Genomic DNA, 576716 nt, shown 5'->3' with positions numbered 1-576716 from the left:
GTATGAGCCATGATGCATGACCCTCCGGTGATGTGTGTGCATGGGGTCAGTATGAGCCATGATGCATGTGAGTTTGAAGGCAACATTTTGGTTAACAGAGGCCCTTGTACATGGATGCTGATGTTGATTGCATGTGCCGTGCCTGTTTCTGCATGTGTGTTGTGTGCATTCACCCATGTGTTGTGGAGGGACAGGATGGAAGTGACGTTTGACAGTGCCACTCATGTATTATTGCTTCCAGTCTAGGGGACTATTGTACAGTACCCTGATGCTTGTGTTCTATGTCTACGCAGCGTCCAGTGAAGAAGAGGGCGGAGACGGCGCTGTGGAGCTAAGCGGCGGGATGCCTCCACCGGGCGGCGATGCAAGGCCCAGCCACCCTCCCATGGCATTGCCATCATCCGGGAGAGAGGGGACTGGTGCCGCGTCTGCCACTACGGCTGTAGCGGAAGGGCCGGGTGAGCCCCCACAGGGACTTGCAATGGTGGAAGACGGTGCTAAGACATCCAGGTTGGTGGTCTCCACAAAGGAGGAGGAGCCCGCTACTGAGCCGCCCATGGGGCCTGGTGGGGGTAGTACCACTGGTGCAAGTGGTGCAGTCCAGGGCCAGGGTCAGAAGGCAGCACAGGTCACCGCGGAGGGGCCTGTGCATGTCGCTGTCCCTGACCCCGTGACTGCACCACCATGCACCAGCAGGGATGCCCCGTCCCAGGCCCGTCCGCAGGTAGGGGGAGGCCCACGTCATCTGCCTCTCCACTACCTGCAGACGAGCAGTCCCATGACCGTATGGGCTCCGTCCTGATTGGTGTCGCGTTGCGCACGCGTGTCATTCGTGATGATGTGCGTGCTCCCTGAACGGGAGCACGCAGGCCATCACGAAGAGCAGCGTTGCGTTGTGGCACTGTTGGGAGGGGCCCTGGTCGGTGGGTTCCTACATGTGTCGCGCACTCTGGTGGACCTCTCCTCCTCTGTGGAGACTACGCGTCAGTCGTTCTCCCTGCTGTCTTCCAGCCCATATTCCACCAGGGCCCCCTGTGGACCTGGCCCGACCAACACAGCCAGCTTGGTGAAGATCCCAGCCCTGCCACAGTCGGGAGTCGGCGGTCCAGCAGGGGTGGACACCACAACAACTGGAGACCAGCAGATGGAGGATGTGCAGGCATCATCGGACAGGGCACATGGACAGCAGCAGCAGCACCAGGCTCTAGGTGGGAGCAATGATGGCTCGGGCCATCAACATCATAGGGGCAGGCATCGGCCAGAGGGCAGGAGGACCCTGGAATGCATAGGGGCAGGCATCGGGCAGAGGGCAGGAGGACCCTGGAATGGGTGTGTCTTCCGTGTGGCTGCAGTTGAGCCAGCGTATAGATGCAGAGCGGCGGCGGGGGGAAGAGGCACAGCTCACAATGGTCAGGGCGGGGAACTCCATGCGGAGGGCACTGAGGCAGGCCGAGTGCCTTGAGGCTATTCGCAGGGAGTTGGAGTCCAACATGGCATCGTCCCTGCGATCCCTCTGGGCCATGGAAGACCGCCTCCAGGACATTGACCAGGAGTTCGATGATGTCCTGGCCCGGGACATCGGAAAGTGAGCCGTCGGAATAGCCTGCCGCCATTGTAAATAGTTTTTAGTGTTAGGTTTCATTTTCGTTTTCATTTCTTTTGGGGTGATTGGACTATGCCCCACACTTTTGTATATAGTTATTTCTTAGGTAGTTTCTTAGATGGTTTCAGTTCTTTTGTTGGGCTCATGGACCCTTTCAAAATTGCTTGTACATAGTTGGACTTTGGATTCATGTGTACATTTTCTTTGGATTTCACCATGGGGCAATGGAATTTGATTTTTACGTTTCCTTTGGATTTGTTTTGGTGGACAGAGAATTTAGACCATTTTTCTTTAGGATTTATTTGGATTGCATCTACATTTCATTTTTCAAATTTTTGGACATGCATTTCATTTCATGTTTATATAATTGTTTTTACTTTCATTTCATTACATTAATTTTGTTAATAATATATTTTGATTCCATGTGTGGGATTCGCTCATTGGGTTCATGCATGTCAAAATGTGGTTTTACACTATCTATGGCAAACAGTGTGTTGACATGTGTTGATGTACATGCTTGACTTTTGATTTGTGTCCTAACATAGGCATGTCGGTGTGTGGTGGATTGTTGAAATCATTGCATGTCAAGACTGGGGTGGCGTGCTGTGGTATTTTGGTGCACATGAGGCCCATGATTGTGCAGCTTCCTTTCATGTTGCAGGGGGACATGAGTTGGGGCCTGCTGGCAGGTGCCCCTCACTGCTGGGTGGATGGGGGTGCAGGGGTACATAAGTCGGGCCTGCTGGCAGGTGCCCCTCACTGCTGAGTGGATGGGGGTGCTGGGGGACATGAGTCGGGGCCTGCTGGCAGGTGCCCCTCAATACTGGGTGGATGGGGGGTCTGGGGGACATGAGCCCTCAATGCTGGGTGGATGGGGGTGCTGCGGGACATGAGTCAGTGCTCAGTTGTGCATGGTGACATGTGGGCTGGCTGGGGGGCTTCACCAGGGTGGATGGGCTGCCTGTGGGGCATGGCCAGGGGTGCAGTGTGTACCCCTGTGTTGGAGTCTGCCTGCAGGCCCTGGGGAGGGGGGAGAGGGCACACCTGGGAGGACACACACTGCCAATTCGTTGGGTCACTCCTGAAATATACGTACCCCGCTCACACAAGGCCAATCTCGTGTAAAACTTCCCACGCACCCCAGAAATACATGTACCCCGCTCGCACAGGGCCAATCTCGTGTAAATCTTCCCACGCACCCCAGAAATACACATACCCCGCTCGCACAGGGCTCGCTCACTGCTGGGTGGATGGGGGTGCAGGGGTACATAAGTCGGGCCTGCTGGCAGGTGCCCCTCACTGCTGGGTGGATGGGGGTGCTGGGGTACATGAGTCGGGCCTGCTGGCAGGTGCCCCTCACTGCTGGGTGGATGGGGGTGCTGGGGGATATGAGTCGGGGCCTGCTGGCAGGTGCCCCTCACTGCTGAGTGGATGGGGGTGCTGGGGGACATGAGTCGGGGCCTGCTGGCAGGTGCCCCTCAATACTGGGTGGATGGGGGTTCTGGGGGACATGAGCCCTCAATGCTGGGTGGATGGGGGTGTTGCGGGACATGAGTCAGTGCTCAGTTGTGCATGGTGACATGTGGGCTGGCTGGGGGGCTTCACCAGGGTGGATGGGCTGCCTGTGGGGCATGGCCAGGGGTGCATTGTGTACACGTACCCCGCTCGCACAGGGCCAATCGCGTGTAAAACTTCCCACGCACCCCCGAAATACACGTACCCCACTCGCACAAGGCCAATCGCATGTAAAACTTCCCGCGCACCCCAGAAATACACGTACCCGGCTCGCACAGGGCCAATCGAGTGTAAAAATTCCTGCGCACCCCCGAAATATACGTTCACCGCTCGCACAGGGACAATTGCATGTAAAACTCCCGCGCACCCCCGAAATACACGTACCCCGCTCGCAGAGGGACAATCGGGTGTAACACTTCCCATGCAGCAGGGTACGTGTATTCGGAGGGGTGCGCAGGGATTTTTACGGATGTTTTCGTGGTTGGGGGGCTGTATGCTGGTCCAGTGGGCTGTGTGCCATGTACGGGATTTGTGCGCTGTTCATCGCGCACAGGGAGGGGTTGGGGGCATAACTGGCACTGATGCAGGGTCGCTGCGCTACTCTGCGCCACCGCTGATTATGGATGTTGAAATCCATGAATACGCTGTGCGCGGAAATGGATTTTGGCGCACGCGGCTGGCGCAGACTGCCACACGCGCACACTGTGCGCCAGCCCCGTGCACCACTTGTGCGCTGATTTCTATGAATTACCCCCTTAATGTATAATCACATTTTGTTACTAGTTAATATTGTAAACTTCTACTATCCATCAGTTTTAAACTCCACTTGTCATCTGTAACTTGCAAACACTTGTATCATCATTATTATTTCAAACAATAAAAACTATTAAAAAAAAGAAATAACCCAAATAGAAATCAATCTCTTGAGAGATACCAAAATAGGTCCAATCAGGGTGAGTTTAACTAATACCGTCCTAGGCCGCAAAGAGAAGAACACAGGGAAATGGACAGGTTTCAATGTCTTGAGGCCCAAGTTAAAATGTTGTCTGAGCAAATAGGAAAACTCTGTGCAGTCCAACAACAGCAGCCAAGTGAAGGTGCAGAAGGTCATAGGAGTGATCTTGTGCCTTCTGACAACAAGTGACTATGTAATAGCCACTGCAATGATAAAAGTGCAGAATCCCATGAACCAGTTTTGTGTAATGGTCCTGAATTGATTGCTGATTCAATCATGAAAATACCCACATATGAAAGTGAAGCAAGGGATACACACACACATAAAAAGGGGCTCTGGTTCAATTTAGAGTTGAACCAGACTATCAAAATGTGTGCAGATCAAACACAAAAAGGAGAAACAGAGAGAGAGTTTTAAAAAGGACATCTTATGCGACAATAACACATCTGCTAAAGAGGTAGGATTAGTTGTTAAAATATCCTCTCTTCAGACAGGAAAAGAGGGTGCTCAAAAGGAGAGTGCAGTCCAGTCACCCAAGGAGTATCTTGAGCCACACATAATTCAGGAGAATAAGAAGACAGATACCATGCGAAATGTAATTAGATGTTCTGAGCCAGCCCTGACAAGCTACGTGATTTTTGTGAGACTGTTCAGTCGAAAAACTACAGTGTAAACACTGATAGTCCCAGGTCAGAGGGGCGGACAGTGGCTACACTCCAAATGGAGTCTGAACATGGGAAAATAGACAAGGATTACCAAAATGAAATAGACAAAAAAGAGGGAAAAATATCATTTCACATGTCCATGTGTTTGGCAAAAAGTGAAAAGGGACTGAGTAAGGTGAGTCCTGAAATCAGCACAAATTCATACTTTTTGTGTGTGCTGGAAGAAGGTAAGGACAGGTATTATGCTCCTAACACTGTCGAAGAGAAATGCCATGCATTTGCAATGATTGACACAGGTGCATAGGCCACAATCATGTCCAAAGAGTTGATAAAAAGTATCAATGAAGGGGGATCCCACAAAATCATGTTAAAGTGAGACAAAATGAAGGCCCGGTGCACAATTGTAATGGTGAGGAGATACCTATCGAAGGTGTCACTGAGGTTGACATAAAGAAAGGGAAACACAGGATGAGATAGGAAGTGTTGATCACATCCATCAGTGAAATACTGTTTCTGATGGGGACAGATTGCCGGAAGAGGTTGTCCCCCTCATTGATGGGGTAAATGGCATCTTATGGTCCCTAGCCAAAAAACAATTGAGGTCTAAGAAGTTGACGTCACAGAACAACAGTGTAAAAGAATGCCATACTGTGGCTAAGTCAGATGATGCAGTGGAAGTGTATCTGCAAAATGGCTGTGTACCTAGTGACACTGTCATTCTAATGTGTCAGGGTGAAGGCGAGGTGAAGAAGAGAAGCAGTCTATAGAGATTTATTTGGACCCCAGGAAAAAATGGCCAACAGAAATAGATGAAAACACATTACGCTTTTTCCTAAAAGAAGAAAAATGCAAGCCACCCGTCACTCCAGAGATGAACACAGAGAAACACATTTCAACCCTTTCTGAAATACAAATGGGAGATGGGCAGCCATGGATGCCTATCGGTGTAAATGGTCATTCTGAAAGGATAGAATCCATTTTATCACTGGAGCAGGAAAGAAGTTTCATTAATGAGAAAATAGTCCAGTGAATAATTGACAGGGAGGAGATCCCAAAATTCAGAAGAAAAAAAACAACACATTTTTGGGTTGGATGATCCAGACTCAGGGAATAGAGTCATAGGAAGATGCATGTTTATATTTGAACCATATATTTGAACCAGCCTTAAACAGCAATTGGGGAGTCCCCTTAACTTATAAATTAGTAATTCAATCCAAAGAAAATATTGTTTGTTTTTGTTACGTATTCGGCTGCAATGTCGGATTCTTTGGGTCCTGAGGCAGACCAGGGCCTTGAAACTGATAGAAAAACTCACGGAAGAATCCAATTTTGTTGCGCCAAATGTCACATTTTATTTAACAATAAGTTTTGCACAGTTCTTTTATTTCTTTAACCTCTTTGGTATAATTAACATTCGTTGGTATGAAAAATAATTGCATTTTACTAGTATTTCACTTTAATTTCCTCTTGTCTCCTTCTATAAAGAATGTTTACTCCTTAGATTGAATTTTGTTCATTCAAATTTTCACTCCTGAAATTGAATTTTGTTCATTCAAATTTAATTGAATTGTTTTCATTCAATTTGTTTACTCCTTATGTGAACGGTTGCCACTCCTCAAATCAAATTATATTCATTCAATATGCTGTATTCTGTCCTTTTGTTTTGGAGCGTTTTTATATTTGCATCCTATATGTTGGACTCCTTTGTATGTATCTCCTCTTTACTCTTCTATATGTTAGTCTCTCTTTACTCCCCATTGATTTTTCCTCCTCGACCCGTGTTTCTCCATCTTCAGAAACAATGGATTGACTCTGTATTTTGGTTATTGCATATAATGTTAAGGATTTCAATCAGGCGACACACACACCTTGGTCTCGGCCTAGTATGCAGCGCACGACTGAAATGCTTATCTTTTCATATTGATTCAATATTGAGATGGTACACCACTCATATCACACACCCTTTTCAAATACCCCGGGTCACAATGGACCATGAAACAGGCTGGTTGGTAAAATACAATATTTATTTATTTTAAAATTCAAAAGAAATCAGACACTTTTTAATATGGAGCAGCAATCACCTATGGGGTGATAATTACAATGAGAATGTGAGCAATGCACTGGGTTTAACCTTCTAGTGAAACATATACACAGCACAGCAGAACAATTTCCTTTTTAAATGGGCCATTTGTTTGCTTTAGTTTTGCAAAGACCCATTTTTACATGTGTGGTGAAAAACTAGCATTTCTTTCTTTAAATTTGGTTTGGCAGCTCCATCAGATTCCCACACTGTCTTTGCAGCCAAAGTCATTTTCTTGAAAGCACAGATACATTGAAACTGACCTGGCTCAGAGAGTTAGACTCTCTTTGAACTGCTGAGCTTTGGATACTTTTGGAAAGAAATAAATGCATGTTCTCGTCCAAGTAAAAGTGAAGTTCCTTGTTGAATTCTCTCAGAGTTGGTTTGACAGGGCCTGCCATTCAGAAATCATGCCTGGTTTTGCTGGGGTACAATGAACTATCCTGGGCATGGTAGGGCCTTTTTAATCACAGTAGTTTAAGACAGAACAGATGGAATTAGCGTCAAACCAGCATTTCTAAAGGGTGGAAAAGTTTCATTTTGAAAGGGAATTTTGGGTTTTCAGAAAATCATTGCTGGCTTTTCACTTTATTCCATTTATATGTTTCAGAACACACTGGCACGCTCCTTCAGTGTGTCCCATTGGTCCATCCTGCTTGAAGTGTGCTTGGCAGGACGGTGCAGCCATATTTTTGTTTCTCCAAAAGCGCAGTTTTGAGGTCCATGTGCGCACAGGAGCCAGCGCAACCATTTGCTCTTTTCTGCAGACAGGCTGCTTGGTGATGTGGTGAAACACTGTTGAGTGGGTCAATATATCCCACAATAACTTTACTTGTGAGTCTCCCTTTGCCACGTAATAAGAAACAGATTATATTTGATCCAGCCTTTAACAGCAATTTGCGAGTCCCCTTTACTTATAAATTAGTAATTTAATCCAAAGAAAATATTGTTTGTTTTTGTTATGTATTCGGCTACAATGTCAGATTCTTTGGGTCCTGAGAGTTACCAAGGCATTGAAACTGATAGAAAAACTCACGGTAGAATCTGAGTTTGTTGCGCCATATGTCACATTTTATTTAACAATAAGTTTTGCACGTTTTTTTATTTCTTTAACCTCTTTGATATAATCAACATTCGTTGGCATGAAAAATAATGACATTGTACTAGTATTTCACTTTAATTTCCGCTTGTCTCCTTTTATAAAGAATGTGTACTCTTTAGATTGAATTTTGTTCATTTAAATTTTCAATCCTTAAATTGAATTTTGTTCATTCAATTTGAATTGAATTTTGTTCATTCTTATATTAACTCCTTATGTGAATGGTTGCCACTCCTCAAATCAAATTATATTCATTCAATATGCCGTATTATATCCTTTTATTTTGGAGCATCTTTATATTTGACTCCTATATGTTGGAATCCTTTGTATGTAACTCCTCTTTGCTCCTCTATAGGTTAGTCTCCTCTTTAATCCCCACTGCTTTTTTCACTCCTCGACGCGCGTTTCCCCGTCTTCAGAAATGACGAATTGACTCTGTATTTTGGTTATTGTATATAACTTTACTTGGGAGTCTGGCTTTGCCACTTAATAAGAAACAGATTATGGGGGTAATTCATAGAAATCAGCGCACAAGTGGCGCATGCGGCTGGCGCACAGTGTGCGCGTGCGGCAGTCTGCGGCAGCCAATTGCGCCAAAACCCATTTCGGCGCACAGCGTATTCATGGATTTTAACATCCCTAAGCAGCTGTGGTGCAGAGTGGCGCAGCGAGCCTGCAGCAGTGCCAGTTACGCCTCCAACCCCACCCCGTGTGCCATGAACAGCGCACAAATCCAGTACATGGTGCCCAGGCCAGTGGACCAGCATACAGCCCCCCAACCACGAAAACGCGTGTAAAACTCCCCACGAACTCCTCGGAATACACGTACCCCGCTCGCACTAGGCCAATCGCGTGTAAAACTCCCCGTGCACCCCTCGGAATACACATACCCCGCTCGCGCTAGGCCAATCGCGTGTAAAACTCCCCGCGCACCCCTCGGAATACACGTACCCCGCTCGCACTAGGCCAATCGCGTGTAAAACTCCCCGTGCACCCCTCGGAATACACGTACCCCGCTCGCGCTAGGCCAATCGCGTGTAAAACTCCCCGCGCACCCCTCGGAATACATGTACCGCGCTCATTCGCAGGAAGTCTCACATGCGATAGGCCTAGTGCGAGCGGGGCACATGTATTTCTGGGGTTCGCAGGGAGTTTCACACGCGGTAGGCCCTTTGCGAGCGGGGTATGTGTATTACTGGGGTTCGCGGGGAGTTTCACATACGGTAGGCCCTGTGCGAGCGGGGTACGTGTATTACTGGGGTTCGCGGGGAGTTACACACGCAATAGGCCTTGGGCGAGCGGGGCACATGCATTACTGGGGTTCGTGGGAAGTTACACATGTGATAGGTCTTGGGTGAGTGGGGCACGTGTATTACTGGGGTTTGCGGGGAGTCTCGCACGCGGTAGGCCCTGTGCGACCGGGGCACCTGTATTTCTGGGGTTCGCGAGGCATTTCACATGTGGTAGGCCCTGTGCGAACGGGACACGTGTATTTCTGGGGTGCCCAAACAAAAGCAGGCCCCCACTCATGTCCCCCACCCACCCAGCAGTGAAGGGCACCTGCCAGCAGGCCCCCACTCATGTCCCCCCACCCACCCAGCAGTGACGGGCACCTGCCAGCAGGCCCCCACTCATGTCCAATGAAGGGCGCCTGCCAGCAGGCCCCCACCCACCCAGTAGTGTAGGGCACCTGCCAGCAGGCCCCCACTCATGTCCCCCCACCCACCCAGCAGTGAGTGGCACCTGCCAGCAGGCCCCCACTCATGTCCCCCCACCCACCCACCCGTGAAGGGCACCTGCCAGCAGGCCCCCACTCATGTCCCCCTCAACACGTCAACATGACCCACAATCATGGCCCTATTGGCTACCCAAATCCCACCACACGCCACCCCTGCCCAAATAACCAACCAAGCATAACATACCCCCCACATTGAAATGGCCATTACATGAAACAACCCAAATGGCATGTATGTACATCAACACATGTCCATCACACACACACAATGGGTGCCAGTGAATGTGAAAACCCACATCGTGATATGCATGAAACCAATAAGAGAATACCACACCATACGGGAAAAAATGTATTGAACAAAAAATGTGATGAAACAAATTTAAACACCAAACAATGGACATAAGGAAAAAAATGCAGAATGTCACATAATGATAAAAAAAGGAAATCAGAATACAAAATATATGAAATCAAAAATGTCTCCAAAGTCTCCCTCCAACAAAGCAAATCCAAACAGAAATGAAAAAGTAAAATCCATTGCTCCATGGAAAAATCAAAAAAGAAAATGCAGACAAATACACACTCCAACTATTTACAAGGATGAAATCCTGTGTCCATGAGCCCAACTGTCCAACTGAAACCAAAAAAATACACTAACTAATGAAGAACTATATACAAAAATGTGGGGTATTGTCCAAGCGCCCCAAAAAAAATGAAAACAAAAATGACACCTAACACTAACTAACTAACTAACTATTTACAATGGCAGCGGGCTAGTCCGACGGCTCACTTTTTGATGTCCCGGGACAGGGCATCATCGAACTCCCGCTCAATGTCCTGGAGGCGGTCCTCTTCCATGGCCCCGAGGGTTCGCAGGGACGATGACATGTTGACCTCCAACTCCCTGCGAATTGCCTCGAGGCACTTGGCCTGCTTCAGTGCCCTCTGCATGGAGTTGTCCACCCTGACCATTGTGAGCCGTGGCGGTTCGGCCCGCTGCCGCTCCGCATCTATGGCGTGGCCCAACCGCTGACACATGGAAGACACTTGTAATCCTGTATCCTCCTGCCCTCTGGCAGATGCCTGCTCCTCCGATGTTGAAGGCCCCGAGCCATCATTGCTCCCACCATGTTGCTGCTGCTGCTGGGCCTGTGCCTGCGCCCTGGCTCTTGCTGCCTGCACGTCCTCCTCCGGCTAGGGTGCAGTTGTCGTGGTGGCCACCCCTGCTGGACGTCTGACTCCCGACTGTGGCAGGGATGTGCCTGGCCGCTGGGTCAGAGGCAGCTCCACAGGGTACCCAGGTGATACATGGGTGGGAAGATGGCATGGAGGACGACTGGCCCGTAGGGGGTTCAGGTGAGGAGGGGGTCGTAAGAAGGTCCAGCACACGGAGGAATCCAGCACTGGTGACCCGTCCCAGTCGGTCAACGCGGTCAAAGAGGCATCTGAGATGACGTGCAGTGTCTTCACGAAAACACCGCAGGTCACCTCGCATGCCCTGTTGACGCAACGCTATCCCAGCCAGGACAGGCTCAACCCAGTCCAGAATAGCCACGTCCACAGGGAGAGTAAGGCCAGTTGTTGTGCGCCCATCCCCTCCCTGAAAACAGGTCTGAACGTAGGCATCCCTGCTGGTGCCGGATGATGCAGTCACAGGATCAGGGACAGGATTACACACAGGCACCTCCACAGCGGCCTGTGCTGCCTCCTGTCCCTGCACTGCAGCACTAGCACTAGTGGAATCCCCACCTCCAGACCCCGTGTGTGTCACTTCCACGGCCTCCTCCTCCACCAAACCCCCCACCAACCTGGATGACTCCATGCCATCTTCCTCCATCGGACCTTGTGGGGTCTCAGCTGCCCCTTCTGCTGCCGAGGAGTCTATCTCTGACCTCCGCCTCTTGGACCTACCCTCGGCAGCTGCGGCCTGGGACGCGGCACCAGACTCCTCACTCCCCGAAGAGATGACAATCTGGGAGGGGAGCCGGGCCTTGCATCTCCGGCTGGTGGTGCGATCCCTGCCGCTTTGCTCCAGAGCACCCACTCCCGCCCTATTCATCAGTTGACGCTGCAGACAGGGAGAGATAGAACACAGGCATCAGGGCACTGTACAATGGACTGATACACACATGACAGTTGTACATGAGTTGCAGTGTCAAACTTGAGACATGGCATCACACTCCCTAACACACATGTTATTTCTACTCACACACATGAGCAATTCCACAGCAATATTGCACCAGGCAGCACCATCCATACACATACAACAGCATCAGCACCCGAAGGTGAGCCTGACGTCACATGAAACACGGGGAGTGCACAACACATGTACACACACCAACACATTTACATGCATGTGTACATGTCCACCAACTGTCACAGTGATGCGATCGCCATCCATGTCACATCTGGTATTCAGCCTTCTAAATGTCAGTGCCACATGCATCCATGTTGCATCACAGTTGCACACTTGTCAAATACACACACATGCACACAGTGCAGATACATGCAGCTGGAACCACCATCCATGTGTGACACCACAACCATGCCAACGTACATACACAGCAACGCAAACTTGTTTGCTCCCACACCTGCATTTGGCCTGCATTCTTACCACCACATACACCATCCATATGTCTCACACATGAGAGGACTCACATGTGTCAGCCTCACGCCCCTGTACATACACATCCATACATGGCCCTACAAAAACGCATGTATAACCTGCACACTACTGGCACACCACAACACGCACAGCGTCCAATCAGTATGCATGTTCACTTACCGCTCAACTCCAGACGGGTCTGCCTCTCAAGGACCTGGACGTGGAGCGCTGGGCGTATGTGTACCAGGACCCTCATTTGGTGGTCTGACAGCTGGCCCCGGCACCCCTTGGCATCCGCTGCCATCAAGAGGCGCTGGGCCTTGTCGAGGGTCCTGGACCTGAAGTCCTCCCAGCGCTTCCGGACATGTTTGATGTCGCGGACTGCCACCCCCTCCTCGTTGATGGCAGTCACGATGTCCATCCAGATCCTGGTCTGTCCTTCATTGTCGGCGCGCAAACTTCCAAAGAGGGCATTGTCAAAAGAGAAATCATATCTTGCCTCCTATTGCAATAAATATATGAATATTGGCCTACGCCAAGCTGCTCGAAAGTCGCTTGCAAAATAATCCGTGTTGCAAGGTCCTGACCTTAAATCAATGCAAGCCGCCATTTTAGGTCAATCCGCCATTTTAGGATTCGCTTTGTAAAAGTCACCCTGTGAGTTAAAATGGTGGACAATGTCATTCCAGAATACAACATGGCCGTCTTGACCTCTGTACATAGCTAATATGTAACTTGCCTGCAGGCCACTTGTTGAGGTCGTGAACTGAGACCTTGTCCTTCGTTGACCTGTTTGTAGAAGGATTACTCGAGCAATGAAACTAATCCACGAGCTTATGTTGAAACAATGTATTCAAATACTGAACGTAGACCATCTGTTTAACTACATTGTATTAATGTTTGAGAAGGCCTGCATGGAAAATCTTAGAATACACAGTTATTGCATAGGCTTGTTGATACATGTATTAAAGGCAAACCAGTTATATGCGGTTGTACGAGACTTGGCACAAACCCTAGATCGGTGATGTATTAAGTGGAATATTAACCCGAAGTGGGGCTGGACATCGTGCCCACCAAGTGTATAAAAAGCGAATGCATTCTATTGTACAACGTCTCTCACTGAACACCCTGAACCATGCTGGAGTTCGTTGTGTTGTACTGAGGGCCGATAGCTATCTGATTTTGCTATGTTTTTGTAACTGGATTCAGTATAAAATAAAGTACTTTGTATGTTCCTTTGTAACCCGTGTTCGGTGCATTTCCTTTATTTTTGTGTTTCTGGGTGCCACAGCGTAGTGCGGGTTCATTTTTTGGTTGGGAGGAGACCAAGCGGTAAGGGAGGCAAAGGTGGGCATGGTGGGCACGGTAGGGGACGTGGCTAGGATTTGCAGGGTGCCCCTAGACCCCCGTGTCTGGAGGACCAATCAGGGACACCCATGCCCCCCCCCCACATGGTTGTGGGAAACGTAGCTGACACCATCCCAGCTCAGCCCTTGTTGGATCAGCCCATTTTGGCACCTGAACCGGCACAGGATGACTCCCAGGCTGACTTCCAGGTCAGCAAGTCTAAGCCATGTGTGGCGGTGCAAGTTGCTGTCACCAGGCCACGTGGATCTGGGGCAGCAATGTCATCTGCTGCCCCAAGTAGGCAGGGTGGGGAGGCTGCAGGGGCAGCTGCAGCTCTATCCACCCCAGCTCTGAGTCTCCCAGCCGGGACAGTGTCGGTCCAGGTCCATCAAACCGATGTTGGCCCTGCCAACATCACCCTGCAGCCAATGCCTGCACCAAGACCTATGGTCATTGTTCATTCGCACACTCCTAGTACCCAGTCCACTGGCGCTTCAGCCCCTACTGACCAGAGTGGCGTAAGCCACTTAGGATCCGCACCACCTTTGAAAAAGAAGAAGGGTGCTCTGGCACTACAGGCCGAGACCCCAGACACGGCTACACACTCCGGCACGTCAAGGAAGCCTAGCTTTAATGACGCCGAACTTGATGCACTTGTGGCCTATGTGCCGGCACATAGCCGCGAAATGGTGGTGACTGCAGGGTGCAAGACCACACCTGGTCAATGTAAGGCACACTGGCAGACCATCGCGGACATCATTAGTGCCCTTGGATTTGCGAGGTGCACAGCTGATGTTTGCTACAAGCGGTGGAATGACCTGAAACGCAGAGCAAAGCACAAGCTGGCCTCAAATCATGCCTCTACTCTGGTGACTGGGGTTGGGTCTCCGCCAGAGGACAACCAACTCACTGAACATGAGTCTCTTGCTGGAACCTTCGTCACAGAGGAACAGATCCAAGGCATGGGAGACCTACCAGATTACGACGCATTGTCCAGTGAGTGCCCATGCATGTGTGTGTAATCCATGTGTATGTTGTTTGGGTGACAGGTTCTGATTGAGTGCCAGGTGAGGCTGTGTACTCCTGAGTGGTATGGGTCACCCATGTGCTTCCTCCAAAACATTCACTGGCCTTGAATTTGGGTATGACAGTATCCCATCTGCCCACAGTAGCCAATTAGCGCAACATTACTGCAGTTGCCCTTGAACTGTTATCTTGCAACAACATTGTTCAGATTTTTTCAGGGTTCATTCAGGCTGATTGTTGCAATTCTCCCATTTTTGCAACACATTTATCAGCCCTAATGCCACATATGTGACATGCTTCTGTCATTGATTACACCCCACATTGGCCCACATTTGTTACCTTGTTATGTGAATGATTAGACCATTCAGGCTGATTGAGTATTGGCCTGTTCACTTTAATTTTTGGGGCCTGTTTGAATGTGGCACATGATAGTTGTTTCCTGTCATGTTGAAGTGACCAACCATTGATGTGTACATCTGCCTGCGATCACTGTATTATTGTACACTGGATGTGTTGCAGTGTGTGGCACATGCGTATTTGTCACACTATGTAGCATTTTTCATCTCATCATGTCCATCTCACATGGATGGGTGACAGTACTCATTCACTAACATATGGCTGTACTTGTCAAATGTACCATGGCTATGCTACATGCCATCTGTGTGCTGGCATGTGTCATGTATGTCTAGTGGACATGCCACTCACAGGCTAATGTGTGATGCCAGTGCTACCCAGCATGCAGCAAATTTGTTGCTTTTCCATCTTGGTGTCCTCCGTGTCTGCTTTTTGCCTCCCCTTCCAACTCATTGACAGTGCATGCATGCCAGGGTTATAGTCATGTGGGACATGTGTAAATCATGTACTGCATCTCTGGCTTGTCAGGCCTATGTGTGTGCTATGGTACTCATGCCTGTTTCCATTTTTTGTCTTTCATGTTTTTGCAGGTGATGACGCACTTGATGCTGTTGAGGTTGAGGAGATGGTGCAGACCCAGGAGGAATCTCAGCCACGACCGAGCACCAGTGGGGGACGTGGTGTGGTGGTGGGTGAAAACCCAATCTTACTGCAGACCATACTGTCCAGGGGTGTCTCTGGGTGCACCTCCCCAGACCTCTATTCAGGTTCTGAATCGGATGAGACTTATGTGCAGTCGCAGGTGAGTATTTCTGGCAGGGATTCTGTTCTGTCCAACTCGCCTGCACCAGGGGTAGAACCCTCTATGGGGATGTCAGTGTTGGTAAGTCTGCCTTTGGCGGTTACGGATGCAGGGTCACACTCCACAACATCTGATCCTGTTCCTGGGCCAGCAGATCAGAAGGGGAATGCAGTCCTGCAGCCTCAGGCAGTGCCAGCACAGCAAGGTGCAGAACGCTTTGCCCCGAACAGGTGTGGTGCCCGCCAACGCGGTGGCCGTACGCCACCAGGCAATACTGTATGGGAAAACTCCATTTACAGTATAGCAGCCCAACAGGGAGCATCGGTTGAAATGATGGCTCAGGCAATGGAGAGGGTGGCCACTTCCATTCTCCCCCCTGAACGGCAGATGGAGCAACAACAGCAGGCAACAGACTACATTTACCAATCACACAGGGAAGACATGTTGGCGTCCAACAGGGACCAACGGGCGGCACTGGAGACTCTGCGCAAAGCCATATCTATAGAGTCACAGGGCCACAGGGAAGCCCTGAGGGTAGAACTCCATAACCTCAGGGAGACTCTGGGTGAACTTGAGGCTTCCCGAAATTTAAGGTCAGAACAGCAGCTGGAGCAGCTCACACGTTCGCTCTCAGCTGAGCTGCAGGCAACTCGGGAGGAGATCCGGGCATCACGGGAGGCCAGGCGTGCAGAAATGCAGGCATCCCGTCAGGTGCTGCATGGGGATCTCCATACTATCATCCTCCAGAACGAGACCTTCTACACCCGCATGCTTGCTGCCATGGAGGACCATTCCAGGCCTTTGCGTGGGCTGCCTCCCTAGCACCACCACCTCCTGATGCAGCAGCAGAGGGTGATGAGAGTGACAGCAGCACTACTCCCACACTAGCGTAGCCGTGCAGGCCATGAGCCCATGGAGGTATATTTTTTTCTCGCAACATCCACGCAGGTGGCTTTTGGTGTGCACCCTGTCCTCGAACCTCCTGGGTGACCCCCCCCTCCCCGGTCCCCACATGGCCATTTTCTTTTTTAATCTTATTTGTTTTAACAGTGTGTGACTCCCGTGGACATCCACTGTGTATTCCGGCTGGGCACATGCAGGCTTGTCCTGTGTTTGGGTTAGATGCTTGGGTTCCTGACACACACATCCCTCCTGCTTCCCGTTTCCATGGGCTTGCAAAGGGTGTGACCAAGTGACAGAGACTTACACAGTGACATTGGTGTCCCGTGAGCTGTGTGGGCAGTCTGTAGTCATAACTGTGTGGACATCCCTAGTGGGGTTTGTTTTTGGATTGAACACTGCATGATGTATTGATATGTGCTTGTGCATCCATGTCTTTCTCCTTATTCGCAGGTACCTTCTTCATGTCTTCACAAGGCCGTCTCCTTTGCAGATGCAGTTCATGTTGTATGCAGTACACTGACACATTTGCCTGACAGCAACACTCTGCAGTTGGAAGGGGTGGATGTGCTGAATTATTCAGGTTGTAAGACTTTACTACTTTGAGTTTGTACTGTCATATTTTGGCAATGTTTCATGCTGTGTTGCTGTATTGTGTTGCTGGTAAGTATTTAGTCATGTGTGCTGTTTGTTATTGATTACTTGGAGCATATTGTCTGTGGCCTCTTTCCATTTGGGACAGTGCACTTTGTGACACTTGTGTCATGTGTTGTGCATTCCTTTGTTTGCTTTCACATTGCATGACATGCCATGGTGTGTTGAGTGGCGGACATGGGAGGGGTTAGGTGACATGGCGCTATTTTCATGTTGTATTTTGCAAGGGGGTAGTCATTCATGCAGCATATATGTGTGTCTTTTTGTGACACAGCATTGGTTGTCTTTCGGTAGGTAGGTTTGCACACAATGTAACACTTCCAGGTGACCAATCTCAGGCCTGTATGGTTGCGACAGTTGACTGTACCTTATGTCATCATCATTGATTGTAAGCTGGTATGTGCCAGGGCTGTGTGCACTCCACAGGGGTGTGATTTTAGGTGAAGTAATTAGGCACCAGCTGCGTACGGGCTGCCTCACCACGTGCCCTTTCCCCTCCCATGCGCAGCGGGTTTGCATGTGGTTGGGGATGTGGGGGCACCACCATGTCCACCAGCAGGCCCCGGCAGGTTGCAACGTTGTGCAGGACACATGCTGCCACTATGGTCCTGCACACTACTGCGGGCGCGTATAGTAGCTGCCCACCAGAGCGGTCAAGGGAGCGAAAGGGTGACTTGAGTACTTCGAATGTGCGCTCCACTATGCCCTTGGTTGCAATATGGGCTGTGTTGTATCTTACCTCGGGTGGTGTGGTGGGGTTCCGAATTGGTGTCATTATGTGGGTGCTCAGAGGGTTAGCACTGTCCCCTGGGGAGGTGATGATGGGTATCATTAGTGGGGTTGTGACATTACTCAGTATCTGACATGCATGCATGTGCAGCGACATGTATACTCACCAAGCAGCCATGTATCGCCATGCCGGCCAGCTTCTAGGTTCCGGTTTAGGGTTGACATTCTGTAGATGAACTGTCATGGGTGGACCCTGGATAGTTGGCATATACTGAGGTGATGATTCCCTTGGCATCACATACTACCTGCATGTTGATGGAATGCCAGTGCTTGCGGTTTCTATAGATCTGCTCAGTTGCCCTGGGAGGACGTAGAGGCACATGGGTGCAATCAATGGCACCTAGCACTTTGGGGAAGTGTGCCACCCCATAAAAATCCTGGACGGCAGCCTGCCTTTCTGCAGGTGTTCTGGGCAGGTATATGTGCCTGCGGACTGATGGGCGTGCAGTCATGTTGGCCAATACCTGGTGCAGGCAGCGTGACTGCGTGGCCTGTGACACCCCCCCACTATAGCAGTTGTCCACTGAAAAGAACCAGTGTCCAAAAAGGGCAGGACATTGAGCACCTTTTCCAAGGGGCTCAGTGCTTGGGAGCACAGGGTGGGTGATGTGAGGTCATCCTCCCACTCACTCACCAGGTCGAGTATTATGTGAGGTGGAAACCTGTACCTCCCATACACCTGGTCATCAGGCATCCCAAAAAGGCTGGTCCTGAGTGTAAAAATTCTGGCCCTGACTATCCTCCTCCTCCTGCGGTGTCCCACGACCACTGCTGCGAGGAACGGTATATTCATCATAGCGTCTAAGCTTGTTTGTTGTTTGCGCGCACTTTTATACTGCGTGGGTCCGCGTACGCCTGCTTCCTGCTGGCGTACGTGTTTCCGGATAAGCGTCTTTTTTGGAGCACATTTGCCCTGTTCGATTCCCTGAATACGTGTTGTAGGCACGCGTGTGGGCGTTCCGCGCATTTGCCTCCTGTACTTCCCCCGTAATGCCCACATTTTCACACGTTGTTCCCCATTCCGCATGTTACGCTCTGTGTTCCGTCTACTTTTGTTGTGTGCGCCGCACTATGTGTGCTTTCGCTGTGCGCGCAGCGCATGCCGTTTGATGACGTGTGCACCCACATGCGCCACACAGAATTTTAGCGCACATGCCAGAATTTACACGTGCACAGACTTCCATGAATCGATGTGCGTGGATATCACACGCTTGCACTGCGATTTTCGCACTTGCGCTGCGATTCGCACGCTGCGTGGAGATTTTCGGCGTCCATTTATTCCATGAATCGGCCTGTATATGTGATCCTGCCTTTCACAGCAATTGGCGAGTCCTCATAATTTATAAATAAGTAATTCAATCCAAAGAAAATATTGTTTGTTTTTGTTATGTATTCGGCTGCCATGTCAGATTCTTTGGGTCCTGAGGCTGACCAGGGTTTTGAAACTGATAGAAAAACTCACTGTAAAATCCGATTTTGTTGTGCCAAATTTCAAATTTTATTTAACAATAGGTTTTGCACGTTTTTAAAATTTCTTTAACCTCTTTGGTATAATCAACATTCGTTGGTATGAAAACTAATTAAATTGTGCTAGTATTTCACTTTAATTTCCTGTTGTCTCCTTTTATAAAGAATTTGTACGCCTTAGACTGAATTTTGTTCATTGAAATTTTCACTCCTTAAGTGATTTTTTTCATTCAATTTGAATTGAATTGTGTTCATTCAATTTCTTAACTCCTTATGTAACTCCTCGCCAGTTTCTCAAAGATTTAAAAAGAGCATTTTCCCATTTTGATGTCTTTTAATTCTAATTCAGCAGACTTTAAGACTGCATACTTTTATGGTCTTCAAAAGACATTGTATCACAGTTAATTTGTGTCATGATGCCTGCTCCCGGGGAGCCGGGTCAAGCCCGGCGTCCCCGAAAGCGGACATCCAGTCCCCAAGGAAGGACCCAGCAACCCCATATAGGGGCCCTTTGGACAGTGTCCTGGCGCCTATGGCGCCAGGCTCATAAAAGACATCAGTCCTGGCGCCATAGGCGCCAGGCTCATTATGGGAATGCTTGGGTGCACTTACCTGATGCAGACCATGTTGCAGGATCCCGGCCTCCTTGAGGCCTGAAAGGAACTACTTTACCTGTGGGACTAATTTACCATCTGGGCGTGGTCGGGGAAGGATACATACCTGATTGGAGGAAGGATACATACCTGGAACTTCTTCCAAGGCTATGTAAACCCCACCCGAACAGCCACACATGCTTCGCGTTGTTCTGCATCTAGCAGCTGGACGCTCACCGTGTCTGCTCCTGCATCCTGACTTCTGCCACGCCTGCCAGCATCCTGGATCACCTGCAAAGGAAGAGAAGAAGAGAACAGAAGAAGGAAAAGTCCTTACCTGCTAAATCCGCATCCCGGAGACATCTCGCCGCCAATCCTGAAAAGGAAGACTTTAATTTAAAAGCTCATCGCGTCGATCGCTGCAGCGCCGCATTCCACTCACCTTTACAGGGCACCTCCATGTTCAGCAGCGATCATCCGGATTCGCAGTCACGCCCCAGCGCCTAGGGAGAAAAAGACCAGAACAAAAGGTGAGAGAGAGAAGGGGAATAAGGAAAGCTAAATCTCCATGTTAAGACTTACCTGTTGATTCATTCCCTCTTCATTTCGGGTCCGCGCCGCATCCTGGCATTTCCGGACCCCGGCCCCTAAGGGGAAAAAGAGACATCAGCGTTAATGAGCGAATGAAAAGACATTACCAAAAAAACGCTCATTAAAGACTTACCTGATTTCTACAAGGATTTCACCTCTCATCTCAGGTCGGTGCCTGTTCCCCGGCATTCCGTACCCCGGCCCCTATGGGGAAAAAGACACTAGCATTAGTACATTAATGCATGGACACAAGGGGAACCTCTTATCAAAAAACTTACCTGGAAGCCAAGCAAGTTTGGTTCTCACCAATCCGAAAATCCAGTGAAGTAACTGGATACCAACGCGCCCCTGCATCAGAAGCAGGATGGAGAGCTCGTCCTTCCAGACCCTAAGGTGAGCCGCTACGAGAAACCACAGAAGGGTTTCAAGGAGGGTGAGAGGGGAAAGTGGGAGGCCGATTGCATTACACCGCAGACAGTTAATCCCCTATTTTCGCCTACAGAAGGATACTTCTGCGAGCCAGACAAGCCAGATTTGAGGGCCCGGTCCAGTCCGTCTTCCGAACCCTGCGCATCACCTTAGAAGAGGTCACAGCAGCGCGAACCAGGCCAGCACCTCCGTGGGAGTCAGGTGAGCGTAACAGAACGCGAAGCCTTCCTACAAATTCCCACCCAGGCGCTATGGAAAGTTCTGAGACTGATCAGTTGGCCCAATTACTGGAGGAATTACGGGCCGAAGTACATGCCGCTCGTCAAGAGACTAATGCCCTCAGGAGGGAATTAATAATATCAAAGGAAAGAACTGATGACCTGGTAAGACAGCTTTTGCAAGGTCAAGCTGGGCAAACTCCTCTACCCGGTTCCGGAGGGAACCCCGCTCCTGTGGTTTGCAGTAACCCTCTGCAGATTAATCTACCTGGAAACATGCGGCTGGCCCCACCGGAACGCTTTGCTGGGGACCCCAAACGATTCGCCGTATTCATGAATCAGTGTTGTTTGCACTTCCTATGCAGACCTGGTGCCTTCCCTAATGATCAGACCAAGGTAGCCTTTGTATTGTCATATCTCAGTGGCTGCGCTGCCGATTGGTCAGTTCCACTGGTTACTCAAGATGACCCGATTCTCTGTGATTTTCAAAGGTTTCAAGCAAGCATGGAAAGGTTATTTGCTCGACACTCTCAGGGGCAGGCTCTGGATGACGAACTTCTATCCCTGCGACAGGGCAATCAAGACCTCCTTTCCTATATTGCAACCTTTAATAGACTAATTGTGGAAACGGGGATGGCCAGAGGATAAAAGAGTCACGTTGTTTTATCGAGGCCTTTGCGGAGAACTTAAAGATGTCTTGGCCCAAGTTGTAAATCCGCCCCAAGAATGCACAGAGTATATAGACTTAGTGGTCCAATTGGATCACAGACTTCAAAACAGAAAAGCAGATTGGTCCAGGTTTGAGACCCGGGTGTTGGTCAAGACCCATGCTAATCCCAAGGGAGTTGATGTCTCTGAGCCTATGCAAATTGGAGGGGTTAAAGGACCCTTAACTCAAAAGGAGCGTGAAAGGAGGCGGCAGTTAAAATTATGTCTTTATTGTGGGAATTCTGGACACTTTCTTCGAGATTGCCTGGCTAAACCGCCCCGAAAGGCGGTAGGAGCCGCTGATAAAAACCATGAAGACTCTGTTTCGGGAAACGACTCCGCCCGACAAGTGTAGGGGTCCGCTTGCCGAGCTTGAAAACTAACTCTCAGACCTCGCATTTCATTGTGCCAATGGTTCACGTAGATCCAGAACAGCCTAAGCGGTTGCATGCAATAAAGGCAGACAACGATAGTGGGGCTATTGGAAACTATGTGGATCGTGAATTGGTCTCTAGGATTAACCTCCCTCTCCGTCCTAAAACCAGCAAAGATGTCATCACCACAGTCGATGGAACTGAAATTGCCTCTGGACCGGTAACACATTCCACTACTGAGGTGACTCTTATTGGTCCCGACGGCCATCGGGAGGGTGTTGTGTTTGATGTAATCAAGGCTCCACAGTTTCAGGTTATTTTTGGAATCCCTTGGTTAGAGACACATAATCCTCGAATTGATTGGCGAGCTAAGAGAATAACCTTCCCGGATTGTACACAAACCTGCTACCCAGAAAACCTGAAGATTAATCTAGCATCTGTAACCTCTGCCTCCATGCAACTACCTCCGGAATACCAAGACTTTCAGGACGTCTTCCAAAAGGAACAGGCCAACACGTTACCTCCTCACAGATCGTACGATTGCCAAATCGATCTGGTGCCCGGTGCACAACCCCCTTGTAGCAGGATTTATGCCCTTACCGAACCTGAGAATCTGCATTTGAGACAATATTTGGATCAATACCTAGCTAATGGTTTTATTCGCCCGTCAAAGTCCCCGGCATCCTCGGCTTTGTTCTTCGTGCCCAAAAAAGAAGGCGACCTTAGAACTTGTATCGATTACCGCGCATTGAACCAGATAACGGTTAAAAAACGTTATCCTCTGCCTCTGATCCCTGAACTCCTTGACCAGGTGAAGGACGCTTGCATATACACCAAGTTAGATCTCCGGGGGGCTTATCATCTGGTACGAGTTAAAGAAGGCGACGAATGGAAAACTGCCTTCCGTACTAAATACGGATTATTCGAGTACCAGGTGATGCCTTTCGGATTGTGTAACGCGCCGGCTGCCTTCCAATACTTCATGAATGATGTCCTTCGGGAACTCATCGATGTTTGTGTTGTCGTATATATCGATGACATTCTGGTGTACTCCTCTTCGGAATCTGATCACAGAAAACACGTCAGGGCAGTACTTGAAAAACTGCGCCAACACAAACTATTTGCTAAATTGCAAAAATGTGTTTTCCATACCACAGAAGTCGAGTTTCTAGGTTTCATCCTGACACCCAAAGGAGTCCGAATGGACTCAAGAAAAGTGGATGCCATCCTCAAATGGCCATCACCTAGCTCTGTAAAAGGGGTTCAAAGCATGCTCGGCTTTGCCAATTTCTATCGCAGGTTTATCCCGGAATTTTCACGCGTGGTACAACCCATTACTGCACTCTTGAGGAAAAATAAACGTTTTGAATGGTCTGAAGAAGCCGAGCAGGCCTTTCAGGATTTAAAAGCTAAGTTTACCTCCGCACCTATTTTGAAACACCCGCGTCCAGATCTCCCTTATGTCGTCGAGACTGACGCATCCAGCCTAGCCATGGGAGCTGTCCTGTCCCAAAGAGATCCCGAAACCAACCAACTGCATCCCGTAGCATTTTGGTCCAGAAAATTCTCGGCACCCGAGGTTAATTATGCAATCACGGACAAAGAACTGTTAGCCATTAAATCCGCTTTTAAAGCCTGGCGGCATTATCTGCTTGGCGCTCGACATACCATCACAGTGATCACTGATCACCAGAATTTACAGTATTTGAAAACCGCCAAGGCTCAGTCATCACGACAGCTCTGATGGGCTTTGTTTTTCGCTGAATTTGATTTCGTGATTACCTATCGACCTGGCTGCAAGAATGGCAAAGCAGACGCCTTATCCCGAATTGGAATGGGAGAATCTGATACAAACTCAGAACCAGTACCAATAATTCCCGAACAGTAGATTCTAGGCATGACTTCGTTACAGACGCTTGAAGACATTCAAGCCAGAGTGAAACAACTCCTGGACCCTACAACCTTACAGGAATGGATACAAAAGGGATCAGACTTTACCATAGATAATGGTTTACCTTATTTACAAGGACGCTTATTCCTGCCACATAAGGAATTACACGAACTAGTTATTTCCGGTTATCATGATACATTAATAGAGGGACACCCCGGTATTGCCAAGACAGGGGAAAAGGTGAAACGACAATTTTGGTGGCCCTCTTGGCGAAAAGATGTTAAATCTTTTGTGATGTCCTGTGGTGTTTGCGCCCAAAATAAAAGTCAAAAGAAAAGACCAGCCGGTCTCCTTCAACCTCTAGACATACAACCAGCACCCTGGCACACCCTATCAATGGATTTTATTACGGACCTGCCTCCTTGTTCAGGGTACAATACTATTCTGGTAATTGTGGATTTGTTTTCCAAAATGGCCCACTTTATTCCTTTGAAAGGTTTACCTTCAGCTTCTGTCCTAGCCAAAGAATTCCTCGAAAATATTGTTCGGCTACATGGATTCCCATCTATACTAATCTCTGACCGGGGAAGCCAATTCATTTCCCACTTCAGGCGCAAATGTTGTCAAATGGCGCAGATCGACGTAAGATTATCGACCAGTCACCACCCTCAGACCAATGGTCAGACCGAGAGGACAAATCAGACTCTTGAACAGTACTTACGGTGTATGTTACAGCAATCTGAAAGCAACTGGAAAGACATTCTTTGGATAGCCGAATACACATATAATAATTCGGTACACTCTGGAACTGGCCACAGTCCTTTTTATACTTTGTTTGGGCATCACCCTCGAACCTCAAACCTTGACTCACCTCAGAACCTCGGAATGCCTGCAGTAGAACATCTGCATTCTACAATTACCCAAGCTTTCAAAGAGGCAACTACGCATTTACAACAAGCCAAGAGAAAATACAAGGAGAATGCTGATCTACATCGGAGTGAAGCACCTCCGTATCAGATTGGGGATCAAGTGTGGTTAGCTACCAGACATTTACCACTCAAAGGGCCTCGAACTTTTAACCCAAAATATCTGGGACCTTATTCTATTACGGCAATAATTAACCCAGTGGCTGTTAAACTTGATTTACCAGCTAATATGCGAATTCACCCTGTTTTTCATGTGTCACTTCTGAAACCAGTGGTACCCGGAACCCGACTACTCAAACCTCCAGAACCTATTCTAATAGATGGGGAGCCCGAATTCGAAGTGAAGAGCATTTTAGACTCAAAAATGTTTAGGTCAAAACTGTTCTACCTAATTGATTGGAAGGGGTACGGACCTCAGGAGAGGTCGTGAGAACCCAGCGACCATGTGCATGCACCTCGATTAGTCAAGAAATTCCACCGACTCTTCCCAGACAAACCAAAACCCCCGGAGGGAACAACCTTGGGAGGGGCCTTGGGGGGGAGTGCTGTCATGATGCCCGCTCCCGGGGAGCCGGTTCAAGCCCGGCGTCCCCGAAAGCGGACATCCAGTCCCCAATGAAGGACCCAGCAACCCCATATAGGGGCCCTTTGGACAATGTCCAGGCTCATAAAAGACATCAGTCCTGGCGCCATAGGCGCCAGGCTCATTATGGGAATGCTTGGGTGTACTTACCTGATGCAGACCATGCTGCAGGATCCCGGCCTCCTTGAGGCCTGAAAGGAACTACTTTACCTGTGGGACTAATTTACCATCCGGGCGTGGTCGGGGAAGGATACATACCTGATTGGAGGAAGGATACATACCTGGAACTTCTTCCAAGGCTATTTAAACCCCACCTGAACAGCCACACGTGCTTCGCGTTGTTCTGCATCTAGCAGCTGGACACTCACCATGTCTGCTCCTGCATCCTGACTTCTGACACGCCTGCCAGCATCCTGGATCACCTGCAAAGGAAGAGAAGAAGAGAACAGAAGAAGGAAAAGTTCTTACCTGCTAAATCCGCATCCCGGAGACATCTCGCCGCCAATCCTGAAAAGGAAGACTTTAATTTAAAAGCTCATCGCGTCGATCGCTGCAGCGCCGCATTCCACTCACCTTTACAGGGCACCTCCATGTTCAGCAGCGATCATCCGGATTCGCAGTCACGCCCCAGCGCCTAGGGAGAAAAAGACCAGAACAAAAGGTGAGAGAGAGAAGGGGAATAAGGAAAGCTAAATCTCCATGTTAAGACTTACCTGTTGATTCATTCCCTCTTCATTTCGGGTCCGCGCCGCATCCTGGCATTTCCGGACCCCGGCCCCTAAGGGGAAAAAGAGACATCAGCGTTAATGAGCGAATGAAAAGACATTACCAAAAAACGCTCATTAAAGACTTACCTGATTTCGACAAGGATTTCACCTCTCATCTCAGGTCGGTGCCTGTTCCCCGGCATTCCGTACCCCGGCCCCTATGGGGAAAAAGACACTAGCATTAGTACATTAATGCATGGACACAAGGGGAACCTCTTATCAAAAAACTTACCTGGAAGCCAAGCAAGTTTGGTTCTCACCAATCCGAAAATCCAGTGAAATAACTGGATACCAACGCGCCCCTGCATCAGAAGCAGGATGGAGAGCTCGTCCTTCCAGACCCTAAGGTGAGACGCTACGAGAAATCACCGAAGGGTTTCAAGGAGGGTGAGAGGGGAAAGTGGGAGGCCGATTGCATTACCCCGCAGACAGTTAATCCCCTATTTTCGCCTACAGAAGGATACTTCTGCGAGCCAGACAAGCCAGATTTGGGGGCCCGGTCCAGTCCGTCTTCCGAACCCTGCGCATCACCTTAGAAGAGGTCACAGCAGCGCAAACCAGGCCAGCGCCTCCGTGGGAGTCAGGTGAGCGTAACAATTCGCGAATTCGACAGAGCTAGAAAGAGACAGATTTAAAAAGGACATCTTATGTGAGAATAAAACATCTGATAAAGAGGTAGGATTAGTTGTTAAAATATCTTCTCTTGATAGTCAGAATACTGATGAAGTCCAGACAGGAAAAGGCTGTGCTCAAAAGGAGGGTGCAGTCCAGTCACATGAGGGGTATTTTGAGCCACAGATATTTCAGGAGACCGAAAAGACAGATACCATGCAAAATGTAAATAGGTGTTCTGAGCCAGAAAATGACAAACTACCACATGATTTTTGTGAGAAGGTTAAGTCAAAAAACTACAGTGTAAACACTGATAGTCCCAGGTCAAAGGGGCGGACAGTGGCTATACTCCAAATGGATTCTAAACATGGAAAATAGACAAAGATTCCCAAAACGAAATGGACAAAAAGGAGGGAAAAATATTGTTTCACATGCCCATGCGTTTGGCAAAAAGTGAAAAGTGACTGAGAAAAGGGAGTCCTGAAATCAGCAGAAATTCACACTTGTTGTGTGTGCTGGAAGAAGTTGAGGACAGGTACTATGCTCATATCACTGTGGAAGAGAAATGCCATGCATTTGCAGTGATTGACACAGTGCACAGGCCACGATCATGTCCAAAGAGTTGGTAAAAAGTATCAACGAAGGGAGATCCCCACAAAATCATATCAAAGTGAGACAAAATGAAGGGCCTGTGCACAATGTTAATGGTGAGGAGATACCTATCGACGGTGTCACTGAGGTTGACGTAAAGATAGGGAAACACAGGATGAGACAGGAAGTGTTGATCACATCCATCAGTGAAATACCGAAGCAGTCTCTAGAGATTTATCTGGACCCTAGGAAAAAATGGCAAACAGAAATAGATGAAAACACATTTTGCTTTTTCTTAAAGGAAGTCAAATGAAAGCCACCTGTCCCTCCAGAGATGAAGACAGGGAAACACATGTCAGCCCTTTCTGAAATACAAATGGGAGATGGGCAGCCATGGATCTCTCTCCATGTAAATAGCCATTCTGAAATGATAGAAGCCATTTTAGCACTGCAGCAGGAAAGAAAGTTTCATTAATGAGAAAAAACTCCAGCAAATAATTGACAGGGCAGAGATCCCAAAATTCAGAAGAAAAAAACCAACACATTTTTGAGTTGGATGATACGGACTCTGGGGAATAGTCATAGGAAGATGCACGTTAAAAATCACCATTGGCCCGAAAACTATCTATCACAACGTGTGGCTAGTGAGTGGGGCACAGAATAACTTGTATTTGGGAAATTACATTATGCACAGAACGTGTATGGTGTTGGACTTCCTTAATCATGTGGTTCAAATAGGGGGGACCTGCACCTGAATTTGAAGACAAGAGACAGGTTTATACTTATGCACAGATGGTGCAATATGCGATTGAATTACAGGTGAAAAAGGATGCTACCATTTCTGTATTCACTAGGCAAGTTACAATAATGCTAAAACACAGAAAGAGACAGCAGATGAGGGATTCTGATGCATTTGTGTGCCTAAATGAATCCATGGGGCAGCAAAGGCTAAACTGTGAATATACGCCACTGGTAGAGATTTGGGGTGGACCCATTAAGATACTGGTGAACAACAAGGGGTGCGAGGATATTCATTTAGAAGAGAATTCATAGTTAGGAATGGCAATACAAAAATCTCATTGTACTGCAGATTTCAATAATGCAGTGATTGGGAATATACCTGAGAGATATGTGAATGTGCATGGTGAGTTGCCAGAGTCTTTGGATTCTCAATTTAAAGGAATATTAAAAATTCAGTCCATGTATCCTTATGAATCAAGTGAGACAGTGTGCTGTCACCAAGATAATTGCATATTATTTGAATAAAGTGAGACAGTGTGCTGTCACCAAGATAATTGCATATTATTTGATTTAAACTAAAATAAGACAGATAAACAGCATGTTGAAATGGAAGTCAAGATTCCAAAATATTTAAATGTGTCAACTCTCCAAAGAGATACAGCCACATGGTTAGAGGAGAGCACAGAGGTTCCACAATTAGAGGATTTTCCTGAATTTTCAAAAATGGTAGAAGAGCAAGTTCAGGCTGCAGATGCATGCACACATGAAGAAGAAAAAGAACATTTGAGAAAAATATTTATGGACTTTAAAGAGGTTTTTGCCAAAGATGTTTATGATTGCGGCCTAAACAATCTGCATGTTGCCATGTTACCGGAGGGATATGGTAGGGAACCAGTATTTGTGCGTCAATATCAGTTGCCACTGGCATGTTTGGAATCATTAGCTGAGAGCATTAAAAATCTAGAGTCTAGGGGGATCATTAGGCCCACTCATAGCACATCAAATACTTCCAATTTGGGGCGTATTGAAACCTATTGGCCAATGGCGTTTGTGTGCAGACTTACGAGAATTAAACAAACGAGAACCTGTTTCCAGGTAGCCACTCCCATTTATTGATCAGGGTCTTCCACAGGTCCACCGGTCAAAGGTGTTTACCACATTAGATCTTACAGCTGAATACTGTTGTGTGCCACTGGCTGAAGACATACAAAATTTGCTTGCATTTTCTTTTGACAAATCCCAATATGCATGGTCCCGAACACCTTTCAGGTATGTCAATAGTGGGAGTGAATTCGGTATATTTTTAAGGAAGGCGCTCCCGGGTGCAGCAGAAAGGGGGACAATAGTTTATGTAGATGACGTTCAAATTAAAAATGAAAATCTGAAAAGCCATTTTGATGAGATCAGACAGGTACTTGTTTAGATACAGAAAGCTGGAGCCAAAGTATCTTTGCAGAAAGCACAATGGGGTAAAAAGAAAGTAAACCTCTTAGGTCATAAGGTGACTGAGAATGGGTTGAATCCACAAAAAAAGAAGGTGGAGGTGATACAGAAATTGAAAGATCCTACTAATTTGAAAGGATTGAAGAGTTTATTAGGGATGACAGGATATAACAGGAAATTTATTGAAAACTATGCAGAAATTACACAACCTTTAACCAGATTATTAAAGCAGGGTGTACCCTAGAAGTGGTAAAAGGAGCAGTATGAAGCAGTGGCTAGGCTGAAAGAATGTCTCATGAAAGCACCATGGTTGTATCCCATAAAGAACCAGGACTTGTTTGTGGAAATAGGATTCAATGATCAGTGTATGTCAGCTGTATTATGTCAGAGGCATGATTTAAATAACAAAACTATTGCTTATGCGAGCAAGGCATTGTCTCAGGTTGAAACTAAGTAAAGTGAATGTGAAAAAGCACTCCTAACCACTTTCTGGGCATTACAGCATTTCCATCCCATCATTCAAGGGAAAAGAGTAATTATTGAAACAAATCACCATCCCTACAGTTTCTGCAAAGTAAAAGAATTAGGTCAGGTAATTTGACACAGTCCAGAATTACTTCCTGGACGTTGGCATTACAGGGGTTCTCTGTGGAAGTAAAATATGGACAAAATAAGAACAGCCCAATTGCCCAAGAGCTGGTGGATTTGCATGATTGCGCAGCTAAATGTACACCCAATGAATCAGAAGTAGAATCCAATTTGAATGAATTTGAACAATCTCCCCACAAAGCTTTTAACAAGGAGGTATGTAGAGATTTACCAACAGTGTATGTAGATCGGTGCACATATCATGTGGAAAATAATACAGACAAAGAACCTGGTAACAGGAATAGGAAATATCTGGTTTAAATGTGACAACATTCCAATAGTGAGCATGAGGATTGGATCCAGGGGGAGTCAAGTAGCAAAGTTAGCTGCCATTTACAAAGCAGTGGTTACTGCATTTGAAAATAAACTCAAAGAAATAGACTGATTCTGATTATGCGCGAAATAGTTTTGTGGAATATGTGCCTGGCTTGAAGGCAAAAGAAATGCTCACATAACAAGAAACCTCTTAAACATGCAAAGATGATCCAAGCCGTAGACAAACGTGTGTCAGAAAATGATTTAATAATACATTGGAGAAAAATCGGAGGCCAACTAAGAATGCCAGGTGAGGACAAGAGGGGAATGACAAAGCAGATCAATTAGCCAAGATTAAAGCTGTAATGGGAGAGTTGTTTCCCATTGAACATCTTCTTGGTGAAGTACAGGTAGATGCAATCACACGCTCCAAATTTCCAAAAGAAGTTGAACAGCCTGTAGTGCAATGGAGTTATGGTACACCAGATGAGGACCTGATCAAAGCGCAAAAAGAAGATTCAATTTCAGCCATATTTCATGATCAGTTGGTAGATGCAGAACAAAATTCTCTGATGGAAAATGATTGTAAAGGGAAAGAAAAATTGAGAGTACTGTTGAAAAACAAAAAGAGAATTAGGTTACAAGATGGAATGATGATTAGAGAATGTGTAACAGGGCAAATGCAATGGGTGGTGCCCTTTTCATTTCGGGGAGTGATGTTACATCATGCACATGATGCTATAACTGTGGGACACTGGGGTTCACAAACAACTTTGGACATTCTAAAAGATTACGCGTATTGGCCACATATGTCCCGAGATTTTTAACTATACACCAGAGGGTGTCTAGTATGTGCACAATTTCAGCCTGCTTTACTTATGCATAGAGCTCCATTAATGAAAAGAGGTGTGACCCTCCCATGGTCTGATTTGCAAATCGACTATGTCGGGCCTGTAAAGAGATGAGCAAGAAGAAATAAATATTTATTAACAGTGGATTGTCTGATGTCCACATGGGTAGAATGCATTCCCGCACCGGATTGCAGTGCGCAAACAGCAGCCACACTACTGGTAAATCATATTTTTTCAAGATTTGGTTTACCGCAAAGGATAGAGTGAGATCGGGGAAGTCATTTCACTAGTGCCTTGATGACCAAAGTTTGGCAAATATTGGGTGTGAAAAGGAAATAGCACATCTCATATCGGCCTTCTTCAGGTGTGGTGGAAAGGAATAATAGGTCTATAGTAGACATATTAAAGCAATGTGTAGCTGAGGCAGGTTCTAGTTGGGACCTTCCACTGCCTTTAGTATTGATAGCCATTAGATCGACCCCTGCTAAATCAACAAACCTCAGGCCTCATGAAATATTGACAGGCGAAAGATGGTGTTGCCACAACACTTATTGTACAGAACCCATGAGCGTACATTGTAAATGCCTCCGCAATTCACGAATATGTTGAAGAGTTGAGAAAGCACTTACAACATGCATTTGCATTTGTGCAGTGGAATTTGGAGAAGGCCGTTGATAATGCGACAACCTTCTCTGATAGGACGACATCTGTAAGGGAATACAAGGTGGGAGATTGTTACGCTCACCTGGCTCCCACAGGGGCGTCGGTCGGACCCGGACTGCTGCGGCCTCCACCCACGTGATGCGTAGTGCAGCGATGATTGACTGGATCTGCCCTCCTAATCTTGTCTGCTTGACCCGTAGAAATATTCTCCTTATATTCTTGAAGGATGAGCCCTCCATCCTGCGAAGCACGCAGGGGCGCGTTGATGACCAGTTACTACACTGGCCTGAAGATATTGGAAGAGTTGTAGACGAATCCTGACTCCAAAAGATCCTTGCGAAGAGCCGTAAGTATATAGTTCGTAAGGGTTCAAAATGTCTGGAATTCACTCCTGCCCAATTCCTCTTTTATCTTGCAACTCTGAACCAATAAGAAGATTGACTGCTGAAAGCGCCCCGGTAAAAGTCTGTGTTACCCAATACTGTCCGGTAAATAATGCCAAGGGTTAAACTTGCTGCTTTCTCCTTTTCTTACAGGTGTGGCATAAGAAGATGTGGCGTGCTGATGAATAATACCTCCGGTGGTAAAATCAGGTAAGCATATGGTGGCTAAAGAGATTGTCTCTGTCTGTTCTCTCTGCTCACCTTGTTGTTTCTTGTCCCCCTTAAGTGCCGGGATTCGGCGATGTAAAGATGGAGACAGCGCCAGATCGAAGAAAGGCTGCGTGGAAAGGTGAGTTTGGCGCTGCGCTGCTGCTGCGATGCGACACTTTTAAAACAAAGTCTTTCCTCTGGTTTGAAGATGCGATGAATCCGGAATCAGGTAAGAAATCAGGTAATACTCTTGTTCTAACCTTTACTTCTTTCCTTCTTTCTAGGTGCTCCAGGTTCGAGGCGGACGTGGCTGAAGGCTGGGTGCTGCTGCTGGCACAGTGAACGATCCGCTGCTGGATGCAGAATAACGCAAAGCATGTGCTGCTCTTCGGGCGTGGTTTAAATAGCCTCCAAAGTTTTCCCAGGTAGGTACACCTCCCCGACCACACCCGAGTAACAAAATAGTCCCTAAGGTATAGTAGTCCCTTCCAGGCCTCACATGGGTTTGGATCGTCTTGCAGCATGGTCTGCATCAGGTAAGTGTGCACCTATGAGCCTGGCGCCTATGGCGCCAGGACCGATGTCCCATATGAGCCTGGTGCCATAGGTGCCAGGACTGAACCCAGACAGCCCCTAACAGGGGTTGCTGGGTTTTCTCAAGGCAACATGATGCCTGCTCCCGGGGCTGATGGACGTGGTCTGGATGCCCGGGGGTATGCATCATGACAGAACTCCCTCTCAAGGCCCCTCCTAAAGTCGTTCCTCCCCTTGGTCCTGGTTTGTCTGGGAAGTCCCGGTGGAATCTCTTCACTAATCGTGGTGCATGAACGTGGTCACTAGGCTCCCATGACCTTTCCTGTGGCCCATAACCTTTCCAATCGATTAAGTAAAAAAGTTTTGATTTAACCACCTTGGAGCCCAGGATGTTTTTCACCTCGAATTCAGGTTCTCCATCTATCAAGATAGGATCTGGTGGTTTGGTTAATCTTGTTCCTGGTTGAACTGGTTTTAAAAGTGAAACATGAAAGACAGGATGAATTCGCATATTGGAGGGTAATTCCAGTTTGACGGCCACCGGGTTGATAATGGCCTTAATGGTGTAAGGTCCCAAATATCTAGGATTAAAAGTCTGAGTTCCTTTCGGAGGTATGTGTTTTGTAGCTAGCCAAACCTGATCTCCAATTTGGTACTGTGGAGTTTAACTTCTATGTAGATCAGCATTTTTCTTGTATTTCTCTTTTGCTTGCTTTAAATGTTCTGTTGCTTTCTTGAAGGCTTGTATAATAGTAGAATGTAAATGACTAACTGCAGGCATTTCTAAGTGCTGAGGCGAATCGAGTTCAGAGGTTCGAGGGTGGTGTCCATATATGGTGTAAAAGGGGCTTTGTCCGGTTCCTGAATGTACAGAGTTATTGTATGCATATTTGGAAATCCATAAAATATCCTTCCAATTACTTTCGGTCTGGTGAAGCATGCAACGTAGGTACTGTTCAAGGGTCTGGTTGGTCCTTTCTGTCTGACCATCGGTCTGGGGATGGTGACTGGTTGATAACCTTATGTCGATTTGCGCCAATTGGCAACATTTCTTCCAAAAATTTGAAATGAATTGACTACCTCAGTCAGAGACCAATACGGAAGGAAACCTGTGTATTCAAACGATGTTTTCGAGGAACTCCTTGGCCAGAATTGAAGCAGAAGGTAATCCCTTCAAAGGAATAAAGTGGGCCAACTTGGAAAAAAGATCCATGATAACTAGAATGGTGTTAAATCCATTACATGGAGGCAGATCAGTAATAAAGTCTAAAGATAAGGTGTGCCATGGTGTAGGTGGAATATCCAAAGGTTGTAAAAGGCCAGCTGGTTTTTTCTTCTGACTTTTGTTTTGGGCGAAAATGCCGCAAGACATCACAAATGACTTTATATCTTTTCGCCAGGTGGGCCACCAGAATTGTCTTTTAATTTTAGCTTCAGTTTTTGTGATAACTGGGTGACATTCCATCAGGGTATCATGATAATTGGAGATGACAAGTTCTTGTAATTCCTTGTGTGGTAGAAATAGTCGTCCTTGATAGTAGGGTAGATCATTGATGACTGAGTAATCCGGGCCTTTCTTTACCCATTCCTGCAGGGCTGCTGGATCGAAGAGTTGTTGGATTTTTAAATGAATTTCTTCTAGTGTCTGTAAAGTAGTTATGCCAAGAATTCTTTGTTCAGAAATTATAGGCACCGGCTCCGGGTTCGCATTTACTTCTTCCGTTCCTATTTGGTATAAGGCATCTGCCTTGCCATTTTTACAGCCTGGTCGATAAGTAATCACAAAACCGAATTCGGCAAAGAACAATGCCCATCGAAGTTGACACGATGGCTGGGCTTTGGCTGTTTTTAGATACTGCAAGTTCCGGTGATCGGTGATTACAGTAATGGTATGCCTGGCACCGAGAAGATAGTGTCGCCAAGCCTTAAAGGCGGATTTGATGGCTAATAACTCTAACCGCATAGTTTAACTCAGATGTCGAGAACTTTCTGGACCAAAATGTCACTGGGTGAAGTTGACCAGTTTCAGGATCCTTCTGGGACAGGACAGCTCCCATGGCTAAACTGGATGCATCAGTTTCCACTATGTATGGAAGCTCTTGGCGAGGATGCTTTAAGACAGGTGCAGACGTGAATTTCGGTTTCAGCTCTTGGAAGGCCTTTTCAGCCTCTTCGGTCCACAAGAAACGTTTGTTCTTTCGCAAAAGTGCTGTGATGGGATGTACAACATGTGAGAAGTCCGGAATGAATCTGCGGTAGAAATTGGCAAATCCGAGCATGCTTTGTACCCCTTTAACTGAACTAGGTGATGGCCACTTGAGAATTGCGTCCACCTTTCGTGAGTCCATTAGGACTCCTTTTGGAGTCAAGATAAATCCAAGGAATTCAACTTCCGTAACATGAAAAACACATTTTTCCAATTTTGCATATAACTTGTGCTGGCGTAGTTTTTCAAGGACTGCACGTACATGCTTAACATGGTCTGATTCTAAGGAGGAGTACACAAGGATATCGTCTATGTATATGACAACACAGACGTCAATGAGTTCACGAAAGACATCGTTCATAAAATACTGGAAGGCTGCTGGTGCATTGCACAACCCGAAGGGCATCACCTGATACTCGAATAATCCATACTTCCAGCGTCGCCTTTCTTTACACGTACCAGATGATATGCCCCTCAGAGATCTAACTTAGTGTAGATACAAGCATCCTTTACTTGGTCTAGTAATTCGGGGATCAGAGGCAATGGGTACTGGTTTTTTACCGTAATCTGATTTAGTGCGCGGTAGTCTATGCACGTTATAAGGTCACCTTCCTTTTTTGGCACGAAGAACAAAGCTGAGGAAACAGGGGACTTGGATGGATGAATGAAACCATTAGCAAGGTATTGGTCTAAATATTGTCATAGGTGCAGGTTTTCGGGTTCCGTGAGGGCGTAGATTCTGCTGCATGGGGGTTGTGCACCGGGGATGAGGTCGATTTGACAATCATATGATCTGTGTGGCGGTAAGGTATTTGCCTGTTCTTTTTGGAAAACGTCCTGGAATTATTGGTATTCCTGAGTTAACTGCACAACTGGAGTAGTGCTCTCAACTTGTTGCTACTCTACGATGGATAACCGTATTTAGACAATTGCTTTTAGCTTGCTGTTACTCTACTGTGGATATCTAGACAATTGCTTTTAGCTTATTATTACTCTACTGTGGATATCTAGACAATTGCTTTTAGCTTGTTGTTACTCTACTGTGGATATCTAGACAATTGCTTTTAGCTTGTTGTTACTCTACTGTGGATATCTAGACAATTGCTTTTAGCTTGTTGTTACACTACTGTGGATATCTAGGTGTTCCAAGTCTGTTCCTGCATCTTTAGCCCTAGTGCTAAATCTGTACCTAGGTGAACCCTGTCTGCACACACATTTTGTATTCCTGCAACTCACCAGCATGCCTCCTCTGCTTAGCAATTGCCTGTAGAACTGCTGATCTACCACCCAACTGCAATACTTCTATGCTAGATGCCACCACAATTGTACGGTACCCAACCTTGCATGCATTTTAGCCACGATCAGGACTTTCAATCCTAAGTGCCATGCTGTAGTATGTATGCATTTTTAGCTATGATTAGGACTCTTAAATTTAGGCGCCCTGCCGCAGCATGTATGCATGGTAGCCACAATTTAGGACTCTTCTAGCTAGATGCCCTGTTGTAGCATGTCTGCACTATAGACGCCAACATGATTACCCAATCTAGCAGCCTCCGCAATAGCATATCTGCATTCCAGTCCCTACCGGGCCTGCCTAATCCAGGCGCCACCCTGCCACCTAGCTACTTTCACAACATGCGCGCTACTAAGACCTGTTCCTCTCTCACACTTGGGTCCATAGCCTGGACTCTTCTAACTATCACCATAACAATGGCCCTCACCAACTCCATACCTTGCAACTTGCAAGACCGAAACTTGCGACTTAGAGCCCGGCTGCCACGACTCTATGACATCAAAAATAAAAGAACCAGCCCATCGGTACCTACACGTACCTCCATTACCACTTATCCTAACATCCTAGACTCAGCGACGATAAATCGCACCGAACTACATGGTGACCCATACCACAAACAAAGGAGTCCCAACCACTCTAACCCCAGATCTGTTATAGATACCACTACAACTCCTACTTTATTAGGAGCCCTTATCATTGCTAGGTCCCTTATAGCACACAAAACTGAAATAGCTGATATACTGGCTATGGACAACTTAGATATCCTTGCTGTCTCTGAAACCTGGCTCCATGATGCAGCCGGCCCTGCCCTCATGACTGCCATACCAGAAAATTACAACATCCTAAGAGTCAACCGACCTAACACTAGAGGAGGCGGTCTGGCCATCATAACCAAAACGCAGCTAGCTGCCAGACTCACCCCACACCCTGTAATCACATCGGGCGAACTTCTATCAGCCAAAATACCGATCTCAAACAATAGCACACTAACGATACTTTTAGTATACAGACCACCAGGCCCACTAGGCAACTTTGAGGAAGACCTATCCAGCCTCCTCACTAACAGCATTAAAGACTCCATCCAGCTCCTTTTACTAGGTGACTTTAACCTGGGCTTCAATGACGCTGAAGACAAACAAGCCCAATCGATCCAATCCATTCTAGTCAACCATAACGTCACCCAAAATGTCCTAGCTCCTACACACACAAAAGGACGCACATTAGACTGGATAGCCAACCACAACTGCAACATCACCATCTCTAGTATTCTTCCTCAAATATGGACGGACCACTATCTTATCTGCTTCACAGCCAGCATTGAGCCACTCAAACCTAACAAGAATAAAATAGCACCCCCCCATGCCAACTAGAAGCAGAAAAGAAATCACAGCTGATAAACTACTCCCACTTCTCCTACCAGCTCTCACAGCTAGCTTCAATGAATCTAACCCTAGCGAGCTAGTTGCGTCTTTCAACAACTCCATGGCCAAAACTCTAGACTTGATTGCCCCTATCAAACTCCATAAAAGTAAACGAGAAACTTATCTTAACTCCTGGTTTACCTCCCATCTCAAAGAGATGCATATCCAAAAACGCAAACTCCAAGCCATCTGGAGGCATACTCCTTCTGCTGAGAACAAAACCATACTTGCCAACTTCGCCAATAAATATAAGAAGGAAATAATTCAAACCAAAAAAGACTCATTCAATGATAGAATCAGTAAAGCTAACTCGAATTCCAAAGAGCTCTTCACCATTCTCCGCAAATTGGAAAACCCAATTGCCCCTACAGACAATGTCCCCAAGGACAAATCCTGGTGCACCAGCATCCAAAATGCCCTAGCAAATAAAATCACAACCCTTCAATCTAAAATTGCCAAGAAAAAAGCCTCTTTGAGCCCTAGCGGAACTCACACCACCCCCCTGAAAGAGATACCCAGCACATCCACCCAGAGCAACTTTAAACCCTTCAGGTTTACTAATATTTCCATATGGGAAACAGAAAAGGTCATCCTATCCCTTAAACCATCAAACTGCCAAGGCGACAGCTGCCCTGCGCAAATCATTAAGGATGCAGCCAGAGATTTAGCACCTTTCATCTCAAAACTCATCAACTCCTCCTTCAACACAAGTACTGTACCTACAAACCTCAAAGAATCCTGGGTACTGCCCCTACTTAAAAAACAAACACTTGACCCAGCAATCCCCACGAACTACAGACCCATCACTACGGTCCCATTTCTCCTTAAAATCATCGACAGAGTAGCCTACCTCCAAATCCCAAACTATCTGGAGTCAAACCAACTATTAGGTTCACAGCAATCGGGCTTCAGACCACTGCACGGTACTGAAACAGCCCTTATCGACCTCAATACACAAATCGACGAGTTGAAGGATAAAGGTAGTACAGCTATGCTCCTCCTCCTTGACCTATCAGCGGCCTTTGACCTGGTGGATCATGCAGTATTATGCAATCACTTAGCGTCTGCCGCCCATTTCTCAAGTGAAGCTATAGCATGGGTACAATCCTTCCTAGCTAACCGTACGATGAGAGTGTTCTCCCCCGTAGCGGCAGCGGACCCAATCCAGATCACTTGTGGTGTCCCATAAGGCTCATGTGTCTCCCCGACAATGTACAATATTCTTACTAAGCCTCTCTTCGACAAACTTGACAGGTTAGGGGTAACCTATACTAATTATGCGGACGATACGCAGATTCTCATACCACTTTCAGGCAACTTTGTCAACTTTGTTTGCTAGTAAACAAAATTTACCTCCTCATTCAGGCGTGGATGGCCTCCCACGGCCTCTGTCTAAATGACGACAAAACTGAGATACTGATCCTGGGTTCCGACTCCAACCTAAAAAAACTCAATAATTTCAACATCGATGGCAACACAATCAAGGTGGCTACTGAGGTAAAAACGTTATGCTTTTACCTCGATTCCACTCTATCTCTTAAAAAACAAGTTAACACCCTGGCATCCTCCACAGCGTATACTTGTAAATTAATCAGGACCTGTCGACCTTACCTCTCCAAAACCAACTGCATCATGCTAGCCAACGCATTAGTAATGTCCAAATTGCACTACTGCAATGCCCTCTATGCAGGAGCAAATAAAACTATTATAAATAAAATGCAAATCCTTCAAAATAACGCTCTCAGAGCAGCCCTCGACATACCCCGCAGAGCACATATCTCTAACATCAGGAAAGACCACCATTGGCTTAAAATCAGCGACAGAGTCCTGCTCAAGACACTATCGCTCACCTACAAAGGGCTCAACAACACAGCCCCCCCCACATCTCGGCCAGACTGACCAGAAAATCATCTAGCCACCACACAAGGGCCACCAACCACTTCTTGCTCGAAAATCCCAGATTCAGACGCTCCAAAGCGGGTGGTGCAAGTTTCCCTGTCAGAGCTGCCCAGGCCTGGAACGCATTGTCCATTGCGTTGAGAGCTAACTTACCCTACTCTAACTTCAGAAGCAAGGTAAAAAACTGGCTCTGGTCCAACGACAAATAATTGTCATGGAACCTAGCAGCCATGACACTTCTGCAACCTAGTCTAAGACGTTTCTGCTCCCACCCCTGTTACCAATGTTCACACTCTCATTTCTGCAACATGTTAGTTTCTCATTCCAACCTCCGGTATTGACATGTATGCATTGTATTGCTATGTCTTGTATACTTTGTATGTAACCCAAGCTTAAGTAACCTTGTATCTGCTGCACCCGGCTACCCCTGGGTTTTGTGTGCATTATCAAATAATAAACAAACAAATAAACTGTGGCCAGGCCTTTGTTCAAGGGTTTTTCTGGGTAGCAGGTGTGTGCACATTCCAGGAAGGTTATTCTCTTCTCTCGCCAATCAATACAAGGATTATGTGTTTCTAACCAAGGTATCCCCAGTATTATTTGGAACTGTGGGGCTTTGATTAAGTCAAACACAATAGTCTCTCAATGCCCGTGCTGACCCATTGGCATGATTAGATGCGAGGTCTGAGTGTCCTTCTTCAAGCTCGGCAAGCAGACCTCTATGCTTGTCGGGCGTGGTTGTTTCCCGATTCAGGCTCTGTTTGATTTCTAACAGCTACTCCGGCTACTTTCTTGGATGGTTTAATAGGGCAATCCCTTAGAAAATGTCCTGAAGCCCCACAATAAAGGCACAATTGCATTTGTCGTCTTCTTTCTCTCTCTTTTTGCGTTAAGGGTCCCTTAACCCCCCCGATCTGCATGGGTTCTGATGTGTCAGTTCCTTTGGAGGTAACATGTGGTTTGCCCAGTACTCGATTCTCGAATTTAGCTCGATCAGCCTTTCGATTCTGGAGTCGGTGGCCTAACTGGACTAATAAGTCTATATATTCTGTGCAATCCTGGGGTGGGTTCACCACTTGGGCCAAAACATCTTTGAGTTCACCCCGAAGCCCACGATGAAATAAAGTAATTCTTTTCTCCTCTGGCCAGCCGGTTTCAACCACTAACCTGTTGAAGGTTGCGATATAGGTTAGCAGATCCTGAGTGTCTTGTTGTAGGGATAAAAGTTCGTTATCCAGGACCTGACCCTGCGAATGTCTGGCAAATAGTTTTTCAATGCTCAATTGAAAACCTTGAAAATCCCGAAGAAGAGGGTCCTCCTGGATGACCAGCGGGATTGACCAATCTGCTCCGCTGCCACTAAGGTACGATAGTGCAAAGGCTACTTTGGCTTGGTCGTTTGGGAAAGCTCCTGGTCTGCATAGAAAGTGCAAGCGGCACTGGTTCATGAACACGGCGAACCTTTTTGGGTCCCCAGCAAAACGTTTGGGTGGAGCTAAAGGAATGCTCCCTGGTATAACCACTTGCACAGGATTGCTCGAGGAGACAGGAGTTGGATTCCCTCCGAGTCCAGGTAGTGGTGTTTGGCTGGCTTGGCTTTGCAGCAGTTGTCTAGCAAGATCATCAGTGCGTTCCTTTGACAAAATAAGTTCTCTCCTGAGGGCATTAGTCTCTTGGCGTGCAGAGTGCACCTCTGCCCTAAATTCCCCTAACAGTTGGGCTAGTTGATCAGTTTCAGAGGTTTCCATAACGCCCAGGTGTTTTTTTTTTAGGTAGGCTTTGCATTCTGTTACGCTCACCTGGCTCCCACAGGGGCGTCGGTCGGACCCGGACTGCTGCGGCCTCCACCCATGTGATGCGTAGTGCAGCAATGACTGACTGGATCTGCCCTCCTAATCTTGTCTGCTTGACCCGTAGAAATATTCTCCTTATATTCTTGAAGGATGATCCCTCCATCCTGCGAAGCATGCAGGGGCGCGTTGATGACCAGTTACTTCACTGGCCTGAAGATATTGGAAGAGTTGTAGACGAATCCTGACTCCAAAAGGTCCTGGAGAAGAGCCGTAAGTATATAGTTCGTAAGAGTTCAAAATGTCAGGAATTCACTCCTGCCCAATTCCTCTTTTATCTTGCAACTTTGACCCAATAAGAAGATTGACTGCTGAAAGCGCTCCGGTAAAAGTCTGTGTTACCCAATACTGTCCGGTAAATAATGCCAAGGGTTAAACTTGCTGCTTTCTCCTTTTCTTACAGGTGCGGCATAAGAAGATGTGGCGTGCTGATGAATAATACCTCCGGCGGTAAAATCAGGTAAGCATATGGCGGCTAAAGAGATTGTCTCCGTCTGTTCTCTCTGCTCACCTTGTTGTTTCTTGTCCCCCTTAGGTGCCGGGATTCGGCGATGTAAAGATGGAGACAGCGCTGGATCGAAGAAAGGCTGCGTGGAACGGTGAGTTTGGCGCAGCGCTGCTGCTGCAATGCGACGCGTTTAAAACAAAGTCTTTCCTCTGGTTTGAAGATGCGATGAATCTGGAATCAGGTAATAAATCAGGTTAATACTCTTGTTCTAACCTTTACTTCTTTCCTTCTTTCTAGGTGCTCCAGGTTTGAGGTGGGCGTGGCAGAAGGCTGGATGCTGCTGCTGGCACAGTGAACGATACGCTGCTGGATGCAGAATAACGCAAAGCATGTGCTGCTCTTCGGTGTGGTTTAAATAGCCTCCAAAGTATTCCCAGGTAGGTACACCTCCCCGACCACACCCGAGTAACAAAATAGTCCCTAAGGTAAAGTAGTCCCTTCCAGGCCTCACATGGGTTTGGATCTTCTTGCAGCATGGTCTGCATCAGGTAAGTGTGCACCTATGAGCCTGGCGCCATAGGCACCAGGACTGAACCCAGACAGCCCCTAACAGGGGGTTGCTGGTTTTTTTCAAGGCAACATGATGCCTGCTCCCAGGGCTGGTGGACGTGTTCTGGATGCCCGGGGGTATGCATCATGACAGCGATTAGGTATATAAGTTCCGTTTTTTGGAAAAATAAGCATGAAAACTAAGTTTCTTGCAGCATGGCAAGGACCATTTAGAATCATAGACAAGGTCTCCCCTGTAGTGTACAGAATAATTAAAAAGGTGGGGGAGATGACAATGGACCAGTTTGTCCATGTAAATCAAATCAAGCCTTTCCACCGAAACATGAGATGAGAAGGTTAGAGCAAATTGAGACTAGTTGAGAAAATGAGGAGTGCTGAGTAAAAAGTGAGCCAACATGGGAATCAAGGTAAACCCACCTGCCTTTCAGTGAAGTTACCGGGAAATGTTGAAGGTTTCTGATACAAAGAGCTATATTCTATATAATGCATGTTGCTGAAAGTGTTTTACATGTGTTTTGATTGTATAATGATAACCTTATTTTCAGGTGTTCCAATGTGGCAAATTAATAATGGCAATCCAATTTTATTTTCAGACATTGCCGCGGAAGAGGGACAGAAAAATGCGTTGTGCTAGGTGCTTAGTTTGTTTTGTTTCTTTTTACTTTAGATGACTAATTCCTTGCCCCGGCAGAGCTGGATCCTTGGAGCGAGGGACCCCTGGAGGATGCCACGGGATCTGAGGCCCCGGGAAAGTTCCATACTAAGAGAAGGGGTTGAAGATAAGGAGCCTGAAATGCCATAAAAATGGCACCTGTGGGGGAGATTCCATGGAGTGCCGTATTGGAGGAGTTCTGCTGGTGACAGTGTTATGTGCATATGTAGTGCAAAGACTAATGGACTGGACATTCCAGAGATGTGATCCAGTATATTCTGGGTACCAGGAACTAAAATGACATAATCTTCACTATTATTATTATTTATTTTTCCTCATTCATTGCACATGGAGCATATGGTTGTGCTGTGCTTCACCAAAATGGAGATCGGACTATTGATAAAACATGATGAGACTTTTTTTTCCTGAAAAGTGTATGCTGGTTATTGATGTATTGAAACATCATTGATGTATTTGTGGTGGCACATGTTGCTTGTTCCATGAAGCTGGAGTAGCTACATAATTGGTGACGCCTGTGGTTTAATGTATATGGTGGGTGTTTCATTTCAAATATGGACACTTCAATCGGGAGTACACACATATATGTTTTTTTTTTAAAGATTGTTTTTTTTCTATTGCAGTGATGTCCCAGGGGATCCCAGCACTAAAACAAGGAAGGAGATGTAGCAGATATACTGTAGATGTAGGGATAATGTATATGGAGGCAGTAAGTGGGCCATGACATTATATTCAGAGGAGGTAGTAAATTGAGTACACACATCAAATAGCTGGCCTACACTAGTTCCTTACATTACAAATGTAAGTGCACATTTTTATAGTAAGCATGTTTTAAAATGATCCACTTCGGGGTGAATAGGTCATCTGTCCAGTTTGCACTGTGTATAGATATTTATGTATATATATATATATTAACCAACTAACCGATTAACACATTTCCTATTAATTGATAATTTACCCTTAACAAAGCAGTGCAAACCAGGTTCAGATTGAATACTGTTTTTACAGTGGAGTAAAACGTGCAGGCAGTGCATTAGCTGTGATTGCATTGCACAAACCGTGAAGGAAAATACGTGATCTGGTGAAAGTGACATTTTACCAGAGGAAATTATTGTTGCAAATCTTTTCATAAAGTTATGCTTCCAGAGAAATCAGCTCGGATGATGTGTATATGTCAGGAAAAAGGCAGGTTTTAGTTAATGACAGGGCTAGCATATACATTAAGGAGACAGAAGGGGTGGGAGGCAGATGTGATTCTGAGAAGAACGGCAGAGCAGCAGGCAGAGAGCAGAATTGTGCAGTGCAAGATTTTCCAGGAAGCTGAGGCCTTGGGCTGTGCCATTCCTGGGTGGTGGAATTTGCGATACTCCTGCATGCAGATAACTGAGTTCAGAGGGGTTTCCCATGATAACAGCTCAGAAGTCTCACACACTGGAAGTGAGCATTTGTAAAAAGTGAGGTGCATGTGCAGATAATTGAGTTTTTCTTGGCAGTCAGGATCAAATGGTCACTTTATGAACAGTGTCTTCATAGCATTTGAAAATGATAAACACTGAAGTGTAAACAGAGAAAAAGAAAACTAGCATGTTGTTGTGCTTTTGTTTTTGTTTCTTCTCTTAGACTGTGTATTCTGCCAATTGTATCGGGACCCAAGGTTTGGGTAAGATAGAAAATGTGGATGTTTTGTCATGAATCTAATGTAGAGGTTCTATATTGTATTAAACTTTATACCGCATAACCTGTTTTCAAACAATAGTGGATATAAAAGAGAAACATTTTAAACTGAATCAGTGGGGTTGTGTTTTCTGTGTCTAAGTGTATTCAATGACAAAGAGGGTATAGAGTTACAGGGAAAAGCCCCAGTGTATCAAAAGAGGTAACCCATTTTACCACGGGTGGTAAAACAGGAGATGAACGTTGGTGCCCTTAACAAGTATGTTTAAAAGCGTGTGATGCATGTGTGACTGGTGAATAATTCACAATGACACATTTTTGATGACAAATATGCCAAAGACAGTAATCCAGTCTCATAGATAAGTGACTGGAGTGACAGCACTGTCGAGTTTCCACATGTACAAAGCCCATTGTTCTGTATTTAAAGTTGACCCTAAGTAGAATACAGGTATTAGAGGGGAGTCTAGTAACATCATATAGGGCATTACCATAACCACGCTATACAACCATTTTACCACTATTTTATCACGATAATAAAATACCACCAAATTAGGTATAACCCATTGACAAAATCCCTAACAGCCTGTTGGGCTGGCAATGTGGTTTGTATATGTGGTGGGGGTTGGGGGTTCACGTTGCCACTTGGCCTTTCACAGCACACATGGGTGTTTCTCATGGATGCATGGGCTATTTCCCCTAAAGTGTATGTGCACAGTCTCCCACCCTCCTTTGCACATGTATGTGGTGGCATTGCCTTGTTCTCATTCCCCTGTTTCACATTCCCCTGTCCATTGGGCCCACCTATGCTGTGCGACACATGCATGGGTTGGGCATTTGGTGTGACGAATCCTTGGATGTTATTCCTTCTCCCCTAAGGGGAGCCGCTTTCCATGAGGTCAGGGACATGAGGCTGATACCCGACAGTCCCCCTGGGAGTGGTACTCAGCGGGTGGATCTCATGGGGCGGGATCCCCCCTATGGGACTAAGGGGGAAATGTGGTATTCCACACCCCAAAACACCTCCCCTAATATACCCCTACCTTGTTATCCCATGTATCTCTGTCATATTCAGAAGGGACCAAGTACTTGGAAGAAGAAGAACCGAATAGATCTCAGGGAGATTAATGAGATAGGTACTGGGACAAGAAGGAGGTGCAGAGCCATGAAGAGCACCTCAGACAAGAACATTGAGCCTTCTAGTGGTTCGAGAATGCTCATTGGAGAAACCACAGTAGAAATCGAAGGAGGACTCCGGAAGACAGAGCTGAGCCCACCCTGGAGGAACCAAGAAATTTAAAGTCGGCAAGAAGGAAGAACGCCAGAATCTTCACTGGACGCTGCCCAGGAGTCGGAAGCGTCCCCTGTCGGTCTGCGGGGGAAGGACTGAACAGAGCGCACCAGAAGCAGGTGAACCAGTGGAAGAAGCATGCTGACCACGTGCCTTGGAGAGGATGCGCATCCTGCACAGCAGGACACTGCAGAGCAGCTGCAGCACCCACAGAGGGACGAGAGCGCAAGAGAAGCCCAAAAGAGAGTTCCCTGCATGGCAAGACATGCTGCGAAGGCACATGTCCCCACAGAGACACAGGAGACCAAGAGAAACCTGCAAGATGATTTTGGAGAGCTGGAAAAGAACTGCCAGTCACAGGTACCTGGGTTACTGAGACGGCTGGTCAGGTCATGGGAGGGTCAAAGAGAACATTTGACCCATGCAACAGGTGTACAGAGTACACCCACCCCTGAACAATATACAAGTAGAAGTAATGAAGACCCGCACCCACAGGAAAAGAAAACATTAAGTTATCTTCTTCAATGCAGTACCTGGCAGGTGAGTGAACCAGGTCTGCTTGAGCAGAAGAGAAACATCCGGGTCTGTGACCCATAGTCACTGAAATGTGCGAACAATAGCGAGACGCCCGGGGAAGAGAGGCATTTCCCCTAGTGTGTTATGCTGACTTCAGAAGCTTAAGAGCAGTACATGGCAGGGAAGTATTCCAGGTTTGCCTACCCGAGCCACTGGAGAGGCTCACAACAAGTAGACTATTTGAGAAAGACCAGGGGAAGGGAAATATTCCCGCTGGCATTTTGAGCTGCATTGGAAAGACTGAGATGGGCTTGGGGAAGGGAATCATCCCTCCTAGTGTTGTGAACTGCCTCAGGAAGCTTGAGGAGGGCTTGTGGAAGGGAGTCAATCCCTCAACCTCTGTGAACATTGACAAAGAGCCTCAAAGAGACCAGGGGAAGGAAGTCATACCCCCTGGTGTTGTGTATTGCGAAACCCAGAGAGATCAGGTAAAGGCAGCCATACCCCTTGACTGTGTGTACCATGAACCAAAACCAAGAAAGGTCCAGGGAAGGGAGACATTCCCTGGGTACTGTGAAAGCAAAAAGGCCTAGAAACCTGGAGAAGGGAGGCATTCTCCAGGGAGCCAATAGTGGAGTTAACTATGGGTAATAAGGAATGATGTTTGAGTTGGAACTTTTAACTTTTTCATTTAAACTGAGAAATTTACAACACCACAAGCTGAGACTTTGTTTTGCATCCTGGAAAGGAACAGAGACCTGGAGAAGGAAGCCGTTCTTGAGGGCGAAGTTCCCACCTGCAACTAGAACATTGTCCAGAGAAAGTGAGTCATTCCTCTGGAACAAGAAGACCCTTTTACCTCTTTCGCATCAGTGCGATCAAGTGGCACAGCGAGTAGAGCGCTCGCTTTGGCATCTGTGCTGAGCCTGCTAACCTTCCTTCCGAGGTACCCCGTGGGTAATAATAAGCAGTCCTCAGATACCTGAGGGTTCATAGCGCTATATAAATGCAAAATTATTATTATTATTATTAGTTACAAGTGTGAGGTATAGAAGTAGGCATTTGTCACACGACAGTGACTCTTCATTCACTTGGACATTCTGACAGCATCATGTCTCACACCAGTGTTTCGACAGGAGGCTTTGGACCCAAGACTTGAGGTCATTCCAGCATTTGGGTTTCCTCACTGTCCTGTGGGACTGTGTCCACTGCTGCGACCTTCTCCCTAATGCTGGCCCAGATGGCAGACATCCTCTGCCCATATGTCCTCCTGTGCATTTACCCATATAGCTCATTTGCATGAGCCACAACCTCATCTGTCAGTATCTACAGCTCAGCCTCACTAAACTACTTTCGCCATCTCATGTCAGGCATTGTACCTTTGGCTTTCTGCTGTGACATCTTTTCAGGCTCCTGAGTTTGGATGGCACCAAGAAATGGCGGATTCAAAGGACAATGGATGTTTAAAGACGCCGCTGCAGGTCTTCCATCACAAATTGAAGTTATTTCCCTCTGGCAGTAATTCTGCTGGCAGTATTAGTGCCGATTTGCCCAGCGGTAACAGTAATTCTGCCATGAGTTGGCAGAATTACCATCCAAAATTGCTTTTCGGTGGTAATTATGCCAGACGGAATTAATGTTACCGCCGATGGTCTTTGTGCGCTCCTGTTACCTTGTAATACAGCGGTAATTGAGCTGGACTCAACCGCGGTAACAGTAATACTGCAGTGTTCACTGGCAAACTTGTAAATAGGCCCAATGTGTTCTTTAGTGACAGAGCAAGACTGATTGAAGTCTTGTAGCATTTCAGTCTACCTTTTACACAGACAATATCGCCTGTTCATTGTCTTATATATTAAGCGATGGGCAAGAATTTCTGGCGTGCCTAAACAATTTGCACTAAACCTTTAAACAGTGATTCTCTAATCTAAAGATATAAGCCTGATCAGGTATTTCTGAGGTTTGCCTCTGATTGGGAAGACTTCCAAGTACTTTGTGAACAATTTCTTACTTTGAAGATGTTCAAAGTTATTTAATGCTTCCCATTTATAGCTGTTATTTGCATTTTGTTCATGTGAATATCCTCCTTCATCTCATTTGATTCTGTCTTCCTACCGTAGCCAATATCATTCAGGAAGCCTGAGCAGTCCTCCTTGAATTGGTTAATATATACTTCAGCAGAGTCACACATTCGTTCATTTAACCAAAAGAAGAGATTATTATCATTTGCCTTCCAGACCTTAATGAAAAGGCCTACCTTTCTAAGCCAAAAGGATGTGTCAAAGGATATCAAATTAAACTCTGTCCCAATCCATTGCATCAGGATTAAATTTGGAAGTCTTAGAGCCAAACCCCATCAATTGACCCCTAACCCAAATAGTCATGTATAGGTTACCTCAACTCCAGCTTCCAACCCCATAGAGTATTAACAGCGTAACTTTGATTTTATATGCTTCAATTAGGAGTCCAAGAGTAAATCCCCCCGCCCCCCGATATCTATGATCAAAGCCTCGGAGAGAGGACTTTGCTTTCATGCATATTTTCCTTTCCTGCCACTTTACAGATTCTTGAGAAGTAATCCAAACACCAAGATATAGAAACTCGGACACTACCTCCACCCCTTAGGACCCATTGAAAACTCACTGGTTTTTTTTTCTATTAGTTTCCCATGACATGTCTTTACAGTAAGATTAAAAACAAGCTTTTTCTGGGTCAGTGTATCTCCCAACGCATGGAGACTTCTCTGTAAGCCTTTCTTGGTGACATCAAAAACCACCACATTATCCAAATACGCTAACCAGTTAATGTATTTATAGCCCAACCCAGGGGGAGACTTGATTGTGTCTTGCATTTCCAGGTCTAAATCAGCCACATACAAATTGAATAGACACATGGCCAAAACCCAGTCCTCTTTCAGCCCACAACTAGTGCTGATCTTTTCAGTAAAGACCCCGTCCATATTCAATCTTATACAAATCGATGTATTAGTATGTAATAGTATCATTAATTATAGTAAGCCCTTGTCAATGCCCAATCGAGTTACTATTTGCCATACGATTGGTCTGCTTGCTCTATCAAAGGCAGCAGCAAAGTCTAAGAATGTGATATGAAGGGGGTGTGTGGGTGTTAACTCCCTTCCCATACTTTTTCTTTAGTGCATTTACTATGATGATGTTAAAATATATCCTCATTCCTGTCCCAAACCCTGCTTGAAAGATTGGAAGAAGAAGAATGTTCTTTGTTAATGAATATAGAAGTTAAGTTCATATAGCAAGATACCTACAAAAACCTTACTAAAGGCATCTAATAAGGCTATCAGGTGATATGATCTAGGGTCCTCTCTTTTTCCTTTTTTCATAAATAGGAACGACTATGGAGGCCTTCCAAGTATTAGACATGGATTGCCTTGTTCTTATTTCCTCAAACATAATATGGAGCACCTGAGCCCAGGCCTCTGTTTTTTAGCACTGAATTCTTTAGGCCATAGGTGATCTAGAGGCTTTCAAGGTGCCAATATTGCGAAGAATGTCTTCAGAATAGACAGTGTCCTCTCATATGTCTAAGGTGTCCTTTGTGGGACACACATTTCCTATCTCTGTGGCATAAAATGCATTGATAATATAGTTTGCCAGTCCCCTGCCTAATCACAGTCACTTGTGGTGGCCCTTTTGTATCCAAAAGGATCTGACCAGAATTCCTCATTACCCTTAAGGACAGTCTCCAAGATTTTAATCCAGCCCCACTAGCATTATTGAATTTTTGATGGTTCCACCAATTTCTACATCTATGCTTTATGTGATTACATTTCCTTTCAGATTACCCATCTGCCTATTTGGCACATGTTACGAAGATCTTTTGTTTTTTAAATATTCTTTATTGCTTTCGTAATAGAAGAATAACAGGAATTTATTTACAAAAGGCTGCCATATAAGAACACAATAAATACATAAAAGCATCAAATCCACCACCATACAACTACAGACAAAAAAGAAGGGAAAACAAGAGAGATAAAAAAACAAGGGGGAGAGAATGAGAGCTAGTCGTATAAGTCATGGCAAGCACCCCAAATGTCCTTGTACTTATCATATTGTCGTCAACAGTGGATTTAACATCACTCCTCCAATGCTTCAAAATATGTTTTTGGCCACCAAAAGGGCTCTATAAACCAAAAAGAGTTTACCAGCAGGCAAATTAATCTCAGCCGGGGTCAGACCCAACACACAGACCATAGGCGTACGAGGGAAAGAAAGACCCAACACAAGATCTATACATGTTGAAGGAACCCCCCAAAACGAATGAACTTTCTGGCATACCCAAAAATATGCAGAGTGGTACCCACTTCCCTTTGGCAGTTCCAACAAACATCATCCTGACTCAACCTTGAGAGACATTGTCCATGGGGACCAGTAAACATAATGAGTGATCCTTTGTGGTGTGTACCGCAACTCCAAGTCAAACTTAAATCTGCTAGGACCAGTGCATATATGATTTCACTCGATATCAGATATTTTACACCCTACATCTGAATCCCAACACTCCCTGCCATGTGGTGAAGCCATCTTGAGTGCACAAGGTGTACGAAGTTTATAGAGCAAGGAGGCAGAGAACGGCATTCTTTTAGCTAAATGTAAAATCGCAGACGAGTTATGCAAACTAGCAGTTGGGGCAAAAATAATACTTTGAAAATGTTCCTCAGAGCCATATAGCGACGGGTCTCAGTCAACCGCAGCTTATATTTAAAACGTAAAAGCTAAAAATCAAACAGATTGGCCATCGTAGACTTGCCCTAATCTCCAAATACCCACCCTTTGCCAAGAAATACAAGAGAGTGCAATTATCAATTCCAAAGACAGGAATCTGCATTAAATAAACACTTCTCACCTCATTACTCTTCTCCCATTCCTTTATGAAGTGTGTTGGGGTGGTCAGGAAGGGTCCCCACAAGCACGAGAGGTTCATATTGCACGTGCCATATTAATGACGGGGTGCAGCGAACTGGGCGCTGTGTTGCAATTTCATATAAATCGATTGTAGTTAATTATGGATGAATATGTTACTTTTGGTGTTACTTTTTGTTAGAAATGGTACATATTAGATTTGCATGTGCTTCGAAAGATCAAATGATCAAACCACCAAATGTAGCATGAACACGATTTCCACACGGGATGCTCTGAAGCATGTAGAAACTGGGAGACAGAGAGGGGTTTAATGCGCATACGAAGGGGGGCCTGTCCTGAAATTCCGCGGTAAAGAAGGAACAATATTTATAAGACCTGCACACAGGGAACACATATAAAAGGAGTTATATGCGTGTAGTGGGGTTTTGTGAATTTATTCAGACTTTGCAGTTAGCAGTTGCACGATGAATTTGAGGTAACTGGGAAATTCTGGGTTGACGGGAGGAATAATGAGTTATCCAGCCATTGAACAGGGCACAGTGGTTTATGACTTAAGAGTTCCTCAAGGAACAGATGTAATTTTGCCAATTTCATCAAAGTCTCTCAGAGGGGGTTGGCCATTTGCTTGTGCCGGCAATACAGATGGGGTAAAATGGTGCCCGAAGCCATGGTGTACAGTGGTCCATTGTTGTCTCAGGGTGGAACTAGAGGACATACATGCTGGGGTGGTAGTTGCATAAATTAGAATTAATTAAGCAGAGCCACTAAACTAGGGTAGATGAGATAGCAATCAGTAGTTCAAAGACTTCTATTTGTTCAGCTTTTCCTCATGTTGCCAAGATATCTGTGTGGACCATATGCAATCACACTTAAGGTTAAAGGGCTTTAGGCCAGTTGTTGCTAGAAATGAATTATGTATGTATGTGAATCTTTTATTATATCATGATGTCACGTCCTACCAGCCCAAGAGAAAGGAATTAACCAAGAAAACTGGATAAGAGGCTGAAGAGTTACCCCCTGACGACAACCAGAAGGGGATGCTACGATTTTTATTGACACTCCAAGTAACATTACACCGAGAACAAAAAGATTTCTGGACTCTGTGGTAGTATAAGAGGTTTCTAAATCCGAGAAAGCTCGGTCATCTGTTGGTGACACCCTTCACTAGGTGCAGGAAGTCCATCAACACTCATTTCTGTGGGAGCTGATGTGGCAGGGATTTCCCATTGTGCTATTGGTGACCTTTCTCAGCAGGCGGATGAGAACCTGTGCCATCATCCTCCTTCGGTTTACTTTTATCTGATGCCTTCTCATCTGGTTTAGATGTTTTCACCTTAGCCTTTATCTGAACGCTAGTACTCGCATACATGTCAGTCGCTTTTGCATGCGACCTAGGGTCTGTGATATTCTTGTCCACTAAATGGTCATGTAACTCCATTTCATAATTTCAACTTATGCCCACTATATGGCAGATCAGCCATTCGCTGATCCAGTCTTGGATGTCCAGTGTAAGCTCAACCGCTCCAAGACCGAATTCCTACTCCTCACCAACACCGAACACAGACATACAGACCTGGCTATCACCCATGAACTCTGAGGGCTTCACACCCAAACTCACCTACTGCGCCAACTCCCTTGGGTTCCACATCGACAAACACCTCTCCTTCAAGACACACATAGCTGATTTGTGAATGTAGTGGAAGCCAGTGAAGGCCGATGAGGGCCGGGGTGATGTGGTTCTATATGCGTAGACCCTTGATGAGGCATGCAGCTCCATGTAGGACACTTCTAAGGGGCATAAGGGAAGATGACGGAAGGCCTTTGAGGCATGCATTGCCCCCATCCAGGTGAGATAGGACCAGTGCTTGAACAGTTGATCTAAAGCTAAATGGAGGGAGGAAGGGCTTGAATTTTCACAGGAGAGAGAGCTGATACCAAGCTGTCTGAATATTCTTAGCTATGTGTGTCTTGAAGGAGAGGTGTTTGTCGATGTGGAACCCAAGGGAGTTGGCGCAGTAGGTGAGTTTGGGTGTGAAGCCCCCAGAGTTCATGGTGATAGCCAGGTCTGTATGTCTGTGTTCGGTGTTGGTGAGGAGTAGGAATTCGGACTTGGAGCGGTTGAGCTTACACTGGACATCCAAGACTGGATCAATGAATGGCAGGTTTTGAGCCTATGGATGTCTGTGTCATCAGCGTATTGGTGGATGTGTATGTTGTGGGCTCCTAGCGGCTCCATGTACAGATTGAAGACCACTGGAGGGAGGATGGCGATCTAGAGTGGTCCATACCCGATGTAGGGTGCCCGGAAGCGCCTGGTGGTCTACCGAAATCGGCACAGAGGTCGAGTAGAACCAGGATGCAGGGGTGGCCATCATCAAGGATGTCGAGGGCATTGTTGACCACCTGTATGGTTGCTGTCGCCATGCTTGTGATGCTGGAAATGCATTGGAGGGACAGGGCCTCCGTGACCTTGTCCTATACTCCCTTATGTGTGTTCTGTGTTATTTTATGCACACAGGTCCAGTGGGACCCCTGGCAGTGCAGCTTGTCCTCTTTTTGGTTGTGGTGAAGCAAGACCTTTGGAGTACCATTATGACACTCATGGGTGGAGATACAACCCTGTACCCATAGTGTATGTTTTTGGGCACCTGTGTGTTGCCCAAAGAGCAGGGTATGGGCTGGTGCCAGCTTCATGCTGATGTGACAGGAGCTCCGAGTATCCTCCATTTTGGGATTCCCAGGCCCTGCCATAGGAATCAGTGGATTCCTGATAGAGGGCAAGATGGCCCCTGGGGCCTCTTGATTTCTATTGCCTGTTACCTTGTTTCCCAAAGTACTGGGAAGCACTGACTCTGTCCCTTCCCCTGACTCACTGTTGGGTTGAAGAACCATATATGTATTTTGGGGAAGTCCAGGCCAGACTGGCTGGAGCCTTCCCAGGGACTGTATGTTGTGGGTACTTCCTTGGGGTGGGACCTGTGCGAATAGAGTGTGTGACCAATATGAAGTGTATGTTATGGGTGTCTGGTATATGTGTAGTGTGCTGAACGACTGGGTGCTTTGCCCAATCCACATTCATTGTTGTGTGTCTGGGTGGAAGTGAATTGCCTGAATGCCTGTGAGCCTGATTGGCTGCCTGCCTGCATGAATGCCCTTGTTTGTGATTGGCTGAATGAGCCTGGCTCAGCCAGAGTGCATGAGGGACAGATGTGTATATCTGGGGACCTCTCCCTTACCAATTTGTTCAGAAACTGAAGTAGAAACTTGAAGATCATCCTTGAAGCCCAGCAGGAAGAAGCAGATTGCTGCTGCATTTCCTTCGATGTAATCTAAAATCTGTTGCGGACTGATCCAAGAGAGGACCTGGCTAGTAGACCTCTCCCCGAGCTACGAGGGACCATTGTGCAAAAACTGCTGTTCTTCATCGCGGCACCCTGGAAGCCAGTTCTATGAGTCTGACGTCCGGAGAAAGGGTCTGCTGAGAAACCAGAAGAGAGCGCCTGGACATCAAAGTCCATTGACGTCGACCAGGGCTCAAAGGATTTCCGTGACCACTGGAAGCCAGTTGTATTGTGTCGCTCAGAAGCGGAGACACCTGCTGCTTAATGCCCAGAGCCAAGAAAGCTCCACTCTTGCCTAAGAACACTCAACAGAGGGTTCCCTTGCCATCAACGTTGACCACTTTGTCCCACTGGAGAAAGTCGAGGTCGCAGAGGAAGGTCTGCTGACAAAGATGTCCCAGGGACACTGACAGAGTGAAGATCTGAGGTCCAGCCCGTGGTAGAGTCCTGATAGCTGAAGCTATCCGAGGTACGTGCTGCAGCTGAAGCACCGACAGGCCAGAGGACCGCTGAACAAGACTCCTGACACCCACTGCCGGGCCTGCATCCATCACTGAGTCTTATTTGTGGCACTGAACACTTTGCATCAAGGTGTACCATACACCTCATCTTTCCATGACTTCCAAGATCGATCGTCGAAGAGCACCGCAAAGGTTGAAGCTGCAGCTTCACGGTAAGTGTTCCATTTTTTTCTATGCCCAGTGGATCCTGCTTCAATGGGAGTACGCCCTCGAGGATCCTGTCGACAAACGTCAAAGAAACTCTTCCACTTCAGGTAATACGAAGCAAGGCTTATTGAACATTTATTGACTGGTCTTGTTAATTCGTTTATTACAGCTTGCCCAGGTGGGGGGATCCTCACATAGAATTGTGTATCTATACCAAAAGAAAGCATTCTGACATTGTTTAAACTTAACCTGCTTTTTTTCCGTATTATCTATGCTGATAGACCTTCCTGAATGATTTGTATGCTCCATTATACCTGCCAGCAGTTGATGCATTTTAAAGGAATCTAAAGTCTAAGTATGGTACCACATAGACCTGTGAAAATATGTCATTATAAAATCAGAATACAAGGTGTGATATTAAATTGAGTATATATCTCTGAACCTTATTTTTATATAAATAACTGTGTTAGCACATAACATAGTGTGTGGACATTCCTTTGTGGGGGCTTGGGGACTCACTGTACTTAAGAACCAGTCTGCATCACCTCCTGAGAGCTTAAGCCTTGGTTGCTCGTCCATAGCTACCATATAGAGAACCTTGGCTGGGGTGCTCTGTGCCTTTACTCTGCCATATAGTGGGCATAAGTACTGATACCCCCTCCAGTCTTTACAGTGCCGAATATGGGTCTGAATCGGATTGGTGGATTTGGAGGAGATTATTGGTGATGTGTTGCTGCAGTTGTGTGGCTACCACTTTCTCGATCTTACCTAGGTATTGAAGATGGGTGATGGGGTGATAGTTACCTAGGTTGTCAGGATCCAGAGTGGGTTTCTTTATAAGAGGATTTGTCCTGTTTTTAGGGTCGATGGGAAGGTGCCTTGAGTTAGGGAGTTTTTTATTATCTCCAAGTAGGGAAGGAGCGCTTCTGCGGGGAGGGTCTTGAGGATGGATGCAGGGAGGATGTCATCTGTATACAATGTGGCTTTGAGGGTGGCCAGGGTGTGGAGATTTTGCTAGGAGGGACGTGTGGTGGGTCTGTGGATGCAGAGCTAGAAACTATGTGCTGACAAATTTTGCTGATTTTTTGGATGAAGGTGTTGATGGTGGTGGATTTTTTGATGGAGTGTGGTATGGCAGGGTTGGATAGCGGGTCGACGCACTGCTTGACCGCTGTGTTTTTGCTGTTGGCTTCTGCTATGATGTTCTGCTAGTAGGAGGCCATGGCTGAGTTGATTAGTTGTTGGCCGGTTTTTCCGAGTTCCTTGAGGAGCACTAGGTCGGATGCAGTCCTGGAACAGTGCCAGGTTTTCTTTTGTTTTCTGATGACTCTTTTGCTGAGGTTGAGTTCTTGTGTGTACCAGAGTTCTGACTGTTTCGGTTTGCAGTTGCGCTGTTCCAGAGGCACGCGTTGGTCGATGGAGGCTGAGAGGGTGGTGTTGAGTGCTTCCAGTAGAGAGTCGCAGTTCGGTTGCGGGTGTTTGGTCCATGTAAGGTTTTGGTTGACAAGGTCTTTTTTGAGGGCTTCCACTGGGAAGTTCTTGAAGGAGCTGAAGGTTTGTCTGCTGGGAGTGCTTGACCCAGGTGGTCTGCATGATATTGAAAGGCACGGCTTGGTGGTCAGACCTGTCAAGCGGGAGACGAGAGCTGTAGTAGAAAGAAGACAGTGCAGTGATGATTAGGTCGATGGTTACCTTTCTTGTGTGTTGGGTCTTGTGTGCTTTGTGAGGCTGAGGGTGTTGAGAAGGCTGAGGAGAGCTTCCTTCATGGGTTTGGTGGCCTTGTTGCCTGGGAGGTTGAAATCTCCTAGGAAAATGTTTGTGCGCATGAGGGACATGGTGGCAACCAGGTTGGTGAAGTCTCAGATGAAGGCAGTGTTGGATTTGGGTGGACGGTAGATGAGATGGAAGGTGACTGTGTCCATCAGGGAGAGTGGGAAGTGGCAGGATAGGAGTTCGAAGGAGCCAATGTTTTTTGTTTGTATAATCTGTTAGCGCTCTGAGACCGAGTTGGTGCTTTACAAATATTCTATAGTACAGAATGTTGTGGACGTAAAGTCTGGCGCAGGGCCACGAGGTCTTGTGTATGACTGAAAGGCCTCTGCCTGTCTTGTTAGGCTGGTCTCTGTGTTATATGCTGTAGCTGTCGGGGACAAGGATGTCTAGCAGATGTTGGCAAGCATCAACTTCTGTGTTGTGGTTGGTGAAGGGGTGTTGATGGGCTTGCGGCAGATGTGGGTGAGGTTGCTGCATTGGGGAGACCATGCCTTAGAGGATGGCCTGTGGGGGCAGAGGGAAAAAACGCATGTCAGCACCTGCTCACCAACTTCAAAGGAAAAGAGGCTGGAGGGCTGCTTAAGTAGGGGAAAAGGGTGGGAAAACAGGACGGCCAACAGTTTGAGGTGATTGGCAGGTGGGCAGGGCTTAGGCCAGGTGTCCTAGATCCACTTGCACCTGCTCACCAACTGCAATGGTGACCAACTATGAATTCAAAATGTTCTGGGTCATCTTCAGAGGCCTTGTTTCCATGAATATTCAGATATTTTTAGAACATGTCTTTATATGTTATGTACTTACGTTATGGAAATGTATTGAGCGCAGCTGTCACCGACAAGGGCATCATGGAGCTGAGAACTGGCAGAGTAGTAGATATGGAGAAACCAGGAAATCCTAGAACAAAAACATTTTTAGCAGCTGATGAAAAGTCTGATCAAACGTGGCCCTAATGGTGCGAGGGAGCTTGTTCCATAGCACACCACCTGCAACAGAAAAAGGCCAGCACCCTCGTTCTCTCAGTTTAAACCGCAGCGCCAAGATAAAGAGTGCATCTCCAGAACGGAGAACACACAAATGTACATAGGACCGATATTTGGCCTGTCGCTATTTGGGAAGAGTGCAATGGAAGGCACAGTGCACTATACACAAGGCTTTGAAATCAATAGGCTTCAAAACAGGAAGCCAGTGAAGAGTGCGAAGAACTGGCTGATATGAGAGTGTAAGGGAGTAGACGTGGCTGTGCGAGCGGCACAGTTTTGAAGGATTTGAAAGAGGTGGAGAAGATAGAGAGGTTGGGCAATATAAAGAGAATTACAGTAGTCCAATGTCCCCAAAAGAAAAAGACAACAGAATGAATTTGAGTTGGAGGAAACGGCAGAATTTTCCTCAATAACTTCAAGTGCCCTGCATGTCAGACGGGGCTTACCTGTGCCTCGGCAGAAAGAGATGAGGAGAACTTAAAATCAAGATTTTTTTACCACATTGACTGGAGTGGGCAGAGAGCCCAAAGAAGGAGGCCAAAAGGCTGGGGTCCAGAGAGCAGCAGCGGAAGGGGGACCCAACACAGCCAATTGTCACTAATGTGACAATTACCCTTAAATAATATCAATAAAAGTCTGAGCCAATGAGTAGCTTGCATGGATTACAAAGGGAACCCAAATCTTTTATAAACAATTTCTTTCTTTTTGTTTTTGTTTATAGCAAAGGATATATCTTCTTTAACCGATGGTCAGCTCTGGATACATGAAGCTAAGGATTAATTCAAATGTTTTTTTCTTCGTTTCCTTTTCTCTTTCTTCTTTTCTGGCTTAAAAGTCAATTTCTGAATCTAGATATGTTCTCTCTCTCAATGGTCTGTACTCTTCTTTTTCTTTTCCTCACTTTGGTCTCTCCATCTTTTCCAGTTTTTCCCTATTATTTCTTTAATCTTTACTTCATATAAGTTCTATATCCTAGGTAAGGAAATAGCGTTGGTTTCAGATGGTTCACCTTTTGTTGACATGTGCTTCTTCAAAACATATATATGTATATTTATGAAGTCTGGATAATAATTTGTTATAGACCTCGGTCTTTTTTTTTTTCTTTGGCACTTCTCTAATATCCTCAAAGACCCCTTCCTCTTACTTCACGTTTAACCAGTTCAAAAATAATCCAAGTCAGGCATTCTGACTAAGTACAGTCTTTGATGTACAGCATATCCAAACTCCCACACTCGCCGTCATCTCAATAACCGTCCTTCAGTTCAACGCAGAAAAAAGGACTTGAGTTGCCATTATACGCTGTTCTGTTGGTCGTATGTAGATTCATTCACTCGACACTGAGACCACTTGACACGCCTGCTGTATCACAACAGCGTAACGTTCACAGTTCGTCATACGATATCTTATCTCTCTTTCATGGATAAGTTATTCAGTCGGACATCGATCGGGAGCCCCTCCTTCAATTGTTTCACTCACGGAGCTCCTGCGTGACGGCGCAGACTTCCTCCCTCTTCAATTAGCGATCACGATCGCTTGTCTCCCTTCCAAACCGGCAGCCTTCTTTTCTTGTAGCACTCACTCCACAGCCCTCATAAGCGACAACGATCGCTCCATAGTAAAACAAACCTCTTGACACGGCGCAACATCTTGTCACGGCGCCAACTCTTCAGCTCTCTCACAAGCGATAACGATCGCTTTCATAATACAACAAAACAAATCTTTTATCAAAGCGCAACGGCGCAATTGGGTAACTGTTTCAACTTGCAATCATTAGACTATTCATGAGGCGTCTCTCCCTCAATACGCCCAGCTGTAACCGTCGTTCTCAGGCTCCTGCCCACCGACCCTTGTCTCTTAGGTAACGCAAAGCACAGCAATCAATTAGAGGAAAGTCCATACATGCAGGACTTCCTGTATTATAACCTAGGCTTTTATTATTATGACTACAACACCATGCATGTAGGAATTTACATTGTCACACCCCCTCTACTAAACCCTTACGCTCGGGAAGGGTTTCAGCTCTGGATAAATAATCAGCTTGTGTTAGCAACTTTCCAGGTTTATGAATAGTTTTAAACGAGAAGGGCTGGAGGGAAAGAAACCACCTGAGTACTCTCTGGTTCGAGTCTTTGTTACGGGCCAACCAGACTAAGGGAGCATGGTCTGTTATTAATGTAAACTCTCTGACAAGTATATAATACCTCAGAGCATCAATGGCCCATTTGACTGCCAAACACTCTTTTTCTATTGTTGGATAGCTTAACTCGTGAGGTAGTAATTTCCTACTTATGAATAGTATCGGTCTTTCATTCTCTCCCTGATTTTGGAATATTACTGCTCCGATGCTTGTACCCGAGGCATCAGTATGAAGGAAAAATGGGGCCCTAAAGTCTGGAAAATGTAAAACAGACCTATTGGTCAGGGCCTCTTTTCAATCGTTGAAGGCTTTTAGTGTTTCAAATGTTTGCCAAGCTTTCTTTGCCAAAGAGGGTTTTTTCAACAAATCTGTTAGCGGGCCGGCCAATGTAGAAAAATGTGGGATAAACCTCCTGTAATATCCTACAAATCCCAAAAAGGCTTGTACTTGTTTTGGAGTTTCCGGGAACTTCAACTGCTTGATGGCTTTTACTTTCTCCTTTTGGGGTTTAATAGTTCCCTGCCCCACATAATGTCCAAAGTATTTAGTGTGAAAGTTTGCAACATGGGTTTTCTTGGGATTTATGTGTAACCCCGCTCCTGTTAGTTTTTCAAGTACATTCCCTAAATGCTCCAGATGTTCCGGCCAGGTGTGACTATAAATTATGATGTCATCTAGATAGGCTCAGACATAATCTTCATGACCTTTTATAAGGTAGTTCATTAATCTTTGAAATGTTGCTGGAGCCCCATGTAGACCAAAGGGTAACACCGTGAACTGATATAGTCCAGTAGGAGTGGCAAACGCCGTCTTTTCCTTATCTGCGGGTAACAATGGGATCTGCCAATAACCCTTGGTTAAGTCAATAGTGGTCAGGAACCTGGCTTTTCCTAGATTATTTAGAAGATCCTCTATTCTTGCCATTGGGTAAGCATCGAATTTAGAAATTTCATTTAATTTCCGGAAGTCCATGCAGAACCTCACACTGCCATCTGGCTTTGGAACTAAGACTACAGGTGAACTCCATTCACTATGGGACGGTTCAATGATCCCTAAATCCAGCATTTCTTGAACCTCTTGATAAATGGCCTTTGTCTTTGTCTCAGGTATTCGGTAAGGTCTGAGTCTTACTATAGTCTCAGGCTTGGTAACTATACGGTGATAAGTTAGCTTAGTTCTTCCTGGTAGAGAAGAGAATATTTCCGCAAAACCTTGTAACAGGTGAGATAATTCAGTTTTTTGGACAGACGTTAACTCGGAGTTGATGTTTAAACTCTCCAGTCCTATTTCATCCTTAAATTGTGGAAAATATTCTTCTGGCGGTACATCAAGAGTTATCATGGCGACAGATTGAACTGGAGGTATCCACTTTTTAAGTAGATTTACATGATACGTTTGACAAGTTACCTTACTTCCAGGTTGTTTTACTTTATATGTTAAAGGACCTAGTACTTCTTGAATTTCATACGGTCCCTTCCAAGCTGCTAACATTTTGTTTTCTGACGTGGGCAGTAACACTAATACTTGTTCTCCTGTTTTGAAAGTACGTAACTGGGTTTTTTGATTGTAATAGCTCTCCTGGTTTATTTGAGCTTGAAGATTATCTCTAGCTATGGCCTGTAGTTTCTCAACTTGTTCCTGTAATTGAGAGGCATACTCCGTCAGGGTTATCTCACAATCCGGTTGCTCCTCCCAATTCTCTTTTAGTATATCTAACAGAGTTCGTACTGGCCTTCCGAACAGTAGCTCAAAAGGGGAAAAGCCTGTTGATGATTGAGGAGTGTTTCTTAGAGTCATCAGTATCCATGGCAAGACTCTATCCCAGTCTTTATTTTCTGGAGAGGTAGTTTTCTTTAACATTTGCTTAATGGTTTGATTGTAGCGTTCCACTAAACCATCAGTCTGTGGGTGGTAGACTGCTGTCTTTAGATGTTCAATTTTCAGCGTTTCACAGACTTGCTTAAGGACATTGGACATGAAACTTGAACCACGATCAGTAACGATCTCCCATGGAATTCCAACTCGACCAATAAAGGGAATTAACACATCACAAATCTGTTGAGTATTTGTGGCTTTTAAGGGAAAAGCCACTGGGTATCTGGTGGCATAGTCTACAATCACAAGGATATATTTATGTCCTCTCCTCGTTGGATCTATTGGTCCCACAATATCGATTCCTACTCTGCTAAAAGGTTCTAGGACAAGTGACATAGGCTGCAGTGGGGCCTTCTTTACATTGGCTCTATTCTTCTTTTGACACTCCTCACATGATTGACAAAATCTAACTACTTGTTTATATACTCCTGGCCAGTAGAACCTGTCTAGAATGTTTTTAGACGTCTTCTCTGATCCCAGGTGTCCTTCCCCAACTTGTAAGTGAGCGACTTCTAGCACTGTCTTGTAGTATTTCTTAGGAATTAACAGCTGCTTCAGTTCTTCTCCGTTCTGAGACTTACTAAACCTTATAATAACCCATTCTGTTTTATGAAATCAGGTCCTTGCCCAGTCGGGTCATCTAAGGCACGTTCTCTGGCATATTGTAGTAACGGATCCAGGTCTTCAGCGGACCTAAAACTATCTCCGTCCTCGTCTAATTTCCGGTCAACAGCTAAAGGGAACACATTCTTGGTTTTCCATTCTTGCTTCAACAATCTTTTTATCTTTTTACTCTTCTGTGCCTTAAGGGACGGGGTAGATATTTCTTCTTCATGAAAAGGGGCCATTTCCAACTAGCTCTTCTCAATTTCATGGACTAATTTAGAAAATTTCGGTATGACCGAACCAATTAGTAAGGGTTTTGGTAAACTGGGTAATACGGCAGCTCTCACCCCCATTGTTTCCCTGGCCAGCTTAATCTGTATTTTCTTTGAAGGATAAGCCTTTATATCCCCATGGACACTTTGAATAGGTATTTCCCCTGAAGAATAATAACCTTCACCTACCGGCTCTGATGTTACAGCTGTCTGTAGGCTTCCTGAATCGACCAACGCAGTGGTGGGTTTTCCATCTACTTCAGCCTCACAAGTATATAGATATTGTGATTGCCTTCCCGGTATTTGTTCAGAAAATTAATTTTCCTTTATGGATTCAAGAACCCCCACATCCATTGGTTCAGTTTTCAGCTTCTTCGGGCAAAATCTAGCGAGGTGTCCCCAATCTCCCCAATCAAAACCTTGTGGTCCTCAAACTGCTGTTGGAGATTGACGATAGTTGACTGGACCCTCGCTGTTAGGTCTGGAACGTATATTTTCTCCTTCGGGTTTTCTCAGCATTGAATGTGGCCATCTTGGTTGATACACAGTTTTATTCAGAAAGGTATGAGGTCTAGAATTTGCCGTATAAAACATCGCCTTGCCTTGTCCAGCCTTCTGATAAGCTGAGGCTACATCTACAGCTTCAGATAGTGATAGTCTATGATGCTGCTTGAGCCATCTTTGTACAGGACCAGGAAGAGCTTCGATAAACTGTTCCAAGATCACTTTTTCTGTTATCTCACCAGGAGAAGACATATTAGGTTGTAGCCACTTCTCTGCCAGTTCTTTTACTCTGTAGAATAATTGTCTCAGAGTCTCTTCTCCAACCAATTTAACTTCCCTGAATTTAATTCGATATGTTTCCTCATCGTGTCCCATTCGTTCCAGCACAACTTTCTTCATGTCCCCATAGCTGGTGTCTCCCGCCTGATAAGCAGATTGCATTTCACCGGTCATCAATGGTGCGATGTAATGACACCATCGCTCGGTGGGCCACTGTGCATTTCGAGCTACTCTCTCAAAATTTACAAAAAAAAGTGCGGGGTCCTCACCGGCCAAGTATTTTTGCAAAACAGAAGTAGGGACTTGGGGGTTATTTCTAACATTAGTAACTTCCAGTAATTGAGCCTGTTGCATTTGTAATGCTTGCTGGAACGCTAATCTGTCTGCCTGGGCTTGTTGGCTCTGAATTTGTAAAGCTTGTTGTAATAGTTGCTGCCCCTCACTATGAGTCTTAATAAAGGTCCTCCATGACGTTCTCGGTATCCCACTCTGACACCAAATGTGACAATTACACTTAAATAATATCAATAAAAGTCTGAGCCAATGAGTAGTTTGTATGGATTACGATGAGAACCCACATCTTTTATTAACAACTTCTTTCTTTTTCTTTTTGTTTATAGTAAAGGATATGTCTTCTTTAACCGATGGTCAGCTCCAGATACATGAAGGTAAGGATTAATTGAAATGTTTTTTTCTTCGTTTCCTTTTCTCTTTCTTCTTTTCTGGCTTAAAAGTCAATTTCTGAATCTAGATCTGTTCTCTCTCTCAATGGTCTCTACTCTTGTTTTTCTTTTCCTCACTTTGGTCTCTCCATCTTTTCCAGTTTTTCCCTATTATTTCTTTAATCTTTACTTCATATAAGTTCTATTTCCTAGGTAAGGAAATAACGTTGGTTTCAGATGGTTCACCTTTTGTTGACATGTGCTTCATCAAAACATATATATGTATATTTATGAAGTCAGGATAATAATTCGTTATAGACCTCTGTCTTTTTTTTTTCCCTTTGGCACTTCTCTAATATCCTCTAAGACCCCTTCCTCTTACTTCACATTTAACCAGTTCAAAAATAATCCAAGTCAAGCGTTCTGACTAAGTACAGTCTTTGATGTACAACATATCCAATCTCACACACTCACCGTCATCTCAATAACCGTCCTTCAGTTCAACGCAGATAAAAGGACTTGCGTTGCCGTTATACGCTGTTCTGTCGGTCGTATGTAGATTCATTCACTCGACACTGAGACCACTTGTCATGCCTGCTGTATCACAACAGCGTAACATTCACAGTTCGTCATACGATATCTTATCCCTCTTTCATGGATAAGTTATTCAGTCGGACATCGATCGGAAGCCCCACCTTCAAATGTTTCACTCACGGAGCTCCTGCGTGACGGCGCCGACTTCCTCCCTCTTCAATTAGCAATCATGATCGCTTGTCTCCCTTCCAAACCGGCAGCCTTCTTTTCTTGTAGCACTCACTCCTCAGCCCTCACAAGCGACAACGATCGCTTTGTAGTAAAACGAACCTCTAGACACGGCGCAACAGCTTGTCACAGCGCCAACTCTTCAGCTCTCTCACAAGCGATAACGATCGCTTTCATAATACAACAAAACAAATCTTTTATCAAAGCGCAATGGCGCAATTGGGTAACTGTTTCAACGTGCAATCATTAGACTCTTCATGCGGCGTCTCTCCCCCAATACGCCCAGCTGTAACCGTTGTTCTCCATCTCCTGCTCACCGACTCTTGTCTCCTAGGTAACACAAAGCACAGCAATCAATTAGAGGAAAGTCCATACATGCAGGACTTCCTGTATTATAACCTAGACTTTTATTATTATGACTACAACACCATGCATGTAGGAATTCACATTGTCACACACTCATCCAGATATTAACAGCATGAAAATAAGTGCGGCAGCACTCTGCTCTGTCAAGATGGGCCAGGTCATGACACATGATGATTTGGGTATCATCATCAGCATTTGATTAACAGCGGAAGTCAAAAGAGTGAATACATTTCACCAAAAGTTGGATATATTTATATTAACCAAAACAGGGGACAGTGCAGAACCCTGGTGAACCCCACAAAGAATAAAAACAGGTAAAGACGGATAGGTGGGAGGGTGTGTTGAAAGAGTTTGGGAACAGTCAGAAAGAAATTAGTGAAACCAGGCAAGGACAGAGCCAGAAATGGCAGCTAAGGTCAAACTGCTGAACAAGATGGAACGATCAATGTTGTCGAAGGCAGCCGACAGATCTAAAAGAAATCGGCGCTCCGACACCATGTTGATCAGCAAGCCACTGCAGGTCATCCTGTGCAGAGACCAGAACAGTCTCAGTACCACGACCCGGCCAAAAGCCAAATTGAAAGGAATCAAACCAATTCGAATTTTCGAGAAAGATGCTCAACAGAGGAGAGACCAGAGATTCAAGAAGTTTCATAAAAAAGGGAGGAAAGAAATAGGGTGGAAATTAGAGGGGAGGGAAGGATCAAGAGAATGTTTTTCCAACAGAGGTATCACCAAAGCATGTTTCAGAACCAAAGGAATAGACCCAAACAGGAAAGAGTGATTTACTGCAGAGACAACTGTAGAAACAATATCGGACATAGCAGATTTTAGCACAATAAGCGAAATGGCATCAGCCGGAGACGCAGATTGAGCTTGTCACTGGCAATGATAATATCGGAGGGTCCAAAAATAGGAAAGACATCGGAGAATGTTCCCGACTTGCCACCACCACCACAGAAGAATAAAAACATAACAAAGTTCCAGCGCTAAAAGTTTCACTGCTGTTCGTCAACATTGGGTGCCAGAAGACCAGATAATTCCTAGTCCAGACAAGTTAGTCAGGGGGATGAACAGCGTTACCTGATACCTACTTGCAATCATGGAGTTTAGCTACAGAGGGGAGGCCTCTCACTACCCGGTCGCTGTAAAAGACGCAATTCCAGTAGACTGTGTTGGGGAATGAGATGCCAGATGAAGAAATCATTGTCCCAGTCTCTAGATCTTGGGCCAAGGAAGCAGCCCTTTAGGCCATGGGTGCAAGAGACTCATCAAGCTGGAGTCGGCGAAATACTGGTTACCCCAGTGCTGCCCGGTCAAGATCACATGTCCACAGAGGCCCCTGCTCCTGCCAGAGGGGGGGGATCTCAGGGTTGCCCACAGGCATAGAACCGGAGATGGAGGACACAGTAGCTTCAGACTTCGAGGGTCTGCCAGAACTGAATGAGTAGGCTGATCTTTGCAGGGCGCAGAGGGACAGCCCCACTCTGGTTGATCTGTGTGAGCAGGCAGGTAAACAGGCTCATGGAATGAATGTTACGGTTGTACTAGGAGAACAGTCTTCTGTATAGTGAGCCCAAGAATTGTGAGGCAATGTCAAACCGGGGTTTCCTGCTGCCACAATGCCACAGGAAACTCCTAACAGTCATGGCCCATGGAACATACATGCCAGCCCTCCCTACTTAGGCGCGAGACTCCCAATTTTTTCATTAGATATAGTGCCCTTTTTTTTTTACTGTCTGCCATCTAAAATAACTATATCCTCAATGCAATCCTATGGGAAAAATGCATTCTCCTGATTTCTGTGGGGAAATCTCCATCTCAGGGGCTCCAGAATTTTGGCATGTCTGCATGGCATTCCATTGGCAGGTCACTGAGGTGTGGCCAAGAAGCTGACAATCTTCTGCTCATTTGTAGTGGCTGCAGATGGGCTAAAAAATAAAGGGGTTTGTAAGGTTGTCATATTTATTTATTTGTTTCTACTGCGCCATAGACCTTGGGCATCAGGGTGCCACACAGACACATGGACATTTCTGAGATGGGACAAACATGTAGCTGGTAAGCAAATAGCCAGCAGTTTATTTAAATAGCAGTGTTTTCAACTGTTTCTGGAAAGTGTCCTGTTTTCTCTCCTGCCTTAATTCTACCAGCAATTCATTCCACTCCTTTGCCACTAGAACAGGAAATGATCTTCCATTTCCCCTTGTTCTTTTTACTCTTGGGATCGAGAGTTGTTGTGTAGTTCTTAAGCATAATGATCTGCCCGTTTTCTGGTGGGCTAGTCTTTGCTTCCCCGCAAATACATTTGTCGGTTAGTGCGAGGACTTTGAAATATACCCTAGCAGTCACAGGGAGCCAATGCAGTTCCTTTCACGTCTTTGTGATGTGATCTCTTCTTCAAATGTTACATACAATTCTCACAGCATCATTTTGCACTACCTGTAGTCTCTGCAGACATTCTTTGCAAGCCTGTACAAACAGAGCATTGCAGTAGTACAAATGAAAGAGAGAGGATTCTACCTATGAATCCTCGCGTCCCCTGCACACTTTCAATTGTTTGGACAAAGATCTAATAATGAAATTCGCCAGAAAATATACACAGAAATGTTTAGAAATAGAGTCTATATTTCAGTGAAGAAAAATATTCTTTTAGTTTACTAATAGGTAAACAGTCCAACATCCTAGTGTACATAAAAGAATAGAAAAAGTGAAGTCCGTTTGATTCGGTATCGCGTTTCGAGGAAACTTTCCTCTTCTTCAAATAGCCAGTACGGACTCTTTAGAAAAAAGACAATAGTGTACAGAGTTATGTACGGATTATTATACAAGATATACACATATCCAAATGCATTAACTTAAACCCCTGGATAGTAAGGGCTATTGATATTTTGGAATTTTAACATTCTAACATTTTTTTTATATCATTAAGTGATTCAAAAACAACAATATGGTGTTCAATTTAGATATAATAGTGGCTTTCAACTTTATCGGCCCAACATTTTCTCTTAGGATCAACTTATAGTATAGGGAATCACCTAAAGTGACTAAAACACAAGTAGGTTGACTGACGCTATTCCAAATGGTCCCAAAGGATTGCGCTGTATTAGGTTAACGAAAAGTTAAAACTGATTAAGGCTTCTCCTATGCGAGGGAGACTCAAGGAGAAAAGGAAGTATAATTACCATATATAGTGCGTGAAAAGGTCACAGTGTCAGAGGATATACAACGATGTGCCTTGATCATAAGGGTGCGGCCGGTGTTTGTCCCAGCAGCCTCTCGAATGGTCAAAAGAATCGTCCAAAAGCGAACTAAAACCTGGAAAAATAATGGTATGTAAATCGATGTAGGTAGAAGAGAACGACCAAAGTTCCTCTTTAATATCTCTCAAGATGTTTCTGGAATGCGAGTATCGGGACCTGCCCGGAAAATGTCTAACAATTTAACGATGTTCCTCAATAAACCCATTCAGGAAGTGTTCCTAAATGTATAGATCGATTTCCACATGCTCATATAGTAAGTTACCGAGTTCCGCGGCAATTACTACTTAATCTATAGAGTACTAGACATAAATGGCAGTCACAGAGTAAGTATATAAAAATATCCACGTCACGAACGGCAAGGCCGATAAGTGCAACATAAGGACAGAAGTATCTACATACCAGTAGTTACATTACAAAATGCACCGAGATGTGCGTGGATTCAGTTACTCCTGGTTTTCTAACTATAGCAGTTCATCAAGCGCGTAGAAGCGCTATTGCACTATGCAAATTCTATGGAAGATACAAGAAACATTGTTAAAAACCTTGTAGTTTGTAGAGGGTCCCTATTGGGCAAATAAGTATTTGTGAAAGCGCGCACCTTAAGCTCGAGTGAGCGCGATGTAGAAGGTCAACGTTTACTGTCGGCGTCTATGTCAGTTGCTATGGAAACCATCCGCGCCATTTTGAAGGCGGTTATATAATGCATAGAAAGTCGCAATAGAAAGCGGACTAATGACATGAAAATACCAGGTCGTCCATGATGGAAGTACTGCAGATGTATCAAGCGTGTATGAATGATAGATACAAAATGCCGCAGCAAAAGTTTAAACACGTTTAAACCATTCCAAGTCGAATATTGCACAAGGCGTGTACCCTTCTGAATACAATTACTAAGGTATAGATGTAACTACCAAAAAACACGAGAACATTCAATGATAGTGATGAGCTCATATGAAAAGGCTCATGTTGGTTCGAGTTTTAAAAGCAAAAATGAGATGGACACGGATGTCCATGAAATAATTTTAAGATAGTCGTTATGAGGTGTCATGAAACTCCCTTATTGAGAGTGTTAATTGGAAAAAATCGCTAAGCGCTGCGTTATGATAGATAGTATGATGTACTGAAGTAAAGGTAGTATAGGGAAAGCCAAATATCTAGAACCAGATAAGGTAGGTAGGTTCACAGTGTGTCAGATTAGATCAACTCAAGCAAGCCTGCACCCCCTCTACCCAAAAAGGACCTGCATACAGGTTGAAGGGAGCTGGTGTTTGATTATGCCACTGGGGCAATGACTCAAACAAGCATACAGACATAATGCAAAATGGATGCCTGCAAGATTTTAAAACATCACATTAGGTTGTTTATTCTGATTTCATTCATTACTTGCAACATTCAGACTCTAAAATTAAGGTATGTTTTCCTGTGTTCAAATGACCCCAAGCAGTAGCATACCGAGTGGGAGGCCAGACCGGGACATTTGTCAGTGGACACCACTCCCGTTCAGCACCTCAAAGTGGGTGCTCAACGGGAAAGGTGTCCCAATGGCAGGACAATGTGTGCCAAGCAATTCCTACTCAGCACGCTTATTGTCCTGGCAGCAAGACACCTTACCCTTTCCGAACGGTAGAGGTGTCCCACTGCCAGGACAATGTCCCAAGGAGCTCCGTAAAGCAGAGGGTCCTCATGTTGCTCTGTGTTAACAGAGCATTACATTGTGAGCCATTAGGCACTGATGGGGGGGAGTGACTGGTAGCAAGGACTTTTGTCCCTTTAGAAATGTGTATGGGAGGGAGTGATCAGAAGTGAAAAGGGTGCATAATGTTGCATGTTTTATGAAACATTGCCTATGGCTTTAAAACCCAAGGAGGATTTGTTAGGCTTGCGTTAATCTGCATGATGCTGTTGTGACTTTGCATGCAGAATGGGGAGAATAAAACTAAAGCCATGCTCTCATTTCTCAGCATATTTCTATGACAATGTATATAATGTACAGTTATTTTACTATGAAAGGCTAGTTTAGGAAGTAATGTGGTTTGCTTCCAAAGCTTTGCCAGAAATAAATATTTAAGCACATGATATGTAAACCTTAATAAATATATCAACTAAACCTGGGAAGATGTGCACAATTGCTTAAATTGCCCACATCCCAGTTTCACCATTTAAACAAAGTGTGTGATCCTGGGCAATTCATTTAATCACATTGTCTTATCTGAAGTGCTGTACATGATTCTCATTAATTTCAAAGCTTATGTTAACATATCATGCTATTATAATTTTTAAAAAACTAATGACTAGAGTTGCTCCATATATAACAATAGTGCAATTTATGTATTTTGCACCACAAACTTATTTGCCACTTGGCTTATTTTTGGCAACTTATTCTAAAGTCATTTCCATGGTGATGCCACGTATTAAAGACTGATGATGCACCTTGCAATGTCCTTTTCTGTAAAGCCACTTCTGTTGGTGCAATCCATATGCAAATTAGGAAGTTTCAATGTATTTTGCCCCAGAGCGCCTGGACAGAGCTCTAATAGATGAGTTTCCTGCAATGATCCTGCAGTTTTATTTATTTTTCTATGTGTAAAAATGCCATCTTCCACTTATGTTACCAAAAAGGTAGATTGGGGCGGGGTGGCCAGTTTGGGGGTGTGAATGAGACTATTACACACACTGCATTTCGTAGCTAACTTCACCCCCCCTCCCAATGTTGCAATGCTGGATACTCTCCTCTGTCCCCAAATGTGATTGTACAAATGTGACCCCTCACTAGGGTCAGCCAGCAGCCCAGCCCTACAACAAACATACACGCAGCTGAGCTCAGCCCAGCATTATGTAATGAGACAGAGCAAGCCTGGCTGGGCACCCCAGCCAGGCTTGCACTGTCAAATTACATGATATTGAATGTGGCAGCCAAAGTGTGCCCCCCTGAACCTACCACCAAAAGATGGGGGGGGGACAAAAAGGCATGCCACATAAGTTGGGGGGACTCATCCCCCACTATTACACCCATGGGTTAAGATACATCCAGTTGTTCTGCATGCAATTCTTAATAAAGCCATATATGTTATTCAGCTTTTCCGTGACTTTTTCATACAATCCACTAAGGTCCATTACCAGTTGGATGTCGTCTGCATAATTAGTAAAGACGAGGCCCCTGTTCCATCTGGTCACATAATGCCTTTAAATAGATGTTAAAAAGCGTGGTGACAAACATGCACCCTATGGTACACCATATTCAATTTAAATTGGTTACGAGGTAGCATCACGCCATCCAATCCTTAAAGTTCTGTCTCTCAGAAATGAATTCAGCGATTCAGTGGTGTTTCTGAACAGTTTCCTGCATCTGACAATTTTTGTAGTAGGCATCTGCGGTCAAGCAAATGCCGCAGATAAATCCAAGAGGATTAGCATCTCAGCTTTACTTTCCTCACATCTGTGTTTGCAGATCCAGGAGTGCGATTTCCGTTGCATGTTTTTTTGCCTGAACCCCGACTGTTTTGCATGCAGAGATTCTGATATTTCAAGATGGTCCTGCATTTTTGTAGCCACTATTTTGTGTACAATTTTAAGTAGGAACGGAGTGTTAGTAATCAGTCTCAAATTAGAGCGCACTGTTGGATTCAGTCCTGGTTTTTTAACAAGAGGCATTACTACCCCATCTTTGATCTCTTCTTTAAGCACTAGACTGTAAAGACACAATGTTCTCTAGGATGATTTTTGATGGCAGGAAATCACCGGGACACGAGGTGGGTTGCATGGTTTTTAGCATCATCTCCATGTCTAAGATAGTTGTTGGCTTAAAATGAAGGCATATATTTCATTGGGCCCAGTGCACACCTGTTATTCTTGGAGAATTTAATTGCTTATGGAAAGGTAATGGAAAGGTAATGGGGTGCCCGGGGAGAAAACCAACCCTGATTGATATTGATATTGTATAGACAATCAACTTTTATAGAATATTGGTACTTTGGATTAAATAATAACATTCATACACAGATTTTTGATGAAACAAATTAAATGCTTTTACTTCATCAAATTGTATCTAGACCATTGATTCATATGGCATCATATTTACTTTCCAACAAATTCAAACTTGTAACTTCTCGTCATGAAGCTAATTGTTCACTTTTTAGCAAACAAAGACAATTTTCTAATCTTTACATCATAGGTAGACAATTTCATCCATAGAATATGATACAATCTCACATATGGCTAAAACGAACAAGTCAACATTGTGTGATGTGTTCAATCCTTGTAGGCTTCAATTTTCTAATCTTTACATCATAGGCAAACAATTTCATCCATAGAATATGATACAATCTCACATATGGCTAGAACCAACAAGTCAACATTCTGTGATGTGTTCAATCCTTGTAGGCTTCTCTACATGTTTCGGGGTGTATAATCCCCCTTCCTCAGGAGTTGTCTACATGTGTAGCCAGTTGGACATGTTTTCATTGTGGCATGCCATTTTTAATAGCAAAGCATTATATTAAAGCATTAATGTTCCTGTACACTGTTGGTGATCTGCATGTATTGGATTTTTAGATTGGTTTTACCCTACAAAACAATTGCAAACGCTCTGGCCTTTTAGCCAATTTTCCTCAGTAAGTGTGCTGTATAATGAATGAAATATATCCTTTTTCTAGAGCAGTGTGCGGCGTACCCCTGCAGCAGCATGTTTGTGCGTATTGCTCAAGTGTGATAATCTAGGCCCGCCCACAGTGTGGCGCAACCCGTGATTTGTTGCCGAGTTGGGCAGGGGGGCCCCCCTCAGCATGACTCACAGTGGGAGGGCACACATTTTGTATTATGCCACTGGGTTTCTCTAGCTGTTTAAAAATATTCAAAGGTTTCCTTGTATTGTTACCAGCCTTCTCCATTTGATTATAGTAAAACCCTTCTTTTGTTTCTAAATTTCAATTTCGTATTATGTCTCTGAGTCTCTTCCATGCCTATTTGTTTTAGCTAGTTTTGTTTTTTGCTGATATTCTTTCAGCTTTTCTTTTAGCTTTTATGAGGGTGGGCAGATCTGCCATAAACCTGTTTTGGTGTTCTGGTTTATCCCGAACAGTTTCAGTTTTAATAGGGGCAACTCTATTCAGAAGTGGCTTTATGTGCTACCTTATATTTCCACCAACTTTGAGGGCATGTCTTGATCAGAAGAGCCCGTCATGATTGTATCTAAACAATCCGCTAAATCCTCTGCCTTAAACCTCTTTAAGTTTCTGCTCTCTACTTTCTTGGGGGGATTATAATTTAAACTAACTTTTCCTCTAGGTCGGATGCTGCACTCTGTAAGGGGGTGGTATGATCAAATACTTGCCAAGCATTTGGTTAGTCTGGCGGGACGACAAGTAACTCCCTTATTTCCACTACTAATAGTTGGGCAGCCTTTCGCGAGAATAGGCATTTACATTGGGGGTTCTTTGACCCATTGGTACATCTTGGCCATGGTATACTATGCCAGCCGGTACCTAGAGGAAGTACCCTTGAGAAGCATCAAAGCTACAGCGTTGGTGAAGGCTTTGAAAGTGATATTTCCTAAAGAGGTTATTTCTGACTGGGGCTCTGTAAAGATGCCGGTGGGGGGTGTTTGTACTTCCGCTCTCTATATGGTAGAGGAGAGGCACAGAGTACCCCAGCCAGGATTCTCTATTATTGGTATTGTGGTCGAGCAATCAAAGCCTAGCTTCTGAGGAGGCGATGCGGGCTGGTTCTTAAGTACAGTGTAGTCCCCAAGCACCCACAAAGGAATGTCCACACACTGTATCGGTTAAAACACAGTCTTTATATAATTAATATTCAAAGGTAAATACACTATCACAATAACTCACTTTGTACTCCGAAAATCAACATTGGTAAATATATACAGTTGTAAAGTGGCACCACTAATGTTATTAGATCTCATTAAAGTGTATATGGTCAGAATGACACACAGATCAAAATAAAGAGGAAACCACCAGTAGAGAGAGCAAGATGGTTGAACAATTGGCAGAATACTGGTCACGCTACCTAGACGCAGTTCTGTGTGGAGATCCCCCACCCGGGCAACCTGTAAAGCAAAGATGTATCACAAGCCCAGTCCATATATTGTTCACACTAGACTTTCCAATAGTTCTGCAACCCCAAAGTACCTTGGTGTTGTAGCATTCCTCGTCGGGGAATCGACGACCCTTCTTGAGTGCCCTTTAAGGCAGGAGTCACGGGTCGTCGAACGTCCGACGGAGAACAGGTCGAGCTACGACGTTGAAGTGGCCGCGTCGTTCCTAGCGGTGCTTGTTGATGGGGAAGCATAAACGTCCTGCAAGGAAGAGGCGTGCGGGGCACCTCGGTGTCGATAGTTCTGGACCGCAAAGAGTTTGAAGAACTGTGGCCCAGCAAGGGCGTCGAGTCGTTGGATCAATGAAGTTCTTAGGCAAACGGGAGCACGGCGGCTCCAGTCAGCGACGGCGGTCGTCGACAGAGGTCGACAATAGTCCAGGCGCTTCGATTTGGAGTGCCGCAGCAGTCCCCATATCGGGTCGGCAGCCTGTCGAAGGTCTGTCTACCAGGGACTTTGGCAAAGATCTGCTAGTGCACGATGGTCCCTCGTAGCTCGGGAAGAGGGTGCCTTACCGGGTCCTTTCAAGGTCAAGCGTCAGTTTCACTCCAGTTACTCTTTGTAGTTTGGACTTCAACTCTGAACACTTCTGAACACACTCCTAGCAGTGAAAGGTCCCCAGATATACTGATGATCTCCCATTCATTCCGCTGGGTCACACTGAAACATCCAATAACTACGAAGGGCATTCATGCAGGCAGGCAACCAATCAGGCACACAGTGCTTTCAGGTCATTCACTTCTCTCCAGACACTCGCAACAAGTTTTTTTTTTTTTTTAATATCTTTATTGTTTTTCAAGAAGAGACAGAAAGAAAATAGAAAGAAAAAAAAAACCACAAATACAACATACAAACACATAACATAACTGGCATGTTGGCATTTCTACAAATTTCTTTTAGTGAGTTCATTTCTTCGGCGCTTGCTGGCAGCCTTGCTATCTTGTCGCCGGCTGTCTATGTGGGCAGGTTCTACCCCCCATTTATGCTGTCCATTTGTTAAGTGCCCGTGCTTGACTGTCTTAACTCCATCATTGTTCTCGCGCCTCCTCCAGGCCTTCATCTCCCCCACCCTCCTCCTCTTGGCCAAATAAGTCCTGAACCAGAGAGTTCCATGCTGCTATTTTCTCTGCTGTTTCCCCTTCCCCTCTTTGCACTGCTCTTATCCACACCGCGGTTTCCGCCAAAGTCCACTTGTGGAGATCCGACCACCATGACTCTACGGTCGGACCTTCCTTTGTTTTCCAGGCCATTGCTATCCTTCTTTTGGCCAATATGCATATCAAGTCTTTCATTTTAGCTAGATGTGTTCCGTGTCTGCCCCCTGTTGGGAAGAGACCCAGCAAGTACCTCTCTGGGTGCTCCATCTGTATCTGGAATCCACTGTCTATTATTCTGGCTCTACTGCCCTCCCAGAAGGCTTGTATGGTTGGGCAGGCCCAGAACATGTGGAGCATGTCTGCTTCGTCAGCCGAGCATCGGGGGCATTTATTCTGATCTCCCTCATACATTTTATTCATCCTCTTGGGTGTGAGGTACGCCCTGTGAGTCACGTACAGCTGTGCCTGTCTGAATCTTGCGTTCCTGGACACTTTCTTTGGATATTTTAATGCTCTGCTCCATTCCTGGTCGCTAAAGGGCCTGTGGAGTTCCGCTTCCCAGCTCCGTCTTATTTGAAGTTCTTTCTTGTTACTGGCTTTTAGCATCTAGTCATATAACCTGGAGGTCGCGTGCGTTCCCTCAGATATATCATACCACGTGTCTAGCTCCCTTATGGTGTCCTCCTGGTCCTCCCATCCCGGCCATCTTTTCTTGATTTTGAGGATCATACTGTTATGGAGGATGAATTGGCCTTCATGTATATCAAATTCCTCTGCCATTTCTTGGAAGTCCGCCCACCTCCCTTCTTTCCGCAGATCCCCAATTTGTGCCACGTCTTTTCCTTCCCACTCAGTTCGGTAGATTGCTAATGTGTTTGTGTCCGTTCCCACCAGTCCCGCGAGAGGGAGCTGCGCCGACTGGGGGTCCTGTACCCCCTGTAGCTTCCACGCTCTGTTCCACAACCCCACTGCGAGACCAAGTAGGCGTGGCAGGGTCTTAAGTAGGGATTTGTCCAGCCATAGTATTTCTCTCAAGTAATATATTTTTAGTGTTGGCTGCAAAATAATTGTGTCGATCGCCTCATCCTTCCCTAGCCACTTGACTGCGAACTGGAGCTGCCCTGCTAGATAATACATCTCAAAGTCTGGCAGTCTAATGCCCCCTTCTTCGTAGTCTCTCTGTAGGGTTTTCAGCGCGATTCTACGTCTGCCCCCAGCCCACAAGAAGCGCCCTGCTATTGAGTTTAACTTGCTGAAGAAGGTCTTGGGGTTCCTATGTGGGATGTTCGTAAGGTAATACAGTAGGCGTGGAAGTACCACCATTTTCAAGAGGGCCGCTCTACCCATCATCTCCAGTGGTAGCGTTCCCCAGAATTTCATAGACCTCTGTGTCCTTTCCAGGGCTGCCTGCATGTTATGTTGGTAGGAGTCTGCGGTGTCATGATGTATCACTATTCCTAAGTATCAGAAGGAGCGTGGTGCCCAGGTTAGGCCCAGGTCTGGAAGCTCTGCAAGGGGAACCCGCTGCAGGCCAGCGAGGGGAAAGATCAGGGATTTTTCTTTATTGATTGCTATGCCGGAGAGTCTGGTGTATGCCCCGATTGCTTCCAGGAGGCAGGGCAGGTTGGCAAGCGGATTTCCCACATAAAGCAGCATGTCGTCTGCATATAACGAGATTTGATGCAGTACTCCATCTATGTCTATGCCTGTGTCTCCATATTCTGCCCTGAGAAAGACCGCCAGCGGTTCCAGGGCCAGAATATACAGCATTGGTGACAGTGGGCACCCCTGCTTGGTTCCCCTGTGTATTCTCCATTCTCCCGAAATATTACGCCCTGTCTTTACCCTCGCTCTGGTGTCCCTGTACAATAACCCAATCCATCTTAGAAACCCTTCACCAATGCCGAAATGAGCGAGGACCCTCAGCAGCCACCCCCAATTCACTGAATCGAATGCCTTAATGGCATCCAGGGACACTATCGCGCATTCCCCCTGTTTCTGGTTTGTCCTATCTATCACATGATGTAATCTACGGAGGTTCCACGACGTGTTCCTCCCTGCGACGTAACCCGTCTGGTCAGAGTGTATTAAGGCGGGGATTGCCTGCTTCAGGCGGTTGGCCAGAACAGTCGTGAGTATCTTGGCATCCTGGTTGATGAGGGAGATCGGCCTGTACGAGGCGCATTTCGTGGGCGGTTTACCTGGTTTAAGGATCGGTACAATTATTGATTCCGACATGCTAGTCGGTAAATGTCCACTTTCATACGCGTCTTGGAATGTCTCTAATAGTTTCGGGGTGATGGTACACTTGTATGTTTTATAAAACTCTCCCGGGAGTCCGTCTGGGCCTGCGGATTTGCCAGTGGGGAGCTCAGCGATTACGCTCTCTATCTCCTCCTCCGTGAGTGGGGCATCAAGCATTTGCGCTTGCTCTTCTGCTAGCTTTGGCAGCCTTATCTCTGCCAGCGCATCTGTGATGTCCTCTGGGTCAATTTCTGGGTTAGGGGCGTACAGTTGCTCGTAAAAGCGGGCGAATGATTGATTGATATGCTGCTGGTCCCTGACCTCTCTCCCCGTTTCGTCTTCTATGACTATTATGGGGTCTCTTTTGGTCTCTTGCTTGGTGAGCCATGCTAGGAGCCTACCCGGCTTATCCCCTTCTGCGTGCAATCGTTGTAGATATCTCGCATAATTCAACTTTCCCAGTTTCTCCCACAGTTCTATACATCTCATCCTCAACTCCATCTGTTCCCTAGGCTCTTCCCCCACCGCCTCCGCTCTGAGCTCCTCTGTTTCTATCTGCCTCTCCAGTTTGTTGAGTTCTTCCAAGGCTGCGCCTTTCAGTCCCCCCATCCTGCCAATAGCCGCCCCCTGTGTGACCACTTTCAATGCGTCCCAGAGTGTAGCGCTGCTTCCCACACTTCCCTCATTATTTTCGAAGTAGTCTTCGATCACCTCCCGAAGGTGTTCCTCAAACTCACCCTCTCCCAACGCCTCTGCCCGGAGCCGCCATGTTGGTATCGGGGCTCTCCGGTGTGTATGTGCCCGTGTTGCTAGCTCCGGGGCATGGTCTGAAAGTGTTCGGGCTTTAATATCAATCGTTGTAAATTCCTGTAGTGTCTCAATGCCCGTGAATATATAGTCTATTAGTGTAAATATTCCATGGGGTGCGCTGTAGTGTGTGTACCCTCTTTTCCCCTCATGTACCTGTCTCCAGACATCCTCCAGCTCCAGACGGTCGAGGGTCCTGTGCAGTTCCCTGGCAGGGGACGCTGGTTTCTTGTGCTTGTCGTCCGACCTGTCCAGGAGCGGGTCCAGGGTGCAGTTGAAATCTCCCGCCCAAACAAACGTGGCTTCTCTGTATTGGGCTAGCTTGGGTGCCAGCTTCCTGAAGAATTTGGTTGCGTCGTGGTTTGGGGCATAGGTATTAACTAGACACACCACCTTGTTCTCCAACATGCCGTGTACCAGCACCAGCCTGCCGTCTGAATCAGTCTCTTGTTTTATAAGCTGAAATGGGACCCCTGGAGCGATCCATATTAGCACTCCTCGCGCATAGTTTGAATATGTTGCACTATATACTTGTCCTCCCCATTTCTGATCAACCTTAGTCTGTTTTTCTGGTGTCAGATGTGTCTCCTGAAGAATGGCTATCTTTACCTTCATCTTGTTCAGCCAGGCATAGACTCGCAGCCTCTTAACATATGCGTTCAGCCCTCTCACATTCCAGGTCGCGATTACCAGCTCATCTGGACCCATGTGTGATTATTCAGTCCGGCTCCATAGTCCCATAGCCTCTTGCTCTTCCACTGCCTCCTGCGCCCGCACCTGGTGTTTCTGAAATTCCCCCTTCATATTTTATCCCCCCGACCTTGCTGCAAATGCCTTTCATATGCCATTTAAACAAGTCCATAACTCGAACTAGAACTGTAACTAAAGAACTAACGCCCAGCCACCCTCCTCCTGCTCGGGCCTCGCCGCTTCTCTTGTCTTGCTCCTTTGAATGGGGCAGACTCGCCGCAGCATGATGCCTTGGAACTGACATCCGAACTAGCTTACACTTCTTCTCGGGGATAGGTTGCTCTCGGCTTGACGCGACTGGGCAGGGTTGATTGCTCCTTCGCATTCCCATTCATCCTGACTCGTGCATTTCTCAGGTGCTTTTTGTCATTGGTTCTTACAGCCCGAGGGGCTCTTCACCGGGGCCGATTTGCCTCGTTGTTGCCATTTCTCCGCTCCAGCTGGGGGATCCCCTGCGCGTCCATCCACTCGTGGGCCTCTACTGTGGACTCAAAGAAGGATGTCTTGCCCTTATGCAGCACCTTCAGCTTAGCCGGAAACAGGAGCATATATCGAATATCCGCTTTCTGAGGCGTTCTTTTGTAGGCCCAAACTGCGCTCTTTGTTTTTGGACAGTGGCTGTATAGTCCGGATATATGGTGACCCTGGAGGAGCCCCTGATGATCTCTCCTTCCCCCCTGGAGAATGCTAGTATCTTTTCTCTGTCCTTAAAGTTCATGATCTTGGCAATCATCGCTCTCGGGGGGGCACCGGGCCGGGGTCTCCTAGTTAGGGCTCTATGCGCCCTTTCCACCACAAAATTTTGGGACAGTGTTCCAGCTCCGACCTCCTGGAGGAGCATGTTTTCGACATATTCTGTGGGGTCGTTTCCTTCCTCCCCCTCCGGAACCCCTATTGTGCGAACGTTGTTCCTCCTTGCCCTGCCTTCCGCATCTTCAGCTCTTCGCTCTAGGATCTTGACTCTCTGCATCACTTCCGACATTTGGGTTTGTGCAACGGTAGCGTCCGTCTGTCAGATTCCTTGCGTCCTGGCGAAGGAGGCCGACATCCGCCATGACCGTATCTAGTTTCTGTTCTAGGGATGCCTTCAGGGCTCCTATAGCGGTGTCCACTTTGTTTTCCAAGGATGTCTTTAGAGAGGCGATCGCCTCGAGGATATGGCCATCCTTCCCATGGTCTGGCTGGTGAGGTGTACTCATCCCCGCCATTGCTGTGTCCGGTGGGTTCTGCTGTTTGTCCCCCGGTGTTTTGGTAAAAGTGTCCATGCTGCTTTGTTTGGATTTCCCCTCTGTTCTCTTGTTAGACATGGCCTCTGTGCGTATTATACTGTTCGTACGTGCTTGCGTGTGGCCTGTCATGAGGGGTATGTGTCCGGCTGCAGTTCGTTTCTGCCTTCCTTGACCCTGGGGGTTTATATGTCTTATTATTCCGGCATGTCTGTGTCTCCCAGGGTGTGTTGGGCGCCTCTCAGGCTCCTCCTCGGCCTCCCCTCCTCCCTCTATCTTCTTTGGGGCCGCACCGCCCGCCGATTTTGTAAAATGTCTCCCGTCTGTGGCAGGGATGCCCTGACCCATGTGCGGGGTCGCGGTGGTACTGGGGGCAGGAGAGGAGCGGGGCGGGCCCCCGTCTCGGCTCACCTTCTCATGTGCGGGCCGGCAGCGCTTCGCCCCGGGAGCCCTTATTCTCGTCCCGGAGGCGAAGCGGGCCCTCGTCTGCTGTGTTGGCCGGCGGCGCTTCGCCTCGGTCGCCTCTCCTCTACTTCAGAGCGACCAGGTCTCTGCCGTGGCTTCTGCGGAGGTCTTCCTGGCCCTAGATTAGCTTTCGCACCTCCTGTTCTGCATCCTGCTGGGGCGCGGCTTCACTTCAAATCTCCACGCTGAGGAGATCACCCCATCTTGTTTCTCGCGAGACGCTTCTTCTTCGGGCCGTTTCCCCTCGATCCCCGGTGCGGTTCTGTTCCAGGATCAGGACGAGTGGTCCACAGGTGTTCCGATGCCTTTCAGTCAAATTTGAGCTGATTTTGGTCAGTTTATACGGATCTTAGTCAGGATCGCAGCAGAGCTCCCCAGTAACGCATCTTACCGCATGGCCGCTTAGCCACGCCCCTCACACTCACAACAAGTTATGTGTATTGGGACAAGTACCAAGCCATTCAACACTTCATACTACATTCATACCGGTTTCTGGCAGGGCTGTCTCAGTCATTGTGTCAACCACCAGATACTAGACACCCACAACATAGAATGCATATTCGTCACACACTCCATTCACCCAGGTCCCACCCACAGGCGTACCCACAACATACAGTTGTTGGGAAGGCTCCAGCCAGTCTGGTCAGCACTTCCCCACAATACCATATATGGAACTTCCACCCAACAGCCAGTCAGGGGGAAGGGACAGAGGCAGGGCTTCCCGGGACTTCGGGAAGATCAAGGTAACAGGCGATGGAAGGCAAGAGGCCATGGGGGCCATTTTGTCTCCATCAGGAATCTACCGATTCCAATGACAGGGCCTGGGCATCCCAAAATGGAGGACACTCAGGGCACCAATCATTTCAGCACGGAGCTGCCACCAGTCCGTACCCTGCTCTGTGGGCCACCCACAGGTGCCCAGAAACATACACTAGGGGCACAGGGTTGCAACCCTACCCATGGGTGCCATAAGGGTATCCCATGGGTCTGTTCACCAAACCAAGAGAGAGAGCTGCACCGCCAGGAGTCCCACATGAACTCCTGCGTGGAAAACACGACAGAACACGATAAAAAGCAGTAAAGGACAAGGATCCGGAGGCCCTGTCCCTCGGATGCATTTCCAGCATCACAGGCTCCAACTCTATATCTGCATATAGGAAGACAATGTGGGAGGAGAGTGATGTAACTTAAACATTCTCCACAGCTCAATGGGCTTGTTGAAAGGTTTAACAAAACCCTTAAGGGCATGATACATTGCTTGGAGGAGCACCTGAGGAGAAAATGGAATATTCTTCTGCCATGCTTTGATAAATAATAGAGTGGGGTTCAGTCCCTTTTAGCTTCTGTTATCCATTCTGTTAGTGGTCCACTAAGTCTGGTGCCTGAAGGATGGGAGGGCAATCCACAAATGTCTTCCCACGTCATAGTGGATTATGTACTTGGGCTCAGATACAAAATGGCCAAGTCCTGAGGACAGAGCACAAAACATGAATTAAAATAGTTTTTAAAAATGGATTAGTCAAAATTGCTCAATATCTTTTTTTTTATAAGCATCCCTTTATACAAGTAGCTAATTTGTACATCCTTTCTTTCAATCAGGGCCAGCACAAGACATGTAACCCCTGTGCAGCAGTACATGGCCTAGGAGCCTTGCCTCAACAATAGAGCTATGAGAGGATGCCTTTGTTAGACATCTTACCAGGCGCTGCTACCCTTGCAAATTCAACACTAGAGGCATTGCAAATACTTAACACTCTCTAAGCTATCAGCAAAGCATTTAAATGGATGCTCTTTATTAGGGATGGTCCATTGGTGTAACCATGGTTTCTGACAAGTGTACGCTTCACAGAATATATAACAGTAAGCAACATGATTGTGTCAAACATTTACTACAAGGAGGTCTTATCATGCAGTACCTCTTGTTGTGTGTCTATCTTGAAGGTACATTAGAGGATATTTGTTTGCCTCATCTCGTACTTGTAGGTTTCCATTCAGAAATGGGCAATAAAAGATACAACCATACTCTAACATATGTCAATAGGGATTTACATATTTCTCAGGTAGGCCTATCATTTTTCCACTGTACAAGACAGATTATTCTTCAAATAAAGACTCTTCAGCTCGATAATTATAAGCTTAAGTCTTGCAATAATAACCCAGACAAATCCATCCTAGTCAACAAAGTATTTGAGGCCCCCCCCTCAAAGGTGCGCTTCTCAATGCAAGATCGCTTGTCGCCCATGCCAACGACATCGCAGACCTAATCACTGAAGGCAAGTTGGATCTCCTCGCAATCAAGGAAACATGGCTCCATAATGCAGCAGTACCCGCACTTATGTTAGCTATCCCTGATGGCTACACCATAGTGAGACAAGACCAAGACAACGCCCGAGGTGGCGGTATTGCCATTATTGCTAAAACTACCCTTGGCCTTAGACTAGCCCCTACCCATCTATCACAATCATGTGAAGATCTCACGACCAAATTCCAGATAAATAATTCACAATCACTCACTATTCATCTGATATACAGAAAGCCTGGTCCTCTTGGTACCTTTGAGGAAGATCTGCATAACATAATCTCGAATAACCTTAAACCTACCTCGGAACTACTCCTATTGGGGGACTTCAACTTATGTTTTAATGACCATATGGACAAAAATGAAACAAATATAGTCAATACGATCAACGCACTAGGCCTTTCCCAAAAGGTTAACAAACCTACCCACCTAAAAGGGAGAACACTGGACTGGATAGTGGACTTTAACTGCTCAGTTACTATCTCCTCCATCCTGCTACTATCATGGACAGACCACTTTCTGGTGTCCTTCCACCTATCTACTATAAGACCCACTAAACTGGTTCAGCCTTTAGCACCACCATGCTCAACTAGAAGTAATAAAAGCATCACTGTAGAGAAGGTTATCCCCGCCATCCTGCCCACCCTCAATGCACTGCCAGATGATCTTGACCCTAGCATACTAGTTCAGGGATTTAACAATATTATGCTCTCTACACTGGACAAACTTGCCCCTGTCAAACTCATGCCCAGCAAACCAATAGCCCATTTAAACAAATGGTTCACACCACAACTTAAAGACCTTTGGATCTTAAAGAATAAAAGTGAAACCAAGTGGAGACTTTGCCCCTCCAGTGAGAACAAAGCTAACTTAACCTCACTTTCCTCACACTATAAGAAGGAAATCTGCCAAGCAAAACGCAACTCCTGCGATGAGCGTATTGCTAACTCTAACTCGAGTATGAAAGAACTCTTCTCCATACTCAAAGCACTAGAGTCCCTGATTGCTATACCTGATGTCTGCACTAAGGACAAATCCTGGTGTAAAGACATTCAACAAGCCCTAGCTAATAATATTAACACGCTCCAGAAGTACTGAACCTACAGCACTCGTCCAATACCCTCTTGCCCAATGTCTCACCACCGGCACACAATACTACCTTCCACTTCTCCAAAATGTCTATCCTTGAGGTAGAAATAATTATCCTGTCACTGAAGCCTTCGAACTGTAAAGGCGATATTTGCCCAGCACAACTAATAAAAGATGCTGCCTGAGAACTATCCCCATTCATCACTAAACTGATAAATGCCTCATTTGCCACAGGTACCATCCCTGCTAACCTCAAAAAATCATGGGTGCTCCCCCTCCTCAAGAAACAGACATTAGACCCTCTTATTCTCACTAATTACCGGCCTATCACTACGGTCCCATTTCTACTCAAAATATTGGATAAAGCTGCCTATATCCAAATTCAAAAACACCTAGAACTGCACAAACCCCTAGGCAACAGAGAATCTGGTTTCCGTCCACTACACGGAACAGAGACAGCCTTAATCGACCTAAAGTCCCAAATAGACGAGCAGAGAGACAAGGGTAGGACTTTACTCCTGCTCCTACTTGATCTCTCCGCCGCATTTGATCTGGTCAATCACAAGGTCCTATGCCGACACCTCGATTCTGCGGGTCACTTCTCCACGGAAGCCATCAAATGGATTGAGTCCTTCCTGAGTGAGCGAATGTCATGATGCCTACCCCCAGGCATCCAGACCAAGTCCAGCAACCCCGGAAGCAGGCATCATGTTACTCAGAGAAAGCCCAGCAACCCTTGTTAGGGGCTATATGGGTACAGTCCTGGCGTCTATGGTGCCAGGCTCATATGGGGGAACAGTCCTGGTGCCATAGGCGCCAGGCTCCTATGTTAAAACGTACCTGATGCAGACCATGCTGCAAGAGATCCAAGCCCATGTGAGGCTTGGAAGGGACTACTTTACCTAGGGACTATTTTGTTACTCGGTAGTGGTTGTGGAGGAATACTTACCTGGGACTACTTTGGAGGCTATTTAAACCACGCCCGAAGGGCAGCACACGCTTCGCATTAATCTGCATCCAGCAGCGTAACGCTCACCGTGCCTGCAGTCAGCATCCAGCCTCGTGCCACGCCCGCCTCGAGTCCAGAGCGCCTAGAAAGAAGGGAAAGAACAAGAAAGGTTAAAACAAGAACATTATTGGGTTTCTTACCTGATTCCGGATTCATCGCACCTTTAAACGAGAAAAAGACTTTATTTTAAGCACGGCCCTTCGCCAGCAGCAGCGCCGCGCCATAATCACCGTTCCTCGCAACATCTCTACGATCCGGCGCTGTCTCCATCATTAAGTTGCCGCATTCCAGCACCTAAGGGGGACAAGAAAACAACAAGGTGAGCCGAGGGGAAACAAATAAGGACAATCTCTTGCCACCATATTTACCTGATTTTACCGACAGAGGTATTATTCACCAGCACGCCAAATCTTCTTACGCCGCACCTGTAATAAAAGAGACAGCAGCGAGTTAAACTTTGGCATCATTTAACGGACAGTGTGGGATAGCACAGACTCTTATCAGAACGCTTTCAGCTGCCACAGAACTATCTTCATTTGGGTCTAAGCTGCAAGATAAACAAAGGAATTGGACAAGAGTGATTATTCAGACATTTTTTAACTCTTTAGAACTATATACTTACGGCCCTTCGCCAGGAGTTTTGGAGCCAAGATTTGTCTAGAACTCTTCCAATATCCTCAAGCCAGTGAAGTAACTGGCCATCAACGCGCCCCTGCGTTCCTCGCAGGATGGAGAGCTCATCATTCAAAACTATAAGGAGACTACTTCTATGGGTCAAGCAGACGAAGCTAGGTGGGCCAGTCCAGTCAGTCATCTCTGCACTACGCATCACGTTGGAGAGACCGCGGCTGTCCAGTTCCGCCCGACACCCCTGTGGGAAACAGGTGAGCGTAACAGCGAACTATGAGAGTCTTCTCCCCTTCGGCAGCTGCTGATCCAACACCCATCCTATGCAGTGTTCCCCAAGGTTCTTGTGTTTCGCCAACCCTTTATAATATCTTCACTAAACCACTGTTTGACGATCTGGACCATCTAGGTATCACCTACACTAATTACACAGATGATACTCAGATTCTCCTCCCGCTTTCTGGGATTACAGTACAGACACGGGATTAGTGAACAAAGTATACCTTATCATCCAAGCACGGATGGCCACTCATGGCCTGCGCTTAAACCGTGATAAGACCGAGTTTATAATTCTAGGGTCACAGGCCAACATCAAAAAACTAGGCCAAGAATTTTCCTCTTTCAACATTGACGGGAACACTATCAAAGTCTCTAAGGAGGTAAAAACCCTTGGATTCTACTTGGAGTCGACATTGTCCTTGGATAATCAGGTCAAATCCCTCACCTCATCTACAGCCTACACCTGCAAGTTACTCAGAGCTGGTAAGCCATTCCTCTCTGACAATAGCTGCCTGATCCTGCCCGAGCCTTAATACTCTCCAGAATTGACTACTGTAATGCCCTATACAGTGGTGCTAATAAATCCACCATCCAAAAGCTCCAAACATTACAGAACAATGCCCTAAGTGCAGCTTTAGGCATAAATAAAAAACTCACATCTCCTCTCTGAGACGCCAGCACAAATGGCTATCCACATCCAATAAAATACAACTAAAAATGCTCTCCTTGACCTACAAAGCTCTCAATAACGCAGCCCCTAGCTACCTTATAGATAAACTCCAGAGAAGAACCACTCTCAGACCTACTAGAACAGGGAATGTTAACTGTCTGACCATACCTAAATATAAGCTCACCATGATTGGTGGTAACAGCTTTACTGTAAAGGCAGCTAAATTCTGGAACTCACTGCCTCAAGATCTGATAGCCAACCAACCTTATCCACACTTCAGAAAAAATGTAATAAAACACATCATCGCTACCAACCCCTAGTCTCCTAGTACCTGCCATTATTAGGGTACTACTGTGTCTACATCTGATGTACATGTGACCATGTGTAATCGTTTCTACCTGCGAGCCTAAGTGATACACTAAGGGCTTCACCTTTGTAATATATATTTGTATAGTGTTCATTGTCTATTTTTGTAATTACATAGGCCATTTTAGTCTTTGCCCATACTCTGTACATTGTTTATTTTCTGTAAGCATGTAAATATTGTATCCTGTGCATTTTTGTAAATCCTGTGCATATTTGTAACTTTGTAAGCTTTGCATCTCCATACTGCTGCACCCTTTTACTTAAGAGTCTGGTGCGCTTAACAAATGAATAAACAAACAAACAACCTATGTCTATCAAATACAGCTGTGACACTATGTGGTTAAGGCTACACATAGGTACAAGAGAGAGCAACCCTAAGTAGTTCAATATCTGTTTGTACTGTCAATAATTTGGAGCTCCTAAGGCTCTCTGAAGTGTTAATGGAAGTAAAGGGTGCGGGGGAGAAAATAATGACTCTGGTATCACAAGTCAATACAATAATGAAAACTATAGAGTACCCACAATCAAATGGGAACGCCCATCCCCTCACACCTGTATATACTGGAACCAATTTCCAATAAAAAAGAATGTGTATTTTTATGATCTTCTGACGAATCTAGTAATAATTTAAGAAACACAATTTATTAGTTTATGAAATTGTCTCACATATTTACGTTATAAATGCTTCAAAATAAATTATTCATGATAACTGTGTTATTTTCCACAATTCAATATCATAGATTTACAAACTAAAAATAAACATTTTCTTAATCACTATAATAAGGAGCTCTACGCGTTCGAGAGTGAGTTTCTCTTCTTCAGGAGCAAAAGTAAAGTTTCAAATTCAAAATCAATTTTACATATTCAAAAGAATGATTAGGATGAACTATTAACCATAACCACAAACGATTGTTTCAAAGAGTTTTTTCTTCAATTTTGTTGTGCAGTAATACAAACTTCATCTCTTGTCATCACAGATTGAATTAATGTTCTATGTTTCAATTGGTGCTGTACACCTGTGCACCTATACATTGTACATAAAGTGTGTATTAGTGATATTGAAAATAATAATTCTAACACTAGAGAGGCAAGATGGATATACGGCTGCTGACGGTTGCCTGTCTATGAGTGAAGTGTTTCTCTCTCCTAGCTTGACTCTGTAGAGTGTTAGAATTATTAGAAGTCTTTACAAACCATTCATTTGACATTGGTACTACACAAAAAAGCTTCACTCAAGGTACTGCTTCATATTTAAATAATGACAGTCACACTGATATATAGCACATCACTTATTTGTCTCTGAGTTCACTTATAGCATATTCTTGTAATGCAACTAACCATGATCCACTTAAGTGCAAGTATCTACTTTGCAATGCCAGGTTCCCATTGAACGTCGGAGACCATGCATGTCTTTTGTCACACAGCCATGAAAATCATAAACTGGCCCTGCTTTCAATGGAAAGCAGATTTGACGTTTGACCTGAGGGTCAGACATCAGCATGCACATTGTCTAGCCTGTGCTCTGCACGTTTGGTCCGGACTGTACACACCTGGCCATTCAGGATTACCCATAATGGTAGATGTTGGTGAGTTGGTTGACTTGAATCACTGCCGCCTCACATACCCGTGCAATGCACACTTACACGTACCTCGGCCGAAATGTGCACTTCACTTTTCACTTGCCCCACATCTTTTCTCTCACATACACACAACCTTTCACATGCATGCACACGCAGGGTCGGCGCCAGGGTTTTTCAAATAAAATGGGCCTCGAGTCTCACAGGCGCCCCCCAGCAACTGCCCCATGTTGCCAGTCAGCAGGCTTGTAACACGATAATATATTCATTTCTCTATTTTTGTTGCATGCCTTAAAATGTGCGCTTTGCAGCGCTCACATTACAAGCTGCGTTTTCTCTTGCCTCGGGATATACAGAAGTGTTATCACCTCACTGCTTCCAACACTGGTCACTCCACATCAGCTCCTAAATAGCTTTTCTGACAAATGAGGGTTTAGAGCTATTCAGTGTTTAAGCTCCATGCTGGCTGGCCGTCTCGTGATAAATCAGCACCTCATCTTTGTCGCTACGGTAATATATGCACTCCACAGGTGCCTCAGCCTGTTTCAGCTCTAAACCAGGGCTCCCCCACCCCCGCGGGGACGACATTTAGGTGTTGCACTTGCAACACCAGTTTCCCTTGCTACTCCTGTGGTCTCCCTTGCTACCCCTAAAAAGAAAAACTTTTATTTTTTTTATTTTTATTTATTAAATTGAGGCTCCTGGGCTGTGGCCAGCAGCATGTGGTGCTTTGTTTCTGGAGTGGCTGGTTTTCTGATAGCTATAGCCGTTAAGATAACTCTGTGGGTTGAGCGCTCACTGCTGCAACTGGTGTGATCTGCAGGTTGGACTGCCGGCAAGGTCAACTCAGCCTTTCATCCTGCTGGGGTTGATAAATGAGTACCAACACAGGTTGGGTTATATTGTATGTATATTTGTTCTATATGAAAAACACATCACTATCGTTAGGCCTTGGGCGTCTGCTTGCATTCACAGTAATTTGGTAATATGGGTCTATACGCACTGATATTAATGATACAAATGGTGATCCATTCTTTTATACATGTATATATCACTTTACAGTGATTTCGTACCTATATTTGTTGTAGCATACTTAGAAAAAATGCTATGTGATGCCACTTCCTGTTTTGTCAAGGGGTGAAGGTCATGGACCATCGATTCCCGTGATGTCACTTTGGGGTGGGGTCAAATGACATCACTTCCTGTGATGTCGTCAAAGGTTGTGCGATGTCACTTCCGCTACCCCTGGCATTTTGGTGAAATGACGTCCTTGAACCGCCCCCCCCCCCTCCCATCCCATCATGTTGAAATGAGCCAACTCACATCTTCAGATGGGCATGTGCACTCGATAGACCTTTGCGTGCCCATATGACAGCCTATCACTTCCAGGACCACTGCAGTCTGAGCGGAATGCAGAGTTTGGAAAAGGTGGACAGGGAAGAAAGGCAAAATAGAATACAATTGATTTCGGCAACAGCAGAGAGGTGTGAAAGGAATAGATAAAAGGGTTACTGAGAAGCGAACTGGAGAGAGGAGCATGAAAAGATGGAGAAAGTTACGAGAGTCAGAGGGGGATAAATGAGAGAAAAGACAACTCGGAGGGTGTAAAAAAGGAAGAAAGGTAGCAAACGAGCAGAAAAGTAATGAAAGAGGAAAATGCAGGGGGCAAAGACAATTGAGAGTGGCTATCTCATTTGATCACATCATGCCAGTAGTCTCCTCGCAATATTGACTTGGGGCAGTACTTACTTAGAAGCAAGGAGCTGATGACAGACTGGCTCCTACACTCATCTGTCTGTCAGCGTTTGAGGTCGACTTGCAGACGGGGACTCTGCTTTTCTCTTTGTGTAGTCCCTGTATGCCGCCCTCGTGCTAGGTCAGTGGAATAATAACAAATGCGTTCATCGTCTCTGAAATCATGATGCAGTTAGTGCAACATGATTTTACAAAATAAAAATCCATTTCCTCATTACTGCATCTTGAATTGCGAATCAATGCTGCCTATTTAATAGCTTTCGGCACCCAGATAACGGAACCTGTCAAGCTCAGCACCCTTCGGGATAAGTGGACTGGGTCTTAGGTCGTCCTGGAGAAAAATCAGTGAGGTGAACTACCTCAGTGATACAAAGGCTGATGCAGGACAGGTCCTTTAATGGCAACCGGTTGGAACCACATTACAACCGTGATCACTTGGTGTTTTTGCTCTCATGACCTATCCCAATTAGTAGTCTAAGTGGTTTAGGGATGGTGCCTTCTTCTGCCCACGTCTGACCCTTCACTAAACTGGGCTTATAAGAAGTTCTCCCACCATGTTACTATCTCTCCGTTCTCTCACTCTGCCTTTCCACCTCCACCCTTTGATCTTACTTCCCTTCTTACTCTTGTTCTTACTTTCGCTTGTACCTCCAACTACCCCTCTAAACCGGTTATCTTCACTTCCCTCCTTCCTACCATTCTACTTCCTTGCTGCTTGCTATTCTTCTGTTTTAATCAGTCTCACTCTACTCTATTAGTCACTCCTAATCTCCCACTCACTGTCACTCTTACTATTCTGTTGCTCCAACTATTTTTACTGCATTCTTAACTCTCGCTATCGCCCTCTGCTACCTACTATCACTCTACTGCTTCTTCTACTCACTAATGCTACCTTCTCCACTTCCCGTATTATCCTTTATCCCCACTACCACTACTACTTACTCCCTTTCACTTTGCTACCTACCGTCTACTCCCAACTACTACCTCTGCCACTACCACCCTGCTGCTCCTACTCTACCTTAATCCTCACACTCTCACACACAAATACTCCTGTTGTCATGACCCTTGCCCTTGGCCTTCACTGGCAAGGCAGCCTTCCAGTTAGGGGCAGGTCAAAGGCCTTAAAACCTCATCCAAGACTCTCTTGGAGTCCGTCCTGGTGCCTTTGGCGCCAGGCTCATAACCATCATGAAGACCAACATTAGAATGGAACTATTTACTTGGGACTATTCAACTTGGGGGGGGGGTCAGCCAATATGGAGGCACACCCATAGCTCAGTTACAAGGAACTGAGCAATGCTGTCTAGTCTTTTGGGTGTGGCAGGCCTGGGACTACTTTACCTGGACTACTTTGGGTGTGGCAGGCCTGGGACTACTTTACCTGGACTACTTTGGGTGTGGCAGGCCTGGGACTATTTTACCTGGACTACTTTACCTGAGACTATTTAAACCACACCCAAACAGCAGAACATGCTTTGCGTTATTCTGCTGTGGGCAGCGTAACGCTCACCGTGTCCAGTTCTTTCATGCCAGCTTACCTGAAACCAAGGACCTGCAGTGAGAGAAAGACCACTACAAAACTTATCTGGAACAGTATCCTGTCTTCAATCCATCACTGATTTCAGTTCCACTCACCTGAAGGTACGAACTCCATCATCCGGCACCGCATGCATCCTGGAATACCATAACCTGGAAAGAAGAGAAAGAAAGACAGCATTAGTAAGCGTTTGCTCACGTTTCCTCCCGAATGAAGAAAGCCACACAATTCTTACCTGGATATTCATCTCCTGGTCAGTATCATTGCTGGGACATTACGGTGCTCAGCGAGGAACATCGCAACCTGCAAGGAGAGATAAGACACAGGTTAGCAATATGAAAGGTGAAACAGCGCGGCGCATCGCGCATTACTCACCAGACAGCATCGCGCACACTGCGCTTTCGCCTACCGGCCCATGCTCATCTTCAAACTGCATGACAACACCAAAATACCTTTCCATACCTAAAAGGAAAGAAGGAAGACATTATTATACAAACTAAGAGGAACATAAGAACTGCATATAAAGACTGTAAAGCAGCAAACCTACGGTATCGCAGCAGGCCTGGATTCCCACAGGGGGGCTTGCACCAGTGAAGTAACTTGGTCGCTGCTTGCCCCCACATTTTTGCGCCCCTGCCACGAGGGGCAGGACAGAGAATACACCTTTAAATATATTAAGGTGAGAAGAAGGCCCAAGGGGGAGGAAGGAGTTGAGTCCAAGGGAGGTGGGAAAACAGACAATCTGGTATTGAATCCAGCTCTCCTATACTGCAGACCCATCTTTAACCAGCGGCATTACCAAGGGACCGGGAGAGGGTTTGAGAGTGCAAATCATCCAACCAGGGCTGGGTGGCGTCCCTGTGGATACCAGGTGAGCGTAACACCTGCAGAGCCCCTCCTTATAATAACCTCTGCGCTGCTTTTGCTCTTGCCTCCTCTTGTCTTTCAGACACCCACCACCACCTTATGTCCTCACCCAACTAACAACCTGAATCCTTCACATGCACCTACTTAAATACCCCACCTCCTCCCAGGATTGGATACTTACCATATACAATAGACTTACCTATCTCCAGGATGTGTGTCAGCGGAAGGCCATGGGAGGGCTTAAGAGGGCTTGTAAGCTTTGCCCCTTCCAACATGGACCCTGATGGGGTCCCAGGACGTTATGTTTTAAGGACTTTCTGTAGGCCTAAGCTTGCCCCAAATCATTGATGGTGTAGTTGTAAAGGCTTTAGTGGAGACCTGTTTATATAAACCAATCCCTGGTGGTGTAGTTGGTGAGGGCTTCCTGGCCTTTAATGAATAAACCTTCCCTGCTGGGCTAGTAGAGGATCCCTGTGGGCGTGGGCTCCAGTAGACAGTCTGCTGGAGCCACACCAGTGTTGTTGATGTGGCACCCCTTGCTGACGCGTCAATCATTGCTGCATCTTGCGACCTGGGTTGCCGCGTTCCCGGAACCCCTTGGCAGGTTTGATGATCCAGCAAAGTCCTCACAAAGCCCCTACCTAAAGTCACCTCCCAGGTGGCCAGGGGAAGGCAGCCGCTACCTGATCCTGACCCTGGGGGAGGTATTAGCCCGGAGGATCACCTGGGAGAAGGGACCCAAGGGAATAGAGGCACTCCGTATTTGTCTTCCTCAGAAGAGAGATTTCAGTGATGCCAGAATTGGTCTGGCTTGTTGTCAGAGTGAGGTTTCCTTTTCCAAAGGTATCCATCTTGTTGGTTGTGGAAATTGTCATAAACATAGGAAACTGGTCATTTATCAAGAGCAAGACTTCCCGTCACAAACATGCCCAAATTTATGATAGTGAAAACACTTGTAATCAACAGGAGAATAATAGATGTGGACATCAGAACATTAATAGCTACATTTCTGATGAAGCTAACTTAAGTCTCACAATGTCCAAAGTACTGGGATGGGGAAGAGGGGCTTGGAGGCACTAGACTGCAAAGATCAGTCTAGTGGGTCTAATGACCCACACCCGAGTTGGCCCTTTGAGTATATAAGACCCACTCAAGTGCAGACCAATATTGGGTAACATCTGGTATGCTCAGTTATCACCCACTGACCATAAATAGTAGTTTTGAATACCAAGCTGATATAAAGAAGTTAAAGTCCAGAATATGAACTTTGTGAAAAGACAAGAAGGTTATAATCTATATTTATAAAAGTGAAAATGTGTTGGTTTCTTTCTGGCATGGTGAAGCATTTGTCCTTATATAATTCCACACAGTTTCATCAATCTGCACCACATTTTGCATAATTACCTGTTAGAACCCTCCGGACATTACTGCCTCCATGACATTTAGACACCCCACCCCTTTTCCTGGATTTCAGCACCTTTGCCTGAATTCGGCGAAACATCATTGTGGTCGCAGAAGGACTGGTCCTCAACCCTAGCATGCACGGTTTCTGGGACATTTGCAGCGCAACAAACTGCACAACACCAGAGTGAGGCAACAGGTGGGGAGAGAGCACAGTAGGTCCCTGTATGCAACAGCATACCAACTGTCACCTCCCTCCCCACCCCAACATCTGCTACGGTGTAGGTCAGCCAGCCACACACGCTCATCCTCCCTGCAGTGTACTTCAGAGTGGAAAGCACATCAAGCGATAAGCAAATCGGAACAGCGACCTACATGATCAATGATTTTCAACAATTGATGAGTGTTGTCATGTCTGTCCATAGAATTCCGTTCGAAAAACAAGTATTTTTTTCTTGTTGTACTTATAAAAGTCAAAATCATTGCCAAAGCCAAAACGCAGCAATAATAAAATACTAAAAGAATTTAATAACCAAAATTGCCAAAGTCAAGAGAGGGCAATACTAAAAGAACGTAACAAGAACCACCATTGCCAAAGCCAAGAGAGGGCAATTCTGAAGCAAGTTAATTATAACCCCTATTGCCAGAGTGAGAAAGAGGCAATATTTGGAAAAGACCTCAACCAGCATTGTCTAAGCCAAAGAAGAGCAAGTGTGATAGAGAGCCATTATCAGGGTTTAGTTGATGTAAAAGTGGAAAAACACAAGTGACGGGAAAGGAGCCCTCCTGAATGAAAGCATTAAGGAGGAGAGGAGCATAACCTGCATTTCATGCGGCAATCACAAGCGTGGAATAAACAGCACTAATGTGTATCATGTCTTCCCAGAATAAGTCGATTTTGATGTTTTTGAAAGTCAAAAGACTTTACCAAACTGTTGAAATAAACTTTAACACAGACGTACTTGTAGTTATGTTAAGAGTTTTTAGTCGTGGGAGGCGAGTATACCAGGGCAGGGACTTTGTAGTGGTAGTCCTGGCAGGTTAGTGGACCAGGAAGAATCATTTAAGTACGGTGTTAAGGCTGTGAAGAAGAAGTGGCAAGACAACTTAAATATTTTGTGAACTGTTGTGGAATCATCCTGACAAAACATTGATACAGATGAATTGTGGAAGTGTTTTTGTTTCCCAAGAAGTGTGTTGAGCTCTTTGCTATAAGTGGGGAGATAACGACTTGTCTTCTAGTTGAACTGTTGGTCAAAGTCCAAGTCTCAAAGACTTTTGGAGCAAGGGGAACTTTAAAAACATTTGCAATGGTTTTTTCGTCGCATTCAAAACAGAACTTTCCTTTTTTGAACTTTTGATTGCAAATCCTGCTTTGAATCCGGGGAAGTGGAACTAACCCAGGTTGCAAGAATATACAGTTATCAGGTTTATGTTGGATATAACTTATGCATGTTATTTTTTTTGAATTGCCATATATTTCCTTTATGAGTTTGCTGTACATAAGCGTGAGAGACAGATTCTTTTTTGTTAGAATGTTTCATTTAGTTTATTTTAATAGGCAGGGAAATCCTCATCAGGGTAGGGATAGTGAGGCATTTAAAGTAAATAAAATGGCATCTTATGAAAAACCTTCACCAAGTTGTCCACCTCACATTTCTGACCCCTCACACAGGGATGTGCACTGCTGCCTTACGCTCTACAGTGTCTTCTCTCTCTGTGGCGGGGTCCTTCCTGGCCCTACCGCCCTCATTCCTCAGGTAAGGTAGGGTAAGAGAAGGTCCACCCTCAATCCAGCACCGGTCAGGATGTTGGGTTGGGGTGGACTCCACCCTCGCTCCCTTGACAGGGCCCAATTGCACATCCCCTGAATGATGTGACAACCAAGAAAATGCCAAAGAAGGTCACAGGATGGTTTGTGCAGGAACCCAGTCCTAAAGATTATGGCCAGTAAATAATTATACATACAGACGCTTGAGAAATCAGAATTGGTGCAGTGTTAGCACAGCTAAACTCTGCAGCAGTCAAATAACACGCGCCTACCTTAGCAGACCCTTGACAAAGAGAGTGCACAAGTGGGTCAACATTTATAAATACCATTTGCAATGGTTTTTCGTTGCATGTAAGTTGAAAGCCTACATTATTTGGTCTCACTTTACGATCCAAACTGACCACAGCCACGTTAGGTGGTTGATGGCAATGCAGTTGGTGTTGGGCCATATCCATACAGAAACTAATATTGACATCCAGCATAAACCTAGGTTGCAGTACTCCAATGCAGATGGCCTCAGTAGGTATTTTCAACTTGCGGATGAGCTAGACCCTTAGAAGGGACAGGCTCAACTTGTGTGGCAGTGGGGCATGAGAGGATTGCCATCTTCTTAGAGTGTTAAGTTGGATTTTCACAATCAGCTCGGACAGATTCTGAGAGGCCACCCTATTGTGATGAGCAAGTCAAACAGTCTAGGCAAACTCTATTTGGGTAGTGCAACGACTTAAGAGGGTGCAAGATTGGTGAAGGGTTCAGTTAAGACCATAGAGCGCTCTTAGTAAGAGAAGTTAATTTAAACAGAATGTATACAAATACAGGTATTGATTTAGGCCTTGGACAGCTCTTAACAATGAAAAACCACAGGTAAGTAATAAGCTAAAACCTTAACTACTTACATATATATTCATCTTGGCGTGCTCGAATAAGAGCACTAACACTTCACTTTTAAATTCAGTTAGAATTACTTTCCAGTATACTGTTAGTGTAGCAAAGCACGTGAATAACAGAACTAAAGCCAGGCAAGTAATCAAGACTTTGAGAACCAATAGGTTGGGAATAAAGAAGTTCGCAAACACCATATAAAAGCTTAGACTTAAGGTTCTAACCTTCAAATGTACTTCCCCTGCTAGAAAAGAAGGGACCTAGTGCCCATAGAGGCACAGGTCCCAATAAAGTTATTTTCCAGAGGGTAAGAGTCTCTTTAAGCAATATCAAGTGTTGGCTTGAGCAAAGAAGCTGTTTCAAGGTTTAATCAACCTCTTTAACATACGTTCTCCCAATCCAGTCACCTTAGGGGAGACCCAGGTGAGGATTCCAGGCCAGAACACCACCGGTCAAGGCTAGGCAAGTGAGAGATGGGCTAGGACTTTACGCCCATACAACCCTATAGAGACAGGGCAGCAAAACAAGTATGTTTACTTACCCCTTGTACTCAGATTCACTCAGGGACCACCGTAGAAGTTCCTGAAATCGCTGGGCCTTGGTTCCACTGGGGGAAGCCCACAGGTCACGGCTGCAGAGGTCACTTCAGGAGTCTGGGTAATGAGTCCGGCTGGTTCATGGTTCAGTGCTCTGATGGACCAGATTCCAGACAACAGGACACCCAGAACACATCAACTTCAGGACCACCACTCCAGTGACAGCTTCCACTCTCAAAATGTAATGCAGGCCGCAAACAGTGATTGAAATTTGAAGAAAATGGTGGCAAAAACAAAGAATCAGGTCCTACAAAGTGCCTCTTCCTGATGGGAGTGCTGCAACTTCAGGGAAATGCTTCTTGTGCCATGAGGCGAGCATCTGATTTACCTGTATTCCATCCACAGATGGATGTATTCCTATTGATTTATCTCAATGTGTTATTTGTAAAGCATCTGGGGAGATTTTTGGATTCTACAGTAGTTCATACTAAGAATGTGTAATTATATCGTATCTCTAATGAGCAATAGAGACGAGAGCTTTTGATTTTGTTCAAGATCTGGTGCTTGCACCATGTCCTTTTACCCACTGAATACCATGTACTAATATACATCAATGTTCTGCTGTGTTTACGAAAAATGTCACTTACACAATGTAGTCAACAAGTGAGACACTGATATTTTTCCAATACACTTTTTCCCTGCATGGGTGGCTTTGCAACCTCCATAACATTAAACTATTATGTGATGACTCTTTGGAGATGTATTGAGGTGCTTTAAAGATTGCTTTTCATATCATTTCTTGGTGAATTGTTTAGCTTTTATTTCTTCACAACATAGTCACCTATTACATACTTTGCTTGTTTCAGTCACTTTGGGGCTTTATTTCCATACATATTAAGTGCTTATTTAAGTTTACTTTTATCATTATAGACATTTTTGATGAACATGGACTACATCTCCCATAGTTCTTGTAGTCACATTTGAGCTATTACCATATTGCCACGGCGCCACATGGTGGCCATCTTTTGCTATCCATGCAATTATATACATTATGATATGATTGGTTATTTATAACGCGCTTAATCAGGGCCGGTCTTACACCTGATTGCACCGCAGGCGGGAAGGATCGTTGGCGCCCCACCCATTAATCAGAATGCACCCCTCCTTCCCCGACTGGCTCACGTCACTCCCAAACTACACCTCTGTTGAGCGACAAAACCCCTCCTCAATATGAATAAATAATTGCTATATAAATGAAACTAGTTTCATTTCATTACATTGCAATTCAAGTACTTTACAGAAGAATTCTAATGTGAAAACACTGCTGTTGCTGCCCAAGTAAATAGTTTTTCTGTCACCTGCTCTTAGGGAAGGCCTTGCCTGAATGCAGTTTCAAACTGTCCGTACTGACACACTGCGGTGTGACCAGCCTGCAGGGGTCTGAGGGCCCACTGACCACTGGCCCTGTGTTGCAACAAGGTGTTCTGTTCGTACCACCTCACATGTATTTCACAAGGGGCAATACTAGACTAACCATATGAATAATTTTCTGATAGTAGGTTATCATTCCAAGATGGACAGTCTGGTACACTCTTATTCTACCCTTTCAAAATACATCTCTGAGAGTGGGAAAGCAATACAAATAAAATATATCATATCAACGGGGACAAATAGCACCAATGAGGGTTCCTGTATGCTTTGCATTAAATCACAGAGCATTTCAGGACTATACCAGTGATCAGAGATCTCTACATTTGATAAACAAGTCTGTGATAAAAGGATTGTATGTGTGAATCTCTAAATGCATAACCGATGCATGGCTTGGAGCTCACATCACCGTTCACAAATACTCACCCTAACATTACATACATGCTCATTTGGACAGCTTAAATTGTTGGCGGCGAGTATTAAATGACTGCAACATCTGCCAATCAAATGGATTATAAGGGCTCCTTTGCTTCTTGTTTCTGAAGAATTTTAGAGAAGGAAGGGCTGGGTCTCACTGTGGGCATGCCCAACCCAATAAAGAAACATCTTTTGGGAATTATATCTACAGACAGGACAGGATACCGCACAAAAGAGACCCATTAAACAATGCACAGAAAGGCTACACAGAAAGGATTGTACCTCTTACAAACTTTAGCCTGACCAGTAATAAGCTGATGAAGCGTTTTAAACAAAAATGGTTTCTAAAAGGGTCCACACAGTTCCTCAACCGCTACTTCCCCACTATTATACAGGCCTCAGGGGTTATTTCAGCAAAAAAAGAGCAGGCCTATGATCAAACAGAGCTGGAATTCGCATCTTGTTAGTGCTGACATGCAGCAAGTGAAAATTATGGTGTGGCGTTGTAGAAAGGGTGTTTGGCCTAGTGGATGTACAATTTGAGGCAACTTCTTTGATTGCTTTGTGTTTAAATGTGGGCACAGTATGGCATGCTCATCAGAGTCACATACACAAAACATTCCAGTCTGCTATAGTATGGACATTGGGCACATCAGACAATAGGTATATGTGCTGTTACATACAGGAGGGCCACATAGACGCCATTAACCAACAGGGTAGTGACTTGGGCACACATATCACTGCAATGATTCGCCACGGTCTATGGCCTGCACAGTGACACAAAAAAAACCTGCTTTCCTAATTAAGGTGCCATGTCACATTGGGTTGCCATCTGGTGTGTGTGCTAGGCAGTGGCTAGCTCTGCCTCTGGCTGGTTTAGAAATTTAAAATACCTTTGATGCTAAGCTGTTGCATTTAGTCCAAAGCAACAAAAAAAAATGTTCTCTATATGCATGTGAGACTGTTTACATATGTTATTTAAACATTTGAGTAATCTGTTTTCACCAACGTAGGATAGTGTGCAGGGGACGTGAGGATTCCTAGGCTGAATCCTCTCTTGCTTCTCGTCTTTTGTAGGGGTCTTGTGCCAAAACCTCAATTCCTCCCCCGCACCTTAAAAAATTCCTAATTAATAGCCATCTATCTAAAGAATTATCCAATACTTCAACTTACAAGGTGTGCACGCTTATCTTTTTTCCTTATTTAGTCCAAAGCATACACTAGAATACGTAAGCAAGACAATGTCAGTTAACCTTCCCAGCTACATATACTGGGGACTGGAGGACAAAGCAATAGTTTTAACATTGAGAACCAGAGGCCAATAATTTACATATTTGCAATACCAAGCAAAATTGACTCTCAAAGTTTTTAACTTTTTTATTGTTGCAAAATGTCTGCCCATCCTACTTCACCTTCCTGTTGTTATGTATTCGTGTGCACTCCCTGCAATATATAATCTATGGATACTCATCAATGACTTGAGTAAACTGTGTAACCCACTGAGTAGCGTTTTACCAATTGCTCCATATGTGGGGTGTTCCATGCGAGTATATAGGCACACAATAAAGTGAATACATACATGGCTCGGGTAGAAATCCAGCAAAGACCCTAAAACGTCCATCTTTCTCCCTCCCTCTTTTGAAATGAATAGCTCAACCAGCACTCACAGGGTGTATCGCATTACCCAGCTTGGTAGGCCTGTATTGAGAGGCCGAGCACAACAGCAAAGCAGCCAGACTGAATTACAGACCCATAACCCCTGAAAGCTGGGAAAACTATTTGCCTTTTTTCCTTTTCCTGTCTCCTTTGAAGCTGGCGACTATGACAATATGCATAGCACCCGTTTTCTTTGGCAATTGAAATCCACCCGTTAAAGGCTTGACATAATAACTCACAGTGGAATTGTGCAGCCCAGTACTTTAACAATGCACCCTACACGGCCGCAACCCATTCCAGACACACTTTTAAGAATGGCCTAATAGTACCACATAACCAGAATAAACCATTCTGGTGTTGGAGGGTTCCATTGTGTAAAAATAAAACACAATGGGTGACTTTTAAGAACCCAGTACAGCGGCCCACCGTGATTTGGCTGCCTGCAAAATGCTATCCAGTAGCTTTAATTCTCTGCAAACTGATATTAATACAACCTTTCTCGGGAATGAACTCTTAGACGCAGGTGCCCTTCTCAAGTAAGTTAGTGTGTCTGGGACAAGAGAAGGATGTTTGGGATGCACTAAATCTACCGAAAGGGGTGGGAGGGGGAGTGAGAGGCAGAGAAGGGAAATACTACTGGAGGAAAAATTCAGAGCGAGAAAACACGCCTGAGGGAACAACAGACTTGCTCGCGACGGCTACAGCCGCCCGATGGAGGAGCAACCCTGACATCTCTCTATAAGGGCCCCTGACAAAGCCTCATCGCTCCGAGCATGAAAACGAAGGTCAGTGGTGGGTGGGAAACCTCGACCCAAAAGACAAAAGGGGTCGCTTTGAACGCGCCGTTCCCCAGAGAATTTCACATTACATGTGCCCCAGTGCTGAAGTGTCCGCAGCTTTGCGTATTTAGCCAAATGGTTGACGTTGAAATACTGTCCACTGAGGTAATGAGCGGGTGATGTTGCGCACACACAGAAACAGCACCAGCTGTGACCCGCATGTAGCACATTTAACGCCTGGCGGGGAGGGAGTCACGAGGTGGCATCCTTGGTGCTAAGGGGATAGTTTACTTTAGCACCCCAGGTCTGTTGCAGTGCGTCATGAGCAGAGGTCATACAAACGATAACGCTGCATTTCGATGACCTGGAGTCACTAGTGTTGGAGAACGAAGGGGGTGCAGGGCATGGGCGTGAGCTGGCACAGACTGTGGAGAGGGGGGATGGCTACTCTTCCACTCTCGAACATAAATGTGGAATTCACTGCACGCGCGCGCACACATTGATTTGTGAGGGACAAGAAAACAGCATCTTTCAGGAATGTTTCTGTGGGCCGCAGAAGGGGGAGGCTGTGGCCGCTTGCCCACAGTCTAATAGAGTACTAGCAAATAAGAGCAGTGGGGAACACACGACATCAAAGGCCCAAACACTTACCTGATGCGCACCCACTCGCTCCTCTTTTCGTAATGGAGGGGCCCCGTCAACACAGCCAGCCAGCCCCAATCAATCTGTCAGTGCGCACGCGCATAGCCTGAGGGCACGCTGCACGTGCACCCATGGGCCAGGCTGGCGCCAGTGCCACCCTGGTCCCGGGGCCGGGGGGTGGGTTGGGGGGGGGGTGATAAAGCAACAAATGTTGCTAATTTATTTGCTAATTGCTGCCCTGCCCTGCCTGAGGGCCTAGACTGCAGCCTGCAGCAGTGAATACACGGACGTAGCATTCGCTTTGTGACAATATAAAAATGAATGTGGCAGGCCTTGCTGGTGAGTGCGACCTGGCCTGGCTTGCAGGAGCACGTGCGGTGCCCCCTAGAGGCTGACTGATGTCAGGTAGCCGCCTGAGCTGCCTGTTGCAAAGACCGGCCCTGCGCTTAATGCCCAGAGGTTTCTAAGCGTGGACCCTGGGATCGAATCTGTGTTGCTCCATGTCATCTTGCTTCAAAGGCGAGCACATTGCCCCTGAGCTTTCCTCCCAAGACAATTGGTAGTTTGTAGATCGTTATGTACATTGGAGCGAACATTTGCAAGTTTAATTCTAGGCCTTAGTATATACCATTGCTGTCTATTAGATTAAGGACAGAGATGTCTAATCAGAGGTAAAAGTGGGTGGGAACCAAAGGGTATGACGTTCCCTAACTTTTCGGGGGAAACTTTTTAAAATAATTATCTCTCAGGTGCTGGAAAAGGATTATTTAGTTCAAAAGGCTGCTTGGGATACAAAACCCAGGTTGATCGTTATCTGCAAAAGAATGGCTTTAGGCTCAGACTTATTTGCAGGCAATGGGAGGGTTGTGCCTGTGGCTGGCCATGTTCTTTATGAGGTGCAAATGGTGGGTGGCGAAGGGGAGGCTGTACGAAGATGCATGCTGAGTTGGACAATGACACACTAATGGTTACAATTTAAAGGAATGGTGCAGTCAGAAATATTATTATCCCTATGGTTCAGCCATGTGTTTTTAACCATCGATCATACAAACATTTCCTAAGCACCTTCCCCAAGTTTTCGTCTCTTGAACACAAGCGAAATCAGGCAACAGGGCACGGCTATCTTGTGATAATCTTATCACTTGTCGCATCGCCCTGGGTGACCTGCGTTTGCGGCACCAAATCATATCCCCCGCCCCTGAGCCTGACATCACTAGACGCGTACCGCCCATTTCACAACACCAAAGCACGTCTCGTGTCAACATTCTCTGCGCTTCAGCTAATGACATGTCGCCATGGAAATGACAGGACGCCTCTTTCCTCAATAAGTATAAACAGACCGTTTCACAACACACAACAGCAGATTTTCTTTTCCATTCCTCTCACTGTATTTCTTTGAGTATTCTGTGTCTCGTTTCTGTGCTCTGGTCAGCTCCCTTCGTTGCTTGTAGACCGTATGAACAGATACCAGTACCACCCCTATAAATTATTTTCGTTTGTTTACCACGCAATGGCAACAATAATGCCCTACCTGTACGAGCCCGAGTATTCCGAGGTGGAATTACTGGAAAGACCAAGCTGCATAAACGATGGGGCTTTGAACGACAGTTGGGTGGACTAGTTAGCATTTGTCCTGGCAAAAATGCCATTGCATACAAGAATTGTCATTGACAACTAAGGTTTAATACACTTATCTTGCTCATTTAAAAACAGTTTGTATCTTTCTCTTTCACAGGTGGTACCGGCTAGTGGCCTATCGTTCGTACACATGGTGGCTTCATGGGAGGCTTGGACACCGCGTTTGACGAGTAATACCCACCTGTGTCGTTGGTGCGATTAGACACATTTTCCGCAGTGACAACGGTCAGTACAGGGAATTTTCCCTCGCTGAGCTGCAAACAAGCCTTTACAATGTGTAGTATTTTTGTGCCATCAAAATAAGAAACCAAATAAAACACAACATATTTTTTATCAATGGTTGTTTCAGTTTTAAGTGAAACAAGTGTGTTTCCATTCAGCAGTGTTCCGGTGCCTTGTCTGCACGCCTCCCGGCCCATCCATCCCACCCCCCACTACCAAAGGTAGTTCGTACCAGTGGATGTGCGCTGCCATGGCATGCTGTCAGGGGCGCGAACGGCCAAGGTGCCAAACACCATGTACACTTCAAAGGCTATCTCACGCACAGGGGTCATTGTTCACATGGCCTCCTCAGACCCTGTGTCTCCAGGCAGGCTCCTCTTGAAGCAGGCTGCTCCCCTGCAATACACATAAGTGTGTCTCCATTCAGCAGTGTTCCGGTTCCTTGTCTGCATGCCTCCCGGCCCATCCATCCAACCCCCACTATCAAAGGCAGTTCGCACCAGTGGATGTGCGCTGCCATGGGGTGCTGTCAGGGGCACGAACGGCCAAGGTGCCAAACAACATGTAGATTTCAAAAGGTATCTTACGCTCAGGGGCCATTGTTCACATGGCCTCTCCAGACCCAGTATCTCCAGGCAGGCTCCCCTGAAGCAGGCCGTGCCCCTACAATCCACATAAGTGTGTCTCTCCCTTCAGCGCTGTTCCAGGCCTTGTCTGCACGCCTCCCGGCCCATCCATCCCACCCCCCACTATCAAAGGTAGTTTGTACCAGTGTATGTACGCTGCCATGGGGTGCTGTCAGGGGCGCGAATGGCGAAGGTGCCAAACACCATGTACACTTCAAAAGCTATCTTACGCCCAGGGGTCATTGTTCACATGGCCTCCTCAGACCCCGTGTCTCCAGGCAGGCTCCCGTTGAAGCAGACCACTCCCCTGCAATACACATAAGTGTGTCTCCATTCAGCAGTGTTCCGGTGACTTGTCTGCACGCCTCCCGGCCCATCCATCCCACCCCCCACTATCAAAGGCAGTTCGCACCTGTGGCCGTGCCCTCCCAAGGGGGGCTGGCAGAGGTGGGAACGGCCAAGGTGCCAAACACCATGGCCACTTCAAAGGTATCTTATGTGCAGGGGCCATTGTACACATGGCCTAGCCAGAACCCTGTGTTTCCATGCAGACTCCCTTGAAGCAGGCCGTGCCCCTACAATCCACATAAGTGTGTCTCTCCCTTCAGCGCTGTTCCAGGCCTTGGCTGCACGCCTCCCGGCCCATCCATCCCACCCCCCCACTATCAAAGGCAGTTTGCACCAGTGGATGTGCGCTGCCATGGGGTGCTGTCAGGGGCGTGAACGGCCAAGGTGCCAAACACCATGTACACTTCAAAAGCTATCTTACGCCCAGGGGTCATTGTTCACATGGCCTCCTCAGACCCCGTGTCTCCAGGCAGGCTCCCCTTGAAGCAGGCCGCTCCCCTGCAATACACATAATACCACAACATATACACGTCATTCTTTCACAAACACACCCCTTTTTGTTATTCTTTATAAACCACTTGATATTTACCATGAGAACATCTTTGAGCACTGCAAGTCAACTCGTGAACGTACTACTCTGTGACCGCTTCGATTGAAGTGTGCTACCTGTGAACATCTCCCTGTCCTCCTTCCACTAACTACTCTGCTTGCTGAATCTAACTGTTTGTTGGTCAAGGTAAGGGCATGTATCCTAATCACATCTCCTTCATTTGTAAATTTATATCTATTTCGAAGTAACATACTCAGTAGTTCTATGTTAATTTGTATCATTGCTATTGACTTGAGTTTCTTTTGTTATGTTATCGATATATCAATTTTTATCAGTGTCAATTGGCATCGTATTGCATCCCTCGTGGACCGTGTCTATAGTATAAGCATGTTTCCTTTTCATGCACGATAGAACATTCAAGGGACGAGTAACATGTTCTGATTTTCAACAAATCAATGAATAGTTTGCGAAATTTATCCTATAACACAGCCGCACACGCTGCACTGGTTTTGCTGTAGTGCCCAAAAGAAAGCGTGCAATGAACAATGTATGGTCCAATTCATTCTTTCTCACATTTTTATGCAAAATAATTTTCTAATAATGTTGACCTTTATTTTGCAGAATTTATAAGAATTCCTGCATGTTCTATTTTCGGTTGCCCTTCGAAGACCCATGACGAATCCGAAGGCATTACAATGCATGTATTCTCTAAGACTGTTGATCGAATAAGAGAATGGGTCAGATATTGCAGATATCCTCCGGAAGAGCTTGAAAGTAGAGTCAAACAAGTCTTGGGGGACAAGAGGGGTCATCGATACCGCATCTGCAGCCTACACTTCAACCCGGATATGTATGACAAATCCTTGTACACAAAGAGGAATCAACTGAGAACAACTCGAAAATTGCTCCCAAGCGCTATTCCAACTTTATTCGTGAAAATGCCGCCACAGGTGAGACACGCTTCCGGATTTAGCTTTACGCCTGTATTTTCGGTGGAAATGTCACTTATAATACTTTTGATCTTTATGTGATTGAATAGCAGTTTAAATAATGACTATTTTGCTAAACATCAAAAAACCCACATAGAAAATTGAGAACCCACATAGAAAATTGATTTATGGGGACAGATAACTATGCTATATTATGCATTTACATAAGCATAATTTTCTCGTATTCAGTCTCCTTACATTCCATTTTTTAATGTTGGAATTTCTAAATCGAATAATACTTTCCCTTTACAACTCCATGACTATCCACCGAATATGAAGCAACAAGATTCAACATCCATGTCTTGCCTGGAGTCATCAACCACTTTGAGCGCGTATCAGGTAATCTTACCTAGCTATTCTGTTCCAGACTGGTTTTATGCACGGAATTCTAGATAATGTGATCATATGTACATATCGTGTAATTATTTTACACAATGTTTCATTCGTACATTACTATTGATATGTACCTTCGTCGTCTTTCCAAATTGTGTGTTCAGTTTCCAATATTTTCATCCTTAGTAATGCAAGTACTGTGTTTCAGGGAGATGCTGAAGCGTCCACTACAATTACAACATCCCTCGAAGTAGATCTGGTGCCAGAGGTATGGGTCTTCACAGTTCAATTGGACGAGATAATCTGATCATATTTATATATCGTGTAATTGTTTTACACAATGTTTCATTCTTGCTTTACTATTGATATGTACCTTTGTTGTCTTTCCAAATTATGTGTCTAGTTTCCAATATTTTCGTCCTTGCTAATGCAAGTACTGTGTTTCAGGGAGATGCTGAAGCGACCACTACAATTACAACATCCCTCGAAGTAGATCCGGTGCCAGAGGTATGGGTCTTCACAGTTCAATTGGACGAGATAATCTGATCATATTTACATATTGTGTAATTGTTTTAAGCAAAGTTTCATTTGTGCTTTACTATTGATATGTACCTTTGTCGTCTTTCCAAATTGTGTGTCCAGTTTCCAATGTTTTCGTCCTTACTAATGCAAGCATTGTGTTTCAGTGAGATGCTGGAGCGTCCCCTACAGTTACATTATCCCTTGTAGTTGTTCCGGAACCAGACCTTGCAGTTTATCCGGAGCCAGAGGTACGCGTACTGACAGTACCATCTAATGAAAGAAAGTCGGTCTAATTATATGTGTGATGCAAATTACTTATTTAAAATGGATACTATTTTTTGTAGGGATGTATACAAGATTCGTATATTGAACAGGAGGCATGTGGATCTGAGTTGGTGGGCCAGCTTGCTGATGGTGAGTAAAGAAGGTTTCACAGAAAAGAAATAAAAATAAGGTTAGTTATAAACACTTTATATTTTTGGCAATTGTTTTGTGATGAGGCCTTCAATATATGCTTTTTTTTAATGTAAATTGTACAACACTGTATGTTGGATTTACACTGAACATCCCTTTTCCCATCTGTCCTGTAGTTGCCCGATGGAGTACAGACTATGCAGACACAGACAGCGATACAAATGACAGATGCTGCTTGCCAAACTGTTTTCATCATGGAGGAACTATTAATTGAGGCGCGGCGTGTTCACACTCGAGATGCCTATGTCCAATGGCTAGAAAATGAATTTAATATGACGGGCGAATCCAGCAAAGTGTTTTTGGACCATTGCTACAATGCGCCTGGTCCGCCAGATGAAGGTGAAAGTGAATTTATAGAAGATAGTTTTACATTACTCGATGAGCACTTAACACAATCGGCACCCGCCAAAAAAATGCACCCCAAAAAAACAGTCCACATTGATGTTTTCTCTTATCCATGGTTAAGTAACAGATGTTGAAATGACAGAGACTGAAGCATCAACATTATTGACCGACGAACCAGACAAAGATATCGACTATAGTATGTCCAGTTTGGCTGATATGTCCACACCGGTTCAGTCCGAAACAACAGTGTTGCCGGATGACACTCTAATAAAAGAGGACAAATACATTGTATTCGACAGCTGCTTGATGGAGATTATAAAAATGCTGAAATGTGTGCATTCAGTGGGAGGGGAAGTATGTGGGAAGCCATTGGTGAGCGTGACTCGTCTAACACAAGGCAGTAACCTCAAAATACATGCCACCTGTGAAAAGTTCCATAAAACATTTTCATGGTCCGCTCAACCGATGCTGGGGAAACTGCCAGCTGGCAATCTACCATGTGCAGCAGTTTTACTTTTCAGTGGCTCTAGTTTCACAACGTTATCCAGTTTCTTTCAGCTTGTGGGACTCCATTTCATTTCTAAAATGCAATACTACAAATACCAACGTGATTATCTATTCCCTGCCATTAGTGAAGTTTGGGAAATTGAACAATTGGCTATTCAAACTACATTCTCCGGTAAACGGTTCAGGCTAGCCGGCGATGGACAGTGTGACAGCCCCGGATTTTCTGCTAAGTACTGCACCTACCATTTTCAGGACATCATGGAAAGTAAGAAAATTGTGAGTTCGGTGGTCGTGCAGGTGTCCCAATGTAAATCCTCAGTGGCCATGGAGAAACTTGGTTTTATAAAATCACTGGAAGATCTACAATCGAGGGGAATGCAAATTGACCTCATAGCCACGGACAGACATGTTTCAATAGCCAAGACAATGATAGAGCAGTATCCAAATATTAAACATCAATTTGATGTATGGCATGTTGCCAAATCAATCAATAAAAAAATCTCGGCGGCAGGGAAAAAAAGGTTTTGCAAGTATTTCACAATGGTCCCAGTCTTTCAGCAACCATCTTTGGTGGAGCTCCAAAACATGTGATGGGTCTGAGGAAATTCTACTGGAAAAATGGCGGTCACTAATGCACCAATGTTCCAACGTTCACCACTGGACAGAAAACGAACATTTACACCAATGTGAACATGGCCCTTTGTCCCCAGAGCAGGCACAGAAGAAGACGTGGTTGATCCCATCTTCACCTCCACACAAAGCCCTTGAGAAGATTGTGTTTGATAAAACTCTATCAAGAGATCTGAAGGGACTCACCGAATTCTATCACACAGGAGATTTGGAGGTGTTCCACAATAAGTGCCCAAAGTACAGGCCAAAGAGATTGCATTTCGGCATCCAAGGGATGAAATCTAGGACTTTACTAGCGATATTAGCGCATAACGAGAATGTAGGCCGGGAACAATCAAGGACTGCAGGAAACATAGGGATGCTTCGCTACACCATGGCCTTTACGAAAAGAAGCAAAAAATGGGTTGTCAAACCAGTAAATGAGAAAATGGAATTCGATTTTGTGAAAGATCTTATTGTTAATGTCGTAGAGATGCATAGTCATGGAATTGCGCACAAATCTGTTCAGAGCACACATACATTGCCACAAAACATTGCCAACGTGCCATGTCCACCCAAAGCAGAGCTCGTTCAACTCGCTCAAATCCCGGTTCAAATGATTACCATCTGTTTTTATTTTTGCCAAATCTATCCCCTTAGTCCTTTTCTTAAAAAAATAGTACAATTATTGCAATTGCTTTCACATTTCACAGTTTAGTCGAGCTACTGTGGGACCTTCATTTTACGTGTAAATGGATAACAGTGTGTAAGAATCTTTGGGTTTTGGCAGTTTTCTTGCCATAAAGTTCCCCAAACAGCTGAATATCTGCTCATCTCACAAAAGGGATTAGACCTAGGCTACAAAACATTCTAGGCACGCAAGAAGTACTGACTGTGAAAACATGCCATGGGGTAGGAGGCCATGAGATAAGCAGAGGTGGGCCTATTAATATGAAACATTTCGACTCAGTTTTTGTGTTAGATCGACTATAATTTAGGAGTAGGGGGCATTCTGTCATTGGCAGTTTCCCCTACACCTCAGCAGCGCCACGAACAACGAGCAGTGACAGCCCCCAATTTTTTCATCCTGCGCCCGTGCTTCAAAAAAACATGTTCTCATGGATGCGTTGACATTGGATGTGGCAAAGTAAGAAAGTATGTTAATTTTCAGTGAAGGCCAACAACTTTGAATTTTTGCTTCGGAGCTGGGAGGCCCACGCGTCCCGCGCACAGTACAAGGTTCTATTGTTTTTTTACCTTGAGAGGCAGGGACCTTTCCGAAAGGGATTGAAATGAAGGGGGGGGGGGGGTGTAATAATGTATGATATGATAAGGTTGCCCATTCCGAAACTGGACCTTTACATATATGTTCAGTTTATGAAAAATCGTTGACACGAACGGAGGAGTCTGTATTACGGTCTGCATTACGCCAAGAGAATGGAAACGCCGAATATAATATAAGTTTCTCTTTAGACGATTTTATACCAGAACTAGTTGAAATACGAATAGCTGACCGGTATTGCTGGGTCACATTGTACTTGTTCGTTCTGTGTGGCATATTGCAATGAAGTGCTAGTACAACCTTTCTGTGCTGGGCTATCTACCGGGCACCTGGGCAGGCCAGCATCGAGACGCATGTAGACCACCACTCGTTTCTCCCTGGTTCTACGCTAATAAATCATTACATTGTTTGTCGACCTCGAATTGTTGCCCCAGTTTACGCATTACGTTTAGAGCTCAACATACTCCATTGCACTATCCTTGGAAGCAAATCGCAGAGTACTTTGATATTCCACGTTGTATTCTCTCGGTTCACATTGTGTCACCTCTGCGCTAATAAAGAAAATGATTAATTGTAATAAAGATCGGCTACTGAGACACATTTCTATTTTTATGTTTTGCAAACAGGTACATCGTGCCATTCTGCGATTGTCATCTATTCCAGACCCCGACCGATGGATTCTTCAACCGCCAGCTGCAGCTACATGTCAATCACTGGATCTACTTAACCGTCATTTGAGACAACAGACAAGCTCCAATATGCCCGTACGTGGAACCGGCGATTAGGAGAAACATAACCTTTACGGTGGTCTAGTGCCAAGTTCATGCACCAGCTCTGCAATTCACCGTGCGACCGAAGTGCTTCATTTAGACAAAACGAACACCCTGTGTACCAAAAAGGAACATTGCGTGACTTACGATAAACATTTGCGGATTTGCAGATCGAGAGCAAAGAAAAAAAGTCCCATTTTGATTGATTATGTCAGACGCCGAACGTTATGGAAACATTTAATGTGAAATAAATGTACTTTACCAACTGTACAGTCTTGCTGTTTCCTTTTAAAGTACAGTTTTATATTCCTAATTGTGACGCGCTGTGCTGTGAGACGATGTGTGTTGTTTTCCGGGTTCCGCGTCTAGTCGCGTAGGTGACCACTGGGCGCGTTTGGCTATGCTGCCCAGTAACGTCACAGAGAGAGGCGGAGAATATAAATTATTTGGTGATGTCAGGCACAGGGGCGGGGGATATGATTTAGTGTCGCAAACGCAGGTCACCCAGGGCGATGCGGCAAGTGATAAGATTATCACAAGATGGCCGCGCCCTGCTGCCTGATTTCGCTTGTGTTCAAGAGACGAAAACTCCGGTAAGGTGCATAGGAAATGTTTGTACGATCGATTGACTTATGGTTAAAAACACATGGACGAACCATAGGGGCAATAATATTTTCTGACCGAACCATTCCTTTAAATCAATTTTCTTTCATTGTGTTTTCTTTGGTCTTACTAGAACTGTTATAAAACACAAAGTTGCAGGGTGTACAGGAGGAAAGGAAGGACCCAGGTATGGGGTTTGAATGGAGGGGTGACAGAGAGAATGGGGGAGTGGGCAGAAAAGGGGGCAAGGTAAAGGGAACATGGTTCCACTATTTTTTCTTTATCACTTCGACCGCCGTCTGGAATAATGGCGATTTAGATACGAAAACAACATTACTGATAAGCGGACAGGTCCCAGTTTGAAGGGACACACGTTTCCCATACCGCATGAATTCATCAACGCACTGACCAGTTTTCAAATCGCACGGACCGGCTTAAGTTTAATTAATGATCGAGGAAGCAGGTATGACAGCTATTCTGTTGTCGGATGCATGTGTACTACATTACTTATTATCAGACTATATACTGATGCGATGGTACTACCTTTACTTGCAGCCGGCTTTTGGACTTTACTATACGTGTGTGTTTTATTGAATACGTAGAACACCAAGGTAATTATGTTTGATTTGTACCAATACTCTGCCCCCCAAGCACTTTATGCACTCTCTACTCTGCCCTGCACTTACCCTTTCTCACCCTTGCTTTATCCCATTCCGCTCCAACATGCACTGCACCCCACCCCACCTCCTCTCCAATTCTTGCGACTGCAGTTGCACAATCTGAATGACACAAGGAACATCATTACAAGTCTGCCAGAAATAAGGGTGCCGGTAGCAACGTACCAGCACCCTTTCCAGACCGGCAGACATCTGTTTTCCGGCGCCTGACATCCCTGCCCACCGGGTCTTGTAATGTCCCGGTGGTACTGCGATAACAGGCACCGGAAACAGTGTTACAGTTTGGCGGCAACCCGCTGGTAGCACCGGCAGATTTGTAATGAGGCCCAACGTCTAGTAGGACCATTATTTTTTATTCCTGTTGTGCCCCCCTTTTTCTTGTGGCGCCTTGAAATAACATTTGTTGTATAGACGCTTTAAAAATACCCAATAAAAAAAAAGAGAGATTCTAGAACGCTTCCTTCTTTATTATTGCTAGCTGTGTGCTTAGCAGCGTTAGCAACATCATCTGGTGAAACATTGTTGCAGTTTCAGGTATTTATCATTATTACACTTTGATCAATTTCCTTTTCCTTACTGGAGTTGCATACATTTCAACAGTGGACACTTACCTATATATGTGGCCTCTGCACAGGATTGCCTTCCTAATTGCGGTATATTGAGACATAATCCATGTATGCTTTCTCCGCACATGGGTGCTTCCTTAACTACAAGACCTAGGCACATACCACCACAGCTCACTGTTACAAGTGAAATCAGTTTAATTTTATTCATGGTTCTCCACAACATGGATATTTGACATTAGAAGTATTATGCATGATATGAGCCGGTAAGATAGCTCAGCGGGTTGAGCGCTCGCTGCTGCGATCTGAGCGTGATCTGCAGGTCTCAGGTTTGAATCCCGGCAAGGCCATCTCTGCCTTTCATCCTTCCGAGGTCGATAAATGAGTACCAATTTGGGTTGGGTGATATTGTATGTAAATATGTGCTCTGCAATGTGCTTTGGATTAAGGCGCTATATAAATAACACATCTTTATCATTATAATTTGCTTTGTAGACACGGTTACATATTATGTTGACATGGATGTATAACATTGTAGGCTTTGAATTGCACCTGTTGAAGGGACCCTGGATTCTGAAACGCACTGTGCTGATGATTTTTTTATTTTATCTATTTGTTTTTATAACGCCGAAAACCCATAGGCATCAGGGTGCACAAAATCACAAAGCTACAAACACTAAAGACAGGACCAGAGAAAAAGAGAAAAAGAAAATCTGTAAGGATCGAGTTCAGCCGCTTTAACTGAAAAGCAAGGTCTTTAGTGATTTATGGAAGAAAGTCAACTTCACCTTCCTGTTTTAATTCCACAGGTAGGGTGTTCCAGGAACGAACCGCCATAATACCAAAGAATCTGCCTAAGCAGTTCGTCCACTTATATCTGGGGCAGTAAACAAGGGCTAGGTTACCTGAACGTAATGCTCTTTTGGGCTCTCATATGACCAGTCGAGTCTTCAAGTAGGTTGGAGCTTTACTGCAGAGGCATCTGTGGACCGGTAGAGCAGCCTTAAATTGTATACAGGACTTAACTGGGAACCAGTGCGCAGCATGTCTGCTAGTGGATCTGTGATCTCTCTGAAAAATCCTTTTTATGAGTATAGCATCATTTTGCAGAACTTGGGAGAACTTCTCAACTGTCTCCGTGATTATCTGGGTATCACCGATCAGGCCCTGGCTTGGCTGACTTCTTTCCTCTCCGATCGACCCTCCCAGGTCCAACTTGGGTCCTTCCCCTCCTCTATCTCTACCTGTGGTGTTCCCCAGGGGTCTAACCTCTCTCCCTGGCTGTTCAGCCAATACTTGGCCCTTATTGCCCACTGCATTGCCGCTCTCTGCCCCAACTTTCAGTGCTATGCAGATGACACTCGACTCATTTTCAGGCTCCCTTCAGCCACCTCTTCCTCTTTTTACTCGGACTGTCTGCTATCCAGGAGTGGTGCGCCGTCAATGATCTCTGCCTTAGTGTCAGTAAGACTGAGATACTCCTCATCGGCACACCCGCTTCCTCCTTTCCTGTCACTCTCTGGCCGGCCTCTTGTGGACCTCTTCCTGCTCCCACCTGTGAGGCCAAAAACCTCGGGGTCACCTTTGACTCCACACTCTCCTTCTCTCCTCACATCTCTGATGTCTCTAAGAAGTCACACTACCAGCTGCACCTCCTCAGAGGTATTCTTCCTTTCCTCTCCTTCCCCCAGAAGCTCACTGTCTCCAGAGCTCCGGTTCTCTCTAGGCTGCATTACTGCAACAGCCTCTTTCTAAGTCTGCTTGCCTCTACTCTCTGACCTCTGCAACTCATCCAAAACAGGACTGCGAGGCTTGTCATTGGCCTCAAGCCCAGGGATCGTATCTCACCAGGACTGAAATCTTTGCACTGGCTCCCAGTAGCTGCGAGGATTAAGTTCAAAACCCTCTGCATTGTCCACAAGGCCTTTTGGGGCCTGGGGCCCCAATACCTTCCCCTCTCTCTTCCTAAATATTTTCCTTCTCGAGCCCTTCGCTCATCCACCTCCAACTCCCTCAGGGTCAGTCGCTTCTCTAAGCAACGAGTTGGTGGTAGATCTCTTTCTTCGGCTGGGGCCTCCCTCTGGAACAGCCTCTCTGAAAATTGAGGAGAACCATCTCCGGTTCCGGAACCACCTCAAGACCTTCCTCTTTGCTTATGCTTTCTCTCCTCCTCCCCCCTGCTGAACCCCTGACTGAAACTGAAACTGCACTGGTCACCTGGCTACCCTCTGTTCTTGGGCGCAGGTCCCCTTCTCGCCAGTTGCACACCTGCACTGCCCCCCTGGCAACCCTTGCACTTTGGGGCTGTTTCTGTATCCCTACAGCCCTGTGCCAGCATTTGACACCTGATGTCTGCACTTACCAATGCAACTGCCACCAGCTGGCCGCACTTCTATTTATTGTTCTTATTTATTTACTGTTTATCCTATGTACGGCACTTCCCCTCCCCTTTCCCCTTGCACTTTTCCGCTTCTCCCCATCCCCTGCACTTGCGCGATCTCAATGTCACCTGGCCTAGTAAGATCGTTGTTCCCCTCCCTTGCCTCATCGCGCCTTGAAACACTTGTGTATAGACGCGTTATAAATGCCACATAATAATGTCATATCATATGGAGGCATCCTTTGCATCAAGAGGGTATTCAAGTAGTCTAATCTTGACAATATGATTGCACACGCAATAGTTGTGCAGTTGCCTCGAAGATTAATGGTTATGTTGTTTAATAATCTGAGATAGTATTGCTGTATTCGTTGTGACTGATATTTGCCTTAGCGCCTGGGTAATGTTTTAACACATCCCAATTATTGATTCTCAGAATATGCAATGGACGAAATGAGATTGCCATTTTCAATATACTGTTCTTTAAACTTGATGAAAACAAATATTTCAATGATTTCTCAGTGTGTACTGATTAAATTCTATCTCAGTTATTGGTTCTAGCAGGGTTTTTTTCCTGTACTCTCCCAAGTTTTTTGTACACAAAAATATATGGATGACTTTCAATTGTTTAGTCATTGATGCTTTCAATATTGCAATTTTGAGTCCTCAATATGTATTTCACCACATAATGTGGATCTTCAGGATCTACTTTTTATTTACACATTAGGACATTACTATTCTATAAATAAAAGCTGAAAAAAGCACCATTATCAAAAGTGCAATAACTAAATTCAGCAAGTTTATGTAGTAATTGGTGTTCTGTATTAATCTAACACTCACACATACCCAGCCTTTGTTGTTATACGGTCATAATTTGCAGATTTGTTCTCTCTGCTTTCTAATCTAATGTTTAGCCAATACCAAATTGGGCTGGTGGTTTGCTAGAGAAACAAAGTAAAAGTAAAACTGTGGAGGTGACCTACAAACATTTGCAGCTAATTCGTGGACACTCTCAGGAATCTGCTGCAATTAATGGTAGTTGCAGATCTATGCATTGAAAAAAGATTTTGTTTGGAAAATGCACCAGACTTCTCTTGGCTGCGCTCGTATGCTCATTGATGCACCCAAATTGCCCTAGTAAGTCTGTTAAGCCCCTGTTCGTTCGTGCCTCAGTACTCGGCTGGTGGCCTCCAGAGGTCGGGCTTGCCACGGTGGGGTGCGTTTGGGCTGAGCATTGTAAAGGAGCCGGACATCGCAGACAGTTTGTTGCTTGCTGTGTGCTGTTTGTTTCCTTTGGAAAAGGAAAATAAAATGACTTCCGGCAGGAAGATGCTTCTCGTCACCACTCAGAAGTGTGGAATGTAGAAATTTCAGTAATCGCAGTATTTAAATAATTGGAACTTGGCTACCCGGCCTCTTGGATATACCCCACTCCCCCGATCGACATTGCCCTGTGTTTTGCGATTGCTTGCACCGGTTGGTGGTCAGTTTTGCAAAGACGGTGACATCCCGTGACTTTCTCCTATATTTTGCTAATTGCTATTGGGCAGTGTCGGGGGTTCGTGGTGACTATCGAACCAAGTGGAGCCTAGGGGGATTGAGAGTGAGTCAACTCAGAGTCTTCCTGAGTCCATCGGGCTACGTTACCCACTGCGCTCTGCTGATGTGTTAAAGGAAAAACACAAAGGAAAAACAAAAGGATTTGTGAGCCAGAACTGTTGGAAGCACAAAAATTCCTTCCAAGCAGGAACGCACTTGAACAGGCACCTTCTTATATTGACACTGAAGCGCTGTGCTGGTAGCCCCTTTGCAGCACGCATTGTGACGCATGCTGCTCTAAAACAACCGGGCACAATGGAAGATCCGACAGCACAGGTGTCCGCTCTTGACGTTTGGAATACCATGCCGATCTATCATTGGACATGCCGGCCAAGAATACCAGACGTACGATTCGTGTATGCCCCAGAGAACTACGAAGTTGGGGGGCATTTGAAGGGATCTGTGGATAACACAAAATTACTTGTTCTCCTACGAATAATGGGACTCTCCCAAAGCATGATGAACTTAGCGAGGAACTTTCGATATCTTTTGCTTGACTGGAAACCATTGCAAGAGTAGTGAATGCACTCACCAATACTAGGTTGGGACCTTTAGGTGCACTTCCTGCTGCGCCCCAGGCAAGCACAATTGCCTCTTCTCCACCATGTACTTTTGGTAGGCGTGCGCTGTGCGCTGTGTACAGGAGTGAACTCTGACGGGCCCAGAGGATCAGAGCTCACCCTCGAGTACTTTAAGATGAGATAGCTGCACCTTGAGGTGGATGGGGTGCGAGATTCTCTTACTCCAACACGAATCAGTAAGGACAACTCAATGGTTTGGCAAAGGGAAGTCGGTTTAATGACAAGTACAAAAAATGGGGAAACTTGGAAATCAACAGTGATGCAATCACCTGTCTCGCTTCAACTCCCGACAATCTTCATTCAACAGCAATAGTTATAGCAAAAATGTGTCATCATTAAAGTCTAATACTCATAAGTTTGTCATGCAATTCTATTGGTTGGAAAAGGTAACTTTACTATAGGTACTAGATCTGTATATGGTAACGGAGTATGGGGATTGGATAACTCTTATCGGGTAGGCGTCTATGCCCTTTCCTTCTACATTACTCATGCAAACGTCACTAAACATACGACGTCTCATTGGTTCTACTATCAATAGGACCTTAGATTATTTGGCCCTCTGTGATTGGTCTGGCTACAACCCTAAGCATAAATCTCCACTTTAATTAGCAGCATGCAGAATGGTCACCCAGATGCAGTATGCCCCAAGATTCACCCTGCCTCCCTTCCATCAATCAGCACTTTAGGGCTATGTCTCAATTAGTTGGGTGAGGATGGCCTCGAAACTGTAGCTTCTTGTCAGGAAAAGTTATGGTATCCTCTGTCTTTGGGTGACATCAGATGTTGGTACCTCTTCGCGCTTGGCTGGTCACGTGTTGGCACACCGTGGAATCTGCTTCTTTTTCCTTCTATTTGTGCATTTAATTCTCCGTTCGGACCGCCACCTGCATGGGCCTCCTTAGCTCGACCTTCGCAGGGCAGGCTGCTCTGTTCTTAAGTTTCGATTCTCCGAAGTTACTGTCTGCCTCCCTCACTTGGTTTGACCTCGACTTCCCAAGCACAAGCTGCCTCTTGCTGTGTTTTGATTCCGCTCTTTCGTCTGGCTTTGTGCTAGCATATGAAACCTGGCCTGTTTGACCCCTAGCAACCTGGGTTTAATTCTGCTATTGTATAAAGTGGACTCGCTCTCATATAATGTGGTTCGTTGAGGCAGATATATAGTTGCGCTTGCCGCCCTATTCTTCTACTAAGCATAGCAAGCAGCACTGTCTTCTTAGCTTCTTGCGTTCCAAGCCTATTTACAGGCGTTAGCTAGTTGCACATTTTCATCCTGCTTTATAGTTACGTTTATTTATTATTTCAACATCGTCTCTTCTTCTAGGTCCATTACGTCATTATTTGTAACATTTCGTCTTTGTTTATCACCTTTTTGGTTTGTTTCTTTCATCTGTGAGTCTGTCCAGGCCCTTTTGTCATCACCATTCGCCTTCAATTAAGGCCCTTTGGGTCTCTTCTGGGACAGTTTGCAAGTAGTCTTCATTTTGTGTCAGCTGCTGGTACGGTTGTCTCACTAGATACCGTACTGCCCATGGTTGTCTAGTTATTGGCACTTCAATGGGCATTGCACTTCTGATGGGCACTGGGCAGAGCCCTAGTGCAGCTCTCTGCTGGTTTATTAGCTCATCATACGTCGCATATCTTGGCATGTACGTTCCTGGTACTTCAAAATGGGTGGCTGGAGTGCAGGCCATATCTGGGACCTCCTCTACATTCCCCCCTCTGGTCTGTTTATCGACCACTTCTGCTTCCTCCTTTGGATTCGTCTTACTTGGTTCTTCTGTATCCTTTTCTTCATCTTCTCGGTTTGTACATGATGGTTTGAAGGAGTGTGTCTTTGGAGTCCATATTTTTATCATTCCTTTCAAACTTCCTGCTGTTTTTACATGTTCGTCTTTGTTCCAGGTCATTAGCTAGCACTACCCGTTTGGGCTGCAATAGATCCATTTCCCTTCATAATTTCTTCGTTTCCTGGGATACATAAACTTTCTTCTTTCTGGCGCATATTCACCGGCCTTCACAAAGTCTCTTATTTCATCATCAGTCAGCTTGTTGGGCTTCCATCCTGGTTTGACATCGATCATGATCTTCATCCCTATGGCTTTTTTTGCAGTTTTCTGGCATTGCGAGATAATTGTTTTGATAACACAAAATCCTAGTAGTATCATCAAGCAGGGCTCCCAGAAGCTTGAATATGTCTGCCGTCCATTGTGGGACCCATGAGAATAGTGATCCAAACCAGCTGTCATCATCAACTTCGTCAGCTTCGTCAATCATCTGGGTCTGCAGATTTGTTAGCATACCTATGGCTTCTGTTAAAGTTCAATTTTCTTTGTCATGAGAAGGTATAAATGTGCAACATGATTCTCCGATTTTTGCACAAACTTCTCCATCCATCGCTGTGATCATGTCAAGTACATATCTGTTTTGGAGAGTCATCAGTCGGATCACTCTCAACTCTTCCTTGATCGCATTGAATCCTTTTATGGTCGTGCTCATGGTCTGTAATAACTCCCATCTGGTTATTTGCAACCATTTAGTGTTTGCTCCAACCTGGAATCTTGGCATGAGGATTGTTGTGAACACTGATGAGGTGAGGCTGAACAACCTGCGTTCATATGGGATTGCATGAAATGCTTCTTCCGATTTGGCAGAAAAGTAATTCTCTCTCTTCATTCGGGATATCAGTTCTACAGATCTCCTTTTCCTCAGGTGAGCATCTGCTTTCGGGAAACTGTCAATATTCAGGTCACTTATCGGGATAACTAGTGCTAGAATGTGGATGTTACCTATAGTGCATATGCCTCCCCAGTTTCTCGGCAGCCTTATGTATGATCCACACACCTAATAAAGATCCATAATTACTGCAGTTCCGTGAGTCATTCCTGGAGCTTCAAAAATGTGTCCGCAGTTCTGATACTCTCCCATCTTCCTTGTGCCATTGTTCCTGAAGCACAATTTTGGGCTTTCCAGTGGCACTATCTGCAAGGGTCCTCCTCTGCCTTTGACCCATGTCAGTAATCTTGTGAGTCTCGGCCATAGAGGTTTGCACAACCTCTGTGAGTTTTCTATTGCTTCCTTGCCGGCTCCAAGGACCATCCATGCTCGGCAGATCACCACTCCTCCTTCCCATCCGTTGGGGAAAGCACTGTTCCCCAAATCTGCATTTGGCCTCTTTTCTTCCAAATTTGAGCCACTTCCGGGGTTCTCCCTTGGACGTTCAGTCTCAGGTTCATTTCCCATCTTATTCCTGCTATTTTAACTTCAGGTTTCTCATACCTGATCACGTGATTCCTAGTATGGGCTCTATTTCTCGTCTTAATGTCCTGAACATAATCATCTTCATCAGGGTAATCTGTCTCGGTTGCTGATATCAATGAGGCATCCCTCCCCATGAACTGGCCTCTGGTGTTGCATATTGCTACGTGTGACAGACAGTGTGCTGTCAGGACATCAATTTCTACAGCCACAAAGATCTTGGATTTCCCCTTGCTGTACAGTAGAAGTGCGCAAACAAATCATTCTCCTTCTGAATTTCATATTCCAACTTCTTTCATGTGCTGGTACCAAATGTTGTTCCCTAGATGTGCTGTGCTGTCCAGGTAGTCGTTCAGTTCATTGTTATCTTCATTCAGGCTTCTCTTGATCCTTAGTGTCTTTCTGTAGTTTGCTATAACTACATCCCTAAATGCCTCTGTGTGGCTTTTTCTTGCTGGAGGACTCTCGGGCATTCTGGTCCACGGTGCAGGTCTCTTTATCTGCATCGATGAGGTAGGTGGAGGTTTTGCAGTTCTCCCCTTCTCTTCTTGCATTCTTTTTCTGCCCTCTATAAGTGCCTTTATCAATCACCAGCCTGTTGCTGGCCCAGTGTATGGCTGCATCGTAGGCCTGGTACTTGTCCCTTGTGTTGGAACTCGGGTGCTTGTCAATACGGTCTCTGTGGTTTTATTTTTCAGTTCCTCATGCAGTTTCCTCGCTCTAGCTATGTACAGGAATAAGAAATCTATTAACATTTGTGTCTTTGCAGTGAGTTTTTCAGCAGCCGCTTCGGTCTTCTTGAGGGCTTCTGATATGACTGCTTTTGTTGGCCTTTCTCTTAACTCTTTTCGGTTTCTCTCATTTTCTGGGACTGGTTTTTCGGTAGGCAGTCTCATCTTCTCTGTTGCTTTCGTTTGCGGTTCTGCTGCTCTTGCCATCTGGCCTGGTTCGTGTGCATTCAGTGTGTGTGTGTGTGTGTGCGTGTAATTGTTAGTACCTTGTCTTCATTTTTTCCGAGCCGACCCGGTCTCCGGTTTTCCTGCTGCTTTGTTACCACAAGTGTGTGCATATCATTATCAATCACGTTCATTTCAATTTCATTTACTTTACCATCAGATTTTCTTGGCACTGGAATAACTATATACGGTCTGGGTGCTTTTGTGGGACTCATGCGTACATCATCAGGTGGGTGCACTGAAATTGGAACGCTCCGTGCACCAATAAAAAATGCAGTTCTGATCATCAAAGACAATGCATAAGTACATAATGGTGCGGTAAGTGAGGCGGAAGCATTTTCTTCCAGTGATGCAAGAGTGCCCCTCTACTTGTGGGAGGACCAGGTTGCTGTTCTGGGCCCCCATTTCGATCATTTACCAAATGTCAATGTTGAGGATCTCCTCAATTCAATATTGTTCGTGAACAGTTTGTATCATAAAGTGTCTGGTGCTTCACAAGTGTCCCCCCTCTTGCGGGTGACGATTGTCTCTTGATACAGCATATAGTTCCCTTGCTAGACTATGGAAAAAATAGATTAGACTAAGACTTCAGTAAGTCACTTTTACTGTGCATGTTCAAAATACGTGAGTTCCCAGTTCACCCCCCGAATCTGCTTCAGTCCTGAGGACATGCTGGATGCTGGTCAGTGCGAAGAAAGGGAAAAAGTGTCAACAAATACAACAATTACGGTTATATTCTGTTCCCTCGATCTGTCCCTCGGTGGAAAGTTTCTCTAGAACCTCCTTCGATACTCTCTCTGAAAGTTAGAAAGCTCCACTTGCAGCATTATTCCACGGAGGAGCATACCCATCTGTGCGACATTAGCTGGATTTCTGATGAAGGTGAGGACGTCTACTTCAATAGGTCTCCCCACCATCTCTGGAAAGTCAGTGACTAGGCGAAAAAGGACATTGTGTGCCAGTCTGCTGTCTTCGGGTGACAGGGACATTTGCCCTGCTTTGCTGGGTTCAGGATTGCAGGTTGTTCTCTTGTTGGGAACAGTGCTTGCACTGTCCGGCTGCGTGGAGTGCGACTAAATAGCTAATTTTGTTCAGCAATTGGCTCAAGTGTTCAGTGTTTGCTGGATCTCGAATGAAGGTCAGAGTGTCAGTTGTTCTCCCGATAATAGCTGGACAGTCTTCGATTATGCGAAAGAAAAGCGTATTGATGAGTTAATCTAGTATCGTCTGTGGTGGAAGCATTTGTGTCCTTTTCGCTGTCTCTGGTAGTACAATGAAGGCTTCTGCGATGACAGTAAGCAGTTGCCAGATTACATTCTTGTTGGCAGGAGCTTGTATAAAGTCTGTGACACTGGTGACCCTCCCTATCAGCGACAGATATGATACCAATACTAAATGGAAGTATTTAAGCACGTCCTTGGTGATGTCTGTACTGGGGGACACCATAAGTGCTGTCGAACAAAGTCTTGATACTGGATGATTCAGGATACTGTATTTTGTTCTCAATGTAAAAGTCCTTGATCAATGTTTGTTGTAGTCTTTTCCTCAACAAGGCTTAAGTGTGACTTGGTTCAAAAGTTTGTGTCAGCAAACATGCTGTGGCTTACATGCACAATTTTCTTCTTCACCGTGCAACTAGGATGCACAGAGTGTCTGTTTGTCTTTGTCCTCTTTTTGCTTAGAGGAAATGCCCAATTTTAAGCCACAATTTGCAAAAGGGTTCTCTGTCTTGCTGTACTGCTCATGCGTCCTTCTTCCTCGTCATGGATCTTGTATGCACGTGCTGTGGTTCTTCCCCCTTGTCTGTAGTTTCTTCGCAGTGGGGTGCAGCAAGATGGCTTTCTCCTATATAGGGCTTATTGTCATTGAGAAAAAGCCATGCTCTCCTGCCCTGCAGTTTCACTGCTGATGGAGTGCAGTCCTCCACGATGAAAGAACCATTGAATCTTGGCTCGTCCCACCTCTTCCTCGTGTGGTTTTTTACCAACACAGCATCTCCAGGAAAGACGAGTGGAACACGTAGACCTTGAACTGGGTCTGTTACAGTGTCTCCTGCTGTGTTTTGTGCTGCGCTGCACCCTTTTAGTTGTTGTTGCAGTGGGTCTGAAATTACAGTAAGGCTGGATGTCATGCAGTTCAGGTACTTTTGCATTTGGGATCCCAGGATCACTTGGGTTGACTGGGCATCACATCTAGCTCTGTCTCAAGGGGTTAGGGGAGTATTCATTCTCCTTCCTGTGACTCGTGCGGCGTAAAATGATGGCCAGAGCCTGGTTGGTTCTGAATAGCATACAATGCCAATGGAAGGCAGTGCAACCATTCCCTCTTTAGAGTGAGCTTCAACTTGGCTATCCTTTCCTTTAACAAGCCGTGAGCCTCTCACAAATCCCATTACCTTCTGGATGATACGCCGATGAGAACTTGTGCTTTATACCAAGCAACAAGCTAATCTGCTCAAAGACTGCATTTACAAAATGAGCCGCACAGGTAGAGTCTGAGTGTGTACATGGACCTGCTTCTATCCATCTAGAGAATGGACACACCATGACGATTAAGTATCATGTCGATATGTAAGTGCTGAAAAGTCCTGTTTGGCCGGGGGATGACTCCTCTCACCACTTTTAATGTGTGCCCATCAGTGAATTGCTGGCAGATTATGCAGTTCACCATAAAGAATGCAACATGCTCAGCTAAATTCGGTATAAACCAGTCTTCTGCGAGCGTGCTGCTAGATTTTCTTTTGACATGTGTATCAGGTAGTGTAGCTGTTCCAATGCTATTTTTAGTAGGGCTACAGGCATTACTGGTTTACCAGTGCTGTCCTGCCGCCACAATCCGTCAGAGGGGTTTAAAGAACACCCTTGACGTTTCCACAGGTTCTTCTCATCCTGTGGTACCTCCCCTTGAAGCTCCATCAGTTGTGTCTGCCCCAGATTGCTATAGGCTTCAGGTTTGGTTCGTGCCACCATCATTCTCTCATGTGCACGCCACTTCCACGACTGTCTCACTTTTGGATGCCATACGCTTGGCTTCCATGTCTGCTGCATGGTTTCCGCGTGACACAAAGTCTGTCCCCTTCATGTGAGTGGTGCATTTCACGACCGCTAAGCCCACTGGGAGTTGTAGTGCCTTAATCAGCCTGTCCAATAAGGCTGCGTGCTGCACTGGCATGTCGTCCTCTCGGAGGTAGCCCCTCCCTTTTCCAGCATGCTAGTCCTGCGTGCACCGTGGACGTCACATGGGCGGAGTCACTGTACACCTTTACTTCCTGGTCTGCGTGATTCTCAATGGCGAGTATCAACGCCAATAATTCTGCAGCCTGTGCTGAATAATGAGATGGTATTAGTGCACTGACGAGTACTCTAAATTCTGCGTTTGCTATGTGTTTCATTATGGCAACGCCTGTATATCTTTGTCCGTCTTCTTGATCGATTCTTGAAGATCCGTCAATAAAAACAATCTCCCCTCCCGCCAGGGCATTTTCTTTCACCCTGTGGATTTCATCATAGAATTCTTCATAGTTTGCACAGTCATGTATCGGCTCTCCTTCAGTGACTGGCTGAGCTATGAACGTGGCTGGGTTCACTGTTTTACATAGAACTATTTTGATTGATGGATTATATATGATCACCTCATATGCAGAAGCTCTCTGAGATGTCAATGTACCCTTTAGTTTCTCTAAAATGGCAAATAATGAGTGCTCGACGTATAACGTTATGGAACACCCCATTACAATGGTTGTCACCTTCTCTATGGCGAACGCTGCAGCAGCTAAGCTTTGTTCACATGGGAAGTGGCCTCTCATTGCTGGGTCCAGGTTCCCACTGTAATATGCCAGTGGCTTGTACCCCAACAAGGTTTTTTGAGCGAGCACTGCCGTCATCACACTGCCATCTGTGTGTGAAAACAGGTAGAATTCCTCTGCATAATAATTAGGAATCCCGAGAACTGGAGCCGTACAAATCGCTCTCTTGATTTCTGCAAACCCTTTTTCCATCGCCTCAGTCCATTCAATCTTTTCCTTTGCCACCTGTGCATTCTTTAGAGCCTGAAGCAAAGGCCTGGTATACGAGCTGTAATCGAAAACCCATGCTCTTACATAGTTGCACAGGCCGAGAAAGCTCTGCATTTGCTTTATCGTGTGTGGCTTAGCCGTGTTCAAGATGGCTTCAGCCCTTTCTGGGGTTACCTTCTTGCCTTCATGTGAGATTAGCTGGCCTATGTATAGGACCTCCTGTTGACAATATTGTAACTTTTCCTTGTCAACCTTATAACCCTTCTCAGCCAGTATAGTCAATAGCTGAACAGAATCGCGCCTGCATTGTTCTTCTGTGGTGCTGCAGATCAAGATGTCGTCCACATACTGCAAGACGACAATTTCTAATGCAATATTGCTTAGGTCCATCTGCAGGACTCTGTTGAAAATGGACGGGGACTCACAGTAACCCTGTGGCAACCTCATGCTTTTCAGACGCATTTGTCTGAACGTAAATGACGTCAGATCTTGTGAGTCACAGAGCAACGGGATTGAGAAAAAGGCGTTTTTCAAGTCAATCACCGTGAAATATTTTGCCTCGATGGGTATATTACATAGGATTGTAGACGGGTTAGGGACTAGAGGGAACTCGGCTTCAACAGTATCGTTTAATGCTTTCAAATCCTGGATCAAACGCCAAGACCCTCCCTTTGATTTCTTGACAGGATATACCGCCGTATTACATGGTGACTCTGATGTCACTAAGATGCCCGGGTCCATCAGGGCGGAAATTGTCTTCGCGATCCCTTCCTCCGTCTCTCTGGACATGGGATATTGTCGGGCTCTCTGTAAAATTGCTCCTGGTTTCAGTTTAATTTTCACTTCTCCCATCCCTTTCAGGAGGCCTACGTCATAGGGTCCCGTAGTCCATACTGAGACAGGCACCTGGGCCATGTCGTCATCAAAATATTCTGGACGTATCAGCGCCAACATCATTCTCTGAGGCACTTCTCTTTTGATCATTATTACCCAAAAGATGAGACTCACTTCCACCCTTATCTCTTCTGAGTCTGGTTGCTCTTCAAACAGATCATCATCGGTGACGTCAGTCACTCGATACCCTTCTTCAATGGCGATAATCGCGCACCATGGTCTGCCTTCATCATCGTAGCCTTCGACCAATACTACTTTCCCTCGTACTACTGCAGCATGTATCATCAAGGGAAATACTTGTCCCTCCTCTTCATGCATAGGTATTCTTGGTCTGAATAAAAACTCATCAGGGGTCCTCTTGACCTTGTCTGCAAGGCCTGGCAATCCCGCCATAAGTACACATATGCCATATGCAAACATTTCTGGCTCCAGTGGTATAGCTCTCATGGCTATGTGTCCTGAATATGCTCTAATCATTTCGCACACGTTTGAATAAATCATTCCTGGAGTGGAGCATACTATGCCCTCCTCTGTGAACAAGATTGTCATTTTCAATTTTGTCATTAAATCTCGACCCAAAATGTTTACTGGGGTCTGACGTGAATACAACAAAGGTACATTCATTTCACACTCTCCTGCGGAGACTGGGAGTGCGTCTTTAAAGGGAACTTGACTGTGAGCTCCTGTAAAACCCTGAGTATCTATGGCCTCGCCGGAGAAGGAAAACTTGCCTTCTCGTATGCACGAGCGTGTTGCACCCATGTCAACTAGGAAGGAATATTCTTTACCCCCTATGATGACATTCACCGTAGGTTCCCTATTAGGGTCTGGTGTCACTGATTGGATAGAGCACATCAGGGTTCCCAGTGAACTGTCCTAGTTCATATACAGGTTCGGCCCACTGTACACTTGAGGATTTTCTCCATTCCCAGGGTTCCCTCCCCTTCCGGAGTTTGTGCACTGAAAGGGTTGGGGTGGTGCCTGTTGGGATTGTCCTTGTGGCAAATTTCCCTTGTTCAGTGGTTGATCCCCTTGTTGCGCACCTTGCTTCACGCCTGGCGCTTGTTGCTGCACCGTGTGATTCTGTGCATTCCTTGGCTCCCATTCCTTGGCTGATCTGCCACGCGCCTTGGCTTCTGCACGTGCGTGCCAAATGCCCTGTCATTCCACACAGCCAACATACTGGCAGTGGTTGGATTTATTTTGCACAAGCTTCGCTTCCTCACCCTTTCGAGGTGCCTCCTTTTTTCAATTTTTTTCTTGCAACAATCTACAGTAATATGCGATAGTTAGCTGCATTTCAGCCCAAGGTTTAGCCTCAACTCCTCAAAATTTCTTGAGCTGTTTCTGCACTGGTTCTGGCACCCCTTGGCACAATATGTGGTAAAACACCGGTATTGATTGCATCCAAGATTCATGCGTTTCGAGTATCCACGCATCTTGGAAATTCTGGATATAAATTAACAGATCTTCTGACTCCTTCATTTTTCGAGTCATTATAGCTCCCATATCAGAAGTATCTGGGTAAAGTATTCGTAGCACTTTCCATACTGCAGCTCTGCAATTGTCGTTCCGTTGTGCGCAGTGTTAATTGTGGTTACACAAGGGTACCCTGCCCATGTCCACACATCGTCTGCTCTCTCACCAAGTATGGCGATCAGGAGACCTTTAATGTCCCCTATTGCGAGCGTGACTCCCCCCGTCATTTTTTCTAACTCATGTATCCACTTTCCGGCTCCCGATGTCAGCATTGGAAGCTTATTTTTCAGGTTTTCTCGATCCATGTGTGGCCATGGAATATATTGTGGTCTTGCTCCCCCCTTTTCTAGTATCGGAAATTGGAATGCGCATCCTTCTTTCTCTTCTCTCATAGCTCTCCTGTCTATCGCAGGTGTAATATTCCCGCATTGCCGTCTGCCTGGCAATGTCCTGAACCTGTCTACATAGGTGGGTGCTGACACCCCCCTCTGTCCATGGGGTGTTCCTTCATGCTGGTCAGACTGTGTGACAGACTCTGATGTCCTTGGTGCGGGCTCGCTAGCATCTGACCATGGCACCCCTTTGTCCCTTGGGAGCTGCTTTTCGCGCTGTCTCCCTTATTCATTTGTCTCGCACTCCGTCTCCTCTCCGGAGTCGGACATTGATTGTTCCCAATTCACGCAACTCCTTGTGTCATCGTCATTTTTACTAATTTCTAATCTGTCCAGGGTCAGTTTCCTTCTCCCACTACTTCGGGTGACATCCTCAGTGTCATATAGCTGAGTGCTTTCCCCCTCCCCTTGGGATATTTGTTCTAGCCCCATTTCATCATATATCTTATTGATCATTTTCCTGATGCTTCTGGTGTCGACGTCATCTTCAATATTTGCCCTAGTCATTTCTGGTACTGAGTCTTATGCAGGAAAGAATTCCTCAATGTCTTCCCAGTCTACCGTTGGATCCGGTTTTTTAACTTCCCTCTCCAGATATTCGAAATTACGTGCCATCTGTCTATGATTACCTTCGATATCATCATCAAATTCTTTGCGTTTCCTCGCCTCTTCTCTGACCTTATCTTCTTCCCTTCTCCTTTCATTTCTACGTTCATCTGCTCTTTGAACTTCCTCATCTGTTCGTCTCCTTATCCTTTTTTCACTTACCCTTTGCTCTTCTTCCAACCTTTGCTGTTTCTGTATGTCTTGGTCATAGGCCACTCTCTGTTTGCGATCGAGCTGCATTTCTTGCTCATCACGATATAGTTCTCGCCTCAGCCTATCTTTCCTTCTTATCCTTTCAACCCTTAACTCCTTCTCTTTCTCCCTTCTCTGTGCCTCATCTAACCTCTCTTTAGGTCTCACATCGCCACTTTCTTTTCCATCGATTTTCAATAGTATTTGTCCTCCCATCCATTCATCTTTTGCGCTTCCTTCTCATCAGTTCTGTCTCCACTTCCTTTCCATTTCTTTCCCTCTTCTTATCGAGAGATGCACTTGTCTGTGTCTGGTCCTTCCTTTCATCATCCCGTCTCTCCTTGTCCCTCGGGACTGCGGAGGTAGGATTCTTGTCCTGATCCTTCCCTCGATTTTTGTCACTACTGTATGTAGGAGACTCATATGCTGGGTTGCTGTACCCTGTAGCCGCTTTAAGCTCCCTTCATGGGTAGAGTCCCTCAGGCTTACTTCACTCGGTTTCTGTTTCAGGTGGGGAAGGTGGCGTGGTAGGCGTCTCACCCCCCTCCGTGCATACATTTAATATCCAGTCTGCAGGTGGCACTTCCTCCTTCGACTGTTCGAACATTTTCCAAAGTACTAGAACAGCAAGGCGTTTTTCTAGCTTCTTGTCTGTATATGTGGCATGCAAGTAAATCGTCATATGCTGTAAGACAGCTTTAGATAAAGACCCGTTTTGTGGCCATGCCATAAACATCTTGTGGCCAGTACCCTTAACCCACTCAGTGCTATATTTCTTAAGCTTGGGTGCATGTTTCGGCAGTTGCTTGCATAAGTGTGCTAATGGAGTAATGTCTTCCATGCTTAAACCTGTTCCATTTTCCTCTTATACGACACTTTTCAATGCTTTCATGCAACTTTAACACTGCCAACAATATGAGCGAGCACCAAACACTGCAAGCTCCAATCCAATTTTTTTCCCGCCAAAACTTTTATACCACCAATTTACTCAAAACATCAATTTGTGTGCGATTCCCTCTCAACTATAGAATCGCGTAAAATCCTAATCAGTTCTAAACAACAAAATTCCTTACATGTGACACACACAGAACACGTACGACAGACACTTGACAGACTAGACAGGCACCAGCTGGACACAAATATCTCTGCCTCTAATTTGTACCCCGACATGGAGCTTAAACGAACCCCGTTCACGACGTCTTTAAACGTGGCGGTAGCCTAGTCGTCCCATAGTATATGGGGCTCTGAGTTCACGTTTCTTATTACCGCTATATTAAAGCGCAGGAATGAGGCATATCCTCTCTCTTTCTCAGGTGTCTGCCCTGGTATCCTCTCTGTTCTCGGGTGTCTACCCCGGTAACCTCTCTCTTCTCGGGTGTCTACCCCGGTAACCTCCATTTATTTAATTATTCTCGAGTCATTATCCGCTTATATATATGTATATATATACAGTCTTTTCTACTTATGATTATTTTGGTTTTTCCACCTCCCTCCGTTATCTTTTCCCTTACTTGTTCTAAAGCCTATAACATTTGCCAAAACATTCAATTTTTGTTTCACTCACCGTTCGCATCATTCCTCTCTGGACCCTCGGGATGACCGCCTTCATTACCGCCTCCTTCAGTCTTTCGCCTGATCCGCTGCTCACAGGAATAGGAAGGGATATGTTTATAAAACGTTTTTAGGTCTCACATCGCCACTTTCTTTTCCATCGATTTTCAATAGTATTTGTCCTCCCATCCATTCATCTTTTGCGCTTCCTTCTCATCAGTTCTGTCTCCACTTCCTTTCCATTTCTTTCCCTCTCCTTATCGAGAGATGCACTTGTCTGTGCCTGGTCCTTCCTTTCATCACCCCGTCTCTCCTTGTCCCTCCGGACTGCGGAGGTAGGATTCTTGTCCTGATCCTTCCCTCGATTTTTGTCACTACTGTATGTAGGAGACTCATATGCTGGGTTGCTGTACCCTGTAGCCGCTTTAAGCTCCCTTCATGGGTAGAGTCCCTCAGGCTTACTTCACTCGGTTTCTGTTTCAGGTGGGGAAGGTGGCGTGGTAGGCGTCTCACCCCCCTCCGTGCATACATTTAATATCCAGTCTGCAGGTGGCATTTCCTCCTTCGACTGTTCGAACATTTTCCAAAGTACTAGAACAGCAAGGCGTTTTTCTAGCTTCTTGTCTGTATATGTGGCATTCAAGTAAATCGTCATATGCTGTAAGACAGCTTTAGATAAAGACCCGTTTTGTGGCCATGCCATAAACATCTTGTGGCCAGTACCCTTAACCCACTCAGTGCTATATTTCTTAAGCTTGGGTGCATGTTTCGGCAGTTGCTTGCATAAGTGTGCTAATGGAGTAATGTCTTCCATGCTTAAACCTGTTCCATTTTCCTCTTATACGACACTTTTCAATGCTTTCATGCAACTTTAACACTGCCAACAATATGAGCGAGCACCAAACACTGCAAGCTCCAATCCATTTTTTTCCTGCCAAAACTTTTATATCACCAATTTACTCAAAACATCAATTTGTGTGCGATTCCCTCTCAACTATAGAATCGCGTAAAATCCTAATCAGTTCTAAACAACAAAATTCCTTACATGTGACACACACAGAACACGTACGACAGACACTTGACAGACTAGACAGGCACCAGCTGGACACAAATATCTCTGCCTCTAATTTGTACCCCGACATGGAGCTTAAACGAACCCCGTTCACGACGTCTTTAAACGTGGCGGTAGCCTAGTCGTCCCATAGTATATGGGGCTCTGAGTTCACGTTTCTTATTACCGCTATATTAAAGCGCAGGAATGAGGCATATCCTCTCTCTTTCTCAGGTATCTGCCCTGGTATCCTCTCTGTTCTCGGGTGTCTACCCCGGTAACCTCTCTCTTCTCGGGTGTCTACCCCGGTAACCTCCATTTATTTAATTATTCTCGAGTCATTATCCGCTTATATATATGTATATATATACAGTCTTTTCTACTTATGATTATTTTGGTTTTTCCACCTCCCTCCGTTATCTTTTCCCTTACTTGTTCTAAAGCCTATAACATTTGCCAAAACATTCAATTTTTGTTTCACTCACCGTTCGCATCGTTCCTCTCTGGACCCTCGGGATGACCGCCTTCATTACCGCCTCCTTCAGTCTTTCGCCTGATCCGCTGCTCGCAGGAATAGGAAGGGATATGTTTTTAAAACGGGTCCCTTCAGGCCCACTGCAGTTTTGGATCAATTTATACTACCATTGTCCACGGGAAGCTTCACAGTCTACTCAGCCAAATGGCGAAGGACTCATGATATTGCCGAAGACCTAGAGTTACTTCGTGTCAACGGTCAATAGTGGTCTTATTTTTATCAATAATCAATAATTGATGGTCAAAACCATCCTTTGCTACCAAGTGTACAGGAGGGCGGAGTGACCTCTGATGGGCCCATAGGATCAGAGCTCACCCTCAAGTACTTTAAGACGAGATAGCTGCACCTTGAGGTGGATGGGGTGCAGGATTCTCTTACTCAAACACCAATCAGTAAGGACAACTCAATGGTTTGGCAAAGGGAAGTCCGTTTAATGACAAGTACAAAAAACAGGGAAACATGGAAATCAACAGTGATGCGATCGCCCGTCTCGCTTCAACTCTCAACAATCTTCATTCAACAGCAGTAGTTATAGCAAAGATTTGTCATCATTGACGTGTAACACTCATAAGTTTGTCATGCAGTTCTATTGGTTGGAAAAGGTAACTTTACTATGGGTACTATATCTGTATATGGTAACTGAGTGAGGGGATTGGATAACTTATCGGGTAGGCGTCTACGCCCGTTCCTTCTACATTACTCATGCAAACGTCACTAAACGTACAATGTCTCATTGGTTCTACTATCTATAGGACCTTAGATTATTTGGCCCTCTGTGATTGGGCTGGCTACAACCCTAAGCATAAATCTCCACTTTAATTAGCAGCATGCAGAATGGTCACCCAGATGTGATATGCCCCAAGATTCACCCTGCCTCCCTTCCATCAATCAGCACTTTAGGGCTATGTGTCAATTAGTTGGCCGAGGATGGACTCGAAACTGTAGCTTCTTGTCAGGAAAAGTTATGCTATCTTCTGCTTTTGGGTGACATCAGACCTTGGTACCACTTTGCGCTCGGCTGGTCACGTGTTTGCACACCGTGAATCTGCTTGTTTTTCCTTTTATTTGTGCATTTAATTCTCCGTTAGGCCCGCCACCTGCATGGGCCTTCTTATCTCGATCTTCGCAGGGTAGGCTGCTCTGTTCTTAAGTTTTGATTCTCCGAAGTTACTGTCTGCCTCCCTCACTTGGTTTGACCTCGACTTTCCAAGCACAAGCTGCTTCTTGCTGACTTTTGATTCCGCTCTTTCGTCGGCTTTGTGCTAGTATATGAATCCTGACCTGTTTGACCCCTAGCAACGTGGGTTTAATTCTGCTATTGTATAAAGTGGACTTGCACTCATAATGTGCTTCGTTGAGGTAGATATATAGTTGGCGCTTGCCGCTCTATTCTTCTACTAAGCATAGCAAGCAGCACTGTCTTTTTAGCTTCTTCCGTTCCAAGCCTATTTACAGGCGTTAGCAAGTTGCATATTTTCGTCCTGCTTCATAGTTACGTTTCTTTATTATTTCAACATTGTCTCTTCTTCTAGGTCTATTACGTCATTATTCGTAACATTTCGTCTTTGTTTATCACCTTTTTGGTTTTCGTTTCATCTGTGAGTCTGTCCGGGCCCTTTTATCATCACCATTCGCCTTCAATTAGGGCCATTTGGGTCTCTTCTGGGACAGTTTGCAAGTAGTCTTCATTTCGTGTCAGCTGCTGGTACGGTTGTCTCAATGAATACCGTACTGCCAATGGTTGTCTGGTTATTGGCACTTCAATGGGCATTGCTCTTCTGATCGGCACTAGGCAGTGCCCTAGTGAAGCTCTCTTCTGGTTTATTTGCTCATCATACATCACATATCTTGGCGTGTACGTTCCTGGTACTTCAAAATGGGTGGCTGGAGTGCAGGCCATATCTGGGACATCCTCTACAGCTGCCCAGCATCCAGCAAAAGGGATCCCTACCCACGGAGGTGGTTTTTGAAAATGGGTCCCAAGCATTGAATGTGGCGAGCTCGACACCTTACACTGTCTTTCCAGCAATTCTGATATTATTCTTGTTGGCTCACTTAACCATGTTTTTGCAATACCTGAAAATCCAAAAGGAAAAGGAGATACCACTAGTCCTTATGGGTGCATCACCTCCAATTGATCTCCATCCAGTAACATTGCTTTGCACAAACGGCTTAACCTCTTCGCTGCTTTTACATTCTTTGGCTGAGTTGGACATAGAGACAAAAGTGGGTCATCAGCAGTGACATTTAACATTTTAGAGAAACTGCTAACAAGGCAATTTTGAAAAAGCTGGACATCCAAGGCAAACAAATAATAAACGTCATGGCGTCGGTGGATACTCATAGTTCAGATACTCAGATGTCATCACTCATGGTTTCCTGTGACTGGCAGGCCAGGGCTACGCATAGGCCCATCACACAGGCTCTGATGTACGAGCCACTGGTCGAAAAAACAAAAGAAATTTTTAAAAGGGAACTCGAGGCTGGTAGGGCTGTAGCTAGTGAACCAGCTGTGCCACTCTACCATCTTTCAAGCTTGCAAAAACAGTGACCCAAAGCAAAAGGTAAACCAGGGGCCCCTTCCATCTACTAATTGTGCTGTCTAGTCGGGGAAGCCTTCAGGAATTTCAAAACTTGGGTTCCAATAGTGATGGCCATCCAGATATATTTGCTCCTTACCTATATCACCAGGAGTTATGACCACCTTCGCTCCGAAGAGGATTTCAACTAAGATCTGAAAGGGTACAACCTAATTTGACTAAGAAAAAAAACATTTGTTTTTCCAAAAGCCATCAGCTTAGGCTGACATCTGGAAAGGGCATGGGGAACTTGAATGTGACCATAACCTGGAATCCCTGCCTGATAACCAATTAGCCTCTGTTGGACCCATCACCAACGCCTCCCGGAAAACTGACTGCGGGTTTGGAATTAGTTCTAATGTACCCATTAACCCACAATCTGTTGCTGCACCCTTGAACACTGCAAGATCTGATTTACAGGCACATAGTCTAAATGCAGAGGTACACTTACACGGCATTACAAATCCAGAACCTCTTCTGTGAGTATAGTGGACTGGCTTTGAATCATGCCCATATATTGGACCTGTTTCATGGCATTACTCTCTTGTGACATATTCAGAGTAGTGACATAAAAACTCTTGACATCTGTGAGCAAGTTCATAACCCTACATCAATAGTATGTTTTTTTGTAAATAGTACTCTATCTTATATTTTGGAACACGCTGGGTTATGAATGCATTGCTGTGGAAACAGAGTATGGCAAGAGATTCTGCCCCACAAAATTGGGTTTGCGCCGATGGTAGTAATCGTTCTGTTGCCCCACGCTTGCCAAGTGACGATAAACGGGGGGAAGAATCCCACTGGGCTTGGTTGGCCGATTTGGTCGCGCAGCATGGGATGTTGGAACTTTAGCCTCGAGTACGAGGTCTTGTCCCCAACTTATTAGCTGCAACACGCATGGTCATCATCATCCAGTGGAAGGTGGTGGTTTGATGGAACAAATTGATTATTCTGTGGTAGCATTGCAGGAGACATGGCTTACCCACAAACTGCTCCTAGATGGATGCCAAGTTATCCATAATTGGGTGATCCAGGCACCCCGTGGGCACCTCAGGGGAGGTTTGCTGTTGGGCCTTACATACCCTAAATTCTTGGTGGAATTAACTTCAAACTCTAACATCTTAGTGGGTGAAATTACTTTCCCACCCAATATTGCAGGAGTTCGGAAGTAAGGAAAGCATAGCGAATGTATATGATCCTCCCTATAGGCTTTCCCATGATTTGGTACTAATGGAAATGGAAGCATTGCTTGCTCATCAAATTGGACACCTTTCATGCATCTTATGTGCAGATTTGAACTCTAACATACCAAGGGAACTGGCCCCCTGGACTGGGATGCCGTTCCTTTGTCTGCCTTAGTGGATGAGGATTTGCTTTCATGCTCCTGTAAGAAGGGCCTTGAGTGGGAAAACACCCTTCTTTCCTTTGGCTTTACGATGATTAACTGTGTCTTCCCGTTGGACACTCCTCCTCAATATACTTGAATTGGACAAAAGTCCTGTAGTATCTTGGATTACGTTTTCGTGGACAACGGCCGTTCTTTGGTTACCAACATGGGTATCATCCTGTGGGATGTTTTAACCCACTCTGCTTTGTGGCATCACTGTGTGCTGGTGGCACCAGAACCATCAAAATGGCTGTGAAAGCCCCATGCGCACCAAAACCTAAGGAAATTGCACTCTACCGAGGATAAAAAGATGGCTGCCAAATCTACCATGTATGTTGTCAGGGGTGGAATGGAGACCGCACTTCTGACACATGTCATTGGGCTGCCCAACACGTAAAAATTGAGCACAGATGAAAAGCAGTGCTTGCTGAAAGAAATCCAAAATCTTGCAGTTAAATCTTTTCTTGTTTGCTAAAAATACAGAATGCTGGTCCCAAACACCCACAAACATCCAATTTTCTTGTTGGGTGTCCCATTTTACTGACGTCAAGAAAGCATTGCGGAATTGCATAAACCTGGAAAGCTGAATTGGTCCCAAAAATATCCACAGCCAGTTTGCCTGCCTGTGAAAGCTGTCAAAAACTTGGGGGCAGTACTAGCGGCCACCTGTGACTATTTCAAAAGCCTGTTTTAAAACTAAATTTGTACCATTAAGATCTAATGTCTAAAATCTAAGTGACCTGTTATCAATAGCAAACTAGGTTGTAACTATTTAAACTTCATGGTTATGGGCCTGGAATCAGTGTTCTAGATGATTGTTTTAAAATTGTAAGTTTATTTTCAACAAAGAAAAATGTCACAAAGTGACTTTTAAAGTAAGCCTGATTCAAGCCAAAACTACAAACAACTTCCTCCACTGGGCAAGACACCTCCCTTCTGCTCTCTAGGCCAGGAACTCACATTCATGTGTTGATTAAGAGCGGAGGGGCACTGGGGCTGCTCTGGGATGAGCACAATGGGCTTCCTCCCAGGCATGGAGATGCTAATCAGGAAGGATTGTAAAGGGCCTCTGCCAGAAATAAGTGGGCGGAGATTGCTGCTGAAGCTGCAAGAAGGAAAAGGAGGCGGGGACAGACAATTGTGTTGATTCACAATGGACAAAAAGCAGATTTCTAATAAGACTGATAATTTACTGTGGACAATTGTAGAAAATATGTAAACCCCGGACTTCTGAACCTAAATTTTTGCTGCACATTTTAAGAGGAGCCAGAACTCTGTGCTATGTTCTGGGACATAAATGTAGAAATGGTGGTTTTATACCGAATGTATTGATGTCAGAAGCATGAAACTTCACACACTTATGCCCATAGACAATGCGCACATGTGTACCAATTTTGGAGAAACTAGGTATTGTGTCCCGGACAAAGAGTGCGAAATTCTGTCAAATCCAGACCCAAGATCCTACAGAGACGGGGCTTGGAAGAATATTTGCTCCACAAAATATGTGATCTAGACATGTTATTGATATAAAGTTTGTAAAATTGTAAATATGTATTATATGAAAAGTAGATTTCATGGTCAAAAGCCAAGAGGAGGATTCCCTGGCTCATAAAACCACATCATCATGATGACACACTGTTTTCTCCTCCAATCAAGGGAGAGGAAAGATTCTAGCCTATGGCCAACCAAGGGGGGCGCACTTAGGATAATCCAGCATACCCACCCCTTCAGCAAATGCATAAATAGAGACAGCTGAGGACTTAGAAAGACACACACACACACACACATACACACACACACACAGACACACATATTCACCCACCAACCGATTGCTGGCAGAGCACTTTGCAAGAGAACTATCCATATTCCAGACTCCAGAAACTTGGCAAGCAGAAAGGCCCATTCTAAAGCTGAACCATTCTCAGCTTGGCCTTAAAATTCCAGAAACCACAATTTACCCCAGATCTCTAAGGGGAACTAAAGAACTGCCTGGCTGTGCTGTACTGCTTTCCTGCTAAGAATTTGTGCCAGAATCCAAAGACACAACCCAGAAGAGCCGTGCTGTGACCAGATAGCTGTGAACCAGAGCCATCGCAGATCCAGTCCAGTCCTACCGTGCGGTGACCAGTGTGCCTTGCTGATTGCAGACCAGAGCGCCTTGCTGTCCAGTCCGGTGTGCCCGCAGAATTCCTGTCCAGAAATCTTGACTGACCTGAATCCCTGACGGTTCTGTCCAAACCTATATAGTGAGTATTCTTAGAATAAGACTGTCACTAGCCTATGTACTGTCCATAGTCATCCCTATCCAAACCCATCCTCTATTATACTCAGAAGTGCATTGTTAGAATATTTTTGAACTGCCCGAACTCTCTATTCTTATGTACTAGTAGTATTAAACCAATCTTTGTGCCGATAAATATTCATCTGAAGAAGGCGAGCGTCTCGGCAGGCAAAAACCATCCAGAGAAGTCCTGGGCTGGTGGCTGGGCTGTTGTGTAGTTTGCATCTTCATAGTCCATCCCTAGTATAAAGAAATCCTGTTTGTCTTTTTAAAAGTGCATCCTTGTTTTACAAATGTGCCTCTATCTAAAAAAGCGACCTCCATGAAAACGTCCATAACTTCAATTTTCATGCTAGAAACGAAATTTCGAGTGTCTGCTTGTAGCTAACATCCTGAGCTTTCCAGAAAACCCAGACAGGCTTCAAAAAGGGCTTGAGTATGACCACTAATTGTCTTGCCTTGTCTACGGTTATTCAGCACACCTGGAATGTTTGCAGAATGTGTGGCTTTCATGGACTACAGCACTGACTTCAATTCTGTTGACAGGGCCAGGCTTTGGCGTAAACTCAAACCGGAATATTCCATCTGGACTCCTCACCATGATTATTGCCCTCCCTGATGAGACCAGAGTAAAGATTTGGCATGATCAATCGGGTAGGACACAACCTGGATCTCTACCCAGCAGGGACTTAAACAGGGGTGTAATTCTTGCACCTCTTCTTCATAACCTGTACATGGCAGATATGTGAGCGACCCTGATTAACCCAATATCAAGTACTCCAAAATTGGGAAATCTTCTTCTTCAGTGGATGGGGTAAGCAAACTATATAGTCCTGCGAGGCCTCAGTCCGGCTAGACTCCAGGTAACCTTAAATCAACTTGGGAAGTTTTCTGATTCTAACTCCCTGACTATTAACATCAATAAGACTAAGGTTAGGATCTTTACTCCTCCTCACTGTAAAGTGCCATCCTTAAATGGAGTTAAGATGGAAATGCCCTGGAGGTAGTCTATGAATATAAATATCTTGGTGTCTTGTTGGATTACAAATTATTGGGCAATAGACATCTTGAATTCCTTGAGTGGAAATGTTCACAGGTTTTGGGTGGCCTGGCCAAGCTGACCCGTAGAGGAGGGGGCAATTCCTTGGGTATTTTGGCCCAATTATATTTATATATCGCGAGGATATTGCCTATTCTAATTTATGGCGCCACAAATTGGGTGTTCAGCAATATCACAGAACTAAACAAGCTGGAGTCCACTCTGCTGAAAAAACAATTCCACCTACCAGTGTATACCCCAGTGGAAATTATTTGCCTTGAAATTGATATGGCCCCATGTGAGGCAATATTAAAGTTATCCTGTCTTAACACCTATTGGAAACTGGTAAATGCCCCTAGTGGTAGTCTAAATCATTACATCTTTGACGCTGGACTAAGGTACGCTATATTCCAAACAGTACCTTGGCTAACATTACCTTGGCTGTCGATCGATGATATGCTGTGGCTTCTGGTAGCACCTCGAGCTCCTGCTTCCATCGTCATAAAACCATTGTGAGAACTACAATCTTTGCACACTATCGTGGACAAGAGATATCGAAGATCAGTACTAAGAGTAATAGTGGTCTATTCCAGGATTATATATTGGCATGTGAACGTTATCCAGCCTATATCCATCAGTTTGTGGGTAATTCCCTGGTTTGGGATTACTTTAAAACAAAAATGAATGCGCTTAAAACCCTTGAAATTCTTTGAGCCTGGTCCAATATTCCACGGCCTCTTCGCTACTGTAGATTGTGGAAATCTCCAACTTGAAACTGCTAAACACTTTGTTGCAGTGGGGGGCCAGTAGCCATACCCTCACCAGCTATGGGAGGCCCCAACACCTCCCATATGGCCCCCAGAAATGCAACAGAGTCCCAAGCAGGCAGCAGCATGTTTCAAACTGCATTTATTTCTAGGCAAAGAAAAAGAAAAAAACAAAAGAAAAGCACAGAGCATCGTGCATCGCGAGTTCAGGCGCCGTCTCCCCCGGGGCTGTCTTGCAAGTCAGCTTTATAATCACACTGCAGGCTGACCTCACAGAATTGGATCAGCTCCCAGAAACCTATCTCCTCCTGCTATTGGCTGCAAAGTGGTAGGTTACCTATGTAGCCTTTATAGAGAGCCTGATAATTGGATATTAACCTCTTGCGTCAGTGGGTTGATTTAGCTGTGCCATCCCCCATTACCTAATTCTAATCTTGTTGCAATGTGACTTTGTTCCCATAACTTTTTAGCTGAACAAGCAGTTCGCACCTGGGCTCTGGCTTGTTACAATTCATGTTTCAATGTTGTGCGAGTCCTTGAGAAAATGTCTTTCTTTCCCGGAAAGAAAAAAAAGCACACTGGGTTGCCGTGATTTATTCGCATTTGTGGATAATTAAAAAATGTCTGTCTGCAGAAAGCAATTTTATCTTGAATTTGCGGCCTTGGCAGGTCAGATGTTTTGCGAGGAATGTTGATGAGGCTCCCGCAGCCAGTGTTCAGTGAGTGAAATGAACTGTCTGTGCATTTAGACAATGTTAATTCATATAGGCATTTGCAAGCCTTTAAACAGGGATTTTTGTGTTTGTAGATTCTGATATTGCAGCATTGATTCTAATGTAGCATGGAAGTTGCACTGTTGGTGAAGTGGGTGTGTTTCAGCATATTTGTCACCCATGGGTGCGCTGGGGCCTGGTTCAAATGATAAGTGCGCTCCTTGTTCTTCCTGCTGTTCTTCTATGTATGCGCTTGGGGTGAGGGGGCATGGGTTTGGTCTCGATTTTCCCTCTTCAGTCCCCCCTCTGGTCGACTTTGTCGACCACACCACCAAGCAACATTCACCTCCTTCCGGTCTGCATATCTTTGTCAATTCCTTGAAGTGTCCATAATTTTATGCATTGTTGTTGATGAACAGTACATATAGGAGTGTTCTCCTTCTGTGTTCCACCACACTCACTTCCCTTCGTACTTCCTCTGATCACAGGGAGTGGCCACCTTTATTACTGCTGGAACCATGTTGCACACCACTATCTTAGTCCGGCTCTTCCTTTCACCATGTCTTTTATTTGAATTCCGATGTCTTCTTCTGTTGTTCTCTTGCAATGTATCTCTATCTTGCACAATGGTGCTGTGCTCGGTACTCGTCCTTCCGTTATCACCTTCAATCAACCAGGCAGTCATGATGTCATCCATTACTATGCAAGCACTAGCTAGTTCTTTGCTTTCTTTTTTCAGATGCATGTTTTGCTGATCATTTTTTGGTATGCTGGTACTGCACCCACTCATTCTTCTTTCTCGCTCGAGAAGTAATTCCCCCCTCTTTTTACTTCTCTGTCTGTTTCTCTTCTTCCGTTGTTTTCCATCTTGGTGAATGTGTCACTTTTCACATCTTCCTTGGTCATCACCAACAAGGGCATGCTGATGCGCACCAATGAACACTCTCCTCCCCAATTCAGTGGTAGTTTCTCTTGATCTTTGGATGCATGTGCTCAATAGTAGTCCATAAGCAGTGATGTTCCTGCTCTCATCTCAAAACTTCTCTCAACCTTCTTGCATCCAGAATGATTGTCCACTTCTTGTCACTGTTGTGCTGGTAACATAACGTTGCTACCTTAACAGTATACGTCCTTCTTCAGTGACAATCTTTGCTCTTTTCTCTCACTCTATTAGGCACTTATCATATTTTTGTCTTACATTTTATTTTTTCTTCTCTCTTTTTGTTTTTCTTTCTTCTTTTATTATTTATTTATTTATTTATTTTTCAATCTCAATGTTGCTGTCTTCCCTTGCAATCTTCTTCGCACCTTGGGATACATGGGCGTCATGCTCTGCTATAGTAATTTCTGCTGTAATCAATTCTCTTCCGGCATATGTTAAAGAACAGTCAGGACAGCTCTCTCCAGTGGTGTCCCTACCAATTTTGTACATGTGTGCATGTTGTTGGTCACTTCTGATATGTGTGTTATGTGTATGTTTTACTCCCCTTGTGTCTGCCTTTAACTCTCCTTACTTTAGCAGCAGCTTTTCCTCACCCACTGACGCCGTAACTCTTCCTGCTTAGGTTAGGGAATGTTAGCAGGGGATACAGCGGTAATGCTCACTATTACATATAATTTTCAAAGTACCACCCCCATAATTTCGTTCATCATTAATAGTCCCATCGTGAAGGTAAAAGTCCTTATTTGCGTGCCCATAACCACTTACGCTGCTGGGTCCTTGCAGCTGATGAGATGATAAAGTTGCCCGCCTGAAAATCGCAAGAAAGGCGTTAATACGTTAGTACTTGTTAGTAACCTTAAGCTCCGCAAACTAAACAATCACTAAGGGCAAAAATCAAACCTTCCCCTGGACATTTCGTGTTTTCGAAATTTCTCAATATGGGTAGGGAAAATCTTGGGCTGTTTATTCAATGGAAGCAAGGAAATATACTTCAGGGAAACATGCTCTAAGGGGTCTGAGGTTCTTGATAGGGTGGGCAATTGAGTGGGGAATGCTTCACAATGTTTTACTCAGTAGAACTCACAATTTCTAATGGAAGATAACATTAAGGAAATTTCCCACACATTTCTAACAGCATACATACGCAACAACCTGCATGTGCGGGGAAAAGAGAAGAAACAAAACAGTGTTACAGCTGTAGGTGCAAAAAATGTAATATGAAACTCAATTAAACTTTGGAAATGCGTGTGTCAGTCCCTATTCTAGTTGCTAGTGTGCGTTGGACCATGGGATGGCCATGTTTCCCTAACTCGGGAGTGTTCGTACTATTTTGCAGTTCATGAAAATCTCTTGCGTTGGCCCTGTTGATCGTTGCTCCCTCGTTGCCACCGCTTTGTAGGGCTTGACACCTTACACTTCTAACAAAGTCTGTCAGGAGGGGAAAATGTCCCACTGTAGTCCATAGCCATTGGGTGTTGGTTGTCCGTTGTCTTCAGGCCTGCCCTGGGTCCTTTATATCTGGCGAGAAATGAAATGGAAGCGCTTGAGACCTGAGAATTTACATATTCTTCAATTTCTTGACCTAACCTCTTTGCACTACTCTCACACTATTCAGTGTCCTAGTGGGAGGAGCCAATGGTACACCTATGCACCATCCTGTCACCACCTGGTGGCGTTCAATGGCGGTCTGACTGTAAATTATTACACAATTCGGAATGTACCCAGAAAATGGGTAGGCACTTAATTTATGTGAAGATACTCATTACACACTTGGATCATATATATGCAATTTGGGTGCTAGTGTACAAATGGGCCTTTGGATCTTTGTATTTACTGTGCTTTTGTTATAAGTTATTTATAGTGCGTGCCTTTGCCCCGTGGGGCATCAGGCACTGACAAGCTAAATAGGGAAACATCAGGGTGGTAAATTTGTCATATAGGGTGGCTGTGTTTCTAAATTAGTGCACCATGTTACTTAGTTAAGATAATCGCAGGGTTTTTAAATCTTTTTTTTTTTTTTTTTTTCTTCTATGGCTCCTCTCACACTTCTCAGGGCGTGCCTCGCAGTGAACTGCAAGCACTTTAAGCTGGTACTAATGAAATCCGCTTCCAATTTACTCCCATTCTCTCTATCCCACCCCATGTCCACTTTTTGAACCCTACCTACTCTGTTAATTACTCATTTAGTCTAGTATTTTATTACTCCACTACTGTAATTACTGTTACATTTAAACAATATATATTTCTAATTACTGTTACATTTAAACAATATATATTTCTCCCCCCAATATCTGCTCTCAAATTTTAATACAACCATTATTCTCCAGTTCGTGCAGCAATGACCTCTTTCCCTATGTGTGTTGGCTAATGCATTTGTGCCAGTGTTATTTTCAAAAGCGCTAGTAGCAGTACCACTTGCACTGTTATTGTGTCGCCAAATTAATTCTGTTGGGAACATGGATCATCCACCCTTTACCCCTATTTCTCTCCTCCGGTGGTGAACTGTCAATGAAATGTAGTCCTCCCCCCTCAAGTGCACCTTCTTCCACCTTGTGTGTCTCATTTAATTGTTCTGTGTTAATCGTGTATTCATGAGCCCAGTCTCCTCACTGAAAGATGTGTGCTCAAAATGTAGCTAAATGTACTCTCTTGTGATGCGCTATCATTATGCACCCCCCTCTGTACCGTGCACCCCCATTATTCTTAAACAATCTTCCTTACTTTCAACATGTGTATGCCTGGTGTTTAACAAGTTATGGATTTCTCTGTTAATAAGGTGGTCATATCCACATTGCTTGTGATGTCACAAATGTCTCTTCCCTAATGCATGGCCTAGTCGCCCCACTGTCACCCAGAAAAGAAAATGTTTTGATACCTATCACCACCCCTATGCAATTGTCCTCTGCATTATTAAGTGTGCGTGAGTGTGTGTGTCGGCGCGCGTCTCGCCCGCTCTGTCGGGGAGGTGGAGCATGAGTGTGTGTGGCAGAGTGAGTCAAATCAAGTTTGTCTTGGGCTGTCCTATTAGCGGTATAATGTCAATCTATGTCCTTTGAAAGATTTGTTCCCCATCAGGAAGACCCCACCCAGTCATGTAACCAGTACCATTGCTATTGTGTCAGTGTTCTGTATGGGTGCTGGCTGCTGTGCAGTGCCCCTGTGTTGTTATTCTAGTCAGTCCTGGGGTAGTGGTGCTGTCATTTGTTGTGTCTGTACATGTAGTGGTGACAGTACCTGCGTTGGTGCTTGTGGGGTCTGCTGAAATGATCCCATCCTGCCCCATGTATCCTCCCCACATGGGCGGTGCATATTGTGGTGATTGTTGACACTGCTATTGTCATTCTTGTGCGTGTGTGTTGAAGCTGTTTTTAACTGCCCCTCCCATCGCATGCTTTAATGATTTATTTTGTGCCTACTTGTCCTCATCTGCCTTTCTCTGCCCCTGTGTCATCAAATATTACACTCCCAGAGGTTCAGAAGGGTGAGTCCCCTCTTCCCTTTGTTCGTGCTGGTTCAGCATGAGCTGACCCCTCGCATCTTCCCTTTCCTTCGTGCACACAGTTCAACTGTAGCCATGTGCTTTTAAAGCTATTCCCATGTAAGTGCTGTGCATGTGTGTCCTTAGCGATTGCTGCACGCTTCTGGAGAAGCCGCCTATGAGCAGCCATGGTCTTTTTAATTTACCTTCAGTACTTTTGAATCTTTGCACACTATGTTTTACTGACTTATTTCGGCATGGAAGCTGTGTGCTACACAACAGGTGAAGGGGAGTCATTTCTGTATTGTGTGATACATTTTACCTCTATTCAATTCGAAAATTTCGATAGTCCGCTGTTCAGGGAGCAAAAGTTAGAAGATAATTGAACATTTTTCAACTTCTGTGAGCCTTCTTGGCTCCGCACCTTAGCCAGTGCACTCCACGTGCAGCCCATCTTCACCAAACCATTGCCTTCTCCGGCACACCCCCACAATCTTGCGCATGTGTCTTCCACACACCGCCTCTGGGTCACCTATTCTCCAAATCCAAAACCACACCACTATCTCCTCACCATCAAAACTTGTCTCCTTATGCATCAATCTGAAGGTGACGTCACCAAACAAAAAACACAATGCAAATGAACAGACAAATGTGCATACACAGAACAATAACCCATTTCTCCCAACCCCACAAAAATCCCAAAATAAAACCCCACAATCCCCACAGCTGTCTTCCTGTCTCAACTGGAACAAGGTAAACCACAATAAACTCTTATAATTGGACTGCACACGCTGCGTCGCCTAGCGTGTGATACGCTCCTCACCAGGGGACCTTAACCAGCCAACTATCTTCCACTCACTGAACTAAACGCTCAATTAGCAGGGAACCTCATCTACTCATTGATCTATAACGTCAATTCATAGGAAATCCAGACCCCGTACATGAAATCACCATCCAGACCAATCAGCGCGGCACCCCTGTTCTATGTGTAGGGAGTCACTACCCCACCCAATACGCTCAAAAACACAAGAAGGGACCACTGCCACCACCCCAGTCCCAACTACAATTCACGTGCCGATCACCACCAATGCGCTGAATTTTGCGACAATGTACAATCACCCACCACCCAATTTACAATCCCTCCCTCAGTTTCTACCCAAACAAAACACTTTAACATTTCTACTTTAAACGGGGGGGCGTGGCTTGACGGCCATGTGAGGAGACGTGCTCTCGGAAGAGCTCCCGGAGATCCTTCATCTATCCTTGGAAAAAGTGCACTTGTGCTGACCTTCCTACGCCAGGAACGCAGGCATTTGCTCATGGAGGCATGTGGACTAATTGCTAATAATACGGGATTCGAGCAACCCAGGGAACGGTAGATCTGAGCGTGCGAAGTCCCCGGAGCTGCGGACTGGCATCGACAAAACGGCGGCTGCGCCGAACAAAGGGCCATAAACTGGGGAAAGCGCTCTGTGTGCGGACGACCGCGGGGCGGGCCGTGTGGGACATCCGCGCACCTCTGGGGTGCGTTGCCGTGTCTCCGGTGGCCTCCGTCGCCCGGTGCGGGCCCGTGAAGGTGAGCGGCCGGCACTAGGGCCCAATCGTGCTGGCGGGCGAGGCGGACCTCGCAACGAAAACAACGAGGTGCCCTGCATTTCTCGGGGGCGGACGGCGTGCGCGGGGCCGGAGCGGGCACTGGAGACGGCGGACTGCAGCGCCGGAGCCGCTAAGTCGCATGTGAGTCCCTCAGCCCGCAGAGGCGGGTGTTCAAAAGCAGCTCAGGGGCGAGAGGTAAGCTCCCGGGCCACGACTTGATCCGAATGCATGATCAGGACTACACAAGTGGAAAGCTTCACAGTGGTTACATGGGCAACTGCAATCCCCTCTGCACTGACATCGCTAGCATCTGAAACCCGGATGAGTGGTGGGAGAGACTGCTACAAAGGGACACTTGAGGCGTGAAGAAGAACACGCTCCATTGGGGGCGGAAAGTAGGCCTCTCTCCCCCTTGGTGGTGGTGAGGTGGGAGTGAACGGGCCCACGGCATACAGTGGCTGCGGGATGTCGAACAAGCCCATCAGACAGAGAGTGAAACAGCCCACGTTGGATGAGTTTACTAAGACACCGACGGGCCCAGAGAGTGCTCGGAGTAAGGAGAAGCCATCCATATGTGGCATGGCCACCGCCAGTCCAAACCAGGATGTGCTAGTCGCGATCGCTGAACTGAAAGCTGACCTGAAAACCGCCTGGGAGGCCAAGCTTGAAATGGTGGTGGCGGACCTGAAAACAGTACTCGACCTCAAAGTGGGAGAGGTTCGGGAGGAGGTGAATCTACTTCGACAGGATGTGAAGACCCTATCGGAGCGCACGGAGAGCCTAGAAAAGGAGGGGAGCGCCAACACGGCGGATTGTGCCTCACATAAGGCCGACCTGCATGTCTTGGCGCAGAAAGTGCGCAACCTGGAGAACAGAGCCGAAGAAGCAGAAGGGCGCGCCCGGAGGAACAATATCCGTATTGTGGGCATTCCGGAAGGATTGGAGGGTCATAACCCCACGGAGTTTATCGAGAATATGCTGCTCCAAGAGATCACCGGGGGTGCGCTGTCGCAGGGTTTTGCGGTGGAGCGAGCGCATAGGGCATTGGCCAGGAGGCCTCCACCGGGCGGTCCGCCCAGGCCTATGATAGCCAAAATCCTTAATTACCGAGACCGTGAGAGGATTTTGGAGCATTTCCGCAAAGGGGGAACCATCAAGAGAGGGGAGGCAACTATAACGGCCTACCCAGACTACACCATGATGGTGCAAAGGAGTCGGATGAACTTTGGGGCGGCCAAAAGAAGACTGAGAGAGGCGGGAAAGAAATATATGCTCCTCTACCCCGCCAAATTGAAGGTGATCCACAACAACAGATCCTTGTTTTTCGAGTCGCCCGAGGAAGCCATGGGGTGGCTGGACATGCAGGGCAGCCCCCAGGAGCCGGAGGTCCAGGCGGATAAAGGTGGAAATGAGAGATAAGTGATTGACGATGGGAGAGGGTGCAGCTGGAGACTATGGGACTTGACTATAGTTATTGCTATGGCCTGGGGAAGTCGGGCCTGGAACTGGGTGGTTAGTACACTGTTTGCACTGGAACTGTTGTCTTATAAGGGAGCCTTTCGGGGCTAATCCATTCACCCCCGTTTAGTGTTGTTTAGTTAAGTGGCCGTTAGGGCGACTTTACCCTACTGGGCTCTGGGTGTAACAGCCGGAACTAGATGTGGGGGGGCCTGAGATCCAGGGATGGAGCTGGGCAACAGTTGGGGGGGGGAGTTGGGGGAGGGGGATGGGAGGGGAGAGTTGGGGGTGTGGGGACAGTTGGGGTGTATATAGTGTTGGGAAGTTTGAGTTTGATCGCGAGCACTAAGGTAGTATTGTGGATGAGATACCCGGACGGCATGGATGAGCGGGGATGGTCGGAGGGGAGAGGGCAGGATACCAGTGAATTATGGGGGAGCTAAAATTGTTGACATGGAACGTCAGAGGCCTAAATAGTTATCTGAAACGGAACAAAGTCATGCTATACTTGAGAAGACAGAAGATAGACATCGCATTATTACAAGAAACGCATCTGACCCGAGATAAACTAGAGCTGGTAAAGAAAAAGTGGAGAGGAACGGTGGTGGGATCCACGTACTCAGCTTATGCTAGGGGTGTGCTGATCTGGGTGGCGCCGCATGTCCCGTTCCAACTGAGGCAGGAAATGTTGGATACTGAGGGGCGCCTGGTTATGGTAAGAGGGGTGGTTGAGAATAAAGAGATGTGTATAGTAAATACGTATGCCCCCAACCAGGGCACGGCAGAGTACTTCCGGACCATGAGTACCAACTTGAGCTGGTGTGTTGGGAGTGCGGTGTTGTGGGGAGGGGATTTTAACTGTGTGTTGGACCCGGGGTTGGACAGATCCGACGACAAGGTGATTAGGCCCGCCCCGGAAGCCCGGGCGTTGCGGGCGCTGCTGCGGGACTTCGAGTTCGAAGATGTATGGAGGGCTAGGCACCCCAACGAGAGACAGTATTCCCACTACTCGGCCCCACAGCAGTTGCACACTAGGCTTGATTATTTTTTTGCCACGTCAGATGTATTGGTAGAGGTGTCTAGTGCGGAATATAAAGCGAGGGTCCTATCAGACCACTCGCCTATGGTGGTGGGATGGCAATATGGCCGCCCCAGGGCGCGGATCCCGACGTGGCGTCTGCGCGCAGAGGCGCTTAAAGACCATGTATTTAGAGAGGACATGCGGGAAGAAATAGTTAGCTATTTCGATACAAACACTGGCAGCGTTGACTCGGCGGGAACTCTGTGGGAGGCTTTTAAGGTGGTGGTACGGGGGGTAGCGATTGCCAAATCGAAAGGCTTGCAGAATGGGGTCCTGGCTGATTTACAGAGAGCAGAAAGTGAGCTGGAACGGGCGTTGAAAAGCGAGCACATAGACAACGAGCTGGTGCTTAAACTACAACAGCAGTGTACGGAATATTGGGGGAGGCTCTGTAACCTAAATTACAAAAAGTATGTTGAGAGACAACACGCGGGAGGAGATAAAACGGGCCGTCTTCTGGCATGGTTGTATAAAAGGGAAACTCCGAGACCCCCGATTAGGACGATAACTAGAGAGGATGGAAAGCAGATAGACACCCAAGAGGGCGTAAATGAGGAATTTGTGAATTACTACAGGGAACTATACGCGGATCCAGGCGGTGGTGACCGGGAGGAAGTGTTAGAGACCCTGCAGGATATAGGGCTGCCCAAGATAAGCACGGCAGAGAGAGAGGAGCTAGATGCCCCGATAACACTGGGAGAGTTGGAGGCGGTCGTCCGGCAGTTACCCACTTGCAAGACCCCGGGAACGGACGGCCTGCCCAGCGAATTTTATAAAACCTTTGGGGCGGAGGTTCTCCCCCCGATGCTTGATATGCTTAATGAGGCGTTTGAGACGGGGAGGCTGCCGGAATCGCTCAGGGAGGCGGTCATCGTACCGCTCCCTAAGCCCAATAAACCTGGGCATAACTGTGGGTCGTACAGGCCACTATCTATGCTGAATCAGGACAGCAAGATACTAACGGCTGTCCTGGCAAACAGACTGCGGAGGGTGATAAGCAATTTGATTCACCCGGACCAAACGGGGTATGTCCCGGATAGAAACATCACCCAAAATCACAGGCGACTCCATCGAGTGATCGAAATGGGATGCAATACTGAAGGGGAAATGGCGATAGTGTCGTTGGACGCTGTAAAAGCCTTCGATTCGGTTAATTGGGGGTGGCTGCTGGCGGCCTTAGGAGAATATGGACTGGGACCGGGATACATCAGATGGGCGGAATTGCTATATAGTGCTCCTCTGGCCAGAGTCCGGACGGGCACAATCATATCCGAGAGATGGCAACTTAGCAGAGGCACGAGGCAGGGGTGTCCCTGGTCCCCGATGTTGTACATCTTAGCCCTGGAACCTCTGGCACTGTACCTGCGTCAGCAGTATGACATTGTGGGTATTGAGGTTGGGGGGGAAAAGCATCTGATATCCCTGTATGCGGACGACTTGTTATTGTACTTGAGTCATCCGGAAGAGAATTTACAGCATATCCTGGACGTGATGGAGAGGTATGCGAGGTTGTCAGGCATAGCGGTAAACCCCCAGAAATCGTGCATCTTCCCGTTGGGTGACTATAGGGGCGTTCCCATAGAAAGGCTGCCGGTGTTACAGGTGCCCTGGTCAGTTGACACATTTCGTTACCTGGGGATAGATGTCTGCCACACGGTTGAGAAAGAACATAAGTGTAACACTGAGATGGCTGTTGAGAAAATACGAGCATGTATGAGTTTTTGGAAAAAGTTGCCCCTAGCGATGATGGGGCGTGGAGCAATGATTAAAATGGTGGTTCTGCCTAGGCTGCTACATTACTTTAGCAACATCCCATATATGATCCCTAAGAGTTTCTTTGCCAAAATAAATGGGGTTTGCAGAGAGTTCTTGTGGCATGGTACTCGAAACAGAATAGCGCTTTGGAAGTTACAGAACTTTCATGAAAAGGGGGGAGTCAGACTCCCAAACTTTGAGGCTTATTATATAGCGAGCCAATTACAGTTTGTGTCCAAGTGGCTTTCCGACGAAGAGACCCCAGAACTTAGACTGTTTGGGCAAGATTGTGCCCCGTTTTATCTAAAGGAAGTTATCTGGTTGCCTGAGGCTGTCACGGGGAAGAATCCGGCGATGGTGAGGCTGGGGTGGAAGATGTGGAGACGTGCATGCAAAATGATGGGAGACCCACTCCCGCGTTCTCCGCAGGTGCCACTAATTGCCCTGGCGGGGGTAGATGGTCAGCTGAGGGGGATTGTCAGGACCCACTGGGAGCCGGTGGGGTTGGTGACATTGGGTGACGTGTGGCAGGAAGGCGCCATAAAGGGGTTTGAAGAACTTAGCGAGGAGGTTGGTTTACATGGAGGTCAATTTGTCACATATCATAGATTGGGGAAGAGAATTCGGGAACTATGGCCTGAGACTACCTTGGCAGATGAACTGAATGTTACTATGGAAGGGATATATGATACAACGGAAGGGGGACATGAAATCTCTAGGCTATATGAGATGGTGATGTCAAAGGTTGGGAAGGAACCGACATATCTACGATCAGAATGGGAGAGCGAGGTTGGGACCCAGATGGGAGACGAGATGTGGGAGCGGGCTCTAGGATATCATGGGAGGGTGTCTCGGAATGCTAGGTTACAGCAAATACAGTTGTATGTCACCCATAGGGCGTATATGACCCCGTTGAGGATATCCAAATTCCGGAATGCAGGCAGACAGGCATGCCCCAAATGTGACGAAGAGAATGCGGACATGACGCATATGTTCTGGGCGTGCCCAGTGATTGAGGGGTTCTGGAGGGAGGTGGCGCGCAAGCTGGAAGAGAGAGGGGTCACGCTTGCTGTAGACACTGCCTGGGCATGTCTGCTGGGTGGGTTCTCCAGACCCCGGAAGCAGAAACATGTTAGTAAATTAAAAGATTTAGCGTATGTGCTGGCCAAACGAAGAATAGCCATGGGTTGGAAGAAATGTCACAAGCCACGGGTTGGGGTGTGGTGGAATGACCTGCAGAAATGGGCGGAGGCTGAGACAGCGGTGTGGCAGGAGGCAAGTTGTATGTCTTGGGAGGAGGAACTGGGCTCTCTGATGGCATGGAAGACATTGATATCCTGCATATTTGGGACAGGGGTGGATTCGGAAGAATCGGATGATAACGATGCCCGCTCATGTGCGCCAGATACAGGAAACGACATGGAAACCGGCTCGCGAGGGGGGAGGGATCAGGGAAGCAGTGCGTACTGATGGTTGAATGTAAAATGTAACAATGCTAATTGCACTGCGGTTTGGTTTGTATTGTTGGTTGTGTTGAAAAATCAATAAAATAAATTAAAAAAAAAAAAAAATAATGCAAAATAAAGTAAAGTCTTCCACCAGGAAAAAAAAAAAAAAAAACATTTCTACTTTAAACATTTCCCCCCCTCAAAACCCATGTTGCTGGTTGACTTACATTTTCCTATGCTGCACTGGCAGTTGCACCGCTGCTGGCCACCCCCTCAATGCGCTTCACCGGACCCCTTCTCCTGCAGGGCTCTCACCTGCCCTCAAGCGGGGTATTTCCAAGTGGCCCCCGAAGCCTTTAGCCGGTTACGCGTTTTCCGGTGGTCTTCAGGTGCAGGCGAGGGTCCCACAGCTTCCTTGAGTCGGCGGCAGGGTGCTCAGTCCACCGCAGGGCTTGCGCAGGCAGAGCTCATTCACCCATGTTACAATGAGCAATGAGCCTCACAGAGGGCACCAACTTGTTGGGGAGAAGCTGGATCCCCCCCAGGGCAGTGGGGGGGCCAGCAGCCATACCCTCACCAGCTATGGGAGGCCCCAACACCTCCCATATGGCCCCCAGAAATGCAACAGAGTCCCAAGCAGGCAGCAGCATGTTTCAAACTGCATTTATTTCTAGGCAAAGAAAAAAGAAAAAAACAAAAGAAAAGCACAGAGCATCGTGCATCGCGAGTTCAGGCGCCGTCTCCCCCGGGGCTGTCTTGCAAGTCAGCTTTATAATCACACTGCAGGCTGACCTCACAGAATTGGATCAGCTCCCAGAAACCTATCTCCTCCTGCTATTGGCTGCAAAGTGGTAGGTTACCTATGTAGCCTTTATAGAGAGCCTGATAATTGGATATTAACCTCTTGCGTCAGTGGGTTGATTTAGCTGTGCCAGCCCCCATTACCTAATTCTAATCTTGTTGCAATGTGACTTTGTTCCCATAACTTTTTAGCTGAACAAGCAGTTCGCACCTGGGCTCTGGCTTGTTACAATTCATGTTTCAATGTTGTGCGAGTCCTTGAGAAAATGTCTTTCTTTCCCAGAAAGAAAATAAAGCACACTGGGTTGCTGTGATTTATTCGCATTTGTGGATAATTAAAAAATGTCTGTCTGCAGAAAGCAATTTTATCTTGAATTTGCAGCCTTGGCAGGTCGGATGTTTTGCGAGGAATGTTGATGAGGCTCCCGCAGCCAGTGTTCAGTGAGTGAAATGAACTGTCTGTGCATTTAGACAATGTTAATTCATATAGGCATTTGCAAGCCTTTAAACAGGGATTTCTGTGTTTGTAGATTCTGATATTGCAGCATTGATTCTAATGTAGCATGGAAGTTGCACTGTTGGTGAAGTGGGTGTGTTTCAGCATATTTGTCACCCATGGGTGCGCTGGGGCCTGGTTCAAATGATAAGTGCGCTCCTTGTTCTTCCTGCTGTTCTTCTATGTATGCACTTGGGGTGAGGGGGCATGGGTTTGGTCTCGATTTTCCCTCTTCAACTTACTAATGAGTTGTGAAGCAGTAGCAGCATTGCAGATGGTTGCCTAGAAGGCAGCTGGAATTGAGCCCAGTGCTTTAAATGAGGGGATGCGGACACGTATGAATGGTAATAATGAATCTTGCATCATCTTCTTCACAATTATGTGGAGGAAGATGGTGCTGATTCTAGATGATCTCATTCATATTGAGTGGGGTTGCAATTACTTGGGGATTAGCCTATGGGGCGATCTGGGACATCGGGGGGAGGGGATTGTCCTTTTGATTTTTACCTTTATTTTACCTTTTTACTTGGATTGTGTTTTTTCTCATGCGTTGAAAAGTTGTCATTTTGTATAACTATGTAACACGTTAAATAAAAGAAAATAAAAAAATAATAAAACCTCAAATGGTACTCATACAACCTCACTTAAACATTGTGGGGATAAATTGGAAAATTAATCCATGAAGAAACTTTCCGAATGGTGGGAAAACAATACTTGAAAAATGTATTTACAATTTGGACAAACACCAATGGGTTTCTGAATATGCATCTTCCTAACATTTGAAGATAATGCCAAGCAAGCACTAAATGAATGGGAACAAATGTTAACATGATCATCACAAGAGATGATTCAAAGGGTGATAGAGCAACATGAACATACACTAAAAGAAATAGAATCTCTAAAGGATGAAAAAAGTCACTAAATCTGCCTGAAATCACCTTTAAGAACTACCAAATACTAGATGAATACCTACAGCATTTTACTTCTGAACAAAAAATTAAAAACCAGAAAAAATCCAAATTATAAAGATTATAAAAACAAAAAGAATGTTACATTCCAAATAACCTTTGACCAAAATAAGAACATAAAATGTGTTAAATCGATGAAAACAGTGACTCCAATAGTCAGATTCATCATGCTCTTCATAATATATAGAATCTTCAGCCAACAGTGACCTAGAATCCAACATACAACAGGGAACCATTAAAACCACATCCGATTGTCCTTTTTTAAAAGAACTAAAAAAGGTACAAACCAGGTATGAAAAAGATGTTTCAAATTAAAAACACAAATTCATGTTTAGAAGAGTAAATTTCTCAACCACATCACGCCGCCCAGAAGAGGAAAAAGGCCGGTGAAAAAATGTAGAAGACGACCAAACCGAGGTCACAAGAAGATAACGCATGAACCAAATGAACAAGTAGATCTAGTAGTAATGGAAGCATGGAACCATCAAGTAAACTCATCTCAGCTCTTAATAAAGGAATGCCGTATTGCCCAAACACCACTTATGACTATGTTGGAATTAAAGTAGATGTGTACAAAATCTGCAGAGGTCTCAAACGGAAAATGTTTTTTGATACACAGGTGAATTCAGAATCCCCCAAATAGCATCATCGAGATTAACACTAGATTTGGCAGAAAAAAAAAGAAAACAAAAAAAAAAAATCACACTGCTAAATTTAGAGGGGGTAGATGAATACACATTTGAAAGATATCAACATCTTCCTACTGTAGAAGGCAATTTGAAGCCAAAATCCAAATGCATTACACAATTACCAGTAGACAATGCAATAGATCTATTTAACCAGGCAGTCACGGAGGACTTAAGAAATCTATATTTGAAAAAAAACAAAAGTTAAATTAAACATAACCTTACATTGGCAGAAAACAAAGCCCTGGATTCATTAAGAACTAATACAGACATCATCACGAAATCTGTAGATAAAGGCGGTAAAATAGTAATTATGCAAAGGGCGGACTACATCAGAGAGGCCAATAAAGACCTGAACAGCACAAAATGTTATCAGAAGTTAACGCCAAACCCTTCAATGCAAACCAAAAATGAATGGCAAAATCTCAACTTAAATTGACATCAGATGAGCCTGTTGAATGATGACGAACATAACTACATGAACACACTACACCCAATAATGGCAACAATATATTTTTGCCCAAAAATTTCTAAAAATATTTGAAATTGCCATTTTGCAGACCAATCAAATAGGATCGGATCAATCACTGAAAGACTCGGAGTTTATTGCCTCACATCTTAATCCTTTGGTACAGAACTTTGCTTCATAAATAAAAGATAGGAAGCATGTTATCCAACCAATGGAATACATCATTCGACAAAAAAGCTATAGTTTGTTACAATGAATGTGACCATTTTATTAAACATGAGACAGGAATTGAGGGAGTAGAATACTTTTTGAAATCCAGATCAATCTCCTACTTGGAACAAAACAAAATGATAATTGAAATACTAAAGTTAACCCTCTATAATATCTTCTGCTTCAACAACCCAAAATACAACAGGAACAAAGCACAGCGATGCGTGCCAAATACGCACCACCTGTGCCAATCTCTTCATAGGCCATTTTCAATGGGAATATGCTTGGACACACAGAATTTACTGAAACAGACTACACTGTATATTGGGGTCAATTTATCGACAATATTCTAATAAATTTGGAATGGACACTCAAATTTACTTTTGGAATGCACACATTATCTAAACCTGAATCAATATAACATCAAATTAACAATGCAAGAAAGTACTTCTAGAATCAATGTTTTGGACTTGGAAATGTATGTGCAAAACAATTAAATATAACAAACCAACGGCGTGCAACAGCACCTTGCATGCCTGCAGCAATCACCCTTCACACAATAACAAATATTCCATATGGAGAATTTGTCACAATAAAAAGAAATTGCAGTAGCGACATTGAATATAAGAAACATCTGAACAACAGTATAAAGAAGTTTAAAGCCACAGGTTATCAAGGATCGCTGCTTAGGAAAGCCAAAACAAGAGCAGCACTGAAAGACCAAGCGCAACTGCTTGTGGACAAATCAAAATCAGCATAAATGTCCAATGTTGAAAGGAAAACCAGGCCGGTGATGACCTACAGCACAGACCCTCAACTGAGAGAAATCTTACACAAACATTGGTACATTCGGGACCTTGACATCACAATATCTAAATATCTTGATAATGGTCCCAAAATCACCTTCAGAAGAGCACCAACAATAAAGAGTCTTGTACGTCCCGGCTTTATGGTTTCGGAAAAGGAGAACATAAGAGGCACTCTACACTATCTGCGGAAAATAGCAGCCATAGTAGGAAACCAGAGATGCTGGAAATGATAGAAAATGTGGACTCCATCTATCTACCGAATGGAAAAAGGCAAAAAATCCCCAACTTCATTAATTGCAACACAAAATATGTTGTATATTGTGTGAAATGTCATTGTGACAAATGGTACGTTGGCAGTACCATAAGAAAATTGAAACTGAGAATCATGGAAAACATGCGAGCGACTAAAAATAGAGACACAAAATATCCACTTGCCAACCACTACAACATAGATCACCCAGATCAAAAAATGTAAGATCTCAGATTCAAGGGTCTCACAGTAGTTGTAACATCCATGCGAGGAGGCTATAGAGAATTAAAATTAAGAGAAATCGAATCAAAATGGATCCCATTAATGGACACTTGCCATACTGGCCTAAACAAAGACAATGAGTACTGCTCTATAAAGAACAATTAAGTGTAATGTGATCATCCATAGTAATACCTAGTCAATCAAATATATGACCTGTGATGTCTCAAACAAACCCGTCACATCATGGCACTAGTTTGTTAGTTTCAAACATGGTCTCTTCATTTTCAGAGAACAGCAGTTATCGTGGTGTGTTCACCTGAGTTCCAATCTCCATGGCCACATCAAGTGGTGTCGAAGCAACAACATTCTGGTATCCGTACAAAGTCATTCAAATATTGACATATTGTCATCATACATTAACTATTGTATCAACAAATGCACCAAAAATTGTGCCATAAATGATAACATGAAAAATATTGAATTTGGAAAAATGAATGCGCAAAACCTTTTTCTTTTAGAATACAACTTTAATAAATGTTGCAGCCGCCAAATAAGGGCAGGCATGCAGTAACATCATTGTGCATTGGTATTGCGTACATAAAAAGCAATGTGTGCCATTTTTTAAATCCCGAAAAAAAACTCAGGAGGACAATCGCATCCATCCGGTCCAGAAGGTAATGTTTCTGAAATTATTTTTCTTTGCTCTTATACCATAGTTATTTTGTAAGCATGACACTGCAGTAGATCTTACAGTAAAGTGAAGGAACATGCTGCAAATCATTTTCCAAACAAAAGCTTTTTTCAATGCATAGTTCTGCAACTACCATTAACTGCAGCAGATTCCTAAGAGTGTCAACGAATTAGCAGCAGATGTTTGGAGGTCACCTTGAGTTTTACTTTTCCTTTGTTTTTTAGCAAACCACCTGCCCAATTTGGTACTGGCTAAACATTAGATTAGAAAGCAGAGAGGACAAATCTGCGGATGACCGCCTAACAACAAAGGCTGCGTAAGTGTGACTAGATTAATACAGAACACCAATTACTGCATAACATTTCCCAATTTAGATTTTCGCTTTTGACAATGTTGCTTTTTTCTTTTGTTTTTATTTATAGAATAGTATTGTCATAATGTGTAAATAAAACGTATATCCTCCTGAAGATCCACAAGTATGTGGTCAAACACGTGTTGAGGACTAAACATTAAAAGGATCAATGACTAAACAATTGGAAGTCACCCATATATTTTTCTGTACATAAATCTTGGGAGTGTACAGAAAAAAATGTAAACTTGCCAAGAACCAACAACTGAAATAGAATTTCATCTGTACATTCTGAGAAACCATTGGAATTTTTTTTCTCATCAAGAATACAGAGACTTGTATTCGAAATTTCAATCGAGGTTCGTCTATTGCATACTTTGATAATCAATAATTGTGATTTGTTAAAACGTTACCCAGGCGCTAAGGCAAATAACAATCACAACAAATATAGACATATTCCCTTAACTCTTGGGCAGACACAAGAGTGGTGATTGGAAGACAATCGACGGCTTTGTAATATTTATAGGGTTGTCACCCTGAGAATAAGTGAATGCCAGCAACATCCATAAATCATTAATCAGAGATAGTATTGGCAATTTGTGGTGGTCTGGTTCTCGCGTGCTTAAGCATGGAGAGGATTTTAGGTAGGTGCCGAAGGTTTTAACTTTCCCTAGTGTGGGGATGTTACTGTCCTTTATGTTAAAGCTAGAGTAACTGGCATCCAATTTAGCCTGGGACTGTGTAGATCCAGGGATCAATAATTATGAATTCCAGCTGCTAAAATGCATCCAATTGGCAGTCAATTATTCAATCATGTTATAGACATGTAAAAGGTTAGCTGCATCAGTATCATTCTCTCCATTGATCTCAAGAATTAACTCAGTATCACAGCATAATTTCTGAAGAACACCCCATTTTCAGCAGGGAGATCCGAGTGGTCTGATATAAACATTGAACAATGTAGGGGATAGACAAGCTCTTTGGAGTATGCCTCAGAGGATGGGAGCAGTGTTACGCTCACCTGGTCTCCACAGGGGTGCCGAACGGAACTGGATGGTCCGATGTTGAATGGCTCCATGTGCCCCCTCTGATTGCCCCTTCCGTCACGAAAGTAGATTTGCCTAAAATGTTAAAACGAAATGTTACCTAACCGTAAGGAGGAGGACCAACTCCCAACTACCGTGGCCTCCTTGTGCACCCCTCTGCTATGTCTCAACTTAGTGTTATGAATGGTGGACTCTCTATCCTGCGACTGTATGCAGGGGTGCGTAGCAGTTCAAGGATCTAGTTACTTCACTGATCCTGAAGAGTTCCAGACAACTATGACTCAATGGGGTAAGTCTTTATACCAATGGTATGGATTGCTTTAGAGTTCAAGTTGCCAAACGTTCACTCCTGTGCCTCTTTGCAGGTTTCCCCTTGGTGCATAAAATGAAGCGGACTCCTACCCAGAAATGTTGAACTGAATTCCAAGGTACCTCATGGGCGGATATCACACAATGATGTCTTGAGGGACTGCAAGGAAATGCAGCATTCAGGTGAGTAGTAGCGCTGCATAAGAGTTAAGTGTCTTTAATGAGGCCGTTCCTCATTGCGCAGCTAACCTTATGCCTTCTTTTGAGTTCGACAGGTGCGGCAGCTCCGGAGCAGCGATCGAGTAATGGTGCTTCGATGGATCACAAGGGTGAGCAGCCTTCTGGTAAGTATTAGCGTTGCGCAATGTGGCAATGTCTTTAATGTGGTCTGCGCGGCTAACCTGGTGTTTTCCTTTTCAGCTCAGCAGAAGAGGAGACTCCAGAGCGGTCGAGATGGAGCATCAGGTAAGAGTCTTGTTCTGTTTTCTCCCCTCTCTCCCTTTCCTTGCAGGCAGCTCATGAAAACCTGGACGGGCATGGCTGAAGACTGACCTGCAGTTAGCAGACACGGTGAGAGTTACGCTGCAGGAGTGCAGAATAACGCGAAGCGTGTTCTGTTCTGAGGGTGTGGTTTATATAGCTTTCAAGAAGTAGTCCCCAGGTAAAGTAGTCCCTCCAACCACACCCTATCAAGTAGTCCCCAGGTAAAGTAGTCCCTCCAGCCTGCCTCAGACTGGTCTGCACGTGGTTCCCCTTCCTTGTAACCTGCTTTGCTTGAGAGGGCAGTATGAACCTGGCACCAATGGCGCCAGGACCGAGTCCAGGAAGCCCTTAGGCAATCCTTTGGGGCCTTGAAGGTCCCCATGGGTGCCGGTACCCTGGGCCGGCTGGTCTGCTCCTGATGTCTGGGGGCAAGCACCGTGACAAACAGGCTCTGAGGTGGACTTACGGTGGGATAGGAATGACTGAACCCAATTGACTGTGTCTTGTGAGCAGTTCCCTATATCGGCAAGTGTGTTAAGAAGGCATTTGTGATCTCGAGCATGTGGGTCTGGAGGTCAAGCAGAGCGTCTCTATATCATGCCCCGACCAGAAACCCGACTGCCTAGTGTGTAGTATGAAAGTGGAATCCAAGTAAGCCTGAAGTTGTAAGGTGGCCCTTATATCTACAATCTTCAGCAAGAAGTTGGAGTTGGTGATGGGCCTTAGATTCTTGACGTCTTTAGGGTCCAGACCCGCTTTCTTCACTAGGGGGATGACAGCGAGTTCCTAGATGATGCCTGAGACAGGATTGTGATGGAAAGACACATTCACGAATCTGGCAAGAAAAGGTGAGATTTTGTTGTTGTTGTTGTCCAGGATAAGCTTAGCAGGCATAACGTCTTCAGGACAGGAGGCTGGGCACATTATAGCCAACGTTTTTTCCACGTCCATTATTGCAATGAATTTAAAATTTAATTTTAAGTGGTTTTGATTAGGTGGCAGTTTATTAGTCGTGTTTAGTAAATTAGGCACAGAAGCATATGGTCCTGAGTTTAATAGCTAGTATTTATTGGTCTTATCACGGGCCATGGTAAGTTTATCAGCAAAGGCTTGCTGAGCATTGGCAGAGTCTTGGTTAGCAGGGAGATGGATGGATCTTGCACCCTAGGTTTTCCCCAGTAGTCTTAGTATTTCAAAGGGCTTTTGGTATTGTTGTTTGCCCGATTGATTTGCTCATTGAAATAGTTTTTTTTGTCTAGAGTATGGCTAGTCTGTAGAGGTGTTCAAGTTTCTTCCAAATTTCTTTATTTATATTGGAAGGATTTTTCAGCCATTTTCGCTCAGCTAATCTCCTTTCTTTAGTGAGCTGAGGTGTGCACCACTTGTTGTGCATGTTGTTTTCTCTGGCTGTTTTCATTTTGAACAGTGCTACCTGGTCCAACATGCATGTCATGGTGGAATTGTATGTAGACATCAGTTGATCTGGAAGGGCAAGGGGGAGGTGATGCCGGCAGTAGAAGTCATGATTTCATTCAGGCACTCCTGTAGGTTGGAGGTTTGTAACTCTTTAAAGTTACGACTAGTGACACTCTCTAGGCCATTTGTTTCCCTGTGATGTCTTGGAGATAAATGTTGAAGTCAATGATAAAATGATCAGACCAAATACATGGACTGGCATTTTTAATGCATAAATTCAGATTTCTGGATACTACCCAGTCTAGGATGTTCAATGTTGTTAAGGCATTGTTCTAGTGAGACTGCATCTATCAGTAGTATTGTTGCACCAGTGGTTTAGGTCTCCCAGAAACAGGGTGGCACAATTGGGTCCTTCCAAGGATCTCTGGAGTTGTATATGTCCTCGTTGAAGTTTGGCATATCTTCAGGAAGTCAATATAACAGGGCAATATTAACGCAATGCAATAAGTTGTATTACATTTCAAGTGAAGAATTGCACAGTAGTTGCAACGACTAAGTGACTTGAAGAAATTTTATTTCTTCTTAGCAAGGATGGCTACTCCTCCCCTGTGGCCCTGCTCCCGGTTTTTACAGGAGATGGTTTATACCTCCGGGGTGGCCAGTTTAATCATAGGGTCGCTAGAGTCCGTGAATCAGGTCTCTGTTAGGCACAGAATTTCAATGTTATGGTCGATGATATAATCTGTTTATCAATCACATGTTTGTCAAGTGATCTGGTGTTGAGCAATGCAACTTTAATATTCTTGGTAGTCAATTAAATTGGGGTGGTTTAACGTCATGTTTATTCTTAAGGTAGAGGGATGGGTTCCTTGTTTCGGTCTCTTCTACTAGATTGGTAGGTGGTGGTCTGGGGTTCCAAGTTTGACTGTCAGTGCTGTCAGGCTGTTTGATATCAATATTGTTGTCTCTACAAGGAACAGTAAACAAAATTATGTTTTTAATGGCGGATTGTTTTCCAACACTTGTATACGAGCGCAATAGAAATAAAATATCAATATACAAGTTCACATTTAGCAAGTTCCTGTCATCGTGACAGTAGTTGTCAACCGAGGATGGAGTCTGTTCTGTGGCCAGGTTCGGCAAGGTGTGTATTCTTCATAGCAAGGGAAGGTATATGGCCCTCATTAGAGATGGGAGTTTCCAGAGCAGCTACATCAACATAAACGTTAGGTATTATTGGTAGATTACACGGTGGGACAAGTACAGGCTAGTCGACTTGGTCTAAAGTACTTGGTTGCATATGAGCTTGAGCAGGGAGTTCAAGTGGGGATGGGGTAACCACAATCCAATGTCATCAAAAGGCATTTGTTGACAATCATACAAGCAACTTTCTGAGCTTCCAACACAAGACCAAGTTCACTTGAGTAGCCAATAATGTAGGGACTAGAAGATTGTGATATCAGAAGGATGGAAGAATACTCTAGAAAGCCAAAAGAGCTTAAAACAGCCCCTATTGTCTATTAACTGTGCGTTCTAAGGGCAGTTCAGCAACAGGCAGGGTAAATCAAAGAATGTAAAGTTAGGTTTAGCGCAGCTGGGAAATAAAGCATGAATACTTAAGAATCAGGTAATAATCCCAGAGTGGGTGGTACCAGGATAAGCAGGCCTGAAACCACTAGAAGAGGTAGTAGAGCGCGAGGGTCACAGAAATGGGAAAAGGGGTACAACAGCACAAAGATACAACAAGCTGCACACTTATGAGATATAGGAAAAGATAATAGAGCGCCTGGACGACGTGTCTGCCAAGGACTGACTAAGAACGGTTTGTTGCTGAATCGCACGACGTTTCCAGATATAGCTGTAGAATGCTGGGAAATGTAGTTTCCAGTAGAACCCAGAGAAACTACAGGGTCGGTGAAAATGTAATACTCCAATTAATGAGAGTGATTTTCTCTCTGCTTAGGTCAACATAGGCTGGGCACAGTTTGTACAAAATGATAACAGTTAAATACAAATTCACAATTCTTAAACCTATTTTTGATTTCCTGAAATAACGCAAAGCGGGCAATAGGTGAAACTGAAAGAAAATCTAAGTACTCAGCCGTTTCAGACCAAGTGAAGGTGTAATAAAAATGATGCTACATCTAAAGACATGTTGCCTACTGAATTGCTCTAAACTGAAACATTTCTTTTTACCCTCATTCTTACATATCGGAAAACTAATGGACACTTTAAACATATTTGTATAACTACAATTTTCTACCTATCTTGGCTGACTTTTCAGTATTAAGGTGTGCAGGGGTAGGGAGTATCCGGGAACTTTGGATACTTTTCTGTACCAGTTGTATTTCCAACCTTGTGTCAGGGTTGAGTTACTTCCCACGCACCCAAGCTTTCTTTACTCTGTGATGTGTCCTAAAATCTTTGTATGCAAGGTGTGCACGAACACTATATTTTTGTACATGGAGATAATTTATTCCCCAGAAACATGTAGACAGTGGAATGTGACCTTCCACATTACACAAGTCTGTCTGAGCATGGAAAGATAAGGGACTACAGAGATTTTACACTTAGCACAATTTTTATTAAATAGAATCAATTTCCTCAGCATGCATTATTGTTGCACAAACACCTCATATAGGACTATCATTCTATACAATGGTATTTCACAGTGATCATATTTTATTTATTTATTTGTACCGTGCCAGGGCTCGCAGGCATCAGGGCACGAACACAAAGCACAGACCTACAGAAGGAAGACAGGACAGCAGGTTACATTTTATTACAATAGGCTGATCATTTATTTGAATAGGAGCGTTTTTAGCTTCTTTCTGAAGATTTGGTAGTTTGACTCTAATCAGAGTACCCATTCCATTTTCAGCTGCTTTTGCGGCAAACAAGTGTCCAAGACCATTTGCTTTTTTGACACATGGAATTCCCACCAGACCTTGAGTTTCTGATCTCAAGGACTGACCTGGTTTATACAGAGATATTTGTTCTTTCAGAGAGTCTGGGACTGAATCGTATATGCAGTGACTTGAACACAATGCACTCTCCTATCCAGTGAAGTGAATTTCTGTCCTCGGAGATATGCTGTCTTCTTGTTTTCATTTTAATGGTTCTTACTGGGTTATTTTGAATAGTCTGGCAATGCAGCCCTTGTTGGCTCCAATCAGTAGGGCATTAGCGTAGTCCAGCCTAGAGAGGATTGTGGCCCTAGCAATAGTGGCAGTTTTTTCACTCAAAACTGGTCTAATACATTTAAGCAGCCTTTGGTAATATTGGCAATTTTTCTTCAAGTAAGACAGTTGTGCCTCAGCTCCCAGGGATGCCTCAATGTAAACACCTAAGGTGTTGACCTTGTCAGAGACCAGGATATTGGAGTCTCTAATAGTGAAGGATGTATAGTCAGCGTGAAGATTGGCTCTAGCCTGCGGTGACCCAAAGATCATAAGTTCAGTCTTGCTACCATTTAAACAGACAGTTTATTGTCATCCAAACCTCAATGATGTTGTAAATATTAGCAATCTTGATGTTATCTACATTGTGGCACCTGCTCAGTTCAATTACTAATTGGGTGTTGGCGAAATTGGTGAAAAACACCCCCAAGTTGGTGAGGAGGGTGCAGAGACACTGCAAGTAGAAGTTGAATAGTAACGGGGACAGACTTGGAATATGACCTAACGGACTCCAAAGTGGTTCAAGCAACTCATTACAGCTTAAATAGTACTTAATTTTACAAAGATAATTCCACATTAAAGTGGCACCCAAAAGCATTCCGTTTTATATTTCGTTTCCCAGTACACACAAAGTGCATTGGGCCTTAATGGAGTAACTCACTTTGTGTTCAATGTAGAGAAGGGAAACACAGGGCAATCAAAACAAGCACCTGTGTTTCTTTTCTCAAAATGTCATTCCCTGGTGTCCCCTTTCCTTTGTCTAGCCAGATTTGACTCTGATCCAGCTATAAGGACAGATTGGGGTTTAATTTACCTTTTGAGAATCATTCCTCCAGCCAACCCTCTCTTCAGATGGCTAATTGGAAATCAATCTGCAAACAAAATGGTCATCCTCTCAATGGACTGGTCTCCAATCTGTCTGGGGTCAGTCGTTCAAGCTCTGTTCTCCCATCTCCAGTTCGTCCAACTCCCCATATTACATAATCATCCTCTTAATAATCCCTTGTTGTGTGTGCATGCAGACATATTTCTGACTCCACTTCTAACTGTGACTGAGGTGTGGTTTTCCCAATTCCATGGAGGGTAAAAGGGTAAAACACTATTGAAGAAAAGCCTATTTTGTTTTAGGACTCTAATTTCTCATTAAACTATGCAAAATTAATAAAACTAATAGATTCTGCAGGTGGCTGAACAGAGATTTGACTGATGTGCTACAATAAAATTGGGCAGTTACGCGTTATTGCATTTTTCACTATTCAAAACATGCCATGGTATATATTACTTTCCATATACTATTCCTTTTATCTACAAACTGTCAAAATGTTGTGTCGATCAGAGCTTCTGCTGTGATTACTTCACCGATTGAGCACTTGATTTAAGATTTTCCTCATGTTAATATTAATCAAGTTTTCTAGTGTGGAGTTGCACACGTTTTCCAGAAGGTAGCAGGGGCGGTGCATCACCTACATACTTCTTTTGAATGCTATTAATGTGGTTCAGGGCAGAATGTCGTTTGCTGTGCATAGTTCCATGACCTTTCCCTTACCCCCTCTTGCTAATTCATTTTTTATGGGCTGACTAGTCTTGACAAATTATGACAAGCCCTTTGAAGCTGCAACCCCAAATCCATTGGTGACATCTGGCACTGGATTTATTGATCCACTCTTTGGATCCAGCTTGAAAGGCCATCCAGGCACTTAATGTGTGGTCTCCATTTTTTGTTATTGTGAATTCCTGGGCTGGCTCAGGCTTTTTATGTGAATATATACAAAGTGTTTCAGTTCCCCTCTTTCAACAGTTTTGAACTTCCCTTTTCAATCACCAGACTCAAGCAGGTTACTTTGAATCTCAATACAAGGATTCTGAATGGAAAATATATGGTATACATTACTCCCCGTATTTGTATTTCTGATGCTTGTATCTGCTTAGATTCACATGCTGTGCATAGGCCGACATCTAGTGGAAGCTGCAGAGTATTACAGTTTGTTTTTCAAAACTCGAAAAGGGACATCGAACAGGGCATGCCAGTAATACTATCCCTAGTGTGACGTCCCTGTACCTCATGCGTGTAGGACCCTCAGATTGTATTTTTTCTGACATGAGGTAGCATGAGAAGTAGCGTGAGTACAGAGTATCCAAGCAGATAGATAAGACTACAAGCATCCATGCGCCTTCTCTCAGAGGGGAGGAAGGGCGGGCACATGTGAATCTAAGCAGATACAAGCATCAGAAATATGATTACGGTGAGTAATGTATCCCTTCTGATGTTTGTGAAAACTGCTTAGATCACATGCTTTGTATAGATTAGCGAGCAGTGTTAGAAGGAGGTGGGATGTGAGATGGGTCATGAGCGAACAAATGTCTTAGAACTGCTTGTCCCACTTGTGTATCTGTCTTGGAATGAGTGTCAATGCAGTAGTGCTGAGTAAAGGTGTGAATAGAGCTCATGTAGCTGCTTTGCAAATACTGTCTAATGGGACATTTGCAACGAAAGCCAGAGTGGCTCCAGTACCTCTTGTAGAGTGGGCCCTTGGCTTAAAAGGCAGTGTTTTGTCTGAAAGGGAATAGCACAGTTGGATACATATGACTAGCCACCTAGCGATGGCATTTTTAGAGACACGATCTTCTCTGCCTGGCGCTATGGAGACTAACAGTTCATCTGATTTCTTAGCGGTCTGGTCTTGTCTATGTAGTAGAGGACCGCCCTCCTCACATCTAGTGTGTGGAGTTTCACCTCAGCAGAGCTTTTGGGTTCCTGGAAGAAAGCCGGTAGCTCAATAGACTGGTTAACATGGAATTTGGAAATGAACTTGGGTGAGAACCTAGGGTGAGTTTGTAAAACCAGTTTGTCCTTATGTATAGTAAAGAAAGGATCCTGCACCGACAGAGCTTGGATTTCACTGACCCTTATAGAAGTAATGGCTTCTAAGAAGGTTGTTTTGTAAGTCAGGTGTTTGAGACTAGACTTGTGCATGGGATCAAAGGGTGGTCCCATGAGCTTAGCAAGCACCACATTAAGGTCCCAACCTGGTGGTGGGTTAGAAATTTGAGGGTGGAGTCTCTGTACCCCTTCCATAAATGCTTTAACAACTGGCCCCTTCCACCATGGCACCTTGTTATGGGAAGTGGTGTAGGCTGACAAGGCTTCCAGGTGTACTTTTAGTGAGTTAAACACTAACCCTGCATCCAGTAAATGGAGCATATAGGTTACAACATTAGAAGGAGTACAATCAACAGGTCTGATTTGTTTATTCTGGCACCAAATTACGAATAGTTTCCATTTGTCATAGTAACAGTGTCTCGTGTTTGGTTTTCTTGACTCTTTCAAGATATCCATACATCTTTGCGGTAAATCAAAATGTCCGAACTCTTTGACTTCCGGAGCCATGCTGCCAAGTTCATCGAGTTGGGCTGAGGATGCACCGTTAACCTCTCGTGCTGGGAGAGTAGGTTGTACCGGCACGGGAATTTGATGGGGTCGCACAACGCCAGTTTGCGCAGATGTGGATACCATGTGGGCGAGACAACCATAGGAGCAACCAGGGTGAGCGTCATCGGTTCCCTGTGGATCTTGTTCACCACTTTCCTCATCAGAGGGGTTGGTGGGAAAGCATAGGCAAATATCCCTGATCAGTTCATCCATAGAGCGTTCCCGATTGGAGCATGGCTGGGGGAACCTGGATGCGAAGTTTGGGCATTGTCTGTTTTCGCTTGTGGCGAATAGGTCTATAGTGGGGAAACCCCACTGAGAGAAGAGGTCTCCTACGACCTCTTTGTGTAGTCGCCAATCGTGTTGCTCTGGGAGGGGGATCTCTGCTCAGAGCATCTGCTAGTGAGTCGAGTTCTCCTGGAACATGTTGGGATGACCGGTAAATCTTCCATTTGAGTGCCCATTTCCAGATTTTCTGGGCAAGCTTGGACAGATTTTGAGAACAAGTGCACCATTGTTTAAGTAAAACATAACAGTCGTGCTGGGATCTGCACTGACTGGTTGGATAGGAGGGGTTTGAATGCTCGAAGCGCTCTGAAGACTGCCAGACGTTCTAGCAGATTGATGTGGTTCTGAGCCACTGTGAGAGACCAGAGATCCTGAGCTGTGTGGTGAAGGTAGTGAGCTCCCCACCCTTATTTATTTTATTTATTCGGATTTATTTAAAGCGCACGTCAGCCCGGGGGCATCGTGGCGCTGTTACATGAAGACATACATAATCTGGTTACAGTGGAAGGAAGATGGTTACAAAGCAATTTTCATTACAGGACACATTTCGTATCAGACCTATGCGAGCTAGTGTAGGTGAAGGGGGGGATGAATTTAGTTGAATAGAGTGGTTTTGAGGGATTTGCGAAAGGAGTACAGCGATGGTTCTGCTCTGAGTGAGTTGGGGAGGGCATTCCAGAGCTTAGGTGCTATGTGTGGGAAGCCAATGCCGCCGGCTTTGTCTCTTCTTACAGTGGGTCCTGGGAGTTGGTTGGCGTGATGGCTTCTTCTGGGACGGAAGGAGGAGTTCTTTGTTATAGTTTCAGATAGGTAGAGGGGTGCTGTGTGATTGATGCACTTGTATGTGAGAGTGAGGATTTTAAAGTTGATTCTTTCCTTGACTGGGAGCCAATGAACGAGTCTTCTGGCCTGTGAAATATGGTCAGTTTTGGGGATGTGTAGTGCAGCACGGAGGGCGTTATTTTGCACTATTTGGAGCCTGTTTAGGTTTTTTGTCGATGTGCCTGCCAGGAGGGCGTTGCAGTAGTCCAGTCTGGCTCCTATAGTAGCTCTGGCTATGGAGAGGCAGTTGGGTGTGGTAAGGTAGGGTTTTATGGCATAAATGAGTTTGGTGGTCAGAGCAGAAGCTGAGGTGATGGCGCAGGTTTGTCTGGTCATAGAGTGTGGCGTCAATGTAGACTCCTAATGTCTTGACAGCAGATGAGACAGGTATGCTAATACTCTCGATAATCATGTGAGAATAATCGGGGCTGAGTTTAGTTAGTGTTTCGCTGGGGGCTAGGATGATGATTTCGGTTTTGTCTCCGTTTAGGCAGAGACCATTGATAGCCATCCAGGTTTGGATAGTGGAGTAGATTTTGAGGAGGGCTTCTGAGTCTAGGTCGTAGTCTCCGGAGAGGGGGATGAGAACTTGCGTGTCATCTGCGTAGTTTGTGTAGGCTATGTTGAGGGAGTCCAAAAAGTCAAAGAGGGGTTTGGTGAATAGGTCATAAAGGGTCGGTGCAGTTTAAGTCCCTTGTGGGACTCCACAATTTATAGTGGTTGGGGGGGCGCTGTCCTGGTCAGAGAACACTTTCATGGCCCTACCTTCAAGGAAGGATGTGATCCAAGTGGTTGCCTTGTGAGAGAAGTGCACAGCATTGAAGAGGTGAGATGTGAGAATGCTGTGGTCGACCAGGTCAAATACAGCAGAGAGGTCGAGCAGTAGAAGGAGAGCAGGTTTGCCTGTGTCCATTATTTTGGTAATTTGATTCTTTAGATCTAGAAGGGCAGTTTCAGTCCCATGGCCTTTGCGGAAACCTGTCTTTTGCCTAGGATGGTGTTGGTTTCCAGGTAGTGTTGGATTTGATTGTGTGCAGCTTTGTTTAGGATTTTGAGGAGAAAGGGGACGGTGGTGATGGGGCGATAGTTATTAGGGGAGGAAGGGTTGAGAGAGGATTTTTTCGGGAGCGGGAGAATCCAAGCTTCTTTTAGGCATTGTGGTATAGTTCCAGATGCGAAAGAAGCATTGATGAAAGCCGTGATGATGGGGGTGAGAGATTCTGAGCACTCTTTGATTAAGGAGGGTGGGCAGATATCCCCTTTGCAGGTGGAAGGTTTGATTTTTTTGAGGAGGTCCTTGACTTCCGTCTCTGAGATTTCTCTGAAAGCAAAAAGAGGTGTTTGTGAGAGAGAGTGGTTAGTGGGAGGTGTGGGCAAGCAGGTGGGGGTGTTGAGAGCTTTGCGTTGGGAGGCTATTTTGTCTTGGAGTGTTTTAACTTTATTGAGGAGGGCAGTCTGGATGCCTGTGCACCATGCTTCATCCTTGATGATTTCGTCTGGGCTGGAGGCAGGTGTGGTGAGTTCTTTGAATATGGAGAATATTTCTCTTGATTTGGAGCTGGCATTAGTGACTCTCTGGTTGTAGGATTCGGATTTAGCGTGGAATATGGCTTTTTTGTAACTCAATGAGATCTCTTTGAAATCTTTAAGCGAGGATTGGTTAGGCGCTGCTTGCCATCTGGATAGAGCTTTGCGTTTCTTGGTGCGAAGGTCAGAAAGTTGCAGTGCATTGATTTTTTCCCTTTTTTTTCTTCTAGAAGGGCAATGAGTTCGATGGTTTGAGTGAATGTGCTGGAGTAGATGTTGGCTAGAGAGGTAGGGTCATGGGTAAATGGAGGCTTGAGCTCAGGGATATCGAGGAGAGGGGCTAGGTTGGAAGCAGTGAGTTTTTTGGAGCTTCTTACTTTTACGGGGGGGGCATGAGTTAAGGTTTTACTGGTGGGCGTGGTAGGAATGGAGACTTGAATGAAGTAATGATCCGTCTATGGGAGGGCCGAGATGGAGGTAATTGCAGATGAGCAGTTGTGATCAGCTAGCTAGTCAATGGATCTGCCTTTGTTATGAGTGGGTGCAGTAATTTTGTGTTCGAACCCCATGTTTGATAGTTCTTTGGCTAAATTTGCGGCTGCTTTGTCCTTCGGGTCAGATAAGCTAAGGTTAATTTCCCCTAGAAGGATGCTTTTGGTGGTGCTTTTGAGGTTGTTGCCTATGTTTTGGAGGTGTTGCTTTTGGTAGTCAAGGGGTGATCCTGGTGGCCTGTAGGTGATAAAGAAGTTTATGGTGCAGTTAGGTGAGAGGGCTAGTTTAGCAGTGAGGAGATCAGCGTTGTTGTCCCATTGTTGATTACACATTCTTATGGCCAGGGTATCTTTGAAGATGAGGGCGACGCCGCCACCACCTTTAGAGTTTTTACGGTCCTGTCTGAGGATGGTATAGTTTTCAGGGAGTGCAAGGTGGATGGATGGACTGGAGCCTTCATGGAGCCAGGTTTCGGATATGGCAAGTAGGTCAAGATTATGGGTGGTGATAAGATCATTGATTTCAATGGCGTGGGCGTGGAGAGAGCGCGCATTGATGAGAGCATATCTTAAATCTGGTCGTAGAGTGTGTGTGTTGGCGTTGGGGGTGCTGGTGGTGGACGGTGCATGTTTGGGTGTGTGAGGCAGGGGCATGATAGATGCAGCGTGATGGGTGCTAGGGTAATGAGCGTGGTCAGAGAGGTGAGGCTGGGCGGCTGATGTATGGGTGCGAGAGCGGAGTCTGTTGTTCCTAAGGAGTGTGGAGGGTGGGGTGCTGCGGCGAGCTAGGAGGCGTTTGGTGCGTGTTCTTAGTCTACAGAGCCTGAGGTGGAGTGGGTGATGTCCGATCGGAATGGTATGGTGGTTGAGTGTGGATTGGGGTGCGGACGATGGTGTGGTGTGTATGAGGTCAGATGGTGGGGTAGGGCATGGGTGAGCATGCTGGTCTGGGTGCGCAGGCGGCATGCTGCAGATGGCCAGAAGGGGGAGGGATATGAAGATGGATGAAGAGGAAGGTAGGTGCTTTGGGGTGTGTGCCAAGGGGCTGCATTTGTAGACAGCAGATGTACAGGCAGGTAGACAATAACACCGTTGGTCAGGGCTGCTAGGGGCAGGCAATAACAGGCAATAACACAATAGATCAGGGCCGCTAGGGGCAGACAGTTGACACAATAGATCAGGGCCGCTAGGGGCAGGCAGTTAACACAATAGATCAGGGCCGATAGGGACAGGCCATGTAGTATGGTAGTCAATTATAGTTTTCGGGCTGTTGAAAGTTAGACTTGAGCTCAAGGGCAGCGCGGGAGAGGTGGCGTGAGAAGCTACACCTGAGATGCAAAAGGGTCAGGGGGGCCATTAGCTTGCTAGCTGGAGGCTGCATGCGGAAAGAGTTTTGTTGTGGTGTGTGTAGAACTCACCTAAATTCCTTTGCGAGAGGAGGAGCATGCGTGGGCAGCATGACGGCCCCAGATGACCTGTCAGCTCAGTCAGCTGTTGGCCTTCTTCCTAGGCCTTACTCCGCCCGCTGGCTACCGCCTGACAGTGATTGGGCGTGAGTAATGTGGATGGCCTCAACCAATGGGGATATTCCTGGATGCCTAGAGCCTTGGGGACAGTGTCATGATGCCTGCTCCCGGGGAGCCGGTTGAAGCCCTGCGTCCCCGAAAGCGAACATCCAGTCCCCAAGGAAGGACCCAGCAACCCCATATAGGGGCCCTTTGGACAGTGTCCTGGCGCCATATGTGCCAGGCTCATTATGAGAGTGCTTGGGTGCACTTACCTGATGCAGACCATGCTGCAGGATCCCGGCCTCCTTGAGGCCTGAAAGGAACTACTTTACCTGTGGGACTAATTTACCATCCGGGCGTGGTCGGGGAAGGATACATACCTGATTGGAGGAAGGATACATACCTGGAACTTCTTCCAAGGCTATTTAAACCCCACCCGAACAGCCACACGTGCTTCGCGTTGTTCTGCTTCTAGCAGCTGGACGCTCACCGTGTCTGCTCCTGCATCCTGACTTCTGCCACGCCTGCCAGCATCCTGGATCACCTGCAAAGGAAGAGAAGAAGAGAACAGAAGAAGGAAAAGTCCTTACCTGCTAAATCCACATCCCGGAGACATCTCGCCGACAATCCTGAAAAGGAAGACTTATTTAAAAGCACATCGCGTCGATCGCTGCAGCGCCGCATTCCACTCACCTTTACAGGGCGCCTCCATGTTCAGCAGCGATCATCCGGATTCGCAGTCACGCCCCAGCACCTAGGGAGAAAAAGACAAGAACAAAAGGTGAGAGAGAGAAGGGAATAAGGAAAGCTAAATCTACATGTTATTAAGACTTACCAGTTGGTTCATTCCCTCTTCATTTCGGGTCAGCGCCGCATCCTGGCATTTCCGGACCCTGGCCCCTAAGGGGAAAAAGAGACATCAGCGCTAATGAGCGAATGAAAAACATTACCAAAACGCTCATTAAAGACTTACCTGATTTCTACAAGGATTTCACCTTTCATCTCGGGTCGGTGCCTTTTCCCCGGCATTCCGTACCCCGGCCCCTATGGGGAAAAAGACACTAGCATTAGCGCATTAATGCATGGACACAAGGGGAATCTCTCATCAAAAAACTTACCTGGAAGTCAAGCAAGTTTGGTTCTCACCAATCCGAAAATCCAGTGAAGTAACTGGATACCAACGCGCCCCTGCATCAGAAGCAGGATGGAGAGCTCGTCCTTCCAGACCCTAAGGTGAGACACTACGGGGAGTCACAGAAGGGTTTCGAGGAGGGTGAGAGGGGAAAGTGGGAGGCCGATTGTATTACCCCGCAGACAGTTAATCCCCTATTTTCGTCTACAGAAGGGTACCTCTGCGAGCCAGACAGCAAGATTTGGGGGGCCCGGGTCAGTCCATCTTCCGAACCCTGCGCATCACCTTAGAAGAGGTCACAGCACCGCAAACCAGGTCAGCGCCTCCGTGGGAGTCAGTTGAGCGTTACAGACAGGGTCAGGCAGATCTGGGCATCACGGCGGCGGCCATCTTGGAATTTCGTTCGGCACTCGAACGCTGAGCGGAACGGCACCGCAATCCATGAGGAATTAAGAGGGGCAAAGCGGCCTTTGCAGGTCCGGAGGCTGGTGGTGGTGGGGGGTAGGCAGTGGGCATAGAGGGGCTGCGTGGCTGCACGTGGAGGGCCTGGCCTTACCTCTACCTCCCAGACCTTTCTGCTTAGGATCCTGCTGGTGGGCACCTGCAACAAGAGGCAGGGCATGGAGCACCTGCTCCGGCAGATGGGATGAGAGAACAGGCGTCTGTTGCGACTATGGCCTGTATTTCTGGATCATAGAAGGGTTTCCCTTTGTAAGATTTTCTCTTTTCCACCAGACTCTGACCCAGTGTTGGCGAAACAACCACTAGATCGTCCCACTGACCACTTGCCTAAGACCACTTTTTCGCCAACCATTCCTGTATGTGTCGGATGCGCAGGCACGCGTGGGGAACCAGGTAAATGCAAGATGCCATCATGCCTAGAAAATGCATAGCTTTGCGCACCCTTATCTGGTGACCGGTCTGATATTGAGGAATTTGCAGCAACACATTTCGAATTCTTTCCTCCGATGTAAAGGCCAACCCCTCTTGGGTATTTAGGACAGCTCCTAGGAACTGTTTTGAGGTGTTTGGCACCAGACTTGACTTTTTCTCATTGATTGAGAAGCCCAATTGGAAGGGGAGGTCAATAGTTCTTTGGATGTTTATTCTGCAAATTAGGGAGGACTCCCCTGTGATGAGCCAGCCTGTGATGAGCCAGTCTTCCAGGTAAGGGTACACTGGGATTGCCTCCCTGCATAGGTGCGCCGCCACCAACGCCTGTACCTTGGTGACTACCCTTGAAGCCGAGGCTATTCCGAAGGGCAGCACCTTGAATTGGTAGTGCTGGTTGTGTATCTTGAAATGCAAGAATCTTCTGTGTGCTGGGAACATTGAAATATGAAAATAGGCATCTTTCATAGCCAATGTTGCCATGTAATCCCCTTTTTTAGTAGAGGGATTACCTCTTGTAGTGTAGTCATGCAGAATTTTTGTGGCTCGACATACTTGTTTGCAGGGCGCAAATCTAATACTGGGCGCATTGTCAGATATTTGTTTGGCACAAGGAAGTAGGTTGAATAAATACCCCTGTTTACCTGGCTGGCTGGGACGACTTCGATGGCGTCCTTTGCTAGCAGAACAGCAATCTCATTGAGGAGTATCCTTTGATGTTCCAGCGAGTGTACTCTGTCGCAGAGGATGGTCGTAGGGGCGTCCCAACAACTCTATGCAGTATCCTCCGGACACTGGACAGCACCCATCTATCTGAAGTTATCCCCTCCCATGCGTGGGTAAAGGTGGAAATGCGCCCCCCCTACTGGAGATGCATGGGAGGGGACCTGAAGCAGAACGTCACTGCTTGTTGGGTGGCGTACCACCTCTGACGGGGCTGCCTCTACCCCTAGTGCGACCCCTGCGCTGCCCTCTGGGGTAGCCCTGTGAGAATTGGGATTGGTTGTTACCCCATGAGGTTCCCTGGTTTTGGTAATAATTTGAACCCCTTTGGGAACCTTGGCCCCAAAAGCAGCGAAAAGAACAAGTTACTTCCTTACCTGGTAATGTTCTTTCGATGGGATGTTCCGACGATGTATTCCACATCTATGACAGGTAATCACCACACCTGTGCTGCTTCGGAAAATTGTCTGCATCCTGCGTCGATACGCTGTCCTCGCGGGCCTCCGTCGAGCCGACGTCACCAGATGTTATAAGTAGGACGCACAACGCTCGTAGCCTCAGTTGTAGTTTTTCCCCAGAACGTGTGGCACCAGTCTTCTGCCAGTATGACCACTGAAAGCCTTGCGGAAACGTAATCTGCAATCGCATAAGAAATTCTGGAGCGGTGCAGGTTGGGAGGGTACGATGTGGAACATCCCATCGAAAGAAAGTTACCAGGTAAGAAAGTAACTTGTTCTTCGAAGGGATTGGTTCCTACGACGTATTCCACATCTAGGACAGACTCCCAAAGCAGTACCAACATATGGAGGTGGGAAAAGAATTTAGAAAGTAGGAATTAAAAATGCCCAATTAAATTGCAGAATAAAGGACCGCATTGCCAAAGGCCAAATCTTGCCCATGGATAGAATCCAGGAAATAATGTTTTACAAAAGTACGGACACAGGCCCATGTGGCTGCTTCACACATGTTATGAATGGGAACACCCCTCTGCAGAGCAGTAGAGGCAGCCACACCCCTGGTAGAATGGGCTCTTAAACCTACCGGAGGTGTCATGATGCCTACCTCCAAGGAGCCAGGTCCGACCCAGCAACCCCAGAGGCAGACATCATTCCCCCCAGGGAAGTGCCAGCGGGCCCAAGCTGGGGCCCTTTGGACACAGTCCTGGCGCCTTAGTCGCCAGGCTCATGTTGGACCCCTGTCCTGGCGCCATAGGCGCCAGGCTCATAAAGCTAGACATGTGTTCAAGTGTTTTAATGTGCACTTACCTGATGAAGACCATGCTGCTACATCCAGGCCCTCTTGAGGCCTGAATGGAACTACTTTACCTGTGGGACTACTTTCCACCAAGGTGTGGTCGGGGAAGGATACATACCTGATCGGTGGAAGGATACATACCTGGAACTTCTTCCAAAGCTATTTAAAACACGCCCGATCAGCAACTCACGCTTTGCGTTGTTCTGCTCCTCGCAGCTGGACGCTCACCCTGTCAGCTCCTGCATCTGGACTTCAGCCACGCCTGTCAGCATCCTGGGTCACCTGCTAAGAGAGAATTGGAGAGAAAGAAGACCTTACCTGCTAAAGCTGCATCACGGAGACATCACACCGACGATCCTGAAAGGGAAGACATCATTTTTAAAAGCATTTCGCTTCGATCGCTGCAGCGCTGCATTTCACTCACCTTTCCTGGGCACCTCCATCTTCAGCAGCGATCATCCGGATCCGCAGCCACTTCCCAGAGCCTAGAGAGAAAAAGACAAGAACACAAGGTGAGAGAAGGAAGGGAATAGGAAAAGCTCAGTTTCGTTCTAAGACTTACCTGTTGGGTCATTCCCATTTCATTTCGGGTCCTGCCGCTTCCTGGCATTCCGGACCCCAGCCCCTATGGGGAAAAAAGACAGACATTGAATGAGCGAATGCAAAGACATTACCCGAACGCTCATCCAGAACTTAGCTGTCATTTACTGGAACTGCACTTTTCACTTCGGGTCGGTGCCAAAATCTCCGGCTTTCCGAACCCCGGCCCCTAAGGGGAAAAAGACATAAGCGTTAGCGCTTGCTGCAATAAGACAATGAACATTATTATTAAGCTTGAACTTTTGAACTTGCTACAGAACTCTTACAGCGCCTTACCTGAATAGTCAAGCTTATTTGAACTCCCATCAAACCTCAATCCAGTGAAGTAACTGGATTTCAACGCGCCCCTGCATCAGAAGCAGGATGGAGAACTCATCCTTCCAGACCCTAAGGTGAGACTTCACGGGGAATCGTGGAAGGGTATCGTGGAGGGTTGGAAGGGAGTGGGAGGCTTGAGCATTATTCCGTCAATAGGTAATACTCCCTTTTCACGCACAGGGGAATATTCCTGCGAGCCAGAGAAGCCAGAGTAGAGGGGCCCTACCTGTCCATCCTCAGAGTCCTGCGCTTCACCATTGAAGAAGCATCAGCACTCGAAGCCAGACCTGCGCCTCCGTGGGAATCAGGTGAGCGTGACAGGAGGGTCCTTACCTGCCAAGCGGTAACATTCAGAAATTGTCAAGATAATCCATCTAGACAAAGTCTGTTTAGTAACTGCTTGTCCCAAACGCCTTCCAGCATATCCTATAAGGAGATGATCGTCCACTCTGACCCGGGACATGCGAGAGATGTAGAAACTTAAAGCTCTCCTAGGATCCAACCTATGGAGCCTCTCCTCTTCCTTACCAGGATGCGGAGGAGGATAAAACGCCGGAAGAATAACTTTCTGGCTTAAATGAAATTCCGACACCACTTTCGGAAGAAAAGAAGGACGAACCCTAAGGACAACCCTGTCCTTATGGAACACCGTGAAGGGTGGCTTAACGGAAAGTGCCTGCAACTCACTCACTCTGCGAGCAGAAGTGACAGCAACTAAGAATACAGTTTTCAAAGTCAACAGTCTCAAAGGACAAGAATCTAAAGGCTCAAACGGAGCTCCCATTAGGAATTTTAGAACTAGGTTCAAATCCCAACCGGGCACCTGGAAAGGTGACGGTGGGAACACATCAGTGAGCCCTTTCAGAAACTGAGAAATCAAAGAAATCTTAAAATAAGAACACTGCTCAGACGAGCGCTTAAATATGGACAGCGCCGCCAGGTAACCTTTAAATGGTACCCACTTGCAGGCCCTTGTGGGTTAACGAAAGCAAAAAAGACAGAACCACAGGAATGGCACATGAAAAATGATCCACATTCTTAACCCTGCACCAGTCGCAGAACTTTCTCCAATGGCAACTGTACAGGGACTTTGTTGCAGGCCTTCTGGCCGAAAGCAACACCTCCATCACGTCTTCAGGGAGGTCCCAATCCTTATACCTCAACTGTTCAGAAGCCAAGCATGAAGGTTGAGGGACTTGACCTCTGGATGGAGAACCTGACCCCCCCCCCCATCCCGTAAGAGCAGATCTTCTTGGTAGGGAAGACTGCGTGGAGGGCAGATGGACATGTCGAGAAGGTCCGAGTACCATGTTCTCCGGGCCCATGCCAGAGCAATGAGGATCATTCGGGAACCAAACCTCCGTAACCTCCTCAGCACTTGCGGAATGACAGGGACAGGAGGAAACGCGTACAACAGTGGGAATGACCACTCCACCACGAACGCGTCCCCCAAGGCTCCTCTTGGAGGAAATTCCCGCAAGCAGAATCTTTCGCACTTCCGGTTGACACTGGTGGCGAAGAGATCCACTTGAGGGTCCCCCAAGGGCAAAGATCTCCAGCAGAATCTCCTGAGCCAGCTCCCACTCATGAGAGACTGTGCTCTGCCTGCTCAGAGCGTCCACCGCCTCGTTTTTTTCGTCTCCGGCCAGATGAACTGCCGAGATCGAAATTTCCTGCTGGATGGCCCAGAACCAGAGCTGCATCGCCTCTCGGCACAGAGGAAGTGACCCTGCCCCCCAGCCCCCTTTTTGTTGAGGTAGTGCATGGCCACTGTGCTGTCTGTCAGAATCGGGACATTCTTCCCTCGCACAGTCGGCAGAAAAGCCTTCAGAGCTAGCCTGATGGCCCTCAGCTCCAACAGATTGATATGGAGTCTGGACTCTGACGGAGACCAACGACCGCTGACTCAACTCGTTGGCATGAGCTCCCCATCCCGTTAGGGATGCGTCCGTCACGATCGTCACCTCCGGCCAGGGTAGCCAAAATGGAGCCCCCTTCATCAGATTGCCTTCGACGGCCCACCACAGAAGATCCTGGGCGACCCAGGGCGGCACCTGAATGGGATCCGATATCCTGCCGGAGGACTGCGACCACTGCATCTTGAGAGACCATGGCAGAGATCTCATCCGCAGCCTGGCCTCTGGCACCAGGAGAATGCAGGATGCCATGAGGCCGAGCAACCTCAAGAACTCGAACGCCGGGAGACTCTGGGCATGTTGAAACTTGTGCACCATCTGCAGAATGTGATGAGCCCTCACCTGGGGAGGGAAACACTGCCCCAGGGATGTGTCGAGCACTGCTCCGATGTACTGGACGCACTGGGTTGGCGTCAAGTGGGACTTCTTTAAGTTGAGGGAGAAGCCCAGCCTGTGAAGGGAGTGGCAGGTGACTGACAGATGATCCAGGACTTGCTCAGGTGAGCGCGCCCTGATCAATCGTCCAGGTAGGGGGTAGACATGAATCCCCCCCTTTCCGGAGATACGCTGCCAGCACCGTCATGAGCTTGGTGAAAACCCTTGGGGCGGAGGTCAATCCAAACGGCAGGACCCGAAACTGAAAGTGCGAGTCGCCAACTGCGAACCTGTGGTACTTCTTGTGCTTGGGATGAATCGGCACATGAAAGTAAGCGTCCTTGAGGTCGAGAGACACCAACCAGTCCTGAAGTTGAAGGGCCTGGAGGACTTGAGAGTGAGTGAGTGAGTGAGTGAGAGAGAGAGAAAGAGAGATAGAGAGAGAGAGAGAGAGAGAGAGAGAAACCATCTTGAACTTGTCCTTCCTGAGGAGCTTGTTCAAACACGCAAGTCAATGAGGGGTCTCAATCCCCCGTCTTTATTCGAAATCAAAAAATAAAGGGAATACCATCCCTTGTTCCTCTACGCTACAGGCACCAGTTCTATGGCACCTTTCTCCAGCAGGGATTTGATTTCCTGCGCAAGGAGAGGATCCGGACTCTTCAAAGAGATTCCCTGGTGGATTGTCATGAGGCCTCTGCCGGAAAGGAAGACAGTAGCCATGGGCTATGATCTCCAGAACCCACACATCTGAAGTAATGGCACGCCATTCTACAAGATTCTGCGCCAGCCTTCCCCCAACCGGTGAACCATGGGACATGGCCTCATGACTGAGCTGAAGCAGCTGCGGCAGTACCTGAGGGCAAAGAGGCAACTGCCCGAGCGGCCTTGGCACCTCGAGCACCTTGTTTTCCACCTCTGGTACTCCTACGTTGGCCGCTTTGACTTGCAGCTCCCATCGATCTACCAAAGGTAGAGTAGTATCGAAAGGAACCTCCCCCCATTGCGGTCCCCTAGGACGAAAAGGCGGAGGTTGGCAAACTGCAGCGCTCAACGACTTTGCTGCCGCTTTGGAGGTCTGCAACCTCTCAAGGCTCTCGTCAGCCTTGCTGCCAAAAAGATGGTCACCAACAAAGGGCATGTTGAGAAGCCGGGCTTGTACATCCGGAGCAAACCCCGACTTCCACAACCACGCAAATCTGTACATCACGGTGCTCGCTGCCATGGACCGGCTGACAGTCTGCCACATCCAGACCTGACTGAACGGATTCACACATGGCATCCTTGCCATCCTGTACAAGGGCAAGAAAGCCATCCCGTTCCTCCCCTTCGGTAATATGGTCAGCCGCCAATGAAACAATTCCAGAGTGTGAGTGAAACGTGCTAAGGCACACACGGAGTTGGCTGCTTTCAAAGCCATACCCCCTGAAGAAAAGACTATCTTCGCCCAACCGTCAAAACATTTGGCGTCCCTATCAGGAGGGATGGTAGGGTACGACGCCTGTTTTGCTGGGGTCGTAGCTGCCTGCACCAGCAAACTCTCCGGAGTAGAGTGCATGGACAAGTAGCTGGGGTCGCCATTGGCTGGGCGGTACGTTTTCGGCAACGACTTACCCACTGCCGGGAGACTCTCCAGAGCAGTCCAAGCCACTGCCACCCTTCGTTGCAAGGCCATATGGAATGGCAGTACCAGGTCAGTTGGTGGACCTTGGTCCAAGATATCTGTCAGGTCATCCTGCAGAAAATCTACTGGTGGCGCAGACCACCCCAAGTACTCCGTCACCCTCGACATCAGCCGCCTGTACGAAGAGTCAGCATGCGCACCAGGCTCAGGCCTGCCAAACAACCTCCGGGGAGGTATCAAGACCACTGGCGTCGTGCAAAGGCTGATGCAGGCCTTCAATCTGGCTATGACCAGACAATATTTCGTCAGGAACCTCATCCGGAACCAAACCTTCCTCAGACCCTTCCTCCACCTCAGAAATATAATCCAGAGGCTAGAACAAATCCCTGGAGGAGGGCACAGAAAAAGGCTCAAAGACAGGTCTCAGCGACTTCTTCAGGACCTTCCTCGGGGTTTCCACCGATGCACGTGGTACCTCCGATAAAGCCTCCTCGAAAGGTGTCGACAGAATTGGAGTCGAGCTGATGGCTTCGACACAGGCCTTGAGTGCGGAGCCCCGAGCGTGTCCTTCGACGGCCTCGGCGCCGATGGCATCGATGACTTCCTCGGAGGCAGAGCCTCGAGAGAGTCCAGACCCTTCCTCTACCTCAGAAATATAATCCAGAGGCTAGAACAAATCCCTGGAGGAGGGCACAGAAAAAGGCTCAAAGACAGGTCTCAGCGACTTCTTCAGGGCCTTCCTCGGGGTTTCCACCGATGCACGTGGTACCTCCGATAAAGCCTCCTCGAAAGGTGTCGACAGAATCAGAGTCGAGCTGATGGCTTCGACACAGGCCTTGAGTGTGTCCTTCGACGTCCTCGGTGCCGATGGCATCGATGACTTCCTCGGAGGCAGAGCCTCGAGAGAGTCCCTTAACGGACATGGCGCCGATGGCATCAACGTCTTCTTCGAAGACCTCACAGGCTCCGACGGTCTCAGGGTCGTCAAGGACCGGGACCTGGAGCGGGCATGACTAGAGCGATCCACCTTGTCCGATCGGGGCCTCGAAGGTGCCCGATGATCGCGCCGAGCACCCGAGCCCAAGACGTGCGAGTGTTGGCCCTAGCATGTTCCCTGCCGGCTTCTTTCGAAGGCGCGGACGGAACGGAGCCCTGCGACTGAAAAATCGCCATCATCTCTGTACGAAATGCATCCCATTCCGCAGGAGAAGAGTGCTTGTTGGGACAAGAAACCCACCGACGGGAAGAGTCCTCGGACGAGGAAGGCGACCGGTGACGGCGCTTCCGCGAGTGCCTCGAAGAGGCAGAGGAATGGCGGGAACCACTCTGGGACCGAGACCCCCTGGACTTACGCCGGCGACGTGGAGAGTCGCCTCTCGAATCGTCGGTCGAAAGCCCCGCGGATTTAGACTTTCGGGGCTTGGAAACCCTACCGACAGAAAGCTTCTTCAGCTCCCGCAAGGCCTTTGATGTGAACGACTGGAAATCGTCACAATCATCCGTGGCGTGGTCCTCAACTAGGCACCAGAGGCAGGCATCATGGGGCCCCGTAAGCGTCATCTTGGAACCGCAGTCCCAACACTTCTTGAAACCCTGCCGAGGGGTAGAAGACGAAGACATGATATCTTCACAAACAAACAAGTTCGAAGAACCGATTGAATATTACTCAGAAGAACCGAGGCGCGCTGAGATCTCCGAAGCGAACACGTTCGCAGAAAAAACAGAACTGAGGCTACGGGCGGCGTGCGTAGTACTTCTAACATCCAATGACGTCAGCTCGACGGAGGCCCTCGAGGACAGCGTATTGACATCAACGACGCAGAACATTTTCCAAAGCAGCACAGCTGTGGTGATTACATGTCTTAGATGTGGAATACGTCGGAGGAACCAATCCCTTCGAATTATTGTTACCCCTTTGTCCAGAGGGTTTATTGGTGAGTTGGCCAAGAGACTTAGGGTCTCGTACTCATCCTTTGCCGTCTTTAAAGCTTCCTTCACTGCCTTGCCGAATAGTACATTCGGCTCAATAGGAATATCTATCAGGCTTGGGTTTCGGGCTTGAACCCCGACTGCCTTACCCAAGCTTGACGCTTTATGACAGTGCCCTCAGCGATTAACCTCCCAGCATTATCTGCTGCATCAAAGTTTGTTTTTAACATTGTATGGGAGGACAGGTCAAAGAGACCCCCCCTCACCTGCAGTCCCCTCCTTGTGATGTCCATGACTCGTCAGGGTACCCCCCTGCCACCAGGGCCCAGGTGGTGGGTGGACCACTGGCCGAGACATTGACCAAACGTATTAGGCTAGGTCATGGAACCCATTTTGAAAACCAGAACGCCATCTTAAGACATGATTCCTCGTGCGCTGCAGCACGACCCCCACCTTCAGAGAGTCCTCGCCTACCCTTGTTGCCTCCGCTCCCTGGCAGATCCACTGAAAGCCTGTTCCCACGAACAGTCGGACATGAGCTAGTGTTAGAGCAAACACTGTATCTTTCACCTTCCGCAGTGCATCATTATCCTCAGCGTGACCCGGGTGGCGGGGCTGGCTTGGAAAATAACTGTAAATTGTCCTCGATGAAACAAAAGTCTCGATCCTATACCAAGAAACTGTTTATACATATATATATATATATATACATATAAATATATATTGCATTACAATGATATTCCTTCTGCACGAACCCCTTGTCAAAAATCTACAAACACTGTAAGAATAGAAGAATGTGGTATTGTGTGACAACATGGTCATGATACTCAAACCCCCTCAGGTATGTGCACACACTCAGTGCCCCTGGCCTCCTACTATGTGCTTCTCTAGGGGTAATGTAAAGAGAGTGATACCAAGTCCTTATGTCATGATTATCCTGATGCTGCTAGAGTGCAAAGGAGCACAAACGCGACAGTATTGTGAGCTCATGTAAATTGTTTAAAGAGATACATAGAATGCCATCAATTGTAAATGGACGAGTTTAACGTGTATTACTGCTGTCAACCATATTGGTCTGTTGCTCCTGCGTGCTCCACTAACCCTAATGCTACCTCACGTATCGTGTTTACCATATAAAGCAAGAGCTGCTATTTTTTGCATATACTTTCCCTTTAGTGATTAATAGAAATGTTGGTATAGTTAACATGTTTTGAAATGACTATGTAACGGTGCAAAGAATATAGACGTATAACCCTTTAGAAAATCAATAAGCATTATACTTTACACAAATCCCTTTGTTTCCAATATAATTTGCAGCATACGAGAAGAGTATCATCGTGGGCATATCCAAGGTCACTTCCCCTCCCCTCCTCTCCCATTGAAGCCTGCCAGAGAAAGCAAAGGCCCGAGCTACACCGCCTCACCTCCTCCAATTCGGCTGGAGCCGCTTCAAGCATTCATGTTCCCCCGCAGCCCACATGGCCACCTGAATTATTTATAGCCCAGCAGCAAAACCCAGCCATAACCAGAGGCGCCCCCTCATAGGTCCCACGACCCACCAGGTCACCCCAGATTAATGATGCTTGTAAAATAAGACACCTAATATTGCACCAACATTGTGTAAAAGCATCTGTCATTACTTCTAACGAGACCTAAAGTTCGGACAGCTTACCCCGGGCCCTGAGACCCGACCCCATGGCCCATGATACCTAGTCAACAGGAAAACAGTAACCATGTATTGATGTATCGTCAAAGTATTCGACCTAATGTGCATTCCTCCTGTGTTGTATTAACCCGTACAATAACCTATTGTAGGATTTACAGGACAACTGACATTGCAGCATTGAATGAATGGGGTGTGCATGGCCGTTAGGGCAGAAAGCCATGCAAGACGTCCATCAATGACACTGACCACACCTGGCCTAACAGCACCTCCCGGATGAGTAAAGCGGACATGCCCACCCCACGTTGGCACCCGGCAATGTCCACCAACCACAAAGCGACGCATCACAGCTGCACGTATAGTTAGTTGACGCCACCCAATCCCCATGTACATGTGCCCCCTATAGTGTGTAGGTGCCTATGACACTTTTTGTAAATATAAACGCCTGTCTTTGCGATTGTCAGACAGAGCGCTCTTGGAGTTTGCAGAGTTCTTTGCATGCCCTATTTGACTTAGATAAACTTCCATTAAGCTCACCCGCATTTGGTCCATTACTGCCTCTCATTGAGGGGAGGGTCGTGCTATTTGGGGATGCTCGCTTTCAGTGGTGACCCCGATTGCGTGATTACATCTCCCAATATATCCCTACCGTCCCCTCTGGCATGAAAATCTCCGGTCGAAAGGGGAGATGCACGGTACGCCTGCTCCAGAAAGCTACCCGCCTACAGCAACTGGTACGCTTAGAAGTGCGCACTCACTAGAGAAAGGGTACGGGATCCAGTTTCAAAAAAATCCCCTTTGAGTATCGCTCGCCGGAGCTGGGGTTGGCCGTTGAGCGTGTGGCAGCACCGCCTGGACGAACCCAGTTCGGAGACTCTCGGTTCAAGACGGCCAGGTGAGTATGAAGTGCGAGTGATCATAAGGGGAGTAGGGGAAGGGAGCAGGATAAAAAAAAAACAACAATGTCGTGTAAAAGGGGACACGTTTGGGACCACTAAAAGCAATCCTATACTTTCTTTACTTTTTCTTTGCATATGGCCATTAGGATCAAAAGGTGAAAAGAGATAAAGAGACGGGAACCTAGCTCTGCAAGGGGGTAGAAGGCGGCGCCGCATAGTGCTATCTTGACTAGTACTGGGAATATATGAACAAGTGGGGAATAAGATAAAGGTGTCTGGTAGAAAAGGGAGACACAGTGAATATATTAGAAACTTTTATTCAAGCAAAAGGGGACCTCATCAAATAAAGAAAGCAGAAGTCAACTAGGGAGGGAGGGAAAAGATTAAAGGTTAACTATCAATAGGGTATTGACTATCATTGTATATGCATTACATGTGTTAAAATGTAGCAATGTTATAATGATTTTAGTGAATGGTAAAATGTGCATGATTATGGTGTGGTCATGGTAAGTGTGACCAAGAGAAATTATAAGGTGGTAAGCCCAATGAATTAAGCGGTTTCTTTTGAATATTTGTGCTAAAAATATTGGTAGTGTGCAAAAGGTGGTTTGCTCTTGTATGTGCCCCCTAAGTTACGTTCAGTATAAGCTACACACACGCAGTCCCTTATTGCCCAGGTGTTGAAAACGCATTATATATATATATACACAAGCCAAGCGCATACAATGGGGACAGAAACACCCCTGGGCCATATTTGTAAAAGTTTACCCGGGTATGCTGAACGCATTAGAAAATACCACGATCAGTGGGTCACAGAGTTAAAGGGAGAAGGTCTGCCCCAAATATGGCCCGAAGGAGGATCGTTTGACAAAAATGTTCTAGATATGGTGGCTACCTGCATTTTTATGAAATATAAGGGGAAGTAGTTCCACAATAGGAGGGAGATATTAGATCTCTGGCGATTGTTTGAAGAGGTGCCTCCTCTCAAAAAGAAGTAGCCAACAACCAATTTGCCATCCACCACTGATAACCCATTACTGATACCCAAAGATGATAAGGAGATGATAGAGGAAGGGAAGCCAGGTGAAGTGACACGGTTGTACCCTATACTTAATAAACCGGTGTCCGCGGAAGGATATAGCGACCTCAAATATGTGCCCCCAACTCCAGCTACAACAACACATGGCCCGACTGCACCCCCGCCGTATGAAAGCCATAGGCAGCGTGGACAGATAAGCACACCCACAGTAGACATAGAGAAGCTAACGAAAGATTTAGATTCCAGGCTCTCATTAGCAAGAGAAGAATTATCAAGAATTAAAAATATTTGTGAGCAAAGTGGGACTAATATGGCCCGGCCAGAGCAAGCACAAAGGGCACAGAGCCATGACAGGACAATTGAAGAGGGGTGGAAGAAGGGGGAAATATTGTTCAGAATACAAGAAGAGCCCACGCGAATAATAGAAATTAATGGGGCAAGTGAATATGCAGATGATGAAATAATGGTCACAGGGGGAAGAGAAGACTTGTGGTGTGATGTGGAGGACGACGAAGAAGAAGAAGGTGGGAGATTGAGTGCGGCAATGGGAGGAGAGAGCGGGAGGATGGATGGTGCATGTTTAGGGAGAACAATGGATGAGGAATGGACAGGACGATTAAGGAATAGATTGGGGAGAATGAAGAAGGGAATGAAGGTGAGTACAAGCAAAGTGACAAAGGGGAAGTTACAACTGCCAATGATACATAGGGGAGGAGGGAGACCAAACTACACACCCTGGGCTCAGATGGATAAGGCCAATTTGTTAAAGCTGTTACCACCACTATCGGGAGGGGCAAATAAGTGGATATATGCATTTGAGAAGCACACAGCTGGGGTCCCCTTGGCGGTAGGGGATGTAAAGAGCCTGCTAGTATCGGCAGTTGGGGACCAGGCAGATAGAGTGTGGGTAAAAACTGGTTTCCCGGGGGTAACACTAGATTGTGACCGTCATGATGGTGCCTCCTTCAACACAGTGTGAGCACGGGTGTGGGACGCGTTAAGAGAAACATTTCCAGACACACCAGACTTACAGTCGGTTATGCAATGTACAATGAATGAGGGGGAAGATGCTATGGATCACATTTTCCGGGTACAGGAGATGTGGAGAGTGGAAACGGGCATGCCCTGGTACCAGTCAACATCATTATTTTATTTCATACAGAGTATAATAGTCCACCACTGCAAAAGAATAAAGGAACGAGAAAAAAATAGCACAAAAAAGATTGGCAGATGAGGCCAAGTTAGTACAAACGAAACTGGTGAAGGTCGCTGCAGCAGTAGCGGCGCTCCCAGATAACAGGGAGGGAGAAGAGGAGGAGGAGGGGCTGGTAGCAATACAGGGGAGGATGGCAGCGAATTGGGCAGGAGCGGGACAACCACAGTGGAACGGACAGTAGTCGTACGGAGGTCCGCAGTGGCAAGATTGGGCCCCTCGAGGTGGACGAGGTGGGTACAGGGGCCACAGAGGAGGTGGGCAGGGGTATGGTGGTAATGGATGAAATGTGGGCAAGGTCCCAGCGGTGCACAAGGGAGCTGCTGGAATTGCGGGAGGTGGGAGCACTTCTCACGAGAATGTAGGAACAGACCAAACAATGGATTTCAGGATATGGAGCAATACGGTAACCCCCACCCAGGGAGCCCATACGGCCTTCCAATGGGAAGACAGCAGAGGCAGCACGAGCAAGGGTATGCAGACCAAAGACCAGCTCAATACAATAGAACACAGGGCCACCCACAGAACGACGAACCTATGCAATACACACCAGGAAACCCTTTCGCAACAGTTGCGAACGGGGCACCTGCCCCAGCCCCCTACAGCGGTGTAGCAGTAGTGTCAGGCAATGTCTTTAGTGAAGGGGGAGCCATGAGGCAGCCAGCATAGGACAGCCCACAGGGAACACTTGCGTGTCCCGTTCTATCTACCACCTACAATGCAGCAGAGGAATCATTAGTAGGGGGCGCAGATAGGAGACAAGCAATTCATATTTATGGTCGAATCCGAAAAATCATGCATACGTGAAGGTCGGTTTCCGCTATCTAACCGTAGGTCAGAGACGCAGGAGTTCTCAGGGGCTGTCGTTGAAGTTCCTTACACAGAAGATTTGGATGTGACAGTGGGGGGTAAAACAGTGAGAACACCCCTACGTTATAATGAACAGTCACCAATAAACCTGCTCGGAAGGGACCTTCTCAGCAAGCTCAATATGACTATATCCTTCACAATACGCGAGATAGTTTGCTCCACCCCAGGAATATGCCCGCTGCGTGTAATGCTGGTGGTACATGCGCGAGCAACAGCACCAGAGATACGTGGCATGCCGGTAGACCCAAATGTGTTCATTGAAGGGTTGAAAACACTAGCCCAAGTAGTACCTGAGCTAAAAAGGTTAGAGTGGAGGGTGCCAGCAGAATTCATCTTCCGCCCAATAGTGCACACAGATATTGCACCTGGTTCAGTGATATCTTTAGATTTGCATGCGGTACAGATATCAGCCAAAAGAATTGCAGTAATTGGTATGGACATAGATGGATGTGAATGGCGCACTCTGTTGTGCATCAATGCTGACATTGCCTTACGTGATCTGTCAGATGAGGATCTCTTTTCCGACTCAGAAAGTGACGGAGAGATAATAATGGAAATAGCAATACCATGTGATATCTTGATACAAATGAGACAAGTGCCTGTACAATTGCTGGCAGTTGTAGGAGCACCACCTTCCTTTTTTGATGACGACATGAAATTAGTGCCAAGCAACTTGTGGACTACAGGCCCCCATGATATAGGGTTGTTGCACGGAGTTACCCCAGTTACAATAAAGCTTAAACCAGGAGCAATCCTGCCCCGAGTGAAACAGCACCCATTGTCCCGTGAAGCTGAGGAAGGAATAAAGGAAACTATTAGTGCCTTATTGGCCCAGGGAATAATGATACCCTCAAATTCCCCATGTAATACTTGCATTTACCCGATCAAGAAAGCAAAGGGAGGGGCATGGAGGATGATCCAGGATCTACGCCCACTAAATGACGTCATACAAAAAGTTTCCTCTAGTCCCGAACCCTGCATCGATACTTTGCAGTATTCCAAAAAACGCATCACATTTCACAGTAGTTGATTTGAAAAATGCATTTTTCTCCATTCCCTTGGCAGCAGAGAGCAGATACTTGACAGCATTTACACTAGGGGGGAAAAGATATGAGCATTGCAGGTTGCCACAGGGTTACTGTGAGAGCCCCAGTGTATTCAATCGTATCCTCCACAAAGACTTGGGAAACTTGACAGCTGCAAGCACCATCATTCAGTACGTAGATGACCTGCTCATTTGTGCACAGAACGAGGAAGAATGCAGGAAGGACTCAGTTACACTCCTAACACTGTTGGCCCAGAAAGGCTACAAAGTGGACAGAGGGAAACTACAATACTGTCAACCAGAAGTATTATACCTTGGACAGCTGATATCAAAGGCTGGCAAAAAAATACCTGACAGAGTTGAAGCGATCACAGCAGTAGGAGAGCCAAAAACAGTAAAAGAAATGCAAACGTTTTTAGGAATGTGCAACTACTGTAGAGCATGGATACTAGATTACACAGAATACACGAGGCCCTTACTACAAGCATCAAAGAGGCCCAGCGGGAGAGCAAAGAAATAAGATGGTCAAAAGAAATGAGTGACTCATTTGCATCACTGAAACAGCTAATTTCAAGAGCTCCAGTACTCGCCAACCCGGACTATGAGCGCAAATTTGACCTGTTTTCCCACTGCAAAGGAACACTTATGACAGCTGTATTAACACAAAAGACATCCATGGGACACAAGCCATTGGCTTACTACAGTGGCACGCTAGACGCAGTAATGCAAGGCCACTTCGCGTGCGAACAGTCTCTCGCTGCCGCCGCGTTCGCCATTGAAAAAGTGCCACTATAGTAATGGGATGCTCCGTTACATTATTTGTGGAACACTCCCTTTTCGCGATACTGGAAAGATCAAAAAGCACACTAACACCACAGCGGGCAACAGCATATGAGATAATATTATCCAGCGCTAACATCCACATAGTAAGGTGCAGAACAGTAAACCCAGCGACATTCATCACAGAACCATGTACATTATTGTTATTGTTAACTTGCATTTATATAGCGCCTTATATACCATTGGTATGCTCTGAAGGCGCTGGTAGGTTGAACGCCCTTGGGACCCGAAGTTCATATCAGTAGAGAGAGAAGAGAGAGTCAAAAGGGTGCGTGTGGGCACCGGGTATGTGTGCAGCTCATGCGGTAACCGTGTAATAGCTGCATTCTAGCGGTAGGTGTGCTGGTTGTGAGGTCAGGAGTATGTGTTTGTTCTGGTAGGAATTATCCAGAACAGATGTGGCTGCGTTAGGCCTGAGGAGAACGCGTGGCTGGGGGTGTGTTACCAGCAGTAATTACTTAGAATGATGTGGAGTGAGCGGCGAGTGTTGGTATGAGAACAGTTATACCGAATGGTGTCATAGTATCACTGTGTTCTAGTTGAGTGGTGATGTAAGGAGAGAGTAAGCGTGGTGGTGGGAAAAGATGGGTTATATATCCTTTCAGAAATTCTCTGCATTCCAAATCATACTATATACGTCCGTTCCTTGCACTCCTATCCACTCCAGGCATCCTAGTCTGTTCCATATATTTTGGTCACGCTCTATACACTCCTCCGCTCTATACACTCCTGCATTCTATATACTCCTCCGCTCTACACACTCATCACACTTCCATATTCATGCGTTGTCCATATTAATGTACTCTACATACTCATCAGGTTCACATACTCGTCATTTCTACACACTTATCCCGTATACGCTCATCTGTTCTGGACATTCATCTGTTTTACACGCTTCTGCGTTCTACTTGCTTCCTCGTATTACACGCTCATCCGCTCTACACATCCAGCCGCTCTACACACTCATCCACTCAACATGTGCATCCAATCCATACACTCATCTGGTCTACATATTCATTCAAATCCCACATTCATTCAAACTATATAGTTATCTGTTCTAAGTAATTCGTCTATGTCATTCACTTTTTCACTCCGCATGCATTCTATTCGTTTCGGGAGTTTAAATCTTATTACTCCTATTAATCTTTTCACTGCTTTGATCTATATTAATTTAATTCCGTTTGGCCTTCTAGATTATTGGGGGATGTCAGTTGCCAGTTTCTTGCATCAGGTGGTTTGATGGATTGGTGTCATTGAGTTGCTGTTGGTCTGTTTGAGCTGGTTTGGTACAGGTTGATTTTAGGGGAAGAGCCAGGTTTTCAGCAGTTTGCGAAAGGCCATTAAATCCTCAGTCTGGCGGATGTGGGGTGGGAGTGAGTTCCACAGCGTGGGGGCTACGGCTGAGAATGATGATCCACCTAACCTAATTGAGTTTGTCTTCGGAATGATTAGGAGGCCGGCTGAGCTTGATCTTAAGGTGCGTGGGGGGTTGTAGGGTTTTAGCTTGGTCTTGAAGATATTGAGGCCCTGTTTTATGCAGTGCTCAATGTGAGATGCACAAGGTTTTAAAAGTCACCCTGCGGGCTACTGGAAGCCAGTGCAGTGTCTCGAGGGCTGGGGTGATGTGGTCTCTTGGGCCAAGCGCAAAAAGCAATTTGGCTGCCACGTTTTGTGCCCTTTGGAGTTTGTTCATTTGGTACGCGTGGACTCCGAGGTATAAGGTGTTTGCGTAGTCCAGTCTTGATATAACGATTGATTGGACCGCATAGAGTCTGTTGGGAAAGGAGAGATATGGAAAGATGCGCCTAAGGGTTTTAAGGTGGTAGTGGCAGGACTTTGAGACGTTGTTGTCTTGGCGCGAGAGTGTTAGGTCAGAGTCAAGGGTGCATCCAAGATTTTTCACTGAGTTGGAGGGGGTCGGAGACTTGCCCATGGCGGATGGCCAGGGTAGTGGTTGAGGGAGAAGCTCCAGGTTTCCACACACCATGATTTCAGTTTTGGAGGGCTTTAACAGGAGGTGGCTTTCGGTCATCCAGAGTTCTATGTCAAGCAGGCAGGAGGCCAGGTCAGGTCTGCAGTTGGGTTTTGAGTCCAGGAGTTTTAAAATTAGTTGAGTGTCGTCGGCGTAGTTGTAGCACAGGATGTTGTGCGAACGAATTAGTGGTGGGAGGGTGATCAAGTAGAGATTGAACAGGAGGGCGGATAGGCACGCTCCTTGTGGGACTCCCGTGTTGACTGGTCGGGCTTGGAGGTATAGTTGGAGAGTATCGTTATTTGGTACCGATCCTTGAGGAATGAAGCTATCCATTTAAGAGCGGTTCCACGGATTCCAAGGGAGTGGAGGCGGTCTAGGAGGATTGAGTGGTTGATTGTGTCGAAGGCAGCGGATAGGTCAAGAAGGATTAGTGCCCCGCATCCTGCGGAGTCTGCAGTCATTTTAAGGTCATCCCAAACTGAGGATAGAGTGGTTTCAGTTCCGTGGCGGGCTCTGAAACCTGATTGAGCGGGGTCTAGGAGATTGTTGGCTTCGACAAACGCATTTAGTTGGGAGTAGGCAGTTCGATCAATGAGTTTGGCAAGGAATCTGGTGTTTGAGATGGGGCGGTAGTTTTTGGGCTCGAGAGGGTCGAGCGAGGGTTTTTTAATTAGAGGTTAGACATAAGCTGTTTTGAATGCGTCAGGAAAGATACCAGAGGAAAGGGAGGTGTTTATGATGGATCTTGCGTGTTCACCTGCGCAGGTGGAAGTGAAGATTTCTTTGAGGGTTGTGGCTGGGCAAGGGTCCAGAGGCGAGCCTGATGGTTTGCGGGCAGATAGAAGTTTGTGAAATTGCTCAGGTGATATTGGACTAAAGGATTCAAACGTTGGTTGCGTAATGGTTGCATCTGGTGGGGTGGCCGGGATGGGGGTTGAATTGCTTTGGGGATGTAAGAGAGCTAGGTTGGTGGCTAGAGTATTTGTTCTTTCGAGAGCCATGGTGAAGAAGTGGAGGGAGAGTGAGTCACATAGTGATTGTGAGGGAGTTGGGACGGTCGTGTTGCAGGCCGGATGGGTGAATTCGGAGATGATTTTGTGGAGTTCTTTGCTTGGGTTTTTGCAGTTTTGGATTCGGGAGTTGTAGTGGGCTTTTTTTGCTTTCCGGATTTCGGCCTTGTACTGATAGAGGTGTCGGGTGAAGGTGGCCCTGTTCACCTGGGTTTTGTCTTTCTGCCATTTGCGTTCTAGGTATTTATATAGTTGTTTAGTGATCTTTAACTCAGGAGTGAACCATCTGGGGAATTGGCCGCGGCGGGTTGATGGTTTGCAAAGGGGAGTGAGCCACGTCAGAGATGCATTGAGCCATGAGTCAAAGGCGTCGGGAGTTAGTTGTTTGTTCAGTAGGCAGGTAGGCGGTGGAGACTGGAGGAGTGCGTCGGCAAGGTCAGGGAGGATTTTTAGTTTTTTCCAACATTTGCGTAGATTCGGAGGTTCAGATTGGAGTACGGGATGGCGGTCGGGTGAGTGAATGGTGAATGAGAGAATGAAGTGGTCGGACCAGAGGATAGGGGTGGTGGGTTTTAAATGAATCAGGGTGTTGGAGCTAAAGATGGCATCAAGAGTGTGTCCTTTGTAGTGAGTCGGGCCGTTTGTGTGGGGTTGGAGGTTAATTGCGTCCAAACCGTCGATCAGAGAGTGTGTCATGGGGTTGGTGGGGATGTCAAGCCATGTCTCCAAGAAGGGTGAGGTTGGGGTGGTTTAGTTGAAGGGTGGAAATAGAGTCGCAGAGGTTGTTTGCGAAATGTCTATCGTAGCCAGGGGGTCTGTACATTATTAGGAAGCTGTGTGAGAGCGATGGGGAGAGGGATAGTCTAAAGAGGAGAGATTCGCAGTGTGGAATGGAAGGTTGGCTGTCGATAATTGAGGCGTTGGAGAGACTTGAAGACTAATGCTATTCCTCCTCCTCAAGAAGGTCGGTTCAGTGGGATGAGGGAGTATTCGGGGGGAAGGCTTCACTGGCGATTGGGGCGAAGTCGTCCGAGAGCCAAGTTTCGGTGATGAATACCAGATCTGGATTGTCCGAGGTGAGGAGGTCAAAGATGCAGTATCTGTTTTTTGCTACGGAATGGGCATTAAATAGGATGCAGTTCACATCGGGAGGTGAGGTTGGTCTCGGAGCAGGAGCAGAAGGTAGAGGTGGCTGAGGGAGAGGAAGTTGGGGAGGGAGAGGGATAGGGCGGGAGACGATCGATGGGAATAGTGGGCGAGCAGTGAAGTTGGCGGGTTTCGGGTGGGAATGGGTGGCTGTGTGAGTTGGGAAGCTCGGGATTGGCTCGGGGGAATTGAAGGTAGGGTGTGCGTGGTTAGGACTTTCGGTTGTAGTTGAAGAGAAGTCGAGGGAGATGGGTTTCAGGCAGGGTGAAGCTACGGGGGAAGGAGGTGATTGGGGTACAGAGGTTGTGGGTCGAGACAGGGCAGGCGAGGAGTGGTGAGAGATTGAGGGCGACCAGGTACGGTTCCTCTTTAGTTTCTTTATTGCGATTGGAGTGTGGGAGCAAGTAGGGGGGGGTCAGAGGGGAGAGGGATGCGGCTTCGGTTCTTGCAAAGGCTCGGCGTGCAGTTTTCAGGGAGGGGAAGTGGTGTGTTCGGGGAGCGGAGGCAGAGGGTGTTTGTAGGCAAGGCGGGGGGGATGCCTGCAGGGCGGAGTGTGCTTGCTATGATAGTGAGGGAAGCGGGCATGGGTAATGTGGGCTCATCGTTGGTGATGTTCGGGGGGGTCTTCTTAGGGTGGTTGGCTCGCCATCGTGCCCCTCTGGCTTGATGTTTGGAGAGGCGAATGGTAGGGAGTGGAAAGGAGTGGTGGACGATTTGGGAGGGGGGAGACGGGAGGGGAGGCAGAATGGGGAGTGGGCGCAGATTATGGTGGTCATTTCTGACGGACTCTGGAGGAGTGGATGCACTCATGCCTAGTACGAGTTGTTAGGTGCAGTCTCAAGTGCAATTTACAGTTTATTGGACTTTATAAGTTCCGCTGCTTCATTGGCTGTGAGTCGTCTTGTACTCAAGGTTCCAAGAAGTCGGGTGATATTATTCACTTTATTCTAGGTTTTAGTGTACAATTGTACTGGCTTGCAGATATTAGGCCGTTTGAGATATTCCTAGATCCTAGGAAATTCTAACAGGGCGGCCTATTTAGTTGTAGCTACAGCACGGTTAGCACAGTTACGTTAGATCCTAGGATATACTAACTGGGCGGCCTATTTAGTTGTAGCTACAGCACAGTTACGCTGTTGGTTAGGCTTTCTTCTAGTAAACTGTAATAAAGATATGCTTATTGTTATTTTAGGCAGAGATTGCGAGGCTTTTGGGCAACCTCTAAGTTCAGTTTCAAAATGCACATTTCTAGAATTACAGAGAGGCTGTTGAGTACACTTCTAAATTCGCAGGGAGGCGATTGGGCATACTTCTAAAATGTACTAAGAGGCTATTGGGTACATTTCTAAATTCAACTTTTCACAGAGAGGCTATTGGGTACACTCCTAAATTCAACTTTCACAGAGAGGCTAATGGGCAGGGAGGCTATTGGGCACACTCCTAAATTCAACTTTCACAAAGAGGCTAATGGGCAGGGAGGCTAATGGGCACACTTCTAAATTCAACTTTCACGGAGAGGCTAATGGGCACACTTCAAAATGCAACTTTCACATAGAGGCTATTGGGCACACTTCAAATGCAGCAATCACAGAGAGGCTATTGGGCACACTTCTAAATTCAGCAATCACAGAGAGGCTATTGGGCACACTTCTAAATTCAACTTTCACAGAGAGGCTATTGGGCACACTTCTAATTCAGATTTGCACAGAGGGGCTATTGGGCACACATCTAAATTAAACTTACACAGAGAGGGTAATGGACACACTTCTAAATTGAACTTTCACAGAGAGGCTAATGGGCACACTTCTAAATTCAGCTTTCACAGAGAGGCTATTGGACACACTCTAAATGCAGCAATCACAGAGAGGCTATTGGACACACTTCTAAATTCACACTTCTAAATTCAGCAATCACAGAGAGGTTTTTGGGCACACTTCTAATGCAATTTTCACAGAGGCTATTGGACACACTTCTAGATGATATTTACACAGAGAGGCTCTTGGGCGCACTTCTAAATGCAACTTTCACAGAGAGGCTATTGGGCACACTTTTAAATTCAGCAATCACAGAGAGGTTATTGGGTACACTTCTAAATGCAACCTTCACAGAGAGGCTATTGTCTTACATTAGAAGACATGCAAGAGCACAATTGGGCAACATATACAGGAGAACAGGGAGATGGCTCAGTGGTGAGTGAAAATGCCCTAATGGAAGGAGAAGTGTACTTTGTAGATGGATCAGCATCAATTGACATGGATACAGGTGAAAAACATGTGGGAATGGCGGTAGTGAGATAAGAAGAAGGTGAGTATGAGGTGCTAGTACAATATCGCCTGCCATCGCACTTTTCAGCCTAAGCAGCAGAACTTATTGCCCTAATTGAAGCATTACGTGCAGCCAAGGGATGCAGAGTGACAATATACACAGATTCAGCATACATGACTACCACCGTACACGGTTGTCTGGCCCGGTGGGGGCGGAGAGGGTTTCGCAGGGCGGATGGGACTCCAGTACAACATGCCGAACTGTAAAAGGAATTAATTGAGGCACTGAAAGAACCTACAATGGTGGCAATCGTCAAGTAGATTAACACAATAGAAAGCTCAGGTTGATTAATTCTGTGGGGAAATTTTAATACAAATCTTTAAATTTCTTATTTTTTAGGTTCGCCCTCGAGTGAGGTACTTAAGGTTTCTTAAAAAACTGCTTCATAGATGAAAGAAATGATTTTATTGGGTTTCTCTATCCACAGGATATTAAAAAGGACAGTACAAATAGACGTCTTTTTATTATGTACTTATGTTCACTTGTCTTAGAGATAGCGTCCAGTTTTTTTCGGTTTTGCTTCGGGATTAAACTTTCCCATTTTCCTCTTCTATTCTGATCTTTATCATTGTTTCTTCAGAATTCAGTTTGGACATTTTTTTTTAAGAGTTCCTATCTGTTTTATGGGAGATCATGAATCAGGGAGTCTGGCGAGTTGTAGACTGATTGGTTATTCGTCTAAGACTCTTCCTGATATTCAAGGCCACAAAAAGCCTACCGGTTTCAGTGGCAAGAACGCCACATTCATCAGGGCTGGGCAGACGTTTTAAGAGGTTGATTTGTCTACGTCTAGAATGCTGGTCGAATGGTACCAGGGGATCCCACCTATAGATGAAGGGGGAAGAAAGAGGGAGGGGACAGAAAAAATAGCACCATTATGATCTCAGGTGTGTATTACAGCGGTGCTATCATGTGCAAAGTTAAAGACTAGGTCTAGCCTAGTTAGAGGGGTCCCCATGGATGTCCATGTGGTTGGGGAGAATAGGTATTGTACTTCCCAAAAGGCATGGAATATTTGGCATGCTCTAGAATCAGGAAAGAAGAGGCATATTTTAAACTCTTATCCAGGAAGGACGAACAATGATTGTTACTAGTAGTTAAAAAATGAGTGCTCAAAGTGTAGAGGTCATATGAAAATGACCCCCAGCAAGGCTCCAAAAGTCTCCTTCCTAAATTATGGGCAAGACTGAAAAAGCATGCCATAAAATGTACTAAAATTATATAGGTCATGGAGCATACGTGCTTGCTCCTCATTGTGTGCCAAATTCCCTGGAGTGAGTTTACCAAAATGGGTAATGCTGAAGCAGGGGGCGATTCACAACCACAACCACTAAGGGACCGGGGAAATTTCCCCGTGAAACTGCTGACACCCGGACACCGTAATCAATAGGTAGGTGAAAATTAAACACAAGCCGTGCTGGGAAACCGCTGCATGCGTGTCTGATCCGTTTTGGATCTATTTCTAATGGAGATCGTAACTCGGATTAGGCTTAGCTGCTCCGTTTCCTTCATTTTGATCGAAAATCCAAAATAGGAGGTTGGCTCTCCGTGAGTAATGCCGGGCCGTGTGTTGTGTGGCTGCGTGCAAGTCCGGTCGCATTTACATGATGTGTCTGCTACTGCGTCCGAAGATGCCTGGGAAACGGCAGCGACATCATAAAGGGACTAATACCTGGGCCGCGCCATCTTGTATGGGTGTTTGTGCACGTCTAGGTAACCAAAACAAAATCTAGGCAGGTCCGCTAGATTATAGCTAGCTATGTTTTTCACAGGTTCTGTTATAACTGAGTATGGAGCCGCAGTGCCTCAGGGACATGTGGTAAATGGAGATTATTCCAGATTATTGCTGTCATTATCAAAAAACACACAAGGAACAGGAAAAAGCCGGAAAACCTCCTAAGTGATGCTGAAATGTGTGCGTTTGGTCCTAAATCTACCTATATCATAAGGCATGTTTGTAGCTATGAATGATGCAAATTGGTTCATCAGAGCTTATTTCATAGCTGACAAAGCAAAACACAAAATTACCAATGGCATAAGCTCACATACGTGCAAATACATAACATTCACAAGAGCATAAATTTCAGACATGCGTAGGAACGGCCAGATGGTCTTTTCTTATAAAGTAGCCAGAGTCTGCCAGCTGGTTGGTTCATTTAGGCCGGACTTATCCGTTTGTAAACGAAAGATCCACAGCTGTTCTCTTTTTGGGATGTTGACTTTTTCAATAATTGTCCATTTTAGGTCCATCACATCATGTTGGTTTTGAACAAAATGGGTGACTATAGGGGCAGTGAGTTTCTTCGTGCGGATACATGACCGATGTTCCGCCGGTCTGGTTTTGATGGACCGGGTAGTCATACCCACATATCGCTTATTACAGGGGCAGGTGATTAGATAGATAACGTTCTTACTATTGAAGTTTGTGAAATTTTTCTGCAGCCATGGATAGTGCCAACCAATATTAATAGATGTAGTTCTGGTAGTTCCTGTGCATGCACTGCAAGACCCACATGGTGCATGTCCTGTGGGTTTTACCCGATTCCATAAGGTGTTCACGATGGGTTCTCTATAGGTGTGGATCAGAGAGTCTCGAAGGTTTTTCCCTTGCTTAATTGCAAATCTGGGTTTTTCAAGAGTTGACTCACCCACATTCAGGAGTGGCCACAATTTCATCACTTCTTTTTTAATTTTATTAGTTAATGGTGAGAAGCTGAAGATCGCAGTAATTTTCTCTTCTTGATCTTTCTTTCTCGTGTGTTGTTCCAGGGTGGTGTCTCGAGGAATATTTTTTGCTCTTTTTCTAGCTCTCTTTATCATGCGTTTTGGGTAACCACGATCCTGTAGTTTGCAATAGAGTTGGCCCGATTGTTGTTCATATGCTTGCAGAGTCGAGCAATTTCTGCGGTACCTCAGGAATTGTCCAAAGGGTAAATTGTTTCTCAAGCAGGATGGATGGTAGCTTGTATATTTTAGAAGAGAATTTCTATCTGTGGTTTTGTTATATACCTTGGTGTTAATTTGGTTGTTTCTTATCTCCAGGTTTAAGTCAAGGAAATGCACTGACGTCTTGATGTATGTTTCAGAAAAAGTGAGGAAAGGGATCTGCTCATTAAGCCAGGTCATGAAAGTGATGAGTTCTTGTTCATTGCCTTTAAAAATCATCAGAACGTCATCGATATATCTCTTCCACAATCGTCAAGTGCCAAGCCCATACGTCTAATACAGATATTGTATCTTTGGGAAACGCAGCAGCGGACGCTGCCGCCAAGGAGGCGTCATATTTTCAAAAGGATACTGCAGGCGAGTACCTATTGCAGCAACAAGTAAGTGAGGAACTACCAGAAGGGTACAATGCCATGTCCATATCACAAATACTGGAGGTGTAGGAAGGGGCGAGTAATGAGGAAAAAGCATTGTGGGAGAAAAGGGGTTGCAGCCAGTCAGCAACAGACTTATTGTGGCGCCAGAATAACACAGGTAAAGTGGTGATGCCCATTAAACTGATGGAGGTAGCGTTCCAGCAATTACACTTTCCAGCACACAATGCCAAACAACACACAGCAGCAGAGATACAGGAATATTGGTTTGTGCCTGGGCTTCAAGAACATATATCGAGATTAGCAATTGAGTGCACAACCTGTCAGATATACAATTCTGGGATGACTTTACGGACACTGAGAGGGACAATTCCAAAACCTACAGGGCCCTTCCGAGAACTGCATATTGATTACGCAGACATGGGGAAGAGGTGCAATGGGGCACGCTACATGATAGTAGTTGTATGTCCATTCTCTAGGTGGGTGGAGGCTGGCCCATGTGCACCCCCCGATGCTAAATGCGCCGCAGAGTTCCTAGTGAGAGAAGTGTTCCCGCGCTGGGGAATTTGCGGCGTGATTCGCTCAGACAACGGCACTCATTTTGTGAATGAGATGTTCAAAGAAGTTACTGCATTGTTGGGGATTAAACATAAGCTGTGCTCGATTTATCACCCTCAAAGTAATGGCGTTGTCGAGAAGATCAACGGCCTGTTAAAAGGGAGATTGTCTAAACTGTGTGTCTCACTCAAAAAAAACTGGGTGTATTGTTTACCCCTTGCATTATTCGAGCTGAGAAATCAGCCAAGTAACGACCACCACTTGTCCCCGCACAAGATTGTGACGGGAAGACGAATGCACACAGCACATTCCCCGCTGCGTAGACACTCAGATGCACACAGAAGCGCCACGATTTTGGGAGATGAGTTTACTGATTATCTGAAAAAACTGGCAGCGCGTGCAATCTCAAGACGACTTTTACCACCATTTACAAGAGAAGGAGGAAACACAGCTGTGTCATTTGTAGAACAGGGTCCCCAAGGACAACTAATGCCAGGGGATTTTATTTATGTTAGAAGTTTTGTGCGCAGGTGGAATGCCCCAAGGTTCCATGGCCCATACGAGGTAGTCTTTTGTACTCCCACAGCAGTAAAAGGTCAAAGGGTTATGGTACTGGATACATTTAACAGATGTACGGAGGGCGTACAATAATGGTCAGGAGGAAGCGAATGAGGAGGCACAGACAACAGCAAACAATAACAAATGAAAATGTTGAATGAAAAGTTACAAGTACAAGGAAGTGTAATAGGTATATTAATATGCTGACGAACAAATTGACCTACAGGTACAAGAAAAAGATAACTGAATAACAATGATAGAAATGAAATTATGAAAAAAGTAATCAAATGTGAATAAGAAAAATGTCTCTCTCTCTCTCTCTCTCTCTGCACCCATCCCCACCCACTCGCTCTCTCTCACACTATAATTCTCTGGTAGACGCAGTACAAGAAGAAAATGTTTACATGTATATACTTAATGCACTTTTATGTTTTAAATAGGAACAACCATGGCAACGAACGGGCAGCTCGCAACGGATAGCTATAGAATGTCCAGATGCAGAGATGATATAGTAAAAAGTTGTAGATATTCGTATGAATGTGGACATTCTGTGTGCATCGTATTATTTTTTGTGATATTGATTGGCATAAGCACTTATTGGTTCATAGCATTCATCTCTGTCGAGATGAATGAGGGGGGTGGGGGGGAACGGAAGCAATATGACAAATGAAAGTAAAACAACTGAAAGGGCAAAAGGTGGTGATTTTTTGGTATGGAACGGATACCAGCTTGTATGGGGTTATAACACGAAACCACCGAAAACAATCAACCACTCCAAGAAAAGCAGTGTTGAGATGAATATTAGCACAACTCCCCTGTCAAACGTCTCCGACTACATTGCCCATAGTCTAAATGACCGCAGCCCGTCTGTCATATCGTGGCTTTACAATACCCCCACTACCCCGCCCACAAAAGTAACCACCCCCACAATAGACAGTAAATTATATCATAAAATAAAAGAAGAGAACAAAAGGATGGCAGAAAAGTTTGAATCTCTGTATGATGAATGGAAAGAGGGGGGTGTGGGAAAAGGGGGGGTCTAGATTACACTTCGCTCACAAAGCTGCGAGATACCTTAGAAACAATAGAAGGAAAAGGGAGGTGGGGAGTAGGAAGTATGACGAGTATTATGGTCTGGGGTTAGATGACGAACAAATTACTTAACTGTAACTGTTGTTCTCCAGCATGGGTCTGGCATGGATTCACATGCTCATGAATATTCCCTGTCGTCAGGCCGGGAATCCTTGGTATAGAAAAAAATCAGTATCAGCTTCGTTTCTGATCTGTCTTTCTTAGTAGTAACCAATCACTGGTCTCTGGGTCATACTGCCCCCAGCCAATGACTGCCCTCTCCCTAAGCCCCGCCTCGGGCAGCCATCCTCAGATTTGGTAGCACGTAAAGTGGCAGTATGACCAAGTGAAGAGCCGCAGAGGGGTAGGCGGGAGGGTTCGCATGTGAATCCATGCCGGACCCATGCTGGAGAACAACAGTTACAGGTAAGTAACTTGTTCCTTCTCCAGCATGGGGTCTGGCATGGATTCACATGCTCATGAATAAGAGAATACATAGCAGTACACACATGCACAACCACGGGAGGTGGCAAAGGCTCAACATTAAGCATTACATCCAAAACTCAACATTAAGCAACTCTTACCTCCTCACCAGGCTCACCTTAGGCGAACAGGTTGCGCAGCACTGCTTGGCCGACCCTGGACTCCTCCCTGGAGTCCTGATCGACGAAGTAGAATCTTGTGAAGGTGTGCGTCCACCTCCACGTCACAGCCCTGCAGATGTCCAACAGGGGCACACCAGACAGGAACGCCATGGTAGCAGCGATCGCTCTGGTCGAATGGGCTCTCGGCTGGCCGGCCAGCGGTCGGTTTGCCAACTGGTGTCAGTGCATGATGCAGCCGGACAGCCATCTGGAAATGGAAGTCTTCGAGAGAGCCTTCCTTTGATTCACAGTCCCAAAGTTCACAAACAGCTGTGATGTCTTCCGAAAACTCTTCGTGCGGTCCACATAGAACTTCAGCGCTCTAGCTACGTCCAGCGAGTGCAGAGTCCTTTCAGCCGGCGACGAAGGAGATGGGAAGAAAACTGGCAACACCAAGGGCTCGTTGAGGTGGAAGTCCGACGGCACCTTGGGCATGAAGGAGGGGTGCGTCCTCAGCACCACCCTCGTGTCGTGAAACGTCAAGTATGGCGGCTTGCAAGATAGGGCCTGGATCTCTCCCACTTGTTGTGCGGAGGTGATGGCCACGAGAAACGCTGTCTTCCACGACAGAAACTTCAGCGGTGCCGAATGGATAGGCTCAAATGTGGCCCCCATGAGCCTGGTCAGCACCACGTTGAGCTCCCACGCCGGGGCAGGGGCCTTCACTGGCGGGAATGATCGGAACAAGCCTTTCATATATTCCTTCACCAGTCGATGAGACCACAAGGACGCCCGTCCCGTAGTTCTGGTGTATCGTGAGATGGCAGCCAGATGTATCTTGATGGAAGCGTGAGATAGTCCAGCCTTGGCCAATGACAGTAGGTACGGCAATACTTGAGGGGCTGTAATCCGCAGAGGGTTAATCTTCTGTGCACGGCACCAGACAGAGAACCTCTTCCGTAGCAATTGAGAGTTGAGGACGCCCTGGCCTTTGCAAGAACCTCTCTGCAGTCGGTCGGGATGTCGTACCCTCCAAACTCTAGTGCTGCAGGAGCCAGGCCTGCAAGTTCAGCGACTTCGGGTTGTGGTGAAGAATGGCGCCTCCTTCTCTGGAGAGAAGATCTGCGCCCATCGGCAGCTTGACTGGTGTGGACGTTGACAAGTCCAGAAGGTCCGGGAACCAGATCTGTCTCGGCCACGCCGGTGCAACGAGGATCATCCTGCACTGGGACCTCTTGAGCTGGTTGATGAGCCGCAACGGCAGCGGAGGGAACGTATAAAGAAATAGGCCGTCCCAGGGGAACGAGAAAGCATCCCCCATGCTCCTCAGCTGGGGGAACCTAATGGCGAACCTCCGGCACTTGGAATTCGTCGCAAAGAGATCGATTTGGGGTTCGCCCCATCGTCGGAAGAGTCGATCCACTTGATCCTGGCGTAGTTCCCACTCGTGGCACGAGCGCAACTCTCTGCTGAGTGAGTCGGCGATCGTGTTTTTCATTCCTGCCAGATGGAGAGGCACCAGAAACATCGTTGGGCGACGGCCCAATGCCACAGATCCTGGGCTTCCTTGGATAGGGCAGGGGATCTGGTTCCGCCCTGCTTCCGGATGTAGAACATCGTGGTGGTGTTGTCGGTGAAGATCCTCACCACCTTGCCCTTGAGGGACGGAAGAAAAGACCTGAGGGCCCAGAACACTGCGCGGAGCTCCAAGATGTTGATGTGGAGTGACTTCTCCTACGGGAGCCAAAGGCCTCTCGCGTGAAGATCTCCGGAGTGTGCTCCCCAACCTTCCAGGGAGGCATCCGTCGTCACCGTCACCTGGTGAGCTGGGGTCTGAAAGTCTGTGCCCGCCGACAGATGAGAGCGGGTACCCCACCACCGGATCGCCTGACGGAACGTCTCGTTGAGGGGGATCCTGTCCTCGAAGCTGCCCGTCGACTGGACCCAGCAGGCGTCGCGGAACTCTTGGAAGGGGCGCATCCGAAGCCTGCAAAGGCGCACCAGATAAAAGCAGGAGGACATCATCCCGAGGAGGGACTTGATAGATCTTACCCTGGCCATGTCCATGGCCAGCAGATGCTGCACCTTGCCCAGAATGGTCCTGGTCCTTTCCTCCAGCCGCGCCACTGTGCCGAGGTTGGCTCCCAGAAACAGGGCGATTTACGACGGAACCAGGTGGGATTTTGGAAAGTTGATGGAGAATAAAAGGCCCGTGAGCAGCTGGACGGTCTTCGCAGTGTGCTCCATGGCGAGCTCCCTTGTCCTTGCCAGTCGTCCAGGTAGGGGTAGACGTGGATCCCCTGTAGGCGCAGCCGCGCCGCCAGCGGTGCAAGGCACTTGGTGAACACCCTGGGTGCAGACTTCAATCTGAACGGGAGGGCCTTGAACTGGTAGTGCAGCCCTTGGACCACGAACCTGAGGAACTTTCGGTGTCTTTTTAGAATGGGGATGTGGAAGTACGCATCCTCCAAGTCCAACGACGACAGGAAATCGCCCTCCTCCAGCTGTCCAGCACGTGCTGGAGGGTGACCATCCGGAACTTCTGTGCCTTGATGTACTTGTTCAGTCATCTCAGGACCAGGATGGGGCGCCATCCTCCTGTCTTCTTTTTTACGAGGAAGTACCTTGAGTAAACTCCCGAGCCCCGAAGCCTCTTTGGGACGAGCTCGATGGCACCCTTCTTGAGCATCGCCCTTACTTCCAACAGTAGTTGAGGGACGTGATTTTCCTTCCTGGCCACGGTTGGAACGCGAGGGCACTTCTTCTAACACTCGAGGGCGTGCCCTTGGGCCAGGGCGTCCAGCACCCAACGGTCAGTGGAGATGGACTCCCACACGCTGACGAACCTCGCCAGCCGGCCTCCCACAGGGTGCTTCGGCAGGGGCCCGACCCCACGGTCGGTTCAATCTTGTTTGGAGGCCGCCTTGCCTCCTTGACCTCCCTGTCGACGACGGGCACCACCTGACTTGCCGCGTCCCCTGTAGGCTTCCTGGGACGAAGATCTTGCCGCTTGGCGGTACGTGGAGGAGCCACTGCCGGATCCTTTGAAGGCACCTTGTCTGCCTCCGGAGATCCGAAAGGACGGCCGTCGTTGGAGCACTCCCAGTGCCCGGGCAGTCTCCGTGTCTGGCTTGATGGCCTGAAGGGACTCATCAACCGACTTTCCAAACAGGTTGTTCCCGTCGAAGGGCATGTCCAAAACCTTGGTTTGTACGTCCTGGCGGAAATCCGTCGCCTTGAGCCATCCTCGTCGTCTCAGGCAAACGCTGTTGCCCAACTGACGGAAACCGGTGTCGGCGATGTCCGTTGCCACTGTGATGGCGTGGTCTGAAGCAATCTCACCTTCCTGTAGAATTTCAAGGGCCTAAGCCCTTTTGGCTTCCGAAAGGAAGTCCAACAGAGGGGCGATTTTGAACCACAACTCCCTGTCGTAGCGGGCTACGATAGCCAGGGCGTTGGCCGCCTTGATAGTCGTCGCTGCGGATAAGATGACCCATCGTCCCATTGTGTCCAGCTTCCTGCCCTCGCCGTCCGGCAGGGAAGTTGATGTTGAGGCCTATGCCCCCCCAGCCTTCTTCTTTGCCGCCGCCGAGATGACCGAATCCGGGGTAGGTTGCGCCCGAAGGCACAAGGGGGCAGTGTCGGGGACCCGTTACTTCTTCTCGTACCGGTCCCTCTTTGCCGGCGCCGTGGCAGGGTTCTTGAGGAGGGCGAGCCCCTCATCCCAGATGTCATCAAGAAGTGGTACGGCGAGGACCGTCTTCCTTTTAGCCTCGCGCCGTTGGTAAAGGAACCCTTCCTTCTTCTCTTCTGGGCAGAGCTGGAAGAGCTTGGATGCCTTGGAAATCATGGCATGAAAGGATCCAATCTCGTTGGGCGGGGACGCCCGAGCAGGGAGCGACGGGGGACACGTCCAGTCGTCGCCTGTGTCGTCATCTGTACCTGTCGTAGCCGTGTCCGTGCCTGTATCATCCCCGTGGGTAGTAGACCGGGGGGGAGGGCAGAGCAGGCCGCAGAGGTGGGAGAGGTGGCGTAGGATGCATCCTCCCCCTATTATGCGGTGGACTTTCCGAAGGTCCCGGCTCCGGTTCTCCTGTCGGGTCTGGCTCAGGTACCTCCGTCGGGGGGAAGGGCAAACGTGTCCTTATCTCCGAGCATAAGGACTGAATCGCTGACAAAATGGCCGCCGAAGTGTCCTGCGGCGCCGGAAACGACGGGCGCAAGGGCTCTTGAGGAACCTCGTCGGCGACACCGTCGCTCTCGTCGTCGCCCTCATCGGGATCCCTCCCGATGGGCTGGGCCTCTTCCACGACTTCAATGAGCTCTTCTTCAGAGGTCGTGTCCGTATCCACGATGGCCACCTGCCCCTCCCCCACCTTTTCCAACGAGGACTTTGCGGGGGTCTTCTCAATGGGCCTGAAAGACGACTCCCTCCGCGGTGGCAGGTAGACTCTGGGTCCTGAGGTCGCCTCCACTGGCGTAGCCTCCACAGGCTGAGCCTGGGCCGCTGCGACATCCTCAATCGAGGTCTTAGCAGGGTGAATTAAGGCCATTGTCACTTTCTGTACGCCTGGGGCCTTCACCTTGGGGGGAGGGTCCGAGCCTCGCTCCCCCTCTGCCGGAATCTTTGAGATCGACCGGGGCCTCTCCACAAGCTTCGCCGGCTTCTCGGACTTCCTCTTAACCGAGCCAGAGCATTGGCTCGTGGTTGATTGCGCCGGGGAGGATGCGCCCTGCCTGGCAGCCAAGGAGCCCGACCGTTCGGCGCTCCCGGTGCCCGCGGACTCGCGGTGCTTGGCCTTTTGTTGGGCCTACGTCGCCGGGGCGCCCTCACAGGACTTAGAAGACTGCTCAGACTTCTTTTTCTTCTTCTTGCCTGACGGGCTCTTCCCTTCCAGGCAGTTGGCGAGACGGAGGTGGCGATCCTTCATGGTCCTCTCCGACATGTTCCCACAAAACGCACAGTCCTTCTCCGTGTGCCTCTTGTCCTCATGGAGACAGTAGAGGCATAACGAATGCTCGTCCTCCTTAAAAACATTCTGAAGCTGGCATCCAGGGCAGGTCCTGAACAGCTTCCCGGGCGTCGAGCTTCCTTTATCCTGGGCCATGTCCGGGGTAGGCCTCGGAACTTCTGGAATCCTCCAAAAGCGTAACTCGACGAAATCTTCACCCTTGAGGGGCGTAGAAAACTCTGAAACGGATCCCCGTTGATCAAATGTAGAAACGGTGGAGCTTGAGGCTATATTTAACCGCAAAATGAGAAAAATCTCCTGAAAAAGCACGAAAACGCAGCAAAAGCTCGAGAGCTAAGCACGAGGACTCCCAACACTTGAACGTGCAGTAAAAATCTGAGGATGGCTGCCAGAGGCGGGGTTTAAGGAGAGGGCAATCATTGGCTGGGGGCAGTATGACCCAGAGACCAGTGATTGGTCACTACTAAGAAAGACGGATCAGAAACAAAACCGATACTGATTTTTTTCTATACCGAGGATTCCCGGGGAATATTCATGAGCATGTGAATCCATGCCAGACCCCCATGCTGGAGAAAATGGAAGACCCCAGACACCCTCACCAGACTAATAAATGGTATGCGGACATGAGTGCAACTGCCAAACAAGCAACAAATGAGAGTTGCTATGTCTGCTCCCTTATCCCCCATGCCTCGGGAACACCCAAAGTTTTGCTACCAAAAGAATTGCCTCTTATAAATGCCCAATGTCTCCTTCATCTTACGCTGTGCAGAATTAAGGACACCTTTCAGGCACATGACATAACTTTTAGCATGCTGCAGAATGAGAAAACATGCTACCCAAAAGTGGAAGGAGTAATATGCCTGAAAGAACCATTTTTTATAATAAAGGGGACATTGTTAACAGACAACAGATGGAAGGATGAAGAAGTAACATGTAAAGCTGAGGCGATGCAAGGAGTGTCACCTGAAAAGCTGCAGTGGATCGAACGAACGTGTACACCCATCTGGAAGGAGCACATCACATGGGTAACTGCCATTGAAAAATCGTTCAAACTGCAGAAAGAAATAACATATGAACTATGCTTCCAGGGGGAAGGAAAGACCGCAATGGGAATAAACAAAAACTGCAACAGGACTCTCACAATCCCAGACATGATGAAGGGGACAGCGGCACTCATGGACACCTACTGGGTGTGTGGCCGCCAAGCATACTTGCATCTCCCACAATCATGGAGCGGCAGTTGCTCACTGGCCACACTACATTCAGCACTAATGGTGATACCAGAGAGCCACATCAGTGGGGGCAGGAAAGGGCAAGATGCCCCCCGCGAAAACAAGGCCCAACCGACAGAAGAGCCGCAAAGATCAAGTTACTTCTTACCTTGTAACGTTCTTTCGATGGGATGTTCCTCTGACATATTCCTCATCTTTGATAATACGTTTCCAGGTTGCTGGCCTCGGAAATTTTTTCTGTGGAGGGCGCTGCGTGTCGACGTCCGCCGAGTCGATGTCCCTCGACGGCCACCGTATCGGCGCCGACATCACCATGCCCATAAATAGCCATGCGCGCCGTCCGTTGCTCAGTTTCGTTTTGTAGCATAAGAAAAGTCATGCCTGAATTGGTTATTGACCTTGACCTTGTAAGCTGCAACCACAAGGGAAGTATTACTGCGGGGATGGATGGGAGGGGCGATAAGGAATACGTCGGAGGAACATCCCATCGAAAGAACGTTACAAGGTAAGAAGTAACTTGTTCTTCGAAGGGATTGTGTCCTCCGACGTATTCCTTATCTTTGATAGACTCCCATAGCAGTGGCATATAATTGGAGGTGGGAGTAAGAATGTCATGTATCCCTTTAGGGATGGACCGAATGTAATACGGCTTTGCCAAATCTGGTCTCTTGACTAGTGGAGGAATCCAGGTTGTTAAATTTTGTGAATTTATGTGCGGACGACCATGTGGCAGCCGCACATATGTCTCTGACCGGTACCCCTCTTTGGAGAGCCGAAGAGGCTGCGATACCCCTGGTTGAATGAGCCCTAAGATTTTGGGGTGGCTCTTTCCCTGCCAGTTTGTAACATTCCAGAATGGCCAAAATAATACACCTGGAAATGGTTTGTTTTGTTATGGGTAATCCCAACTTGTGACCCGAGTATCCTACAAACAGTTGGTTTGCTTGCCTGATCCTAGCCATTCTGCTGATGTAAAAGCTTAGAGCTCGCCTTGAGTCCAGCCTATGTAGCCTTTCTTCCTCTTTCCCCGGATGGGGAGGAGGGTAGAACGAAGGTAAGGTAATTTTCTGAGTAATATGAAATTCAGAAACCACCTTTGGGAGGAAATTAGGCTTCACCTGTAGGACAACTTTGTCCTTGTGGAAAATTGTATGTGGGGGTTTACAGGAGAGGGCTTGTAGCTCGCTCACCCTCCTAGCAGATGTTAGTGCGACCAATAGAACAGTTTTAAGCGTGAGAAATCTCAGCGAACAAGAGTGAAGTGGTTCGAATGGAGTGCCCATTAGGAAGTTTAAGACTAAATTTAATTCCCATAAGGGAACTTGGAATGGTTTTGGAGGATAAACATTAGTTAATCCCTTGAGAAATTGGATCACTAGAGGTAGTTTGAAATATGATGGTTCCTCTGCAGTGCGCTTGAAGATTGAAAGCGATGCGAGATAGCCTTTTACAGTGCCAACTTGAAGGCCTGAGTTTGCCAAGTAGAGTAGAAACGATAACACCGTTGGTGTACCACATGAAAAAGGGTCGATATTCTCTTCTCTACACCAGCTGCAAAATTTGTTCCAACGGCAGCGGTATAAAGACTTTGTTGCCGGCTTTCTGGCCGAAAGCAACACCTCCATGATGTCATCAGGGAGATCCCAATCCTTGTACCTCACCCTTTCAGAAGCCAAGCGTGAAGGTTGAGGGTTCTGATGTCTGGATGGAGAACCTGACCTCCCTTCTGCGAGAGAAGATTCTCTTTGAGTGGAAGACTGATTGGAGGGCAGATGGACATATCTAGAAGGTCCGGGTACCACGTTCTCCTGGCCCAGTCCGGGGCAATTAGGATCATGGTTTTCCGGAATCTTCTCAACCTCCTGATCATTTGAGGAATAACGGGGACTGGTGGAAACGCGTAAAGGAGTGGAAACTCCCAGTCCACTACGAACGCGTCTCCTAGAGCTCCTCTCGGGGGAAATTCCCTTGAACAGAACAGATCGCACTTCCTGTTGGTGCTTATGGCGAACAGATCCACCTGAGGGGTTCCCCAAAGGGCGAAGATCTCTTGAAGGACTTCCTGAGCTAGCTCCCACTCGTGGGAGACTGTGCTCTGCCTGCTCAGAGCGTCCGCTGTCAAGTTCTTCTCTCCGGCTAGGTGGACTGCCGATAGAGATTCCTTCCTGAATTGCCCAAAACCAGAGCTGCATTGCCTCTCTGCACAGTGGCAGTGACCCTACGCCTCTTTTGTTGAGGTAGTGCATGGCCACCGTGTTGTCCGTCATTATTAGGACATTTCTCCCTTGTACTGATGGCAGGAAAGCTTTCAGCGCTAGTCTGATCGCTCTCAGCTCCAATAGGTTGATGTGTAGTCTGGACTCCGATGGAGACCAACGACCGCTGATGGTCAAGTCGTTGGTATGGGCTCCCCACCCCGTGAGTGAGGCGTCTGTGACTACTGTTATCTCCGGCCACGGTTGCCAAAACAGTTCTCCTTTCAAGATGTTCTCTGGATAGGCCCACCATTGAAGGTCGCGGGCTACCTTGTCCGGAATCGGGAGGAGATCTGTCATTCTCCCTGAGAATTGCGACCACTGAGTTCTCAGTGCCCACTGAAGAGATCTCATTCTCAGGCGAGCCTCTGGCACAAGGAAGATGCAGGATGCCATGAGGCCTAGCAACCTCAAAAAGTCAAAGGCTGGCAGACGTTGGGCATTTTGAAACTTGTTGACCATCTGCAGATATCTTGAGCCCTCACCTCTGGTGGCGAGGCTTTTCCCAGGGAAGTGTCCAGGACTGCTCCAATGAACTGGAGTCTCTGTGATGGTATCATCTGTGACTTCTTTAAATTGAGGGAGAAGCCCAGTTTGTGAAGGAAGTGGCAGACATAATCTAGCTGGTCTGGCTTGTTCCGAAGATACAGCCCTGATCAGCCAATCGTCCAGGTAGGGGTAGACTTGATCCCTTCCCTCCTTAGACTCGCAGCCACTACCGACATTAGCTTGGTGAAGACCCTCGGGCGGAGGTCAGCCCAAATGGCAGAACTCTAAATTGATAATGAGAGTCGCCAATTGCGAACCTCAGGTATTTCCTGTGTTTGAGATGGATTGGCACATGGAAATAAGCATCCTGAAGGTCCAGAGATACCAGCCAGTCCTGGAGCTGGAGGGCCTGAAGGATCTGAGAGAGAGTTACCATCTTGAACTTGTCCTTCCTGAGGAACTTGTTCAATTCTCGTAAGTCCAGGATGGGTCTCAGTCCTCCGTCCTTCTTCGGTATGAGAAAGTAGGGGGGAGTACCAGCCCTTGTTCCTGTCCGCTACAGGTACCGGTTCTATGGCACCTTTCTCTAACAGGTTTATAATTTCCTGCAAGAGGAGCGGATCTGGAACTTTTAGAGAGCTGTTCCCCGGTGGATGACTCTGAGGGATGTGTAGAAAGGGTAGGCAGTAACCCTGGGCAACTGTCTCCAATGCCCAAGCATCTGATGTAATAGCCTGCCATTCTGTCAGATGGTGAGTTAACCTGCCCCCTACAGGTGTCTTGTGTGGAAAGACCTCAGAGTGCAGATGCAGAGGGTAAAGAGGCACCTGCTGCTGCCTTAGTACTTTTGACCCGTCCACTTCGGGTGGATTTCCTTTGGCCTCTTTGAGCCGGATGTCCTCTGCCTTTCCCGAATGCGGAATAATAGCGAAAGGACGTTCCTCTCCCAGAGGTTCCTGAGGGGCGAAAAGGAGTTTGGCGGATAGCAGCTCCTAAAGATTTTGCTGCTGCTTTAGATGTCTGCAACTTTTCCAGACTGTCAGCAGTCTTTTTTCCGAATAATGAAGAGCCGTCAAAGGGCATATTCAAAAGTCTGGCCTGTACATCTGGACCAAAGCCAGACTTTCTCAACCACGCATGCCTGCAGATTGTTGTACTTGCCGCCATGGCCCTGCTGATACTGTCAGCGGAATCGATGCCAGTTTGAAGTGACTCGCACATGGCATCTTTGCCATCTTTAATAATGTTAAGGAAGGCTTCCTTTTCCTCTCCTTCGGGTATGCAGTCAGCCGCTGATGAAGCACACTCCCACAGTGTGTGACTGAACCTGGCGAGCGTACAGGTGGCGTTGATGGACTTAAACGCCATACTACAAGCAGAGAAGACTTTCTTTGACATAGAATCGTACCTCTTGTCATCTCTATCCTGTGAGACCGTAGGGTAAGCGGTCCTGCTGCTTGATGAAGTTGCCGCTTGGACCACCAGGCTCTCTGGAGTCGGGTGTTTCGATAAGTATTCAGGGTCAGCTGCAGCTACCCTATACTTGGCTGATAATCTTTTATTGACAGCAGGGATAACTTCAGGAGTTTCCCAGTTAGATACAATCTTTCTTTGTAAGGCTGTATGGAAGGGGACCACAGGATCCTCCTGTGGACCTTTGTCTAATATGTCTGTCAGGTCATCCTGAAACAGGCGAAGGCGCAGACCAACCCATGAATTCAATAATTCTTGCCATCAGGGTTCTATAGGGTGTTTCGGCATGTTCCCCTGGGTCTGGCTTAACAAAATCCACTTCTGGGGAAATGTCCAGCCCACTTGCCTCATGTGATAACTCCTGTAGGTCTTTCAACCTTCTTTCCTCAGAGGTGAAATCCTCTGAAACAGGTAGTGTGGTCCTCTGCAACCCGAAGGTTTCCTAGTCAGAATGTTCCCCTTCTTCATAAATTGAAGATAATCCATGGTACTCTGACCTCTGAAATGGTATTAAACCCATTTCTAAGGCAGAAGGAGCCAAACTCGTCATTATTGGGCGAGAAAACTTCGATGTCGTCGACGCCGATGTGACAGGCTTCGAAGGCGGCGAGAAAACCGGAAGAGGCCTCGAAGAACTCTCGAGAGGATCGGGATCCTCCTCGAGGATATCGACAATGGTGTCGGCTTCATGCCAGAGGCTCTTGGAATCACTGTTGGCTGTGGAGTAGCCGTGGTCTTCTCTTTCATCGGCGATGGCATTGAGTCGATCGACCGATGCGAAGAACTCTTCGACAACGGCGTCGATGGTGCTGATCCATGCGTCGAAGGGATCTGACGACGGCGCCGAAGACGGTGCCTTCTTACCCCATGGCCCGTGGCGCTCTCGGGTGGAATGTTTTGCCGGGTGCTGCGACTCGCAGCGTTTTGATTTTTTGGGTTTTTCACCTGGGGTATCACCTTCAGCTGTCTTCGAGGGGGTCGAGGCCGCTTTCTCGAAGACGCTTAACATTTTCTTCCTGAATTCCTCCCACTCAGCCTGAGAGCTGCGTTTTGTGGGGCAGGAGACCCTTTCTGGGGAAACAGAAGATGACGAGGAAGGGGATCTTCGACGTCTCTTCTTGGGGTGTCTTGATCTCGACGAACGGTGGGAGCTACTTCGAGATCTAGAATGGGAATGTTTTCGACGGCGAGGAGACGAATGCCTCGATGGAAGAAACTCGAGGAGGTTTTGACTGACTTACCTCTCGAGCTTCCCCTTGCGCCCCTTCAAGGCTTTCGCCGTCATGGACATGCAGTCCTCACACTCCGAACAACGGTGCTCGGCTCCCAAGCACCACAAGCCGATCCTGTGTGGATCCGTTATCGAATTTTTTTTACCACAGTCTCGACATTTTTTTTAATCCGGATCGCGGCGTTGTCGGTTCCGATGAAGATGCCATCGAGAACGAGTTGGTATATTCGAGTAGATGTAGATTAGATTATCTGACTGAACTGAGCAACGATGTTCCGAGGCCCCACGAAGCGCGGAAAAACTGAACTGAGCAACGGACCCCGCGCGTGGCTATTTATGGGCATGGTGACGTCGGCGCCGATACAGTGGCCGTCGAGGGACAGACTCGGCGGACGTCGACACGCAGCGCCCTCTACAGAAAAAACTTCTGAGGCCAGCAAGCTGGAAACGTATTATCAAAGATAAGGAATACGTCGGAGGACACAATCCCTTCGAATGTATGTTTTGTTCTCTGGCACCAAGGAAGAAATGCTGTCCCGAAACAGACGATCATCCAATTACATATCCAAAGCATCTTCAGAACTACTGCCGCAGATCCCAGACAGATATCGATTATTTAGCTCTGCAGAGACTTTCTTTGCCTCACTCATTCCAAGTATCCAAGCACGGGCAAATGCTAAGTGGCTCCAAATAACCCGGTGGGAGCTGATCCAGTTGGCAAATGACACTGAAGAAGGTTTCAACGTGATCAAGGTAGAGCTGAGAGCGCTGCGGCTAATGACAATGCAAAATAGGTATGTCCTAGACCTATTAACAGCAATGGACGGAGGCGTTTGCCGAAAAATTGGAAGTGCATGTTGCACTTTTGTACCTTCTGAAGACGCAGATAATGGTACATTGTCCCATGTGATCGCAGCAGTACATAATCTAGGAGAAAGAATGAAAACAGAAGGAGGGGCAGAAGCAAGCACATGGTTCGACAACCTCTTCTCCTGGGTCCCATCATGGCTAGGAATGACTGTCAAACTACTAATGCCAACAGTAGTGTTTTTGCTTCTAATTTTTTGCATGTGCCAGATGGGCCTTCGATGTTGTGCAAACGCAGTACCAAATGGTACATTGATGATGGTGACAATGGGCAATGCTCGAGGTACAGTGCAAGCTATGCAGGAGGCTCAAGTGCAAACAGGTGACGGGGCTGTGCCTAAATACCAGATGGTGCCGATATACCGCAATGGGGATATAATAGACAGATTATGGCACACAACAATTAGAGAGCCCCGGGAACTTGAGTGGTACGAGGAAGTGTGGGTGGATCTGGAGGGAGATGGGGACTGCATTTACCGGACTTGTACACCAGACGATTATGCTAGAAGGGGGGAAAGCCTGAGGGGGGTGTGCAGGGCCTGGATGCCCATAAAGGGCACCCCGGCATGGGACGAAGCGGTGGCTGATGAAAAGGAACATCAGTGGTTGGGGGAAGTTACAGTATTCGTTACTTAAGTAATGAAAGGGGGGAAATGTATGGGAGGACAGGTCAAAAAGACCCCCCTCCCCTGCAGTCCCCTCCTTGTGATGTCCATGACTCGTCAGGGGACCCCCCTCCCACCAGGGCCAAGGTGGTGGGTGGACCACTGGCAGACACATTGACCAAACGTACTGTATCAGGCTAGGTCATGGAACCCATTTTGAAAACCAGAACGCCATTTTAAGACAGGATTCCTTGTGCGCTGGAGCACGGCCCCCACCTTCAGAGAGTCCTCGCCTACCCCAGTTGCCTCCGCTCCCTGGCAGATCCGCTAAAAGCCCATTCCCACGAAAAGACATGAGCTAGTGTTAGAGCAAGCACTATCTTTCACCTTCCGCAGTGCATCATTATCCTCAGCTTGACCCGGGTGGCGGGGCTGGCTTGGAAAATAACTAAATTGTCCTCGATGAAACAAAAGCCTCGATCCTATACCAAGAAACTGTTTATACAGATATATATATATATATACACACACACACATTTCAAAAATGTATCAAACTACAAATTCCAGCCAGAGAAGTGTTTAAGGCTGAGAATATCATAGCACAATAATGCCCAAGCACTCTAGACCGCTTTGGTGAAAACATATATTTTATTTCTTCATTGCAATAATGAGCATCAGTGTTAAAAAATTCTTATTCAATTCTATGCAGACCAGGTAAAAAGCATGATGAGTACCTCACCGGGTGGAGTTCGCCGCGCGTTCCGCTCTATTCCAAGAGGTTCGTCAGGCTATTTGTAATCCATTTAGTTGCACTCCCGCTATTGTTTTTAAAAGGTAACCAAGTGGGCGTTAACGCGTTACGCGAGCGCTCCGTCACTCTCTACATTGGATCATGTGATCGCTACTGCCTTTCTGACCAAACACGTCATAGTCATGTGACTCTGAGTGAGCTGTGATCGAGATCTCTAAAGTTGCACGCAGAATAATATCCGCCATCTTTGAAGGTCTAAGAGTATACATGATCTCCCAATAAATAAGGCTGGTGCCTATATATTTGGAAAGGACCTCTCGCACTCACGCAGTTAATACCCACTTGGTTAGTTACAATCTAGATAATATTTCGCAGGAATATTCCACTAGTGTGATATTTATCGTTATGATCGGCTCGAGAGAACAGAATTACAATTTCCGCTCTCACGCCTATACAGCTCCCCGGTGATTACCATTACATGCAGAAACAAAGGAATGCAGTCTAAGTTACCTTTCCACATACTATCATGCACCTAGTGGCACTGATATGTTAATATCCTGCACTGCCATGTTATACTGAGTTCTTAAATTGCTTCCTAATTGGTTCTTATAGCCATAATCGGAAAGCTAGTGCTCTTGCTCATGTAATAATTGATTCCAACAATAAGTGGAATCCACATATGTATATGTATTTCTGAAAGTTAAATCATGTGTTTATGCATGTTCAACTGTCTATGCATAAAGCCGTGCAAAATTGCATTTAAATAAAGTGCAATAAGTTTGTGCAAATGTGCATTTATATAAAGTGCAATAAGCTTGTGCAAATTAGATATTTAAAGTGCCAGTGCATTATTCATAGTATCATATACAATGTAAAAACATAAGGTGCTGACTGTATGTTAAAAGTACTTATCTCATTCTCTAAAAAACAGGTACACAATATATTGAATTTTTAGGATACAGTTTAGATGTCCATATGTAAAGTCATATTTTCCTAATACTACATCAGAAAGAGAAGTCAAGATCATAGTTATTTTTCAATTAGCTCTGAGCAGTTTTAAAAGAGATAATAGTAGCTTCATCAATTTCATTTCTATTCATACAGGAACACGTATTATTCTGAATCAATATTCAATTCATTAGGTTTTAGTGAATCAAGTTTACAAATTAGAGTGGCTTCAAGTTGGCGTAATTTGAGTTCTCTGTTTCCCATTCTTTGATGCTGGGGAACATGTGCCAAACCCACAAAAGACATTGCTTTCACATCACTACTGTGTTTTTCTTCAAAGTGAATTGGTAGGTTTGGTCCTTGTTTTTTATGGCCCGATAGTGTTGCAAGATGTGCAGTTTTAAGGGACCTATTGTGGATCCAATGTAATGTAGTCCACAACTGCATGTAATAGCATATACTACATACTTGGTAATGCATGTTATCTTGTGTTTATATTTCCATGATATCCCTCTACTACTCACAAACGGTACTTTGGTTACACGATTACACATTTTGCAATGTTCACATTTGTTGAAGACCACCTGATCGCTCCTATTCTGAAGCCAATTAGAGTCATTCTTTTTTGTTTTGACCGTACTTGGTGCTAAAATGAAAATTAAAAATCTTCAACATCTCATCAAGAGCATTATCCCTGGGAGAAGAATCCATTTTACAACTTGGATTATCATACAGCCCCACCAATACACATGATTTCACAGCGACAAGAATTGATTTATTCAAATTTACTAGAAAGCTCAAACTGACAAAGTTTTATGCAACTCAAGTCAAAGAACGTGAACAAACCACACAAGGGGACACATTATATATATATATATTATATATGTTTTCACCAAAGCGGTCTAGAGTGCTTGGGCATTATTGTGCTATGATATGCTCAGCCTTAAACACTTCTCTGCCTGGAATTTGTAGTTTGATACATTTTTGAAATGTCAGCTTAGCCAAGCTGTTGCCCGGTAGCACCAGCTATTTGATAGAGGTAGAGCGCAGAGATCTTTGGCTAAACGTGGATTTTTGAATATATATATATATATAAATATTTATTGCATTACAAATGATATTCCTTCTGCACGGCCCCCTTGTCAAAAATCTACAAAAACTGCAAGAATAGAAGAATGTGGTATTGTGCGACAACATGGTCATGATACTCAAACCCCCTCAGGTATGTGCACACACTCAGTGCCCCTGGCCTCCTACTATGTGCTTCTCTAGGGGTAATGTAAAGCAAGTGATACCAAGTCCTTATGACATGACTACCCTGATGCTGCTAGAGTGCAAAGGAGCACAAGCGCGACAGTATTGTGAGCTCATGTAAATTGTTTAAAGAGATACATAGAATGCCATCAATTGTAAATGGACGAGTTTAACGTGTATTACTGCTGTCAACCATATTGGTCTGTTGCTCCTGCGTGCTCCACCAACCCTAATGCTACCTCACGTATCGCGTTTACCATATAATGCAAGAGCTGCTATTTTTGCATATGCTTACCTGGTAACGTTCTTTCGATGGGATGTTCCTCCGACGTATTCCTTATCTATGATATTTGTATCTCCAGCTTGCTGGCCTCGGAAAATATTTTCCCAGTAGAGGGGGCTGTGCGTCAACGTCCGTCGAGTAGGTGTTCCTCGACAGCCACCGTATCGACGCCGACGTCATCATCATGCCTATAAATGGCCACGCGCAGCGTCCGTTGTTCAGTTCCGTTTTGTAGAGTAAGGTAGTTATTGCATGAATGGTTACTACCCTTGAAGGAGCGTAAGCTGCAACCACAAGGGAAATGTTACTGCGGGGATGGATGGGAGGGGCGATAAGGAATACGTCGGAGGAACATCGCATCGAAAGAAAGTTACCAGGTAAGGAGTAACTTGTTCTTCGAAGGGATTGTGTCCTCCGACGTATTCCTTATCTATGATAGACTCCCATAGCAGTGGTATGTGATTGGAGGCGGGAGTAAGAGATGCCATATTACTCTTTAAGAATGAACAGAGTGTAACACAGCTTTGCCAAATCTAGTCTCTTGACTAGAGGAGGAATCCAGGCTATAAAATTTGGTAAAGGTATGTGCGGACGACCATGTGGCAGCCGCACATATGTCTCTAATTGGTACCCCTCTTTGAAGAGCTGAGGAGGCTGCGATACCCCTGGTCAAGATAGAGCTTGTATCTCGCTAACCCTTCTAGCAGATGTTAATGCTACCAATAAAACAGTTTTGAGGGTGAGAAACTTCAATGAACAAGAGTGGAGTGGTTCAAAAGGAGCACCCTTTAGGAAGTTTAAAACTAGATTTAAGTCCCATAAGGGAACTTGGAATGGTCTTGGAGGGTAAACATTAGTTAGACCTTTCAGGTATTGTATTACCAATGGAATTTTGAAATACAATGGCTCCTCTGCAGTGCGCGTAAAGATCGATAGCGCTGCGAGATAGCCCTTAATAGTGCCAACTTGAAGGCCTGAATTTGCCAAATAAAGTAAGAAGGATAACACTGCCGGTGTACCACATGAAAGGGTTCGATATTCTTTTCTCTGCACCAGCTGCACAATTTATTCCAACGGCAGCGGTATAAAGTTTTAGTTGCTGGCCTTCTGGCCGAAAGCAACACCTCCATGACGTCATCTGGAAGGTCCCAATCCTTGTACCGCAACCTTTCAGATACCAAGCGTGAAGGTTGAGGGTTTTGTTGGCTGGATGGAGAACCTGACCTCCCTTCTGCGAGAGAAGATCCTCTCTGTACGGTAGACGAATTGGAGGATGGATGGACATGTCCAGAAGGTCCGGGTACCACGTTCTCCTGGCCCAATCCGGGGCAATTAGGATCATGGTCTTCCGAAACCTTCTCAACCTCCTGATCATATGAGGAATGACAGGGACCGGAGGAAACGCGTACAGAAGTGGGAACTCCCAGTCCACTACGAACGCGTCTCCTAGATCTCCTCTCGGGGGAAATTCCCTTGAGCAAAATCTGTCACACTTCCTGTTGATACTGGTGGCGAACAGATCCACTTGAGGGGTTCCCCAAAGGGCGAACATCTCTTGAAGGACTTGCTGAGCTATCTCCCACTCGTGGGAGACTGTGTTCTGCCTGCTCAGAGCGTCTGCTGTCAAGTTCTTCTCTCCGGCTAGGTGAATTGCCGATAGAGAGATTCCTTCCTGAATTTCCCAAAACCAGAGCTGCATCACCTCTCTGCACAGTGGCAGTGACCCTACGCCTCCTCTTTTGTTGAGGTAGTGCATGGCCACTCTATTGTCCGTCATTTTCAGGACGTTTCTCCCCCGTACAGACGGCAGAAAAGCCTTCAGTGCCAGTCTGATGGCTCTCAGCTCCAACAGGTTGATGTGTAGTCTGGACTCCGATGGAGACCAACGACCGCTGATGGTGAAGTCGTTGGCGTGGGCTCCCCACCCCGTGAGTGAGGCGTCTGTGACTACTGTTATCTCCGGCCATGGTTGCCAAAACAGTTCTCCTTTCAAGATGTTCTCTGGAGGGGCCCACCATTGAAGGTCGTGGGCTACCTTGTCCGGAATCCGGAGGAGATCTGTCATCCTCCCTGAGAATTGTGACCACTGAGTCCTCAGTGCCCACTGAAGGGATCTCATTCTCAGGCGAGCCTCTGGCACAAGGGATATGCAGGATGCCATGAGGCCTAGCAACCTCAAAAAGTCGTAGGCTGGGAGACGTTGGGCATTTTGAAACCTGGTGACCATCTGCAGAATATCTTGAGCCCTCACCTCTGGTGGCGAGGCTTTTCCCAGGGACGTGTCCAGGACTGCTCCAATGAACTGGAGTCTCTGTGATGGTATCATCTGTGACTTCTTTAAATTGAGGGAGAAGCCCAGCTTGTGAAGGAAGTGGCAGACATAATCTAGTTGGATCCAAGCTTGTTCCGAAGAAACTGCTCTGATCAACCAATCGTTCAGGTAGGGGTAGACGTGAATCCCTTCCCTCCTTAGACTTGCAGCCACAACCGACATTAGCTTGGTGAAGACCCTCGGGGCGGAGGTCAGCCCAAATGGCAGAACTCGAAATTGATAATGAGAGTTGCCAATTGCGAACCTCAGGTACTTCCTGTGCTTGGGATGGATTGGCACATGGAAATAAGCTTCCTCAAGGTCCAGAGATACCAACCAGTCCTGAAGCTGGAGGGCCTGAAGGATCTGAGAGAGAGTTACCATCTTGAACTTGTCCTTCCTGAGGAACTTGTTCAATTCTCGTAAGTCCAGGATGGGTCTCAGTCCTCCGTCTTTCTTTGGTATGAGAAAGTAGGGGGGAGTACCAGCCCTTGTTCCTGTCCGCTACAGGTACCGGTTCTATGGCACCTTTCTCTAGCAGGTCTACAATTTTCTGCAAGAGGAGCGGATCCGGCACTTTCAGAGAGCTATTCCCCGGTGGATGGCTCTGAGGGATACGTAGAAAAGGCAGGCAGTAACCTTGGGCAACTGTCTCCAATGCCCAAGCATCTGACGTAATAGCCTGCCATTCCGTCAGATGGTGAGTTAACCTGCCCCCTACAGGTGTCTTGTGATGGGAGACCTCAGAGTGGTTTGGGAGCGGCTGATGCAGTTGCCGAAGGTGAAGCGGCTCCTGCTGATGTGGCTTTCTTTCCTTTACCCCGTCCACCACGGGTACATTTTCCTTGGCCTCTTTGAGCCGGCCGTCCTCTGCCTCTTCCACATGAGGAATAATATCGAAAGGACTTTCCTCTCCAAGAGGATCCTGAGGGACGAAAATTAGTTTGGCGGATTGCAGCTCCTAGTGACTTGGCTGCTGCTTTAGATGTTTGCAGTTTTTCCAAACTGTCATCTGCCTTTTTACCAAACAGGGAAGAGCCGTCAAAGGGCATATTTAAAAGTCTGGCCTGTACGTCAGAAGCAAAGCCGGACTTTCTCAACCACGCATGCCTGCGGATTGTGGTACTTGCCGCCATGGTCCTGCTGATCCGGTCAACAGAATCAATGCCAGTTAGAAGGGACTCACACATTGCATCTTTACCATCTCTGATGATATTTAAAAATGCGTCCCTTTCTTCTCCTTCCTGGAGGCAGTCAGCCGCTGATGAAGCACACTCCCAAAGAGTGTGGCTGAACCTAGCGAGCGTACAAGTCGCATTAATAGATTTTAAAGCCATGCTACAGGCCGAGAAGACTTTCTTAGCCATGGCATCATATTTTTTATCATCCCTATCCTGTGGAGCAGTGGGGTATGCAGATGTACTGCCTGATGAAGTTGCAGCCTGGACCACCAGACTCTCTGGAGTAGGGTGCTTAGATAGGTATTCAGGGTCAGCAGCAGATACCCTATATTTCGCTGACAACTTCTTGTTAACCGCAGGGACAACTTCAGGAGTTTCCCAGTTAGTTAAAATCTTTCTTTGTAAAGCAGAATGAAAGGGAACCACAGGATCCTCCTGTGGACCTTTATCCAGAATATCTGTGAGGTCATCCTGTTGAAAAACAGGTGAAGGCGCAGACCAACCCATGAACTCCATAATACTTGACATTAGGGTTCTATAAGGGGTTTCAGCATGTTCCCTTGGGTCTGGTTTGACAAATTCCACTTCTGGGGAAGTGTCTAGGCCACTTGCTTCCTGTAATGCATCCTGAAGGTCTTTCAACCTTCTTTCCTCAGAGGAAAAATTCTCTGGTTCAGGTGATGTGGTCCTCTGCAGCCCAAAAGGCCTTTCTTGATCAGAATCTTCCCTTTCTTCATAAATTGAAGTTAAGGGGGGATGCTCTGGCCTGTGAAATGGTATAAAACCCATGTCTAAAGCAGAGGGAGCCATAATCAGTGGCCTTGAAAAGGTCGAAGTTGTCGACGCCGATGTAAAAATCCTCGATGGCGCCGACAAAGGCGCGAGAAAACTGGAAGAGGCCTCGAAGAACTCGAGAGGATCGGAATCCTGCTCGAAGACGTCGAAGACGTTCTCGACTTCGTGTCGGAGGCTCTCGGTGTAACCGTTGGCTGTGGAGTAGCCGTGGGTTTTTCTTTTATCGGCGTCGATATCGGCGTCGACTCGATCGACGGATGCATCGAAGAACCCTTCGATAACGGCGTCGATGGCGCCGATCTATGCTTCAAAGGGGCTTTCGACGATGGCGTCGGAGATGCTTTACTTCCCGATGGCTCATGGCGCTTTCGGGTCGACTTTCGCCGGGTGCTGCGACTCGCAGTGTTTAGATTTTTTGGGCTTTTCACCCGGGGTATCACCCTCGGCTGACTTCGAGGGGGTCAAGGCCGCTTTCTCGAAGACGCTTAGCATCTTTTTTCTGAATTCCTTCCACTCAGCCTGAGAGCTGTGTTTTGTGGAGCAATTTACTATTTCAGGGGAACTAGAAGACAACGACAAAGGAGATCTTCTACGTCTCTTTCGAGTTTCTAGACCTCGACGAGTGGTGGGAGCCACTTCGAGACCTAGACAGAATGCTTTCGACGGTGAGGAGAGGAATGTCTCGACTCTGCCGCGGAAACTTTCGAGGAAGTTAAAACTGACTTACCTCTCTCGAACTTCCCCTTACGCTCCTTCCAAGGCTTTCGCCGTCATGGATAGGCATTCCTCACACTCTGAACACTGGTGTTCGATTCCCAGACACCACAAACAGATCCTGCGAGGATCCGTTAACGACATTTTCTTCCCACAGTCTCTGCATTTTTTGAAACCGGACCGAGGAGTCGTCGGGTCGGAGGAGGAAGCCATCGAGTACGAGTCGGTTTTCTCGAGGAAATATGAATATATATCGACTGATGAACTGAGCAACGGTATTCCGAGGCACACGAAGCGCAGAAAAACAGACCTGAGCAACGGACGTTGCGCGTGGCCATTTATAGGCATGATGATGTCGGCGTCGATACGGTGGCTGTCGAGGAACACCTACTCGACGGACGTCGACGCACAGCGCCCTCTACTGGGAACAATTTTTCCGAGGCCAGCAAGCTGGGAGATACAAATATCATAGATAAGGAATACGTCGGAAGACACAATCCCTTCCAAATGTTGGTATAGTTAACATGTTTTGAAATGACTATGTAACGGTGCAAAGAATTTAGAGGTATAACCCTTTAGAAAATCAATAAGCATTATACTTTATACGAATCCCTTTGTTTTCAATATAATTTGCAGCATACGAGAAGAGTATCATCGTGGGCATATCCAAGGTCACTTCCCCCTGCCCTCCCATTGAAGCATGCCAGAGAAAGCAAAGGCCCGAGCTACACCGCCTCACCTCCACCAATTCGGCTGGAGCCGCTTCAAGCATTCATGTTCCCCCGCAGCCCACATGGCCACGACCAGCCACCTGAATTATTCACAGCCCAGCAGCAAAACCTGGCCATAACCAGAGGCCAGAGGTGCCCCCTCATAGGTCCCACGACCCACCAGGTCACCCCAGATTAATGACGCTTGTAAAATAAGACACCTAATATTGCACCAACATTGTGTAAAAGCATCTGTCATTACTTCTAACGAGACCTAAAGTTCGGACAGCTTACCCCGTGCCCTGAGACCCGACCCCATGGCCCATGATACCTAGTCAACAGGAAAACAGTAACCATGTATTGATGTATCGTCAAAGTATTCGACCTAATGTGCATTCCTCCTGTGTTGTATTAACCTGTAGAATAACCTATTGTAGGATTTACAGGACAACTGACATTGCAGCATTGAATGAATGGGGTGTGCATGGCCATTAGGGCAGAAAGCCAAGATAGACGTCCATCAATGACACTGATCACGCCTGGCCTAACAGCACCTCCCGGATGAGCCCAGCGGACCTGCCCACCCCACATTGGCACCCGTCAATGTCCACCAACCACGAAGCGACGCATCACAGCTGCACGTATAGTTAGTCGACGCCACCCAATCCCCATGTACATGTGCCCCCTATAGTGTGTAGGTGCCTATGACACTTTTTGTAAATATAAACGCCCGTCTTTGCGATTGTCAGAGTGCTCTCGGAGTTTGCAGAGTTCTTTGCATGCCCTATTTGACTTAGATAAACTTCCATTAAGCTCACCCACACTTGGTCCTAGCATTATTCCCATTTTGGGAGAGTCCATTACTGCCTCTCATTGAGGGGAGGGTTGTGCTATTTGGGGACGCTCGCTTTCAACATGCAGCCTGATACAGACCTTCCATCTGCTGCCAGCCGAGCCAACTGGCTCTTCAAGGGTTCGGGTGCAGAGGGCACCAAAGTGGACACTTCCTCCCACCGATGGCAATTGTAGCTTGCCAAAAGGGTGGCACTGTTGTCAATTTGTGCCCGATAGGCTGAAGTGGAGGCAACCTTTCTCCCCAGCATATATACGTTTACTTTCCTTATCAGGAGGTGCTTCTGAGGAAGCAGGCAGTGTACCTGCCCTCTTTATGGTGGGTGTTACGACCAGGGAATCTGGCTTTAATTGGCCCCTAATGTACAGGGGATCGGAGGGTGCAGCACAGAAGAATTTCTCGACTCGCGGATTAACCGTTCGAGTGAAATTTGGGGTTTGCAGTGAGGGATTAATTCTACGCTGGATGGATTTCAACAAAAGGGATAGCCTGAGTAATGGCTTTCTTGTCTCCTAGGATTTCTTCAGCGAAATCTGTCTTCTTGGACACCCTGTGTGTCGATAGGAAAATGGGCAGCTGACTTCACCAGTACCTCATTGAGGAGGGGTTGGTTATCTACAGGCGAGTCATGCACCAGGGAGTCTTTAGCAACCGGGAAGTCAATGTTGTAGGCTTCAGCCTCATCCTCCTCATCCTGGTCCTCGTCAGCCCCATAATAATGGTCACCCGCCTGGTCATCAACCAACTGAGGTTCAGTTTCTTCACAATATGAATCTGGGTGCTAAGGTTCCACCACAAAGGGGTCTGTGACCAAGCCCTGAAACGGGGCATCAGAGCAGAGTTTCTTACAAGGGGCCTGAGAGCACTCAAGTGTTGCCTTGGACCCAGAAGGGGCAGAGGTAGGAGGGGTGTTGGAGTAACTACGAAAGTAGTTTGGGTCTTTCTCATAAAAGTTAACCATGAATGTTAATCTTTTCATGACCCTATCAATGTCTGCTGAGCTCCATTCTTTGGAGCTTGAAATTACAGGTTCTAGTTACTCATCAGTGCCCATATCCTCAGCAATGGGAGGAACTGTCTTTGTTTTTGGGGTGGGTTCTGAAACTTTAGCCTTCCTAGTCTCTCCTTATGAACATGGCGACCTGAAGAGGTTTTCTTGTGTTGCTTATCTCCTCCCCCCATGGCTAGAGGAATATTTACCCGATTTTTTATGGGCCTCCGAAGATTGACACATGTCGAGTTTCGGAGGCAGGATTCGAAGAAGGACGTGTAGTTTCGCAAGTGCGGTCAGATGCGACGCATCTAGCCTCTTCAGAGTGCCGAGCAGTTTCGTCATCCGACGATCGGGTCTCAGGGCTGTTGATCAGGCGACCTCTTATCAACCAAAGATGGTTGTGTTTTGTCATGAGGCGAACGCGAGCGGCAACGCCCAGAGGACAAGGATTCATTGGACCGCTCTTGTGGTGTCGTCTGGCGCTGATTGCTCGAAACGCAGGCTAATGTGCTTAGTGGTGGTATGATGTGAAGCGCTCTTGTCGCCGGGTGTTGTCCCCACAACGTGGCCAGCGACCAGTCCTTTGGGGTCGGGGGCGTGCGCGCGGGTGTCCGAAGCTATCCCTTTGCCCTCGCTGTCCTATTCTGCGGCGTTGCTGCCATCGCCGAATGTCTCCTCTACTTCCATGGCCTCTAGTTGCCTGGGGTAGTGGGCCCAGCGCTTAGTTGAGCGGTCTTTAAGGGTCTTCGGCTTGAAGAGCTTGCAAGCTCGACAGGTAGCCTCGGGATGGTCTCGTGGGAGACACTGATTGCACGTACTGTGCTTATCCACCCAGGGAAACTTCCTATTACACTTAAGGCAGAATTTGAATGGAGTACTCTCCATATGTTACCAAATGGCAGCGGGCGGGTATATGTAAGAAAGGGGGAAAAAGATCCTGTATGACCACCCCCCACTCTCCCTACTGTATAGGGCCGAGGGCAGAGGCCTTCCAAGGCCCGGAGTCCGTCGTGGAAGTTCTCGACAGCTGATTTCCATGATCTTCACCGGTGTCGATCGTCGGCGTATGGTGGAAGAGAAAGGGGGAGTATTAACGGTAATTATTAACTATAAATAGCTTAGCGCCGAAGGAACTCTGCAACATGCGTCTGACAAGTATGGCGGGAAAAAACAATCTAAAGGTCCTACACGCGTGAGGGATCATGGGTACAGGGGACGTTACACTATGGATAGTATTACTGGCACACCCTGTTCGATGTCCCTTTTCGAGTTTTGAAAAACAAACTGTAATACTCTGCAGCTTCCACTAGATGTCGGCCTATGCACAGCATGTGATTTCACAAACATCAGAAATATATATACATATTTGAACAAAATGGAATGGTTGTGTTGGTTCCTGTATTATTCATATTATTATAGGTAAAATGAAATATATGCAAATGCAGTCATTGGAATTCTATAGTTTTCTATATCACACAAGTGTTATTTAGTTTTACTGTGCTTGATGTTTTATGCTCAGGAAATCTCACAGGCTTTACAATTTACATTCTTTTGAACTCCAAAACACTTCGTACAGATGGTCATTGAACAGGAAATACATATTCACTGTAAATATATTATATCCATATTATGACGACATGTGAAGCAATCCAGGCTGGGTTCTTATGAGGATAACATATCTCAGATTGCTTAGGCCATGTTTTGGTATTTTTTACAGGAAAATAAACGTTCCAAACGCCCAACACAAAAGTGATGTCTTGGTAACACAGTGAGCAAGGCAAAGCTTTCCAGAGGAATGCTCAGCCACTGCATGTCAGGAAGTGTAACACTGCAACATATGGGATTGTAGAGGTATGGATTACGAATGAATATTTGCCACTGTATTGTGGTCAGCACAGCTTTACATTTAAGAATTACTGTTCATAGACAATGTAATTTATTTTGCCTTGCAATACATTGCTAAGCATGGGCAAATGCTGAAATGCATTTTCTTCATGTTGTCCTGATGAATTGTTGAAAGAAATAAAGAACATGAAACATGTCAGCAGTTCAGTCATACTTATGACTTATGTAAAAATAAAAATAAAATATTTCAAAAGTAATGAATTGCATATAAAGAATGTATTCATACAGGTTGTAAATAGATGAATTCAACATTGTAATGTGTACAGAATGGCTAAGACAAATGTTTTTGAAATGCACTCATTTCTCAGTCGTCCAGCCCTTCCCCTTTCCCAACTGGTTTGGACCAGACTTAAAAACATAAAAAACATTAATACTTGTAAGGGTGGAGGAGAAAGCTTATACTATCAGATTGCAAAACAGAGGCAGTGTTCCCTAAAGTGCATTTAAAGCATAATGGCTGCAACGCGCAAGAGGGGTAGCCCATGAAGTAGCCTTGTACATTTCCATAATAGGGACGCGACTAATAAAGATCACTGATGCTATGACCCTTAAGTCTCTTCAAGTCATAGGTTATTGCAATGCACAGATTGATCCACCTGGCAATGGATGTTTTAGCTACTTCATTACCAAGTGAAAGACCACCGTATGATACATATAATTGCTCTAATATTCTGAGCTGTTTTGTTCACTCCAAGTGAAGATGTAGCACCCTAGACACGTCAAGGATTGTGTAAGGCCATCTTGGCCACGGACAAATGCGTGCGAGATGAAACATTGGGAGGAAAATCTGATTCAGATGAAATTCCGAGACTACTTTCAGTAGGAAGGAAGGCACTGTACAAAGGGCCACATTATACCCATGAAAAAAATAAGAAGGTTCATTTGGAGACAGGGCTTGAGGTTCGCCTACTCCTCTTGCTGAGGTAATGTCCACTCAAAAAAGCATAAGAGGATAATTTTACAAGAAGCCATCAGCTCAAATGGTTTGCGCATTAACGCTGCTAAAAACAAACTTAGCTCCCACTGAGGTGGAGGATCGCAAATAGGGAGATACAACCAGAGTAGCCCCTTGAACCGCAGCCCAATTGCCTTGTTTGATAGAGAAAAGGAATTTTGCTCTCTATTTAGATAAGCACCTATTGCAGACAGTTCATGTTTGCACCTATTGCAGACAGTTAATGTTTAGAAGCGTCTACCTTTAACTCCATCGATGCTCGGGAGGATATGACAAGTCTACTGATGCTTGCAGTGGGTTTAAATTGCGATCCAGACCATTTGCTTTTGTATTGCTTCTTTTTGGATACTTCCCTGGCAGCCGTTACAATTTTTAAATTGTACTCAGATAAATGCTAATGAGCAAAGTTCCGTTCTTCAGGAAACTAGCTTCCAAGTTCAGTAATTGAGAGGAGGGATGATGCACCCGTCACTCCTATTGGGTTAGGAGATTTTTTGTTATGGGCAGATCCAATGTAGGAAACTTCGCCAGATCTAGAAGATCCACAAATCAGAAATGAACCGAATGGACTACAAGGATCATTGCAGAGTTCCGGGTTGCTTTGAATTTCATCAACGTTAAGTGTAATAGGGGGGATTAGAGGAAACTCCTACTGCGTTTTGTTTGACCATTCCAGATGTTGAGCATCTCCCAAAGAATATGGCTTTCACCCCTGCTGTGGGGGGCGGACATCGCCTTATAGCCTGTGCCTCAGCAAGGGCTGTTAAAGACCATGCCCGCCCCCCCCCCCGTAGTGGGGGTGAAAGCCATTCACATGCCAGGGTTTAGCCGGGGTGCAAATGCTTTTTCTGTCACGGGAGAGATCTCCAGAGAGCAATAAAAAAAAAAAATGCCCACCGTCATTTCTTTTGGCAGCAGGAAGACGAGAGGAGCTCCGGGACTGGAGCATAACGCTCTGATCCCGCAGGTAAGTGGGGAGGAGGTTTGGTTGATTTGGTGGAGTGGAGATGCTCCCTGTTGCCTCTGCGGTCTTATGCCTAACTGGAGTACCAAAGAGTTGCTATGGAGGTACCGTAAAATATCTTGTTGGATGAAAAAACAGATACGGTTTCAGACTGAAATTTCTGTCAGAAACCATATCTACCTGTTTTATCACTCAGACAGGCATTTCCTTTGCATCTTTCCTTTGAAACTTTCTTTTTCTAGTGCCTTTTCGAAAAAGCTGGTACTGAACCCGGTGCGGATTAAGAATAAGCCTCCTCCCTTCTATGAGAGACCCTGTCAGTACCGAAGTGTTTGAATTTTATTTATGCTGTAGCCAATTTGGGTACCAACGCAGTCACGGGGGATTCAGTCCATATGGAATCGACCCTGGAGAATCAGACCTCTCCAAAGCTCATCTTGTCTGTTCCGTTTACCTCGGAGGCAAAGCATCGGTACTGTAATGATCTTGTCAGGTTTGTACAGACCCACCAGTAAAGAGTGAACACACTGGGTTCCTATCCCACCTAGAAGTACTTGCATTTTTTCACCAAATCAGTACAAACCGTTACCTCCCCTCTGGGGTACTCGCAGATGTAATTGCCCAGGGTTTCCCACTAAACAGTCCTGTGAAGACCCTGTAACTGAGGTGTGGTCTACACCTCGGTACCAAAGGTGGGTGCCAAAACACATACCCCACTTACACCTATGGTCTCTTACCAATGTTGGTCTGCTTCCTGGTCGTAGCCCAGGTCACAAAATACACACTAACTCACAGGGTGATGGATCCCCAGGCACCGGACAAAGGTATGATGCAAATTGTCCGCTGAAAACTGCTTCCTACATAGGATACATTGCTTGAATCCCGTAGTATACAGCATACGTCAGAGGGAGGCACCATGCTGTAAAGAAAGAAACAATCCCATACAAAATGGGAGTGAACAGCTAAAGGGAATACACCCCAAAAATTCTTGGGATGGCACAAAGTGCAGCAATTCGTCCCGCCCATTAGGCGGCAGGAACTGGGTGTGGTGGTTGGTGCATGGGGGCTGGCTCTCAAGGGTGGTGGAGGGGAGGGGCAGAGGGACGCAGGCACGTAAAAGAGTTCTAAAACTCTGCAAGCTTTTAAAATGACAGCGATCTTTGTGTCGTCTGGCTTTTCTGACCCACCCGAGGATGCAGGTTGTCCTGATCAATTTGAAGAAGGTAGAGCAAGAAGACAGAGTAATACACACGTACAAACTTGCTTGGACATGGGGGTACTACTGTTGACACATTCACACACCTCTTAAGAGTATAGCCTGCCCTCAGCCCATGCAACCACAAAAGGAGGAGGAGGTATACCTCTTGACTGTGCCTGTTTCACCTTTATAATTGGGATCATTGTTGGTTTGTAGTAGTGCGAGGCTGAGTAGGCGGTTTAGCCACTACTCATCCGTGTACTCATGCAGAGCACTACCATTTGGGCACAGTGGGACCAATCCAGGATGGATTCACATCCGTTCAAGGAGCCTGATGAGAACCGCTGGTGAACGCCCAACACCACAACCGACAACCCTGTATGATTAGCACAATGGTGAGACAAGTCTTCTCCTGCAAATGATGGACTGGAGAGTGCCTACCATTGTGGGACCTGCAGGGTGCCAAGAAAATGTATATCTTTTAAACCATCCCTATACCCAATTTGTTTGCAGGGCTGTCTTAGGTCGGTGGTGGCCAGGTCAGTACTTCAAGCTGAAGTGCTCTTGGACCCCGAGGGATGATGACTGCCCTGGCAATTAACGTCGTCACAATTTCCTTTCTACCTACTAAATTTGGCTACATTTTGCTGTTTCTCTTGACCTGAGCTACCACGCTGAGTGGCCTTTCCTATTGGTACTGACCTGTGACCTGATTAACACTAGATAAGGATTGGACTTCTGAAGACCAGCTTCATGGTGTTCCCAGCTGCAATAGAACTATCATTTTTCTACTGATCCGGCTGTGGTCTTTTACTTATCAAATATGGAAAAGGAACAAGTTACTTACCTGTAACTGTTGTTCTCCAGCATGGATTCACATGCTCATGAATATTCCCCGTCGTCAGGCTGGGAATCCTCGGTAAAGAAAAAATCAGTATCAGTTTTGTTTCTGATCTGTCTTTCTTAGTAGTAACCAATCACTGATCTCTGGGTCATACTGCCCCCAGCCAATGACTGCCCTCTCCCCAAGCCCCGCCTCTGGCAGCCATCCTCAGATTTGGTAGCACGCCAAGTGGCAGTATGAAGGGTCATACTGCCCCCAGCCAATGACTGCCCTCTCCCCAAGCCCCGCCTCTGGCAGCCATCCTCAGATTTGGTAGCACGCCAAGTGGCAGTATGACCAAGTGAAGAGCCGCAGAGGCGTAGGTGGGAGGGTTCGCATGTGAATCCATGCCAGACCCATGCTGGAGAACAACAGTTACAGGTAAGTAACTTGTTCCTTCTCCAGCATGGGGTCTGGCATGGATTCACATGCTCATAAATAAAAGAATACATAGCAGTATACACATGCACAACCACGGGAGGTGGCAACAGGCTCAACATTAAGCAATACAACAACTCAACATTAAGCATCTCTTACCTCCTCACCAGGCTCACACCTTAGGCGAACAGGTTGCGAAGCACTGCTTGGCCGACCCTGCAGTCCCGATCGACGCAGTAGAATCTTGTGAAGGTGTGCGTCGGCCTCCACGTAGCAGCCCTGCAGATGTCCAGCAGGGGTACACCAGACAGGAACGCCGTGGTAGCAGCGATCGCTCTGGTCGAATGGGCTCTCGGACGGCCGGGCAGCGGTCGGTTTGCCAACCGGTGACAATGCATGATGCAGCCGGAGAGCCATCTGGAGATGGATGTCTTCGAGAGAGCCTTCCCTTGATTCACAGACCCAAAGTTCACAAACAGTTGTGACGTCTTCCGAAAACTCTATGTGCGGTCCACGTAGAACTTCAGCGCTCTAGCTACATCCAGCGAGTGCAAAGTCCTCTCGACCCGCGTCGAAGGCGACGGAAAGAAAACTGGTAACACCAAGGGCTCGTTGAGGTGGAAGTCTGACGGCACCTTAGGCATGAAGGAGGGGTGCGTCCTCAGCACCACCCTCGTGTCATGAAAAGTCAAGTATGGGGGCTTGAATCTCTCCCACTCATCGTGCAGAGGTGATGGCCATGAGGAACGCTGTCTTCCATGACAGGAACTTCAAAGGCGCCGAATGCATAGGCTCGAATGGGGCTCCCATGAGCCTGGTCAGCACCACATTAAGCTCCCACGCCAGGGCAGGAGTCTTCACCGGCGGGAATGATCGGATTAGTCCCTTCATAAATTCCTTCACCAGGCGATGAGACCACAAGGACGCCCGTCCCGTCGTCCTGGTATATCGGGAGATGGCAGCCAGATGTATTTTTATGGAGGCGTGAGCCAGTCAAGCCTTGGCCAGCGACAGAAGGTACGGCAGCACTTGGGGGGCCGTAATTCGCAGAGGGTTAATCTTCTGTGCACGGCACCAGACAGAGAACCTCTTCCATTTATGACCGTAATACTTGAGAGTTGAGGACGCCCTGGCCTTTGCAAGAAACTCTCTGCAATCAGCCGGGATATCGTACCCTCCAAACTCTAGTGCTGCAGGAGCCAGGCCTGCAAGTTCAGCGACTGTGGGTCGTGGTGGAGAATGGCGCCTCCTTCTCTGGAGAGATCTGCATCCGCCGGCAGCCTCACTGGCGGGGACGTTGACAAGTCCAGAAGGTCCAGGAACCAGATCTGCCTCGGCCACGCCGGTGCGACGAGGATCATCCTGCACCTGGACTTCTTGAGCTGGTTGAGGCGGAGCAGCAATGGCAATGGAGGGAACACGTATAGAAACAGCCCGTCCCAAGGGAACGAGAAAGCATCGCCCATGCTCCTCGGCTGTGGGAACCTGCTGGCGAACCTCTGGCACTTTGAGTTCGTCGCCGTCGCAAACATGTCAATGTGGGGTTTGCCCCCCATGGTTGGAATAGTTGATCCACTTGATCCTGGCGCAGTCGCCACTCGTGGCACGAGCGCAGCTCCCTGCTGAGTGAGTCAGCGATGCTGTTTTTTATTCCTGCCAGGTGGAAGGGAACCAGAAACATCCCCTGGGCGACGGCCCAGTGCCACAGATCCTGGGCTTCCTTGGATAGGGCTGGGGATCTGGTGCCCCCCCCCCTGCTTCCGTATGTAGAACATCGTGGTGGTGTTGTCGGTGAAGATCCTCACCACTTTGTCCTTGAGGGACGGGAGGAACGACTTGAGCGCCCAGAACACTGCTCGGCGCCCCAAGATGTTGATGTGAAGAGACCTCTCTCCTCCGGCAGCCAAAGACCTCTTGCGTGGAGATCTCCGGTGTGGGCCCCTCAACCCTCCAGAGAGGCTTCCGTAGTCACCGTCTCCTGAAACGCCGGGGTTTGAAAGTCCGTGCCTGTAGTGAGGTGAGCCTGGGTGCCCCACCATAGGATCGCCAGACGTAACTCCTCGTCGAGAGGGATCTTGTCCTCGAAGCAGCCCCTCGCCTGAAACCAGCGGGCGTCGAGGAACTTCTGTAGCAGACGCATCCAAAGTCTGCAAAGGGGCACAAGGTAGATGCATGAGGACATCATCCCGAGAAGGGACTTGATGGACCTCACCCTGGCCACGTCCGTGGCTAACAGGTGCCGCACCTTGCCCAGGATGGTCTTGATCCTCTCCTCTGAAGGGGAGGTCAATTGCTCCACAGTATCGAGCTTCACTCCCAAAAACAATGCTACTTGCGATGGAACCAGGTGGGATGATGGCGAACCCCAGCTCCGTGAGCAACCGGACGGTCCTCGCCGTATGAACGACGGCGAGTTCCCTTGACCTTGCCCGGATTAGCCAGTCATCCAGGTAGGGGTAGACGTGGATCCCCTGCAGGCGCAGCCGTGTCGCTACTGGTGCCAGGCACTTGGTGAAAACCCTGGGTGCCGACTTTAATCCGAACGGTAGGGCTCTGAATTGGTAGTGGCGTCCCTGAACCACAAACCTGAGGAACTTCCTGTGCCTTTTAGAATGGGGATGTGGAATTAAGCATCCTCCAGGTCCAACAACGATAGGAAGTCGCCTTCCTCCAGCTGTCCCAGCACGTGCTGGAGGGTGACCATCCTGAATTTCTGCGCCTTGATGTATTTGTTTAACCGACGCAGGTCCAGGATGGGGCGCCAACCACCTGTCTTTCTGACGAGGAAGTACCTTGAGTACACTCCAGAGCCCCAGAGCCTCCTGGGGACGACCTCGATGGCACCTTTCTTGAGGATCACCTTTACTTCCAACAGCAGTTGAGGAACAAGTTACTTACCTGTAACTGTTGTTCTCCAGCATGGGTCTGGCATGGATTCACATGCTCATGAATATTCCCCGTCGTCAGGCTGGGAATCCTCGGTAAAGAAAAAAACCAGTATCAGTTTCGTTTCTGATCTGTCTTTCGTAGTAATAACCAATCACTGGTCTCTGCGTCATACTGACCACAGCCAATGACTGCCCTCTACCTAAGCACCGCCTCTGGCAGCCATCTTCAGATTTGGAAGCACGTGAAGTGGCAGTATGACCAAGTGAAGAGCCGCAGAGGGGTAGGCGGGAGGGTTCGCATGTGAATCCATGCCAGACCCATGCTGGAGAACAACAGTTACAGGTAAGTAACTTGTTCCTTCTCCAGCATGGGGTCTGGCATGGATTCACATGCTCATGAATAAAGAATACATAGCAGTACACACATGCACAACCACGGGAGGTGGCAAAGGCTCAACATTAAGCATTGCATCAAACTCAACATTAAGCATCTTACCTCCTCACCAGGCTCACCTCAGGCGAACAGGTTGCGCAGCACTGCTTGGCCGACCCTGGACTCCTCCCTGGAATCCCGATCGACGCAGTAGAACTTCGTGAAGGTGTGCTTCGACCTCCACGTAGCAGCCCTGCATATGTCCAGCAGGGGCACACCAGAAAGGAACGCCGTGGTAGCTGCGATCGCTCTGGTGGAATGGGCTCTCGGACGGCCAGGCAGCGGTCGGTTTGCCAACCGATGACAGTACATGATACAGCCGGAGAGCCATCTGGAAATGGAAGCCTTCGAGAGAGCCTTCCCCTGATTGACAGGTCCAAAGTTCACAAAGAGTTGTGACGTCTTCCGAAAACACTTCGTGCGGTCCACGTAGAACTTCAGCGCTCTAGCCACATCCAGCGAGTGCAAAGTTCTCTCAGCCGGCGACGAAGGCGACGGGAAGAATACAGGCAACACCAAGGGTTCGTTGAGGTGGAAGTCCGACGGTACCTTGGGCATGAAGGAGGGGTGCGTCCTGAGCACTACCCTCGTGTCGTGAAAAGTCAAGTACGGGGCCTTGCAGGAAAGGGCCTGGATCTCTCCCACCCGTTGTGCGGAGGTGATGGCCACAAGAAACGCTGTTTTCCACGACAGAAACTTCAACGGGCCGAGTGCAGAGGCTCGAACGGAGGTCTCATGAGCTTGGTCAGCACCACGTTGAGCTCCCACGCCGGGGCCGGAGCCTTCACCAGCGGGAACGATCTGAACAGTCCCTTCATGAACTCTTTCACCAGACGATGAGACCACAAGGACGTCCGCCCCGTGGTTCTGGTGTATCGGGAGATCGCAGCAAGATGAATCTTGATGGACGCGTGTGCCAGTCCAGCTTTGGCCAGCGTCAGCAGGTACGGCAGTACTTGGGGAGCCGTAATCCATAGAGGGTTAATCTTCTGTGCGTGGCACCAGACAGAGAACCTCTTCCATGTGTCCGTAGCATTTAAGAGTCGAGGACGCCCTGGCCTTTGCAAGAACCTCTCTGCAGTCGGCCGGTATGTCGTATCCTCCAAACTCTAGCGCTGCAGGAGCCAGGCCTGCAAGTTCAGCGATTTCGGGTCGTGGTGGAGGATGGCGCCTCCTTCCCTGGAGAGCAGATCCGCGTCCACCGGCAGCTTGATTGGCGGGGACGCTGACAAGTCCAGAAGGTCCGGGAACCATATCTGCCTCGGCCACGCAGGTGCGACGAGGATCATCCTGCACCGTGACCTCTTGAGCTGGTTGACGAGCCGGATTAGCAGTGGCAAAGGAGGGAACGCGTAGAGGAACAGGCCCTCCCAGGGGAATGAGAAAGCATCGCCCATGCTCCTCGCCTGGGGAAACCTGCTGGCGAACCTCCGGCACTTGGAGTTCGTCGCCGTCGCGAACAGGTCGATCTGGGGTGTGCCCCACCGTCGGAAGAGGCGATCCACTAGATCCTGCCGTAGTTCCCACTCGTGGCACGAGCGCAGTTCCCTGCTGAGTGAGTTGGCGATGGTGTTTTTTATCCCTGCCAGATGAAACGGCACCAGAAACATCCCTTGGGCGACTGCCCAATGCCACAGGTCCTGCGCCTCCCTGGACAGTGCTGGGGACCTGGTTCCGCCCTGTTTTCTGATGTAAAACATGGTGGTGGTGTTGTCGGTGAAGATCCTCACCACCTTGCCCTTGAGGGACGGAATGAAGCTCCTGAGGGCCCAAAACACTGCACGGAGCTCCAGGACGTTGATATGTAAGGATTTCTCCGTCGGGAGCCAAAGGCCTCTTGCGTGCAGATTTCCGGTGTGCGCTCCCCACCCTTCCAGGGAGGCATCCGTGGTCACTGTCTCCTGGTGGGCTGGGGTCTGGAAGTCCATGCCCGCCGTCAGATGCGCGCGGGTGCCCCACCACCGGATCGCTCGTCGGAAACTCTCGTCGAGTGTGATCCTTTCCTCGAAGCTGCCCGTCGTTTGGATCCAGCGCGCGTCCAGGAACTCCTGCAATGGGCGCATCCGGAGCCTGCACATGGGAATGAGGTAGATGCAGGAAGACATCATTCCGAGGAGGGACTTGATGGACCTCACCTTGGCCGCGTCGGTCACCAACATCCGCTGCACCTTGCCCAGGATGGTCCTGGTCCTCTCCTCTGACGGGGAGGCCAGAAGGGACACTGTGTTGAGCCTCGCTCCCAGAAACAGTGTCTTGCGCGGGTACCAGGTGGGATTTGGCGTAGTTCACGGAGAATCCCAGACTCCGGAGCCCCGAAGCCTCTTTGGGACGAGTTCGATGGCGCCCTTCTTGAGCATCGCCTTCACCTCCAGGAGAAGTTGAGGGACATGAAGTTCTTTCCTGGCCACGGGGGGGACGCGCGGACACTTTCTTTGAAACTCGAGCGCGTGGCCCCGGGCCAAGGCATCCAGCACCCAACGGTCGGTGGAGATGGACTCCCACACGCTGACGAAGCTCGCCAGCCGGCCTCCCACCAGGGTGCTTCGGTGGGGGCCCGACCCCCCGGCCGGTTCAATCCTGCTTCGACGAGGCTTTAGCGCCTTGTCCTTGGCGACGACGGCGGGGTCCGCCAGACTTGCCTCGTCCTCTGTAGGCCTCCTGAGACGACGAGCGGGCCGCTTGACGGTAGGAGGAGAAACCGCCGCCGGAACCTTTGGAGGCGCCCTTGCCTCCGGTGCTCCGAAAGGGCGTCCGTCGTTGTTGCAGAACTCCAAGGGCCCGGGCCGTCTCGGTGTCCGCTTTAATGGCCTGAAGGGAATCGTCCACTGTTTTCCCAAACAGGTTGTTCCCATCGAAGGGCATGTCCAGGACTCTGGTCTGAACATCTTGACGGAAGACCGTAGCCTTGAGCCATCCACGCCGCCTAAGGCAAACGCCGTTGCCCAACTGGCGGAACCCAGTGTCGGCGATGTCCGTCGCAACGGTAATGGCGTGGTCCGAAGCCACCTCACCTTCCTGCAGGATCTCCAGGGCCTCTGCCCTCTTGTCGTCCGGCAAGAAGTCCAGCAGGGGAGCCAGTTTGTACCAGAGCTCCCTGTCGTATCGGGCCACGATAGCCAAGGCGTTGGCAGCTTTAATCGTCGTCGCTGCAGACGAGATGACTCTGCGTCCCATAGCGTCCAAATTCTTTCCCTCGCCGTCCGGTGGGGAAGTCGATGTGGAGGCCGCACCCCCCCCCCCCGCTTTTTTCCTGGCCGCCGCGGAGACGACATAGTCCGGGGTAGGCGGCGCCCGGAGGCACAGGGGGGCCGTGTCCGGGACCCGGTACTTTTTCTCATACCGGTCTCTTCTAGCTGGCGTCGTGGAAGGGTTCTTGAGGAGGGTGAGGCCCTCATCCCAAATGTCGTCCAATAGAGGCACCGCGAGGACCGTCTTCCTCTTGGCCTCGCGCCGCTGATAAAGGAAACCTTCCTTCTTCTTCTCCTCAGGGCAGAGTTGGAAAAGCTCGGATGCCCTGGCGATCATTGAGTGGAACGATCCAATCTCGTCGGGCGGAGAAGCCCTGGTGGGAGGCGACGACGGTACATCCTCGTCGTCCGTACCCGTCGCTGCGGTGTCATTCCCCGTATCATCCCCTCGGGTGGACGGGGAGGAGGGCTGGAAGTGGCGCGATGGCTGAAAAGGAGGTGGAGGGTGGATCCTTCTTTTCTTGGTAGGGGGAACACCAGAAGGTCCCGGTTCTGGGTCCCCCGACGGGAGAGGTTCCGTCGGCAACGGTAGTCTCGTCCTTATCTCTGAGCATAAGGACTGTATAGCCAACGAAATGGCCGCCGAGTTGTCTCGCGGCGCTGGCAGAGGGGAATCCGACGGGCGATCAGGGGCCCCGTCGGTACCCTCGACGATGTCGTCGTCCCCTGCGTCGGGATTCATCCCGACAGGCCGGTCTTCTTCCACGCCGAGGCCGTGGCTTAAGACCTCGATCAGCTCCTCCTCCGAGGTTGAGGCCGAATCTACGACGACGCCCTGCTCCCCCTTTTTCTTCCCCACGGGGGATTTCACGGGGGTCCTATCGATGGGCACAAAAGAGGACTCCCTCCGAGGTGGCAGGGAGACTCTGAGCCCCGAGGTCGCCACCACTGGTGTAGCCTCCACAGGCTGAGCCAGGGCCGCCGCGACAGTTTCGATAGAGGGCTTAGCCGGATGGATTAAGGCCTTCACCACCTTAGTGCGCTCACCGCCTTATCCTTGAGGGGGGGACACTGCCTCGCTCCCCCTCCGCCTTCGAGCTCGACCGGGGCCTCTCCAGGAGCTTCGCCGGGTGCTCGGCCTTCCTCTTACCCGACCCAGAGCGTTGGCTCGTGGTTGATGGTGCCGGGGAGGGTGCGCCCTGCCTGGCGCCCGTAGAGCTCGACCGTTCGGCGCTCCCGGTGCCAGCGGACTCGCGGTGCTTGGCCTTATGTTGGACCCCCGTCGCCGGGGCGTCCTCAAAGGTCTTAGAAGACCGCTCGGATTTCTTCCTCTTCTTCTCGCCGGACGGGCTCTTCCCTTCTAGCCAGTTGGCGAGACGTTGATGGCGGTCCTTCATGGTCCGCTCCGACATGTTGCCGCAAAACGCACAGTCCTTCTCCACGTGCGTCTTGTCCTCATGTAGGCAGTAAAGACAAAAAGAGTGTTCGTCCTCCTTGAAGACGTTCTGCAGCTGGCATCCAGGGCAGACCCTGAACAGCTTTCCGGGCGTCGAGCTTCCCTTCTCCTGGGCCATGGCCGGGCCTGAGAAACTTCTGGAGTCCTCCAAAAGCGTAGCTCGACGAAATCTTCACCCTTGAGGGGCGCAGATGAATCCGAAACGGGTCACCGTTGATCGGATGGAGAGTCGGTGGAGCTTGAGGCTCTTTTGACCGAAAAAACGAAGTTTTTGAGAAAAAACGTGAAAAAATAGCACTAACGCTCGAGAGCAATAGCACGAGGATCCCAACACATGAACGTGCGGTAAAAATCTGAAGATGGCTGCCAGAGGCGGTGCTTAGGTAGAGGGCAGTCATTGGCTGTGGTCAGTATGACGCAGAGACCAGTGATTGGTTATTACTACGAAAGACAGATCAGAAACGAAACTGATACTGGTTTTTTTCTTTACCGAGGATTCCCAGCCTGACGACGGGGAATATTCATGAGCATGTGAATCCATGCCAGACCCCTGAAAATAGCACTAACGCTCGAGAGCAATAGCACGAGGATCCCAACACATGAACGTGCGGTAAAAATCTGAAGATGGCTGCCAGAGGCGGTGCTTAGGTAGAGGGCAGTCATTGGCTGTGGTCAGTATGACGCAGAGACCAGTGATTGGTTATTACTACGAAAGACAGATCAGAAACGAAACGGATACTGGTTTTTTCTTTACCGAGGATTCCCAGCCTGACGACGGGGAATATTCATGAGCATGTGAATCCATGCCAGACCCCATGCTGGAGAAGTACGTGATTCTCCTTCCTGGCCACGGGAGGAATGAGAGGGCACTTCTTTAGGAATTCCAGCGAGTGCCCGTTGGCCAGGGTGTCCAACACCCAACGATCGGTGGAGATGGACTCCCACACTCTGGACGAACTTCGTCAGCCGGCCTCCCACCGGGGTGCTTCGGTGGGGGCCCGACCCCACGGCCGGTTCAGTCCTGCTTCGACGAGGCTTTGCCGCCTTGTCCTCATTGGCGACGACTGCGGGGTCCGCCCGACTTGCCTCGTCCCCTGTAGGCTTCTTGTGACGACGAACGGGCCGCTTGACGATAGGTGGAGAATCCGCCGCCGGAACCTTTGGAGGCACCCTGCTTGCCTCCGCCGCTCCCAAAGGGCGGCCCTCATTGCTGGAGAACACCAAGAGCCCGTGCCATCTCTGTGTCAGTCTTGATGGCTTGTAGGGAACCGTCCACTGTTTTTCCAAACAGGTTGCACCCATCGAACGGCACGTCCAAGACTCTGGTCTGCATGTCCTGACGGAAGTCAGTTGCCTTGAGCCATCCACGCCGTCTAAGGCAGACGCCGTTGCCCAACTGGCGAAATCCAGTGTCAGCGATGTCCGTTGCTATCGTGATGGCGTGGTCCGACGCCACTTCTCCTTCCTGCAAGATCTCTAGGGCCTCCGCCCTCTTGTTGTCTGGTAAGATGTCCAGCAGGGGGGCGATCTTGTACCACAACTCCCTTTCGTAGCGGGCTACGATAGCCAAGGCGTTGGCAGCCTTAATAGTCGTCGCTGCCGATGAGATGACTCTGCGTCCCATCGTGTCCAATTTCTTTCCCTTGCCGTCCGGCGGGGAGGTTGACGTAGAGGCCGAGGCCCCCCCGCTTTCTTCCTGGCCGCCACGGAGACGACCGAGTCCGGGGTCGGCTGTGCCCGAAGGCACAAGGGGGCCGTGTCTGGGACCTGGTACTTCTCGTACCGATCCCTTCTCGCAGGCATTGTGGATGGGTTCGAGGAGGGCGAGACCCTCATCCCAAATATCGTCCAGTAGAGGTACAGCGAGGACCGTCTTCCTCTTGGTCTTGCGCCATTGATAAAGGAAACCTTCCTTCTCTTCCGGGCAGAGCTGGAAAAGCTCGGATGCCCTGGCGATCATGGCATGAAACGATCAAATCTCATCGGGCGGGGAGGAGGTGACGACGGGAGATCCTCGTCGTAAACCTCGTCGTCTGTGCCCGTCGCGGCCGTGTCAGTCCCCGTATCATCCCCACGGGTCGTGGACGTGGAGGAGGGCTGAGCAGGGCGCGATGGTTGAAAAGGAGGTGGAGGATGAATCCTTCTCTTAGGCGGAGGGCTCCCAGAAGGGCCTGGCTCCTGGTCCCCCGTCGGGAGAGGTTCCTCCGTTGGTGGTAACAGCAATCTCGTCCTTATCTCCGAGCATAAGGACTGTATAGCCAACAAAATGGCTACCGAGTTGTCTTGCGGCACTGGTTGAGGGGAGTCCGACGGGCGGTCAGGAGCCCCATCGGCACCCTCGACGTTCTTGTCGTCTCCTACGTCGCGGTCCCTCCCGACGGGCTGGTCTTCTTCCACGCCAACGCCGTGGCTTAAGACTTCGATCAGCTCCTCCTCAGAGGTTGAGGCCGAATCCACAACGACCTCCTGCCCCCCCTTTTTCTTCTCCGTCGAAGGTTTCACAGGGGTCCTGTCGATGGGCATGAAAGAGGACTCCCTCTCCGCGGTGGCAGGGAGACTCTGGGCCCTGTGGTCGCCACCACTGGTGTAGCCTCCACAGGCTGAGCCAGGGCCGCCGCGACTGTCTCGATAGAGGCCTTGGCCGGGTGGATCAAGGCTTTCACCACCTTAGGTGCACTCACCGCCTTCTCCTTGGGGGGAGGGTCACCGCCTCGCTCCCCCTCCGATGGGGCCTTCGAGCTCGACCGGGGTCTCTACAGGAGCTTCGCCGGGTGCTCGGCCTTCCTCTTACCCGAGCCGGAGCGTTGGTTCGTGGTTGATGGCACCGGGGAGGATGCGCCCTGCCTGGCGCCCGTAGAGCCCGACCGTTTGGCGCTCCCGGTGCCAGCGGACTCGCGGTGCTTGGCCTTCTGTTGGACCCCCGTTGCCGGGGCGCCCTCAAAGATCTTAGAAGACCGCTCGGACTTCTTCTTCTCGCCTGACGGGCTCTTCCCTTCCAGCCAGTTGGCGAGACGCAGATGGCGGTCCTTCATGGTCCGCTCTGACATATTGCCGCAAAACGCACAGTCCTTCTCCACGTGCGTCTTGTCCTCATGCAGGCAGTAGAGGCAAAGGGAGTGTTCGTCCTCCTTAAAGACATTCTGAAGCTGGCATCCAGGGCAGACCCTGACCAGCTTTCCGGGCGTCGAGCTTCCCTTCTCCTGGGCCATGATCGAGATCGGCCTAAGAAACTTCTGGAGTCCTCCAAAAGCGTGGCTCGACGAAATCTTCACCCTTGAGGGGCGTAGAAGAATCCGACACGGGTCCCCGTTGATCGGAAAAAGAAACGGTGGAGCATGAGGCTCTTTTGAACGAAAAGCAGAAAATGTTCCTAAGGAAAAGCGCGAAAAAAGCACTAAAGCTCGAGAGCAATAGCACAAGGATCCCAACACTTGAACGTGCGGTAAAAATCTGAAGATGGCTGCCAGAGGCGGGGCTTAGGAAGATGGGAGTCATTGGCTGCGGTCAGTATGACGCAGAGATCAGTGATTGGTTACTACTACGAAAGACAGATCAGAAACAAAACTGATACTGATTTTTCTTTACCGAGGATTCCCAGCCTGACGACGGGGAATATTCATGAGCATGTGAATCCATGCCAGACCCCATGCTGGAGAATGTGGACTATACTATACAACAGTATACTCAGCATCGCTACGTTAAGACAGTGATTTAGTTGAACTATGTTTGATACAGCCGTGTTGCCCCAGGTTGGCTTTTCTGGAGTCCATCCTCAGGTACAGACTTAAAGAAAATAATCTAAAACTCAGGGTGTGGGGGAGGGAAAGGAGATGGTGAAAAAGTTCAAGTGGACTGCAACCTTGAAGTCTTCCACGTAACGGTGAAGCATGTTTAACAACCCAAGCCAAAATTAACTCACAGAAGGGGAAGCCAGTTGGCAAAGCGCAGGAAACGGGCTGTGAAGATTAGCATCATAGAACAGCACATGGCAGCTTCAGCATGATTTGATACAAGTCAACTGAGGCACAAACAAGGAAGCCAGTGGAAAAAGACCTGAAACAGACCGCCTCTGCCCAATTCGAGCCGGGGAGAAGATTTTGGTTATGTCGCTTATTTTAAAAAAAAGCATAGCTAAGCGAGAAGTGTATGATCTGGTCCAGAATATAGAAGGATCGTCCATTGCTTGTTTTAATGTCTTTGTAAACAAATGCTAAAACATCAGTTTTGGGTAAACTGATTTTGTTGCAGTATGAAGGAAGCAGACTAATACAATGGTTAGTCATAATCACCTTTTGCTGCAGAGCATTGCCTTAACTCAATTTGAAATAATTACAACACACCCGTAGTCACTTCAAAGTCAACAGTTTTATTGAATAAAACAATTAAACATTGTATAACAATGTCAAAACACTGAGGAATTAGACCATTCAAATAGAAATGTGCAAAATCCTTACACAACCACTGCTTTTATAAGATTCATTTCTGGGGATACTGAAGAATTAAAACTTCCGGTACATAGAAACAAAGAAAATATGAAGACATAAATTAGTGCAAAGAAAATCTAGATTCACTTTCTTGTACTAAACATAGATTGTTCGACCAAACATCTTCGAACTGTCATAAGTGACCTCAATTAGTTATACTGCACCAAGCTAAAAAAACAAGTTTACAACAGCTTGTTTTTGAGGACTTCACAACAATCATGCTGCTGAACAAAGCAGCAACCTCCAGTTTTTGTTTCACTTAGAAATCGGGTGAAAAAAGTTATTTTTTGGTCAAAGAAATACCATATGTTGAAAAAGGAACATTGCTCCTTGAAAAGAAACCAATGCCATTGGTTGTTGAAAAATCAACATTAAACAGCAGGACTCATTGAAACACTACTCTGCATTTTTCAGCCTTCCTAAAAACATATTTACAAATACTAGGTAGTTGAACACAATTTTGCAAACAGACTGAACCTATTAAAGTAGCAATTTGCAAATTAGAGAATACTCCGACACATACTTGCTATCAAGCAAGAAAATCAACACGTAAGACCAATACATTTTATTGCCCACCCTCCCCACATAATGAATGCTCCTAACTCTATAGTATTGAAAAGTTAAACAAATTACATAAATGAAAAGCAGCACTGCAGTTGGTGTAGAATCACTTATTAGCACACAAATCCCATCACTTAGAAATCTAAGTTTGGATCCACTTACATTTGACCTGTGAAAACAAAAACAGTTAACAGCATGACAAAGAAAGAGAAATATGTTACTGTACACCATCCTAGAGCAAATGGTTACCGCGCTGCTGCAGGAATTTTTCCAAAGGTACGTACACTGGGAAAAGTTCCTTCCGAATGCAAACATTTTAAAACTGGCTTAAAAATAGCATGCCTAATGTGGCATCTGTATGCTATGCACGGTCAATACACATGCATTTTAACTGAATATTTTTTTTTATGCGTTATAGCCAGCATCCTAAGGAACTGTGAAGTGCACATGGTTTGAATAAAAGCCTAACTTGACAGCATGTTTTAGATCGCTCGAAAGACACTATTAAATCAGTATTCTGAACTAGAAAGCACTGACCAGTTGAGGTCTGTTTAAATGACTTCACAGAGTCACATTAAAGAGGACGGCTTATAGAACCAAGATGGATAGAATTGCGTAGCACGGTCATATAATAATACCACATGAAATGACCATTACATTTGTATAAAATGTTATTAGCAAGGTTGCAAAACTATAGTTTGCCCAATATCTTCATTACTTCTCACAATAGCTTATTTCTTATCAATATCTCCACAATATGAACTATTAACTTCATGGTGATTCAGGTTCTCTTAATCCAGGCTCTCCCACCTTCGCAACTGGTTGGCGTATCCCAACCAGCTGGGAAGGAGGGAGAGCCTGGATGAAAGAGAAAGTATGGGAATTACGGATAATCTATTATAGATAAAAAGGTGACAACCTTTTAGCAAATGTTTGACAACACATTTGATATGGGAATTTTATTTTTTTTTAAAAAGAAAAATAATCCAAAAAAATGAGCAATATTGAAGAACAAACAAATACTTTCTCATTAGCCAAGAGGGACAACATTTTCAACTAAAGCTAAAATGATTGACCAGAAGCCCTGTAAGGCAACTTGAGCTCCCAAAAGGGCCTTTGTGATAGGGTCCCATGGAAATAGTTAGACTGGGGAAAATGCACGACCTGCTATTAAATTGACTCTGGAATTTCATCTTTTTTATACATTTCAAAACCTGTCAAAGAAACACAAGTTATGTATTGCTGATATGAAGAGACCCACACACCAACAATATTTTAAAATTGTATTATGCCTTTAGGGCGAGAGGTGATAGATTTAGAAGATAGTAAAATGGGACAGTCACACACAGCGACAAAGCTACTTTTTACTGTGTAAAAAGCTATATTCACAGTCCTAAAAATCACTCCAATAGCCACGGGCACTCAGCTAGAGCTCAGACCTGACTTTCATGAGAGACTTTTCTCTTAAATCTTTACCAGAAAATAGCACTTAACTGTTTAACTGACGCAAACCAAACGTGTGTGGACTGAGGGAGGCTTGTTGTGGACATAGAAGGGTTAGGACCAAGCGTACACTGCTCCTCACGCAGGGGAGTATCTTTCACTTGCTTTTACATTCTACCCTCCCAGTTTAGAAGCTGTAGCCTGTGTTATGCCAGTTCCAAACTACGTTGACCACAGTAGTTGCAGTTAAGGGGAAGGGACTTATTTACTTATTCATACTACAATCTTAACTGAATACCTTGGTGAATGTGTGGTACCAACACTCCAGGTTAAGATTGTAGAAAGGCTGGAGCCATTGCAATTACCTCATTCTGTGACTCTTCTCTCTTATCCCAAACGTAGGGCAAAGCTACAACCGTGCCTTTATAGGTCTTAACAAATGAACCACTAAGCATCAGACTTTGGGCTTTTTGAATAGGCCAGGTGGAGACAACACTGAAAGCATTGCAGTGCCCCATCTCAAAAAGGAATCCGACTCTACATATGCACCTCAGGAAAAGGGATCAGTTGAAGAAGCAAGTCAGTGAGGGAGAGGGGAGTAGCAAATAAAATAGTTTCACATTTACACATTTCTACAGAAAAAGGACATTAGCATACTACCAGCACACATGTAGTTGAACTAAAATAATTGAGAAGGCATGCTGTGGGCAGAAGAATTGCAATTCAAGTGTTGCCTAGGTACATGTAGATTTGGAAACATTTTTGGACCATTTATAAATTGCAGCTGTTCCTAAACACTGCAAATGGTAGAAGATGTATGTAAAAACCATTTAGACAGTGAAGACAATAAAGATCACAACCATTTCAAATTTACTTTTTTGGGAAAATGTATCTAGTTAAAACACTAATGAACAAATCACTTTTTAAACTTAAGTGGTGACAGAAATGTTTCTTCCACTCAGGTTTTTAAGGATTACTCCAACTACAGATGATTCTTAGATAAAATGCAAGTAATCCCTGCGTTGTATTTAAGTTTCATTGACAAGGTCATGGAATACAACCACCTAATATTACGTTTACCATTTCATGCACAGAGCGTTACGTTGCAGGCAATTGTTAATGGTTTGTAACATGCAGCAGAGTTGTCATTTGTTTAGTTCAGACTACAGTAGTGATATGCTGAATGAAGGGTACAACTTTCATCCATTGCCAGGGTTTTGTTTTTTTTGCCGAGTTTTTTTGCGGCCAACAAAACAAATCGAAAAACATGTGTGGAGGGACGGGTAAATAGATATAAAGGGTAGCGGATGTGGGGAATAGGTAGTTAAACTGGGAAGTGGGATGAGAGGAGCCCACCAAATTTAAAAAAATGAAAGGAAGAGAATTATTTTCGGCTCAAAATCGGCAAAAAGAAACTCCGCAACAAAAAAAACCTGGCGATGGAATGACATAACCTGATGAAGAATTCAAACACCCTGCCCTCCACCCCACCACAAATTAATGACACATCCGATCACCAAGAACTTCCCGATCTTTCCAAGCCACAAACTATGTACACTTTAAGAGATGAAAGGAAGGGGTCAAATTACTGACTGCATTCAAATAGTCTTTCAAATCTGAAAAAGCAAATGTTGCCGCTTGCAGCCTTCCTTCTTTTAATCCACATTCCACAACAATCTAGTGTTTTCATACTTTGGGAAGTATGAGTAAATTAGTGTAAAAACATCTGAACGTCAGTGGGCCCAGATCTCTAAAAGGGTCTGTGAATTCAGAAGTCCTTTCTTCTAAGTGCACGGATAACGCCAACATAATACAAGCATGTCTACCGCCCAAGTAGGCATCGAGGTCTGGGCGATTGGCTGCAAATGTAGCCGTTAAATTCTACAGGCGATGCTCCAATGGGCAGTTCTCAGTTTTCGCCATAAGCGCTGCCTGAATTTGTCTTAGTTTTCCGTTGCCTGTGCAAAATCCTCTGAAGCTTGGGACACCTTTGTGAGGTACTGCCAGCTGAGTGCTGCTAAAAGCATTGCACACGAAAGGTAAATTGGAGAATAGTGATTACGAGTAACAAGTGCCCCACTGGGCAAACTTTGAGTCCGGATAGAGATGATAATCTTTTGAGTCTTGGCGCAAGAAGGGTCAGTAGAGGGGACTTTCTGATAGATCTGAGGGGGGAAAAACACAATTAAACGAAGAAAGGGAAGACATGGTACATAAAGTTAAACAGTGTTTCTATGCCAATTACTTTACCAACAGTAAAGCACAGTTTCATCTTACTATTGGCTTGCTAGCACACTCACTGGACATAGGAATCTTATTCTGCTGATCCAGTCTCCCTTTCCACCACACTCCCTCAAACCCTCTAGCCTAGTAATCCCAACGACAAATCCCCTTGCTCTGACTCACTCACCCCCTTTCTCATCCCCCACATTACTCTTTTCCACTTCTACCATGGCCATGACCCTGCTCCTAGCTCTCCCCATCTTTTCACCAGATGCAGTAGACGGTGCCCCTTCGCTGCCAGGACCCAAAGACTCTCCATGCCAAACTGGACTGGGCGTCTTCGTCCGAGCCTGTGCTCTTATTTATTTTATTTATTTATTTATATATTTATAACGCGCCGCAGCTCGCAAGCATCAGGGCGTGACAAAAACACGAAGTAGAAGAGATCACGGGACTACATAAAACAGAGAAGAAATGGATTCAGTACGAGTCCAGAGCTGAATATGTAACCACTACCGAAAAAGTAAAGTTTTCGGCTGCTTTCTAAACGAAAAGTAGTTACTTTCCAATCTAAGGTGGCCTGGAAGCTCGTCCCAGAGAGCAATTGCCCTGGTGGGAAAAGCCCTCCCGAGTCCAGTGGCTTTTACTCTGGTATGGGCAGCTTTGAGTAGCCCTTGTTTAGGTGATCTTAGACATCGGCTTGGTTCGTACCAATTGAATTCCTTTTTGAGATATGATGGGGCCGTGCCGTATAGGCAGCGGTGAACCAGCGTCAAGGATTTAAATTTGATGCGCTCCTCTATGGCGAGCCAATGAAGGCCGATTCTGTCTTGGGTGATATGGTCGCGCTTGGGTTTCCCGGTGATGGACCTAACAGCGTTATTCCGAATTATTTGGCATTGTTTGATGCAGTTGTTACTAGACTCAAGCATCAATGCATTCCCATAATCGAGTCGGCACAGGATAGTGGCTCTAGCGATGGTGGCGCTATTTTTGGCGTTAAGGTAGGACCTGATGCGGCGTAATAATCTCTGGTAATATTGGCAATTTCTTTTGAGGTATGAGACTTGTGCCTCAGCTCCTAATGAGGATTCCAGTTATATGCCGAGTGTCTTGATTTTGTTTGTGACTGTGATGTTGGAGTCTTTAATGTTGAATGTAGAATAAGCTGGGCCTAGATTGGATAGGGCTTTTTTGGATCCAAATGTCATAAGTTCTGTTTTCGAACCATTCAAGCACATCCATTGAGACTTCATCCAACTCTCTATGGTATTGTAGATGGCTGACAGTCTATTATTATCTGTGACATGATCTCCACAGAGTTCTATGATCAACTGTGTGTCGTCTGCAAAGTTAGTGAAATAAATCCCTAAATGTGAGAGGAGGGCGCAGAGGCAGCGAATGTATAGATTGAAGAGGAGAGGGGAGAAGCTGGCTCCCTGTGGGACACGGCAGTCCACAGGGGTCAAACTAGTGGAATGTCCGGCCCAAGAGATTTTAGAATTTCTTTCCTCCAAAAAGGAGGATATCCATTCAATGGCATCATCAGCGCAGTTACCTGCTTTTCCGAGGGCCTCTCGGAGCTTCCCATGATCTAATAAATCGAATGCTGCCGAGAGGTCCAATAGAATGAGCAGGCCGGCTTTTCCTTTATCCAGAATGTTCAGCATTTTGGATTGAAGATCGAGTAGTGCTGATTCTGTACTATGTGCACTTCTAAATCCAGATTGCTGGGAGTGTAGTAGATCGTGCTCATCTACGTACCCTTGGAGTTGGTGCGTGGCTATTTTGTCTAGGATCTTCAACAAAAAATTGCAATTTGTGATGGGTCAAAGATTGGCCGGATCTTGCTGGTCCAGACCAGGCTTTTTCACCAATGGTGTGACTGTTACTGTTTTTATACCGGTGGGAACCGTACCAGGCTCTGGTTCAATATGCCCCAACTGGGAAGTTGCAGAGGCCTGTGCTGCCTCGATTTCTGAAACTACCATCAACCTTACTTTCCTGGCCAATATTTCTGCAATATTTGTCCTTCCTTGCACCATTTACCCATCACTGGTTCGCTCTGTGGTAGCCCAACAACACGCACAGCAACCAAGTCCAAAAACGATCAACTACATGATGCAGAACATCCTTTTCAGTCCCAGACTATTGCTCCCCCAATTGCCTTGGCCTCTTCATCTTCAACACACTCTTCCAGGAATTGCTTATTGGAGCTCTTTCACACAAAGCTAACTTTCTTGCCAAAGACTGCTGCTATCTACATTACTGGTTCCCACTTGAACGTGGCAGCTTAAATGGAAAACTTAATGCATGTTTTAAAAACTTTCTTTTAAAGCCTGCACTTTGGTTGTACACTTTTGGCCAAAATCAACCAATTACATTTACATAAGCAAACAAAAGAGTTGGCACAGGCGCTACTATAGGTCCCAGCTGCAATCCAGTGATGCTCTCCTACTAGCGCGCTTTCATGCCTCAGCAATCTTCAGGTGGGCTTATTGGATTCAGGTGTGCAGGGTTGAATCCTTCTGTTAAGTTCCAGTATGTTGCAGCAGGAAATTCTGGTATCTGTAGTTTAGAGCCAGCCAGGATCCAACTCGCCTCCATTTTTCAATGTTTGCCCTCAGTGGGGAGGGGATTGGGAAGGGTTTTGGGGAGTTCTGGTGGGATGGGAGTGGTGGAGAGACTAACAGTATGGCATTGCAAAGTCAGCCATGTGTAGCCCGGTGCTGCCCCCCTGGAGATCCAGTCTCAAGTTACATTTGCAAACAAAAGAGGGATAACAAGGGCGCTACTCTGGGTCCCAGCTGCAATCAGCTCTATAGGGTGTGGCGGTGGCGGGTGTGGGCAAGGGTAGGTATGGGAATTCAGGTCAACCAAAAATGCAGATTAGGAAGTCTGTGAAAACACATAGAACCATAGAAAAGTCTTTACTTACGAGTACCGCCTTTTTATTTCTAGGTGAAACTATACTGGCTCTAAAAAGTGCTTACCTAAAACCGTTACTTACTCGATACAGCGCAGCATCTGTTTTGCCAAGTAATGTACCTGTGAGCATTGTCTTTCTTTATATAAAGTTCATATTATTTATAAAATATAGTGTGCAACATTCTCTTACTTTGTATTAATAATGTGTACTGCACCTGTGAGCCACACCCCACTCCATGCCTGAGATTTAAGCCTGAGCTGCTCTGTCGCGATTACCAATTGAGAGCCTGGTGAACTCGAGGGAATAACTAGCAGTGAAGAGGATAGACCTAAAGACCCTGACGACAGGGCTGAAGAAATCTCCCCAACGCTGATGTATAAATAATAGCTACACTTTGGCTTTGTTGGTCTCACCTCTTCCACATACTGGTACATCATTGCTTTCACTGCTTGTATGTTTGTGGCATCCATCATCAGGGTTACAGCTTGTCCTTTTCGAATCTTCACCACACCCCGGAACACCTGCTGGTTGTTATAACATGCAGCCAAAGTGGCAATCGCCATCACCTGTCCAGAAACAAAGTGCATGAATTACTTATGGAGCTACTAAAGAAAAGAAATTTGGAAATATTGTAGGGTAGTATGAAAATGTGGGCACATTTATTCAGCATCCCAGACCTGCAAGAACATACAAATTGTGTAAGCCACTGTGAGAAAAACACATTGCAATGAAGTAAGTAGCCCAATTTAACAAAAGGCTTCATGCGTAGGTCGAGTAGAAAATCAGAATTCATGCTTCAATTAGTCCACAACGCACACACATTATATATTACAAATAAAACAATCTTGTGCCTTGTAACTAGGCCAAAATCATGTTGCTTTAGATAGATAGAAAAATCTATAGAAAAAGTGTTTAATACCTGATAGCCATTATTTTACTTTACCTGAATGCTGCTGGTAGACTCAAAAAATGTAGATGCAGCAGTCAGAACCTTCACTGAAAGATCACATTCCAAACATTGCACGGTCACAGGCCTAATGCCATACAGGAACAGATAGAGCAAAAATGAAGCAAAACTGCTTTTCTAAGGAGTTTAGCTTGCAGTAGCGAGTCCTACAAATGCAACATACAAAAAGCTGCAAAACCCCAGAGTTAACACAAGGCAGTGTACATTGAGTAGCCAAGATGACGCAGGCTTTTCAAGTTCTTACAAAGCCATGTTCCTGCGAAAAAGCCGAAATGCAACTTAAAGGTTATGAATTGGCAGAAATTGACTAACAATGCGAAGAAATATGATCACAGCGCTAGGTCAGTCATAGCACAACATCACCACCTACATGGTAAAGTACACATATAGTTCTCTGTATCCCAGATTCAATCAAACAAAGCTGTTTAAATTACAAATCGCAACCAATGCATCAGCTCATTTCTAATTCACATTGAGTAAATGCAGAAGTTATAGGAATCTTTCAAGAAAACATAATAATTCACATGAGCACCCCTGCCCCACACTACAATTACTTTAAGACACTGCACCCAGGATAAATGAACTCATGCAGGAAGAACAGAACTCCCCACTGACCGAAGTTGCAAAATGAGCTGATAATACACAGTTCTTACCAATGGGAAGTGTTTTGGTGCCAATTCCTTAGAACATTGAAGAAGGAACTCAACTGTTATTATGTGTCACACTATCAGATCTCACAAAGCTAACATTTGCAATAAATTGCTCCACTCTTACGCCTCCTGGAACAACCAATCGAAATGAAGTTTTGACTGATACATGTGTCTTATGCTCCTGTCCAATGGCAGTGCGTGAGAAGCAAGATTATCTCACAGCACAATGAGCTAGCTAGCACGTCATCTACCACATGTTTAGAATATGCCAATAAAAAAAGTTGAAATGTATATAATCATGTATACTGCAATGCCTACCAGCCAATCACTGTGAAGAAAGTTGTAACAAGTTTGTTGCCTTTTGCGTTCTGAAACCATACTATAAGCATGTACTCACTCCATTAGAATTTGAATGTATGATATTTTCCTGCCTGGCAGTTATTGCAATCCATTTCAGTTTTTCTTGCATCTTGTGCCTTCAACAAGGCCTTCCCCATGGTTCACATGAAAATAGTTCACAAGTAGTTGAGATGTCTTCCGGAAACTCTTTGTGCATGCCACATAGAACTTCAGAGCAGGAGCCACATCCAGAGAGTGCAAAGTCCTTTCAGCCGGCGACAAAGCTTTCGGAAAGAACATCGGCAACACCAAAGGCTCGTTGAGGTGGAATTGCGACTGAACCTTTAGCATGAAGGAGGGGGGCATGAAGGAGGGGTGCGTCCGCAACACCACCCTCGAGTCATGAAAAGTCAAATACGGCTGTTTGCAGGATAGGGCCTGGCTCTCACCCACCCTCCTGGCAGATCTGATGGCCATGAGGAAAGCAGTTTTCCATGAGAGGAACTTGAGGGGCCTGATGCATAGGCTCGATGCCGCCCCCCCACCCCCATGAGCATTGACTTTACCACGAGTTACCACGCCGGGGCAGGCATCTTCACCAGCGGGAACAATCCTTTGAGGAACTCCTTGACGAGACGGTGGGACCAGAGAGAGGACCGTCCTGGATACCTGGTGTAGCAGGAGATAGCCGACATATGCACCTTGATGGAGGTATGCGCCAGCCCCGCCGTGGAAAAGGTCAACAAGTACGAAAGAATCTGCGGGGCTGTGACCCTCAGAGGATTGATCTTCTGCGCCCGGCACCACTTAGCGAAACACTTCCACTTGTGCCCGACAACGCTCTGGCCATGGCAAGGGCCTCCCTGCAGTCCGCCGGCAACTCATACCCTCCGAACTCTAGAACTCTAAGGCTGCAGGAGCCAAGTCCGCAGGTTCAGCAACCCTGAGTCGTGATGCAGGTTCGCGCCTCCTCTGGTTAGCAGATCCGCGACCACTGGCGGCTTGACCGTAGGTGACGTTGACAGGCTGAGAAGATCTGGGTACCAAATCTGCCTTTGCCACGCCAGGGCGCTGAGATTCATCCTGCATTGGCACTCCTTGAGTTGATTGATGACTCGCAGCAGGAAAGGCAATGGAGGGAGCGTGTACAGGAACTTGCCATGCTCCTCGGCTGGTGGAACCTGCCGGCAAATTTCTGCCATTTGAAATGTCGATATGGGGTCTGCCCCACTTGAGAAAGAGGCGGTCTACCTGATCCTGTCGAAGTTTCCACTCATGGTAGGAGCCCAGCTCCCTGGCAAGTGAGTCGGCGATGGTGTTCTTGCCTCGCGCCAGGTGAAAGGGGATGAAGAACATCTCTTGGGCGCAAACCCAGTGGCACAAGTCATGCGCCTCTCTTGAGAGCGCTTGGGACCTGGTGCCCCCCTGCTTCCTGACGTAGAACATTGCGGTGGTGGCGTCAGTGTAGACCCTCACCACTTTGCCCTTCAGGGACGGAAGGAACGACTTAGGGCCCAGAACGCTGCCCGCAGCTCCAGTATAGTGATGTGGAGATCCCTCTCCTTCGGCATCCACAGGCCTCTGGCGTGGAGACGTCCGGTGGGTGCTCCTCAGCCCTCCAGGGAGGCATCCGTGGTGACCGTCTCCTGGCACGGGGGCTCTGAAATCCTGTGCCCCCGGCGATGTTGTAGCGCACACCCCACCACCTTATCGCTGGACGGAACTCCTCGTCGAGAGAAATCTTGTCTGTGAAACTTCCGGACACCTGGATCCAGCAAGCGTCCAGGAACTCCCGAAGGGGTCGCATCCGCAACCTGCTGAGCCGGATCAGGTAGATGCACGACATCACGCCAAGCAGCGACTTGATGGTCCGCACTGCTCTTCAGTGCCAATAGCTGTTGCACCTTGCCCAGCAAGGCCGCTATCCTCTCTTTCGAGGGAGCCGCGAGGCAGAAGACTGTTGAGCCTGGCCCCCAGGAACAGTGCGTTCTGCGATGGTATCAAGAAGAACTTTCAATAGTTGACAGAGAACCCCCAGATCCATCAGCAGCCGGACGGTCTTCTGTGTGTGTTCGATGGCTACTTCCCTTGACTTATCGCTGTACTGGTACATGTGTATCCCCTGTAGACGTAGATGGACCACCACTGGTGGCAGGCACTTCAGAAACACCCTGGGAGCCGACTTCAGTCCGAAGAGTAGGCCCTTGAATTTGTAGTACCTTCCCTGTACGACGAAGCACAGGAACTTCGATGCTTCTCGTGAATGGGGTTGTGGAAGTATGAGTCCTCCAGATCCAGCTACGTCAAGAAGTCTCCTTCCTCCAGTTGGCTGAGCATGTGCTGCAACATGACCATCCTGAATTTTTGGGACTTCAGGTATTTGTTGAAATGTCACTGGCCTAGAATGGGCCACCAGCCCCCGGGTCGTCGTCTTTACCAAAAAGAATCTGGAGTAGATTCCCGAGCCCCAGAGTTGCTTTGGAACCAGCTCTATCGCCCCTTTTCTTATCAGCAAAGCAGGTGAGCTCCATCTCGTTTGCAGACTTCTCCTGGGCCTTTGTTTGATTATTTAGTTGTCCGTGCCATGCCCCTGTCCCGTTGTGCAGCCTCTCCCTCCCACAACACCCTCTTCCCCGCTGTATTCCCCTCCCGCCTCCCAGCCCGCCCACTGGACCTGATCAGTCTTTCCCCTAGTAATCACTGATCTTCCCAGGGCAGCCCTCTGCCCGGCAGCCACTGCGGCTAAGGGCCCCAAGACAAAGGGTGGATCCTATGTGGCGGCTCCAGCCAGTGCCTGCAGGTGTCAGCAGGGGAAGCCAGTGGCCAGCCGTCAACCAGCAGCTACGAAAGAAGATAGGAGTGGCCCGGGTTAGGTATTGAACCTCAATCTACTGTAACGCTTACCTTAGACTCTGCGGGAACACCACTCCAACTGACCTCTTCTCTTTTCTCAGAGTGCGTTGTTACCCTTTCTCTCTCTCTCTTTTGGCTGAAACTATCTTCAAGTTCACAAAGGGTCTAAGAAACAACTAGAGAAAATACCAGGAATTATTTAAGGGGCTTTCCCTGATAACTGAGAGGAATAGTGATTCTATCTCAATCTTATTCTGAATCTAAGTGACTCCAACCCCTTACCTTGAATTATGGTATGGTGAACTATCCATCCTGCAATATATGCAGGGGCGCAGGTTCTGAAGATGGGATACTAGCTCGATGCCTGGGCACAGGTTCTGAAGATGGGATTGATAGCACACAGAGCTGGAAAAACAGTATATTACTGACAGAGGGACAAGGTGGTTGCTATAAAGGAGAGTTCCGTGACCATGACTCCTATGGCTAATACTAAACTCAAGGCAATGTAAACACCACAGTGAATTCTAGAGAAAATGCAGAGCAACCTAATATGCCTTTTTTCATCAGAAAGGTAAGCAGAAAATGTTCACCTTCATAGAACAATTGTCAGAATAAACAATGCGCCTAAAGACACATGGATGCAGGTTTATCGAACGCTAGTTCGTTTTGTGAGGCGGCGCGACTCGTAACAGCGCATGCGGGTCGTGAGGTGAGCACTTCGTAAAAAGCAAGTGAAGAATTACTGTAACAACTGCATCTCACCACGAGCGCTATGACAACCATAAAACTCCTCACAACACCATGGTACTTGCGTTTCGCTGAGGTAGTCGAGAAAACAAGTGGAACGGTTTTCTTTCAGAAATCTCACACACGTCAGGAGCCGGGGATGGACAGGACAGTGGAGGGGCTGGGCACTGTGAAAGGACAGGGAAATTACTATGACAACCGAGGGCAAGAACTATGACAGAAACAACTAGGGAATAGGAGAATATCTCTGACAGGAATCCGGACCGCGGTAAGCGTCGCTGATAACAGACACGAAGCGCGGAACAAACAGAGGGAGGGGCTTAAATACTCTAGGAGCTGCAGCAACTAGACTGCTGCCTGAAATTCAAGGTGCATATTCAGACCGCCATGTTGGAAGATGAGGAAGTGGTTTTAAATCCGCTAATCCACTAAGCTCTGCCTACTCTTGGACCAGGAATTGTAGGCAACCACCCAGGAAACCTTGGAGATCTTTTTAAGAGGGATACCCGTGGTCATGACATCTACTCTGCAAACCTGTCCATATAGCAGACTCTCAAACTTTGGTGTGTTGTCTCCCGTTTCTAAAATTGCACAGTGAAAGTATTTAAAATCGAAGCGCCGGTCGTCTTGTCGAATTGTCAACTTGTTCTCGTTTCTCTGTCTCGTCTGCTTGCACTCTGCCCTGTCCTTCCCTAGTGTTCTCCCCTTCACACTCCCTTCCTCTCCTCTCCTCAACTACTCTGTGGTGCTCTCGGTCGCTCCTATCTTTTCTAACTGCTTCTCTATTGACTATCATGCACTCCTCACTAAATCTGGTAGGAAGATGTTTAAAAAGGATATCATGGTCTCCAACCCAGGCCTCCCTATCACTTACAGCTATATCAGTGCCTCCTCCAGGCAAACTTTCACTGACATCCTCTTTGTTGTTCCCTTGCCAGACCTATGGACCCTACATATGGTCTCTGTTCTCTCCCCTTCTCGTCCTCGCCCATTGTTTAGGGAGAATTCTCAGAAATGTGCCAATTCCCTCCACCTTAGAGACCCCCACCAACTTTGCTGGATTTGGAGGACTTGATTTTTTTAACCTGGATAGAGTGAGACCCTTTTTCCCCACTCGCTCATGTATTTTTACGTGATTATTGAACACTCTTTCTTTTGGTTATGGAGTCTGACAAACTCCATAGGCATCAACTTTTACACTGTCACACAGCACCTTCAGTGCAGTGACGCAGGGAAGTCTTTCCGATTTCCCAAAGGTTTGAATACCTTTTCTGGGATAAACTACTGTTTCCCAGATCAGTAAAGTGAAGTTGACTTTACTTACATTTGTAACTTTCTAGACCCAGCACACACTATCTTACAATAGGGTGCTGGAGGGGTTACCTCATATCCCCTTTGTCTAGCTTCTCATGTAACCCCATGCCTCACTGAATGGCTGGTGGCAGTGGTTTCGATTTAACTACTGTGGTGTGCATTTACAGCGGGCTGCGTTCACAGCTGCAGTAAAGCACCCAATTGTGCCATTTTTGTCAAAATGGCCCGGTGGTCTTTTTTTTGCCATTTCTTTGCGGAAAGGTCCTTCTTGAGATTTACTCTGTGCGCCAAACCAGGTTTAGTCCCATTGTTCGCTTTGCCTTTGGCGGCATTCACGAGTGAAGCACGCCTCTGGCTCCACGGTGTCTGGGGTAGGCAGGAAGTGAGGGAGGGAGGTGCCCAAAACTCCCTGTGCTTAGTCTGAGGAACAAGCTAGGCAAACGAGGACTGGCTTAAAGCGGCCGCTCTCTGATTAAGTGAGAGTAAAACGCTGCGGCTCCTGTGCAGGAAAAACATGGCCCGGAGCTTTACCGGCACTCACTCACTCTGAAAAAACACACGACTGATTCACGACATAGCGGCATCTGACGTCCAGAATCACGCAATATAATCTATGGAAAGCACCGCAATCGATGCTGGTATGCTTCATTAATCAGACTTCGCTTATCCTTTAATGACATTTGGAGATTCACCCTTCCGGGGAACCTTTCGACATCCGATTCTGTACATGTAGTTGAGGTCGTTCTACACATTAAGGAATCATCTGTAGATGGTTCTTGATTGACAGATCTGGGCTTGATCAATGATCTAATTCAATTGTGATTTGTTTTGGTGGGGCCGGATCGCTATTTCCTGGACTTTGTCAGGCGTCTGAGCCCACCCCCAAAGGGACGGAGATCATGGTAATTTCAAGACACAGATGAATCTTCATGAATGTTTATACGGGAATGCTACGTCCTGACGAAGATGGACATCATCTGTAATCCAGCTAGATGTGTTTTCCATCGAAACTACCTGGTTTAAGGCGCCATGCTCACGATACTGTTTTACGTATTTGTGGTTTATTTCGCATGTCACCTTAGTAGTTGACGTATAGCATCCCATGTTAGACTTTTTAGAGTATGGGTTTATGAATATCATTTTTGTGAAGACCCTTCAGTTTCTTGTTTATTGCAATATTTAAACTGCTAGATTCGGAACTAACAACTTTTTTTGCTGCCACTATCAGGATTTAATCCATCTTCGAATTCATTTCGAAACCATCCTGAATATATTCGGTTGACTAGGATTTTTTCCACCCTAGGGATTCCCTTCTCTCGAGTGGACTTTATCCTTCGACATTGACTTGGACTTATTTTGGACGATGGTGATTATTACCCAGTTTGTAATTGGGCAGCAAGTTCCCAGCAGCTCTATTCTGATATTAGCATTTTTCTTCACATTTTGCACTGTATTCATGTTGTATAACTGTATGTCCTAAATTTATACTTACTCTTATATGAGCTCTGATCTATTTAATAATAATTTTAATGTTTAATTAAATAAAGAAAAATAAATACATTTTTAAAAAAAACTTGCTTATGCATTACGTGTAGTGATCTGAGGGGTTGATTGAGGGACCGCCCCTAATACTGGTGGGATTGTGTTGTTTATAGTGGACTTGTTTATATCCGCTGGCTTTATTTCTGTGCCTTGCTTCTAGTCTCCGAGGAGACCCAAATGCTCTCTGTGGTGATTGGCAGGCTGACTGTCTGTTAAGGACAGCCCCCCTGCTGGGTGACTGACAGCTAGGCTGGCATGACTGAGAGATAACTGAATAAAAGGCGAGGCTTTTGGCTTGGAAGGCAGCGTCGAACACTGGATGAAGGAACCGATGAAGAACTTGAAGGACGCCTGCTGCAACTCCTGGACTGTTGGTTTGCCTGGTGAAGCCCTGCTGTAGTGCCGAAACGCCAAGTTCGCATCGACAGAGAAGCCCCTGCAAGGACCACTTCTCCCCTTGAGTTGGTGGGACCAATCAACTCCAAAGTAAGCCACTTGGACATCCATTTCGAAGCTGGTTGAATTTCCACAGAGTTGCTGCTGGAAACCGTATAGCCAGAGAGAGCAACACCAGATTGTGTGCGTTGCTTTTAAGCTGCCCTAGAGTCCCAGTAAGATCCTCCGGACTGCCACGAAGCAGGACTGACCAAGCATGAGCCCCCTCAGCTGAGTGCGGAAGCCCAGAAGTAAGGACAGTCCACCTTGACTGCCAGAAACCGCTGTTAATGCTATTTGCTGTACCGCAAGGAGCTGAAACGCGAAATAGCCACTGAAAGTAAAGTTTGCCGGTTGTCAGTTTTGATAGTGCCAGTGCAGTGCGGGACCCCAGAAGCAAGGAAAGTCCATCTTGACAGCCAGGAACTGCAGTGTTGCTATTTGCCATAGACGCGAGGAGCCGAAACACTGAACAGCCACTGAAAGTGAAGTTTGCCGGTTGCATGTTTTGACCGTCCCAGTGTAGTGCAGGAGTCCCCCGATGTCCTCCCTCTTGTCTTGACGACTGAGGCCCAGGAAATGTGAGATCTGCAGAGCTGCACAGGAACCGGAGTCATCTGCTGCATCTTTTCTTCATTTTTAAAGGTACTGTACAAAGTCTAAGAGAACTTACCTCTTACTGTAAAAGTTTCTTGCATCTTCTACTACTCAGATCAGCTTGTGGGCCTACATTTGATTCTTCTTTTCTCCAAAGACTTCAAAATATTGTGCAACGCCTTTTCCATGAACCTACCAGAAGAGCTTCATCCTATATAAGACTTTTTGCCCATTGACTTTGGCCTAGCCTATTGTACTGAATGGCTCTTCTTGGGGGGGATCCAAAAGTATTTGCCTGCTTAAGAATATTTGTGGTCTCTTGTTTGTTCTAAATCATCTTTTTCCTTTGACTTCTTACTATATGATCCTAAATGCAACAGTGATATATTAATGTCCCCAGCACCCTAGCAATTGAAGTCACCTGAGGGTGTAGGTAGCGTCTGTGATATTAAGATTGTGTATTTCAATAAGTGTATTTGAGTGTTACTATTATATTGCTCCCTTCTGAAGAAGGCTTATTCGATTTGACTGATACATTAATAATTGTTTATTCAAGATACCTTGAGTGTAAGTTTATTTGAATGCTTGTAATTGCAAATCTCTAACTCCACTACAGCTCACATTGCCCCTCTTGAGATAAGCCTGGCTGCTCGACACACTACCAAAACTGTGTAGTACAGGCTTATACCAAAGGCTGGGCTTCCTATACATGTAGTCAGAGTTGTTTGTAGTGTTCTCAGAGAGTACTGCATACAAACTTCACCTAACACCCATTAATGGTGGCACCCGGTGGAAGGCCCTTCTGGCCTCCTTCTACTCCTTTAAGGTCATCATTCATGTTTACTTGAATGGTACCGTCTTGGTCCAAGGCCCTCAAACCAACCCTCTCTTTGACAGACGCTTCCAGCGCCTCATCAATTTCCTTTCTTCTCTTGATGTCCCCTCTCTTCCCTCCACGGCTTCCTCGCCCCCCCCCCCCTGTCTCCTCCTTGGCTACCTTAGCCTCTCCTCCTTCCTCTTCTGCATCCCCCAACCCACTCGGGCTGCTTCTACAACTCCGCAGGGCGTACCTCTGATATGTACCCCTCCCAGAAAGTCTTTCAAGGACGGCAACCTTCTCCATATTTCCATTCTAAACTCTCTCTCAGCTGTTTAACATTCTTCTGACATCTGCCGCCTCCTTGGAGGAACTTGACCTCGATATCCTCGGTCTCACCGAGACATGGTTCACAGTCAGCTCTGTCATGAGCTTTGACACTATCCTCCCTGATAGCTACAAGATCCTCTCCGCTCCCAGATCCAACCGTTCCGGAGGGGGTGTAGCCCTGATCTTCCCTGAGTGGATTCCTGTCTCGGTCATTCCTACGCAGTCCTACTCTTTCTAATGCCTCGTCTGCTCTCTCCCAACCCCCTCTCCTGGCCATTCCCTTACTGTGGCTACCATCTATCGGCCACCTGGTCAGATCCCTCCTTCCTCTGAGTGGGCGGACCTCTCCTCTTCCCTCCTAGTCTCAACCACTCAACTCCTCCTTTTTGGAGACTTCAACATCCACCTGGATGCTTCCTGTCCTTCCATGGACTCTTTCTTGACCACTGCCACTCTCACTCTATTTTGCCCTCTGGCCCAGCTCACTCTGGATGTTCTGATCTCTTCAGACCTCCCCCGTTCGATCCCTCTCACCACTCCTCTCTCCTGGAGTGATCACTTTCTCCTTCCCTCCCATCTCACCCTCTCTACCCCTCAGGCCAAGCCAACTCCAGCACTGCCACCTACCTTCTCCGTTATCCAACTCATGTAGCGTGTATGAGTTGAGGCTTTCGCCGCACTTTCTCACCCTGCCTCCCCACCCTCTCCCCCCTTGGCTGACTCTCACCCTGACACAGCCCTTTCCATGTTCCACTCTGCTATATCTGATACTCTCGATGTTCTTGGCCCTGTCGTGAGGATCCACATGAAGCCCAAAGCCAAGTGCAACTCTTGCTACGACTCAGACCTTGTGGCTGAGAGGAAATTGCGTGCTTCCGGTACATCCTCCGACAAACTGGCCCGACGCTTGCTCCAAAGGCAATACGGGCTCTCTGTCCGCCAAGACCAAGAAACACCAAGAAGAGAGCCCACATCCAAGTCTGTGTCTCAGCGGTATTTAACAACTCGGTCAAACTCTTTAGAATCTGCAAAGAGCTGGCCAATTCTGCTACACTCTCTACCTCTCCTATTCCCTCCCTGGCCCCTTGCACAGCCCTGGCTTCTCATTTCATCTCAACACAGGACATCCTGTCCTCTCTCTTTTCCTCTCTCCTAATCCCTCTACTCCTTGCTCTCCCTCTGGCTCTTCTGTGGCCACCTCTCCTCCCGCCTTTACCCTGTTCACCTCAGATGAGGTTTGAAAGTCTCGTCAAAACAGGTTCACCCCCGTTCCTTCAAAACCATCACGGACCACATTGACACCCTGTCTCCTGCTCTGGCTGATTTCTGCAACCACTCCTTCGCCACTGGAGTCTTCCCTTCCGCCCTGAAGAACTCCCTTGTGCACCCTATTCTTAAGAAACCATCTGGCGACCCGTCCTGCCCGGCTAACTATCGTCCAATCTCCATCACACCTTTCCTGGACAAACTCCTGGAAAAGCTGGCCATCTCCCAGCTTAATCTTCACACTGTTGGTGGTCTCCATGACCATCGGTCTGGCTTCAGAGCTGCCAGAAGCACGGAAACTGCTCTCCTAAACATCCGTGAAGACCTGCTCTCCAACCTTGATTCCAAGTCCCCCTGTGTCCTCATCTTACTTGATCTCTCTTCTGCCTTTGACAGGGTCAACTATGCCATCCAACTCAACCGTCTCCGTGATAACCTGGGTATCACCGATCAGGTCCTGGCTGGGCTGACCTCCTTCCTCCCCGATCGATCCTCCCAGGTCCAACTTGGGTCCTTCCTCTCCTCTATCTCCATCTCTAACTGTGGGGTTCCTCAGCGGTCTAACCTCTCTTCCTGGCTGTTCAACCAATACCTGGCACGTCTTGCCCAGCACATTGCCACTCTCTGCACCAAATTTCAGTGCTATGCAGATGATACTCAGCTTATTTTAAGGCTTCCTTCCGCCACCTGTTCTTCTCTCACCTCTGCCTGTCTGTCCGCCATCCAGAAGTGGTGTGCCGCCAATGATCTCTGCCTTTATGCCAATAAGACAGATTCTCCATTGGCACACCTGCTCCCTCCTTTCCTGTCACTCTCTGCCCGGCCTCTCTTGGCCCTCTTCCTGCTCCCACCTGTGAGGCTACAAATCTCGGGGTCATCTTAGACTCCATACTTTCCTTCTCTCCTCACATCTCTGACGTCTCCAAGAAGTCACACTACCACCTGCACCCCCCCCCAGAGGTGGTATTCTTCTCCTCTCCTTCCCCCAGAAGCTCCCCATTACCAGAGCTATGGTTCTCTCTAGGCTGGACTACTGCACCAGCCATTTTCTAAATCTGCCTGCCTCCATCTTCGCCTTCTGCAACTCATACAAAACAGGACTGAGACACTTGTCCTTAGCCTCAAGCCCAGGGATTGCATCTCTCCAGGACTGAAATCTCTGCACTGGCTCCCAGTGGCAGTGAGGATTAAGTTCAAAAACCCTCTGCATTGTCCAGAAGGCCTTCTGGGGACTGGGACCTCAATACCTTCAACTCTCTCTTCCTATATCTTCCCCCCGCTCAAGCTCTTCGCTCATCCACCTCCAACTCCCTCAGGGTCAGTCGCTTCTCCAAGCATCGAGTTGGTGGTAGATATTTCTTCTGCTGGGGCCTCCCTCTGGAACAGCCTGCCTGCCTCTCTGAAACTTGAGAACCATCTCTGGTTCCGGAAGCACCTAAAGACCTTCCTCTTTGCTTCTGCTTTCTCTCCTCCTCTCCCATGCTAATCTCCTGGCTGAATCTGAAACTGCACTGGTTACCTGGCTATCCTCCGATCTAGGGCCCTGGTCCCCTCCCCGCCATTTGCACACCTGCATTGCCCCCCTGGCAACCCTTTCACTCAGGGACTGTTCTGTATCCTTACAGCCCCTACTACCACTTGCCACCTGATGTCTGCACTTTTATTTATTGTCTTGATTTATCTTACTGTTATCCTATGTACTGCACTGTCCCCTCCCATTCCCCGCTCCCCTGCACTTGCGTGATCTCAATGTCACCTGGCCTAGTAGGATAGTTGTCTGTCTTCCCTCTGTTTCCCCTCCTTTGCCGAATCGCGCCTTGAAACACTTGTGTATAGGCACGTTATAAATGCCATATCATATCATGATTCATGTCATGTCCAGTACTTCCTGCAGCAGCTGAGGGATGTGCTGCTCCTGCCGGGCCACTGGAGGTATCCACGGACACTCTTGCTGGACTGGTAGAATATTTTCCCCTATACCTCAGTGAGTAGGAACCTTTTCCCACACTAACAGATTATTTTACTCTTTTTATGGGTGTCATTCGTAAGACTCTGCATAGGGTTCTTTTAATTGTAACCTCTGTCAACTTTTGGTATATACCCTTTTATTGTTACAGGGTTGCCCTGAGGGGCCCCTGTTTTACTTTCTCTGGCTAACCTCGTGAGAACTACAGTTCCCATGGGTAGAAAGGATAGGTCTATCCCTACTACATCTTGTTAGTTGAAAACCAGCACCCACCTTATGTGGAGTGCTGGGGAGATACAATGCATCCCTTTTCTCACTAGAACTGTAACAATTCCGTTACAGGGACAAGCTTACCTTAAATGGCTGGCGACAGTGAACCTTTTTACAAATTCAGTGCACCTTTACCACAGGCTGTCTGCACAGCTGTGGTACAGGCACACAAGGGTGCCCATTTTACAAAAATGGCCCAGTCTTCTTTTTTTGCCATTTTAGCATTCCTTGTCCTTTCTTGGATCTTCACCTGCCCTCCAGTCTGCCTGCGATAATCCGGTTCAAACTGAGGATGGCTGTCCTGAAAGGACTGCCACTCTCCTTAGCCCCCCCAAGTTTGAATGTTGCACGTCTTTTTCGATTGGCTGGGTTCCTGCATAAAAGTCTGATCCTGGAAGCTGAAGAGGTAGTTTACCACTGGACCTGAATCCAAAGAGGAAGATGAAGAAAACGTGCCTGTGACGATTTCCAGCAACCGGAGAGCCTGCTGTGTAACCACAGCTTGCTGCTACCCTTCCTTCCAAGCGACCTGGGGACTCCAAAAACGACCACTATCCAGTAGATGATCCACTAGACAGTAGAAGACCTGAGATGTGAGCATGCCATGTTGTGCTGCAACCTTGCGGGCTGCAATACACCAATATACTAGGAGCTTCAGCCATTGTGCGGTACACGGTCTTCCAAATCGAGCTGAAACCTTCGTGGCACCCTCATGGACTCTCCAGAGACGCGATTCCAGTCCTTGAAGTCCTCTCACCAGAGTGCTGGACCAGATTAGTGACGTGAATTCAATCGGCCATATTCAGTCTTCTGGCTCCTGAAAAGGGCGTCAAAACAGAGCTGCATCCAGCAGCGAAGTAACTCTTATCTGGAGCCTTCCCTGTTGATCCTTGCTGCAAAATCCCTTCAAAAGTTCTGTTGGGTAAGATTTTCACAGAACTGGTAAATCTTTCTGACCTGGGTCAACCCCAGATCTTTTTTGCTTTACTAGTGGGTTATTTTTCCTTAATACCTCTGAGTGTGAACCTTTTTCCACACTCACAGAATCTTTTACTCTTTTTATGGGTGTCATTTGTTGGACTCTTCCATAGTGTCTTTTTATAGTTATCCTCTTAAACAACTTACTGGCAATAAGTATCTGGTGCTGGGTTGCCCTAGGGGCTCCCCTTTTAACTTTAATTTGCTAACCTTGAGAGAACTACAGTTCTCAAAGGTAGAAAGGATCTTTGGTTCGCTTTAACATTTTGTTAAGTGAAACCAGCACACCCCACCTTATGTGGGGTGCTGGGGAGATACAATGTATCCCCTTTCACACTAAAACTAACAATTCGGTTACAGGGACAAGATTACCTTCAATGGCTGGTGGCAGTGATGCCCTGAATTAATTTGATTCACCTTTACCGCAGGCTGTGTTCACAGCTGCAATAAAGGCACCCAAGGGTGCTCATTTTACCAAAATGGCCCAGTCTTCTTTTTTCGCCATTTTGGTATTTCTTGTCTTTTCTTGTTCCTTCCCCAGTCATCCAGGGTGGCATATTCCTTTGTGTGATTTTTATCTCTGGCAGGAGTCCCATGGATTCTCCGCTCAGGCTCCAGTCTGTCTGAGGGTAGGAAGTGAGGGAGGAGTCTTCCTCCTTGTCGGAATGGGGACAAATCCCAGTGGGGGCTAGCTGTCCTGATTGGACAACCAGAACGCCCCTTGTTGTAAAATGCAGGGAGAGAATGCAGAAGACAGAATGCCAAATCTTCAGAACCGCATTCAGCTGCGAGGAAAACCTTGCCTAGAGCCTTCTCCATCGATCCCCGCTGCAAAGTCCCTTTCAAGGTCCTGTTTTCAGTCACCACAACAAGGAATTCACTGACCGGGTTTTTGGCTGCAGATCGTGGAGTTCTCCTTCTGCAAAAATTTTCTTCAATGCTGAGGTACTGTGTTGGCTTGGGTATGTACTTCCCTCACGTCTCCTAGGATTTCTGTTCAGTTCTGGGGTGTTTTCTGTGATAGGGAGGCCTCTCATCCAGTGCACTCAGTCCCACTGCTAGAATCCTGCTAGGGTGTCTTCTGCAAAGCCCCTGGACTCTCTTCTAACCCTAGAAGTAAAGCACTCACCCGTTTGCCCAGTCTTCCTAAGGAACTCTGGCTTTTGCTACTTAAGAACCTATTCTGACACGGTCTGTTGGTCACTAGATCATAGTGACCCCCCTTCTGCCACTGAGAACACTCATGCTCCAAGAATAAGGGAAATACTTTTTTGGGATTGGGACTTTTGCCTAGAAAAAGAAATCGAGTGTTTAAAAGTTGCTTACTTGTAAAGAGTTGGTTGGTAACTGGAACTCTTAAGAGTGAACAGTTAGAAAAGTTTGTAATTATCTTGAATGTGTGACGCACTATTCTCAAAAGTATGGTTAACATCTTTTCTTCCTTAGAAAATTTTTTGCCATTCTAATAGAAAGTAGATGTGAACGTATATTACTCCCCTGTGATTAGGTTGTGCCTCTAGTGTTGGTTTCACGAGATTATTCCTGCAGGATCATTGTACGAGTGTCCCCCAACTGGGTCTTGCTTCCCCTGACTTGCTGCTAGTCTGTCCAGAACGGTATCCAGTGATTCCATCAAATACAAAGCGTAGAATGCAAAAGCATTGAAAAAATAATGCATTTTTTTGTAGGTAAAGGTTTTTTTATTTAATTAAAATGGGTTTTAATGGGTAAAAAGAGGGGTTTGGGGGACCCCCCCCTCGACCCTCCCCCCATTAAATTTTGCTTTTTTTCGATGAATTGTTTTCAGGCTTTTGCATTTGATGCTTTTGATGTCGAGGCTATCACTAGGAACCGTCCAGAATAAGTCTGTATTAGGTTGTTGCCTACCTAGAATAACTGAGTCATTTAGTAAAGTGTAACATTGGGTTTTGCTTTCCCTGTGCTTTTATAGACCGATGGCAGGGAGTCTTTGGTTCCAACTGTCCCTTATAAATCATACATAAGTTCCTTGTGTAGCTGGGAAAGATCTAACCCGGACTCCATTGGGAGGTTAAAAAAGTATATGGGGTTTTTACCTTGAGTTAGCTGTGTGCCATCCCAACAAAGTTACACGAGTTACTGCTTATCTCCATCTGTGGCTCACTGATCACGAAAGCACCTGTAATGAATATTGAATATTACATCCATAGGTTTTACTCGCCTAGTATAACTGTGTGTTATCACAAAAGGAGTTCTAGGTTTTTGCTGTTCCTGGAATAAGTGTTCCACTATTTACAAAAAGTATATTGTCCAGTTGACTGATTATATGATTTGTACTGAGAGTCACTGTACAACTGGTAGGATCTACTGCCCCCCCCCTTGCCCATCCATTAGCTAACTCCCTCACCTTGTTCACTGGGTCAACTGCTGGAAAGTGAAGACAAAAAAGGGGTCTTAAACCCTGCCCCTTTCCAATAGGCAAGTCTCGACAATGGTGGCCTGCTCTAACAATCACACTCAGTGACCCAGTTCATGTGCAGACTTTCCAGCCTGGATTGAAAACATGGCCCCATCAAAGGTAACAATAGTGTCCATGTGGTGGGAGCGCTTCATGGTCTGTATTTGGGCGTTGACTATGTTGAAGTGCTGTTTGTGTGGACTGCTGTAGTTGCCAGTGCAGTGAATGGGAAATTCTGCACACTGGTGCTCTGTTGCGGTTTCTCTACTGGCCGTGGCGTTTGTTCGTTCAACCATGGGGGTCTCCTTGGAAATGTAGTACAGGTATGGGCAAGGTAAGGTGGTACTTTTTCCATGTAGACAGGCACAACGAAAAAGGATAGGGATTGGGCCTTTCCAAATGCCACACTCTGCCTTTTTGGCAGGACTGGCTCTGGGAATCCCTCTGATAGGGCTCCCAACACAGGCTGAGTCCAATTTAAAATCGATTGAACTAGCTGACCCCCGCCCCGTCACACCTGAAAAGCAATTTAAAGTTCCCTGAACAGCTGCACCCTTTTAGTAGAGTATTGAGAACCTGAACATTCAGTGATCTAAAAACAGCCATCTCCCTCCTCCAAAAAAGCCTCAATACATGCTGCCAGGTGTCCAAATCCTAGTAAAAGAGCGTCCTGATAAGACAGACCCTACATCCCTTCTCAGTACTATGATCACATCAGCTGCACACAAGCAATCCTCTGATGCAGCAATGCAACCTGTAGCTGGTGATACCTCTAGTATACCTCAGGAATGAAGACTAATCAAACTCTCAGGGGGACGCTTCCTCCACTTCCCCTAGCCATTGCCTGGTTGTGCTCCATTGAAACCTGCATAAAGCTGATCAGATTTCTCCAAAATGACAATCCTAATCAAAAGGTATCAACATTGCACGAATACTCCTGCCTTCAACTATGTACCATCCCTCCTCCCTAGTTTTAAAATCATCCCTCCCATCTAACAGTTGCTCTTGTGGGGCATAGTGGTGGTTGGGAGTAGGTCACCTTGGATCCACAAGTATTCTTCACCATATCATGGTGGATAGCTAGCTACATCTGGAGAATCCAGGTCCCTGATTTGCCTCTATGCTAGGTCTCTTTCACCAATACCTTCTCTCTTGTGCACCATTCTGCTAGATTCCCTGTGAAATGAGTGGATTTTCAACTGGTGTCCCACTACTATTCAGAAGCTCTAGGCTGATATCAGGAAAGAAAAATGTGCATCTGTCGATTAAGTCGAAATTGTAAGATGAATGAAAGTGCCTATTTATCATTGATGTCCCGCTTCTGCAGTACCTCGGACACAGGCTACATTGCTAGTCTCCTGCTGAGGGTGGCTTGTACCAAATCCTGATCTATTTGCATCCAGCTGCCCAAAGATTCAAGATGTCCCTTATTCTGAGCCTCATTCAGTATACCATATTTAGTTTTGAAACTAGATCAGACAGGGGATTATCTGTCTTGGGTTTCATGGGACCCTTATTGCAAGAGTGGAGGCTGGCGTAACCTGTAACACAATTTGCAAGCGCTCCAGGATACAGCCATTAATGTCCTCCACTTCATCAGGAGCCTTATTCAGAGGTTATTTTCCTCCTGGCCCCGTTCTCAAGCTGTTCACACTACAGGGCTGCAGTGGCATCCTTCAAGGCCTTGCATTGTTCAAGGTAATGTAAATTTTGGCTCCTCTCATGGCCACTGATGGCTTAAAGAGCAGAGCTGTCAGTTCCGTTTGGAACGCATCCCTGCTTTCAACTTTAAGGTTTTACAATGAACATTGGACCAATTCTGTAGTAAGTGGCATTCCCTCCGTTGGCCTCTCTACACTTCTCTCTCCATCTCCTGGCTGGCAGGTGTGCCAGGAGTAGTAGGGTTCTGTGGCAGGTCGGAAGGAGTCGGACGCGTTAAGAATGTGTTACCTTTTTTCAATGAAATTATAAGTAAAGGCTCATCTTTACTTGCTACTAAAGAGATCACCCTGCTTATCGAAATTAACTAAAGATGCTCGTCTGTCGTCACAACGTCCAAAAGCAACTGTCCGCAGTCCCAAATCTAACGCTACATGACCCTACCACTAACATTGATAACTCAAAATGGGCCAAAAGAATTTCTCTTTTCTTGGTTGTCTCTTCTTGCCTTTCTTCCAATGGCTTTCTCTTTCAATCTGTAGCTTATATTCTGTGGTTATTGATATTGAAATGTCTCAGTTCAGAATATATGCTTCTTTAAGTGATCTTTCCCAATAGTGTCTGGAGATTTCCTTTTTAAACTTCTGTAGCTCATCCCATATACTTGTAGGCCTTGTACGCTTTAGTTCCAGATTTACTACAATTTTCCTTGGAATACTTTCTCACCCTTGTATCTTTATTGGTATGTCTCAAATTCTTGAGAGTTAATCCTTCCTAGGTTTTGTAACAGTATGACTTATTTCCCCCTTGCCTTGGTTCTTGGTACTGGATTTTCTCTGCTGATTCTGTTCTCACAAGTGTTGTGAAAAGAGACTTATTTGTGGTGGCCTCTCTTTCAGCCCCTGTACCTGGGGGTTTCTCCCAGGGTATTCGCTTCCACTTTTTATCTTATTCACAAATAGCGTTATTCGTCACGCACTATTGATTTCACATATCTCCAATTCTGCTCATTTAATGTTCGACTATAATACATTTTGAGTTTGAGAAGCCTCTCTCCTTCCAATACATTGACTTGGTAGTCTCCCTCCTTTCCCATTCTCCCCAGTACCTTTTCTGACTAAGGGAAACCTCGAAGGGCTCAGCATGCACTCGGGTATTTAGCTTCTCGGTTGTTCTGCTCTGGATTTGCTGGTATTGCGTTCTCGTTCTGTAGCGGGATGACGTCTATGAACACAGACAGCAGGGAGCATGTAGTACTCCCTTCTCGGGTAGTTTCAGCACCATTAGCTGGGTCCCTAGCCCACCACGATGCAGCGGTGGTCACGGCACAACCTTGCACAGGTCTTTGGTTCCCGTTTGGCAACGGTTCTCCTGTTGCAGGATTCGTCGTCTCTCTGGCGTCTCACTCTGATGTTCCTCAACAGTACATTGTTCGCGGGCTCTGTGACTTCGTTCTGCTCTGCCTTTCCAAGGCATAACCACATCAGGGGGCTTCCCCTACATACCATGTTCTAGCTCCTCACAAAAGCTACCCGTCTGTTATCGCAGTGTCCCTTTTTAAAGAGACATTTCCTTTTCCTTGGTATAGCTTGTTCGTCCCACATTGCCTCAAGCAAAATAAAAGGATGACAGATTAGTCTTCACAGCTGGCAGTCCCATATGGCCAGATGAACGAGTTACTTACCAACTGTTAACGTTCTTTCGATTGGATGTTCCTCCAACGTATTCCTCATCTTAGATGTATTCCATCTAGCTTTAGCTGCTTCAGAAAATCTTTCGGCAGAGGGCGCCGAGTCGATGGTCCCTCAAAGGCCTCTGTCCAGGGTGACATCATCGGGTGTATAAGTAGCACGTGCGGCGCCCGTTGGCCTCAGATTATTTTTTTTCCCTCTTCATTATTGATTTTTCACTGTGCTGGCCGACAGGTATTTGCCTTGCGAGAGTTGGAGTAGCAATAGCCCAGAAAAATCTACAGAGGAGTAGGATGGGAGGGCGATGAGGAATACGTTGGAGGAACATCCAATCGAAAGAACGTTCTTCGAGTGGATCGCGTCCTCTAACGTATTCCTCATCTTAGATAGACTCCCAAAGCAGTATGGACAATTCCCCTGGAGGAGGGTTTAGATTTTTCGATACTCTTAGATGGCTGAGTATAGTATTGCTTTTCCAAAATTTAGCTCCTTAGACTGGGAAGCATCCAGGCTATAGAATTTTGAGACAGTGTGCAGGGAGGACCAAGTTGCTGCTTCACAAATGGACCTTATAGGAACACCTCTTTGTAGGGCTGTTGAAGAGGCGATGCCTCTGGTGGAATGAGTCCTTAGACCTTCTGGTGGGTCTTTTTGTGCTAATCTATAGCATTCTGAAATACAAAGCACAATCCAGCGTGATATTGTTTGCTTTGTCACTGACTGACCCAATTTCTTTCCTGTGTAGCCAATAAACAGGTGATTGTCCCTCTAAGCTTAGAAAGCCTAGAGATGTAAAAGCTTAAAGCTCTTTTCGGATTCAACCTGGGTAATCTTTCCTCCTCCTCAGTAGGATGAGGTGGAGGATAGAATGCGGGTAAGACAATTTTCTGACTTAAATGAAAATCGGATACCACTTTTGGTAAAAATTAGGGTTTAACCCTCAACACAACTCTGTCCTTATGGAACACAGTATAGGGTGGCCCAGAAGACAGTGCCTGCAACGCGCTCACTCTTCTTGCGGATGTTAAAGCAACTAGGAAGGCAGTTTTCCAAGTTAGTAATCTTAATGGACAAGTGTGCAAAGGTTCAAAAGGAGCACACATTAAGAATTTTAGGACCAAATTGAGATCCCAAATTGGCACTTGAAAAAGGTAAGGAGGAAACACATTAGTGAGTCCTTTTAAGAATTGTACTACCAAAGGACGCTTTAAGATGGAAAGTGCCGCAAGATAACCTTTAATGGTTCCAACATTTAAACCTCTATGTGCTAGGGACATGAGGAAGGACAGTACTTCTGGAATGGAACATAGAAAAGCATCAACGTTCTTTTCTCTGCACCAGATGCAAAACTTTTTCCAACGGCAACGGTAGAGATTTTGTTGCTGGCCTTCTTGCCGAAGGCAACACCTCCTAGACGTCATCTGGAAGGTTCCAATCCTTGTATCTCAGCCTTTCAGATACCAAGCATGAAGGTTGAGCGTTTTGTCCTCTGGATGGAGAACCTGACCCTCCATTTGAGAGAGAAGGTTCTCTCTCTGAGGAAGACGTACTGGGGGACAGATGGACATGTCTAGAAGGTCCGGGGACCACGTTCTCCTGACCCAATCCGGGGCAATTAGGATCATGCGGCTCCCAAAGCGTCTCAGTCTCCTGATGACCTGAGGAATGACGGGAATCGGAGGGAACGCGTATAATAGTGGGAAATTCCACTCCACCACGAACGCGTCCTCCAGAGCTCCTCTCGGGGGAAATTCCCTTGAGCAATACCTTTCACACTTCCAGTTGATCCCGGTCGCAAATAGGTCCATTTGAGGGGTTCCCCAAAGGGTGAAGATCTCTTGAATGACTTCTTGAGCCAGTTCCCATTCGTGGGATAATGCTCTGCCTGCTCAGAGCATCTACCGTCATATTCTCTTCCCCGGCTAGGTGAACTGCCGTTAAAGAGATTCCTTCTTGAATTACCCAATACCAGAGTTGCATTGCCTCTCTGCACAGAGGTAGTGACCCTACACCTCCTCTTGTTTAGATAATGCATGGCCACTGTGTTGTCCGTCATTATCAGGACATTATTTCCTCTGATAGATGGTAGGAAAGCTTTCAGCGCTAGTCTGATTGCTCTCAGCTCCAGAAGGTTGATGTGTAGTTTGGACTCCGATGGAGACCAACGACCGCTGATTGTCAAATCGTTGACATGAGCTCCCCACCCCTTGAGTGAGGCGTCCGTCACTACTGTGATCTCCGGCCATGGTTGCCAAAAAGGTTCTCCTTTCAGGATATTCTCTGAACAAGTCCACCATAGAAGATCTTGACGAACCTTGTTCGGAATCTGGAGAAGATCCATCATTCGACCTGAGAATTGGGACCATTGAGTCTTTAGAGCCCATTGAAGGGATCTCATTCTCAGACGTGCCTCTGGCAATAGAAAGATGCAGGATGCCATGAGGCCGAGTAACCTCAAGAAGTCGTAGGCCTGGAGATTTTGGGCATTTTGGGATTTGGAAACCATCTGAAGAATGTCTTGAGCCCTCGACCTGGGAGGCGAGCTCTTTCCCAGGGATGTGTCCAGTAGAGCTCCTATTTATTGGAGCCGTTGAGAAGGTGTCATTTGTGACTTCTTGAAATTGAGTGAGAAGCCCAGTCTGTGGAGGAAGTAGCAGGTGACTTTCAGGTGATCTAGCGCCTGCTCGGCATAGCGTGCTCTGATCAGCCAATCGTCCAGTTAGGGGTAGACGTGAATCCCCTCCTCTCCTGAGGGTGCACTGCCACCACTACCATCAATTTGGTGAAGGCCCTCGGGGCGGAGGTCAATCTGAATGGCAGGACTCGAAACTGATAGTGTGAGTCGCCAACCACGAACCTCAGGTATTTTCTGTGCTTGAGACGAATCGGCACATGAATATAAGCATCCTAGAGGTCCAATGACACCAACCAATCCTGAAGTTGAAGGGCCTGAAGGATCTGAGAAAGGGTAACCATGTTGAACTTGTCCTTCCTGTGGAACTTGTTCAAGTTTCTTAAGTCCAGGATGGGTCTCAGTCCTCCGTCCTTTTTTGGGATAAAAAAATACAGGGAGTACCATCCCTTGTTCCTCTCCGCTGCAGATACCGGTTCTATAGCACCTTTCTCCAGCAGGGTTAAAACTTCCTGCTGTAGGAGCGGTCTGAAAACTACCAAGAGTGTCTCCTTGGTGGATTGCTTTGAGGTTGCGTTAGAAAAGGAAGGCAATAACCTTGGGCTATTATTTCTAGAGCCCAAACATCTGAAGTAATGGCTCGCCATTCTTGCAGATGCTGTGACAGGAGTAACAATAGGATCGTCCCCTCCAAGATTGACCTGGTGCACGAAAAGGCTGAGGTTGCCTGATGGCAGCTCCCAAAGACTTGGCAGCTGCCTTTGAGGTCTGCAACCTCTCAAGGCTCTCGTCAGCCTTGCTGCCAAAAAGGTGAGACCCGTCAAAGGACATGTTCAGAAGACTGTTCTGCACGTCTGGTGCAAAACCCGACTTCCATAACCACGCAAATCTGCGCATGACCGTGCTAGTGCCCATGGACCTGCTCACACTATCTACAGTGTCAAATCCAGATTCAAGGGATTCCTGCATGGCCTCCTTTGCATCTCAAACGATGGCTAGGAATCCTTCCCCTTATGGTATGTGTTCTGCCGCCATTGCAATGCACTCCCACAGAGTGTACGAAAACTTTGCCAAGGCACATGTGGAGTTGGCTGATTTTAATGCCATACTCCCAGCTGCAAATACCTTCCGTGCCCAGCCATCCACACGCTTATCGTCCCTGTCCGGAGGGATAGAAGGGTACGCCAGTTTGTTAAAAGCTGTGGCTGCCTGTATGACCAAACTCTCTGGAGTGGGATGTTTAGACAGATAGCCGGGGTCGTTACTGGCAGGGCGGTATTTTGAAGTAAGGGATTTATTCACTGGCGGAATAGAATCCGGAGTCTCCCAATCTTTGGCCACCCTATTTTGCAAGACTATGTGAAAAGGTTGGATTGGTTCTTCAGTAGGACCATGACCCAATATGTCTGTTAGATCATCTTGGATGAATTGGGCTACAGGTCTGGCCCATCCTAAATAATCTATTACCTTTATCATTAGCCGACGGTATGATGGACTGGCATGTTCTCCTGGTTCTGGTCTACCAAAGTCATTTTCAGGAGATGTATCAATACCACTAGTATTGTGCAGTGATTCAACCAAATCCCTCATCCTGCTTTCTTCTGAAATCAGGCATTTCGAGACATTTGGGGTGCCATTTTCTAGCCCAAAAGGTACATTCTCCTCATCAGACTTTTCCCGTTCCTCATAAATTGAGGTCAGAGATTTAAAAAAACTCTTTCCTAGGAAGAGGTATTACAGGTGTTTCCCTTTTTCTGACTGATTTTGCCGAACTGGGGGGTTTGGCGTCGAGGGCTTCGGTGTCGACAAAGGCGTCGACGCAATACCAGTCTTCGACAGCGCCGGCTTCGATGGCGTCAAGGAGCTCTTCGAAAACTTGCCCTTCGAGGTATGTTCGGCATCGGTGACCTCGAGCGGTCGACTCGACTTGAGCGGATTTTCTCGCTCAGCGTCCTAAAAGGTTCTCTATCCTTCCTCTTTCGATCACCCGGGCCTGAGGGCGCGGACCGAGGCTTCGCTTTCTCGAACACCATCATTTTGACCCTGAATGCTTCCCATTCTTCTGATGACAAATGTTTAGTGGGACATTTCATCCTTTTTGGGGATTTGTCCGAGGACGAGGTGGAGGGGGACCTGTGGCGTTGTTTCTTCAATTTTTTCATCGAAGACGACGAGCGATGGGAATCGCTTCGGGACCTGGACCGATGCCTTTCGTGTCGAGGAGATTTTTCCTCACGGGACTTCGACTTGACGCTAGAGGCTTTACGGTCGGATTTGCGACCTACCTGTAGTTTTCCTCTCCTTTCTCGCAAGGCCTTCCACGTCATCGCCTGACACTTCATACAGGCCTCCATGTCGTGGCCTTCTCTGAGGCACCACAAACCCTCTCGGTGCTGTGATCGACATTTTTGAGCCACACGACTTGCACTTTTTGAAACCCAATTTCGGGGTCGGCGTCCATGACTAGGACATCTTCGTCTTTCTTATATTATTTACTATTCCTTCACAGAGCTCGAGGCATGCCTAATCTCCGAAGCAATGTATACTACGGAAAAACGGAACTGTAGCCAACGGGCGCCGCGCGTGCAACTTATGCACCGGATGACGTCATCCTCGATGGAGGCCTTCTAGGGACCATCAACTCGACGACATCGAAGCACGGCGCCCACTGCCGAAAAATTTTCTGAGGCAGCTAACGCTCGATGGAATACATCTAAGATGAGGAATACGTTGGAGGACACAATCCATAGGCGTGTCTGTAACACTATCCCCATCGTGACGTGTAGTATACCAAAAATCCATCACGCGCCGAGGTCCCTCCGGGAGCCCAAGGCTATAGTGAGTGAGTACATAAAGAGAGAAAGTAGTAAGACGTCCATGTTCCTTCCACCCCGAGCGGGGAGGGAGGGAGGGAGGGTGCATGTGAATCTAAGCAGATACAATCACCAGTAATGCTATTACGGTAAGTAAGGAACAAGTTACTTACCTGCAACTGTTGTTCTCCAGCATGGGTCTGGCATGGATTCACATGCTCATGAATATTCCCCGTCGTCAGGCTGGGAATCCTCGGTAAAGAAAAAACCAGTATCAGTTTCGTTTCTGATCTGTCTTTCGTAGTAGTAACCAATCACTGGTCTCTGCGTCATACTGACCACAGCCAATGACTGCCCTCTACCTAAGCACCGCCTCTGGCAGCCATCTTCAGATTTGGAAGCACGTGAAGTGGCAGTATGACCAAGTGAAGAGCCGCAGAGGGGTAGGCGGGAGGGTTCGCATGTGAATCCATGCCAGACCCATGCTGGAGAACAACAGTTACAGGTAAGTAACTTGTTCCTTCTCCAGCATGGGGTCTGGCATGGATTCACATGCTCATGAATAAAGAATACATAGCAGTACACACATGCACAACTACGGGAGGTGGCAAAGGCTCAACATTAAGCATTGCATCAAACACAACATTAAGCATCTTACCTCCCCACCAGGCTCACACCTCAGGCGAACAGGTTGCGCAGCACTGCTTGGCCGACCCTGGACTCCTCCCTGGAATCCCGATCGACGCAGTAGAACTTCGTGAAGGTGTGCGTCGACCTCCACGTAGCAGCCCTGCATATGTCCAGCAGGGGCACACCGGAAAGGAACGCCGTGGTAGCTGCGATCGCTCTGGTGGAATGGGCTCTCGGACGGCCAGGCAGCGGTCGGTTTGCCAACCGATGACAGTACATGATACAGCCGGAGAGCCATCTGGAAATGGAAGCCTTCGAGAGAGCCTTCCCCTGATTGACAGGTCCAAAGTTCACAAAGAGTTGTGACGTCTTCCGAAAACACTTCGTGCGGTCCACGTAGAACTTCAGCGCTCTAGCCACATCCAGCGAGTGCAAAGTTCTCTCAGCCGGCGACGAAGGCGACGGGAATACAGGCAACACCAAGGGTTCGTTGAGGTGGAAGTCTGACGGTACCTTGGGCATGAAGGAGGGGTGCGTCCTGAGCACTACCCTCGTGTCGTGAAAAGTCAAGTACGGGGCCTTGCAGGAAAGGGCCTGGATCTCTCCCACCTGTCGTGCGGAGGTGATGGCCACAAGAAACGCTGTTTTCCACGACAGAAACTTCAACGGGGCCGAGTGCAGAGGCTTGAACGGAGGTCCCATGAGCTTGGTCAGCACCACGTTGAGCTCCCACGCCGGGGCTGGAGCCTTCACCGGCGGGAACGATCTGAACAGTCCCTTCATGAACTCTTTCACCAGACGATGAGACCACAAGGACGTCCGCCACGTGGTTCTGGTGTATCGGGAGATCGCAGCAAGATGAATCTTGATGGACGCGTGTGCCAGTCCAGCTTTGGCCAGCGTCAGCAGGTACGGCAGTACTTGGGGAGCCGTAATCCGTAGAGGGTTAATCTTCTGTGCGTGGCACCAGACAGAGAACCTCTTCCATTTGTGTCCGTAGCATTTAAGAGTCGAGGACGCCCTGGCCTTTGCAAGAATCTCTCTGCAGTCGGCCGGTATGTCGTATCCTCCAAACTCTAGCGCTGCAGGAGCCAGGCCTGCAAGTTCAGCGATTTCGGGTCGTGGTGGAGGATGGCGCCTCCTTCCCTGGAGAGCAGATCCGCGTCCACCGGCAGCTTGATTGGCGGGGACGCTGGCAAGTCCAGAAGGTCCGGGAACCATATCTGCCTCGGCCACGCAGGTGCGACGAGGATCATCCTGCACCGTGACCTCTTGAGCTGGTTGACGAGCCGGATTAGTAGTGGCAAAGGAGGGAACGCGTAGAGGAACAGGCCCTCCCAGGGGAACGAGAAAGCATCGCCCATGCTCCTCGCCTGGGGAAACTTGGAGTTCGTCACCGTCACGAACAGGTCGATCTGGGGTGTGCCCCACCGTCGGAAGAGGCGATCCACTAGATCCTGCCATAGTTCCCACTCGTGGCACGAGCGCAGCTCCCTGCGCAGCTCCCTGCTGAGTGAGTCGGCGATGGTGTTTTTTATCCCTGCCAGATGAAACGGCACCAGAAACATCCCTTGGGCGACTGCTCAATGCCACAGGTCCTGCGCCTCCTTGGACAGTGCTGGGGACCTGGTTCCGCCCTGTTTCCTGATGTAAAACATGGTGGTGGTGTTGTCGGTGAAGATCCTCACCACCTTGCCCTTGAGGGACGGAAGGAAGGACCTGAGGGCCCAAAACACTGCACGGAGCTCCAGGACGTTGATATGTAAGGATTTCTCCGTCGGGAGCCAAAGGCCTCTTGCGTGCAGATTTTCGGTGTGCGCTCCCCACCCTTCCAGGGAGGCATCCGTGGTCACTGTCTCCTGGTGGGCTGGGGTCTGGAAGTCCACGCCCGCCGTCAGATGCGCGCGGGTGCCCCACCACCGGATCGCTCGTCGGAAACTCGTCGAGTGTGATCCTTTCCTCGAAGCTGCCCGTCGTTTGGATCCAGCGCGCGTCCAGGAACTCCTGCAACGGGCGCATCCGGAGCCTGCACATGGGAATGAGGTAGATGCAGGAAGACATCATTCCGAGGAGGGACATGATGGACCTCACCTTGGCCGCGTCGGCCACCAACATCCGCTGCACCTTGCCCAGGATGGTCCTGGTCCTCTCCTCCGACGGGCAGGCCAGAAGGGACACTGTGTTGAGCCTCGCTCCCAGAAACAGAGCGTCTTGCGCGGGTACCAGGTGGGATTTAGCGTAGTTCACGGAGAATCCCAGGTCCGTGAGAAGTTGGACGGTCCTTGCCGTGTGAACCACGGCGAGCTCCCTTGTCTTGGCTCGGATGAGCCAGTCGTCCAGGTAGGGGTAGACGTGGATCCCTTTGCGGCGCAGCTGCGCCGCCACCGGTGCGAGGCACTTTGTGAACACCCTGGGTGCCGACCGTAGTCCGAAGGGGAGGGCTTTGAACTGGTAATGACGCCCTTGGACCACAAACCTGAGGAATTTTCGGTGCCCCTTCAGGATGGGAATATGGAAGTAGGCATCCTCCAAATCCAACGACGACAGGAAGTCTCCTTCCTCCAGCTGACCCAGGACGTGCTGGAGGGTGACCATCCGGAACCTTTGCGCCTTGATGAACTTGTTCAGACGTCGCAGGTCCAGGATGGGGCGCCATCCCCGTCGTCTTCTTCTTCACGAGGAAGTATCTCGAGTAAACTCCGGAGCCCCGAAGCCTCTTTGGGACGAGTTCGATGGCGCCCTTCCTGAGCATCGCCTTTACCTCCAGGAGAAGTTGAGGGACGTGAAGTTCTTTCCTGGCCACGGGGGGGACGCGCGGACACTTTCTTTGAAACTCGAGCGCGTGGCCCCAGGCCAAGGCGTCCAGCACCCAACGGTCGGCGGAGATGGACTCCCACACGCTGACGAAGCTCGCCAGCCGGCCTCCCACCGGGGTGCTTCGGTGGGGGCCCGACCCCACGGCCGGTTCAATCCTGCTTCGACGAGGCTTTGCCGCCTTGTCCTTGGCGACGACGGCGGGGTCCGCCAGACTTGCCTCGTCCTCTGTAGGCCTCCTGAGACGACGAGCGGGCCGCTTGACGGTAGGACGAGAAACCGCCGCCGGAACCTTTGGAGGCGCCCTTGCCTCCGCTGCTCCGAAAGGGCGTCCGTCGTTGTTGCAGAACACCAAGGGCCCGGGCCGTCTCGGTGTCCGCTTTAATGGCCTGAAGGGAATCGTCTACTGTTTTCCCAAACAGGTTGTTCCCATCGAAGGGCATGTCCAGGACTCTGGTCTGAACGTCTTGACGGAAGTCCGTAGCCTTGAGCCATCCACGCCGCCTAAGGCAAACGCTGTTGCCCAACTGGCGGAACCCAGTGTCGGCGATGTCCGTCGCAACGGTAATGGCGTGGTCCGAAGCCACCTCACCTTCCTGCAGGATCTCCAGGGCCCCTGCCCTCTTGTCGTCCGGCAAGAAGTCCAGCAGGGGAGCCAGTTTGTACCAGAGCTCCCTGTCGTATCGGGCCACGATAGCCAAGGCGTTGGCAGCTTTAATCGTCGTCGCTGCAGACGAGATGACTCTGCGTCCCATAGCGTCCAATTTCTTTCCCTCGCCGTCCGGTGGGCAAGTCGATGTGGAGGCCGCACCGCCCCCCCCCCCGCTTTTTTCCTGGCCGCCGCGGAGACGACAGAGTCCGGGGTAGGCTGCGCCCGGAGGCACAGGGGGGCCGTGTCCGGGACCCGGTACTTTTTCTCGTACCGGTCTCTTCTAGCTGGCGTCGTGGAAGGGTTCTTGAGGAGGGTGAGGCCATCATCCCAAATGTCGTCCAATAGAGGCACTGCGAGGACCGTCTTCCTCTTGGCCTCGCGCCGCTAATAAAGGAAACCTTCCTTCTTCTCCTCAGGGCAGAGTTGGAAAAGCTCGGATGCCCTGGCGATCATGGAGTGGAACGATCCAATCTCGTCGGGCGGAGAAGCCCTGGTGGGAGGCGACGACGGTACATCCTCGTCGTATACCTTGTCGTCGGTACCCGTCGCTGCCGTGTCAGTCCCCGTATCATCCCCTCGGGTGGACGGGGAGGAGGGCTGGAAGGGGCGCGACGGCTGAAAAGGAGGAGGAGGGTGGATCCTTCTTTTCTTGGTAGGGGGAACCCCAGAAGGTCCCGGTTCTGGGTCCCCCGACGGAGAGGTTCCGTCGGCAACGGTAGTCTCGTCCTTATCTCTGAGCATAAGGACTGTATAGCCAACAAAATGGCCGCCGAGCTGTCTCGCGGCGCTGGCAGAGGGGAATCCGACGGGCGATCAGGGGCCCTGCGTCGGGATCCATCCCGAACGGGCCGGTCTTCTTCCACGCCGAGGCCGTGGCTTAAGACTTCGACCAGCTCCTCCTCCGAGGTTGAGGCCGAATCTACGACGACGCCCTGCCCCCCCTTTTTCTTCCCCACGGGGGATTTCACGGGGGTCCTATCGATGGGCACAAAAGAGGACTCCCTCCGAGGTGGCAGGGAGACTCTGAGCCCCGAGGTCGCCACCACTGGCGTAGCCTCCACAGGCTGAGCCAGGGCCACCGCGACAGACTCTATAGAGGGCTTGGCCGGATGGATTAAGGCCTTCACCACCTTAGGTGCGCTCACCGCCTTATCCTTGAGGGGGGGGGGCAGTGCCTCGCTCCCCCTCCGCCTTCGAGCTCGACCGGGGCCTCTCTAGGAGCCTCGCCGGGTGCTCGGCCTTCCTCTTACCCGACCCAGAGCGTTGGCTCGTGGTTGATGGTGCCGGGGAGGGTGCGCCCAGCCTGGCGCCCGTAGAGCCCGACCGTTCGGCGCTCCCGGTGCCAGCGGACTTGCGGTGCTTGGCCTTATGTTGGACCCCCGTCGCCGGGGCGTCCTCAAAGGTCTTAGAAGACCGCTCGGATTTCTTCCTCTTCTTCTCGCCGGACGGGCTCTTCCCTTCTAGCCAGTTGGCGAGACGTTGATGGCGGTCCTTCATGGTCCGCTCCGACATGTTGCCGCAAAACGCAGAGTCCTTCTCCACGTGCGTCTTGTCCTCATGTAGGCAGTAAAGACAAAAAGAATGTTCGTCCTCCTTGAAGACGTTCTGCAGCTGGCATCCAGGGCAGACCCTGAACAGCTTTCCGGGCGTCGGGCTTCCCTTCTCCCGGGCCATGACCGGGCCTGAGAAACTTCTGGAGTCCTCCAAAAGCGTAGCTCGACGAAATCTTCACCCTTGAGGGGCGCAGACGAATCCGACACGGGTCCCCGTTGATCGGATGGAGAGTCGGTGGAGCTTGAGGCTCTTTTGACCGAAAAAACAAAGTTTTTGAGAGAAAACGTGAAAAAAATAGCACTAACGCTCGAGAGCAATAGCACGAGGATCCCAACACATGAACGTGCGGTAAAAATCTGAAGATGGCTGCCAGAGGCGGTGCTTAGGTAGAGGGCAGTCATTGGCTGTGGTCAGTATGACGCAGAGACCAGTGATTGGTTACTACTACGAAAGACAGATCACAAACGAAACTGATACTGTTTTTTTCTTTACCGAGGATTCCCAGCCTGACGACGGGGAATATTCATGAGCATGTGAATCCATGCCAGACCCCATGCTGGAGAATGCATGTCTTCTGATGCTTTTTAATTTGCTTAGAATCACATGCTGTGCATAGACTAGCGAGAAGTACCCGGAGTCAAAGGTGGGTTGTGAGAAGGAACAGTAGACAAAAGATGTCTTAGTACTGCTTGTCCCACCTGAGAATCAGACCTAGAATGGGTGTCTAGGCAATAGTGTTTTGTAAAGGTGTGTACAGAACTCCAGGTTGCCGCTTTGCAAATGGACTCAAGGGGAACATTTGCAATGAATGCTATGGATGCCCCAGTGCCCAGAGTAGAATGTTCTCTAGGCTTGAAGGGCAGTTCTCTTAGCAAGAGAGAAACATAGTGTGATGCATTTGACAATTCACCTTGAGATAGCTAATTTGGAGACAGGATCCCCTTCTCTACCAACAGCCACTGAAACAAAGCATTGTTTTGTTTTCCTCAGTGGTTTAGTTCTTTCCAGATTGAACATGACTGCTCTGCGCACTAGTGTATGTAGGCTTCTTTCAGCCATGTAGTAGGGTTCTGGAAGAAAGTGGGTAGTTCGATTGATTGGTTCACATGGAACTTTGATATGAATTTAGGCGCAAATCTGGGATGTGTGCGAAGAACTACCTTATCTTTGTGGACTGTAACAAAGGGGTCTAGAACAGAAAGTGTAGTTCGCCAACCCTTCTGATAGAAGTGATAGCCACTAGAGGGGCTGTTTTATAAGTCAGGTCTTTCAGACTTTCTTTATGCATAGGCTCAAAGGGAGCTCCCATGAGCCTGGTTAAAACCACATTTAGATCCCATCCAGGGGCTGGGTGAGAAATGGGAGGATAAATCCTCTTAACCCCTTCCATAAAGGCTTTAAATCACCAGTATTTTCCACCATGAAACCTTTTGTTGTGACGTGGTGTAGGCTGACAGAGCAGCCAGATGAACCTTTAGGGAATTGAAGACTAACACAGTGTCCAACAGATGGGTTAGGTACATCACAATGTGTGTGGGCAAGCAATCGATGGGATTGACTCCCTTGGAATTGCACCAGATAACAAAACGTTTCCATTTGCTGGCATAGCAATAACGTGTATTTGGTTTTCTAGCTTCCCTGAGTATATCCATGCACCTCTGAGGGAGTTGTAGGTGTCCAAACTATGACCTCTGGAGCCATGCTGCTAAGTTCAGAGTTTGTGGGCATGGGTGTAGCGTCTCCCCGCTTTCCTGAGACAACATGTTGTACAGGCAGGGTAGTTTCACTGGTGGGGAGATGGACATTTCCACCAGGTGAGCGAACCATTGTTGGCAGGCCCACTTGTGGGCCACCAGTATCATGGTAACTGGTTCCTGGCGCATCTTGTGCACTATCTTGTTGATAAGGGGAGTCGGATGGGGGAAAAGCATAGACAAATTTCCCTGACCATGTTATTCAGAGACCGTTCCCCTTGGATCGGTTCTGGGGGTACCTGGAGGCGGAGTCTTGGCATTGGGCGTTCTCCTGGGTTGTGAACAGGTTGATCTCTGGGAAGCCCCATTCTGCGAAGACGTTGGACACAATGTCTTCGTGTAGCCGCCATTCGTATTCTTCGGGCAGAGGAAAATCTCTACCGAGTACGTCTGCCAGAAGATTGAGTTCCCCTGGAACATGTTGGGACAACAAAAACATCTTGTGTTTGAGAGCCCATATCAAATGTTTTGGGACAGCTTGGATAGCCCTGGCGAGTGAGTGCCACCCCGCCCCCCTGTTTGTTCAGGTAATACATAGCTGTAGTGCTGTCCGTTAGAATCAGCACCGTCTTCCCTTGCAGTTGCACCTGAAAGGCTTTCAAAGCCTTGAACACCGCCAATAGCTCCAGTAGGTTTATATGGTTGGACGCTACTTGAGGAGACCAAACTCCATGCGCTGTCTGCTGAAGCAGATGAGCTCCCCACCCTGTGAGATGCGTCTGTAGCGAGGGATCTGAAAAAGCATGTTCTGCACCCTCTCATTGGAGGGGGAAGACGAGACCGACCTTCGTCCGAATTAGAGCTCCCAGAAATGGTTTTATTTGACTGGGGACTAAACTGGATTTCTTTTCGTTGACTGAGAAACCCAGACTGAAGAGATCTACTGTTTTTTGGATGTTCGAAAGACATGCATCGAATGAATCCCCCGTAATGAGTCCGTCGTCGAGGTAAGGGTAAACTGGGACTGATAGTCTGCGCAGGTGTGCTGCCGCCACTGCCAGGACTTTGGTAAACACCCTTGGCGCCGAGGCAATGCCGAAGGGGAGTACCTTGAATTGGTAATGACTGACCTGGATCATGAACCTTAGATATTTCCTGTGCGCTGGCAACATTGAAATATGAAAGTATGCATCTTTCATGTCCAATGTTGCCATGTAGTCTCCTTGTTTCAGCAATGGGATCACCTCCTGCAGTGTTACCATGCAAAACTTCTGGGGTTTTATAAACTTGTTTGCTGGGCGCCTGTCTAGAACAGGGCGCATGGTGGGATCCTTTTTGGGTACAAGGAAGTACACTGAATAAATACCCTTGTTTGCCTGAAGAATAGGGACGGCTTCTATGGCGTCCTTTCCCAGCAGTGCTTCCACCTCTTGATTCAGGATCTCCAGATGGTCCGGTGAAAGGCGCCGTGAGCGCGACGGTCTGAATTGTGGAGGTCGGGCGAATTCCATGCAGTAACCGTGGGCGACCGTCTTCATGACCCACTGGTCTGAAGTTATCACCTCCCATGCCACGAAGAAAGATGTTAACCACCCCCCGACCGGGGTAACATGGGAGGGGACCTGGATTTGGTGGTCATTTCTGACCAGAGGCTGTGGCTCCTCTGGGATTGGGGCCTCTACCTCTGCCTTTGCCGTGTTTCTGATCCCTTGACGGGTAGTATGCAGGGTTTCCAATAGTTTGTCCTGAGTTGAAGTTCCCAGTGCCGTAGTTGTTTTGACCAGCACGGGCTTGCCCTCGAAAGGACCGCAGAGAGTTATTACCCCTCTGGGTGGCAGGTTTCTGTGTGATCTGTTGCAGAGACTTCAGAGTCTCATGCTCATTCTTGGCTCTTTCCAAAGCCTCATCCACTGCTTTCCCGAAGAGGTTAGATTCCTCAATGGGCTTATTGATGAGGGAGGCTTGAGTTTCCGGTTTAAAACCTGAGGTACGCAGCCAAGCGTGCCTTTTCAGTAGGGTCCCTTGGGCCAGAGACCTGCCTGCAATTTCCGCAGTGCCCAGGGTGTTTTTGATCACATGCTGGTTAACTTGTCTTCCGTCCATTACAATGGAGAGCAGCTTTTATTTGGCTGGTTCAGGAACCTTTTGGAGGCCTTCCTGGAACAAATTCCATTGAGCGTCAGCATAGCTTGCCAATAGTGTATTATTAGCAATTCACGTACTGTATGCAGCCGCTGACGTGACACGTTTGCCAAGGGCATACAGTCGTTTGGATTCCTTGTCCGGCGGTGATTCCCCCCGTGGCAAGGGATACCCCTGCCCTTTTTTCTGAGTGGTAGTCACTACCAATGAATCTGGGACGGCGTGCCCTCTAATGTATAGAGGGTTGGAAGGGGAAGGGCGAAATAATTTTTTTTACTCTTGGGTTCACTGCCCGAGTTTAAGCTGGTGATACCAATGAGGGGGCCACCCTTCTCTTAATAGAGTTAAGAAGGGGGATGGCCTGGCTAGATGGAGGTTTCGCATTAAGGATATCCTCTACAAAATCCTGCTCAGCCTCTTGAGTGGAAATTTTAAAGTATTCAGCTGCTTTTTTCAACATGGAGTTGAATGCCATTTGGTTATCTACAGCAGAGGCCTGGCGAGCCGGGGTGGACGGAGGAGAATCCAGGCACAAAACATCAGTGTCCTGATCTTGCTGTGTCCATGGGTCCTGATCTTTCTGCTGGGTTTCTTCCCAGTTGTCCGTAATATCCCGTTGTTCTTCCTCATAACTTTGGAGAAATGAAGCTTCTTCCTCTTCATTATAAATGTCTCTATATGTGTCCATGTGGACAATGTCTTCCTGCTGAAAGGCATGAGACTGATCTTCTTGAATTTGGAGGTTAGGGTCTACCCAAGCCCTTTTCAGGGGAGGATGATCAGAAAAACTGAATCTTCTCCAGCCGATCCATACACCCTTTGAACTTCTCTTTAGCCTATTTAGTGGACCCAAGCGGGCCTACGTGTGGAAGAACAGCGTTCTCCGCCCTACGGTGTCAAAAAGAGTCTTAGGGTGTCGGAAAGAGGCTCTTGACTATCTTCATAAGCTTCGTAAGAATCGGGATCCCAATCTGCCTCTGAAACCGTTTCCGCGGCTTGCCCCATAACTTTAGGCAGAACCGGGGCAAGACCCACCACCGCCGCAATTCTTTCAATGCCGTTTTCGATAGTCGCCGAATCGGCGTGAGACAGTGGCTCCGATGGTTTATCGGTAGGTGTACTACCTTCCGCGGCGCAAGAGGGCCTAGCGGTTGGTTTTCCGGGTAGAGGCCTAGCCGTCGGGCCTACTGCGGCCTTTGGGACCGTCGAAGCGTCGAATTTCCGCATTTCGACGTGTGCAGTTTTTGGCGTAGCGCCTTACTTGATTTTGATTGCCCAGTCGCAAGACGCTGCTGCGGATCCGTGGAAGGCTTTGGATCTGAACGATCCGAGGAAACCGGTGAAGTTTTCGGCGGCCCTGTTGGCGCTTTCACCTTTTTCGACAAAGATGTCGAAAACTGTGTAGGGGTTGTTTGCTTAGTGTGATGAGCTTGTACGCTCCTGTCGCCGGGTGTTGTCCCTCTAGCGAGACCAGATACAGGTCTTAAAGGGTCGGGGACGGGCGTGTCGGACCTAGAGGTGTCCGCCTCAAGGTCTATAACATCCGCAATGGATGTTTGGTCATCCAAAGTACCCCCGTCACTCTCAGCGGGTGTGGCGGTGGGGGAAGGGGGTTCCACACGCAACATACCATACACGGCCCGCCACTTTACACGGCACTCGTTAAGGGTCTTAGGCCGAAGGAGTTTGCAGGTCGTACACCGCTTCTCGTCGTGCTCTAGGGGGAGACAGGCGTTACACGTCCTGTGTTCGTGCTTCCAAGGATATCTAACCCTACACTTAGGGCAGAATCTAAAAAGGAGTCCTTTCCATAGCTAAAGGGAAGGATGACCAGACCAAAAGGGAAATGGGGGAAAGAAGGAAAGACATACCAACAATATGGCCACCCCGACCCCACTCTCCCTACTGTATAGGTCAGCCAGAGGGCCCGACCACGTGGAAAATACGGCCGCCGGATTTTAGGCGCCGAAATCCACAGCCGTAGACGAATCCCCCGTAGTCTTCGTCGAAGATGTTCTTGTGGTCGAAGTGACTTAACGGGGAATAACCAACAATTCGATAAAGATAAACTAGGTCTCTAGTAAGAGCTCTGCTATAGGGCGACCAGTTATCTGGGCGGAAAAAATCTATCTGAGGGACCTCGGCGCGTGAAGGATTTTGGGTACACTACACGTCACAATAGGAATAGTGTTAGACACGCCTATGCTGACGTCCACTTTTGGTCCCCGAAAGACGAGATGCAATAATCTGTGGTTACCACTGGATGTCGGACCATATGCACAGCATGTGATTCTAAGCAGATTAACAAGCATCAGAAAAATAAAATTTCAATTCATCCTGGATATAGAGCCCTCTTCGGGTCTAATCTGTGTAGCCTCTCCTACTCCTACTCCTTTCCTGAATGAGGAGGTGGGTAAAATGTTGGCAAGGTCATTTTATGTGATAAGCGGAAGCTGGAGACTACCTTCGGCAAAAAATAAGATTTAACTCTGAGAATGGCTTTGTCTTTATAGAAAGTAGTAGAAGGTGGTTTGCAAGAAAGAGCCTGCAACTCGCTTACCCTGCGGGCTGATGTTATTGAGATGAGCAAAACAGTTTTTAGTGTCAAAAGCCTTAAAGCACACGAATGTAAAGGTTCAAATGGAATACATGTCAAAAACATAAATACCAAACTGAGGTCCCAAACAGGTACATTGAATAGTAAGGCCAAAGGGATCTTAAAATATGAATCCTCCCGAGGAGCACTTGACAATGGAAAGTGCTGCGAGGTAGCCCTTAATGGCACCAATCTGGAGCCCCAGAATGGCCAAATGTAATAGAAAAGTGTTCGGGAGAATTATCAGAAATTTGCTAATTCTCTTCTACCGTAGAGACCCCCAGCTCTTTTGCTGGACTTTACATGAGCGATAAAGTCCTAATTTTAATGCAATTTAATTACAGTGTTCATCTTTACATTGTGTCACAAAGCACCTTCAGTGCAGTGGCAAAGGGAAGTCACTTGGATTTTCCAAAGGTTTAAATACCTTCTCTTGGTGAAACTATCGTTTCCAAGAGCAGTGAAGTGAAATTGACTTTACTTACAATGTGTAAATTGCTGGACCCAGCACACACTATTTTACCATAGGGTGCTGGAGGGGTTACTTAGTATCCCCTTTGCCTAGTTTCTCATGTAACATGTTAATGTTACCCTTTCCACAATTAATGGCATTGTGTGTTTTTACCACGGGCTGCGTTCGCAGCTGCAGTAAGACACCCATGGGTGCCCATTTTGTGAACATGGCCTGGTATTCTTTTTTCGCCATTTTCTGTTGGAAAGGTCCTTGAGATTTACTCTGCACGCCAAACCAGGTTTGGTCTCTGTTTTGTCTTTGGCGGGATTCACGAGTGAAGCCCGCCTTTGGCACCAGTATGTCTGGCATGGGCAGGAAGTGAGGGAGGTGCCTGAAAGCTCCCTGTGCTTAATCCCCTTAGTTACAGGAATGCACCCAAATGCGATTGGTCGGCTGGCTGTTCTCGGAGGACAGCCATCCTGCTGTGTGATTGAAAGCTAGGCTGGAATGATTGGGAGAAACCTGCATAAAAGGTGAGGCTTTTTGGCTTGCAAGGCAGAGTCTACCACTGGACGAAGGAATCCGAAGAAGAACTTGGAAGAGAAGCCTGCTGCAACTCCTGGACCGTTGGTTTGCCCGGTGAAGCCCTGCTGCTGTGCTGAAGCTCCGAATTCGCCTCGACTAGAGAAGCCCTGCAAGGACGACTTCTCCCCTTGAGTTGGTGGGACCAATCAACTCGACAATAATCCTGGCTGGACAGCCTCTCGAAGCTGGTTGCATTTCCACTGCAGTTGCTGCTGGTACCGAAGAGCCAGGGAGAAGAACACCAGATTGTGTGCAGTGCTTTTAAGTCGGACCCGAGCACTAGGGAGATCCTCCGGACTTCCCTGTTGCAGGACTGACCAAGCCTGAGCCACCTCAACAGAGTGCTGAAGTGGTATCCGTGAACTGCAGTGTTGCTATTTGCTGCCAGACGCGAGGAGCTGAAACACTGAAGGACCGCTGAATTGAAGTTTTCCCATTGCTGCTGCTGACCGTACCATTGCAGAGCAGGAGTCCCCAGACGTCCTCCCTCTTGCCCCCACGACTGAGGCCCAAGATCAGCAGGATCTGCAGAGCTGCACAGAACCAGAAGCCAGCTGGAACCGTTTCTTTTAACCAGAGGTACTGTAAAGTCTAAGTTGTGTAGCCTTACTTGCTCTCAGTTGAGACCAGTCTTGGTTACCTTGCAGAGTTGCTAAAGCTTTGCCCATCACAAGCCTCCCAGCTTGTGGCCCTTCAAGTGTTCCAATTTCTACTACAAACATTTCTACAAACATTGTGCAAGACATTTTGCCTACCTGCAAAGAAGCTCTTCAGCTCCCCTTGACATTGTGCAATTAACATTGGCTGCCCTCGATCCCTGCGAGACTCATCTTTACCTCTGCATTTGTGCTTTGGAAGGTGAAGTACTTGCCAGTTATGATTTATTTGTTAACCTTTGTTTTATTCCTCTATTCCATCTTTTTCACCTAACTCAGTATTGCTCTAAATGTACCAGTGATAAATCAATGTCCAGATTGTCACCTGAGGGTCTAGGAAGAGTGTGTGCCATCCTCAATTGGTTTCATCTGATTTAGAGAAATTGAGAGTATTTTGAAGTATATTTAAGTATTACATGTTTTGCGCCCTTTCTGAAGGCTTATATAAATGACTGATAATTTAATAATTGTTTTATCAAGAAACCGAGAGTGCTTTTATTTGGATAACCGTATTGTGAAACTGACCCCTCTTGAGATAAGCCTGGCTGCTCGACCACACTACCAACTTGTGTACTTCAGACTTATACCAAAGCTTGGATCCCTATTAACAGGAGGTCAAGGTTATTGTAGTGCACCCAAAGGGTACTGCATACAATCTTACCTAACAAAAAGAGAGCACCATAGGTGTATCACCTAGAAATGGATCCACATTCTTATCCTTGCACCAGTTGCTGGACTTGTTCCAACGGCACAAAGATTCTGTTGCCGGCCTTCTAGCGGAAAGCAACATTTCAATTACCTCATCCGGGAGGTCCCAATCCTTATAGCTCAGCCCTTCGGAAAATATGCGTGAAGGTGGAGTATGTTGACCTCTGGATGGAGAGCCCGACCTTTCTCTTGCTAGAGAAGATCCTCTCTTTGTGGAAGACATTTTGGAGGGCAGATGCACATGTCCAGAAGGTCTGGGTACATGTCCTCCTGGCCCAATCCGGAGCAATTCGGATCATGGAGTTCCCGAACTTTCTCAGCCTCCTGATCACATGAGGCATGACCGACTGGAGGAAGCGCATACAGGAGTGGAAAATCCCAGTCCACCACAAACGCGTCTCCTAGAGCTCCTCTTGGGGGAAATTCCCTGGAGCAATACTGTTTGCACTTCTGGTTGACACTGGTCACGAACAGATCCACTTGAGGGTTTCCCCACAGGGTGAAGATCTCCTGAAGGACTTGCTGGGCTAGTTCCCACTCGTGGAAGACATTGCTCTGCCTGCTCAGAGTGTCCGCCGCTGTGTTCTGCTCTCCGGCTAGGTGAACTGCTGACAGACTCCTTCTTGTATTGCCCAGAACCAGAGCTGCATTGCCTCTTTGCACAGTGGTAGTGACCCCACAGCTCTCTTGTTGTGGTAGTACATGACCACTGTGTTGTCCGTCCGTCATTAGGACATTCCTTCCCTGTACAGAGGGCATTAAGGCCTTCAGAGATAGTCCGATTGCCATCGGCTCTAAAAGGTTGATGTGCAGTTTGGACTCCGATGGAGACCACCCACTGACTGTCAGATCGTTGGTGTGGGCTACCCACCCAGTGAGTGAGGCGCCCGTCACTACAGTTATCTCCTGCCATGGTTGCCAAAAAGATTCTCCCTTGAGGATGTTGTCTTTGCAAGCCCTTCACTGAAGGTTTTGAGCAACTCTGCTCAGAACTTGTAGTTGATCCGACATCTTGCCTGAGAACTGGGACCATTGTGTCCTGAGAGCCCATTGAGGGGATCTCATTCTCAAGCGGAGCTCTGGCACCAGGAAAATGCAGGATGTCATGAGACCGAGCCACCTCAGAAAATTGAAAGCCGGTAGATTCTGGAATTTTATTACCATCTGCAGAATGTGTTGAGCTCTCACCTCGGGTGGCAAGGCTTTCCCTGAGGAAGAACCCAGGACTGCCCCAATGAATTGGAGTCCTTCGGATGGTATCATATGGGACTTCTTGTAATGGAGGGAGAAGCCCAGTCTGTGGAGCGAGGGGCAGGTGATACTGATATGTTCCCGGGCTTGCCCGAGTGAACCGAGAACTGATAAGCCAATCGTCCAGGTAGGGGTAGACGTGAATTCCCCCCCCCCCCCGCTTTGAGACTAGCTGCCACCACCTCCATCCACTTGGTGAAAACCCTCGGGCGGAGGTCAGCCCGAATGGTAGAACCCAAAACTGATCATGAGAACCACCAATGCAAACCTTAGGTACATTCTGTGCTTGAGATGGATTGGCACATGAAAGAAAGCATCCTGAAGGACCAATGATACCAACCTGTCTTGGAGTTGGAGAGCCTGGAGGATCTGAGAAAGGATACCTTCCTGAGTAACTTCTTGAACTTCAGAAAATTGAACATGGGTCTCAATCCTCCGTCCTTTTTTGGGATTAGAAAAAAGTACCAACCCTCTCCACTACAGGTACATGTTCTATTGCACCTTCCTCTAGCAGTGTCACATTTTCCCGCACAAGGAGCGGATTCAGAATTTTGACCGAGCTGTATCCCGGTGGATGGTCTCGAGGCCTTTTTTTGAAAAGGAAGGCAGTGACCTTGGGCAAACGTTTACAGTGCCCATGCATCTGAAGTAATGCCCAGTCATTCGTTCAGATACTGAGAAAGTCTACATCCCACCTGGTACTTGTTGGTAAAGACCTCAAAGTGGCTTAGAGGCAGTTGCAGCAGCGGCTGAGGGCAAGGATGCAGCTTGCTGGGGCTGATTTAGCACCCTTTCCTCGTCCACCACAAGGGAATCTTCTTTGGCCCCTCTGTCCGGCTTGTTGTCTTCCTCTCCCAATAGAGGAGTAGAAACGAAAGGACTTACCCCTCCTTGAAGATGAGCCCGAATAGGGTTGTTGAGGTTGTCCAAAGGATTTAGCGGCTGCCTAGGAGGTCTGCAGCTTCTCCAAACTTTAATCCGCCTGGCTGCCAAACAACCTTGTGCCGTCAAAGGGCATGTTAAGCCATCTAGCCTGCATGTCCGGCGCAAACCCAGACTTCCTCAACCATGCAAATCTGCATAATACCGTTCTAACAGCCATGGATCTGCTGATGCGGTCAGCAGTATCCAACCCTGACTGGAGGCATTCACTCATTGCCTTTTTACCATCTTTCACGATCGCCACGAAGCCGTCCCTTTCCTGCCTTCCGGGATGTGTTCAGCCGCCATAGTAACACAGTCCCACAGGGTAAACGTGAATCTAGAGTGTGCAAGTCACGTTAGTGGATTTTAAGGCCATACTGCCTGCAGTGAAAACTTTACTTGCCCAAGCATCTACCCACCCTCTTGACATCCCGATGGAGGGTGGAAGTAGAAGATGATTGTCTGGTCGACAAAACTGCTTGAACTACCAGCTCTCAGGAATGGGATACTTGGTGAGGTATTCCGGGTCACTGCTGGAAGGCAAGTACTTCCTTGCGAAGTTCTTGTTAACTGCAGCCCCAGCTTCCGGGTTCTCCCAATTAGCTGATATTTATTTCTGCAGGGCCATGTGGAATAGTAAAATCGTGTAGTCCGTCATGTCATTTTGTTCGTACGATTGGGTAGGCCTACTCCATCCCATCAACTCAATGACTCCCCCCCCCCCCCCCATTAGCCTTCTGTATGAGTCTGCATGTTCGGAGGGGTCAGGCCTGCCAAACTCTGCTGAGTTGTCCAAGCCACTAGCTGACTGGAGATTGTCGTACAAGTCTCTCAGTCTTGATTCGTCTGAAATTTAGTTCTTCTGGCACATTGGGGGTGCCAAACTGCAGACCAAAGGGTGGTGACCCCTCAAACTGCAGACAGACTTAAAAGTAGTCTTTTTTTTTTATGTACAGGTTTATAAACCTCGTCTTGGATCAATGGCTTCAACAATGTCGAAGTGACCTCAGACGGCTTCAAAAATGGCGCCGGCTTATTCGGCTTCGGTGTCGACAGCTCTGACTCAGACGGAGTCGGCAAAGACATTGAGGCCTTCTTATCTTTGTGCTTTTTTGTCAGAACCACAGTAGAACTCGGCTCTCAACTTGTCGACGACTTTTGGTCAGATCGAGAACTTTCCCGATGCGACGCGGGCATAGATCACACCTTCGAAGTTTTAGCCTTCGACTTCCCTTTATCGTCCTTGCTCAGAGCGACAGGAGCATGGGGCATGTGGAGTTTTTTGAGGGGGGCTAAGGCAGCATTCTTGAAAATTTGCAACATCTCTGTATGAAAAGCGTCCCACTTTACCAGGAAATCTGACTTCGTAGGGTATCCGATTCATTTGAGGTTGAAGGAGACCTATGGCGTCGCGCCTTTGCCTTCTTGAAGGAAGAAGACAGACTACCCTGATCGACTCCTCGATCGGGACCTTTTTGACTTTACATCGGGAAGAGTCTCAACTACATGACTTTTGTCCCGCTTCAAAGATGACTCTGAAACTAACCTCCCCACTGCCAGTTTACCTCTACGCTCCCGAGAGCTTTCTCTGTCATGGCCGGACAGGACCCACAGTCGTCGGTACGGTGTCGGAGCCCAGACACCACAGGCAGACGCAGTGAGGATCCGTAAACAACATTTTCGACCCGCAGTTGTGGCATTATTTTAAACCTGACTTGGGCATCGAAGGAGTAGATTAACATTTTCTCACAAAAATCACACCGTAATTACTCTTCAAGCCAACGGGCGCTGCATGCGCTATTTAAATTGATGATGGAGTCGACGGAGGCCCTTGAGGGACATCTACTCGACACTGCAGACAGCACCCCCTGTCGAAAAATGTTTTCCGAAGTAGCGAAGCTAGAGTGATACGCATCATAAGATTAGGAATAAGTGGGAGGACACAACCCATTCGAAATGGTATTTGCTCTAGGGAGTTCCTCATCGAAACTGAAGTTCTTGTCGCCTAAACGCGAGTCACTCCTATTGAGGTCCCACTTTCCCATGACCGTTAGGGAGGACCTTGCGGAGCAGGCTCACCTCCCTAGCCGCAAAGAGGGTGGCTCCCTCTTGGGGAGAAGGGACGAATACCCGCAATTCGTCATAGTTCTTGGAAGATACAAGGAAAGCCTGCATACAAGGATCATTTACTTTGCGTACAGCCTTGGAAGTTATCGAATCCAAAGCACCGCTCTTACACCACCTCAGATCTCCTTGCTCGCTCCTCATGCATCCATATAATTGGCCCCTCTCCAGCTGCTAGGGGCCTCTCCCGTGATCTTGTGCCCCGCCCCTTCGCTCTATGTCTGCAGTCATATGAAAATCCAGGCGTTCCAATACACTTGGTGCCTCCTCTTAGGACCCACATTCTGTTCTGTGCCACTCTAAGGGTCCCTGGGGGTGCAGGTTTGCATAATTTGGTCTCATGGTCCCAATCACCAAGCCACCGAGTACTACCAGGTGAGATCCTGCCCCAGTGCACTGTCGCACTTACCAAGATGGCTGCCCTTTCCCCGAGGGTACCTGGCATGGTAGCCAAAAAGCACCGGCCGCCCCATCTTCACAAGGCGTGCAGTCAGTGGCACAATCTGCGTTCATTCTCTGTGCCTTCTCGGTGCCTTCAACAGTAATGTGTAGTTAGGGTGGTCCGGGACCTCTAAGTAGCCAGCTCTACCACCCCTGCTCAGCGGCATCACCCTCCCGTTGCTATTCTCACCACAGTCCAACCCCCAGAAATGCCTTATAATGCAAGGCCTGTCTGCCCTTCAAGCAGTAGCCATACCAGTCTGCTCAGTCATCGGGAGATCAGGAAGAAGAGGATTGGTGCCTGGGTGGGCCCTAGCATAGATAGCGTCTGTGCTTGGAGCACCCCCGCCAGTCTTCGGTCTCAGTCTGCATGGTCTCAAAATAGGCGCTGTGCACCTTATGGGCCCTTCATACACTGATCCTGCACAGGTTCAGTCCCCAGTGATTAGCCTCTGTGCAATTGTTAGTGGTCCATTTCTTGAGGGGTTTCCGAGCAGTGACAGATTTTGCTGTAATACAAAAGGTACACTAGTAGAGCAGAAAGCACATCCGCTCAATCTGCCATCTTCGACAAACCCTGCCACTTGACATTTTTTGCTATTTCATTGCAGCAGTAAATGGATCACACGTAGTACAACAAAAGTGCAAGGGATACATGAGTAAAATGAGACACACGTACAATGGTAAAAGTTCAAAATTCCATTCAAATAGTTTGCAATTGGAGACTTGCAAATAAAGCAATAATGCATTACCTGTGTTTTGAGTTTTGCACTAGGAAATGAGGGACTTAGTTTGCATGGGTGTTTCTACACCCGTATGGCAGATTGTTCATGTAGAAGTCACTCTTCTGCCCAGAAGTAGAGCCAGGAGTGCTTTCATACCATTTACAAGGCAATTACAACAATAAAGTATTCAAAAACGCATAAACGTTTTCTACTAAATGCATGATGTCAGACGTTTTGGTGGCAAAAGACATTGCTCAGAACATTCCGAACACAGAATAACAAATACTTTGAATTCTACAATGTCGACTTACCTGTGGAATAGCACAAAAGTTGAAGACGCTTTGGTTTTTCAGTCGAGACAGGTAAGTAAGAACATCGGGCACATGGTGCAGTGCGTTGGTGATTAATTCATTCATGCAGTGCACAGCCAAGTCAATGTTTTCTGGTTTTGCCAGGTCAGAAAGCTTTTTAGCATATCTGCTCCACACCTAGAGGTAGGCAAGAAAAAATAAGAATGAAATATTGAATACACATTTTCAGAAACTCAGACAGATTTTCTATGCATTTATACTGGTTAGGGCAGAATTCTACTTTTGCTGCTTCTTTGGGTTTTGGACTTGGTTTTTCTCCCAGCCAGGCTCAATACAAAGTCTGACAAGAGACTGGCTCTGCTTTAATGTACTCTGCCTTAAGAGTCCTTATGACTATTAAGGCAGTGGTGCCCCACAATGTCTCAGAGATATTGTCGTCCGAGTTATGTGCCTAGTGTGAGTGGTCAGCAATGTGAGGCGGACAACTGTTTTATGATTGTTCAACACATGCCATTTTATTAAAGGTACAAATATTAAACGCCTAACTATCCTTATTCTGCGGAGAATTTCCCTGCTTAACAAAACTAAGGGGAAACACTAACACAGGATGGTTGGCCCTCACGCTTATAACATTCAATACAAAGAAAAAATATGGCAATTCAAATAACATTCAAATGTTCTTGATAAACACCTGGGTGAGTTCCCTTCCCCAGGGTTAAAAAAAAGAATCCAACTCCAATGTTCAACAAAAAAGAATTGAGGAAATCCCTGTAGGCAAGACGGTCTCAGATCAGTTCTTGATATTTCAATGTCAAGGTAAAGTCTTTTCTTCTCTGTGAAATATGAACTTTCCACTTCCTCAAAACTGCACCAATGGTATTCCCAGCCACGATGCTTTGCCACCGCTTCAGACAATCCAAGAAGACTTGCTACAATTCAAAAGAAGTTATTTCTACAATTGTTAGATAAATACTGTTCTTGGTTAACAGTTCTTGTTCCACTATTTATAAAACTCACGATTCACAGTAGGTTTTTCAGGATGGCTTCACAGAAAGTCTGCTTCTAGTTCAGAAATTTCACTTCTCAAGTGTACCATGAGGACATTCTCCTTTGTCTCGCAGTACTCCACTTCACTTGTACTACTGAAGATATACATCTACTGACAAACACAGCTTCAATATTTTGTGATGCCACCACAGCTTCAGTAATTTGTGATTTGTAACAAGTTTTTGTTCTAACAAGATGTATGTCAAGGTACTTCAACACGTTCAAACAGGCAAGGCACTCTTCCTCTGAATAGCTCTTCAAAAAGGGGCAGCCTCTTTGCCCCTCTCTTGTCTATCTGCCACAACAAGAACTTCAGTTTGCCTGTATGACCCACTTCTCTCTGTAGAGAGAAGTCTTCGGCAATACAAACTGTGCCAACTTCAAATAATCTCTACAAGCAGCAAGTTCCCCTTCCCCAACTTTGCCTTCACCTTTCTGCAAACTGTTAGCCAAAGTAATTAACCCAGACGCCTTGGTGCCACTCTTGGCTTCGGGTAATGCTTGCATACTGGTATGTTAGGCAAGGATGAACTTCTATTGGACTCAAATTCTTGGTTGGATTGCTTTCTGGCTTTTAGAGAGGCTTTCAGTATTAATAGGGGAATACTTTTGGCTTGGGCAATGCTTGCTCTCTATTCAACTGCAAATACAATATTTAACCACTTAACTTCAACCAATTCTTGATAAGTCTTACAAAGGTCATAGGTTCAACAATGTCTTTCGCAATTGTTATTCTGTGTAAGGGAATATTTTCTTACCTGTAACTCCATTTCTCCAGCATTGGTATCTTTCATGGATTCACATGCTTAGAATATTCCCCGTCGTCAGACTGGGACCCCTCGGTACACATATATTGCCTTTTCCTCTAGGAAAACTTCTGACACCTTGGTGTCCTATCTATGTCCTTTTGGGGACCGCATACGCATGCCCCGTAGGACGTCGTGGTATAAAAGCCCCGCCCCCGCGGCTCCCTTCAGATTTCGGCCCCCCCAAAGTAGGAAGGGTTAAACCTATCAGGCATATACATTGCACCTCGGGGAGGCTGGCGGGCGCATGTGAATCCATGAAAGATACCAATGCTGGAGAAATGGAGTTACAGGTAAGAAACCATTCCCTTCTCCAGCATTGGATCTTTCATGGATTCACATGCTTGGAATAGATTGTATAGCAGTAAACTGGAAGACGGCGGTGAGAATGCAATGCAACATACACCCACCAAAAAATACACAATGCATAGGTACACAAGAAATAAGTTTACCCATATATCTGTACCTCAATAAAGCATACGGTCACCAACAGGTAGAAAAAAACTCTCCACAGTGTAGAGCTTACCTTATTGAAACAGATGGCGCAGGACTGCTCTTCCCACCTGCACCTCGTCTGCCTGCTGCCTCGCAAGGCAGTAGTGGCGGGTAAACGTATGGGGCAGCGACCATGCCGCAGCCTGGCATATGTCCGTTAGCGGAATTCCTGCCCATAATGCTGCTGAAGAGGACGTTGATCTTGTAGAATGGGCTCTAGGATGCCCTTGCAGCGGCCTTCCGGCCTTGGAGTGGCAAAACGCAATCGTCGATGAGACACACCGAGCCAGTCCTTGCTTAGAAATTGCATTTCCTCTCGTCGACGGACCATACGCGATGAACTGTTGTCGAGTAGACCTGAGTTCTTGTGTACGATGTAGGTAAAATTTTAGGGCCCTCTTAACGTCCAAGGTATGAAGAGCTTTTTCCGCTGCCGATGATGGGGTCGCGAAGAAAATAGGGAGGACAATGGACGAGTGTTTGTGGTACACTGTAGGAACTTTCGGAACGAAACTAGGATTAGTTGCCAGAACCACCTTGTCTTTAAAGAATCTTATATATGGAGGGTCTACGACCAACGCTTGCAGTTCCAAGATTCTCCTAGCTGACGTGATAGCAATTAAGAACGCCAACTTCCACGATATAAATTTCATGGCCGAAGTGGCCATAGGCTCAAAGGGTGGTTTCATTAAGCCTGCCAGCACTACGTTGAGACTCCATGTTGGTGGAAAACGTTTTACTGGGGGAAAAGTTCAAAATAAACCCCTCATGAAGTGTTTCACTAACCTGTCGCTGAATAAAGGAGACAACTGTCTCTTCCTCGTGAACCTAGAGATGGCCGCCAGGTGCACCTTTATCGATGTGAAAGATGAACCCCCCTCTGCCAAGTGAAGCAGATAAGGCAGAACTTGCTCCGGAGTCACCTTTAACGGGTGTAGTCCTTGTTGTCCTCGACACCATTCACAGAACCTTCGCCACTTATAGGTGTAAGATTTGTTAGTAGAAGGGGCCCGAGCCGCTTGCAGAATTTTCTGGCAATCCTCCGAAACGTCTAAGGTACCAAATTCCGAAAAGTCAGGAGCCAGGCTGTGAGATTGAGACTGTCCGGGTTGTGATGCCACACCATACCTTTGTCCCAGGACAGTAGGTTCGGGACCCTCGGAAACGCTATTGGTAGAAATAATTCTATCACACCTTTTGCTAACATGAGTGTTACCTCCTGTTGCAGTACCCTCAGATGGGAATGAGCAACGAACACAGGTGTAATGTGCGGAGGGCTGCGTTTGAATTGTAGAGAATGTCCGTTCCTTATTGTGTCCAGCACCCATTGATCCGTCGTTATTCGTTCCCATTCGTCGACATATGCGGACACTCTTCCCCCCAGAACGGTGTGTTGTCGGTCACTGCTGATCTTTATTTTGCTTGTCTCTCGACGACGACGGATAGGATGGTCTCTTCCTGGACGTCTGGAAGTTCCGGCGTCGGTTTGCCGTTTGGGAAGCACGCCTGTATCCCTGGGAGGGGTAAGCCGACCTGCCAAAGGATCTGTCTCCAGACGCAGAGAATCTGGAATTACCTGAAGCCCCTCTAAAGGGACGAAAAGACTTGTAGCTTCGGCCACTCTGGATGGCACCCAATGAACGTGCCGTGTCCGAGTCCTCTTTCATTCCCTTTAGGGCCTCGTCTACCTTCTCTCCAAATAGAAGTCTCCCTCAAAAGGCATATCTAAAACTTTGTATTGTACCTCTGGTCTGCAGTAGGTACACTTAAGCCATGACTGTCGTCGTAATACGACCCCATTATTGACTTGCTTGAAGCCTGACTCAGCGAGGTCCACCGCGATGTTTATTGCGTGATTGGAGGCTTCCTCACCCTCTCGGACAAGTAACATCGCTGCCATCCTATGCTCTTCCGGAAGATGATCCAGCAACGGCGCTAGCCTGTGCCACATCTCTCTGTCGTATCTGGCTACAATAGCCAGAGAGTTTGCGGCCTTTACTGTGGTTGCTCCCATGGAGAGCACTTTTTTGCCAAAGGCATCCTGGCGTCTTGCTTCGTTTTCAGGCGGTGTCGTGCACTTGTGCTGGGCCTTCGCCTTCCTCGCCGCTGCCGCCGACACCACCGATTCCGGCGTTGGTTGGGAGGATAAACACTTGGGGGTAGACTCTGGAGCCTTAAACTTTTTCTCGAGGCGTCCTTTCACTGCCGGCTCCGAAAAGGGGTGACGCATTGTCTGCAACCCCTCCTTCCACACGTGGTCTAGTATTGGTATTGAGAACACAGACCTCCTCCTCTTACCCATGTGGTCGAACAAAAAACAGTCCTTTTTCTGTTCTTCCTGGGACAAACCAAATTCCTTACACGCCTTCTCCATCATAGAATGGTATGATGCAATGTCGTCCGGAGGGGACGGGTGAGCTGGGCTTCTTGGGGTTTCTAACTCCACCTCTGACTCCCAGGTTGGATCCCTGGAGGGGGATGATGAGATATCCGACATGGCTCCCCTGTCAGATTCCGAATCTGGCAGCTCACCTTCCTCTTGGGGTGAGAGTGCCTGAGATTGGCGTGCATAAGTGCGTCGGATGGGACGGGCCCGGCTCGTCGACGGGTGACTGTGGCAGGTTTGCCTGAGGTAGTCTCTGGTCCAACGACTGTACCAAAGACTGAAGCGTGGACAGAATTTCCAACGACAAAACAGATTGAGGATTGAGAAGAGGGGCAGATACTGGTATACCGGATTCCCTCTTCGACGACTCGTATCCCTAGGTCTGCCGGGCCAGCTATTCTCCCGCTCTCGTCCTCCCCTGAGGACAGCGACACAGCCTGTTCTTGCAGTAAAGTATCCGGGGGGGGTCGGATCAAAAACCTCAGGCCTCCAGGCTTCCTGGAGAAACCCCGTTGACGAGGCCACCGTCGCAGTCGTTGACGGTGGGACGGTGGATACCACATGCGTCAGTGGCAGGGTGGCCGATGACTGGACCGCCGTCGACGACGGTGACTTAGCAGGTGGTTTAGGCGGTCCCGCCTTTTCCACACTTGGCCTGCCTTTACTCGACTGGAAGTCGATCTATGGTGATAGCCCGAGGAGGATTTCGGCCTTTCCTTGTCATACTTTTTTGATGAAGATGACGATTTTTTCGACGAGGACTCTCTAGCTGAATGACTCCGAGATGACTCTTTTTCCGTCGGTCGAGATTTCTTCGCCGGTGGTTCCGACGAGGCAGCGCGGTGTGATGTTTTCGCCGATTGTGTGGAGCCTACCTCCGAAGGGGGGTATGCCCCCGCTCCATCATTCGGCCATGCCACCAGCCGACGATTTCGGTCTTTGAGGGTCTTTTGAGAAAAACCTTTGCATATGTCGCAGTTATCAGCCGAATGATGAGGGTGGAGGCAGTATATACAATCCATATGTCCGCCCCCCTCGTAAACCTTTTTCAAGCCGCACGTCGCGCATGGACGGAACAGCGCTTTTCCTGCCATGGAGGAAAAATGTCCTCGAACTACAACTCCAGGTACACAACCTTGTACAAAATAGTAAGACGACGCGAGGAGATCCCACTACTTTGGAGACGGTTGAAATCTGAAGGGGAGCCGCGGGGCCGGGCCTCTTATACTGGGACGGCCTACGGACCATGCGTAGGCGGGTCCTAAAAGGACGTAGATAGGACACAAAAGTGTCAGAAGTTTTCCTATAGGAAAAGGCTATATATGTGTACCGAGGGTCCCAATCTGACGACGGGGAATATTCTCAGCATGTGAATCCATGAAAGATCCAATGCTGGAGAACTTATCTTACCTTTTATTTAGTGGCACCAGCACACACCACCTTATTTGGGGTGCTGGGGAGTTACATTGCAACTACTTTCCCACTACTCCCATAACTTTTTGTTACAGTAACTAACAGACAGAAATGGCCGGTGGCAGTGGATACTTTGTCTACCTTTTTGTAGAAGTTACTATCAGGCTGATTTCTCAGCTGCAGTGCAGCACCCCTAGATGATAATTTTTCCAAAAAGGCCCCAGTCATCATCTTTCGCCATTTTTCATTTGTAAATTCCTTCTGGGCTCTCCTGATCATTCCGGGTGGGGGTGGGTCCTTTGTGAGTTTGGTCTTTGGCGGGATTCTCCTGTGAAGCCCGCTCAGGATCCAGTGCATCAGCCAAGGCAGTAAGTGAGGTAAGGTCCTGAAACGTCCCTGTCCTTCGTTTGTAGGTTTGTGCCTGGCTGAAACCAGTTTAAACTAGGCGTCTGACTGTGCTGCCGGACAGCCAGCCCCCAGGTGATTGGCAGGGTCAGAGAGGTGAATGAATGGGTGCCAGCATAGGTGGTGAGGATGTTTGGACTACAGGTACAGTCGACCACTGGAACTGGAAGTCCGAAGCAGAAGACAAGCAGAGGCGCCGGCAGCACATTCAACAACCGCACAAGTACCAGTGAAGCCATGCAGCTGTCCTGACCCTGTTTTCAACAACTTCCTCTTTTGGGTGGGTGGGAAAAATCAGCCTCAAGAATTTCTTCAATTCTCCTCCCAAGAGTCCCCTCAAGAATTCAGGACGAAGAAAACAAAGAATCTAACCAGCAATATCATTGCCTATTGGTGCTAAGAAAAAGGTGCCAAAAACATAAATCGCTGCTGGAGTCAAATAAATCCTTTGCTGCCCCCCTTCTCTCGGGTGCTGCCGCAGAAGTCCACTGAAGGTCCCACCTTTCATCACCACGACCAAGGAGCAGGAATCAGGGTCTTCATTGTTACAGCTGGAAGGCAACCAGTGACATTTTCAACTTCACTCTTCAGGTACTGTGGGGGTTGGGTTACATTTACCTTGGCCACTTTCAGTGCTCCTTTGCTTTGGGAGAGCTGTTTCTAACGTTTTTTGGGAGTTGCCCTCAATTCCATTGTGCAGGTCCTGCAACCTGTATTCCTAGAGGAAGGCTCCTCTTGAGCGTTTGTGCTTTCTACAGGCAGGAACAACTGACTGGTTACTTAACTTTTCTCTGAAGATTGTAAGATTGTCACCAGAACTGGTGATGTCCCGGTTTTTGCTTGTTTCCCAAAGGTCCATCTTCTTGATCCTACTGGCTTTGTCAATACTGTTTCCTCTACACCTTGAAATAGGAATACTTTTTTAGTTAGAATACAGACTGCCTAAATTCCTCTTGAAGAGTGTTACATTGTTACTTACCAGTTGCTAACTGTGTTCTGTCGTACCTTTACTTCACTTTAAAATGAATTCTGTAAAGGGGATACACAAGTGCTTTTATGTGAAAAGTATATGAAAAAAGGTACTCACCTGCATTATTGTTCCTTTTCTGAATCTATTCCACTTTTCAATTGAATTTTATTAGTAGTGTCTGCATTTTAGATTTGTTTGTGTGCATTGTGTATGTATAAAAGGGATACATTACCCACCATAATCGTATTGCTGATGCTTTTATCTGCTTAAATTCACATACTATGCACAGGCCGACATCTAGTGGTAGTCACAGAGTATTACATTATTTGTTTTTCGAAACTCGAAAAGGGATGGCAACAGGGCGTGTCAGTAATACTATCCCTAGTGTGAAGTCCCCTGTACTGTACCCATGGTCCTTCACGCGTTGAGGTCCCTTAGTTTGTTTTGTTTCCTACATGAGGTAGCATGAAATGTAGCACGAGTACAAATGTAATAAAGCAGATAAGGAGTGATCAAGCCAGAAAAAACATCTATGCACCTTCTACTCCAAGAGGGGAGGAAGGGTGGGCACAAGTGAATCTAAGCAGATACAAGCATCACAAATGCAATTGCAGAGAGTAATGTAACCCTTGTGAGGCTTGTGGCTCTGCTTAGATCACATGTTATGCATAGACTAGCAAGCAGTATTAGGAGACGGAGGTGGGTTGTGAGAAGGACCGGCAGAAAATAGATGTTTTAGGAACACTTGTCCCACCTGTGAATCTGCTTTAGAATGTGTGGTAATGCCATAATGCTGAGTAAAGGTATGTCTGGAACTCCATGTAGCTGCTTTGCAAATGGAGTCTAATGGGACGTTTGCAATAAAAACCAAAGTAGCTCCTGTACCTCTGGTGGAGTGAGCTCTTGGTGTGAAAGGCAGAGTTATTTGATGGGGAATAGCAGAGCTGTATGCATTATACTATCCATCTGGAGATGGTGTTCTTTGAAACGTGATCGTCTTCCCTGCCAGGTGCTATGGACGAACAGTTAATCTGTTTTTCTTAGTAGTTTTGTTTTGTTTACATAGTACAAAACTGCCCTCCTTACATCCAGTGTATGGAGGTATCTCTCAGCAGAGTTTGATGGATTTTGAAAGAAAGCGGGTAGTTCAACGGATTGGTTAACATGGGAATTTTGATATGAATATATGGGAAAACCTAGGGGGTGTTCTAAGTACTACTGTGCCCTTGTGGATAGAGTCTTGCAGTGAACGCTTGTAGCTCACTAATCCTTCTTACTGAGGTGATGGATACCAGAAAAAGGTGTTTTGGATGTTAGGTGTTTGAGGCTGGATTTGTGTATAGGCTCAAAGGGAGGACCCATGAGCTTTGAGAGTACAACATTAAGATCCTAACCTGGAGGCGGGTTGGAAATGGGGGAGGGGTACAGTCTCTTTACTCCTTCCATGAAATCCTTAACAGGAACTTTCCAACAGGACACCTTGTTTTGTAAGTGGTGTACGCGGACAGAGCCGCTAGGAGTTACTAGGCCAGACTCTAGTAAGTGGAGCATGTAGAGAAGAATGTGTTAAGGAGTACATTCAATAGAGTTCACATACTTTGATCGGGACCATATTACAAATATTTTCCATTTGTTGAAGTAGCAGTGCCTGGTGTTAGGTTTGCGTGCCTCCCGGAGCATTTTCCATAAACCTTTGAGGTAATTTTAAATGTCCAAACTCTGACTTCAGGAGCCAAGCTGCCAGGTTCATAGACTGAGGATGTGGGTGGAATGTTGTCCCCTCTAACCCCCCCATGGTGGGACAGCATGTTGTGGGGGCACGGGAGCTTGATTGGTTCACAGATCACCAGTTTGAGCAGATGTGGAAACCAAGGTGGTCTTGCCCACATAGGAGCACCAGGATTAGAGTCGCTTGTTCCTGGTGCATCTTTTGTAGGAGCGGTGTCAGTGGAAAAGCGTAAGCACATTTCCCTGACCAGCTCATCCACAAGGTGTTTCCCTTGGACCTGGGTGGGGGAAACCTGCATGCGAAGTCTGGGCATTGTGTGAATAGACTTGGGGCGAACAAGTCTAAAGGAGGATAACCCCAGAGTGAGAAGACATTGTCTAGAATTCCTCTGCTGAGTTGCCACTCGTGTTCCTCGGGTAGAGGATCTCTGCTTAGAGAGTCTGCTAGAGAAGTGAGTTCCCCTAGAACGTGTTGAGACACTAGGAGCATGTTCTGCTTGAGTGCCCACTTCCACATTTCTGGGATAGCCTGGACAGACTTGTAGAGTGTGCGCCTCCGTACTTGTTTATTTAGAACATGGCATTGGCGCTGTCTGCAAGAACTTCTGTTAGATGCAGTTGGAGAGCTTGCTGGAGTACCGCTAGTAGTTCTAGAACGTTGATATGGTTTTCGGCTGTGATCTGTGTCCACAGGCCATTAGCTTTGTGGGGAAGACAAGTGCCTCCCCTGTTATCATCCAGTCATTCAGATAAGGGTACACTGGGATTGATTGTCTGCAGAAGTGCACTGCCACTACTGCCAATACCTTGGTGAATACCCTTGGAGCTGAGGCTATGCTGAAGGGGAGCACCTAAAATTGGTAGCGTTGATTTGCTATTTTGAAGCGCAGGAATTTTCGGTGCACTGGGAACATTGAAATATGAAAGTATGCATCATTCATATCCAATGTGGCCATGTAGTCCCCTTGTTTTAGCAGTGGGATTAATTCTTGTAGCATTATGCAAAACATTTGTGGCTTGACATGTGTTTGCAGGGCGCAAGTCTAGGACAGGGTGCATTGTATGGTCTTTCTTTGGCACAAGCCTTTTCCAGCAGTGCTTTGACCTCTTCCAGCAGAATGCACTGTTCAGCCGGTGTTCTTTGACTTGGCGGGTGGTTTGGTGGTCTCTGTATGAGTTCTATCCAACAGCCTCCTGCTACGGTGGAAAGTACCCACTTGTTTGACGTGAACCCCTCACAAGCGTGGGTAAAATAACAAATGTGACCTCCTACTGGAGAAGCTTGGGAGGGGACCTGGAGCGAGTGGTTATTGCTTTCATGGGGCAGAGCCTCTGGTGGTGGAGGCTGTGCCTCTACTCCTAGACCTTCTGTACTCCCTTTGAAAATGCTGCTGGCAGGACTGGCCCTGCGTGGAACCCCAAGATGAAGTTTGTCCACCCTGACTATAGTTGGAGGACCGATGAATTTTGTCCTCGAAAGCGGCGCCTATAAACGTGCCTCTCTGCTTACTAACAAAAAAGGTTTGTTAGTAAGCTGTGCCAGGGATTTGAAGGTGTCGTACTCTTCTATAGCACTCTTCAGTGCATCCTCGACTGCTTTCCCAAATAAGGCGTTTGGTTCGATCAGCATATTAAACAGGGTGGCTTGAGTTTCCAGCTTAAAGCCAGATTTTCTTAGCCATGCATGGTGCTTAATGAGAATACCGCCAGCTAGTATATGGCCTGCATCTGCTGCGTCCAGATTATTCTTCAGTATGCAATTTGCCACCTGCTTACCCTCAGCAACTGTTTAAAAGCTGTGTTTTAAAGGGACTTTGGGACAGAGTCGATTTGTTGTAAGAGCTCGTCCCATTTGTGGCAGTTGTAACGTGCCAAAAGCGCAGTGTTATACTTACTTGGTATGCAGCCTAGGCAGCTACTTTCCTGCCAAGTGTACATATTGTTTTGCTCTCCTTGTCAGGAGGGGCTTCAGCAGAGTCTAAGGGTGTTCATGTGGTTGTTAAAATTGACCCAAGATGTATAATGGGTTGGAGGTGGCTGGTCTGAACATCTTTTCAATACGGGGGTTAACTGCCCTCGTAAGGTTAGGGGTAAAAAATTTAAGGCTGAATGTGCCTCTGGGTGGACTGCAGGAGTGGTATAAACTGTGCTGCAGACCTCTTATCTCCAAGGATGCCCTCTACAAAGTCCTTGTTGACTTGTGCCTCTTGGGTATCGATCTTAAAATGTTCGGCAACCTTTAAAAGGAGCTCATTATACTGCAGCCGATTATCCACAAGGAGTCAGCCACGGGTTTGTCATGATGGTCTGGAGATTGTATGAAGTAGACGTCATCATAATACTGGTCTGTGTCATCTATGTCCCCTTGGTCTGCTACTGATCTAGGGTCTTGAGAGCCTGAAGTGTCAATATAGTATAGGTCTTCAGGCATTTCATGTGAAGTACTTGGCTGGGCACTGTCTAGTTGTGGTCTTTTGGCAGTAGGCTGGTTTTTAGCTGCCTCCCCCTGGGATGGCTCTTGGAGGTTGGCGAGTTGATCAGGGTGACCATCAAAAGTCAACAAAGCATGAAATTCTGCTCATTACTTTGTAGAATTGTTCAGGGGTCCATTCAATGAGGCTTTGAAAACCTGTGCGAACAGGGGTAGAGATACTCTGATTGTGTGGGGTTGTTTGTGCTGCATTGCCCCTAAAAGGGTGTCACTAAAGACAGAGGGTTCTTTAGCCTTTGAAATGGGGGATATGGGGAGTATGTGCATCAAAGATTTTGTGTTGGCCTGCAGGGCCTGATGGGCCCAGCGCTTAGTTTTACAGTCCTTTGGTGTCTTGGGCTGAAATAAGTTTGCAGAACCTGGGATATGATATGATATGATATGGTATTTGTAACGCGCCTATACACAAGTGTTTCAAGGCGCGACGAGGCAGGGAGGGAGGGAAACAAGGGGAAGACAGACAAACGATCCTACTAGGCCAGGTGTCATTCAGATTGGGCAAGTGCAGAGGTAAGGGGAAAAGGAGAAAGTGCAGGGGGAGGAGGTGGGGGGGAAAGTGCAGTACACGGTAAGTAGCGTAATAAAATAATAAATAATAAATAAAAGGGCCAGCTGGTGGCAAGTGCGAGGTAAGTGCAGAGCAAGTGCTAGGAAGGGGGCTGTAGGGATACAGTGACAGTCCCACAGTGCAGGGGGAGCCAGGGAGGCAGTGCAAGTGGAGAGTGGCTGGGCCCTGGACCGAGGTCGCTGAGAGTGGCCAAGATGCAGGTTCAGTGCAGAATTTCAGTGGGGAGTTAAGCAGGTTTAGCAGGGGAGAGGGAGAGAGAAGGCAGAAGCGAAGAGGAAGGTTTTGAGGTGCTTCCGGAACCGGAGATGGTTCTCCTCAAGTTTCAGGGAGGCAGGAAGGCTGTTCCAGAGGGAGGCCCCTGCTGCGGAGAGAGATCTACCCCCAGCTCGTTGCTTCGAGAAGCGGCTGACCATGAGGGAGTTGGAGACGGATGAGCGAAGGGCTCGTGAAGGAAGATATTTAGGAAGAGAGAGTTGAAGGTATTTAGGCCTCAGGCCCCAGAAGGCCTTGTGGACAATGCAGAGGGTTTTGAACTTAATCCTCGCAGCCACTGGGAGCCAGTGAAGAGATTTCAGTCCTGGAGAGATACGGTCCCTGGGCTTGAGGCCAAGGACAAGTCTCGCAGTTCTGTTCTGGATAAGTTGCAGAGGGCGGAGAGTGGAGGCAGGCAGATTAAGATAGAGGCTGTTACAGTAATCCAGCCTTGAGAGAACCAGGGCTCGGGAGACAGTGAGCTTCTGGGGGAAGGAGAGGAAGGGAAGAATACCTCTGAGGTGGTGCAGCTGGTAGTGTGACTTCTTAGAGACGTCAGATATATGAGGAGAGAAGGAGAGTGTGGAGTCGAAGATGACCCCAAGGTTTTTAGCCTTGCAGGTAGGGGCAGGAAGGGGGCCAAGGGAGGCCGGCCAGAGAGCTGCAGGGAAGGAGGGAGTGGGTGTGCCGATGAGTAGAATCTCAGTCTTACTGGCGTTAAGGCAGAGGTCATTGGCGGCACACCATTCCTGGATAGCAGACAGACAGTCGGAGATGAGGGAAGAAGAGGAGGAGGCCGAGGGTAGCCTGAAAATGAGCTGGGTATCGTCCGCATAGCACTGGAAGTGGGGGCAGAGAGCGGAGATGCGGTGGGCAAGGAGTGCCAGATACTGGTTGAAAAGCAAGGGAGAGAGGTTGGATCCCTGGGGGACACCACAGGTGGAGAAAAAGATGTCGGAGAGGAAGGAGCCCATTTGGACCTGGGAGGGTCGACCGGAAAGGAAAGAGGTCAGCCATGCCAGAGCCTGACCAGTGATACCCAGGTTATCACGGAGACGGTTGAGCAGGATGGAATGGTTGACAGTGTCAAAGGCAGAGGAGAAATCGAGCAGAATGAGAACACAGGGAGTGTTGGAATCGAGGTTCAGGAGCAGGTCCTCACGGATGTTCAGGAGAGCAGTTTCCGTGCTTCTGGCTGCTCTGAAGCCGGATTGATGGTCATGAAGGTTACCAACATATTCAGCATGGAGGTTAAGCTGGGAGATGGCCAGTTTCTCCAGGAGCTTGCCCAGGAAGGGAGTAATGGAGATTGGGCGATAGTTGGCCGGGCAGGAGGGGTCGGAAGAGGGTTTCTTGAGGAGGGGGTGCACAAGGGAGTGCTTGAGGGGGGATGGGAAGATGCCTTTCAGGGCGGTCCCTGGGGAGGTAGAGGTTGCACACCCTGTGGGAGTCCTTCCAGAAGTTACAGGAAGGGCAACATTTCAATGGTTTGTTTTCCATAGTACGGAAAGATGGCAGCTAGTCGATGGACATGAAGAATAGGGAAATAAGCATTCTTTAAAAGGAAAGAGGTTATGACTCCCCCCCCTCCCCCCCCCCCTCACTCTCCCTACTGTTAAGGACTGAGGCTTGTTGAGGCCTAAGTAGGCTGCAGTCAAAGTTTGTCGAGATGGTCGAAGCAGTAGTTGACGAAGAATCTGTCCTTGCAAGCCATTGCCAAAGATCTTATGGCAGTACGGCCTCAAAAGGATAGGAAGAAATCTAACTTTTAAAGCTTGTATAATCAATGATGTTAGCCAGAAAGAAGGAACTCTGCAACTTGCTTCCGACTATGCTGCCGGAAGAAAAATCTGAGGGACCTCAACGCGTGAAGGACCATGGGTACAGTGGACGTCGCACTAGGGATAGTATTACCGACACGCCCTGTCGACGTCCCTTTTCGAGTTTCGAATACAAATAATAGAATAGTCCGCGACTACCACTAGATGTCTGCCTATGCATAGCATGTGATCTAAGCAGGTTCAAAAGCCTCAGAAATAAATATATTTTAATATAACTTTACCCAAGTGTTTCCTTGGATCTGTGTGTGTATCGATTTCTTTGTATTGCTCTACAGCTCACACTGCTCCCTCCTAAGATAAGCCTGGCTGCTCAGCCACTCTACCGACTAGTGTACTACAGGCCTATATGAAGAGTTGGGTCCCTAATACCAAAAGATAACTCTTATGATGAAGTCTAACCACAGTTAGACTTTAGAAAAATGTCCAAACAAGTGTTTATTATTGCAAGTGATTGTTTTATGGAGAGTGTATCTAATTAAACAATTCTTTTGTGCAAGACCCACATGCAATAAGCATGGGTGGCGTTTGAATGATTGACCTGCCATTGGCTGACCACCCCTATTTGAATGACGCTTGGTGTGCGAGATTGGGTGCCATTGTTCACTCACTGCTTCTTCAGGGGGAGAAAAGCAGACCCCCACTTACTCACTCACCTTGTCAACAGCTGGAAGTCTGTACCAGCATTCCACTGCTGCTCGTGGAAGGACCAATGCTTTGCACCTGGATCCTCTGATGTGCCCAAGTATCGTACAGCGAAGCTTTGCCTCTCCACGAGCAGAAGGGACCCTCTGCAGCTCTCTTTGCCACTGATTTGCTGGGGACAGCTGTATTAGTTCCTGCTGCAAGGCCTTATTTGCCTGAAGCTCCAGATTGTGCATAGATGGTGCTCCTTCACTGCCAGGATTCCGAAGACCTTTTGTGCTGAACATACCCAAGAATCTTAATCATTACGCAAGTGCCCTGGCTCTCCCTTCTCCGACTGGAAGGCTCTAGGGGCCTGTGCTGCCTTTGTTCCTGCAAACACACCATAAAACTCTCCTCACAGTAATTTTTCTGTGGCTGGCTCCTCTCTGGTGGAACTTCAACCATCCTTCAATATTCATTTTTCCTTTGGTGTCTCCAAGCATGCCTTCGTTAGGGCAGAATTCCATGGAGTTCTTTTGCTTAACTTGAAGAATCCCCTCTGCTTTTGTCCGGAGCTGTTTGACTCTCTTTCTCCCAGCCAGACTTAATGCAAAGCCTGAAAAAGGGTACAAAGTTCATTCATTCACTGCTAGTTTTCTTTTTCCGAAAGAATAGGGGAGTGGGGTGGGTAAGGGCTTTTAAGTGGTGGGGAGTAGGGAATAAATAAAAGAGGAGGCAGGCTTGAGTGTGCAAACCCCCCCTCTCCACCCCTTCCCCAAATAATTTTGATGAGTTTTCTTGGCCCACAAACGTTGGCCAAAAACTCAGTAGAACCCTGAAAAAGTGTTGCTCTGTGTTTTAGTTGTGTGTGTGCTCCTCCTGCTTGAGAGTACATTTGACTCCTACTGCATGGGCACCCAAAGTTAGCCCTCAGTCTCCAAATGAGTATACCCTCTTTCCATTAGTAATGTGGCTAGGCCGGTATTGGCTTTGGAGGGAGAAAGGGAGAGCAAGAGAGAGCAAGAGAGAGCAAAATGTGAGTAAGCAAGGGTGGGCGGGGACAAACTGCAGTCGCACCATGAAGCCCTCACAGGGAAATACGGGGGTAGGGGATGCATCGTGTGTATGTGTGGAATGCATTATATAGCTAGCCGATTTGCAATTTCGATGTAATCTATTTAGGGGCTTCTTTTATATTACAGGGTTATATAAAAGAAGGGATTTTGAGGTAAAGGAGTACATTACGATTTCACTGTAAATAATATGTCAAATACACACTTAAATGAAACTGAATATGCATTTATTGCCAGTGCCCAAGTTTACACCCCAACATGTCAATGATTCTGTACACAGTAACAATCATCCCCTTGCACTGGATTGTTAGAATATGTTGCCAGGTCCCTATTGTTTCCAGGATTTTTCAATACTTTTCACAACTCCACCTCTAATGTAGATAATAGGTATATGATGCTACACCCCTAAAAATTCGTTTTAATACATACAATGGGGTTAGCAGTACCTCTTGTGAAACATGAAGGGAAGACAGTAAAATAGAGGGATTACTCATGGGAATGACTTGCGGGAAGCCTGGCCTTAAGGAATGAGAAGTAGCTCCCTGTAGATAAGCACAGAGGACCTACTTGAATACTATCTTGGAATTCTAGGCTTTCTACCCTCTTTTTAAGACGGCAAGCCCGAACTGGGAAAACAATAGAAATCTTTACAAGAGATGTGGCTGCGGGAGAAACCACTGATTGATGGTTTCTCTGCCTACCTTAATCCAGCTGTGAAAGGAATTAAAGGCAGTCCAAAATCCGGCTTGTTAACCATCATAAGAAATGGGCTGGATTGGAATGTGTCAGAAAACCAAAACCTGAGCCCGTACATTCAACATCTAATGATTGCTCTACAGACTAGGACAGTGACTATCTGCAAGTGGTTACTATTAATAAACATCTATTAGAACCCGGCAGAATCAGAGACGCTAAATCTGGTCGACCAAGTAACTAAACTAATAGATCAAGAAAAAGCAAGGCTATTCTTTGGCATCCACTCTTTTTGGACTTTTTAGCTCAGATATGAAAGAGGCCTTAAATAGTTCAATAACCTATAACCCAAGGATTAATGGAGTGTCGTTGGGTTGGATGTTGTATGCAGATCTAGACCAAACAACAATAGGCCTTCAAAAAAGCCTGGAAAATCTACAAAGTACACAGATCAAAATGGACTAGAAATAGGCAAGATTGTACGTAGTTACCCTGTGGGAGACTACACCAGCCTTGTCCTCTTGGCAATAGGTAACCTAACCTTTGGTATAAGCCTGTACTACACAAGTTGGAAGAGTGAATGAGCAGCCAGGCTCATCTCAAGGGGGGTCAATGTGAGCTGTAGGGTTGCAACATAGAGTTTCACAGTGACAAGTATTCAAATAACACTTATACCCCAGGTTTCTTGATAAAATAATTATTTATTAATCAAAGTTCGTTTTAAAATAAGCCTTCTTTAGAAGGGAGAAATTGTCAACAATAAAAATATACTTCAAAATACCCTCATTCAGTTCAGTAAAGTAAGTAGATACCCTTTTGGAATGGCACACAGCATTTCCTACACCCTCAGGTGGCTTCAACAGCTAGGACACTGTGGACATTAATAGATCACTTATTATCCTTTAGCTAATACAGATGTTGTGGCAAAAAGGAAAAGGTTAAGGAAGGAAACAATGGTTAACAAGTTTCTCAAACAGGTACGCACTTTTGAACCCCCCCCCCCCCCAATGCAATGTAGATTAACCCTTTCCCAGCTATATAAGTAAGGCATGTATGACTTTTTGGAGGGATAGTTAAAACACAAAAGTCAGAGGTTAGAACAGTCTTCAGGGAGCCAAGCGAGCCAATGTCACTTGAGCAAAGTCTAGGAGAGCTGAAGGACTTCTTGAAGGTAGGTAAAAGTCGTGCACAATGTTAAAAGAGTTTGTTGAAAAAGAAATCACTCTTGAGCCACAAGCTTGGAGGTTTGTGGAGGGCAAAGATGCAAGCAACTCTGCAAAGGGTGCCAATGCAAGTTTCAACGGAGAGCTAGCAAGCTACACAGATAAGAGGTAAGTAACCCCTTATTTCACAATACCTTCGGTCTGAGGTATGCTTCCAGCTGGCTTCTGGTCCTGTTGTAGGTCCTGCAGATCCTGTTGTTCCTGGGCCTCAGTCGTGGAGACAAGAGGGAGTACGTCTGGGGACTCCTGCACTACGGTTCGAAGGTCAGTGGCAGCAATGGGCTCAGTTCAGATCAGCAGCACTTCGCAGTTTCAGCTTCTCGCGAATAGCACCACTGCGGCTCTCGGGCACCTTGTGGGCTTTCCTTGCTTCTGGGGTCCAGCACTCAGTTGAGGGGGCTCAGGCTTGGTCAGTCCTGCTTCAAGTTTGCCTGAAGGTCTTCCTGGAGCTCGGGTCCTGTGATGCACTGGATTCTGTCGATCCTGTCCCCTGGCACTCAGTTCCTGCAGCAGCAATGGAAGTACAGCCAGCAGAGAGAGGGGTTCCAGTCGAGTTCATCTTGGAGTCGATTGGTCCCACCAACCCAAGTGGAGAAGTCTTCCTTTGCCAGGCTTCTCTCGTCGAGGCAAATTCAGAGCTTCAGCACAGCAGCAGGGTTTCACCGGGCAAACCAACGGTCCAGGAGTTGCAGCAAACGTCTCTTCCAATTACTTCTTCAGATTCCTTCATCCACTGGTCGACTGCCTTCCAAGCCAAAAAGCCTCCTTTCATGCAGGTTTCTCCCATTCATTTGCAGGCTAACTGTCACTCACACAGCAGGGTGCATCCCTGTAATCAAGGGAAGATAGCACAGGGAGTTTCGGGAACCTCCCTTGCTTCCTGCACTGCCAGACACGCTGGAGCCAGAGGCGGGTTTCACCAGTGAATCCTGCCAAAGACAAAAGGAACAAAGGGACCAAACCAGGTTTGGCGCACAGAGTAAATCTCAAGAAGGACCTGTCCAACAAGAAATGTTGAAAAAAGAAGATCAGGCCATTTTGAGAAAATGGGCACCCCTGGGTGCAATACTGCAGCTGCAAACGAAGCCTGCGTTAAAAACACACAATGGTTGGAAAAAATAAACTGCCACCAGCCATTAATTGTAGAAAGGGTAACCTAAAAATGGTACATTAGAAGATAGACAAAGGGGATACTAAGTAACCAATCCAGCACCCTATTGTAAGATAGTGTGTGCTGTGTTTATAGTGTATAAAGTTACAAATGTAAGTAAAGTAAATTTCACTTCACTGCTCTGGGAAACAGTAGTTATCCAAGACCAGGTATTTAAACCATAGCAGAAATCCAAAGGACTTCTCTGTGGCACTGCACGGAGGATGCTGTGTGCCACAATGCAAACAAATAATGCCCATGGAGTTTTTCAGACTCCAAAACTAAAAGAAATGGAGTTCAAATAAAAGAAAAATGCATGAGAGGGTGGGAAAAAGGGCTCTCTCTCTCTCCAGGATAAAAATGTAATGTCCTAAAGTCCAGAAAAGGTGCTAGGGGTCACTAAGGAAGAAGGGAATTAGCACATTTGAGAATTCTTCCTCACAGTGGTGTTGCAGAATCTTGGCGGAAAGAAAAAAACATTTTGGCTGAAGTTTGAGAAGAGCGTCTATGAGAGTTGTGACTGTCAAAATATCTCGGAATGTTTATAAATGCAAATACGGATGATAAACCATTGAACCTGGAATTAAGAAGGAAAACAAAGAATTTGAGGGCACAGGCTCAAATGATCCAGAGGAAATATGGTAAAATTCTCACTACTCCCTATTATTCGATTTCATCAACAGAAGGCGATTCCAGTGCTAACCTATGGGGCTCAAAACGCCCCAACTATTTCTTGGGAAATTTGGGAAATCCTCGAAGGTATCTATTGGAAAAAGATCCTGGGTTTAACAAATTCGATACCAATGGCATCAATAAAATGGAAGCTGGGCCTCCTTTCTATCTATGTACGCGAGGATAAGGTGGAACCCTTTTCCGCTAACGGAAAATAATTATGGAAGACTGCCCGGCCTAATATGAAATCTTCAAGGAAAAATCTGGGTTTCACTAGATGAGTTACTGAGTACCTGGTTTGCAAATTGTAAACAAATATTGAATGATATTGGCTCTAGTGAAAAGCAGCTGAAGATAAACATCGGCAAGACAAAACAAAAACTGTGGTGTGCAGACTGGAACCAAACAGAACAGAAAGAAAGCTGGTAGCTTTGAAATTAGGAAGCATGGCGAAAAATAACAGGTGTCTGAACTTAATTCAAAAATATGTGACAAAGTTTCCGAACCCAATATAACTAAATGTATTCCTTGGGTTTCAAGCATCCTGCATGCTAAAGATGTTCTCTTCGCTAGAAGCCAAAAAGTAATCACTGACCCATTTTGTAGATATTGCACGGAGAAAAAGGAAAGTCTGCCACATCTATTACTGGAATGGACAACTAAGGCCACAGAGCATGTCATTTGGGGGAATTAATTGAAAATTCGCCATTTTTGGACAGAGACAAGGGGAAAGGATTTCACATTAATCATTGCACCGACAAACATTTTCAAGACATTTTGCCTTAGAAGTGGGTTTATTCAGATGTTTAAGGGGGGCTGGATGGCTAGTTCTGCGAAACAGAAGGTGGAGGCTCGAATAAGATAGTGATGAAGTCGACCTATGTTTTCGAGGTGACAACTCGCCACTGACCTTTCCGCATGAATTGGCTGCAAGAACTCCCCTCTTTCTTATTTTCTTGGTTCTTTTTTTAACTGTTTTCGTACAAGGAGATATGCGCGAAAGGCGAAATGTGACTCCTACCACAGGCTTGGTCTTGACGCCATAGAAGATGTTCATCACTCTGAACTTTATAATAGCTGGTATACGTACATGAACGCGGTGGTGAGGAATAAAGAGAATTGCAGTTGCTATGTGTGTTCGTTGATAACGCATGCGTCGGATCCACCCAAGGTCCTAGTGCCACCGGAAGTACCAATTTTAGAGGCACAATGCCTAGTACACCTTGCACTATGTGGGCTCAGAGGCACTTTCCATGCGCACAATGTAAGGCTAGAAAATTGTTGATCCAGATCGCCTAAAATGCAACGACAATCCAAAGAGCAACCAATGCCTGAAAAGACCCTACTTGGTGATGCAAGGACTAAAATGCACATAAATGGCAAGAAACAATAAGCTGCATGGCATAGGGCCTAATAGGCTATGAAGAAGGGGTATTGGCACAGGTAGAAGCAACAACATACTGGACTGAACGCATCACAAAACCAACCTGGATTGAAGCAATGGAGAAACCAGTGAAAGTGCACAGGGAAAAAACATGAACTTTTCCTTTACAGTGCTGGTACGATACCTGTAGGGTTCAACGAACATTGTAATAAGACTCTGCTCATTCCTGATCTCAAGAATGCACAGCAGCACTGATGGATTACAACTGAGTGTGTAGCCAACAGATATACTAGAACCTCAACATCACAGAGGGGCTATTGTTCGCCAACACTCTGCACTCATCCCTACATGTAATCACAGAAGTACATTTATAGGGGGGGGCAACAGAGTCTTTTACCCCCACCACCTTTCCAATTCCGGAGAAGAAATGAAAAACCTGTTGCCACAAACCCTCCCTGGTAAAGAAAAATGAAAAATTGCAGAGGGCGAGGAGAGCAAACTATCTGTCCAAAGACTCTCAAACTTACTCGAGGAAATCCCAGGTGAATACTCTTTAGCAAGCGGAAACTTTCTTTGCCTCATTGCTACTACCTGGTGTGCAAGCTGTGGCCAACGCTGAATGGCTGCAGATTGTCAGCTTGCAACCGATCGAATTGGCTAACGACACTAAGCAAGGGTTCAATGTCATCAAGGATGAACTCAGCGCTCCAAGGCTGGTGATGATGCAGAATCGATACGTCCTGGATATGCTTACTGCTATGGAAGGCAGCGTGTGCAAGAAAATCAGGAATTCTTGCTGCACGTTCGCCCCTCCCAGAAATGCTTAGAATGGCTCTTTGTCGCACATTGTCAAAGCTGTACACAACCTGGGAGTGTGCATGAAAAAAGAAGCTGGCATACAAAATAAAGACTGGTTTGATCTGACTTTTTCTTGAGCTCCATCCTAGCTGGGGGCGATTGCGAAGATGCTTGTGCCCGTCGTTATTTTAGTCATTTTTTGCACATGCCAGATGGGACTCCGATGTTGTGCCAAAGCAGTGCCCAATAGCACAATAGCACAATGATGATGGTCTCTATTGGGGTAGCACCCAAAGCACTTTGCGGTACTACAGAGAGCAGTACCCAAACAGACGACCCAAACAAACCCCGCATGGTAGAGCTTTATCACCCCTTACAGCCCCAGGGCACAGTACCTACACCCCCATCAGACCCCGATAATTACACAGAGCACTGGTTCTACTTAGCTGGGGATGGGGGTTGTATCTACATGACATGTACCCCAGAAGAAAATACCCAGTCTAGGGCCAGCTTGCAAAATGTATGTTGAACATGGGTTTCAACAGACGGGTCACCACTATTCCTGGAAGCTGAAAGGTTTGGGAGGGTGTGAAGGGGTGCGGGGAGCATAGAGAACATATATTGGAATTTAGAGGCCAACATCACTGCATGGGAGTTAGTTATTTTAGGATAAACGAAGGGGGAAATGTTGGGAAGGAGAGCGGTTCATCCTACCCCCCCTAGGCGATATCAAATGAGAAACACACACAGAGAGCACATCCAGCGAGCAGGGGGGTGCACAATCACCTTACTGCATGCATTACAAGCTATATGTAGCTATGGGTGCATACGCCGTCTCAGCAAGTGGCAGCTATCTTAGAAGTAGGCCCAAGCGTGGCAAACATCAGTTTGTGTATTAGTATTAGATCCCCTTGCATGAGCGCGAACATCACCCCCACCCAGGCCAGGTCTCACCACAAAATTCTCCATAGTTCTAAGAAAGTTACAAGCTCTCGCACCCGGGAAAGAATGTGCCCTGCAAGATCATGAGAAGTGAGCAGAGCGCCTCTTGGCCTTACCATACCACGGGACAGATAGCGAAGCCCTCCTACCCCCAACAATCCCCACATGAGAAATACAGCTTTGCCATGCTTTCATCCCATGACCCCGACATGCCATGGCACCATCCAAACCTAGACCACACGTCAACACCTCTCGATCGATCACCAAGACCAGAAAGCAAGGCTATCATGCTGTCATGATCTCTGCTTCCAAAAGGTCAGGGTTTTCCCAACTCCCTTGGAAGCAGATCCATAACCCAGGTTCTGAGTGCCAACCAGTCCCAATTGGGACCTTTTGGACCCAGTCCTGGCGCCAGTGGCACCAGGCTCATAAATATGCCCAGTCCCAGCGCTGGAAGCGCCGGGCTCATAATGCTTGGGTGGACTTACCTGCAGCAGACCATGCTGCTTACTTGCCTGCCAGTTGAGCCTCTGATCCTCTTCTGTTTGGAACTACTTTTCCTGTTGGGTGGGGCAGGAGCCACTCCCTAGGTTCAGAACACTGGAACTCTTCTGGAAAGCAGGAACTCTTTTCTTACCTAGGCGTGGCAGTGGAAGGAGACACCTAAGCACTACAGGAGGCTATTTAAACCACACCCGATGGATGAATCTTGCTTTGCGTTATTCTGCATCCTCTGCAGCAGAACGCTCATCGTGTCTTCTGCAGCTGATCCTGGCCTAAGGAAAAAGGCTTAACATCCTGAATCCAGTCTTCAGCAACACCTATAAAGACAAGAAAGAACAGGTTAGCATTACGGTCTTCAGTGACAGCGCTTCACTTACCTGGTCCATCGGCTGTCACCAACGCCTCGCGCTGCATTCCGGCATCTGAAAGACAAAGGCTTACCTACTCTTCGTGCGCTCCGGAGGTCTTCGCACTGCATTCCGGCATCTGAAAGACAAAAGCTTACCAACTCTTCGCATGCTCCGGAGGCCTTCGGCGCTGCATCCCGCATCTGAAAGACAAAACAAGGTGCGTTTAAAGACATTGGGGAACTTTAATACTCACGTGCCATTACTCCTTTCCACATCTAACCCAGTGGGTATTCCGGCACCCTGCAGCCGCTCCGAACTTGTACCTGCAAAATAAAAAGACAGAGCGCATCGTGAAGCAGGCAACAAGCGCTTACTTACGTGCTTCCAGGCGCTTCTATTCATCACACTGGCTCCATCTTCAACTCACTGCAGCCCGTCATCCGCCATCGCCGGAACCCTGTAAAACAAGAGACATCATTACTAAAGACTTTTAAAGACATTAGAATTACTCGAAACTTACCGTTTGTGCAGTAAACGACGGACAGCAGTCCTCTGAAGTCAAGAGGCCTGCTCCCCTTATCCAGTGAAGAAACTGGTCACAGCACCCTGCCGCGAGGCAGATGGAGAGCACGGCGTTCACTTACCTAAGGTGAGAGCGTTAACCTTTGGGGTTCTACAGGAGAAGAGAAAGGGAAGAAGAGAGAGACATTCAATAACCCAGTTCATTAATCCCATATTTTCTATCTGCAGACATCTTACCCTTCGAGTCAGACATACAGTGCACAGAGATCCAGCCCAAAGAGCCAGCCGTGTGTTACACATCACCTTTGAAGATACGGTATACGCCCAGTCAAGACCGGCGCCTCTACGGGAATCAGGTGAGCGTTACACATGCCTTCATAAATCGGTCACGTGATTTGTGCAGAGAGGTGCAGGGTAGCATCAAAATTGTAGCCTAAAACTAAAGTGGAGGACCTTGGGAGTTGCTGATCTGTCTGGGAGCGAGTGAAGCGTCTGAGCTATTGGGACCTCGGCTATGCCCCCCCGGTCCTCCCCTAAACACACCAACACCCCCCCCTTATGTCCACCCCCGCCAAGACCTTCGCTGTATCTGCCAAGTGCTTGTTAGAATGATAAAATAACATTGTTTGTGTTAGTCGCCAATTCATTGTTTGGCCAACTTAACTATCTCAGCAGCACCCACGTAGACTGAGGTGAACAGATGATGGACCCATGGCCTGGCATCCCATATAGAGCAGGCCCTATATGTAAAGAGCTTGTGGGGTTCAGATTGGGCCTTTTTCCCTAGCGGGCTGTATTTTTTTCTGGTGCGAGTATGCAGGGACGTGCCTTCACCTTCCAGAACGGGAGGTAATGTTATCAGTTTTCACCAAAGGCAGACCTATTAAAATCAAATAGTTAAATGGAAGAAGTTATGAAAAAAAAAGTATATTAAGAAGGTTCACTAAGATAATGCTTGGAGAACAACAGTTTATACAGGTTATCTGTTGCACACATTCACTTCTCATGCTCTCTGTATGACATCACCAACACATTGCTTGTGACTTATCTCATGGACATATTTTTCTTACCTCTCTGGGCCAGAACTCTCGTCCCTCCAATTCATCCTCCAGATAATCCCGAATAATGTTGGTTTTTTGAAGGAACAGACCCATGGAATTTGAGAGCTGTGTGTCCTGGCCAACAATAGGGTCTTCAAACTCTGAAGCAGAGAACAGCTGGGAAAGTCCAATGCCTACGAGTCCAGCAACATAGTGGCAATACTAGAAGACAAAAAAATTTCTCTAAAAGATCAGTAGTGTCATTCTAAAAATAAAATACATTTTGAAAACTTTAAGCACTTTGCTTGGCATTTTAAGAAGAGGACTGCTAAATGCCGCTAAATACGCACTATATGGTTTTTGCCATGCCACAAAACACGATCCATTTGCAAAGAATAGAATTATGAATGAAATTAATCGCTCATATTGTGCTTCATATTGGACTCCCCCCAGCTTCTAAGTGCGGGACCGGTTATCAAACCCATGTTGCAAGGCATAGTCTTGTTCCTAAAATGAGCACCTTGCCCCCAAGAAATCCTTTTGATTTGGTTTTGATTACTGGATTGTTATGGCATCAAATCATAAAACAATCTCACCTGCCATTCGTGGCATTTAGGATGGCGGTCATATAGATTTCATCAATTGCTCAAGGCAAACCATTTTTATACGATGGCCAGGAGAATAATAATTTCGCCCAAGTGTATTCCGTCACCTTTGTGGGCCCATTACCAAGTTAAAAGTGTCTACATTGCCATGTTGACTGCAGAGGCAAGGCAGGAAAACATGGGATCAACCGTTTTAACTATCACTGAACTGCACCTACTCACTCAACAGCTGTCACAATATTGTATTTGGGATCGGTTGGCAACAGGAAGCATGAGTCCTGCACATATCAGGTTTTCATTATCTTAGGTTCTGTAGGCCCACCTTTTAAGAAGCAAGTGCACATTTTGTCCATAACGCAAGTTTATTGTACAAAACAGCTGGGAGGGGCTAGATGACCCCGTAGAGTCAAACTAACCCAAGTCTCCCTGAACCACACAAGTTGACACATTATATACATTTCTGTAACAGTTAAAATAATCCCATTACTCACCGTAATAGCTTTTCTGATTGTATCTGCTTCGATTCACATGCTGCGCATATAGTCCAACATCTAGTGGAAATCGCAGAGTATTGCATCTTTCTATAGAAGATCGAAAGGGGACATCGACACGGGCGTGAATAACACTAGCCCCAATGTGACGTGTAGTGTACCCAGTGCTCCAGATAAGATTAGTAATGGAAAAGTATTTTACTCCATATTTTTTAAAGTTGTGAGTAACATGATTTTTTAGAGAGTAAAAATGTAAGTCCAATTCCCAATGGAGAGCATTTTATAAGCGAGTAAAATATTTTAACTGAAAAATTGAAATGTTTTTGTAATATTTATTTATTTGCACCTAGTTATTCATGCACATTAAATGATACATGTTTCTTTCTTCCAATCAGGCAGTTAAAATAGTAGTTTCTTCCTGTGGTACTATGTGCCTTACTGGTTCTAACATTCATGGAGCTGTGAGGGTGAAAGCAGGGGTGCAAGATTCTACAGGTCTTTTTCCTGTTTTTGTTGCGAGTATTTTTACTCTCTATTTTAATTTTTTGGGGGTATTTGCCCATTTTTAGTGAGTAAAAGTGGCCGATACACACCTTATCTTTAGGACTGAGTGTACCCAAAATTCCTCACGTGTCGAGGTCCCTCTAGTTGTGTTTTTTTACCGCGAGGGAGACTTATAGTCAGCGTGAGAGAGTACATAAGAGATTAGGAGTAAGAGGTCTATGTTCCTTCTACTCCACAAGAGGAGGAAGGATGGGCGCACGTGAATCTAAGCAGATACAATCATCAGAAATGGTATTACAGTAAGTAATGCATGTCTTCTGATGCTTGTGTATCTGCTTAGAATCACATGCTGTGCATAGACTGGCGAGCAGTACCCAGAAATGGTGATGGGATGCGTGAAGGAACAGTAACAAAGATGTCTTAGCACCGCTTGTCCCACCTGAGAATCAGACCTAAATAGTGTATCTAGGAAGTGGTGTTGTTTAAAGGTGTGTTCAGAACTCCCGGTTGCTGCTTTGCAAACGGAATCAAGAGGAACATTTGCAATGAATGCTATGGTAGCTCCTGTGCCCAGAGTAGTGTGTGCTCTAGGCGTGAAGGGTAGCTCTCTCTTGGCAAGAGTGTACCACAGTGTGATGCAGTTTACGATCCACTTGGAGCTGGCTGATTTAGAGACAGGGTCTCCTTCGCTACCGGCTGCCACTGAAACGAAGAACTGGTTTGTGTTCCTTAGTGGCTTTGTCTTTTCCAGATAGTAGATAACCGCACTCCTTACATCCAGTATGTGGAGGCTTTTTTCCGCCACGTTCGTGTGGTTCTGGAAAAAGGTGGGTAGTTCAATGGACTGGTCAACATAGAACTTTGGCACAAAGCAAGGGTGTGTGCGCAAAACCACCTTGTCTTTCTGAATCATGACAAATGGGTCTGCAGTTCACCAACTCTTCTTATCGAGGTGATCTCCACCAGCAAGGCGATCTTGAAGGTCAGTGCTTTAAGGCTAGCCTTGTGCATTGGTTCAAAGGGAGGCCCCATTAGTCTGGTAAGAACAACATTCAGGTCCCACCGGGAGCTGGGTTGGAAATTGGGGGGTGAAGTCTCTTTACACCTTCCATAAAGGCTTTAATTACAGGGATTTTCCACCATGAAACCTTGCTCTGGGACGTGGTGTAAGCCGAAAGTGCAGCCAAGTGGACCTTAAGAGAACTGAAAACCAGCCCTGAATCTAACAGGTACAGGACGATATCTTTAGATGAGCATTCAATAGGATTTACGCCCTTGTCATTACTCCAGATAATAAAGTGCTTCCATATGCTGGAGTAGCAATGCCTGGTGTTGGGTTTCCAAGCTTCTCTTGAGTACGGCCATGCATCTTATAGGGAGGTGGAGGTGGCCGAACTCTAGGACCACAGGAGCCAGGCTGCTAAATTGAGAGTCTGCGGGCAAGGATGTAGCGCCCCTCCCCACCTCCCCTGGTCTTGAGACAGCATGTTGTACGGGTACGGCAGCTTCCTGGAGGGGAGACTGACACTGCCATGAGATGGGAGACCCAAGGCTGGCGGGCCCACCAGAATCATCCTGACTGGTTCTTGTTGCATCTTATGCACTATTCTGTCGAGCAGGGGAAATCGGGGGGGGGGGGGGGGGGGGAAAGCATAGACAGATTTCCCAAACCATGTTATCCAAAGACTGTTCCCCTTGGAGTGGTTCGGAGGGTACCTGGAGGTGTAATCTGGGTATTGGGAGTTTTCCAGAGTGGCGAACAAGTCGGTCTCTGGCAATGACGTCTAGTATAATGTCCTCTTGTAGCTGCCACTTGTGCTCTACGGGTAGGGGGGAGTCTCTGCTGAGTACATCCGCCAGAAGACTGAGTTCTCCTGGAAAGGAGGAACTTTTGTTTGAGAGCCCACTTCCGTATGTTCTGGGACAGTTTGGAAAGCCCTAGAGAGTGAGTGCCCCCTTGTTTGTTTAAGTAATACATGGCTGTAGTACTGTCCGTGAGGACTGGAACGGTCTTCCCCTGGAGGAGTGTCTGGAAGGGTTTCAAGGCCTTGAACACTGCTAGCAGTTCCAACAAGTTGATGTGGTTGGATGCTACTGCCGGTGACCACACCCTGTGGGCCATCTGTTGAAGGAGGGGAGCTCTCCACCCCGTCAGAGATGCGTCTGTGGTGAGTGGCTTCTACTGCGGGGGTGGTGAAGGTCTTCCCCTGCAAAATGTTTTCCCTTGACCACCACTGCAGAAACTGAACGAGGGCTGCCGAGACAACCACTAGATCGTCCCACTGGCCGGTGGCCTGACACCATTGGCTAAAGAGCCACTCTTGCATGGGGCGCATGCACAGACGAGTGCAAGGAACTAGGTAGACGCAGGAAGTCATCATATCCCCAACAGTCACGTAGCCTTGCATACGGTCACCTGTTCATTAGCTACATAGTGAGGGATCTGGAACATCAGGTTTTGGACCCTCCCGTTGGAGGGAAAGACAAGGCCCTCTTTGGTCTGAATTTGAGCCCCCAGAAACTGTGTTGACTTGATTGGGGTCGAGGCTGGACTTCTTCTCGTCGATCGAGAAGCCCAGGTCGAAGAGAAGGTTTACCATCTTCTGGGTATTTGCTTGGCATTTTCCGTGCAAATCCCCTATTATGAGCCAGTCGTCAAGGTAAGGATAGACTGGGTTGGACTGCCTCCGCAGATTAGCAACTACTACCGCCAGTACCTTTGTGAATACCCGTGGTGCTGAGGCAATTCCGAAGGAGAACTTGAACTGATAGTTGGTATTCCCCATCATGAACCTGAGGTACTCTGTGCGCTGGCAACATTGAAATATGAAAGTATGCATCTTTCATGTCCAATGTGGCCATGTAATCCCCCTGCTGCAGCAGTGCAATTACCTCCTGCAGTGTGGTAATCCTGAATTTTTGAGGTTTGACATACTAGTTCGCTGGGCGCAGATCTAACACAGGGCGCATGGTGAGATCCTTTTTGGGGTACAGGAATGAATACCCTTTTTTACCTGGTGAATGGGGCCGACTTCTATGGCGCCCTTTTCCAGAAGGGAATAGTTTCTTACCTGTAACTCCATTTCTCCAGCATTGGTATCTTTCATGGATTCACATGCTTAGAATATTCCCCATCGTCAGACTGGGACCCCTCGGTACACATATATAGCCTTTTCCTATAGGAAAGCTTCCGACACTTTTGTGTCCTATCTACGTCCTTTTGGGGCCCGCATACGCATGCCCCGTAGGACGTTGCGGTATAAAAGCCCCGCCCCCGCGGCTCCCTTCAGATTTCAGCCCCTCCAAAGTAGGAGGGGTTAAACCTATCAAGCATATACATTGCATCCTGGGGAGGCTGGCGGGCGCATGTGAATCCATGAAAGATACCAATGCTGGAGAAATGGAGTTACAGGTAAGAAACTATTCCCTTCTCCAGCATTGGATTTCATGGATTCACATGCTTAGAATAGATTGTATAGCAGTAAACTGGAAGACGGCGATGAGAATGCAATGCAACATACATCCACAAAAAATGCATAATGCATAGGTACACAAGAAATAAGTTTACCCATATACCTGTACCTCCATAAAGCATACGGTCACCAACAGGTAGAAAAAAAACTCTCCACAGTGCAGAGCTTACCTTATTGAAACAGATGGCGCAGGACTGCTCTTCCCATCTGCACCTCGTCCGCATGCTGCCTCGCAAGGCAGTAATGGCGGGTAAACGTGTGGGGCACCGACCATGCTGCAGCCTGGCATATGTCCGTTAGTGGAATTCTTGCCCATAATGCTGCTGAAGAGGACGTTGATCTTGTAGAATGGGCTCTAGGATGCCCTTGCAGCAGCCTACCGGCCTTGGAATGACAAAACGCAATACGGACCATACGCGATGAACAGTTGTCGAGTAGACCTGAGTTCTTGTGTACGATGTAGGTAAAATTTTAGGGCCCTCTTAACGTCCAAGGTATGAAGAGCTTTTTCCGCTGCCGATGATGGGGTCGCGAAAAAAGTAGGGAGGACAATGGACGAGTGTTTGTGATAGACTGTAGGAATTTTCGGAACAAAAGTAGGATTAGTAGCCAGAACCACCTTGTCTTTAAAGAATCTTAGGTATGGAGGGTCTACGACCAACGCTTGCAGTTCCAAGATTCTCCTAGCGGACGTGATAGCTACTAAGAACGCCAACTTCCACGATACGAATTTCATGGCCGAGGTGGCCATAGGCTCGAAGGGTGGTTTCATTAAGCCTGCCAGCACCACGTTGAGACTCCATGTTGGTGGAAAACGTTTTATTGGGGGAAAAGTTCGTAATAAACCCCTCATGAAGTGTTTCACTAACCTGTCGCTGAATAAAGGAGACGACTGTCTCTTCCTCGTGAACCTAGAGATGGCCGCCAGGTGCACCTTTATCGACGTGAAAGATGAACCCCCCCTCTGCCAAGTGAAGCAGATAAGGCAGAACTTGCTCTGGAGTCACCCTTAACGGGTGTAGTCCTTGTTGTCCTTGACACCACTCACAGAACCTTCGCCACTTACAGGTGTAAGATTTGTTGGTAGAAGGGGCCCGAGACGCTTGCAGAATTTTTTGGCAATCCTCCGAAATGTCCAAGGTACCAAAATCCGAAAAGTCAGGAGCCAGGCTGTGAGGTTGAGACTGTCAGGGTCGTGATGCCACACCGTACCTTTGTCCTGGGACAGTAGGTTCGGGATCCTCGGAAACACTATTGGTTGTTCCAGCGACAAGTGAAGCAGGTCGGAAAACCACGGTTGCCTCGGCCAGTACGGTGCCACTAGAATTACCCGGCAACTGTACCTGCGTATCCACTGCACCGTCCTCCGTATGAGGGGGAATGGAGGAAAAGCGTAAAGGAACTTGTCCGTCCATGGGAAGGAGAACACCTCCCCCATGGAACCCTCCTGAGGCCATCTGCTTGCGAATTGCTCGCATTTCTTGTTTTCCTTCGTTGCGAAGACATCCAGTGGGGGGTGACCCCATTTCTCGAAAACTTTCACCTGTTGAACTGTGTCCATTTCCCATTCGTGTATATGGGCCATCCTTCTGCTGAGGGAATCCGCCTGCGAGTTCCTCACTCCCGGGAGATGGTGAGCCAGGATGGATATCTCGTGCTTTTATGCCCAATGCCACACTTTCTGGGCCTCCCATCGCACTGCTCCGAGCTCTAACACGTTGATGTGTAGGAGTGACTCCGTTTGAGACCAACGACCTTGCGTCTGAAGAGTGCCCATGTGAGCTCCCCAGCCGGTTAGAGACGCATCCGTGACTATGGTTAGCTGGAACTCCGGCTCCTGTAGGGGTACACCACTGTTCAGGTTGTGGAAACTCTGCCACCACTGAAGAGTCCGGAGCAGTTTGTCGTCGTCAAAGGTTATCTTGTGTCACCGCGATCCATGGGCCTGTGTCCACCGGTCCGCCAGGAACTCCTGAACTGGCCTCATGAATAGGCGACAGTTGGCCACCAGATGGATGCAGGATGCCATGGCCCCTAGGACCGAAATGTATTTTCTCACTGAAAGCTTGGTGTTTCGCCGTAGTCGACCCGCCAGTTGATTGAGTTTTGAGATTCTGTCGAGGGAAGGCTTCACTAGCCCCGACTGGGTTTCGAACTGTGCCCCCAGGAACACCAACGTTCTCGATGGCATCAACGAGGATTTTTCAAAGTTTATGGCGAATCCCAGCTGTTGTAGAAGCTGCATGGTGGCTTGCAAACTTGTGTTGGTCGACGCTGGGGAGGATCTCCTTACCAGCCAGTCGTCGAGATATGGGTATACATGGTGGCCCTGCCTTCTTAGCGAGGCCGCTACTGGGGCCAGGCATTTTGTGAACGTTCTGGGGGAGGTTTTGAGCCCAAATGGAAGAACCGTGAAGTGGTAGTGAGTCCGCCCTATCACAAACCTCCGGAACTTCCTGTGCTTCGACACATTGGAATATGGAAGTACGCGTCCAGCAAATCCAGGGACGCCAGAAAATCCCCTTCTTGAACAGCTCGGATCACTTCCTGGAGCGTGAGCATTTTGAATTTTAGGCTCTTTAAGGACTTGTTGAGATCGCGTAAGTCTAGAATGGGACGCCATTTTCCGTTTGGCTTTTTCACGACAAAGTATCTTGAGTAAACCCCTTGACCTTTCTGTGATGCTGGAACTAATTCTATCGCACCTTTTGCTAAAATGAGTGTTACCTCCTGTTGCAGTACCCTCAGATGGGATTGAGCGACGAACGCAGGTGGAATGTGCGGAGGGCTGCGCTTGAATTGTAGAGAATGTCCGTTCCTTATTGTGTCCAGCACCCATTGATCTGTCGTTATTCGTTCCCATTCGTCGACATAGGCTGATACTCTTACTCCCAGAACGGTGTGTTGCTCGTCATTGCTCATCTTTGTTTTGCTTCTCTCTCGACGACGACTGATAGTATGGTCCCTTCCTGGAGGTCTGGAAGTTCCGGCGTTGGTTTGCTGCTTGAGAAGCATGCCTGTATCCCTGGGAGGGGTATGCCGACCTACTGAAGGATCTGTCTCCTGACGCAGAGAATCTAGAATTACCTGAAGCCCCTCTAAAGGGACGAAAAGACTTGTAGCTTCGGCCACTCTGGAGGGCACCCAATGAACGTGCCGTGTAAGAGTCCTCTTTCATCCCCTTCAGGGCGTCATCTACTTTCTCTCCGAATAGGTGGTCTCCCTCAAAGGGCATATCTAATACTTTGTATTGTACCTTCGGTCTGAAGTAGGTAACACTTAAGCCATGACTGTCGTCGTAACACGACCCCATTATTGACTTGCTTGAAGCCCGATTCAGCGAGGTCCACCGCGATGTTTATTGCGTGATTGGAGGCTTCCTCACCCTCTCTGACGAGTAACATCGCCGCCTTCCTATGCTCTTCCGGAAGATGATCCAGCAACGGAGCCAGCCTGTGCCACATTTCTCTGTCGTATCTGGCTACAATAGCCAGAGAGTTTGCAACCTTCACTGTAGTTGCTCCCACAGATAGCACTTTTTTGCCGAAGGCATCCTGACGTCTTGCCTCGTTTTCAGGCGGAGTCGTGCACTTGTGCTGGGCCTTAGCTTTCCTCGCTGCTGCTGCCGCCGACACCACCGATTCAGGCGTTGGTTGGGAGGATAAGCACTTGGGGGTAGACTCTGGAGCCTTAAATTTGTTCTCAAGGCGACCTTTTACCGCCGGTTCCGAAAAGGGGTGACGCATTGTCTGCAAACCCTCCTTCCACACATGATCTAGGATGGGTATTGAGAACACTGACCTCCTTCTCTTACCCATGTGGTCGAAAAGAAAACAGTCCCTTTTCTGTTCCTCCTGGGACAAACCGAATTCCTTACAGGCCCTCTCCATCATAGAATGGAATGATGCAATATCATCCGGGTGGGACGGCTGAGCCGGGCTCCTTGGGGTTTCTAATTCCACCTCTGAGTCCCAGGCTGGATCCCTGGAGGGGAATGAGGAGATATCCGACATGGCTCCTCTGTCAGACTCCGAATCTGGCAGCTCACCTTCCTCTTGGGGTGCCGGTGGTGCTGAGACTGGCGTGCGTAAGTGAGTCGGTGGACGGGACGGGCCCGGCTCGTCGACGGGTGACTGTGGCAGGTTTACCTGAGGTAGCCTCTGGTCCAATGACTTTAATGAAGACTGAAGCGTGGACAGAACCTCCAACGACAAGATAGATTGAGGATTGAGAAGAGGGGTAGACACCGGAACTCCGGATCCCCTCGTCGACGACTTGTCAACCACTCCTAGCCCGAGGTCTGCCGGGCCAGCTATTCCCCCGCTTCCGTCCTCTCCCGAGGACAGCAACGCTGCCTGTTCCTGCAGTAAAGTATCCGGAGGGATCGGATCGAAAACTTCAGGCCTCCAGGCTTCCTGTAGAACCTCCGTCGACGAGGCCACCGTCGCGGTCGTTGTCGATGGGACGGTAGATACCACGTGCGTCAGTGGTAGGGAGGAGGCAGATGACTGGACCGCCGACGGTGGCTTAGCAGGTGGTTTAGGCGGTCCCGCCTTTTCTGCACTTGGCCTGCTTTTACCCGACTCGTGGTCGATCTATGGTGATCGCCCGAGGAGGATTTCGGCCTTTCCTTGTCATGCTTTTTTGACGAAGATGACGATTTCCTCGTTGAACATTCTTTAGCTGAATGACCGAGATGACTTTCTCCGCTGGTCGAGATTTCTTCGCCGGTGGTTCCGACGATACAGCGCGGTGTGATGTTTTTGCAGATTGTGTGGAGCCTACCTCCGAAGGGGGGTATGCCCCCGCTCCATCATTCAACCATGCCACCAGCCGCCGACTTCGGTCTTTGAGAGACTTTTGAGAAAACCCTTTGCATATGTCACAGTTATCAGCCGAATGATGAGGGTGGAGACAGTATATACAATCCATATGTCCATCCCCCTCGTAAACTTTTTTCAAGCCGCACGTCGCGCACGGACGGAACAGCGGCTTTCCCGACATGAAGGAACAAATTCACCTAACTCCAACTTCAAGTACACAACCTTGTACAAAATAGTAAGATGACACGAGGAGATCCCACTACTTTGGAGACGGTTGAAATCTGAAGGGAGCCGCGGGGGCGGGGCTTTTATTCAGCGACGTCCTACGGGGCATGCGTATGCGGGCCCCAAAAGGACGTAGATAGGACACAAAAGTGTCGGAAGTTTTCCTATAGGAAAAGGCTATGTATGTGTCCCGAGGGGTCCCAGTCTTGACAACGGGGAATATTCTAAGCATGTGAATCTATGAACGATCCAATGCTGGAGAAGGACCTGAACCTCTTCCAGCAGGATGCGCAGGTGTGGAGACAGGCGTCTGCTATTCGTGGGTGGCATCAAGGTGGTTGGTGAAACTCTATGCAGTAGCCGTGGGTGACGGTCTTTAACATCCACTTGTCTGATGTGATCCCCTCCCAGGCGTGAATGAATGATGACAAGCGACCCCCGACCGGGGAAGTGTGGGAGGGGACCTGAACCGGTGAGTCACTTTGAGGTGGAGGCTGGAGAGCCTCTTGGAGTAGAGTTTTTGCCTCTACGAGGACCTCTGTTGATATTGGTTTTTAGAAGAGCCTTGGTCGGTGCTCCCTGAGCCATATTGCCCATATTGTCCATGGGGAGAGCGGGAGAAACATTGTCCACAAAAGCGGCAGGAGTTAGAGCCCCCACGCTGGTGGAAGGGCTTAGCTGTGATCTGGCTGAGCAACTTTAATGTTTTGTGCCCTTTTTGCGCAGTCTCCAGGGCCTCAACAGCTTTCCCAAAAACGGATTTATTGATAAGGGAGGCCTGGGTTTAGGGTTTAAAGCCGGAGTTCTTCAACCAGGTATGTCCCCTGGGCTAGGGTGCGTCCAGCAGTCTCAGCAGAGTGTTCTTTAATATGTTGCGAGTAACCAGTCTGCCCTCTGCCACGACCGCCAGGAGGTGCGATCGGGTTGGCTCTGGGATCTCTTGAAGGCCATCTTGGACTAGGCCCCATTGGACATCGCTGTAGTGGTATCAGGTAATAAAATCACTGCAAGAATGCAGTGGTTTGACCCGGTAAAGGGGTACCCCATTATACCATTTAAGGGGAGCAGGGGTTGTGGGTGTGTCCCCCAATTCCCTTAAATTGTAGAATGGGTCTGAGGGTTACGGGCGGTGTCCCCCGCATCCTTTACATGTTTGTGGCGGCAAAACTACAGCATGTTTGCCACGATATTTGGTATACCCAGCCATTTTTGCTGCCATTTTAAGACATGAAACCGCTGTAGCTTGCCAGGAGAGTAGTATTGTTTGCGATCCTAGTAGAGTAGACCGCAGAGGCAGTAACTCGCTTACCCAGATCATAACGTTTCTTACAATCTTTATCTGGCGGGGCTTCCGCTGTGGACAGTGGTACCCCCATCATTTTTCAAGTAGTAGGAACCACCAGGCAGTCCTGTGTAGCATGACCCTGTATGTATAGTGGGTTGGAAGGTGATGGGCGACATCATTTTTCCACTCGGGAGTTGAGATGGCAACAACAAGGCAGAGGCTAGGCGTCTCTTTATAGAGTTGAGAAGGAGGATGGCTTGACTAGTTGGGAGGCTTCTCCTTGAGGATATCCTCAACAAATGTCAGAATCTGGAGCTGCCTCATGTGTAACCATCTGGAAATTATCGGGTGCTCTTTTTAAAATTGAACAACATTTGGTCATCCACTGGTGACAAATCCCTCTATAGGGGGTGAAGAAGGGGAGGATCTAAACAAATGATGTCTTGATCTGCGGTATGTGTTGGTGATAGCCAAGGGCCCTGATCCCTCGACTAATCTTGATCCCAATCGGGGTCTTGATCAGCTATGTCCTGTGCAAAGGGATTATCTAGTTATGCTCCTGTGGTGGGTCCTCTGGAACATCCAAGATATCTTCTTGGTGTTCCTGTGCAGAGAAAGGGAATTTTCGCAGTTTATAAGGAACAGGACAGAAGGTCCTCTTCCCTGGGTCTCTTGGGAGTAATGTATCTGCCAGAAAAGTCAATAAATTGGGCCATTTTGTCCATATATTGTTCAAATCTCTCCCTAGTCCATAGGGAAGATGCAGAAGGGTCTGGAGGTGGAAAAGGTTGCCCAGAAGGGGGAGAATTTCCCAATAAGGCCTTTGAGAGAGGCTGGGCGGCTTCAGAATACTACTCTCGATGAGAGGGAATACTACTCTCGATGAGAGGGGGTGACCATGTGCTCTGTAGCTGCCAAGATGATAGTCGCAGGGCTCAGGGATTTTCGGCAGCTGAATTGAAGGACTTGACGTGCCTGATGGTGCAGTCACGGTTGACAACTCACTCCAAAGCCTTAGGTACTTGAGCGCCCTTGGACGGTGTGTCGATGGTTGTATATTTGTTATGATGAATGCCCTTACCAGAGGAAAGCCCAGTTGCATGCTGCAGAGGTGGTTGTGTGGAGGGCGGCGAAGTTTGACAGTCCTTTTGGCATGGAGCGCTTCGACCATTCTGTTGCAGAGGCCTTAGGGGTTGTGTGCTTTGGTATTTGTGGTGCGTGGGACCCGGTGGCCTGTCAGGCCGGGACCAGGCATTTGGGAGCCCGAAGGCTCTGCCCAAAGGTTGATGGCCTCCAATTCGGAGCCATGGTTGCAGATGGATTCCTCGTTGTCCAAAGTGACCACACTGACGAGGGAATGGCTTTCAGCCTGCATTGCAAAGGCCGCCCACCATTTAGTCTGCCTGGCCTTCATTGTTTTCGGTCCTAAGGGCTTGTAGGACTTGCACGAGCGCGCGCTTGTGCTCTTGAGGAAGACACGGATTGCAACAGCGATGGATGTCCTTCCAAGGAAACTTCCTGTTACACAACGGGCAAAATTTAAATGGTGTCCTCTCCATAGCAGAGGGTAACGGCAGCCAGACCGATAAGAGAAAGAGAGGGGAAAAGGAAATCCATTCTTATAAAAATATAAACCCAGGGGCCCCACTCTCCTTACTGTAAGGCCCTGGCAGGAGGGCCAAGGTCACACGGTCAACAGTCGCCGAGCAGTTGAAGATGTCTAAGGCGACAGGAAACCCACGAAGCAGTCGTCGAGAAGAATAGTCAGGAGACTAGACGACCATAGGTTGTGGGGACAAAGTAAGCAATATTAACTCTTGCAAGCTCCGCATAGGCGACCAACTAGGTTGGCGGAAAAAAAACAATCTGAGGGAAATAGATGCGCAAGGGATTTTGGATACACTACACGTCACGGTAGGGATAGTGTTACAGTCACGCCCATGTCGACCTCCCCTTTCGATATTCGAAAGAAAGATGCAATACTCTGCGTATTTCCACAAGATGTCAGACTATATGCGCAGCAAGTGATTCTAAGCAGATTCACAAGCATCAGAAATTTTATCACAAACGATTAGTTAAACACTATACAAAGAAATCCAATTCCTCCATTCTCATTGATGAGTTTTTAACTACCGTCTTAGCTCATGTGTAGAGTATCTCTTTTTCAGATTCGTCCGTGGTAGGTAAGGTTTTCATATCTATGATAATCTTCCTGACCTGTGTCAATCCCAGAACATTTTGCTTTGACTAGGTAACCATTTTACCTTATCCCTCCCTTACTCCCTCCCTCCCTCCCCCCCATCACCTGGTATTTTACTCTTTTTATGTGTGAACTTTTTATGTCTCTCCATAGTGTATGGTTGAAGTTATATTTTCGTACAGCTTTTGGGCTTAGCCAGGCTGGGTTGCCCCTATGGGCTCCCCTGTTAAATTATCTTTCATGTACTTGGGTGAACTACAGTTCCCAAGTAGTAAAGGGGGGATTTTTCATCCCCCCCCCCCTCTACATTTTGATATAGTGAGACAGCACACGCCACCTTATGTAGAGTGCTGGGGGGATACAATGTAGCCCCTTTCTTGCTTACTTGGTAACATTTTGTTACAATTGCAAGTTTGCTTGAATGGCTGGTAGCAGTGTAACTACTTTTATGTCTGTTTAGTCTTCATTACTCACAGGCTGTTAATTCAGACTCTTTAATGCACAGAAGGGCCACCATTTTGCTGAAAATGGTTGGCTCCTTTTTTCGCCATTTCTTGTGTGCTTGCTGTTTGAGGTCTTCCTCTGCCATTTTAGGCGGGAATGACCTCCGTGACAATTTTGTCTTCGGCGGGAATCCTGTGGATTCCCTGGCCAGGCTCCAGAGTGTCTGGAAAGGTAGGAAGCAACGGAGGAGTCCAAAACCCTACAGCCCTTTGTCTTTCACCTTGCTGAAAGGAACACACTCCCAGTGGGGGGCTGGCTGGCCCAATCGGACAGCCAGACTGCCCCTTGCTGTAAAATTCAGGGAAAGAATGCAGAAGTTGTGCTGTAGTTCCTGATTAAAACTCTGAACCTGGAAGCTGCTGAGAAGTCGACCAGTGAAGCTGAAACCAAAGAGGAAGATTAAGAAATGACGGCCGTGGCGATTGCCAGCGACCAGAGAGCCTTTGGCGTCTGCTGTGTAACCAGAGCCTGCTGTTACCCTTCCTTCATATCGATCTGGGGATCCCGAAAAGGACGACCTGACCCAGAGCCTGGTGAGATCCACTAAACTCAAGAGGAACTGCATTTTGAGCCATCCCCCACATTATGCGGCGACTTTGTGGGGCTGCCATACCCTAATACTCTGGGACCTTGAGCAATCGTGGGTTGCATGGTCTTCCGAATCGAGCTGAAACTTTGGTGGCATCCTAGAGGACCTCCAGAGACATGAATCTAGTCCAAAAAGCCCCCTCAGAGTGTTGACTTTGCAAGTGACGAGAATCCGACCAGCAATATTCAGTCTTCTTCTGGCTCCTGAAAAGGGTGCCAAAATCACAAAGCTGCATCCAGCCGCGAATAAACTCTTGCCTGGAGACTTCCCCCGATCCTTGCTGCAAAATACCTTCCGGTGTCCTGTCTTCAGTCTTCATAATAAAGTAATTCATCGACCAGGTTTTTGGCTGCAGATCCTGAAATCTTCTTGCTGCAACTCTTCTTCCATATTAGGGTACTGTATTGGCTGGGGTATTTCTTCATCTTAATGATTTCTGTAAATCTTAGGGTGTTTTCTGTGATTGGGAGCCCCCTCATCCAGTTCACCCAGGCCCACTGCTGGAATCCTCATTAGGTGAGTTTTCAGACTTTAGTATGCTATCCCAGTGGTTTGTAGATACCCAACTCTTAGTAGGTGTCTGTACTGAGTGCCTTGGTAGTGTGGCAGAGCAGTCAGGCTTATCTTTAGAGGAGGATGTGAGCTGTAGGTAAGTACACTGAACCCAATAAGTAAAGTACATCAACGAAACACTTGCACTCAGAGCCTGCACTTGCCTGATTACTACTGCACTTGGTCAATTACCCATTGAGAATGGCATCTCTCAGCACTTACACAGTTTGACCAACTGGGCACATCTGGAATTCCCCCCCTTGCACTTGTCCTTCTCCCCCACCATCTGTGCACTTGCACTATCTGAACGTACCATGCCTTGAAGATAGGGAGTAAAGGATAGACCATCTTCCCTCCTGCACAGTGGCACCTCTATGCTCTTGGAAAAACTACAGAATCGCTGTCAGACCCATTTGTTGTTACCGACACTGTTAATTGTACTATATGCACTTATTCTGCCGGGGCAGACTGGTTATCGTTCAGAAACTCAAAGCTCTGAATTATTTATTTTTTCCCCCTTGTTCCCTCCCTCCTTGAGCGCCTTCAAACACTTGCCTTGTGAATAGGCGCTTTACAAATAAACATTACCATACCATACTAAATGTATATTAACCTGTAGATTGATTATATTTACACAAGAGTCACTGTTAAACAATAAACCATCACACATATGAACAAGTTACTTGCCAACTGTAACGTTCTTTCGACTGGATGTTCCTCCCAAGTATTGCTCATCTTGTGATAATTTGTTATCGCCAGCTTCACTGTTTGGAATTCCGAAGCAGCGAAGCTGGCGATGACGAATTATCACAAAATGAGGAATACGTTGGAGGAGACCATCCCTTCGAAACTGTATTTCTCTTCTAAACCAATCACTGTACTCTTTGTCATACTGCCTCCAGCCAATTACTGCCCTCTCCCTAAGCCCCACCTCTGGCAGCCATCTTCAGATTTGGTAAGCACGCAAAGTGGCAGTATGACCAAGAAGAGCCGCAGAGGGGTAGGAGGGAGTGTTCTCATATGAATCCATGCCAGACTCATAATTGAGAACAATAGTTACAGTGACTTTTTCCTTCTACAGCATGGGGTCTGGCATGGATTCGCATGCGCATGAATAAATAACACATAGCCGTACGACATTACACAACCATGGGAGGTGGCAAGGCTCAACAGAAGCAATCACTTACCTCCGGAACATGCTCACCTTCAAGCAAACAGGTTGCGTAGCACTGCTGTGCCGACCCTGGACTCATCTCTGGAATCCCTGTCGACGCAGAAGAATCTCATAAAGGTCTGTGTGGACCTCCACGTAGCAACCCTGCAGATGTCCAGCAGGGGCCCACCAGACAGGAACGCAGTCGTCGCAGCGATCGCTCTGGTGGAATGGGCTCTCGGACAGTGGTCGGGTCGCCAACCAATGACAGTGTGTGTTGCAGCCGGAGAGCCACTTTAAGATGGAAGCCTTGGACAAGGCCTTCCCATGGTTCACAGGACTAAAGTTCACAAACAGTTGAGACGTCTTCCGAAAACTCTTTGTGCGTGCCACGTAGAACTTCAGAGCATGAATAACGTCCAGCGAGTGCAAAGTCCTTTCAGCCGGTGACAAAGGTTTTGGAAAGAACACAGGCAACAACAAAGGCTCGTTGAGGTGGAAGTCCGACAGAACCTTTGGCATGAATGAAGGGTGCATCCGTAGCACCACCCTCGACTCGTGAAAAGAAGATCGGCCTGGATCTCAACCACCCTCCTGGCAAAGTTGATGGCCACGAGAAAAGAGGTTTTCCATGAGAGGAACGAGAGGGGCCCGATGCATAGACTCGAAGTGGGCCCCACCCATGAGCCTCGTCAGCACCATGTTGAGTTCCCACACCGGGGAGTAGGAGCCTTCACCGGTGGGAAAGATCGAAACAATCCTTTGAGGAACTCCTTGACTAGACAGACCTGGTGTAGCGCGAGATGGCAGCCAGATGCACAATGGAGGCATGCGCCAGTTCCACCTTGGCCAAGGACAACAAGTATGGACGAATCTGCGTGTCCGTGACCCGTAGATGGTTGATCTTCTGCGACCGGCACCATGTAGCGAAACGCTTCCACTCATGCCCGTAGCAAGAGTCGATGACGCTCTGGCCTTGGCAAGGACCTCCCTGCAGTCCACCAGCAACTCTTATCCTCCAAATTCTAGGGCTGCAGGAGCCAAGCCCTCAGATTCAGCGATCCTGGGTTGTATCTAGCAGATCCGCAACCACTGGCAGCTTGACCGGAAGGGACGCTGACAGGCTGAGAAGGTCCGGTTAACAAATCTGTCTCGGCCACGCCGTGGTAACGAGTATCATCCTGCATCTGCACTGTTTGAGCGGATTGATGACTCGCAGCAGGAGAGGCAAGGGTGGGAACGCGTACAGGAACAGGATTTCCCACGGGAAGAACGCATCCCCCATGCTACTCGGCTGGTGGAACCAGCTGGCAAATTTCTGCTATTTGGAGTTTGCGGCTGTTGCAAACAGATAGATCTAAGGTCTGTCCCACTTGAAGATGCGGTCCACCTCATCCTGCCAAAGTTCCCACTGGTGGCAGGAGCGCAACTCTCTGCTGAGGGAGTCATCGAACGTGTTCCTGACTCCTGCCAGGTGACAAGTTCTGTGCCTCTCTGGAGAGCGCTGGGATCAGGTGCCCTCCTGCTTCTTGATGTAGAACATTGCGGTGGTGTTGTCTGTGAAGATCCTCACAACTCTGCCCTTCAGGGACGGAAGGAATGACTTAAAGGCCCTGAACACTGTCCGCAGCTCCAGGATATTGATACAAAGATCCTTCTCCGGCAGCCACAGACCTCTGGCATGCAGACGTCCAGTGTGGGCTGCCCAGCCCTCTAGGAAAGCATCTGTCTCCTGGTACGGAGTGGGGGGAGGGGGTTTAAACCCTGTGCCCTGTGCCCTGGACGATGTTGGAGCATATGCCCCACCACCTTACCACCCGACGGAACTCCTTGTCGAGAGGGATCTTGTCTACAAAGCTTCCGGACACTTGAATCCATTGGGCATCCACTCTTGAAGAGGTCGCATCCGTAACTTGTAGAGCCAGATAAGGTAGATACAGGACAACATCATGCCGAACAGCAACTTGATGGTCCGCACTGTGCGGTATTCAGTGACAAAAGCCATTGCACCTTCCCCAGTACGGCAGCTAACCTCTCCTCCGACGGCAACGCTAGGCAGGAGACCGTGTTGAGCCTGGCGCCCGGGAACAGTGCGTCCTGTGATGGTGTCAAGCAGGACTATGGATAATTGACGGAGAACCCCAGATCTGTCAGCAGCTGGACTGTCCTGTGTGTTCGACAACTATTTCCCTTGACTTTGCCCGGATGAGCCAGTCGTCGAGGTACGGATACACTTGTATCCCTTGTAGACGTAGATGGGCTGCCACTGGTGCCAAGCACTTCGTAAACACCCTGGGCGCCAACTTTAGGGCGAAAGGGAAGGCCTTGAATTGGTAGCGTGTTCCCTGCACCACAAAGCATAGGAACTTCCAATGGTTCCTCTGTATGGGGACGTCAAAGTAGAAGTCCTCCAGATCCAGCGACATCAAGAAGTCTCCTTCCTCTAGTTGGCTGAGCACGTGCTGCAACGTGACCATTCTGAATTTTTGGGACTTGAGTTACTTGTTGAGACGCTGCCGGTCTAGACTGGGCCTCCACCCCCGGTCGTCTTTTTGACCAAGAAGTATCTGGAGTAGAATCAGGAGCCCTTGAGGCATCTTGAAACTAGCTCCATCGCCCCTTTCTTAGCATGGCTGTACCTCTGATTGGAGCCGATGTGCCGCCCCTGCCACTTTTGCTGAAACTAATGTCCGTGTGCGAGAGCGTCCAGCACCCATCTGTCGGTGGAGATCTCCTTCCACTCGCTGACAAATCCTCCCAGCCAGCCTTCCAGCAGGGTGCATGGGTGGGGGTCCCCCCGACATCCTGGGCGGTTCAGTCCTGCTTAGGAGCCTGCGTTCCGCTTTGGAAGTGACGACAGCGCTGACCACCTCCACCAAAAGCCTTGGAACAGCCTCTGTAGGCCTCCTGGGTTGTGGACCGGGAGGGCTGATGGTATGACGAGGAGCGGCGCATGTGTGGAGGCTGATGCGGAGGCGCTGGATGGCATTGTCTTTTTTCCCCCCGAAGGTTGATCCAGGCACACTTGGGTTCGGCACCACCAGGGCCGGGGGCATCCTCTTCTGGATTGTCAAAACCAATGTGTGTAGGGTGGAAAAGATGTCCAGCGATAGATCTCTTGGCGGAGTTGGAGTGGTATGCCTACTAGGCCCCGTGCCGTCATTGCGGTTTTTTGCCACCGTCGCCCACGTCCTCATGGACCGTGTGCGTTGACTCCAGGTCCTTCTCGTCCCCCACACACCTTTTTGCACCCGGAGGTGTCAGCTCAGCGATGGCATACTCTTTTACGGTGTCTTCTCACCGCCCCCGACGAGGCCTCCCACCTCGGGGTGGGCATACCCTGGGCGCAGTCGGGGCTACCTTGACCGAGTCAGCCCCTTTGGCCTTCATGAGAGCAGCTGCCACTATCTCGTATCTCGATCGATGATGGGCCTTCTTGGGCAGGCCAGATGCCTTTTATTCCACCCTCAGCTTCTCAGGCCTCTCCCGCAGTTCAGCCGGGTTGGGCTATTTTCTTTTTGAGGAGGAACTGGATCGATGGCTGGTGAGATGGTGAGGTTGATCGCGGCCTGTCCATCGCGGGACCCGCTTGAGTGGCGAACCCGACGAAGACAGACTTGCAGTGCTTAGGCTTGTCTTGGGCCCCCATGGATGGAGCTCCCTCAAAGGACTTGGAAGCCCGCTCCTTGGACCGGCAGGTTCTGGGTGAAGCATGACCCTGCTTTGGGGCCAGAGGCCTTGGCGCTGAGCCACGCCACCATTTTACTGTGGCGATCCTTCATTGTTCCCTTAGAGAACCCGAGGTAGATTTCACAATCTCCTTCACTGTGATCCGAATGGAGACCGTAGAGGAATTGACCGGGTTCGTCTTCCACAAAACACATTCTCCAACATCTGGAGCAGAGCATGAAAAGGGAGCTTCCCTCGTTCTTCTCTTCTGACATGGTCAGGGGTGCAGAGTAGGCCAGATGGCCTTCTGGAAACTTCGACAAAACTCGACAATCCTTGCCCTTGTGGGGCCACTGAAATTCACTAACAGGTCCCGCTTGTCGGGCTCCGACTGCCAAAAATTGGACCTTTTCGCGAAAAAAATGCAGAATAGCTCACGGAGCAAAACTCGAGACTCCCAACACTTGAACATGCAGTAAAAATCTGACGATGGCTGCCAGAGGAGGGGCTTAGGGAGAGAGCAGTCATTGGCCGGGGAAATGTGACCCATAGTACAGTGATTGGTTTAGAGGAGAAATACAGTTTGTAAGCAAAGGTTAAACTGTTTTTTCTTTTACTGCGGATTCCCGGCCCGACAGGGAATATTCATCAGCATGTGAATGCATACCCCATGCTGCAGAATTAACAGATCCTCCTGATTTATAACAGAAGTTGAACATTGGCCGGCTAAGACATCCGGAGAAGTCCAAGAAGCCACTTGAATACAGAGGGTGTTAAACCCCGGATGACAGCACCAGCCCCACAGCCATAGCAATTCCCCAATGAAGGCTCTTCAATAAAAGAAGCCATCCAAACCCAATCTACCTAGTTCCAGCCCTAAAAGGATGTCGCTTCAGCAAGAGGAGATAGAGAAATGAAACACTGCAATCAGGGGCCTGCCCGCCCTCCCCTCCACCCCAAATGATAGGAGAGTAGGAAGAGTCAACACAGCCTGTCCCATCACTGGACACTGGGAGCTAAGGACCCCCCCGCCCCGCCCACCAATACAGAATGCGCATCTGCTCCTGGAGCGCAGAGGCAACAGCGAGAGGCCAAACCTGCCACCCCCTCCCTACCCCCACCCTCACAGCAGGGCTGATCCAAAGCCCCAAACCCAGGAGGCCAACGTCTCTAGCAAACTAATACAAGGGCCCAAGGACACCTAGAACCGGGATGCAGCATACAGCCAATAGTAAACATGGCCAAACACCAGAAACCACACAAATCTGCGGACAGTCCCCCTACTGCAACCACGGGATAAAGGGAAGAACCCATAAGTCCCCAAGCTCAGTTGCCCGAAAGACCTCCAGGCCAATGGGCCACAAAAGATGGCATTCAGTCACTCTACATCAAATCGGAATTTAGAAACTACATGTCTGAAATCGCCTCTAGGGTGGACAGTCTGGACAACCGGATGGAGGAAATGGAACACCGGGTCAGTGAAGCGGAATATCACTCCATGGAGCAAGCAACCCAACTGATGGCTGCGGAGGAAAGTTCAGACCCTGCAAGGGAAAAATGAAGCCATCATTCTCAAGCAGGAAGATATTGAAAACAGAGCTCTGAGGAACAATGTTAGAATCAGAGGGGTCCCCGCCTCGATAGCAGATCAAGCACTACAGGAATATATGAGCAACTTGTTCCAGTCCCTCTTTCCGGAATGTGACAAATCAATGTTGTTACTAGACCGCACCCACAGGTTACGCACCCGCAGAGGGATCTCCACAGAATATCCACCAGAAGTTATCACCCGCATTCACTTCTTCTCCACCAAGCAAAGTCTCATGGCTGCAAACTGCCTACAGGGCGAGCTAACCTTTCAAGGAGCTCCAATCCAAATCTACCAGGATCTGGCTGTGGCGGACGTAGAGCGTTGATGTTAGGGAGAATTCACAGAAATGTGCCAATTCCGTCCAATTTAGAGGCCCCCTGCAACTTTGCTGGATTTTGAGGACTTGATTTTTTTAACCTGGAGAGAGTGTGACCCTTTTGCCCCCACTCATGTATTTTAATGTGATTTTATACACTTTCTTTTGGTTGTGGACTCTGACAAACTCCAGAGGCATCAACTTTTACATTGTGTCACACAGCACCTTCAGTGCAGTGGCACAGGGAAGTCTTTCAGATTTCCCAAAGGTTTAAATACCTTCTCTTGGATAAACTACCGTTTCCAAGAGCAGTAAAGCGAAATTGACTATACTTACCATTGTAAGAGTGCTGGAGGGGTTACCTAGTATCCTCTTTGTCTAGTTTCTCATGTAACATTTTTTATGTTACCCTTTTCGCACTGAATGGCTGGTGGCAGTGGTTTCGTTTGAACTACCATGGTGTGCCTTTACCGGTGGGCTGCGTTCGCAGCTACAGTAAAGCACCCAGGGGAGCCATCTTTGTTAAAATGGCCCCTGGTCTTCTTTCGCCATTTCTTTGTGGAAAGGTCCTTCTTGAGATTTGCTCTGCGCCACAAACCAGGTTTGGTCTCTTGGTTCACGAGTGAAGCCAGCCTCTGGCTCCAGAGTGTCTGGGTTAGACAGTGAGGGAGGTGCCCTGCACTCCCTGTGCTTAATCTTCTAGGAGACCCAAATGCACTCTGTGATGATTGACCGGCTGATTGTCAGGCAAGGACAGCCACCCTGCTGGGTGACTGACAGCTAGGCTGGAATGAATGGGAGAGAACTGAATAAAAGGCCAATCTTTTGCTTGGAAGGCAGAGTCGACCACTGGACGTAGGAACCGATGAAGAGCTTGAAGAGGACCCCTGCTGCAACTCCTGGACCGTTGGTTTGCCCAGTGAAGCCCTGCTGCAGTGCCGAAACGCCAAGTTTGCATCGACAGAGAAGCCTCTGCAAGGACGACTTCTCCCCTTGAGTTGGTGGGACCAATCAACTCAAAAGTAAGCCACCTGGACATCCATCTGGTTGAATTTCCACAGAGTTGCTGCTGGAAACTGTATAGCCAGCAAGAGGAACACCAGATTGTGTGAGTTGCTTTTAAGCTGGCCTTGAGCTTTTGGAAGATCCTCCGGACTCCCAAGAAGCAAGACTGACCGAGCCTGAGCCCCCTCAACAGAGCGCGGGACACCACAGCAAGGAAAGTCCATCTCGACAGCCAGGAACAGCGGTGTTGCTATTTGCGGTAGACGCGTGGAGCTAAAACACTGAACGCCACATAGTGAAGTTTGCCGGTTGCGAGTTTTGACCGTCCCAGTGCATTGCAGGAGTCCCGCGTCGCCCTCCCTCTTGTCTCCACGACTGAGGCCCAGGAACAGCAAGATCTGCAGAGCTGCACAGGAACAGAGGTCCTCCGCTGCATATTTTTCTTCATTTCTAAGGTACTGTAAAAGGTCTGAGAATTTACCTGTTACTGTAGAGCGCTTGCAACTTCTACAACTCTTAAGCCTAATAAGCTTGTGGCCCTACATTTGATTCTTCTTTTCATCAAAGATTTCCAAGAACTTGTGCAAAGACTTTTCCATTTACTTACCAGAAGTGCTTCATCCTATACAAGACTTTTGCCCATTGCCTTTGGCTTAGCCTATTGAATTGTATGACTCTTCTTCGAGGATCCAAACATATTTGCCTGCTTAAGAATATTTGTGGTCTCTTGTTGCTCTAATAATTTTTGCTTTTTACCAACTTCTAAAAGTATTCTAAATTCCAACAGTAATATATATTAATGTCCCCAGCACCCTAGTTATTGAAGTCACATGTGGGTGTAGGTTGTGTCTGTGGGCCATCCCAAAAGGGTCTTTACTGATTTAGAAACTAAGAGTGTATAGTATTGAAGTGTATTTGTGTGTTACTATTATATTGCTCCCTTCTGAAGAAGTCTTATTCTAACTGACTGATAAATACATTAATAATTATTTATGCAAGAAGCCTTGATTGTAAGAGTTTATTTGAATACCTGTAACTAAATCTCTGTAACTCCACTACAACTCACATTGACCCCTCTTGAGATAAGCCTGGCTGCTCAACACGCTACCAAAACTGTGTAGTACAAGCTTATACCAAAGGCTGCGTTTCCTATACCTGTGGTCAGAGTTGTGTGTAGTGGTCCCAGAGGGTACTACATACCAACTTTGCCTACCAGTTGAGACCTCTAACCAACTTCCTTCAGGACTGGAAAAATCAGATACCGCTGGCTCTTTCCAATTCACCTACGAAGGCATGACGCAAACTATTAGCGCGCTGAAAGAAGGAGAGAACATCCTGACCGGGGGAACCCTCGACCAGATGTAGGCCTTACATCACAATCACCTGCAGGAGGAAAAGACAGACTACAAACAGAGTCGCACAAGGTAGCGAAAGGCCGCAAACCGGGAAGCTCCCTACAACAGATATGGCCCAGACCACCAGCCTTATCCATGGACTAGTTGTCTGGGGGCAAAATGACACTTCAAGAACGTCTCCCTCTAAAAAGACAACAATGGATCCCGGGCTCCACATTGTATACGCCAACCTAGAAGAGTGCAAGCACTTGCTGGGCACATGGTCTCTAGGCCCAATTTTGGTTTTAATTTTGTCCGTTCAGTTATGACGTCGTTTGAGAAACGTTGATAACCCGGTTGAGGCTGCTCAAGAGAAAGACAATGGAACTAGATGGCCACAGTTCATCACTTGTATGCTCCCCCTCTAAATAACTTATGGACAAGAATCAGAATCTGCGCTTTGTCTCCCTCAATATATAAGCCATAAACTCTCCTTATAAACGCATATCTGGCATTTCTCCAAGAAACTCAACTGATTGAAGCGTGCTTCGCTGCAGAGCCTTTCCAAAACAATACCCATCATCCAGTGGTGCTAAAAAAGGGGGCACAGCAATTCTTTTGGCGAATATAGTCCCTTTCACAGAACTAGAAATACATGGCCCTAAGGGACGCTACATAGGCGTTAAGGTAAGCTATTTGGCCTTTTACACACCCTAGTCTCAGTATATGCCCCAAATGAACAGAAGAATTCCTAGCAGACTTGGGAGTCCAACCTACTACCTTTCCAGGAGGGGCAAGTGGTCATAGGGGGAGACTTAACTGAGTCCCAAACCCTCTTGCTGACAAATCCCACCAACCTGCGCCAAGGGACTTCAAAATTGCACTGAGCCTGTTGCACCCATTTAGGTCCCTACGAGTGGTTGACGCTTGGAGGGTGCTTCACCTGGAAATAAAACACTTCCTTTTTTTTCGCACTCGTGCACTGCACCTTCTCTCAAATTGACTTGCCATTGGAACCAGGGTAATCTCGGACCATGTCTGGAGCAATTCCTCAATTCCCCAAAATTCACAATGCTAAACCACCCCCCCTCAGATCCAGATGAAATCTCTACAATCCAATGTTAAAATGACATGGCTCTCAGGGATGATCTAACTAAAGCCATTCAAAAAACTATTTCAAGGAAAACCCTTGTGGACTCACATCGTTAGCCACCAGATGGGAGGCAATGAAGGCGGTCATTAGGTGGGAGTCAATAGCCCACGCAGTGGCATATATAAAATAATTTTTTTTTTTTAAAAAACCACAGACCCAAAATCAAAGAGCGCTTAAAAAGTGAAATGGCCACTGCAGAACTGAAACACAAGGTGTGTTGGTCACCAAAGGCCTCCCGAGCATTGCGCATTACCCAGAATAAACTGGAGACCCACTATGCAGAGGAAACAGCACAAACCCTGATAAGAACAAAACAAGGGTATTACGTTAGGGGCAATAAAGCTAATAAAATTCTGGTGCACAAACTGGCAAAACACCATAGGAAAAAGCTCATTAGCTTAAAATACTCACAGGGCACATCTCAATATGCAGAAGACCCCAAGTTACAGCTGGCAACGTCACATTTAACAGACTGTCATCCATCGACGCTCACAGGCGCAGCAGGAAGGCTACATCGCAGGAGCCTCCCTTGCCAGAGTATCTAACAGTGACAGGGGGTCCTTGGAATTACCAATCACAACACAGGAGGTTGATTCAGTGATCAAAACCTTAAAACCCAGAGCCCCGGTCCCCGATGGATATTCCCCCAAATTCTATAAACTCTTTAGGCCACTCCTCACAGGCCCCTTTACTTAGCTTTTCAACTCCTTCCGAGAGACGGGCACAATAACCCCCCCCTCTATGCAGGAATCCATAACCATCTTACTACTAAAATACGGTAAAGACCCAAGCGAATGCGCATCATACTGACCAATATCTTTGCTCAATATTGAAGCAAATATCTATTCTAATATCCTAGTGAATAGGTTAGCAAAGATTCTCCAGAAAATTAGCGATACAGACTTGACAGGCTTTATCCTAGGTAGGAGCACTGGCGACAACATACGGAGGGCCCTTAACTTAGTAGACATAGCAGTGTCAGAACTCCACAAGCAGGCATTGCTAACCTTACATGAAACTAAAGCTTTTGTAGGCTGGGCATTCATGCGGCTAGCCCTGGAAGCATTTCATCTTGGCCCTTTATTTTGTAAAATGATTGTAGCAAACTATAGCTCCCCAAAGATAATCCTCAGGGTGAACAAGAAATTCTAGGCCCCCATAGCGCTTTCCTGTGGTACACGACAAGGCTGTCTGCTCCGTCTGTAAATTTTCACCCTCATCATGGAACACCTTGCTCAACGTATCTGTCGAAACACCTCCATCTCAGGGTTAACAGTAAAGGGAGACCACTACAAAATATCCCTCTACGCAGCAGACAATGCTTTCACTCACCAACTGTTATTCCTCTCTACCAGAGGCCCTGACAGAGTTACAATACTTTGGGAAAGCGGCAGCATTCACTGTTAATTATGCTAAGGCAGGGGTGCTGGGGGAAGGACTTAATCGCGGAAGGCCTATTCGCAAGAATGGAGCTCCAAATCTATTAAATACTTGGGTTACACCTAGCAGCAAACTCAAAAGATCTCTACACAGACAATTTCCCCTGCCTCTTTAGTGACCTGGAAGCTGATCTGAAGCGATGGACACCCCAAGAGATCTCACTTATGGGGAGAATCACAGCATGCAAAATGAATCTGCTTCACAGATACCTGTACCTATGCTCGGCTCTACCAGTGGAAATCCCCCTGAAACCACTCACCGAATTACAAAGACAGATCTCCCAATTTATCTGGCAGGGAAAGAAATCATGCATAGCAAAGAAGGTGATGATGGCGAAATGGGGAGGGATGGTGATCTCCAAACTTCGTAACTATTATGTTGCAGCACAACTGGCAAACATGCTCACCTGGTACTCTCCTGCAAGCCCCACGAAATTGGTATCCATCGAACAATCCATGCTCCCTTCCCCTCTTGGGGGTCTAACACATATCACACAGTCAGCGTGTAGGGGCTGGAGAAATCTCCACTAAAGCCACTTTCAAAATCTGGCAGTGGGCAGTAAAAAGAAAATGGACCACAAAGGAAATAGGCCCTCTCTCCACAGTTTTTCACAATCCAGACTTTTCCCCAGGCCTAGAGTCCGCTAACTATAGGAATTGGATACAGGGAGGGCTGCAGAAGGTCTCAACTATAAAAATGGACCAGCCCTCACCTTTGATAAAGTCAAAGAGAGGTTCTCGCTGCTGGAATCATACAGTTTCCTTACACACAAATACGCTATTGGATCATGCATCCGTCCGTCAAGCAAGAGGCCACACGTGAGCTGAGTGTCTTGGGACTTGCACTACATTTGGATTTGGTACAAGCTCCTACAAGAGGACATGCTATCCGTCCGTCCTAAATACATGGCCCTTTGGGAAGCTGATCTGGGTCACTTCATAGAAGATCAAACATGGGTGGACATTTGGACCAGGAACAAAACCACCTCCAGATGTATTACCAACAAAGAATGTGCCCTAAAACTACTATACCAGTGGTATCTTGCCCTCCCTCCCACCCCCCCACCACTTCGCAAAAATCGCTAGCCCCCGCCTGCTGGTGGAAATGTGGCGCACTCTGCTCCTACTTTCACATGTGGTGGGACTGCCCAGTAGCGCAATCCTTCTTGGAGACAGTAATTAAAGCCATTGAAGCCATCACCCAGACAGCCTCCTCTTTTAACCCAGTGTTAGGCAAAGTTTGTATGCAGTACCCTCTGGGAACACTACAGACCACTGACTACTGGTATAGGAAACCCAATCTTTGATATAAGCTTGTACTACACAGTTTTGGTAGCGTGTTGAGCAGCCAGGCTTATCGGGTCAATGTGAACTGTAGGGAAGTTACACAGAGATTCACAGTGACAAGTATTCAAATAAACACTTACACTCAAGCTTTCTTGAATAAACCATTATTCATTTGTCAGTTAGAATAAGCCTTCTTCAAAAGGGAGCAATATAATAGTAACACACAAATACACTTCAATACTGTACACTCTTAGTTTCTAAATCAGTAAAGACCCTTCTGGGATGGCCCACAGACAACCTACACCCTCAGGTGACTTCAATAGTTAGGGTGCTGGGGACATGAATATCTTACTGTTTGCATTTAGAATACTGTTATAAGTTGGTAAAAGGAAAAGGTTATTAGAACAACAAGCGACCACAATTATTCTTTAAGCAGGCAAATACTTTTGGATCCCCACAACAATGTCATTCAGTAAAACAGGCTAGGCCAAAGTCAATGGGCAAAAGTCTTATATAGGATGAAGCACTCTTGGTAGGTAAGTAGAAAAGTCTTTGCACAATGTTTTAGAAGTCTTTGAAGAAAATAATCAAATCTAGGGCCACAAGCTGATTAGACTTGTGAGAAGTAGAAGATGCAAGCAACTCTACACTGAGAGGTAAGTTTTCTCAGACTTTACAGTACCTTTTTATTGAAGAAAAGATGCAGCAGATTACTTCTGTTCCTGTGCAGCTCTGCATATCTCACTGTTCCTGGGCCTCTGTCGTGAGGACAAGAGGGAGGACTCCTGCACAGCAAAGGGACCGTCACTGCTCGCAACCGGCAATCTTCAAATCAGTGGCTGTTAGTTTTTCAGCTCCTCCTGTCTACCGCAAATAGCAACACTGCGGTTCCTGGCTGTCGAGATGGACTTTCCTTGCTTCTGGGGTCCCTCACTCTGTTGAGGCTCGGTCAGTCCTGCTTCCTGGGAGTCCGGAGGATCTTCTTGAAGCTCTAGGCCAGCTTAAAAGCAACGCACACAATCTGGAGTTCCTCTCCCTGGCTCAATGGTTTCCAGCAGCAGCTCTGTGGAAATTCAACCAGCTCCAAGGTAGATGTCCATGTGGCTTACTTTGGAGTGGATTGGTCCCACCAACTCAAGGGTAGAAGTCGGCCTTGCAGGGGCTTCTCTGTCGATACGAATTTGGAGTTTCAGTACTGCAGGAGGGCTTCACCGGGTAAACCAACGGTGTCCTCTTCAAGTACTTCGGTTCCTTCGTCCAGTGGTCGACTCTGCCTTCCAAGCCAAAAGACTCGCCTTTATTCAGTTCTCTCCCATTCATTCCAGCCTAGCTGTCAGTCACCCAGCAATCACTACAGAGTGCATTTGAGTCTCCTAGGAGACTAAGCACAGAGGGTTTCGGGCACCTCTCACTTCCTGCCTACCCCAGACACTGTGGAGCCAGAGGCGGGCTTCACTCGTGAATCCCGCCAAAGACAAAGCGAACAATGGGACCAAACCTGGTTTGGCGTGCAGAGTAAATCTGAAGAAGGACCTTTTCCACAAAGAAATGGCGAAAAAAGAAGACTGGGCCATTTTGACAAAAATGGCACCCTTGGGTGCTTTACTGCAGCTGCGAACGCAGCTCGCGGTAAATGCACACCACAGTAGTTAAAACCACTGCCACCAGCCATTCAGTGAGGAAAGGGCAACATAAAATTTACTTGAGAAGCTAGTGAAAGGGGATACTAGGTAGCCCCTGCAGCACGCTATTGTAAGATAGTGTGTGCTGGGTCTAGAAAGTTACAAATGTAAGTAAAGTCAATTTCACTTTACTGCTCTTGGAAACAGTAGTTTACCCAAGTGAAGGTATTTAAACCTTGGGGAAATCTAAAAGACTTCCCTGTGCCGCTGCACTGAAGGTGCTGTGTGACAATGTAAAAGATGATGCCTATGGAGTTTGTCAGGCTCCATAACCAAAAGAAACACAAAGCTCAGAAATCGCATTAAAATACATGAGTGGGGAAAAAAGGGTCTAACTCTCTCCAGGTTAAAAATATCAAGTCCTCAAAATCCAGCAAAGTTGCTGGGGGTCGCTAAGGTGGAGGGAATTAGCACATTTCTGAGAATTCTCCCTAACACCCACAAGTGATAATACTAGGGAACCCGCACCCAGAGATTTACCCTACAACCATAACTGCAGCAAAGCTAATCATCCAACTCCACCTAGCAGCGAAAATTACGCTTGCCCACAGATGGAAAACGCAGGAAGTTCCGCTCCTTCGACTCTGGTGGGCTAACATTTGGGATAGCCTTGTAGCAGAAAAGGTTACGGCAGCTAAAGAAGAGATACTCCACTGTTTCACCAACATATGAGCAGGACTATCCAGCCCAAACGCATCAACCATAGGCGGCTAAACTCTTCCTAAAGACAACCCAGGATCGACAACCTACCCCACCCCCACATCCTAATGACTAAATGGCAAGACTATTACTGTGTTCCACCAATATACTAATGATGGTTACCGCAACAGTTTAAATAAAGTGATTTAAAAAATAAAGTACACGTTTTCCCCCTTCCAATCAGGATGCAACATCAGAGCTTCCTTCCTGTGGTACTGCTCTGCTGGTACCACTAACATATCTATGATGCTGCATCGGTGGAAACAGGGGCAGGCTCCTGCAAATCAGTGGTTTGCCATTTGTTTTTGTTGGGAGTATTTGTTTGCCCGTTTCTTTGGAGTGCAAAGTGGTTGATCTGCCGCTTATCTGTAGGGTTGCCTTTTCGTATGGCATGCACTATGTTCCTGACTGAAGAGAGCAAAAGCGTTGTGTTTTTTATTTTTTATTTTACACAATGCAGACATCTCTAAATCAGATGCCTTTTATTTGTATTACAAAAACAATAACTCTTGCACACTGAAGCATCTTGTAATTTATTAAACTATACCTAGAAACCTCTGTGGATTAATACTTGAGTCAGTGCGCCATTCACCAACCTATTGAGTTAATTAGCAAAATTAGCACAAGTTCATCATCAGCAGCAGGAGTCTCGCAATCTGAGAATCCTCCACATGGGTTCACACTGTAGTGAAAATAAATCGGATATTGCAATGCTTTCTCCGCGCTTGATACTAATATTCACAAGACACTTGTTCACACTGTACAAATCAATATGCAGTCAGCACAAATGATTATAGTGCACACTGTGTGTTCAATCTGATATTGTCTTTATGTTGAAATTATACGGTTCGTGAACTTAATCACCAATAGCCGACACATGTTTCGACCGTTATGGTAGTTCTCAAGGCTATATTGGTCCAATTCGCCACATTCAAATGCACATAAACGCATTGACATTACCGTTTTAAACAGAATTTGTATGCACATATTTCACAATGAAAATTAACAAAACATTATATTTCATGTTACCAAGTAAAAAATGTTTTAAATAAAAACATACCACACAGGTTGAAGTAGGTTTCGAGAGATGCAAGCATCCATGGAGATGTAAAATAAAGGAAAGAACCAAATACTTAATTTACAATCTAATACACATTATCATGCCTAATGGATAATATGGTGAATTAAGAGCAAAGTGCATTTGTGATCTGTTTGCAATGCCATGTGACCACGCCAGTTGACCACCCGTTACTCTCCTTCCTTAAATTATCCAAACATTCACCCATGTGAAAAGTCCCGCTACTATTCCACCCAATTGTGCTCCCGTGGTGAGGTGTCTAAAAGTATTGTATAGGCTTACCCTTATCGCGTATTACTTTCTTGACATCTATATAAATAAATGTGATCATAATGTGCAGTGGTTAAATAGACCATTTGATTGCCCAATATGTATGTACACTATATGGATAAATGCCCACCTTGTAGTACTGCCAGGAAAACAAAACAAAATTCGTAATATCTTCTTCTGAGCCTCACTGGGATAGCTCCCTGTTACCTGAGAAGTTTGACAAAGCTGTTTTAAAGCTATTAAATTATGCTTGTACATATTATGGGAATTATATTATTTGATCCTACCTTTTCCTGGGTTCAATCCCTCGTTTCTCTACCTCTCGATTGCGTGGGCTCGCACTAGACGCAATGTTAGGCTGCATTTCACAGCAATTCCGCGGGCCGCGACGTCAGTTCGGCGTGATGACGTCATGCACATAATGAGGCGTGACGTCAGCACACCCCAAATGCAGCGCCACACAAACGGGCCGCCATGTTGGGTCCAGGCTAGGACCCTTAAAAAATCTTCCCAGGGACTACCTCCCTACACCAATATACACCAATTTGCCTATGTCAAAATAGCATGCAGATAAAATTATATTGCATGTTTTGCCATTGTTGGAATTATGAAATTAAATAAAGACTTCATTAAATTAATCCTAAACTATGAAGCATATACTATTCCAGTGTGTTTCATACCACTATGCTGTTAACCCATTAAATGAATGCATCATATTGTACTAAAAAGAATTTTTAACTATTATACCTCATGCACTTAACAGGTGATCAACATGGCATGTCACAGGCCATTGAGCTAATTATATATACCTAGATCAATCAAAAGTTCTTAATGAATTTACAAGAAAACATACATCTCGTGGTCTAAATTTAAACCACGTTCCGTGGACCTCAATGTTTTGGCTTCCATTCTGCATAGTGCCAGTTGGGTGTCCCCACCCCCTTTCCCTTTTTGACTTTCATCAGCCCCAAAAATCTTACATCCTGTACATTATCCATTTGGTGTTCTGTTTGCCAATGTATAGCCAAAGGTGTTTTTGGTTCTATGTTCCTTAAACTTAACAAGTGTTCTCTGATGCGTATCCTTAGCTGCCTGATAGTGCTCCCCACATAATATTTACCACACACGCATTTGATTAAATAAACAACATAGCATGTTTTGCAATTGATGTGGACATCTATATTAATTGTATTGCCAAACTGATCCTTGAAAATTTTGCATTTTTACATTGATTACAATGCCCACACTTGTAAAAGCCACCATCACTCTTAAGCCATCTTGAACCTTCTGGTTTAGGGGCAACATCCAAAAAGGATGGACACAATTTCTTCCTGATGGTGGGTGCCTTGTTAAAGATAAATTTAGGCCTGTCTGTAAGAAAAGGTAGCAAGTCTTTATCAAGTTTGAGAATGTACCAATGCTTACTTGCCAAACGATACAATGCACTGCTATCTCCAGTGAATTGTGAAATAATGGCAATGGGCTGTGTTTGCAAATTATCTTTCCTCTTGTTGAAAACCAAATCCCTTTGTTTGGTGTGCATGTATTTGTTAGCTGCTTGATTAACGCATGTATGACTATATCCCCTTTCAAGGAACTTTCTCTTAAGTAAAAAGACATTCTTGCTCAAAATCACATCTCTGCTACAGTTTCTACGAGCTCTGTAAAATTCACCTACGAGAATGTTATTTATGGTGCCTCGCTGATGGCAGCTGTCTGAGTGCAAAACTGAATTCACCTCAGTGGGTTTACGATAAGTAGAAGTATGTATTCGATTATCAAAAATGAATATGTGCAGATCTAGAAAATCAATCTGTGATGGACTGGCATGTCCTGTAAATTGAATTCCGAATTCATTGTTATTAGCATGTCTCACAAAATCTTCAAAAGAATTTAGTGTACCATCCCACACTACTAGGATGTCGTCTATGAATCTCTTCCATCCAATAAAGTTGTTCATAAAGCCATTCTGTCTATATATATATGTTGTTCTTCATATTGCGCCATGAAGAGATTTGCCAATGAGGGTGCAAATGTTGCGCCCATTGCTACTCCTCTCTCCTGCACAAAGTACTGCTCATTAAATAAACATACATTATTCTTTAGCGTGAATAGCAGGAATTCTTTCAACATATCAACATGCTTCCAATAAGAAGCTGATCAATTCCTAAAAGTAAATTCTAACACATTTAATGCCCGATCATGTCCAATACTGGTGTATAGTGCCGTCACATCTAAAGTTGCAAGTAAATATTGCGATTGCCATTCCACAGAGTCTAGAAACTGCAATACATGTGTGCTATCCCTAATATAAGACTTGATTTCTGTCACAAAAGGTTTCAACGCCTCATCTAAATATTGGGACAGGCCCTCTGTGGCCCATCCTATGCCGCTCATAATGGGTCTCACTTCTGGCAGCAATTAGTACGACTTATGTATTTTCGGTAGAAAATATATAGTTAGCATTGTTGGATTGGTAATAGTAAGAAACTTTTTCTCCTCATCCGTTAAGAGTACCATAGAATGGCATTTTGAAATTAGATTGCCCAACTCCGTGACTATATTTTTGGTAGGATTGGTTTTTAGGATTTTGTAACATTGTGGTGTGTTAAGATGTGTCATACCCATTTGGATATAGTCCTTCATATTAAGTACTACCACATTTCCCCCTTTATCGCCTTCCTTAATGGTAATCAATTGATTCTTCGTCAGGGAATCCAGAGCTTTGAATTCATCTTTGGTAAGATTGTATGTCACTTTGTTGAATTTCTTGGAGATACCCTTTGAAAACTTGTACTTATCCATTGTACTATGAATGTCTCTAATCATAGATTTGTGAAAAATATCAATCACATTTTCAGTAGCAAAATGCGGTGTAAATTTAGATGAATTTTTTAGTTCCCGCATTTCCAAATTCCTAGAATGCACTCCCAAGTCTGCACAGATTGAATCCAGGTCTGAATTCCCTTCGATATTGAGTGAAGCTACAATCTCAATGTTCTTGAGGTCTGACAAAGTCAGGTTACTCAGTGGTTCTTGTGTTTCAGATGGTATGAACGAACGTACTTGTGTTGCAAAGTATTTTTTTTTATTTCAATTTTCGCACAAATTTGAACAAATCAACTTGAAACTTTACATAGTGAATTGGAGGTGCAAAGGAAAGACCCCTATTCAGTACAGAAATATCTTCTCTAGTCAAATTATGATCTGATAAATTGACTACTAGGTCTGATGCTGTTGTTGCGCTATCTCTTCTTGACTGTTGATCTCGTCAAAATTCCTGGCGACCCGATTCTTCGTCTGAACTTCCACTTCCGCTTGCATTCCCCACCCCCGCCGGCCCCTAGTGTGGTGTTGGCTGTTGGAATAGAAGTGCCTGAAGGGATTTGAAACCTGACTTGTTTCTGAAGAGATGTTCTCTGATCTCATTTTTTGTGTCTCCGAAATTTCTTCTAAAAAAGTAAAGCCACGTTGGTTAGGTGGTTTGGATCTATTGCCTGTATTACTGTCTGTTTCAAGGTTCTCTGTTTCTCAAATCTCCTCCTCTGAATCTGGATCAGAGCTTGCAGGAGTAAAATTTTGTTTAAAACGGTAATGTCAATGCGTTTATGTGCATTTGAATGTGGCGAATTGGACCAATATAGCCTTGAGAACGACCATATCAGTCGAAACACGTGTCGGCTATTGGTGATTAAGTTCACGAACCATATAATTTCAACATAAAGACAATATCAGATTGAACACAGAGTGCGGACTATAATCATTTGTGCTGACTGCATATTGATTTGTACAGTGTGAACAAGTAGCTTGTGAATATTAGTATCAAGCACGGAGAAAGCATTGCAATATCTGATTTCATTTATTAAACTGTTTGCATCCGTTTTTGTTATTCTATTTTACATTTTTTCAGTGTGTGATCTTGTTATTATATTTTAAGCAGAATAAACTGACAAGACCACCTTCTCACAAAGTGATGCAGAGTACTGTCTACAATCATCGAGACCCAACTTCCCCCATGTAGGAAAGAAATTAAAGCTTTTAGTGACAAAACAAAAAGCCTCTCAGCAAAAAAGTAGGTTGTATGCAGCTTGTGCTGATGTAATGTTTGCGCAAGTGAATGGGAACTGGTGGTGTAACCTCCCAAATCTAGTTTTACAGCATATACAGGGTTACCTCCTTGAGTCACCAGGTTAACAGCCACGTTGAACTTCCACTATAGGTAGTGTCTTGGGAGGCTAGTCTGAAACCCTAATAATTAGCTTCCTGCTCTCATGAGCAAGAAAGCGAAAAGCACTCCTCAGATTTCGGGCAGTATATGAAAAGGAACCTTCTACATTCACACAGTTTTAGAGGACGTGAATTAAACTATGACAATCTGTAGGACTGGATTTCTATACTCTGGCCTGGTGGACAGATGTGTGGGAGGCCATCCTAGTTTAGTGACAGGGACGACTCAGAGCTGTAGCCAAACCAGTTCAAGGTAGCTAGGCGAGTGGTCAAGACTAAGACTCAGGAGGGGCAAGCCTGGTAAGGGGCCCTCAATGCACGCACACAAAAAGTTAAGCAACACACTTCGTTATAAAAATATTTATTTATGGCCATATAACAGTATGAAAAATTACTAGCATGAAGGTTATCACACAAATTAAATAAAACTATAAATATATGCAATCACTGGAGTGGGGCAAAACACATAAACCCCAGCAAACAAAATGAAGTATTAGTATGCAGCACTACAGGTCCACAGAGATACAACACCAACTTTAAAAGTCCATCCCAAACGTTCACCAAACTTCCACACAGTTTTGTGAGACATGGGAAAGTCAGTTGGGGGCTTCTGGGTGAAATGAAGAGCTCCAAGGGGTAAAGGACCAGTTGTTATAGTGAATAGAAGTGTCCCCCACCTTCGGAATGCTTGCGTGTGCAATGAAAAAGACAAACTGAAAACTTTTTCAAACGTTATCAAACTTTTAAAAGGGAGATATGGGGTTCAGGTAAATACTGTTACAACTCACCCCCCCATACTCCGATTCTATGACTGGGTAGGTCTCCAGTAGAGGGTCCAAGGTCGCTTTTCCCATGATCCGCTCCGACCTCGATTCCCAGGTTCTAACACTTCTCCAGTCAGCGACAAATGCTTGTGCATGGTCTTCAGAATGGAGAATGCAGAATAACTATGAGGGACCCCTCTGAGCACAGGACTGGATGCAGGAAATCGGACAACAGTGGCCGATGCACAGCAATGCAGGGGGACACCACTGTCGCAGTCTGAATTCACCTCCTATATCGGGCCCTCTTGATGCTGGAACCATGTAATGTGTCAGGGTGGACACCAGTGGCACAAGCTGTGGATCCCCAAAGTTCAGGGCCTAGACGTGGAATGGATGACTGCTGAAGCACAACAGCCCCAAATCAGAGCTAGTCAGCCCCAGATTGGCTCAGACACGCTTCCGAAGGCTCTTCTTTGCAGGACACCGGGCAGACGGGAATGGAATGGTCCCTCTACTCCATTGGGACGAAGAACCTTCACAGGACTTCCGAAGATCACCTACAAGACAGGGCTCTTCCAGGACAGCAGCAGAAGTTGGTTGCCAGGCCTTCTTACACTGTGTCCACGGTCTCCAAGCACGTCTTGCAGCTGGACATATTACTTGGCTCCTTCGGGTTTCTTCCAGGATCTCCCTGGAATGGATGCAGGGGATCTCATATCCAAAAAGGCAGGTAATAGTAACCTCCCACTAGCCAATCTGACTCACAAACACACCCCAGCAGTGCTCCAATCAGGACCACTGGTGGCACAGCTCATGCATACCATCCAGACACACTGAAAGCAGTTTGTTGATTAGGATCAGACAGTACCAATCCACTTACTGGCAGCAAACATACATGGCCCTGCCGCAGCCCACGAAAAGACTCTGCTTTCACTCCAAATACATAGAAGGATTTTCGCGTCCACAGAGGTCAGGAAGAAGGGTTAGTGACAAGATGGCCAAGGGACAAATGAAAAACCTTGCGGCCTGGCCATGTCTGGACACTAGCCACAGTAGGTAGCCAAACGCGGTAAGGCTAAATATAAATACACAAAAAAAAAATAGCAAAAAAGTAACTGCTGCCACCAGCTTGCCCTCAAGGAACAAGTAAAGTAACCACAAATCCTCGGTTAGTCTAGGGCAACACAAAATGTGTGCCTCATTGTACTGCACTGTAAGATGCATTGTAAAATGAAAAAAGTTACCAAACGTGGCAACAAAGTAACAAGACCAAGGGAAACGTTTCCCAGTACTGCCAGCCTGAAGGACATGTCAGTTTCCCCATGAAAAATGAGCAAAGGCCGTTTTGCTTTGTCATTATTCCAAATATGTAGAGCCGAAAGGAAATCTCTGGAGCATTTAAGAGGAAAGCTGTAGTTTTGCAGGAGGCTGCTAGAAACCAATCACAGGGTTCGAAATTGAGGGGAGCTATTAATCTCCTGCTTTTATAGTCTAGAAAAGCCTGGTTAGCTTGACACCAACAGCTACCAGCCGCTAATTTTGGCTGCCCAGCCCAACTGATACCGAACAAACATACCTATGTGAATTTAACTCTGTTTTTGGGACAATCTATAACAACATTAGGACACATATATAAGATGTTTAAAGAGTAATAAATAAATGGACAAAATAATAAGTTTCTATCTTATATGGAAGTTAGATTTGCGCAACACTATTTACTAGCTCCTCGTTCGCAAGTGGTAGCTCCTGGTTACTTGTTAATTTGGATACCCAGGAGCTGCTTTTGGCTCCTGATTATCAAACCTTAATTTAGAAACCTGCAATCTGTACCACCAGATCAGTGGTAAAACTCAATATGTGCATTCTATTTAGAGGTTTGCAATTCTGAATTGGTGTCCAGCATTCTCTGGAACAACTAGGCTAAAATATTCCAAGCAAAACCTCTAGATTTTGAAGACAAGCTTCAGCGCTGTATGCATAATGCCTCCATCTACATTTCATTTCTGCAGAGATGCAAGATTGCAGAAATACAGTTGCAGTGTATGCTTACTCTGGACATTAATGCAATAATAAGCCAATGATTTTTGTTAGGCCTCAAAATGTGCACTCGCCACTAGCTGGGGATAATTGACTGTTGGCAAGTAAGAAATGGCGTGCTGTGGGCATGTGGATCATTTGAGGTGAAGAAGTGACTATTCCTGACTAGTAGCTTTGAAATTGTAGGTTTACCCCTGTGTTTATCATATTTACATGAAGTATGAAATGAAATAAGTAAAATGACATTTAACTTCTCACATCAATTGTTATGAATTATATTTTTCAACTCAAAAACTCAATGAAGAATGTTAAAGTTTATGAATACACAATTCCTATTGTAGTGTTTATGTACTGAATTCGAATTTCACTAATAATAATAATATCAGATAACGTTAGATATAAAGATTTATCAATTTTTTTTAAACACATTGGTTTAGGAGTCCTTGGTTAAATACTAATGATTTGCAACCATGACCTTAACGAGAAATGGGTGATCACAATTTTTGTTATTAGTTTATGCTCAGAGATGGACTATTACTTAATTTGTACTGCTGGCTAAAAACCATAAAAAGTGTGCATATATTTATTTCAAACAGGCATACAATATCCTGTTCTCAATATTGTTCATCATCAGCTATTTCCATACCTTGTCCCACTCCTGCAGAGATTCCACCTTTTTTTCCAAAAACTCTGCCATTCCGACACCCATCTTGTGACATATGTCTGAAATCACAACTTGGTATTCCTTTTCCAGGCTACGAAACTCGAGTGAGATCTGAAACAGAGACCACAATAGAGAGTGTAACGCTAAATAAGCTATTTAAGCCACACACATTAACATTGGATATCATTTAAATAAAGACACACACATTCTTGTTGAACTGTTTAAATGTCCATCTACATAAATAACAATGATGTACTGAAAGTTAACAGCAAATCTGGCCAGAAAAGAAGCGGTTGCTATGCCATTTAAAAAAAAGTCTGCTGTCTTCCACCCGCCAGAAAACCTTCCTTACACTACCTATCCCCCTCATTTACTACCAGGCTGCTTTGCAGATCCATCCCCATTCCGTTTATTGACTTTGTTGTTGCAGATTCCAATCCAAGGTTGGCACATTAACTCAATAACACATTTCTTTAAACCACGAATCAAAAACTCCAACCCACTTTCTTTTCATGCTACCTATTCCAACTGAGTTGTATTCAAATTACTGGAAACATGTTTGGCAGAGAGAACCCCCCCAAATTGAAGAGTTAATGTCATAGGCAAGATTGAATGCAGTACCCTGTGGGAGACTGCACCAGCCTTGTCCGCTCGGCAATAGTTCACCCAACCTTTGCTATAGCATGTACTACACAAGTTGATAGAGTGACTGAGCAGCCAGGCTTATCTCAAAGGGCGGTCAATGTGAGCTGTAGGGTTGTAACGTTGAGTTTCACAGTGACAAGCATCCAAATAAAACTTCTACTCAAGGTTTCTTGATTAAACAATTATTTAACAGTCAGTTTGAATAAGCCTTCTTTAGAAGGGAGCAGATATGGAACACTTAAAATATACTTCAAAAAGACACACACTCAGTTTCAGTAGATCAGCAGATACCCATTGGGAATGGCACACAAGCACTTCCTACACCCTGAGGTGACTTAAATAACTAGGATACTGGACATTGATATATCTCTGGTACATTTAAAGCAATACTGAGTTTGGTTTCAAAAGGAAAAGGTTAGAGGGAGAAAACATTGGTTAACAAGTTTCTCAAACAGGTAAGTACTTTTGAACCTCCCAAATGCAATGCAGATTAACACTTTCCCAGCACCACAAGTAAAGAATGAGTGACTTTTTGGAGGGACAGATCAAAACACAAAGTCAGAGGTTAGAAGAGTCTATCAGGGAGCCAGGACAGCCAATGTAAATTGTGCACGTCTAGGGAAGCTCAATTTCTTCTTGAAGATAAGTAAAAGTCTTGCACAATGTTATAGAAAGTTTTTGTTGCAAAGTAAATCACTGTTGGGCCACAAGCTGGGACGCTTGTGAAGTACAAAGCTGCAGGCAACTCTTAAAAAGGTAACCAATGAAAGTCTCAACTGAGAGCTAGCAAGTTACACAGCAAGGAGGTAGGTACCCCTTAATTTACAGTACTTTAGGTCTGAAGAATAGGTTCCAGCTGGGCTCTGTTCCTATTGTAGTATGGCAGATCCTGTTGTTCCTGGGCCTCCGTCGTGGGAACAATAGGGATGATTTCTGGGGACTCCTGCGCTACGTTTGAAGGTCGCGGCAGTAATGGGCAAACTTCAGATCAGCAGCACTTTGCGGTTTCAGCTTCTCGCAAATAGCACCAGCGTGGTTCTCTGACACTTAGTAGACTTTCCTTGCTTCTGGGGTCCAGCACCCTGTTGAGGTGGCTCAGGCTTGGGTAGTCCCGCTTCATGGGAGTCCGCAGAGTCTTCCTGGAGCTCAGGTCCGAATTAAAAACACTTGATTCTGGTGTTCCTCTCCCTGGCAATCGGTTCCTGCAGCAGTGGAAGTGCAGCCAGCTCCGAGAGGATTTCCAGATGAGTTTGTCTTGGGGGTCGATTGGTCCCACCAACCCAAGGGGAGAAGTCGTCCTTTGCAGGACTTCTCTAGTCGAGGCGAACTCAGAGCTTCAGCACTGCAGCAGGGCTTCACCGGGCAAACCAACGGCCCAGGAGTTGCAGCAAGTGTCCGGTGCTCGACTGACTTCCAAGCAAAAGGCCTCACCTTTTATGCAGGTTTCTCCCATTAATTTTCAGCCTAGCTGTCAATCACACAGCCAGACAATCGCCTTTGGGTGCATTCCTGTAACCAAGAAGACTAAGCACAAGGAGTGTCGGGAGCCTCCATTGCTTCCTGCCCTGCCAGACATGCTGGAGCCAGAGGCAGGCTTCACCAGTGAGTCCCGCCAAAGACAAAACGAACAAAGGGACCAAACCTGGTTTGGCTCGCAGAATAAACCTCAAGGACCTTTCCAACAACAAATGGCGAAAAAAGAAGACCGGGGTCATTTTGACAAAATGGGCACCCACTGGGTGCTTTACTGCAGCTGCAATTGCAGCCTGTGGTAAACACAATGGTAGAAAAAAGTAATCCACTGCCACCAGCCATTAATGAAAGGTTAACAAAGATTTTACATGAGACACTAAACAAAAAGGGGATACTAAACCCCTCCAGCACCCTATTTAAGATAGTGTGTGCTGGGTCTAAAAGTTACACAATGTAAATAAAGTCAATTTCACTTCACTGCTCATGGAAACAATCGTTTATCCAAGAGAAGGTATTTAAACCTTTGGGAAATCTAAACGACCTCCCTGTGCCACTGCACTGAAGGTGCTGTGTGTCACAATGTAAAAAGATGATGCCTATGGAGTTTGTTAGATTCCATAACCAAAAGAAACACCGAGTTCAACTCACAGAAAAATACATTAGAGTGGGAAAAAGGTCTCACTCTCTCCAGGATTTAAAAGTCCTTAATTCCATTAAAAGTGCTGGTGGTCTCCAAGGTAGAAGGGAACTAGCACATTTCTGAGAATTCGCCTTAACATAATGAAAAAATGTGGATATGTAGAGTGAATTTAAGGTATTACCTATATAAAAGATAAGTATACAAATCATTGGAATGCATACATTGAAGTATGACCAATCGGTCCTAATAAACTATTGCCCTAATGCAAAGCCAATCCCACTAAAAATGAAATCTCAACTCACTATAGCACAACTACAGAAAACACACTTCAACAATAACATTGATGAAAGCTCCCTAACGTTTAAAGCAAGTGTTGCAAGGTGGGCTCAAAACTACACAAGTATCATTATAACATACGGTACCCAGACAAGGAAGTTTCAAAATAAATGTAGCTTATTTTCTAAGTAAACTAATTTGTATTGAAGGTTTTTATGAATACAATGGCAAACATAGGAATAAATACAACTGGTAGTACAGAAAAGATATTCTAGAGTGGATTAAAATTTTGGAATTATGGAATATAGTAAACTAAGGTAGTGTAAAGTAGAGATTACTCGCCAAGGAGTTAAGACTAACGGGGGAAGACTGATAAGACAAACTAAAACAAATAAGGAAAGAAAAAGGAAGGGAAAGCATTGTTCTTTAAGAAAATGAACATTTCACATTAAATAGGTGTTAATAAATTTCACTTGCTAAAACATTTAGCTAGTTTCCTAGATGATACAGCTATCGATTTTCGATTCTGTGGAAAGAACAAATGGAGTTCCACCATAAATTATATGACTATTTCTGCGTCTTGTTACAGTTGCAAGCAATGAGATGAAAGACAATATAATGAACAAGTTACTTAACTGTAACAGATGTTCTCCAGCATGGGTCTGGCATGGATTCACATGCTCATGAATATTCCGTCGTCGGGCTGGAAATCCTCGGTTAAAAAATAAAAAAAAAAGCCCTTTCATTTTCGTTTACAAACTGTCTTTCTTCTATAAACAAATCACTGGGCTCTGGGTCATACTGCCCCCAGCCAATGACTGCCCTCTCCTTAAGCCCCTCCTCTGGCAGCCATCTTCAGATTTGGTAGCACGTAAAGTGGCAGTATGCTCCATGCTGGAGAAGAACAGGTACAGGTAAGAAACTTGTTCTGTCTCCAGCATGGGGTCTGGCATGGAGTCACATGCTCATGAATCGAGAATACATAGCAGAACATGCATACAACACCACGGGAGGTGGCAAGGCTCAACAGAAGCAATTACACTTACCTCCTCACCAGGCCCACCTTCAAGCCAACAGGTTGCGCGGCATTGCTTGGCTGACTCTGGACTCCTCCGTGGAATCCCTGTTGACGCAGTAGAATCTTGTGAAAGTGTGCGTAGATCTCCACGTAGCAGCCCTGCGATGTCCAGCAGGGGCACAACAGACAGGAACACTGTCGTCGCAGCGATCGCTCTGGTAGAATGGGCTCTCGGACAGCCAGGCAGCGGTCGGTTTGCCAACTGGTGACAGTGAGTGATGCAGCCAGAGAGCCACCGGGAGATGGAAGCCTTGGACAAGGCCTTTCTATGCTTCACAGGACCAAAATTCGCAAAAAGCTGGAGTCTTTCAAAAACTTTGTGCGGGCCACATAAAACTTCAGCGCTCAAGCCACATCCAGCGAGTGCAAAGTCCTCTCAGCCGGCGACAAAGGAATCGGAAAAAACACAAGCAACACCAAGAGCTTGTTGAGATGAAACACCAGCGGAACCTTGGGCATGAAGGAGGGGTGCGTCCGCAGCACCACCATCTCCCGTGGAAAGTCAAGTAAGGCCGCTTGCAGGACAGGGCCTGAACCTCACCTACTCTCCTGGCAGAGGTGAAGACCACGAGGAAAGCTGTCTTCCAAGACAGAAACTAAAGCAGAGTTTGATGCATCGGCTCGAATGGAGCCTAGTGAGCACCACGTTGAGTTCCCATGCTGGGGCAGGAGCCTTCACTGGCGCGAACGAACGGAATAGTCCTTTGGTTAACTCCTTCACTAGACGGTGCGACCAGTGTAGCGGGAGATAGCCACCAGATGCACCTCGTTGGAGGTGTGACCCAGACCCCGACTTAGCCAACTACAACACGTACGGAAGGACTTGGGGGGCTGTGACCCTCAGAGGGTTAATCTTCTGCGACCGGCACTAAGTCGTAAAACGTTTCCATTTGTGTCCATAACACTTCAGCGTCGACGACGCCCTGGCCTTGGCGAGGACCTCCCTGCAATACCGCAGGAAGGTCGTAACCACCAAACTCAAATGCTGCAGGAGCCAAGCCTTCAGGTTCAACAATCCTGGGTCATGGTGCAGGGTTGCGCCTACTTCCCTGGCAAGAAGATCCGCGACCACTGGAAGCTTGACTGGAGGCGTCGCTGACATGCTGAGAAGGCACCAGATTTGCCTCGGGCACGCTGGCGCGACGAGGATCATCCTGCATCTGCATTGTCTGAGTTGACTGATGACTTGTAGCAGCAGCGGCAACAGGGGCGTGGGTGGTCTGTGGGGGGTGCGCGTACAGGAACAGGCCTTCCCAAGGGAAGGAGAATGCGTCCCCCATGCTCCCGAGCTGGGGGAACCTGCTGGCTAAACTCCGGCACTTGGTGTTTGTGATTGTGCCAAACAGATCGATCTGGGGACTGCCCCACATGAGGAAGAGGTTGTCCACTTGATTCTGCCGAAGCTCCCACTCGTGGAAAAAGCACAGCTGCCTGCTGAGTGAGTCGGCAACAGTGTTTTTGACACCCGCCAGGTGAAAGGCAATGAGGAACAACCCCTGGGTGACGGTCCAGTGTCACAACTCCTGCGCCTCTCTGGAGAGCACTGGGGACATGGTGCCCCACTGCTTCCTGATTTATAACATCATGGTGGTGTTGTCTGTGCAGACCCTCACCACTTTGCACTTAAGGGACGGAAGAAAAGACTCGAGTGTCCAAAACACTGCCCGCAGCTGCAACACGCTGATGTGCAACGCCTTCTCCTCCAGCAGTCACAGGCCTCTTGCGTGAAGACTTCCGGTGTGAGCTCCCCATCCATCTAAGGAAGCGCCCGTCGTAACCGTCCCCTGGTAAGGTGGGGTCTGGAAATCCGCACCTCCGGACAGATGTGCGCGAACTCCCCACCACCGTATCGCTCGATGGAAACTCTCGTCGTGCGAGCTTGTCCTCGAAGCTTCCCGACACTTGTATCCAACGGGCGTCGAGGAACTCTTGTAGTGGACGCATCCGCAGCCTGCACAATCGAATAAGGTATATGCATGACTACATCTTGGCGAGCAGAGACTTGATGGACCTCACCCACGCGATCTTCAGGGCCAACAGCCGTTGTACCTTGCCCAAGACGGCCGCTATCCTCTCCTCTGACGGAGATGCCAGGCACAACACTATGTGGAGTCGGGATCCCAGAAACAGCACGTCCTGCGATGGAATCAAGCAGGACTTTGCGTATTTCACCAAGAACCCTAATTTCACCAAGAACCCTAGATCCGTCAGGAGCCGGCCCAGATGAGCCCTCGTAGACGCAGCTGGGCCGCCAGGCACTTGGTGAAAACCCTTGGTGCCGACTTCAATCCGAAGGGAAGGGCCTTGAACTGGTAATGTTGCCCTAGACCCACAAAGCGAAGAAACTTATGGTGTCCCTTGTGGATGGGGATGTGAAAGTAAGCATCCTCCAAGTCCAGCGACAACAGGAAATCCCCCCCCCCCTTTCTGGCTGTCCGAGAACGTGCTGAAGTCTCACCATCTAGAACTTTTAGGACCTGATGTACTTGTTCAGACGACAAGAGGTCTAGGATGGGCCTCCATCCGCCGGTCTTCTTTTTGACGAGGAAATAACAAGAGTACACTCTGGAGCCGCAGAGCCTCTTTGGGACAATCCCTTCTTTAGCATTGCCCGCACCTCCAGCAGCAGCTGAGGGATGTGGTTTTCCTGCCGGGCCACTGGTGGTATTTGGGGACACTTCGCTGAAATTCCAGGGTGTGTACGTGGGCGAGTGTCCAGCACCCAACTGTCGGTCGAGATGGTCTTCCACACGCTGACTAAGTTTGCCAGCCGGCCTCCCACTGGGGTGCGCGGGTGGGGACCCAACGCCACGGCTGGTTCAAGCCTGCTTTGACGTCGAATGGCTGCCTTGGGGACGGCAACGTCCTCCTCCAGATTTGGCAAGGCGCCTGTAGGTCTCCAGGGCCGAAGAGCGGGAGGGCTGACGGTAGGACGAAGCTCCTCCACCAAATCCTTTGGAAGAACCTTGGAATTTCCCACCGGAAGTCGTTGCTGAAGCGTGCCCAAGGCACAAGCCGCCTGTGTCTGCCTTGATGGCTTTAAGAGACTCATCCACGGTCTTCCCAAACAAGTTGTCCCAGTCGAAGGGCATGTCCAACACCTTCGACTGAACACCCTGGCGAAACAGAGTGGCCTTCAGCCAGCCCCGCCAACGAAGGCAAACGAAGTTGCCCATCTGGCCGAACCCTGTCTCAGCGATGTCCGTGGCCACCATAATGGGGTGGTCCGAGGCCACCTCGCCTTCCTGTAGAATCTTCAAAGCTTCCGCCCTCTTGTCGTCGGTAAGGATGTCCAGGATGGGAGTAATCTTGAACCAAAGCTCCCAGTCGTAATGCGCCACAATGGCAACAGCATTGGCGGACTTGATGTTAGTCTAGATAACTCTTCGCCCCATGGCATCCAGCTTCTCCCCCTCACTGTCTGGGGAGAGGAGGCCGCCGAAGAGGAGGAACCCGAAGACTTCTTGGCTGCTGGCGAAACCACGAGTCTGGAGACGGTTGGGACCGCAAGCACTTAGGCACAGAGTCCGGCACCCTGTACTTCTTCTCAGAGCAGTCCCTCTTCGCTGGAGCCGGGGAAGGGTTCTTCATGTGGGACAACCCCTCGTCCCAAATGTCATCCAACAGCAGGATCGAAAGTACTGTCTTCCGCTTCACCTTGCGGCGCTGGTATAAGAAAGCCTCTTTCTTCTTCTCCTCAGGGACAAGCTGGAATAGCTCTGAGGCCCTGGAGATCATGGCGTGGAATGAGCCCATCTCGTCAGGGGGTGAAGATCTGGGCGACAGACGGGAGAACCCCCAATCTGCCGTAGTTGTCCGTCATCGCGTCAGTATCCCCTCATCCCTCGGTGGGAGGGGCGGGGCATAGGGAGGCGAGGGGTGACAAGGAGGCAGAGGTTGAAATCTTCTCTTCTTGACTGTTGGTTCCTCCGATGGTGCCGGTGCCAGCGCCACAGGAGGGGCCATCCGTGCAAGAGGCATCCTCGTCCGGATCTCCATGCACAAAGTATGCAAGGCAGTGAGACTGTCCACAGAGATCTCCAGGTGGATGCTGAGGTGGCTGCGGCGATGGAGGAGAAGGCGGTTGTGGCCTGGGTTGGTCCTCCAGGCCCTCCACGCCCTGCTGCTCTCATCAGTCTGCTCGTCGTCACCTTCATCATCGCCCTCGTCTGGATCCTCACCGAAGGGCCTGTTCTCAACGCATTGTTCCTCCTGGGAGGTCTGGAGGTTGGTACGCTCCTCGTCTGAGGAGAAATCCATGCCTCCCATTCTCTGCAACCAAGGGGGACGGTTTCGGCAAAATGATAGGCATCTTCTCAATGGGCTGAAAAAGAGGACTCCCTCCTGGCAGGCAGGGAAACTCTCGCCTTCGGTGCTGTGCCCTGCCGATCCGCCACGGTGGCCTTTGCTAGGGACGCCACCACTCCTTCGATGGAAGGGTGGGCCTTCAACGGATGCACCTGGGCCTTCACAGCCTTGGTCGAGCCTGTGGCCTTGGGGGAGGGTCTGAGCCCCGTTCCCCCTTGGCCTTCTCCAGAGGGTCTGTCTGGGTCTTCTCCAACAGTTTGCCTGGATGGTCCGACTTTCTCTTCTTCGAAGATCCTGAGCGTTGGCTTGTGATCAAAGCCGTCGGTGACGGTGTACTCGCCCTGGCCGCTGAGGAGTCAGTCGCAACAGCGCTCCCAGTGACAGGGGACACGCAATGCTTAGCCTTTTGTTGGACCCCCGCGGGAGAGGCGCCCTCAAAGGTCTTAGAAGACCGCTCACCTTTCTTCTGGGCAGGGGAGGCATGCTGCCGGGACTCACCCAGAGCAGGGGCCTTGGCCTAAAGCCACTCCTTGAGCTGCCTGCGCAGATTGTTCAGCATGCAGGGCACCAGATCCTGACAAGACGCACAGTCATCCTCCACGTGCGTCGGGTCAGAGTACAGGGAGTAAAGGCACAGGGAATGTCCATCATCTGAAAAGACATTCCGCAAGCTGCAGCCGGGGCAAATCTTGAAAAGGGGTGCAGAGTCCTCCTCATCTGACAAAGTCTCCTCCAATATTTCCTCATCACCTTTCACCTGAAGTCCCACTCGGTGGGGGTCGTTACCACCAGGCCATATGAAGTCAGCCAACCACAGCTGACTTCTAGGACATGCTCCTCTTCTTTTTTGCGGTTCATATAAAGCAATTTGTTTCGGGGTGCGGTAGTATTGGTGTAAATATGACATGCATTACTCACCGTAATGGCATTTCTGATGATTGGATCTGCTTAGATTAATATGCTCTGCATATAGTCCGACATCCAGTGGAAATCGCAGAGCATTGCATCTTTCTTTGAAAGATCGAAAGGAGACGTTGACATGGGCGTGACTGGAACACTATCCAAACGTGGCATGTAGGGTACCCAAAATCCCTCATGTGTCGAGGTCCCTCTGGTTGTATTTTGTCTGCCGTGAGGGTGCCTTATAGTCAGTGTGAGGGAGCAGAGAAGAGAGGTGGTGTATGAAGACCATGTTCCAACTACTCCACGAGGGGAGGGAGAGTGGGAGCATGTGAAGCTAAGCAGATACAATCATCAGAAATGCTATTACGGTGAGTAATGCATGTCTTCTGATGCTTGTGGATCTGCTTAGAATCACATGCTGTGCATAGACTAGCGAGCAGTACCCAGAGATGGTGGTGGAATGTGTGAAGGAACAGTAGCAAAGAGATGTCTTAGCACTGTTTGTCCCACCTGAGAACCAGACCTAGAGTGTGTATCCAGGCAGTAGTGTTGTGTAAAGGTGTGTACAGAACTACAGGTTGCTGCTTTGCAAATGGAATCTAGAGGAACATTTGCAATGAATGCTATGGTAGCCCCTATGCCCTGAGTCGAGTGTGCTCTAGGCCTGACAAGTGGATCTCTCTTGGCAAGAGAAACAGTGTGCTGCAGTTTACGATCCACTTTGAAAAAGCAGATTTAGACACAGGGTCTCCTTCTCTAGCAGCTGCCACTGAAACGAAGAACTGGTTTGTTTTTCTTAGTGGCTCTTTTCTAAATAGTACATAACCGCTCTCCTTACATCCCGTGTGTGGAGGCTTCTTTCCGCCACGTTAGTTGGGTAGTTCTATGGACTGGTTTACATGGAACCTTGAGATAAATTTGGGCGCAAAGCGAGGATGTGTGTGCAAAACCACCTGATCTTTGAGAATCATGACGAATGAATGCGTCCTGAACTGACAGGGCCTGCAGTTCACCAACTCTCCTTATAGAGGTGATTGCCACTAGGAAGGTGGTCTTGTAGGTGAATGCTTTAAGGCTAGCCTTGTGCATTGGTTCAAAGGGAGGTCCCATTAGTCTGACAACATTCGGGTGCCACCCGGGGGCTGAGTTGGAGATAGGGCGATGAAGGCTCTTTACCCCTTCCATAAAGGCTTGAATTACAGGAATTTCCACCATGAAACCTTGCTCTGGGACGTGGTGTGCAGCGAATGCGTGGCTAAGTGGACCTTAAGAGACTTCAAAACCAGTAACAGATTGAGTTAGGTAAAGGACGATCTCTTTAGGTGAGCAATCAATAGGCTTGATGCCCTTGACATTACACCATATAACAAAGCATTTCCATTTGCTGGAGTAGCAATGTTTGGTGTTAGGTTTCCGTGCCACTGATGTCCATGCATCTCTGAGGGAGCTGAAGGTGCCAGAACTCTACCTCAGCAGCCAGGCTGCTAAGTTGAGAGTTTGAGGGCATCGATGTTGTGCCTCTCCCTGGTCTTGGGACAGCATGTTGTACGGGCACGGCAGCTTCCTGTGAGGGGAGACTGACATTGCCATGAGATGGGAGAACCAAGATTGGCGGGCCCACATAGGGGTCACCAGGCTTATCGTGACTGGTTCTTTGTCCATCTTGTGCACTATTCTGTTGAGCAGGGGAATTGGGAAAAGCGTAGACAAATCTCCCAGACCATGTTATCCAAAGACCGTTCCCCTTGTAGCGGTTCTGTGGGTACCTGGAGGCGTAATCTGGGCATTGGGCATTCTCCAGAGTGGGGAATAAGTCGATCTGTGGGAAGACCCATTCTGCAAAGACGTTGAGTGAAATGTCTTCCTGTGGCCGCAACTCGTGCTCTCTGGGTAGGGGGAAGTGTCTTCGGAGTAAGTCTGCCAGAAGATCGTGTTCCCCTGGAACATGTGTTTGAGTGCCCACTTCCATATGTTTTGGGAGAGTTTGGACAGCTCAAGAGAGGGAGTGCCCCTTTGTTTGTTCAGGTAGTACATGGCCGTAGTACTGTGTGAGGACTAGAACTGTTTTCCCCTGGAGGTATGTCTGGAAGGTTTTCAGGGCCTTGAACACTGCTAGCAGTTCCAACAGGTTGATGTGATTGGATGCTACCGCTGAAGCCCACCCACCGTGCCTAGTCTGTTGAACGAGGTGTGACACCCACTCAGTCAGATGCATCTGTGGTGAGAGTGGCTTCTACCGCGGGGGTGGTGAAGGTCTTCCCCTACAGAAGATTTTCCCTTGACCAGCACTGCAGAGACTAAACGAGGGCTGCCGAGACAATCACTAGATCGTCCACTGGCTTGACACCATTGGCTCGAGAGCCACTTGCATGGGGCGCATGCGCAGATGAGCATGAGGAACTAGATAGATGCAGGAAGCCATAATGCCCCCTCAGTCGCATGGCTTTGCGTACCGTCACTTGGTGACTGGCTACATAGCGAGGGATCTGGAACAGCATGTTCTGAACCCTCTTGGAGGTAAAGACGCGCCCGTCTTTTTTCCGAATTAGAGACCCCAGAAATTGTTTGACTGGGCTAGAGTTTAGACTGGATTTCTTCTCGTTGATAGAAAATCCTAGTTTGAAGAGGAGATCTACTGTCTTCTGGGTATTTGTCTGGCATGTTCCGAACGAATCCCCTGTTATGAGCCAGTCGTCGAGGTAAGGAGACTGGGATGGATTGCCTGCGCAGGTGAGCCGCTATTATCGCCAGTACCTTTGTAAATATCCTTGGGGTTGAGGCTATGCTGAAGGGGAGAACCTTGAACTGATAATGGGTGTCCTCCATCATGAACCTGAGGTACTTTCTGTGCTCTGGCAACATTGAAATATGAAAGTATGCATCGTTCATGTCCAATGTGGCCATGTAATCCCCCTGCTGCAGCATTGGGATTACCGATGAGAGGATGAGAGGATGAATGAGGACAGGCGCCCCCCACGGGGGAAGAGTGGGAGGGGACCTGAACCGGCGAGACACTTTGAGGTGGAAGCTGGGGAGCCTCTAGGAGTAGAGTTCCTGCATCCACCCTTGCCCTTACGAGTGCCTCTTTGCTGGTATTTTAAGTTAGCAGAGGAGCCTTGGCCGGAGGACCAGGGGGTATTCCTTGAGCCGTATTGCACCTGGGGCGAGCAGGAGAATGATTGGCCTCGAAAAGACTGGCGTGAGTTAGAGCCTCCACGCTGGTGAGAGTGTTTAGCCGGGATCTGGCTAAGTGACTTTAGAGCCTAGTGTTCTTTCTTTGCCGTCTCTAGGGCATCATCAACCGCCTTCCCAAAAAGATTGGAATCCTCCACTGGCTTGTTAATTAGAGAGGCCCGAGTTTCGGGTTTAAACCCTGCTCGTGAGAATTCTCAGAAATGTGCCAATTCCCTCCACCTTAGAGACCCATAGCAACTTTGCTGGATTTTGGGGACTTAGAGTGTGACCCTTTTTCCGACACTCAAGTATTTTAATGTGAATTTTACCTCGGTTTCTTTTGGTTGTGGAGTCTGACAAACCTCATAGGCATCATCTTTTACATTGTTTCAGACAGCACCTGCAGTGCAGTGGCACAGGGAAGTCTTTCAGATTTCCCAAAGGTTTAAATACCTTCTCTTTGATAAACTACTGTTTCCAAGAGCAGTAAAGTGAAATTGACTTTATTTACCATTGTAACTTTCTAGACCCAGCACACGCTATCTTACAATAGAGTGCTTGTTGGGTTACCTGGTATCCCCTTTGTCTACTTTCTCATGTAACATTTTTTATGTTACCCTTTCCTCATTGAATGGCTGGTAGAAGTGGTTTCGTTTGAACTACCATGGAGTGCATTTACCGTGCACCCATGGGAGCCATCTTTGACAAAATGGCGTCCGGTCTTCATTTTTCCCCATTTCTTTGAGGAAAGGTTCTTGAGATTTACTCTGCGCGCCAAACCAGGTTCGGTCTCTGTTCATTTTGTCTTTGGCGGGATTCACAAGTGAAACCCATCTCTGGCTCCAGAGTGTCTGGGGTAAGCAGGAAGTGAGGGAGGTGCCGGAAACTCCCTGTGCTTAGTCTCCTAGGAGACCCAAATGCACTCTGTGGTGATTGCCCGCCTGACTGTCCGGCAAGGACAGCCACCTAGCTGGGTGATTGACAGCTAGGCTGGAATATAATGGGAGTGAACTGAATAAAAGGCGAGTCCTTTGGCTTGGAAGGCAGAGTCGATCAATGGATGAAGGAACCGAAGACGAACTTGAAGAGGATGCCTGCTGCAACTCCTGGACTGTTGGTTTGCCCGGTGAAGCCATGCTGCAGTGCCGAAACGCCAAGTTCGCATTGACAGAGAAGCCCCTGCAAGGACTTGAGTTGGTGGGACCAATCAACTCCAAAGTAAGCTACCTGGACATCCATCTCGGAGCTAGTTGAATTTCCACACAGTTGCTGCTGGAAACTATATAGCCAGGGAAAGGAACACCAGATTGTGTGTGTTGCTTTTAAGATGGCCTAGAACTTTTGGAAGATTCTCCGGACTCCCAAGAAGTAGGACTGACCAAGCCTCAACCCCCTCAACAGAGTGCGGGACCCCAGAAGCAAGGAAAGCCCATCTGGACAGCCAGGAACCGCGGTATTGGTATTTGCAGTAGACGCGAGGAGCTGAAACACTGAACAGCCACTGAAAGTGAAGTTTGCCGGTTGCGAGTTTTGACTGTCCCAATGCATTGCAGGAGTCCCCCCCCCCCCCCCCCGACATCCTCCCTCTTATCCCCACGACTGAGGCCCAGGAACAGTGAGACCTGCACAGCTGCACAGGAACAGAAGTCATCAGCTGCATCTTTTCTTCATCTTTAAAGGTACTGTAAAAAGTCTGAGAGAACTTACCTCTTACTGTAGAGTGCTTGCCACTTTTGCAACTCACAGGTCTAATCCGCTTGTGGTCCTGCATTTGGTTCTTCTTCTCATCAAAGACTCCTAAGGACTTATGCAAAGACTTTTCCATTCACTTACCAGAAGTGCTTCATCCTATACAAGATTTCTGCCCATTCACTTTGGCTTAGCCTATTGAACTGAAGATCTCTTCTAGGAAAATCTAAAAGTACTTGCCTGCTGAAGAATATTTGTGGTCTCTTGTTGGTCTACTAACCTTTGCCTTTTACCAACTTTTAAGAGTATTCTAAATTCCAACAGTAAGATATTAATGTCCCCAGCACCCTAGTAATTGAAGTCACCTGTGGGTGTAGGTTGTGTCTGTGGGCCATCCCAAAGGGGTCTTTACGTATTTAGAAACTAAGAGTGTACAGTATTGAAGTATATTTGTGTGTTACTATTCTATTGCTCCCTTCTGAAGAAGGCTTTATAACTGACAAATTAATCGTTTATGCAAGAAAGTGTAAGAGTTTATTTGAATACCTGTAACTGTGAATCTTTGTGTAACTCCACTACAGCTCACATTTCCCCCTCTTGAGAAAAGCCTGGCTGCTCAACACGCTACCAAAACTGTGTAGTACAAGCTTATACCAAAGGTTGGGTTGGCTATACCTGTGGTCAGAGTTGTGTGTAGTGGTCCCAGAGGGTACTGCATACAAACTTTGCCAAGCAAACCCAGAGTTTTTTTAATCGGGTATGTCTTTTAAGCAGGGTACCCTGGGTGAGGGTGCATCCAGTGGTTTCAGCCGAGTCCAGTGTGTTTTTCAGTATGTTATGGGTTACTTTCCTGCCTTCAGCCACGACCGCCGCATGCGTGATCAAGTGGGCTCTCGAACATCCTGAAGACCATCCTGTGCTAGGTCCCACTGGACAACACTAACCTCCCAGGAACATGGTGTCATTAGCGATCCTTGTGGAGTAGGCCTCAAAGGCAGCGACCTGCTTCCCCAGGGAGTAAAGCTTCTTGCAGTCTTTGTCCGGAGGGAATTTTGCTGAGGACAGTTGTACCCCCGCCCTCTTCCGAGTGGTCGTAATGACCAAGGAGTCCGGTGTGGCATGACCCCTTATGTAGAGGGGGTCGGAAGGTGATGGGTGACAATTTCTCAACCCAGGGGTTAACTGCCCGGGCAAGAGACTGGAACAGCAAGGAAGGGGCCAGAAATCTCTTTATAGAATTTAGTTGTAGCCTTTTCTTTGAGGATATCCTGCACGAAGTCTGAGTCTGGAGCGGGTTTGTGCGTTGCAATTTTAAAATGGTCGGCTGCTCTTTTTAAAATGGAGTTGAACAGCATCTGGTCGTCAAAAGGTGACGAATCCCTTTGTGGAGGAGAAGAAGGGGGATCTAGACAGGACGTCTGTCACCAGTATGCGTATGTGTCGGCTAATGGTACAAACCCTCTCCAAAAGACTGCATCAAAGGTGTTCGGAATCCACCGATTTTGTGGAAAAACACCCAGGAGGACCCTCTGGGTCCAATTGCTGTGTACTCTTACATGTCCAAACTCGTGTGTCCACTGTATCTATGTCTGCCGGAAGGCCGCTCGGCTTCTAAAAAAATAAATCACAATCTGGAGGGTTCTAATGTGCCTTTGGGCTCAGTCTTTCCTAACATGGGGATGTGTAGTGCTAGAATCATACTAATATTGTGCTTGGGACACAAATAGTATAGTTCCATGTCAGGGATTCCATGACCACCCTTGTCCAAAGGTTGCACGCTGCAGGGAATCTAGGCAGCCCAGCTGATCCTGGGTTGTCTAGATTTCCCACACCAATTTAATGAGCAGGCTCTGCAGCTTCTTAAAAAAAAAGAATGAATTTTAAAAGGGAATATTAATGAAAAGAGACAACCACTTAAGCAGGACAACCATACAAATAAGAGATATACTAACTAGCATTGTAGTGGGGAGTGTCAGCCATCTGGCAACCTTTCTCTGGAGCCAGTGAAATAGGATATCATGGTTCAAACGCATCAGCTCATCCGGAGAGTGCAGAAGAATACCCAAATAACAAACCATGTCGGGACTCTAGAGGAGCTGGCCGGGATGGCGTAAGGGGAAAAATGTCAGACTTTGCAGGTGTCACTCCCAGACCAGATACCTCTCTGAAAGTAGCCACCTCCTCCCGTTGCGGTGCCAAGTGTTAGGGAGAATTCTCATTCTATGGCTAATTTCCCATACCTAGCGAGTCCCCCGGCAGCTTTGCTGGATTTCTGGAGTCTAATTTTTCCACTTGGTAAGCGTGTGAGCTTTTCCCCCACTTTTACCTGTGTTTTGCCATGTGTATTTCATCTGTTTTTGTGATTGTGGACTCTGGAGTACACCACTTCCATAGCCCCAATCTTTTGTGTGTTACACGGCACCTTCAGTGCAGTGACAAAGGGTTGTATTTTAGACTTAACCCCCGACTCCATTTCTGGGGCTGACTACTGTCCCCCCAGAAAAGGGTAAAGATGCCATTAACTTTACATAGTCATTTAACCACAGACCCAGTACACCCCATCTTATATGGAGTATTGGAAAGGGTTAATTCTTAGCCCTTTTTATCTGTGAGGGAGGAGTGTAGTCACCCCCTACACAGAGTCTCCTTGGAGACCCAAGTCGCACTTTGTGCCGATTGCCTGACGTGGTTGTCCGGGCTGGACAACCCCCCTGCTGAGTGATTGACAGCCAGGCTGTGTGAATGGGGGATTTTGGCATAAAAGGCAGGACTCTGGGGCTAGAAGGCAGAGTCGCCACTGGAACTGCAAGGAACCGAAGAGAAGAAGAAGGAGGCTGCTGCAACCCCAAGTCCCGGTGAAGCCCTGCTGCAGTCCTGAGCTATCTACCCTTACGACAAGAGAAGATCCAGTCCAGAGTCTTCTTCCCTTGAGCCTGGTGGGATCAACCAGCTCACCCCTTCTTCAGTCAGAGAACCCCCTTCTGGGTCGAAATCACTGCTGTGCTGTAGTGGTCCGGATAGCCATCAGAAGAGCCCTCTCCTGATTTTAAGGAGCACACCTTTTATTCACTGTTGTCTTTTTCGCTGCTGCTGGCCTCATCCCTGGGTAGTGCAGATCGCTCCAGACGTCGTCCTTCTTGTCCCCACGACTGAAGCCGCAGGAACCGTGAGTCTGCAGGAACAACTGCCATGGCACCAGCTTTTCTCCAACGGAATAAGGTACTGTGCACATTTGGTCAGTCTCTCCGTCTGACCGGCCGGAATCGGGGTGAACCCTTTTCCTCCACGAAGATTTGTTCTTTCTTCCCTCCCTCTTATAACTTTTCCTTCCATTTGACAATCTTTACGAACTCTTTGCGTCTCGAATCTCGAACTGTGATCCTCACCAACTGAACATCTGCTCCATTGGCACTGGCGCAGGCCCATTGACTTTAAGCTGTATCTGTGAACAAGTCCTCGAGTCCCCTTGCCTGTGATTTTTATTCACTTTTCCCTTGTTTGTAATTCTTAAGTACAAAGTGTGTTTAAACTTTGTGAGCATTTCTATCCGTGGGTAAGCGTTAGTATCGCAACACCAGTCTGTCAAATCCTAATGTACTTACCTTGAATTTACTGGAACAAGTGGAAGTGGTTGTGTGTAGTGTATTTTACGTGTGGTTTCAAATTTATAGAAGTGAAGTGTTTTACAAACAGATGGTTTAAAATAAATGTACTTTTTTTACTTGAAACCTTGAGTCAGTGTTTGCTTGGGTCACAGTAATTGTGGTCCTTTGTGTAATCTCTACTACTGCTCATTTACTCTTGAGAGAAGTCTGGCTGATCTGCTACTGCTACCACTTAAACAGTGTATTAGAGGCTTGTACCAAAGGTGAACTTGTATTACCACTTGTAGTCTTAATTGTGTGTAGTGGTCCCTAAGGGCACTGCACAGGATTCTGCCTAACACCAAGTTGTCATTGGGACTTCTAACACATAGCAGTAAATCATCAGCATATAAAGAAGTCAAGAGTTCGGGCATCATAGAAGCTTAAGTCCCTATTTCTAGGTCTTTCTTGTAAGGCAAATGCTAAGTGCTCTATAGCCATTGCAAATAACAGGGTAGACAGCGGGCACCCCTGCCTCACGCAATTGTAATGGGAGCAAACAATATACAGAAAGTGGGGCTTAAATATAGCAGTTTAACCTGAATTAAAATTTCCAGGCTTACCGCCACCTTTGAAACCGCCAGCACCTCCAGAGCAATCGTGTGCTGGATTGTGAAAAATCTGCAGAGGTTGTGTTGAGTCGCCCTGACAAAACCAGACCGATCCGTGGAAACAATATAAGGAGCAAATAAGGGAGCAAACAGGCCCACAATTTTGCCCGGATTTTATGATCTATGTTAAGATAATGGCCTGTATGATCTAAACAATGTTGCATCTTTTGCCCGGTTTTGGCAAACTAAGATATTAGCCTCTCATAGTGTGCGAGGGAGCTTTCCCTGCTCCAGCTAATGTTGGTAAAGACAAATCAATTTGGGGCCAATGGTATCCGTATAGTGGTGGTAGAACTCCATCTAGGCCCGGGGCCTTGCGCAATGCTAATTCGCCAATGGTTTCCTTGATTTTGAACTCCAAGATAGGGCGCCCCAGTCAGGTCGTCAAGATATGTACAAATGGCCCCTCGCCTGTTAGTGCTCAAGGATATATAAAATTAAAAGGTCACATTTATCATGGCTGGACCTGTAGAGAGACTTCCATCATTCCGCCTCAGGCTAGCTTTCGGTGCATGTGCACGTTCTTAGTTCAGGATCCGTGCCAGGATCTTGCCAGGCCGTTCCGAACAGATAATTTCTCAGTGGGCTAGCTCCTGAAACTTATCTTTTTGGGCTGGTGATCTCACTCGCCACCACGACCTACCCTCAACATCGGCTAACTCTTTAGAAATGGATTTCAGAATCCCCCTTCTTTGATACACAAATTCCCCTTGTTAGGCAAGATTGTATGCAGTACCCTTTGGGTGCACTACAACAACCCTGACCTCCTGGCAGTAGGAACCCAACCTTTGGTAGAAGTCTGTACTACACAGGTTGGTAGCGTGTTGAGCAGCCAGGCTCATCTCAAGAGGGATCAATGTGAGCTGTAGGGGCGTTACACAGAGATTGACAGTGACAAGTATTCAAATAAACTTACACACAAGGTTTCTTGATTAAACAATTAATAATTTAACAGTCAGAGTAAGCCTTCTTCAGAAGGGGCAATATAACAGAAGGAACAAGTTACTTAGCTGTAACTGTTGTTCTCCAGCATGGGTCTGGCATGGATTCACATGCTCATGAATATTCCCCGTCGTCAGGCCCGGAATCCTCCGTATAGAAAAAAATCAGTATCAGTTTTGTTTCTGATCTGTCTTTCTTAGTATTAACCAATCACTGGTCTCTGGGTCATACGGCCCCCAGCCAATGACGGCCCTCTCCCTAAGCCCCGCCTCTGGCAGCCATCCTCAGATTTGGTAGCACGTAAATTGGCAGTATGACCAAGTGAAGAGCCGCAGAGGGGTAGGCGGGAGGGTTCGCATTTGAATCCATGCCAGACCCATGCTGGAGAACAACAGTTACAGGTAAGTAACTTGTTCCTTCTCCAGCATGGGTTCTGGCATGGATTCACATGCTCATGAATAAGAGAATACATAGCAGTACACACATGCACAACCACGGGAGGTGGCAACAGGCTCAACATTAAGCAATACAACAACTTAACATTAAGCATCTCTTACCTCCTCACCAGTCTCACCTTAGGCTAACAGGTTGCGCAGCACTGCTTGGCCGACCCTGGAGTCCCGATCGACGCAGTAGAATCTTGTGAAGGTGTGCGTCGACCTCCACGTCGCAGCCCTGCAGATGTCCAGCAGGGGCACACCAGACAGGAACGCCGTGGTAGCAGCGATCGCTCTGGTCGAATGGGCTCTCGGACGGCTGGGCAGCGGTCGGTTTGCCAACCAGTGACAGTGCATGATGCAGCCGGAGAGCCATCTGGAAATGGAAGTCTTCGAGCGAGCCTTCCCTTGAATCACAGTCCCAAAGTTCACAAACAGCTGTGACGACTTCCGAAAACTCTTTGTGCGGTCCACGTAGAACTTCAGCGCTCTAGCTACATCCAGCGAGTGCAAAGTCCTCTCGGCCGGCGACGAAGGCGACGGGAAGAAAACTGGCAACACCAAGGGCTCGTTGAGGTGGAAGTCCAACGGCACCTTGGGCATAAAGCAGGGCTGCATCCTCAGCACCACCCTCGTGTCATGAAAAGACAAGCATGGAGGCTTGCAAGATAGGGCCTGGATCTCTCCCACTCGTCGTGCGGAGGTGATGGCCACGAGGAAAGCTGTCTTCCATGACAGGAACTTCAAAGGCGCCGAATGCATAGGTTCGAATGGGGCCTCCCCATGAGCCTGGTCAGCACCACATTAAGCTCCCACGCAGGAGCAGGAGCCTTCACCGGCGGGAATGATCGGAATAGTCCCTTCATGAATTCTTTCACCAGGCGATGAGACCACAAGGACGCCCGTCCCGTAGTCCTGGTATATCGGGAGATTGTAGCCAGATGTATTTTGATGGAGGCGTGAGCCAGTCCAGCTTTGGCCAGCAACAGTAGGTACGGCAGTACTTGAGGGGCCGTAATCCGCAGAGGGTTTTATCTTCTGTGCACGGCACCAGACAGAGAACCTCTTCCATTTATGTCCGTAGCACTTGAGAGTTGAGGATGCCCTGGCCTTTGCAAGAACCTCTCTGCAGTCGGCCGGGATGTCGTACCCACCAAACTCTAGTGCTGCAGGAGCCAGGCCTGCAAGTTCAGCGACTCTGGGTTGTGGTGAAGAATGGCGCCTCCTTCTCCGGAGAGAAGGTCTGCGTCCGTCGGCAGCTTGACTGGTGTGGACATTGACAAGTCCAGAAGGTCCGAGAACCAGATCTGTCTCGGCCACGCCGGTGCGACGAGGATCATCCTGCACCGGGACCTCTTGAGCTGGTTGATGAGCCGGAGCAGAAAGGGAGGCGGGGGGAACGCATAAAGAAATAGGCCGTCCCAGGGGAACGAGAAAGCATCGCCCATGCTCCTCGGCTGGGGGAACCTGCTGGCGAACCTCCGGCACTTGGAATTCGTCGCCGTCGCGAAGAGATCGATTTGGGGTTCGCCCCATCGTCGGAAGAGTCGATCCACTTGATCCTGGCGTAGTTCCCACTCGTGGCACGAGCGCAGCTCCCTGCTGAGTGAGTCGGCGATCGTGTTTTTTATTCCTGCCAGATGAAGAGGCACCAGAAACATCCCTTGGGCGACGGCCCAATGCCACAGATCCTGGGATTCCTTGGATAGGGCCGGGGACCTGGTTCCACCCTGCTTCGGGATGTAGAACATCGTGGTGGTGTTGTCGGTGAAGATCCTCACCACCTTGCCCTTGGAGGGACGGAAGAAAGGACCTGAGGGCCCAGAACACTGCGCGGAGCTCCAAGATGTTGATGTGGAGTGACTTCTCCTCCGGGAGCCAAAGGCCTCTTGCGTGAAGATCTCCAGAGTGCGCTCCCCAACCTTCCAGGGAGGCGTCCGTCGTCACCGTCACCTGGTGAGCTGGGGTCTGAAAGTCTGTGCGCGCAGAGAGATGGGAGCGGGTACCCCACCGCCGGATCGCCTGACGGAACGTCTCGTTGAGAGGGATCCTGTCCTCGAAGCTGCCAGTCGACTGGACCCAGCGGGCGTCGAGGAACTCTTGTAAGGGGCGCATCCGAAGCCTGCAAAGGTGCACCAGATAAATGCAGGAGGACATCATCCCGAGGAGGGACTTGATAGATCTTACCCTGGCCATGTCTGTGGCCAGCAGACGCTGCACCTTGCCCAGAATGGTCCTGGTCCTTTCCTCCGACGGCGAGGCCAGCCGCGCCACTGTGTCGAGCTTGGCTCCCAGAAACAGGGCGACTTGCGACGGAACCAGGTGGGATTTTGGAAAGTTGCTGGAGAATCCCAGGTCCGTGAGCGGCTGGACAGTCTTCGCAGTGTGCTCCACGGCGAGCTCCCTTGTCCTTGCCCGGATGAGCCAGTCGTCCAGGTAGGGGTAGACGTGGATCCCCTGTAGGCGCAGCCGCGCCGCCACCGGTGCGAGGCATTTGGTAACACTCTGGGCGCCGACTTCAATCCGAACGGGAGGGCCTTGAACTGGTAGTGCCGCCCTTGGACCACGAACCTAAGGAACTTTCGGTGTCTTTTTAGAATGGGGATGTGGAAGTACGCATCCTCCAAGTCCAACGACGACAGGAAATCACCCTCCTCCAGCTGTCCCAGCACATGCTGGAGGGTGACCATACAGAACTTCTGTGCCTTGATGTACTTGTTCAGTCGTCGCAGGTCCAGGATGGGGTGCCATCCTCCTGTCTTCTTTTTTACTAGGAAGTACCTTGAGTAAACTCCGGAGCCCCGAAGCCTCTTGGGACGAGCTCGATGGCACCCTTCTTGAGCATCGCTCTTATTTCCAACAGTAGTTGAGGGGCGTGATTTTCCTTCCTGGCCACGGGTGGAACGCGAGGGCACTTCTTCTGAAACTCGAGGTCGTGCCCTTGGGCCAGGGTGTCCAGCACCCAACGGTCGGTGGAGATGGACTCCCACACGCTGACGAAGCTCGCCAGCCGGCGTCCCACCGGGGTGCTTCGGCGGGGGCCCGACCCCACGGTCGGTTCAATCTTGTTTGGAGGCCGCCTTGCCTCCTTGACCTCCCTGTCGACGACGACGGGCACCACCTTACTTGCTGTGTCCCCTGTAGGCTTCCTGGGACGAAGATCTTGCCGCTTGGCGGTACGTGGAGGAGCCACTGCCGGATCCCTTGGAGGCACCTTGTCTGCCTCCGGAGCTCCGAAAGGACGGCCGTCGTTGTTGGAGCACTCCCAGTGCCTGGGCAGTCTGTGTCTGTCTTGATGGCCTGAAGGGACTCATCAACCGCCTTCCCAAACAGGTTGTTCCCGTCGAAGGGCATGTCCAAAACCTTGGTTTGTACGTCCTGGTGGAAATCCGTGGCCTTGAGCCATCTTCGTCGTCTCAAGCAAACGCTGTTGCCCAACTGACGGAAACCGGTGTCTGCGATGTCCGTTGCCACCGTGATGGCATGGTCCGAAGCAATCTCACCTTCCTGTAGGATTTCAAGGGCCTTAGCCCTTTTGGCGTCCGGAAGGAAGTCCAACAGAGGGGCGATTTTGAACCACAACTCCCTGTCGTAGCGGGCTACGATAGCCAGGGCGTTAGCCGCCTTGATAGTCGTCGCTGCGGATGAGATGATCCGTCGTCCCATCGTGTCCAGCTTCCTGCCCTCGCCGTCCGGCGGGGAAGTTGATGTCAAGGCCGATGCCCCCCCCCAGCTTTCTTTGCCGCCGCCGAGACGACCGAATCCGGGGTAGGTTGCGCCCGAAGGCACAAGGGGGCAGCGTCGGGGACCCGGTACTTCTTCTCGTACCGGTCCCTCTTTGCCGGCGCCGTGGCAGGGTTCTTGAGGAGGGCGAGCCCCTCATCCCAGATGTCATCAAGAAGCGGTACTGCGAGGACCGTCTTCCTTTTAGCCTCGCGCCGTTGGTAAATGAACCCTTCCTTCTTCTCTTCTGGGCAGAGCTGGAAGAGCTCGGATGCCCTAGAAATCATGGCATGAAAGGATCCAATCTCGTCGGGCGGGGACGCCTGAGCAGGGGGTAACGGGGGACACGTCCCGTCGTCGCCTCCGTCGTCATCTGTACCTGTCGTAGCCGTGTCCGTGCCATCATCCCCGTGGGTAGTAGACCAGGGGGGAGGGGGGGAGGCAGAGCAGGCCGCAGAGGTGGGAGAGGTGGCGTAGGATGCGTCGTCCTCCTCTTATGCGGTGGACTTTTCGAAGGTCCTGGCTCTGGTTCCCCCGTCGGGTATGGCTCAGGTACCTCCGTCGGGGGGAGGGGCAACCTTGTCCTGATCTCCGAGCATAAGGACTGAATCGCTGACAAAATGGCCGCCGAAGTGTCCTGCGGCGCCGGAAAGGACGGACGCAAGGGCTCTTGAGGAGCCTCGTCGGCGACACCGTCGCTCCCGTCGTCGCCCTCGTCGGGATCCCTCCCGATGGGCTGGGCCTCTTTCATGAGTTTGATGAGCTCTTCTTCAGAGGTCGTGTCCGTATCCACGATGGCCACCAGCCCCTCCCCCACCTTTTCCAACGAGGACTTCGTGGGGGTCTTCTCAATGGGCCTGAAAGACGACTCCCTCCGCGGTGGCCGGGAGAGACTGGGTCCTGAGGTCGCCTCCACTGGTGTAGCCTCCACAGGCTGAGCCAGGGCCGCGGCGACATCCTCAATCGAGGTCTTAGCAGGGTGAATTAAGGCCATCGTCACCTTCTGTACGCCTGGGGCCTTCACCTTGGGGGGGTGGGAGGGGAAGGGTCCGAGCCTCGCTCACCCTCTGCCGGAATCTTCGAGATCGACCGGGGCCTCTCCAGAAGCTTTGCCGGGTTCTCGGACTTCCTCTTACCCGAGCCAGAGCGTTGGGCTCGTGGTTGATGGCGCCGGGGAGGATGCGCCCTGCCTTACAGCCAAGGAGCCCGACCGTTCGGCGCTCCCGGTGCCCGCAGACTTGCGGTGCTTAGCCTTTTGTTGGGCCCACATCGCCGGGGCGCCCTCACAGGACTTAGAAGACCGCTCAGACTTCTTTTTCTTCTTCTCGCCTGACGGGCTCTTCCCTTCCAGCCAGTTGGCGAGACGGAGGTGGCGATCCTTCATGGTCCGCTTCGACATGTTCCCACAAAACGCACAGTCCTTCTCCGTGTGAATCTTATCCTCATGGAGACAGTAGAGGCATAACAAATGCTTGTCCTTGAAAACATTCTGAAGCTGGCATCCAGGGCAGGTCCTGAACAGCTTCCCGGGAGTCGAGCTTCCTTTCTCCTGGGCCGGGGTAGGCCTCGGAACTTCTGGAATCCTCCAAAAGCGTAACTCGACAAAATCTTCACCCTTGAGGGGCGTAGAAAACTCTGAAACAGATCCCAGTTGATCGGATGTAGAAACGGTGGAGCTTGAGGCTCTCTATTTAACCGAAAAATGAGAAAAATCTCCTGAAAAAAGCGTGAAAACGCAGCAAAAGCTCGAGAGCTACAGCACGAGGACTCCCAACACTTGAAAGTGCAGTAAAAATCTGAGGATGGCTGCCAGAGGCGGGGTTTAGGGAGAGGGCAGTCACTGGCTGGGGGCAGTATGACCCAGAGACCAGTGATTGGTTACTACTAAGAAAGACAGATCAGAAACAAAACTGATACTGATTTTTTTCTATACCGAGGATTCCCGGCCTGACGACGGGGAATATTCATGAGCATGTGAATCCATGCCAGGCCCCATGCTGGAGAAACACAAATACACACTCTTAATATTTCTAAATCAGTAAGTACCCTTTTGGGATGGCACACCGACTTCCTACACCCTCAGGTGACTTTAGTAACTAAGACACTGGACATTAATATACCACTGTTTGCATTTAGAACTTAGGAGTATGTCAAAGAAAAAGATGATTAGAACAGAACAAGAGCTCACACAAATATTCTGAAGCAGGTTAAGTACTTTTGGCAACCCCCAATGCAAAGTTAGTTAGCCCCTACCCGGAAGGAATACCAAACACAATGTCAGAGGGAAGAAGCCTCATTCAGGGAGCCAGGCTAGGCCAAAGTCAATTGGGCAAAATTCTAGGTGAGCTGAAGCACTTCTTGCAGGTAAGTAAAAGTCTTGCGCAATGTTTTAGAAGTCTTTGTAGAAAAGAAGAAATCAAAGCAGGGCGACAGGCTGGTTAGACTTGTGAAGTAAAGAAGCTGTTAGCAATTCTACAGAGAAACCAAGACAAGTCTCAGCAGAGTACAATTAAGGTTACAACAAGAGGCAAGTTCTCTTAGACTGTGCAGTACCTTTAGCTCAAAGAAAAGTGCAGCAGGTGGCTTCTGTTCCTGTGCAGCTCTGCAGATCCTGGTATTCCTGGGCTTCAGCCATGGGGACAAGAGGGAGGACTTCTGGGGACTCCTGCACTGCAACGGGACCGTCACCGACAGCAACCGCCAATCTTCAAACAAGGGGCACTTGGGTGTTTCAGCTCCTTGCGTCTACTTCAGTTCCTGGCTGTCGGGATGGGCTTTCCTTGAATCTGGGGTCCAGCACTCAAAAGGCCCTTCTGTGCTGTGGACGATTTGTCCAAATCTGGGTTAAGATCGTATTAAAAGCTCACCCTATCAGAAAGTCTGAGTCCAGGTACGGAGCACAAATGTGCCATATTGTCTGGATTTACTATCGTCAGGGGTCGGACATGCATTATACAATGCACAAACAGGCATCAGCCATTCGCATCAGAGATATGAGTGATTACACTAAACCTGTGAATCAGCATTAGCACTCCCCTGGCTTTGATCATATAGGAGGCATGCTATCTGTTTCGTACCCCTTCTCTAGCTAATCTGCTATGTTGTTCAGGGGTCAGTTCAGTTTCTAGCTAAAGCAAAACATGTACCCTGTGTCTCCTTTCATAATCCATCATTTTCCTGGTCTTCAACACATTATGTAGGCCCCAAACGCACCAAGATGAACATTTCAACTCAGCCAGACCATATCATGGCAATGCGCTCCCAATCTCTCCCCCTCACAATAATGTCAAAATCCCTACCACATGTAGAGTCACCCTCCAAAAGCATTTCTAGTACGGTCATCAGAAACAAACCAACCAAGATTGTATGCAGTACCCTTTGCGTGCACTACAACAACTTTGACCTCCTGGCAATAGGGACCCCAACCTTTGGTACAAATGAACTACACAGGTTGGTAGTGTGGTCGAGCAGCCAGGCTTATCTCAAGAGGGGTCCATGTGAGCAGTAATGCTGAGACACAGAGTTTCACAGTAGCAGTTATTCAAATAAAGGCTTACACCAAGCTTTCTTGATAAAACTATTATTAATTTATTTCACAGTCAGTTATATAAGCCTTCTTCAGAAAGGGAGCAAAACATGTAAGACTTAAATATACTTAAAAACACACGCTTGGTTTCTCCAAATCAGATGATACCAATTGGGTATGGCACACAGGCACTTCCTACTCCCTCAGGTGACTTAAATAGCTAGCCACTGTGGACAGATCACTGGTACATTTAGAACAATACTGAGTTTGGTGATAAAGATAGAATGGAGAAATAAAACAAAGGTTATCAAATAATTCATAAACAGGTAACTACTGTTTATACCTTCCAATGCAGAGTAAATGAACCCTTTCCTGGGGGAAAGGCCAAAGCACAAATTCAGAGGTAAAGAGGAGTCTTGCAGGGAGCCAGGACAGCCAATGTTAATTGCACAATGTCAAGGGGAGATAAAGATCTTCTTTGCAGGTAGGTAAAAAGTATTGCACAATGTTTGTAGAAAATAGAAAACACTTGAAGGGCCACAAGCTGAGAGGCTTGTGAGGGGCAACGTTTTAGCAACTCTGAAAGGTAACCAAGACAGGTCTCAACTGAAAGCAAGTAAGGCTACACAGGAAGAGGTAAGTTCTCTTTACTTTACAGTACCTCTGGTTAGAAGAAATGTTTTCAGCTGGCTTCTGTTGCTGTGCAGCTCTGCAGATCCTGCTGTTCCTGGGCCTCTGTCGTGGGGACAAGAGGGAGGACGTCTGGGGACTCCTGCTCTGCAATGGGACTGTCCGCTGTAGCAACAGGCAAACGTCAGTTCATCGGTCCTTCAGTGTTTCAGCTCCTCGCGTCTGACAGCAAATAGCAACACCAGAGTTCTCGGATACCACTTCAGACTTTCCTTGCCTCTGGGATCGAGCACTCTGTTGAGGTGGTTCAGGCTTGGTTAGTCCTGCACCAGGGAAGTCCGGAGGATCTTCCTAGCGCTCGGGTCCGACTTAAAAGCAACGCACACAATATGGTGTTCCTCTCCCTGGCTCTTCGGTTGCCGCAGCAGTGGAAATGCAACCAGCTTCGAGAGGATGTCCAGACGGGCTTACTTTGGAGTTAATTGGTCCCACCAACTCAAATGGAGAAGTCGTCCTTGTACGGCTTCTCTAGTTGAGGCGAATTCAGAGCTTCAGCACAGCAGCAGGGCTTCACCGGGCAAACGAAGGGTCCAGGAGATGCAGCAGTTGTCTCTTTCAAGTTCTTCTTCGGATTCCTTCGTCCAGTGGTCGACTCTTCCTTCCAAGCCAAAAAGCCTCTCCTTGTATGGAGGGTTCTCCAATTCATTCCAACCTAGCTGTCAATCACACAGCAGGGTGGCTGTCCTTGCCGGACAGCCAGCTGGCCAATCAACTTTGGGTGCAATCATGTAACCAAGGGGAATAAGCACCTCCCTCACTTCCTGCCCCTGCCAGACCTACTGGAGCCAGAGGCGGCCTTCACTCGTGAAATCCGCCAAAGACAAAACGAACAAAGAGACCAAACCTGGTTTGGCACGCAGAGTAAATCTCAATAAGGACCTTCCCGACAAGAAATAGCGAAAAAAGACCTGGGCCATTTTGATTAAATGGGCACCCATGGGTGCCTTACCGTGGCTCTGAATGCATCCCGCGGTAAACGCACACAATGGTAGTAAAAAGTAAACCACTGCCACCAGCCATTAATTGTAGGATGGGTAACAAAAAATGTTACATGAGAAACTAGACAAAGGGGATACTAAGTAACCCCTCCAGCACCATATGGTAAGATAGTGTGTGCTGGGTCGAGAAAGTTACAAAATTTAAGTAAAGTAAATTTCACTTCACTGCTCTTGGAAACAGTAGTTTCACCAAGAGAATGTATTTAAACCTTTGGTAAGGTGTGCCAAAATGTAAATATGATTCCTACAGAGTTTGTCAGACTCTAAAGTCAAAAGAAACAGACTAAATCACATTAAAATTACATGAGAGATAAAAAGTCCTAAAGTCCAGAAAAAAGGGAATTAACACATTTCCTTTAACAGCCAATCGTCTTGGTAAGGCTAGAGAGGTAAGATTGTGTGAAGTCCAACTGGTGTGGGACTTGGTTTATGTGCTTGGTATTAGTGACCCATCTTTTAACATAGGCATTTACTACACAGGTCAGTAGCGTGGCTGTACAGCCAGGCTTATTTTAGAAGGGGTACTGTGAGCTGTAGGGCAGTACAATGAAATTAATAAAGACAAGTATTCAAGTAAACACTTACACTCTTAAAAGTTATATTAAAATGTATTTATTTATATATATACACAAAGCAAATTCACACTAGGTTATGCAGCAACCAACAGTAACATCAAGCAGAATTTCAGAATCAATTATTCAAGCCGCAATAATGCAGGAGAGTCATTTCTTTTGTACTAAAACATTTCCAGCACACAGGGTAACATCAGTTAAGGTCAGTCGTAGCACTTACGGTTCACCATACAACATTGAATTTGGAGGGGAAAGGTGTTAAGAGTAGAATAGAACACTCTGGCACTGTAACAATAGTCTTTCTCCCAGCAGTGTAACAATAGTCTTTCTACCAGAGGGATGTAGGAAGTCTTTTCCCCAGCAATAAGAGTGTAAAACAACCTTTTATAGGGAACTAGCACTGCCAAAGCCAGTAGGGTTTAGAAGGGATGCCTTTAGGGGGCCAGGACAGCCAAAGTCAATTAGACAGTTCTAGAGCTGATGCAATACTCTTAGGAAAAGTTAGTCAGAAGTTCATTGAAGATAAATCCAGGAGCTCCAGAGAGCCTACCTGAGGTGTACAAGCGTTTAAGCCTGCACAAGTCAATTTGCCGTAATTGAAAGGATAGAAAGCAGCACTCCCAAGCTAGGAAGCACTAGATGTGGCTAAATGTGGTTAAACCCAAAGCCCCACAGTACCTTAGAATTGAAGCAGGTGTTCCAACTGGATTCCTTCTTTTTTGATTTAATTTTATTGAGTTTTTCAAGATCATAAACGGGGAGTATTACAGTACAATAGTCATAAGCACATACAGTGTTTCACCCACACGTGAACTTTTTCACCTCCCCGATTGAAAAATATTTTCTTTATTAAAAATTAATTTAAATCACCCTAAAACTTAATTCCAGTAGACTTTAATCCTGCTTTAATCCCACCACATGTGCCAATAATCAGCTACCCCTCCACACTTACGCCAACATAATGGGCTCAGTGACTGAAACATTATGGAGAGTCTGAGGGGGTCATATTGCCATCTATGCAACAATTTGATAGCATGTAATTTGTATTGGCAAGCTATAGAGACCTGAGGGGCGGCTCTGCACATCTTTCCCCACATGATCGGGTCAATTTCTACACCACGATCTTTCTCCCATCTATTTCTCAATTGAAAGGTGGAACCCCTTCCTGCTTCAATCAATTCCCGGTACATAGCGGATATTAAACCTTTAATCTCCGTTCTAGAATTCAGCAATTTCTCAAAGGGGGTGAAGTCTTTATCCACTTTATCCTTCCATTCCGCCCTAGTCAAAACCCCCATAATCTGTAGGAAGTGGAAGACGGGGAGGGGGCCTAACCCGAGGTTCTCCCCTAACTCCACAATCGTAAGAAAGGACCCATTTTTCTAGACCTGGCCCACCCTCTTCAGACCCGCCTCGAACCAGGTTTGGAATCTGTCTAAATTAGGAATGTGTTCCATCACACCAGGGGCCCATAGATGGCTCAGAGGGAACAGCCATGACGTAATTTTCTGCATGTCCCTTCCACATTTCCATATTTCCCAAATTGTACCCAGTATCGGATGATCTCTCAATCTTCGCAATAGCTTATTTCTCGGGACCCATAGCCATTCAGAGACCGTTGCTGGGGAAAGGTAGTAGTTGTCCATCGCAACCCATTGATGTTCTTTCCAGTTTCGTAGGTGGGGGAATTAGAATTCGGAGTTGGGCAGCCACATAGTATTTTTCCAGGTCCGGCAGCCCCATCCCTCCCTTATCTTTGGGTAGTGTCAAGGTGTCATAGGCTACGCTTGCTTTTTTGCCCTCCCAGAGGAACTTCAGAATGGCCCTTTTGGTTTCATCAAAAAAGGCCCTCGGCATTCGTATGGGGAGCATCTGGAAGGGATAAAGGAAGCGGGGTAGACATATCATTTTGATCGCATTAAGTCTGCCTATCCTGGATATCATAAGCTTCCTCCATGTGGCTAAATCTGCATGAAACCTTTGGAGAAGGGGTGGAAGATTAATTTTGTAGAATTTGGAAATGTACCTCGTAACCTGTATGCCTAAATATTTAAATGTATAGGTTTCTAAAACGAAGCCCAGGGAGAGGGTGGGGTGGGGGGTGAGGGGGGAGGGGGAGAGTCTCTCCATGTCTGCCTGCGTAACCTAAGAGGGGGAACAATATCGATTTGGCCTCATTAATTTGAAAACCCCAGAGGTCACCTTATTCCTTGATTAGCTGGATTGCCCTGTGTTTGGAGGATGTTGGATTAGAAACATGTAAGAGCAGGTCGTTTGCGTATAGGGCAACTCTGTACTCCATGCTACCCAATCTGAGTCCTTCGACCCGAGGGTCATCTCTCAGTTTCTGGGCCTGGGGTTCTACTGTGAGAGCAAAGAGTATTGCAGGCCGTGTCCCTCTACCCAATTCGAACCAGCGGGAGTATTCGCCATTAACAAAAACTGAGGCTTAAAGTGATGTATAAATCGCTTGCATCCCTCTACCGAATCTCGGACCTATCCCCACCTTGCGGAGAACAGCCTTCAGGAAGCCCCATTCGACCCCATCAAAGGCCTTCTTGGCGTCAGAGAAGGGCCGGTCCATTCTCCATGGTTTGTGATGCATTAAGTGTAGGGTCTTCCTCATGGTGTTAGCCCCCTGCCTGTCCAGTATGAATCCGACCTGATCTCCATGTATTATTCGTGGGATGTACGACTCTAGACGAGCTGCCAGGATTCTGGTATATATTTTCACGTCAATAATTAGTAGGGATATGGGACGATACGAGCCACATTGCTTGGGTTCACGACCCTCTTTGGGGATGACCGAGACAAGCGCTCAAACAAAAGAGTGAGGCCCTCCCGGTGTCTAGGATCGCCTTAAAAACTTCTGGCATAAGGGGGCGCTGTTGAGCAGCCTAGAAAATGGCTGCCTAGCCCGTGAGCTCCGTTCCTGCCCGCTCGAATCCGCCAAATATCGGCGTTTATCCTTGGCATCCCCTGTCCATACTGCTACGATTTATCAGCAGACACCCTTCTCTCCGTGTGCCTGAAGTTTTGAGAGAAATCAGTGCTGGGGAACCCCTAAAGAAGACTTTGGACCCCGCGGCAGCTGCGCGGCCTCCCTGCAAATCCTCGCCGGGGCCCTGCTCGCGGCCATGTGTTGCGGCCTTCCTGGGCGCGCCGCATTGCCTGCTCCCCTCGCGCCAGCTGGCGGCCGCTGGAGCGCGGTCCCTTGGCTGTTCCTCGTCCGCCCGAGGACCCGTGACTGGGTGGCCAGGGCTGCCTGGCCAGAGGCCCCCATATCCGAACTGCGGATCCCGCGGAGTCCCGCAGCTGCTGTGGGGGCTGGTGTCCGCCCACGGCCCTGCATAGGCACAGCCCCCGGGGACTGCTGAAGCGGGGGGCCGCTCCTGCATTTATCAGCGCTTGGTCACCAGTGCGGGTGGCGCCGCTCACCCCGCCTGACGCCTCCTTCATCTGGACCGCGGCGCCGGACAGCAGCCGCGGGGCATCGGTTGGCCCCCCGTGGCCATACCGAGGATCTGACGGTGGAGTGCGGCCGCAGCCTCCTCGCTGCATTGGCGGCGGACTGCCCCGGCATTGGTGAGGGGGGTGCCTGCCCTCTGGGAGCTCCATCCTGCGCAGAGGGACACGCGGGTTGAGCCACCCATAAGGCTATAAAGTGGGTGCCGAAGACTGCGCACCATCGCCCAGCTCTATCATTAGGGGGGGGGGCCCACCCATCGTGGGGGTTGGGGGGGGCCCACCCCGATAACTGCTCTGCAAACCCAAACACATCTCCAACGATACTGCCGACGGGGGCCATCCTGTCCCCTTCCAGTTCTCTCCACCCACTGTGCTGGAGCACGCGGCGGAACCACTGCTAGAACCCACACGTATTCAACCACCTCAATCATTCTTTGGCCGCAACTCCATCATCACTGCCCTGCTACTGGCTGGCCACCCTAACTCCCAGTGGCAACTGCTGGCGCTACCACGCTCAAACCACCAGCACACAAACCATTGCTCAGCTACTGCACTCTACTACAGGCCTCCTGCACTCTACTACGGGCCTCCTGTCTTGCGACCACCTCCGAAGTGTTGTCCCTCATCGCTGCAATGTCCAACAGATCGCGAGGGGCCGGCAAGGTTGGCGCGATGGATAAATTCGCTAAGGCGGCGCCCAGGGCTGACCGGGCGTCCTTCCCTGCGACACAGGAAGACCCCGTTGATCTGCCGGACCCTCCCCAGCTCGACCTAACTGCGATAATGGAATCCATGGCCAAAAACTTTGCGGCCTTCCATGAAAAACTTGATGACATCAACGCGAATGTAGCCTCCTTAAGATCTAAACTCGACCAACATGGGGCAAGAATCACTGAAACAGAGCAAAGAATAGGAGCTAATGAGGACAATGTACACTCCCTACAAAGCACGTTACGGAGCTTGTCCGAGACATGAAGCAGGTCAAGGCTAAGTGTGATGACCTCGAATCAAGGTCGCGAAGAAACAACATTCGCATAGTGTTAAGAGAAAGGAAAATTGAGTATGCAATGCTCTTCCCGGCTCGCCTAAAATTCACCCATCGCAACAAGCTGCATTTCTTCACGGTCCCGGATGAGGCAGTCAAATTCATTGAGGCACAAATCCCACAGAGAGCCCCCGGAGGAACCTATGGACAATGACTAAAGGCTATGCTACCACGGGTCTCCTGCTGGCCCCTCTGGCCGCTACTGATCTATGAACTGCCCCTCTGGGGAGTTGGCTCTCTCCCTCTGTTCCGTCCTGCCCTGGGCTTATTATGGCCCCATACCAGCATCTCGGGAGCACAGCCGCTGGAGGTCGTCACATCCGATCCATATGTTGCCGTACTACTACGACACACACCGAGCCCTAACCTAGGAACTCTAACATTACTGCCAGGCAACGGTCTACGGCAATAGCTGCTTAAATCTCGCTGCCTGGAAATAAGCTTGCTTTTCTTGTAACCTTCGTTTCATCAGCCAACCAAGGTTTCATGTTGTTTCAACGCAATATGTATGAACCATGCGGGTCAGACGGCAGCGACAGCCCCCACTGCAGCTGCAATGCCTTTTTAGGCAGAGTGTTTATGTTTAAGCCCCAGTTGGGCTACTGGTTTAGCGTTGCCGAGTTGGGGATGGCACGCATTTGGTCACTCCGGGGGTGGGTACTAGCACACTGCTAGGCTGCACCGGGCAGCGAGGGTGGGGGGGTGGTAGAGTTGGGATATGTTACGTTAAAATCGGCAGGAAGGTAATGACGGGTTTGGATGAGAAACACACACGATATCGCAGCACACACGGCAGGGTGCAGGGACAAAGCTTTTCCTTGGGATGTCCTGTAAATTGTCCCCAGGAGTATTAAAATGATGACATGGAATGTTCGGGATTGACAAACTTCACAAAGTCCCGTAGGATCACGGCATACGCACAAAAGCATGGGATTAAAGTACTCCTATTGCAGGAGACGCACGCTCTGAAACTCCTATCATCGAACCTAGCTCAGACCTGGAGCCCCACAGATTCTATACCCAATACTCCACCCAGTCCAGAGGGGTCCTGACTCATTCACAAATCTGTAAAATTCCCGCTCCACACATCTCACATTGATACAGAAGGTAGATACGTAATTCTCCACTGCACTCTAGCCAACGAGGAATGCTTGCTGGTGAACTCATACGGGCCCAACACCGACTCCCCTGACTTTATAGACGCAGTACTGCCATCCTTATGAAATATGTGTAAGTCCCTATCATATGGTGGGGAGACATGAATCTCATACTTGATAGAACAATCACATCCCGCAGGGTCATGTTGCGAGCTGCCAAAAGTCTCCTCGTACACATGAGGTCCCTGAACCTACACGACGCATGGAGAACACTCCATCCCCAAGAGAGAGATTACACTTTCTATTCAACAGTACATGATAGCTCTTCCAGAATAGACCTGCTCCTACTGTCAGGGTGTCAGGTGGGCAAGGTAACGGAGGTCAAGATCCTCGCACGCACGATCTCTGACCACTCCCCTGTGCTGCTGCAGATCCAAATGGGCAACGCCCGGACCACCTGCCCCGCTTGGCGCTTTAAATCTGATGCTCTCTCTGACATTGTCTTCAAGGCCGAGATTCTCTCGGACATCAACACGTTCTTTGAGAACAACAACACACAAGACACTCCCGAAGGGACCCGCTGGGAAGCATTCAAGGTCTACATTAGGGGAATGTGCATCTCGAGGGAGGCGGGGGTCCTCAAAACCATAAGACATGCTCTGAACAACTCTGAAATTAAACTCAAAGCACTAGAACAAGAATATGCTTCCGCCCCGGCGGCAGCAACCCTAGCAGGGATCAGAACAGAACTGGAATTGTACGAATCTCTCGCCTTGAGCGAGACTCGGTACTATGCTCGGCCCGCGGCAGCCTGCAGGTACGGAGAGGGAGACAGGCCCGGAAGAACTCTGGCTAAACTAGTGCGCGCGTAAGGAGGAAGGGCCCGCATAGATAGCATCTTAGATAGACATGATTCATGACACTGGCCCGACCAAGACATCCTTGACATCTTTGCCAGCTTCTATGCCGGCCTATATGGCCCCCAGACAGAACACACAGCCCACGACTTAGACGACCTACTAGAACGTATCCCTATGACCCCCATTTCCCTAAACACCAGAGAATAATTGGATGCTCCCTTCACCTTGGATGAGATCGTCCAGGTGATTTCCGACCTTCCTAAAAACAAGACCCCGGGTCCCGACGGGCTCACATCTGAGTTTTATCAGAAACATGTCGCAATTTTGGCCCCCATATTGTAAGGGGTCTGCTCCGACTCGCTCCGTTCAACTACTCACCCTCCCTCTTTGAGAGAAGCCCTAATGACAGTCCTTCCCAAGCCAGGGAAACCCCCAGACGAATGCGGATCTTATAGGCCCTTATCGCTCATTAACACAGACATGAAAATATTTGCCAAAATTAAAGCGAACAGGTTCCTCCCAATCATGCCCCATCTGGTCCACACAGACCAAAGTGGATTTGTCCCAGGCCGCTCTACTGCACTTAATATCCGCAGGCTAAACCTTTCTAAGGCGGACCCTTCACCAAAGCTCAATTTGTCTCGTGGCAACTGCATGAATTAAGCCAACTGTGCCGCAGGAGTTACCAATAGTTTACTTCATAAAATACACTTTGGGGTTGCTCTCTTTTCCACTGATGCAGTGGCAGTCACACTAGATGCCCAGAAGGCATTTGACATGGTCTCATGGCAATACCTATGGGCCGTATTAGAGAAAATGGGAATAGGACCAAATATGAACTCCTACATAAAACTGCTATTTACGGGACCGACGGCCAGGGTGGTAGTTAATTCCACTATCTCGTCCCCATTTGCATTACACAGGGACACCCAACAGGGATGCCCGTTCTCCCCCATCCTTTTCGCACTCGCCATTGAACCCATGGCGGACTACGTCAGGGATCGACACACCCGCAGAGGTATCCGCCTACAGGACACACCGGAAATCATCTCACTGTACACTGATGATGTACTCCTGTACGTCAGAAACCCCTCTGTACACCTAGACTCGATCATCCGCGACATTACTAAAATTGGCACGTACTCTGGCTTCACCATCAACTACTCTAAATCGGAAATATTCCCCCTCACTGCTGCAACTCAGCAACCATCATGTGAATTCCCCCTACGCTGGTCCCCAGGGGGTATCAGATACCTCGGAGTGCAAGTGTCACTAACCAAAACCTTCCTGTTGGCGGATAACTACGAGGCCACGGCACAATTAATTTAATCCAAGATGCTCAAATGGCGCAACCTCCCACTGTCCCTGGCGGGCAGACTGTCTCTAATTAAAATGATTGTGGTCCCTAAGTTCCTCTACATTTTTGCCAACGTACCAGTGTGGCCCGGGAAGCACTACTTCAAAAGGCTCCACTCGGCGGGTGCCCAGTTTCTGTGGCATTCGGGTGTTGTCTGGAAGAAGTGGAAATACATGACCCTACCCTATAAGAAAGGGGGTTTCAATGCCCCAGACCTTCCGTTGTCCTGGATCGCAGCACAGGGCCAACACGCCACACACTGGTACGCTCACTCTAACCCGCCCCCTCACGTCAAACTGGAGAAACTGGCAGGGGACGGGACCAACATCATGACTTTAATACTTCATCGAACATTCCAAACAGACGCCCCGCCAGACCCTGTGGCTACCACAATTAGAGCGTGGAATTACATTCTGAATTCGGATCAAGATCATCGCCCATACTATAAATGGCTCCCCATATGGCAATTTCCTGGACTCTACCCCACACACACGACCAACATTTTCTTTGTCACTGGGAGAACCTTGGCTATCGGGCACTTACTGATCTATATCCCGACGGTAAATTCATCACCCCTCAAACGTGGCGGCCCGGACATTCCACCTCAGCACTGGTGCTGCTACAATACTTCAGGTTACTTGCAGCGGTCCGTGCAATGTGGCCCTCCTACCCAGACGAGCCCCCTGACTCTCCTGAACTTCAATACACTGCAAACTCCGCAGGCGGCAGGGGCATAATATCCTTGCTGTATAAAATGCAATTGGAAAAAACTGGATTATGGGTCCCTCAAACCACGGGAGGCATGGGCCAGGGAGCTAGAAATGGAAATCACTGATCCGATGTGGAAGATGTGTGCTCACACGCGCAAAATTTCCTGAGCCCCAGATTCCACTGCATACAATATAAACTCCTTAACAGGCTTTATTATAGACCTCACAGAGTAGCGAAGTTCACACACACCCCGACCCACACATGCCCGAAATGTAAATCGGAAGCAGCTGATCATATACATATGTATTGGTCTTGCACCGCGCTAAACGCATTTTGGACAGAGGCGACAACAGCGCTATCGGAGATAATCGGATCCCCTGTGGACCTCGATCCTTTGGCCTTGTTGTTTGGTACATGGGCTGGTGAAAATGTAAATAAAATGTCAAGATTTTTAAATGCAAGTGCTGCTGTCCCCAAAAAGTGTATATTACAGTGTTGGAAACACCGCTCCCCCGCTATCTTTGAGATGTGGTTGAAGGCACTCACATGGGTACAGGTGTGTGAGGAAGAGTATATTGGATCCCTGCCCATGCCATCCCGCCCCAAAAATGTGTGGACCGAGTTTTGTAGCAACCTGAAAAATAGAGACAGGGTGGAATGGAGCTCCACTCCCCCGCCTGCTCCACCTGATCCACCATAAGGACTGATCATTTCGCCCTTTTTCGTGCTATCAATCCTCCTTCACCCCTTACTGAACGGATTGTTATGGTACATAATGTGAAGTCTAAATATATGATTCTAGTTCGCGATTGCCTGGGTGCAATGTGTGCTATGCCTGTCTTAACTTTCTGCCAATAAACAAAAGTTTAAAAAAAAGAAAAATGGCATAAGAGGGAGGAGAGAAAGGATTTATAGAATCCCACTGTGAAGCGGTCTTTGCCGGGGGATTTGCCCAAAGACAGTCTTTTAACAGCGTTTCTGTCCTCTTCCTCCGTAATTGGACGCTCTAATGCACAACTTTCGTCATACGTTATCTGTGGAATTTGGACAGAGGATAAGTATTGGTCGGTCTCAGATTCCCCAAGTTGGGCCTCAATCTATACAGAGTCTCATAGAATGTGGCAAAAGTGTTGGGAATGTCTAGGTTTCTCACAATGTGGGAGGTATCTTGATTTTCTATTTCCTATACCCTTCGCTCAACACGCTGGGCCGGCAGTCTGGCAGCCAACAAGGAATCCGCTTTATCCCCCTTCTCGTTTATTTTCTGTCTTAAGAGCTTTAGTTTACGGGTTATCTGCCTGTGTTCAAGGAGGCAGAGTTCTTCCCTCTTCCTTCTGGTCTCCAAAACTTTGTCAGCTTTCCACGTTTCATCTTTCCTCACTTCATCTAGACGACAAATCTCTTCTCTGAGCTTGTTTTCAATCACGTTTATCACCCTTTTCTTACTAGCTACCTCCTTAATCAGAACTCCTCTCCATGCCACCTTACCCGCCTCCCAGACTATCTGCTTGGAAACTTCCCCAGTGTTGGTTTTAATATATTCCGAGATGTCAGTTTCCGTCTGCGTTTCGAAAACCGAATCTCTCCAAAGTGTCTCATTACACCGCCAGTGGCCTCCTTTCTTAGGTAGACTATCCCAATCGATGTCGTCCATGATCAGATCATGATCTGACGAGGTGATTGGGACAATGTCGGATCTCGTCGTTACAGCATGTATTTCCTCTGATAAGATCAATCCTAGTGAAGGTGTTAAGTGGGGATGAGTAAAAGGTGTATAGCTGCCGCCATGTGTCTCTTAAGCCATAAACATTGAGCATTTTTGCGACCGCACTCGGTCTTCCTACAATGGGGTCTCTTGCCTCAGTTTTGCCTGTCTTTCTATCTAGAATAGGGTCTGCCCACATATTGAAATCCCCTCCAAGGAGGACGTGCCCAATAGCTTCTAGCATAATTTTGGGGACCGTCTTGGCAAGGAATTTATCTTGACCCACGTTCGGGGCATATATGGTTGCTAACGTAAAGCTAGCCTTTCCTACCTCACCGGCCACAAGTAAGGCACGCCCTTCAACATCTTGTCATGTCTTGATCATCGTGAAGCCTAGTCCTTTTCTGATGAGTATCCCCACTCCTCCCCTTCTCAGAGATCCAGATCCCTAGAATTCTATTCCTGTTCTTGCCCCCAGGAGCTTCTGCTCTTCTCCCTTGGTGAATTTCGTCTCTTGAAGAAAGAGAATATCTAATTTCACTCTGCGGAATTCTCGATGTACCAATGATCTCTTTGTCGGGGAATGAAGGCCTTTGACATTTAAAGTCCCCACCCTCAGGAGACCTCCCACTCCTTGGTCTACATCAACCGCCATCCATGACCATATTTGTTTGCAAACCCTTCAACAGAAGATGACACCTTAATATAGTATCGGTCAACCATGCGTGCACCCCTACAAGTTTAAACGAGGATTGTGTTCCAAACCCCACCCCCCTTCCTTTCCCCCTCAAACCCCCCTGTCCCTTCCCCATATCCAATTGGTGGTATCGAGCAGGATCGATGAAAACGTTGATCTGCCGTCAGACCACCAGTGGGAACCGTTACCTCACTGTCCCTTTTCAAAAGAAAACATTCACAGTAACATTTGAGCCCCCTAGCCGGTTGTTCCCCTTCTCCCCCCCCCCATTCAAAACCAAAATACTGGAAGGATATATGAAGTCTCATATCGCATCTCGCTTATTGTCCGTTGACGGTTTATCCGTGGGATGCGTTCATATATTGCGTGCCACTTTTGTGACTACTTTATAGATTATTCATATCACCCAAGGCTTCTTGAACCAGCCATCTTTGCGTCGCAGTTATAGGTGTGCGGGATTTCTCTGAGCTGATCGTTCTCTTCATTTGTCCCCTTCAGGTGTTGCATTGCCTCGTCTATATTTCCTCGTCTATATTTCCTGGATCCCTTGACGTTCTTCCTTCGTGGGCCTTGAAGTTCACAATGCCTCCCGCTCCGACTTGCGTCCGCTTGATCTCTGCCTCCCTAGTGTGCTTCCAAAAGTGCAGCTGTGCACTCGTGTTTCTCCCTTTCAGATCTGTCGAATTTTCCTGCCCCTATGTTCAAAAGAGAGGGGAAAAAGAGCAACCCCATCGATATCGGGTTCCTTAAGCCATCTTGTAAGAAGTCTGCACTTGCGTCTCAAGGCCAGGGTCAGTGACGATAAATCTTGGAAGATAGTGATCTGCATTCCTCCAAGGGTGATCGAGCCTCCAGATATAGCTTTCTCCAGAATCCTGGCCTTATCTTGATATCTGTGGAACCTGGCAAGAACAGATCTGGGACCTCCTGAGGGTCCGCCGGCTCTACGTATCTGCTCTGTTTTGGGTTTGTCAATCTCCTCGTCGGCTGCCAATATTTTAATAATGTCATGGATTGTTTTCCTGATGTCCGCCTCCATTTCCCCTTCCTGTTCGGGGATACCAAAAAAAGCACAGGTAGTTTCTCCTCTCTCGATTTTCCAAATTGTTTATTTTTATTCGGAATTCCTCCTCCCTTTGCTCCACTTCCCTTAATCGCAGGTCCATCTGGGTTTCAAGTGTCTATAGAAGCTGGATTATTTTCAACACCTTCCAGTCTCTCCTCCATCTCGTCAATTTGTTGTGTTATCTTATCTATTTTGCCACCTATATTGGTCCCCATGTTCTTTATCTCATTCAAAAGAGCAGCAATGTCTCCCTTCGTCGCTGCTGCTTCCCCTCTGGAGGTCTCCATGGTCACTATTTGTGCTGCGTGGAGGGGATAATGATGGGGAATAGGCGTATTTGGCTAATCTCCATTTGGCTAGTGAAGAAGGTAATCGCCCTGCTACCGGGGGTCTGTCTTCAGTAACAGTGATGGTTTCAGAATGTTTCCAGGAATATTTCGAGATTCGAAAATCCTAATAAGTCACTGGGAAGAAGCAGTATGCAGGTTCCTTCAGGTGGTGTTACAAATCACCACCTCCCCGATCGCTATTTTAGTCCTTTGCGCTCAGGGAAAACCGTTACGTTCCTTGTACACAGTTAACGTTATTTATAGTCTTGCTTCTAACGTGATATACAATCAGAGGGTTCCAGCTTGTTTCTCGGAGATGAAAGTCTCTGAGCACGTGACGGGGGCAGTGATGTGGCACTCCAAGAGATCAAATGGGAGATGGTTGTCTCTTCAGAGTTACAGTATTGTTTTTTTGTGGGGGAGCTAAGTGGAGGTCCGAGTCAATGGGGTGAGGTGATCTTTTCAACTGTGTGTAACTTGGCGGCTCTATGCAGGGGTCGCTGTGTCGCTTTGGTGATCATAGGAAATTGGAGCTCTGTTTCCATAACCAATGCGGCATTTGAGGGCCACTGGAAAGTTGTACATGTGAGTGAAGCGTTATCATGGGCGCCTCATTACGTATACTTCTACTCTCTGGGATGCAAAATCATCAGCGTCACTTCTGAGTCACATAAGGAGGGGAAGAGTGGGCTAAGTCGATTATAAATATCCACGAATGTACTCGCCCGGTCCCCTTTCCGGATCTTCCCACCTTGATCGGGGCGCGTCACGCCTGGTGCTTGTTGCCTATATTCCTGCTTGCCCTTATTGTTTCATAAGGGTAATTCCGTAGTATGAGTTTTGGGGTCTGTGGCTCTTCCGAAGTTGCACCGTTCCTCTCGTTTCAAATTGGAGAGATTCGGGAAATTCACACGTGGAGACTGTAATACAGGTATCTCGTTGGGGGCAGGGGGTATCTTGTTGGTGGTGAGCTTTTAAATCGGATAGCCAGGTGTATTCTAAAGAAATCCAATTGACCTCGCTCGTACTAAGTGGCGCAGTGCACAATCCCCTTTTGAAGGATGGGGGTGCCGGAGGAGGCGATGTAAACTTGCAGCTTATCCTGCCGGTTTCTCGTCGCAGGCCCGTGGGACGTGGACGCGCTCCAGTGGCCGGGATTAACCCTGACTTCAATCGGGAGAAGTTTTGTTGTAGGCCAATGCAGGCGGGTGGGGGGGGGGGGTTCTGGTGGCGGCAGTGTTATTCCTCTATTTTTCGGAGCTCATCTCCTCCGTAGCATGGGTCTCCTCGAGCCCCGCACGCTATGCCGAGGGCTCTCACTCTCACCTCCGTCAGGGGACCACCTTTGTGGTGCACTTGATACACCGGGTGTGTCTCACCTGGGGTGGTCCTGCATGGGCTTCTAGCCTCCGCGCGAGAAAGGCACTGCTCCCCAACAATGCTTCAATGAATGCCGGTGGCGTAGCAGGTTGTCCGTCTTCCGCTACGTCTCTGGCAGGCTCGGGGGGGGGGGGGTCCTCTCTTGTGCTCTTAGTGCAGCGTCTCCCATATGGTGCCAGCGGAGAGAGCTGGTCTCTGGGGCCGCAAAGTACAGCTTGGGTCCCGTTCAGGTGACGCACTCAAAGCAAACTTCTGCTGCGCAGCTTGGGGTCGATGTCAGCAAGGCAAATATCTCATCGAATCTTGGCGCGATTTTGATCGGGGTTTCAGTCGGTTCACACCCAGCTCCTTCGCATATTATTTTATGATCACTGAATCCGTGGGGGCGGGTGTGCCTGTGGTGGGGGCTCAACCCACTTTCCAGGGACCACGGAACGGAGCTCACATGGAGTAGCTTGTCATCCGTGCGCTCCCTGGTGGCCAGTTCCTGGATTCCTTCTTGATTCAGCGATGCAGACCCTTGTTCCTGGATCTTGGTCGTGGTGACGAAAAAGGAAGGAAGTCTGGCGGGCTTCTGCTGCAGAACACTTGAGAGGGACTCTGCAGCAATGGATTCCACTCATTTCAGCGGCTCTTTGTGGTTTTGGCACCTTTTTCTCAGCGCCAAAGAGGAACGAATATCCCTGGTTGGAACATCCTCAGTCCTCCGGTCCTGAACTCTGGCAAGGACACTCTAGATGAAGAATTCTTGCTTCTGGAGGTCCTTCAAGTTGCACACTAAGTTTTGGCCAGATAAGTTCTCAGGAAGACGTTGCACTAGTTGGTGGTCTAGGTACCCCAGGTATGTGGAAATTGCAGCCCAGAAAGGTTCCGGCGACAGAGGTTGATCCGGAACGAAGCACGTCTTGAGGCTAGTTGGTCCCACTAGCCTAAGGGAGGAAGTCATCTCAAAATGCCACTTCACCATCCCCCCTCTTCTTTTTTCACCATTTTACGTTTGTCCGTTCCTTCAGGGGTTTTCTTCTATCGTTTAGAGTAGATGAACTCTATTATCCTCATATCCTACACCTTGTCCTTATTTACCCCCGATTCAACTACTTTGCCCAAGGAGCTATTCTTCTATGGATGATGATGATGATTCCGAGTTTTTTTTTTAATGGTTTAAGGTTTGCTTTTATTTGAATTTATTGTGGATTTTATTTATTAGCTGTATAGTACTGAAGCGATATTGTAAAAGGATTTTTCTTAAGCAAATACAACAAAAAATAATAATAAAGAGTAGATTGGAGTCCTTTGTGAGTTTTGCCTTTGGAGGATGTCAGCCCTAAAGCCCGCCCAGGCGCCAGTGAGTCTGAGAAGGTAGGAAGTGAGGGAGGAGCCCGAAACCGAGGAGCCAGAAACCTCACTGTCCTTTGTTTGTAGGTATGCCTGGCTGAAACCAGTTCTAACTGGGCGGCTGGCTGACCTGGAGGACAGCTGAGTGTGAATGAATGGGTTCCAGCATAAAAGGGTGAGGATTTTAGGACCACAGGCAGAGGCAACCACTGAAACAAGGAATCCGAAGCAGAAGACTAGAAGAGATGCGAGGAGCACCTTCAAGGACCAGAGAAGCACCGGTGAAGCCCTGCAGCTGTGCTGACTCAGTTTTCAAAATCGACAGGGAAGACCACCAAGGAGGACTTCCTCCCTTAGGCTGGTGGGACCATCTAGCCTCAAGACCTTCTTCATTTTGAGCCATCCCCCGACGTCTTGAGACTTTCCTGGGCTGCAGAACACCAATGCCTGGGGGTACCTGGACCATTATGGAGTGCATCATCTTCCGAATATCGAACCCAGCTGAAACTTGCAGAAATCAATGTGGACCTCCGAAGGCAGGAATTCTACACCAAAAGCCCCCTCACAAGTGTTCAGAACCAAGTGATTGAAGAGAATCCAACAAAGAGCCACTGACGTGAGCTGAACCCGTTGCTGCCCACCCCTTCTCCCGAATGCTGTCACAGGTCTCCTCTTTCGTCACCACGACCAAGGAGACGGAATCAGGGTCTGCAACATTGCACCTAGAAGGAAGCCAGCTACAATTTCTTCACTTTCAAGGTACTGTGGAGCTTGGGTTGTACCTGCCTTAAGCCATTTTGGGTATTCCTTTGCTTTGGGAGTGCTGTTTTTTTTCCAAGTGGGAGCATCAGGAAGGCTCCCCTGGAGCTCCTGGGGTTTCTTCAAGAACAACTGACTGGTTAACTAACCTTTCCTCAGAAGATATTCATCGGAACTGGTGTGGTCCATTGACTTTGGCTTTGCTGGTTTCCCAAAGGTCCATTTTCTTGATTCTACTGGCTTTGGCAATGCTGGCTCCTCCATAAACTTTAATTGTGAACAATGTTGTTGTTAGGAAACAGACTGCAACAATCCCAATGGGAGGTGTACTTGTTAGTAACAGTTGCTAGCTGTGTTCCATCTTCTGTGTTTGTCTCGTGAGGATAGCTCAGGGGCAACGCGCTCACCTTGGAAGCAAGACTATGCGGAGCAATACAGTTTCGATCCCCGGGTCCGTGCTTAGAAACCTCGGGTATTTAGTGGGTTATAAATGACCAATTAAAATTTAAAAAAATTAAATGAACCTAGATTTTTTGCAAAGGTGATACATATAAGGGTTTTTACTGACCTTAAAAGGGGGAGTTCACTCAAGAATGTTATTATTTTAAGAAATGAGCTATAATAAAAAAATACATGAATATTTTTACAAAATGTTCTTATGTAAAATGTTCGGCATATGAGACTCAAATTCAGCACGAAGGGGCATCCATTTTGTAAAATGAATGAGCCTTCTGTGCTTATGTTAACTCTGCCCTCGCTGCAATAATCAAGCAAAAGCCCCCTACTGGGAGCTTTTGCTTATTGCTGCCGGAGAGCAGAGAACACTAGCAAGCTAGCCTGCCAGTATTGTACTGATAATTCCAGTTTCTTTTTAGGTTTCCAGGGCACCCTAGAAGCTTAAAACGAAAGTAACGGCAATTGTGAATATTCCACCGCCCGCCCAAGTGGCAGAATAGATTAGTAATTGCTGTGACTTTTGTTTTAATTTAACTTCAAAAGAAATTAACTGCAATTATCACTACAACGCGAGCGGTCTCTGCTCTCCGGCAGCAATAGGCAAAAGCTCTCAGTAGGAGGCTTTTCAATTGATTATTGCCGCAAGAGCAGAGGTAACAAGCACCGGAGGATGATTCATATCACAAAATAAATGCCTCCTAGTGTAGGACTTTGAGGCTCATTTTTCTTTAAAAAATATTTTTACAAAAAGGTCCTTTGTATATTTTTTATTATGGCCCAGCTTCCAAAAGAATATTATTTTTATTTTTCCCTTTAACTGACGTCACTCTGTGTGATGGATATGAAAAGTATATGAAAAGTACTCGCCTGCATTATTGTTAAAAGATTCAGCAAATAACATTGCTTTTGAAATGGCATCAGTTTATAGAATGAATTGTGCCTTGTGTATATATATAAATAAATATATTTTAACATAACTTTGGAGTAAGTACATGTTTTCTCCGGTTTCTGTATGTACAGATACAGCTCACATAACTCCCTCTAAAGATAAGCCTGGCAGCTCAGTCACTCCACCGACTTGTGTAGAACAGGCCTATGTTAAAAGATGGGTCCCCAATACCAAGAGATAAGTCGTATGAAGTCCCACACCAGTTGGACTTTAGAAAAACATATCTAACGTGTCTCTTCGGAGTAGTCGGTTACGAGGCCGGTACCGATCGAGAATGATCCTTATGCTTCTTATGATTAGGATTTCTCACCTTTCTTCAGTACTGAAGAAGATTTTTCTGCGCTAGCCAATTTGGATACTGATGCAGATACAGGGGAGGTAGTTGGTACCATCTTAACCCTGGATGCTCTGGCCTCTTTAAGGCCAATCTCACCCGTTTCGGCTGCTACCTGAGGTGGAAGAGCTCTTTCCTGGTACTGTTATGATTTTGTCTGGAGTTTACAAATCTTCTGGGACTGGCGGATCTTTCCAGATCCTTTCCCACCTGGAGGTACCAACATTTTCCCACGCAGAGATACCAAGATTTTCCCACCCAGAGGTACTCACTGATGTAAGCGCCCGACTTCCCCCTAAACGGTCCAAGAAGACCCTGGAACTGGTGTGGCAGTCTTTACCTGGGTGCCAAGGGCTGGTGCCGAAACACGTACCTCACCTGCTGGTACAGTCTCCCTCTTACCAATGTCAGCCTCCTTCCTGGTCCTTACAAAGTCCAAAGTTGCATTCGGCACGGATCCCAGCTTTGACATGGAAAGAAGATGACTCTGCAGAGACCTCTTGTGAATTCCACGGCGGAAAACACAAGAACTCACTGGGTGATGTACCCCCAGGCACCGTACGCAGGCATGATGGGAATCGGCCGCTGAGAATTGCTTCCTGCATTGGATACATTAAAAAGGTACGCCCCAAGAAAATGGGTTTGTAGGGAGCACAGCATTCCAACCCATCAAGTAGATGGAAAAGACAGGAACTGGGTGTGACCAGTTGGTGACAGTGTGATGCTTGAGCTAAAACATGGCGCTGGTGCGCAGTGCATTCTGGGGGCACTCAGAGCCATAATGGATATTCATTCCATGCCTCAGTGGAATCTGAGGCTGCACTTGCTGAAAAACAGGTTTTCAACGTTATTCATTGCTGAGACTGGTATGCATGCCTCAGCCAAGGACACAGCACTGGGAAAGCTATGATCCATAGGTGCCGGCTGGTACCAGATAAGGTGGTTTGTTATGGTTTGCTATGCCTGCGCCAAGGTTTCAAGATGAGTTATGGAATTGTTTTCCGTGGTGCTTTAGAAGAGGGAAGCGCTTTGCTCCTTGGGGTTACTGTCAGTTGACTCGGCCGGCAACGAACGGTCACTCATCAATGCGCAAGCGCTAATGCCAGAAGGTTCGAGAAATTGCCACAACTTTTGAGGAGGGCATATATGCGGAGCTCTGGAAAGGTCAGGTGGGAGAAAGCACAAAGACCTCATTCGGAGAGGGGTGGGGGTGGGGGGGAGAATGCCTTGTTCCGAAATCCCTGTGGGTTGTGCTCTCGGCCTGGCTGTTATCGGGGTCTTTCAGCCGCTTCTGGCGAGATAAGGAATTCAGTTCCGCCCATGGTGATGTATTCTTGCTAACTTACTAAGTTTTCTGTGATGTATTTCTGTGTTATCACCTATGCTTATGTATGTTTAACTATAAGTGCTAATTATCCTCTAATTGTGCGTGTGGTTGTAAGTCATTGCTTCGTCTACCTGCGTTCAAAGTATTTGCTCTGCAAATGTACTGGTGATAAATAACTGTCCGTGCACTCTTGATGAGCAATACACATATGGGTGAAGGATGGGACTGGTAGGAAGAGCAACGCACGTGTGCGAGATAGTCCCATCTCTTAGAAGTCCTTAAAGGGGGCAGCTATCTTTTTGAGTATGCGTTTTCCATCCCAACTGCGTACGCAGGCGTTCCCAACCAGTTGGGAAGGAAGGAGGGAGAGTAGGATGACAGAAATTAGTGTTGGGCGCTCAGTTTAAAAATTCAGCAATAAGGGATATCTACCATGAAGACTGCGAGGCCCAGGTACCCTCATCTGGCCTATTTATTTTAGTGCTACAACAATTGGGCTCCCCATTCAGCCGACTTAATTGGTTCACTATTGCCTGCTCTTACAAGTTGCTTCTCTGCTTTTGTTCTCACGTCTCATGGGCAGTTCTTGGCTGTGGCAGACAGAGGTGGCTCCAGGTTTTAGGACAATTTGGTGCACATAGAGGTTCAGGCAATAAATCCTCTTGTGAAAGACCACAGCGAACGGGATGTCTATATACCTCAGGGAACAGGACTTCCTCTATATGTCGAGATCCAACGGATTCATCTTTGTTTGGGTCCAACCTAATCCCCAGGACTGAGGACATCAATCCCCTTTCTTGCCATTTATAGCTTTATACCACCTTTCTGTTTTTGAAGGGCATGGAGCATTCCCAACATTCTAATCCATGATCCATTGTTAGGTAATAATTGGTGCAGTCACACTGTGTGAGACTACACAACACATATCTGCTTGGTATTAGGTAACCCACCTTTTGGTATAGGTCTCTACTACACAAGTTGGTAGTGTGACTGAGCAGCCAGGCCCATGTCAAGAGGGGTAAATGTGAGCTGGAGAGCTGTACCAATGAAATTCGTAAATACAAGTAACCAAGTAACACATTCAAGATTTCTGTTGTAACATCAATTTTTAAATAAGCAGTCTTTAAAAAAGGCAATTCATATAACAATGTAAAGACACTTTAAAATTACTTTTCAGAATCAAAATAAGTTAGTGGATATTTTTTGGAAATGCTTCTTGCACAATTCCTACACCCTGAGGTGACTACATTCACAAGGACAGTAATGGCATTTATATACCACACTAGTTACTTTGCAGATTGAGGTTGCAGAAAGGAAAGGGTTAAGGAAGAAAAAGGTTAAACAGGTTCTCAGTATATGTGAAGACACTTAAAATTGTCCAATGGAATCTAGACAAGCCTGTCCCAGCATATACAGTCTAAAACAAGTTACCAGCTATGAGGGACAAACAATATCAAAGTCAATGGTCTAGAAGAGCCTGCAGGAAGCCAGGACAACCAAAGTGAATTTGAAACAGTCTATGGAGCTGAACACTTCTTAGAATCAAAGTCTTGCACAAAGTTAGAGAGTTTGTTAGAAAATCACTTGTAGGCTCACACACTGTTAAAGCCTGTTCAAGAAGTTGGAATCAAGTAGGCCACTGCAATTCCCAACGGAGAAAAGCAAAGCTAACAGACAATAAGGTAAGTACCCCAAGTCTAAACAGTACCTCTTTTTGGTTCAGCAGCACTTTGCAGTTTCAGCGCTTAGTAAACAGCACTGTTGGGATATCGGATACCGGTTGGGCTTCCTTCACTCCTTGGGTCCAGCATTCTTGTGAGGGGACTCTAGCTCTGGTCGTCTTGCTTCTGGAGGGTCCTTAGGCAACTTCTGGAGCTTCTAGCCGGATTTCAGGCGTTGCACTCGACTACGGATTACTTAACCCTAGGCACTCAGTCCTTGCAGCAGCAAACAAGTACAGCCAGTCGTGAAAGATGGTTCAGTGGAGTCCGTCTCGGGGTTAGTTAGTCCCACTAACCCAAGAGGAGAAGTCGTCCCTTCCAGAATTTCTCTGTCAAATTGAAAAAAAAAAGTGTTTCAGCACAGCAGCAGGTTTTCACCGCGCAATTCAAAGGTCCAGGAGGATGCAGCAAACTTCGTTCAGCTTCTTCGTCAGTATTTCTCCCAGTGGTCGACTCTGCCTCTAGTCCCAAAACCCTCACCTTTTAAGCAGGTTTCTCCCACTCATGCACAGCCTAGGCTGTCAACTACACAGCAGGTTGGCTTTCCTGAAAGGACAGCCAGCCAATCAGGACTGGTTGCATTCAGGCAACTCCTAGTGACAAAGGGCAGGGAAGTTTGAGTAAACTCCCTCACATCCTACTTTTCCAGACACACTGGAGCCAGCGGCGGGCTTCAGGGCTGAAGCCCGCCAAAGCCAAAACGAACCAAGGGCTGAAATCTGCCTCGACACAGTAAAACCCAAGAAAGACCTCACAAACAGAAAATGGCGAAAAAAGAAGTCTGGGGCCATTTTGACAAAATGGTCACCCATGTGTGCTGTACTGCAGCTGAGGGTTCAGCCTGCGGTAGAAGATCACAATGGTAGGAAACTTAAACCAATGCCACCAGCCATTTAAAGTAGGGAGGGTAACATAAAAATGTTACATGAGAATGTAGAATTAAGGGGCTACAAGGTAACCCTCCCAGCACTCCACATAAAATGGCGTGTGCTGGACCTACAAAGACAAAAAGGTAAGTCAATTTCACTTTACTATTCTTGGGAACGGTAGTTCACACAAGAAAAAGGGATTCAAACCTTCTAAAGGATATCTCTGACACTGCACTGAAGGTGCTGTGGGTCACCATACAAAACGTAGATGCCTATGGAGACTCGTGGAAACACAATCCAAATCGGGTCAAAACCCATGAGAGGGGAGAAAAAGGTCTCACTCACTCCAGGGATAAAATTAAAAAGTCTTTAAGTCCAGCAAAAGAGCTGGGGGGTCTATAAGGTTGAAGGGAATTGACACCGAAATGAGAATTCTCCCCAACATCCATAAGCGCACACACACCCTCTCTGGGTCGCTGATGTTGGACGTAAGCTTCTCTGTTAAGCCATTGTGCAGCATGCTCTCCCATCTCTGCTAGAATAGGAGTTCAGGGAACAGCTGTTTAGCATCACCTTAATGAGAATCTAGTTGATCTATACTGCATAACTTGGGCATTTCATCTCGGGGCAATCTTTTGTGCGACTTGCGATGGTCAACACATGTTCCTAATCGGTGCGCTCTTCAACACATGTCACTTTTCTTTCGGCAGCATACTGCCACGAGATGTCCCCCGATTCCTAAATTATAACATTTCCGATGTAATGCTGGGAAAGAGCAGGGAGCAGGAGTCAAGCATTTGTACCTCAATGTCTTTGTGTATTCCTGCTTCTCTTGTGTCTCCTTTGGCGTCATGTGCCCATTTTGTTTTTGTCTCTAAATTGACTTGCACCACATCGAATGTAGTCAAGAGCACCTGGGTTCTCATTAGCCAGCTCTTTTTCTTTGATGGATTTTTAACACAATACTCTGTTCCACGTTCCTGGCTATCGCCATGGTTGCTTCAAGGGAAGGATTTCCGCACAAACCATAGTGTCAGTGTCATTTGTGCGTATGATTATCTGGACTCTTCAGAGTTAGTCTGTTCCCAATACGGGAACCGAAATTGCACGGGATGGCCAAGGTGCGCACTGTGCTACAGACTCATCTGGTTTCTCCCATCTTGTGTAAAACGTTATCTGTAAAGGGTAATATTGCCCTTTTTGGGTAAATAATAGTGGTCCAATTGCTTCAGTGCTATTTCGCAGGCATCCAGATCACCTGCCCCTTGTTCTGCAGCGAGTTGGGGAATCTTGTGAAACTTCTGTTGCCATCCTGGACTTCGGTCTAACGTAGTAGTGATTTCTTTCTTTCCTGTGGTCAGTCCATCAAGCTCTCAAGATTGAAGTAGTTAATCCAGTATTGTTTCCATTCCACAAAGGAAATAGCTGGCACGCCAGGTGTTGGTAAAACTATTCTGAGGATGTATTGTTATTTGTAGGTTAATTAATGGTTCACAAGGAATTGCATTGGGGCAATTGTTTGCCTCAGCAGGTACACCTAGAGGTTGTGTGTATATTGTGTTCCACAAACCAGGTTTCAAACAAGCCGTTTCATTTGCATGAGAATACATTTTCACGTCCTTTGTGTGCTAAGGGTATAGAGATTTTGTCATCAAAATTAAAATCTGCACACTGTATGATCCTAGTTTCTTTGGCTACCTCATCCCCCCTAGGCAATGTTGTAAGCACTCTATGTGCTTCTAACAAGTCAGCAAAAGTTTTCCTGTTGTGTGAGGCAGCACATGGGTTGGCCGGATCCTCCAGATAAAGGGGACAGGCTTATGGGCCAACGGGGAGCGATGGACGATAGTCCTAGCGAGGGCCTTCAAGGGCTCTTGTGATCTGCCATAGATACACCTTCTCGAACATCCAGGTTGGGCATGTGAAGTGTCTGGTGCGTCTGTAGCTACTGTGGGCTCCCGGTACGTGGTTCACAAACTCCTTGTTGCCAAAAAGTAGTGTCCCCAATGAAGAATGGAGTAGGAGGTAGAAGAGGACATACCTTTATTGCAGCAGTGAATGAACCCTGCACATCTTTCTATCAGCCTCCACTCCACCGTCCTTCTGGGAATCATCTCCGCTTCCATTCAAAATCCATCCTCATACAGGAGTTATTCTACACATGCACGGGGAGAGCTACAGTATGGGGAAAAGAGTGGGGGGAGGGGAGGGTGAACGGAGGAAAGAGTGCATAAGATGCAGAGGTTACATCCAACAAGTCCGCAGGGGACTCAAGTTAAAAAGGAAGGTAGAAAATCACTGCTGGAGGCTGCATGCGGTTTCACTCCCTGAATCTCAAGAATTTATTATAATGTGCTGCTGTTGAATTGGGTAAACCTTTCATGCTTAGCTTACTTCCGACGATTGTCAAGAACATGTAAGACACCCTCACCGAGACCTCACAATGGTTCAGGGGAATCGTCCTGAAAAGGCATCTGGTTGCTGATCCTCTGCCAATTGGCAGCTTAGAACGCAGGTATAAACTACTGAGCTGGCTGTCTTGGAACTTCCACTGGCATTAATACTAGTCCACGGTTGCACCTTGTAAATAGAAACACGCTCTCTTTCTTCAGAGCAGTGTTTCCAGTTCCCTTGTAAGCCATGAGGAGCAAGGACTTTTGGATTTAAAAAATAATATGCGCACACATGCTTTTTCCTAAATGAAAAACAGAACAGAGCACCGTGCCTGTGAACCAATGGTGACCATTTACATGTTCTAGCAGGCAGCTACCAGCTGGTCTAGATATTATTGCTAAAATAATGTCCAGACCTGCCTTCTTAACGGAATCACATTGTTCGGACTAATGCACCCATGTAGGTCAGGGTATATGGAGACCCTGAGGAAAGGAAAAAACACTGAGGCCAAAAGAACTCCGGAACTGGCAACTTGTTGCATTTCCTCAAGAACTAGGTTATTGTCTCATAAAACGATTAAACAGAAACTCAAATCTCTTGCCAGAAAAAATATCCACCTCTAATTAAAGGAAGTAAGGGGACCGTCACTTGTAAACTCATTCAGCCCCTTACCCACAAATACAAAAAAATAAATTCTTAAGTCAACAAAAAGACAAACGTTTTTCCTACCGTTGGGAAGTCTTCAAGCACTTGCCGATCTTTTTCCTTGCTTTCCATGTATCTCCACTCTGGTTTGTACAGGTAAGTGTGGAAGTCATGCAACATTGGGATTTTGGCTTCTAAGCTGATAGTCATGTCATCTTCCACAGTGTCCAGTGCTCGAAGCACCAGGTAGAAAATGCAGACTGCATGCCTGTGAAAAGAAATAAATTACTAAAATCTCCAACATGAAAGAGCACACATGGAAAATGTGCACCCTGTTAAAAACAATGAATAAAAGAGTATTTTTTTAAAGCAAGTGCAACATTCAGAGGATGTTCATCTCTGCCTTTTACTTGCACATTCTAAAATTACATGACTCTCCGTTCGCCATCACCAATGCTTACGCCCATCTGTAAATCATCACTGACATAAGCTCTGATAAGCTCTGAAATCGTGACCATCCGAAGAAAATATTTGAACGTTGAGACAAAGTGGTTTCATCATTTGGACAGTTGATCTTAAAATATAGAATTTTCTAGTCTCTGAAAGAGGATGCCCAGTCCAGGGTTAGCAGAGCACACAACCTTATAAACGAGGATCAGCATCAGTAATCCATGGACCCTTGACAAGGGGCCAAGGAGCCAATGTTATCATGGTAGAACGAACAGAAAAGTCTCCATCAGTGGTCACTAGTCAATACTATACAATGCACCGCACTAGGAAAAGGTCAAGGAAGTAGTATGGTTTAATTTAGATAGCAAATGGAAACACCACAGTATAATATCATTGTGGGGCAGTAAGGACCTCCGGTACCCTCTCATTATCTGGATATGTCAAGACCAATGCCAAAACCATATTTGCATCAGAGGTTAGAATATCAGGGTATCCGAGGTCTAGTCCTTCTCATTAACTGGAACTTAAACAATGTCCACGGAACCGGACCACATGGACAACCTATGGCGGCGCAGGGCCCTGTAGGCTTTGACTTTCATTATTATAACATATATACATCTGTTGCGGCTCGATGCAGATCCATCCAAAGCATCAGCGATGCTAGGAGTACAGTTTTAACCATAACCTACGACCAGGATTTACCAACTATTCCACAGCAACCCCTGAAAGACTTGGTTTTCTCCAGGAATCATTGATCTCTTTCAGGCCACTAGGAAGGGTGGGGCACAGAAATGTCCCGAATCATTGGTTGGAAAACAATCAGCAAATCAGTGGAGAGGTGTGTGGTGGAAAAGGATTGGCAAATCAGTGGACAGTTTAAGAAAAAGTGGAAACCATTAAGTGCGTCAAAAGGTAGTAGTCAACACAAACTGTCCCCTACCTCCTTGCATGAGCCAGGGTCTGCAGAATCATGACGAAGGGAAGACATACTCAGAACTCTAGGACGGCTGATTCGAGGGCTGGGTTCCAGATGAAAAACATCAGACAAGTGTTGATGAAAGGAGAACAGATTTGTGATGTATGGTCCCAGGCCGACATCAGCTCCCTGAATATAGTAATGTATAACTTTCAGTCATTACAATACTCAAGATACATGGAGGTCCAGACTGCTATAGTATTTAACAATCCTGGTAAGTAGGACTGATCTGTTGCAACAAAGAAAACAATGGCATAACTCATTCATAACTCCATCAGCAGCCTAGATTTCGTTCCGCTCAGATAGTCAAATAGTCCATACGTAGAAGCACACATCAACTTACTCTGTCCTCTACCATTTTATCACAAATGAGCCCCAGCCACGATTCATCAGTTTATTTACATACCTAGTGCCTTCTTTGACCATTTGGTTACAATAACCTGTAGTAGACTCTAGACCCTACTGGCATCCGCATCCACGAACAGGGGGAGAAAAATCACTCTCCCATTTCAGGTCTGCTTGCGATCAAACCACAATTGCATGTTAGTCTATGCATCCCGCAACAAAGGCACAAAGTGATCTTATAATAAGCCCCTGAGAAGGTGTCCGATCTGAGGCCTCTGAAAGGCCTTTTAATGCAGGTGCCACAAAGATTACCTGGATGGAAGTGGCAAGGAGTCAGACGAGTCTGTCAAGGTTCCTCAGAAACATTCTTGCTCGAAGGCTCGATCTCAATCTTAATCATAAGCACTTTTTGGGTAGGGAGTCTGAGCATCACTGTGCCCGCTGGAATATTTTAAGGAATAGAAACTCCAGGCACAGACTGTTCAAGATTGCGTTACTTTCAGAGTACTCTAAATCCCACCCAACGTTTGAGGCAAATCCACAGCTTAGAGGACCAGAGAAGATGCATTGCTTTGTCTTGAGACTTGAAGACTAGGTGGAATCAAATTGCAATAAGGATTGGTGCAGTAAATGGGGTTTAAGAAAGTGAATATTTCAGAACTGTTTTAACAAGATCATCTGCAAGACACGGGCTGAGAGACTGCAGTCCTTTCAAAGGGCAAAAGTATGGCTGTACAGAAGGGAGATTTGGTTGGATAAACATAGGGGTAATGATAAAGGTCAGGGACCACGGGTCTCCTTTACAACAGGGGCATGGGCTTGTATATTCACCCATACATTCGAAAGGTGCAATGCCAACCATCCCGCTTCTTATTTTAAGGAGCATTACTCTGCCGAAGGGAATGAGCAAGATTAAATAGCAGACCGCCTAAAGAACCATCTCCTATTAAAGGAAGACGCTGTTTAATCTATTGAAAAACAATCCACTAAAAGAGTGCATCGCTGCAGAACTGTTTTATACAGAGTTTCAGGACACCTTACAATGGCCTCCTGAAGGTCAGGTTTGTCCAGATCTTGAAGTCTACATCGTAAATACCAAAGACCAACAAACTTCATAATCTGAGAACTTCATTATTTCTCCCTTAGGCATGACCACCAATGTGCATTTGGTCAGCTAGTGCAAGTGGCTCAAGACCAAAATGGCCTTCCGCCATCCTGCTAATCATTACTAATCTTTTCCTACTGCTTTTGGCAGAGCAAGCTTTTTCTCACCTCTTAGCACCCATGGTGCCTCAACTGAGCAGACCAAGGCCAGGTCAAAGGCAATTCCTTTTTCACCTTTCAGGAACCTGGAAAAGGCAATCATCCCTGATCCATGCACTGCAAGTAAGCCATTAGTATGTGCCATCACATCACTCATCTCTTCCTCTTCAGAAACACATCCTCACTCTCCCATGTAAATACCAGTTCACACCATACTCCACACATCTCTCCCAGACCCACAATTCTTCTCCACCACACACACACCAAATATTATGCTCAACAATGCCTGCTCTACTACATGCAGCAAACATCACCACATAGATGCACTTGATTACATCGATTTGCCCCCCCCCCCCACCTGCACACATCCCAGGCTATAGCATCCAAGATAAGGATTACAAATCAAAGTCTGACGAAAAAAATCAATCATCCAAAAGACCTCCTGGACATGGACACCCCCAGGTGCACGCACATTTATGAAACTTCAAACCTACCACTTTATGCTCAATGATCCATTTCCACCCTACCGACCGGCCACCCCAAACCTCTACGAAATAAGAGCCCTCATCACAACAGCAACTTGTCACAGAACCAATAAAGAACAAAGGTAGCACTCACTCAATCCAACTCTCCAGCTATCCAATACCCCTACACCTACATTCGGGCTGGGCAGACCACACAGCCATACCCATCCAGCTCCAGAAGACACATCTCCCCCATCGTGACCATACTACCCAAGACACCCCACTACCCATTGAAGAACTTAGTCTTTTGCGCACTGGAGGGAACTTCATTGTGGCTTCTGCGTTCGACCCCCTCCAAGAACTTCCAGCTATACAAACACCAGTTCACCCTTATAGAGGCCACAAATATCTATGCACTACTGAAACTTCAAATCAAGTATGAGCCCTCCACACCTTGCTATACACAAGCACTCATTGACAGCAAATGCATCATCTGCACTAGAAGCGTTCTGAAAAGAAACCTCCCAACAAGAAAATCTCTGAGAACTAGTTTTGAAAAGAGGTCAATCCTTACCACAGGCAAAGAAATCCACGACAAAAAAAAAAAAAAATCATGGAAGCATCCAACAAAAGCAGAACTGTGTTCGAGCCTTGAAGCACTGCAGTAACTCCCTGCTAGACCTTGCAATCCACCGACAAATGTAATGCCATCAACTCAACTTCTTTCAACAAGAGACAGTGACAGTTCCAAACACCACAGATGTCATTACCAGTTCACAACATATCAAGATGGTCAGAATTCAGGACGATTTCTCCAGAAAAACCACCAACTACAAAGATTACATCGACCCCTCTGAAGGTCATCCCAGGTGGAGCACCGACAACACTTCATATCCCTCGCACAAGGCACCTTCCCAACTAACTGAAAATAGGAAAGATCTGCTGAAGAAACTGACACTCAAAGACAACCTAGCCAACCATAAAGCATCTTCCTTCTCAGCAAAGTGATTAAGAAGTCCTCTACCATCCCGTTACATGCAAGAATGACTCAGCAGAGGTCACCAACATCCACATCATCCACGCTGATGGAATAAGGGATCGCTACTTCTCGCAACGATTCTGTGTTTAAGAGCATGCATTTAAAAGTTACATTTATTTATATACAGGAGGAACAATGCTCTTTTGATCACAAAGGAACGTATAATAGATGTGAAATCAGATTCGACAGGAGACCGTGAGCTTCTTACAATGGGATGAGTTTGAGGGACATTCTGACCAGGTTGTGCAATGGAGTAAATAGAACAGTCGCTAGGGACAGTACATAGATCAAGGACAATGAATATTGGAAAAGTGCAAGTAGGCAGCACGGCCAGGTTAGAGGTGAGGGAACAATGTTACCTATCAGGCAGATGAGAGGCAGGTTAAGAGGGTAGGCTTTCGTTTGGTTTTGGACAAGTTACATTGTCCCCTATTTAATCTCACTTTAGCTTTATGCTCAGTATTGGACTTTGGATCCCAGAATGCATAAAAGAGGAGGACTGCTGTGTAGAGGACTGCTTGTCAACATGAATCAATTGCCTTTCACCATTTTCTTTCTTGCACTGTACTCACTGTATGGACTCTGCTCCCCAATGCTTCTCACTCTGTGCGGCATTGTGGCATTGTCTCAGACCAGTCCCCCAGTCTTTCCCTGCTTCTCTCCTTTTGCTCTGTAGTCTGTCCATCATTCATTTTTCTATTCTACTGCAGTATTCACGCTGTATTTTGGCACTTGTAGGTGGGGGAGCCATGTAGACCTGCACCAAATACCTGCCTCTGGCGTGGCTCTAGTTCCTTTATGAGGAGAGGCCAATTCAAGCAGAGTATCATTACCTCATCCCTCCCTTTTCATTCACAACAGAGGAAATAAAGACCAACACTTCCAACCAGTAACCATTAAAAGAATTGCTGATCAGACAGCCTGCTTAAGTGGACCGCTTATATGTGTAAACAGGGGAATCCTAACTGGAGAACCAAGTGTTAGTTTTGCAATCACCATCATAACCTAGATGACAGTCAAAACATATTCTTCAGTAGAAAACCATCAATTGATTTCCATAAGTTAATACAACTTTTGTACACTTCATGCGCAACAATAAGATGCAGAATTCTAGCATTTAGGCACCCATCACATTGCATTCCGGTACTTGTAGCTGAGTGTTCAGAGTAGGCAACAAACTACGACTACTGTGAAAGAATACAGAACAAATGGAGGTAAAAGCCAGAACTTGTAAAACATCCTGACCATTACCCAGTCCAACTTAAAAGATGGCTTTCTGCATATTTTTCATTTATTGTGGCTATGCATCCTTTTGATTACTATAGACTATTTAAGATTTGGCACTGACAGGATGGATGAGAATAGAACACTTTTATGCCATGCTTAAAGAGACAAATTTGAAATTCCGGCATTCTCGGATTCACCCCCATTACTTATTTGGGTCAAATGCCCTTCTGTGACGTCATTTCAGGATCAAATGTTGCCCCTTAATACCGAGTGACCACATGTAAAATATAAAATTGTACAGAGAACTAGGTTACTTCTTGAAAACTGTGCAACCATAAAACCTGGGCTCACAGCTAGACCTATTGATCAACCTATGCAATCCTGAGCAAATCACTTAAATGGGTTGGATTCCACCTTTTACAGCCACAATAGTGATCACTGACGGGATTCTGTTAAGCATGCACTACACAAAGCCTCACTCCTACTGTGTTTATTATACTAAAGAGTTTTCTCCTAAAATATGGTGCACCCCACAGGCTGACTTGTTCCTTAATTTGCTAATTGCTCTGTCATGTGTGAGCCATGGTTCTCGCCCAACAGGAAGGTGAAATCAAGGCTGTAATATAATGTTTGGTGTGTGAGGGGGTGCTTGGTCCCGGACTGTTTTAAAAAGGAGTCCACCACCATAATCACCCACTACCCCCAAATCTTCCACTTAAGGGATTTAGCCATGGGGTCACTGCTACCCAGTTTGTGAATGGGACAGTGTGGGTGTCATGCTGGTCTTGGCAATGGGTAATGCTGGGCAAGAACAGAGGTTTACGACCCACCCCCCATATTACTTTAGTTTTTCTCCCTGCTCTCCTACAATTCTACCTGCTCGCTTACAATTCAAGAAACATGGAAGCTGCCTGCTGCTCCCATTTGTGTCTGCTGGAGGACTGGGGTAGGCTCAACTAGGGCATAAGCAAGCTAGCAGCCCTCTACAATAACCATCCATGCCTGTGTCAAGCAATGACTACAAGCAGATGAGCTTTGTCATGTGCGTCTAAATCTTTACGATACAGTTGCAAAACCCAAAAGGAGATTGTTGAGCCTGAAATGACATTCAAGATGGTGGGGATAGATCACGTTAAGCAAAATTTATCAGTTTTGCCAGGTGGATTTATAATGTAGTTTGTGTACTTTGCAAGTCCTCTCAATGAAACAGGATTACTTTTGTCATTTACATCCATACATTAACAAACATTTGTTAATCAGCTAGGGGTTGGAAAATGTCTAAAGTGTAGGGTGGATTCTGCAAATATTATATTTAATTGTGCCATACCATCAAAAGTTAGGAAACCATGTGCGGGTTTCCTGTGATGACACAGGATGACCGGTACGAACATTGTGTTTTGTAGGGTGCGGAGCCAAGTGGTCAGCTGTGCACATTATGCTAGCTCGGTTCCGGCCACAAAATGTGCACCTGCCGCTAATTGCGAATTGGCTCTTGGCGAGTAAGAAATGGTGTGCTGGGTGTACACACATAATTGAGGTGGCAAGTCACTTTGTCTGGCTAGTAGTTTGCAACTTGAAATTGGTACCCTGCCTCAGTGTGTCTGTGGCTCTTAAGAGCAAGCCAGATCCCATGACTCGACTGATGAATTACCTGGCTCACCAACCTCCAGGACTCGCTGCCTTGTTTCTCTCTCTTCTCGGTCGGACAGGCTCTCAAAGTCCATCTCTTCTTAAAACCGCGCCCTGGCTTGTTTTTCCTTTTCCATCTCCACACGTCCCTTTATTGGTTACTGGTCAAATATGGTGCTAACACACAGGCTTCGCCTTTGCTCACCCATTCAATGCAGAAACGCCCATTTTATCTGCCAAACTAACAAATGACTCCAGAGCAGCCACACAGGCCCCAGATCTCTTCCTTCCTGTGAACAGTGTTATCCAAGTAGTGGCCGAGACCCCCTGAAGGAGCTTGTGTGGCCGGCCCTCTCCAGGAAACTGCTAAAGGTTCCAACTGTGCAGGATACTGACAGCTGTATGCCATGGGCTGCTCTACAGTATGCTCCTCCATTTGGAATCCAAGCAAATTCGTGTGATGAAATAACGGAGGTCTAAAGGTATACCGCCACCCTTTAATGAAAATGATGTGCGTACATATAAGCTACTATACGTCTGAAAGCTCAAAAAGTACAGACTAATTTTGGGTTCGATGTGATAGTATTGCATTTTAAAGACCGAACGCAAAAAAGGGACTGCTTTTTTGGGGGGTGGGGGGGGTTTGTGTCAGCTTTAAAATGCGGCACTATAACATGCTCCCTCCCCCCCAAGGTGATCCCTTCCCCACCCTCTTCCCCGCCCCCCCTTGCCAGCACAAGACACACCAAGTCCACACAAATCTGTCCACGCAGACAGCCAGACACTCAACTTCAATTTAGAATGCGTGGTCAAAGAGCGGTAATTTTTAATCAATCTTTTTAGTTTTTGGTCAAATGAATGCTGTCAGTTTTTTATATACATGCAGGTTTCTAAATTGAGGAGAGTTGGGAGCCATTTAACTCCCGTTTGTTGCCTAGAAGTGCCTGGTTAGCTGGACACCAATAGCTACCAAGAGCCGTATATGACATTTAAAGCATAATGGGTCACAAATAACAGACAAAATGTTATGTGGAAGTAAATTTTGCGGAACGATTTGTATAAGCTCCTCGTACTCCATTCGTAGCTTATAATTACCCAATATCTTATTTCCTCAGGCACCATTTATATTAATAAGCCACAGTTTGCATTTAACTTAATTACAAAAAGGTAGCCATTTTGAATCTGTCTCGTTGTGTAAGGCGGCCATATTTTGCATCCACACCATTTGCGTTATTCGGCCACAGCGTGCACTTGGCCAGTTTTGGGTAGAGTTGTGTGGACTAGCCTTACGTCACATTCAGAGTGAATTGTGAAGTTTAGCGTTGCATCACATCTAGTGAGAACTGCAAAGTTCAGCCTTCCGTCACATTCAAATAGAACTTTGAAGAATAGCATGCACCACATTTGGAGTAAATTGTGAAGATAAGCCCTGCGTCACAACCAGATAGAATTGTGAAGTTCAGCCTTGCGTCACAACCAGATAGAATTGTGAAGATTAGCATACGCCACATTTAGAGTGAATTGTGAAGATTAGCCTGCATCACATCTAGATAGAATGTGAAGACTAGCATGCATTACATTTTGGGAGAATTGTGAAGATAGCCTTGCGTCACCGCCAGAGAGAATAGTGAAATGTAACCTTGCGTCACATCTAGATAGAACTGTGAAGATTAGCATGCAGCACATTGAGTGAATTGTGAAGATTAGCATGCGCCACACCCAGATAGTGATGCCAATAACCACCCCTCTGCATACATCTCTCAAACTCTGAACTAAACACAACCATACCTCTACAGCACAACAAACCGCACGCACCTCACTACACTGCAACAACAAAACAAACCACACTTCGCCTCGCACAACAGAACATGGCGGCTACTAACTGAAAAACTAAGCTAAGCAAACCGTGTAAACTGAACTGAAGCTGCCAACAGCACATAACAGCTCTCTTGCTCTTTTCTCCCACTCAGTCCTGCTAACTTACACCCCCCTCACCCTTTTGCCCTACAGATCCACCACAGCGCCAAGGGACCACGCGGTGACAGTGAGCGGTATAAGACCCTTTAACATAACATAATGCCAGATACCCAGGAGCTACTTTTAGCTGCTTATCCAACCATAATCTCAATCCCGACATATGAAGCATCTATTCAATGTTAAATTCCTATACGCCTCAGGAAATTGTGGGTTGTTCGTGCGAGGTCAGAGGGTGTGGCAAAGCAAGAGCCCAACAAGGGGAAGGATGGTGAATCTGAACATGGAAGCGATTTTTGGATAAGCGAGGTATTGGTTAGTGAGTGCATGTGAAAGGGTAGCAAGTGTGTTCAGGAGAGGGAGTGAATGTGAAGTGCTTGTGTGAGTGAATGCAGAGTGTTTGAGCAGCACGCGGGGTGGAGTAATGGTGTGGAGGGAGTAGTAGAGTGAAGAAGGGAGTAGTTTAGAGGACGGTGTTGAAACACAGAGGTGGCGGTAGGAGAGTGGTGGACATCAAAGGGACAGAGGAGGAAGATGCAGGGAGTAGGAGCAAAGGAGGTTTGAGGACATCAGATAGAGAGGAAGTGGCAGGTATACATGGGAATGACAGGAAGAAGACAGTTGGCAAAGTGTCTGAAAGGCTCACTCCGCTATCCCTTTTAGTCAACTGAAAGGTTTAGAGACGGTTGGGAAGTCGCAGAGGGAGATTAGGTAGATCAGGCATTGCCCTTTAGGTTTCCCTTTTATAATAAAATAGAACTTAGGACATTAGGGAGACCCCTTCTGTATATACCAACATGGGGCATATGAAAGCCTGGATTAAGATGGACCTGGTGCTTCTAGATGGGATAAAGAAGATGCCTTAGTACCCTACCTACAACAGCAATAAAAACCTTTCAACCATGTCGAGGAGTTTGAGCGTTAAATGGAACCATCTTTGACAAAACGATTACAGAATATCCACCCATACGCAATACGCCATGCAAATTAAAAAGAAACACTGAAACTGAATATAAAAGAAAAATCTTTAAAATCAAGAGTTAGGTTAATCTCACAAAAAGTTTAAGTTTATAACACAGTTAAGTTACAAACATTCACTTCATAGTTCTACAAATGGAACCATAAAAAAACTAAAAGCACTCCCAAGTACAACTTTAACACATTATTAGACAGTTTACATCAAATACTGCAGTTCAAGTCAGTGTTAAGGTTGGAGGTGTTGTGGTATGGAGCCAATGTTGTCACAGGTGGCCCAAAGAAACTCACAAATTAAATGGGTGGTTCAAGGGTTTTCTTGGGTTAGTTGTAGGGTGGTGGCATTAGCTATAGCCAAAGAAAGGTGGTGGGTGGAAGGTTTTCAATAAATCTGAACCACTGGCACTGCTCTGGGCAACCTTCCAAACCACTGTTTGTTAGCCCATCTCCGCCTTTGCAAACCGGATGCAGGCATATGCAAATCAGACAAGTACTGCCACCATGAGAGCAGTCCAGCCTGAACTGCTAGGCCAGGTACCCCTGCACATAAATAAACGCAAGCAGCCAGAGACATGTTACAGCATAATTTGTGAGGTGCAGTTTGGTTCCCTATAGTGCAGCAAGCCAAGGACCCATGTCTGGGTGTGCCCTCTCTCACACACAGGGAGACAAACTATAACCAACGAGGCCAAAACTTCTGCAAATGCTTATGGTATCGTCCAGAGGGGATGTGACCTAGCAGTATGGGTTGGACTGCCCCTTTTGGAGTGCAACAAAGCCTGTTGCATATTGTCTTCACCCATAGTTGTTCAGTCGGAAAAAAGATTATCTGGAGGGATTCCCAGAGCTGTGTCCGTGGTTAGGATTAATTCTAAACCTTCCAGTCATCGCCTTCTGGTTTTGGTGGCATTACCTGCCAGGTGATGCGACTAAAAGGGTCTTCAAGCTGGTCCCTCAGCCGCTCTGTGGATTCCTCTATCCTAGCCCAGCCTTTCCTGAAACCCTGAGGTCAAATGAAACGCTACTATCGAGAATAAGCGCTCTACCGTGAGAGGGCCAGAGGCATTCTCTATCGGACTCCCTGTGAGTCTTCCTAAGGAGGTGTCCAATTCTAATCCTACTCCAAAGAAATCTTCACATGGGCATGCTGCTAGTTTTTCCTCAGCCACAACATTCCTCACTCCCGACGTCTCGCTATTCCACTTCTTCTCAGATCATCCTCCCCACCTACCTACGGGGCAGGTGGTGGGCGAAGAGAGAGCTTCCCCCAGGTCTTCCCACTCTACTGCTTCACCTACCTCCAGCACATACCCTCTCCTACTCCCTCCCCCCTACTCTCTGCCTTTTCCTTCAATACCTTTGACTACTCCACTCACTCCCCAGTCTCCTCTCCTTGACACCCTCACACTCTTTCGAGCACTTCCTCCTACCCTTCTACAAGCTTACAACACACCTCACACAAACATTGCACACACTCTGCATCACAGGCTTTTTATACCCATGTCTTGAGTGTTCCCACCCCTCCTGCCCTCAAACTGGCTATGTGCGTTTTTTTCAAGCATTTTTAAAACCAAAACACACACACAAATTACAACTTACGTTTTTAACAGTATTTACAGGAAGCACAATGCTCAGACAATTCAGAAGAGGAAAGGGTAGACAGAGGATAGGGGTAAAAGAGAAGCAAAGAAAAGGAAAGTGATAGGAGAGAAAGACAATGGCAGAAAAAGAAAAAAAGGTTGTAATTTCATTATTATTATATTCAATAAGATTACCGCATATCAGAGGATTTGCCTTCAGTTTTTTGCTACACTTTCTCCAAACTAAGAATAGTTGTGCAGTACAAATATTGGTAATTCTGCTGCTGCCAAAAAAGTGGCGGTATTAGAATTACTGCAGTTTTTCCTCACTGCCGAACTTATGAGGCACAGTATATTACTTGTACACATAGAAAAGCGTAGAACGCATTCACTTACATTTGAAATTAAACTTCAGAAGCCATGGGGACAAACGTGCCGGATGGCTCAAGTATCACCCAAGCATCTCTTCCACCCTCATAATTTAGCCATACAGATTAAGTGAGGAGCTATTACCATGGGATGATGATCCCCATACCCCCCGCATGGTGTCCAGTCAACTCGTCGAAAAAAAACTGGTCGACTGCAATTTGGTCGAAAACCAAATGGTCGAATTTTTTTTTATTTATATATTTATTTTTCGGGTTTTCGTTTAGTTAAAAAAGGGGTTTTTAGAGAAAAAAAGGGGATTGGGGGGACCCCCCCCAAAAAAAAAAAAAAGGGTTAAAATAAAAAAAAAAAAAATTTCGACCATTTGTCTGGTCGACCAATTTTTTTCGACGAAATGTCTGGCAACCCCCCCCCGCATTCCAGCCGAGGGTGAGGTGTAGAGGATCCGTCATTATCCTAAATAATGGCCCCTCCCAAGGTCCAGAAGGCCAATTTCACATACAGGTAATAGTAATAAAGGTTTGGTGTTGTGGCAGTGAAGACAACTTTAGGAGGGAGCAATTACACCAAAAATAAGTAAATGAAATGTGGTGATATTTAAATAATTTTCTCTTCAAGGGTAAACATTTCAATTTTAAACCTAGTTGAACTAGAATAGTTTAACATATGCATGTAGTAGGCATAATGTAAAAGTGAAGGGTTTCTCCATACAAAACTGTAAGCATTATTCCAGATTGTACCTTTCCCTTTGGTGTGATAAACTGTATGCTGCCTGTCATGCTTACTTGCAGTGAAACTAAGATTCACCCAAAGAGGGAGTGTCTTGTTCAAAGAAATCTTTCAGGAACATTGCATCACTATTTCTTGAATGCAGACACGTGTTTGGTGTCCCCGTCAGCTTCTGAAGACAAAAAGTTTGTTATTACCAGGAGTTATGGACTACGTTCTGATTAGCTGAAAGGAGGAGGACCATGACCTGCATGAGCCAATAAACGTTAATGGCCTCTGAATGCAGCATCATTCTTGGATTGCAAATAGTGTGTGATCTGCCCCCAAAATTGGTTCCTTTTGAATAAAGGGTGCACGTGTGCCCCATCTTCACAGGGAAGCACACCCCCCACACAAAGAGGGCCACTATTGATTCAAGAGATGGCGTGCCCAGGAGGGTGCCCCTTCCCGCTTTTCATGGTGGCTTCTGGGCAGAAAAGACACCGTACCAGAAAACAGGCGGTGCAGCGAGGTAAAAATATGGTATTGGAGAGGGGTGGGCAGGGTGGAGTGTTCAGAAGGCACTAGGAGGGAAACAAGCTGACGGCACCCGGCACACAGGCACAATGTACAACTCCCTTAGAGCACTGCCATGTAGCGCCGGGTGTTGGTAGGAGCCAGTTGTCCGCCTCTCCTGACCCAATGCAAATATAATGTGACAATTTTTACAGCAAGTGCAATATTAAACTAGGTGTGCACATTGAGACAAGGAGGCCCACCACAAAGAGTCATGGCGACTCTTAAGTCCAAGGATGTTTATTGAAATTACAAATGGCCAGAATGGCTTCAGATTGCAAGGTTCTTCGGGGCTACTGGGGTGTAAGGAGAATTGGCACTGGGGCCATCCCTCTCTTGACTTCCCCGTTCTTATCCCCATCTCCCCAAGGCGTCCCTAATGGGGCAGGGGTTAGTAGTTCTCCGATCGATATCCCCTGACGGTTGACTGACTGGGACTAAAGATATTTTCCATAAGATGATGGCTATCTATCTCAGTACGGTTCTTGTAGGCTTTCCATAACCTAGCCCACTTAGTAGTCTTATGGAGTTAGGGATGGTGCCTTCTTCCGCCCAGTATCACATTCGCTTCTCTCACACCCACTCGGATTTGACCCTTCAGTATACTGGTCTCTTCTTGTTCTCCCACCATGTCACGGTCCCTCCGCCTTTCCACCTCCACCCTTTGATCTTCCTTACTCCATTTCATCGCTCGTACCTCCAACCACCTCTCCATTACCTTCTCTTTCCCCCTTCCTCACACTGTACTGCCCTGCCTCTTTCTGTTCCTATAGTTATAACTGTTTCACTCCAAGTTAATAGCCACTCCTCTTCACCCACTCGCTGTCTTTCTTTACAATTATCACTCTTCTGTTCACTGGCCCTAGCTATCGCCTTCTACCAATTAGCACTTTTACTGGTGGTTTCTCTCACTTGCTACCTCGCTATACATGCTACCTACTGTCTTTGCTCCGGACTACTATTACTTCACGAGCCTCAGGGATATGGTGCCCTGCTCACTGCTTTCACCATCATGGAACCCAGGGATATGGTGCTCTGCTCCCCCCTCCCATCTTTTCCCTTTCCACCACTCCTACCACTAGTCCTACCCTATCGATACTACTAAAATTCTCTACTCTCACACTCAAACACACAGACCCATAGCCTCCACACTCCAATTGTTCGCCTGTAAGTGACTTCAATCCAGCAATCCAACTAAGTCAATGCACAGGATGGGATGCCCAATGGAAGCCCTTATTTATATATGTGTATGTCAAAGTTCGTTAAATCTGGATGATGAACCCTTATATAACGCCCCTCTCTTTGAATCCCCCTGACCTCACTGAGCCAAGAAGTAGGTTTGTTTTGCAAATTAAAAGATTTATTTGAATAATTAAACAAGATATATATCACTTTATGAACCAAATAATATCTGAATAGCACACTTATGAATATGGACGGTAATCAACAATGGGTAATATTACAATATTGACACTTTCTTTAATCACTTAGGAGTATGAATATGGAGGATACTGTAGCAGAGAATACTTTATGTAATTCAAGGGAATGCAATAATGGGAAAGAATGCAACACAGAAATAAACTTGATATGATTTCAACAAAAGATGATATGATCACTTGTTCCCCTGTGACTACTCACTCCCCCCCCCCTATGCAATATGAAGAGATGGAAATGAGGGCACACAGGTTTCAGGAATACAATCAAGAATGCAGTTCAATTCCAGTTCCCCCCAGCAAGCTTAGAGAAAACAGGTATGAATTTAACACAGGCAAAAACACTTTAGAAAGGGATTGCAATGGATGGGAAAATCTGCTAAATTGATTTTAATTTACTAAATGAGATTCAGGATGAGTGGTAGTTGCTTTAGATTGGTTCAGGTCAACACTAGCAATGATTCATGAATGATTATCAAATTGGAAACGAAATTCAGCAGTTTTACAAGTGGTGAAATGGAGCTAAAAAGCAATTCGCGGCCATTTATTCCGCGTGTGTAAATCGCGATTATGGAAAACCTATAATGAATGTCGTTGTGGGTTTGTTGGAAGGCTTAGGATCTTAGCTTTAAAATGACAGTTAAATTTCGCTTCTAGAACGTGCGGTTCAAAAGATAGATGTTTTTGTGAAGGTAGATTTTCAGAAATAAAGTCAATAATTCAGAAATGACAGATGTGCCTTAGAGATTTACCAAAAACAGAATGGACATGATTCTATAGTGCAGTTCTGGACAGGTTAAAATGGTTGGAATATGATTATTTTAAACTAAGAGATTGGTTCTGTACAGTTGTAGACTAGATACTCACTCCTAGTTTTGGAATGGAATGGAAATGGGCCCCGTCAAGAGCTGGTCAAGGGATTGGGCTGTGGTTCTCTCGCCACCGGACAGGTCAGGCACCCTGGTCTGCGATCAGCACTGCACGGTGGTCTGCGCGGCCTCAGACTGGATCAAGCGGGTCCTGGATACAGCTCTGCTTTCACTGGATCTTGGTTCTAGCACAGGGTTCTTGGCTAGAAGCAAACAGCACAGCCCGGCTGTTGAGAGTCAGGTTGCAAAAGATTCTGAGGCCTGCTGAAGAGGATTCAGTTTGTGGATTAGGCCTCTCTGCTTCAAGGTTGTAGAGTTTGGTTCTAGATCTGTAGTCTGGATTCTAAGTTCTGGTCTCTGGAGTCTTTTGGCAGGGTGCTTCGCAGGAATCGGTGAGTAGTGAAAAAAAAGTGTTTATCTGGGTCTCAACAGTTCCTATTTATGCGTTTCCAAAGGGGGTGGGTAGGCTGATTCTCTGTGCCCAACCCCCTAAGGATTTGATAGGTTAGAGGATTCTCTGTCTTTTGACTGGAGAAAGGATCAGGGTGTCATGAGGTGTCATCATGATGCTACCATTTACCCTCTAGGGAAGAACCTCCCCTTTGCTTTTACTTAGAAAATCAATTTTTCATAACAAACATATTTCCAAGGTGCACAACTTGTTCATGATACATATGCACATCACAGATTAATGGAGGCATGTCTCTGTTCAAGTCCCATGTTCCTACGAGCTTTAGTTCAGAAATGACAACTTATTTGTGCTTTTGGTGAGTTTCCCCAATATTGGTTCTGCACCAAATTTGATACATGCATGCAGCTCCTCTCTGGGCATTTTACTGTAAGTTCTTAGGTTCATAGCAACAACACTGCAGCTGCAATATTAAGAATTCCCGGGTTTGGTCGCAGAACATCACACAGCGTCCAGCTTAGTCTTAAATTGTGGGTGAATTTTTCATTGCCACAATCTCAAAGTTGGACATTTTTTTCAGCTTGTTACAATATTTTAGAAGCATTTTCCTTAAACATATATTTGGTGCAATGTTAAATCCACATCCCAGTCTGGTCCGCCCCAGAGCTGGATGACTCAGAGGGTCACATGTCCTGTCTCTCCCAAAGCAGTTGTTGACCAGTCGCACCCAAATTAGAATTTTCTAGTCAGTTGAAAGACTCTATTGTCTCATTCCTCCTGCCAGCAGAGGAATCTCCTCCCTTTTGATTAACATGTCCATGCAACATCCTCTCCTGTTGGTGGGAAGGCCCAAGTGTGAAGGGTTCTCATGGACAGAAGGCCTCTTGAAGTTTTAACTGCATCAAGTTACTTTATCAATTGTACATACTTCCTTGTGAAAAAATATAACATTTATAAACCTAAAATAAGCAATGTATCTTAAATCAAGTCTTTTTCCACATTAAATCAATGGGTGACACTCTACATGGCATTTTGATGGAATTCTCTTCTTTGGCATATTTAACTTCTGAAACACAGCTCTCCTGTCAGAATTGTGAATCACCAGCACCTGACAGAGGCGAGTAACGGTACTACACCCATTTTGACAGCCGTCTTTCCATCAGTATCTTTAAAATAGGATTTTGCTCTGATAGCATAGGATTCTTGCTGATATTGTATTGATGTGGATTCTTGCAGTAGAGCAATTTGGAACATCCAACAATGAGGTTGGATCTTTTAGGTGCTTTGTGAGCCATGATTTTAGCACATTTTTGGCAATCAAGAAAACGGATTCCCAACAGCTCTGTTTTTCTTTTGGCAATCAGCATTGCTATTTCCAAGTGGTTTCAGGCTATTTGGTGGATAGCTCAATGGTGGTTTTGGCCAGTGATCTCCTGTGCTCACTAAGATAGGCTGCCATCCACTTTTGCCTATCTTTCAGATTTTTACTGCGCATTTTTGGATGATTTTGAGCGAGCAGCATGCTTTCTAATGGCCATTCTGATGTTTCTGCTGCCAGCAATGCCTAGTGATGTTGCAGGGCTTGGATGAGTGGGTTAAGACATCCCACAAGCCCCCCTCTTGCGATGGCCGTTGATGTTTCATCAATGGAACTTCGCAAGACTGGGATGTCCGCATCATCTCTCTGGATTCCACAAAGGGCAAAGTTCAGCATCTTTTCCTCCATCAGGGGTGGATCGATCGGTTCTCCTTGCCAGTCCTGATGGGAGTATAGAGTGATACCCTGGGCCCCTCGGATCTTTGCTGCCGGTCCCCGGGTCGTCCTCCTTGGTCAGTCTCTATGGTTTCTCTCTCCTAGGATGACAAAACAAAAAGGAAACAACGTATTCGTAGACATTTCCCCACCACTATTAATGTAGTGGGGCGGGCATATACATTTTGTAAATCAGGAGACATTTGCATTCTTATTATTGTATTTTATAGACGATGTGTGGAATGGTTTTAGAGTTGGAATTTTATTGATCTGGAGTGGCCCCCTCTGGGGTTCCAGAGGACTCCTCCAGTTGCTGCAGTGTGTGCCTGCGATGGCAACACTTGATTAATATGGACCCACTTACCTTCCGCCTCTGCCAAACTGCCTTTGGGGATGCAGATCTTGTAGGCGACTGGTGAGATCTTGTCTACAATTTCAAAAGGTCCCTTCCAGGTAGGCAGAAATTTCCACTGTTTGGCCTAGTTCCTTTGGAAATTGTATAGATAGACCCAGTCTCCTACATTGTATTCTTTCCTGGTAGTCTTCAAGTCACAGTGGGTCTTCATGCTATCGGCTGATCTTTCTAGATTTCGCCGAGCATAGGCAAAAGCATGTTGAAGGGGTTTTCTTAAATTTTCAACATACTCATGAGTTGTGAAGGCATTGATCAATGTCTGCTCATGGATCCTGTAAAGCAGATGCTGGGGAAGCACCATCCTGCATCCAGTCATCAACTCAAACTGACATTTTAGTTGAAGATGAAGGGGTAGATCAGATGGCCATTAGGACAAGAGGTAATCTGATATCCCAACTTGGCCCAAAATCTGCCAAAAAAAGATGCTCACAATGGTTTTGTTGTAACGTTCTACTGCCCCACTAGAGGCTAGCCGGTAAGCAATATGTAGCTTCCTTTTAACCCCAAGAATCTCCTACATCTTTGTCATTACTTCGCTGGTGAAATGGCTACCTCTGTCTGACTCAATCCTTTGGGGTAGTCCAAAATGCAAAAAGATGTGATTGATCATCAGGGCAGCTGCTGTTTCTGCCTTGCAGTTTGGGGCCGGGACACATTCCACCCATTTAGTAAACAAGCATGTCACCGTCAACATGTACTTGTTCCCCCTAGAGGAGCGAATCACGGGCCCGATCTAGTCAACTTGCAAATCTGACCATGGCAGTGTCATCCCCGTCTTTTGGAGAGGCGCGCACGGTGTGTGAGGGATGTTGGCTGAAATTGTGCACACACAAGACACCCCTTCAAGTATTGGTCGAGGTCCTGCCCCATGTGTGGCCAGTATGCAACCTCTCTTAAGATTTCAAGTGTTGTATGAAACCCCTTATGACCGGCGGTGGCCGCATCATGGGCGTGACTTAACATCAGGCTTCGGAATGAGGTAGGAACGACCCACTGATCATGGCCAGCTTGGGATTTCCTTACCAACAAACCGTCTTGGATTCGGAACATTTCATCAACACCCTGAGGTCCTCTTTCCCAATGTAATTGGTGTCCGTCAGGGGAAAGTTCTCAGGGTCCTCAACGTGTTGGAAAAACATACCAATTGTTGGATCCCCTTTTCTGAGCCGTAATCAAATCAGCATCTGGGGTCTCCTTACTCCATTGTGCAGTTGAGAGATCATTGTCTGGGACCTAGTGATAGCAGTGACCTGGATTTCCCCCAACAGGGACTCGACCTCTATTAGATCCCCTTGGATGGCCCCGGTTTTGGCCAGCTGATCAGCAAAGTCGTTTCCAGTTTTGTCTGGTCCCTCTACTTTGGAATGACCCTTGATCTTTTTCCAGTAAATGGTCATCCATTCGAGGTGACCAGATCATCAATATTTTGGATTAATTTCCCATGTTTCAAGGGTTTGTTATTAGCAAGTAGCATGCCTCTGGTTTTCCAATTAACCAGGTGCTCCACGAACCCGTTCCATACATAATCCGAATATGTGCTTATGACCAGTTCGTGGAGTTGATGTTGGACAGCAGTGAGGATGGCTTGATGCACAGCCATCAACTCTGCCAATTGACTACTTCGGGGACCAATCTTGTACCCAGCAGAGGGTTCTGGGGACTCATTCACCCATGCATTCCCTACGCCGGCCACAAGTTCTTTTTCACCGTTGTTGTCAACATGATAAGAGCATCCATCCACATAGACAGTGAGCATTCCCTTACACTTGTCTTCAGGAACTTTGTGTGGGGAATTGAGGTATGCCTCCATGTTGTCCTCGAGACAGTTTTCTCTGGCACAATCATGCAAGTCAGCCAGACCTTGCGCGAGGGGACTCTTCTTGTTTTGGCCATATCTGACCTTCACAGGACAATCTTGCATTGACAGAATCCAGTAAGTAATTCGGGAATAACTCACATTTCCAGCCCGAATTCTGTCACTTTGGAGATATTGCAGAGGCTGGTGTGGAGTCTCCACTATGTGTTCCCCCTGGATAAACGGGCTTTAATTCTTCAAAGCCTACACCGTTACCAGGAGTGCCTTCTCACAATCGTTGAATTGTTCCTCCACTGAGGATAAAGTTTTACTGGCATAGCAGGTTACTTTATTGACCTTGTCATGCTTTTGATATAATACTGCAGTCAAGCATGTATTAGAGAACCCTGTCTCCAAGAAGAACTCCTTGTTTCTGACAGGGTAGGCTAGGCAAGGCGCTTGTGAGAGGCTTCTTTTGAGCCGTCTTACTGCCTCGGAATGTTCTGGACCCCATTACCATTTGACCCCCCCTTCAAGAGATGAATCAGGGGTCTGGTGATCTCTGCGTAGCCCTCAATGAACTTTCTGCTGTAATTAGTCAGTACAAGGAGGCTCCTTAGTTCCCGCAGAGTTGTGGGGTCTTTCAGTTTCTGGAGTGCTTCCACTTTCTTTTCCTGGGGACAGAGTCCCTGAGGAGTAATCTCATGCCCCAAGAAATTAACACAGGTTCTACACCACTGTGCTTTCTGAAAGGAAAGTTTTGCTCCGGCGGCCCTCAACTGTGTCAGGACATAACGGATCTCCGCTATGTGTTCCTCAACAGTTGAGCTTTTGATGAGGACATCATCTACATAAGCCAGGTTAGCCCTCTCACCGAGGTCGGGCATGGCCTTATGTAGGAAAATGTTGAACTCATTACCAGAGTTGAGGTATCCGAAGGGAGTCCGGGTCCATGTGTACTGCTGGCCCCCAAAGGTAAAAGCCAGCTTGTATTGGTCCTCCCTACTGACAGGCACAGTCCAATATCCATTGGTCAGGTCTATTGCAGTGAATACCTGTGACCCCCTGGATCTGGGCCAGCCCTTGGTCAATGTAGGGAAGAGGCCATCAGGAAGTATGGACCAATTTGTTGAGCTCCCCAAGGTCGGCGCAGAGTCGCCACTGGCCGTTTGGCTTCAATATCCCCAGCACCGGGTTATTGAAGGTGCTGTGGACTGGACGGATTATCCCGCGGGACTCAAGGTTCTTAATTATTTCAGTAAGGGACTCCATGGATGCGAGAGGCAAGCGATATTGCTTCAAACACGGAGTCATGCCAGGGTCCGTGGGAATTGTTGTGTGGATGTCGGTGCGACCACAGTCATTAAGAGTCTGCCGCAAAGAGATCTTGAAAATCCAAGAAAACTTGTTTCAACTTTTGATTCTGCTCCAGAGTCACACAGGCATCAGCTAGGTTGACTCTCTCTTCAACCATCTGCCTGAAGCCTAGAAAGACTTCTGGTTTCGCTATTTCAGCGGCGGCATCCTCCAGCAGGGTGGAGAAGTCCCTGGTCAGAGTGCTGATTTGGACTGGTGGCTTCAGGTGGGAAAGGCAGCCCTCATGGACCTGGAAAATCACCTCATCCCTCCTGAAGTCACAAGTCACATCTTCCTTACCATAAGGGCAGGAAGTGTACACCAGAAAGTTCCCCCCAATGCCGGGTGAAGACCCTGTCTGGTGTTGTATTGTCATCACTGTCACTGTCAAAACAGTCCTTGGGGATTGGTCCTAACAGTTCATTTCCTAAATCAATGGAAAAATGTCGGTCATCAACCGCCATTCCAATAATGGTGCCTGCGGCTAGAGTGATACTCTATTTAAGTCGCTGTTATCCACATCTATTGGAATGGTGTCATGTTCTAGATTGACTAGTGGTGTTGGGTTTACCCCCAACCCTTGCTGTTGGAGAGAAACATTTAGATGAAGATAAGCATCAGGGTTTTTCAATTTCTGTCCTCTTAACTTTCACTTCCAGGGAGAATTGTCATGTCCTTTCTGGGATGGTGACTTCCTCTCCAATCTGAATTTCAACTGCATATGGTAGCAATTGAGCTGACATAAATGCTTTCTCTGGATCATCAAAGCCCATGGGATTATCCGCTAATCGGGACCAAGCTTTGAAGTTTATTAGGTCCAAACTAATGGCAAAGCGATTGAGAATGTCACTGCCCAAGTAAAAGGCGGCAATGACGTCTCGCACAACCCAACAATTATGGACTATGCTCTTATTGCCAATGGAGATTTTGTGCATACACCTGCTTGGCAGGAGATGTTTGGAATTGGGTGCTTCCAGGTCCATTTCCCATTTGTCTATCAGTTTGAACGTGGGAATGGCTGGATCTTTTGGGAGTTGGCAGAACATGGCTTCGCTGATGAAGCGCTTACCGTTGTTCACACACACTCGGGCGAGAACAGAGTCCTTCCCATCATTTAACTAAACAGGGATGAACAACTGCTCTCCAATTTGCTGAATATCAGCCAGGCTCTGAGCTGATTTCACATCTTTCTGGACAATAGGAGTGGGAATGTCTGATTGTGGATTGGTAAGAATTTCAGAGTGTTTCCTTCCAGTGTGGAATACCACCTCAAACTGGAAGGAAGGTTGATTTTCAGAAATAGAGAGGACCCCCCCACCTCCATCACCAGTTTGTTGTCCTACTGCTATTACTGTCACGTCTGTAATTTGGTTGCTCCGGAAGTGAAATTCTACTTGGTCATATTTTTCTTGGTCATATTTTTGTTCAACTATGTGGCATGTGCCGTTTAGACTAACATGGTTGACACTCTGTTTCAATTTTATGGGTCAGCTAGTCTGGGTCCAGAGGACCTTCTTTACGCAATCTATTAGGGGTGACAACCTTCTCAGGAGGTCATTCCCTAGTAAACAAGGGGTGCCCTCTGGGGTCACTACTATGACCGGGTGTTTCACCTTGTGTCGCCCAATTTTAATGTCCAAATCCGCAGTCCACTCGACGGGAATTTCCTTCCCGTCAAAGTTCTGACGTTGTCCAGGAAGAGAGGTGAGAGAGATTTGGTAAATTCTCCCCCCCTTCCTGAATTTAGTTAATCAAAGGCCTTTTTGGACAGAAGGGTAGCTTGGTATCCAGTGTCCACCAGTGCCAAAATGGTACCCCTACCCCTGTACTTGTACTGGGGCATAGTATCTTCCCTCCTTCTCCGCAAGGGGGCACAGATAATGCACATTTTTGGAACACTGGTGGGCTAATTTTCTGGTTTTCGATATGGAGAGAGAAGAGATTTGGACAGAATTCTGTGGAGAGTCTTGGGAATCTGAAAGTTGGCAACTGGAGATAGAAGTTTTGGGTTCCCCTGGTTCCATTTCAGGGCCGCCCCCCTTTTTGGAGGCAGTCACCAGGATGGGTTTGAACCAGGGGATTTTGATGTGGTTGGTTCTGGGATGGGATGGGCGGCGCTAGCTCGGTCCCCATATCTACCCAGTCTGGATGTGAATCCCTTGGGACCCATTTTTCTTTGGGAGGAGTTCGCCCATCTCTGAAGAAGATTCTTTTCCCAGGATCCTCTGAGGATCCCTCTCCTTCAAATTGGAAGACCTGTACCTCCTCCTCAAAGTGTGTCCGTTTGGGTCTTTTGTTTCTCCTAGCCCCGCTCTGCTCCTTGGGTGGCAGACTTTCAGGGGTAGGAAATTTGGTTTCCGGTTCCTGGGTTTCCAGGGGCTGTTTACAAGTGGGGAAGGAAGCTTCCTCCAAGGCTTTACACCCCCCCCTTCCCCTTGTGCCTCCTCCCTGGGAACCAGTGAGTTGTCGGGGTGCTGCACCGTCATTGTTCTGGAGCACCAGGTCCAGAGTTTGGGGTGTTCTGTGCCGGCATGCTCATCTGAGGGTTCTGTTGAGCCCTCAGCATGCGACCCAGATCCTGTGCCATATTTTGGACCTGGCGCTCTAACTGTGAAACCCACTCAGGCTGGTACGGGGTTCAGTTTTCTCCCCTGGGTTGATCCCGGTTAGGGTAGCTATCCCTTCTCTGGTAGTACCCCGGGATGGGAAGATTTGGGTACCCTCCACCCTTGGCCTCCCCTCTCCCGGATTAGGTGGTCTGGGCTCAGGGAAGTGGGGAAAGAAGGATGGATGATTTTGGGGTTGGAAATTTTGTGGATACCTGGGGAAAAAGTTCTGCCCAGGATATGGTGAATTTCTGCCATATTGGGGGAAGTTAGGAGGGAAGTTCCCTGGGTTAGGTGCTTGGTTGGATCCCCCCCTTTGGGCTGGAGGAGTCCACACATAACCCAGGATGGGTCGGTTTCCCTTGTAGCGGGGACTTGCATAGTCAGGGGAGTGAGGGACCCCATTTGTGGGACTACCTCCTTGACTCCCTGTCTGACTGGCCTGAGAGCCTTCTGGGCTTGGAATTATTCGGCGCAGGCAGGTTTTTAGGCCCGCCCCCCCAATATCCAAATCTAAAATGGGGGCAACCTTTACCTCTGCCACCTTGGCAGCAGCAGGGGTGCTGGTCCTTTTGGGGTTTTTCTGAGCATTATTTTTATTTTCTATGGGCTTCTCCACCTCAGATTCGGGTGGCCTGTTCAATGACCCCAGTCTAGTGACCTTTTCTCATGAAAATCTCTCACTAGCTGGGTCATGATGTATTTGGGTAAGGCATGGAAAAACGTATTTACAAATTCTTTACTGTCCGTGCGCACCCTTTTGGTAGTCTGCGCAAAGGCACGCTTCAACTCCTGCACAAATTCTTGTGGGGCCTGATCCTCCCCACATTGTAAATTGTAGGCTGCCTTGCGAGCCTCTTGGGGATTTCTGTGAACAGAAAAGTGCTTTAAGATGGCCGCCATATATGTGGAAAATCTTGCATGGTTTTGGTCCTCCAGCCCCGCAAAGAAACTGGAGTATTCTGGGGAGAATGTCCATTTTACGTACTGAATGCAGCTACTGCGGTCTTTCAAATGGAATGTCTCCATCATTTGCTCAAAGAGCTCCAAGTGTTCCCAAACAGAATACTTGGAGTTCTTATGATAAGGAGTGATGACGCTCCTTATTGCTTTGATCTGTTTTAAGGGGTCCTTAAGCAAGGCCCTTTTTGCCTTATTGGCCTTCTTGGCTGGGGTAACCCTGGTCCATTCATCCTCTGACTCCGAAGCACTGCTCCCAGAGGTGCCCGTCTGATTTTCCAGGTTTTCCCGGAATCTGCGAGCCTGGGAATGGCGGGCAGAATGTGGGGACCTAGTGTCCTGGGACGCTCAGAGGAGTCTTCCGATTCCTCCTTGCTCCCAGGATTTGATGGGTACCCTCCCACTGACCTAACTGGGTAGAGGTCCTTAGTGGGCCTACTCTCCCGGGGTTCCCCATTAAATTGCACTGTACTTGGGTGCCCGCCCATCCATTCCTGGGAGGTACCGGCCTATGAGCCCCATACTTCTGACTGGATAGTAATCTGCCATCCCCATGGCCCCGGGCTCATGTGCACCAGGGGACATGGGGGTGGCAGAGTCCAGGGACTGGGAGAGATGGAGGCCTCTGGTACTAGGGCTCCTGAGGTTATGCTCAGGTGTTTCCCTTTCCCAGCGAACCTCATCCCCATCAGCCCCTGCTCCCCATTACCCTGCCAGAGCTTGTGCATTCAGTTACTCAATCAAGGCCTTACTAGACTCTCAGTCTCTCCTGCATTGCTACCTGTTGCTGGAGCCCATCATTGTGCTGGCAGAGAGCCTCATTTCCCCCCGTGCTTCCTGGTTGGTCCTGGAGTACTGGGTCAGTCTTTGCTGCAGGAGGGTTACCTCCCGAGTCCCGTCCCTACTGGCCTGCTCCTTTCTTTCCAAAGCATCTCCCACCCTCCTGGTGTGCTCCAACAAGTTGTGATGCTGTTTTTGGAGATCACCCAGTCCCTGGAGGGCCAGGTGATTTTCTTCCAGCTTCCCTTTTAAGTGGCAGACTTCCTGGCCTAAGGTGTCCCTTTCCTGAGCAAGAGCCTGCTTCTGTGCCACCAGGTCGTCCCTCTGCCTTTGAAGGGCACCAGCTTTCTGGTGCTTTTCATCCAACTCTGCCTGGGTATCCAGGTCTTTCAAAATCAATGTATTGCTCTCCTCTTTTTCTTTATCCAATTGGCTTTGCAGGGTGGCTACCGGCTTTGTGCATGCCCTGTTGAAATCTGTTGCTCCAGCTTTTTCTGGCTCTGCAGTAGGGAGTCCAAACCTTCTTGATACTGCTTCTGCAAGGCCAGCATTCTGGTATCCTGGTCTGCCCTTTACTGTTGCAGGATACCCTTGTCCTCAGATACTGCCTACTTTCATTTTCTGACACCTGGCTCCTCTGCAGCTTCTGCTCAGAAGATTCCAGATCAGATTGGGCCTCCTCTAATGCCATCAGTTGCCTACTTGCCAGATCTTGGCCTTCAGCACATTTGTCCTGTATGGCTCCCATATATAAATATGCCGCTACCCTGGCAATCTTGCTGTGCTCATCCTTGGTCTTCGGAGCCATATATAGTTCGCTCAGGGCCACATGTAAGGGACCCTGATCTCTCCAGATATCTAACCCAGTTGCAGTGACCTGTTGTGCGATTGCCTGCAACCACACATTCTGGTCCTGCTCAGTTCATTCGCCTCTCACAAACAACTTATGCAAAAGGTGCTCTCTAGCTATCTTGATATCTACCAATGTCGCCATTCTGGAAACTGATTTCCTTCCTGACTTACAGAAGTTTATTATTTTATTTTGCAAAACATACCATTTCCTTAGAGTGTTCCCTTTTGAGGGGTGCTTTTACAGTGTAACACAGCGTAGTAGCCCAACAGGATTTATGTATCCTCTCAGGTAGCACACTGTATTAAGCTGCACAAGTGGTAGATCTTATCCAGAATCCCCGGCTACCGAGCCCCCAATCTGTAAGTGACTTCAATCCAGCAATCCAACTAAGTCAATGCCTAGCCTGGGATGCCCAATGGAAGCCCTTATTTATATATTTTCTAGGTCAAAGTTAGTTAAATCTGGATGATGAACCCTTATATAACGCCCCTCTCTTTGAATCCCGCCGACCTCACTGAGCCAAGAAGTAGGTTTGTTTTGCAAATTAAAAGATTTATTTGAATAATTAAAAGATATATCACACTTTATGAACCAAATATATCTGAATAGCACACTTATGAATATTGACGGTAATCAACAATGGGTAAGATTACAAAAGACACTCTTTAATCACTTAGGAGTATGAATATGGAGGATACTGTAGCAGAGTATACTTTTATGTAATTCAAGTATATGCAATAATGGGAAAGAATGCAACACAGAAATAAACTTGATATGATTTCAACAAAAGATAATATGATCAATTTTCCCCTGTGACTACTCACCCCTCTCTATGCAATATGAAGAGATGGAAATGATTGTATTCTTGAAACCGGTGTGCTCTAAAGAATGCAGTTCAATTCCAGTTCCCTCCAGCAAGCTTAGAGAAACAGGTATGATTTTAAAAACGGGCAAAAACGCTTTAGAAAGTGATTGCAATGGATGGGAAAATCTGCTAAATTGATTTTAATTTACTAAAAGAGATTCAGGATGAGTGATCGTTACTTTAGATTGGTTCAGGTCAACTCTAGCAATGATTCATGAATGATTATCAAATTGGAAACGAAATTCAGCAGTTGCAAACAAGAAACAGCTATTTTTACAAGTGGTGAAATGGAGCTAAATTGCAATTCGCAGCAATTTTTCTGCGTGCGTAAATCACGATTACGGAAAAACTATAATGAATTGGGTTTGTTGGAAAGCTTAGGATCTTAGCTTTAAAATGACAGTTAAATTTTGCTTCTAGAACGTGCGGTTCAAAAGATACAGATGTTTTGTGAAGGTGGATTTTCAGAAATAAAGTCAAGATTTCAGAAATGACAGATGCACCGTAGAGATTTACCAACAACAGGATGGACACAAGATTCTATAATGCAGTTCTGGACAGGTTAAAATGGTTGGAATAGGATTACTTTAAACTAAGATTGGTTCTGTACAGTTCTAGACTAGATACTCATTCCTAGTTTTGGAATGGAATGGCAATGGGCCCGTCAAGATCTGGGCAAGGGATTGGGCTGCGGTTCTCTCACCACCGGACAGGTCAGGCACCCTGGTCTGCGATCAGCATTGCACGGCGGTCTGCCTGGCCTCTTAGACTGGATCAAGCGGGTCCTGGATACAGCTCTGCTTTCTCTGGATCTTGGTTCTAGGCTAGAAGCAAACAGCACAGCCCGGCTGTTGAGAATCAGGTTGCAAAAGATTCTAAGGCCTGTTGAAGAGGATTCAGCTGTGGATTAGGCCTCTCTGCTTCAAGGTTCTAGAGTTTGGTTCTAGAGTTGGTTCTAGATCTGGAGTCTGGATTCTAAGTTCTGGTCTCTGGAGTCTTTCGGCAGGGTGCTCCGCAGGAATCGGTGAGTAGTGGAATAAAAAAAAGTGTTTATCTGGGTCTCAACAGTTCCTATGTATGTGTTTCCAAAGGGGGTGGGTAGGCTGATTCTCTGTGCCCAACCCCCTAAGGATTTGATAGGTTAGAGGATTCTCTGTCTTTTGACTGGAGAAAGGATCAGCGTGTCATGAGGTGTCATCATGATGCTACCATTTACCCTCTAGGGAAGAAATTCCCCTTTGCTTTTACTTAGAAAATCAATTTTTCATAACAAACATATTTCCAAGGTGCACAACTTTTTCATAATACATATACACATCACAGATAGGCATGTCTCTGCTCAAGTCCCATGTTCCTACAAGCTTTAGTTCCGAAATGACAACTTATTTGCGCTTTTGGTGAGTTTCCCCAATATTGGTTCTGCACCAAATTTGATACAGTAATATGCCCTGAGAGGAGCTGCATGCATGTAAGTTCTTAGGTTCATAGCAACAACACTGCAGCTGCAATATTAATAATACCGGGGTTTGGTCTCAGAACATCACACAGCGTCCAGCTTAGTCTTAAAATTTTGGGTGAATTTTTCATTGCCACAATCTCAAAGTTGTACATTTTTGTCAGCTTGTTACAATATTTTAGAAGCATATTCCTTAAACATATATTTGTGCAATGTTAAATCCACATCCCAGTCTGGTCCGCCCCCAGAGCTGGCTGACTCAGAGGGACACATGTCCTGTCTCTCCCAGAGCAGTTGTTGACCAGACACACCCAAATTAGCATTTTCTATCAGTTGAAAGACTCGATTGTCTCTTTCCTCCTGCCAGCAGAGGAATCTCCTCCCTTTTGATTAACATGTCCATGCAACATCCGCTCCTGTTGGTGGGAATGCCCAGGTGTGAAGGGTTCTCATGGACAGAAGGCCTCTTGAAGGCTTAACTGCATCAAGTTACTTTCTGATCAATTGTACATACTTCCTTGTGAAAAAATATAACTTTTATAAACTTAAAATAAGCAACATATCTTAAATCAAGTCTTTTTCCACATTAAATCAATAGATGGCACTCTATATGGCATTTTGATGGAATTCTCTTCTTTGGCATATTTAACTTCTGAAACACAGCTCTCCTGTCAGAATTATGAATCACCAGCACCTGACAGAGGAGAGTAACGGTACCACACCCATTTTGACAGCGGTCTTTCCATCAGTAGCTTTAAAATAGGATTTTGCTCTGATAGCATAGGATTCTTGCTGATATTGTATTGATGTTGATTCTTGCAGTAGAGTAATGTGGAACACCCAACAAAGAGGTTGGATCTTTTAGGTGCTTTGTGAGCCATGATTTTAGCACATTTTTGACAATCAAGAAAACGGATTCCCAACAGCTCTGCGTTTCTTTTGGCAATCAGCATTGCTATTTCCAAGTGGTTTCAGGCTACTTGGTGGATATCTCAATGGTCGTTTTGGCCAATGATCTCCTGAGCTCACCAAGATAGGCTGCCATCCACTTTTGCCTATCTTTCAGATTTCTACTGCGCATTTTTGGATGATTTTGAGCGAGCAGCATCCTTTCCAATGGCCATTCTGATGTTTCTGCTGCCAGCAATGCCTAGTGATGTTGCAGGGCTTGGATGAGTGGGTTAAGACATCCCACAGCCTCCTCTGGTCTCCGGCGTCATCCACCATATTCTGCTCTCATCCAACTAACCCACACGAAAGCATTCACACAGGTTTACTTAAATGCCCCAACCCCTCCCAGGATTGGCCACTTAACGAATAGCTTACCTTGGGGTGGCACGGTGGCACAGTGGCAAGCCATGGGAAGGCTTGAAAGTTCCGGGAAGCCCTGCTGCTTTCCAGCGTGGACCCTTCTGAGACGTAGGGACGTTGTGTTGCTCAAGGCCTGCAAGGCCTTTTTAAAAATAGTATTCCCTGGTGGCATAGTGGGTTTATGGTCTTGGTGGCGGGCCTTTATTATTTAAAATAATCCCTGGTGATTTATTGGAGGCTTGTCCCTGTGCAGGGTCCAGCTGGCGTCATCAGCTAGAGCTTTGCTCCTTTGATGGCAGGTGTTGTGGGTGTTACAGCACCCCTTGGTTCTCGGCAATCCTTTGTTGTGCCCTCTGTTTTTTTTTTTTTAATGGACTCCCTCTCCTGCGCCTTACTCACAGCTGCTGTTCTGCTCCTGCGGGATGGACGCTGCTATCACCATAGGTAAGGAGGGGTGGGGAAATGTCCTGCCTGCATTTCAGGAACCAGTGTTGGGCTGGGGTGTCTCCAGGGCCCTGTCACAACATGCAAAATATGCGTTTCAACATTAACTAAAGACTGATTTGTCAGAGCTGAAGAAAATGCTGAAAATTGTATTTATCTGGAATTTAATACAGCACAGTACCAAGACATTATTTCATGGTTGTCTGTGGATGACAGGAACCTTCTTATGAAAAGGTATCAAGAAAAGGCCCTCCCCCTGACAAGAGCAAGAGAAAGGACAACCATTGTGTCATTTATTGGAGATCTCTGCATCTTGTTTACCATCACAATTAAAGGGATAGCGGATTAGATTGGACCCTTTGCTCACTGCCATGTTCAAATAGGTTGCCATTGAAAAAGCTCAAAAGAATGTGAATTTATTTTCCAAAGAATACAGCAAGCCATAGAAATGAATCCTCCAAGAACTGGATTTCATTACATGGCCTTCTAATATGGACAATGGGTAGAGAATGTAAATTCCCAGTTTAAATGTGATGGAATACAATTATGTAATATGTTCCTTTATTCTGCCATGTTAGTAAGTAATTTCAAACTATATTGTGTTAAAACAAAGAATAGAACTGAAAATACTATTTCGCTGTGCCATTTACACTAAAAGGGCAAATCAGCATTGCAAAAATTGAGAAATAAATCCTTCAAGGGCTGAATTCTCGATATTATTACAAAGTGGTTTTGGGCTGAGCATGTTTTGGTTTAGTTCCAAATAGTATGTAAGCACAGATGTTAATAATGGATACAAGGTCTCAGCTTCAAAGTGAATCCATCCCATACTTTACTCACAAACTTATAAAAGCCCCATTAGCCAACTGTAAGAGAAGTGACTGAACTTCGCATGTGAACAGACATCGGCTTTGGATTGTTCAAGGTGAAAGGTTATGAAGAACATATGCACAGCAAGAGCTTTGGCTAGTGATAACATGAAGTAATATGAAGGCAATGTATTAATCACTGCCACCAGTGGAGGACAGCTGCAATTGCACACCAGAAATTTCAATTCAAATCGCACATTCAAATGTGTCATCACAAAATTAATCTGTGCATTGTAATGGAACCTCTGATTTATTTTCATATGTTGTAGCTAGAGGTAGTCTAGATACAACCAGCATAATCTATCAGCTGTAATAAATAAATAGGTGGTCACCACCTTTTGTATTGTCCAAAAATTGTAAAAACATGTAAAAATGTCTAATTTTTATCACACAACGTTCTCTAAATATTTGCCCCAACTTGCAGAATCTGAAATTAGCGTCCCTCTGTTAGGGAGAATGTTCCGTTTCCGTGCTAATTTCCTTTACACTTGGGACCCCCGGCACTTTTGCGAGGGGGCCCTTTTTACCACTCTGGTTCACGGACAGGGATTTTAAATTCTTGATGTTGAATTGAGTCTGGTAAACTCCAACGGCATCTGCTTTTTGCACAGTGACACACACACTGACACACACACAGCACTCTCTGTGCAGCGCCACTGATTTCATACATTTTCTTGTGTGAACTAGAGTTCTCAAAAATAGTAAGATAAGTTATCTTACTTACCTTTCTCTATTGTGGCTCCAGAGCTCCCTATGCGGAGTGCAGGATGGTTTAATAGTAACTCCTTATCCCACTTCTCATGTAGTTTTATTACACTGACTGACTTAAGCTTGTGGCAGTGGTTACTTTTCACTACATTTTGAACAGGGTACTAGCAGGCTGATTTCTCAGCTGCTGTACAGCATCCACGGGTGACCCATTCTTCCAAAATGGCACCAGGCTTCTTTTTTCAACATTTTATATTTGTCAATTCCTTCTGGGCTTTTACTTTATCGTTTAGACTAGGTTTGAGTCCTTTGTGCGTTTTGCCTTTGGCGGGCTTCAGCCCTGAAGCCCACCCCAGGCTCCAGTGTGTGACAAGGCAGGAAGTGAGGGAGGAGTCTGACACTTTTCTGCCCTTTGTTTGTAGGAATGCCTAGCCGAAACCAGTTCTAACCGGGTGGAAGGCTGTCCCGGAGGACAGCCAACCCCCAGGTGATTGACAGCTGTGTGCCTGTGAATGAATATAGGATTTTGGGATTTCAGACAGTCAAAACACAGGAACAAGACATCAGACGAGGAGGACGAGCAGAGACGCCAACAGCACCTTTCAGGACCGCAAAAGCACCCGTGAAGCCTTGCAGGTATGCTGACCCTGTTTGCACATCGACAGGCAAGATCTGCCAAGGACGACTTCCTCCCTTAGGCTGGTGGCACTAACTAGCCTCATGATCTGCTTCATTTCGGCTCAACCCACGACTTGCTGCAACCTTCCTAGGCTGCAATAACCCAATACCCAGGGTACCTAGACCATCAGCAAGTGCATCGTCTTTGCGAAGAACGAATCGGGCTGAAACTGCAGGCATCTGTGGATGTTTTACAAAAGCAAGAATTCTTCGTCAAAGGTCCCCTTACCAGAGTTCAGGACCGAGGGACTGAAGAAAATTCAACCATATTCGTTCCTTCTTGGTGCAGAGAAAGAGGCCAAAACCACAGAGCCACTGAACTGAGTGGAATTAGTTGCTGCCGAGTCCCTCTCCCCAGTGCTGCCGCAGAAGCCTGCCAAAGTCCCCGATTTAGTCACCACGACCAAGGAGTCAGTGTCTACATCACTGCATCAGGAAGGAAGCCAGCTGGAAAATCTTCTTCAACTTTAAACAAGTACTGTGCGGCTTGGGGTAGAACTACCCTGTGCCATTTTTGGTTCTTCCTGGCTTGCGAAGTGCTGTTTTCACCCATCTAGAGTTCACCTCAACTCACTTGTGCAGGCCTTGCCGCTTTTGCACCCTCAGGTAGGCTCCTCTTGAGCTCCTGTGATTCTTTAAGAACTACTGGCTGTTTGGCTTACATGTTCTTTGAAGAACTGCATCAAAACTAGAACTATCCACTTGACTGTAATTATACTGGTTCCCTAAAGGCACCACTTCGCAGCCCTATTTGCTTTGACAGTGCTGGTTCCTCCATAGCTTCTAAACTGTGTAAAACTTGTTCTGCTAGTAAACAGACTACCTACATCCCTCGGGGAGAAAAGACTACTGTAATAGTTGCTAAAGTGTGTTCTAACTCACTCTAAAACTTTCCCTCACAAACTCATTGTAAATGTGAAACATATATAAGCGCCATTACTGAACCCGATGGATGTCACTCCATGTGCTAGAACTATGCAGCAAAGAAAGACATTTCTCACCTGTATTATTGATTCTTATATTAATTTAAATCCATCGTCCATTGAATTGTATTATTAGTTGCTGCCTTTTAGGTTGATTGATTTGCCGTATGTATGTATGTATGATATATATGGATCCTTGTGTTTACAGATTTCATTGTACTGCTCTGCAGCTCACATTACCCCATCTAAGACAAGCCTGGCTCCTCAGCCACTCTGCCGACTTGTGTAGTTCAGCCCTATATTAAGAGTTGGGTCCCTTATACCAAGAGAGGAGGCTTGTCCCACACCAGTTGGGCTTTAGAAAAACATCCCCAACACCCTCCATTAAGAGCAGATTCCCTCATACCTTTCACAGGCATGTGGATAAAACAGCACCGTTGTGACAAGGCAGAGGTGGAGTAAAAGCGCTATGAGAAGGGCATATACAAACTGGGAGAGAGAATGATCGAATATCAGGTGATTAAGGGGAACGAACTGGAGATTTGAGAGCAGAGGGACAGACCATAGGTAGATGGGAGACTTGTCCATTAAGAGAAGGAGACCCTCCAGTGAGGGAAGAGTGACCAGTTCAATGGAGATGGATTTCCTAATAAGCCACCTTAACACAGTTTTTGCTGGCGGAATGATGTCTGGCCAACTGGTTTTCCGAAAATGAGAATTTACATCTGCAAAGTTACATTAACCCCAAATTAATCAGGGTAAATCTGCAGTCAAGTAATTTGAAGCCTGGAACACAGGTGTTGATAAAAAAGCATGCTTTGTCCCACAAATCTTCATTTAATACAAAAGGAGAGGTTGTACTTTGCATCGAAAAACATTTTGGTGCCACTTTAAAAGATAGAATTGCTTTGAAAGTTGTGGTTTAAACCACTGAAGTTCCCTTGGCAATAGTAACAATGCATAATACTATTACCCGGAGTGACATCATGCATTTAATACAGCCGAGGAGAACTAAAGTTTTAATCCAGTGCTCCAGATAAGATTTGGAAGGGAGTATTTTACTCACCATTTTTTAATGTTGGACGTAAAATTATTTTTAGGGAGCAAAAATGTAACTCCACTTCCTAATGGGAGTAGGTCATGAGGGAGTAAATATATGTTGGAAAATGGAAATGTTTGTGTAATCATTTTTTCTTCGCAACTAGTTTTTCATGCACATTAAAATATACAGGTTTACTAGTTCAGATCAGGCAGAAAGAGGTCAGCCAGGCCAGGACCTGATCAGTGATACCCAGGTTATCACTTAGCCGGTTGACCAGTATGGCATGGTTGACTGCCAAAAGCATAAGAGAGATCGAGTAAGATAAGGACAGAGGTGATTAGCATCAAGGTTAGAGAGCAGGTCTTCACGGATGTTCAGGAGAGCAGTTTCTGTGCTTCTGGCTGCTCTGAAGCCAGACTGATGGTCATGGAGACAAGCAACAGATTCCGTGTGTAGATTAAGCTGGGAGATGGCCAGCTTTTCAAAGAGTTTGCCCAGGAAAGGAGTGCTGAGATTGGGCAATAGTTAGCCAGACAGGAGGGATCGGCTGAGGGTTTCTTGAGAAGAGGGTGCACAAAAGAGTGCTTCGGGGGGGGGGGGGTTGGGGTGGAAGGTCCAGTGGCGAAAGAGTGATTGCAGAAGTCAGCCAAGGCTGGAGCAAGGGTGTCAATGTGGTCCTTGATGGTTTCGGAGGAACAGGGAAGAACCTGTTTTGACGAGACTTTCATAGATCAGACTTGTCTAGAAACCTTTTCAGGGATGAACAGAGGAAAGGCAGAGAAGGGAGGAGGAGAGGTGGCTGCAGGTAGAGGAGAGAGTAGAGGGAAAAGGAGGAGAGGATGCGGGTGGGAAGGATGTCCTGGGTTTTAGAGATTAAATGAGATGCCACAGCCTTGCAGAGGGCCTGGAAGGGGACAGGGGAGGTAGAGACTGCAGCAGGATTGGCCTGCTCCTTTCAGATTTTAAAGTGTTCGGCCGATTTGTTAGGTTTTGATGTGAGCTCTTAGTGAGGACAGAGTCGGTATTACCTTTGGCGTAGGCGGCAGGTAAGTTTGTCAGAGGGTGCACAAGATGCCAGCCATTTCCTCTCAGCGACCCTACACTTGCGTTTAAGGGTGACGAGGTCAGAGTCATACCAGGAGTTGCACTTGGCTTTGGGCTTCAAGCAGATGCTCATGACAGGGGCACGTACATCAAGCGTATCAGCGATAGAAGAGTGGAGCATGGAAAGGGCTGTGTCAGGATGAGAGTCAGCAAGAGCTGGAGGACGGGGGAGAGAAGGTGGCGGCGCAAGCCTCAACTGACACACGCTTCCTGGGTCGGATGACCAAAAGGTGGGTGGCAGTGGGTGGGTTTGCTCGGCCGGTGGGGTAGAGACATGAGAGAAGGTGATCACTCCAGGAGAGGGGATTGGTGAGAGGGGGAGGTCTGAGGAGAACAGAACATCCAGAGTGTGCCCTGCAGAGTGAGTCGGGACAGAGGGAAGAATAAAAAAAAAAAAAGAGTCAGAGGTTGCGAAAAGAGTCCAGAAAGCATACAGATGGATGTTGAAGTCACCAAGGAGGAGGAGAGGTCTGCTCAGTTGGCCGGTAGATAGTAGCCATGGTGAAAGAATGGCCGGGGGAGGGGGGAAGAGAGAAAGAGAGAAAGAGAGAAAGAGAGAAAGATGCATAGGAATGATCGAGGCAAGAATCCACTACGGGAAGATCAAGGCCCACCCCCACCAGAATGGTTGGATCTGGGCATGGAGAGGATCTTGTAGCCATCAGTGAGAGAGTGTCAAAGCTTGTGACAGAGCTGGCCATGAACCATGTCTCGGTGAGACCAAGGACATCAAGGCTGAGTTCTTCCAGGAGACGGCAGATATGAGAGGATTGTTTCACAGCTGAGCAAGAGTGGAGTGTGGCAATATGGAGAATGTTGCCACCCTTCAAAGACTTCTGGGAGGCGGTACAAATCAGAGGTACTCCCTGCAGCAATGTAGAAGGAGCCCGAGGGAGGGCAGAAGAGGAAGGAGGAGAGGGCAAGGTAGCCAAGGAGGAGGATGAGGGCGCCAGAGAGGAAGCAGAGGGGGGAGGCAAAGAAGCCGAAGATGTGAGAGAAGGAAGAGCAGGAGAGGAAAGGAAATTGATAAGGCGCAGGAAGCCTCTATCAAAGAGGAGGAGGTTGGCCTGAGGACCTTGGACAAAGACGGTGCCACTGAGGTAAACATTAAATGAGGACCTTTGAGGAGTGGAAGGGGCCAGGAGGGCCTCACATTGGGTACCACCATTTATGGGAGAGGAAGAAAAAGGAGAGAGCACAGAGACCACAAGAAGAGTCCATAGGTCTGGCGAGGGAACGACAAAGAGTATGTTGGTGAGGGTCTGTCTGGAGGAAGCACTGGTGTTCGGGAGCATTCTCCGAAATGTGCCAATTCCCTCCACCTTAGAGACCACCAGCAACTTGGCTGTATTTTGAGGACTTGATTTTTTTTAATCTGGAGAGAGTGAGACCCTCCCCCACACTCATGTATTTTAATGTGATTTCTGAGCTGTGTGTTTCTTTTGGGTATGGAGCCTGCCAAACTCCATAGGCATCATCTTTTTCATTGTGTCACACAGCACCTTCAATGCAGTGGCACAGGGAAGTCTTTCAGATTTCCCCATGGTTTAAATACCTTCTATTGGTAAACTACTGTTTCCCAGAGCAGTGAAGTGAAATTGACTTTACTTACATTTGTAACTTTCTAGACCCAGCACACACCATCTTACAATAGGGTGCTGGAGGGGTTACCTAGTATCCCCTCTGTCTAGCTTCTCATGTAACATTTTATGTTACCCGTGTCTCACTGAATGGCTGGTGGCAGTGGTTTCGTTTTAACTACTGTGATGTGCATTTGCCGCGGGCTGCGTTCGCAGCTGCAGTAAAGCACCCATGGGTGCCATCTTTGTCGAAATGGCCTCGGGCTTCTTTTTTAACCATTTCTTTGTGGAAAGGTCCTTCTTGAGATTTACTTTGTGTGTGCCAAACCAGGTTTGGTCCCATTGTTCGCTTTGCCTTTGGCGGGATTCACGAGTGAATCCCGCCTCTGGCTCCAGGATGTCTGGGGTAAGCAGGAAGTGAGGAAGTGAGGCAGGTGCCCCCGAAACTCCCTGTGCTTAGTCTAGGAGACCCAAATGCACTCTGTAGCGATTGGCCGGCTGACTGTCCGGTAAGGACAGCCACCCTGTTGGGTGATGGACAGCTAGGCTGAAATAAATGGGAAAGAACAGAATAAAAGGCGAGGCTTTTGGCATGGAAGGCAGAGTCGACCACTGGACAAAAGGAACAGAAGAAGAACTTGAGGACGCCTGCTGAAACTCCTGGACCGTTGGTTTGCCCGGTGAAGCAATGCTGCTGTGCTGAAACTCCACATTTGTATCGACAGAAGCCCCTGCAAGGGCGACTTCTTCCCTTGAGTTGGTGGGACCAATCAACTCCAAAGTAAGCCACCTGGACATGCTTCTCGGAGCTGGTTGAATTTCTGCTGGAAACCGTATAGCCAGGGAGAGGAACACCAGATTGTGTGCGTTGCTTTTAAGTTGGCCCGGACTCCCAGGACTGACCAAGCCTGAGCCCCCTCAACAGAGTGCGGGACCCGAGGAGCAAGAAAAGTCCATCTCGAGAGCCAGGAACCGCAGTGTTGCTATTTGCGGAAGATGCGAGGAGCTGAAACACTGAACAGCCGCTGATTTGAAGATTGCTGGTTGCGTGCAGTGACCGTCCCATTCCAGTATAGGTGTCACCAGAAGTCCTCAATCTGGTCTACACGACCGAGGCCCAGGAACAGTGAGATCTGCAGAGCTGCACAGGAACAGAAGTCCTCTTCTGCACTTTTTCTTCAATCCAAAAGGTGCTGTACAAAGTCTGAGAGAACTTATCTCTTACTATAGAGTTGCTTGCATCTTCGTTGCTTGCATCTTCTTCTACTTGCAACCGCTTGTGGCCCTACATTTGATTCTTTTCTTCAAAGACTTCTAAAACACTGTGCAAAGACTTTTCCTACTTAGCTACCAGAAGTGCTTCATCCTATATAAAAGCCTTTTGCCCATTGACTTTGGTCTAGCCTGTTATAATGAATGGCTCTGCTGTGGGGATCCAAAAGTATTAGCCTGCTTAAGAATATTTGTGGTCTCTTGTTGTTCTAATAACCATTTCCTTTTACCAACTTCTAACAGTATTCTAAATGCCAACAGTAAGATATTAATGTCCACAGCACCCTAGCTATTGAAGTCACCTGAGGGTGTAGGTTGTGTCTGTGGGCCATCCCAAAAGGTCTATACTGATTTAGAAACTAAGAGTGTACAGTATTGAAGTGTATTTGTGCGTTACTATTATTTGCTGCCTTCTGAAGAAGGCTTAGTCTGACTGATGAATACACTAATAATTGTTTATTCAAGAAAACATGTGTGCAAGAGTTTATTTTAATACTTGTCACTGTGAATCTCTGTGTAACTCCCCTAAAGCTCACATTGATCCCTCTTGAGATAAGCCTGGCTGCTCAACATGCTACCAAAACAGTGTAGTACAAGCTTATACCACATGTTGGGTTTCCTATACCTGTAGTCAGAGTTGTTTGTAGTGTTCCCAGCGGGCACTGCATACAAACTTTGCCTAATAACTGGTATGGGTATTAGCGTTAGGGAGGCCGGGGTTGGAGACCAGGATATAATGTTTGAACTTCTTCCTACCAAACACGGTGGGAAGGGCAGGATAGTCAATAGAAAAGCAGTTAGAGAAGATAGGAGAAAAAGAAAGAGCACCATAGAGGAGGTGCGAGCACCATAGAGGAAGTGGGAGAAAAAGGAGAGAGGAAGTGAGGTGGAGGTGAGGAGTGGGAAAAGAATGGCAAGAGGGGTTGGGGGAGGAGGGGGAGCAGCACTGGAGCCGGACACAAGGAGGTGCAAGCAGACGAGACAAGAAGAAATAGTAAAATAATAAGCTGAAAGAGCTGAAGAGTTCAGAAGGAAGAGCAACCCCTAACACAAGGCAGTAAGGTGAACAACAATCAGGTTTCCAGGGCATCAAGAAAACAGAGGTCGACAAAAGAAAAGAGCACAGCAGAACATAGAGCAATACATCAAAGGACAGGGAAGCGGCTGGGAGGAGAGATAGGGCAGGGTAAGGCAAGGGTAAAGACCTGCAGGGGAGCAAGGCCGCTAGGGTGCTAGCGAGCTGAAGAAGGGGTGCGAGTCACACACGATGAAGAGCTGCGAGGGAACACGCGGGCAAGAATGCGCAGGTGCAAACGTAGCCAAGGATAGAGTGCGAGGAACCTGCGCGATCAAGGATTGCGAGGAACCATGCGGGCTAAGGACGTGCAGGTGTGAGCATGGCAAGGCTGGAAGGGGGGGCTGGAGGGACATGCAGTCAAGGAATGCAAGGGACCAAGTGGGCAGTGGACTCACAGGCGCAAGCGTAGCCAACGATGGAAGGGGCGCTGAGGCACACACGACCACAGGATTGTGAGCAGGCAAAGGGCGCGCAGCGCATACAGGCAAAGAAGGAAGTGGCATGGAGGCACACGCGATCGAAGAATGCGAGGGATCACGCATGTTGGAGACTCGCGGCGCAAGCACAGTCCAGGATGGATGCTTATAGAACTGCACCACACATTCAGAGAACACAGTATACACGTGGATTCAGAAAATAATTACGGAGAACATGTACTGCAAATTCAAATGTACCTGACCCAATGCAAACAAGTCCGTTTTTTTTTTCCAGGTACATGGCTGAACACAAAGCTCCATGCGAACCGGTAGCTGTCTGTGTGTCAAGTGGCCTCTACATTCACTATCCCACACTGCATTGGGGAGTTGGTGCATTATATACATTTTGAATGTTAATTGATTCTCTGCTACCATTCCCATCTTGGTACTGTAGTGGAGGAAAAAAAAAAGCATTCTGAAAAGTGGTTTAAAATCGTCCAAATAAGTGAATTGATATAGTTGCCTCTTGTTGACAAATCATGAGTTGAGTTGTGTAGGCTAGAGGTGCCAATGCAGAGTAGAAATGTTTAGTATGCCTAGTATCTTTTAGATTATAATAGATTTACAAGATTGTTTGAAATGAGAGTGAAGGCCTTTGTGGACTTAAGCGACATTCGTATTGGCAGGTAGCTTGCGGTTCATCTCAAGGATGCAAATAATGCTGGATACCAAGTTCGCTAAAGTTGCGTTATTTTTTTTAAATACATTTCTATTTTAAGTACCTCACGGTCTTTTCTTTGCACAGAATTGTGGGGGTGGGATTGTAGAAATGTGAGCATGAAACTGCTATCACATCAGCATAAGCCAATATCCAAACACACATTTTTCTACAACAACATTACCACTATTTAGGGATAACCTTGTTTTTCTTAGCTCCTTTTATTTTAGGTATTTGGTAACCATTTTTTAAAGTTGATTTTTACAAATGGACCACGATAAACCATGGAGCGCAGTTTTCCCAGTAAGGTATGTTGAGTTTGTTATCGGTTTTCATCCAGTTTGGTCAAATAAGATTTTTTTTTTAGAAGGTTGTTTTTTGACTTTATTTTCGGTTGTCATGTTGGCATTTGTAAACGAAAAAAAAGAAAAAAATAAATAAAAAAAAAAATTGAAGGGGCATCAATAGGTGCAAAAACTACCCTTGCTGCCTTTTACCTTTGCTGCACTAAAACACTAAAAAAATAAAATATGAAATTATACAGATTACTAATTAAATGTATTGGAACGCGGGCATACAGCAAGTACAGCCTCGTGTTCCCAGGTACAATTTCATTTGTCCAAAGTCACACATAAACAGGTGCAGTTTCACTTGGCCAACTAAAGCCTAAATTTGCATAGGATATGTCTCCTATGCCTAGGTAAAACCATAATATGCCTGAACCAGTGTCACATTCCCAGAACCATTTTCTCCAGAGACAATCATGCCACAAGGTATCATCGACTTCTCGGTCAAGATACAATCTTATGCCTAATGCAATTTCATATTCACAGGTGCTTTCATCATATTGCTAATGCGGCCCGTGTATTGCTTTTGTGTGCAAAACACAGCATCACGGGCCCATTTCACAAGTGGGAGCACATTTGCAAGCCATTGGTTATGTAGATGAGACAATGGCTGTTACCGCTTGTAATCCAAAAGGTTGTGACCACTGCGCATGCAGGCATTTTGCCATATTAAATTGTTGATTTGTGACGCAAGGACTACTGCTCTGAAGGAGTACAGGTATGAGTAGTTGGCAATGTGGACCAAGGAGAGGCTAAACTCTTCAGGAGGGACGTGAGCTGATCTTGTTGCAACACAAACAATAGTGCGACAGTAGAAAAAGTAAATGAATGGCCAACCAAGGTTCTGAAAAAATAGGAACTAAAAAACTAAATGCATACAACCAATTAAACACAAAAAAGACTCACCCTTGTAAAGCAAAAACAGAGAATGTAGACTGAGAACAGAACAAAGGGGGCACCAGTGGTGCAGGTAGTTGATTCAAGAAGCAAATATCAAAGTACTTGGAAATGTCTAAAAAAAAAGGCGAAGAGTGGGACTCATCAGTCACTAAGGAACGTCAAGCAAGCTATGGGGACAGGGTCACTGCAAATACCCCTTTCTTGCCTTTGGGGAGCAACTGTGTGATGCTGGCTTTTTAATGCTTTTACTGGGTCAAGCTGAACGTATTTTGAATCAGTGGTCCCCATTTAGATTGCGGGCATCGACACCGGTGGTGTCGGCTCGAGGCTGTCCAACTGTGTCATGTGGTCTCTGTAGTGATGCTCAGCTCTATCGGGCCAAGGGCAGGCAAGAAATAGCCAGTGTTTTCAATCTATCGAGTCAACTACAAGGTGCCGAGCGAAAGCAGGCGATCGAGTCAGCACACTTGCAGTGTTCTGCCACCTCCAGTGAGCGGGGTCCTGGGTAACAATGCCTCAGTTGCAGTGGGCCTCCTCCAGCCAACTGGTAACCCAAAACGTGCCTTTGGGACGGCCAAGGAGCAGAGATTTTCAGATCTGGGGTCTTTTGGCCCACTAAACTGTTTCTGCCGGTAGCCTTCAGTCCTTGTGAGCTTACTGTACAGACACTGTTTTTAGAGGAGACGCTGTAAATGTGTTGGTGTCACAGGCTGGTGGCAGCTTTACACTTTGACTACAAAGTGTTAGTCTTTTTCTGCTTTTATATGTAATTTTGCCCCCGTTTATGGAACAATTGCTACCAATGGGCTTCCAAACCTTGTGACATAGCCATGCTATTTTGTAGTTGCTCTTTGTGCATTTTCAGCTTGGCCATTTTGTGCCGTATTGGGCTCACCCCAATGCCCACTAAAGGTTGCTTTGAGAGAGTGGCATCCAGTTCTGACTGAATGTGGGAGCACACCAACTAGGATGTAAATTGGGATGTCGGGGAAACCCACAAAGTGCAGTTTACCGGGCTTATCCAGATTGGATGGCCATCAAAACTTTGAAGGATGCATATTGGAGGACTGGGGCTGCCACCCCCCCCCCATCTGTGTGGTGTGAGGAACCTGAGTGCATCCTCACTTCCTTCTCCCCGATTGCCCTTTCGTGGCCACCTGAGCAGAGGCGATCGCTTTGGGATCCCAATCCTGGGGGTGGAAATGTGAGGGAAGAGGTCTGGTGGATGAGAAATATCCCTGGGTGAAACGCGGCCCCCCCCGACCCCCCCCCCCATTTCATTATGAACCTGCAATCCCAGCTGCCTTTGTGAACTTTTGTCATTTTTTTCCCCTTTTCTTACTTTCAAGATGACCCTGCAAGATGCCATCAATGTACCGACACTAGGAAGCGGTTAAATAGGAAGATGCTTCCTTATTCAGGGAGGTAAACACATATCAACACCCTAAAATTGTTTCAGAGAAACATCAGGTCAAAATAGTGGAAAAACAACCGAAACGAGTTCCCTTCCGTCACACTACTCTTGTACTGGGACGAAGAGGCAACTAGGAGTTATACACACACACTAACATTCAGTTACACCGCTCTCGTACTGATATGAGGAAAAGGCCAGGAAACCATTACAAGCGTCAGTAGGGGGGGTTGGCCTGAGAGGGGGAGAATCCATGCCCAGAAGAGGGCTGCCGAGGAGAGTCCTGCCAGGACACCGGCTATTGCAGCAGAGACCGTGATGCCAGGGCTCGAGCAGGCCGCAGGAGTGTTGACACCGCCAGAGTCTCCTCTGCCTGGTGCCTACAACCAGAGCAGGGGGGCACGGAAGACTCCCAGGTGCTGCAGGCCAGCGGTAGCATCCGCAGGTGAAGAGCAGAGCTACCGGCAACCGACAGTGCAGTTCGTACAAAGCGAGTGCTGCTCGCATAGCTCCAGAGAAGTGTGCGCGGAGCGGAAGTCAGGAACAAGAAGGACGCCCAGAGGAGCAGCCGAGGACTGGTCAGGGAATTGAAGGGAACACTCGTACCAGGGCGCTCCTGGGGCTACAAATTAGCATATGGTAAAACAGGATGAACAGAGATTTATGTGCAAGTGATGGTAAACCCAAAGTGAGGGGTTTTTGAACACTGAGCAAATGTTGAACTACAAGTGATGGAACTGGAGTATAAAGCAAGCATTATTGAATGCCGAATAAAGGGAAAGCTGTGCAAGCATTATTGAATACCGAACTAAAGGACAGCTTTGATAAGCCTACGAATGAAATTAAATACGGTGTGAAACAAAAGAGAAAAAATTAAGCTTCATGAATAAAGTGAAAAGCAAGCTATGCACACTAATGAAGATTTTGAAAGCAAGGTGGAAGAGGGTGAGCACCGCGGAGCGAGTTGTGTGGAAGAACACACTGTGGTAAAGCCGAGAGGCTGGCAAGGAGAATCCAAAGTGACTGTGAACCAAAGCACATGTGCAGTGAGAAAGAAACCTGTGTGGGAAAGAACATAGGGTTATCGGTTACGTGACCTGTAATAGGTGGACGGGGTGGTCAGACAACTGCGCCTAGACCGAGGATACTCTGCCTGGAAAAGCCAAGTACAGATAAAAAAAGCCCAACTTTTGAATTGGATTGCTGAAGGGAATGCGAAAGATAGCATCTGTATAAACTACTGAAGAGCCTGAAGGATTAAAATGTTGATCTGGAACTGGTTTTGAGAAAGAGACTTGGACCGATTGTGAGTTTACAAGCTGGAAGAGCTACTTCTTGGGGAACAGAACACAGAGACTTGGGAACTGGTGTTGTTGCCTTAGGGAAATGAACCGTGAGGCCTTTTTGGAACTGTGTCGTCTTCTTGGGGAAGGGAACCCCAACATCCTCCCGGAAACTGTTTTGTACGGGGGGGGGGGACGGGACGGGGGTGTTTGGGAGGCCAGGGAGAACCCTGAAACATTGTGCATGGTGTTTTCGCCTAAAGGAAGGGAACCCGGAGGCCTTTTTGGAACCCCTTTGTCTTCTTGGGGAAGGGAACCTGAGGTTATATGGAACGGCTTCGAACTTGGGGAAGGCGAGCTGGAAAGTAAGTAAGCCAAGAGCTGGAAAAAGCTCAGAACTTTATATGGAACACTTTTTCTTTTGTTGCGGACATCCCTACACATCGTTTAGCTTTAGTTGTGAGGGAAAGTAAAGGTTTTGGACACAGACAGACTTAAGTTCAACTTAATGACTCGGACTATCCTTAGTTTCTTTGGGTAGGGATTTCCCACCTTAGCATAGGGCAAGTTAGGCCTTACACCATCCTAACATTTAAGTAAACAAGGCGTCTTGTTTCTGTTGACCGTCTTGCTTCATGATGCCTTTGCAGTGGGCAAGTGTGGTGAAACCCGAACTATTCCTCAGAACCTACATTGAATCACCCCCATAGATGGCGATGCTGTCCTTAAAAGGTTTGCTGTTGGCCGGTGATGCGTCCTCCGTAACAGTCCAAGGCGAAAGCTCTGCTCCTTCCTGAAGTGTGTAATCCAGTTTTAGGCTTCTCCTCCCTTTGATCCGATAGTAACAGATGGATCAACCTCCTTTGCAGCTCGGTGTGCAGCCCATTGAGCTCCTGCCTCCTTTGTCTGCAACTACGAGTGAAGTGAGTGCCCCGCTGTTGTGCCGGAAAAGATTAGCAGGTTGTCGCTGTGCAAACTCTTCTCTACCTTTGAACAACTTAACATGGACGTCTTCAGTCCTTCATCAAGGGTCCCATCGGTCTCAGTCATTGTTCCCCCACCGGAGCACTACTGGTCTGCATGCAAAAGGCTGTTGCTGTGGTATGTGGCTGCTGCAAACGTCCTGCCGTTCACCATCCCCAATCTCTTCTGGATCTCCCGATAGTCTGGCTACCTGACAACCATATTCCTTTGTCTACAGGGTGGTGTCTGCAGTCCTTGGATCGGGTGTTGAAGACATGACATGTAAACCCAATTATCTCCTTTAACCACTGCATCCTCGGCTGGGGCTCATTTCCATAGGACGCAACCATTTGCACAATCCTGGGGTCTTTGGGCAACAAATTGGTTTCTGGCAGTAGCCTTCAGTCCTTGTGGGTTTACTGTGCAGACCATTTCCAAGGTAAAAGCACTGTGATCCTCTTTTTCAGCTACTATGCAATCTTCCTCTTCCAGGCCTCCGCTTGTTGGGCCTGGGACACAAACTAGTCTGGTGGTATACCAAATCCCAGCCAGCGTTTAAGTGGCTAGGTCTGCAGCTCCCCACGGATACCGATAGTTCTTACCCATTATTTTCACTTAAAAGTGAGAGCTGAACGATGAACTTGTCCAGTTGGGTTGTATGGAAAAGCTTTTCTAAACTTCTAAAACTGACAAAAAGTAGTTGAGATATTTACTTGCTGTGAATCTGCACTGCATTTGTGGTTCTGGAGTTTTTAGATTCTCATTTGATTTTTTACCAACTACTGTAATAAAGTAGGCTCCATGACACTTCAAGTAGGTTTTCATGTATGTATATATAATTAACATCTTCTTAAAGTCATTGGACCAACCGGTGCCCCCAACCCTGGCCACCCCCACCCCTCACCCCTTTCCAAGCTTCCTTACTGCAACTGTCTCCATGGGTAAACATTCATGTCAGCACAAACATGCATTCCATGCATGACATAATTTATTCTGTAAACAACAGAATTATCGAATACAAAACAAATGAAAAGATAAATGAAAAAACAATACCAAAATAACTAATTCTGGAAAAAACTAAAATGGGGTTGTGAGAAGGAATCATGGTTTTGGGGTGGAAGAAAATTATTATTTTTTTTAAACAAGGGAGTTTGGGGAGGCCCCCACCTCCATACCGCCATATTAAGAGCGAGGCCTATTCTGCAACATGCTGCAGTGAAAGTAGCAACGCATCACAAGAGGCCAGAAACACGACTACATTCCCTTTCCCAGCGAGAGAGTTACACAAAGAAGCCTTCAGGCCTGATAGATAAGCCTTAAAGTTTCATGTTGCAGGCCACAGAACCAGAAAGGAACGCAAATGATAGAACAGTGGCAGGGCTGCACCCGCCCCGAAGGACAAACCCATGGGAGCAGGGCAGTGGTCTTGAAATGCCTAAATAACCCTTCTCAGATTTAGGGCACTAGCGCCCCCCAGGATAACGGTCATCTTATTTGCACTGCCAGATGCCCACAAACAGAACTCTTAAATCCCTCACAATTTGACCTATTTGTGTGGTCCTGGAGATGCCAAAGTGAAGTCCTGGGGAGGGGCAACTGCCTGGGGGTGGAGCATGGAGCACAACGTCCTGCGATTTGTACTACGAGGTGCAAGTGGTGATGCTGACCAATCTAGTCGTGCACCAGGGAGGCATGGCGGGGGCGTCTGCATTTCTGGTATCATGAGAAATTGAAATTGACTTTACTTACATTTGTAACTTTCTAGACCCAGCACACACACAGAATCATTCCGATTCTGAAGAAACCTTCTGCTAATCCCCTGCTCACCTCCAACTTCCGCCCTATCTCACTTCTCCCATTCCTCTCTAAACTTCTTGAGCGCCTCGCCTACTTGCAGCTCTCAACCTTTGTCACTAAGCTCTCTCTCCCTCCCGCTTCTCAATCAGGAGGCTTTCGCCCCAAACACTCTTGAAACAGCCCTCACTTACATCCTTAACTCCCTCCTCTCTGCCCGACTCTAAGCAGGCCTCTGTCCTTATTCTTCTTGATCCCTCTGCTGCCTTCGACACTGTCGATCACCCCATTCTCCTCAACACTCCCTCTTCCTTTGGATTCAAAAAGGTTCTGTACTCAACTGGCTATCCTCTTACCTCTCCACCCGCTCTTTTACTGTTTCCTGGGGAGTCTTTTCGCTTTCATTCCCTTAACTCTGACAAAACTGAAGTCGTTTTCTTCCCCTCCAACTCCCTTCCGCCTCCCGCTCCTCCTCCTTTCATTCATTTTCCTCCCACTAATCTTACTTTCTCCCCCCACGCTCACATTTTAGGCATTCACTTCGACTCTCCTCTCACTTTTTCCCCCCATTATATCTCTCTCATCTCTCGTGCATGTCGCTACCACCCCTATAATATTCACAAAATCCGCCCCTCCCTTACTTTCCATGATACTAAACTTTTAATCTCCTCCCTTATCTTCTCTCGCCTCTTCTATTGCTCCTCCTTACTCTTTGGTCTACCTACTTCTCATCTAGCCCCCCTCAAATCTATCTACCATTCTGCCATCCATACCCTCCGTCTCCTATCCTCCCGAGACTCCATCTCTGCTTCCCTATCCTCCATTGGCTGGCTTCCCTTTCACTCCCAACTTAAATTTCATTTTCTCTGCCTAGTCTTCAAATCTCTCCATGATCTTGCTCCCCCTTATCTTTCTTCCCTTCTCTCTTTCTACACTCCCTCTCGCATCCTTTATTCCGCTGACCACTTCCTCCTCACTGTCCCTCCCTCCCCTTGTGCCTCCTCCCGTTGCAGCTCCTTCCATCTCCTAGCCCCCCCTCCACAGGAACTCCTTACCTCTCTCAATCCGCTCTATTCCTACCTTTTCCTCATTCCGCACGTCCCTTAAATCTCTCCTACTCCATTCCCCACCATGATACCCTCCCCTCCTCACTACCCCTCCCCCACTATTTCCCTCTTCCCCTTAATCCTCTCCCTCCACTTCCCCCACCACCCCATCCTCACCCTTCACCCCTTCCGTTTCCCTCCTCCTCCTACCCATCCTCCCCTTCCTCCTAGCGCTACTCCACTTCTCTCCCCCTTCCCTTCTATCTAATTGTTCTACATACCGTTTTGTTGGTCTGATTCAAAATTGTAATTTGCTTCTACTGTTATTTTGTTATTGTTAAATGTATCCTGTTAAAATGTGCAGTGCTTTGGTGTAAAGCGCTATATACAAACTTAATAAATACAAATACACTATCTTACAAAAGGGTGCTGGAGGGGTTAATTAGTATCCCCTTTGTCTAGCTTCTCATGTAACATTTTTATGTGACCCTTTCCTCGATGAATGGCTGGTGGCAGTGGTTTACTTTTGTACTACCATTATGGGATTTTACTGCGGGCTGCGTTTGCAGCCACGTTAAAGCACTCGTGGGTGCCATTTTTGTCAAAATGGCCCTGGTCTTTTTTTCACCATTTCTTTGTGGAAAGGTCCTTCTTGAGATTTACTCTGCACGCCAAACCAGGATTGGTCCCTTTTTTCTTTTTATCTTTGGCGGGCTTCACGAGTGAAACACGGCTCCGACTCCAGGGTGTCTGGCGGGGCAGGAAGTGGGGCAGGCGCTCAAAACTCTCTGTGCTTGGTCTCCTAGGAGACCCAAATGCACTCTGTAGTGATTGGCCGGCTGACTGTCCGGCAAGCACAGCCACCCTGCTGGGTGACTGACAGCTAGGCTGGAATGAATGGGAGCAAGCTGCATAAAATGCAAGGCTTTTGGCTTGGAAGGCAGTCTCGACCACTGGACAAAGGAATCCGAAGAGAACTTGAAGAAGACGCCTGCTGAAACTCCTGGACCGTTGGTTTGCCAGGTGAAGCCCTGCCGCTGTGCTGAAACTCCACTTTCGTATCGACAGAGAAGCTCTTGCAAGGACGACTTCTCCCTTTGAGTTGGTGGAACCAATCAACTCTATTATCTTTTCTCTGCCCTGAAAACAATCTGATTAACGATTCGAAGAGTGGTCTACATTTTTACATCAAGGGGCATCTGGCTCAAACAACAAGATCTTATCAAATCTAATGTGAGACTAATATATTTTCACCACTTATCATTTGTGCCTTGATAAAGACCCAAAGGGTCGAAACACGTGTTGGCGCTATAGCTTAGTTTTCTAGGGCACCCTTGTGTATCGATACTGTTGCTCATGGAATTAGACATCATTGGTCTCTGAATGGCTACTATCAATAAATATTATTGAGCAACATCATATTTCTCCTCACTTTCATTAACAAATGTCAGCGCAATTTAGGTGGTCCCCCTGCCTTTCTTCTTTTTACTATACTAGGCCAGGGGAGCCTAGGGATTCACCTGTTGCAGCAGACAAGGATACAATATTTCTCTAGTAATAATTGGTAGAGCCCCCAGTTCACTTGGTTACCCCAACACTCAGTTTTACTTGGTCTGTGCTACCCTATACTCGGGTGGTACAGCCTTATACTAAAAGTGGAGTATTGTACTACCTCAGTTGAATGGTTTTACTAAGCCCTTAGTTGGGCTTCAGAAAAAACTGCCCAAACACTATTGGCATGCGCTGGGCTATGTGTAGAGTGCATTACATCGATTATTGATATACTTTGTGTCCAAAAGAAATCATCCAGTAGGTTTGGTTTAGCCAAAGTAAAGTGTACTTATTGTATTTAACACAAGAACCAACACGATTGTCTGCTTTAGGCCCGAGGATGACTATTATGACGACTTTTATGTTGCAATGGAAAGATTGTTCACAATGTGTAAAAGGAAGGGCCTCGCCTGTGAAGGGAGTAAGCATCATTTAATACAAAGGTTGTGGGACCACAAGGATGGCTCTGTAGAACCTGTGTCTCCTAACTATATTGAGGAAAGTGAGGATGATGAGGGTTCAGACAGCTGTCCAAACTCCTCTGAGGAGGAATATGAGGGTTCTGATGAGGAGGATGTTAGTTCACCCCCCCTCTCCTTCTACCGACTCTACCTTACCTCATACCATGATTTCTGAAACGTCTCTGGAACTTTATAAAAAGGCAACTTGTGTGGAAACACAAAACTGCAGATCTGGGAAAGTGAGGGAAGATATAACCTATCTGTCAAAGACAGGTTTCTGTCAGTCTAGAAAAATGGATACCTCTCATGATTGACGGCAAACGTATTTTGGTGGCCGTGGGCCAACCGTCTCATGCACGATACGATAGAAATACAGGTTTCCGAGTTTACCAATGAACAGCCATTTTGATGTAACAAGGATCGCCATTTTGTTTTCTAACAATTGCTCATTGCTTTCTGTTCAAATTGCTTCGCAGCACATTTTCTGCTTACACTGCTCGACTGTTAATATTGTTGTCTGAACGTGAAAGAACAAGGCTGCAGGGCCGCGAGGCTAATAAGAGTTCGTTGAAACACAATGTAGGCAGCGCCGGGAAGGAATGCCCGGCTCCCTCCCGAATGTAGCCTTGAAGCAGAGCCGCAGGGCATTTAATCATTTCACAGCTGCCAGCAAGTCTCGTTATATGGTAGAATATGTTAGAATAAAGCAGCTAAAGGCTTGAGTTATGCTCTTCTTACGCCCCCCCCCCTTTACCGAGCCCTGTAGAGCGTGTCGGCTCCCAGGACACGAATAGCACCTCATAGATAGCAAGGTCTGGAATGTGACTCTTCCCCCGTATGCAGCTTGCTTCGAAGAACAGAAGCTCTGTGTTCTGTTCAACAAGTAAAAGATGTCTCTGCACTTGCAAAATTGCATATTGTTACTAGAATAGATATTTGAAGGTGTCATATTCGTTGAAAGTGTCAATCATCACACCGAGTTCAAAGAAACCCAATAAAGGGGGGTGTTAAACATGTCGCAGCTGATTGTATGATATGCATTTTGTATATATGTAACTGATGTACGTAATTCACTCTCTTGCGTCCCTCGAGGTCTAGAGATGCATGCCGCGGGGCGTGAGACCGAGTTGGCCAACTGAGACTATTTGCTTTGCAATAAACCCTAGCTTTGGGAATACAACCTCGTGTCTGGCGTATCTATCGTGTGTAGTGGCTTGCCTTGTTTCCATAGACGTGAGGGACCCCTAGGGGCCCCTTTCATCTGGACACTTCTTTTTTAAGGTCTTCTGTGCCTGAGATTTAAAAGATCACAGCACTGGTGAGTTAGTATGAAATGCAATGTGACATTGCTGTATGGCTGAAAACATTTGAACTCACTTGTAAAAGGTTTGGTCTGTGTGAGAGTGATAGAATACCCTGGGTTCTTTTTAGGTTTCCCAAGAGAGGCTACCAAGTGATCATTGATTTAATTGTAGCTGAAAGAAGTAACCAAGATAGGGTAAGACCCAACTAGATGCAGGGAGAAAGCTTCACAATATTGAAACTCCTTAAGAGACCATGAGAACAAAGCTAGGTCTAAAAGTGCCATCTCATCATCCCTTAAGGAATCTGTTCACACAGTGTAGTTGAAAAGCACTGATCTCAGACTCAGCTGAGCCACCTTATAAAAAGGTTGAGGCTCTTAACCTTGAAGTAAGAGAGGTCCCCTTGGGAGTCCCCTCCTCAGAGAGAAAAAGGCAGTAACTGCCATTCTGAAAGGCACTTAGGTGTAGCAACAATAACTTCAAATAGGGACAAGCCCCTAAGCCCAAAAAGCTAGAGGTCACTCATGTGTCACATTCCTCCCATCCCCCTTTAGCTGCCGCTAAGGTGACAACCTCTTGAAAAACCACATATAGTGGAAGTGGTTCAACTAGTCACTAGAAACTTAGTACTAATATGGTGTGATGCCATTAATCAGGTCACTGGTGTGACCCCCACCTTCAGTTCACAGTGCGGTGAAAGAACCCCTTGAAGCCCCACCTAGAGTGGAAGTGATTCACCCTATTGATCCTATTCAAGATAGAACTCCTGTATATTTTGTATAGTCTATAACTGGATTTTATGTAAATATATATAAAGTTTATTGTTTAAAGTAAATGACATTAACAATAAATAGAAAAAACGTTGTTCCAGTCACTGGTGCAAGTCTGCCTCCAGCTGAGCGCAAGGTAGAAAGTCCTGCTGAAACCTCACAGACAGTGAAGTGGGTCCTTGAAACTCAAAACCTAGCCCCTCGACCAAATGCTGTCGAGGCAATTCCTAGGGCTGACAAGAACCTTGGTGTTCCGGTCACACAACCTGTGTGGTTGATGTCCTTTAGACTAAAGGCCCCTTCAGTTATACTTGTAGTGGCTGAACCACTTGAAAACCCACTTACAGTGGAAGTTGTTCCTAAAACTCTAAAGCTAGATACTCCTGAAAATCCACTTATAGTGGAGGTAAAACAGAAGGGTGTACATACCCGTAGGTGTTCTTGGCCAACCCGGAAAAGTAGGAACTATGTTTTCTCCTTTAATTCAGAGTGCCCGGAAAGAAACTTCCAGGCATGAAAAATTGAAAACCAAAACGAGTTATAACAAATCCAAGAACAGCTTTCTTACTAGGCCTTCTAATAAAAGGCCTGTGATTCCAACTACTCCTACAGGAGAGGTGGATAGGTGTACTGACCAGGCTAGGTTTCTGTTTCAAGAGACAACTCTAAATCTGTAGAATCCTCTACCGCTGGCCCCACTGTAAGTCCTTATGTTAGAAGGGCAACCTCTAACCAAGGCAAATCTAAAACTAGAATATGGAAATGGGAACCTAAACCATGCGCCACCATTTCAATTCCAATTGTAAAGTCTTTGACCCACACTGCTTCTGAGGAAGAGGTGGATAGACAAGTTGGAAACCTATCTAGGCCTTTGAGGACTGGTAATCCTCAAAGCTGGTGGAAATCCAGAAAAGATAAGTGCAAGATTAAACACCTTAAAACCGTGAGATCTTCTGCTCAAGACCCCATTCTAAACTAGTGTTAGGAGGGAACCCCCTAACCAAGGTAACCCCCCCTCCTCCCTTGGCCCCCCCAACCAAAGTAAGACCAGATCTAAGAGGAAGCATGTACAATCTTTGCCACATCCACTCCAACTAAGATAAAGACCCAACATGCTCCCGGGAGATAGGTGGTGAGAAACCATGGAACCCCTGTAAGTCTAAGGATTTCTTTATAAGAACCCCTTTAAAAAGCCTATTATAGGTTCAGAAAATGTTACACTGTTAAATCAGATTCCCCTATACCTTAGACAAGTGAAATATGCCCAATAGTTCTTGTGGGTCATATTGTTAGCAGATGATAACCAATGTTAAAAAGTATCACAGCAAGGGTTACAAAACGATTGCTGATGGACTCAGCAAGCAGTTTAAATGACTGAAACATGCGATCAATCCTGGTGAGGATTAGATCCTCCTGTTCCTTAGGAGGGGCGAGTGTTGATTTCCATAGCAATGATAAATCTTCCTGGCCTGTGTCAACCCCAGAACTTTTTACTTTACTGGTGGATTATTTTTCCTTATACCTCAGTGAGTGGGAACCTTTTTACACACTCACAGAATCTTTTACCCTTTATATGGGTGTCATTTTTAAGACTCTCCATAGTGCCTTTTTAAATTGTATCCTCTTTGGCAACTTTTGCCACATACTGCCTATTGTTGCTGGGTTGCCCTTGGGACTCCCCTTTTAACTTTCTCTGCCTACCCTTGTGAGAACTACAGTTCCCATGGGTAGAAAGCATCTTTGAATCCCTTTTACATTGCATTAGGTGAAACCAGCAACCCTCCCACCTTATGGTGAGGGTTAAGTATCCCCCTTCTCATTCTAAATGTAACATTTATGTTACAAGGACAAACGTACCTTTAAGTGCTGGTGACAGTGAACCCATCTATTAATTTGGTACACCTTTACTGCAGCTGTTTCCACAGCCCTGGTAAAGGCACTCATGGGTGTTCATTTTACCAAAATGGCCCCAGTCTTCTATTTTTGCCCTTTCAGCATTTCCTGTCCTTTCTTGTTGCTTCCCCCGACACCAAGGGTGTGAAAATCCTTTGTGTTAACTATCTTTGGCGGTAGACCTTGGTCAAGCCAGCCCAGGCTCCAGAGTGTCTGTGAAGGCAGGAAGCGAGGGAGGAGTCCAAAACTTCACACCCCTTTGTCTTCCATCCTGACTCTGAGAATCCAGTTCAATCTAGGATGTTGGCTGTCCGGAAAGGACTGCCAATACCCATAGATTGAATGTTGCATGGTTGTTTGATTGGCTGGGTTCTTGCATAAAAGTCGGATCCTGGAAGCTGATTAAGTAGTCGACCACTGGAACCAAAATCGAAGAGGATGATGAATAAAACGCAGCTGGGATGATGTCCAGCGACCGGAGAGCCTTCTGTGTAACCGGAGCCTGCTGTTAACCTTCCTTCCAATTGACCTGAGGACTCTGAACACGGCGACCCCAACCCAGAGCCTGGCGAGACCCACTAGACTATTCAAGAAGACCTTCATTTTGAGCCATCCCACGTCGTGCTGCAACCATGCGGGGCTGCAATACCCCAATACTCTGGGACCTCAAGCCATTGTGGGGTGCACAGTCTTCCGAATTCCAAATCTTGCAGAAACTTTGTGGGCATCCTGCTGGACCTCCAGAGATGTGAATCGAGTCTGAAAAGTCAACTCAGAGTGTTGGACCTTGCAAACACGAGAATCCGACCAGCGATATTCTGTTGTCTTCTGTGCTCCTGAAAAGGTGCCAAATCACAGAGCCGTGTCTGGCCACAAAGAAACCCTTGACTGAAGCATTCAGTGCCGATCTCTGCTGAAAAAGCCCACCCAGGGTCCAGTCTTCTGTCCCCCTGACAAGGAATGTAGCGGCTGGGTCCCCTGCTGCAAAATCTTCTTCTGTGCTGGCTTGGGTATTTACTTACCTCAAGTCGCTTGTGATTCTTGTGCAGTTTTGGGGTGTTCCGTGATTGGGAGGTCTATTGTCCAGTTCCCCCAGGCCCACTGCTGGAATTCTCCTAGGGTGTCTTCTCTGAAGTCCCTGGACCCTCAACTAACTCTAAAGTAAAATACTTACTTGTTTGAACAGTCTTCCTCTGGAACTTTGCCTGCAACTGAGCCCCATCTCACCCTACCTACAACTGGCTCCTAGACCACTGGGAGCTCATTTAAATAAAATCAGTGCGACTGTGTGCTTGCTAGGGGGCTCGGAGAAAAAGGAAAGAGCCCCCTAGTGATCCCGGGCCAATTGGGGGTTGATTTGGAAAGCGATCTGTGGTCAAAGCTTCAGAGAAAAAGAAAAAGGAAAAAAAAAGGAGGAAGTGAGAGTGGGTGCCCGATGTGTGCTCCAGAGCACAACTAAATAAAATTTTAAAGGAGAAAGGAAGCAGGAAGTAAGATTTTCATAAATGTGAATAATCTTCCTGACCTGTGTCAACCCCAGACCTTTTTGCTTGGACTTAGTGATTATTTGTCCTTGTCCTTAAGTCACCCAATCTTTTACTCTTTAATTTTACTCTTTTTATGTCATTCTGATGTGCATGACTGGGGTGAACAACAATACAACGGTTAAGTGAAAATTGTGTCGCTTTATCTGTTGCGCGCTTGACTAAGTGACTGGAGTCTTCATAGGCTCTATGAATAATACAAAGACAGTGCTGCAGAGTACTGCAGTGATACAGTACAGGGTTGCAAAGGCAACTACAGAACTGTAATCAGGGAAGAGAATTCTTTGGCAGCTGCGATACAGTCAGAGCACCTGTCGTGGAGGGAGGGCGTAGGGTCGTTGCTGTAAAGGGCACAAGTTAGAAGTCTCAGGTTGGAAGCCTGAGTTAACCTTCAGTAGGGTAGATACCAGTTACAGATTAAAGTTACAATATGACAGATGCCGGTCTACTGACCAGGCAAGAGGGGGCAGATCCGTCATTAAACATTTCTTTTTTAAAAAATAAATAAATTGGGGTCGAAGGCACTGCTGGAGAGTTTGAGGAGCATGGTGGACAATTGGGATGTGGTCCCCCAGTCGGTACAAAGGAATAAGGAGGTGGGGGTTTCCCAGGAACAACAGTTACGAAGGGTACCGCAGGTAAGGGACAGGGGAGACAGTACTGAACTACATGCAAAAGCACAAATATATCACAAAGGGGATGAAGATAGGGAGGGATCAGAGACCCTCAGATTTTGCAATAATGCTTACACAAACTTTCATGAGGGCCACAATATGGTAGCTGTTGCCAGGCGAGATAATGAGGGTGATGTGGAAGAAAAAATAAGGTCCACCCATGGGTGGGCATACATTCTGAATGCAGGTGACGACAATGGCCGACAGTGAGAAAAGCAGTGCTGGTGAAGGAGTGGGAGGAGGGAGAACAAACAGAGGGGCAGGATTGTGAGGTGCTAGCACCAGTGCCTGTGGGGGCCGGGGTAGGTGATGCAGAATGCTGCAGGGATGGTTCTACATATTTCTGAGAGGGGGAAGCAAGGGCTGGCTGGGTACCGGGGGAGGTAACTGTGTGCAACAAAGGGGAGGGAGGACATATTGGAAAAAAGGGGTGCAATTACAGATTTGGCCAATAGGTGCTTGCAGGGAGAAAGCGGCAGGGTACAGATTCCCATTTGTTGTGGTGATGGCAGCTACTAGGAGTCCCACCCACATTCTAACACACACAAACAGGGTCCTGACAGCCTTAGCGGGTGCGGGGGGAGACATGCCCGGACGAAGGGTCAAGAAATAAACTGGATTTCAGATGAACGGGTGACTGCAGTGTGCAGCTTAGACGGGGCAGTGAACAAAATATTGTCAGGCGAATGCATGTCAGAGATAGTCAAAACACAACAGGAAGCTTCAGGTCATGCGCACCAGAGAAGGACATGGACAGGCCCACATATAAAGAAGGGGTTAGCATGACTCCTTTGCTTTGTGTTTGGGGGTCGGGGGGGCACAGTATGATGAATGGCAATCAGTGGTGTTGGCTCTGGGAAGAAAGAAGGTAACTGCAACTGAGCAAGAGTGGCCCGTGACACCTGACAATGACCTACAGCCACAGCTAATGGCATCCATAGAAGATAAGGAGTGGTATGTGGTGGAGGGCCCACAGCTTGAAGTGGTGAAGATTATCCTACAGAAGAGCAAGAAGGAGTGTCAAAAGGAAAGGTGAGCGGCTCCTGGCCAATCAGAAAGAAGAGGATAAACAAAACATGCAATATATCAATGCAGAGAAAGGGCAAGACAAAGTATTGGTGCCCGACAGATGGCCTGGGGGGGGGAGGAGAAGAAGGAAGAAGGAAGAAGACGTCAAGCAGATGGATGTGAAAGGCACTCAGTGGGAAGACTGGCTGTTTGTTCTCTATAGCCTACAAGCGAGAGAGTGGTCAGCAACCAGGTATTCACCATGCAAGATGCTATTTGGTTAAAATATGACAAGCACTGACAAGTTGTTGCTGACACTGTCTGCGGTTGCACCTAGGGAATGGGAGGTGCTACAAGCTGACCATATACTGGAAAGTAAGAGAAAGATTGACTGACTTGAACAGTGCACACAAAAATGACAGACACATGAAAGGGGTGGTGCTGGATATTAGAGTGACAGGGATGATCAGAGCTAGAAAGGGAGGGACGTGTCCTTATTACTGTTTTTGTTGTTTTAGATGCACCCTGGATAATGGCTGATAGTAGGGGTGTTTATACAATGCAGTACAGTGAATGAATGGCTTTAGATGAGTTAAGACAGTCAATTGTCTTAATTTGATAATGTTTTTGTTTTATTTTTTTGTTTCCTTATTTGGTGTGTATGCATCAGAATAGTTTTAATGCAGTGTGTTTATGTAGAAGTAGTGCATGGCTTTGGTCAGCGATTCATAGGAGAGAGAGAGAAAAAACTGGACACATGTTACCTCTCCAATACTGCACTTTCTTTTTGTTACTCTGATGCAATGGACTGGCCTACAGAGTTGCATAAGAGACTGGCCTAACAAACACCCATGCCAAGCAATGTCGCAGAGCACATCACAGCTGCGCTGTGGAATGCTGTGATTCCTCAGACTGCTGGGCATTGAGCGCCTGCTGGGAAGTACGCAGCAGCTACATGCTGCTGGCTCAAATTACCACCATTATTTTGTTGCACTGTGCATTCAGAACTGTAAGGGAACAAATGATTACTTTTCTCCACAGTTACGTGGCCTTGGGCCACTGCAAGGAACGGGTGTTACTGAACACAGCCCAATATCACGAATTGTATCCACCTGGGCTGGGATTCGAACTGGTGACCTTATACAGCCAGCTTCATGTAGCGGATGGATGGAATTGATAACAAACTGCCAAAGTAAACTCCAACGAGTAAAGGAAATCATTACCACCATTCCGGAAAACGGAGCTAATTAAAGGTCCAAGTTAAGAATAGTCACATATAGTCTATATGTGACTATTCTTAACGTGATTATGGTACCTGCTAGTTGGACCTTATGATATAGTGATGAACTTTAAAAAAGACATCAACCTGAAAACGTGCTCGGCAGTACCTTTTTTCCTCTACAAATAATATAGATTAATCACATACCTAAAGCAAACAAAAAACAAGGTTCCACGATGGCCATCGACAAAAGAAAGTGTCAGAGTTCCACAAAACTATCACATACTTTTTAACCTGTGTGACATAAACAAAACAAAAGTACGTACAATCGCAGCTCTTGCTGCAGCACAGCACTTAAGAGCAGGCAGGTTAGAACACTCACCGCAGCTCGCCGTCCAGCGCCTGGATCACCGCTGCAAAGCTCCGACTCGTCTCGTTCAAGTACTTGTAGCAGACTTTCAGGCTGTCCCTCATAGAGTCCTGGTAGAAAAAAGTGGCAGGGTGAAATCGGGAGGCCGAGACCGCTGGCAGAGGCACACATTTCTGCAGAACCCTGCTCTCCTTCAGCCCCCGCTCCTGCAGCCGGTTCATGCAGAGCAGAGACCGCTGGTTGCTGGGCTTCTGCGCAGGTGAAAGGGCCAAGGAGCGCTTGAAGAGGGACACTGCTACTTTACCGTTGGCGCAAGCCATGAGCCCTTCAATGGAAGCGCTCTGTAGGCCTCAGACGCCCACTGTAACGTGCCAAGCCCGCAGCGCAGTGGCCCCCATTGCCTCCTAGGAACTCGGGGTGTGTGGGCGCAGACACAAACTGGCCACCTTCAGGGGCCCTGGGGTGAGAAGCGAAGCATGCATGCACACCCTTCTCCAAGCAAGTTAACAAACCCCTTCCCCGCCCCCTGAAGCAGAATGTTGACATCGAACCGAGCCTGGAGGCTGACCAGGAAAGTAGTTAACTATCTGTGTGCTGGTGTCAGCAAACGAGCAGCACGTGTCCAGACAACACGGAAGCCAAGCAGGAACGAAATGCTACACTGCGATAGTACGGAGTGCTGCTATCATTTGCGGTTCATTTCTTTCTCTGGGCTTTTTTTTTTTTTATATGTATAAACTTATAATTAAATCAGATTACAAAAAACACAAGTTACATACCACAGAAACATGCAATGTCAAAGCAAAACCATTAAATACGAAAACGAACCTTGCTCAAACCACTCCCCGTTAATCCGCTCGTCACATTTGAAACAAACGCTACGGTCGTGTAGCATAACTTCTACCAGGAGAATACTCTTCAGCTGGTGAAAAGGGGATTCTTTTTTAAAAAAAATGAAGCCATTATCCGCACTGTGAATTGCTTTGGGCTGGCCACATGCGTTGCACTACAGCTACCATCAGCCCGGCCCAGCATAGTCAGCGGAGAGAGATGATGGGAGTTGCAGTCCAAAACATCAGTCTCAGGTTGCAAACCCCGTTGCTTAAAACATGAATTACTACTACAGGGCGCCAAAACAATAAATAAGGGCTAGTCGAAGTTGATGCTTTTTGCACATTTCTACGGATTCAAAAATCAAACAAACAAACAAATGCACCAAAGCAGATGTAGCACAGGTTATACACGCGATGCGTGCCTTAAAATAGGTTTAAGCTGCAGGACAATTACACAGGTACAAATGGAACGACTTTATTTAGGATCCATCATAAAAGTTGTGTCGACAATTATCAATTTAGCACGTGGCCAGGATTTGCAGAAAACTATTACACACTTTTACGTGCATCTTTTTTAAACATTAATTGGGACTAGAAGTGTGCGCGTGTTAAAATCAGATACATTCGTTTTCAATAATTTCCTATGTAGCTCTCCTCCAATACAACACAACTCATTTATATTATTGCTATTCTGAGTTCTTCAATAGCAATAGCAGAATGTCCTTCTGCTGCGTTACAGTCCCCATACCCATAGGAGCCAGGTTATTTGGGCCTGGGGAATGGACCCACACAAATAATGATTGCTCTGGGGAACAAGGGTCTGGATGCCTGAAGCAGCCAAACTTGAAGCCCCTGTAGAGGTTCTTACTTATGTACAGAATGGTCCCTAAAAAAGGCTGCTTCTTTGAAATATAAAATCAAAATTCAGCCGCTGTCCTAATTGTTTTTTCGGGTCGTCTGTCCCACCACGTCTTCACAGGCAGAAGGTTATTTACCCACTACCTATCCCATTTATTTTAAGCAGCCCATTTGGCATGTATTGTATTGCAGGCTATGCAACGTGTGAAATTATGAGTTGTACCAGCCCATTACTGTGTCCAGTCACAGCTCACTGGACCAGGCCCATTAGTATTTCAAAGCCCCTAAATCTATTCCCATTCCAAAGTAAATACGTAGAACATCAATAAAATATGCCATTCTGCATAAAATGGGGAGCATGTGTTTATGTTAGCCAAGCAGAGACAAGACGGACTAGTCTGCATTGTTAGGTTTAAAAGGTTGATGTTGTGAAAAAGAGGTAACCAAGATCACAACCCAACGTGATACATTTAGATATTGATAATACAGACCATCTCTCCAACTGAACAGGACGCGCCGCCTGGAGTAACATTTATACTTGAATCGGTCTACAACCAAGAGACCAACTTAAAGAGTACCGCCATCACCATACGTCCTATCAACACCCAAGGATCGCATCGAGAAAGACCCCCCCCCCCAGTGACATCTCGATCCTACAAGCAACTGAAATACCCGATGTACCACCGTCGTTATCGACAACAAGCCAACATCTTCCAGATACCGACCAAACGTGGGCCAAAACAGGAGACAAACAATTTGCAATCTTTAGCAATATAACTAATAAGAGGATCCCAACCTTGCCTACCAAACCCAGTCGACAACAGGCAAATAAAAACCAAAAATCAACAACAACAAATGGCTCGTGCACTTTTCTAAGAAACATAAGAATTTCACCATCCAACAGAAACCTGAATGATGTGACAAAACATAAGGCCAATTTGACCACAATCGCTCAGTCCACTTGTGTCGTTGACCAAGATGTGGTATTTGTCAAAAACAACTACACAATGAGCCTGATTTCTGATTGTTCACTAGACCAAGACGATCATAAAAATAGAGAGGATCTCCAACAGGCAGAACCATGACCCTCTGAAACGTTCAACTGCTCACGTCGACCTTCAGAAAAAAAGAAGTGTCCCCCCCACACCCTCCGCCTGTAAAACCATTTGAGAAAGCTAGGAGATTGCCCCAGGGCTCCAACCACAGAGTTGGTTTTGTGACTTTGGAAGAGAGTGGAAGGAGAATTAAAAATGGGGTTCTCACACCGCCCCCTTCAAAGAATGAGCCCAAGGAGTCCCTGGATACTTCTACACAAACAGAGAGATGGGACAGGTCCAACAAAAACTAACTTAATAGTCGTGGAACAAATCCTCCAAGAGAATGACTGCTTCATCCTAAACCGGAGATCTGTCCTGCAGCTCCTCCACCACAGTCCTTACCAGAGATACATAACAACAGACAACATAAAAATAATCGTACAATTCATTAACAAAACAAGAATGGACTGGGTTGTGCTTCACCTGAATTCTATTCTAGTGAAAGAGGCGTTGCTAAAGCGAGCTGAGGACATCCCACATTTGGGTTTTGAAACATCAAACTACAATGTACAGACTGACAAAACCGGATGCCACCGGACCGAAGAGTCAATGCTCGCCCCACAAAAAACAGTCACCTGCTACAGCATTACCGACACATAACAAAAAACGACCAGAGATGACAAACTACATGCCATTAAGAATTAGCATAACGCAATCCACGGCTCACTCAACTACCTATTTTCAACAAACTGTGAGTGATAACACAGCACATAAAGACGAAGACTGGTGCTGGCCGGCAAAGGCGCTAATGCCATCATCTCTAAAAAAACATTAGAGTTAAGATCTGCGAGTGAGGGATTGTTTGATGATTTGCTCGTGGAACACACAAGGTTTCTTGCATCTCTTTAATAGTCGAATCCCGTGGCTAGAGACATATGACATACTATGTTTCCAGGAAACCTGGCTGAGAGACACTCCTGTGTGTGATGGCTACGACTGCTACTTGAACCATGCTAAAAAAAGAAGAGGTAGACCCTTTTCAGGCCTGCCGACCCTCGTGAGAAGATGCCAGAGATTATTTGTGAAAAACGTCCAGAACCCGAACCCCCACGTACAACTGTTGTCAGTTGGAAAAACCACAGATAACAGTTGTGGGACCATAAAAATGACCATTTGCAATCTGTATAATAGTGTGGACAAGTTCAGTTATGATCAATTTGTTGACCAAATAATGGAACTTGTGGACGCCTCCCGACTAGACAAAAAATGACCCCTCAAATCCTAGTGTGTGGTGATTTAAACATGCGGCTCATAGACGACCAGACTGATCATCAACAAAGAGTCGTTAATCAACAACGCACACAGATGGATAGTTGCAACTTCAAATCGTGACTTAGACATGTTGAATGCGCAGACTACAGGAGATCTACCGGGAAGGCACACATGAGACAAAAGGAGGATCTTTGGCCTACATAGATCACGCATTTGCATCCCTAAATCTACTGCAAGTAATATAAAAGTTCAAAATTAGACAGATGCCAACCAGCAATCACAATCTCCTTGAAATAACCTGCATGCTTCTAACTATGAGTCATGCAAACACGTTCGACTGCAAATTGCAGGTTGGACAAGGAAGAAATAGACTATGCTTATAAGCCGAAGATATCGCCAATATAACTAACACACTAGACAGACATATTAAAAAGAATACGGACAGCTCGGAATACACATGGATCCTAGAGTGCTTTAAAGATCATAGTACCTCATACATCAAGAAGCCCCCCTGCCGGCCCCACTTCCCCGAGTCCCGGCATCTGAACAACCCACAAGTCACTGAAGCCAAAAAACTGCTTCGGAAAGACCTCAGGAAAAATGTATGCAGATAAAAATCCAGGAATGTACGAGCAATTAAAAAACTAGGAGAAAAAATGGGCTAATTGTACCTAAAGCGATGAGGGCCCAACAAGACGCAGAATCAACGCTAATGGCCATGGAAATAAAAACACCAGAGGGCCATGGGAGCTTATTAAGAATGACGGCAGGTTCCAACTAGCCGTACAAACCTCAAGCGTATCAGAGGAATCACGGATAACACATTTCACAAAGCTTTTTGCCTCAGCATGCACGGCTACAGAAGGATGCAGTCCAATAATCAAAGGACCGTGGTCTTTTGAGTGTTCACTCTTGGATATCAAAATCGCAATCAAGAAATTTAATTCATGCCGCACCAGAGGCCTCGACGGCCTGACAAATAAAATGCTGACAGACCATAGCGAATATTGGGGAGAATTTATATTCCTTCTCTTTAACTAGATAAAAACACTCAAGAGTGATTCCATCGTCCTGGAAGCGTGCAATTATAATCCCCATTTTCAAAAAAGGGAACAGAGAAGATCTGCAGAATTATCGACCGATAGCCCTTCTAGATATAATAGACAAAATATTTGGATGCGTTCTTCTACGTCATCTCAACAAATGGGCAATTGGCAGCGGCAAGCTCAATAGCAGACAACCCGGTTTTCTGAAGGGAGTTGGCACATCCTTAAATCTTTTCATTTTAAACATACTAAAACTCCAAGCCATTAAACAAAAAACATGCTATTACCTAGCCTTCATTGACCTGGAGCAGGCATTCGACTGCGTCATTAGCGAGAAGCTATGGAACAAACTAGAGACATGGGGATGCCCAAAGGACCTCCTGCAGGCGATCATGGCCATGACACCACGACTGAAGTGAGATTATCAAAGAACGGCGAAGTGATGAAGCAAATATACACACATTGCGGATTTAAACAGGGCTGCCCGCTAGCAGCGATGCCATTCAATATATACATATTTGACATGCAATTCACTCAAAAGGAGGTCACAGCCTTTCCACCGAAAATTCAAGACAAAGGTGTCCACGGGTTCCTCTACGCAGACGACCTGGTCCTCATTGATACAAATCTGATAGGCCTACAGCACAGATTGAACAACTTTCTACAATATACCTTTCATAACGACTTAAAGATAAATGTTCAAAAAACGTACATTATGGAATTGGCAAGCTGTGCAAAATGGCCACAGAAAAAAATGGAAGCTTCACGTGGAAACTAGCAGAGGAAAAGATCGAAAAAGGTAACTCAGTAACATATTTGGGAGTGCTCTTCAACAATCAAGAAATGATGCAGAATGGAACACTGTGTTGCAAACAAAAGCAAGTGCTTATTAGCTTAGGTGGCGTTACGGAGCCTACACGATAACACCAGTGATAACATTATACAAACAAAAGGTATTGGCAATAATTTCATACAGAGCAGAGCCAGCTCTATCTCTACCATGACAAACCTGGGATATCCTGGAGGGCATATTCTGGAGAGTAGTGCCGAACAGCCTGCCATTAGCTTTGCTCAGATAAGAGTTTGGACTCCAATCAATGCAATCCACTGTACGTTGGAAAGCTATATCCCTTTACAGGAAAGCCATAATGACTAATGACGTCCAAGCACTGAACATTCTCTGAAATTCAGGGAAACCGAGCACCGGCCAGATAATACAAGAATGGGAACAGACCTGCGCCATTTGGCTAGAGCCCATCGGAACAACACTTAACACGCTGATCCTCAACCCTAAAGCAGTCAAAAAGAGAATAAAAGAATATGACTGGATACCAACTCAAGACCAGAGACTTAAATATAAACTGTCCATTACTCACAATTTGAAAAGGCGATTGCTTAAACACTGTGCCTCCCCATTTGTCAAAATTTCCATCACAACAATACAGAGATTTATTTCTGCGTTTGCGATTTCGACTTAACCCACGGCTGAAGTTCTCCAATACAGAAGTCAACAGAGGACACAAACACTGGTGTCCATTTTGCAACGATAGAATCTCTATTCCACGTGACAACGGAATGCAAACAGCTCCGTGACAGCAGAACAATACACCTAGCAGAGTTAGTGAAAAAAACACCATCTCTATCTGCTCTAGAATGGTGGGATCTGCTCTGTCTTGGAGGAAATATGTTGTTGATCCTAACTACAATGAAATTCCTAGAAGAAACTGTTCTAAACCTCGCCCAGGGAAATCAAACAACCAAACAAAAGATGAAATGTGACACTTAATTTTATTGGGTAAAATGTGCTTGTTTGTTAACTTTGAAAGGTTCGATATAATGCAGTCAATTAATACAAAAAATAAAAAATACTTTAACATCAAACTTGTTTTAAACCTAACAATGCAGACTAGTTGGTCGTGTGTCTGCTCGGCTGACATAAAAATATGCTCACCACTTTATGCGGAATGGCATTTTTATTGTGGTCCTATGAAACAATGACTAAAAGACTTCTGTGATTGCCTCATATGAGGAATTAAATATTCAGCTTTTCCTGGATGTCAGGCTCGCATCATATTGCCTTCTGGTGCTCATAGGTATGACTTAATAAAATGAAAAGCAACAGATTTACAGGATTTCTAAATGGCATACAGTAAAGAAGATGGGACTTACTGCAAAGGACACGAGAGCTCCAAATCTGCATATTTGTTTAAAGAAAAAAGCATGCAGTTTGCCTACTGCTACTGTGAGAAACCTGAAAATGTCTTCCCGACTAGTCCCTGGGGGTCTGTCATTCAGGTGGCCCCCCTTCGAATTGCTGTACGGTAGAGAGCCCAGAGATGTTCTGGACATGCTCCAGGAAACCTGGGAAGAACGAGTGTATGCTCCCATTCCCATCTTGCAAACCACCACCAGAATGCAAGAAAACATGAAATTGGTCCGAGGTTTGGTTTGCACACATATGGAAAAGGCTCACAGCCAACAAAAATCCACTTATGAGAAAGAAGCAAATTTAAGATCATTCTCCACAGGACAGAAAGTACGAATCCTCTTACCCATGTCAGAAAACTGGCTGCCACTTTTTTTTAAAAATGCGTTCTCAACGTCTCTGGGACTATTTCTATTTATCGTCCTGCCTTTAGGCTTACACATTGCGCCAACCACTTTCCAACCGCTCATGGATCAAATTTTACAACCCTACTCTGTTTTCTCTGGAGCTTACATTGACTATATCGTCATTTATAGTAAGACCCGGGAGGACCATCTCTTCCATCTTTATACCATCATGAAAGTCCTCAGAAAAGCTGGCCTAACTGCAAACCCAGCTAGGCGCCGTTTGCCCAATCAGCCGTAAAATACCTAGGCTTCTTCGTAGGGAATGGGAATGTACAAAGCCAACATTAGAAGGTAAAAGCTGTCTTAGATACACCAACCCCTAAGACCAAAGAGATCTTAGAGCTTTTTTGGGGTTAATAGGATATTACAGTAGGTTTATCCCCAAACTTTCGGATAAAACAGTCCAGCTAACAGATAAACCTAAGAATGCCAAACCCCAGAAACTTCATTGGAATGAAGAGGATGAGATATGCTACAACAACCTGAAACAAACTCTGTGCCAGAACCCAATCCTAAAAGGTAGTCGACTTTTCTAAAGAGTTCATGTTACAAACGGATGCCTCCCTTACAGGGTTAGGAGCAGTCCTATCCCAGGTTCCGGATGGATTGGAACACCCCATATTATTCACCAGCTGCAAACTGTTCCCACAGGAATAAACTATTCTGTATTAGAGCTAGAAGCCCTGGCCATCAAATGGGCCATAATCCATTTTAGATAGTACCTCTTAGGACGAAATTACAGATCACTCACCCCTAGTTTGGATTAACCAACGCAAACACTCTATCCCTCAGGTCATGCAATGGTTTCTAGACCTACAACCCTATTGTTTCACTGTGGAACACCAAAAAGGAAAAAAACAGGGAAATGTAATTTTCTTTCCCGGTTCCCCTGTGAAACAAGTGTGGCTACATTCCATGGAGCAAGGGTATTTGAGAAACTTGAAGGTGTCTCCTCGACTAATCCCCAGGGGTCTGTCATCCAGCTGGCCACGACTCGGCCATCGACTGGAGCCAGTTCCTCGGGGTGGACCAGTGAAGCAGGATCACCTGGATGGGAGGTCCTTGGGGAGTGGAAGTCGGACGCTGATGGGTGAGACCCGGTATTCCCCTTCTCATAACACCTTTTCCCCAACCTACCTACCTACAAACACACTACCCCCCCTTTTCCGACGCAAACACTTTCGCATATAGCGAAGGATGATGGACTAATACTCGAGCCATTTACCGGACATGTCCCAACACCAGGGTCAGGCAGGGTCAGGCAACCAGGCGGCCCTTTCCCTTCCTCACAGGGATAAAAGGTGGTGCACAAGAGCACAATATAAGAGCAAAGCAGACCGCACAACGTCAAAGCTCACTCAGCACAGCAGTTCAAGAGGAGGAGAAAGACGGCGCATACCGAGAGGGTGACAAGGAGAGAAGCGACCTTGCCCTTTCCGACCAATGCCCATGAAACCTAAGCAGAAGGAATAGTAAGACCGCGAACAATAGCCAGCTTGTGTTGCAGCAGATGTCAACGGTACATGAGACCATCCTCCGCCGATAACCAAGCCGGGAAGAGACGCTTGTCTCCGTGGTACCAACCTTGACTCCAGAGAGAAGAAAGCTGAACAGTTCATCACAGCTGGTGAGTCTAGGGGAGAACCGATGAGAAACCGAACTGTGTTGAACAAAAGTAGCGAACAGCTTATTGAACTGTGAAAAGTTATAAAGAACTGTTGATATCAAAAGGGGGAAAACCAGCAACAGAGAAGTCCAGCACCATGTGGATGCTCACTTAGGAAACTCTGGGCGAATACCCGATTGTTGAAACTACCATTACCAGAAGGCCTTAGGAAAGGTGAGAAGGGGTCAAAGTGGTCATTCAGGGATCTTGTAAAATCCTCAGCACAGTCGAAATTCTTTGACTGAAAGATGATTGTGAATCAAAGGGAAGTGAATTCCGCATCGCAAGAGTTGAATAACAAAAGATATGATTGACAAGATTGGCAATAAATGGGGGCGAAGTCTAAAGCCCTGAAGTACAGTGTGTTGACAAGAGTGAACCCGGCTGAGGAATTGTCCACAGTGAACTGTTCAAAAGGGCATTAAGATTTGTGAAGGTCATAGAAACAAAATGTGTTGAAAGCAGTAGTGAACCTGATTGAGGGAAGCTAACATTCGAGAAGGGATCTGAGCCCTGAAGAGGGGGATCCAAGGGTGAAAGGCATCACCCAAGGTACAAGCAGAAAGGAACTTTTGTTTATTCTTTTTTGTAATACATCAGGTCACAAGCGGCAAGAGACTTTTTATAGAAAAGAGACTTAACCACTGAATACCCTGATTGCAGAGAACGGAACTGTAGTTCATGCTGGGAAAGCTTGAGCGTGTGCTGTGCTCCGAAATCCTACCTTATCACGTACTTAAAATGTGGGGATGGGAGACCCGACTACCGCCTCCCGACTTATTATGTGTGATCACTTCCTTCTTTCTTATGAACATTATCCCATACTTCTTTTTGTATTTAGCGCAAGGATTGGCAATAGGTTTTTCTTAGTATAGGCCCTTAATTTCACAAGACTGCCTTATTTTTGTTTGATGGTCGAAGCTTGCTCCCATCTTAGACTTGGGTCTAGATTAGGCATTTTTTCCAACCTACCGTAGCAGTTTAATAAACACCCTTGAACTGTGATCACTTGTGTCTGTCTTTACTGTTGCCACCATGAGTTTCTCACACTACGTAAAAGGACGTTGTTGTGCCTTTTTCATTCACCTGGAATAGCCCATGACTAGAGCTTGTGGTGATGAGATGGTGAGAAAGCAGGCCTGGTACAAAGAAAGGAATTGCAGAAGGAACCATTTACACCTCTTCCGAAGAACAATATTTTCATTAGAAAAAAGAAGGAATCTTGGAGACTAAGTAGCGTCAATCTGCATTTTCAAACACATGAGTATTGTTTATGGCCATTGCCGACTCCTCGATTTTGGAAATAGGCAGCGGTTGAAATGAAGGTCAGAAACATTGAAAGGGAGCGTTTTCAAAAATGAGGATGAGCATGGATGCCTTGGCAAACAGACTCATAAATGCCCGCTCCCTAGGAGCGCATGCCATTGAAATACACAACCTAATCACAGAATCACAGCTTGACATACTAGTAATCACTGAATCATGGCTTCACCAAGCCTCTGGCCCTCTCCTCACCATCGCTATCCCTCCAGACTATACCATCCTCAGATTGGACCCACTCCCATGGAGGTGGTGTTGCCCTCATCGCCAAGACTAAACTCAAACTAAGATCATGCCCAACTGAAAACATGGCAGGTTACGAAATACTGCTCATAAATGGAAAAACTATCAACAAACTTAGTAGTGATCTACAGATCTCCTAATTCCAACAGCCATCCCGAAACAGACATCCCGTTAATATTAGCTTCCTTCATCAAGCCCAACACCAAATGCGTCATCCTGGGAGATTTGAATTTAGGATTTAACAATAGCCTTGACCATAAAGCAGAAGCACTACACTCCTCCCTGAAGGATATGAGCTTTACCCAACAAGTGAATGCCCCTACCCATATCAAAGGAAAAACCCTTGATTGAATCCTCTTGCTCAACACTGACATTTCCATCGACTCTATCTCTCTTCTAGATTGGACAGACCATCATAACATCATGTTCACTATTAATGCCATTGAACCCCCCGCAAACAATCCTAAAACCACCAACACTTATGAAACAAGAAATACTCACAAACTCACAGCTGAAAACTTAGAGTCTTTGCTCTCCAAAGCGTTAGATACTTTGTCCATCTCCAATGACAACTCCTACCTATTAACTGATGCCTACCACAACTGCCTCACGTCCACCATCAACGCTGTAGCTCCTCTCACCACTAAAACCAAACATACCGACCAACGATCATGTTTCTGGTTCAACGACGATCTTGTCACACTTAGGAGAACCAAACACGCCCTCGAACACACCTTCAGAAAACATCCCTCAATAGAGACCGAAACAGCCTACCAGGAGGCAAATAGAACTTATAAAACAGCTATTATCACCCATACAGCTAATGCCTACAACGCTCGGATCAGTAATGCTGTATCTGACTCCAAATAATTATTCTCAATCCTAAAAGAATTGGAAAATCCAGCCCCAGCCACACACTCCACCAACACCAGTAAAGGTTAGTGTAGCACAATCCAAGACGGCTTAGCTGCCAAGATCGATCTACTTCTTAACAAAATTACAACCAAAAAAACAACTTCTAGCTGACAAACATGTTACTGACAATCACCTACCTACCTTTAACGAGAACACCAACCCCACATTCTACTTCACTCCTATCTCACAAGAATTAGTGCTTAACACCATATCTAAGCTCAAAGTATCTAATTGCAAAGGAGATTCTGTCCCAGCAAAAGTAATTATAGGCCAATAACAACAATTCCGTTTCTACTGAAAATCCTCAATCAAATAGCATACAACCAAGTCCAAGCACATCTGCAACAGAACCAACTCTTGGCACTAGACAATCTGGTTTCCGTCCTAACAGTACGGAAACAGCCCTCCTGGATCTTAAAATCCAAATGGATTCCTTCAGAGGCTCATGAAAACGCTGCATCCTCTCCCTTTGGACTTATCTGCAGCTTTCGATCTTGTGGATCATAATAAACTCTTCTCCACCCTAGCCAGAGACTTCCACTTCTCCCTGGACGCCACCACATGGATCAAATCCTTCCTTGTGGAACGAACATCTAGAGATTCCATAGGCAAAGAAGCTGCAGACCCCATACTAGTCCCTATTGGCGTTCCTCAAGGTTCCTGCCTTTCACCCCCACTCTATAAACGCATATACTGTAAGAGGATTCAATTCAACACTACAGCTAAGTCAATGCCTAGTCTGGGATACTGAATGGAAACCCTTATTGATATATCTTTACGTCCAGTTCATGCGTTCTGGATGACTACCCCTATATAACACCCCTCTCTTGGAATCCCCCTGACCCCACTGAGCCACGAAGTAGTTCTGTTTTGCAAGTTTAAACGGTTTATTTGATAATTTAAACAATATATATATCACACTTTATAATAAATTAATAATTGAATATCACACTTAATCTGAGCAGTAATCAATAATGGATAGTCCGGCACTAGCACACTTCTTTATAATCAATGATGAGTGGTTATAGGATGGATATGATAGCAACAATACTTTTATGGTTTCAAATGGATGCAATGTGGAATGAAATGCCGTACAGAAAATAACTTGATAGGATTTCAGCAAAAGACAATGTAATCACTTTCTTGGACTATTCACCCCCCCCTTTTATGCACTGTAAGGAGATGAAGATGACACAGTTCTTAGGAATGCAATCAAATAGAATTGAGTTCAATTCCCCCCCAGCAGCTTATACAACAGATAGGAGTTTTGAAACACAGGCAAAATGCTTTGAATATGGTGACAATGCAGTGAGAAATATGCTGAAAATGGTTTTAATTCCCTTTAGGAGGTTCAGGGTGAGGGTAATATACTTGGGAAGAGTTCAGGCTCACTTTAGCAAGGATCTAGGAGTAACTAGCAGGTTAAACGAATTTTTGGCAAAGGAAAGCAATGAAGCTGCTGTTTTCACCTGTGGCTGGATTTTTAACCAAATTGCAAATCGCGGTAAAATTCGTGAGTGCGAGAATCGTGATTACGGCAAATGTATGAGGAGTAGGAAGTCGGTTCTAGGCTTGTTGAAAGGCAGAGATTCTAAGCTTTCAGAGGAAAGTTAAACCAAGTTCCTAGCCCAAACGATAGGATACGGACGATTAAATAAAGGTAGTTTTTCGGATTTGAAATTTTAAAAGTTCAAAGCGACAGGTTACAGCTTGCAGCTAGAAAATGACAAGTGACAGCTTTGCAAATGACAGGTGATAGTTAGGAGGCGGTTCTGGTTAGATTAAAATAGATTGAATTATATTATTTTAACTAAGAGATTGGTTCTGCACAGTTCTGCTAGGTACTCACAATTGGCCTCGTTACGACCCTGGCGCTAAGTGAAAAACGATTGCGGTAAATGGTTACGCCATCGTTTTCCGCCAGGTCCGATCATGACCCGTGACCGTTAACTACGATGCCATTAGCGGCATCGTAGTTAACGCTGCCGCTAACTGCGCAAAGGGTGCGCGCACGCGACCGCCCACACCGTACTTAGCGCCATGGCGGAAAGGTACGCAAATGCCGACCCAAGCGGACATGCACCTAACGCCATCACCCAGCCCGTTAAGTACCTTACCGCCATGGTGCAAATAATGCCATCGCGAACCAACCGTAAAGGGCCATGTTAAGTGAATGCAGCTGCCACAGGTGCACAGAAACAGCACAGGTGAAGGCAATACAGACTCAGGGAAGTACAAAAAGAGCACACCCCACCCCTTCCCACACCCAGTCACACTCCACAATGATACCAATACGACTAGCAATGTTGGCGCTGGAGGACCTGATAGCAATGCATGTGCTACAACAGCAACAACAACAACAGGCTGCACAGAGGAGACGCAGGAGGAGAAGGAGGGCAAGGCAGGCCCAGCAAGCCCCACCAGCACAGCCAGTGCCACCACGCAGGCAGCCCTCAATCCCACGCATCAGAGCCAATCCATTCAACCTCACTGCTGAGCAGATCCACACCCTGTACCGTTTGGACCGGGACAACATCACCGCCATCGTAGACATGACACACAACGACATCGTCAGCATGAAGTCCAACCGCCATCCCCCCCTTACTGAAGGTAGTGTCTGTACTCCACTTCCTGGCCACAGGCACCTACCAGCACACAGTGGGGCACCTGCATGGCATTTCACAACCATTATTCTCACAAACACTCATCCAAGTGCTCGATGCCCTCCTCAAGCACACAGACGACCACATCTCATTACCACGGACTGCCCAGGAGATTGCAAACACCAAAGTGGGTTTCCATGCACTAGCCGGCATACCCGGTTGCATTGGTGCCATCGACTGCACCCATGTGGAATTGGTGGTTCCACGTGCCATGGAGGTACCGTACCGCAACCGGAAACAGTTCCACTCAATCAACGTGCAAATGGTCTGTGACTCCAACAAGATCATCACACATTGTTGTGCCCGATTCCCCGGATCAACCCATGATTCTATGGTCCTGAGGAACTCCACAATACCACGCTACATGGAGCGACATGCAGGGCCAAGATCCTGGCTACTCGGTGAGTCCAATGTCATGGAAGTGGGCAGGTGAATGACGTACCGATGCATACTCCACCTGGCAGAAAGGGGGGGGGTGATGCATACTCCACCTGGCTGAAAGGGGGGGGGGATGATGCATACTCCACCTGGCTGAAAGGGGGGGGGTGATGCATACTCCACCTGGCTGTGAGTAACACAGAGAACGGAGACAGAGGATGGGCACTCACAATGCACACAACCCCTCTGCATACATTGGTTGATGGCATGCAAAACAGGCCATGGGAGCCATGAGCATATACTGGTTGCATTGTGTGAATCAATTAGTGCATGTAGAAGTGAGCCAAAGTAACAGTTGGATGCGAGCCATGGTGGAACATCATGTTCCTGATCAGACAACATGACTGACACATACATTCTCGCCTACATACAGGTGATGGAGACTATCCCCTGAAGAGGTGGCTCCTTACACCAGTCCGGAACCCGCAGAACCAGCACGAGGAGGACTTCAACCGTGCACATACACGTACTCGTGTGGCCATAGAGCAGACATTCGGCCTATTGAAGGCACGGTTCCGAAGCCTCAGCAGGTCTGGTGGGGCACTCCTGTATGGCCATGAGAAAGTGGCAAAGATCGTCTTGGCATGTGTCATGCTACACAATATGTGCGTCAGACGGAATGTGCCCCTGCCCCCTGACGCAGAACTGCAACCACCTGACGATGAGGATGAGGAGGGTGCAGATGGGGCGGCACCCCATGGAGGAGGCGATGCACAGGAGGGGCGTGCAATGCGCCAAAGTATCATCGACCACTGCTTCTAGCACACACGGCTGGTGTTTATCACATGGAGACTGCACTTGGGGCACTGTGTGTCTCTGGGACATGCACTCTGTACACCAATAAAGCACACATACGCAATGAAAATGTCCACACTACTTTTTTTGAAAGAAAGAAGTGTATTGAAACTATGAAATGTCGTGTCACACCCCCTCCCACCTCCCCCCTGCACACCCCAACACACCCCCTCCCACCTCACCCCTGCACACCCAACACACCCCTCCCACCTCCCCCCTGCACACCCCAACACACCCCCTCCCACCTCCCCCCTGCACACCCCAACACACCCCCTCCCACCTCCCCCCTGCACACCCCAACACACCCCATGTAGGTGTCAACAGATGCCTGTGACAGTGGCCACAGGCTGTTACAAGCCCCCTCTCCCGGCCCCCGGGGCACCCCTGGCTGTGGAGCGCAGGTTACGTCCGGAACGTCGCACGGGGCTGCTCTGTGCAGAACTGGCAGTGGAGGATGTCCCTGGCTGCCCCTGTGCATGCACGTCCTGTAGGGTGTGGGTGAGCTCAGTGAGCGCACGACGCAAGCCGGCAAGTTCAGCACAGATGTCCCTGGACATGGCCTGCATGGCATCCCTCAGGGTGGCAGTGCTCTGCGCTACTTCGGCCCTTAGGGTCTCCGTGGCCTGTTCAATGGTAGACCTAGCCCCCACACATTCCGCGGCATGCTCATTCAGCATCGTGGACAGTTGATGCTGCCGTTCTGTGATGTCCTCGAGGGACTGCTGGCCCTGCTGGGCCATGGCCAGTGCTGGTGGAGTGATGGAGGGGCTGCTCCCCTCCTGTGGAGTGTGGACAGGGCATGGGGTGGAAGGCCACTCCTCTACCTCTGTGTGCCCCTGTGTGTGATCCTCATGGGGGCTGGCGTCTGAGAAACAGGGGCAATGTAGTAGGTCAGTGGGGCTTCTGACCTCGTGCTCCATGTCTGAGTCTGAACATGCAGCTGTTGCAGCTGTCTCACCGATGTTGCTGCTGGCCGCTGACCCCGTGCCTTCTGTGGCAGGCAATGTCGGTGGAGGTGGAGCAGCTGCTGCTGGCCTGCTGCCTACAGGGGTGCTTGCCGGTGGGACGTCCGGTATGCTTGCAGTGGGATCTGCTTGTTGTGGGGTCTGCCTCACTGCAGCTGAGGTTGAGGGTGCAGGGACGTTATTGATGGCCTTCTTGGCTCTCTTCGGCGCAGGGGTGTCCTGGTCCTCTGGGTGTGAATCTGTGCCTGTGGTGGAGCAAAGGAGGGAGGGCGTTATTGATGGGTCTGCGGACTTTGGAATGACAATGATTGACATTATTCTGGTCAGTAGATGAGGCAGATTTCAGGCAGTGCCATGCAGGTTGTCTCCTTTTAGTGGGGAATGTGGATGCAGGTATGCGGGTGCCAGCAGTGTATACAGGGTGGTGCTCGCATGTGGCTATTGGCAGTGTTGATATGTGTTGCATTTACACTCTAGGGCAACCTTGTGCTACACATGATTGGACTGCAGTGACTATGGCATGTCTTGTTTGAGGCACCTACCTTCATCGCCTGATGTCGGAGCTCCCCTTTCCATCCCTCCGACGCCTTCAATGGATTCCATGCCAATCGTGGTTGCACAGATCTCCTCCCACGGTTGGAGTTTTAGGGGGGATTCCGACCCTCCACCGGTACCCAGGGCAAGGTTGCGGTTTGCAGAGATGACGGCTCTGACCCGTATGCGTAGGTCATCCCAGCGCTTCCTGCACTGCTGTGGGGTGCGGGGTACGGTCCCCACCGCGCTGACGCGCTCAGCCACCAGGGCCCAGATGGCCTTCTTTTTCCCTATCGCTGTCCTGGTCATTTCCGGGGAGAAAACGACACCTGCGTTGTCTTGCAGGGTCTCCGCAAGCATGCAGAGTTCCTCCCGGCTGAATCTCTCCTGGCGCTGGCGGTCACATGCCTTTTTCACAGCTTTAGGCATTTTCGGGTACTTGGATGGGTGGGTGATTGGTTGGGACAGGTGTCAGGGTTGGGTCTGGTGTTGTTCGGTAGGATGGCAATGGATTGTGTTTTTAAAGATGGCCGATGGGCTGTTTCCCGTTCCGGCGCAATGATGCTATTTCCGGTTCTGCTTTTTACGGCCGCCGCAAATTACGGTGGCCGCTACTTACGGCCGCCGCAAATTACGGTGGCCGCTACTTACGGTGGCCACTACTTACGGTGGCGGAAGTGCACCTTGCTCGCTTTACGATGCCGGTAGGGGCCTTTTCCGCCATGGCGTTAATTGCATTACCGGCATGGCGTAATGCTCGTGCGCGATGGGTCGTAATGTGGCGCTCTTTACGCCATCGGCCCACGGCGTAAACGCTCATTACGCCATGGCGGTAATGACGGACGATTACCGCCTGGGTCGTAATGAGGCCCAATATATTTAGAAATAGGCCTCGCCACGGATCTGGTCAACAGGTTTTCTTCACCTGCCACGGACGGTTTCTGCGCACAGCGTCTGGGTCAGCTCTACTCTGCTGGTCTGGGTCTCTGGTTCTGATCAGGTCTGTGGGTCCGGATACAGCGGTCTCCGGTTCAGCTGGTCTCTCTCTGGATACAACACTGCTCCCTGGCAAATGGCCAGAGTTCTTGCAAAGAATTCAAACAGCTCGCCTGGCTGTGAATAGTGGCAATGATTTGAGGCCTGCTAAAGAGGGATTTAGCTTGTAGTTGACCTCTCTGCTCCAAATTCTGAAGTAAAGTCTTGGTCTCTGAAGGTGGATAGATTGAAGACTCTATGTTGGCTCTCTGGAGGTTGATGGAGGTAAAGTATGGATTTTCCCGGCAGAGCGTCCCGCAGCAGATGGAATAGAATCTCCCTATCTGTCCTGACTGTCTGCTTTTATGTGTTTTGAAAGTGGGTGGAGAGGCTAGCTTTCTAGGCCCTACCCCTCTCCACTTGTCATTGGCCACTTCCTCCTCTTCCCCTTGATTGAGGGAATGAAATGAAGTGTCATCATGATGAGGTCTGTTTACGATACAGAGAACCCACCCCTGTCAACTTTACACACAATCTATATTTGACCTCATAGATACACAGTGGTTTGAAATTACATGCACCCATCACATATCACATGAGGTAGCCCCTGTTCCAATTCTGCTCTTCCTGGGGGCTTGCATTCAGGAATGGCAACCTTTGTTGCTTTTTAGTGGGTTTTGCAACATCGGATTTTTCTCCAGATTTATACACATGTACACGGCCTGTCCATACATACTCCAGTAAATTACCATGTCTATAGCTTAAACACAGAGTCTGTAGTATACATAAATAGCAGGGTTTTGCCCCAGAACATCACACAAATTGGAGTTTGGGCTTGAATCGAAGGTACATTTTTTAAATGAAGGCTCTCAAAGTTATACATCCCTGCCATTTGATTACAAAGAGTTATCAGTGTTTCTGTAAAATATATATTTTGCTTTCAATTCAGTTCTCAGAGTGTGGGAGTCCGCCTCCAAGACGTGGGTGGGTCAGTGATCACATGTGTCTTCTGGCAGGCAGGCCTTTGTTGACAGGAAACAGTCAAAATCAACATATTCTATTCAAGTGCAATAGCCTATTGTGTGGTCTCCAGGAGGTTGAGGTCAGCAGACCAGGGGGTCACTTTGCATTTGGTTATTATGACCATGTGATATCCTGGGCTGTGGTGTGAATCTCTTGAGGTGAGAGGGTTTCCCAGGCTTCTGGCCTCTGGTAACAGCAGGTGGCTAATTTTAATTAAAATGCAGCCTTTGAAGTCAGCTGAGTCAAATCCCTTTGTCAGCAACTGCACTTAGTTTTCCTGTCAGAGTTTAGACCGCTAGCGCCGCCTTGAGGATTTTGTTGGTACTGCATCCATTTTTGGGATCTTTCTTGGATTAATGCATTCCAAACAGGAATGGTTCTTACATGGTAGTAAATAATCCTTGCTTAACATTGTTTTGATGGGGCTCCTTACAGTAAAATGGTTATGTGGAACCCCACAAAAGGGTTGAATCTTTAAAGTGGTCCGGTGAGCCACGATTTCAGCAACTTTTTGACATCAGTAACAGTGGATTTTGTTAACAAAGATCTTTCTTTACACTGGTGGGTGGCAAGTGAGGTAACCATTTTGGTGTGCGCACAAACTGTGTGGTTCTCCTGGATTCTGGCGCACTTGTGGGCTTTTTGGCCATCTTGGATTTTCTAAGCCCACAGCACCAAATGTTGCAGCATGATAGCTCAAACGTGGGTCAGGACACCCAACAATACGAAGCTACTCTTCTCAGCACTGGACGATATGGGAGTCATCTACACCAACTTTGCAGATGACACCCAGATCCTTATCCCTCTCTCAGGGAATTACACCCAAGATACCCTGATTATCAACAAAATCTACGCCATAATCCAAAATTGGATGGCATTAAACAGCATCTACCTCAACGATGAGAAGACAGATTCTCATCGTGGACCCCCCAATTCAAAATAAGCGCTCTTCATCCGGACTACTCCGCCATCAACATAGATGGTACTAGAATACCGGTACTGAAACATGTAAAAACTCTAGGAGTCTACTTGGACGCTAACCTCTCTATGACTAAACACAGCAACACCCTCTCATCTTCCACCTCTAAACTTATCTCTCTCAATCGCCAATTTCTGACCCCCACCAATTGCATCACACTAGCCAGGGCCTTCATTTTATCAAGGCTTGACTATTGTAACGTATTATTACTCTGTACCTCCACATCAAACCTCAACAAATTAAAACTTATACAAAACAAAGCGCCTCAAGCACCTTCGGAATAAGAAAATCTGACCATATTTCCAAAAACAGAAGAGAGCACCATTGGCTACCCATCAAAGCTAGAGTCATCTTCAACACCCTGTGTATCACCTTCAAATGTCTAAAAAAAAAAAACAATTCTCCCATCTACTTAAACCATCCAATTGCCAAAAAAGAAATCACCAGATCCCTAAGATCTAACAACCATTCACTATTAGCAATAACCTGTTACAAAAACACCAGAGCTGGGGGCAGTAGCTTCCAATACCCAGCCCCCAAACACTGGAACTCCTTACCACTATCCATCAGAAATGAAGAAACATTCACGGGTTTCAAAAAACTGCTAAAATCGTGGCTATTCAATCTATACCAATAATTTCCGCCATCATAATATATGTAAATAGTTCTGTATTTGTATATACCTCTCTGCTTTGTAAATAACTGTGTTCCTCATTTTTTATACCCTAAGTTAATTTCCTATTATCTGTTAATGTAACTGTGCCATAATGGCCCATTGATTGTATGCTTTATTAAGTTGTATGATACATAAGGGTCTGGGCGTGTAACAAATGCAATAAATAAATAAATAATGAATAAAAAACTACTGACAGAATTCACAGATGGAAGCTCTCCTTGAGCGAAGGCTTTCCTACACTGGGGGCCTGACAATGGGCCTTAATCTCCTGTTTGCCAGCACAGTGCACCTGCGCTACTTGAGGCCACCTGAATGGTGCCTCACTCCATCAGACTTCCCACCTACCCTTTGCTGGCATAATGCCCCCTTCCCAAACACTAGAAGGCAGAAGAGAAACAATGGTGTCATGACAGCTTACAGCAGGAGCATCATGATTGCAGCTTCACTGATGTCTTGCTCTGGAGATCACAAAGGAAACACGATTACCTGATCCAGCTTCAGGCCCCAAATTTACCAGGCCTCCATGCAAAGATGCCAGGCCTGCCTGCTGCCAGTTTCTGTAGCAAGTTATATTCTACCGGGGTTGGTTGATTTTGTGATTGTGGACTTTTAAATTACATTTCTGAAAAGAAAAAATATATCTTTGGGAAGCCAAGCATTAACACAGCAGTACCAACTGGAGATGGTTACATATATGGTCAAGTGTCTAAATTGCAGACTTGGATAAAATCCCGTTTTCCCCACTTAAACAAAGTGTTGGTTTCTAGGCAATTATTTAATCTTACTGTGCCTTATCTGACAAAACTGGGAGTCACTATAAGCGATTCGGTTCAGAGTGCACACTATAGGGTATAATTATTTCAACAAAGTCCAGTCCTAAACTACATGGGAGAAAAGTGAATTCTAGCGAGAGTAAAATGCTAAACAGGTTTGCTTACATATGTTAGAGCCATTCATTTCTACAATTTTCCAGTGGATGTGCAGGCTGTGCGATACCAGAAGCTTGAAGCCCAAGCCTGAACTGTTCAACTATACCAGTAAGCCAAAGTGTGCAAGACTGAAAGAACTGTGCCATCCACCTTTCCTTTCTTGGAAACTCTCTAGACCATGTGGTTCTGAACGAGGGGAATGGACTTATATAAAAGCGATTCCTTTTGAGACACTATTTTTCTTTTGCATGTCTTTAACACATTTGTCATTTGTAGAAGGAGGGCAAGGTTAGCGTTTCTTAGTATATGCCTTTTATGGTGACTAGACCGACTGGGACGATTTTGTCATTTATTTTTATGGTCGAGATTACTGCCATTCTAGAGTTAAGGCTAGTTAGGAATTCTACCAACCCAACCAAATTATCCAATAAAGGTTTTCGAAACTTGTATCCATTGTGTCTGTGTCTAGTATTGATACCATGCCTTTTTTACATTAGCATAAGTTTTGTAAGAGGTAGGCGGTTTTTCCCTTATTATTATTTTTTTTTAATAGGACATGCTTGAACGGAATGGAAGAGGAGGGTAGGAAAGCTCAATGGGAACACAGAAAGGCATACATTTCTGAAAAGTAGACATTCCATGTTTAGGAAGGGGTCATTTGCGCAGGTCAGCCAACAAACATGTACCTAAAATTCCCCATCGTTTGGGGAAAAATTGGAAAAGTGACCGAAAAAAAAGTATGTGCTGGAAATGTTTGCACTTGTAAGGTATTGGCTTCTGTGGAAATTGAGAAAAGCAATGCATTGCTACATTTCCCCCTCTGACCTCCTACTCGAAATCACAAAATGTTCATAAAATTTCACAAAACAAGCAATACCACGAGCCAAAAACGGAGCAATGGTACACAGGACTTTTATGCTGATGGCCTAAACAGACGTACTTAGCATTTGAAAATAAGGAAAACTAATGGAGTGAAGAATGGCATGCATGCATTTTTTGAAAGAGCACAGGCAGACCTTGGAAGGATAGGTGACTCACGCAGGTTACAAAAGCGTACAGTACCTAAAGCAGCGACTAAATGTAGGTCACATTTGGGAAATGAAAGGGTTGTGTAAGAAAGTGCAGTAGGAAATGTATGAAAACGTTATAAAACCAAGAGAAAACAATAAATGTCCTACCTTCCCACAGGTGTCCCAATAAAAATGTGTAGGTGCACTGACCTGGGCGCAAAGGGAAAAGACTGGTACATCAAACATTCTGGGAAACACTGGATTTGGCTTTGCGGCCCACCCACAGATTTGGGCCTGGGGTGTCGCAGCCACCAATGAAAAAGAGGGACCCCATGCATTTCTGAAAAGACAACACCAGTGGGAATCCAAAGAGGTTGGACTTGCATGACTCGCCCTAGATTTTATTACCCACAAGGCCCGGCAAAATCCAAAATGGAAACCACCGAAACACACCGGCAACCCCACATGTCCTACCTTCCCACGTTCCTACAGGTGTCCAAAGGAAAATGGCACTGCACATGTCTGGGTGCACTTACCTAGGCGCAAAGGCAAAAGGCTAAACCACAGGTTCACCAAACGCCCTGGGAAGACCACATTTGTACTGGATTTGGTCTTGTGGACAACCCACATATTTGGACCTGCGATGTTGCAGCCACCAAGGAAAGCAGGTAACCCCATGCATTTCTGAAAAGACAGCTGTGGCAATCCAAAGAGGTCTGAATTGCGCGAATCACCCTAGATTTTATTACCCACAACGCCTGGCAAAGTCCAAAATGGAAACCACAGAAACACGCCAGCAACACCACATGTCCTACCATCCCGCGGTCCCACAGGTGTCCCAACGAAAACGGTACATCACATGCGTGGGTGCGCTTACCTAGGCGAAAAAGAAATAGGGTTGACCGTATGAAAGTCCAGCAGCAGTCCCAGGGAGCCCAGGCAGGTGCACCTTCCCTCCCCAGAGGGAAAAGCTATACCGCAGCACGGCCAGAGCTCTAGGATGGCTGGGGGTGATGTCGCCAGCCTTGGGCGCCTGTCTCCCATGTGGGTCGACCGTCCCCAAGATCAGCTTCTGTCCCATGGAGGCTCGGCAGGGTCACCATCCCTCTAACTGTAATGCAGCTCAGCCAGAGCTCAAGGACGGCAGGGGGTACTGCCTCTGGCCTTGGGCGTCAATCTCCCACATGTGTTGACCGTCCGTCCCCAAGTCCAGCGGCAGTTATGGGGAGACCCGGCAGGCTCTCATTCCCTCCCCTGGGCAGGGATGGGTAATGTCTTCCCCCATAGTGAAAATCAAAAGTTGGCACCCATAAACATACTGGTAAATTGCCAAAATACGTTTGTCCATGCAAGATAAGCATTTATTTACAAGCAAATACATTTTTAGATTTATACCCTTTATAAAACTCAAAAGAAGGGGTACAAGAATCACAGGGTATTTGTGGGGGGAGGGGAGTCTGAAAAAAATATATAGTTTAAAGAAATGTTAGTTTAGATTTAAGTTTAATTGGCTCAGATTGGAGGCTTCAGATGATCATTATCATGTGTTCGGTTACCGTTCACAGTGAGCGTGTGTGTGTTTATCACATCGACCTACCCCAACATATGTATTTTTTTTAGTTTTGTCCACACTTAAATAGAATTGTGAATATTGGCATGTCCACACTTAGATAGAATTGTTAATGTTAGCCTTATATCTAGATAGGACTTTGAATGTTGGCATGCCTGCAACTGGATTAAACTTGATTGTTGGCATATGCCACACTTAGAAGGTGTGGATTTTGGCCTGCGCCGCATCTGGATGGGACTGTGAATGTTGGCATGCCCACACCTAGATGGAATCCTAAGCATTGGCCTGCGCCACATCCAGATAGAGTAGTGAGGGTCAACAGATGCCACACTTGGACAGAACTGTGAATGTTAGCATGCTAAAGGTCAGGTAACCCACTAACCAATATAAGCTCAAAGTCTGCATACTTATCTCACTCAACCATCTCTCTCACAACAAGCACGACGCACTTCACAACTCATAAGCCGGCACAACAGCACACGCCGACTGACACCGATGCAAAACCCGCACCAAAGCTCCAGCACCCGGTGTATACCGAGTTGAAGCTGCCAACAGAACACCACTCTCCTCTCACTATCCTACTCCCGCTTCACCTACTAACCCATCCCACCTTCTCATTTACGGATCCTCCAGAGCGCCTGGGGACCAACTTCGTTGGTGACGGTGCGCGGGTCAAATACCTTTAACATTGTGTCAGTCCTCATAAGGTTTTGAAGTACGTCCATCACTTGATTTTTTCAAGCTCACACTGCAAGCAAAGATGCCTTACAGTTCCAAAATGGTTTAAATTGAGTTTATTAGAGCAACCAAAAACACAACAATCCATCCCCAAACCCCCCTCCCTTCCTGGAGATTTAACAAATTGCGAGGGAAACTTTACCCTTAATTAGTTGTTTTATTACCTCAATGTTGCCGCCCCCCCCCCCCGTACCGGCGGCGAACGTGGAAGAACTTTACTCGTGAGTCATGACACAACATGACAACATTTGCAAACACCGAATAGGTTTTTAGCCAATCTACCAACCGCGGAAGGGCGAAGGAATTTGGTTCTAACGGGACCGAAACCTGCGTAGCGCCGGCTAGCCAGCCCCGTGCCCGAACCTTTCTGAGCCACGAGACGGGTCGTGCAGCAGAAATCGGGGCAGCTGCCGTTGCCCTTGCATTTGTGTTAAAATAACAGAAATTATCAAGAGGTAGTAAAAGATAGCCGCCAATGCACAGTTGTCACGGATGCGTGTTCTCATGCCCCAGCGACCACAGGGATCTCAAGTAGCTTCCAGGGCAGGAGTCAAAAGCCAGCCTCGCAGAGATGTCAATATTTTATGACTATCCCTGGGGCACTTGACCTAACTCATGATAAACGCGGGGTTTGCCAGAAACTGTCATCTTTGTACACGTGTAAATAATAGCATCACGCTTCGGCGTTTAGTCTAAAGCACACAGCTGCGTAGCATATGATACCCCGATGCACACACCCGCGGTTGAGCATACCCCTGACTGAACCCTACTTACATAGTCCAGTTTGGTCATTATGGTTGAGCAGCCACCCATTTTGAACTTGAACAATTTGAAGACCTCTTCGGGGTGCCCCAGCGACTTCAGGATGTCCATGGCGACAGCGGCCAGTCCTCTCTTCCTAGACGGGTGCTGAGGGGGTTGCGGTTTTCGAACGCTGCGCCGGTGCCCCCCTCCTCTGCCCAGTGACTGCCCATCACCTAGCTCGTGCAGCGACATCTTTAAACCCAGCGCTAACGTACCCAGCCGGCAGCCTATGGCGCGCCTGGCCCCAGAGTGGGCTGACACAATCTATTGGCTGGCGGCCTCTCGTCAGGAGGTGCCGACCAATCGTAGCACTGGAACGATGTTGCGCACTCCATCGCGATTGGTCAGAGCATTTAGCTGTCACAACAGGAGACGGGGTTTCATTCACAGCCTAAACCAGCTTGGTTAAGGTCGATGCGCGAGCTAGGAATGCAGTTGCACCTGAGCACAGACCAGAGAAAAACCCGCGGCCATCTTAAAAAGCTTCTGTTTATACTTTTGGTCCTTCTTAAATTAATATTTTAGGAGGGACCGGTGGTATGTAATATTTGGTATCCCGTACCAGAAAGATATCCCTTGGTCTACGGCTGTTCTCGTGGCCAAACGTAGAAACAGACTGAAGTAGCTGCACGCCGAGCTGTGATCCTTCATTTACCAGCTGTCAACGTGTGCAGACTCTAGCATGCGAAATACGCATTTTTAACAATATATTTTACAGCTGGGTGCAAGTTTGATTTTTTTTTTCCAATCAAATAAGAACGATTTTGAAAGTTGTAGCATAAGCAACTTTCAGAAACCGTCCTTATTTGATTGCACAACTTTCAAAACCGTCCTTATTTGATTGGAAAACATGTTCGAACTAGCACACAGCTGTCAAATATATAGGTAAACAATGCTAGTTTCGCATCGTTTCCCTGCACACTGACAGCTGGTAAATGAATTCTAGGTCAAGACCGGAGGCTCGGATTATGCTTCTCTTTCTTATTTTCAATTTGACTACTCCAGCAGCAAAATGACAAGCCAATAATATAACTGATAACAAAGCAAAATAAAAACAACAATATTGCTATATAATAATAAAGGGAGCTGGATTAGACAACTTTATTTATTTGTTGCAGTAACATAGCTCTCAACCTTTCATAACTGCTTGGAGGGTGAGAGCCTGGGTTGGACACTGGAGGTGGTGTCAGGCGTTACAGAAAGTGACATCACAGGAAGGTGTGCACAAAAAACGGGTGCATAATTGTGCATGCTTTATTCATTTATTTGTGGGTTTTTTTAACAGCGTGTTTAATACCTGTGTGAAATAATGACTATGGCTTTACCCAAGGGGGATGATGCTATTGTGACTTTGCATGCAGAATGGGGGGGATAAAACTAAAGCCTTACTCTTATTGCTCAACATATTTCTATAACGATGTATAATGTAAAGCTAATTATGAAAGGCATGTTTACAAATTATTTAAGCACATGAAATGCAAAGGGAAAGAAACCTTAATAAATATCTATATCAACTAAACCTGTGATGATGTGGTCAGTTGCTTAAATTGTCAACATCCCAGTTCCACCATTTAACCAAATTGTGTAATCCTGGGCAGATCTGCAGCTCTGTGTTTTACTCTGCAAGTGTTTTACTGCAGAGCGTATGTTAATATATCATGATGTTATTTTAAAAAGGCCTGACTATACTATAGAGTGGTTCCATATATAACAATAGTGCAATTTAGGTATTTTGAACCACAAAGTTATTTGCCACTTAGCTTACCTATGGCATTTTTTTCTAAAGTCTACTTCCATGGTGCCTCCAAATATCAAAGACTGAAGCAAAGTCCTTTTCTGTGAAGTCACTTCTGTTGGTGCAATGCATATGCAAATTAGGAGGTTTATATATATTTTGCCCCAGAGCGCCTGGACAGAGCTCTAATAGATGAGTTCCCTGCATCTGTAATGATTTGCAGTTTTATTTTTTTTGTTGTGTTAAAATGCCATCTGCCACTAATGTTACCAAAAATCAGACATGTATTTTAAACTTTAAAAAGTGGCCAGACAGTCGCTCTCTCTGCCCACTTTTTCAAATTTAAAATTTGCGAAATTAATATCTGACTAGCATCGTGCTTCGCATCTATTTGCTCGAAACTGCAAGCATGCTCAAACCATAGACCAGAAGAGGGAGAGTATTACCGTTTCCTGAAGTAATCAGCGCTCCATGTCTACTTCAGCAGGGCCTACATGGGCATGGCACGACTGTCCACACAAGAAGCGCAGAAGCTGGAATTCAAAGGCAGCAGCAGCCTCAAGGCTGCAGCGTCCTGGAACAGCCGTAGTTCGGCGGATCCAAGGCACTCTCAGCAGTGCGCACAAAGCCAGGCATCAGGCAAAATGCTTGCAGCAGATGCAGCACCGAACGCTTGCCTGGAATGGCAGAGAAACTCACTTTGCCGCAGCGCTGGCTCATTTAGTGCACCTGCGCCGAGAGCCAGCACCTGCACAGTAAATGTGACCCTCATGCGGTGTGGGAGGCGGGTGAACCAAAGGAGCTGGCGGGTGGGCGGGTGTGTGAATGCTTTGGTGGGTGACACCCGCCAAAAGTGGGTGAGTTGAGAGCTATGCAGTAACAATAACCAGTTAACACTGAACAGGGTTCTTTATTTGTCCATGAACCAGGGATATAAGTAATGAGGGTCAGGGGTGTCCTGTGCTGCTCTATGGTCCTGTGGCAGTCTCTGGTCCCTGATAAGGAGGAGCGCCGGGAGCGCAACCTGCTCCTGAGCATGGTGCCTTCAGAATGCTTCCTGGCGCATGCATTCATCTTACAGAAACTTGGTGGCTTTCTTTTTTTTTCCAGGTAACTTCGACATGCAGTCCTGGGCATTTCTACACCGGGCAATGTGGGTTATTTCAAATGTGTATTCCTGAAGTTTGGCCGCGATACGTTCCAAGCGGGGTGTTGACAACTTGTCCCACCTGGCCTGAGCATATGAATGAGGGGCTTATGGTCAGTGACTAGTTTGAACTTGGTGCCCCATACGTAAGTCCTGAAATGCTCAACAGCCCACGCGCAAGCTAACTTCTCTTTCTCCACTATGGAGTAATTCTTCTCAGTCGTGGACAGGGATTTAGAGGCGAATGCCACTACGCGTTCAGTATACCCTTTCTTCTGGGTGAGTACAGCATCTAACCCACACGCACCGGCCTCCGTGGTGATGACTGTATCCCACGCTCAATTGAATGGCTGTAGGCACAGTGCTTCCTCTATCCGTCCCTTTATGTTCTCTACAGCCTCCTTCTGGGCCTCCAACCATGTGAACTCTGCGCCTTTTTTTAGTAGGCTTCTCAGCAGCTTCGCGTAATGTCTGAAAAATTGGGGATGAACTTGGCGTAATATTCTGAAAGTCCCAAAAACAACCTCACTTCTTCCTTGTTGGCTGGCTCTGGAGACTATGGCTTGCACCAGGTTTTGTTTGGGGCTTATATCCCGGGAAGAAATCCTGTACCCCAAATATTCAACCTATTGTGCCCTTAAGATGCACTTTTCGTATCTCAACTTGACTCCCACATCCTGTAATTTAGTGAGGAACTTTTGAAAGTGACATCATGCATGTGTTCATCCGCGGCAAAGACCAGTATGTTGTCTTGGAAGTAGGACACGTTTCTTATGTTGCGCAGTAATAAGTCCATCATGCGCTGAAACGCAGAGAGGCTGCTGACGACTAACCAAAGGGCATCATAGTAAACTGGTACATGCCATACGGGGTGATAAACGCTGTGAGTGGCTTGGATTCCTTGTGGAGATGAATCTGATGATATGCATCCCCCATATCGAGCTTGGAGAACACTCTGGCTTCCTTCATCATGAGGATGAGTTCATTTATGCTGGCGGTGGGGTAACAATCTGAAATGACTTCTAACTTGAGGCTGTGCAGGTCTATGCAAACCCTAAAGTCTTGTGAGTTTTGCTTCTTGATAAGGACGATGGGGCTCAGCCACCCTGAGGCTTCTTCCTCCTCAATGGTGCCCTCCTTCACCATTTTGTTGAGCTTGGTTATGACTATGCCCCTGGCTGTCGGTGGCCCCGGCTGTACTTTGTGCTTAACGGGGACTGCATTTGCCTTGAGCATTACCTTGTGTACAAAGTTCTTGATTTTCCCTGGCCCTTCTGAAAACAGTTGGAAAAGTCTTCTTTAACTACCGGCACTCCTCCTGTATTGACTGTAAATACTTGATCTTCCGTGCTGGGATCTAATTTGATTTTGAGCTTGGCTTGATCGTCCCATCCTAGGACTGATGGGCCTTCTTGTGTGAAGTATACTCTAGTGGTGGTCTCCCTTCCCTTGAACTCCACTGTTCCTTTGATATACCATAGTAGGTCCACTGACGCACCTCCAAATTCTGTGGGTTTGTGACGTGTGCTGAGAACTTCAACCGTTTCCATGCCCATCATTTATTTGTAGGTACGTAGAGGCAGTATGGTAAGATCGGAGCCTGAATCAGCCATAACTCTCGTCCCCATGCTGTTCACTCTGATCGTGCATTTGGGCTTTTCCCTCCTGGCTCGTAAGCTGTTTACCAATAACACTGTGGGCCTCCCTTCTCCTTCAGATGAGGATTATCATTCAGCGTTGTCTTCCGCATTAATGTTCGTAACTTTTCTATTTCGCCACCTGCATACCAGTGAAAAGTGTCCAATTTTCTTGCACACAGAGCATTCTTTGTCTCTTGTTGGACATTCACTGTCATTGGCGAAGTGTTTGGTGCTGGTGCATCAGTGACACTTCAGCGGTTCCCTCTTTACCCACTTCCCTTCTCTTGCATCAGTCACTTTTTTCACCTTCTTAATCCTAAAGGTGATCGCTTGGACCTCTGCTGGGCCGGAGATTCCTGCATATTCTTTCCGTCACCCTGCGGTTTCTTCCACTGCCCTCACAATCTCTATGGCCTTTTACAGTTGGAGTTCCATCTCCAAAATACATGTATCCTGCACTTTTCTGCTGTTGATGTGGACTGTCAACATGTCACAGATCATTCCTTCTGCATTATTGCACAGTGCGGCTAGCTCTTGCAGCTTGGTAACATAGTCATCTACAGGTTCTGACGGTTCTTGTTTGCGATTGTGGAAACGTATCCTGTGCAGCACCGTATTTATTTGCTGCCGAAGTGATTGATAATTCTTCTGACGGCCTCTTTGTAAACGTCGTCGTTCTCATCCACCCCTGCTTCAGACATAAGGCCTGCAAACACTCTTTGACCTTCCAACCCAAGCGCGTTTAATAACATAGCTCTGCGTCTTGCTGCTGTGTACCCCGCACCCGTAGTGCTTCCAGGTAAGTTACAAACAGGGGAAACCATTGTGGCTATGCAATTGCAGGCCTACCTGGTGTTTGCAGCAATGGTGGGGCAGTGCTGCTCCTTGCATGATGATGTGCGGGTTCCAATCCTGGTCCTCGTCGCTAAATATGTTGTATAATAATAAGGGGATCAGCCAGCTGGATTAGACAACTTTATTTGTTGCAGTAACAATAACCAGTTAACACTGAACAGGGCTCTTTACTTATCCATGAACCAGGGATGTAAGTAATGAGGGACAGGGTGTGTCCTGTGCTGCCCTGTGGTCTTGTGGCAGTCTCTGGTCCCTGATAAGGAGGAGCGCTGGGAGCGCAACCTGCTCCTAAGCACTGGTACCTTCACAATGCTTCCTGGCGTGCTTTGCGCGGCTCTCGGCAAGTTGCGCGGGAAGTCTTGCAAGACTACGCTGCGGTACGTCTCGAGAGGTCCCTACACATATCAATTGAAACAGAGTCTTTGGTAGTCCTGATATTATTGGTCTTCAAACTGACCACGTGACAAACTTAACCAATCAGTCCAGTCCTTATTCATGACCACACTGAACCTTCTCTGCTTCCTCTTTCTTTGCTGCTCAGCAGCGAGTTAAGTGCATTTTTGTTACTCTTATTACACTTATTACATGCTAATGTATTTTGATTGATATTGATGTTGTAGAGACAGACTTGCACGCGCATGCGCAGCGTAGAGGTTTTGGCAGAGCTTATCTGCATTTCATAGGATAAGAGTTGCGATAGGACTGGTGCTCCGGCGACCGCAACCATAAAGTGATGTCATCAATGATATTTGTGATCTCATCTTTGATGTCCTGGGTGTTAGTCTTAGCAATGCACGTAGATGGCGCGAGTTATGGTTGCTTATCTTACTATAATGGGGGAATGTGCAGTGGTGTTTGGGTGCACTGTGAAGTATAACATTCCTTTAGTAACATTTTTTTACTGAATGTACATATATATGTATTGCAGGGAAGGAAAAGAAAGGGGCTAAACAAGTGATGTCGTCATTGATGTCATCATTGACATTTGAGATGACATCTTTCATGGTCTGGGTATTAGTGTTAGCAGTGCACAGGGGCGGTGGCAGGGTTGGGGGCCTTAGTTTACCATAACTGTCGAATTTCAGGGGTTTTTTGGTTTTAATTTGAAGCATAAAGGGGAGGTGGAAAGTATTTTTGTAGTGAAGTGTACAGGTTTTTGTTAGGGCAACTTAACCATAACGTACCCTCAACAAAGTTTTTTTTGTAGTGAATTGCACTGGTTTTTGGGAGGGCAACTTAACCATAACGTCCCCTCAACAAAGTTTTTTTTGTAGTGAATTTCACTGGTTTTTGGGAGGGCAACTTAAGCATAACGTCCCCGTAGCAAAGTTTTTTTTTGTAGGGAATTGTATAGGTTTTGGAAGGTGGAACATAAGCCTGAAATTGTGGCAATGAAGTCATTGAGCAGAATATACACTGTAATCATGTGATTTTGAGAGATATGTAGTATAATCTACGTACTTGGCATACATTTAACATAGAACATACAGAACCCCCTCCCTATTGATATTGGAAAGAGACAGACTGAGCGCCTGTTTGCGGACGGGGTTGGACAAGATCAACATTACCCAAAGAGGCGGGGGATAGCTGAAAATACTACTATTGTCTTACACAAAAAATGTGCAACGTAGAAGAAGGACATAAAGATATTATAAGTAGTAATATGTAAATATTCAAACCCGAAGCTGGGAAAAGAAAACGACACATTTAATAAACCATGTAGAATAAACTGGATGGTACCATAAAAAAGAAAGGATGCCTCCAGCGTAATCACTTCATAAAAAGTCGACAGTGACAAAGTGAGTAATTACACCTGCATAATTACATCTAGGAGACACACGAGACAGAGGAAGGCGAGATCAATGGTTATAGTTGGGCATATTGAGGGAGAGACGTGAAATGAAGAGGCTTTTGGCTTCGAGCTGAAAGAGTTACAAAGTTGCGCCGTTGCGCGATTACGAGAAGTTTGTTTTTATTTCAACAAAGCGATCGTTGTTGCTTAGCCGAGTGAAGAATTCACTGCCGTGATAAAAGAAGGCAGCCGAGTCGGAAGGAGAGCAACCGATCGTGGTCGCTGCCTGAAGAGGGAAGAAGTTGGCGCCGTTGCGCTAGCAGCCCGGCGAAGACATACATAACAATCAAAATTGCCGATCGATGCGATGCCATGGTATCTTGTCTCTGAATGAGAGATATAGTTCCGGCTGTGAAGAACTGTAAGAACAGGAGCCGTTGTGCTTTGAGTGACTTTTTTTTCCAACGATGCCGTGTGCCTGATAAAATGTGTAAACGTGCGGCTGCAACGTTAGACGGCAACCTTAAGAGTTTTTGAGTACCTTGACAGAAAGAAGGGAGAGTGGCAACCTGTATGATACGAGGCACAATTCAAGAGTCCAGATAAAGTACAGAGCGCTATTGTTTTAAGAGAGAGAGAGGGAGAGAGAGATACACTAGAAATAAAGCAACGCTGGAAACAGAGGAGTTCTACTTAAATACATATCTGGGACTAGGAGGAATGTGTACAGCATCGTCCTAAAGAGAGTGTTCAAGATTGAAAGATGCAACACAGACTATATTATTGTACGTTCTGAACGAGCGTTTGCAAAGCAGTGGCCATTCTGAAACCAACCACCATTACTTAAATAGAAACTAAGTGTGTCTGAAATAAAGAGATAAAGGAACAATAGGAAGAAACTTAAAGCAAGGGAGAGTAGACAAAGAAAGAAAAGAAAACAAGAGACAAGAACAGAGAATTGAGCAAAAAGTGAAAAGAGAGACATTTTGTCAGAACTGCTTAAATGAATGAAAAAGAAATATAGCTAGCCAACAAAGGATTGAGTTAATGAACTAAAGAGATAGCCAACTTCCCTTAATCCTGCTGAAATGCAAATCCTGATACCATGTGTTGAAGAATCAGCCTGAAAGACGTATCCTTTTTCTTTAAATCTATGTAGAAAGAAAAGAGTGTGTTAATAAAAGAATTGGGTTCGCTTCTCAACCCATACAACCTACTCACTGACTCCGTTTATTATTATTATCATTAAAGGGAACCTTTTACATTTGGTGTGGGATATTACAAGAACGCCATGGAAGAACTGATTAAGACTCTAAGCGAAGGGCAACAACTATTATAGCAAGCTTTGCAACTTCAGAGCCAGCAAGCCCAGGCGGACAGATTAGCTTTCCAGCAAGCTTTACAACTACAACAGGCCCAGCTGTTGGAGTTTACGAATGTCAGAAACAACCCTCAAGTCCCAACCTCAGTTTTGCAAAAATATTCAGCTGGTGAGGACCCCGCACATTTTTTTGTCAATTTCGAGAGGGTGGCTAGAAACGCCCAATGGCCCACCGAGAGATGTTGTCATTACATCGCACCATTAATGACCGCTGAAATGCATTGTGCTTACCAAGCGGCGAACCCGGCCGGAGACACCAACTACGGCGACATGAAGAAGGTGGTGTTAGAAAGATTGGGGCATGATGAGGAAACTTATCGAATTAAATTCAGAGAAGCTAAATTGGTAGGGGAAGAGACTCCGAGACAATTGTTTTACAGAGTAAAGGAACTGGCCGAGAAATGGTTGCAACCTAATATGTCCTCTCCTGGGGAGACAACAGAAAAAGTAATTTTGGAACAATTTGTTGAAGCTCTTCCGGGGCCTGTACAAAGATGGGTCAAACAATATCATTGCCTTTCTTTAACTGAAGCTGTGGATGTAGCCTCAGCCTATCAAAAGGCTGGACAAGGCAAAGGACTCTCATATCCGACCCATCCTCGACCTCATACAGTTATGACCAAACCGCTGCCTCAACCAAGATGGCCACATTCCATGCTAAGAATGCCAGAAGTAGAAAGTTTCCGTTCCAGACCTAATAGCGAGGGCCCTGTCAACTATCGTCAAGCACCCATACCAGGTCGAGGACCCCAGTGTTTTGACTGTGGAGAATGGGGGCACCTTGCCAGATTCTGTCCCAAGAAACCTAAAACAGAACCGATGGATGTAGGAGTTTTTGAGTCCTTGAGGGACACCGAATCATCTGAACAAACTCCAGGAAGACAAACTTAATATCTGTATACCTGTGAAGCCTAAGTAGATGGAAAGACCACCACTGCATTGGTCGATTCAGGAAGCTTGCATACTGCAGTGACGTCGGACCTGGTAGGTGAAGGTGATTATTCTTCAGGGGAAATACCTATTCGGTGTGTTCATGGGGATATAAAGGCTTACCCGTCAAAGAAGATACAGATTAAGCTGGCAGGGGAAATGATGGGAGTAAGAGCTGCTGTATTACCTAGCACCAGTTTACCTAAGCCACTATTAATTGGTTCGGACATACCAAAATTCTCTGAGATAGTCCACGAGATCGAGAAGAGCTGGATGGAAACTGGCCCATTCTGTGAGGAAGAAATACCCAGTCCACCTCTTAAGCCACTGAAAAGTAGAAAGATAAAGAGGTTAATTAAGCAAGATTGGAAAGCCAAAAATGTTCTACCTATGGCTGTCGACTGGAAACTAGACGAGGAAGGAGATAGCTTTAGGTCTGCTCAAGAGCTGGATCCTTTACTAAGATATGCTAAAGAGCGTGCGTTAGAAGACCCAAAAGGCCAAGGACCCCATTTCATAAAATAGAATGGATTGTTGTACAGAGTGAGCAAAACTCGGAGTGGAGAAGAATTTAAACAACTGTTGGTCCCCAGTAAATACTATAAGACTGTTCTAGAAGTCGCTCACGTACAAGTTGGTGAGGGACATTTGGGGTCTGAGAAAACTTCTAGCAAAATTCTAGACCGGTTCTACTGGCCAGAAGTATACAATCAAGTAATTAGATTCTGGCAGTCCTGTGAGGAATGCCAAAAGAAGAATAGAGTGAATGTGAAGGAGGCACCATTACAACCTATGCCCTTGGTCTTGGAACCTTTCAGCAGAATAGGAGTGGATATTATGGGATCCTTAGAACTATCTAGAAGAGGTCACAAGTATATCCTTGTGGTGGTAGACTATGCAACTCGTTATCCGGAGGCTTTCCCATTAAAAGCTACCAATACTCAACAGATTTGTGATGTTCTTATTCCCTTTATTGGACGAGTTGGTATTCCCAGGGAGATAGTCAGAGATCATGGATCGAATTTCATGTCTAATATCCTTAAGCAAGTCTGTGACACCCTGAAAATTGAACACCTAAAGACAGCGGTTTACCACCCCCAGACTGATGGATTAGTGGAACGCTACAATCAAACCATTAAACAAATGCTTAAGAAGACTACCTCTCCAGAAAACAAGGAGTGGGATAGGGTTTTACCATGGATATTGATGACGTTAAGAAATACTTCTCAGTCATCAACAGGTTTCTCCCCCTTTGAGTTACTCTTTGGGAGGTCAGTATGATCTCTGTTGGATATTCTGAAAGAGAACTGGGAAGAACAACCGGATCGGGAGTTATCCCTCACGGAGTATGCATCTCAGTTGCAGGAACGAGTTGAAAAACTTCAGACCATAGCAAGAGATAATCTTCTTCAGGCCCAAGTCAAACAGGAGAAGTATTACAGTCAGAACTCCCGTCTAAGTACGTTTAAAGCAGGAGAACAAGTATTGGTCTTATTGCCTACATCAGAGAACAAAATGTTGGCAGCATGGAAGGGACCGTATGTGATCCAAGAAGTACTAGGTCCATTAACCTATAAGGCGAGACAGCCTGGAAGTTGGATACCTGTCCAGACTTATCATGTAAATCTTCTAAAAAAATGGATACCATCACCTCAATCAGTGGCGATGATAACCCTTGATGTACCACAGGAGGAACATTTCCCACACGTCAACGGACAAGTAGGACTGGAAAGTCTGAACGTTAATCCAGAGCTATCGTCTGTTCAAAGGAATGAATTAGACTGCTTGCTGAAAACATTTGCAGAAATATTCTTTTCTTTACCAGGAAGGACGGAATTAACTCATCATTGGATAGTCACCAAGCATGAGACTATAGTAAGGCTCAGACCATACAGAATTCCTGAGACAAAGATAGAGACTTTTTACCGAGAGGTTCAAGAGATGCTGAATTTAGGGATAATTGAGCCTTCCTATAGTGAATGGAGTTCTCCTGTAGTTTTGGTACCAAAACCGGATGGCAATGTTAGGTTCTGCATGGACTTCCGGAAAGTAAATGAAGTTTCTAAGTTCGATGCTTACCCAATGCCGAGAATAGAAGATTTGTTGAATAATCTGGAGAAAGCAAAGTTCCTGACCACCATCGACTTAACCAAGGGTTACTGGCAAATCCCATTGTTACCTTCTGATAAGGAAAAGACAGCATTTGCCACTCCGACAGGGCTCTATCAGTTCACGGTGTTACCATTTCCAAAGAACGATGAACTATATTATAAAGGGTCATGAACAATATGTCGGAGCCTATTTAGACGACATCATAATCTACAGTCAAACCTGGGCAGAACATCTGAAACATCTAGAGGCCATCCTTGGAACACTGAAACGATCCGGCTTACATATAAATCCCAAGAAAACCCATGTTGCCACCTTCCACACTAAATATTTGGGATATTACGTGGATCAAGGAACAATTAAACCTCAGGAGGAGATATTAAAAGCCATCAAACTGTTGAAATTCCCCAAAACGCAGAGACAGGTGCGCGCCTTTCTAGGATTTGTGGGATATTATAGAAGGTTTATTCCACACTTCTCTACATTGGCTGCACCATTAACAGATTTGCTGAAAAAACCCTCTCCTACCAGGAAAATGTGGCAAACAGTCGAAACACTAAAAGCATTTAACTCTTTAAAAGAGGCCTTATCCAGTAAAACTATCTTGCATTGTCCAGATTTTAAGGCTCCATTTTTTCTTCACACTGATGCCTCAGGCACATGTATTGGAGCAGTACTGTTCCAAAACCAGGGAGAGAAGGAAAGACCAATACTGTTTATAAGTCAGAAATTGTTGCCTCACGAATTACGATACCCAAATGGGCCATTGATTCGTTGAGGCACTGCCTTCTTGGCAGGGAATTCACTTTGATAACAGACCATGCACCTTTAGTCTGGCTAGCGCGAAACAAAGATTCCAATCAGAGAGTCCTCAGGTGGTTTTTTCCCTCCAGCCCTTCTTGTTTAAAACTGTTCATAAACCTGGCAAGTTGTTGTCTCAAGCTGATTATTTGTCAAGAGCTGAAACCCTTCCCGAGTGTAAGGGCTTAGTAGATGGGGTGTGACAAAGTGAGTAATTACAACTGCATAATTACATTTACAACCAGCAATCAGGTCGTATAGAAAGCCTCATGTACTATAAAACAGTCCCTTTTTAGTGTCTAGATCCCTGTAGTAGGTACTCTCTTCTAATGAGCCCTGTTTTGGTTGTTGCTAGGAGACACACGAGGCGCAGGAAGGTGAGATCAACGGTTATAGTTGGGCATATTGAGTGAGAGATGTGAAATGAAGAGGCTGTTGACTTCGAGCTGAAAGAGTTACAAAGTTGTGCCGTTGCGCGATTACCAGAAGTTTGTTTTTATTTCAACAAAACGATCGTTGTTGCTTATCCGAGTGAAGAATTCACTGTCGTGATAAAAGAAGGCAGCCGAGACGGAAGGAGAGCAACCGATCGTGGTCGCTGCCTGAAGAGGGAAGAAGTTGGCGCCGTTGCGCTAGCAGCTCAGAGAAGACTGCCGATCGATGCGATGCCATGGTATCCTGCCTCTGAATGAGAGATATAGTTCCGGCTGTGAAGAACTGTAAGAACAGGAGACGTTGTGCTTTGAGTGACTTTTTTTTCCAACAATGCCGTGTGCCTGATAAAATGTGTAAACGTGCGGCTGCAACGTTAGACGGCAACCTTAAGAGTTTTTGAGTACCTTGACAGAAAGAAGGGAGAGTGGCAACCTGTATGATACGAGGCACGATTCAAGAGTCCAGATAAAGTACAGAGCGCTATTGTTTTAAGAGAGAGAGAGAGAGAGATACACTAGAAATAAAGCAACGCTGGAAACAGTAGTTCTACTCAAATACATATCTGGGTCTAGGAGGAATGTTTACAGCATCGTCCTAAAGAGAGTGTTCAAGATTGAAAGATGCAATACAGATTATATTATTATACATTCTGAACGAGCGTTTGCAAAGCAGTGGCCATTCTGAAACCAACCACCATTGCGTAAATATAAACTAAGTGTGGCTGAAATAAAGAGACAAAGGAACAATAGGAAGAAACTTAAAGCAAGGGAGAGTAGACAAAGAAAGAAAAGAAGACAAGAGACAAGAACAGAGAATTGAGCAAAAAGTAAAAAGAGAGACTTTTTGTCAGAACTGCTTAAATGGATTTAAATGGATGAAAAAGAAATATAGCTAGCCAACAAAGGATTGAGTTAATGAACTAAAGAGATGGCCAATTTACCTTAATCCTGCTGAAATGCAAATCCTGATACCATGTGTTGAAGAATCGGCCTGAAAGACGTATCCTTTTTCTTTGAATCTATATAGAAAGAAAAGAGTGTGTTAATAAAATAATTGGGTTCTCTTCTCAACCCATACAACCTACTTACTGACTCTGTTTATTATTATTATCATTAAAGGGAACCTTTTACAATAAACCATGTAGAATAAAGTGGATGGTACCATAAAAAAGAAAGGATGCCTCCAGCCTAATCACTTCATAGAAAGTCGGCAGCCCGGAACAACAGTGGACGGACGCAGTAGGACGAAGGGACATTACAGCAAAAGAGTGAGTATAGGTCATTTTTTTTATATGGGTGATGTTTTTTTTGTGGTATGTGGTGCAGAAATAATAATTTCTTTCTGTTGTTTTGACTCAGAAATGGCTAGTACTTTGGAGTGGCTGGAGGAGTATTTCCTGTATGGGGAAATGTCTGAAGACAGCAACAATAATGGTACAGAGTGCTCTGCATATGAAAAATAGTGACCAGTATTTTAGAGGCATTCAACTTATGTTTTTTTTTTTTTTTTAACAGACCAGGAAACAAAAGAAGAAAGGGCAACAAATGAGACAGAAGAAGACAGGAGGAAAAGGATAGAGCAGAAAATGGACATATTGAACGACAATTTCCAAAGATTACGGGAGTTTGTGGAGGACTGTGTGAGAGGAAAAGTTTGTTATCATTGCCCCACCTGCACCTGCCCTGCTTCTCCATTCCCTAGTGAACCTTCCCCAAACCTTGAACAGGAAAATAGACGTTTTAACGAAACATCCATCCCTTCTTCCCCTCAGAAATCTTCTCCTCATAACCAACCTGTGTTGAATCCTAATTCCCCCATATTTGTTTCAGTGTCCGCTTCCCCCGGTATTTCTTTAGAATGATGTGTGTGTGTGTGTGTTTGAAATGTTTTTGTACAGTAGTTGTAGAGAAAGAGTATGTCTGTAGATTCTTTTTTTTAAAAACGTGAAATGATCGCGAACAGCGCGCCTGTTCGGCCGATCCGCAAGGAATGGAATGTGGGTGCTGTCTAATGTCAAGTAAGACGGATGTGATGTGTGACTGCACCATCTGTTGAAATTGTGCGTACATAAACAGAAAGGGGTGTCCAAAGGATATACTACCTCGGCGTACCGCTTGGAAACGAGATAAGACATGTTCGTAGAACACACCAGATGTCCCGGAATGGATGAAAATGAGGAAAATGGGAGTGTGTGAAGTACAGTATAGCGGTCCGTATCGGGCGCAGCCAAAATGGTGCCGTCCTTAGAACAGGCACGGTGGCCGGCAAGTAGGCAAACAAAATGGAGTTGTCCTAAGGACACTGGAACTGTCCGTACAGTGAACATAGCATGCGTGCACATGCGCAGTAGGAACGTACGTATTGCGAACAGCGCGCCTGTTCCTAACTGTCCGTCTCACTTGTGTCGCACTTTGAAGTAGTTTGAGAACCCGAACACTGTCAGTAGGACACTTGTGCGCATGCGCACATTTGATACTTTGCATTTGTTGTTCAGGGGACTTTCATTACTGGGGCGGATGTGTTGAGGACGTCATCATGGGACTGCACCTACGCTGAGCGTGGGGACTAATTTCTGTGGTTGGTGTGCTTCCGCAACAATACAAATGAACTTGTAGACACAAGGCGAAGTATTGTAGAGTGTAAAAATGTAATTTCACACATCCCAAACAATGGGCCACCTTAGGACTTGCTGTGTAAAATTTGTGTACCGTTTTGTAGGGATGGAGACGGTCACGAGGCACACCCCTACAAAAGGCCACACCCCCGAGCGCATCTTCATTGGCTTTCTAGCTATAGCAGATTGAGGTGTGTTGCCTTTAGTGCTGTAGTGACCAAAAGGAAACTAATCGGTATGGCTTCCATGGCTGATGTTGGATCATTAGCCTCTGTACCACCCCCAAACCCGCCACCACCACCACCTCAGCAAGGGCCCACAGAGAGATATATGGGTGAGGATGTAGAGATCGAGGAAGAAGAGGAGGAAGAGAAGGAAGTGGATGAACTCCGCACTAGGAGCACTCGGCGGGAGTCGTGGGTGTGGCGGTTGTTTTCCGTCTATGGGAAAGTACCAGAAGCACATGCGAACCTGGTGAAGTGTAACCAGTGCGAGGTAGTGTTGAGTCGCGGGAGATTTGGAGCATACAGTTCGGGTACGACAACCATGAAGCGACACCTCACTTCGTTCCACACTGCAGACATTCGCAAGGTGGTGCCATGTGAAGAGCGTAGTCGTTTGAGTTCATCCACAGCATCCTCGGTATCCGATCCTCCCACCACAAGAGACACTCCTGTGGGGGAGCGCCCCCTCCAGCTGCTTCACAAGCCATTCGCAATGCTGTTGACCCTTACCTTTCAAAGGTGACAGTAGCGTGCATGTATTGTGACGCAGTACTCTGCAGGGGGGAGAGTTTTCGAAGTGCTTTTGAGGCTGCAGTCACCGAGCACCAGAAAATCTGCTCCTTACCTAAATAAAACTCACGCTAAATCTTTCTCTGTTCAGTTGCCCTTTTTTACCCCCGTGGCAGGTGTCCCTTCCTTACCCTCCTTTCGCCTCTTCTCTTAGTGTGCTGTGTGCTGTTAAGCAATGAACGTAAAAACAACAAAAATTACACAAAAGGCTCTTTTCAGAGCCGCCTTTGTCAGTATAACAATAGAACTATGAAGTGACAGCGGTAGACCCCTGTAGAGTTCTGAAAAAGTTCACAGACAGTCATAGAGGAAAAAAGGGAGGGTGCAAGCGGAACGCAATAAAGTGTACGTTGGGAGTAAGTGGCGGCTCTGAAAAGAGCCTTTCGGTGGTGTGTTGTGTGGGTCAAAAACAGTGGATTGGGGAAAACAGATTGTCAGATAGGTTAGTGTGATTGCAAAAGATGTCGCAATGCATTTTGTACATTGCGAAGAAAAATCTGATTGCCAGCATATGTGAGGTGGACTCCATCTCTGCGGAAAATGAAAGTGCTGCGAAACAAAATGTTTTCATTGTGGAAAGAGGACATGCCAACATCTCTTAAAAATGCACACACAGCCTTATTCACATTGCATCTCGCTTTCTCCATTTGTGGGCCAAACGCAGAAGAACGCAGCCATATTTGTCTTTGGGCAATGTGGGAAAAAAGTATTTGACAATTTGGAAACATGTCCATGAGCTTCACGAGTCCTTCCTTCATTGCAAATTGCAAAGAAATTCCAGATACATGGCCTAAACTGTTTCCTCCACAATGAATGATCAGTATATCTGGAGGACGCTCTGTCAGTAAAGTAACACAAAGAGGTACCAAGTCCAGCCATCTCATGCCATCTACGCCATGCCAGTGCACTTCCGCATGTGGTAATCCGAGATTTGTAGATAAACTGCAGCTTTCTGCATGCACCTTCAACCAATGTATCCATGAGTCTCCCAAAATCCAGATAATCTGTTTCCGAGCATGGAAAGCCATGGCTGTGTGGTCTCCTGTGAGGGAGAAGACGGTCTTACTAAAGTACGTCGGTCAGAACACACCTACTGAACTTTATGGACCAATCCCTAGCTCCGCTCATTCTCATTTACATGCAGCTCCGCCCTTGAATCCCCAGTGGTGATATGTGCTGGCTGCTAACTACCGGCATGTTCGCGAACATGTACAGGATCAGAGCTTGACGACGGTACGTACATTAAAGTACTATTCCCCTTTTTCCCCTTTAAGCTAGGCTCTGAAAAGAGCCATTTTTATTATTTTTGGCCAGATACCGTACAGACATCTGGTATTTTATGTATTCTTTTGTATTTTTTGTCCTTGCTTTACTCTTGCAAACATTACAGAACCTTCTCTAAAGCAAGCCTTACGTTCCAAAAGAACATCGAATTTCCCAAAGAAGATAGCGCAACACCATCTCCTTCAAAGTAATGCGCATTGCTTGGAACAATGTTATTGTGGCTAACAAAAAACATACCAACTCGTAGCATGAATGCACGCATGCCGCGATTGATGATACAATTCCCGATGCTTTGATCTGGACAGAAAACAGAAGTGTTGTTCCATTGTACTCTCGGGAGTAAAGCAGAAAAAATTACTTTTGTTATTGGGAAGATGGTCATGAGTGCTTCAACCAACTGTGCCAAATCTGCCAACAAAGTACGTGAAGTCAGGTATCCCAAATGGCAAGCACCGTAGTGCAAAATTACCACACGAGGAGTGGTCATTCTACGAATGTCTCTGCAAACTTGCAGAATTGCTGCAGCATTGGCATCAGTGTCAGCCCTCCACACCACCTCAACTCCTCGCACATCGAAATGGTGTGCCACATGCCTACTCTCGGCATAGTGTTGTAAGCCTTGCACAAAAATTTCTCCAAGCATCAAAACCCTGACCCTCTCCACCTCTACCATCTTCAGTGTGCGCACCGTCTTTCCACACAAAAGAGTAATGTGAACACCTGATTGGCTGATGCCTACAGTCGCCTCTCCATGCAGGATTTGCTTTAGAAACCCGTATGTGACATGCCCTACCAGCGGACAAGCGTTTCATACGTGCAGCACGTAACTGTTACCCAGTCCTTCCACCCTTTCTACAGCGGTACCAAAGCGAGTCCCTCATTGGACACAACTAAGCGGTCGCACAGTCATCCACCAATCACATAAAACATTGCTAATTTTAACTCCGTCATCAATATTGTGCACTTCAAAATTACTGTTGATGATTCTGAATGGAAGTCGAATACCATTGCAAAACACCTACTTCACAAGCTACTGTGCAAGGATTGTGAATTTCTACATAGAGCTCCATACATGTCCACATGCATCAGTATAGAGTACATGTATGTAAATTTAATCAGAGAACATGTGGAAGCCTTATGATTTAAATTAGACAAAATAATGCCGCTAAATGTCCATAGGGATTACATAACAACGCTCCCCCTTTAAAGTGCAAGATTGACGATTTGTCATTCACAAATCGCATGACTGCTTACTGTCTTCTGCATAACCTTTACATATGTTGCAAGCATGCCTATTTAGGGCAGACCTCAATTTTGTATGTGAAAATGTCGGAGTTCTGTACTCTGTACGGCCTACAGTAATGCCACTTGCAATGTGATCGTGTGAGAATAGTAAGCACTCCCGATTGTAGTGCTGACATTTCCTTCTGAGGGTCTCCCGATTTTTGGACATTGTGCTTTTCATTAACAAGTACAAAATGTTTCCCCATCTAGTACTTTGCCCTATCGCTTGCAAACCTCTCTCCTATGCATAGTACACTTTGCAAAAAACAAGACATTTCCATACCCTTAAAAGATTTAGTTATTTTGAAGGACTTTCAAGTACCATATTGCAAGTACTATGGAAAGATTGCACAGAGTGAAGTGAAATGTGCATGTGCACTGGGTTGAAGTATGAAAGTTCAATGCTCTGACGAAAGAAGCACAAGTAATGTCTGCAGTATCATCACTGCTACAAACACACAAAGTCATTGATTTTGTTTTTTTAATTCGCAGTGAAGACTACTCTCATGAGAATCAACAGCAATTACACTGCAGACGACATATCCGAAGAAACCTGGTCATCTTGCACAAAAAGTAAGTACAGTACAACCTTTATATTGTAACCACTCCTTAAAGAGGCTGCGTGGGTTATTTATTTATTTTGGCCCCAAAGCAAGCATTGATTTGTAAACCATTCTACCTACAAATATCCATTTATTGAACAAAGAATAACAGGCAGAATGGCAGACAAATCCCTGTGTGTTTGGTACTGAAATAGCATAGGTAATCCTTAGAAGGTTAGATTGTGAAAAGAAGTTGCTGGAGCAAGTTTTGGGCATTTCGGTTATTAATAATGGTTCTCGTCACACGTAGGCCACTTTGTACTCTCATCTGAAGCACATTGTAGTAGTATACAAACAGTAAAATAGCCTTACAAAATGATTGTTAGAGTTCACTGTACGTTGACACACCATGAGAAAGAGCTCCCCCATCAGACTTATGCACACATGCACACAGCACACATACATTGGACAACAGTATATATTTTTTCTCAACAGACACCAAAGAATGCCTACCAAAAAGCAACTCCGTAGAAAGGAACGCAGAATTAGAGCAAAGAAAAATAAAGGTGCCCAATGTGAGCATCCACCTGTTGTAGAGTTTGTAGAGAATCTTGGTACAAACCAGCTAATGCAGTTGGGTAACAGAATAAAGAAAGTCTCAACTACCGAAACTGTACCTCCTCCATCAAAAAGTGTCACAAAACACAGAAATGTTGTCAATAAAGAGCTGCCAATACAGCTAACAATGTTCCTAATAATCCTGATAGTGTAAGAAGAACCCATAGTAAAAAAAGTATTTTAGCAAAAATGTTTCATCAAAATGAGTCCTTCAGCATCTACTAAGAAGAGGACCAAAATCATCCTCAACCCTTAAAACATACCGTATAAAGTTAATTCTACAAGCAATCGTGGACAGTGCAATCCTTCTCAAAAGGAAGTTGTTCATATTAGTATTAAATAGGATGAAAGCACTAACAAAACTAAGTACCAAACTGCAAAAGAAACTCGGCAATAAACGGAATGTGAACAAAAATAATTTCTTGCAAGTTTGTGGTGGTGAATGGAGTCACACAACAACCACAGAGCCATATTATAATGAAGAAGCATACAAACAAAATCAAACAAACACAATTGCCATCCATAGCAGTGGACGAGGGTATGAGAAAATCAATACTACCATCATGGAACAAGAAACACTGCTTACAAAACTATCTCCTGAAAACTCAGAATTACCTCTCGATTCAGCAGAACCACACCGTCCAGTATACAAATGGCCATGCACATCAATGTGTGCCATTCCAAACAAAGCTTTCAAATCTTTATGTCAGTTCCTCAATCAATATGTAAAAGGTAAAGAGAAAAGTAAAATGAAAGTGCTCAAAATATGGATATTTGTGCAGTGCGGAAAGACACAGGACTAAAAGGACATTCATTAGCCTGCATTTCTGGGCCTATTTGCAAAAGTACCTTCCATTATATCAAAAGAATATCAGTACATCATTCCAATGTAAGAAATTTAGTGTATAAAATATACTATGCAAAAAGTCCAGCTTCAGAATTAGGCAATTTCAATACCACTCTTCTGCATGGTACACCCAAATACTTACAAGAAGAAATGGACCGTATTCAGAAAAAGTATTTTGGAAGTGAGAGCCACGTAGAAAATGTAACAGTTTTAGAACATAGTAGCAACAATTCTGCACATAGCAACCTTCTATTACACACATACAGAAAAGAAATAGTAAAATTTAAAAGGTCATCGGCTGAAGTACCAAACCACGTGTGTGTGTGTTGCGGCAGAATGTTTTACAAAAGAAACGCAAAAAATGTGGACATAGCATACAAAATAGAAAACAATGAAGACTCTAAATAGTTTGAATTAGCTTTGTACCTTTTAGCTGAAAACAAATATGAAATAACTGAACGCCTAATATGTTGCACTTACTGTACTGCAAAATTAGACAACAACCACACTCCTTCATGTGCTATTACAAATAATTTGGAATAGTTTCCATTACCAAAAATCCTGCAGCAGCTCAATTTGTATGAGAGCATAATAATTCAAACAGTTCACCCATTTCGAGCAATTATACGCCTTCATCCAAAAACAGTAAAATTACCTTCCTCTGAATTGGTGAAAGGCATTCGTGGCAGAGTAGTTTACTTGCCATTAGATCTAACGGAAAATGTACACACTTGAACGTTCAATAGAGCATTCTTTAATAGTAAATGAAGTACCAACAAAGGACGACAACGTTTTGCAACAATTAGTGGACTTACAGAAAGTTAGACAAGCATTGCAATAACTAAAAGACAATAATGAGTACTACAAGGAAATAAATATTGATGAAAGCTTAAGGCAAACAACTGACATAATTCAAGAGCCATCACAAACTGGACAATTCGAACTTCTGGATCCAGCTACAGTATCCACTCTTTTGGACCATTACACAATTCATCCATTGCATTCCAATGAAAGCATAGATGATGCACTAGAAACTTACCAAATGCAACAAACCAAAGGGTCACCAATGAGTATTTGGGAAAAAACTATAGAAGCACGTGCTTTTCCACTGCTATTTCCTACTGGCAAAGGTGGAAGATACGATGATAGACCCACTCATATTGAGACATCAGAATACCGCTCATTGCGAATGTATTTGCAAGATCCCAGATTTAGACAAAATGTGGAATACATATTCCACCTACTCTATGAAAGTGAATTAGCAACACTATGTTATGGAGCTGCACACATTCTTAAATCTGGAACACACTTTCAAAATATGTCAGCTACGCAGTTAATACAAAAAGTACAAGAAAAAGATGAGGTTTTACAATCAAGTATAACAAATTTGTTTACAAACATGCGTGTTACAAAGGAATACTGGTTCAGACGGCACGGAGACGTGCATTGCATGATCAGAATCCTTGGACCACCAACTTGGTTTGTTACGCTAAGTTGTGCAGAATATGCATGGGAAGATTTACATGAGTTCCTACAAATAGCAAACAGCAACAAAAACAACATAGAAATATTAACACCTGGAGAACTTTGCTCCCTAGATCCAGTTAATGTCTCAAGATATTTCCATCATCGTTTCATTGCAATGCTACACCTTACTTGCAATAAAACTGTTCCTCCCCTTGGAGAAGTGCAACACTTCGTTTGGAGAAAAGAATATCAAGCGAGAGGAGCACCACATATTCACATGCTGTTATGGATCAAAGGTGCACCGAAATTTGGGCACGACAGTGATAGCACTGTTTTGTAGTTTATCCAAAAATATGTCACATGTGAAATCCCTTCACAACAGACACATAGTGAGCTGCATGGGCAGATTTTACAATTTCAAAGACACAAATGTGGCAAATATCATCGCTGCAAATACAAAAACAAAGATAAACACTACACCAAATGCCACTTTGGTTTCCCTAGACCAGTTACAGAAACAGGTGAAGTAAACAACTTCATGTCTTCAGTTCGTCATAGTGTTAAAGGTAAATCACCTAACAACACGTATTACATAAAAAGAAGGGAAGAATCAAAATATATCAATGATTACAATGCAATCATTGCCCTATTATGGAATGCAAACATAGATGTGCAGTACATTGCAGACAATTCAAATGATGTTGCACGATATGTTACAGCCTACTTAACAAAAGCAGAAAAAACAGAGCTTCAAGACCTCTGGGATGACCTAGCATCAGACAAAACTTTATCACAGAAACTGTACAGCCTAGGCATAAAAATGCTCTCTCATAGAGAATGTGGGGCCTATGAAGCAGCGGATTGTTTAACCGGCACTGCTTTGTATGGAAAATCAGACAACATAGTGTGGCTCAGTCCTGGTTCTGCAAAATCTAGAAAAAGAGTGCTAAAATCATATGAGGACATAGAAACAATTGCCAGAAATGATCCCAACAGCCAAGACATTCTAAAAAACAATTTACTGGACACATACTATCCGAACAGGAGTACCACTCTGGAAAGCATGTGTCTATACTACATAGCCCAAAACCTTGCATTCAAAAATAATGTAAAACCCGATGAAAGCAAACGTAGATATAGAGTGACCGATTGTGAAGGGAGCTTAGTGAAACCTAACAAACGAAGCTTAATTAATCATGTGAAATTGTCATTAAAAACTCTGCAACAGAAAGAACTATATTACATGTCTCTGTTACAACTTTTCAAACCATGGAGAAAAGAGGAAGACATACTAGATAATTATGAGTGCTATGAAGATGCTTTCAAAGCAAATGAAAGCACTATCACCGATGAGAACTTTACGCAGTACAAAACAATGTTACACAATGAGCAGCAACAGGAAGAAGAACTTCAGGCCGAACAAGATAAAGACTCTTCCGACAGTAGTCAACCTTCTGTAACAGGAAGCCAAGAACCATTAGGACAACCACTAATAGCAAATGAGGCTGAAGTAGCTATGGCAGAAGTAGAAAACACCATGTATCAGTATCAAGAAGATACAGAAGACTTAACTGTACAACTAGCAAAACTTAACAACGATCGGTGCACCATTTTTGAAGACGTAACAAAACAAATTGTACATGGTATACAACATGAAAATAAAGAATGTACCTGCCAAAATTACAAACCTATACTGCTGTACGTCAGGGAAAACATTCTTAATCAAAATCATCAGCAAGTTCCTTCAACAATTGACAAACAACAAACTGTCAGCTGTTGTAACAGCCCCCACAGGTTTAGCTGCCTACAACATAGGCAGTGTGACTTTACACCAATTACTACTGCTTCTGGTAGAGCATCAAAATAAATTAGACTATGACAAACTTTCTGAAGAAGCTGCAATGGAATTACGTAGAGTATTGAAACAAATGAAAATGCTACTAATAGATGAAGTAAGCATGGTCTCCAGCCTAATGTTGGCTTTGATTCATCTCAGATTGCAAGAAGTACTAAAAAATAATAACGAAGAACTCTTTGCAGGGAAACACATTATCGTTTTCGGAGATCTTCTACAATTGAAACCAGTGAAGGGTGAACCGATTTTTAAAACCTTAGGCCACAAACTCTGCCGGAAAACTGTTGGTAGCATAGGTAATGTTAACCTTTGCCAACATTTCCAATACAGAGAATTAACTGCAGCAATATGCAGATCTCACTTATGCCAACATCTTAAAAAGTATTAGAGTTGGTGTATTATTGCAAGAAGCACAAGCTGTATTGAAAAACCGGCATATACGCGATAATGCATGTGCAACTGATGTTATGGAACAAATAGCGCACAAAAATGTCAATTGTATGGCCTTAATGCCAACTCTTGCAAGCTGTTTCAAATTCAATGAAACAATGTTAAAGAAAGAAATGCAAGCAATAATAGAAATTAGCGCCACAGACAAACTAGACGTACACAGTATGACAGTACCCATGTGTGAACAAGCCACAACAAGACTAAATAGTTTAGAAAAATCAATCTCCAAAACAGCTGGGTTGGAAAAAATATTGAAATTATCATTAAATTATAGAGTAATGCTTAAACGTAACTTTGACGTAGAGCAAGGTCTAGTTAATGGAGCACTGGGCACAGTTGTTGGCTTTCAATCATATCCACGTGATAGCAACATTCAGTTTGTAAATATTCGCTTTGATAAAGTTTCAGAAGTGAGAAGGAGAGGGCACCCAATTGCTCGATTCCTTCTCTTCAAAGACATGTCTGTACGTAGAGAGCAATTTTCTCTAACTCTTGCATAAGCAGTTACCATTCATAAATCCCAAGGTCTTACCCCTAGAGAAAGCATTGATAGATATAGGAAACACAGTGTTTAAGGAAGGCATGAGCTACTTAGCATTATCACGCTTACGTACACTTGACAGTCTATTGCTAATAAACTTTGATTCAAGTAAAGTCAAAGCTGATATTACTTGCCTTCTAGAATACAATACATTGTGTTCACTGTACACCCCTCATCTGAAACAATACCCTGTTCCAGATAAAGTGAAACGTGGTAAAAGAAAAGTAAATGAAACAGAAATGCAACAGCAAATTCCGCAAAGAAAAGAAAAGAAGCTAAAGTTTCATCAATTGCCGCAAACATAGAAGAACCTATTAGGGAATGTAAACCAGGCACGTCGGCAAAGAAGCAACAGAAAAACCGAAAAATGCAATCAGATACAGAACTTGCTGGTCCATTTAAATTTACAAATGAAAGTGGGGTATGTTGCTATGCAAATGTAGCAATGAATATTCTATTTCAGTTGACACCATTTGTTAACAATATTTACCTGCACAGTACAGACCAATTGTGTTTGCAAATGTTAGTGCTGTATAGAAATGCAACAAGCAATCCTGACAACACATACAGTGTTCATGGAGTAAGGCAACAATTGGACGACTGTGCTGGAATGGTGACATTCACTATGAACTCACTGCACACTATTAGTATTGGAAAACAAAAGCATACCTGTAAATTAAATCTTCCAAATTTCGTACATGTGGAAACACACATGCACTCTCTGTAGCAAAGTGATACAGGAAGAAATCCCAAATGAGCGATTTGTGTATATTTCCTTACCAAATAGTGAGAGCATTCCATTTCAGCAACTTGTACAAAATGCAAACCATGGCAGATTATGTAGTATTTGCAATTCAGACAATCGCTCCACCTTACTGATACAATAACATAGTGCCTACATAATACTTATGCTTCTACGTTATAATGCAGATGGCACCAAAAACAACTGAAAACTGACTGGATTCACACACGGTCATGTGTCACTTGGGAAGAAAACCTGTACAACAGTAGGAATAATCTACCATGCAGGACTTACAACCAATGCAGGTAACTACACTGCATACATTAAAAAGAATTCTGGATGGTTTGAATGTAATGATAACACCATTACTCTAAAGCAGAGGTTGCCAGCTAACCTAACAAATGCCTATTTAATGTTCTTGAAGCCAAAATTTACGAAATAATGTGTACTTCAAGATTGTCAACAAAGTATGTGAAAGACTACAAACAGTTACAATACGCCCACAGGTATCTAACTACCCAACAGGATGGGAGAATGACACAAATAAATGATTATCACAGATCGTTGGAAACAAATGCACAGGTAGAATATGCCTATAGGTATCTAACTGTTGTTAAAAATCGACAGGAAGGCAACAAAGAAAACATTGCTGGGAAAGATGAAGGAAACAATATATAACAATGACACAAATGAATGAGTATCACAAATCTGTAGGAACAAATGCACAGTTAGAATACGCCTACAGGTATCTAACTGTTGTGAAAAATGGGCAGGAAGGCAACAAACATAACATTGATCAGAAAGATGAAGAAAACACTGAAAGGAAAAAATGAAGTAGTTAGTACGATAGGAAATTAAGGTTTTTTTTAATCCAAGGATTTTTTTCCCCAGACCCAACAATTAGAAAAGCAAACACAGAAACGGAGTGCAATGCACAGTACACTGGTTTGAAAACTAAATATGAGGGTAAAAAAAAAAATGTTAACTGTCTATTATGCAATGTAGTACATTTAAAAAAAATGCAAACCCTAACATACCTTTTTGTTTCATCACAGAAATGAAAAAATTATACTTCCGCCAAGTACGATAGCCAAATAAAAAAAAGTATGTGGATACTGAACAAAGTAAGGAGTAAGTATATTGGCAGGCATTTTCTACACATGGGAATCTACACATCTAATCTATGGTACTAATATGCTGCAGTGCCTGTAGGCTGCCCTTCCATCTTCGGTGAGTAACCTACCACCTACGCCTTATAGCCAAGGTACAAGGAGTATAGTTCCTATCCACAACCATCGCTGCATATGGAAACCATGGTCCTTGTAAATTAGCTGCTTATAAATTTCTGACCATCGTCTGCAGCCATGAAGTTAAGACACTAGGGCATCGACACAACTAGCACATTCCACCACACCCATATTCACTTGTAACTCCATTGCTTATGACTTGAGTCTTGCATGCATGGGCTTTAGCCATGCACCCAAGAGTGCAGCGTCTCCCCACAACAACCTCGGTGATGTGTGGTAGTGGGGGTTATTCTATAGGTGTGTTATCCTTCAGTACCTCTGCCCAGAGGCTTCCCTCCTAGCTGAATGTCTGTAGATCTTACATGGGATGGGTGTGCATTGTCTTCCAAGTCTAGTACTTACCACTTTGTTCTTGGGTGCATGGCCTTTGGCCATGCACCCAAGACTGCACGCACTCCCCACAATTTGCCAATCAAAACGCAAGACTACGGGTGTGTGCATGGGTGGCACATGCGGCGGTGGTTGTGGCCAGGGCCTACAGTCTTGGAAGTAAGGCCTTTGGCCTTTGGCCGACAGCCATGCATCCAAGAGTCTAGGCCCTGGCCACAACCACCGTAGCATGTGCCACCCATGGCGGCGTTCTAATGAATATAATAATAGCCATTTCAAAAAATAATGCATTCACGGCATGTTGTCAATTTCAATTTTCCCTAACACTGCACGGGCTGAAATACTGCCCTTATTGGACCCCTCATTTTCTGTGCGTACAAGGAGGCCGCTGTCACGATCCACTTCCTGAAACCCCCCCAGCAGGTCCATGGGCCAGGAGGGGTCTCGACTCGGGCCTCCAACAAGCTTAGGCATCCTTTGCCTAGGCCCTCTTGTGGCCAGTCCTGGCGCCTTTGGCACCAGGCATGAATTGGTTGTAGAGGTGCACTCGTATATTCCACTTCAAGGATAAATTAAACAAATTGAGTAAGTAGCCACACAATTCTTGGTGCTGACCTATTAGATCTGTGCTACCAGATCTGACAAACAATTGGAAAACAAGAAATGGTGCCCCAGAAACTCGCCGAGACACAAATAGGTGCACTGTTAACACAGTAAAATACTGCAAAAGTATTAATTTTTATAAATAATTATAATTAGATGTCAAACACATAAATCAAAAACATATAATATTGCACTTCATAAATCAAAATCATTCATAAGACTCTATATAAACACTTTCAAAAAGTGGACATTCACATAGAGAAACAATTCAGTTCAACCTATTTTGAATAGTAAACACTGTTCAAAGTCACAGTGATATACAACATAAAACAAATCAATGTATAAAGTAATTGCAAGAGTCAAATAATACTCCAATTCCTCTTACGATTCCTTATAACTGTCACAATATCTGGACCAGGAGTTTTGCAATGGATGTCTTATTTGCACATGCTCCCCTAGTCTTTTTACTACGCGTTTTGGGCTAGATGCCCTTCTTTAGGTATTAGATATCGATTCTTCCTATGATTAAAATAAAAAATAATACTTGTCAATATTTAGTAATGCGTACTATATTTGTAATTAAAATCTAAAGAGATGTGAATTTTACTAAACTTCCATACACTAACCTGTGTCTTCTACATTTTTCAACCAGATCAAGATGCTGTTGCACCTAGGTGGCGACTAGCCACCCTAAAAACAAATCAAAGTTTTAGGATTTGGTTCAGAGTTTAACCCCAAGGCTCCATTTTCAACAAATAAAGTGAATTACCTGCACACTGTAGGGGATCTGAGGCGGGACATTACGCAAAAGAGCGCGTTGTCCCGCACAATAAACAGGTCCCACCACGGTGCAAGCTCACAGTGAATTATTTATAATATAATGCTTTCAAACCGGGGCTCACCTCTTGTTGTTTGTCGAGCCCTCAAAGGGATATGGTAACTTGGCCAGGTATTTCTATGAGTTTACGGAAACTCCAACTGTGGAGAAGATATATTAAAGGAGTCACATTCCTGGGTTCACTGAATATGGGGCAATCATTAAGGTAAGGAGAGATTATTTAAAAAGTCGTACAGTAAACATACCAGTACGGAATTCAAATCGGATCCCTCGCTTTATTTATGGGATTGTCTGCATGTGGAAAGTGACGTTCTGTCCGGATGTTGTCAAACGTTTTCAATCCCTATTCAAAGTGCAAGTGACATATAGTTAACCTACTAAAAGCGGTGTGCTTCTACAAAAGTTGCTGCCTAAGATAAGTTGCGGTTAAACTTTACCTGAAATTCCTATTCCTCTGTATTCCTCTGTATTTCCCTGATTTTTTGGGAAAAATACTGCAATCCACTGGTAGCCCTGTAAAGGTAAGCAGTACCGCTTCTCTTATCGCTACCCGGGAGAAACACACTCGTTCCAAACTGGTTACCAGAGACTAGACATTTCTTCATGCTTCCGTTATGGTCCTAAATAGACGCCATCTTAAGAAGAAAAATGGCGGCCGTCCTCTCATGGGAAACGTACACAAGTACTTGTAGACCTGGCTCTGTTTACACGTATGTTTCAAAAACGATTATCAATCGTGTTTATCAAGGATTACTACTCAAATATCCCTTTGTTCCAGCGGACGATGACGATGTTGGGACCAGGCTCATACTTAATGAAGACTTGTGCTTGGGAACTACTTTATTTCAGTGCCAGTCAAAATGGAGGCATCCACATAGCTTGGCTCCTTGGCTCCTTGGAAACAAGCTATGCGGTATAGTGTTTTGGGTGTGGTAGCCTAGGGACTATTTTACCTGGACTACTTTCTTGATGCTATTTAAACCACACCCGACTTGGATAGCACGCTTTGTGTTACTTTGCAATCCTGCAACGTGACGCTCATCGTGTTCAGCTGCATCGGCGAACTTCGGAAGAACAGCATCTGAAAAACAAAAGGACATCTTTAATAGCAGCAGCTTACCTGTGATTCCACCGCTAGTTGCCCTCCGCTCCTGCAAACAGCATCCAAGGAACAGCGAGCCTCCCGGACCGTCGGATCTGCAAAAAGGAGAGAAACAGGACATTAGACATTTTACAATTGTGCCGGCAGCTTACCTCACAAGTCGCCCATCGACCAGCATCGCTTTGGGACTTCTTGCTCCGGGTGAGCACCGCAACCTACGGGAACAAAAGACAACAGGTTAGCAAAGGCAAGGCATCATAGCGCTGCGCATAGCGCCTACTTACCGGATCAAGGCACTCTCGAAGCACCATCACCTGCCGGTGAGTCCCAATTCAACCAACGTTCCTCAGCGAACATCTGCGCACCTAAGGAGAGAGAAGACATTATTTAAATCCAAGAAAGGCATACAGTATAACAGTAATAAGACCTACCTGAAAGACTCTAAAGGGCCTCCATCAGTGAAGTAACTAGATCGCACTCGCCCCAAAGGACAACGCGCCCCTGCCAAGAAGGCAGGACGGAGAGCACGTCAAAACCCATAAGAAGGTGAGGAAAGTTCCGGGGAGGGGTTGCGGGCATACGGGGTGTTGGGAGGCTCTTACCCCAGTTGCCCAGTCTTGAACACTGCCCACCTGTTTTCTAGGCAGAACTTCTCAGCTGATTATACCTGGGAGCGGCTGAGAAGGGTACCAGAGTCCCCACAGCTGGGTGGCATCCCTGTGGATACCAGGTGAGCGTAACAGAACGCGAAGCCTGCCAAACCAATCCACCTGGGTGCCATGGAAACATCAGAATTAGACCAATTGGCCCAATTGTTGGGAGAACTCCGTGCCGAGGTTCACTCTGCTAGACAGGAGACTAACGCTGTCCGGAGAGACTTATTGGTGACTAAAGAGCGTACCGAAGATATCAGCAGGCAAGTCTTGCAATCACAAGCGGGTCAGATGCCTCTACCTGGGAACAACCCACCGATGCAAAATCCTAGAATGTCATCCACTGTCTCTACTCCGGTACAAGTTGTGTTACCAGGTACAGTTCCTTTGGCACCACCGGAGAGGTTTGCTGGTGATCCACTAAAATACGCAGCTTTCATGAATCAGTGTCGCCTTCATTTTCTTTGCAGGCCGGGAGCATTCCCAAATGACCAAGCCCGGGTAGCCTTTGTTTTATCATACCTAAGTGGCAGCGCCGCAGATTGATCGGTACCATTGGTGTCCCATGATGATCCTTTATTACATAACTTAGGGGACTTTCAGAGGGAAATGGAAAAACTCTTTGCTCGCTATACCCGAGAACAAGCTGTGGACAATGAACTCCTTTCCCTCCGACAGGGGAATCAGGATTTGTTAACGTACATCGCTACTTTCAACCGATTGGTTACTGAAGCTAGGTGGCCTGAAAACAAAAGAACCACGTTGTTTCATCGGTGCTTACGAGGCGAATTAAAAGACGTTGTAGCTCAAGTGGTTAATCCTCCCAAAGATTGTTCTGAATTCATAGACTTGGTTGTGCAACTGGACCACCGGTTGCAAGACCGAAAAGCAGACCGTTCTAAAATGGACCCTCTGCCAGTGTACGTTCGACCTAGAGACAATGTAACTCGAATGCAAGAAAATACTGTGGAGCCCATGCAAATCGGAGGGGTATGACCCCCGCTAAAAAAACAAGAGCGAGATAAAAGTAGACAACAACAACTATGTCTGTACTGCGGAAGGTCAGGGCATTTCCTGAAGGACTGCCCAGAGAAACGTCCGAGGAAGATCGTTGGAGCCACGGAAAAAGATGAAGAGAAGGAGTGTCAGTCGGGAAACTACCCAGCTCGGCAAATGTAGAGGACAGTTTGTCGAGTGAGGGAAAAGAGCCACCGACCTCACACTTTGCAATTCCGGTGATCTTAATTAATAACCAACGGTCGTCAAGAATGCATGCCATTGAAGCATACATCGACAGCGGAGCAGTTGGGAATTATATAGATCAGGACCTGGCTGCAGAGATGGGGCTTCCCCTGTGTTCCAAGCCGACTACAGACAAAGTAACCAAGGTGGATGGGACAGAAATCGCTTCCGGACCCGTAACCCAGCACACAGCCGAGATAACCTTGCGGTGCCAGGACGGACATCGGGAACTTATTTCGTTCGATCTCATCAAGGCACCTCAATTCCGGCTCATACTAGGGATGCCATGGTTAGTTGCTCACAACCCTTTGATTGACTGGTGGGCAAGAAAATTACCCTTTCCCAGCGAATGCTCTCCAGCCTGTTATTACCAAGAACAGAAACCTGCTTTCAGTATCTCTACGACTACTGAAGTGGCAACTTTGGGAGTGACTAGTACCTTGCCTGAGGAATACCACAATTTCCAGGATGTATTCCAGAAGGACCAAGCAAACATGCTGCCGCCGCACAGGCCCTGTGACTGCCAGATCGACCTTGTTCCCGGTGCTCAAGTTCCTCGCGGCAGAATCTATGCTCTCACGGAACCCGAAAACCTTCATCTGAAGGCTTATTTAGACCAGTACCTCGCAAATGGATTCATCCACCCATCCAAGTCCCCTGCAGCTAGTCCTTTGTTCTTCGTACCGAAAAAAGAAGGGGACTTAAGAACCTGTATTGACTACCGCACATTAAGCCAGATCACTGTAAAGAACCGTTACCCCTTGCTGCTCATCCCAGAAATGCTGGACCAGGTCAAAGATGCCCAAATTTACACCAAACTGGATCTTCGAAGAGCATACCACCTGGTGCGGGTCAGAAGTGGAGACGAATGGAAAACTGCTTTCCGCACCAAATATGGTTTGTTCGAATATCAAGTCATACCCTTTGGGTTATGCAACGATCCTGCAGCGTTTCAGTATTTCATGATTGACGTTTTGAGAGAGTTAATTGATTGTTGCGCCCTAGTGTACATAGATGATATCTTAGTGTACTCAACTTCAAAACAGGATCATATCAAGCACGTCCGTTCAGTCCTCTCCAAGCTCCGGGAACATCGTTTATATGCAAAGCTAGAGAAGTGCTTTTTTTCACGTCACCGAAGTTGAGTTTCTGGGTTTTATTCTTACTCCAGGAGGCATCAGAATGGACCTGCGTAAGGTGGACGCCATTTTGAAATGGCCATCACCAACGTTAGTAAAAGGGGTACAGAGCATGTTGGGCTTTGCGAACTTCTATCGCCGGTTCATACCAGACTTCTCACAGGTCGTACACCCGATCACCATATTGCTAAGAAAAAATAACAAAAAATGTGCCTGGACCAAAGAAGCAGAGAAAGCTTTTCAGGAACTCAAGAAAAGGTTCACCTCCACCAATCCTGCGACATCCTCGCCCAGATCTTCCTTATATCGTGGAAACAGACGCTTCCAGCATAGCGATGGGAGCTGTCCTCTCACAAAGAGACCCAATAACACGCTAGCTACATCCAGTGGCCTTTTGGTCGAAGAAATTATCTCCCCCGAAGATTAATTATGCAATCATGACAAATAACTCTAGCACTACCTTCTGGGGCCAGACACACCGTTACAGTTATCACGGACCACCGAAACCTGCAATACCTTAAGACAGCTAAAGCCCAGTCCTCACGCCAATTGCGGTGGGCCCTTTTCTTCGCCGAATACGACTATGTCATCACTTTTCGACCAGGGATCAAGAATGGAAAAGCTGATGCACTCTCTCGTACAGGCACTGATGACTTGGTATATACGCCCCCAGATCCACTCCCCATCATACCGGAAGACAAGCTCTTGGGCCTCACTACGGCCTTAACCCAAGTTGAACTGAGAGATAAGATTCAACGAACCATGAACCCAGATGCGTTCCTCCATTGGGAAGCGCAAGGAGAACAATATTCCATTAAAGATCACTTACCCTTTTTTAAGGATAGGTTGTATGTACCCAACAAAGACTTACAGCAACAAATTGTTTCAGGTTATCATGATTCCCTGATCGAAGGGCACCCTGGAATCACCAAGACTCTAGCCAAGGTAAAATAAAACTTCTGGTGGCCTGCCTGGCGTAAGGATGTCATCCAATATGATCAGTCCTGCGGAGTCTGTGCGCAAAACAAGTCGATAAAAACAAAAACCATCCGGTCTTCTGCAACCTTTGGACATTCCTCCCACTCCCTGGCACACTCTTTCCCTCAACTTCATCACTGACCTACCTCCCAGTCAAGGGTTTAACACCATCCTGGTAGTCGTGGACTTATTCTCAAAGATGGCGCACTTTATTCCGCTCAAAGGCCTCCCTGAAGCACCCACTCTAGCCAAAGTGTTCCTGGATGGTATTGTAAAACTACATGGCTTCCCATCAGTCCTGATCTCCGATTGAGGTAGCCAGTTCATCTCCAACTTCTGGAAAAAATGTTGTGCAATGGCACAAATTGACGTCCGGCTATCCACTAGCCATCACCCCCAAACGGACGGTCAGACCGAGAGGACCAACCAGACCCTCAAACAATACCTACGGTGCATGTTACACCATGAACTAAGAGACGGGAAAAATTTGTTATGGATAGCCGAGTACGCATATAACAACTCCTTGCACTCCAGTACCGGACAAACACCCTTTTATACCCTTTATGGTAGACACCCACGTACCTCAGAACTAGATGTGCCAACAAGTTTGGAAATGCCAGCAGTAAAAACTCTTCACACCAACATCACTCAGGCTTTCAAAAAGGCCAAAGAACATCTTATTTTCGCCAGAGAAAAACAAAAGCAATTTGCCGACCAACACCGGAAAAAGGCCCCAGACTATCAGATAGGAGACAAGCTTTGGTTAGCTGTCAAGTTTGTACCCATCAAGCGAACCCGGACTTTTCAACCCAGGTACTTAGGACCTTACACCATCAAGGCAATTATCAATCCAGCGGCCGTCAAACTAGACTTACCACCTAACCTACAGATTCACCCAGTATTTCATGTGTCCCTATTAAAACCAATGCAGCCCGGTACACGGATTAGAACACCACCAAAACCCATACTTATTGATGGAGAACCAGAATTCAAAGTCAGAAGCATCTTGGATTCCAAGTATTCGAGGGGAAGGCTATACTACCTAGTTGATTGAAAGGATTTGGACCCCAAGACAGATCATGGGAACCCTGTGAAAACATTCATGCACCACATCTGATCAGAACATATCATCACAACTTTCCAACTAAACCAGGGCCGGACAGAAGGAACACCTTGAGAGGGGCCTTGGGGGGAGTGCTATCAAGATCCACTTCCTGAAACCCCCCCGGCAGGTCCATGGGCCAGGAGGGGTCTCGACTCGGGCCCCCAACAAGCTTAGGCATCCTTTGCCTAGGCGCTCTTGTGGCTAGTTCTGGCGCCTTTGGCGCCAGGCTCATACTTAATGAAGACTTGTGCTTGGGAACTACTTTATTTCAGTGCCAGTCAAAATGGAGGCATCCTCATAGCTTGGCTCCTTGGAACCAAGCTATGCAGTATAGTGTTTTGGGTATGGTAGTCTAGGGACTATTTTACCTGGACTACTTTCTTGATGCTATTTAAACCACACCCGACTTGGATAGCACACTTTGCATTACTTTGCAATCCTGCAACGTGATGCTCATCGTGTTCAGCTGCATCAGCGAACCTCGGAAGAACAGCATCTGAAAAACAAAAGGACATCGTTAATAGCAGCAGCTTACCTGTGATTCCACCGCTAGCTGCCCTCCGCTCCTGCAAACAGCATCCAAGGAACAGCGAGCCTCCCGGACCGTCGGATCTGTAAAAAGGAGAGAAACAGGACATTAGACATTTTACAATTGTGCCAGCAGCTTACCTCACAAGTCACCCATCGCTTTGGGACTTCTTGCTCCAGGTGAGCACCGCAACCTACGGGAACAAGAGACAACAGGTTAGCAAAGGCAAGGCATCATAGCGCTGCGCATAGCACCTACTTACCGCATCAAGGCGCTCTCGAAGCACCATCACCTGCCGGCGAGTCCCAATTCAACCAACGTTCCACAGCGAACTTCCGCTCACCTAAGGAGAGAGAAAAGACATTATTTAAATCCAAGAAAGGCATTCAGTATAACAGTAATAAGACCTACCTGAAAGACTCTAAAGGGCCTCCATCAGTGAAGTAACTAGATCGCACTCGCCCACAAAGGACAACGTGCCCCTGCCAAGAAGGCAGGACAGAAAGCACGCCAAACCCCATAAGAAGGTGAGGAAAGGTCCGGGGAGGGGTTGCGGACATACGGGGTGTTGGGAGGCTCTTACCCCAGTTGCCCAGTCTTGAACATTGCCCACCTGTTTTCCAGGCAGAACTTCTCCGCTGATTATACCTGGGAGCGGCTGAGAAGGGTACCAGAGTCCGCACAGCTGGGTGGCGTCCCCGTGGATACCAGGTGAGCGTAACAGCCATAGGAGATACGTCATTAAGTAGGTATAAGTGTATTATTGCGTGCATGGCCTTCGGCCCTGACCCAAGAGTGCAGGGTCTCCCCACAACCACCTCAGTGATGTGCGGTAGTGGGGTTTATTCTGTAGGTGTGTTATTCTTCAGTACGTCTGCCCAGAGGCTTCACTCCTAGCTGTATGTGTGTGAATCGTACATGGGATGGGTGTGCAGTGTCTTCCACGTCTAATACTTACCACTTTGTTCTTGGGTGCATGGCCTTTGGCCATGCACCGAACACTGCACGCACTCTCCACAACTTGCCAATCAAAATGCAACACTAAGGGTGTATGTAATGGTGGCACATGCAGCGGTGGTTGTGGCCAGGGCCTACAGTCTTGGAAGTAAGGCCTTCGGCCGACAGCCATGCATCCAATACTCTAGGCCCTGGCCACAACCACCATAGCATGTGCCACCCATGGCGACGTACTAATGAATATAATAATAGCCATTGGAAAAAATAATGCATTCACAGCATGTTGTCAATTTCAATGTTCTCTAACACCACACGTGTCCTTACAAATGTCACAACTCCCCCTGAAATACTGGCCTTATTGGACCCCTCATTTTCTGTGCGTACAAGGAGGCCATAGAACGTACGTCATTAAGTAGGTAGAAGTGTACTGTGCGTACAAGATGTCCATAAAAATTACATAATGACGCCCGACCCCCAGAACAAATGCATTGATCACCCATATCTTAAGATTGAAGCCCCTGGCCACAACCACCGTAGCATGTGCCACCCATGGCGGCGTTCTAATGAATATAATAATAGCCATTGGAAAAAATAATGCATTCACGGCATGTTGTCAATTTCAATGTTGCCTACCAATACGCGTGTGCTTTCAACAGTTACAAATTTCCTGTGCACTACATGGACTGAAGTGTTACAAATTTCCTGCCCACTACATGGACTGAAGTGCTATCGATATTACACCCCACATTTACTGTGCGTACAAGGTGTCCATAGAAATGACATCATGACGACCGAAGAACAAATGCATTGATCACCCATTTTTTACTGTCTGAATCTTTCCCAATGCTCTGTAACACAGCAAAATAGTTTCATGAAAAAAGCATGTGGACGCTGGTTGTTGCTCCGCTTTCCGCGGATCCAAGATGTCAGGCGCATCCAAACCATCTGACGCAGAACACGTCTCGCAGTAGCCAATGGGCAGAGATGTCGCGTGTCTGCGGTCATGACGCCAGCCTCTTAGCCAATCGGTATCTTGTTCATCGCCCGAACATCGATATCACTAATTATTTCAGACCTACTTTTTCATAATTATAAAGAAACGTACTGCACGGATGGTGACCAAATTTACAAAAGCACGCTTTCTGGACCAAGCCCCTGCACCTGCCGCAGATTTCGTCAAAATCCGTCCAGCGGTTTCACCTGTAGCTGTGCGCAAAGTTTTTCCGCCATTCACTGCATGGGAAAAAAAGACATTTTGGGACCCCCCTATAACTTTGCCCCCCCTGCCCCAAACAACTCTAAACTTTGCAGAACAATTCAGAGTGCCCCATATACCTGTTTTGCAAAGTTTGGTGAGGATTCGTCCAGGGGGAGCAGAGTTATAAGCTGCCCAAAAAGTGCTCTTCCTATGGAAATGGCAACTTAACCATAACTACACGGCCACTACCGTGGCCGTTTAATAAGCCAGGTGACTTTATACCAGAACATATATATATATATATTATATATATCATCTCTAAAATATTAACCATTAAAATTCCTGACATCATGCAATCCCCAGTGTTCTGTGCTGACATGAGCTCCTCCAGTGATGAGGGTAAGGCTTGTATTAGCCAAAGGAGGAGCTACACGGATATGACACAGGTCCTTCAAAAATCCCTGGGTGCCTCGTTGGCGCAAAGGACCTAAGCAAATAGCTCTGATGGAGGATTGGCTCATGCTCTCACAGGGACTAGAGGAAATCGAAGGGTTGAAAGCACAGGGGAGAGTTAAAGGGGGCAGAAAGACAGCCCACGGGGCAGATGAAGCCCATACCCCTCTCCCCCAGGCACACTACCTAAGAAGAAGGGTGGTAAGAGAAGGAGAGTGAGATCCAAGGTGGGGCCTAGCAGGTGGCAAGATAAGTCATCCGATACCTTAGATCAGAGGTCTTCAAATTGTGGGGCACGCCGAATCCCAAGGGGGGTGCGAGAGCCCAGCATGAAATGTAAAAAACAAAAAGATGTCTTTTTTTTCGATTGGAGGAAATGGGCAGGGGCAGCTCACATGGTCAGAATAGACCATAAAACAGCCTTAGGCACCAATGAAAAAGTGTCCAGCAGACCTTTAGTCACAGACTGAATAGTACCCAAGGGGGCATTTTTTGTTCAAATGTAAACAAATTGTGAAATTTAAAGAATATTTATTCAGCAACAATGGTCAAAACTACTGGCTGCATAGTGAAGTAACTCCTCTTTGGGCAAAAAAGTGCCCCATTTTGACTGGCCTACACTAGCATTTTGCATTTTTGGTACAGTCATCGCCCTATTGCACTATAGGCCAGTCAAAGCCTGCCGGCTCATCCCTAATGGGTGAGGGGGCGTCCACCCACTGGCCCCTTCACCCATTATGGAGGAGCCGAGAAGCCAGCCAGTGAAGCACTGAGCACTCCCTCAGCTGCTTTTTGCAGCTGAGGGAGTGCTCCTAGGCTGGCTGAACTGTCAAAGGGAAACACTGCCAAAGAAAAAGAAAGAGAAGACAATGGAGGAATGTGCAGGCGATGACTTCGATCCAGAAGCACTGATTCATCTCTGATCTTCCAAATGCGAGCCGCCGAAGAAAATAGCGCCCTAGCTGAGAAAAAGCCTGAGAGCACCTCTAGCAAAAGAGGCTAGAACTAAGATGAGGGCAGAATGCCAGAGACCTGACCTCCCTGAAGGTGTCGCTGAGACGCCCGAGATTGACGTAAAGATGGTCACTTTCATGAGTTAATATTTTTTATTTTTTATAGCTGAAAATGACAGCCTTTCAAATATTCAATTTTAAAAATGATTACAAAAGAAAGATAAAACAACCAACATTTTACAATATTTAGTTTCAAGTAAAAAATGAACAAATAATTTACAAGAAACCAATCCAACAGTGTATAAAAGAACATCATTCATAAAACATTGGTCAAAAAATACTTCCAATTAAAATAAGATAAAATGAAAATAGACAAAAAGGTTTCTAAGAACCTGATACTTTCTATAAGACATAATCTGACAAAAGATTCAAAGACTGCAGAAATGTAACCATTGCAATATTTACCCTCGAGAGATGACTCTCATAGAGAAGCTGCCATAAAGTATCAGAATCCAGAATTTGATAAACTTTAAATAAATGGCGGAAACATTTTATTCTTAGAGTCAAAAGTTCTGGGCATTCAACGGGTGTTTTATGGATTCGACTTGGGATTTATTAGTGCAGAATCTACAGATGTTATCTTCAGTAAGTTTACGCCTAAAATATATTTCCTTAGTATACCATAAATGTAGTCTCAATCTTAAATATAGGATCTAAATTTGGGATCGAGAAATTTCAACAGGTAAAACTGTTGTATGCAATTGTTTCACATTTAAAGGTTGCCCCTTAAAAGATTGTAATAAGCTAGACTTTTCTGTAGGCATTATCCAATCATATAGCCAGATGATTTTTTTTTTTACTTGAAGAGGGTTGTTGAATAAGACAAACCTACTAGATCCAATAGGATCTTAGCTCTACTATACCATGCTTTGATCATTTTGTTTTTAGATGTTAACACAGATTGAGCCAGGACCGAAATAACACCAGGGAGCTTCTCACCCATAATATAATTCTGATATAGGGACAGAAGTTTCCAAGAATAAGTTGTGTAAAGTGACACCAAGCCCAGCTCATGACGGATCATACACATTGAGGTAGCCAAAGGTAGGCCTAATACAGCCTTCCAAAAACAACCCTCCATTTTCAACCAAAAGGCCTCAGTCAGATCATGCCTAGTTTCTGCTCCATAAACCAGAATGGGAATCACCTTTTGTTTATAAAAAATGATAGTAGAGGAAAGGGAACATTTCCCATATCTAGACTTAATGACTCTTGCCTGTGATATGGCGGTTTTTGGTTTAGAGTCCAGTGTACGGTAGTATGGTTTCTCGGCCACATGGTTACTAAGGCTCAGGCCTAGATATTTATACTCTGAAACTATTTCAAGTTTTTTCCCTGCAACATCCATTGCATAGTTTTTGGTTTCCTCTTCGTATTTTGGCCCCATATCATAATCTTACACTTTGACTGGTTAATGATCATAGAGTTGGCTTCTACATAGAGACCGAGCTGGGAAAGCAAAGCAGATAGTCCCCTGGGTGTTCTAGCCAACAGCACCAAATCATCAGCATAGAACAACCAGGGGACTGCACAGACCCCCAGTCTAGGTGAATTAGAAACCACTTTCACAAAGTCATGACGTATATCTGAGACAAAAAAATTGAAGAGAATACAAGCTAGCAAACAACCCTGCTTCAAGCCTCTATAGGTTGATTTATAGCAAGGATTTATCAATTTCTTCCCTCCAAAGTTCCAGCCTAGGGGGTGTTTCAGCATTCAATACCTCCTCTTTTTTTCCTAGGTTGCTGTTCAACCTATCCTCTGTAGGCAAAATAAGCTGGCCTACCAATTTTTGAGGGGGTTCGGCAAGTATATTATTCTCCACACTTCTTAATGGGAGATTAGATGCTGTTTGGCCCACCGATTTCTGTAAGGCTTCAGCAGCTCTATAATTCTCCGATCTTCTTAATGGAATATTAGATGTAGAGGCCAGCTCTAGTTCACTAATACATACAAGATTATCTAATGGCTCATATGCTAGAGGTGGGGGTTGTGTCTACGATAGCGGCACCGACCCCAATCTCTGGGAGCAAGTCTTGCGGTATTTATTAGAAATAGTCACTCACACCAAGGCTGCTGCAGACTTGGGCATAGACAATTTCTGGATCTATTTTTGTGCCCCTGTGGGCTTATTAACTGCTGTTAATTTAAGATTTTTGACTTCTTTGTAAGCTGGTTACAATTTAATTTTTTAATTTTGTGCTCAAAGATGTTATAATTAGGGGCAGGTGTCACTTCCACAACATCTTTGCTGTGAGAAGGACTTGTGCCCTCTTGTACCGTGGTTATATTAGATCGACTAAGCTCAGGTTGGGTTATGTTCTTAGTTTTTTGTGCCCTTTTTTCCCCTTTAAGCAAGGTGTATCAGATACATTGATCACTAACAGATCATTTGGGCAAATTGCTGTACACAGCGTAACCAGAACCTTATCATGGAGGATCATATTAGAGTGTTCAATGGCCCTAATGGGCATAGACCTATCACTAGGTTCCATCTGCACGCCTACCAATTGTTGAGATGTAGAGCAGTCAATAAGCAACATTTCTTCCACTGGTAGAGGGGGAACAGTTGATAAAGACGTTGCCAAAATTAGTACTCTTGGCTACATTACAGAAAGCATTACACTGCAAACACTGTGATACATTTATCAGCTTTATTTCTACAAGTTGGGTAATCATGTCATGCTGAGCTGTTATTTTATAATCCAAAGTTTCATAAAGCTTAGTAAACGCAAAGAGAGCTGCATTCATTGTTTGCAGAGTGGTGTCTAGCCCCGCACTTATACTCCCTGAGCTTACCCTAGGTAGTTCAAAGGTGGAATCGATCTTGTGACAGGGGGGTGGGTTGCAAGAAGGAACTTGACGAGGCCGTGTGCCATTTGAGAAAACATTACAGGAGATTGTTCATTGGGGTGGGGCGAGGCAGGAAAGGATTGTAAACCAGAAGGGGGCGAAGAGACAGATAACATTAACCCACCCTGCACTCCAATCTTGATGGAATTCATATTGGTAGCTAGCAGGACATAAACTTGTGAACAGTTTAAACCATCATTGTCAGCAACGTTAATAAAAGTCTGTACCTCAGGTTCACTAGGCTTTATATTCAAGGTGCCTGCAGAGGCCAAATCAGATAATAAAGGAGCGAGCAGTGGTAAGGTTAAGACCCCCGCATGAACTAAAGAGTCAGGAAGCGGAAGAATGGAACAAGAAGGAACCGACAACACATTCTCCTGAATCGGGGTATCAACCACGCAAACTGCATCTGGTAGCCGTTCTACTGCAGCCACCCTGACTGCCGGAGCACAAAATTGCCGGATATCGGTCAGTGGGGAGCAAACACGGGTATTAGTAGTGGACTTCTTGATATGGGTCTGAATTGTTAGAGAAGAAGACTGTGGAGTTACTAAAGCTGCGGCAGCACCGACCGTGATGTCTTTACGATCCGGCATACTGGCATTAAGCAACATCGACATTTATCAAAATACAATTCTGAAAAAGTGGCAAAAGCTACACACTGAAAGCAAAAGTCAAAAATAATAGTATACACAAAAAATAAAGAATAATAGTCAACAAAATCAAAATATACAAATCATGAGATTACTCGCCCACGGGCCCCAGCACGCCCAAGACAGCCACAGACAGCCCTTGTCGAACAGCGCTTCCCAAAAAAGCTCATGCGTAAAAGTGCACGTTCGTGTGGTATAAGGGCTTGTGGGTAGAGGAGGCGGTGCTTAGGCACATAGAACATTTTCCACAAAGTTTTCCTATAAAGAGTGAAAGGAAAAACAATTAGAAGTTGCGTAGCAACTTTCCCAGACTTTGTTGCTGGTAGCAGTTCTTAAAGATGTACCGTGTCACCAGCAGAAATGCAGCACACTGGAGAAACGACAGACAATCACAGCAGAGATGAGTCAAGGGATCGTGCAGCCACAGACTGCCCTCGTTGAACAGCGCTTTGCGCAAAAGCGCAGGTTTGTGTGGTAGAAGGGCTTGTGGGTAGAGGATGCGGTGCTTAGGCACATAGAACATTTTCCACAAAGTTTTCTGTGTCTCCAGCAGAAATGCAGCACACTTGAGAAACAACGGGCAATCACAGCAGAGATGAGGCAAGGGATCGTGCATCCACAGACAGCCCTTGTCGAACAGTGCTTTTCGAGTTAATATACCAAAGACGTGAGGAAAGGTCCCAATTTATTAAGAAATCCAGGTCCTGCAATACATTTACCAGGAACACACAGAGCTTACAAATCTGTATGGGCTAACTGGAGTATCTAGTGTATAGAGAGGGACATTCATCCAGATGGAACAAATGTAGTACATGGTGCCAACTTCCTAGCACAAATGGCAGCTCAAGGGAAACCATATAGGACCATCAATACGGCCAGGTTTGCGATATCAGAAGGGCACCCAGTAGTGAAGGGGTTGCAATAGGAGAATACCCCTTGAATTGTAGACTGTTAAGGGGAATAAAGATTTCTAGACCCCCTACAGAGAAATATACTCAGTTATGGAATGTGGACACAGTACTGAAATGTTTTCTGTCATGGCCAGACAACCAGAATTTATCCAGGAAGGCCATTTCAGCCAAACTATCCATGCTCCTATGCCTACTGTCTTGTAAAAGATCATCAGACATTTGAGCGCTGGAGATCAATAGGAAGAGGGTATCACCAAATGGGGGGACCTTCCTCATAACTAGGAGGACTAAGAAAGGATTGAAATCCATATCATACGATTCTTTTCCGGGTCAACCTAAACTATGCCAGATTAGATGTTTGACAGCATATGAGGATATGACGAGGGAAGTGAGACCACCAGGAGTATCACAGTTATTAATAGCGATCTGAAAATCATTCAAGGCTGTGACACCGGTTACCATAGCCAGAAGGCTTAGATGGGTGATGGATCAGGCAGGCATTGACATAGTAAGGTACAGTGCTCACTCAGTGAGGGGAGCAATGGCTACCAAGGCCTTTAACATTGGAGCCAGAGTAGAAGAAATTATGACATCAGCAGATTGGTTGAATTAACCAACTTTTAAGACATTCTATTTTAAACCAATGGAGAGTGTGGCATCGTTAGTGGTGAGTACGCTTTGAACAAGCATAATCCGAGCATCCGGTCTTGACATAGAATTCAGATTTTCAACACATTCATTCCAGAAAATCATAATTCTATTAAAGACACAGATGCAAAGACTTATCCCACCCAGTCAATCATAATATCAATGAAGTTTGTTGAACATTCATTGAACTGGTTTTAAAGTTATATGAATGCATAATTGGATTTGAAGATGAATGTGATAAAAGTGTTAAATGTTTTATATGCATAAAGATATAACAAATTGAAAATGTGGTGTTTACGATTGCCCCACCCTCTTTCGACTTACAGTCACCAGATATATTTTGTTTTCTATTAGGTTCGGTGGTGGATTCCAAACATACTGGGAATTGAAGAAGGTTTTTCACTTACACGACGAGATTGTGATTAACAGTGGATGCAACTTCGATCGAGTAAAGATTGAGGAAGTAGAGAAGAAGGTTCAGTGTGGTCATGGACAAGGACTGGACGGATTCGTAAAGTTTGTCACATGCTCAGTTTGAAGACAAATAATATCAGGACTACCAAAGACTCTGTTTCAATGGATATTGTCCTTTTTTGAGCTTTGTTATCAGTTATATTATTGGTTTGTCTTTTTGCTGCTGGAATAGTAAAATTGAAAGAGAAGCATAATCCTAGCCCTCTGTGTCTTTAATAGAATTATGACTTTCTGGAACGAATTTGTTGAAAATCTGAATTAGCATTTTTTACAATAATTTTGACTTATGGGTGATAGTATGAACATGTTTTCCAATAAAATAAGGATGATTGAAAGTTATGTAATAAAATAAGGACGGTTTCTGAAAGTCGCATGCAGGTGTGAGCATTTGTTACAATAAAATTAAAGGGATAGTGCTCTCAAAAATATTATTGTCCTGATCGATCGGGCATGTGCTTTCCAGCATACAGTGATCGATCGTAAAAAACTTTCCTATGCATTTTACCTTGGTTTTCCTCAGTTTGACACATGTGAAAACAAGGAGTCAGGAGCAGCCATCTTGTGCTAATCTTATCCATGGATCGATTGCCCTAAATTCAAGTGCTCCTGTGGCACTAAATCATATCCCCTGCCCCTGAGGCTGACATCACTATTCCAAATGATATGCTCCACCTATTTTCATGATGTTAGTGGGTAGAGTAGCCAAACGTGCCCAGTCATGACCCACGTAATAACATCAGTTGACACAGAACTGTTAAGGATTTCAATCGGGCGACACACCTTAGTCTTAGCCTAGGATGTAGCGCACAATTGGAATACTTTCTCTTCATTTTCTACGAATTCAATTTGAGATGGCACACAATCCGTTACCCCCACTCCCCCTTTTTCAAATACCCTGGGTCACAATGGACCATGGGCAGAAAACAGAATCAAAATCTGACCTTCCCTCACAAAATAAGAGGCAAATATGATTTCTCACAACAGCAGGGATGGATACACACTAGCAATCACAAGGCAAGGTGTCAACCAAAGGCATAGAATGCAAAAGCAAGTTAAAAGTAGGATCACAATATAGCCGAATCACACGTTGGAAAGTTTTTTTTCTCAATTGCCGTTTTAAATGTGAAACGGTTTGTATGAAAAATGGGTGAAATACTCAGATTTGGAATGTGGTTTTTAGGTTGGGGGATAGATTCACATCACAGGGACAATATAGAAGTGAAAGGATGTCTCTAGCAGAATAACTAGATGAGATTTGGAAGAACAAAGGAGGTTCAATTTTGGTAAAATGAAGCCGTGAACAAAGAGAAAATTGGTTTGGAAAGAAAAACAAGTTTTACTTAAACTAGATTATCAAGACTAGATTGTTAAAGAAAGACACGGTAGGATCCAAGTTTGATTGCAACGTCAACCTTGTCACCCCTCATTCAGATCTATGTGGGAATTAATTTTAATTATTCCGAAAATCGCTAAGGAGTTACAAGATGGGGTGAAAGAAAGAATGGCGCTAACACTAGGAAATCACAGACAAGATGCACAAAGAATTCTGACAGTTGGCCAAATTACCAAGGCCTGGATAGGGTTGCTTAGAGAGTGGAACAAAGACAAAAGGGTCATGATGGGGTACACTATGGGCCTCATTCCGAGTTCGGAGGTAACCACGCCGCTATTTGAGGCATGGCTGCCTCCGAACTCGTCTAAACTCCGGCCTGGTGAATGGAGTAATTACCGGTCCATTCCGAGGTCGGAGGGACCGGTAATTCCCCATTCACCAGGGCCATTCCCCATTCCAATTTGAGCCCTCATAGGGCTCAATGGGAAGGCGGCAATAACGGTACCGTAAATTACAGTACCGTTATTGACCTCGGAGTCCCTTTGCAGGTCCCGTCCTTAACGCCTGCTAAAAGCAGACGTTAAGGATGGACCCGCAAAGGGAACTCATAGTAGGGCGGTAAGGGTTTAACGGCACCGGTCTCGTTACCTGTGACCGTTAACCCTTACCGCCCTACTCGGAATGAGGCCCTATGTGTTTCAATGGGATGGGGAAATAATCACAGTCCACACTTGAATTTGGGATTTTGGGACAGTCACCCAGGTTCTGATCACTGCAGAAGTGCAGCTTGGTTATGGATGTGAATTCTGCTGAGTGGATCAATGTAGGCCACAAATCCCCCCTGACTCTTCTGAGATCCTCGTTGAGGGAGAGTAGGGCAAGGTGGGGCTTATCAGTAGGGCAAAGTGGGGTTCATCAGTAGGGCAAAGTGGGGTTCATCAGGTGGAGTCCTTCCATCAGGGAGCGATATGCCATGATCCTCCTGTTGTCTCTCGTTGGAGTATGGAGCGACACCCACAGCTTTCTCTTGGGTCTTTCTTTGTGGTGTGGAGCGACACCCCCAGCTTCTTTTCTGATCTCTCCTTTCCAGGTCCCCGGGGAGGTCCTCCTTGGTCTATGACGAGCGCAGCCAGTATGAATCTATTAACTAAATACAAACCGGTTATTACATTTTCCTACTGACTGCCTTCCAGGAAGGTTGATTTGGATACTGCAACCACTTTAGTGCGTTGGAGGTCACCCAGGCCCCCCTTTGTCCCTCCTTCCCCATCCCTCCTCTGTTTAAACTTTTCTAAATACTGAATCACTGGTTTGTTTCATGTTTTGTAAATTATGCTTCATTCATTACTGTACCAGTTGTTATTCTGTAAAGCACTTTGGTGTAAAGCACTATATAAACTCAATAAACATAAACATAAACATATTTAGACAATAAAGACAAATGATCACTCAAAAGACACAGATAACTATGGATTTGGCTAGAATTTTGGGGAATCCCTTTCGTCCTGACAATGAAGAAAAATACTCCATGTTAAATAATTATACCTTTAAACCTACCTGTTCCCTTCTGGTTCTTCTTCTTCTGGTTCTCATTCTCCAGATGTCTCCTCTATTTGATTTTCTCTGGGCTCCTCAATTAGCTGCAACGTGTGCCTGGGGTGACAACTTTTTAACTGATTAATATGGACTCATTTCTCTTCTGTCAGTTCTCGTTTGGGGATGCAGATTCTGTAGGCGACAGGTAAAATTTTATCTATAATTTCGAAAGGACCGCGCCAGCTCAGTAAAAACATCCGCTCCTTGGTCTGGTTCATTTGGAAATTGTACAAGTAGACCCTGTCTCCTACTTAGTATTCGTTTTTGGTGGTTTTTAAGTCATATTGAGTCTTCATCCCCTCTGCAGATTATTCCAGATTCCGCTGAGCGTACACAAAAGCATGTTGAAGGTGTTTTCTTAGATTCTCAACATACTCATGAGTTATGGAGGCGTTTATTAGTGTCTGCTCTTGTGTTCTCTAGAGCAGATGCTGAGGTAGCACCATCCTTTGTCCAGTCATCAACTCAAATGGAGACATCTTGGTCACAGAAAAAGGTGTAGATCTGATGACCATCGGGACAAGTGGTAATCGGATGTTCCAACTTGGCCCAGAATCTGCCAAAAACCTTTTTAGAATACTCACAATGGTTTTGTTGTACCTCTCACCTCCCCCACTAGAGGACTGCCGGTATGCAATGTGAAGTTTCCTTTTTACCCCAAGTATCTCCCACATCTTTGTCATCACTTCGCTGGTGAAGTGACTACCTCGGTCTGACTCAATTCTTTGAGGTAGGCCAAAACGCGAGAAGATGCGGTTGATCATCAGGGCAGCTGCTGTTTCTGCCTTGCAATTTGGGGCCGGAAGACATTCTACCCATTTGGTAAACAAGCATGTTACGGTTAACATGTACTTATTCCCACAAGAGGAGAGAATCACGGGCCTGAAGAAATCTACTTGTAAATCTGACCAAGGTAGTGTCATCCCCCTCTTCTGGAGGGGAGATTGGTGTGTGAGTGAAGTTAGCTGTAATTGTGCACACACAAGACACCCCTTCAAGTAGTGGTCAAGGTCCTGTCCTATGTGTGGCCAGTATGCAACCTCCCGCAAGATTTCTAAAGTAGTGTGAAACCCCTGATGACCGGCTGTGGCCGCGTCATGGGCATGACTAAGCATCAGGCTTTGGAATGAGGTAGGTACCACTCACTGGTCACAGCCAGAGATGGATCTCCTTACTAACAAACCGTCTTGGATTCAGAACATTTTTGGACACTTCATCAACACTATGAGGTCCTCTTTCCCAATGTAATCGGTACCCGTCAGAGGAACATTCTCAGGGTCCTCAATGTGTTGATAAAAGTTTCCAATAATTGGATCCCCTTTTTGTGCTGTGATTAAATCATCATCTGGGGTCTCCTTACTCCACTGGGCAGTTGAGAGTTCATTGTGAGCATTTGTCTGTGACCTAGTGATAGCAGTGACCTCGATTTCCCCCAACAGGGACTCGATCTGAAGGAGATCCCCCTGGATGGCTCTGGTTTTGGCCAACTGATCAGCTAGGTCGTTTCCAGTTTTGTCTGACCCCTCTATTCTATACCCTAGATCTTCTTCCAATAGATGGTCATCCCACTAGAGGTGACCAGATCATCAATATTTTGGATAAGCTTACCATGTTTCAGCAGTTTTCTATTAGCACATAGCATGCCTCTGGTTTTCCAATTAACCAGGTGTTCCACGAACCCGTTCCGGACATAATCTGAATCGGTGATTATGACCAGTTCGTGGAGTTGGTGTTGGACGGCAGTGAGGATGGCCTGATGAACTGCCATCAACTCTGCCACCTGACTACTGCGGGACCGATTTAGTACCCAGCGGAGGGTTCCGGGGCATCATTCACCCAGGCATTCCCAAAGCCGTCCACCAGTTCCTTTTCCCTGTTGTTGTCAACATGGTAGGAGCACCGGTCCACATAAACTGTGGGCATTCCCTCGCACTTGTCTTCTTTATAGACTTTGTGCGGGTAATTCAGGTACTCCTCCATGTTGTCCTGGGTTTTAAGACTTTCGTGCTCGAGACAGTTTTCTCTGGCACAATCATGCAAGTCAGCCAGAACTTGCGCGAGGGGGCTCTTCTTGTTTTGGCCATATCTGACTTCCACAGGAAAGCCTTGCATTAACAAAATCTAGGAAGTAATTCTGGAATTACTCACATTTCCGGCCCAGGTTCTGTCACTTTGTGGTATTGCAAAGGCTGGTGTGGAGTCTCCACTATGATGTGTTCCCCCTGGATGAACGGGTGGTACTTTTTCAATGCCCACACCATTGCCAGGAGTGCCTTCTCACAATCGTTGAATTTTTCCTCCACAGAGGATAAAGTCTTGCATGCATAAGAGATGACTTTATTGACCTTGTCATGCTTTTCATATAATACTGCTGTCAAGCATGTATTCGAGAACCCTGTCTCCAAGAAGAACTCCTCTTTTTTGACAGGGTAAGCTAGACAAGGCACTTGTGAGAGACTTCTTTTGAGATGTTTTACTGTCTCAGCTTGTTCTGGACCCCACTCCCACTTGACCCCCCCTTTCAACAGATGGATCAGGGGTCTTGTGATCTCTGCATAATCCTCAATGCACTTTCTTCTGTAATTAGTCAGTCCAAGGAGGCTTCTTAGCTTACACAGAGTTGTGGGGTCTTTCAGTTTTACGAGTGCTTCCACTTTCTTTTCCTGGGCACAGAGACCTTCAGGAGGTATTTCATGTCCCAAGAAGATGACACGGGTCCTGCACCACTGTGCCTTTTGGAAGGACAATTTTGCTCTGGCAACCTTCAACTGGGTAAGAACATAACGGATTTCTGCTATATGTTCCACCACAGTTGAGCTATTTATCAGGATATCATCCACATAGGCCAGGTTGCCCCTTTCACCCAAGTCGGGCATGGCCTTATGTAGGAAGATGTTGAATTTGTTGCCGGAGTTTATGTATCTGAAGGGAGTCCGGGTCCACGTATACTGCTGCCCCCTGAAGGTAAAGGCCAGCTTGTATTGGTCCTCCCTACTGACAGGCACGGTCCAGTACCCATTTGTTAGGTCAATGCCAGTGTATACCTTTGACCCTTGTATCTGGGCCAGTCCTTGATCAATGTATGGGAGAGGCCATCTGGACATGTGGACCCGTTTATTTAGCTCCCTAAGTTCTGTGCAGAGTCTCTATTGGCCATTTGGTTTTAAAATCCCCAGCACTGGATTATTAAAGGTGCTGTGGACTGGACGAATTATCCCACAGGATTCAAGGTTTTTGATGATTTCCCATCAGGGACTCCATGGATGCGAGAGGCAAGCGGTATTGCTTCACAAACACAGGAGTCATTCCAGGGTCCATGGGAATTGTTGTAGTATGGGTTTTGGTGCAACCACAGTCGTACGAGTCCACCGCAAAGAGATCTTGAAAATATAAGAACACCCGTTTCAACATTTGCTTTTGCTCCAGAGTCTCACAGGCATCAGCTAGGTTGACCTGCTCTTCAACCATTTCCTGAAGCCTGGAAAGACTTCGGGTTTTGCTATCTCAGCGGCCTCCTCCAGCTGGGCGGTCTCTGGTTACAGTATTGACCTGGACATAGGGTTTCAGGTAGGGGAGGCAGTCATTGTGGACCTGGAATATCACCTCATCCTGCCTGATGTCACAGGTCACCTCTTCCTCCCCGCAAGGGCAGAAAGAGTACACCAGTAAATTCCCCCCTTTCTGGGTGAAGATCCTGTCTGGTGGTAAGTCATTGTCACAGTCATTGTCAAAACAGTCATTGGGGATTGGACCTATCAGTTCATTTCCTAGATCCATGGAAAAATGACGGTCATCAACCGCCATTCCAATGATTGTGCCTGCGCCCAGAGTGATACTCCTGAGTTCGGTGTTATCCACCAGTATTGGAATGGTGTTGCATTCTACATTGACTAATGGGGTTGGGTTTAACCCCAACCCCTGCTGTTGAAGATGGGCATTGAGATGTACATATGCGTCGGGATTTTGCAATTTCTGTCCTCTTTTAATTTTTAATTCAAGTGGGAATTGTTGGGTTCATCCTGGGATGGTGACCTCCTCTCCACAGCATATGGCAGCAATTGGGCTGTCCGAAATGCTTTTTCAGAATCATCAAAGCTCATGGGATTGCACCCTAGTCGGGACCAGGCTTTGTAATTTATCATGTCCAAATTAATGGCAAACCGATTGAGAATGTCACTGCCTAAATACAATGCAACAGGGACATCTCGCACGACCCAACAATTATGTTCTATGCTTTTGTTACCTATAGAATTTTTTAGCATACACCTGCTAGGCAGGAGATGTTTGGAATTGGGTGTTTCCAGGCCCATTTCCCACTTATTGATCAATTTAAATGTGGGAATGGCTGGATCTTTTGGGAGCTGTCTGCACATGGCTTCGCTGATGAAGCTCTTTCCGTTGTTCACGCACTCTCGGGCGAGGAGAGACTCCTTCCCCTCATTTAACTGAATAGGGATGAACAACGGTTCTCTAATTTTCTGAATATCAGCTAAACATTGAGTTGGTTTCTCATCACTTTTGACTATAGAATTGGGATTTTCAGATTGTGAAAACCAGGTGGCAGTCACTACAACCAATTTGTGGGGAGTCTCCCTCCATTACTATTTTCTTCTCAGGATGACAATTCTGGGGTTCAGGGATGGGTGACTCTGTATCAGACCCCACACCCACCCAGTCTTCATTTAGATCTCTTGGGACCCATTTTTCTTTGCGAGGAGTACTCCCGTCCCTGAAGGAGAAGATTCTTTCCCCAGAATCCTCTGAGGATTCTTCTCCTTCAAATTGGAGGACACTAACTTCCTCCACAAAATGGGCCTTTTTACTGTCATTATTTCTCCTAGCCACCCTCTGTTCCCTTGGTTGTAGATTTTCGGGGGCAAGAGATTTTTGTTCCGGTTCCTGGGTGTCCAGGGGTTTTTCACAGGTGAGGAAGGAAGCTTCCTCTAGGGCTTTACACCCCCCTTCCCCATGTGCCGCCTCCTCTGGAACCGGTGAGTTGTCGGGGTTCTCTCCCTGTCATTGTTCTGGAGTGCCAGACCCTTGGTTTGAGGGGTTCTGAGCCGCCTTGTTCATCTGAGGGTTCTGTTGAGCCCTAAACATGCAACCCAGATCCTGGGTGAGGTTCTGGACCTGGCGCTCCAGTTGGGACACCCGTTCCGACTGGTACATGGGTCTTTGCTCATACCTCGGTTGTTCACGGGAAGGGTAACTATCCCTTCTCCAGTAGTACCCTGGGTATTGTGGATTTTGGTTGCCCTCCACCCTTGGCCTCTCCTCTCCCGGATTGGGTTGTCTGGGCTCCTGAAAGCGGGGAAAGAAAAGAGGGTTCTCCTGCAGGTTGGGGTTTGGTGGTTACCGGAGAAAGAAACTTAACCCAGTATTTGGGGGATTACTGATTGCCCTCCTGGGGGAAGTTAGGAGGGAAGTTTCCCAGGGCGGTACTTACCTGATTAGATCCCCCCTTTGGGCTGGGGGAGTGTGACTGTTCTTAACTAAAAGGTAAATAAGACTCTGAGCCAGTAAGTAGTTTGTATGGATTACGAAAAGAACCCAAATCTTTTATTAACACGTATTCTCTTGTCTTTCAGGTTCACGTTTAAAGGATACGGCTTTACACTGTTTTCTCAGGTTCATTTTTTGGATGTCTTCTGATGAAACTTCGAGGTAAGAAATTTTATTTTTTTGTTAATTTTCTGTCCCTTCTTTATGTAAGGTGTTCTTGTCCTATCTTGTATTTTTTTAACGAATAACAGTTTCTAAGGGAGTTTCTCTTTTCTTAGGCTCTTTTCTTTTCTTGGATTCTTTTCTTCTTCTCTGATCTTGTTCTATCAGTTTATTCACTTTTCCCTTCCGTTCCTATTATCCTTAGGCAATTTAATTGCAGCACTCGTGTTTTGAATAGTCTGACACCTTCTTTAACAAGAGTTCTTTCACAATGTGCCTGCGGGCCTTTTTATTGTCTAGGCTTGTTTTGTTTGCAGAGAGACGTTTTAATGACCCTTCTTCCTGGCAGGCTTTCCTCAATAGCGGCTAATCCACAGGTCACTGTTTCACAGAAGACCTCTTCAGCGACCTTATTCAACCCTTGAATATTTTTTGGCTTGTGCGTTACTTCAAAGCGCAACAGCGCCTTCACTTTCGTTTCATGTGGGAAAAACGATCGCCTTCCTCTATGAAAGTTCCAACAGAGCGCAACGGCGCTGATTTATACAGTTCTTTCGATGATAACTATCGCCGGCTTCATACGAACAAACCCCTCCTCGGAGCGCAACGGCGCCAGCTTCATAAGGTTCAAGTAGCGACACGTTCGTCTCTTTATTTTCTTTGGCACGTCTCCGTCTGCATATATCAAAGCGCATTCATTCACCCACTTCAGGCGGTAGCATTCACTTCCTTATTTTAAACATTCCTCCCGTTTCATGCAGGCCTTTTGGTCCCCTCGTATTTATTTTGACTTCTTCGTGATGCGCAACGGTGCAACAAATCACGAACTCCTCTCGTCGACAACGATCGCCAGGTTATTATATAAACTTCAACTCTCCGTCTGAACGTAATGGCCCAAAACCTCAAGAGCCAAGATCTGCACAGCTTCTCCGTGTCGCAGCCTCAGTAAGCCCAGCTGTAACGGTCTAACTCTTCTTCCTCTGCGCCATCCCTGGTCTCCTAGCAACGGCAAGCACAGCCAAGGATTAAAGAAAAGTACCTATGGCAGGCTTTGTATGCAAGCATTATAAAGACTGGAGTTCACTTTACACAGGGTTTTATGTACTTTTAAGGGAAAGGGATTATATGTGTAATTACCCTGCAATTACTTATATGTGTAATTACCCTGCAATTACCCACTTTGTCACAGGGAGTCCATACATACCCCAAGATAGGCTGGTTGCCCTTGTACCTGGGAGTTCCAAATGCTCCCAGACGGAATATTTTGCGTTTTTATTGTACAGTGTCATGAAATTCCTGATAGCCATGATCTGCCTAATGGGGTCTTTTACCAGAACTCTTTTTGGTTTATCTGCCTTCTTTCGCAGCGTCACCTGAGTCCATTCGCCCTCAGACTCAGAGGCGTTGCTATTTGAGGCTCCCTCATGGTCTTCTAGGCACTCCCTGATTCTGTGAGCCTAGGAGAGGCTCGCAGAAGGGTGGGGCCTAGTTTTTTCTCCCATGTGGCGCACAGGAGAGCAGTCTTCTAACTCCTCCCTGCTTTCAGGGTTGGCAGAGTACCCCCCCACTGCCCTGATTGGGTGGAGGTCTTCAGGATGCTCTTTTCCTGTTGTTCTTGTGCAAATCGGACCAACTGGTCCCTTTGAAGGTAGTGATTCTGCAAATCTAATTCCCTGACTTTTTCCTCATAGGAGGTTTCCTGGTCAGAGACATCAGCCTTTATATTTTTGTATCTGTACAGCCGTCCATACATTTCTGGGGGGCAATGACCTGTCAGCTCCACCATGCTAGGCCTATTTAATTCTGATGACCTCATGGTTTCTGGCTCATGTGAACCGGTAGCCATGAAGCCAGCAGTGCACAAAGTATTAAATGGGTTTGAGTCCCTTAGTAGAGATGTCATTATACGATGATCAGGGGTTGCCCTGCCCCTCTCTACCTGTTCGGGGTCCCTCCCCTCCCATTTGGGTTGAATCTAGTATACTATTTCTCCAACCTTGCTAGTTTTTCCTTCTCAGCCCTATCCCTTGATAATAGGCAAAGATCTGAGCCTTTTGCTCGGCTATCAGGGCTTTACTGGCCTCTATTACCCGCTCTTGAGCTGCCACTTGCTTGTGGAGCCCATCATTCTCCTCACAGAGGGCCTCATTATCTCTTTGTGCTGCCTGTATAGTTTAGGCACCCTGAGCCAATTTTTGTTGCAGGAGACTCACCTCCTGAGTTAGTGCATTTGTGGTTTGGGTATCCTCTTCCAGAGCACCTTCTACCCATCCGGCGTGCTCCAGTAACTTTCCATATTCTGTTTTGAGTTCATTTAGTTTCTGAAGGCCTAACTCACTTTGCTGTAAATCAGTTTTTAAATTGCTTACTTCCTGACATAGGGCAACTTTCTCCTGATTTAGGGTGCCTCTCTGTTCATCCAGGTCATCCCTTTGTTGCTTTCGTTTTTGGTGTTCTTGATCAAAGTTTGTCTGGAGGTGACGCTCTCTATCTATTAATTCCTTACTCTCCGCTTCCAATTTTTTTATCTGGTCCTTTAAAGTGAGTATTTTCTCTGCGTTGACGTTATTGTATCTCACTTGTTGTTTTAAATTCAGTTGCATGTCTTCCAAAGAGTCAACCTTTTCTTGACACTCTTTTCTTAAGGCATGTAATTGGGCCTCTTGGTCTACATTATACTGCTGTTGGAGAGCCAAGTCCTCTTTTAATTTTTTTAATGTAATTTCCAGATTCTGCCTCAGAATCTTGACTCTTTTGCAATTTTTGTTCCGCTAATTTTTGTTCAGTCTGGATTTTAGTAAAGAGTTCAGATTGATTTTGCTCAAGAGTTGTATTTTCCTCATGATTTTCCCGCATCACTCCCATATGGAGATACATGTAGGCCGAGATTCTGACATTTTTAATCTGCTCCTGTTTAATTTTTGTGGTCATGTATAACTCGCTCAAAGCTTGATGTAATAGGCCACCCTCCTGCCACGTGTCCATGTTCATGGCGAGGGACCTGTTGTATCATTTCTTCTAGCCAGACTTTTTCATCTTGCTCTGCCCATTTCCCTCTGACAAATAACTTGTGCAGAAGGTGCTCCCTGGCCATATTTATCTCTACTGTGGTCATTTTTGAAAGTGTTATTTCTTTATTAATTTATTTATGTAAGGGTAACCTGTATTCTGTCGCTTTTTGTCTATTTTGGGGTTGATTAAGTATACATTTTATGAACAAGCCTAGTACTAATATTTGTTTTGGGGAGGCGCTTCTACAGTGGTACCCAGTGTTCCAACCGCACAAAGTATTACTACCTTGAAGGTTAGTCTGCTGTGTTTAACTGACACGGGAGGCAACACAAACTCCAAATCCCGGTTACGAGTCCCCAAGTTTTGTTAAGGATATCAGTCGGGCCACACACCTTGGTCTTAGTCTAGGATGTTGCGCACAATTGGAATGCTTTCTCTTTTTTTTCTATGAATTCAATTTGAGATGGCACACAACCCGTCTCACACCCCCTTTTTCAAATACCCTGGGTCACAATGGACCATGAACCAGGCCGGTTGGTGAGAATGCAATATTTATTTATTTTAATTTCAAAGGACATCACATTTTTATATTGGCAGCAATCGCCAATGGGGAAATAATTACAATGAAAACCACTGAAGTATACTTGGTTAACCTTCTAAAAGAACATATCCAAAGTGCAAATTAATAGGAACACTTTTTCCTTTTGGGTAGATAGCACCTGAGTTATTATTTCCCCCTGCAATGCCCTCCCAAACCTCTGTGAATCGAATTTTGAATGGACAGAAAGAAGCAGCAGGGAGTCAGGAATATTGTGCAGCAAACAGAATCATAATCCGACCTTCCCTCACAAAATAAGAGGCATGATTTTAAAGCCCTTTGCAATGGCATAAAATGACACTCGGAAATTGACAAATAAATAATTAATGTGCAGTAAAATCTATGAGGCAAATATGATTTCTCACAACAGCAGGGATGGATAAACATTAGCAATCACAAGGCAAGGTGTCTACCAAAAGCATACAATTTAAAAGCAAGTTAGAAGTAGGAACACAATGCAGCTGAATCACACATTAGAAAGCTGTCTTTTTTTTCTCAATTGCCGTTTTAAATGTCAAACGGGTTTGTATGAAAAACGGGTGAAATACTCAGATATGGAATGCGGTTTCTGGGCTGGGAGAATAGATTCACATCACAGGGACAATATAGAAGTGAAAGGATGTCTCTAGCTGAATAACTGGATGAGATTTGCAAGATGAAAGGAGGTTTGATTTTGGTAAAATGAAGCCGTGAACAAAGAGAAAATTGGTTTAGAAAGAAAGACAAGTTTTACTTAAACTAGATTATCAAGACTAGATTGTTAAAGAAAGACATGGTAAGATCCAAGGTTGATTTGCGGTGTCAACCTTGTCACCGCGTGTTCAGATCTATGTGGGAATTAATTTAAATTATTCCAAATATCGCTATGGAGTTACAAGATGGGGTGAAAGAAAGAATGGCGCTAACACTAGGAAATCACAGACAAGATGCACAAAGAATTCTGACAGTTGGACAAATTACCAAGGCATGGATAGGGCTGCTTAGAGAGTGGAACAAAGACAAAAGGGTCAAGATGGGTAGACTATGTGTTTCTATGGGATGGGGAAATACTCACAGTCCTCACTGGAATTTGGGATTTTGGGACAGTCACCTGGGTTCTGGTGACTGCACAGTTCGAGTCACCAGGTAGCGGCGGACTCTCTTAGCAGAACAACAGCTGGGCCTGTCTGGTCGCTGGATAGCAGTACAGCTGGATAGCAGAGTTACAGCGGGCATGCAGCTAGCGGGCAAACAGCTGGTCAGGTCACAGTATTCTCCCCCGAAAGGTACCACAGCTTTGCCCCTTGGTAAGTGTTTTTTTTGTGTGGGATTTCTAGTCTGGAATCTGGCAAGATGAATGTAGAAGATCAGGAATGCAGGTGCTGGAAATTCACTAGAGAGTGTGTCTAGAGTTCTGTCAGCCACCCTTCTATATAAGGCCTGGTGACATCATAGAATTATTGGTGGGCAGAACTGAGCTAGGCCTACCCCCAAGACCCGGATAGGACAACCAATATTGGTGTCATGACCCTTGGCCATGGCCCTCCCTGGCAAGTCAGCCTTCCAGTTAGGGCCAGGTCAAAGGGCTTAAAACCTCATCCAAGACTCTCTTGGAGTCAGTCCTGGCGCCTTTGGCGCCAGGCTCATAACCATCATGAAGACCAACATTAGAATGAGACTATTTACTTGGGACTATTTAACTTGAGGGGGTTCAGCCAACATGGAGGCACACACATAGCTCAGTTACAAGGAACTGAGCTATGCGGTCTAGTCTTTTGGGTGTGGCAGGCCTGGGACTACTTTACCTGGACTACATTGGGTGTGGCAGGCCTGGGATTATTTTACCTGGACTACTTTACCTGAGACTATTTAAAGCACACCCAAACAGCAGAACATGCTTTGCGTTATTCTGCTGTGGGCAGCGTAACGCTCACTGTGTCCAGTTCTTTGATGCCAGCTTACCTGAAACCAAGGACCTGCAGAGAGAGAAAGAACACTACGAAACTTACCTGGAACAGTAGCCTGTCTTCAATCCATCGCCGACTTCATTTCCACTCACCTGAAGGTACGAACTCCATCATCCGGCACTGCATGCACCCTGGAATACCATAACCTGGAAAGAGGAGAGAGACAGCATTAGTAAGCGTTTACTCACGTTTCCTCCCAAATGAAAAAAGCCACACAATTCTTACCTGGGTAGTCATCTCCTGGTCAGTATCATTTCTGGAACATTACGGCACTCGACGAGGAACATCGCAACCTGTAAGGAGAGAAAAGACACACGTTAGCAATATAAAAGGCGATACAGCGCTGCACATCGCGCATTACTCACCGGAGAGTATCGCGCACATCGCGCTTTCACCTACCGGCCCATGCTCATCTTCAAACTGCATGACAACACCAAAATACCTTTGCATACCTAAAAGGAAAGAAGCAAGACATTATTATTGGAACTAAGAGGAACATAAGAACTGCATATAAAAACTGTAAAGCAGCAAACCTACGGAGTCGCAGCAGGCCTGGATTCCCACAGGGGGGCTTGCATCAGTGAAGTAACTTGGTCGCTGCTCGCCCCCACATCTACGCGCCCCTGCCACGAGGAGCAGGACGGGGAATCCACCTTTTACAATATTAAGTTGAGGAGAGGGCTCAAGGGGGAGGAAGGAGTTGAGGCCAAGGGAGGTGGGAAAACATAAAGACAATCTGGTATTGAATCCAGCTCTCCTATATTGCAGACCCATCTTTAACTAGAGGCCTTACCAAGGGACCGGGAGAGGCTTCGAGAGTGCAAATCATCCAAGCAGGGCTGGGTGGCGTCCCCGTCGATACCAGGTGAGCATAACAATTGGTAGCCTCCTTTCGGAGGTGACTCAGTTTATGGAGTTGGACTTTATGATGTGCAAAGCCTTCCCACAGACCTTTTTGCCAAAAATGTATCTTAACATAATTTATACATTTGTACAGTTGTGGCACTTTAGCAAATCAGATGGGCAGATTACATATTTTACGCAGAGCATGCCAGTCCAACTCTACAGTTTGTAAGACTTTGTTTCGTCCCTTTAACAATTCTTTGTCGTTTTCAGTAAGAAATATTCGGCCTAAAATTCTATAACTTTATACATGTGTATAGCTTATTATTAGGCATATCAGTATTGAATTTCAGTGTGCATCATGTACACTTTCCTTAGAATATCCAATTCTCTGCCATTTCTGTTCCCAATATGGCAGTGAAGGCTACAGCCAGCAGAAAGACCGGTTCTGGAGCTTGCAAAATCCAGCCAATGCATTTTAATTCCTTTATATTCTTTTATTTTGTTCTGAATCAAAAACAATCCTGTTGAGTAAAACATCCCATATATGTTCCCCAGCAAAAACCCCTTTACGTTGCTAGGCAGGGACAAGTTTTTATTCAACATTGTACTTTTAAAAAAGGCATTTTCTTTTGGTTTGCAAAAGCCCATTTTGACACATGTTGAAAGCTGCTTGGATTTCTCTTTTAAATTCGGTTTTTATCTTCCATCTGGCTGCCCAATATTGTTTTGCAGCCCTATTCAGTCTCTTTATCCAGCAGTTTGTTCAACCCACAGTTTCACTGAAATTGACATATGCCCATAGAGATACGATTTCTTTCAAGCCTTGATTTTGACATTTTGTAACCCAAATGTTAAGTGTCTTCTTGCACGGCTGAAAGTGAAGTTCCTTTTGATTTCCCAGATTTGGCTTGGCATAGCCTGTCATTCAGGGATCATGCTTTCTTCGGCTGAAGCACAATGTGAACATGGATGGGCATGGCAGGGCCTTATTGATAAAAGGTGGAGTATTTGGGAGTGTTCCTTGTGTTCTGTACTCTGTTGAACTGTGGACCTGTGGTGGAGTTGAGTACCTCTATTACCTCTATTGTAACAGGAAGGAAGGAGGAGAAACTGCTTAAAAACCCCCTACTCACGCAGAGCATCGCAGAGTGTTTGGGAGTGTTCCTTGTGTTCTGTACTCTGTTGAACTGTGGACCTGTGTTGGAGTTGAGTACCTCTACTACCTCTATTGTAACAGGAAGGAAGGAGGAGGAACTGCTTAAAAACCCCCTACTCACGCAGAGCGTCGCAGAGTGTTTGAGAGTGTTCCTTGTGTTCTGTGTGTGCAGCAGGGGCGTGGGGGAAGATGAAAATGGATGCCATCGCTACCAACTCCTGTAACGCTCACCTGGCTCCCACGGAGGCACTGGTCTGGTCTGGGTTGCTGTGGCCTCTTCAAGCGTGATGCGCAGAATTCGGACCACCGATTGAACAGGACCCCCAAATCTTGCTTGTCGGGCCCGTAGGAATATCCTTCTGCAGATGAGAAAGGGGATTAACTGTCTGCTGAATAGTGTGCTTGCTCTCCCCTTCCCCCCTTCGTTCTTCTCTGATTCCTCCAAAACCCCCGTTTTAAGCTCACCTCATGGTTTGGAAGGATGAACTCTCCATCCTGCTTCTGGTGCAGGGGCGCGCGTTCGTCCAGTTACTTCACTGGTTTTCAGAATGGCGCTGGCACATCCACTTGACTTTTCTGAGCGATACGCCGTAAGGATGAAGATGCAAAAGTTCAAGTGTGAGCCTCCTTTTATGTTGTCTTTTCTGTCCTTTATTTCAGGTGCAGAACAAAGGCAATGCGTTGAGGGGTTAAATTGCCGGTGGTAAAATCAGGTGAGTAGTGATGAGGGCGACCCCTCTAAATGTCTTTATAATTCCCCAGTAATGTCTTTTGTCCTTTCCCCATAGGGGCCGGGGTGCGGTAACTGCCAAAGATGCAGCGCCGACCCGAGATGTGGAATGGTTCACCAAGAAAAGCCGGTAAGTAATATGGCTGAAAATTCGGCTTTCCTCTTGTGTTCCCTTGCTCACCTTTTGTCTCTTCTTCTCTCCCCTAGGTGCAGAGATGTGGCGACCGGTGCTGAGAGCCGCGATGGAGCCGGGCGGCGTTTCGGGAACAGGTGAGTGAAGCGCGGCGCTGCAGCGAGCAACACGGTGCTTTTAAATGGAAGTCTTCCTTCAGGAATGCTGGCGTGAAGATTCCGGATGCAGGTAAGAAGGTTGAATAAGTTCTTGGTTTTCACCTTTCTCTTCTCTTATTCCCTTACAGGTGTTCCAGGTTCGAGGCAGGCGTGGCTGGAGTCCAGGTGCAGGAGCAGACACAGTGAGCGTTCAGCTTCTGGGATGCAGAACAACGCGAAGCACGTGTGGCTGTCCGGGCGTGGCTTAAATAGCTTTGGAAGAAGTTCCAGGTGAGTATTCTTCCACAGCTCCACCCAAGTAACAAAATAGTTCCTTCAGAAAAATAGTCCCTCCTAAGCCTCATTTGGCTTGGTTCTTCATGCAGCATGGTCTGCATCAGGTGAGTGTGCAGCATGGTCTGCTTCAGGTAAGTGCACCAAACACTTCCCCGTATGAGCCTGGCGCCTATGGAGCCAGGACTGATGTCCAACATGAGCCTGGCGCCAACGGCGCCAAGACAGAGTCCAAAGAGCCCCTATAAAGGGCCGCTGGGCTTTTACCCGGGCGCGTGATGCCTGCTCCCGGGGGTGCTGGGCCTGGCCTGGTGCTCCGGGGGTAGGCATCATGACAACTCCCAGGTCTTCTCGCCTGCAACTGCAACACTGACGCCGATAACAAGAGCAAGATTACGGTGCTTGCAATCTGCACCAGAACCGCAAGTGGTATATGGCCCAGATTATCTGCCAGCTGCCATGAAATTACCGGTATGTAATCTGCACGGCTCTGCTTTGATATTCTAAATCTCATCCCTCCCTTGCCTGTCACTCCTCTGCCTCCCTCTGTTTCCGTGTTGCCGAAAAATGCAGCGGACCCAGATTTCCTACCGACATCGGCCAGGGATCCGCTGGCCTCGAGCTATGCATCAGCCTTGGGCTCAGCCGGGGTGGCCGCTGTGGCGCAGGGGTGAGGAGCCACAGCATCTGCTGGGCGGAGTCAGTGGGGAGCAGAAGCTGTGACCGTGGAGATCAGTGCATGCGCGGGTTGTGCGCAGTGACCTGACTGCAAGTCCCAGTCCCAGTCGGCGCCGGTCACCATCCCAGCTCGGAAATGTGGGGAGAGCAGGGACTGCCTTTCGCTCTCACCTTGTGCTGGTGAGCTTTCCCAGACAAAGCAAACGTTAACATCTTGTTTAGAAGCACATAGCTATAAACAGGATAAGGACCGTAAACAGGATATGCAACACAAACAGGATTTTCACCATGTTGAAGGAGAAAACCTAAGAATTGCACAACTAATTGATTTAACATCATCCGCTCCCTCCTTGCTTAGAGTACTTGCCTGGAGCGTGCTGGAACGGTATAATAATTCACAAAAAATGATTACCAGAGAGAAAGAACAAGTTGATGCTAAAGAGTCAAACCAGGTAAATCACCAAAAATCAGCGGCTGCCACATGTCACGAGACGGACCCTGCTAGGGATTCCAGTAACGGATGCGTAGCAGAGGAAAATAATATGAGCTACAGACCTGAGGACGAAGTTTTCATCGCAGTCAGTGATTCCAATTTTTTAAATTGTGATACACTGAAAGCAAGTCTGCAGGATCAATGCGAATCCAATAATGAAAGGAGAAATTCACTGTACTTAGTGGACAAGCTAATAGAAAATTTGAAGAAAATAAATGTTAAACTGAATGGCACAATTCCGCTGCAGATGAATACATCAAACTCAATTTAAATAAGTGGGGTTTCCCCTATGCTAAAAGAAATGTGTGATTCTACAAGAGATCAGATGACCTACAATCAGCCTGACTCAAGAGAAGAGCAGCAAAGCATGTCTCAAAATTTCCATCGGCCAAATAAACGCAGGAGGATGATGTTAAACACTAGTCCCATTATTATAGCTTGCTCACAGAACACTAAAGATCAAACTAAAATTACACAAACAACACGTAATGTAACATACTTAAACTTGAAGGCAAGAGGCAATAGTGAGAACTATACTAGACAGCGCCTTGCATCAGATTCTACGGAAACAAGTGACGATAGTTCCACGGATTCATATTCATCATTAGCTGAAAGAGAATTCCCGAAAGTACGACGTCAAAACCAGACGACAAAACAAAATTCTTTGCAAACCTCAGTCGATCCTTGGAATGAATGCTTTGAATTAGTGGAGCAAGTAATCAATCAACTTAGACCTTATATAATTTTGGCCCTAACAATAACGGTTGCCCCACTGATAAAGCTCTATCAACATCTAAATGAGAGCCTAAAAGATCAGTCCACTTTGACGCCTTGACCAACGCAAAACTAATGAACATGGAGCTTTTATTACAGGCGGTGAAAATTCACACATTGAACAATCAGAAAAATAACCAAAGTTTTGTTGCACAAGTAAAAGAGCAATTAAAACACAATGCTGAAGATAAACGATTGCTAGCGGAAGTGGCCCAAGAGGCACTCAAAACACTGAAAAAACAGCACCTGTATAACGAAGAGAATCAGAGGCAAAGACATGATGAAAGAATGGCTACTTCGGACAGACTAAGAACAGAGCCAGATATCAAGAATGCACAAAGAATGAAAGGCGGGGTGTGTACCTGCCCAGCGGTGGCGAGCTCAGATGCCCAAGAAACAGTATCTGAAAATGTAATTCAACTGCCAACGCAGTTGTCTGACCTCCCAGTGAATCCAAGAGAGAGTTCAAGCGGAAACAAGCCAGTCTCCCATTCTGCTGCACAAGCACCCAGTAATCACATGCAAAATAAAAAGATAATATTAATGAGGATTTAGATCTTACTCGTCCATCAACATCAGCCAACGTGGAAGGTTTTACTGAAAACTCCCATTTACTCCACAGAAAGTACTCCTGTGAAAACACTAGAAAAAAAGGATATGTTTGCTATTTTTGATAAAACCAGAAGAGAAATAATGGATAAGAATGATGGGAACAACAAACTGCCTTCTAAACAAATAAAGAAATCAAAAAACATGCCGAGCAAGAAAAACGTCAACTCTAAAAACTCCTGTACATTTTTAAGGAATATTAAAGCTCGAAATGTAACAATACAAACTGTAGCGCCTCAATCAAAACCAGACTCTGAGGTGGCTAAAAAATCAGAGGTGACGGCGGAACCTGTAAAGCAAACTGAAAAAACAAAAAAAATAAGGGAGAGTGCAGAAAATGACAAAGTGGAAGATGATTGATTGAAGATCTAGCCAATTTATCCACATACGATTCAAACAGTGTCGATCTAACACAGGATGAGGATGAATACAATGAGGAAAATGTTATACTAGATTGGCATGGAAATAATGTTTCACGATCATCTGACACAGAAAAAAGGACTCAATTAAGAATATGTACCATGAATGTCACACCTGAAAAAGCAAACAAACAGCATATTCAAATTCAAGAACCAGAAGGTGAACTACAACAAAAAAGAAAATGTCTAACGCTGGATGAAAGATTGGCCCGACTTGTCTAAAAGCCATAGGAAGTTTTGACCAATTGCAGACAAAATGATTTGACTAAAAATCTGGAAGTAGATCATTGCGAATCGATGAAGCAGTGAGCACTAAATTTCTTCCAAATAACAAAAGGAAGGAAGTGGCAAGAAAAGTAGAAGTCAAAGATGAGTGGAGAGAGGACAAGAGAAAGCCGCATGACAGGCAGAATTGCTCGACAAAAAAACAGCAGGACATAATCTCTAAATTCTGTCTTTTGTTAGAGAGAAATTGCCAGTCCAACGATGGGCTAATTTTAAATAGGTATAACGTCCTGCAACTCTTGAACCATCTTCCTCAACTTCGCTCCATAGCAACAAACGACATAAAAACAGTTGAATTTATAAAAGTTTCAATAACAGACAGAGTGCTACTGCATATCTACTCAAGAGCGATAAGAGACATTATTGTAGAAAATATTCCTGACCTCCATGACCTGGGATTTGGAATAACTGAACCATGGTGGGATTCTACACAGGTGAAATTGAATACCTCACAAAATCAACAAATAAAAGAATTGGAGTTGACAAACCAGCCAGGTAAACAGGAAAACTAAACCTGAAAAAATTGGAGACACTGTAGAAGATGAGTATGATCTACACTCACTTGATGAAATCTGCAAAAGACATAAAGAACAAATAAAAATTACGTTTTCATGTAAAGATGAGACCGACAGGTCCCCAAACCGAGACAATGAGGGATATAATGGCTGGATTATTGACTTTGGTCAAAATAAAGCAGGGGTTGGCGATTACAAATGCGACAAATTTAACACCATATATACAACACATAATAATTGAAATTAAGAGGCAAAGCCCTGCAGTAAATCACAAATTACACGTAATCAATTTGTACTGGCAGCATAAGGCATTTGACGTTTGGACCTACTTGGATGCTATAGGAGGTCTAATTGACTTCATAATGACCACTGAGAAAAACGCCAATATAATACTCTGCGGCGATCTCAATATGGAATGTCTAAAATTACATAACATCAAGGTCTCAAACAGTACAACATTGCATAAAACGAAAAATCTCCTAAAAATTACATGGGAAGAAGAGATGGAAGTCCGGAGAATGACAATGCTGAATGGAAATTTCAAAGGTGATATCCCTCCTAAACCAACTTGGCAAAATGGAAATTCGAAATACATCTTAGATTATTTTTATGCATTAGAAAATTTGTTGGGAAAGCTTAAAGAACTGACCGTAATTAATATGCCACATAGTGACCATGAATTGGTTCGAGTTAACATACAAGAGCTGAATTTAGATAAAGAATTGGCATGGAGTCATGACATCTCTGTCACCGCTGGTAGAAACCGTCTGAAATTGGGAGAGTGCCAGATTATGACAATGACAAAGATCTTAGCTTGGGAAACAACAAAAAAAAATTCTGATGTGGTGGAATATCCAGCAGTACTACACACGTATACAGAAACAACGAGAGACTATAAGAAAAATAACTTTAAGAAAAACCATGTGTATGACCGGGAAGTCGTGGACAGAAAATGAGAACTAAGACAAGCCATTAGGGTTTTGCAGAAAAACCTGAATAAGGACTATCTAAAACTAAAAAATATGGCACAAGCAGCTTATCAAATCTGGCTACGATCTAATAAAAACATCATGGTCCAGAATGATGCAGAAAAAATGTTAAAAATGTTGTCATCAAAAAATGCTCATCCCTTTAGGGAAGTTATTAACAACATGGAAGCTCCACAACAGGCGATTCAAAACAACATTGTGTCCGAAATCCAATGTATAGATTACTTTACAAACCTCTTTTCGAAAAGCAAGGATACTGTATATGTTGTACAAAAACCAGTAACAACCTGAGACATCACCATCAACAAGACAGATATCTTTGAAAACATCAATAGGTTAAGTGCATCGAGAGCCCCAGGGCCAGATGGCCTCACAAACCAGAAATTGAAATTGCATCCTGAAGCATGGGCAGAATTTTGTCATACACTGTTTAAAAACATCATTGAAGAAAAAAGGATACCAGATTCCTGGAAAAGTACAATAATCGTGCCTGTATTCAAAAAAGGAGTAAGAACGTACCCTATAAATTACAGGCCGATTGAACTTTTGGATGTCGTAGGACATTTTGTTGCCACTCAACTGTTATTATAGCTAACAGAATGGATAAAATCAACAGAAATTGCTGATGATCGCCAGACTGGTTGTGTGAGAGGTGTCGGATGTGCGCAAAATCTACTCTTAATCAACTTATTGATAATGGAGGCAATAAGGAATAAAACCAAAATATATCCTGCCTTCATAGATTTGGCTCACGCATTTGACAGCATTTACTGTGAGCTGCTTTGGACAAACAACAAATGGGGATGCCCTGGAAGCCTGCTTGTCGCAATTAAAGAACTTTATACTGATACTAATATCCAAGTTAGACTGGATCAGCAGGGAACCCTTTCAGCAGTGATTAAAACATCTAGAGGATTGAAACAGGGGTGCCCCCTCAGACCTACCCTATTTAGCACATTTATATTAGACATAGGGTGTGTGTTTGAGTCAATAAGAGCTTTTGACCCGAAAATTAATGGGAACAGACTAGGACACATCCTATATACTGACGATCGTGCTAATTGATGTAACACAGATTGGCCTTCAGAGGCAAATGGCCTTGTGATAAACCCAACAAAAACAGAGATACTGGGTCTCCAAAATCTAAGGGGAACGAGGAAGGCTGGAAAATTTTAATGGAATCTTCGAAAAAATCCAATTAAATTGACGATGGAGACACAGTATCTTGGTGTGATAATTTAAATTCTCGCATGAACGACGACCAAATGGTAGAGAAAATTTGCTGAAAGTGTAAAGCCCTGGCAGCACAAGGGGCTGTAATAAACAAAAAGTATGGGAGTTTTACCTTGAATCTGGTAATTGAATTCTATAAATCCAAGGTTATCCCAGCATTGACCTTTGGTGGTGAAGCTATGCTGGGCTGCTCGGCGGATATTTGGTCTTGGTTTGAAAACACCTTTTGGAGTACAGTTATAATGCTGCTGATCGCCAGACTGGTTGTGTGAGAGGTGTCGGATGTGCGCAAAATCTACTCTTAATCAACTTATTGATAATGGAGGCAATAAGGAATAAAACCAAAATATATCCTGCCTTCATAGATTTGGCTCACGCATTTGACAGCATTTACTGTGAGCTGCTTTGGACAAACAACAAATGGGGATGCCCTGGAAGCCTGCTTGTCGCAATTAAAGAACTTTATACTGATACTAATATCCAAGTTAGGCTGGATCAGCAGGGAACCCTTTCAGCAGTGATTAAAACATCTAGAGGATTGAAACAGGGGTGCCCCCTCAGACCTACCCTATTTAGCACATTTATATTAGACATAGGGTGTGTGTTTGAGTCAATAAGAGCTTTTGACCCGAAAATTAATGGGAACAGACTAGGACACATCCTATATACTGACGATCGTGCTAATTGATGTAACACAGATTGGCCTTCAGAGGCAAATGGCCTTGTGATAAACCCAACAAAAACAGAGATACTGGGTCTCCAAAATCTAAGGGGAACGAGGAAGGCTGGAAAATTTTAATGGAATCTTCGAAAAAATCCAATTAAATTGACGATGGAGACACAGTATCTTGGTGTGATAATTTAAATTCTCGCATGAACGACGACCAAATGGTAGAGAAAATTTGCTGAAAGTGTAAAGCCCTGGCAGCACAAGCGGCTGTAATAAACAAAAAGTATGGGAGTTTTACCTTGAATCTGGTAATTGAATTCTATAAATCCAAG

General features: G+C 46.6%; 1 protein-coding gene and 1 long non-coding RNA gene across 2 annotated transcripts; one reads left to right on the top strand and one right to left on the bottom strand.

Annotated features, from left to right (window-relative positions):
- Window positions 1-65365: 65365 nt before the first annotated feature.
- Window positions 65366-106080, top strand: LOC138453155 (uncharacterized). The gene is made up of 2 exons (XR_011260368.1): window positions 65366-65441; window positions 105841-106080. It is a non-coding gene; the product is annotated as an uncharacterized lncRNA (long non-coding RNA).
- A 142932-nt stretch (window positions 106081-249012) lies between these two features.
- Window positions 249013-507657, bottom strand: FDFT1 (farnesyl-diphosphate farnesyltransferase 1). Its single transcript, XM_069605736.1, has 8 exons — window positions 507396-507657; window positions 481536-481633; window positions 421784-421967; window positions 367849-367977; window positions 328278-328469; window positions 302871-303047; window positions 256720-256872; window positions 249013-253319 (listed from the first exon to the last, which is right to left on the bottom strand). Exons 1-8 carry the CDS (start codon window positions 507615-507617, stop codon window positions 253098-253100), a joined length of 1377 nt encoding a protein of 458 aa, XP_069461837.1. The 5' UTR covers window positions 507618-507657; the 3' UTR covers window positions 249013-253097.
- Between the last annotated feature and the right edge of the window lie 69059 nt (window positions 507658-576716).

Source organism: Ambystoma mexicanum, chromosome 4p (assembly GCF_040938575.1).
Source record: "Ambystoma mexicanum isolate Mex_15411 chromosome 4p, UKY_AmexF1_1, whole genome shotgun sequence".
In the NCBI taxonomy this organism is placed as follows: Eukaryota; Metazoa; Chordata; class Amphibia; order Caudata; family Ambystomatidae; genus Ambystoma; species Ambystoma mexicanum.
The sequence above is the reverse complement of the archived record's forward strand: the minus strand, read 5'-3'. Positions and strand labels throughout refer to the sequence as shown.

Coding starts and splice junctions, on each gene's coding strand:
- FDFT1 (XM_069605736.1), bottom strand. CDS start 507,617: ATGTCGCTGCACGAGCTAGGTGATGGGCAGTCACTGGGCAGAGGAGGG. Junction 421,968..481,535: donor GCGCTGGACGGCGAGCTGCG/GTGAGTGTTCTA, acceptor TTCTTTTCACAG/GCATGCAGTCTGCATTTTCT. Junction 253,320..256,719: donor TGTACCAGTATGTGGAAGAG/GTGAGACCAACA, acceptor TTCCCCCCTCAG/ATCTATCAGAAAGTCCCCTC.